At 42.9% G+C, this 541957-nt stretch overlaps 7 protein-coding genes across 18 annotated transcripts; 5 read left to right on the forward strand and 2 right to left on the reverse strand.

The window, feature by feature from the left end:
• Positions 1-16966: 16966 nt before the first annotated feature.
• Positions 16967-65621, reverse strand: IFT56 (intraflagellar transport 56). 6 transcript variants are annotated; one of them, XR_009260215.1, is made up of 19 exons: positions 64549-65608; positions 63906-64043; positions 60751-60843; positions 57357-57471; positions 54860-54909; positions 51029-51174; positions 49950-50121; positions 42360-42434; positions 37357-37459; positions 36056-36111; positions 34685-34738; positions 33714-33777; positions 31919-32007; positions 31621-31704; positions 29117-29186; positions 27349-27455; positions 21899-22032; positions 19073-19262; positions 16967-18077 (listed from the first exon to the last, which is right to left on the reverse strand). XR_009260215.1 is itself a non-coding variant. In XM_058724130.1 (18 exons), the coding sequence occupies exons 4-18, from the start codon at positions 57388-57390 to the stop codon at positions 19151-19153; spliced, it is 1350 nt and encodes a 449-aa protein (XP_058580113.1). In that variant the 5' UTR covers positions 57391-57471; positions 60751-60843; positions 63977-64043; positions 64549-65607; the 3' UTR covers positions 16967-19150. The 6 variants fall into 6 exon arrangements, 4 of the variants coding, with proteins under 4 accessions (XP_058580113.1, XP_058580112.1, XP_058580114.1 ...); XM_058724130.1 differs by having other exon boundaries at positions 16967-19262; positions 63977-64043; positions 64549-65607; XM_058724129.1 differs by having other exon boundaries at positions 16967-19262; positions 64549-65607.
• Positions 65622-82084: 16463 nt separating this feature from the next.
• Positions 82085-144705, forward strand: ZC3HAV1 (zinc finger CCCH-type containing, antiviral 1). 2 transcript variants are annotated; one of them, XM_058724134.1, is made up of 13 exons: positions 82085-82399; positions 99483-99618; positions 104438-104690; positions 108435-109571; positions 110017-110115; positions 113441-113564; positions 116828-117002; positions 120057-120177; positions 124851-124953; positions 127958-128039; positions 128799-128929; positions 130201-130334; positions 140789-144705. In XM_058724134.1, the coding sequence occupies exons 1-13, from the start codon at positions 82092-82094 to the stop codon at positions 141052-141054; spliced, it is 3069 nt and encodes a 1022-aa protein (XP_058580117.1). In that variant the 5' UTR covers positions 82085-82091; the 3' UTR covers positions 141055-144705. The 2 variants fall into 2 exon arrangements, with proteins under 2 accessions (XP_058580117.1, XP_058580118.1); XM_058724135.1 differs by having other exon boundaries at positions 130201-130393; positions 140789-140871.
• A 7117-nt stretch (positions 144706-151822) lies between these two features.
• Positions 151823-164091, forward strand: ZC3HAV1L (zinc finger CCCH-type containing, antiviral 1 like). The gene is made up of 4 exons (XM_058724136.1): positions 151823-152254; positions 153139-153274; positions 157894-158152; positions 159918-164091. The coding sequence occupies exons 1-4, from the start codon at positions 151878-151880 to the stop codon at positions 160049-160051; spliced, it is 906 nt and encodes a 301-aa protein (XP_058580119.1). The 5' UTR covers positions 151823-151877; the 3' UTR covers positions 160052-164091.
• On the forward strand, positions 160817-331370 carry KIAA1549 (KIAA1549 ortholog). The gene is made up of 23 exons (XM_058723543.1): positions 160817-160908; positions 179824-179983; positions 181068-181170; positions 181558-182427; positions 238408-241074; positions 245755-245843; positions 246938-247115; positions 248601-248731; positions 251134-251317; positions 252540-252599; positions 254027-254175; positions 263968-264145; positions 267099-267283; positions 274674-274870; positions 276579-276694; positions 285119-285324; positions 286845-287068; positions 288027-288180; positions 293525-293842; positions 304653-304699; positions 311392-311549; positions 323053-323198; positions 325624-331370. Exons 1-23 carry the CDS (start codon positions 160817-160819, stop codon positions 325876-325878), a joined length of 6867 nt encoding a protein of 2288 aa, XP_058579526.1. The 3' UTR covers positions 325879-331370.
• Positions 331371-349466: 18096 nt separating this feature from the next.
• Positions 349467-355360, reverse strand: TMEM213 (transmembrane protein 213). Of its 3 annotated transcripts, XM_058724142.1 has the most exons (4): positions 355250-355360; positions 351621-351692; positions 350560-350772; positions 349467-350479 (listed from the first exon to the last, which is right to left on the reverse strand). In XM_058724142.1, the coding sequence occupies exons 1-3, from the start codon at positions 355329-355331 to the stop codon at positions 350603-350605; spliced, it is 324 nt and encodes a 107-aa protein (XP_058580125.1). In that variant the 5' UTR covers positions 355332-355360; the 3' UTR covers positions 349467-350479; positions 350560-350602. The 3 variants fall into 3 exon arrangements, with proteins under 3 accessions (XP_058580125.1, XP_058580123.1, XP_058580126.1); XM_058724140.1 differs by having other exon boundaries at positions 349467-350772; XM_058724143.1 differs by having other exon boundaries at positions 349467-350772; positions 351621-351689; positions 355250-355357.
• Positions 355325-451433, forward strand: ATP6V0A4 (ATPase H+ transporting V0 subunit a4). 3 transcript variants are annotated; one of them, XM_058724138.1, is made up of 24 exons: positions 355325-355437; positions 377250-377344; positions 377458-377523; positions 377618-377736; positions 380779-380912; positions 382005-382083; positions 382381-382475; positions 389842-389967; positions 390419-390513; positions 392661-392787; positions 397797-397879; positions 399272-399365; positions 401911-402123; positions 405603-405753; positions 406604-406743; positions 408081-408238; positions 411305-411398; positions 415489-415607; positions 417240-417456; positions 420511-420612; positions 442280-442408; positions 446060-446177; positions 449343-449514; positions 451009-451433. In XM_058724138.1, exons 5-24 carry the CDS (start codon positions 380796-380798, stop codon positions 451100-451102), a joined length of 2523 nt encoding a protein of 840 aa, XP_058580121.1. In that variant the 5' UTR covers positions 355325-355437; positions 377250-377344; positions 377458-377523; positions 377618-377736; positions 380779-380795; the 3' UTR covers positions 451103-451433. The 3 variants fall into 3 exon arrangements, with proteins under 3 accessions (XP_058580121.1, XP_058580120.1, XP_058580122.1); XM_058724137.1 differs by lacking the exon at positions 377618-377736; XM_058724139.1 differs by lacking the exons at positions 355325-355437; positions 377250-377344; positions 377458-377523; positions 377618-377736 and adding an exon at positions 379116-379348.
• An 18124-nt stretch (positions 451434-469557) lies between these two features.
• Positions 469558-535403, forward strand: SVOPL (SVOP like). 2 transcript variants are annotated; one of them, XM_058724145.1, is made up of 15 exons: positions 469559-469801; positions 469992-470083; positions 474087-474185; positions 483213-483284; positions 484264-484388; positions 487131-487194; positions 489613-489738; positions 492199-492327; positions 502831-502904; positions 510361-510566; positions 511194-511305; positions 512035-512116; positions 520159-520248; positions 534018-534131; positions 534593-535403. In XM_058724145.1, exons 1-15 carry the CDS (start codon positions 469720-469722, stop codon positions 534602-534604), a joined length of 1479 nt encoding a protein of 492 aa, XP_058580128.1. In that variant the 5' UTR covers positions 469559-469719; the 3' UTR covers positions 534605-535403. The 2 variants fall into 2 exon arrangements, with proteins under 2 accessions (XP_058580127.1, XP_058580128.1); XM_058724144.1 differs by lacking the exon at positions 534593-535403 and having other exon boundaries at positions 469558-469801; positions 534018-534155.
• The last annotated feature ends 6554 nt before the right edge of the window (positions 535404-541957 follow it).

Genomic DNA, 541957 nt, shown 5'->3' on the forward strand with positions numbered 1-541957 from the left:
TGCACATCCAAATCTAACAGCTAAACTTGAACATGGGGGCGCCTGGGTGTCTCCGTCGACTGAGCCTCCGACTCCTGATTTTGGCTTGGGTCTGGATCTCAGGATTCGTCGGATTGAGCCCTGTGTCAGCCTCTGTGCTAAGAGCACTGAGCCTGCTTGGAATTCTCTCTCTCCTCTCTCTCTCTCTCCCTCTCTCTCTCTCTCTCTGCCCCTCCCCTGCTCTTGCTGACTCTCAAAGCAAATAAATAAGCTTTTTAAGTAAATAAATAAATAAATAAATATTTTAAAAATTTTTAAAAATAAATGAACACAATTTCTGTATTTTTCTTTCTTACTTTTTTTTTCTTTTTTGAGAGAGAGAGGGTGAAAGTGAGCGAGGGGAAGAGAGAAAGAGAGGGAAAGAGAGAGTCCCACAAGGGGCAGAGAGAGAGAGAAAGAGAAGTGGGGCCCACCCGAAGTGGGGCTCGAGCTCATCAACCGTGAGATCACGCCTGAGCCAAGGTCAGATGCTTAACTGACTGGGCCACCCAGGTGCCTCTATATTTCTCACATTATTATTTCTTCTAATAACAAAGAAACTTCTTTGAGAACAACTGATACCAACTCGATTAATAAATAGTACACATTCACGATATGTATCACACACACACACACACACACACACACACACACACACACATACGTGATGACACCCCTTGCTCCAAAAACAGACTTTAAGTTCTTCATTGGCACTCAATTGAAAATTCTGGTTTTTCTATCAGCAAGTAAAATTTCTCCTGTACTTCACTGCATAAATCACAGGCTGTGATAGGTAAAATTAGGCTCTACCCTGTTATCTGTACAACAAATTAACCCAGGAATTACAATGAGGTAACTGTTTATCTACCAGCTTCCCCTCCTGCACTCCAGCCTTGAATAATCCAGGATTAGTGTGGCCACTGGAACTTTCGATTCAATTAAGTGCTGCTGTAGCCTAGTTCATTTTTTTAAAAATGCTGCTTGTGACCCTCAAAATTGATTTCACAGTCTTCTAACTGGTTGCGATCACCAGTTTGAAACCGATAGCCACCTTAGCAACCACCTTATTAGAACCTGAATAGATGAGGAAAATTTAATTTTCTTACTTTTGGGATGTTTTAGGGGCAGAGCATGGGTACCGATGCATTTCCTTGGGAATTTGGGAAATCCTAAATACTCTTGTTCAGTAGTAAGGGACTTTGAGGAGGCCAGGAAGAGGTCAAAGTCAATTCCTCTTTTTTTTTTTTTTTAATGCTTATTTATTTTTGAGAGAGAGAACTCAAACAGCAGAAGGGCAGAGATAGAGAGGGAGATAAGGAATCCCAAGCAGTCTCCGCAGTTTCAGCACAGAGCCCATCGTGGGGCTCAAACTCAAGAACCGCGAGATCATGACCTGAACTGAAATCAAGAGTCAGATGCTTAACTGACTGAGCCACCCAGGTGCCCCAAATTCAATTCCTCTTGAATGCAAAGTTAGAATACCTTTGTCTAAGATTTTAGATTATCTAAGATATCTAAGATATTAGTGTTATTGAACTGTAATGCTATGAGATCAGGCGTTACGTTTTTGTTGTATATAAAATATCCTGTGAGATCAAGCTACTCATACCCTTTTCATGCAAAATTACTGTCCACCACATCTTTAGCATGGCAATGTAATAATTTTACAAACTCTCAAATCTCGTGTTGAGGATTAAAGTTCAATCCAAGGTGTGGTGTTCTTGCACCTGTGGAGAAGTGTACTTATAGAAGAGGGACACACCAACCCCACTCTTTGGTGCTTCAAATTTAGTGGTATATCCTACAGGCAGAGCGGCAGGACTATCCCCAAGTTCCTGTCTCCCACCTTCCCCAAAATGAATGAGGTAAGATGGTTGCCTTTTGGAGCTGAACAATAGGAAATACCTTAATTGGCAATAACAGCGACAATCGACAGCAAAAGGTAGAATGGACCATAGTTCAATGTTACGGTAATCCTTCCTGTGTTGGTTCTGCCTGAGGAACACCCATTTGAATCAAGACCAGAATGTTTCGGGAAGATCCAAGTGAAGAATATCACAGAGAAAGGAAAGCAAGTGTAAGTGTATGAAGGGAGTGAACTTGGTGGGTTGGGAGAAAGGTCAGAGTGGCTGAGAGCACAGTGAGCAAGGTGGGGAGAGATGTAAGAGATAAATCTGAGAGCGATTTAAGAGTCAGCTTACACAATGGTGTAAGGAGTTGGGATTTTATTATAAATGAAACCAGAGCCACTGGAAATTTTTAAGTAAAAAAAGTAACATGATCTTAGAAGAAAAGCATTTCTGGGTCCCTGGGTGGCTCAGTCAGTTAAACGTCGGACTCCTGATTCCGGCTCAGGTTGTGATTTTACGGTTCATGAGATCAAACCCCACATCGGGCTCTGTGCTGACAGCGTGGAGCCTGCTTGGGATTCTCTCTCTCTCCCTCTCTCCCTCTCTCTCTCTCTCTCTCTCTTCCCCTCCCCGGCTCACTCTCTCTCTCTCTCTCTCTCAAATAATAAATAAACATTTTTAAAAGAAGGAGAAAAGCATTTCAAGAAAGTGGGTAGTCAACTCGCTGTTGAATGCTACCAAGTCTAGTAAGATGAGGGCAGGGAGATGATTCCCTGGCTTGACAAAATGGAGATTTTTGGTAACCTCGAGGCTTTGTTTTCTTCAATTCAGACAACGTTGAATTAATCCTACTTGGTTTATGGCACATTATTATCATTGGTCTATTCAAGACCCTTGTCAACCTCTCCTTCCCTCCCTCTCTGAAATTTCACCTTAATATCATTCCTCATCTCCAATGACAGAAATTATGAAGTTTAACTCTTTGTTTGTACGTGACTTTGTAATATGTGATTTATATGCATATATTTTAGTAGTAAGTTTGTTATGTTACATATCTCATTCTGTTTCTTTTTCACTCAACATCATATTTTTAAGATCCACCCACGTTGCTGTGTGTAATCATACACCAGTTTATAACTTTTTTTTAAAATATATACTAATTTTTTGACAGAGAGAGAGAGCACGAGCAGGGGAGGGGCAGAGAGAGAGAGGGACACCCCGAATCTGAAGCAGGCTCCAGGCGCCGAGCTGTCGGCACAGAGCCCGACGCGGGGCTTGAACCCATGAACCACAAGATCATGACCTGAGCTGAAGTTGGACGCTTAACCGACTGAGCCACCCAGGCGCGCCTATAACTTTTGAGTACTCTGCAGTAGCATGTTTCGCCTATTTTCTTAGCGATGAAGCCTCAAATTATCTCCTGCTTCCCCACCACCACCACAGTGCAACTATGAACACACTCATTCATATGCCCTTTGGATGTGTGTGAAAATGTGTTTTGGGGACGTGTGCTCGGGTGAGAACCGTTGAGTCCTAGGACACACGTTTGCATTGAGGGACTGCTCTCCAGGATGGTAGCACAAGTGGATAAGGGTTCCCATATCACTTCAGCCCTCCACTCCACCACCACCACCACCGAATCCAGTTTAATTCTTGCCAGTCCTTATTATTCCAACTTGCATTTCTCTGATGACTAAGGGAGATGAGCATTGCTTCAGAGAACCTGTTGGTCTTTTAAGTTTTCTCTTCGGCAGACTGCCTGTTCATAATCATTTTCCACTTTTCCATTTGTGCATTTTCCATTTCCTGTCTTTCTCTTGTTGAATATACAATAATTTCAAATCAGTGAGGAAATAATGGATTATTCAATAAATAGATTAAGACAACTGGATGTAAAAAAAAAAAAAATTTAAAAGGGGCGCCTGGGTGGCTCAGTCGGTTAAGCATCCGACTTCTGCTCAGGTCATGATCTCACAGTTTGTGGGTTCGAGCCCCACGTTGGGCTCTGTCCTGACAGCTCAGAGCCTGGAGCCTGCTTTGGATTCTGTGTCTCCTATCTCTGCCCCTCCCCCACCCATGCTCTGTCTCTGTCTCTCAAAAATAAATAAATGTAAAAAAAATGTTTGTTTGTTTTTTAAAGACAACTGGGTAGCCGTCCACACAGGAATAAAATTGTATCTTATGCCGTATGAAAGGCTACATTTCTACTGACTCAAATTTTAAATGTAAAAACAGAAATAAAAACTTCAGAAGAAATCAACTGAGATAAAAAAAAATAATCTCACACTGGGGAAGCCCTTTCCAAGTCTGGTTGATAATTTCAACCATTTAAAATAAATTGCTACATGACAAAAAAGCAGGACTAGTCAAAAACAAACGACAAAATTGAAACAATTTTGCAACACATTTCACAAAGGGTGACTGTCTCTAATCTATAAAAAACTCTCACAGATCAAGGAGCACCAACAATAATAACCAAATAGAAAAGTGAAGAAAGATATGAACAGATAGTTCACAGGAAAGGAAATACAAACAACTTTTCCGCAAAGGTAGTCTGTTCAACCTGACTCAACTGTAGAATCAAAGAATACGTGCACTTTGAATTTAATAAATTGCCCTCCATAGGAAGTATCCGTTTATATTCCACTAGCAATGCATGAGGGTTTCTATTTCCCAATACCCTTGGCAGTATAACTTTTTGATCTTTGCCAAGCTGAGATATTTATTTAAGTGATTTTCGTGTACATTTCTCTTATGATGACATGATCCATACAATGGAATTTTATGCAATCTTCTAAAAATCTCATCACTAAGGTCTATTCTTTTTTTTTTTTTAATCTTTTTTCAACGTTTTTTATTTATTTTTGGGACAGAGAGAGACAGAGCATGAACGGGGGAGGGGCAGAGAGAGAGGGAGACACAGAATCGGAAACAGGCTCCAGGCTCCGAGCCATCAGCCCAGAGCCTGACGCGGGGCTCGAACTCACGGACCGCGAGATCGTGACCTGGCTGAAGTCGGACGCTTAACCGACTGCGCCACCCAGGCGCCCCTAAGGTCTATTCTTAAGTGAAAAAAGCAATTGGCGGAACAACCTTCAATATGCTACCATTTGTGTAAAAAGAGGAAGAACACTGTGTTCTTTCTGGGAGAAATGATGTATTATGTATATATATATATACATATATATATATATATGTATATACATATATATACATATATATATATGTATATACATGTATATATATATATATATAAAATATCTCTGGATGTATATTCACAAAACTAAAAAGCGATCCGGGGAGAGACACTGCACAGCCAGTTGTAGAAACAAAAGAGGTTTATATCGGTTGGAGGCAGTCTAGCTGTGCCTGTTTTGATTTGAAGCCACCTCTGGTAACTAAACATTTGCATCTTTTTTTTTTTTTAATTTAGGAATTCTAAACATACAAGAAAATGCATACTTGCACATTTTTTTTATATTTTATTCATTGAGACAGAGCGAGCACGAGTGGGGGAGGGACAGGGAGAGAAGGACAGAGAGCAAATCCCAAGCTGGCTCTGCACTCGGAGCTCGAACTCAAGAACTGTGAGATCGTGACCCAAGCCAAAATCAAGAGTAGTTGGACGCTTAACCGGTGGAGCAGCCCAGGCGCCCCAGAGCTTTTCCTTTTGTAGACAGCCCTTTACCCTAGTACTCACTCCAGATAGGTAAGATCTCCTTCACCCCAGAAAGGTCCTTCGTGTCCTTTGCCGCTCAGTATCCTCCCAAAAATAACCCCCATTCACATTTCTATCCAGCATATATTACTTTTGTCTGTTCTTGAACATTACACAGAATCACACAGTATGTACTTAATAACACAGTATATACATATATGTGTGTGTGTGTGTGTGTGTGTGTGTTACGCCTGGCTTCTTTCCATCAACATGATGGTTTCGAAATTCATCCGTGGCATATTACCAGTAGTTTATTCTTTTTTCTTGTTGTGTAGCATTTCAGTTATGAATATACCACAATTTGTTTATACAGTGGATGTATTTTTTAATTTTTTTAATGTTTTTATTTTATTCTTGAGAGAGAGAGACGCAGTGAGAGCGGGGGAGGGGCACAGAGAGACAGAGACAGAATCTGAAGCAAGGTCCAGGCTCTAATCTGTCAGCGCAGAGCCCGACGTGGGGCTTGAACTCACAGACTGCGAGATCATGACCTGAGCCGAAGTCGGATGCCCAACCAACTGAGCCACCCAGGCACCCCAGTATACAGTGTATGTATTAATGGATATTCTGAATGTTTATTCAGCTTTAATGCTTATAAAGTGTAATAATTTCCTGTTTTCTAATTTTAATGGAAAAGTTATGGAATGCACATGGAACAGCTCTCTTGAGCAGAAACTGTTTTGTTGCAAATTGTGCTATGAGTAACGAAATACTAAACTAATAGTAGATTCAGTCTTGAGCAGGTTCATGAGGTTGTACCCATGGGGCAAGGGTATGGGAATTTCACACTGCAGAAGCACGAGGACCGGAAGATTCTGTGTGAAAGTCAGATGCTTGAGTTGGAAAACGCTACTAGTGTTATTTGGCATAGCTGGGCCAACGTTTTTCAGTTCTTCCTCGAATGTGCGGATGGTACATGGACATTCAGACAAGGGAGAAATCAAAAAGTTTGGAATAGTTAGGGAAATGTTATGCAGGAAACGCACTTACGGATGATGAGGTGGTGGATAAATAGAATAAGGGAAAGCATGGTGATGGCCTTTGAGATGGACTGCAGTGACCCAGGGGGATGGAATGGGCGGCCATGCCCCACCAAGCGGGCTAATAGTAGATTATTCAGAACCGAATAATATGAGAACTTCTGTTTTCAAGTGTCATAAAGGAAATTGGCGTAAGTGGGTTGAACACACAGAGCAGTTTATAAAGCAGATGCAAGAATATCTCCCAGAAGCAAAGGGAAGGAATTGCAATCAGTCCCCAAGAAGATGGAACCAGAATTAGGGATAGAAAACCTGCGGGATGCCAGACAATATTCCTTCTGTCTCCTTTCTGCGTCTCTTTCCGATCTATTTCATTCTGCGTTCCTTTCTCTGTGACTAGCTTTCTCTGCTCCCCAACTTACAGGATTAAACATATGGCCTTGTTATACTTCCTCCAGTTTTTCTTTATATCATCTTTGTTGGAATGACCGGCCCAGACGAAGACAGGAAAATTTTACACTCTACCAAAATTGTAGAGAAGGTTCTCTGACTGGCCTGGTTTGGGTCAGGTGCTCACCCCCAGCTCAAACAACTGTGAAGAAGCATGGCTACCAGGAACTTGGGATCAGGTGGATGGGGATGGGGGTGGGGGACAGGACACTGTTCCAAGAAAGGGTAAAGGGCCTCTCAGGAATCCACTAGATGTCCACCGCATGAGACGGCAGAAAGTGTGGATGACTCTGTGGTAAAATCATTGTGAATCACGGTGATGATTTATCCTAGAACAGAAAACACGTCACGTATAACAAAACTAATTCCAGAGATGACAAAAAATCCAGACCAGTTGCTATGGAAGAAATCAAGAATGTTGCCAAAGAACAAAGAAAGACTAGGACCATCCAGTTTCACAGAAAAATTCCACCAGGCGTTTATAGAACAATAGGTTTACTGTTATGTAAAGTGGTACAGTATAGACAATAGGGGAAAAGCCTACAGCTTCTTTTCATGACTCAAGCAAAACACTGATTCCACTTCTGACAAAGACTGAATTCATAAAAGAATAAACATTAAAAACCAATGCAGAGGAGTGCCTGGCTGGCTCAGTCGGTAGAGCGTGTGACTCTTGACCTTGGAGTCGTGAGTTCAAGTCCCACGTTGGGGATAGAGTGTACTTAATAACTAAATACATATATCTTAAATATGTTTAAATATGCTGGTGGAGACCGGAATCAGAATAACCTGCGTGCACAGCGATTCAGCACCGTCTGTGAGAATACTTGTGTATGCTCTCTTTTACCAAGTGTTTCCACTTGTATGAATTTATCCAAGAGCTGTAACATTTTGTATGTGTGTGCTCCTCCCCATCCCTCACCTTGATTCATTAGCTAAAGGTTAATCTATTCGTTTTTCAGCCAACCAACCCCTTCACTTACTTATTAGTTGTACCATTTTTCTGGTTTTAAATGAATTAATTTCAGAGTTTACTAGTTTTTCTTGCAGAGTCCTTATGTTATTTCAATGTTCTTTTTATTACTTCATTTAGTTTATTTATTTATTTATTTATTTATTTATTACGTAGGCTCCACACCCAATGGGGGGCTTGAACTCATGACTGGGAGATGAAGAGTCGCATTTCTACTGAGGGAGCCAGCCAGACACCCCCCACTTTTTATTACTTCTTGGTAAGTTGCTTAGGTCACTTGTTTTTATTTTTTTCTGTTTTTTTTTTTTTTTTTAATTTTTTTTTTTTTAACATTTTTTATTTATTTTTGGGACAGAGAGAGACAGAGCATGAACGGGGGAGGGGCAGAGAGAGAGGGAGACACAGAATCGGAAACAGGCTCCAGGCTCCGAGCCATCAGCCCAGAGCCTGGCGCGGGGCTCGAACTCACGGACCGCGAGATCGTGACCTGGCTGAAGTCGGACGCTTAACCGACTGCGCCACCCAGGCGCCCCTTTTTCTGTTTTTATTAATATATTAATTAACATATATTAATTTCTGTTTTCTGTTTTTATTAATATAAAAATCAAAGGCCTTCACCTGTCCTCTGAACTTTATCTCCAATCCAGTTCGAATACAACTTGGCTTTTCTCTTTTACCCTAAAATTAAGAGAGGGTTTTTGTCTAAGTTTTTATTTGCAATTTGTTTGTTTTGTTGTTGGTGGTGGTGGTGGTTTATTTTTATTTATTTTTGATTTTTTAATGTTTATTTTTAAGAGAGAGAGAGAGCAAGGGAAGGACAGTGAGAGAGGGAGACACAGAATCTGAAGCAGGCTCCAGGCTCTGAGCTGTTAGCGCAGAGCCCCACGCGGGGCTGGAATCCATGAACCATGAGATTATGACCTGAGCCCAACTTGGACACTCAACCGACTGAGCCACCCAGGGGCCTCTGGTTGGTTGTTTAAGTGGCTTTTTATTTTCTTTTTTTGATGTTTAGGTGGCAGAGCTCTTAGTTTTGTAGGAAACTTCTACTTATGACATTGTGATTTGAAAACCTCCGCATTGCTTTTAGTTATTTATTTAAAGGTTTATTTTTGAGAGAGAGAGAGGGAGGGAGAGAACAAGTGGGGGAAAGGGCAGAGGGAGAGGGAGACAGAGGATCCAGAGTGGGCTCTGTGCTGAGAGCAGAGAGCCTGCCACGGGGCTCGAACTCACGAACTGTGAGATCATGTCCTGAGATGAAGTCGGGCACTTAACAGACTGAGCCACCCAGGCGCCCCACATTGGTTTTATTTTTGAGACTCTTGGTTACTAACTTACCTCTGTGACTTTGGCACAAGCAATTTCAGCATTCTGTGCCTTGGTCTGCAAAAGGGGAATAATACACATACTTTAAAAGTTGTGGGGATTAAATTGAGTTAATATGTGTGAAGTGCTTAGATGTGTAGCTGGGGCATAGTAAGCACTTATATAAATGTTTGATGTTGTTTGCTTTGTGGCCTAATTTACTGACAGCTTTATTGAATGTTCTATGGGTTCTTGAAAAGGAAGTCGGTCTCTTTTCAAGGCATAAGCTACATTAACAATATATTCCTTATTAGTTGTCATGTGTAAGTTACCTATATGCTTTTACTTACATTTTTTTCATTTCAACCATTGTGAACTGTAAGCTTTTATTACTACTGTCCTTATAACTCTTATCATTTTTATTTTTTGATGCCATTTCTTTCATTTCAGATTCATAACTGTTATATCTTCACTGAGAAATGGGCCTTTTATCATTCAAATTGTGTTTCTTTGACTTGCTTAATGATCTTGACCTGGATTCAACCCTGTTTGGTTGTGACACCTGCTCCCTTTTATTTGCATTTGCCCAATTATACTATTACCCATATTTTTATTACCACTACTTATGTGTAAACAGCAGAGTTAGGTTTTGCTTTGGGATCTAATCTGCCAATCTTCTTCTTGTAATAGGTGAGTGGAGTCCATTAGCATTTTTGACATGAGAGGTATGTTTGTGCATAGATCTGACACATTATTTTATGTCATGCTTTCTTCTTTAAACCTCTTTAAGAATCCCCCTTGAACTGATCTCTTTGCTTTGTTTTGTGTATGTTACCGCATTGGTAATTTGGAAGGTTTATGTTTTTGTTCTAATAGGATAATGTTATAGCGCACTTAATCCTCAATTTCTTTTGGACATTGTCTGTAATTCCATTCTATGACCAATGATGAAATTTAGGACTTTCTTTTTTTGTTTTTAAGATTGAATTTTTAAGTAATCTCCATACCCAACATGGGGCTCTAACTCACAACCCTGAGATCAAGAGTTGCATAAAGAAGAAGAAGAAAAAAGAATCACACACTGTACCGACTGAACCAGCCAGATACCTCAGTATTTTCTCTTCTTTTAATTTGGTATTGCAAGATATACTTATATACTATTTGATTTATTACCTTTAATGATACCTTAAAGATGATATCTCAGTGAACTACCACTATTTTCTACCTTTCTGTAAGAATGAAATCTTTGGTTATGGTTTTCATGTACATATTACCAAATTTTCTGGTGATATTTTTGTTTAGCACTTGACTTCCTTCTTCCTTCCTTTTCTCTTGTATTAATTTTCTATAGACCCTTAGTTGTGTTGTCCATCTGTTTGTGTGAGTTGCTCATCTTTGAGGAAGCTGAGGTTTCCTGGACCAGCCGCTTTGGTGAATATGCATATCCGGGGACCCCACGGCCATGTGCCCACCTGGCAGGTACTAAGCTTATGACTCAGGGGTCTGCATTTACTCTTCTCCACCTCTTTGGTGAGTAGCTGTGGAGCCGTTCACAATGTCGCCTTCTCTGCTACAGGGCAAAGTGCTTCCTGCAAATATGGCTTGTCTCTGCAATTCTTTGGTTTGCCGGCCTCCTCTGTTTATCAGAACTAAATTGAAGACTTTTTTTTTTTTTTAAGTTTATTTTGCGAGAGAGAGAGAGAGAGAGCACAAGCAGGGAAGGGGCAGAGATAGAGGGAGAGAGAATACCAAGCAAGCTCTGAGCTGTTAACAGAGCCTAGTGTGGGGCTTGATCACGCAATTTGACTTGTGACATCATGACCTGAGCTGAGATCAATAGTCGGATGCTTAACTGCCTGAGCTACCAGGGTGCCCCCCCTGTTTTTCCCTCTCATTTTATTTATTTAAGTAATCTCTACACCCAACGTGGGGCTCGAACTCATGACCCCAAGATCAAGAGTTGCATGCTCTTCAGACTCAGCCAGCCAGCCACCCCTCTTTTTTTTCATTTATTGTAGTGCAATGAAATATGAAGACAGGTTTTTCTCACGCACAACCCATACACAGACACGTTCCAACCCCCCTGCTCCTAATACTGTTGGATCAGATTTTGGTTGAATCAGTGTTCAGTGCTTACAGTTTTATGAGCTATAGACGCTTTTTACAGCTGAACCATGAAGTACATTATGATTACTTTTCCTTTCTTGCACATTTTAATAATCATCTCATTTGCTTGGTTTTCTTTAGAGCTTCTCTAATACTCTCTTCTCATAGGTTAATAAATGAGGTATCCTGTTTAATCTTGAATGAGTCTCTCTTGGAGCCTCTGACCCGCTCCAGTCTGTACTGGTTGATCTCTGGGACTGTGCACAGCTGTCTTGAAGTATGTCCCCCATCATTATCCTGGGCCTTCCCCTCACCCGCTCTTAACTTGGAGCCCCCGCTTCTCAGATGGTATGTCATCTTTTTCCTTAGTTTGTTCCCATATTCTTGGTCTAGCACATAATTCAGGAGAAAATTTTATGTTATATACATGTCTGAAAAGATATCTGTTCTATTACATATTTGAATAACAATTTCTAGGCGGAAATAACTTTTCCTCAGAATTCTTAAGGCATTGCAGCATTGTGTTATAGCTTCCAGAGTTGCTGTTGAGAAGTCCAACGCCATTTATCGATCTTATTTTTGATGGATTGTTTGCAACTTGTGTCCACCTTCCCCCACACGAGATGCTTTCGTTCTCTTTGTTGTCATCAATGTCACTATAATTTTCCTTTTTTGTTTCTCTGCCACCCTGGACAAATGCCTGGGTCAAATCCCAGCCTCTGAATAGTGGTCGTGACCAAAGAGAGTGAGCATAAACTTAAACCTGGGATTCTCTATGAAAAATAGTTTGTATTGTACAAAAAAACCCCATCAATCTATCTCTCTGGTGCTTGTTACGTGACTGTATATATTTGCCAAAACTCATAGAACTGTATGAGTTCATATATTAGTATTTCATGATTTCCTCAGTCCTTTCCCAAAAGGGACCTATGGCCTTTTTCTCAGATAACAGGACACTAAGGAATACCCAGCTCTTCTGAGGACTGTGAGACACAGGGTCCTAGAATGTATCACGACCCCGCTGCTGCAGTGCAGACCCCAGCCAAAGAATATAGTCCTGGCCAAAGTCTATCTTACTTTGGGTCCACTGGTCCACAGACCCACCTAGTGGTCATTTTCCCTCCTTTAATATATAATTAGGATCCACACACTTGGTAACTACAGAAACTCCAATAATGGGTCCTCAGCCTTTAAGGCACAGTGGAGTGTGAATTATTTTGTGTCAGATCAGGTGGCAAAACATTCTGCTTTTTATGTAATGACATTATAGCACTGGCGAGAGAATACAAGTCACATTAGCAGATTACCCAATCACTGCGGCAATCGCAACTCACAGGAGAGCAAAGGCCAAAAAAATTAGAAAATTTAAAACGGTATTTCATCACAGCAGAATTTCCTCGGCTTCAACCAAGTACGTGTCAGGACATCTGGGTGGCTGAGTCGGTTAAAAGGCGGACTCGATTTCGGTTCAGGTCATGATCTCAGGGTCAGTGAGACGGGGCCCCACGTCAGGCTCTGCGCTGACAGCATGGAGCCTGCTTGGGATTCTGTCTCTCCCTCCCTCTCTCTCTGCCCCTCCCCTGCTCGCACTCTGTCTCTCTCTCTCTCAAAAATAAACATTAATTTAAAAAAACTTTAAAAAAATATAAAGAGCCAGATAATACATATTTTAGGCTTTGCAGACCAAGAGGCCAAATTGAGAATATTATGTAGCTACTTATGTGATAAGAGGGAAAACAAATTTCCTGAAATTTCTTATTGATAAAATTAAAAATATAATAATGGTAACTGACTCCATTTTTTTTTTTTTGATAGAGGTCTACTAATGAGAAGAATGGATTCTTGGAAAGTGGGAGAACCAGACACTATGGATCTCCTGGCATGACACAGTAGGAAGTACACAATAGCACCTGCCACCTAAGCAGCGTAAAATGATCCAGCTTGAATCTACTCAGTTGTTAGATCTATCCGTTTAAAGGCACTTTGAGTGATATGGGAACAAGTTCAATAATCCTAGGAGGAGGAAATCAACCAAATTCAGAATGTAGGATGTCCCAGCACACAAATAACCCAATGTTCTCCTGAATCGATGGCTTGGGGAAAATTGGGGAGGGGATGTCTTTTAAACAAATATATGTAAGGGTTTTAACAGCTGCCTGCGATACTGGATTTAGTTTTTATCCTAATTCTAGAAAACTACTGTGGGGACAATGGGGAATTTGAATAAGGACTGGGTATTAGATGATACAAAGGCGTTATTAATTTTGTAGGAATTATTAATTTTGTTAGGTATAAACTGAAGGTCTCCTCATTTTTTCTTCTTTAGTTTAAAATGTTTATTATTCTACTGGCCTTTTTCTTAAAAAAATTTTTTTTAACGTTTATTTATTCTTGAGGGAGAGAGAGACAGAGAGTGAGTGGGGGAGGGGCAGAGAGAGAGGGAGACACAGAATCCGAGCTGTCAGCTCAGAGCCCGACGGGGGGCTTGAACTCACTCAACTCATGAGCGCCGTGAGATCATGATCTGAGCTGAAGTCAGACGCTTAACTGACTGAGCCACCGAGGCACCTCATGGCCTTTTTCTGATAATACAAGTAACATGTGCTCCTTGTAGAAAAGAATAGAAAATATAGAAAGACAGTAAGAACATGAAGTACAGTTATCTAATTCCATCATTTGAAAATAATCATTGTTTACATTTAGGAGTATTTCCTTCTAGTTAACGAATGTTTTGTTTTACCTCAGGTACTCAGGATCGGGTTGGTCATATTTTCAGTTCAAGACATACGCTCATTGTTGTTCCTCTTTTATTGAACTATTTCTAATTTGTCTTTAATAGTATATGTATAATTTGTTTTTATAAGTCATAAACTCCTGTGGCTCACCATCTAACACGAAGACTAGAGCCAGGACAAAAATACACTGTGTGTGTGGTATCTTCTCTCCCCAGCCCCTGTCTCCCCACCCCTGGTAACCACCATCCTGCCCTCCTTGTTCATCTTTCTCCTGCCTCCCTTTTAATTGTGTATTGATATTTGAATTGTCTTTACTTTGTAACAAGCCACTTCAGTGTACCCGTTCTCCGGTCGGAGGGTATTATTGGGCTGTTTCCAGGTGTTTCCTGGGGACAGTGTGTGAGGATCATTCTTGAGCATATCTCCTGTTACACATGTATGGGAGTATCTCCTGGACAGATACCTAGGAGTTTCATAGTGTGAAACTACAAGTTTACAAATAAGGCCGTACTGTTTTTCATAGAACCAATTGTATGAAAATAGACAAACTGAAACAAAGTTGAGACTAACCATCTGTAAGTATTTCTCACGTCTCCTTTTATGCTTCATCTGACACAATTGTTTACTTATTCTCTATTCTTATTCTCATATTCTCTTATTCTCATTTTTATACAAGTTTCAGCTTAAGATTCACTTGCTCCATGTAGCCTTTTCTATTTAACCTGCTCCACAGTGTTTCCCTGTCGAATCTCCTCCTATCATTTCACTGTTTTTACAGTACCTTGTAATTATTCTTTAGGTCACTGTTACCCACATTTCATCCCAACATACACTTGTAATTTTATTTTATTATTATTCTTTTAAATTTTAAGTAGGCTCCATGCCCAACATGGTGCTTCAAGTCACAACCACGAGATGAAGAGTCGCATACTCTACTGATTGAGCCAGTCAAGGCACTCCCACTTGTAATTTTAAAAACTTGAATAACATGTCTCAGCTCCACCATATTAATAACCACTCCTCAGTCAAAAACTGGCAAAGGAGAGTATAATTATGTTTATAGAGGAAATTAAAAATAGAAGGGCAAGTGTAATTATTTAATTGTACATAATAGGACTGACTCGTACATGTGTAGGAAAGCAATAAGATTCCCTTGAAATTTCATTAAGCAGAGAGTTAATGTGTTAAGTTATAGTACAGAAAACCTAATTCAGGACCCCATGAACGATCAGAAATCACCGAGAACCCGGTTTTTTCTTCCCATTAGGGAGTTCATTCACACAGATGAACCGTGAATTTTGTATCTGATTATATTTCACCCTTTGCTTCGGTTGGTAGGAAGCTTGAAGGTGAACTTCTGGCCCATCTTTCGTAACTCTGGTAGGTACTTTTGTGTTCGAACCTTTACTCTGGGCTTCTTTTACTCGTAAGTGCCTTCTATTTGTATTTTGTCACATGTATTTTGGTAACTTATCCCAATCTTTTCTGGGACACAGTGGGGTAAGGAAGTGACCAAATAAATACACGAATTCACGAATGAATGTACGAAAACGAGGATGCATAAAATGTATGCACAGTTCATGCAGTCGGGTCACCGAGTTCATGCCCTAGATCCGAGCTCCGTACAGTGTGTTTCCCTGAGAGGCGCGGCCTGAGCAGTGGGCCTGCCGCGGCTGCTGCCTCCCTTCCCTTTCCCCCAACCGCCGACACGGTCCCTAGTTGAACGTGGCATCTAGATTGCATTTAAAGGGTGTCTGATGCAACAAAAAGCACGAATTTGACCGTGTAGCACACACTCCATATGCACCCAGAGGCTGGTTGTGTTCATCTAGTGTTTCGTTGTCCTGCCTCACGTTCTTCACGTGTCCAGAGTGAAGGTAGGTGACAGGCACGGATTCTCTGACAGCGTCTCTAAACAGGCAGAGTACCGTTTGAACATTACCATCAAAAACCTACCGACCTCAGAAGTATTTTACAGGATGAAGGAGAGACACGACTATTTATCCGAGTCAAATGGAGACAGTCCTAGGTATAGGAACTAATAAACCGCGAATTCAGTTTTATCACTAGGAAGCAGGCATAACTACTGAGAGAGAGCACTGCCCACTCGCTCTCGACTTTCTGAGTGTGCCAAGCCTTAAGGGAGAGCCGTCCCCCGGCTTCCACGTCCTGGGACGTACGCTGCACGTCTGCACACATGGAAAGCCTGAGCACCGTGCTGGCTGCTGGGTTTCAGGACCCATCCCCACTGCTTCTCCCAAGTGAGGCAGGAGGTGTCCATTTGCAAGGGATACAAGCGTTCCCATTGCCTCATTTCCTCTCATACTTTGCTCCTACTGACACCAAAAATCACACGCTATTGTGTTCGGTGCTACATACTTCTGTTAGCCTAGGTTCCGTAAGGGTCAGGACTCCACACTGTTTATCCTTGCATCCCCAGCCCCGAGTATATGCTCGGCACACAATAAAACAATAATTAGATGGGAACCAGAATTCTATGAGGTCAGGTCTCACAGGTCCTTTGCTCTACCAGCTACGATATGTTTAATTCTCAGTAAACAAGTACTTGAGAGCTTTCTGAGTGTGAAGTGTCGTCCTGTGCACTGGCCGTAACACTTCTGTGATTCAGCAGAGCCAAACCTAAAATGACTAAGCACGAACCACAGCCTTGGTGGACAGGGATTCTTAAAAATATGTACCTTCCTTTCTCGTAAAGAGTTAACTGTGACACCCCAAACTTTGTTTTTTCCCTCTGCTCTGGGGTCAGGAAAGGAGGGAAGGCACAGGACATACCCAGGACCTGCATTCGCTACACTCGACAGACCACCATAGTAAGACCAAATAACAAACTTTAATTTGAATATATTACAGTAGAATATCATCATTCTTTTGAAGTACAAAAATAGTTAAAAATGTTTTCCATTTGCAAGTAATATTTGCTACCAACTAGAAATAGTGCATCGACGGTCTGAACTGTACACATGACACCACATTCCTAAGCCTGCACCTTCTTCTCTCCTGTATCATCAATCACATGTAAGAAAAGCAGCCATGCAACAGGACTCTGCAATCCTGAGACCCCGCCAAGACATTCCAGAAGGATCCTTAATAACAATTGGATGATATCTCTCTAAAACTAGCCTTTATGCTTTTTTGGCTCAATTCTATAGATTAAAAACTTTTTTAAAAAACTAGTTTAAAATTCCAGGAATTGCTATTTTTGGAGTATCAGCTTTCCCCCCAAAACAGGAAAATGACAGGGACAAGCTAGAGCATTAAATTCAACAAAAGCTCATTTAGAAGTAAATCACCACCAGTGGAAAAGCTTACCGAGTACAGGAGATCTGACGATAATGGAAATTAACCGGAAGACAAATTCCATTGCCAAAAGCCATTGAGGAGTTCCATCTTTTCCCACTATTATGTTGCCTCATGTTTCAAGTGAGCTTAAGTAAGAATCACAAGGTAATTCTAAAAATAATATTGGGTTCTGCCCAGATCTGATCCACCTTAGATGCTGAGAACCAACTACTGAAAAAGGACGAACGACAACATGAGAACACAGAAGCTTTGGCATATGAAAATGTTAAAATTTTGTTTTCTAAAATGCAGTTATTTGGGCCACTTTAGTTTGACTTGTGCTCCGAACTGATTAGATCTGGGTCTAAGATCAAAGACAGGAACTGAAAGAACCCCTTGCAAGTGTCCAGATGGCAAAGGCTACCTGCAGTCGCTGGTCTTCTCCTGCCGCGTTCCCGGCTCCATTTTCTAGGACTCCCTCAGCCACCGCCGTGCTGGGGGTGCGGGGGACAACGGGCGCAGTGCCTATGGGACTTCTCTAAGCTGTCTGCAGTGCTTCAAGGAGTTAGGACGCTCTTTCAGTTCTCATGCGGGGAGGGGTGGCTCTGCACTTTCTACACCTGTAACGCTGGGTGCCTTAAGCTAACAGAAACAAAATACATGGTGTAGAAACAAAGGTAATCTGCTACATCAAAACATGTATGTGTATTTTCTGAAAATCAGTTGTGAGTCTAAAAGTACTCAGTGATAGGTTTACGTTGCAAGAACTCAGAAACCTGGGGCTGGAATAGGACGTAGGACAGAGTCCAGCTATTAGGAAGTCCCTCAAAGGGCTCTGCACAACCCGTGTTTATTATCATTATATTAATAAATGGCCCCACTGCATACATATAGCCTTTGTAGCCCTACATTCAAAACTGATGTCGATTCAGCAAAACATATGAAAAAGATCCTTAACCTGTTTTGTTCCCTGAAATATAATGGAGCAGTGACTAATGAGATTTGCATACTATTTCCTGAATACCTTTAAATGTACCATACAGATTTTTTTCATAGTATGCACCTTTTAAACAGCTGTAATACTCCTGTTTCTTTGATGAAAAATAACATGTTATTTATCATCAAAACTACTGAAAGAGTAATCCCCAAAGTCCATTATCTATTAATGACTGGACAGTTTGATAAAGGATCTTACTGCCACTCTTAGAATTATGTTGCTATTTCTAACCTCTGCTCTCCTAAGACTCAGAAATGCATTACAAAATTCTTTATGGAATGCCCCAGTGACATGGGATGATGTACAGATGACTAAAATGAAGAGGAAAGAATGACGGTGGCTCTTGGGCATTAAAGGCATTTGTTATTGGAGCGATGGGAAAATGCCATGGAATGCTAACATTAAAAAAAAATTATGCCATTCTCCTTAAAGTCAGTTATTACATAAGAGTTCTCTGAGTATTTTTGGAAGAAAGGCACCAGACAAATCCAAAGTCTTATTGCTAGTCGGATCACACAGGGGCCGGAGCACGGACTATGGTGCTTAGTTCAGCCAGGAGGCTAGGTCTAAGCGAAGTCACTGATCTTGAGGCTCAAAGAGCAAGGAAGGAAATGTCAAAAAATAGAGCCCTGCATCTTACATTAAACTTGAGGAATTCTCCTCAATTTCCAATTTTACAGCAAAGCGGTGACCAGTTCCCCAGGACTCTGGAGCTATTTTAGATAGGCACTCTGTTTTCTTTGGCCCATTTCTTCATGATTCGGATGATGTACTCCACTTGGGTGTTCCCTGTGCTTCTCAGTAAATGGAGTACTTCTCGAAGGGTCTCTCTGGGGGAAAGATTTGAAGGGACAAAGAGTTTCAATAAGCATGTAAATTAACAGATCTAATCAACTCATACTTGTTCTTCGCTCCTTCCAGTAAGGCATTTTTGGTAACAGACTATTTCACTGTGTATTCACAAACCAGTTATGGACTTCCAAGCCTTCTATTTTTTTTTAATGTCTATTTATTCATTTTGGGGGGAGAGAAAATGAGAGAGAGAGAGAGAGAGAGAGAGAGAGAGAGAGAGAATATGAATGTGTGCGAGCAGGGGGGGGCAGAGAGAAAGGAGAGAATCCCAAGCAGGCTCTGCACTGTCAGCACAGAAGCCCAACATGGGGCTCGATCCCACAAACCATGAGATCATGACCTGAGCCAAAATCAAGAGCTAGACGCTTACCTGACTGAGCCACCCAGGCGACCCCAAGCCTTCTATTTTTATGGTAGAATACTAAAATGGAAATTCTATGAAATCCTTTTCACCAACCCAAGTTTTCCTGTTTACTTATACTATCCATACACAGGCTATTAATCTTTCTGGCCTAACATGATGTAAGTATTCCTATTTCTATGCCTATTCTGCATGACCAAGTAGAAAGAGGGTTGGGTTCAAAGAATTAGGTTCAAATTCTAGCTCCATACTAACAAGTTGCTTCTCTGAGTCCAAGACCTCTCTCTCTCTTTTTTTTAAGACTTTATTTTATTTATTTTAATTCAAGTTAGTTAAAATACAGTGTAGTCTTGGCTTCAGGAGTAGAACCCAGTGATTCATCTCTTACACATGACACCAGTGCTCATCCCAAAGATTTTATTTTTAATGTTTGTTTGTTTGTTTATTTAATTTTGTTAATGTTTTATTCTTGAGAGAGAAACAGCGCAAGCAGGGGAAGAGCAGAGAGAGAGGGAGACACAGAATCCGAAGCAGGCTCCAGGCTCTGAGCTGTCAGCACAGAGCCCGACGCGGGGCTCAAATTCACAAACTGAGAGATCATGACCTGAGCTGAAGTAAGCCACTTAACCCACTGAGCCACCCGGGCGCCCCAATGTTTATTTATTTTTGAGAGAGACAGCGAGAGAGCATGAACAGGGGAGGGGCAGACAGAGAGGGAGACAGAGGATCTGAAACAGGTTCTGTGCTGACAGCTGACAGCAATGCAGGGCTCAAACTCATGAGACAGGAGATCGTGACGTGAGCTGAAGTTAGAAGCTTAACTGACTGAGCCACCCAGGTGCCCCCAAGGTCTCTTTTGTTTGAGGTGGTAATCACCTTAAACTGGGTGTCACCACCATATTTGTAAAATTTTATAAAGCCAGAGTAATGGATGATTTCTTCAAGAAAATTAATATATTAGGGTCGCCTTGGTGGCTCAGTCGGTTAAGTGTCCAACTCTTGCTTTTGACTCAGGTCATCATCTCACAGTTCATGGGATTGAGCCCCATGTCAGGCTCTGCACTGACAGCACAGAGCCAGCTTGGGATCCTCTCTTTCCCTCTCTCTCTGCCCCTTCCCCTCGTGCTCTCTTCCTCTCTCTCAAAATAAATAAACTTTAAAAAAAATTTTAAAGAAAATTAATGTATTAATAAATATGGAAGAGAAGAAAATTCAGGGCCAAGATTTGGCAAATACCCAGTGTTTATGTTTCAAGTAATTTAATTTTAATTAAAATTAAAACTCATGTTTTATGTAATGCATACTAAAACTTCCCTGTTACCTTATCAAATGTATAGGTGACTCTGCCTATGGATCCTCTTCCCTAAGATTTCACTCATATTTTCTATTTCTGTTTTTTATTTCAGTCATCTTCTTTCACCTAATCAAATTCTGTTTTCTTTTTAAGTTCATGTATTTATTTTGAGACAGAAAGGGAGGGAGGGGCAGAGAGAGGAAGAGCCAGAATCTCAATCACATGGGCTTTGAACTCATGAACCGTGATATCATGACCTGAGCTGAGATCAAGAGTCCCATGCTTAATTGACTGAGCCACCCAGGCACCCCATCCTAATAAATTTCTTTAAACCAGTATTTAGGAATGGAATCAGATACAAGGAAGGAAGTAATTTTTGATACATTATATACTTATAAAATAACCACATCTATTTATACACCAGTAACAAATACATTCCACAAAGTTATTTTTAGAAAACTGAATTTAGTTTTAAGTATTTTAATTTTTGTTATAAATGGAGCTGTATGTTACTTAATTTTATGTAATCTACTGTCTCAGTTATTTCCTGAAATACAGGGAGACAAAAAAAAAATTATCAACCATACCCACTCCATTCCTAAATCTTTGAAGCCCAAAGTAAGTGCACAAGAAAAAGCTAACAGCCAAAGAAAAGAGTAGAAGAGATAGAAAGAGACTTTTTTAATGAAAATGACAATTCATTTGGAGCCAAATATATATCTTACTCTTACATTTGAAAGCTATAGTATACTCAATATTCCCAGTAAAAATGATTTGGAACATAAAAAATTTCTGGAGAGAAAACATCAGATAGACATATAAAACATCTTAATCTTCTATTCATCATTATAAAACATCATTATCGTTTTGGGTTTTCAGAAGATGTAATACAAGAAAATAATTCTTTTCCCTTACAAACACCAAAAGAATAGAGGTAGTGTCTCTTTTGGATTACTTACTTGGGTTCTCGTCCAGCTAAGATCATCTGGAAAATGCCCACACAGGCTCCCCTCTTGCCTTCCCAATATTCAGGGTTAGGATCCAGCCTCTCTAAGACATCAAAAGCTTTGGCTGAATAGTAGAACTGGCCCATCTGATTAAAAGAAAGTATTGTGATAATACTTGTAATCTAAAGATTGCACTGAATGAAACGAAATGTAAAGACAGCGTGAAACAGAACTATATAAAAAATGGTTAGTGATGACATTTTCAGCTAGCAAAGTAGATAAATTTCAATTCCTTACTAAAACTAAAGAAGGAAAAATCACAATTTGAGTACATGGTTCAATTTATATCAGTTTTCAACAACGTAACATTTTTCCTACATATAGTCAAGTTATGCTGTAATCAACACATCTGTCATTTCTTCTAATTATACTGTACTCTTTTTTTCAAGCTTACTTATTTGAGAGACACAGAGATAGCAAAAGTGGGGGAGAGGCAGAGAGAGAGAGGGAGAAAGAGAGAATCCCAAGCAGGCTCCGCGCTGTCAGGTTTCCTCAACACATTCTGTAGGTGACTACTATCATTCATTTTACGTTAATTTGATCATGTTCAACCCAAGAGAACATGACTTTTCCTGACCTTGTTCCTAAATTCTTAAAATGCCGAGATGGATAATGACTACTACTCTAAACATCAAATCTTCTAAACACTTAATTCATTTTGACAGAACTCTTTCCCAAATATACTACACATTTCCTCTGCCATGTAGAGCATGCCAAATACTATTAAACTGTGCTTAGGTGAGTTTTCTTGACTGGCAGCCAAAAACATATAGCATTGCCATTTTGTTGAAGTCTTCAACTTGCTGGGCAATCCTCCTCGCTCAGTGTGGTTTAGTTACCTCTCCACTCCCATAAAGTGCTATTCTAAACCTTTGCTAATTTCCTTAAGATCTCTACTGCAGTCTTAGCATTTGTCTATCCTTCAGGGAAAACACAACCTTCCTCCCTTCAGCTCAAATTGTGCTCGTACTCGCATTCATCCTTCCCTCGTTTCTGTACATTTCACAGAAAGAAGTGTTCTTATTCCTTTTCAAGGTTAGTCCTTCTTCCTATGTGCTCTTCAAAAAATTATTTTTGGAGAAATAACACAGATATAGAATGGTGCCTGAAACATTAATGTACAATTTAATGCATAAAACATGAACACAAGAGTAATCTCTGCTCAGGTCAAGAAACAAGACATTGACAGCTATTTAGCTCTGTGTCACTGCCAGACCACAGCCCTCTCCTTCCCTCCAGAAGCAACTGCTATGCCAACTTTTATGGTCATCAGTTCTTTGACTTTTTTTATACTTATGTATATACCTTTAGACAATATAATTAAACTTTTGTCTTTCAAGACTTTATCTTTATGAATACCATAAATATTCTTCCGTGTCTTGCCTATGTTAAGATGCATCTATATGGCTGGATATAGCTCTGGTAAGTTCATCTTTAAAAATTACTCATTTTGAAATAATTCTAGATTTATAGGATGTTTTGGAGATAGTACAAAGAGGTCCCATATACCTTTTTCTTTTCTTTTCTTAAAGATTTTATTTTTAAGTAATCTCTACACCCAACATAGGAATCAAACTCACACTCCCAAGATCAAAGAGACATGCTCTAGCAATTGAGCCAGCCAGGTACTCTAAAACTTCGGGTTTTTTTTTTTTTTTTTTTTTTTTTGGTCCCAGGTACCTTTCACCCAAATTCCCCAGTTACAGCTTACTATAGTGCAGTATCACAGTATCTAAAACCAGGAAATTGACATTGCTACAATGTGGGTGTATAGTTCTGTCATTTCATCAAATCTGTAGATTCACGTAACTATCAAGATACAGAATGATTCCATCATCACAAATCTGTCCTACCCTTTTATAGACATACACACTCCTCTCCCTGTTGATCATCCTTAACTCCCAGCAATCACTAATTTGTTCTACATCTCTATACTTTTCATTTCATGCATGTTATGTATATGAAATCAAGCAGTATGGGACTCTTTTAAGATTGGCTTTTTTCACTCAGCATAATGTCGTTCTTATTCCTTATTATTCGTTATTTTGGCACAGTACAGGGAGTATAGTCAATGGTTCATAATAGCATTGTATGGTGGTAGATAGTAGCTACACTTGTGAGCACAGTATAACATGTAGAGTTGTTGAATCACTGTGTTGTACACCTGAAACTAATGTAACATTATGTGTCAACTATACCTCAATTAAAAAAAAAAATCCAAGTTACTATGTATATCAGTAGTTGGTTCCTATTACATAACCTTGAAAAAGCAGGAGGCACCTCCACCCAAAGTTTGGTTTGGATGTTGAGAGTAATGATGCCATACACACACCAAGAGAACATAGAAAGATTTCTTACTTAAATAATTGAGATCTCTGGGAGGAGTAGGGCAGGCCTCTTAAGAGAGAGCAAGAGAGAAAATCTCTTAAGAGATTTTTATTGTGGTTGGGGCTGGGGCTGGGATGAGGGTTCCTGAGCACCAGCAGGGGCTCATGTGGTCTGAATCACCTGGTGGCACCAGAGAAGGGAGTACCTAGCTTTTCTTATCATTTTGCCCAGATGTGGGGCACAAGGGGAAGAAGGAAGGGTGAAGCTTAAAAGGTGTCAGCAGTCAAACATCAAGAAAGGCAGTCAGGACTGTCATCACCATTGCTGTTTATTAATAAGCAGTAGTCCACGCCAAACCGGTTTGTTTAACCATTCACTACTGAAGCACATTTGGATTATTTCCAGCTTTTGGTTATTATAAATCAAGCTGCTATTGACATTGGGAATAGGTATTTGTATGGATACAGGTTTCATTTCTGAGATGAATGCCCAGGAGTGTGATTGCTGAGGCATATGGTAAGCATGTGTTTGTTAAACAAATTTCTTAATTCACAGTATATATTTTTTCTGTCCTTTTACTTTCAACCTACCTATATCACTATATTTGAAATGAGTTTCTTGTAAAAAGTACATAGTTGGGTCTTGGTTTCTTATCCACTCTGTCAACATCTCTCTTTTAATTGGTATATTTAGACTATTTACATTTAATGTGATTGACATGTTAGAAGACTTAATTCTGCCATTTTTTCCCCCTATTTGCCCTTTCTATTTTTCCTGGACAAGGACATCTCATACATGTCTCTGTAGTTTGCAGCTGGAGAAAGACATGATTGTGCAATTAGCACAGAGGGAGGACAAAAAAGCCTGGGCTTAACCTCTCCAGTCTCCTCCTATACGTATCTTTTTCCTGCTTTTTCTATATTGTAGTAAATCTTAGCCATGAGTGTAACTTTGAATCCTCTGAACCCTTCCAGTGACTCACCAAACTAGTGGGTGGTCATGGGACCACTGTGACAGTAGGTAAGACTGAACTGGTTTTTAAGGTCCTTCTCTTCTTTTTAAGGTCATTAACTCCATCTTCCTCTCATCTCCGTAGGGCCTTCTTCCATCAGAAATGCCCCCATTCTCTTGAATCTCTAACCTCCCTGTCCAACAGCTCCTCTGCCTAACGATACTTTAACTCCCTACTCTAAAAACGAACAAACAGGGGGGCCTGGGTGGCTCAGTCGGTTAAGCGTCCGACTTCAACTCAGGTCACGATCTTGCGGTCCGTGGGTTCGTGCCCCGCGTCAGGCTCTGAGCTGATGGCTCAGAGCCTGGAGCCTGCTTCTGATTCTGTGTCTCCCTCTCTCTCTGCCCCTCCCCCGTTCATGCTCTGTCTCTCTCTGTCTCAAAAATAAATAAACGTTAAAAAATAAAAAATAAACAAACAAACAAACAAACAAAAACAACCTCTCCCTCCACCTGCAAAAATACTCCCCGCCCCACGTCCTTAACCATGGTTTTCCTTTTAAGTTAGCGTCATGTTTCCCCCCCTTATCCTCAGCATCCATTTCTTTGTGGTCTACGCTCACTGTGTCGGCTTTCTAATCTCATTCTCTTCTCTACCCACTATTGTTTTCTCAAGTCTCATGCAGTTCCAACAGGTTGCAGATTTGTCATGCTCCTCCCTAGGCTTTCGATAAAACTGAAACAAGAAAAAGAGGAATGAAAAGCCCTCCCCCCCCGCCCCCGGTTCTTTTCTTTCCTTTATATCCATCAGCATCCTCTGTCTCTTACACTGATTCTTCTATTTCTATGCCTTAAACACTGGTGTCCGTGTGGTTCCTCACCCCATTGGCTGGTTAACCTCACTGTCGCCCACACTCTCCTGCTACTGCTGCCGCCGCCACCACCACCACCACCGCCAACTACTGTTAACTTCTACAACTGTATCTCTAATCCCGACCTCTTACAGGAACACCTGAGCTCCAGGCTCGCCATAGTAATTTCCCACAGGTAACATCTCTAGCTGGAGCCCCAAACACACTTCAGATTTAACACATCTACAACTGAACTAAATTCCCGTCTGAATGTTTTCTTTCCCTCTGGTTCCCCTAACTCGCTTAATGTCATTGCCATCTACTAAGTCATGTTAAACATTTTCAAGTTTCCTATGTTTTACAACCTTTTCCATTGGTAGTGACTCACTTTATTTTTGTAATGATTCACTTTGAAATGAGCTGTTATTAATTTAACACTAGTCTAGTGTTACCTAAATATTCCCCAATAGGAACCTCCAGAATGTGAGGTTAATTTGTTACAAAACTTCTAATCTATAGGATAAGGCCCCAAAGTCCTCCCTCCTTCTCCCTGCCTTTCCAGCTCCCCCCCCCCCCCCCACCACACACACATAGCTAGTCTTTTATGAAACCTGATTGCTTCTTATTCTCTTTTCTGGTTCCTTTGTCTCTCCAGTCTACTATTTGCCCCTACGTATTCCCTAAGGTTTGGTTTGCAACTCCCTACTCTTCTCACTTTCCTTCCTTACCTAGGTAATCCTGTTTATCAGGGCTTCAATTACTATTGAAATGGTGCTGATTTCTCCAAATCTACATCTCTAGATATCAGAGGACATTTTTCCTGATCTTCAGAATTAAGTTTCCAACTCCCACATGATTATCTCTACCTGGATGATATCTAAAGATTCAGAGTCTTTAGAAATCTAAAACAACCTCTCTAAATCATTGTTTCATATACATTTCATATTTCACTTATATGCATACATATTTGATATGTATATAAAATCGTGAAATGCTGTCTATCTCTGAATTCATATGTTCATAAAAGGGATGACATTTCTTTTTTTTTTTAACATTTTATTTTTAAGTATTCTCTACACCCAATGTGGGGCTTGAACTCACAACCCTGAGATCAAGAGTTGGATGCTCCTCTGACTGAGCCAGCCAGGAGCCCCAGGGATGACATTTCTGACATGGCCATTTAATCTCTAGGACACTCTTCCCTAATATTTGGCCAGTGTAGCACTGTGTGACTGACCTTCAGTTTTCCCTTTAGGTGTCACTTGGACTCACCTTGTAGCAGTCATTAGCAATGAGCTGTAAGAGGCTAAAGGACTCGCCAGAAGTTTCCATCTTGAGATACAGTTCCCAGGCTAGTCTTGGTTTCTTATTCATTATATCTACAAAAAAAAAAAAAAAAAAAAAAAAAAAGTTGGGGCATTTATTTATTTATTTGTTAGAGAGAGAAAGAGAGAGAGAAAGAGCATGCAAGCAGGGGAGAGAGAGAAAGAGAGAAAAAAAAATCCTAAGCAGACTCCATGCTCAACACAGATCCTGACATGGGGCTGATCCCATGACCCTGAGATCATGACCTGAGCCCAAATCAAGAGTTGGACACTCAACTGGCTGAGCCACCCAGGCGCCCCAGAGTTTTGCCTTTTAAATGTGCAGGAAATATAATTCTGCATCTTGCTATTCTTTGGATTTGGTTCTATGTTCCAAACAGACAAAGGAATGGTAAACAGCCCTTATGTAGAAAGCTTGCAAGGTCATCATTAAGCTGGTTCTCCATCAGAACTCTACCATACGTAAGATATTTAAGTTAGGATTCACAGAATTATGTCTTTTTAGATTGGGTTGATTTCCAGTAGTTCCCACTTTGCTCATCTGCTCAAAAGTCACATATCATTCATTAAATCCTTCTCATACAGTTTCAGCTTCACTGAGAACATGTGATTGCTGAAATTTTTCTGTGACTTCAAAAACTCTGTGCACATTTTAAATCTGAGTGAAAAAAAAGGAGCAAGGAAAGATAATGAATAGGAGATGACAGACAGACAAAGGTTGTAGGCTACATAGTATTTTAAAAAATTATGGTTTGTGGGATTGAGCCCATGCTGTAGGCACGGAGCCTGTTTTAGATTCTTTCTCCCTTTCTCTCTGCCCCTCCCCAGCTCATGCACGTGTGCACTCTCTCAAAATAAATAAACTTTAAAAACAGATTAAAAAAATATGTTTCCGACACATTACCACTTTTCAGGCCTTCATCATAATGAAAAGGTAAAATTAGCCTATTTAACACAGAATACTGTACACTGAGATTCTGGAAACTTGAACAGGGCTGAAGGAAGAACTTGACACCTTTCAGGACTATTCATGGAGGTCAATGTTGTATGGTAGAACCAACTACAGGGTAAATGTACGTAATACGTATACATGGCCACCCTAACTGAGTAGCATTAATGATGCTTAATTTCAGTGTTTACTCATTCTACAAAAAAAATTAGAAATGTTCACTGTAGGGGTGCCTGGGTGGCTGAGTCGGTTGAGCATCCGACTCATGATTTCAGCTCAGGTCATGATCCTGGGGTCGTGGGATTGAGCTCCATGTCAGGCTCTATGCTGGGCATGAAGCCAGCTTGGGATTCTCTCTCTCTCTCTCTCTCCATTTGCCCCTCTCCCTGGCTTTCTCTCTTTAAAATAAAAAAATAAAACAAGGGGCACCTGGGTGGCTCAGTCAGTTGAGCGTCCAACTCTTGATTTTGGCTCAGGTCATGATCTCATGGTCATGATCTCACGATCAAGTCCTGCATCAGCCTCTGCACTGACAGCCTGGAGCCTGCCTGGGATTCTCAGTCTCCCCTCTCTCTTTGTCCCTCCCCTGCTTGTGCTCTTTTTCTCTCTCTCTCTCAAAATAAATAAATAAAATGAAAAAAAAAAAAAAACCTTAAAAATAAATAAATAAATAAATAAATAAATGTTCACTATAATTTCTATCCAGAAGATTATGCAACAGAGAAGAAAAAGAGGATTCCTCTGTAACATTTAAAAGATGACTCACAGCACCGAGCTAACCAACTGAGGTAAATGTAGTCATTTTTCATCTTCTCACTTTGGATTAAAAGGAAAACCTGTAAGAAAAGGAAAGAAAAGGAATAAACATGAAGATATTTTTGCAATAAAAGTACCTATATGGGCTTGCCTTAGGTTAACACTTAGTTGTAGCCTTACAGATGATCAAATGCTATCCAGACTGCTAAGTAAAGGACAAAACAGGGTGATGTTGACATACTTCTCTCAGTTATTGATCTCACAAGCTGGCAAAAGGCTGGTAAGGATATATAAGATTTGAACAGAATAATTAACAACTGCATAATACACATTTGTTTAAGAACACCTGACCGTATTACTGGGTAGTAAAACAAGTCTCAACAAATTTTGAAGGGCTGGTGTCTTACAGACCACATTGGATAGCCACAATACAATTAAGTTAGAAATCAAAATAAAAAAAAAAAAAAAAAAAAAAAAAGAGGTTAGAGTGGGAGAGAGCCAAAGCATAAGAGACTGTTAAAAACTGAGAACAAACTGAGGGTTGATGGGGGGTGGGAGGGAGGGCAGGGTGGGTGATGGGTATTGAGGAGGGCACCTTTTGGGATGAGCACTGGGTGTTGTATGGAAACCAATTTGACAGTAAATTTCATATATTAAAAAAATAAAAAGAAAAAAAAAAAGAAAAAAAAAACCAAAAACAAAAAAAAAAAAAAAAAAGAAATCAAAATAAAAAGCTTGGGAAAGATAATACACGTATTTGAAAATCATGAAACACATTTTTTTTTCATTTTTAAAAAATTTACATCCAAATTAGGATATAGTGCAACAATGATTTCAGGAAAAGATTCCTTAATGCCCCTTACCCATTTAGCCCATCCCCCCTCCTACAACCCCTCCGGTAACCCTCAGTTTGTTCTCTATATTTATGAGTCTCTTCTGTTTTGTCCCCCTCCCTGTTTTTATATTATTTTTCTTTCCCTTCCCTTATGTTCATCTGTTTTGTCTCTTAAAGTGCTCATATGAGTGAAGTCATATGATTTTTGTCTTTGTCTGACTGACTAATTTCACTTAGCATAATACCCTCCAGTTCCATCCACGTAGTTGCAAATGGCAAGATGTCATTCTTTCTGATTGCCGAGTAATACTCCACTGTATATATACCACATCTTCTTTATCCATTCATCCATCGATGGACATTTGGGCTCTTTCCATACTTTGGCTATTGTGGATAGTGCTGCTATAAACATGGGGGTGCATGTGTCCCTTCAAAACAGCACACCTGTATTCCTTGGATAAATACCTAGTAGTACAATTGCTGGGTCATAGGGTAGTTATATTTTTAATTTTTTGAGGAACCTCCATACTGTTTTCCAGAGTGGCTGCACCAGCTTGCATTCCCAATGAAACACATTTTAAATAAAATTTCACAAAGAAGGGGCGCCTGGGTGGCTCAGTCGGTTGAGTGTCTGACTTCGGCTCAGGGCATGATCTCATGGTTTGTGAGTTTGAGCCCCGCATTGGGCTCTGTGTTGACAGCTCAGAGCCTGGAGCCTGCTTCGGATCCTGTGTCTCCCTCTCTCTCTGCCCCTCCCCTACGCATGCTCTGTTTCTCTCTCTCAAAAATAAGTAAAGACATTAAAAAAAAATTTCACAAAGAAGACATCATAATGGAAGTTAGGAAAGAATTTGAATTTGAATAATAATAAGTGGAACAATTTGCTAAATAATAACAAAACTGAATTGAATAATTCAACTGAATTGCTTTGAATGATTCAGACAAATTAATCTACAGGGTTAGAAGTCAAAATAGTGGTTAGCCTCCAGGGAAAGAAATGGACTCAAACAAGTAGATGAAGGGATTTCTCTGGGGCTAGGGTAATACTGTTTCATGATCTGAGTACTGATTATCTGGATATGTTCACTTTAAAAATTCATCAAGCTGTATACTTTGATTTGATTTGTACAATTTTCTCACTGTATGTTATGCTTTCATAAATGCTATCAAAAAAAGGAAAACAGCACATAGTTACAAAATCTATGTCTATTCATATTTTACTTTTTAATATAACCTAAGAACAAAAGAACTTTTCATAATCCTTTGCCCTTGAACATTGTTTCAGTGACAAAAAGATAACAATGTTTTTATTTTTATCATTTATTTTCAAGTTTTTACTTAAATTTCAGATAGCTAACATATTGTGTAATAGTGATTTTGGGTGTAGAATTTAGTGATTCATCACTTCCATCCAACACCCAGTGCTTACCATGTGCCCTCCTTAATACCCATCAGGCATTTAGCCCATCCCTGCCTACCTCCCCTCCAGCAACCCTCAGTTTGTGGTCTATAGTTAAGAGTCTGTTTTATGGTTTGCTTCTCTCTCTTTTTTTTTAATTTCCCCTATGTTTATCCGTTTTGTTTCACTCTGGAAAACAGTATGGAGGTTCCTCAAAAAGTTAAAGCAGACAGTGTTTATAAATAGAAATCATTCAAATGCATCAAAAGCAGATACCCACCTCTTCACCCTCGCTGGTATTGCCTGTTGCAGCTTTGGCTTGGGCATAATTAAAGTTAAAGATGTCATCATTGTAGAAGTAACTCTGGAAAACATCCCAAGAATAGGTCACATTGAGTATTAACATACAAAATATAAAAACATCAGTTATACCAGATAAACTCAAAGATCATTTTAAGGCACGGGCTGACACCACCAGCATCACCATTGTAAAAGGGCCATCTCTATGAGTATCTTATCTCTGACACATTATATATAGTATTTTGTATACAAACTCATCTAGAAAATTCTATACTGACCTTAAATGAGTTGAGGTAAATCAAGACATCATCAAATTGCTTAAGCAGAAAGAAACAGGAAGCCATACACTGCCTCCCGGGTATTGTATCTGAAATGGAATGGGAAAAGGAACCAGGTATATTCATGAAACTGCAAGTTCTCTTTAGCTGAGATTTGAGTCACTTTATAATTCAGAGATAGGAATGTATTCCAAGACCTCTTTCTAGATTCTGAGATTGTAGATTCTGTTCAGTGGACAAAACCCCAGCATAATGGAGGTCACACAGTACTTGAGGGTGACCAATGATCTCTCTTGGGCCTAACTCACAGACTCCAGAATGAACACATGCCCTGCAGGCTACGGTATTCCTTGTATGTTTTCCCACGTCTTTGAGACTCTCACCCGTTCCAACACGTGCACACTCAGCTAATGTGGCTTAGTCTTCACCATCACTTGTCTATAAGACAACCTAGCACTTCCAGATCAAATGGAGAAATAATTTGCCGTGGAACCAGCTGGTCCTGATCCTGAACAACTTTCTGTCTTATATCAGATTCCTGTTTGATATAGTAGAGAATTAGTATGACCCCCACCCTTGACACTGGGACTCCTATTCATTCTTGCTCTGTTTAATTTTCCCCCCACAGCATTTATCACAGTCAGATACACCATGTGATCTACTTATTTATTGTGTTTATTGTCTGTCCCACTGGACTGTATGCTCCACAAGGATGGAGGACTTGTTGGTTTTATTTCCTGCTACATCCCCAGCACCTCAATAAAGTTTCTTATATAAATGAATGAAATGAGAAAAGTAAATATTATTCAATAAATGGTCGTGGTGAAACATTTGAAAGAAAATGAATATTCAGGGGTGATAAAAATATTTAACAACCAGTTCACTACGAACACTGTCCACCAGAAAAGATGCTGGCCTTAGACAACTGGTGCAAACAGCCGTACCAGCTCCCACTGGCCAACTCACAGCCCTTTTGATAGCCCTTTCTCAAATCTTACACTCAATCTTGACCAATGAAATCAATACTTAAATTAAGAAAATAAAGCAACAAAACTACTAGTGGGAAATATAATATTATCTAACTGTGGGGGTACGGAAGTATTTTCTAACCTACATACCCATGTATAATATCATCATAAAAAGGTAAACTTAATTGAATAAGATTTAAATATTTTTATATGTGAAAAAATACCACAGGCAAAACTGAAAGGCAAATGACCCGCCAGAAAAAATACCTATGACATGATAAAAGTTGAATACTTAGAAAGCCCTTGAAAAATCAAGAGAAGTTAACATTTCAAATCAAAACCAGAATCAGGGTGCCTGCGTGGCTCGTTGGTTAAGTGTCCAACTCTTGACTTCAGCTCGGGTAATGATCTGTTTGTGGGTTTGAACCCTGCATCAGGCTCTGTGCTAACAGCATGGAGCCTGCTTGGGATTCTCTCTCCCTCTCTCTCTGCCCCTCCCCTGCTCACACTCTCCCTCTCTGAGTCAAAATAAATGAAAAAATAAACATTAAAAAGAAACAGAATCGAATTTTAAGAACCCTTATGAACTAAAGATTACATTTATTCTCCTCTCTTTATATATTCTCTCATCCCACTTTAGTTGAGATGTTGAGAAGAGCTAACCCAATACTCCCTCCTGTGTCTCTCCCACAGGACTTCCTACTTTATACTTTTCTTTCAAGCCTGACAGACGTATCTCCGGACAGAGACTCAAACTTCACCAGTCAATATATGAACCAACTCCAACAATTACAAATCATGTGAATGAGTACAGATTTCAGACATACCACACTCACTCGCTGACCCTCCCACCAGCTGGAAGAACTGCTGGGCAATTTTCATATGGTCCCTCTGAAAAACAAAGCAGAGCTGAGAGAGCTGATGTAAGCTGAAAATATTTCATTTGTATTATACGTTATGCTTTTAAAATATTTGCCAGGATTTAATATATACCCCTCTTTCAAATCCTCTCCCAAACAAACTAATTCTTATTAGCATAAGCAACTAGAGAATCATAACCTGAAACTGAATTGAAACCAACCCAGGGTCAGATAAAAAAGAGAAAAAAATCTAATTCCCAAATTGCATCCTGAAAGTACCTTCATTAAATGAACTCATTCATTTAGTCATTCATTCACACAATGAACAGATATTTATTGCTCCTTTATCATATATCAGACCTTGTGGTAGGAGCCATAGTTATAACAAGGAGTATTAAATACACTCATTCATTGATTCAGTGACTATTTAATGCCTATTGTAGAGGGAGCCAGAGATAAAAAGATTTATTTATATCTATTTTGTTCCAAAAAGAATGTAATGTGCCATATTCGTATGAATAAGTACTTAATTTTGGGCAGTGCTTATAAAAAGTCTTTGCCAAAGAAACAATTATCCCCATTTTACAGATGCCAAGATTATAGCTCAGAGGTGTGCAAGGTTAATGCAACTCACTGAAAGTAAGAATGAAGATGTGCGATGATTTGCAGTTGTTATTAGGTATAAACACACTGCTTAAAAATGGGGCTTTTAAAAGATGAAGCAACAATTCTTAGGGTGAAAGATTTCTTTTTTTGGTCTTTAAATAACATAGAATTCTTTTTACAATGGAATCTAGGTTGGGGGATATGGAGGAACGAAAGGAACTGCAAATGAGCCTAATCGTAAGCTTATTGCTGGCTGAACTTGAACGTTCACTTTGATCTTTTCCACAACAGTGTAACTGCAGACTGTACATTACCAGTGATTTCATACTTACCGAACCCATTTCCTGGCCAAGAGCTGCATTGACCACTCCTTTGAGGATATACTCCTGGCAACATGGAATAACACTAATTACTGTTAAGAGAATGTGTAGCTATGAGATGTCTTCCAAATTAATTTCAACTTAATACTCTCAATATATTATCAAAAGTTACCCAGAGTCACTTTTCTCTTTTCCATCCTTGGCTTGAATGAAAGAATTAGGAGACTTTGATTTGGTTTTCAGGAAAGTGTCCATATAACAGAATTCACCATATTTGTAAATTCTCAATCTTAAGCAGAAAAACTCAGTGGAAACTTTAAGTTTTATTTGAACTCAATGGAAAAAATTAACAATAAAATATTTATGTAATAATTTTTATCACCTTATTAGCCCCTGCCATTGTTCATAACAACAACATACACATTATTTTCTCTTTTCAATAATATAATAACTTTGTTTTCATAATAATCTTTTTCCTCAAAAAACAAAAAAGTATCCTGTAATTTCCATTTGTAAGGTATTCTCTCTTTTGGAGCCCTGAGACCTCACCTTCATCCCTTTCAGACATGGCTCCTTTCTTTAATAGACACCTTTTTTAGCAGCTTTATCAATTTTTTATGTAGGTACTATTTTTATTTAAGAGGGCTCATAAAAAGAACACAAAAGATACCAAAGCTTTTATTTTTTTATTTGAGAGAGAGAGAGAGAGAGAGAGAGAGCATGAGTGGGGTGGAGGGGCAAAGAGAGAGAGAGAATCCTAAGCAGGCTCCACACTCAGCATGGAGCCCAATGTGGGACTCAATACAATGACCTTGGGATCATAACCTGAGTTGAAATAAAGAGTTGGAAGCTCAACCAGCTAAGCCACCCAGGCATCCCAATGCTGAAGCTTTTAATACACTTGAGAACTATACCTGCTTGGATTTCATAGGATCTAGAAACATTTTCAGTCTTTCATTCAATAAGTACAATGTCTACAACATACTTGTGTACATAGTGTTGGAAATCCAAATAGACAACGGTCCCTGACTGCAAAGAGCTAACAATCTAGTAGGGGAAAGACAAATTACAAACAATTATATTAGTGAGATAAGTTTCTTTCTATACCTTGCTGTTAGTTCCATTGTAATCCTAGATTTAGGTTTTTTCACACCTCAACCCTTTTAAGGAAATGACCACATATAAGGGAGTTTAAAAACATAAAAAATCCAGAATATTCATTCTCATATCAAAAGTCTCACAGGACATTCCTAGATCAATATATATGGTCTTCCCTGAGCTTCTACAAGCAGGAATCTTCTTTAATATGCCTTCTTGCTACCTTTCTGAAATTCTGCTTTCAACAGAAGTTGGTTAGTAAAATGGTAACACATTTTCAATTACCTGAGGAGTAGTAGGTTCCAGATCCTTAATTAAGTTATAAGCTTCTTGAACATCATCTGAAATACAAGAAATAAGTAGCTATACTAGTCTATATTCCAGCAAACTCTTCTGAAATAGTCCCAAAAACATACGGTCCTTCAGTACTCAAACGTTCATGGGAAGTATGAGTTGTTTTATCTGTCTTCTAACTCTCCATCAAGTTCAATGTGGAGTAATTATCTTAAGGATAACCAAAATATCTTCGGAGACCCATAAGCCATGAAGCACCTAAAAAAGGGTTCAAGCTAAGAATATGGACTATTATATACCAATGGCATTGTAATTAAAGAAAAACAACCAATTTTTTAAAAGAGAATATATATTAAGTTATATTAAGTATGTACGAGTGAAATGACATGAAGTCTGGGATTTGCTGTAGGGGGAGTATGGATGAAAAAATAATGGCAATATCTTGAAGACTGTTGAAGCTGGAATGAATACTTGGCTGTTCGTTTTGGGCATTTATACTATTTACTTTTGCTTAGTTTGAAATTTTTTATAATAAAAATTAATTTATAAAACACATACGATATTTAATTCCTGTCCAAAAGCCTACTTCATTGAGCTTATATATCAGATAGAACTGTTTACACGTTCATGTTCTTATTTTAATAAACACTTACATTTTCCTCGATGAGGAATATGTTGTCTGGTTGGTTTCTACCATGCACCTAAAAAGGCCCACACTGTTAGTCCGAGGTCCTTGACACAGCGCCACCACCAATGCATGGTAGCTCCTATCCTGCACTCATCACTGTTAGGTAAAAGACTGCTTTAGGCATGTGTCTACAATTTTAACCTTACTTAAGGGCAGTCAATGTCACATTCTCTTTGAATCATAATATTTCTCATAAGAAGCTGCAGGTAGAAAGAAACAGGCAGACAACTAGACTAAATAAAAAATAGTTAATGACAAAGACTCAAGAAAACGTGGATGTACACACTATACACAGGGGAACATTAGAAAAATAACTGTAAGGAAGAGGAAGGAAAAACGATGGAAAAACTGAAATAGATGGGTAGAGAACAAAAGACAGAAAAATAAAAGGAAGAAAGAAAAACAGAATGAGGGAGAAGGTTGGAGGCAAGAGAAAAGGTACGACAACAAATAAGCACCAATAAATTTGTTCTATCCTATGAACCTGTCGCAAATACATTTTTGGAAGTATTTTGGATTTTAAAAGTTAAGCAACTAGCTCAATCAGAGATTAAATGTTCTACCATATCTCGTTGTAAGCAAGACCAAGACAAATTTTTCTTACCTTGACGAAGGTAGTAAATCACTAAGTTTAACCGAGCTTCAGGAATGACATCAACCAGGGGAGGCAAAACCTGCAAAGCCCCTTCACCTCCTCGGAAAACAACCTAACGACAGAAAAAGTGCATTATTATGGCAATAAGCATGAATGCACTTACTGGGGAAATGTGTAAGGAGCTGCCACTTATAACTCAGTTATTCTTTGAAAAGATGAATATATGTTTGAAGCTCTCAATATACACACGACTTTGACCTTTTTGAAAAAAGCCATTATCTAAATTATAATAAGTGTAAGCAACAGAATAAAGGCATACGCCTATTGCATACGTTTCCTTTTCATAAGAACTACAGAAAACTCTTAAAGTACCCAATAGTCAATAATAAAACATTTCCTAGACAAATATTCTATATCAAAAACTCCAGGAAGGAATTTATATAACCTTTTTGAGCCTTTTTCTTCATTATAAGGATTGAATGAGATCAAGAGGGGTAAATGTGTGGTACACAGTAGGTAACATTTAATGAATTGCATAAATAGTAGCGCCTACTGTTTGTCTGGGATTGTAGTAAGCACTGGCGTTGCAGCAAGAACAAGTCACTTCCTTGTCACTATAACACAGCTACACTCAAGTGGGGAGAGAGCCTCAAACAGCAAACACATAAGAATATTGTCATATGCTAATGACAACGGCTAAAACAAAAATACTATCCGAGAGAGCAGTTTTATGCACTGTAGTTTACCCAGAGCCCAGCACAGTGTCTGGCACATAGCAAGCTGTTTCATAAATAACTACACAGAGATCCAGGCCATCAGGCATGAGCTACCCAATCTCTGCTTTCTACCTCAAAAATATCCATTTGGTTTCTTTCTTGATTCTTCCTTACTGAGATGTTCCCTTCTTTTGCCAAGATTAATTCTTTCATCTGGTTTCTTGATTTCATGACTTCAAAAAAATTAATTCTAGTACAGTTAACATCAGGTGTACAATATGGTGATTCAACTATTCTATACATTACTCAGTGCTCATCATGACAAGTGTACTCTTAATCCCCTTCACCTATTTCAACCATCCTCCCACTCATCTCCCCTCTGGTAATCAGCTATTTGTTCTCTATAGTCAAGAGTCTGTTTTTTGGTTGGTCTCTTTTTTTCTTTGTTCATTTGTTTTATTCAACTATTCTATACATTACTCAGTGCTCATCATGACAAGTGTACTCTTAATCCCCTTCACCTATTTCAACCATCCTCCCACTCATCTCCCCTCTGGTAATCAGCTATTTGTTCTCTATAGTCAAGAGTCTGTTTTTTGGTTGGTCTCTTTTTTTCTTTGTTCATTTGTTTTATTCAACTATTCTATACATTACTCAGTGCTCATCATGACAAGTGTACTCTTAATCCCCTTCACCTATTTCAACCATCCTCCCACTCATCTCCCCTCTGGTAATCAGCTATTTGTTCTCTATAGTCAAGAGTCTGTTTTTTGGTTGGTCTCTTTTTTTCTTTGTTCATTTGTTTTATTTCTTAAATCCCACGTATGACTGAAATCATACGGTGTCTTTCTCAGACTTATTTCATTTGACTTTATACACTCTAGCTCCATCCATGTACCCCAAATGGCAAGATTTCACTCTTTTTATGGCTGAGTAATATTCCATTGTGTGTCTGTGGATTTGCTGTAGGGGGAGCAAAAGAATGAAACTGGACCATTTTCTTACACCAAAAGTAAACTCAAATGGATTAAGAACCTAAATATGACACCTGAAACCATAAACATCCTAAAAGAGAGCACAGGGAGTAGTTTCTCACATTGGCCATAGTAGCATTTTTCTAGATATGTCTTCTGTGGTGAGGGCAACAAAAGCACACAAATACATATATATTCATCCATTCATCTATTGATTGACACTTGGAGTGCTTCCATAATTTGGCTATTATAAATAATTCTGCAATAAATATAGGGGTACATATATAATTTTGAATATTTTCATGTTTTTCGTGTTCTTTGAGTAAACACCCAGTGGAATCCAGTGGAATTCTGGATCACATGGTAAATCTATTTTTAATTTTTCGAGGAACCCCCATACTCTTTTCCACAGTGCACCAATTTCATTCCCATTAACAGTGCACACGGGTTCCTTTTTCTCCACATTCTCACCAACACTTGTTACTTCCTGTGTTTTTTATTTTAGCCATTCTAGCAGGTGTGAGGTGATATCTCATTGTGGTTTTGATTTGCATTTTCCTGATGATGAATGATGTTAAGCATCTTCTCATGTCTGTTGGCAATTTGGATGTCTTCTTTGGAGAAATGTCTGTTCATGTCTTCTGCCCATTTTTTAATTATCGGATTGGTTTTTTTGGTGTTGAGTTGTGTAAGTGGTTTTTTTTTTGTTTTTTTGTTTTGTTTTGTTTTTGAGAGAGAGAGAAAGAGCACGAGTGGAGTAGGTGCAGAAAGAGACAGAGAAAGAATTCCAAGCAGGCTATGTGCTGTCGAACAGAGCCCCATGTGGGGCTCAAACTCACTAACTGTGACATCATGACCTGAGCCAAGATCAAGAGGCAGATGCTTAACCGAATGAGCCACCCAAACGCCCCAAGTTGTATAAGTTTTTTATACATTTTGGATACTGACCCCTTATCAGATGTCATTTGCAAATATCTTTTCCCACTCTGCAGATTGTTTTTGTGTTTTGTTGATTGTTTCCTTGGCTGGGCAGAACTTTTAATTTTGATGTTAGTCCTAACTGGTTTTTGGTTTTTTTTTTTTTTTTTTTTTTTGCTTTTGTTGCCCTTACCACAGAAGACATATCTAGAAAAATGCTACTATGGCCAATGTGAGAAATTACTGCCTGTGCTCTCTTTTAGGATGTTTATGGTTTCAGGTGTCATATTTAGGTTCTTAATCCATTTGAGTTTACTTTTGGTGTAAGAAAATGGTCCAGTTTCATTCTTTTGCATGTAGCTGTCTGATTCGCCCAACACCATTCGTTGAAAAGACTGTCTTTTTCCCATTTCATATTCCTGCCTCCTTTGTTGAAGACTCATTGATCATATAATTGTGGGTTTATTTCTGGCCCTTCTATTCTGTTCCATTGATCTGTGTCTATTTTTATGCCAATACCATACTATTTTGATTACTACATCTTTGCAGTATATCTTGAAATCTGGGTTTGTGATATCTCCAGTTTTGTTCCTCTTTTTCAAGATTACTTTAGCCATTCAGGATCTCTTACGGTTCCATACAAATTTTAGGATTGTTTGCTCTGGTTCTGTGACAAATGCTGTTGGTATTCTGAAAGGGATTGCATTAAATGTATAGGTTGCTCCGGGTAGTATGGGGCATTTTAACATTTGTTCTCCCAATCCAGTTTGGGATGTTTTAGTCAACCTGGATCTTGTTTCTCTATTAATTATTCTATCTTCATTGCTCCTGGTCCTACTTCTCAACTTTAAACATACACAAGCGTTTTTGCTCTCTTGAAAAATCTTCCTCCCTCTGGATAGTGCCCTATTTTTTTCCTTTCTTTCAGTACCCACTTCAAAAGTGTGTGGCTTTACTGCTTCAGCTTTATTATCCTCTTACTCCTTAACCTCCTGCTTTCAGCACACTAGTAAACTTACTCTCACAAGTCACAAATTAACTCCTTTAACCAAATTCAATGGACTCTTCTGCCCAATGATGCTTCTGCAGTTTGGACTGATGGCCATAGCATGATCACAAAAACATGATTTACTAAATGTGTACTAAGTGCTAGATATTGTGCAAAGCATCTTACACACGTTACCTCATTTGGTCCTCACAAGAAAATATGGTAGGCACTGTAATTTCCCCTGTGGAACACCTGAGAACACTGAGTCTCAACAATGCTAAGTGACTCACCCAAAGGTCCAAAGCTAGTACATGGAATAGGCTGATTTTGACCTCAAGTCTGACCACAAAAGCCAATGCTCATAACAACCATTTATATGTGTAGTAATTTTAGACTTTGTTTTAAATTATAAAAGTATTATATGTTCAAAGGGGGAAAACTTATATATTACAAACGGAAAATTTCTGTATTCTCATTTCTCTCTTTAATCCCACTCTCAGAAGCAAATCCCTATTTATTAGCTGACATACTCCTTCCAGTCATATATACATATGGTGCTTCCTTACTCTGGCTGCACATTATATCCATCTGGGAAGCTTTTAAGAAAAGCTCCTTAAATACAGATGCTTTCAAAATAATATAAAAACAGGGAGGAGGACAAAACATAAGAGACTCCTAAATATGGAGAACAAACAGAGGGTTACTGGAGGGATTGTGGGGGGGATGGGCTAAATGGGTAAGGGGCACTAAGGAATCTATTCCTGAAATCATTGTTGCACTATATGCTAACTAACTTGGATGTAAATTTAAAAAATAAATTAAATTTTGGGCGCCTGGGTGGCTCAGTCGGTTAAGCGTCCGACTTCAGCTCAGGTCATGATCTCACACTCCGTGAGTTTGAGCCCTGCGTCGGGCTCTGTGCTGACAGCTCAGAGCCTGGAGCCTGCTTCAGAGTCTGTGTCTTCCCCTCTCTCTGCCCCTCCCCTGCTCATGCTCTGTCTCTCTCTGTCTCAAAAATAAATTTAAAAACATTAAAAAATTAAAAACAAAAACAAACAAACAAAAAAAAACAAAGATGGACTCGAGTTTGACTTTCGCCAGAAAATCCTTCCAATCATTGTAATCCACAAGGATAGATGTTCCTTGGTCTTGGCCAACAAAATGAACCCTTGGACTTATACTGCCTTGCACTTCTTTCTAAATGTTATATATGTCTTACTGCCTTCCCAGTAAGGGTTTCCTTGAGGAGAGGACCTCATATCTAAAACTTATGTTCTCTCTCCCATAGCAAGGAGGAGTTCACTTGGAGTAGAGAAGTATTTGCTGTAATATCTCCCTTCACGTATCCTTCTAACTGCTTTGATATACCAAAGTAGGATTAAGACTCAATTCAGTCACGATGATAGTGCTATTCACCAGATTGTGCCTGATGAGTTCTTTAGCAAATTCAAAGGAAGAAGAAGCGTTGTCCATCAAGCTTTTGAGTTCTGCCTGAAATTGAAAAAGGAAAGGCTTAGGAAAACGCAAGTATACAGTCCTTACACCACATATTTTTACAACGTTTTATAGTTTACAAGGAATTTAACACACTATTTCATTTGTTTCTCAGGACTCTGAGAGTCAGTGTGATTATTATCCTCATTTTACAGATGAGAACATCAAGGCTTATAAACATTACATGACTTGAACCTTCCAATAAGCAGCAAGTTTGAAACTGGTCAACCCAAGCCTGAAGACTTCTACTTTGCAGAGCCAAAGGTGATAAAGGAGCTAAGTTTTTCACAACTGAGGTTGATTCTTCAATGTGATCATTCCACCTATACCCTGAACTCTCATAGTACCTCCTTCCTGCTGAACTGGCCTTTACTTACATACCATAATTAAAATACCTTCTCCTATTATTTATTAGACCTATCAGATCTCTTCTGTATTCTCTCACCCTTTTAGCTACCCATAGAACAAATGGTCAACCATTTCTAGCATTCTCACTAACACCTTCGATTCCCTTAGCCCTTCCTCAGCTTTCTGTTGTTCCTGACTTGCCAATCCATAATTTTGAGTAATCTTCCTCTCCTCCTTTTTCTACTTCCATCAGTAGGTAGCTAACCTTTTCAGGATAAAATAATTAAATTTTTAAAAATTTTATTTTAGAGACAGAGAGAGAGCAAGCAGGGGAGAGGGGCAGAGGGCTGAGGAGGGAGAGGGAAGGAGGGAGGGATGTAGGGGGGAGAGAGAGAGAGAGAGAGAGAGAGAGAGAGAGAGAGAGAGAGAATATCTTAAGCAGGCTCCATGCTAAGCGCAGAGCCTGATGTGGGGGGCTCGATCCCCTGACCCTGGGATCATGATCTGAGCCGAAATCAACAGTCAGACGCTCAACCAACCGAGCCACCCAGGCTCCCCACTATTTAAATTCTCGATTGTTCTCACTAACCACTACAAACTTGCTCTACTTGATCTCATATGGGATTGTGCATCTACCTCAGCAATGCTCTTATTAATCCCTTCTTTTGTCCACAGCAGCAATTCTAAAGTGTTTGGTAATATTAGGTTAGATCAGCAATTTTCAAGCTTTTTGATCTCAAGATCTTTGTTATTGTCTTAAAAATTATTAAGGATCCTAAAGAGCTTTTGTTTACATGGATTATAGCCCACATAAATAGCGCACAGTACAATATACATTGTATTAGAAATTAAAACAGAAATTTTAAATTATTCAATTAATCAAAAATAATAATAAAACCACTATATATTAACATAAATATATTTCATTAAGAAAACTGCATTTAGGGGCGCCTGGGTGGCTCAGTCAGTTGAGCGTCCGACTTTGGCTAAGGTCATGATCTTATGGTTCGTGAGTTTTGAGTCCCACGTAGGGCTCTATGCTGACAGCTCAGAGCCGGGAGCCTCCGTTGGATTCTGTGTCTCTCCCTTTCTCTCCTCATTCATGCTCTTTCTCTCTCAAAAATAAATAAACATTTTTAAAAATCGCATGTAGGGGTGCCTGGGTGGTTCAGCCAGTTTAGTGTCGAATTCTAGGTTTCAGCTCAGGTCATGATCTTGCAATTTTGTGAGTTCAACCCCGATGTGGGGCTCTGTGCTGGCAGCACAGAGCCTTCTTGGAATACTCTCTCTCTGCCCCTTCCCCCACTCACGCTGTCTCTGTCTCTCTCAAAATAAATAAATAAACTTAAAAAAAGTCCTTGCATTTACCACTGCAAAAATTTAGTGAGAAGAGTAGTACTGTTCCATAAATTTTTGCAAATCTCTTTCATGTCAGGCTTAAAAGAGGACAGCTAGCTTGGCATGTCTGTATCTGCATTGGATCTATTTTGAAATCACGTTGTCTCTGGAAAACTTCAGTGCACACTTGAGCAAATGAAAGTGAAAAAAGAAAATCTTTTAGTAAGATGAGGATAGTTCTGATTCAGGCAGGACCAGCCAGAACTCAGGGGAAGGCAAGTGAGATGCCTAGGGCACAAGATTTAAAACAGTACTCTCTGGGGTGCCTGGGTGGCTCAGTTCGTTGAGCATCTGACTTGGGCTCCGGTCATGATCTCACAGCTCTGTGAGTTTGAGCCCCGCATCGGGCTCTGTGCTGACGGCTCGGAGCCTGGAGCCTGCTTCGGATTCTGTGTCTCCCTCTCTCTCTGCCCCTAACCCACTTGCATTCTGTCTCTGTCTCTCTCAAAAATAAATAAACATTTAAAAAATTAAAAAAAAAATAATAAAGCAGCACTCACTGCACAAGCAAAGATGTCTAACACCATTAGTCATCAGAGAAATGCCAATCAAAACCACAATGAGATTCCACTTCACATCCAACAGGATGGCTAGCATAAAAAAGGCAGATAATAACTGTTGGCAAGGATATAGAGAAACTGAAACTCCTACATACGGCTGGTGTGAATGTAAACTTGTACAGTTACTTTGTAAAACAGTCTGGCAGTCCCTTAATTAAATAGAGAGTTCCATATAACCCAGCAATTCCTCTTCTAGGCATATACCCAAGACAAGTGGAAACAGGTCCAAAACATGTCCAAAAACACGTACACAAATGCTCATAACAGCATTATTCATAATAGGAAGCGGAAACAACCCAAATGTCTATCAGCTGATGAATGGAAAAAAAAAATGAAATATATCCACACAATAGAATATTATTTGCTCATAAAAACAAATGAAATAGTAATACATGCTACAGCATGATGAACTTTATAAATGTTATACTAAATAAAAGAAGATAATCATAAAAGTTCACATGTGGGCGCCTAGATGGCTGGTTGGTTGAGCATCCAACTCTTGACTTTGGCTCGGGTCATGATCCCAGGGTCATGGGATCGGGCCCCATGTCAGGCTCTGGGCTGAGTGTGGAGCCTGCTTAAGACTCTCATTCTCTCTCTCCCCTCCCCCGCTCTCTCAAATTAAAATTTTTTTTTAATTTTTAATAAATTAAAAGAGGAAATATTCTGCATGAAATGTATCTTTTTACATTCAAATTTTCTGTGCCCTTATATTTGAAACATATATTAGGGTTTTGTCTTTTAAATCTAATTTGCCAATCTTTGTCTTTTAATTGAGAAATTAAACCTTTTAAATATAACGTATTATAATATAATTAGGGGCGCCTGACTGGTTCACTCAGTGGGCATGCAACTCTTGGTCTTGGGGTCATGAGTTCGAGCCCCACTTAAAAAAACATAGAATCTTTGGGGCACCTGGGTGGCTCAGTCAGTTGAGCATCCGACTTCAGGTTAGGTCAAGATCTCACAGTTCATGGGTTCGAGCCCCATGTTGGGCTCTGCACTGACCACGTGAGGCCTGCTTAGAATTCTCTCTCTGCCTCTCTCTCTGCCCCTCCCCTGCTCATGTTCTCACTCTCTCTCTCTCTCAAAATAAATAAATAAACATTAAAAAAAATCTTTAAAAAAATAAAAAATATATATATAATTATAGATCATTTAAATTTGAAAAAGGCAAAACAATGAGGTTTTTAGAAGATAATACCAGAGAATATGATCTTGAGCCAGGAAGTCCTCTTAAACAAAATAGAGAAAGCACCAAACATAAAGAAAAAGATAGTTTTGACAATGTTTCTGCCTACAAAATCCTTGATAAATGTTAATATTTACTGAGAGTTTGCCATGTACATCAAGTTAGGGACTTTACGTACATCGTATCGCTTAATCTTCACAGCAGGCTATAATAAGTCAGTCTATTACTTTCCTTACTTTGCAGGAGGTTAAGTAGTTCACCGAAGGCCGCACAGCTGTCACCTGGGAGTAGAATTTGGGTCTATCTGATTTCAAAGCTCCTGTTCTTAACCACTACCCTGGAAGCCTTCCCAGTTTGGGGGGCGGATTTTTTTTAAGTCTTTATCCTCTGAGGGGTGCCTGGGTGGCTCAGTTGGTTGAGCGGCCACCTTTGGCTCGGGTCATGATCTCCTGGTTCGTGGGTTTGAGCCCCTCGTTGGGCTCTGTGCTGACAGCTGAGAGCCTGGAGCCTGCTTCAGATTCTGTGTCTCCCTCTCTCTCTGCCCCTCCCCTGTTCATGTTCTGTCTCTCTCTCTCTCTCTCTCTCTCTCTCAAAAATAAACATTAAAAAAAATTTTTTTAAAGCCTTTATCCTCTGAAACTAGCATTCTCCTTCCTTCCCCCAGCATCTTATATTCACTGCTTCTATTGCTTCATCATCTAATTGTCATCCTTCTGCCATATCCTTTATGACAAATTCCAGTCCAAGCAATTACTCACCCACTCCTCAACTCCTTGTTGTCTAGATCCAACCCCCAATGATAATGATATGCTAATCATCAGAGTAGGGAACTGTAGGAAATCCTAGTTATGGTACCCAATGGCTTTTTCTCAATCTTCATCTTTACTGACCTCTTTTGAACCTCCCCCTTCTTTGAACACAATTCTCCCTTAGTTTCTAAGTCATACTTTAAGTTTCTCATTCAACCAATATACTGAGTTGACACCAACTTTATGTGTGCTTTGTACCAGGTACAGGGATGCGAACGTCAAAATAAAGTTTCAAACCTCAATAAAGTTGTCTACATTAAAGACAATTAGGCAACTACCAAATAGTACGCATGATATTTTATATATTATATATATATATACAATCACATAAAAGAGCTAAGAAATTTCATCTAAAATTGCAGTTAACTCTATGGGTTTTAGAGTCAGATAAACAAGGGTTTGAGAGCTGAATTCATCACTTGTAAAATTTTGGGCAAGTTATTCAAAATACTTTCGAAATTAAGTGAATCATTACAGATTACGTCATGCTTACTAGAGAAGAGCAGAATGCTACTGGTGTTTGTAGAGACAATGAGCCATATAAGGTTGAACCCATTATCCAAATTACTAGAGGAATGCCTTATTTTTAAATGGTTTGATAAAATTATAAGTAAACACAAACAGCTAAAGTTCCCCCTGCCAAAGCTTGTCAGGGTACATTTGACACAGTCATCTACTGCTGGAAATATTATAAAATTAGTATGTAAGCTGCACAGACACAATTTCAGATGAAAAAGAATGCCTTTTAGAGACCTGAGATGCAGCTTGGTGCCCTGGCTTGGATAATGCCAGACCTACAGAATATTGGTTAACCACGCTACCCATATGAGACTACTACGGAAAGAGCATGGGCAGACAAAATGTAAACATTTAATAGACTGGGGAACATTGGAAAAGTCCCCAAGATTAACTCAAGGTAGAAAAGCGAGAATATATTTTGTTTATTTGTTCTTACCAAAGGCTATAAACCCGAAAGAGATCAAACTGCAAACCAGTTGACTATTAAACTGCTAATGCTGGAAACCAGCCAGTTAGGCAGACTGCAGGGACTATTTGGTTGAAATGAGCATACCCAAGAACGTATTTTACATGACATATAAATGGACTGTTCAGTGGCAAACTAAGCAGATGAAGTGGCGGGCATCTGTGTTGCCACAACAGACCACCCTTCACCAACATAAACCACAAATAGTACTCCTTCCCTCCCCCACGATTACGAAACACTGTTTCACCCATTAGTCGAATCTGCTGTCAGCTAAAGCGTGTCAATAATGTTCCTCGAGGTTGCAGTTTCACTGAATTTTGCTTGGATACAGTCAGTTCGCTGGTTTCAGTTCCTTTCCCTCCTCCCCCAGTGGCACAATGCCAGCTGGAACAGTTTTTTGGCCAAGGGTGGGATTTTGTAATTTTGACACATGCACAAATTTTACATTTGAAATTTGGTGGCTTCTGACATCAACTAAAATAGTGGTTGAGGAAGTAATTTCCAAGCATGGCCTCCCTCATACAGTTAACCTAAAAATAACCTGTATAGGGGCACATGACTGGCTGTGGAATGGGTGACTCTTGATCTCAGGGTTTTAAGTTCGGGCCCCATGTTGTATGTAGAGATTACTTTAAAAAAAATAAAATCTTAAAAAAAACCCTTATATATTATGTAAATAAACAAATAAATCTCTGTTAATAGATATAGTATAGAATATACCCTCTCCCTCTCTATATGTGTGCATGCATGAGTGTGTGTGTGTGTGTGTGTGTGTGTGTAGAGTGTTAAACAAAAGGGAGTCCCATGTATGGCCTCCTATGTACTCTCAGTTTCCTTTACAAAGACAGCTATAACAGGGGTGCCTGGGTGGCTCAGTCAGTTGAGCATCTGACTTCAGCTCAGGTCATGATCTCACACCTCATGGGTTTGAGCCCTGCATCAGGCTCTGTGCTGACATCTCAGAGCCTGAAGCCTGCTTCAGAGTGTCTCCCTCTCTCTCTCTCTGCCCCTCCCAGCTTACCCTCTGTCTGTCTCTCTCTCAAAAATAGATAAACATTAAAAATTTTGAAAAAAAAAAGATGCTATAACAGATTTTATCCACAGGATAAGCGAAAATAAATAATATATACCGAGCATTTTGCATAGTGCCTTTAAGTAACTCAATTTCTAAATTTCTTTTTTTTATTAAAAAATTTTTTTTTAATTAATTTATCTATTTTGAGAGAGGCAAAGAGAGTGTGAGTGGCAGAGGGGCAAAGAAAGAGGGAGAATCCCAAGCAGGGTCTGCACTGTCAGTGGAGAGGCCATGCAGCACTCGAACTCATGAAACCGTGAGATCATTACCTAAGCCAAAATTAAGAGGTGGAGGCTCAACCGACTGAGCCACCCAGGAGCCCCTAATGTATTTTTTTTTGTTTTTTTTTTTTAAGTAAGCTTCATTCCCAACGTGGGGCTTGAACTCATGACCCGGAGATTAAGAGTCACATTCTTTACCGACTGAGCCAGCCAGGTGCCCACAATTTCTAAGTATTTATAAAATGCTTACCAGTATTGCCTCTTGGGATGACCCTAAAAGAGATGCTGAATTGTACCAAGTAGAATAAGGCATTCCAAGAAATGAGAATGTTATATGCAAAGTTCTGAGAGCAGCAGAGTGTGGTGTATGGAACAATGTCGGTGGCTAAACTGGAGAGGACAAGGCTAGAGGCAGGGAAATTATTGAAAGATGATAAGAGAGATGACGAGTGCCCAGACTAGAGCAGTGGCAGAGGAGAAGAGACAGATCAAAGAGATATCCAGGATGCAGAACTGATAGGGAGTGGTAGACAATTAGATGGGGGAGGAAGAAAAAGACTGATGGAAATCCTAGGTTTGTGATGTGATTTACATGCTGGTGATAATGAACCACACAGCCACAAACCTATTTTAGAGGAAGAAGCAGAAGTGTTCGGTGTTGACATATTTAAGTTAATGTAAAGCATCTAGGTAAGGATCATCTGCAATATAGTAGACATTCAGAATTCAGAAGTCAACATTTTTTTAGAATACCTAATCAATATAAATACTTATATAATTGGTTCTTATAGAATCACCCTGGCAATGACAAAGGGATATTAATCACGAGTTAACAGATTATAACAGAGTTTTATGACTGACCCAGAAAGTATAGGGCTAGTCAAACTGGAATTAAGTAAATTAAAAACAAATTTCCATCACTACCTCAGCTGCTTTGCCGTTGTAAAGGCGAAAATGATTACAGGCCTTAAGATTGAGTGCGATGGTGCTTTCAGGGATTTGCTGAAGATAAACTGCCAGAACTTCTTGAGACACATCATAGTAATCCAGCTTGTAGTAACACAGGGCCACATACACATTGAGGGCAAGGTATTCCCTATTAGGTGAAAGGATTAAGGGTTAACAGTTGAAGTCTACTTCAGAGAAATGTTGTCAAACGACAAAGACTTTTTTAATGGTTAAAAATGGACAGCCAGGCGGAGAAAACCTGAATTTGCCTTTCGAAGAAAGAAACCAAGATACCATCAGTGTGATATTTTTCTTTTGTACTGTAATATTTGGGCGTTTTAAGTCGAATGAAAGATGACAACGAAAGGAGAAAGGGAAACATTCAACTCCTACTCGTTCATGTTAAAAAAAAATGAAACTAACATACTGGGCAAAAACTGTAAATGAGCACATGCGGTACAGGGGACTGACACACAAGAAGCAGACTCGATGAGTGAGGGGGAAATGGCTGGGGTGCAGGTAAAACAAAAGGAGAGAAGGCAGGTGGGTGAGACATTTGGGAAAGTGAGAGAGAGACCACATGGTCAGTGATCAAAGTTGGAATGTTAATTCTCGGGAATGGTTTATTTCTAATTTTGTCAAAACGTTACCTACGATGTAATACAATGCTGAAATGATACATTTAGACCATGCATTTTCAACAGGAGTTAAGAATTCTTCTGAAGAAATGGAAAATCGTACTCATTTAAGTATAAAGCATAGATATACGTTTGAGATGTAAATGGACACACGGTATATCTGTGGTTTTAATATTTCATGAGAAGGTGGCTGGGGAAAAGAAGTCCAAAAAGGCTCTCTGGAAGGGTGATAACGAAATGAAGGTGGAGAAATCCTGATCTGGAGAATAAGGAGTTCTTAATGTGGCCAGATTATTAGCCAAACACATTTGAACCCATGGTGATAACAGATCGAAACCATACTAGGTCCTCAGCCAAACTGTTTCCAGGAAAAAAAAGAACAAAATGAGATTCTGAGTAGAATAAAAGGGCACAGACCTGTTATCTAGCAGTATTCGCTTATAAATATCAATAGCTTCTTGGTAGTGAGATCGCATATAGTGGATTGAGGCCAAACTGAGTTGATCTTCTGTGATATCCTGAAGATTCTGATGAAAGTTCATCAACTTCTTCTCATCATTAAACTAAAATTGTCAGAGGAAAAAACACATGAAAAGATTCATATTAGAAAACAGTTAATCAATACCTATGGTACAGAGATTTTAACTCCTCCTTCAACCACCTTGTCTCTCTGTTCTCCCTATTTCTCTTCAGTTCATTATCTTCTCTTCTGTCTCCTTCAGAGAAAGAATGAAAACAGCCTCTGGAGGCAGAGACTTGATAACGGAAAACCTTTAAGTCACAGCTAATAACCACCTTCTTCCTTCTTCTTCCTATTTCTTTCTCCCTTTTCTTTTTTTCTATGTCTTTTTATTGCTTTCATTTGCTGTTTATAAGAGAGACATTTTAAAATATAAAGACACACGGAGAGCCTGAGTCAGGCTCAGTCAGTTAAGCATACAACTTTGGCTTAGGTCATGATCTCTTGGTTTGTGGGTTCGAGCCCCTCATCAGGCTCTGTGCTGACAGCTCAGAGCCTGGAACCTGCCTCAAATTCTGTGTCTCCCCCTTTCTCTGCCCCTCCCCTACTTGCACTCTGTCTCTCTCTTTATCAAAAATAAATAAACATTAAAAAAATGTTTTAAATATAAAGACACAGTAAGATAGAAAGTTTAAAATATGTCAAGAGATATAATAGACAAATACTATACAAAAAAGAGCCAGTGTAGATATACAAATATGACAAAGTAGACTTTATGTGAAGAGGAATTTCTAGAGATAAAGAGAGGCATTTCATAATGATGTTTTAATCCACTAGATGGATATAAGAATTCTAAATTTGTATGCACTTAATGATACAGTCTGGAAAACATGTAAAGCAAAAACTGAAAGAACTAAACAGAGAGATAGATAATTACAGTGTGATATTTTTTAATGCACCAATTATTTTCATATATTGCACATGGGTGATGTGATAAACTTTCTGTAAAATAATTTAGCAATATCAATGAAAATCTTTAAAGTTGTTCAAATTCAATTAACTCAGTTAGCTCATTTCTAGGATGTTCAGAATAACATTTTTGTAATTAAAATTAAAACAATCTAAATGGAAAAATAAATAAATAAACCAATCTAAATGGGACTGATTCTTTGATTTCTCTTTGTGCTGCTTCATTTTTGGTGTACAGAATTGCAACAGATTTCTATACATTGATTTTTGTTTCCTGTGACTTAACTGAATTCATGTATCAGTTCTAGCAATTTTTGGGTGGAATCTTTTAGGTTTTTTTTTTTTTTTAACCAAGTTTTCTATATAGAATATCATGTCATCTGCAAATAGTGAAAGTTTTACTTCTTCTTTGCCAATATGAATGCCTTTTATTGCTTTTTGTTGTCTAAGTGCTGAGGCTAGGACTTCCAGTACTATGTTAAATAACAGTGGTAAGAGTGGACATCCCTGTCTTATTCCTGACCTTAGAAGAAAAGCTCTGTTTTTCCCTGTTGCGAATGACATTAGTTGTGGATTTCTCATACATGGCCTTTATTATGTTGTGATATGTTCCTTCTAACCCTACTTTGTTGAGGGTTTTTATCATGAACGGATGATGAACTTTATCAAATGCTTCTACTGCATCTATTGAAATGATCAAAAGGCTCTTATCCTTTGTTTCATTAATGTGGTGTATCACATTGGTTGATTTGCAACTACCGAACCACACTTGCAGCCCAGGAATAAATCCCACTTGATTGTGGTGAGTGATTCTTTAAATGTACTGTTGGATTAGGTTTGCTAGTATTTTTTTTTAATTTTTTACTGTTTACTTATTTTTGACAGACAGAGCATGAATGGGGGATGGACAGAGAAAGGAGGACACAGAATCTGAAGCAGGCTCTAGGCTCTGAGCTGTCAGCACAGAGCCCGACGTGGGACTCGAACTCGTGAGCCACGAGATCAAGACCCGAGCCGAAGTCAGACACTTAATGGACTAAGCTACCCACGTGCCCCTGTTTGCTAGTATTTTATTCAGAAATCTTATATCCATGTTCATCAGGGATATTGGCCTGCGGTTGCCTTTTGTAGTGGAATCTTTATCTGGCTTTGGTATCAGGGTATGCTGTTCTCACACAATTAACAACACAAGAAACAACAGGTGCTGGTGAGCATATTAACAAAGGGGGACCCTCTTACATTGTTCTTGGGAATGCAAACTGGTGCAGCCACTTGGAATACAGTATGGAAATTCCTCAAAAAGTGAAAAAGAGAACTACCCTACGATCCAGCAATTGCACTACCAGGTATTTACCCAAAGAATACAAAAATACTAATTCAAAGGGATACATGCACCTCGATGTGTATAGCAGCACTATCTACAATGGCCAAATTATGGAAAGAACCCAAATGCCCACTGACTAATGAACGGATAAAGAAAATATGGTATATATTTACAATGGAATATTATTTAGCCATAAAAAAGAATGGAATCTTGCCATTTGCAATGATGTGGATGGAGCTAGAGAATATTATCCTGAGCAAAATAAGTCAGTCAAAGAAAGACAAATACCATATGATTTCACTTATATGTAGAACTTCAGAAACAAAACAAACGAGCATAGAAAAGACAGAGAGGGGCAAACAAAGAAACAGATCCTTAATGATGGTTACCAGATGGGAGGTGGATGGGGGAATAGGTTAAATAGGTGATGGGGATTAAGGAGTTCACTTGTGAGGATCATGGGGTATGGAATGTATTAAAAATGTTTAAATAAATAAATACATAAATATGAGCTAAAAGTCAAACAACTACGAATTGTTAAAAAAATTATGATACATGATACAACGAAATGTTTTTTATAAAAAACATTTTAAAAAGTCACAGTCTTAAAGACTATTTGTGCCTCAAGGATATGCTCATAGTATAAAGATAGGTAGAAAAAAAAGCAGAATATAAAAATATATATTCAACATGAGTCTCACTCTTGCAAAACAAAGAAATGCATATATAAATATGCATACAAAAAATAATTATCTTAAAAGGAGATATAATATACCAAAAGATTGAAATGTAGTTAGCTTTAAATATGGTAGATGTTATTTCCTTTTTCAATTTTTGTTTACTTACATTTTATCTAATGGAATTAATGTGTAACTTCTTTAATATGGAAAATTATTTGAAAAAAAAAATTTATGATGATGACCAAAATTATTGCTATAAGGTAATTTTGAAAAGTGTGTATGTATTTCTAGAAATTAAAACAAGGTGTCTTTGAGTGTGCTTCCAAGAGACAATAGGAGACAGTAGAAAGAAACTAATCTTAAATGACTGCTACTTAAGAAGAACTAAGATCTAACATCTCTTAATAAATTAGTAGGGTAAAGAACATTAAGGGGAAGAAAATCTTATAAAATTAACACCTGTATTCTATTTGTTCTACAAATTCATTAACAAGCATTTCTAGTTAATTATCTTTCACCAGGGGCACCTGGATGGCTCAGAAAACTTTGGCTCAGGTCATGGTCTCAAGGTTTGTAATTTTGAGCCCTGCATCCGGCTTCGTGCTGACAGTGCAGAGCCTGCTTGGGATTCTCTCTCTCTCTCTCTCTCTCTCTCTCTCTCTCTGCCACTATCCACTTGCACACGCTTGCATGCTCTCTCTCTCTCAAAATAAATAAAACTTAAAAACTTTTTTAAAATTATCTTTCACCATTGTTTTTAATAAGAAAGAAAAAATATTTTAAAAACAAAAAGTGTGAAACAAGAACATAAATACCTTATGAGCCAAGTGGAAGAGGAGGCGATTTTGAAGTCGGCTTTTTGGAGCTAGAAAAAAAAGTTCAAGCTACTTATTAATTGTCATTGGCACTTAGTCCCCTGCAAGAATAACATGAGACAGGGGCGTCTGGGTGGCTCAGTCCGTTAAGTGTCCAACTTCAGCTCAGGTCATGATCTCACGGTTTGTGAGTTCGAGCCTCACAGCGGGCTCTGTGCTGACAGCTCGGAGCCTGGAACCTGCATCAGATTCTGTGTCTCCCTCTCTCTCTGCCCCTTCCCTGCTCACACTCTGTCTCTCTCTGCCTCAAAAATAAACGTTAAAAAATTAAAACAAAAAAACAAACCATGAGACAAAGATAAAACTTCCCAAATCCTACACACGTGATCATGATATGTCTCTACTATGATATATATTATTTTAGCCTGTTCTCTACTTACAGCAGGAACAGCATCAAGAACCGGGAAAACAACATTGTAAGGTTATATTATTCCCCAGCACTTGTTCTACTGGATTCTATGATGGTGACCCACAGCACAGCACACACAATTCTGGTAGCAGCCACCGCCGTGGTGTCCACACACTGATCAAACACTGGAAACAAACAGCTATGTTTATCTCATGTCATGTAGGAATCCACTCTCATTCAGTTGTGCTTCCCAGTATTCATTGTCAAGTCCTTCTGAAATCTCTTTTTCCACAATTATACAGCCATAGTTTCTTAAATCTCTTAAAGCCCGATCTCTACTCCATAGATCTAGCATGATAATCTGCCACCCTGAAACAGCCAACCAAGAGAAAACGTTAACATCTTTCGAGTTCCAAATCTCCTCTGCACTGTTGGAGAATTTTCCTAATCCTAGATACCTAACCCCGTATCTCTTTACAGGAAAAAAAATGATACTTCAATGTATTAAAAAAAAAATTTAGGGGCGCCTGGGTGGCTCGGTCGGTTAAGTGTCTGACTTCGGCTCAGGTCATGATCTCACGGTCTGTGAGTTCGAGCCCCACGTCGGGCTCTGTGCTGACAGCTCAGAGCCTGGAGCCTGTTTCAGATTCTGTGTCTCCCTCTCTCTATGCCCCTCCCCTGTTCATGCTCGTCTCTCTCTGTCTCAAAATAAATAAACGTTAAAAAAAAAAAATTTATACAGAAAGAAGGATAGTTACCTTGATCACTTTCTATGTGTCTAATACTGTTCTCACAGATAAAATCTAGAAACATGAGATAAAATAAGTGACTTAAAGGCCCTATAACAAAATTAAGGAAAACTACATTAGTACATGGGAAACAGTTTGGGTACAAATCAAGAAAGGCTTCAAGTTCCACAGTGTCCATGAATTTGAGCTGGAATTGCTCCTAAATATGTATATATCAGTTAATTCTCTAAGAATTCTACCCTGGGAATTTGTTATTCTTCCCTAACAAATTTCATAACAAATGTTCCTTTCCCCCCTTTCTCTACATTTCTTTGAATTTAATTTGATTCAGGGCACCTGAGTGGCTCAGTCGGTTGAGCATCCGACTTCCGCTCAGGTCATGATCTCACGGTTCGTGAGTTCGAGCCCCACATCAGGCTCTCTGCTCTCAGCGCAGAGCCTGCTTCAGATCCTCTGTCCTCCCCGCTCTCTGCCCCTTCCCCGCTCACGCTCTCTTTCTCAAACATAAAATAATAAAACACTGAATTTAATTTGATTCATACTGTCATTATTCTTCATCTTTCCACCCCTGGTTCTCTTTGCCCAATTCTTATTTGCAAGTTGATGCCCAGTTCTTAGACTCTGGCTGTCAGGACAGGTCAAGCAAACGAAAATAAGTCTGGATTCTTTAAGCGGAAATTACTTGGCTTCTCATTGAGAAACAGGGAAAATAGCTATAAAATCCACATCCATAAGGGCTTAAACAACGACACCAATTCCTACAATAACATGAACATCCTACCATAGTGGGACTTAAGAAAGATAACTTGCTCTTTTGCTTCCCTCATCCTTTTTTTTCAGCCTCTGGGGAGGTGGGGGAGAGGAAGCACCACAGAGATTAACTCTCTCTTTAAAAGTAAAATTGCTAAGGTTCAATATTCTTTGAAGAATAAAGCTATTTTTTAGTTTTCTTTTTCTTAATTATTATTTATTTTTTGATTTTAGTTAGTTAGTTTTAGTTTTATCATGGTACTTGGTTTTTCCTCAGTAAAAAATGAATTGGGGCTCGTGGGTGGCCCAATCCATTAAGCATCTGACTCTTGATTTCTGTTCAGGTCATGGTCTCACGGTTCATGAGTTTGAGCCCCATGTTTGCCTCTGCGATGATAGTGCGGAGCCTGCTTGGGATTCTCTCTTTCCCTCTCTCTCTACCCCTCCCCCGCTCACAAGCACATGCTCTCTCTCTCAAAATAAATAAACTTAAAAAAAAAAAAGAAAAAGGAATTAAATAAGTTTTAAAATCTCCAAAATAACTCTTACCATTAGTGATAATACTAGATATTAAAAGGGGCCATTTTACCTTTAAATCCAGCTGCTTCAGCTTGTTTATACATTCCAAGAAAAAAGTAGGTACAGGCTAGGTTCACCCAGACTTCAGGATTGCAGTTTTCCTCTTTTGTTGCACTTTCATATTCCTGAAATATACATTAAGCAGGGATCTCATTTCAGCCATAAAGCAATCGATGAGCCATTCTTCTATAAGGAATAGGATTTCTTACTGAGACTGGGCAACTTCACATTTAGGGAATCCTATATGCTTCTCAACTGTTCTGTACCTTCAAGGTTACATACTGAAGCTATAGCTCAATCCTACCCACGTGGGCTGTTGTGCACACAATCTTAAACTGGTTTTTCCCCCGTTTTAACACTGATCCATGAGCTAACAAACTGCAAAATTTAAAGTAACTAAAATATTTTATTTTTGCTAACTTAAAAAAAAATGGGTACATGGGTGGCTCAGTTGGTTAAGGGTCCAATTCTTGATTTCAGCTCAGGACATGAGCCCATGGTTCGTGAGTTCAAGCCCTGAGTTGGGCTCTGGGCTGAGAGGGTGGAGCCTGCTTGGGATTCTCTGTTTCCCCCTCTCTCCCCACTCGTCTCTCTCTCTCTCTCTCTCTCAAGATAAATAAATAAACTTTAAACATAAAAGCTACCTTATAAGAAATATATAGGTTTGGTTAACTTAAAATCTGATAATATACTATAAATATTGTTTCGTTCTAATTGTTTTCTGGGTTAGTTTATTTGGCTTTACATTCTATTTCTTTTAAGAGTTTATTTTATTATTATATTTTTAATTTTTTTTTTAACGTTTATTTATTTTTGAGACAGAGAGAGACAGGGCATGAACGGGGGAGGGTCAGAGAGAGGGAGACACAGAATCTGAAACAGGCTGCAGGCTCTGAGCCGTCAGCACAGAGCCCGACGTGGGGCTCGAACCCACGGACAGTGAGATCGTGACCTGAGCCGAAGTCGGACGCTTAGCCGACTGAGCCACCCACGCGCCCCTTATTATTATATTTTTAAGTAGACTCCCCGCCCAACACGGGGCTCGAACTCACAACCCTGAGATCCAAGAGTCCTATGCTCTACTGACTGAGCCAGCCAGGTGGCCCCATTTGGCTTTACATTTTATTTTATTTTTTTTTGACATTTATTTATTGATTTTGAGAGAGAGAGAGAGAGAGAGAGAGCATGCACACATGCAAGCTCAAACAGGGGAGGAACAGAGAGAGAGAGAGAGAATCTAAAGCAGGCTCTGAGCTGTTAGCTCAGGGCAGAGCCTGACACAGGGCTTGATCTCACAAGCCTGACATCATGACCTGAGCTGAAATCAAGAGTCAGATGCTTAATCGACTAAGGCACCCAGGTGCCCCCTGGCTTTATATTTGAAAAAGGTATTTTTTTCCTGCCAAGTGCACCTTCTGAGATTTACGTTGTCAACCACATTTTCCATATACCCTATTTACCAGTCTTTACCAGATTCCTTTGTTTCTTTTTCTTACTACATATGGGCTACTCTCTTTTCCCTATACCTTTTTTTTTGTTTGTTTGTTTTTTTAACGTTTATTTATTTTTGAGACAGAGAGAGACACAGCATGAACGTGTCATGAACACAGCATGAACTCTGAGCCATCAGCCCAGAGCCCGACGCGGGGCTCGAACTCGCGGACCGCGAGATCGTGACCTGAGCTGAAGTCGGACGCTTAACCGACTGAGCCACCCAGGCGCTCCATCTTTTCCCTATACCTTTCAAAAATACCATCAGCCTCTATTGTCTTTTTCATATCTTCCCTTTGCCCTAATTGATTTTGTTGTTGTTGCTGTTTTTAATGTTTATTTTTGAGAGAGACAGACAGACTGCGAGTGGAAGAGGGGCATAGAGAGAGGGAGACACAGAATCTGAAGCAAGCTCCAGACTCTGAGCTGTGTCAGCACTGAGCCTAATATGAGGCTCAAATTCACAAACTGTGAGATCATGAGCTGAGCCGAAGTAAGACACTTAACCAACGGAGCCACCCAGGCACCCCAGTTTTTGTTGTTTTAAAGTTTATTTATTTATTTTGACAGAGAGAGCATGTGCGAGCAGGGGAGGGACAGAGAGAGAGGGAAGCAGAATACCAAGCAGGCTCCGTCAATGCAGAGCCTGATGTGGGGCTTGAACTCATGAAACGTGACATCATGACCTGAGCCAAAATCGAGTCCTCTGCTCAACTGAATGAGCCACCCAGGCGCCCCTGTTGTTTTTGTTCATCATCTTACCTCATTACCTGACCTTGGACACTTTCATTCTGGTTATGCAGGTTTTAAAATAACCTTAGATTACATTTTGGGGGTAAGAATATGTGGTAAGTATTTAAACAATTTCATTTATGATTTAAAAACTGTTTGACTAATGGCATCTAAAATTTTATCTAGATTCATAATCCTATAGATTGCTCATTAGATAGTACTGTTTAGGGGCGCCTGGGTGGCTCAGTCGGTTAAGCGGCCGACTTCGGCTCAGGTCATGATCTCGCGGTCCGTGAGTTCAAGCCCCACGTCAGGCTCTGTGCTGACAGCTCAGAGCCTGGAGCCTGTTTCGGATTCTGTGTCTCCCTCTCTCTGACCCTCCCCTGTGCATGCTCTGTCTCTCTCTGTCTCAAAAATAAATAAACGTTAAAAAAAAATTTTTTAGGTAGGTACTGTTTACAATGACAAAGAAAAACAACTTTCAAAACTGCACTTGCAGAAATATAAAGATAATATAATCTTTCCTATCTAAAATGAACCAAGAAAAATAAAAATGAACTTTTGAGGAAAGCATCATGGAAATTTTATCAAAAGGGTTTTTTCTTCTCCTGAAGCTTTCCTTAAGAAATACTAAGTGAGATTTGAAGAATCTCACTAGTATATATGCAAAAGCAAAGAGTAAACAAGATATATATATGTGTGTATATATATGTATATAAGTATATACACTTGAACACATATAAAAGATTTATGAAGCAATACATCAAACAAGAGCCAATAGTTGCCTCTGTTAACAAAGAAATAGAATTGGGAAAGGGAGATAGGATGACTTTTTTCTTTTTCTTTTGTTCCCTTCTGTATTGTTTGGATTTTACTAAGAGCATGAACTATTGTAATACAGAGCTTAATAACTTTTTCAAAACCCTTCTGTTACAATTTTTAAAAATTGTTTTAAGTTTTATTTATTTATTTTGAGAGAGAGAGAGAGAGAGAGAGAGAGCATGAGCAGGGGAGGGGCAGAGAGAGGGAGAGAGAGAGAATCTGCACTGACAGTGCAGAGCCCGATATGGGGCTTGAACTCACCAACCGTGAGATCATGACCTGAAGCTGAAATCAGGAGTCAATGCCCAACTGACTGAGCCACCCAGGCACTCCATACCTTTTTTTTTTTTTTTACTAACCTCCAAAGCTCTCTTGTAGTCACCCAGGTGAAAAGCACAGTATCCAATCCACAAATTAGTGTCCTCTTCTTGTTCCCCAACATGCCGTTTGAACTTCAGGTTAAAATTTCATTTAAAAAAAAAACAGAAAAACAGAACAAACAAACAAGAAACATGAAAAGCTTTGAATAAACCCTCTGTTTAAAAAAACTGCTATGTTAAGCTACGGATGAACAATAGGAAATTGAAAGTAACAGAAGCAAGACAATAACATTTAATTAAGTCTATATACCTAAGGAACTCAGCACAATTACCTTCTAATTGTCACAGAGAATGTATCTGTATATTTCTTAAATGATGCAATAACTATCAGAATCTAAATTTTATTTATTTTGTGAGGCATCATCAAAAGGCTGGAACAATTATTGTTACATAGCCAATTGAAACAGGCTATACTGAAACAACATATATAGCCACATGATCTTCCCAATTCTTTTCAAGGTTAGTAATTAAACGAATTTTAATGTTTGACTTCTATATTATCCAAGAAAACTGTAACACAGATAGATTATTTCTTAGATATTCACAAGATGAAAATTTCTCGTTCACTTAATATTTCCAGTTGAAAGAAATGCATAATTTCAAATATTTCACGTTCATTTTTCTTTTTCTTTTTTTAAAATGTTTGTTTGTTTATTTATTTATTTATTTATTTTGGGGAGCGAGAGAGAGAGAGCATATGCAAGGGAAGGGCAGAGAGAGAGGGAGACAGAGAATCCCAAGCAGAATCCCAATATGTCTGGGACATATTAAGGAACACAAGAATTACATGAAGTATCTAACGCCAAATAACTGAAAGTTAGAGATTAAGCAATGAACTCAAGGCTACCAGAGCCAGAGAAGGTAGCAGCAGGGAATGTCACAGCCCACTGACTCCAACGCCTGTGTTCTCACCCTCCATGCTCTATGCATTCAAACTCACACTTCAAGCCTATCCCATTAGTGCACACATGTATCTTTGATAGGTTATGACCTTCTGCTGAGAACGAATCAGTAAATCATTCTGTAACCCTTGAACAGGTTTACCATGACCTGTGAGAATTAAGGATATTCAGAAGCCTGGCCTCATTTTTGTCCATTGTGAGAAAATATATGTGAATTCCCCAGGCAACAAAGTCCTGTTTTCGAGGAAATGAATGAGGCTTTTGAAGGAGGAATCTGAACTCCCATGGTTAGGTGAGAGTTTTCCATTCTACAGGCTGATAAACCAAAAACATGGATAAAAAAACTAAATAGGGAGCCGACACATATCTGTAGATCATTGCTACAGAATATTGGGTGCCTTGACTGTGACAAGATGAAGACATCCAATGATACTTTCTGGTCTGGGTAAGAACTTACTCCTATAGTTAATTCTATACGTTAGAAATCTTCTTTTCGCAAAATGCTGTGGATTTGAGTACAGTGCCTTAAGTCTGAAGACATTCTTATTTGAAGTCTTCCTGAATTTGCCCCAGGAATTACCGGGAGCCAAAGGAAAGCTCATGAGACTTCCTCACCGCAAACCATGGCAGTTCCCATTCCCACACCTCATGGCACTTGACAGGCCACCTAAGAATGTAAGCACAGGGCAGAGTCTCCCTGACAACCTGAAAGTAGTGCAAGATTACACAGTAAGGGAAATGTGGCTGTTGTCTAAAAAGAGAGAAGAGAAATAGAGACTGACAAAAAATTAGACATATACCTACCACTTAGTCCACTGACTTACAGAGCGAGAAGGTCCTTCCAAGTCAACTTCCCCACTTTTTTTTTTTTAATTTTTTTTTTCAACGTTTTTTATTTTTATTTTTGGGACAGAGAGAGACAGAGCTGAACGGGGGAGGGGCAGAGAGAGAGGGAGACACAGAATCGGAAACAGGCTCCAGGCTCCGAGCCATCAGCCCAGAGCCTGACGCGGGGCTCGAACTCACGGACCGCGAGATCGTGACCTGGCTGAAGTCAGACGCTTAACCGACTGCGCCACCCAGGCGCCCCGCAACTTCCCCACTTTAATGATGAGAAAGCTGACACCAAAAAAGTCAAACAAGATGCTCAATATCAGAGCTAGTAAGAAACATAGAAGCCCACGTGGAAGATTGAGAAATACATAAAGCTCACTAAAACAATCATTGTTGATAGATTATAAGTAAGATAGCTGGAGTAGTAATTTGGAGAAATGACTGGCAAAACACAACTGGGCTATGCCGTCAAAACTCTTCAACTCTTCACTGTTTGGTGTGCTCCTTCATTCTCCTATAACATGTGATTCCCACAAAGCAGTTTCTCAAGGTGTAGTGTCCTTGGATCATCTACGTCAGAAGCACTTGGGCTACGTGACAAAAATGCAGGTTCCTGAACAGCACCATATTGTAAAGAACCAGAATCCCTGGGGTGCCTGGGTGGCTTAATCGGTGAAGCATCCGACTCTTGATTCAGCTCATGACCTCACGGTTCATAAGATGGAGCCCCACGATGGGCTCTGTGTGGAGCATGGAGCCTGCTTGGGCTTCTCTGTCTCCCCCCCCCCCCCCCACCTCTGCTCCTCCTCTGCTCTCTCTCAAAAATAAGTAAATAAACATTAAAAAAAAAAAAAAGAAAGAACCATAACCCCTAAGGCAGGAGTCGAGGAATGTATGTTTTAATAAGTACCCTAAGTGATTCTGATGCATATTAGAAGTTGAGAAGTACTGCCATAAAGATTTGAAATATTTTCTGAAGATATGGTATTCTAGGCAACAAGCATGAAGCACCGTAGTATTATTCAAATGATTCAAATTTTATAAGATATAAGAGGAATAAATCATAAATTGGTCAGGGGTTGGGATAAACAATGTGTGAACTGATACTGTATCCAATGTCCCTCCAGAGTTTTAGCTGAATTCACCATCAGTGGGACTAGACATAATTAAAAGCGTCCCTCAAGAAGTAAGCCGATCTTGTTATTTCATCTTTAATCAGGTTTATCGTTAACACGGAATCCGGAACCTGCGCCAGACTCGATTTATAGGAAGCCCCGCCCCCCGAAAAGCATCCACCTGTTCCAACAGCACAACGTTGGAATGCAACCAGCGTTCACCCAAGCATTCATCCATATTCTGGTATTCACCTCCTAAGAAGCAATCTTCTTAGGACATTACCTCCAATAGGGTAATAGCTCCAGTGAAATCTCTTTGTGAAAGTAGCTCCTCTAGTTTTGGAATCTTCCTACCTTTCTTCTTTCTCTTGTCAGCGTGCGGTAGGTCCCCGCCTACAGCAGGCTTGGCCCTTGAAAGCATCTGTGAAAGAAGCAACAAAGACAGCTGTATGATCCAATTCCGATGGTCAGATTTAAACTCAGAGTAACAGCTCCAGGATTTGCATGTCAAGTCCTTAACAACCAACCCCAGGGAAGCCCATTCAAACTCTTTGTAACAACTATTTTACTAAAAGGGCCATCACCCTGTACTTGGGCTGAACCCAACAGCTACTACATGTTATCTTCTTTATCAATTCATTAGAGCGGGGTAGGAGATGCTTTGGCGCAGCTTCTCTCATCTCAGTCTTCCCTTGGTCTGCTTTCCATCCCACGCGCAGCCTAGACGTGAAGTGGAGAAGCGGGAGGGAAGAAAGCATCTAGGTGTTTACAGTCGCATCCTTGTCTCCCGTGAGAACGTGGGTAGGGCAGGGAGATCATCCTCCGCTGACACTCCTAGACTTAACCCAAAGTGTGTTGGGAACCTCCGATCTCCAGGTCTAGGATCCACTCAAAGTTCTCCTCCCTCATTGTTCAGAGCCACTAACCATCTTGGGAGTTGGTTCGGTGAGCCTCTTCCCCAGACGGACAGAAAAGGCCCAGCCTTAGCGCCTGCCTCTCTGCATCCACACCGCTGGCTCCGTCTCCACGGCAACCCCGCGGGGATGGGGTCTGGTTCGCCGCGCAGAAAACCTCCCAGGGGAACCCGTGCCCTCCGCCTTTTGGTTCCGCTCCCTGCTGCCGCTGTGGGAGGAGAAGCTCTCCCCTCAGGAGGAGAGGCAGGGTTTGCTGTGCTGGGAGTGAACGTTTGTATCTCTACTTAGGGCTTGATTTTAAGAACAGGCGGATTAGAATGGTATTCTTTTTCCAATATAAGTTTCCTGGGAAAGTCATTTTCAAGGACCACTTCCGATTTGGACCGTGTTGGGTTCCATAGCAACCCCCGGCGCTGACTGGCACGTGATCTGCGGCCTCCGGTCTCCGGGAAGCTTCGAAAAAAATCGCTGAACCGAGGAAGTTGGCGTTTACAGGCGGGAGTTCACCAAAATAGTTTATTATTTACATAGATAAACATAATCCGTAACTGTAATAAATGTATGTTGGTTGGACGACTTAATTTATCTACTTTACTCCCGACCCGAATTAATCTGGCTGCATGCGTCGGGTGAAATCCCCGCATTGTGGAATTTAGAGCTGGAAGCAATCTTAAAGGACATCCAGTGCAACCTTTGTAACCAAACCAGACATTTCGTCCGCTCGATGGGCGGCAAGCCAATAACAACCGACACGGAGCTTCCGCAGTCGAAGAAAGGCTATTTATTGCTGTGGCGCCACCCAGAAGCGGGAGCGAATGCTCAAAAGTCCCAAACTCCACCGTGCTTTACAAGCAGGGTGTTAAAAGGGTGAAAATTCAGGGTAAGGATCCCAGGGCCTTGGATCATGCTGATTAGGGATTAGGTCATCTATGACATTTCCTTTCTTGATCATCTTATCCCTTCTGGCGTCTCCGTCTGGTTTCGGTGCGATGGTAGTGAGGTGGTCGTTCTGCTTCAGGGGCCTGGTTCTGCTTCTAGGGGCCTGGAACTGCAAAACGCTCCGGGCAGATTGCATTGGTGAGGTCATCTCTAGAGTACAAAGGCAAAAGTTCTACATTCTGTAACTATCGCTAAGCTAAAAAAAAAAAAAAAAAATCCCTTGGGAACATGACACACTGTGTTTGTTATCTCAGGCAGAACAGCATCCCACAGACTTGGGGCGGCAACTTTCTATTATTTCCTGAGGCATTTTTACAGGTTTCTTTTACAGTAACTAAGGACTACGGGACTCTGGTCAGAGGCAGCTGGGAGCAGTATGTCTAAATTGTAGGGTCTGTGAGGGCTTGCATCCCCAGTTTCGTACTGAGAATTAGCCAACTAAGAAACTAACATCTGGAGTATTCCCAAGTGTGTAGGTAGTTGTGGCATAGTTGAATTACATTACATACAACTGTAGATAACCAGCCCTGTAGAGACCCATGTATACCATAAGATCATAGAGGCAGGTATGGTTTCCTAGATTCTTTTGCATCCTGCTCATGCTCCAGCCCCCGCCTCCCACCACCTGTTACTTGGAGAATAAGTAAATGGCCACATACCTTAATTCACGGATACATACACTTTTTTTTTTTTTTTTAATTTTTTTTTCAACATTTTTTATTTATTTTTGGGACAGAGAGAGACAGAGCATGAACGGGGGAGGGGCAGAGAGAGAGGGAGACACAGAATCGGAAACAGGCTCCAGGCTCCGAGCCATCAGCCCAGAGCCTGACGCGGGGCTCGAACTCACGGACCGCGAGATCGTGACCTGGCTGAAGTCGGACGCTTAACCGACTGCGCCACCCAGGTGCCCCTACATACACTTTTATGTACACACAAGTATCCTTATATTCAGACACAGGAACATAGACTTAAGAAATGCGAAAAGTCACCACCACTATACTTGTAATTCTTTTGGTTCCAAATATTAGAAATATCTCTACTTTTGGTTGAGTTTAAAACAATCATTTTCAGGGGCGCCTGGGTGGCTCAGTCAGTTAAGCTTCCGACTTCAGCTCAGGTCATGATCTCACAGTCCATGAGTTTGAGCCCCGTGTTGGGCTCTGTGCTGACTGCTTAGAGCCTGGAGCCTGCTTCGGATTCTGTGTCTCCCTCTCTCTCTGCCCCTCCCCTGCTCATGCTCTGTCTCAAAAACAAATAAAAACATTCAAAAAGAACCAATTATTTTCAGCTCTTCTTTACAGAAGTCTGCATACTTTTGTAATTGTCTTGTAGCAGGATTCTTGCACAGAGAGTCGTGACATCAGGCTTTTCTTTCCAGGAAGCAACTTTATTCCTGCTGGCACAACTTTGTTGAGTTCATACCCAAAGAAGTGAGCCCCGAACACCACGTGGCTTGGTTTTTTATATATTTTTTACTTTTTGTTTCCCATATATGGTAACACACAAACGTGCAGTCTGATTAAGTGGTTTCATGTTACAAGGTCGTGAGGGATGTCACGTATGCATATATCCAGTTTGCCTTGAGTTTTTTCTTTCTTTCTTTTTTTTTTTTTTAGGGAGGGGACCCTACCACAGTCTTATTGCAAGAGCATCCAAATATTAAACTCATCCTTTTATTTATTATTTATTCATTTATTTTTTTAATTTTAGAGCAAGCAGCACAGGGGAGCATAGAGAGAGAATTTTTAACAGATTCCACTTTTCAGCACAGAACCCAACATGGGGTTCGATCCCATGACCCATGACCTGAGCTGAAATCAAGAGTTGGATGCTCAACCGACTGAGCCACCCACGTGCTCCTAAATTCATACTTTTAAAAAATGTTTGAGACAGAGAGAGACAGAGCATGAGCAGGGGAGGGGCAGAGAGAGAGGGAGACACAGAATCCGAAGCAGGCTCCAGGCTCTGAGCTGTCAGCACAGAGCCCGACGCGGGGCTCGCACTCAGGAACTGCGAGATCATGACCTGAGCAGAAGGCGGAGACTGAACCGACTGAGCCACCCGGGTGCCCCTGTTCCCTGACTTTTAGTACAAGTATCCCCTGCTTTTCAAAAGTTCATGTTTTGCCACTTCACTTTTATGAAAACCCTACATTGGTACCTGTTTTTGCTAACCAAAAGAAATCTGAAGAGGGTTTTCACTTTTATAAAGAAAAGCAAAAAAAGAGTGTGCCACATTTGTTCCACAACAAGCAGAGCAGCATGCACCAGTGCAGCAAAAGTGGCACCACCAAGCTCCTTTACCCGGAACCACGCTCGGCATCTCAGCATCAAGCCACCTGAGCTTCGAATTGTGTCTGTGATCATCTGTGCTTTATCTCAATTTATTTTGTGCTTCTGTTAGCAAGATGTGTCCTAAGGGATCAGAAAAGCCTCGGAGAGGTGATTATTTGGATCTGGGAGCACTCAAAAGTTTTCCTGCACGAATTAACAGTAGGGGGCGCCTGGCTGGCTCAGTCAGAAGAGCATGCCTGTGATTCTTGACCTCAGGGCAGTGAGTTCAAGCCCCACGTGGGGTGTGAAAATTACTGAAATAAATAAAACTTAAAAAAATAATTAATTAACAGTAATTGCTTCTTTGCTTTAAGATGTTTTAACTTCGGAAAAGTTTCATAGGAACACTCTACGTTCAGATAGCAGGGGAAAGCTGTGTTCACAGAATTGTGCATCTATTACCATTATCAAGTTCCAGAATGCTTTCATCATCCCCAAAAGGAACCCCATATCCATCAGCAGTCATTCATCATTCCCCTCCTCACCTTAGCCTCTGGCAACCACTAATATATATATATTTTTAACTTTTATTTAAAACGTTAAATAAGAGGGGGGAGGGCAAAGAGAGGTGGGGACAGAGGATCTGAAGCAGGCTCTGTGCTGACAGCAAACGTGGGGCTCAAACTCTTGAACCACGAGGTCATGGCCTGAGCGGAAGTCGGAACCTCAAAACAACTGAGCCACCCAGGCACCCCTATTCTAATTTCTGTCTCTACGGATTAGCCCATTCTGGACATTTCATGTAAATGAAATTGTACAAATAGAGCTCCACACACCATATTTCTGAATATTGAAAAATCTTAAATCAATTTAGCAAACTGTTAGCTAAAATGTTTTATCCTCCTATCTTGACAAACATAGAAGGAAGTCAGATTCCAATTTAGAATTCTCAGACTTCCCAGAATTCTGTTGCCGGAGGGGGCAGTGTGGAGAGAGCCAGCCCCGGGTGCCAGTTCATGCCCTTCTCTCAACCCAGGCTCCCTCCTACGCCGAGGGGCTTTGTGCATGTGTGTGGACACCCAGCCCACCAATGCAAACAGTACTCACCCACTTTCCTGACAGCTGTCACTCTCTGACAGACCTAAAGGCAGGATAGGCTCAGGGAAGAGACCTCTGCAGGTATGGAGACAAGTTTGGCGTTGTATGGGCAGGGAATTCAGAGTCCTGGGCACCACAGCAGGGTGAGGATGGCTGCAAGGAGTCTGAAGAGGGCTCCAGAGCGCCTGGGTAGCACTGTCAGTTAAGCGTCCGATTCTCGACTTTGACTCTGGTCATGATCTCCCAGTTTGTAGTTTCGAGCCCTACATGGGGCTCTGTGCTGGCGGTGTGGAGCCTGCTTGGGATTCTCTCCGCCCCTACCCCGCTCACATGCTCTGTTTCTCTCTCAAAAAAATAAATAAACTTTTAGAAAAATATACAAATAAACAAAACAAACTTTGGCTCCACAACCTCCTCACCCCTGGTGCAGTCAGAACCCAGAGTCCAGGGCAGGGCTTCCCTCAGGAGGGTCTAAGGATAGTGTTGCCAATAATGGTATAAGCAATCCTGAAGATCTTGCCAAATCTATCGAAATAGTCTCTGATTTCCAGCAGTTTGGGATACTTCTTTAAGCATCTAAATCCCCATAGTGGCTGTTTGGGCTGTAGCTTTAATGATGAAGGGCAGAACGTGGCATTCTGGATGTACTTGAGAAGAAGCTATTATTCCCAACTACAGCTGAATCGAGGGTGTTGTGAAACAGATCGCCACATAAACACACAAAAGCTAGGTGCATGCGTAAGAGGCAAAGCTGGAACTGGCAACTTTATTGTAGTTGCATTAGAACAGCAGTTTCTGAGAGATTAGAAAAAATAATCCACACTGTGATGACGGTTGTATGTGCAAATTTACTAAAAATCACTGAATTGTACACTTAAAACAGGTGAATTTTATGATCTGTAAATTGCATCCTGTTAGATCTGTGTTTTTTGGGTTTTTGGTCTGTTTTTTAAAATAATTCAGACCTGGGGCGCCTGGGTGGCTCAGTCAGTTAGCATCCGACTTCAGCTCAGGTCATGATCTCACGGTTCACGAGTTGGAGCCCCTGGTCGGGCTCTGGAGCCTGCTTCAGGTTCTGTGTCTCCCTCTCTCTTCACCCTCTCCTGCTTGCACTCCATCTCTCTCTCTCTCTCTCTCTGAAAAATAAATAAACATTAAAGAAAAATTGGGGTGCCTGGGTGGCTCAGTTGGTTGAACGTCTGACTTCGGCTCAGGCCACGATCTCAAGGTTTGTGACTTCAAGCCCTACATCAGGCTCTGTGCTGACAGCTGGGAGCCTGGAGCCTGCTTTGGATTCTGTGTCTCCCTCTCTCTCTGCCCCTCCCTCACTCATGCTCTGTCTCTCTGTCTCTAAAAAATAAATGAAAATTTAAAAAAAATTAAAGAAAAATTAAAAAGAGAATGTTTTAAAAACCAAATTTTACACACACATACACCAAAAAAAACCCAAATTCTAGGAGCTCCTGCCTGGCTCAGTCAGTAGAGCATGTGACTCTTAATTTCGGGGTTGTGAGTTTGAGCCCCATGTTGGGTGTTGAGATTACTTTAAGATATTTAAAAAAAAATTTTTTTATTCCACTCCCTGCACTAAATTATACGGGCTCATGGGGAAAGAACCTTTTTTTTGACTGTTCTAAGCAAGAGAAAGTTGACTCCAGGATTATGCATTTGAATACATACTCTTCAAAGAAATATGCTTTTCAATTATTTTAAAATAACTTGATTTTTCTTATTACAAAAATGCTCCCTACTCACCATGGAAATTTTGGAACATATTGAGAATTAAAAAGAAGAAAATTTAAATTAGCTATAAATACATACCCAAGAAATGACACCTATTAACATTTTGTTTCTTATAAATGATTTAGGGATGCTTGACTGGCTCAGAGGGTACAGTTTGTGAATCTTGATTTCAGGGTCATGAGTTTAAGCCCCGCATTGGACATAGAGCCTACTTTAAAAAAAATGAAAAAAAAAAAGTGATTCAACCAGTACTAAAAGATAATATAGTCATGGCTGAACTACTAATAAATTGAAGAACTAGATGACAGAAAATCTATAGGTAATCATTGTTGAAATTAAGTGATGAGCATGTGTGTATTTACCTTTATATTTTTGTACGGGAAATCTCCATAATCACTGCGATAAGCATGAAGACTGCTTGAGATTCTCTCTCTCTCTCTCTCTCTCTCTCTCTGCCCCTATCCCTAGCTCACACTGTATCCCTCTCTCCCTCTCTAAACTAAAAAAAAAAAAAAAAAAAAAAAGCATTTAAAAATAAAAATTAAAAAGAAAATTTCCATAATCTAAATTTTAAAAGAGACATCTATTTGAAAATCCCCAAATTCTTCTGTATGGCCAAATTTTCTTTTTTTGAGAGAGAGAGCTAGAGCATGCGCACACACACACACACACACACACGCACACACACCCAAGTTGGGGGGGGAGAGAGAGAGAGAGAGAGAGAGGAGAGAGAATCTTAAGCAGGTTCCATGCCCAGCGAGGAGCCTGACTCAGGGCTTGATCTCATGACTGTGAGATCATGACCTGAGCCGAAATCGAAAGTCAGATGCTTAACCCACTGAGCCACCCAGGTGCCTCAGTATGGCCACAGTTTTAACTGGAATGAGTTAAAGACATGGGAGTCAATATTTATTTCAACATACAAGGTAACGTGCATTTATACCTGTTAAAACTAAGAGGCGTTTTCTATGTGAGAATATAGAGAAACAGATTTCAACCTCCGATTGCTTATGTAATTATTTGGTGGCGAGATAACTGGAAAATTAGAAAGCAACATAAACATAATATAATGTAAACAGGAAAGATACCAGGCATTGCAATCCAGTGAGCCCTGAAAGAAGGAACTCCCTATGTCAGCCAGCTGCTGAAATGCAGGATCGTGAACTGAAGTTGACACAAGATTGTGTGCTTTTGACTCAGCAGGGCCTGGATTTAAACTCTATCTCCCCTGCTTCTTACCTGTGTGAACTTGAGCAGGCTACTTAACCTCTATGTATTTTAGTTTTTTCCCCTCTGTAAATAAAGGAAATAAAATCTACCTCACGGATTTGCTTAAGATTTATTGAGATCATTTATAAGCAAGAGGCAGGGTAACATAGTGGGTTAAGTGTGGAGCCTGAGGAGAACTGCCTGGGTTCAGTTCTTGGCTCTCTCACTTGCTTTAGTGTTGTGACCTGGGCAGGTGATTTAACATCTTTTTTTTTTTTTTAATGTTTATTTACTTTTGAAAGAGAGAGAATGTGGGGGAGGGGCAGAGAGACAGGGAGACACAGAATCTGAAACAGGCTCCAGGCTCTGATCTGTCAGCACAGAGCCCGACGTGGGGCTCGAACTCACGGACTGTGAGATCATGACCTGAGGTGAAGTCAGATGCTTAACCCACTGAGCCACCGGGGCGCCCCTATGATTTAGTGGTTTTTTTATTATATTCCCAAAATTATACATCACCATTATCTAATTTTAGAACATTTTAGTCACCCCAAAAAGAAACCTGTACCCATTAACAGTCACTCTCCATTCCCCCTTTTCCCCTAGCCCCTGGCAACCACTAATCTATTTTCTATCTGTATGGATTTGCTGAGTCTGAACATTTCATATAAATGGAATCATGCAGTATGTAACCCTTTATGTTTGGCTTCTTTCACTTAGCATGTTTTATATTTTTTAAAATGTTTTTATTTTTTTATTTTTATTTTTAAATTAAACTCTACACCCAATGTGAGACTTGGACTTGAGACCCTGAGATCAAGAGTGGCAGGCTCTATGACTGAGCCAGCCAGGCGCCCCTTTCACTTAGCATGATTTCACAGCTCATCTGTGTTGTCGTATGTATTAGTACTTCATCCGTCTTAATGGCTGAATAATATTTCATTGTATGGACATGCCACATTTGTTTAAGCCTTCATGTTATTTCAAGCACATAACACATCGTAAACGCTTAGAGCCTGGTGGTCTCGTCACCCAGTGCCTTGGGGTTCACAGCACAGCCTCAATCATGTTGCAACCCAGGTGGAAACAGTAGTCGAGGAGGAAGCCCAAGCCATGAAAGGCCACCCAGATAATGCCCGGTGCTGGGTTTCTCTCTGCCTGCCATGGCCAGAACTGCCTTGACCTAATGTACACAGGTCTCAGAAATCTCAGGGTCCTTGTTCTCTGTCCAGCCTTACCCAAACCCGATAACTTGCTCTATTTCCCAGTCCCTCTCACTTAATCCATTCTTTCAGTCTTCCTCTGGACTTGATTACCTACCCGATTTCCCTAAACAGTCACATTATTTTGTGTTTTGGACTTTTGTCACTTTGTGTGTGTGGGTATATTATATTAATTATCCATTGCTTCCTAACAACTTACCCCCAAACTTAACAGCTTTACAATAGATACTTTTTTTTTTTAATGTTTTCTAAGGTTTATTTATTTTTAAGACACAGAGAGAGAGAGAGAGACGGAGACAGAGACAGAGCATGAGCAGGGGAGGCGCAGAGAGAGAGGGAGACACAGAATCCAAAGCAGGCTCCAGACTCTGATCTGTCAGCACAGAGCCCGATGAAGGGCTTGAACCCACAGACCTCGAACCCACAGACCTCGAGATCATGACCCGAGCCAAACTCAGATGCTTAACTGAATGAGCCACCCAGGCACCCCTACAATCAATATCCTTACCACACGTGGTTTCTGCTGAGCAGCTCAGCTGGGTGGTTCTAGCTCAGAGTTTTTCCTGAGGTTAAATTCAAATTGTCTGCTGGACCGTAGTCGCCTAACATCTTGATGGGAGCTGAAGGATCCCATTCCAAGTGACCCACCCACTGGCCTGGCAAGTTAGTGCTGGTTGTTGGTGGGAGGCCCTTGTCCCCTGCCACAGGGATCTCTCCATAGAGCTGCTCGATTGTCCACACAAAGTCACAGCTGGCTTTCCCAGAGGGAGTGATGGAAGAGAGAGCAAGGAGGAAGTCACAAAGTTTTTTTATGATGTACCCTTGGAATTCACAGGCTCATTTCTTTAATATCCTGTTGAGAAACACAGATCTCTCCTATTTGGTGTGGGAGGGGTTGACATACAGGTGCAAACATCAGAAAGCGAGACTCACTGGGAGTCAGCCTGCTACATCACGCCACCGTCACCAAATCAGCCCCACCCTTAGGTCACTCCTACCTGTTGCCTCCGCTTTCAGACTTGTGCTACCAGGTGAAGGTTGGCAGCCTGAAGTTCCTCATTTGAACACCACCAAAGCAAAGTCTGTAAATTCGTCCTCACGGAGGAGAGTGGCCCTTCTCACTCCACCAATACCTGCAGCCCCATCCTTTCCCAGCTCAGTCAAATGAGGGAAATCCCCTCGGCTTGTTCCCCGCCTTTGCCCTCCCCTGTCTGGCTGCCTGACTCCTCCCTCGACTTCCCACACCTCCTGGGGAACATCTGTTTGCCGTGGACTTTGGACATTCCATCTGACTCACCCCTCTGATGTTTATGGACTTTTAATTTCTATGACTTAGCATAGCTGGCTTGTTGCTGCCCTGGGCTTCCCTCTCTGACTGGTGGTTCAGCTGACTCCTGTAGCCTGCTACCAGGCCAGTTTGCCCCAGCAACTGCAGCTCTGCGCGCTACCCAGATTTATTTCTTCCAAGTGTTCACATTTGCCCATCTTCTGCTGGGCACTGCCCATCAGCACATTTGCTGATCTTCTAGTAAAACAGCAGCAATAAATGAGCAAGCAAACAAAAAAATCTCTCTCTGGCTACCTGAACAATTTCTCACGCTTCCCTCCCCCTTTCCCACCACCTCCCCACTCCCCACTCGTCTCCTCTAGTCCCCTTTCCTTGTTAGTCCTCTAAAATGAGCCAGCTGGGGCGCCTGGGTGGCTCACTCGGTTGAGCGTCCGACTTCAGCTCAGGTCATGATCTCACACTCCGTGGGTTCGAGCCCCGCGTCGGGCTCTGTGCTGACAGCTCAGAGCCTGGAGCCTGTTTCAGATTCTGTGTCTCCCTCTGTCTCTGCCCCTCCCCTGCTCATGCTCTGTCTCTCTCTGCCTCAAAAATAAATAAAAACAGTAAAAAAAAAAAAAATTTAAAATGAGCCATCTATTCTGATTTCCAACCTTCCCGTTCGGAGAAAACTCTTCTATCAAGCGTATGGGAGAATTCATTGACATAGGAGCCGTCGGTGGGATACAAGGGTTAGCATCCTGGCAAGGCCCGAGGGGTAGAGCAACATTGCTTCCAAGTGCCTCCTAGAAGCCTGGGAAGGCGACGGCCCGTGAAGAGTGATATTGAGATGCTGGAATTTTTGTGGCATACAGTAGATGAAAGGATTAAAAGATTCAGAAAAGTGGGCATGGTAGAATAGATACATTATGTTAGGCCAGCAGAAGATCCACCAGAGGACTGGGCTCAGAGAACAGCCCAGCAGAATCCCATTTATCACCGATGAGGGGGGACACTAGCATCACTGAGATAGTTCTGTGGTGCTTTCCCCATAGGACATACCTGATGGGAGGAAAGGCTGTCCTAGGACTTCATTCACCGATAGCAACGGGGACGAGAGGACCCTGATGCCGTAGACCCTGGATGATGGCCCTTAACTGCAAAAGCCAGGGGTTTGTAAGTTCAGAGTGCCAGCCAGCAGCCCCGACCTGTGGAGAGCTTCAGAGATTTTGAACAGAACAGAATTTCCCAACGAGGGAAGTAGATGGGTAGCCAGCAAAGTACTGTTTCCTGTGTATAATCTAAAAAAAGAATAAGGATTAATGAGCAGGACAATGAGAGAGACAGTGACCCCAATAAAAGTGCACAATTCCTTACCTGGTTTCCATTCCTGAACCAGTGTTCAGACGCAGAACCCAGTGACTGAAGAGGTGGCCAGGTCCCCAGGGAGAAGGACCTAAACACCCAGGGTACCTGGGTGGCTCAGTTGGTTAAAACGTCCATTTGCAGCTCAGGTCATGATCTTGCCAGTTCGTGAGTTCGAGCCTCGTGTTGAGTTCTGTGCTGACAGCTCAGAGCCTGGAGCCTGCTTCAGATTCTGTGTCTCCCTCTCTCTCTGCCCCTCCCCTGGTCGTTTTCTCTCTCTCTCTCTCTCTCTCTCAAAAACAAACATTTAAAAAAATTTTTAAAAACCCACTATGGCGAGAAGGAACTGTAATAGTGGCTCCAATCCTTCCCCAAAGAGATCTACAACATTTATGTGGATGACAGCACTGGGGAAAGGGAATGTGAGAGAGTGGAGGAACCATGCAGTATCCTCCAAATTGAAAAAGCACTTTGAGACCAAAAACCAAAGCAGGCGCCTCCATACAGTTTACGCAGAATTTTATTCAGGGTACCTTGCTGACAGGGGGATCAGGCTAGTGATGATCAGAGGCTGAGCAGCTCTTCTCCACAAAGTTCAGATTTAGTTGATGGATTTTATAAAGAGAGGGATGTGAGGGTGAGCATAGCAGTAAAATCAAAGTGTATACATTAACGTGACTAATACCTAACAGTAATTATCCTCCTGGCATCTCCTGTGCTTCAGGAGGGGGCAACTATGTTGTCTGTGTTTATACCTCTATTAGTGAGCTGGGGACCATGACAGATCTCCCAGTGCTCTCCTTGCAGGATATGATCACAGAATATATGCATCATTCTTTAGGGGGGCGGGAACAAGCAGTGCTGGAGAGGCCATTGAGCTCGCATAGTAAAGATGGTGGGCCAAAGGGGCACCTGGGTGGTTCAGTCGGTTGAGCGTCCGATTTCAGTTCGGGTCATGATCTGCCAATTCATGAGATCGAGCCCTGCACTGGGCTCCGCACTGACTGTGTAAAGCCTGCTTGGGGTTCTCTCTCTCTCCCTCTTTCTCTCTGTCCCTCCCCGGCTCTCTCAAAAATAAATAAACATTAAAAAAAAAAAAAAAAAAAAGATGGCAAGCCAAAGATAGAGTCACTCTGGCCAACATTTGTACCGGAGATACCCAGACATTTGGGTGACTGTTGTGTAGAGGGTCAGAGGTCAACTGATACCCCGAGATGTGAAGGCCCCTCTGTTAGAACGGGAGCGAATGGATTCCTGAAAAGAGTCCAACTTATGATGAGTCCTCTGGGTCCATGGACTCACTGGTTGTCATTTCCCTCATCCCCAAATGTGCAGTTGGGATTGACATTCTTGGAAGTTGGGCTCGCATTACCTCCTTGTCCTGTTGCATGAGAATTATCACAGTAGGGAAGGCCAAGCAGAGCGGCTAAAACCACACCTCGCCCACCCCCTTCCCCAGGCCAATATAGTAACCACAAAATAGCATTGCATTCCAGGGGTGAGGGGGGGTGTCAGAGATTAGTGCCACTCTTAAATATTGAAAAGATGAAGAAATGTTGTCGCTGTCATATGTCTGTTTCACTTGTCAGTGTTGACCCTGCAGCAATGGGATGGACCCTAGAGAATGACTAGGGACTATTGCAAGGAGGTAACTCCTGGTCAATACCGGTTGTGCCAGACGTAGTGTCTTAGCTGGAGCAGAGCCATGCAGCCTGAGGCGCATGGTTTGTGGCCACTGATTTGGCAAATGCATTCTTTCTATCCCATTCAACAAAAAAGGGTCAGAAATAGTTCGTATCCCCACAGAATGGAGAGCAAGTATTTCCTGTTTTGCCACGGGGTTGTGTTCACTCTTCAGTCCTCCGTTGTGATATCGTCTGAAGAGAACCAGAACGTTTGGACATCCCACAAACATCCCGTTGACCCATTACACAGATGATACCGTACTGCCCAGGCAGGAGGAGGAAAAGGCGGAGACTGTGCTAGAGGTTTGGTATGACGTACCCACTCCAGAGAGTGGGAGATAAGTCCTACAACGATTTGTGACCTGCCACTTCACCAAAGATTCTGGGGGACCGATGATCCAGCAGCATGCTGGGACATCTCCTCCCCCCAAAAGACGCCTTGCTACATCTCCTATCCCTTCCTGGAAAAAACGAAACGCAAAGCCTGTTAGGAATCTTTGGGTTCTTGAGAAGACACATTTCATACCTAAGAACAGTCCTGCTGCCCACATACTGGGTTACGTGGAAAGCTGTTGGCTTTGAGTGGGCCCAGAGCAGGAAGGAGCTCTGCAGTAGGTCCAGGCTGTGATACAAACAGCCCTTCTGTTCAGATTATATAATCGAGCAGAGCCTACAGTGTTGGAGGTGTCAGTGATGGAATAAGTGTGGCACTGGCGACACATCCCAGTAGAATCACAATGTAGACCCCTGGGATTACGGAACAAGTTCCTACCCACTGTGGTGATGAGTTACACTCCTTCTAAAAAGCAGCTCCTAGCTTGCTACCGGGCCCCGGTAGAGAAAACAAATGATCATGGGTTCAGAATGGGCCATCACAAGCTAGGTCCTATCGGACACATCGACAGGGCAGGCAGGCCTAACATTAGAACCATCCTAAGATGAAACCGGTCCATCTGATACGGAGCACAACCAAGACCAGAAGGTACAGACAAGCTGCATGAATACACAGCCCACGTCTCCATATCATTCATTAGGTTACATTGGCGTCCCAGCCCTAGCTTACTCCTAGGACCATACGAGGGGGGCCCCACAATAACCAGCTAAAGGAGGAAGGAAAAAGCCCAAGTTGGGGTTGTGAATGAGTCATCCCAGTAGGCAGTACAAGCTGAAAATGGAGGGTGGCTATAGTCTTGAAAAGCAGTGGTGAAGGGAAATCTCTGCAGTGCTCCCATAATAAGTGCAGAGCATTTATTTGAGATGCTCAAATAAATTTTTTTTATATTCGTTTTTTTAAGAAAGAGAGAGAGAGAGAGCGCGCGCACACACACATACACACGTTTGAACGGGGGAGAGGCAGAGAGGGAGAGAGAGAGAAAGAGAGAATCCCAAAGAGGCTCCATGCTGTCAGTGTGGAGCTGGATGCAGGGCTGGACATGGAGCTCAAACTCAAGAATCGTGAGATCATGAGCTGAGCCAAAATCAAGAGTGGGACAGTTAAGGTACTGAACCACCCCGGGGTCCCTTTGGTGGAGGGCTATGATAAGGGCTAGTTGTGGCCTTGCAACCAACTGCAGTGACAGGGGCCTGAGTTTCCTGGTGGGGGGACGACACATATTTTGGAACAATGTTGGGAGTGTCTGACCACAGCAAACCCCTCTGGGCATAAGGTTCCTCTTAAGAATGTAACAGATACCACACCTACCCTCCCTGGGGTTTCCCTCAGGAATTTGACAAAAAGACCTGACTAAAAATAAGTAGACCAAAGAGGTATGACCCACAAGGAATGATATGGCCATAGGCCACCCCTCATACAATGGAAACGAGCCAATCAGGAACGGACAACCCAGCACCTAGAGTTGTCAAGCCAATAAGGGTAAAACCTGAGAAGACACAAGAGGGGAGGGAAAGGGAGGGGGGCGACCAGAACCTTATAAAACAAGGACCCTTGCCTATAGTCCTGGGCATTCACTTTCGAATGTCTCCTCTGTGCAAAGAGAGCTTTCACACTCTTCTTACTGTCTAATCTGATACTCTAATAAACTTCTGCCGGCTGCTCATTTGTGTCCATCTCTTCATTCTCTGAAGCGGCGAGACAATGATTCCCGGGTATTGAGGTAAAACAAAATCCTGCAACATTTCACTCCTGCTCCCCATCGGGCTGGCAAACTTTGTCAGATCCGTATCATTGTCTGACAGCTGCCATAGCCCTAGTCTACGCCTTCCCTTGACTTTCTCCAGTGTTGCACCCCAGGGAATCGTCTGAACATCTCAACTCCTTATCAGGGGAATGCAACCTGTGACAGCACAAATTTCAAAATTTCCCCAAATGTCTGCCTCTTCCCTTCCCACTTTCCCTTATAATTGTTTTTCATGGATTTGAATTGAGAATTTTAGACCTCTATTCCCAACATTTTAGCCAGACTGTACTCTTCCTCCTCCATTCTCCTATATACCCATCGCAGCATTTAGCCACCGATTCCCTTATGTTTTAATATTTTTTTTCATGTCTTCTCAAATACAAGCTTCTTGGGGGCAGGGACCAGTTTTAGTTTTTTGTTTTTTAACTTTTGCATGTTCAGAGCGACTAACTAATGTAAGGGTCACATGGAAAATGCTATGTTGAATTTGACAATGAAAACCCTGTCCTGGGAACCTGTTAGAACACAAATAAGGCCAAGTGGATCGAAGACAATTATGGAAGTGATAGGTAGAGGGAACAAGCCAGATGATCCTGTGTAGGCCCCATGTTTGGCTGCCTTTTATGCCAAAGAACTCTACTCCTGAGAGACATAGTTCATCCACCATGAATTACCAAACTGAGAATTTCTGTTGATCATTTGAAGAATGCCCCCCTCTCAAAAATAAATATTAAAAAAAAATTTTTTTTTAATGTATAGGATTCAGTTGTAAACTTAAATTCTTCAAAACGGGGGTGCCTACGTGGCTCAGAGGAGCATGTGATTTTGATCTCGGGTCATGAGGTCTATCCCCACCTTGGTTGTAGAGATTACATACATACATACACACAAGTTTTAAAAGAAGAAGAAAGAGTGTGAGTAGGGGAAGGGCAGAGAGAGAGGGAGACACAGAATCCAAAGCAGGGCTTTGGGCAAATCCAGGGCCGTCAGCAGAGCCCGACACAGGGCTCAAACTCGCAAACTGGGAGATCATGACCTGAGCCGAAGTCGGATGCTTCACCGACTGAGCCACCCAGGTGCCCATGAATTCTATAAATTTTTTAAAAAAGGTTTATTTCCTATCTGATCAATGACCCCCCTTTTTTTTTAACTTGGGAGTGTTGGATGGAAAACCTTTTTCTTCTTCCAACTTGGATAGGGTTGGATATGGTGGTTGGGGGTCTGCAAATTAACTGACAATAGACAGATTAACAGGGGGAAAGACAAGGTTTATTTTCACATTGGGAGGTGGGGGGAGCTCCCAGTAATGGAAAAGTCCTGGAATAGCTGAAGTTTATCTATCTCAATTTAACAAAAGAGTTTATTTAGAGCTTCAATGGGAGAATAAGGAAGGTTCTATTGGGCTTTCTGATGCTAATGGATGGGCAGTCTGTCTTCCCTGGGCGGCTGAATTAGCAGGAAGCTCCCTTGGAAGGGGGTTAATGGCAGCTGTATCTGAAGGAGGCTCTGCTTTGAGATTGAGAATTTCAGGCAAAAATTCCTTCTGCATCTTCTGTAGCCCGAATGTTTTCACTTTAAGACAATCTTTATACCGACTCTGGGGGTCCAAGAGGGTCTCCACAAGGGATAAGGCCTTGTCCAAACGCACAAAGAGAGGAACCCATCTGAAATTTCGGGATATGTCTAAGCATGCCTCTCTGTGACCACTTGCCCTTGAGAATTAAGTGGTACCTGGGACACCCCAGTTACCGATCACAGGCAGGCAAAACAGTGGCAAGAAGGGGGGGGGGGGTTGTTCAAAAAGCTCTTGCGAAGACGAAAAAGAGCGAGAGCAATAATCGCTGTTCTTTAAGAGGGCATGGTGTTGGGGGAGAAAGTGCACATCGGTCCTGGCCAGGTGGACCACGATCTGGGGCGTGGGGCCAGATCTGGAGAACCTCGGGTACATCCAGGTTCCAGCTTAATGGTTGTGTCTACTCAAGTTACTTACTTCCTGAAGTACAGAATTAGGATAATAGCATCTAATCCTTGGAGTTGTTGAGAAGATTCACCAAGAGCGGAGGCCGGGCACCCAGCTTTGGGCGAGCGCTCGCTAGGGTCGGTTCTTTTCCCGGAATGGGTGGGGTGGAGAACAGAGAACTCCTCCAGGGGGCTCCTAAGACTCGCGTCATTCGCCACTCGGGCTGGCTTATAAAAAACTCCACCGGGGCCCCAGATCATTTTTAGTTTCAATTCTTTCGGAAGAAGCCTCGCTGTGCCCAGCTGGGGAACGTCACCCTGGTGGAGCCAAGAACCCAGCGAAGGGGTCCGGCGGTTGCGGAAGTCGCCGGCAGACCCGCACGCGCCGTTCGCTTTCTTTCCCTTCGGCTGCCGTCGCGGTTCACTTTCAGTCCGGCACGGGGATCGGGTCGGGGAGTTCCGGCCTCCCGACCCAGGGCCGAGCGGGAAAACGAAACCGCTGGGCTCAGCTAACGGCGGCGAGGAGCGCGCGCTCGCTGGTCCCGGGCGCGCCCAGCGCAGCACCGCCCGCTCCCGCCCCCGCCCCCGGGGCTCCTATAAGTTTCGATTCTCCCCGGAGCAGCGTCCCGCGCCGCGGCCGGCCAGCGCAGCGCGCCATGGCGGACCCGGAGGTGTGCTGCTTCATCACCAAAATCCTGTGCGCCCACGGGGGCCGCATGGCCCTGGACGCGCTGCTCGAAAAGATCGCGCTCACCGAGGCGCAGCTCCGCGAAGTGCTGGAGGCGGCTGGGCCCGACCGATTCGTGTTGCTGGAGACCGGCGACAGGGCCAGGGTCACCGGCTTCGTAGTGGCCACCACCCGAGCCCGGGTCTGCCGTCGCAAGTACTGCCAGAGACCGTGCGAAGACCTGCACCTCTGCAAACTCAACCTGCTGGGCCGGTGCCGCTATTCGCAGTCGGAGAGGTGAGTGCACGGAGAAGGGGCGGCTTCCCCAGGCCCGGGTCTGGGAGCACCGTCGGGGGCCCGCTGCTCCGCGACGGGCGCGGGCGTCGTACCCCACCGCCTCTGCCTCCGGCGTCCCGCCTCTCTGCTCCCCTGGGAGAGCCCCTGCCCCGCCCGTGCTTCTGCTGGTGGCGGTTCTCCTCCGTCCAGCGCCTCCAGATCGTTTCTGGAATTTGGCCAACCCGATATCGCTCCGGGGAAGACTGCGGGGATACAGTATTTTGGGGCGAGCCTGGGTCTAGAACTTTTGGAGGCAGGTTTGAGAACGAAGGAAAACGCCCCCACTGTCTGGAATCTTGAGTCTTTCCCTCGGCGCTGTCTTCCTCCCTAGGCGTGTTGAACCGTCCGCAGCGGGATCCGTCTCCACCGCAGCGAGCTGGCCCTTTCGCTTGGGCGTCCATTCCTTGCCGCCTCCGCGCCCCTCATTATCACTTTTCTGATCTCCGAACCTAGTACGCACCGCCTGCCCTGAAAGGGCCTCCTCAAGGTTGCTCGATGTTGCAGTGTCCTCTCCCAGTGCTCCTGCCCCAACGTCTTCCTGATGGCCCAAACTGGTGACCGCCCATTCATGGGACCACTTTGAAATAGTGCGGCTTTTCCCTCAGGCAGCTGCTTCTGGGTTTCCCCTTGTTCGTTTTTTTGGCCTCCTAAATCTAGTGTGCCCCGAATTTGGGTTAAGCCTTTTGACCTGTCTTCCCAGTGTCTCCTTAAGAGAGCTCACTCCCTAGGGTTCAGCTGTCACATATCCAAAGATGGCTCCCATTTGTACACGGGCTGACCCTGCCTTCCTGCTTCATCTGGGTTCTTCCTCTCATCTGTACCTGAATATGCTGCCAATCAGTCACTCTCCTCTTCTTTCCTCCAGGAAAGAACTCCCTCTTCACCTTTCTCAATACCTTAATCACCAAGCCTTTCTCTTGGTCCCCTTCCTGCCCAGTTCCGTCCCATCCCACTTCTTGTTGAACGTCTGTTCAATTAGTGAACGATTGTCTCCGACCATAGTCTTTCTCCCGGTGTTTTGTCTCCCTGTGCACTTATGCTCAATTTTTCTTGATGTAGTAGTACTTTTCACCCTTGGCTCCTTCTTAAAAACTTTTAAGTGATGTCTTGGTGTGCAAAATGGTGGCCATCAATCTTTTGATCTTGTGATTTTTAGGAAAAAGTTTTAGATTACTAACCCCCAATATATGTGTTGTAAAAGCATACGAAATACAGGTGTTTTAAATGGATGAGGTCAATGAGATAGTTTTTTTTCTTTTAAAGTTTGTTTGGGACAAAATGGTAAACAATTTAAAAAAGTGCTGAATGTGCTCCGTTATTAAAAAAAAAAATTATTGAATATGTTGTGAGACACCAATTTGAAAGTATGTTTTTAAGTTGGAGGTACATCATAAATGAGTGTAGAGGGAGTCCTCCTAAGTCACAGTAACCCAGGAAATCTGGGAGGAGGAAAGGAGGGTGGAGGGTAGAAGATAGAAAGGGATAGAATGTTCTAGCACTCTACTGAATAACACGGAGTTGTAAGGCCTCGTTACCTTTTTATTTTATTTTATTTATTTTTGGTTCTTTCCTGTTCTGTTACTAAAAAGTCTTCAATTAGCATTGGCTTTTAGTTTTAAATACGTATTTCTCTTTTAATTGATTACTCTGGATATTTTCAAAATATACTAGAGAATAGTATACAAAATATACTAGAGAATAGTGAACTGCCATGTGCCCATCATTTCAATTCAGCAGTCTTCACAATATGGCCAATCTTATTTCATTTATTTCCCCCTCTCCATCCCTGTCCCCGGCTCCAACATGTTATGTGTTTGGTAAATTCTTTAGTATCTCTAAAGGATAAGGACTCTATTTTATTCACATAACCTCAGTACAACAATTATAATTTTTTACAGTTACAATTTTAATATACTTTAATATCCAGTTGGCATTCAAATTTCCCTGATTATCTTATAATAGGACTTGAATCTTCAGGAAAAAACCTATAAAGACATAATCCATAATTGTTTAAAAATGTTGCATATCCAGTATGTTTAGAAACTTTCAATTTTTTTTTAACGTTTGTTTATTTTTGAGACAGAGTGAGACAGAGCGTGAACGGGGGAGGGTCAGAGAGAGAGGGAGACACAGAATATGAAACAGGCTCCAGGCTCTGAGCGGTCAGCACAGAGCCCATCGCGGGGCTCGAACTCACGGACCGTGAGATCATGACCTGAGCCGAAGTCGGACGCTTAACCGACTGAGCCACCCAGGCGCCCCATAGAAACTTTCAATTTCTTACACACAATATGTTTAAAACCTTTAGTGTTTTTTTTTTAAGGAACTTTAGATTTTTGTTTTATGAATATTATTCTGGTATTTGTGTGGGGTGTGTGTGTGTGTGTGTGTGGTTTGAAACATCAAAACCATTTTAAACCATAAGTTTAAACTTATTAGTGAAGTGATGAATTTTTACTTTATTGGTAAAGTATTGGTCTAGTTTATTTATTGGTCTAGTTGTATTTTTTATTTCCTTTTTCATCACTTTTGAATAGGAGAATTACAAATTTTTAATCCATTAAAGTGCATTGTGTCTTCATAATAGGGCTCTTGGGAGTATTTTTTTTTTTTTTTTTGACTCAAAACCTCGAAAATGTTTTTTCCCGAAGTATGTTTTTTTTTTATATATTTAAAAAAATTTTTTTTTAACCTTTTTTAATTTATTTTTGAGACAGAGAGAGACAGAGCATGAACGGGGGAGGGGCAGAGAGAGAGGGAGATACAGAATCGGAAGCAGGCTCCAGGCTCTGAGCCATCAGCCCAGAGCCCGACGCGGGGCTCGAACTCACGGACCGTGAGATCGTGACCTGAGCTGAAGTCGGACGTTTAACCGACTGAGCCACCCAGGCGCCCCTCCCCAAGTATGTTTTAAAACTATTCCCCCTTCTTAGAAAATTAATAAAATCATCTAAAACTTGACATGTGGAAGTCTAAAGGATTTTCCTTGTGGATTACAGGTTAATGGGATCTGTTGACCAATTGATACTCATATTGAACTTAACCATTACCTTTCTCTGCCTGAGGGCAGTTTGCATTTTGCTGGACTTAGTAAATTTCCTTTATATTTCCTTATATAAAAATTCTTTTATATTCATGGATAGGATTTCTCCTATCTATCTTGCAGTTCTAGTCTTTCTCTTATATTGCTTTTAGCAGTACATGTTAGTCAACAAGGGCTTGCTTCACTGTTGGGTGTTTATTTGTTTTGGTGCATCAGTTTAGATATTTCTATTTTGCTTTACTGAAATACATGCCCACACGTGGAGTTCTAATCCCAGGTCTGTCGCAAACAATAACTACCATTCATTGAACAAATAGCTATCAAGTATTATGATAAGCACTTTGGAGATGGTATCCAAGAGAGTCTTTACTATAGCTCTCGAGATAGGTGTTATAAATCCCATCTTAATATAAAGAAACTCAGGCCCAGACCTCTTCAGAAATTTACCGAAGGTCGCATAGCAGGTAGCTGGCAGTTACTGTGGAATCCAGATCACTGCATGGTTTCTTAACTAGCCACTTGTGTTGTGAAGTAGCCGTATGAAGTACGACCTTTCATTAATTCAAGTTTTTTTGTTTTTTGTTTTTCAAGCATGACTGTTTAACTGTGTAAAGCAGGCTGCCTGAGCGTTTTCAACTAGCTTTGTGGTTTTTTGCCAATGTGGGTGTTTCCTCTGGGCTCTTTCCTGTTTGTATGCCTTTCCCGTTTGGTTAATTGTAACTTTGGGTGGGGTGGGTAGATGGGAAGAGGTTTAATTGACTATTTAATAAGTTGAAAAAAAACCGCCCAAATTGCAAAGAATAATGTGACGAGCATCAGAGTATGTATATACTCTCAATATGTAATATAACAAAAGTTCTATAAAAGAAAGTACTATATAATAAGATTACAACTCATCTCTCAGAATAAATATTTACGTTTTTTCATTTTTGCTTATCTTTTAAAGGAAAATAAAAACCATAACAAGCCTAAAACTACTTTCTATTTCCTAGTCTCATTCCCTCCAGTCTTCAGAAGCAACATCAGTTAGGATTATGGTGTGTGTTCTGCCCCCCCATGCTTTTATAATTTCCTCCCACATACATTTGTGTGTGTGTGTGTGTGTGTATGTGTGTGTGTACATATATATATATGTACACACACACATACACACGCACAAAATGTAGTGTTGTTTTGTATTTTTTTTTAAGATTTTATTTTATTTATTAAATTTTTTTAATGTTTATTTTTGTAGGAGAGAGACAGCGTGAGCGGGGGAGGGGCAGAGAGAGAGGGAGACACAAGAATCTGAAGCAGGCTCCAGGCTCTGGGCTGTCAGCACAAAGCCTGATGGGGGCTCCAACTCACGGGCCATGAGATCATGACCTGAGCTGAAGTCAGACACTTAACCAACTGAGCTACCTAGGTGCCCCTAAAGATTTTATTTTTAAGTAATCTCTATACCCAACATGGGACTCGAACTTACAACTCCAAGATAGGTTGACTGAGTTAGCCCAGTGCCCCATGTTTTATGTATTTAGAATTTTTACTCTGTGTTACTTTTTTGGGGATCTATTCATGTTGATACATAAGGATCCAATTTATTCATTTTAACAGCTGTATAGTATTTCATATGATTTATAGCACAGTTCAGTGCCTACTGCTCCAATAATGGGCATCTGGGATATTTCCAATTTTTTTTTTTGCTGTAACAAACCATGCTGTCAAGAATATACATGTCTCTGGTGCTTTTCCAGAGTGGGTCATTACGAAGTGGAATTGCTGTGTTGAGTGTTGAATGGTTGCAGTTTCAACTTTTCTAGATTCTGACAAATATTTTCATGTTTGAGAGTCCCAGTGTCCCCATCTTATGGCCAGCTGGCACTTCGTATTATCAGACTGTTTACATTTATGCCAATTAAAAGGGCATAAATTGTTTACTTTTAAAGTAATTTTCTCTCTGAAGTTTTTATTATGTGGTATTTGAGTCTTATGAAAATATATAAAGCATACAATGAGTTACCTGTGTACCCATGAATCAACTTCAGAAATACAAAACTGCTGTTATCCCTCCCCCCGAATTCTCTTTCTTGATCATCTCCCCCATCTTATACGTGATAACTAGAGATAAATAAACTGTTCTTTTTTCCTCCTCAGCTTTATGGAGGTAGCATGGACTAATAAACATTGTTTATATTTAAGGTATTACAATGTGGTATTTTGTTTTTGTTTTTGTTTTTTTTAAGTAATTTGTATACCCAAGTGAGGCTTGAACTCCTGACCCCAAGATCGAGTCTGAGCTAGCTAGGCACCCCACCATGTGATATTTTGATATATGTATACATTATGAAATAATTCCCCTCAGTCAAGCTAATTAAGCTATCTATCTCCTCATCAATTTTCCCTCTTTTTTTTTTTTTTTTTTTTTTTTAATGATGAAAACACTTCTGATCAACTTTCTTAGCAAATTTTGAGAATACATTCTTGTTATCTACAGGCACCATGGTGTCCCTTAGAGCTCCAGAATTTGTTCATCTTATAACTGAAAATTTGTATCCTTTGACCGGGATCCCCTTACCAACCCCACTCCCCACTCCAGTCCCTGGCAACCACCATTTGACCTTGTGTGGGTGTGACCTTTTAGATTCTACGTATAAGAGATCATACAGTTGTTTGTGTTTGGCTTATTTCACTTAGCATACTGTCTTTTAGGTTTATCCATGTGGGATTTCCTTCTTTTGAATCATGCATATTCCTTGGCATGTCTGTATATCTGTGTCCGCATCCGTGTGCCACATTTTCTTTGTCCATTCGTCGGTTGATGGACATTTAAGTTGTTTCCGTATCTTGGCTACTGTGAATAATGCTACACTGAACATGGTAGTGCCGGTATCTCTTTGAGATACTGATTTCATTTTTGGGAGGATATGTATCGAGAAGAGGTAGTTCAATTTTTAGCTTTTTGAGGAGTCTCTGTACTTTCTGTAGTGGCTGTACCAATTTGCAATCACACTGATACAGGTCTGCGTTTGGTTTTTATTTTTTCCACACATTTACTGTTTTTTAAATATATGTGTGCATTTCTTTTTTTGAATTAAAAACTTATTTTAGAGAGAGAGAGTGAGAGCGAGTAGGGGAGAGGGGCGTGGAGCCCAATGTGGGGCTCGATCCCACAACCGTGAGATGATGACCAGAGCTGAAATGGAAGAGCCGGATACTCAGCCGACTGAGCCACCCAGGCGCCTCTAGTGTGTCTTTCTAAGCAATATTTCGTATCGTTTTGCCTGGTTTCAAGCCTATAAATGATATCAGTACTAGGTGTGCAAATACTGGATTTAATTTGCTTTTGTGTGCACAACATGATGATTCTGAGACTCACCCCTAATGTACAGAGCCCTGTTTATGTTTCTGTACCGTCTGGAGACCTGGACAAGATGGACTTCTGCCCTGGGGCCTCTGCTTTACAACCCTAGTTCTGGCCCTCTTTTAATTGTGCCCCTACTCACTCTTTGAGGAGGCCATGAGGCCATCTAGAACCTCTAGTCCCCACTTTCATTCTAGACCATGCTCTGGGTTTCTGGGACCCTGGAATTCCCGAACCCACAGCCACAGCCTGGATGGCTTCTTCCCCAGGTCTTCCTACATGCGGCTGGCATGTCTGTTGCCTCCGTATGATGGCTCCAGCAGTGTGGGACACAGCCGGGGGTGAGAAGAGAGAAGTGGTAGGCCAGAGTTGCAAGCCAGGGCCAACTGTCTTCATCCTCCTCTATCCTATTCTATCTATATATATCCTGTATATCCCTTCTATATCCATTCTTCTATATCCTTCTATATCCACCAGAGAACTTGGTGGAGTCTGAGAATTCTCCGTTCGAACTTGGCTTTCCAGCTCATTATGAAAGTATGTTATTGAGACAGGAAGGTGGAACGTATTTTATCGAACCACTTCGGAGCTTGATTGTTTACTTTTCAACATTTGGGCACTTGCTGCATGGACCTCCATTTTGCCCCGAGTCCCCTGCTTTAGTGCTTTCAAATGCAGAGCTTTCTTTTGTAGGAAATGTGTGTACTTTATATGTCAATGTTTTCTTAGTATCAAAATATAGATTGTCTTTGATTTTTTGCTGTTACAAACCCTGATGCGTTGAATTTTATGAGATGTCTCTCCATGTGTACCAAGAGTTCCCTAGATGTCTAGTAGTAGAACTTCCACGTTTATCTTTAGTTCTATGAGATGGTACCAACTTGTCTTCCGAGTGTGTATACAAGGTTTTACTACCACTGGGAGAACATGAGCATTCCCTTGCTTCATATCCTCGCCGTTTGACAATCATCAGCCTTTTTTTGCGGGGCGGGGAACAGATAAAGAGGTACAATAGCTTTTATTGCTTTGCCAGGCAAAGGAGGAGGCAGCAGGCTATGGCCTTCAAAAACCTGCAAGCCTGGCTGGAGGAGACATCGTCAGCCTTTTAAAATTTGTGCCAATACAAGTAATGTGAAATCTTACCTCATCGTGGCTTTAACTCATTACATATTTCTGGGTCTCCAGCCGCTCTAAGACCTAATGCTCAAGTTTACGTTTCCCTTCCTTGGCGCCTAATCCTTAGCAGTTGCTTCTTATTTCCATCTTTCATTTTTCTTTTGCATTTTATTGGTCTTATTTTTTGCTTGTAATGGTCTTTATTTATTTTTTTACCATTTTCAAGTGTTACAGTTCACACTTACCTTGATGAGCACTGAGTAATGTTAGAATCGCTGAACCACTGTAACATCCACCTGAAACGAATATAACGCTGTGTATTAACTATGCTGGAATTAAAATTAAAAAAAAGAATGACCTTCAAACTGGGGGAAAAAAGCATACAGTTCAATGGCAATAAGTACATTCATGATGTTGTACACCCATTACGGCTATCTAGTTCCAGAACATTTTCCTCACCCCAAACAGGAACCCTATACCCATCTGTAGTCACCCTGTCTTCCCCTCTCCCCGGCCCCCGGCAACCTCTAATCTGTCTCTGTGGATTTGCCTGTTCTGGATATTTCTTACAAATGGAATCCTATGGTATTTGTCCCACTGTGTCTGGCTTCTTTCACTTAGCACAATGTTTGTTTCAAAGGTTTGCCTTTTACTTTTGCATGTTACCTGTCATATGTGTGGCGTATTTACCGAGGAGTCTTTCTGGAAGTTCCTTCTGTTACCAGTTGTCCTCAGTCCGTGGAGTCTCGCGGTTAGGCTGATGGCCATAGAGACTGCTGTTTTCTGTGACATCAGGGCCCAGAGGGGTGTGGGGCCCGTAGGAATCATTTGGGAATTTGTATCCTCTTTTCACATTTGTTTCATGTTTATTTTCATTTGGCCGAATCTGACTTTCGATTTCTGCAGCTTTCTGCAGAAATTCAGCTAAGAAACATAACGACATCATAGGCGGCCCTATGAATCTTGGTAAAATGTTGAATAAGTGACAGAGAAGTAACTGATAACAATAGATTTTCTACTTTTTACATAGTATAGAGATAGCAGCATTAAATGGTGAAACTAAATACAGATTTGTTTTCCTCCCATAAAAGGGTTCTCATTTGCTTACTGGTCCTGACCATATTTACCTCCAAACGGGTATCTCTGATCTCTACCTAAAGGCTACTCTGCAATTGGCAAGGCTCCAGGGTGGGGGTGGAAAAGGAGTGAAGGAATCCAGAAGGACCTAGGATTTCAGGCCCAGGGAGAAATCATTTCAAACAAGCGGGAACAGAGGAGCTGGACTCAGGTTTCGAGGAGAGAATGGAGACCCGTTTCACTGTCTTTTGGGCTCTGCCACACTTCAGAAAGATTTTCATCCATTTCAGACCAACTGTGAGCATCAGGTTAACAAGTCACCTAGGGGAGTAATTTCCAAACATTTTTTTTTTAATTTTTTTTTTTTTTAACGTTGTATTTATTTTTGAGACAGAGAGACAGAGCATGAACGGAGGAGGGGCAGAGAGAGAGGGAGACACAGAATCGGAAGCAGGCTCCAGGCTCTGAGCCATCAGCCTAGAGCCCGACGCGGGGCTCGAACTCACGGACTGCGAGATCGTGACCTGAGCCGAAGTCGGCCGCCCAACCGACTGAGCCATCCAGGCGCCCCTCCAAACATTTTGATTCCTGACTCCTGTCAATAGAGAACATTTTGAGCATGGACTCCTATTATAAATATATTTACTTAAAAAATCACATAACTAACGTGTAACTTCGTAGTTTGTATATTAAATATTTACTCACTTTTTTATCTTTTTAAAAAAATATTTTTTTGGGGGGTGGGCGGGGCAGAGAGAATGAGAGAGAGAATCCCAAGAGGCCCTGCCCTGTCAGCTTGGAGCCCGGTGCAGGGCTTGATCTCACAAAATATGAGATCATGACCTGAGCGGAATCGGACACTTAACCAACCGAGCCACCCATGTGCCCCTCACTTTTTTATCTTTTAAAAGAACTTTAAAATCAACTTTATTGAGGTGTGATTCACATACAGTAAAATGCACCCATTTAAAGTATCCAGGTTGCGCGGCGCCTGGGTGGCTCAGTCGGTTGAGCGTCCGACTTCCGGCTCAGGTCATGATCTCACGGTTGGTGAGTTTGAGTTTCATGAACCCCGCGTCGGGCTCTGTGCTGACAGCTTGGAGCCTGGAACCTGCTTCGGATTCTGTGTCTCCCAATCTTTCTCTCTCTCTCTCTCTCTCTCTCTCTCTCTCTCTCTCTGTCCCTCCCCTGCTCATACTCTGTCTCTCTCTCCCCAAAATAAATAAAAACATTAAAAAAAAAGTATCCAGGGTGCAGTCTTGATAAACGGATACATACCCATGTAACCCTCGCCACGATCAAGGTGTAGAAAATTTCTATTAGGCCTAAGGCTATCTTGTGCACCTTCTGAGTTAACCGGTCCATCTTCCCTTACTCCTCCACATCTTATAGCCCAGGCAATATTTTTTTTTACTTTTTTAGGTAAGAAATACATGTAAAGAGTTGTAACATTTTTTTCCTGTACCCTGAGTTTATCAGCCTTGGGTAGCCCCTGGTGGATAGTAGGTACCCAGCTTTGGAGCAGTACTTCTCAGACTTTGATATGTATCTGAATCACTTGGGGAGGGCTTACGAAAATGCAGATTTCCCTGTCACACATCAGACATTCTGGTTCAGAGGGGTGGGCTGGGCCCGGGGATCTGCATTTTCCCCATCATCCTACAGATTGTTTTGCAGGGGTCCGTGAACCACACTTTCAGAAACAGCACCGATCTGCTTCCTGGTAGATTGCAAAAACGAGGTTTCATGTGGCTTCAGCATTTGAGGGCATAAAAGAGAAATGAGATGGATTCTTTAGCGCAGGCTGAACACAAGTTGAAAAAAGTATTGCTTTTCTCCGGGGTTAGGGCGACCCATCTGTTACTTTTCTGTGATAGAACCACAAGACCTACAGGAAGCCTGGGGCATTCTTGCCCCCTCCATCAGCATATATTTATGGAGCACATGCTTTGTGTGGCAAAGAGTAGGCTATTCTAGAGGCTTCTGCCCCTTCCTCTCTCGCGAAAGGAACCCTCAAACCACCGTTAAATAGTGTATTACTTTTTCCCTCTAGTTTAACATCCGTCTTAATTTCCAAAGGGATTTATGTTGGGAAGTATGGCAGGGGAAGAAGTAGAAGGGGTATGTGTGAGGAGAGGAGTCTTGTGGGTCACTTTCTCTAATTGTGAACATTCTGGTGACACCACCACCACCTCTCAACGCTTTACCCTTCCTATGCTTTTTCTCAGCCCTGATGTGGACTTAGGGTGATGGGTCCCAACCTTTGCAGTACATTGGAATCACTTGAGGAATCTTTAAAAAAAATACTGATGCCCAGGGCGCCTGGGTGGCTGAGTCGTGAAGCATCTGACTTCGGCTCAGGTCATGATCTCACTGTTCCGTGAGCTCGTGTCCCACTTCAGGTGAGCCCTGTCTCTCTCTCTCTCTCTCTCTCCCTCCCCCTTCTTCTCTCCCTCCCTTTCTCCCTCTCTGCCCCTCGCTCACTTGCGCCCTCTGTCTCAAAAAAAAAAAAAATACAGATGCCCTGCTCCTACCCCTGCACATCCTGATTTAATCGGTATGGAGTATGGCTTGGGCACTGGCATTTATTAGAAGTCACTAGGCGATTCTAATAGGCAGTGCTAAGGGTGCTGGAGTCTGGGGCATTGTCTGCAATAACAGAGAGACGATTTGGGGGTGCCTCACCCTTGGTACAATAGACTACACCCAGATCCTCAGCACCCTCCCCAACCCCTCCCATCCTCTGTGGGCACCCATCCTCCTATCACCCTCCGCTGCCCAGAGTCTTGCAGCCAACCAGGTGCATTCCTGTCCCCAGGCTGAGGCCTGCAGCTGGTACCCCTTGAGCTCACCCTGTGGCAGCAGTCAGTTGACCTTCTCTTCTTTGCACCTTGTGTGTTCCGGGTAGTACAGTTGTGGTTAAAGCCGGTTCTTGTCTTCAGCTCCATGCTTTCTCTTCCCCCACACCGTCCCTTATCCTGTTCCTGCGCTTTCTATTCGTCTGCTCTGATTCTCCCCCGCCATTTTACTTGGGCTTCCAGATTCACTGAGCCATCCCTACCTCTAGTCACATGGCAACTTAACCTTGAACATCAGCTGTACAAACAGAGCGAACAGGAGTCTCATGGCTTTGAAATAATACTTCATTAGGGCTTTTATGGGTGGGCGACATTTTATTCTTAAATCAGCGTTCTCTAGATTTTATCTTTCACACATCCTGGTTCCTTTTTCACCTGGCTTACATCACGATGAGCTATTTCCTGTTTTCTGTGCAAATCAACTGTATCTTTGTTTTTTATCAGCCCCTCCCCACAAGGTGTTGGGGAGCTGAGGGGGCTAGTGGGAGAAGGGAAGGGGTATTTGGAGACACATCACTGTCAAAAAACAAGACTCTCCCTTAGGTTGGTATGTTTTTCCCGTTGGTTTGGTTGTTGAGTCCAGGGCCGGCTCTGTGTTTACCAGCTCGCTAAGCGTCAGAGCTTGGAGGTGACCGTCTAATTCAGGAACCTCCCTTAGATTCTGATCTGACTAGTCCGACTAACAATTCTCAGTTGCGACTGCACAGTACCATCACCTGCCACCCCCTGTCAAATTAAATCAGGCTCTGAGGGTTTGGCTTAGGTATTTCTGAACACTCCCTGGTGGATGATTGTGCGTAGCCAGGGATGAGAGGCACTCCGCCGCCCAGACCTCATCTGAGGTGCGGGGGAGGATTTATTGCCAGGGTTAAAATAACATTTTGTTCTGCGGCTGGAAGGGAAAAGTGAAAAAAGGTCATTTGTTTGTAGGCTTTGGCCCGAGATCCCTGAAGTGGAGACCATTCTGCCTCTTTCAAGGCCATCTTTGCCCTTTTTATAAAAAGTTATCATCTCCCACCCCAACTCACGCTGTTTGAAGTTTATCTGCTCCAAGTACAGGCAGAATTGTGCCAACACTTGCTTTCCCTCTGAGCACTTCATAATGGTTTGGGGGAGAGCTCGTCTCTGTGCTGGGAGGTGGGGACTCTCTGTGGCCGTGCCCCCGCCTTCTGCAGGCCCCCCTGTCCTTTGTAGAAGGTAGCTGGAGCCTCTACTGGCAAGTGTCCCCAGCCAGCCAGCAGCAGCAAGCGGCTTTAGTACCTGGGCACTTGTTAGACATGCGCAGACCTACGGAGCACAACCTCGGGGTGGGGCCCAGCAACCTGTGTTCTAACAAACCTTCTAAAAATTTTTTTTTAATGTTTACTTACTTATTTTTGAGAGAGAGAGAGAGAGAGAGAAAGAGAGAGGGAATGTAAGCGAGGGAGGGGCAGAGAGAGAAGGAGACAGAGAATCTGAAGTAGGCTCCAAAGCTCCCAGCTGTCAGTACAGAGCCCGACGTGGGGCTTGAACTTGCGAACCACGAGATCATGACCTGAGCTGAAGTCTGACGCTTAACCGACTGAGCCACCCAGGCTCCCCCTCTAACAAACCTTCTAGATGACTCTGACCAGCGCTAAGAGTTTGAGACTCAACCAGTAGGTCTGGGATGGGACCTGAGAATTTGCATTTCTGACAACCTTCCAGTGACGCTGGTTGAGGGACCTCACTTTGAGAACCACTGGCTTAGAGAACCCGAGAAAGGCATGGCAGATTTTCACTCTTTTTCCCCACTTAAGCCTCCTGGTCAACATTAGGGCCCTGGAGCTGGGGCAGAGTGGTCAGCACAAAGTGGGAAGGAAGGCTCTGCCACCTGAAACCTAAAACATGACCTCCATCCGGCTCTAACTGCAACCGGTTTGGCTGAAATTGTCTCCTCAATGCAAGTTGTAAGAAATAGTTTCTATCGTTTCTTGTGTCCTTCCTACATGCGATGTCCTTAATGTGATTTCTGTGCATTCTCTCTCCTTCTACTCCACTCTTGATTTTCCATTTAATAGTGGGGAATAGCAGTTTAAATAAGCCAGAATGACTTTCCTTTCCTTTCCTTTCCTTTCCTTTCCTTTCCTTTCCTTTCCTTTCCTTTCCTTTCCTTTCCTTTCCTTCTTTCTTTTTTTTCCCCTTTTGGGTTTGTAAAAGTTTCAATCTGTTTTTGTTTTTACCAGATTAGGTTTTTGTTTGTTTGTTTGTTTGTTTTTTTAGATTGGGGTTCCTTTTTTGGAGTTACCTTTGATTTCCCATTGTATCCAGCCTCAGTCTCCCAAAGTAAAAAGTAAACCACTACATCATAGGATTATTGTGGTGACTATATTAAATAACAGAGGCAGAGTTGCCGTCTCTCAGTAAACGTGCAATAAACCTTGGGTTTTGTACTCTTGGGCTTAACTCCCAAACAGGTGAGCTTGAACCGCCCCACCCCCGAGGCTGACCCAACATGCTGAAATTAGGGCAAAGAGAAAGCCCCTGAAGAGTTGGGAGACATCTAGGGAATGTGGGGAAATGGAGTAGGGCCTCCCGTAGAGGAGCCTGCAGGTCAGAGAGGCTGGACGTAGATGTTGCAGACTGAAGCTGGGTGGCAGGTGAGTGTCATGAGTCTGGAGGAATGAGCAGTTTGCCTGAGGGTAGAGAGAAATGAGGAGTGAAACTGAGCCTTCATTCAGGCCGCAGCAAGGACCCGGCCCGGGCAGCATGCGCTGGCTGGGGCTCTTCCTTCAGGCAGGAGTGTCGTGGGTGAGCTCGGAAAAGCCTACTGACTCCGGGTTTCAGGCAGACCCATTGGGCTGCCTGGTGGTCTTGAGTTATTTAGAGGAACTGTTGACTTTGGGGACCTTGGAAGTGCCCCACTCCTCCTCAGCTAGGACAGGTTAGACCAAGGCTGCCTCTCGCTGTCACCAGGAGAGGAGCTCTGTCCTCTACCATGACCCTTATTTAGCCATACAAAGGGGGACATAGTCTTGGCACGGTGTTCAGGATATCTGGGTTGGAGCTGAGAGGAAAGTGAAGATTCTAAATTCCTTTCAAGTAACAGTTGTCAGGTATCTCTGAGACAGACCAGCGGAACCTTCTAGCTGTGGGGTGTTTGTTTCAACCGAGGTCATTTTCAGCTCCCTACCACGAGGGTCGTTAATGAGAATGGCCTGTAGAATGAGAAGCCTTATACTTAATGAGTCTCACATTCATCTGGTAATGGAGGGGCTTTCTGCCTGGGCTGGAGGCTGGGCCCTCCCAGCCACAGATTCTGTTCAGATTCCGCCCCTCCCATGGGGTGGGAGGAGTGATAAGGTGAAGTCTCAGCCCAGTTGCTGAGGGCTTAGGCTGGCCTTAGCCCAGGTGCTGAGGGCTGGGAGAAGTTATCTGAAACCATAGAGCCCCCAAACAAGCTGAGAGAGCCGATGTCAGCTTTATCAAGAGGCGCCAGAGACCTAGAAGGGCCTGCCTGAGAAAATGGCTAGGATAGAGACTGTCACCAGAGCCTGACCAGCTGCGCTGGACTTCTCGAAGAAGCAAAGTGCGTGGGAGGGCTGGTTGGGTTTTAAGAGCTCAGATGGTAGCAGACACAAGTCATTGATTCCGTGATTTCTGTGATTTTTTTTTTTTTTTTTTTTAGGAGATTCCATAGCTAGATCTGAAGGCAGTTCGAGAGAGTTTCAGAAATGCCTTACACACAGACAGCAGCATTTGAATAAGTGACTTTTTAAAGTAATCTCTACACCCAATGTGGGGCTCATTCATACTCACAACCCTGAGATTAAGAGTCGCATGCTCTACTCACCCCAGACTTTTATTCTTTAAGATTTTTTTTTTAAGTTTATTTATTTTTGAGAGGCAGAGAGAGAGGGAGAGAGAGAATCCCGAGCATATTCCTTGCTAAGTGAGGAGCCCAATATGGGGCTTGAACCCACAAACCATGAGCTCATGACCTGAGCTAAAATCAAGAGTCAAGTATTAAAATTGTGAAAGGCAGGTTGGAAGCGTCTGATCATAAAACAATTCAGCAACAACCACCTTAAAGTTTTTGGTAAAAAGGGAAAAAATGCAAAGCTATTTGAAATAAACAAGGCTGATAAAGATTAATTTTTAAAAATACAAGGATCAGTTTTAAATCTGTAGGTCAGTAACCATTCTCCACTAGGTAAACAGTTAAAGGAGATGAACAAACAGGGAGGAAGGAAAGAAAGGAGTAAGTAAGGAAATATAAGCATCAAGACAACATTTGGGAATATTCAGCCTTGTTAATAAAGTGCAAATTAAAAGCCTAAGTCTATTTCATGCCTACTGAAGTAGCAAAAGTGATAAAACTCCTTGTTAATGTGCTTGCAGGGAAATAGACAAAGTCACAGATTGCTGGTAGGTTTCCTGGAGAGCAGTAGATCAAAAGGAAACACAAGCTGCCAAGAAAATTATTGTGTCTTTTGAGGCAATACTCCCAAAGGAGTAAATCCCAGGAAAATAACGTAGAAGATGGAAGGTTATTTGTACAAAGGTACTTGTAGCCAGGTAGCTGTTTTTATAGTGAAAATCTGGCCATTACCTAACCGCCTGACAATTTGATAATGGTTGTGCCAACTAGAAAATATTAACCTCCCGTCATATTAGTAACTATCAATACCATAAATCTGAGGGCTTTGGCAACAGTTACTGGTAGTGTATTTAAGTTAAAAGTGGAATGAGTTTGTTATGTGGACACTTGATAACTGTCAAATTATTTGTCTAATGAAAACAACATTGCTGTCAGGGTTTTTCAATGCTCTAGATCAGTGCTTCTTGGGCTTTAATGTCATTAAGTCGTTTGGGGATGCTGTTGAAAGGCAGATTTTGATTCATTATAACTGGGGCGGGGCCAGAAATTCTGAATTTCTGACAAGCTCCCAGGCGATGGTGACGCTGATTCTCCCGCTGCACTTCTAACACCGGCGACCTAAGTCTCTGCCATCCATATGGTAGCCACTAGTCACGTGTGGCTGTTCAAATTTAAATTAATTAAAATAAAGTAAAATAGAAAATTTAGTTCCTGAGTCTCACTAGCTATGTTTCAAGTTCTCAGTGGCCGTATTTGGAAAGCTCAGGTTCTAGAACAGTTCCATCATCATGAATGTGTTCTCTTGGGCAGTGTGGACGTAGATCATCAGTGCCTTAGAGTGAAGGGGATTTCTGCCTCTTCTTCTGTAGAGTCGTTTGACACCTACAGCTAAGAGCTTCTTCCATTACTTTGCAGTCACACAAATCATAAAGGTATGCATCGGTATATAAGACATGAGAAGTAAAGCGATGAATAATTGTGTACCATTAAAATATTTGAGAAATGGAAACTTTTGTCCCGTTGACTTTTTTTAAAAGTTTATTTATTTATTTTTGGGAGAGAGAGGCAGAGAGAGACGAAATCAAGAGTCTGAAGCTTAACTGATGGAGCCACCCAGGTGCCCCATCCATTTATATTTTTAAAGTGTATTCTTTAGGCAGGATTAGTAACCAAGGGATGTGGACATTGATAACTGAAAGTTCCCTGGATGATCTGTTTTTCTTAACTTCTGTGAAGGGGAGACACTAACAATTATCGTTTTCTTTCAGGAATCTGTGCAAATATTCTCACGAGGTTCTCTCGGAAGAGAACTTCAAGGTCCTGAAAAATCATGAGCTCTCTGGACTGAACAAAGAGGAATTAGCAGTGCTCCTCGTCCAAAGTGACCCCTTTTTTATGCCGGAGGTGAGTTATGATTCCTTCGTTTCAGCAGCAGAGAGAATATTGGCAGTGTTGTGTCATGGATGTGTTGAAACACAATGACTCAAAGTTCCCACCAGGCTCTACAGATGGCAGTCAACAGGCGGCTATTGCTGAGTGACCCAAAGATTCCAGAAATTTCCTTCCTATGCGAAGTGATCTGAAGATGTGGTAGTAAGAATAGTTGACGCTTTACATCTAGATAGCTTCCTGGAAGGAGGCGGGCTTTGAATCGAGGTTTTGGAAGATGACAGGGTATATTGGTTGAGGGTACAGGCAGCACTTTTGTACCAGAGACCTCGAAATGTACTGATCCAGATAAAATAGAATTTTTGAAACTTATTTATTTAGAGAGAGAGCAGGGGAGGGGCAGAGAGAAAGGGAGAGAGAGAATCCCAAGCAGGTTCCGAGCTGTCAGCACAGAGCCTGATGCAGGACTCGAATGCAAGAACTGTGAGATCATGACTTGAGCCAAAATCAAATGTAGGACACTCAACAGAACGAGCCACCCAGGCGCCCTACAAATAAAATGTAATTTTATTTCTCTCTCACTTGATAGTCTAGATCCAAGGTTATCAAACTATGGCCCATGGGGCAAATATGGCCTGCTACCTGGTTTTATAAATAAAGTTTTATTGGAAATAGCCACACTCATTCATTTGCATATTGTCCATTCCTGCTTTCTTAACGCAATAGTAAGCTGAGTAGTTGCAACAGAGACCAAATGGCTTGCAAAGCCTAAAACATTTCCCATCCGGTCCTTTACAGAAAAAGTTTGCTGATTTTTCGTCTTGCCTAGATGTAGGTAGGCAGGTAGCCAGTGGAGGGGTCGGGCAGCTGGATTCCACAATGTCATTCAGGGACTCGGGCCAGTAGGTAAACCTCTCTTTTCTTTCAACACGTGGCTTCCATCTCCAGGTACAGTGAGGCTGTTCTTATTGTTACCATTTTCCTACCAGCAGGGATGTAAAGAGGAAATAAGTGGAAGTCAGTTTCCTTTTTAGAAGACGTGACCTGGACATTGTATACAGCACATCTGCTCCCATCTTATTGGCCGGAGCTTATCACATGGTCACACTTAGCTGAAAGGAAGGCTGGGAAATGTAGTTTCTGGATAGGTAACCATGTGTGCCATCTAAAACTTGGAAGCTTCTGTTACCAGAAGAAAGAGAGGGACAATGGCAGATAGTTAATGGCAGTCTCATCCATGTAGGAATATTGACTTGAATCGGAGGATGGTGTTTAAAGAATGGTACCTGGCCTGAGAAGAGTCCTCGAGCAGAGATGTTACCCTCACGCTGGAAGGGAAGCACAGAACAATAATGAAAGGACCCATGTAGAGTGGATGGAAGGGGCGGAGATAAGATAAGCAAGATTGGGATGCAGATGTGCTTTTATATAAGACAAGATAGCTATTAGGGTCCTTTGGAAGGTTAAACTTTTTTTTTAAATGTTTATTTATTTTTGAGAGAGAGAGAATACGAGTGCAGGGGAGGGGAAGAGAGAGAGAGGGAGACACAGAATCCGAAGCAGGCTCCAGGCTCTGAGCTGTCAGCATAGAGCCCTGCACGGGGCTCGAACTCACAAACTCTGACATCATGACCTGAGTCCAAGTCAGGCACTTAACGACTGAGCCACCCAGGTGCCCCATGAAGGTTAAACATTTTTGGATTCTAAGTTCATGTGTTTCCCTAAGGGAAGAAAAAGCTTATGACAAGAGGGGTGATTTTGAGTTGACCACTGAGCTCAAGAAAGATAGGAATGCAGAGCACTCTATAAAAATGTTTGGGGAGCGGGATGAGGGGAGGAAAATATTCCCCATTTTCTCTCCCTGCCACATGCATTCTTTCACCTGGATACTTGGGTTTGTCTCTCTCTCCGTTTCCAGGAGCCCAAGGTTTAGAGATCTTGTCTTGAGATATCTATGGTCTTTGGCCTACGTGTCAGCCCAGCCCCCCAAGGCTACCAGCATGGGGAAAGTACCTTATACACCAACCTCATTAAAGGTCCCATTGATGAACAGGGGCATCCCTCCCTTTTCCTTTCATGTGATGGAACAATGAATGAAGGCTTGTTAGGATGCTTGAGAAGAGCATTGACTCATGGTCCACCCTTAGTCTCGTGTTAAAGTTGGGGGTTTGGGAAGGTCACTCAGTAGATCTGATCTCTGCTTCAGTTCTCCCAAAGTCACCAAGGACTTTTTATATCAAGTCCTTGGAGAATAAGGGCAGTGGCACCTCTTCCATTCTCTAGGGAGGAGGCCAACAATTAAGAACCTACTAGAAGGTGCGGTTGCTGAGAGATCCCAGAAGAGCCCATTGACAAAAGCACTATGAAAGTCCTCCTAGAAGAATGCTCTTGTCATCGTTTATCACACAGTCCAGAGAAGGAGGCACGGACACCTTTCCCTTTTAAGAATTTAGTACCCATGATTAGTGGGCTGGGAGGCTCACGGCTAACGAAGTTAATTGCCATTTGCCATTCGTCAGGGCTGAGATTGCAGACTGAGAGACTGCCCTGTTTCCTGGACTAGATGTCTGAGGGGCTGGGTCCTGTAGTGGAAAATCGATGAGAGCCTTGGTAGCATGAGTGTGTATTCGAAAATGTTGGGCAAGAGAGTCCCTACCAGAGTGTTCTAGTGTGGGTGAGTAGGGTGGAATATTGTCATAGGGGTCCAGCAGGAAGGAATCAGCTAGAGTTCAGCTAGTGCAAGGAATAGTTGGTCAACAATGGTCCTTCTATGTCTCTCAAAGTCCTGACTGCCACCAACTACTTGTGTGATCTCGGACAAGGCATTTAATCCTCCTGGGTCTTGCTTCATTTGCTGTTTTGCTAACATTTAGGCGCGCCTGCAGGTGATAGGCACTGAGTTAAATCTTGGAGGCAGCAATGGACAAGACACACTCCTGTCCTAAAAACCTTAAAATATTCACACTGTGTCACTTTGCCTTGACCTGTGAGAACATGAAAGCATCCGGCAAACCTGACTTCCTGATATATAAGCTTGTAAAATTACAATGTACTTATGAAAGGAAGACATGTTGTCATTTGTTCTGGACTAATAAAGGCAGGAGCATTCTTAACTTACTCATTAGGACCGTCATAGGATTGTTAGCCAAAGTGGCATTTGTGAAGTTGCTGATTGTTTTTCTGCCCAAGCCTCAAGGACACTGGTTCTCAAGCTTTAATGAGCGTCGGAATTGCCTGGAGGGTTTGTTAAGCCAGAGTGCTGGCCCCACCTCCGGTGACTCTGACCGTAGATTTGGGGAAGTGTCTGAGGATTTGCATGTAAGTTTCCAGGTGGAATTAATGCTGCCCATCCAGGGACCACACCTGGAGCACAGATGGTGTAGAGTCTGGAATCTGGATCATAGGCTCTATAGCAATGATACCTGTTTGAATCAGGTCTCCGAAGTTGTCTTTGTACTTAAATTGTTGGCTAGAGTCTGAATCTCATGTCTCTGTGCCCAGATAAATCAGTCAACCAATGAGGTGGTTTGCTCAGTCTCTTGGAACCATTGATAAATGTTTTCATCTTTAGGGTTCTTTATGTAATGATTCAAACATCTGTAGCCCATTTTATATTTTGCACGGCACATTTGCGTATTTGATTATTTAATCTGCTCAACATCTTGGGTTAGGTGGACAGAGCAAGTATTTTCCTCCTTCACAGCAAAGGAAACAGGCTGGGGAGTAAGTAATTCAGGTGAGATCACTTAGCTGGTTGTAGGGCTGCGGACTTTTAAATCCGTGTCTTGCAGTCCTGCATCATATGGTCTGGCCCCCATGACAGTATTTCAGTAAGAAGCACTTACGCCCTCTTTTCAGTAGGAACTACATGTCTGCAGAGCTAGATGTGCAGATATTTCTACTTACATAGAAATATAGGGGCACCTGGGTGGCTCAGTCGGTTGAGCGCCCAACTTTGGCCCAGGTCGCCATCTTGCTGGTTCACAAATTCAAGCCCCATGTGGGGCTCTGTGCTGGCAGCTCAGAGCCTGGAGCCTGCTTCAGAATCTGTGTCTCCCCGCCCCCCCCCCCCCCTCGTCTGTCTCTCCCCAGCTCATTTCTGTCTAACTCTCAAAGAAAAAAAAAAAAAAGAAAAAAAAAATATATATATATAAAAATTACCTTCTTTACTTGCCCTTTTGAGGAACTTTGCCACATTCTACCTAGTAGAGACAACAGTTGTAAGACTCACGTGTCTTTTTTATTTTTTAATTTATTTCTTTTGAGAGAGAGAGAGAGAGAGAAAGAGAGCGAGCGTGTACGTGAGTGGGGGTGGGGCAGAGAGAGAGAGAGGGAGAGAGAGAATCCCAAGCAAGCTCTGAGCTGCCAGCGCAGAGCCCGACATGGGGCTCAGAGTCATGGACAGTTGAGATCATGACCTGACCCGAAATCAAGAGTCGGACGCTTAACCAGCTGAACCCCCTAGGTGCCCCAGATCCACGTGTCTTTTTAACTGCAAGTAAGACTTGATAGCCTTCCTCTTTGGGGTTCCTTTGTGACGGAGGGCTCCCTTTGGGTCCTGTTTGGTCCTACCTGTGGCTGGCCATCTTATTTTGATTCTTCAAAAAGGTTATTAAATTCATGTTTCTTTTCGTTAGTTTGCAGGCTTCTTCTACCCCAAATAAATCATCAGTAGAATACAACTCATCATAGATTGTGGAAGACGCGTGCATTTTCTCCTTTGTTGTATGCCTGCTTGCTTCCAACATTTTTGCACACTTAGGCTTTTCTTCATGAATGTATGGCAGATGAGGCAAGGTGTTATCGTCTCAGGCTCTTGTTTCTCTCTCTGCAGATATGCAAAAATTATAAGGGAGAGGGTCGAAAAGTTATTTGTGACCAGCATCCATCATGCGAAAGACTCCACATCTGCGAGCACTTTACCCGAGGGATTTGCGGTTATGCCAACTGCCTCAGGTCCCATAACCTGATGGATAGGAGGGTGCTGGCCATCATGAGGGAGCACGGGCTGAGCCCCAGCGTGGTTCAGAACATCCAGGATATCTGCAACAGCAAGCACGGCCGAAAGAAACACCCCAGGGGCAAAGGTAAATGCTTTTCTACTTTTCCATTTGCAGAAGAAACGGAAATAAGCAGAAATCACAAGGAAAGTGTAACTTTACCTATAATCGTTTCTATCTCCCCGTGTAAGACTGTTTTCCCTTTCAGGACTTGTCTACATGTATACATAATTTTTGCATAATTATAATCATAGCATATGTGCAATTTTGCAATTTGATTTTCATGCTAACCACTATCCACCTACCACCCCCCCTCCTCCTGATTTGTTAAAATGTTTATTGTTTTTCTAAAAGCTAATTGGTGGGGCGCCTGGGTGGCTCAGTTGGTGAAGTGTCTGACTCTTGGTTTCAGCTCATGATCTCATGGTACGTGAGTTTGAGCCCTGCATTGGCCTCTGAGGCTTAGGATTCTCTGTCTCTCTTTCTCTCTGCCCCTCCCCTGCTCCCGCTGTCTCTCTCTCTCTCTCTCTCTCTCTCTCTCTCTCTCTCTCTCACAGAATAAATAAACTTTAAAAAAGGAGTTTTAAAAGCTAATTGATGAAGCTTTTTTTTTAAGGGAGGAAGACAAATTTTTTTGTTAGTTTCACCACTTGTTAACATTTTGTCCCCAAAATATTCCGTGACAATTATTCTATCCCTTTGTCTCGATAGATCAACGCTGACACACACATATAACATTTTTGTGGTTAGAGCATTTGAGGTATGCAGTCATCAGGAGCCTTCACACCTAAATATATCAGCACACACTTCCTCAAAACCGGGCCACTCTACTGTCTTCCATAACAACAATACAATTAATGCAGGAAATCTAGCATTAATGCAAAACTATATGCAATTTAATTACAGTCCTCAGTACTATTTCTGGAAAAATGTATTTATTTTTAGTTTTTATTTTTATTTTTTTTCTTCAATGTTTATTTATTTGAGAGAGAGAGCGAGCGAGAGCGAGTGGGGGAGCAGCAGAGAGAGGGAGACAGAAAATCCCAAGCAGGCTCCATGATCTGTGAGCACAGAGCCTGACTTGGGCTCTATCTCACGACTTCGAGACCCTGATCTGAGCCAGTATCAAGAGTCGGACGCTTAAGCAACTGAGCCACCCAGGCGCCTCCCGCCCAGACCATTTTAAAAAAAAAAAATTTTTTTTTTAACGTTTATTTTATTTTTGAGACAGAGAGACAGAGCATGAACGGGGGAGGGTCAGAGAGAGGGAGACACAGAATCTGAAACAGGCTCCAGGCTCTGAGCTGTCAGCACGGAGCCCGACGCGGGGCTCGAACTCACGGACCGCGAGATCATGACCTGAGCCGAAGTCGGCCGCCCAACCGACCGAGCCACCCAGGCGCCCCCCGCCCAGACCATTTTTAAGTGTTCAGTGGCATTGAGTACATTCGCATTGTTTTGCAGCCGATCTCTAAAACTCCCTTCATCTTGCAGAACTGAAACTCTATACCTATGAAACAAACACCTCATTCCCTCTTCCCGCCCCCCAGCCCCTGGCAACCCCCATTCTACTTTCTGTTCCGATGAATAGGACGACTCTGGGTACCAAATATAAGTAGAATCACACAGGAATTGTCTTTTTGTGACACTGGCTTATTTCACTTTGCATAGTAGTCCACTGTATGTATGCCTCAGTTTGTGTATCCGTTCATCCATGGCTGGGTCCTTGAGTTGCTTCCACCGTTAGCTGTTGTGAATAATGCTGCTGTGAAATACGGGTGCACAGATGCCTGCTTGAGACCTGGCTTTCCATTCTTTTGGGTAGGCAGCTGGGTGTGGAGAATTACCATCACACGGTAATTCTATGTTTAATTGTGTGAGGAACCGTCATCTCATTTTCCCTAGCAGCCGCGCCGATTTTCTCTTGCCAGCAGCAATACACGAGGGGTCCAGTTTCCCCACCTCCTCACCAATATCTGAATACTTGTTATTCTCTGTTTTTAGGTTATTAGCCATTCCGACGGGTGGGAAGTGGTCAGTTCCATTCCTTTCTTTTTTGAGATTTTTAAAATGTTTAATCTTACTTTAAGAGAAAGAGCATGTGCGTGTGAGTGGGAGAGGGGCAGAGAGAGGGAGAGAGAGAATCCCAAGAAGGCTCTGCGCCATCAACGCAGAGCCCAACACAGGGCTTGAACCCGCGAACCTGTGAGATCATGACCTGAGCCAAAATTAAGAGTCGGATGCTTAACCGACTGAGCCAGCCAGGTGCCCCGATCAGTTCTGTTTCTTGAGCATTTTCACATTGTCTGATGATATTAACACTTGCAATTTTTTTATGCCTTGGTGAAATGGCTGTGAAAGACATGAATTTTATAAAACAAATAGAATACATAATTCTAAGATTCTATGATACGTAATAAACAATAACACCTCCTTATTCGAGAAATGCTTTATAATCAACCAGGTATTTTCACCCAAAATATCTCCTTATTGTTCCTGACAGCAAAGCTATAAAGAAAGGCAGGAATATTATTAGCCTTAATTGGTAAGGAGACCGAGGCTCAAACATTTTAGATGACTTTTTATTCATTTTTGGGACAGAGAGAGACAGAGCATGAACGGGGGAGGGGCAGAGAGAGAGGGAGACACAGAATCGGAAACAGGCTCCAGGCTCCGAGCCATCAGCCCAGAGCCCGACGCGGGGCTCGAACTCACAGACTGCGAGATCGTGACCTGGCTGAAGTCGGACGCTTAACCGACTGCGCCACCCAGGCGCCCCTTAGATGACTTTTATTGCAAGCAGTCTTAAATCGTTTTTACTATGAGTAAATAAAAGTGATGCGTTCAAGGCCTCACGCTGCTAGACAGGGGCGCAGAGGTTAGGTGTTCTGGCCCCACATCTGGTGTTTTTTCTCCCACATCATAGCGCTCTCTGAACAGGGGAACGCTTGGAAGGATGTTTCCTGGTGTAGTTTCCCAGTATAAATTCAGTGTGTGTGAGAGAGATCTTTATTATCCGCCCTGGTTAATTTACTTAATTAACTATTTTGTTAGCAGGAGAAGGCTGTTTGCTTTTACTATTCCTGCTGCCCTCTGAAATTTGAAGAAAAGGACCTCTTCCTCCCCTTCCTCCCCCCACAGTAGCTCATATATCACACTCATGCACACACAACACACCATGCACATACGTGCATACCACACACAAGCACACGTACGATCACATCATACACACATACTCCATACGACACCTATCACACATGCACACCTTCCCAAGGGACACAGCTCACACACCAGTTATTTTCTTTAAATGTTTTTTTTTTTTAAGTTTTTATTTATTTATTTTGAGAGAGAGAGGGAGAGAGAGAATCCCAAGCGGGCAAAAGCTCTGGAAAATTTTGTGAATCCTTAATTTGTTGGGGAACCTTCATCACAATATGGGCAAAATCTAAATGAGTTGAAAAATCCTCCCTGACTTGAACTAGTTAGTCTCTCCGTCCGCCATAGTGGTTGACTGTTGGCTTGAACCAGAGCATAGTGGACAGCCCCACCTATGAGTGTGGGGGCTTAGGGCTCATACCTGAGTCTTAAGAGAGAAGTCGAGAAGAGCCAGGTTCACTCTGACTCTTATCTGAGACCATGGGGTGGTATTTCTTACTAGCACAAGAGCAGATTCCTTCGTCCTCTTGACAAGCTGCTCCGGATTTTTACACATCAGATTGGGACAAGTAATTTAATAGAGCTTGGGTAGCAAACTCGGAAAAGCTGAGGAAGAACCGTAGCAAGAGCCTAATCCTGTTAATGCTAATTTTCCTTGTGTTTTTCTTTTCCTAGCTCCTTGCTCCCATCGTAGAGATGTGGCATACAGAGGGAGAAGCAAGAGCAGAGAACGATCGTTTCAGGGAGGTCCAGAATTTCTCCCACCTGCTTCTGCTTCTACTCAGACGTCCAGCACCCCCAGTTCAGACCAAATCGGCCACAGGCCTCCCCTGGATGACATGCCCGTAGGGGAGCTGGCCCACAAGTTCATGCATTTGGGAAGTCAAGATTGCCCTCAGCCTTCCCCGGTCTCGCCTAAGGTTGATAATCTTGGAGGATCAGGTCAAATGGAAAGAAGCCAGAGGTTTTCAGAGAATGGCGGTCCAGAGGATCTCTTTTTCGGGAATCAAGGCAGCACTTCCCTCCCTTCTGACCCAATGCCAGCTTCCAACCGGAGGGGCCCTGCGTCCTGGCTGAATGACAAAGGCACCGGGAGAGGGAGTTTGTTTGCCCAGAGTCGGGCTGCCCCTGGCTCCCCTCTGGCTTCTCCACAGACACCTGAAACCACAACCACCAGAAAGAGCTCGGGGATGCTTTCCACAGATGGCACGAATGCCGAGGGCAGAAGCGGGAATCAGAATGTCCAGTATTTCTCGCTTTTCGATAATAATGTTGATGGCGCGGCCCCAGATGGAGCTTCCACAAGTTCTCTAAATTACAAAACCACAACCAGCGGACAGAGAGAAAAATCGTTACCTAGGAATCAGGACACCGGAACTACTCACGGTGGTCTCCAGACCACTGGGAAAATTACAGATGGCGCCGATCCAGCAGCGGCCTCTGTGAACAGTAACCACAGTGAGAAGACAGTTTGGCCTGGTAAATCCATCCACAGCACAGCAAATGGCTCTAGTCAAGTTGCGGACGAAACCACTGATGTAAATAAGACTGGTGCCGCTGGTTTTGGCTTCACATTGACCTGCAGAGGGGATAAAAACGTGTTGTACTTCGGAAGTCCCGGTCTGGGAGCCCAAGGCCTGCCAACTCCTCAGGAGACCCCTGCCCCCACACAAGTCAGCACTCTGCCCAAGGTGCCACCTTCTACATCCTTCTCAAGCAACAGAGCTGCAACCTATGCAACCCATGGTCCGAACCCTGCCCAGATCTCTGCTGGCCCTGCCGGTGACCTTGTAGGTCCAAGCTGTGATCTGTGTAAGTCACTGAAGGACAAAGGGGGCCCCATGACTTGTGTCTGCAGCAGGCCGGTGGCTTCTCTTTGGATGTTCCCCAGTAGATACTAAAGGATGTAGAGTCGGAAGGTTAGGTGAAGGGGTGTTACTGCTGAGGAGACTGACATGAAAGTTGAAGGACCAACCAGTTGTATCGTGTGGAATAATCTGCCTCATTTACTGAGAACGGGACTAGTTTGGCCCTGGTTTATTTTTGGTTATTTTTAAGCATCACTCTCACATGACCCAAATGTTCATGTTAGCTTTTACGGAGGGGCTGTCTAGGCTCTCATGAGCAACACGTGAATCTAGAATTTTCTCGAACATGGTCCCAGTTACAGATACTCTTTCCCATTGTGAGGTCAGGTGTCTTGATTTTGGGTTTAAACACTGAGATCAGCATACGTGCATTCTCTTCTGTTTTATAGATTCTGCATCTGACGTTGAGAATACCAGCTCTTCCAGGATGGATGACTGTGGCCCACAGGAAATTTGTCTTGACCATCTGTGTAAAGGTTGTCACCTTGGTGAGTTACTTAAAGACTTTCTAGAAGCAGAAGCTTTATTAGTAGTAATACGGCCAACATTTACTGAGCTTTTAGTGTATGTTAGGTGCATGGTCAACATATACCTGATGATGGTCCATCATCTTTGAACTTCACGTCAGCCCTAATAGTAGGTTCTGTTGTTAACCCATTTTACAGATGTGGCAACTAGAGGCACAGAGAGGTTAAGACCTCACATACGTAACTAGCCAAGTTGGGTTTTGACCCTAAACTTCCCAGCCAGCCTGGGTTCTCCACCCCTGCATGGTAGACTTTTTCCTTTTGTAATTTGGCTTTAGGTAAAATATTCTAGTTAGTCAGACCCATGTTGTCATCTACTAAAAGCAAACAAACAAAAAACAAATCCCCAGAAATAAAGGTCTCCCGGCCGACGCATTTTCACAGCTCATGTCCTGCCATTGAGGCGTTGTCTCTCTTCTGGGCCGTGGGCTCGTCACAGTTGATCCTCACACATGGCCTGAGTCTGCATGCCACAGACTGTGTGCCCTCCAGCCAAGGAGCCATACCCGGTCACTGTGCCCTCCCACCAGGCTTCCCATGGAACAGTGCCTGGAACAATTGGCTGTCCTCTCAGCGTCCTACCACTTTCTCCTTTTCATGGCTCAGCCCCAGATGTGTGCATCACACTGGATCTCCTCTGCTTGACCCCCTGAGTAGTCTTAGACTCACTGACCTGTGTCGGAAAAGGAAGATGCTGCCCTGTGTTCTCAAAATCAAGTTTTTAATTTTTTTCTTCATTTTTAATTAATTGTGGTAAAATACACATAACACAGATTTTGCTATCCTAATCATTTTTTTAAGTTTATTTATTTATTTTGAGAGAGAGAGAGAGACGGGGGGGGGGGGGGGGGAATCCCAAGCAGGTGCCTAGCTGTCATCGCAGAGCCCAATGTGGGGCTCGATCTCGCGAACCATGAAATCATGACCTGAGCCAAGATCAAGAGTCACGTTTAACTCACTGGACCTCCCAGGTGCCCCATCCTAATCATGTTTAGGTGTGCAGTTCAGGAGTGTTAGAGTCACATTGTTATGCCACCAAAATCCAGGACTCTTGTTCCTCTTGCAAAAGTAAACCTTTAATACCGTCTGAACAGCAACGCTTCATCCCCCTGCTGCCTCCAGTCCCTCCAGTCCCTGGCACTTTCGCTCCCTTTCGCTTTTTTGGGGGGGTATACACCCAGGAGTGGAATCACTGGATATTGTGGTAATTCTGTGTTTCTTTAAAAACTTGTTTTGTCAGGGCGCCTGGGTGACTAAGTCGGTTGAGCATCTGACTCCGGCTCAGGTCATGATCTCAAGGTTCGTGAGTTCGAGCCCCGCATCGGGCTCCGTGCTTATAGCTCAGAGCCTGGAGCCTGCTTCAGATTCTGTGTCTCCCTCTCTCTCTGCCCCTCCCCTGCTCATACTCCGTCTCTTTCTCTCTCTCTCAAAAATAAATAGACATTAAAAAAATTGTTTTGGCAATTCTGTGTTTGATGTTTAGAGAAACTGCCACACCATTTTCCACAGCAGCTGCACGATTTTACATTTTTACTAGCAGTGTGCGAGGGTTTGAGTTCCTCGTGTCCTCGCCAACACTTGCTTTTTGTTTTGAGTTGGTTTGGTTTTAGAGCAGCCATTCTAACGAGTGTGAGATTCGGACTTGATGAATGGTTATATCCTTTTCAATCAGCCAGACCATAGTCATTGCCACTCTGGGTTTTCCTGGGATGTCGAAACCTGCCTCTTTTGGTTTCAAAGTAATCACACATCTTTTGAGCCTTTCAAAATGATGTAAACATGACATACTGAAAACTGAAGGACAGAACTGTTTTTTGTATTCCTGTATTAATGGGCTTATGACATTAATTAAAAAAATTGTTTTTAATGTTTTTATTTATTTTTGAGACAGAGAGAGACAGAGCATGAGCAGGGGAGGGGCAGAGAGAAAGGGAAGCACAGAATCTGAAGCAGGCTCCAGGCTCTGAACTGTCAGCACAGAGCCCCACGCGGGGCTTGAACTCACAGAGTGTGAGATCATGACCTGAGCTGAAGTCAATCGCTCAACCGACTGAGCCACCCAGGCGCCCCCTTATGATGTTAATTTATCATTCAGTAAACATTCATTTTGTAGCGGTGTATTGAGTGTGCACCCCTATGCCAGTCACGCAAAGGGGGCGTAAGCTAAACAATGATGCACGCTTTTCTTCAGTGAGTTTGTAATTAAGGTGGGCATCCAAACATCCACAAATGAGAAAATGTCATTAAATAAGTACATAAATCATGTAAGTACCAACTGGATACTGAGTACTGGCTAAGGGAATATAAAATACAAATCAGATGAGAATAGAATTGCACGGGGCGCCCGCATGGCTCAGTCAGTTAAGCATCCGACTTCAGCTCAGATCATGATCTTGTGGTTGGTGGGTTCGAGCCCCCATCGGGCTCTGTGCTAACAGTTCAGAGCCTGGAGTCTGCTTTGGATTCTGTGTCTCCGTCTTTGCCCCTCCCCTGCTTGCGCTCTGTCCAGTTATCTCTTTCAAAAATAAATAAGCATTAAAAAAAATTTAAAAGAAAGAATAGAGTTGAGTGAGGGAATTTTTCTGGAAGAGCTGAATCTTAGGCCGGGGCTTCAAGGAAATACAGTTGCTGATGCTAGAGAGCGATTTTTTCCACATACCCCTTGGGGGTGCAGAGAGGGTAACAATAAACTTATAATGACCTCAGATTTCCATTTGGATAAAGTGCTCTTTGGGGAGAGGGGAATTTTCCTTTCCTTTCCTTTCCTTTCCTTTCCTTTCCTTTCCTTTCCTTTCCTTTCCTTTCCTTTCCTTTCCTTATCTTTTTTCTTTTCTTTCTTTTTAACATTTGTTTTTGAGAGAGAGAGACAGACAGACAGACAGTGCGATTGGGGGAGGGGCAGAGAGAGAGGGAGACACAGAATCCGAAGCAGGCTCCAAGCTCTGAGCTGTCAGCACAGAGCCTGATGGGGGGTTCAAGTCCATGAACCATGAGATCATGATCTGAGTTGAAGACGGACACTTAACCGACTGAGCCACCCAGGCACCCCGGAAGTTTTGTTTTTTGATGAGTCTCTATTGGTAATAAGGGAACTTGAACAAACGGATATGGGGCAGTGTGGGCCGGAACTGGAATGGGCAAAGGCGTAGCCTGGAAATGTGTTAGCATGCAAGCCTGGCAGGGTGGGAAAGGCAGCCCTCAATGGGGAACGTCAGCAATGAACTTGGTTGAATTGTTAGAACGCCCACTCACCAGATCCTCAGACCCCCTCTCTCTGTCTTTGTAGCAAGCTGCAACAAAGTTCACTTCCACCTGCCTTACCGGTGGCAGATATTACTTGCAAACACCTGGATGGACCTCCAGCCCATGGAGAACATTGAGAAGGCCTATTGTGACCCCCAGATCCGCAGGTAAGTTGGTGGCCAGACTCTGGCCTCTGAGGTCCACAGTGCCATCAAAGGGAAGCATAGTGCTAGGCTTACGGTGAGAAGGAAAAACCATTTTCCTTCAGAATCCCCTTCAAGTTTGAGATAACTCTTGAAATTAAAATGGCAAATGCCTGCCGAGTTCATGAAGAAAAACACGAGCTGGGTAGATTTAAGGTCACGAAGAGCCTGGCTAATTAATACTAGGGATTCTGGGACTATTTGCAAACTCATGTGATTTAATTTTTTTTTAATGTTTTTATTTATTTTTGAGAGAGAGAGAGAGAGACAGAGTGAAACCCGGGGCGGGGGGGGGGGTGTTGGGGGGACGGACAGAGAGAGAGGGAGACCCAGAATTTGAAGGAGACTCCAGGCTCCGAGCTGTCCGCGCAGAGCCTGCTGACACGGGGCTCTAACTCACAAACCAGGAGATCATGACCTGAGCCGAAGTCAGATGCTTAACTGACCGAACCACCCAGGTGTCCCAACAAATTTATATGATTTAAACAGTGACACAGTTATTATCAGTATGTCCTGCAGAAAAACACAACACAGAGGTCAGCTTGTGTTACTGTCAGCTCATGATAGGACTATGGAAAGTACAGTGATTGCAGCTCAAAATTAGCCTTTGGCTCAATGTCATAGTTGTAGAACGCGATTTGAGTAATTTCATACAGTTCTAGGGCTCATTTTGTTGTCTGCTTTAGCATTTTATACCTTCCTTTGTGTTTGCTAGTTTCTCAATCCTCGAGGTATCTAAGAGGATAACTTACCTGTTTTTGCCAGGGGTGAATTGGGTGATACCATACATGACCGTATTTATAAAGTGCCTCCTAGCTTTCTAAAGGAAATTCTTTTTTTCTTCCCTACTCCCTATGCTGTATTTTTCATCCCTGTGATTTACTTTATAACTGAAAGTTTGTATCTCTTACTTCCTTTTATTCCCCCACTCCCTCCCCTCTGCAACCACTAATTTGTTTTCTGTGTTTATGATTCTGTTAACAACTCCTCCTCCTCCTCTTTGTCCTTCCTGTTATAAGGGAATTCTTTTTTTTGTTTATGTTTATTTATTTTTGACAGAGAGAGAGAGAGAGAGAGAGAGAGAGAGAGAGAGAGCATGAGCAGGGGAGGGGCAGAGACAGAGAAGGAGACACAGAATCTGAAACAGGCTCTAGGCTTTGAGCTGTCAGCACAGAGCCCGATGCGGGGCTCGAACTCACAGACCACGAGATCATGACCTGAGGTGAAGTCTGATGCTCAACCGACTGAGCCACCCAGGCGCCCCTATAAGGGAATTCTCTGGGGGGAAATTGCAAACATGTCATCTGTATAGTGAATTTTTGGTGGAGATTCTGTGTTGCTGCATTTTGCCACTAGAGGGTAGCATCAGCTACTTACTTGTTTCTAGGTGTGTTTTTCCCCCCTAGGAAAATCTGCCTCTGGATTTCTCAACCTTAGCACTCTTGACTTTTGGGGCTAGAAAATTATTTACTTTTGGGGGGCTGTTTAGCAGCATTCCTGGCCTTTATCCACTAGATTTTTATTGTTATAACCAAAAAAGTCTTTCAATATTGCTAAATGTCTCCATTCCTCATTGGGAACCACCGATGTAGGAGGTGTTTCCCCTCTACAGTCTTAAACTATATTGAGAATCCCACAGAACCTCTCTTTATGTGAATTGTACCTGTCGGTATTTACCATATTAAAAATCAAAACGGAGAAAAATTCAATTTTTATGGATTCATTGAAAAATAATACAAACTCATTACATGGTAACATAAATACCATATTTTTATATAACTATGTTTATATAAGTATATATTATCATATGTAGTAGCTATTTATGTATAAATAGTAGGTGTTTTCCAAAACAAAGCAAAAAAATTCATCTAGAAAATGCCATTGTTTTATATTTTTGCAAATCTCTTTAATTTGCTGTAGAATCACACATCGTGTAGCCTCTGGGAAAACTCCACTGTGCACCTGTGAGAATATGAAAGTAAAAAAGGCAAATAATGTCTTAGTATTATTATGAAAATAACTTTGACTTTCCTGGCTTCCTGAAAAGGTCTTGGACCACATTATGTAACTATTTAAATTTTTTTTTTTTCAACGTTTTTAATTTATTTTTGGGACAGAGAGAGACAGAGCATGAACGGGGGAGGGGCAGAGAGAGAGGGAGACACAGAATCAGAAACAGGCTCCAGGCTCCGAGCCATCAGCCCAGAGCCTGACGCGGGGCTCGAACTCATGGATCGCGAGATCGTGACCTGGCTGAAGTTGGACGCTTAACCGACTGCGCCACCCAGGCGCCCCTATGTAACTATTTAAATAGTATTACTTGAGGGGCGCCTGGGTGGCTTGGTTGGTTAAGCGTCCGACTTCGGCTCAGGTCATGATCTCACGGTCCGTGAGTTCGTGCCCTGCGTCGGGCTCTGTGCTGACAGCTCATAGCCTGGAGCCTGCTTCGGATTCTGTGTCTCCCTCTCTCTGACCCTCCCCGGTTCATGCTCTGTCTCTCTCTCTGTCTCAAAAATAAAAAAACGTTAAAAAAAAAAATTTAGAAAAAAAATAGTATTACTTGAAAAAACTGACCTACCATGAGTTGCTAATATTAAGCCAATCAGTAGTTTTGTGGGCACAGTTTTATATTTATTTTTAATTTTCTTCCTTTCAGATTTGTGTTTAAATTCTAGTTAGTTAACATACAGTGCAATATTGGTTTCAGGAGTAGAATTGAGTGATTTGTCACTTACATACAACACCCCGTGCTCATCATAACAAGTGCCCTCCTTCGTCCCCATTCCCCATCTAGCCCATCCCCCACCCACCTTCCTCCATCAACCTTCAAGTTTGTTCTCTGTCATTAGGAGTCCCTGATGGTTTGTTTCCCCTCTCTTTTTTACCCCCTGATGACCACAGATGACCATGTGGTCGTCTGTTTTGTTTCTTAAATTTCACATATAAGTAAAATCATACAGTGTTTGTCTTTCTCTGATTGGCTTATTTTGCTTAGCATAATACACTCTGGCACTATCCATGTCGTTGCAAATGGTGAGATTTCATTCGTCTTAATGGCTGAGTAATATTCCATTGTGTATTTATATATATATGCATAGATACACTATATCCGTATCCACTCATCAGTTGATGGACACCCGGGCTCTTTCCGTAGTTTGGCTGTTGTTGGTAATGCTGCTGTAAACATCGGGGTGGTATTTTGTTAACTTTAAACTCTTCCCCTTCAGCTTTTCTATCGGAAATAAAAACATCAACTTCCAGATGATGGTTTGTAATTGTAATCCTATCCGGCGTATCTCCACACCTTCATCTGTCACAGTGCTGACCAATTTTGTCTTTGCCACAAAATGGATTTGGTACTGGAGGAGCAAATCTGACAGATGGGTTCAATATGGGGAGAAGGTGAGTACCGTTCCTCCTTGTGGAGGCTCTTGTTTAAACTTGGCCACTTCAGGAAAAAATATTAATAAAATGTCTGACACCTACATGGTTACCCATGGCACATGGGTGTAGTTGAACTAGTGCATTTTCACGTTATACACCACTGTATTGGTGTATTTTGTAGCAAACATATACTCCGGGATTGCATTCATCAACAGCAACAGCTATTAATTATTTTCTTTTTTTAAAGCTTATTTATTTGAGAGAGAGAGTGAGGGGGAGGGGTAGAGAGAGAGGGAGAGAGAGAGGATCCCAAGCAGGCTCCATGCTGTCAGCGCAGAACCTGACGGGGGGCTGGAATCCACCAACCGTGAGATCACCACCTTGTCCAAAATCAGGAGTCAGACACTTAACAGACGGAGCCACCCAGGTGCCCCTCCTGCAATTGAATTTTTAATATGAGTTGGGGCAACTGCGATTTCTGGGTTAGGAGCCCCCCTAGTAGAAAGGGAGACAACAGCAGCTTTTGTCAACCCAGGGCAGGTGCATATGCTTTGACTGTGAACTCTCCGGAATGTAGACTTGATATCCTTTTAAGGAAGTCCAAGTGCTTAACCAAGACTTGGCCCTACATAGATGGTAGACAGGGAGAGGAAGTGATGTTGGGCAGGATGATGATTGAATGGACGGGCAGCTGGGCAGCAATGGTGCAGGACAGAGTGACAGCTGGAGGGCGGGGCCTGGTTGTCACGGGGTTTGCATCAGGCGGATCCAGACCCAAGGAGATGTTTACCAGCTGGTGTACCTGTGACAGCTGGTGTAGAGGGGCAGGGAGCCTATGGCCCGAGAGAACCACCCAAGGCAAAGACACGCCTTAGCTCTAGATCAAGGCAGTAATGTAGGCACAGGACAAAAGCCAAGACCTGGCTACTGAACATAAGATACACATTCAAGTCTTTTGGGAGAAAAAAAAATAATCAAAGACCCTACCATGCATTCATTCATTCATTCACTTAATCAGAACTGGAGTACAGTGTGAGGGAAGGGCCCGAAGGAGAACCAAGTGTGAAGCTTGAGAGGCTGTCCAAATGCTCAGACACTGAAATTGCCTTGGTGTGTCCAGTAGGACAGCCACTAGCCCCTTGTGGCTGTTTAATTTTAAACTTCAGTTAATTGAATTTGAACAAAACGAATAATTCAATTCCACGGTAACAATAGTCACATTTAAGTGCTCTACGACCACTTGTAGCTAGCAGCTATCACAGGGGAAAACACAGAGAACATGTCCAGTGAAATGTTCCAGAACGTTCCAGTGGACAATGCTGATCTAGACATGAGGGTCTTGCTGGTTAAAATCAGGTCCACAGACCAACAGCATTGGCACCGTGGGAGCTCTTTGAAATGCAGAATTAAAACCCAGTTCCCAGAATTTTATTCTGCATTTTATTTTATTTTTATTTTTTATTTTTTATTTTTTATTTTTTTAAACGTTTATTTATTTTTGAGACAGAGAGAGACAGAGCATGAACGGGGGAGGGTCAGAGAGAGAGGGAGACACAGAATCTGAAACAGGCTCCAGGCTCTGAGCGGTCAGCACAGAGCCCGACGCGGGGTTCGAACCCACATACCGCGAAATCGTGACCTGAGCCGAAGTTGGATGCTCAACTGACTGAGCCACCCAGGCGCCCCTTTATTCTGCATTTTAAAACAATTCCTGGGTGATTCACATACAAATTAGAGTTTGAAAGGCCCTGGCCTAGAGTAAATTCCTTCCAGCCTAGAATGGGGTCCTGCAGAGATATAGGACTTCAGCTGTCAGAATGGGAGATGAGGACAGAGATTCGCATTGGCAAACCAGTGTCCCCAGAGGTGACAGACCTACCTTGCTGCTCCCTGTGTTCACAGGCGTTTGCCCAAGTCACTGCTCTTTGGGGTCGTAGGAAGGCATGTGATTTACCCGGGCCGTCATCTATCTAATCTTGGATACCTCATTTCTTACTGCCTGCCAAGGATAGTAGTCTCTTTTACAGTGATCCTGACAGGTCATGTCCCAGCAGCTGTTGCAACAAGCATCTTCACTGGGTGGCTTAATTGTTGGATGCTGTGGGGCACCTGGGTGGCTCAGTCGGTTGAGCATCAGACTCTGGCTCAGGTCATGATCTCACGGCTTGTGAGTTCGAGCCCCGCGTCGGATTCTATGTTGACAACTCGGAGCCTGCTTCAGATTCTGTGTCCCTCTCTCTCTCTGCCCCTCCCTTGCTTATGCTCTGTCTCTCTCTGTCTCTCTCTCTCAAGAATAAATAAAAAACATTTTAAAAAAATTAAAAAAGATTGTTGGATAATGCGGTTGAGAAAGTTCTTCTAAAGTTAGCCTCCTTAGCCTCCTTGTCGCTTCCACCCGTTTGTCCTGGTGCTACCTCCTGAGCCACATTCTAGTTTATTCCAGCTTTACACCGTGTACAGGTATTGGGACCCAGCTTTCCTGCCCTTACCATACTCCTCTCCAGGCTAAAGAGACCTAGTTCAAGACATTTTCCTTGAAGGCTTTCATTGTGGCCCCCTCGCCTTATATCCGGCAGGCATCTTCACTGGGGAAGGAGTAGGGGTATGTGTAGCTGAAAGCCTCAGAATCCAGAGTGTCATTAAAGGGACCAGTAGCCCCTCCCCATCATAGGCTGCCAGCAGGAACTTGCTGTCATTAACTCCTCCAGTTTAGATCATGATGAACAAGTGTCTCCTTGCCATTAAATATTGGGAACCCCTCCTATTCGGGCTTACATGCAGTCTGCCCTGGTCTGTCAGCCCTGCGTTGGGTGGGGACAGTGGAATGGTGGCCTAGCTTGTCTCCTCACTAGAATCCACACGCTTCCCTTTACCCATCCATTCTGATGTCTAGACCCTTCACGTAGGCCTTGAGACGTGGCCCCAGCCTGGCAACCTTTACAGCCTGGTTTGGGAGGCAAGCTGCATTCCTGTTTAAGTCCCGTGGCTAAAATACAATTGTGTAAGATACAATGGCAGAGGTTTCTTAAAAGCCTACCCTCGAGTGTCTTTACCTTTTTTTTTTTCAATCAGGTCGACAAACAGCAAGCTGCAAACGTCGACTCTTCGTACCTGGAGTCTTTCTTTCTGTGCTCTCCGAGGGGAATTGTGCCATTTCAGGCGGGTTCACAGAGCTACGAGCTGAGTTTTATGGGTAAGACTCTGCGTTTGGCAGTGACCCCTACTGTTGGAATCTGGCACGCGGTGTGCACGTGGGAATGGGAGCAGAGTGTATATACACGCTGAACACAGCATCAGGGTTCCTTTTTAGCAAGGCACGCGGGATGGTGGTGTGGAAGCCAGTGGAGACCTGTGCTGGAGAGCCTTGGCTCTCTATGTAACCCTGGGAACAGCACCTGGCCTGTCTGGGCCACAGCTCTCTCATCTGTAAAATGCGGGCATTGGACTAAATGGACGGGCTGTTTCCCAGGCCGAGGCAAAGTTCAGGTGCTGATGACTACAGTAGAGACTTTGGACCCATTGGTGCCTTCAGAATTGTAAAACCTCCCTGTTCCTTCTGGGCTTCATCATCTAGGTTAGTGGCTTTATCCATCACTTTTCCTTTTTCTTATCTTTTCTTTTTTTTTACATTTTTCTTAACGTTTATTCATTTTTGAGAGACAGAGGCAGCGTGAGTGGGGGAGGGGCAAAGAGAGAGGGTGACACGGCATCTGAAGCAGGCTCCAGGCTCTGAGCTGTCAGCACACAGCCCGATGCAAGGCTCGAACCCATGAACCTGAGATCATGACCTGAGCTGAAGTCGGGTTCTTAACCGACTGAGCCACCCAGGTGCCCCTATCCATCCCTTTTTCTAGAGACTTTGCCTTCTGCCATGTTTGTTTGAGCCGCCATGGGAAGGCTTTCAGTTTAGTTTCTACCAATCTGTTGTGTTTAGTAAGAAATCAGGGCAGGAACTGCCCTCCCTCTAAATGTACTGTCCTTTCAGCTGCACCCCTGGGACGCTCCCTGTATATGGTTGGATAGTTGCCCTTTCAGGATCAGCCCTACAGATGCTTTGAAAGAGGTAAAGAAGACTTTCTCGCGTCCTTGACATTCCAGGTGGTACCTCGCATTTGGGCCCTGTACCAATTGTTGTGTATTAAGCCTCCAAAAAACATTATACCAGCTACTGTATTTTGGAAAGCAATCTGGTTATACATATCAAGAGATATTAAAATACGATTGCCTTTTCATGGTCTCAGGAATCTTTTTAAGGAAATAATTCACCAGAAGGGGGAAAAAAAAAGCCTATGAACATGACGATGTTTATTAAAGCCTATTTGATATGCTATAGTAGAGGAACAGCCTGTAGGGTGGTCGGATAGTGATTAAAACAGGGTATTGAATTTCATTGGAGTATTGGTTAAAATTATGATTACGAAAACCATGCAGTAAAGTCAAAATTTGATATTGTTAAGTGAAAAAGGCAACCTCCCAAGTTTATGTTTGTACTTTTCCTCTTTAGATGTTGTATTTCAAATGTTTGTTTATTTTTGAGAGAGAGAGAGAAAGAGAGAGAGAGCGCTATTGTGTGAGTGGGGGAGGGGCAGCGATAGAGGGAGACAGACAGTCCCAAGTAGGCTCTGTGCTGACATGGGGCTCGAACTCAAACCGTCAGATCATGACCTGAGCCAAAATCAAGAGTCAGTTGCTTGACTGACTGAGCCATCCAGGTGCCTCTAGATGTTGTATTTCAAATCAAGGTTTTTTTGTTTTGTTTTGTTTTTAATTTTTTAAAAATTTTATTTGAGGGGCACCTGGGTTGCTCAGTCGATTAAGCATCCGACTTCGGCTCAGGTCATGATCTCGCGGTCTGTTCGAGCCCCGCATTGGGCTCTATGCTGACAGCTCAGAGCCTGGATTCTACTTCAGATTCTGTATCTCCCTCTCTCTTCCCCTCCTCTGGTCGTGCTCTATCTCTGTCTCTCAAAAGTAAATAAACATTTAAAAAAAAATTTTTAATTTTATTTGAGAGAGAGAAAACAGGAGTTAGGGAGGGGTATAGGAGAAAGAGGGGGAAAGAGAGAGACAGAATTCCAAGCAGGGATCCTGATCCAGGCTCCAAAGATACTCCATCAGAGGCCTCTTTATATTTTGTACTTTTTTTTTTTTTTTTTTTTTCTGAGAGAGAGAGAGCCTGGGAGCAGGGGCTGTGGGGGGAAGGGACAGAGAGGGGGAGAGACAGAGAGAGAGAGAGAGAGAGAGAGAGACAAAGAGAGAAAATCTTAAGCAGGCTCCATGTGCAGCATAGAGCCCGAGGCGGGTCTCGATCCCATGACCCTGGGATCATGATTTGAGCCAAAATCAAGAGTTGGATGCTTGGGGCTCCTGGGTGGCTTAGTAGGTTGAGCGTCCAATTTCAGCTCAGTTCATGATCTTGCAGTTCGTGAGACTGAGCCCCGTGTCAGGCTCTGTGCTGACAGCTCAGAGCCTGGAGCCTGCTTCCAATTCTGTGTCTCCCCCTCTCTCTCTGCCCCTCCCCTACTCACGTTCTGTCTCTGTCTCTCAAACATGAATAAACGTTAAAAAAAATTTAAAAAAAAAGACAAGAGTTGGATGCTCAACCGACTGAACCACCCAGGTGCCCCTCAAATCAAAAGTTTTTTTAAAAGAATTAATATGCATGGTAAGTGCAACAGTGTGCACACATGACCAAAACCAGAGGGCAATAGGAAGGAATAGAAATCTCTTCCGTTGGATGGTGAAATTAAGAATGACTTAAATCAAAAAAAATTTTATTCTTTGGGTACTATTCTATTGTTTTGGCAATTTAAATGGGTGTTGGACAGAGAAGAACCAATAATGGACCTGGTTCCCGAATCTGGAGAAAGGTGACCAGCAGTTCTCGTTCACTTGGTTCATAGAAACTAGTTCGGAGCCATTTGCGGTATTCCAGGGTCTTTTTTTTCCTGTTTCTGATATTGTCATTCATGAATCTAGTATTGGAACGCCACCCATGTCGCTAGGCACCGTTCTAGGTGCTGACATACCAGGCAGTTTCTGAAAGTGATACCAGCTCTGGGGAAAAAGAAGCAGTGTGAAGAAGCAGCCAGAGAACTGGAGGAGTCCTAGGAGAGCATCTTGTTTGTATCCCAGGAGGAAATTTTGGAAGGAAGGGAGCACCTGTGCCCATGGGAAGGAGGGCCCCCAAGAGAGGGAGGAGCTGGCGCTAAGACCGTAAATTGCAGATGAGCTGGAGGTTTCAAAGGGCGGCGGGAAGGTTGGGAGCAGGGCTGTGGCATGATCTCATTTGATCTTTTTATCGTTTATGTTTGTTTCACTTTACACCAACTCTACTGAAGCAGAATTGCTACAATGGGGTGCATCCGTGTTAAGCGTGCAGTTGGATGCGTGCTGACCAATGGCGTGCAGCTGCTATCCTGATCAGGATCTAGAGCTTTCCAGTCATCGATCCAAAAAGTGTCCTCATGCTCCTTTGCAGTCACTCTTCCCACCCCCATTTGCTGTCTCTATAGTTCTATCCATCCTAGAACGTCACAGAAGTAGAATCTTGTGGTGTTTTCTGCACATGGCTGACTCCCTTCACTCAGAATGTTGTTTCGATTCACCTGTGCGGTTGCACGTGCAGTGGTGCTTCCCTTTTCAGTGCTGAGTAATATTTCACTGTAAGGCTGTACCTTGGTTGGTTTACCCATTCATCTGTTAATGGGCAGTTTGGTTATTTTCACATTTTGGTTATTATAATGATGCTACTAAGAACATTCAAATGCAAGTCTTTGTGTGAGTGTAAGTTTTCATTTCTCTTGGGTGAGTATGAAGGAGTGGGATCTCTAGGTCACATAGGCACCAGGTGTTTAACTTTATAGGAAACTGCCCAACAGTCTTCCAAAGTGGCTGTGCCATTTTATACTTTCACTAGCAATGTAAGTTGATTTACTTTTTTTTTTTCAAGTTTATTTGTTTGTTTTGAGAGAGAGAGCGTGGGAGGGGCAGAGAGAGAGAGGGAGAGAGAGAATCCCAAGCAGTCTTTGCATCAGCAGCGCAGACACCCAATGCGGGGCTCGAACCCACGAAATGGGAGATCACGACCTGAGCTGAAATCAGGAGTTGCACACCACTGATGTGCCCCGGGTGATGATTTACTTACAAAAAAAAAAAAAAAAAAAAAAAAAAAACCAAAAAACCCTTTCTTTAACATTTGTTAATTTTTGAGAGAAAGAGACAGAGTATAAGCTGAAGAGGGGCAGAGAGAGAGGGAGACGCAGAATCGGTAGCAGGCTCCAGGCTCTGAGCTGTCAGCACAGAGCCCAATGCGGGGCTCAAACCCACGAGCTGTGAGATCATGACGTGAGCTAAGGGCGGACGCTTAACCAGCTGAGCCACCCAGGCGCCCTGATGATTTGCTTTTTAAAGAGCTCACTCTGGCTGCAACTTGGACCTGGGTCTACAACATGCATGAATTAAAAATGACATTTCACACTTGATCTAGAAAAATCCTTCAAGATCTAGCTACCACATTCCAACCCATAATTATTGATGCCTGGTCTAGGGTAGCTTATATGGATGATGTGCTGTTATCTGGCTGCCCATGTCCTCCCCTTTACTGTCTGACTTCAATTTAGAGATTAGATTAATTGCTGACTGCTCATCTCATCACCTCTTTGTTTTCTGGGTCTTACAAGAGGGCAGTGAAGGATACAGCTTTTTAATCACGAGAAACTTCCATCCAAAAGGATTTTCTCTTATTCATACATGTCACAGTTCAGTGGTGAAGATCTGCTGTATTCCTAGCCTACGAAAAATAACAAGAAACGTTTTCTAGAACTAATTCTTGGTTCTTGTTTGTTTTCTTTTTTCTGTCTAAAGGGATGATTCAAACAAACGTAGCTTCCAAGACCCAAAAGAATGTTGTCAGAAGGCCAAAATTCGTGTCTTACGAGGATGTGGAACAGATTAAAAGGGGGTTCAAGTAAGTGTTCAGAAGCACTGCCTGCTGGCGGATGCTGTAGGTGTTCACCCGCCGATCTCCCCAATCTACTCCTGCATCTGTTTTCTTGAAATCTTCCTGCTTGCATAACACTGCAGTTTCCTTTTGCATCCTCTATGCTTGTGAAGCGGTTCAGGGTGGCTGAAAGGGTAGGCGAGCAGGAAATCTGTCTCTTCCTCTGACTCACAGGGGACTTGGCGGGAGCCTCAGCTACCCGGGTCTCAGCCTCTTCACTGTGCACGGTAGGATCGAAGGGGTGTGCCTAGAAATAACCAGATGCACCATTAGAGGGGCTTGTGTTCCTGTGGGTTCTTCTGCATATCTTTTGTTTTGTTGAGTGGATTTGTAGAGGGTAGGCAGCTGAGGAAGAAATGGGCAAAGAGAGGGAAGCGTTAGTTGCCTGGGCAAGGAGATTTGGACATGATACAGTGGATTGAAGGGGATTGTTTGGAGGAAATTTTGCTGTGGAGGATCCTGTGTCGCTCTCCTCTGTGTGCTCATGAAACTCCGTAAAATCTACATTGTTCATGAAGGGTTTTGGGGTTGGGGTTTCCCCCCACCCTCCTGGGTGATAAGTGGTTATGTGAAACAGATTTCAAGGTGGGTGTCAAATCAAGCATGACTTTTTCACAGTTGATTTATTTCAGTTTTTATCAAAACAAGGTGTGTGTGTTGCATTTTGTTGTTTTTATTAAAAAAATTTTTTTTAATGTTTATTTTTGAAAGAGACAGAGACAGAGTGCAAGTGTGGGAGGGGCGGAGAGAGAGGGAGACAGAGAATCTGAAGCAGGCTCCAGGCTCTGAGCTGTCAGCACAGAGCCCGATGTGGGGCTCGAACCTGTGAACCGCGAGATCGTGACCTGATCCGAAGTTGGATGCTCAACCGACTAAACCACCCAGGCGCCCCTTGTTGTTGGTTTTTAAGAAACTAAGTGATTCGTCCTTAGAGAATTTCCCACATTCAGAATGTATCAAATTGAATGCCTGTGGGGTCATCTGATAAGAAATTTCTATGAGCTCATGGCTTGTTCAAGATTTAGAGGCTTGATTAGATCAAGGTTCCATTGTTGGTTAATGGTACAATTTAACTGCTACTTTGTACTTCCTGTCACATCACAGTAGGAGGCACATAATGTCTAGTTGTCCTTAAAATTTGTTTAATGTTTATTTATTTATTTTAAGAGAGAGAGCAAGAGAGCCGGGGGAGAGGCGGAAACAGAGAGGGAGACAGAGAATCCCAAGCAGGTTCTGTGCCGTCAGCACAGAGCCTGACCTAGGGCTTGAACTCAGGAACGGCGAGATCGTGACCTGAGCTGAAGTCCGACCGTTAACCGACTGAGCCACTGAGACACCCGTAGTTGTCCTATTTTTCGTGACGAAGACGAGACAGGGTTGTGTCATTCCAGTCTGACCTCTCTGTAACAACTTCTCACTGTTCCTCCTCTGTACTCTCCTCTGCTCCTCCTCTGTTCCTCCTCTGTTCTCTCACTCGATGGTTACAGTCGCTCTTGCTGGTCACCGTTTCAATCCTTTATTTCATCAGCAGTTATGAAATGGTGGTTTTCTAATCCTGTCAATTCTGCAATTACTGGCTGTGTACTGTTTGCCAGGAAGAGTTTTCCTCCTGTGTAGTTATCCTGAAATACAGTTTCTACAGGAAGGACAGCAGGATTCTTTTCCCGGTGCTTCTCGTCTACCCCAGTGTTTATAGTTTTCTCAAAGACACTGTAAGACATCTTCATGCTCGCTCGCATATTAGACCCTTTGAAGGTTGAGCAGGAATATAAAAAGGAAGGAATGCTTTTACATCTTGAATCAGTGGGAAAATAACATTAAATTAATTTACCAAATTACGGATAATGACTGCATTTAAAAAGCTTTTTTTGTTATTATTTTTTAATGTTCATTTATTTTTGAGACAGAGAGAGACACAGCATGAACGGGGGAGGGGCAGAGAGAGAGAGGGAGACACAGAATCGGAAGCAGGCTCCGGGCTCCGAGCCATCCATCAGCCCAGAGCCCGACGCGGGGCTCGAACTCATGGACCGCGAGATCGTGACCTGAGCCGAAGTCGGACACCCAACTGACTGAGCCACCCAGGCGCCCCAACATTTATTTATTTTTGAGAGAGAGAGAGAGAGACAGAGACAGAGTGTGAGCGGGACAGAGAGAGAAGGAGACACAGAATCTGAAATAGGCTCCAGGCTCCGAGCTGTCAGCACAGAGCCTGATGCGGGGCTCGAACTCATGAACTGCGAGATCATGACCTGAGCCGAAGTCGGCCGCTTAACTGACTAAGTCACCCAGGCGCCCCTAAAATGCGTTTTTTGTTTTTTTTTTTTTTTTTAAACATTTACTTATTTAATTTAAAAAAAAATTTTTTTTTAACGTTTTATTTATTTTTGAGACAGAGAGAGACACAGCATGAACGGGGGAGGGGCAGAGAGAGAGGGAGACACAGAATCGGAAGCAGGCTCCAGGCTCTGAGCCATCAGCCCAGAGCCCGACGCAGGGCTCGAACTCACGGACCGTGAGATCGTGACCTGAGCCGAAGTCGGACGCCCAACTGACTGAGCCACCCAGGCGCCCCAACATTTATTTATTTTTGAGAGAGAGAGAGAGAGACAGAGACAGAGTGTGAGCGGGACAGAGAGAGAAGGAGACACAGAATCTGAAATAGGCTCCAGGCTCCGAGCTGTCAACACAGAGCTCGACGCGGGGCCTGAACTCATGAACTGTGAGATCATGACCTGAGCTAAAGTCAGATTCTCAACCAACTGAGTCACCCAGGTGCCCTGGATAATAACTGCATTTTAAAAGAGCCTAATTACTAGTACAACTATACCAGGAATGCACAGGAAGGTAATCCAAAATAAAATACAAAGAAAATATTCTCTGGGAAACCTTGGCTTAGTGACTGGAATTTTGGGACGGAACTCGGGCCTATGGAACAGGGAGCCAAGTGAATTCTTTCTCTTACTTGTAGGCATCAGCCGGCGCAGACCCTGTCAGAGCCGTTAACCTCGACATTGTTCCCTCAGCAGGAGTTTGGCTCGAGTGGATATGAGGTACTGGTTTTTGCTTTTTGGTGTATCAATTGTTTAGAAATGGGGGAAGGGGCTTAGCTGTAGATCTGTGTGTTTGGATGAGAAAACAGTTGGCTTCTATGAAATTCATGGATCAAGATTCAAAGGCCTCCAAATGGTAATGGTGTTACTTTCCCAGAGAACAGCCACCCCCTCCAGGTCACCTTGCTGCCCTGCCGTACCTGATCCCTTTGGGTCGCGTCCTTGCGAGAACCCTCTGACCTATTAGGATCTCTGTTTCATGGAAGACAAAAGCAGGAAGTCAGAGAGTGAAAGTGCCTCGTCTGTTAGTGGGACTTAAAAAGCAGGTTTCTGGGGGAGGGTACAAACTGCCTCAGCTCGTCACCTACCCTGGTTGGGGCAGTACTCCTTCTATACCGTTCCGCGTCGTCACGCTCCGGATTTGAGTGCAGACCTCTTACACACCTTCAGTGCCTCTGTCCCTGCTCTAGCTTAAGGCCCTCCCAGGTCACTGCACCAAGTCCGACACCTCCAGGGGGCGTCCCTTTGCCTTTAAGCATCGTGCATTGCCAGCCATCGGTCAGCCTGCTCCGATGGGCCCAGTGCCAGCGAGTTCGTGACTAGAATGAACTGCCAGATGTGGAAACCCTAAGCCAGCTTATCCCACCTGCTGCTGGGGGCCTGGCAAGGATACCCCATGGCATCAGGGGCCACGTGTGTGGACATATCGTGCTCTAAATGTCTCGTGTTTCACGTTTACATGGTTTTTAATTTTCTCAGCTGTTAGAGATCAATCAGCAGACTCTGGAATATGACACAGTAAGCGAGCGTTTTAAAGCTTCCATGAAAAATTTCAAGATTGAAAACATAAAGAAGATCAAGAATACAAAGCTCTTGAATGCTTTTGAAAGGTTGGTGGCCACACGATCAGGGTTTTTCTTTGTTTTTTGTTTTTGTTTCAACATGAAGTTTGAAAGGATTAGTTACAAGCTGTACTTTAAAACCAGTTCACTGGTTTGTTTTATTTTACTTTATTTATTTATTTTTTTAATATTTATTTATTTCTGACACAGAGACAGAGCATGAGTGGGGGAAGGACAGAGAGAGAGGGAGACACAGAATCCGAAGCAGGCTCCAGGCTCTGAGCCATCAGCACAGAGCTCGATGCGGGGCTTGAGCTCACGAACCGCGAGATCATGACCTGAGCCGAAGTCGGACGCTCAACCAACTGAGCCACCCAGGCGCCCCATGGTTTATTTTATAGTGAAGAGTGTCTTCAGGGTCTAGTTCGTTTTTTCATTTAAAAAATTTTTGGTTTTTAATGTTTATTTTTGAGAGAGAGACAGAATGCAAGCAGGGGAGGGGCAGAGAAAGAGGGAGAATCAGAATCTGAAGGAGGCTCCAGGCTCAGAGCTGTCAGCACAGAGCCCGACACGGGGCTCGAGCTCATGTGAAATGGTGACCTGAGCCGAAGTCGGACACTTAACCCACTGAACCAGCCAGGCGCCCCTCATTTTCTTTTTTTTTTTAATGTTTATTCACTTTTGGGAGAGACAGCATGAGCAGGGGAGCAGCAGACACAGAACTCAAAGCAGACTCCATGCTCTAAGCTGCCAGCACAGAGCCCGACGTGGGGCTCAAACTCACCAACCATGAGATCGTGACCTGAGCTGAAGTCGGACGCTTAACTGACTGAGCCACCCAGGCACCCCTGGTTTTTTCATTGTGTAAACTCGAACTTCTCTCTTTCGGCTTCACTTTTATGATTCTTTGATTTCATGGGTCTGTCATTTATTTTTATTTAAAAAAAATTTTTTTTTAACGTTTATTTATTTTTGAGACAGAGAGAGACAGAGCATGAACGGGGGAGGGTCAGAGAGAGAGAGGGAGACACAGAATCTGAAACAGGCTCCAGGCTCTGAGCCGTCAGCACAGAGCCCGACGCGGGGCTCGAACTCACGGACCGCGAGATCATGACCTGAGCCGAAGTCAGACGCTCAACCGACTGAGCCACCCAGGCGCCCCAGATGTGTCTGTCATTTAAAAGTTTTCATAAATTTACTTTTTTGTAGCTGGAACAAGAAAATTTTAAGGCAATTCGACTTTGGTTTGGGATTAAAGTCATTAACTGGAGTGGGGAGAGGAATGCTCTGGGCGTTAAGTCTCACATTTCCTTCATTAGGAAGAAAATGAAGATGAACAACAAAAGGGAAAACATCCTGTTTTGTGCCACAAGCCGCGCCCATGTGGAGTCTATCTGTGCGAATAATTTTGACTGGATCTTACATGGGACTGATGAAAACAAATATGGAAGAGGTTTGTGCTAGAATAGAGACCCCTCACTAGTAGAATCGTATCTCAGGCTCTATTATGAGGTATATGCCATGAATTTGTACTCGCCAGCACGTGTAGGCTTTTGCATGCATGGAGAATTAAGCTCTTGTTAATCTTTTGTTTTTCTTTTTGAGAAAGAGAGAGAGAATGAGTGGTGGAGGGGGGGGGAGAGAGAGAGAGAGAGGGAGACACAGAATCCGAAGCAGGTTCCAGGCTCCGAGCTGTCAGCACGGAGCCTGTCTCAGGGCTTGAACTCACAAGCCGTGAGATCATGACCTGAGCTGAAATCAGACGCGTAACTGACGGAGCCACCCATGTGCCCCTCATGTTAATCTTAAATGCCCAAATTAGAGTGGTACATTGACCTGGGACGTGATTGCTGTACCATAGTCCTGCTCCTTCCTGTCTTGGGTTTTTTTACAGGGTGGAAGGACCGAAGAGTTTCAGACATGCTTGCAAAGGATTCTGCCTGTCAGCTACATTGTCTGCCATTACTTCCATTCTAGCTATGGCTCTTCCTGACTTGTGTCCAACCCTGTGAAGCCACTAGAAGTAGCCTTCCATTGCCACTGATAGGTTCTAATCGTGGGAGGAGAGGCCTCTCTCTGTCTCAGGCCATGCTGGGTCACCTGGGGACTAAAGTAGTGTGGGTCTGCCCACACACACAGTGTCTTTTTCAGTTCCTTCTTTTTGTTCCTAAATTCTCCCATATAATCCTTTTCTTTCTTTCTTTCTTTTTCTTTCTTTCTTTCTTTCTTTCTTTCTTTCTTTCTTTCTTTCTTTCTTTCTTTCTTAGAACTTCAGAAGTTCAGGGGCACCTGGATGGCTCTCAGTTAAGCATCCAGCTCTTGATCTCAGTTCAGGTCTTGATCTCAGGGTTGTGAGTTGAAGCCCCACGTTAGGCTCCATACTGAGCATGAAGCCTACTTAAAAAAAAAAAAAAAAAAAATCTCAAAAGTTTAATTTTATTTAAATTATGAGCTACTTTTTAAAAATGTTTATTCATTTATTTTTGAGAGAGAGAGAGCAGGGAAGGGGCACAGAAAGAGGGAGAGAATCCCAAGCAGGCTCCATGCTGTCAGCTCAGAGCCCGATGTGGGGCTTGATCTCGTGAACCGTGAGATCATGACCTGAGCGGAAATTGAGTTGGATACTTAAACAACTGAGCCACCCAGGCGCCCCTGAGCTACTTTTTACTTGACTTAATTTCTCTCTCTCTCTCTTTTTTTTGAATCTAGTTGACACACAATGTTACTTTCAAGTGTAGTACAGCTTGGTGATTTGATACGTTTATTCCTTATGCTATGTTCACAAGTGTAGCTGTCATCTGTCCCGTTACATCCCTGTTACGGTATCATTGACTGTATTCCTTATGTTGTGCTTTTCATTCTTGTCATTTACCCATTCCATAACTGGAGGCCTGTATCCCTCTCCCCTCCACTCATTTTGGTCAATCAACCCTCCTATCCCCTCCCCTCTGGCAACCATTGGTTTGTTCTCTTTATATATAGGTCTGATTCTGATTTTTGATTGTTTATTCTTTCTTTTTTTATATTCCATTTATGTGTGGAATCATATGGTCTTTGTCTTTCTCAGTCTGACTTATTTCACTTAACATAATAACCTCTAGATCCATCCATGTTATCTCAGATGGCATGATCTCTTCCTTTTTTATGGCTGTGTAATATTCCATTGTGCGTACATGTATTTAGGTATGGGTATATATGTATGTATGTATATTTGGCACATTTTCCTTATCCATTCATCTGTTGATGGACACTTAGGTTGCTTCAATATCTTGGCTGTTGTAAATAGTGCTGCAGTAAACATAGGGGTGCATATATCTTTTCAAGTTAGTGTTTTTGTTTTCTCTGGGTAAATACCCAATAGTGGTATTATTGGATCCTGTGGTATTTCTGGTTTTAACTTTTTGAGGAACTTCCATACTGTTTTCCACAGTGGCCGTCCCGGTCTATCTGTACTGGTTTATCCACCAACAGTACACAAGCATACCTTTTTTCCAGATCCTTGTCACTGCTTGTTGTTTCTTATCTTTTTAATTTAGCCATTCTGACAGGGGTGAGGTGATATCTCATTGTGTTTTTGATTTGCATTTGTGCGAATCAAATCTGATTCTCGTTTGCATTTGATTCGCATTAGTGATGTTGAGCATCTTTTCATGCGTCTATTGGCCATGTGTATGTCTTTCTTTAGGAAAATGTCTATTTAGGTCCTTTGCCCATTTTTTAATCAGGTTATTTTTTGGTGTTGGGTTGTATCAGCCATGTAATTCTTAAAACAAACAAACACAAAGAATCACTCATCTTAAGGAAACAATTAATAGTGTATCAATTCTCAAAGGGGGCTCAACTCCTACAACTAAGATTAAATTCACACATACTCCAAAAGGTAAGAAGCCAGTCAGTCAGCCAACAATTTTTTTTAAGTTTATTTATTTTGAGAGAGAAAGAGAGAGAGAGGGAGAGTGAGTGCAAGCAGGGGAGGGGCAGAGAGAGGGAGAGAGATTCCCAAGCAGGCTCCACGCTGTCATTGCAGAGCCCGGTGCAAGGCTCCATGTCACGAACTATGAGATCGCGACCTGAGCTGACATCAAGAGTCAGATGTTTAGGGGCACCTGGGTGACTCAGGTGGTTAGTGTCTGACTTCGGCTCAGGTCATGATCTCACAGCTCGTGGGTTTGAGGCCTGTGTCAGGCTCTGTGCTAACAGCTCAGAGCCTGGAACCTGCTTCAGATTCTGTATCTCCCTCTCCCTCTGCTCCTCCGTTCATGCTCTGTCTCCCTGTACAATAGATAAACATTAAAAAGAAATGTAAAAAGAGTCAGATGTTCAACTGAGCCATCCAGGCGCTCCAGTCAGCCAGCAAATATTTTTGAGTGCCTTCTGTACACTAGATAGTGGGGACATAGATGTGAACTAACTAGATATGCCCGCCCCCCAAATTACTTCACATAATTAATTAAGTGATTGCAAATGTGCAGCTACTATAGAGGAAGTGAACAGGTCCTATGGACACCTGCCCCGGCTGGAGAAGTGTTCCCAGGGAACGGCCCAGGAGGGTTTATCTGCATTAGAGACTCAGCGTGAAAAGTGAGGGATGAGTGGTGTAAGATACGGCCCCACGGGAAAGAATTGAAACCTGACTCTAAGGGCATGGGAAGCTCACGAAGGGTTTTAAGCCAATGACTGGATGAGAATTTCATGTTTATGAAGTTTAAATGCATCAGTAAAACTTACCTAGAAATGGGATGACTATCTTGAGTGAGATGTTTCTCTTATGGGATGACTATCTTGAGCGAGATAATGTTTCTCTTATATTAGAACTCAAAGGAATATATATCCTAGAAAATGGAAATCGAGTATATACGTGTTCTTAGGTTTTTGACCCTGATAGTGACATACATGGGCGTGTAGTCTGGTTTTCCTACTTTGTAAATGGCAGGGCACTGAAACCCTCTGAAGTGCATCTTGATAGTTTGATAGTGTTACTCACGTGCTATCACTTTTCCTTTAACTTGGCAAAAGAGGAGCGTTCTCGATAGCCAAGAAAAAACCCTGTGGGTGGTGTGGAAGAAAGAGACAAGAATGGGGTCTGCAGTTCTCACAGATGGGCCAGGGGTCCGTCCAGGAGCTGTGCCCATGTTTCCCATGCTACCCTCCGTTGAGAAGGTATTGATGCTTCTACTTGGCCTGCCTCCTGTTACACCGAGTTAGGAGGTGTTTTTGTTTTGCTTGTATCTATCTATCTATCTATCTATCTATCTATCTATCTATCTATCTTTAAAGTTTATTTATTTATTTTGAGAGAGAGAGAGAGAGAGCACGAGTGGGGGAAGGTAGAGAAAGAGGGAGACAGTATCCCAAGTAGCCTCCACACTGTCAGCACAAAGCCTGACGCGGGGCTTGAACCCACGAACTGTGAGATCATGACCTGAGCTGAAACCAAAACTCTGAACGCTCAACCAAGTGAGCCGCCCAGGCGCCCCTGTATTTATTTTTAATGTCAACATTCCACTTGCATCACCTGCGATGGTATCAGTCCTGTCTAGATAGACGGGTTTGAACCACTGGGCCCGTAATCTTAAAAAATTCAGACAGTGGTCCTAAAAGAGGCCCAGTGGTAGATGTCAGAGATGTTGTTTCTCTCTGAGGAAAAGTAAAGCCCCCCCCTCGTGCATGTGTGAAACCACTCCCTTAAGCTGTTACCTGTATGATTTCGTATGTGACTATGATAAGGGGAGCAGTCTGGACTGAGGATAAGAACAACAGCTAGGTAGGGGCACCTCAGTGGCTCAGTTGGTTCGGTGTCCTACTTCGGCTCAGGTCATGATCTCACAGTTTGTGAGTTCAAGCCCTGCGTCGGGCTCTGTGCTGACAGCTTGGAGCCTGGAGCCTGCTTCGGATTCTGTGTCTCCCCCTCTCTCAGACCCTCCACTGCTCAGGCTCTGCCCCTCTCCCTCAAAAATAAATAAACATTTAAAAATTCAAGAAAAATAAAGAACAATTGTTAGGTAAAAGCCACTCAACTTCACAGTCAGAGGAGATGATTAAAAACTCAGACTTGGATAAAGAAATAGAAGCAACATGAAATTAGAAGAAACGACACATGTCTGGGGGGTAGCTAAGCAAAGAGGGACGTGTCCTGGTTATAAACTGGATTCAAGAGGCCAGATGGGAGGCCCTTAAGGCCAGGGAACATATTTGGGATCCAGGGTGCTGGGGGCATCAGAACATATCTAAAATCTCCCAGGATTCTGCAACCCAGGTTCCTCCCAGTGCTAAATGGTTGGAAAGAAAGAAACAAAAATGTTATTTTTGAAGGTAATGTGAGTGTCTTTACGTAGAAAACCTGAAAGGGACCCGCAGAGAATTGGGATGTTGGCGTTCTACACAGGAAGTGGGACACGGGTCCCTCTGCCACGGGGCTCCTCTCTGTCATCCCTGACAGGCCCCGCCCAGGATCCCTGAATAACCGAGTTGGAGCCAAGTTGACCCGTTTTGACTCCCAGCTTAGAAGAGGGTTCCTTTCCCCGGTCTTATTCAGAGTTCTTTCTAGTTAACAGAGTCCATTATTTTTTGCAGTGCGTATCCAGATCCTATTTTGGTAATCACAAGCTGACCGTGATTCTTCCTTTCTCCTTATAGATGTCTTCCAAAGATTCTCCTCTCTGAGGCCGAGAACGTGTCTGGCTAAAATAAAAGTGGTTAGATATAAAGAATGGTAAAAAGAAAAACAAAAAAGCACAATATTATCCCATTATATCAGTTACACTGAGAGTGAGAAAAAAAAGATAAAGTAGATTACAGGAAGACAGCATATTGTAAAGTCTAAGTAGGACCTCCAGGATAAACAAAAGCTAGCTAGGCAAAAAACAAGGCAAAACGAAACAAAAAAGTTGGGAGAAGAGTGTTTATGAAGACCAGACATTGACAAAGGCCAGGGAGGCTGTGGGTCCGGTGTGAGTGACAAAAGATGTGGCCGGTGAGGTCGGTGTCTGATCCTGGAAGACCTTGCAAGCCATGCTAAGGGGAGGGATTTGTCTCCGGAGGGCAACCGGAAACCGCTGCTGGCTTTGGGAAGCAAGTGCCAGGGCCTGGCTGCAGTGTAAGAAAGGATGCGGGTCCAAGTCTAAAGGTGTTGTTAAGAGTCCAGGTCAGGGGCGCCTGGGTGGCTCAGTCGGTCGAGCGTCTGACTGGGGCTCAGGTCATGATCTTGGCGCTTCACAGGTTCCAGGCTCAGAGCCTGGAGCTGCCGATTCCATATCTGCCTCTCTTTCTGCCCCTCCCCTGCTCGCACTCTCTCTCCATCTCTCAAAAGTAAATAAACATTAAACAATTAAAAAAAAAAGGGTCCAGGGCAAAAGTAGGGTGGCCGAGATCCATTTGGAGGCAGAAGGGATCAAGAGGATGTTGGGGTTCAGGGAATCTATCACGTGTAAGAGGTATTTGCAAGAAGGGTTGGATCACTGAATGAAGCAAATGTACTTCCAGATTATATAAGTATGATTTTTATTTTTATTTTTCTGTATTTTTAAAATGTGTATTTATTTGACAGAGAGAGAGAGAGAGAGAGAGAGAGAGAGAGAGAGAATGTGACTGGGGGAGGGGCAGAGAGCGAGGGGGATAGAGGATTTGAAGCAGGGCTCAAACTCACCAACCCGGAGATCATGACCTGAGCCAAAGTCAGATGCGCAACTGACTGAGTCACCCAAGTGCCCCTATAAATGTGATTCTTAAAAACTGATGATTCATTTTATTTTTTAAAAATGTTTATTTATTTTGAGAGAGAATGTGAGCATGCAGGCAAGTGAGCAGGGGAGGGGCAGAGATAGAGGGAGAGAGAGGATCCTAAGGCTCCTTGCTGTCAGCTCAGAGCTTCTCAGTTGGTTGAGTGTCGGACTTCTACTCAGGTCATGATCTCGAGGTTCGTGAGTTCGGGTCCCGCATCGGGATCTGTGCTGACAGCTCAGAGCCTGGAGCCGGCTTCGGATTCTGTGTCTCCGGCTCTTTCTGCCCCTCCTCCACTTTCTCTCTCTCTCTCTCTCTCTCTCTCTCTCTCTCTCTCTCTCAAAAATAAACATTAAAAAAAAAAAAAAGAAAAATAGCTGAATAATCAAATCAGGACTCAGACTTTATTACAAAATAGACAAAAATTAATTTAACAAGTATAAAAGTAACTCAGTGCCCTTAAAACAGGCACAACTATCTCGGAATGTTGCAAATAATTTCATGGCTTTATCAAGCACTACAGATGCACACTGAAGACAAATACGGATGAAAATTTGGTTTATTGTTTTTATTCCATTTGCTTTAAGTCAAATACATTTTTACCAGTAACTCCATACTATTTATTTGACTTGACACCTTTTACATGGATAACTTAGAGTTCAGTTATCTGGAAATGTTCGCTTTCTGAAAGAAGGACTTGGAATTGGAAAGAGCGAATAACTGTGTTACGAGCAGCCCAAGTTGTTGTCATAAAATTCCTATAGTGAAGCTTGTGTACGTTTACTCTTGGGAGCTTCTCAGAATCATTTAGTTTTATTTCAAAACAGTGTCTTGTTTTGTCTTTTTTTTTTCCTCAGCCCAGCAAGCATGGAGTGGGAGTAAAGAGATGTTAGAGGTGGGCAGCGAGAAGAAAGTTAACAGTTTTAAGTGGAGAGTGAGAGGGGAAATGATCCACAAGACACAAACACAACTTTAACATTTGTTTTTCATGCTGCGGGTAGACCATTAGTGTAGGGGTAAATGGCTCTGTCCCCCTTAGTAACTCAACAGGGCATCCCTGTGTTGTAACACCCTATATATTGGGATTAATATATTCATCTGACACATCAAGAAAAGAAAGGGCACAATGAGTTGTTCTTTTTTTTTAATTTTTTTTTTTGTGTGTGTGAAAACGAGCACTTGTGGGGGAGGGAAAGTGAGATTGGGGGAGGGGCAGAGAGAGAGGGAGACATCCGACAGTTGAGAGCTCAATGCAGGGCTCTTGAGCTGACTGCATTGGACAGTTACCTGACCGAGCCACCCAGGCACCCCAAGGTGTTCTATTTTTTAAATCCGAGAAACGTGTCTGTTTTAGAGAGATTTCCTTACAAAAAAGCTTAAGTTGTTTAGAAGTTCCAGAAACTGATGTGTGAGGAATGGTTCTTTGCAGACTCATGTATAATGATGCACAGAGATGGGTAGTGTGATACAGAGTTTGCAGTGGGTGTCCATTGAGTCAGAAATAATACAAATAAAGAACGCACAGCCTCTGTATACCCCAGGTTGTTTGCAGAAGGGCTAACTAACACAGTAGTACAGATGCGTACTTGGCCATCTGGGAAAACTAAGGAGCTGGAACTAGCTGGGAAGGGGGGGGAGGGTCGCTGGCAATGACAGAGGTGGAGTGTGTGGCCCAGTAGAATTGTTGGGGGATGATGAGTTTTGTTTGTGTTTTTGGTCATTTTCCAATTACCTACTGGCCTACTTTATGAAATTATTAAAAGATCTGGGTGGGCACTGTCTTGAATATAAGCTTGTTTTGGGTATACGTCAGTTAAAAAACAAAGGCAGGGCGCCTGGGTGGCTCGGCCACGTGTCTGACTCTTGATTTTGACTCAGGTCATGATCTCAGGATTTGTGGGTTTGAGCCCCACATCAGGCTCTGCACGATTCTGTCTCCCTACCTCCCGCTGAATACACTTTCTCTCTCTCTCTCTCTCTCTCTCTCAAAATAAATAAACTTAAAAAAATGAAAAAAAAAAAAGGCAAAAATACACCAGGAAACAAAGATATGAAAAAGCAGTTCAGAGAATATGGAATACACCAATAAACATACGAAAAGATGCTTGATGTCACTCGGATTAAGGGAAATGCGTATTAAATTCAGATTTTTTTGTGTGTGTGCTTTGTATTGGCAAAAATTAAAAGGATAGTTGATATCCAATGCTGGCGAAGTTGTGCAGAAATCGGACTTTCTCCATTGCTATTAAAATTTTTAGGCTGCTTTTGGAGGGCAGTCTGTAATATCTGTCAAAATTTAATATGCTCTATCCTTTGACTCAGCCATTATAGTTTTACAGTCTGTTCTACAGAAAGACTTATACAGGCTACCAAAGGTGTATTTACTAGGATATTTTAAAAGCATTTATTGAGAAGTGTCTTGGTAATAACAAAAAAGTGAAAACAACCTATATTTTAATCAGTACAGAAGTAGTTAAATTATGATTCATCCATACAATGGAATTCTGTGCAGTCTTTGAAAAGAATAAGGTAGGGTGAGGTGAAGTGCCAATAAAATTTCTAGGGCTAAAGTGGAAAAAAATACAGAGCAGTTCATACTATATAATCCCATTAATGAACAGATAAAAGAACATCAAACTGTGCCAGAGTAAATGTGTTATATGTGTATGTAAATACACAGAAACAGATGAGAGAATCCCCTCCAAGCTGGTAACTGTGTTTGGGAAGGAGAACGGGGCCAGAAATGGTAGGTCAGTGATAGTGTTGAACATCATTTACCCAGAATAGCCAGCATCTGACCTATTCAGGATGAGCAATATTTCTGGAGTTCAAACATCTAAAATTATAAAAAATCAGTAATAAAAAATAAATAGTATAAATGAAAAAGTAGTAAATAGTCGTTGCCATAAATACAGTGAATTCATTTTACTTACTAACTTTTGCGTAGAAAATCAGAATTTGCAAATATACACATTTCTGTTAAAAAGAGAAAAGTATCTGGCAATGACAAAAATTAAAATAGGAAATTTTGTTTATTTATTTTTTAAGTTTATTTATTTTGAGAGAGAGAGAGAGCACGCACAAGCAAGGGAGGGGAAAAGAGAAGGAGAGACAATCCCAAGCAGGCTCAGTGCCATCAGCACAGGGCTCGAACTCACAAACTGGGAGAGCATGAGCATGACCTGAGCCAAGATCAAGAGTAGGACGCTTAACCGACTGCGCCACCCAGACACCCCTAAAAATAGGAAATTTTAAACTTTTATTTTTTTTTAAGAGAGGGAGCACAAGCAGTGGAGAGGGGCAGAGGGAGAGAAACAGAGAGAGAATCTCAAGCAGGCTTCACACCCGGTGCAGAGCCTGATGCAGGGCTTGATCCCACCAGGACCCTGGGATCATGACCTGAGCCAAAGCCAAGAGTCGGACGCTCAACCAACTGAGCACCCAGGCACCCCTAAAATAGGAGATTTTGTCAGGAAATCGCTGTTGGTCTGCTGAGTATAGAAACCTCAGTGGTGTCGAGGTTGTTTTACAGTTGAGGACAGTAGATCAACTATTTTGAAAAGCTCTGCCAGGGTTTGTGCTATACCTTTCCCTTCCACATTTTCTAGGACCTTCCCATCAGTAGTAAATGCGCTTTGTTCCTTAAAATGTATGCAATATGGGGGGCATGCATCCGGCTGTGCGCTGGGTGTGGAATCTGCTTGAGATTCTCTCTTTCCCTCTCTCTTTCTCTCTCTCTGCTCCCCCCACCCCCACTCTTGGGCTTGCTCTCTCTCTCTCTCTAAAAAAAAAAAATGTACACAATTTAAAAAGGCCTCTGATGGAGTATCTTTGGTTCATCATTTACAGTTCAACTCCTCCTGCATGATTTGCAGGAGTTAGGCTGCTGTGACCTCACCGCTTGGTTACTGTAGCCTGTGGCTCACACCATCACTGGGAGCCCCAGCACAGTGGCAAATGTTTTGGTAATTCCACTAGGGCTATATACGGCATTGAAATTTACTTGCATGATAGACTTTTGTACAAAGGAAGTACAAAGGAAGTTTCTAAGTATCTATAACGTGTTGCTGACACGTGGGTAGTTAACACCCATCATCCGATAACACCATGGGATACATAATCTTAACAAACTACATGCCTTCTTTTATGATAATTCTTACCCTTTTTCTTTTCTTTTTCTATTTCTAGGAAATTACTTCAGAAAAGATGCCATCTATTCCCATAAAAATTGCCGGTATGATACCAAAAACATCGTGATGTTTGTAGCTCGAGTCCTGGTTGGAGATTTTACTCAAGGAGCTGTGGGAAGCATAAGCCCTCCTCCACCACCATATGACAGCTATGTGGATTCAAGGTTGAATCCCTCCGTGTTTGTCATCTTCGAGAAAGATCAGATTTACCCAGAATATGTGATTGAATATACTGAACTAGACAAAGCCTGCGTGATTAGTTAGAAATGATGACTACAGCGTCATAAAGGAGGCCATAACCATTCTGTTCACTACAGAGCCAGATTGCCCCAGATAGAAAACTTGTACATTTCCTCATGTAGTTATCAAATTGCCTTAGATCAATGGTTCCCCAATTTTGTTAACACATTTGAATCATCTGGGAAGCCTTCTAGCAATCCCAATGTTCAGACTGCATCCCATTCCAACTAAAACACTGTTTCTGCTGTGAGAGCTGGGCAATGGTACTTCTGTCTCCCAAGGATTCAAATGCGTCCTAAAGTTTGGGAACCACTGTCTTAGATGTAGCTGGGAACGACTGACTCCTAAAACTGCTGTCACTGCTATAAGTTTCTCTCCCGGCTACTCTTCGTTTGTTGTACGCAATGGCTTTGTTTTGGTTAAATTGCAAGAAAATTAACTTGGGCAATTTGAGAGGAATCTAAAAACGCCTTTTGATGTAAGGATGTAAGACAGTACTGCTTTTGGATGGAAGACTGGAAAGTTGGAGGGGGAGGCGTATTTTTTGGAAAATGCTGGGGAGGGGGAAAGAAAAGGTAACTTAAATGGTATTACAGCTGTAACTGCAGTATTGCACCTTCGTAGTAAATCTGAGTTGGGGCATATATTTCTTTATCTCTGCGTTTATTTAGGGGACTCCATCCAGGTTGACTCTCTGGAATGCAATAAAAAGAGCCACAAAGTATGGCTCAGAGAGAAGCAACCAACTGGAGTTTACTGCCCAATTTTGGGCTTTTTATATATATGATTATAGAGAAGGTTTTTCAGGTTGGACTTTCATGAAGTAGTTGTATTTTGGGGGGATATGAGTCACGGTAACCAGATTCACACAAATATTACTGATAAACCTGAGTGCTATTTGTAGTCGTTCGGTGTAACAGATGAGACTCACCAAGGAATTAGGAGCCGGGCCATCCCTACTGGAGGGTGGGCCCCTTAAGGAGGCGAGATGTGTTTCCTGGTGAGCGCGGAATCAGAACAAAGAAAACAACGCCTCAGACAGGCCTTGCACCTGCAAGGGGCTTCTTTTTTCTACATATAACGGATTGTTTGCAAGTGTAAGTACAGTTTTAAAGCAGTTGAGGGTCCTAGACCAAGAGTTCCTTCCTTACAACGAATCAGGTTTTTCCTTCCAGTTTTCCCTTTCAACATTGTGTAACATTCATTCGCCAAAGTTTCCTGTTACAGTTCCTTCTAGCAGACAGGTTATAAAAGTTAATTAACATTAGAGTTGATTTTGTATTAGATTGTAGATCAGTACAGACATCTGCACAACCCCTTGGTTTCAAGGACTCCACCAGTAACATGTATAGAGATTTTTTTAGGGCAGGGTTATTTTCTGGGAGGCTTGCCACACAGAATTACTCTAATGCACTTTTGGGTTTTTTTTCCTTGAATGGTAGCTCCTGTTTGGAGTTTTCATTTCCTGCTCTTGGTTCTCACATTTTCAGAGATGCAGTTTGTCCAACTCTGATTGCCCAGTAGACCTCTCTGCTTGGATATTTCACAGGCACCTCTAAGGCAATGTGTCCTAGGTGGAATTCTCTACCTGCCTCCCTCAAACGAACCATTTTCTCCCTCAGTGTTCTATAATCAGAAGTCATTCTTGACTTCTTCCTCTCCTTCTCCCAAGCTGTTCCCAAGTCCAGTTTTACTTCTGAAATATTTCTTTGTCCCCTTCTGAGATACTGTTTACTTAGTAGTAACAATGGCCATATTTAAAAATTTTTTCCTTAATCTTTAAAAACACAGATCTGATCATGCTTTTGGAATAAAGTTCACAATCCTTGTTATGGCCCCACATGATTATGATTTCTCCCTTCCCTGCCCTCTGATATTTATTTTCTTCCACACAAGCCACACTGGCTTCCCTTCTTCTTTGGTTCCCCTTTCCTCCTAGCTCAGTGGTTCTCAATTGGGACTCCTGCCTTTTTCGTTTTTGTTTTTGTTTTTTTATGACAAATACATTGTAACATCTGTTTCATTATCCTCAAAATGCAATTCAATGGTCATATACTCTACCTACACGTAATTGCCGAAATAAATTTAAAATTAGTTAACATTAACATAAAAGGGAAATAAAAGGCACATTACTTGGGCACAACTATGTTAGAAGACCTAGTCGGATGTTTATACCTAATGTGTAAATTTAAAAGAAGGTAGAAAATCAAAACTGATTTTATACAAAGAAGTATAAGAAAATGAAAAAGCAGGGAAAGGAGTGGACCTTAGAATAAAAACTAGTGATGCATAACTTGTTTGCATATGATAGTACTTACAAGAGAAATATCGAAATAGAATGTTAATTGAAATAAACATATTATGCAAGGAAATCTACAGATTGTAGAGATGGAGAAAATGAGGAAATACAGTATTTTTTGCAGACGAGCTATAGGTTATACAAGAATGTCTAGCGAGACATTCAAAATTCGTATAGGGTGCACAGTAGTAGTTTCTTACTGTGAGGAACTGTCCAGAATATTGTAAGATGTTCCACCTACTTGGCTCTCATGTACTCGATGCCAATAGCACCCTCTCTTCCCCTCCACTTATGGTGGCAACTATAAACCCTAGCAGATCTTTTCACCCTTTTCAGAGCAATAACATTTTGTCACATCTCCTTTGTTGGCCTGAGAGGAATCGTAGGGAATACAGTCTACTTACACACATGGATTTCTTTAAGAACCAATTTAATGCCCCAACTCTATTATAATGGAGAAATAGAAGGAAAGAAATTTGTAATGACAATAAAATGAGTTTCAATATGTAAATGCTCAGGCACGACTATTCTATACGACATCATGAAGTAGATACTTACCCCTACTTACAATGAATGGGTTGGAGTTTCAGAGTTGTCCAGAGGCTACTTCCTATAAAGAAGTACTGGGAAATGAAAGATTTAGAGGTATGTGTGAGCGTAGGATGAAAACAAGTGTTAGGGTAAGTCGTAACAGACCATATATCTTATCTGTAAGAAACAGAGCGAAATTACCTTAACTGAAATAAGGATAACGGACTGCCTAAGAGGAAAAAATGAATGATATTCTCTCAGGCGCGCTGTAGGTCCTACATAAATGTCCAGTAGGACGTTAAAAAGTCGTATAGGATACCGAATAATTCTTCTTTGTGTGGGACTAACCCATCTACTGCAGACATGCGTTCTCCCTGGCTGCATCTACTCAATGCCAGGAATAGTTCCCAATAATTATGAAACCAACAACCTATCAATTTCTAAAATCCCACCGTGAGAACCACTGACTTAGTTCATGTCTTAGTATCCTCAGGTCAGTTTACTATTCCCTCCATAAGGAGTCTTCTACATTAGATGAGATGCTTGCTTCCCAAACCCCCAGGTTTTAAAAGTCTTTGTGCCTTTCTTTGTTCATTTTTAGCATCTGTCCACCTTGCAGTTACCTACTTTCTGTATTAGAATGTAAGCTCCTTGAGGGCCGAGTCATCCCGTCTTATTTACTGTGCCATACCTGATACTTGCCTGAATGCTTGATTGGCTGATACCTCGGATGCCTTTTGTTGAATAAAGTAAGCTCAACTATTTATATTTCAGTAGTTCAGTTGTATTTCTTCTTCTTCAAGCTTAATTCTAGACTATCCAATAAAGAGAAATATTAATTTTGCTCTGCTGCCTGAATTTGCTATATTTATTTCTAGGTATCTCCAAAAATATAATCAGCTGCACACACTAAGTTATTCGATGGGGGATAGATGTTTGTCCCTTCTCGCTTTTTCGTTCCAGGACTTGATGACCAGGGAGCTGTCAGGATAATGCTAAAGAAAGGCAGGTGGTGGTGATGGACAAGCCCACAGTTGGTTGGCACATCTTCTGTCTAGGGGCTTAGAGAAGGAGGCGGAAACTGCGAATATACTTTTCTTGGTCTCAGGGGAGGGAACAGAGCCTGGCTGAACCCAAAAGTTAAAAATATAAATGGTTATTGGCAGAATTGTCATATCAGTCCCTCCTTTAAAAGCTCTTCTCCACTCATTCTTTTTTTTTTTTTTTTTTTTTAAGTTTATTATTTTGAGGGGGGAAGGGGCAGAGAGATAGAGAGAATCCCAATCAGGCTGTTAGCACAGACCCTGATGCAGGGCTTGATCTGACGAACCGTGAGATCACGACCTGGGCTGAAGTCAAGAGTCATGTGCTTAACCGACTGAGCCACCCAGGTGCCCCCTCCAGTCATTCTTTTTTGATTACAAAGGTTGGATGGAAAGAAAGAGGAAGAAAATCCCTATATGGCAGCAGAAATTTTTTATTTAAAAGAAAAATTTTTTAATGTTTATTTTTGAGAGAGAGAGAGAGAGAGCATGAGCGGGGGAGGGCAGGGGGTGGGGGGAGACACAGACTCTGAAGCAGGCTTCAGGCTCTGAGCTGTCAGCACGGAGTCCAACATGGGGCTTGAACCCATGAACTGTGAGAACCTGAGCTGAAGTCAGATGCCTAACCGACTGAGCCACCAGAAATTTGATTAAAGTGAAGGGAAACCCATTTGATTTGTATCCCAAGGTAAATGAAACAATGTGTAGCCAACCCATTGCTGTCAAAGCACCCACATTCAAATGCACAAAAATACTAGCAAAACCAAGCATGGGCAGATTTGGTCTTTCCTAGTTAGTTATTTGTTTATTTGCTTTGTCATAGAAGGCTCCCCGTTTTTCAGAAATGATCATTTGAGAAGATGTTATTTAAAGTCTTAATTTTTGGTCCTGCAGTTGGGAAAAGGTGCCGTTATTTGATTTCTGTGGTGGAACTCAGTCCAGCATTTGGTGGGAGGAGAGCTAGGGAGCAAGCAGTTCAGAGTCCTGCCTTGGCTACCTTAAAGATAAATTACCATAAAGGGCCAGCGATGCTCAATGCTAAAGGCGCAGAGAGCCACCGGGACCATGTTGAAGGACGTGGCTGGGAAGGAGCAGGGAATAACAGGCAGTTTTCATTGAGAAGGTTCTAACAGTGATATTAGTGCATGCCCTTGGAGTGACTTGTTCAAAAATCTGTGCGGGGCGCCTGGGTGGCGCAGTCGGTTAAGCGTCCGACTTCAGCCAGGTCACGATCTCGCGGTCCGTGAGTTCGAGCCCCGCATCAGGCTCTGGGCTGATGGCTCGGAGCCTGGAGCCTGTTTCCGATTCTGTGTCTCCCTCTCTCTCTGCCCCTCCCCCGTTCATGCTCTGTCTCTCTCTGTCCCAAAAATAAATAAAAAATGTTGACAAAAAAAAAAAAATTAAAAAAAAAAAAAAATCTGTGCTAGACAAGTGTGCCTGGAGCGGGCAGCCGTTTGAGAACAAGCTTCAGAATCTGGGTTGGAGGACGTATCACCTTACAAGGAACCACCTGAATCCTAGAAAGTTAAATCCTAAAATACCACCTGAATCTCAACCCGCTGTGTTTCTCTTTTCCATTCTCTGCTCAGTCTTCTTGTCCTCTTCAGCCATTTCCTGATGTCTCTCCCTTTGTGCCCCAAAACTCTACATTCCCCAATAGTCTGCTCTGGGATCTTTGTTTTGTTTTTTGTTTTTTTTTTTCCTTTACACTCTTCCCCATGAATCTCATTTATTCCCATACTTTAGTTATCACACGACTTCTGATTCCAGAATCCATACCTTTGCTGAGGAGTAAAATAACTTACCCAGAGTTTCACAGTTAGTGAGTAACAGACCAGCATTCCGAACCCCTGGAGTCTAGCTCCAGAACCCACATGTTAACCACTCTGCTAGGCTTCCTCTCTAAGGAACAGTCCCTACCCTTCCCTTTGACGTCCCACCTCTCTCCCCCTTCAACCATTCATTGTGGACAACATAGCCAACACTCCTAGCCTTAGATCCTCATAATCTCTTTTTCTCTAACATCTTCACACTTCAGGCATCAACGTCCATCGCCCTCCTGCTGCTAGTCAGAATTGCTCTTCTGAGATTGTAAACTTTTTAAAAAGTTTATTTATTTTTGAGAGAGCGAGCAGGGTGGGGCAGAGAGAGAGGGAGTGAGAGAGACTCCCAAGCAGGCATGATCATCGTGGAGTTGAAGTTGGAGCTCGAACTCCCCAACTGTTGACATCATGACCTGAGCCGAAACCATGAGTCGGATGCTTAACTGACTGAGCCACCCAGGCGCCCCTGACGTTGTAAACTTGTATAACCTACCTCTGCTATGGCCTTTAGCTCTCTTGCTCTCACGTTCCCTACACACATGCTGCCCCTTCTGGTCTTTACTTCCTTTCTTATCCAGCTCTGAGCCCCTTCAGCACCTGGCCACTCCTTCGGCGAATACTTTCAGTCACCTAGAACCTTTGACTTTATGTCCCATCCATTTGGCAAACCTAGCAATGTTCATCAAATTCTGTTTCTATAAACATTGAGTAGTTTCGTTTTTATTTACTTATTTTTAATATTGAGTACTTTTAGAGAGAATTGCAGAGCTGTTTGGATTAACACCACTATGTACACCTGGTATTCAACTTTGGCAAAGCCCTCTCACGGCCTACCTGCCCTCTCGGCCCTCATTCCCCCAACCCCACAGGACAGCTTTGTTAAACCTTCGCTAGCCTCCTCACGTGACGACTCCCCCCGCTCCACACATTCTCAGTCTTATACTTAACAACACAAATGGCTATTAGACTTTTTCTCCTTCATCTTAAGCCTACAAACTTGTCTTTTTATATACTCATCCTTGCTTCTTTTCCTCTTGTTCTATGGTTTTTCTTCTTCCGTCTGAGGTTAATTCTTCCCATGTCCTGTCCTCTCCCACTGCCTTATGAAAATCACCCACTGAATTATTCTTCTCAGCCAAATTTCAACGTTCCCTTCTTATTGGCTCTGTTCACTTGGCATAGAACTACGCTTGCCTCTCCTATAATAAAACACCTCCCTCCATCTTACGTCTTCCTCTAATTATTATTTTATCACTACCTTATTTTTTCAGATAACTTATTTTAAAAAGTTGGACTTTCCCATGGGGCACCTGGGTGGCTCGGTTGAGTGTCGACTCTTGGTTTCAGCTCAGGTCAAGATCCCAGAGGTGTGGGATAGAGCCCCACTTGGGATTCTCTCTCTCCCTCTGTCCCTCTCCCCCACTCAGGTTCTTTCTCTAAAATAAAAGACAAAAAGTTGGATTTTCTCATTTTTCTTTTTATTCTTAGCCTACAGAATTCTGCCTTTTCTCATTATACCTCTGGAATAAAGTTGCCTAGTTTATCAACACTCTCATAGGGAAACTCCCTGCAGCATTTTATAATGCTGACCACCTCCTCCTTGAAACTTTCTCCTCTGTGTCCATGAATGAATCTCATTTTTCTCTAGGCTCCCTTTATCGGTTTCTATCTTAGGCTGGCTTCCTCAGAAGAAAATAGAAAAGGATTGTATGCAAGGAGATTATTTGGGAGGTGATTCCAGGAAACACTGGTAGAGAAGTGGGGAGGTGAGTCAGGGAAAGGAAGGCAATATAGGGCATGTTAATGAGCAGGTTACAGCCGTGGGCAACTGGGGCTCAATGCCACTGACAAACCTTTGGGAAATTATGGAATATACACTTTGAAATTGTTCCACCTGAGGAACAATGCCCTGGGATATTTAGCCACTATCTGGTAGGAAAAACTCTTCCTTTATCCTCTTAGGTTCAATTTCTGGACAACAGACAGATTAACAGGAGAGAAAGCGGGGGGGGGGGGGGGGGGGACGTTCATCACGCGCATGTGGAAACAAAGGGACTCCCTAAACCGTTAAAGATTACGGTTTATGTACCTAAATTAATAGGGGAGAGGGAGAGGGGAGAAAAGCCTTCTGTGGGAAGAACAAATGGTTTCCAGAGGAACAAACGAGATATGGAAGTTTGTGATAATGTTTGTTTATGCAGGTGCCAGTGATCTCTGTTTTATTTTACTTTATTTTATTTTATTTTTCCTCATGGCCATGAAACTTGCCCAGAGAGAGGATCTATGGCAGCCTCACTTCCAGCAGTTTCTGCCTTTGGTGAAATAAGGGAAGCTCCAAGAAGGCTTCTTTCTACATCTGCTGAATCTCAAATTGTCTTTAGTTTAAAATAACCTTCCTACCAACTCTGGGGGTCTGAGTGGGCCCCCACCTCACTCATTCCCTAACATCACCAGTCGAGGGTTCTTCCTGGAGTGTTGATGCCTTGGCAATTCCAGCCTGCCTCAACGGCCGGCAAGCTTGCTCCTTCTGGAGGACAAAGACCTTATGCAGACAGTCCAGGTGCAGATGTAGTCAAAAGACCTAGGCGAGGCAGGAAGGAAAGGCTACTTCCGCTTTCCTTAGGATTTTTCTCTTCCTCCCCTTGCCTCTCTAATGTTGCTATAATAGAAGGCTCTATCCTCCCATGCTTGCTTTACACACTTTCCATTTTGCAGAGAGAGCTTATCGACTCTCGCCGTTTCAATTACCTAATAATCTGATGTCACTCAAGTCTACATCCCCCGCATCTTTTGGAAACTCTAGACCTGTGCCTACAATACAACTGCCTACTGAGCCTCTTACCTTGGATTGTCCACTGCAATCCCAACACAATGAAAACTGAAGTTACAGTCCCTCAAATCTTCTTCGGTTATTCCTTATCTTGCCCTGCTCTTCTAGAAATCCATTCTTCTCACGCCTACCAGGGATCTTTCTGAAACACCTCTCCTAAGTATGGCCAGGCCCTGTTTTTTAAGTTTACGGACAGAGCAATGAACAGGACAAAGCCTACTTTGTCCTGTCCAACAGATTGCCTACTTTCGCCTGCTTGAATTCTACAAATACAGAAATAAGAAGAGACACGATCAGTGGTAAGTTCCACGTGGAGAGGTCAAGAAAGGTCTTGCTGAAGACGTGTCATTTAATCTCAGATGAAAGGCAGAAAGGATACATCTAGAGCAGGAAAACATTCTGCGCGGAGGGATCCTGCCACTTCCAGCTGAAATTCCTTTAATCGCTTCCCAACGTCTTCAGGATAGAAGTCCAAATTTCTAAGCATGGCAGAGAAGGTCTGGCCTCTTGCCAGTCAGTCACCTTCCTCTTATGTCCTTTACATTACATGCCATCAACTCGTTTAATCCCCACAACCACCCTGTAAGAGAGCTGGTTGAGTTCCTCCGTTAGGTCTTAGGTGTCTCTGTTTTCTGTCACAGCATGAGCGGTGGCTCAAAAGCTGTTCATTAAATGAGCAAGCTGTTGGGCAGAAAGGATAGCTGCTTCCATTTATTCATTTTTAATTTACATCCAAGTTGGTTAGCATATAGTGTGATAATGTTTCCCAGAGTAGATTCCAATGATTCATCCCCTGTGTATAACACCCAGTGCTCATCCCAACAAGTGTCCTCCTTAATGCCCCTTACCCATTTAGCCCATCTCCCCCCCGCCCCCCCCCCCCCCCAACAGCCCCTCCAGCAACCCTCAGTTTGTTCTCTGTATTTAAGAGTCTCTTATGTTGGGGCACCTGGGTGGCTCAGTGGGTTGAGCATCCAACTTCAGCTCAGGTCATGATCTTGCGATTCGTGAGCCCGAGCCCCGTGTCGGGCTCTGTGCTAACAGCTCCCGGCCTAGAGCCTGTTTCAGATTCTGTGTCTCCCTCTCTCTCTGCGCCTTCCCTGCTCGCACTGTCTGTCTCTGTCTCAAAAATAAATAAACATTAAAAAAAAAAAGTCTTATGTTTTGTCCGCCTCCCTGTTTTTATATTCTTTTTGCTTCCCTTCCCTTATGTTCATCTGTTGTGTATGTTAAATTCCTCATATGAGCGCAGTCTTATGATTTGTCTTTCTCTAACTAATTTTGCTTAGCATAATCCCCTCCAGTTCCATCCATATAGTTGCAAATGGCAAGACTTCATTCTTTTTGATTGCCGAGTAATACTCCACTGTATATATAAACCATATCTTCTTTACCCATTCATCTGTCGATGGACATTTGAGCTCTTTCCATACTTTGGCTAATGTTGATAGTGCTGCTATAAACATTGAGGTGCATGTTCCCCTTTGAAACAGCATACCTGTATCCCTTGCATATATACCTAGTAGTGCAATTGCTGGGTGCTAGGGTAGTTCTCTTTTTAACTTTTTGAGGAACCTCCATACTATTTTCCACAGCGGTTGCACCAGCTAGCATTCCCACCAGCAATGCAAAAGAGATCTTCTCTTTCCGCATCCTCGCCAACAAGGATAGCTGCTTCGTAGACGTACAGGTCTAGACTGGTGTGGTCCAACGACAATAAAGTGAGCCCCACATGTAATTTAAAATTTGCTCGGAGCTACATCAGAAAAGTCAAAGAAACAGATGAAACTGTAAGAACATTTTTATTTCAATATCATCAAGTGAACACGACTGAGAAAGTTCTCAATGAGATATTTTGCATCCCAAAACCTTTGCAATCCAGGGCGTGTATCTCACACTTCCATCACCTCTCGGTTCCAACCGGTCACGTTTCAAGGCCTCGACAGCCACATGCCCACATGTCGCTGGTGGCTCCCTCGGAGTCCTTCCCCCGGCAACCCCCTAAGGGCCCTCGTACCTCATTACCCGTTTTATCTCTGCAGCCCTCATGGGCACCTCGGATCCTCTCATTTGCTCGCGGGTCACGCCTCCCCCCACCACCCACGTCCCTCTAGGCGAGGCCGCCCCTTGACCGGCGCTCGGTGAACGCGGTGGCGCCCGCGGGTGGCCCGCAGGCCCCCGCCCGGCCCCCCGCCCCCGCCTCTGCCGCCGCGGCGCGCCCTGCCCCCCACCCCCCGCCCGGCCCCGGGAGCTCGGGCCCGAGTCGTGGACGTGACTGGGAGGAGTCTGCCCGCCTCGGGTTTCCGTGCTCGGCCGCGGCCATGGCGGAGCCCACGGTGTGCTCCTTCCTCACCAAGGTGCTGTGCGCCAACGGCGGCCGCATGTTCCTGCGGGACCTGCGCGGCCACGTGGAGCTCTCGGAGGCCCGGCTCCGGGACGTGCTGCGCCAGGCCGGGCCCGACCGCTTCCTGCTGCAGGAGGTGGAGATGAGGGAGGGCCTCTGGGACGCCGAGGCCGAGGCGGCGGCCGGCGCGGGCGGCGCGGGCGGCGCGGGCGGCGGCCCCTGCGCCTGGCGGGTGGTGGCCGTGTCCTCCGCGCGCCTCTGCGCCCGCTACCAGCGCGGCGAGTGCCAGGCCTGCGACCAGCTGCACCTCTGCCGCCGCCACATGCTGGGCAAGTGCCCGAACCGCGACTGCTGGTGAGGCGGGCGGCGGGGGAGCGGGGCCCCGGGGGAAGGAGAAAAGGGATCGCTCGTTCGGGGGGTGCACCCCGCCCCGCCGTCGGAGGGCGGAAGGGAAGGCCCGGGAAGGGGCCCCCGCGGCGTCCTCGGGGGTGGGGGAGGGGGACTCCCCTGCGCTTCCAGCTCCGGCGCGGAGCGAGGCCCGAAGTCGTCCGGATCGGTCGGGATTTCTTCACCGCTGCTCGCCCCCCCGGAGTCCAGCCCCTGCCCGCGGAAACCGCGGCGCGGCCGCGGGAAACCCGGACTGGGACTTTTGAGTTCGTTTACTCCGGTGGTCCTACTGGGGGGCTTTTGCGGACCTGTGAGGTCCTCGGACCCTTTATCGAGAGTGCCCTTCCTTTCTTTGCACGTAACCTCAAAGTTTTACCCAAGTGAGTCGGTGCTCACCGGGTTTAGAAAGCCCGATCTGGAATGACCCCCAGGAAACCGAGGGCGGTGTTTTGAGGCCTCTGGTCATCCTTGGTTCACTCAGGCTCCCCAAAGCGGGGTCGGGGGCACACTTCATTCCCAACGTCGGTGGACTGTCGGGGGGGTGGGCAGCTGTTCGGGGTGGAGAAGTACGGTCAGTCACCTTCCGGCCGACAACAGAAGGCATCAAGGCAGGTGACTGGGGCAGGGGGTGCCTTCGGCTGGCGTTCAGGCATCCCGATTTAAAATGCAAGTGACCTTGGGAGGAGAGTGGCTTCCACTCGGCTTTTTTATTATTAGCGCTGGCTTTATTAGCTGTGGTATCTTTGGGTTCAGGGAAAATTGTTTAACTTCACACGTGAGTCGAAGGCCAGGACTTTGGCGGACTGGCCCCTTCACCTGGGCCTCTGATCCAGAGCTCTGTGTTCTCCTAGGTCTACCTGTACCCTTTCCCATGATATCCACACACCCGTCAACATCCAAGTTCTGAAAAACCATGGGCTTTTTGGCCTCAATGAGGCCCAGCTTCGGATCCTGCTTTTACAGAATGACCCCTGCCTTTTACCAGAGGTGAGTTACCAAGAATTCACCTTCATACCGAATGCACGATGAAGGAGATCGAGAACATCAAAAGTCACCTTGCAGAGGTCAGGTGTGTGGGTGGAGGTTATGGTGCAGCGCTGACCTTTATGCAGTCTCTGTGATTTTAGGCTTTGATCCACAAGGAGTGATGGACGCGTGTGGTAAAGAAATAACGAAAATGGCTACTAGTTTATTTTATTTTTATTTTTTTGAGAGAGATAGAGAGCGAGTGGGGGAGGGGCAGAGACAGAGACAGAGACAGAGATAGAGAGTCCCAAGCAGGCTCTGCGCCGTTTGAGAGATCTCAAACTCACGAACTCAGAGATCATAACCTGAGCTGAAACCAGGAGTTGGAGGCTCCAACTAAACCACCCAGGCGCTCTTAGCCACTAGTTTTTTGATTGCTTACTGAAGGCTAAGTCACTCACATATCTTAGCTCATTAATAATGTGTCCCCGTTTTACAGGTGAGGAAACTGAGACTCAGCTACATTAACTTGCTCAAGGTCACATAGTACATAGCAGATTTGAATTTATGTCTGTCTATGAAGCCTGTGTTTTGTGAATTGCCTGTTCATGCTTTTGCCTATTTTTCTGTTGAGGCATTTGTTTTCCCTTTAATTGATAAGGTGTCTTTTTTTTAAAGTTTATTTATTGGGGGGATTGTATAAGTGGAGGAGAGGCAGAGAGAGAGAGAGAGAGAGAGGGAGAGAGGGAGAGAGAGAGAGGATCCCAAGCAGTCTCCATGCTTTCAGTGCAGAGCCCAACTTGGGGCTCGAACTCCCGAAACTATGAGATCATGACCTGAGCTGAATCACGAGTCAGACATTTAACCAACTGAACCACCCAGGCGCCCCTATTAGATGTCTGTAATGATACAGGTCCCTTTTGTGGTCATGTTTGTTGAAAGTATCCTCCCCCATTTACTTTCTTGGGGCTTTAGATACCAATTTTAATTGCTTTGAAATGATTTAGTTCCAAATGTTTAACCAGTGCCCATTAGAACTGCTGTCATGGTGAAATTAGCGTATTTGTATCTGTTTAGCTATACACAAAGACTTTTTGAAAACAAAACAGTTGGAATCCCCAAAGAAAATATTACAAGAGCCCACCAGTGAAAAGTAGAATTTTCTACTCTAGCACTGATGCTGTCGTAGACATTCAAGTTGCCAGAAGAGGGGTGGGGTGGGAAGAAGGGGGGATGTTGGGAAACCGGAGGGTCGTTTGTGAGTGTGGTACCCCATTAATGCTAAGGTAGTTCAGGGTCGAGAAGGGAAGGAAGTCACAAGGCTGGAGGTATGAGCTGGAGCCTTTGGTGAGATGGCAAAGGCCGCCCTCAAGGCAGTAGAATCTGTAGGAGTCAGCCTTAGCCACGGGGTTTCTTCTTGGCATCCACATCTCCTTTCTCACTTCTTTGGGCTTTGAAGCCAGACTTGATCAGTCATGGCTATAAGCCAGATACATCCCAACGATGTTGCCAAAAGGACCCGGAGCTGCAGCTGGAGCAGGTTATTGGCAGGAAGGGAGAAGAGAATGGCAGTAACGGGGGTCCAGTCCAGTCCTTCCTCTCTGACAGAGAAGGGGTGGCGACACTTCTAGTTACCTTTTAGTTAAAAAAAACTTTTTTTTAATGTTTATTTATTTTTGAGAGAGAGAGCGGGAGACACAGAATCCGAAGCAGGCTCCAGGCTCTGAGCTGTCAGCACAGAGCCCGACGTGGGGCTCGAACCCACGAGCTGTGAGATCATGACCTGAGCTGAAGTCGGATGCTCAACCTACTGAGCCACCCAGGCGCCCCAACCTTTTAGTTTTTATGATATTGTTTGACTTACAGATGTTTAACGTTGTTACATTGTTCAGCTTATCGAGCCCGTTTCCTTATGGCTTGTGCCTGCTCTCCTGGGTCCAGCCTCGTCTTGTCATACCCGACTACCGCAGTGTTTTGTGAGCAGCCAGTGGGCTGGCTGCACTTGGGACAGGAGCCCACGCCTGGTCCTGTCACTTAGCACTGGAGGTATGTATCCTGTGACACGCAGCATGGCCACTTTGGTAGCGGGGACCACGGAGGAATCAGGAATGGTGCCCCACATCTCTTGTATGGAAATGGCTATGACCCCTTTCCACCACTCTTCTAAAGACACAGTACACAGGAACAGATACATCACACAATAAAAAGACGATAGGGACAAACATTGTGATCTTATGGTTATAATGATAAATATATTTGGTCTTCATCCCCATTCCCGACATAGAGCTCCTAAAACCCTTGGAATTTCCTACATGATTAGAGCTCTAAAGGTGTCTGTTGTTAAGTGATTTTTGGAAAGCCCTTTGGTAACCTAAGGATGGGAGCTGGTTGTCAGGAGAACAACTTTTTTTTTCCCCCAACACTTTTTTTTAACTTTATTTATTTTGAGAGAGAGAGAGAGAGAGAGAGAGACTGTGTGAACAGAGGAGGAGCAGAGAGGGAGAGGGAGAGAGAGGTTCCCAAGAAGGCTCCGTGCTGTCAGCGCGGAGCTCAACCCCATGAACTGTGACATCATGACCTGAGCCGAGACCAAGAGTCGAACGCTTAACCACCTGAGCCCCCTAGGCGCCCCGAGAGTTGTAACTTTTATCCCCTCCCCCTCACTCTTCCACCCCCTGGGAGGGCAGAGGGGCCTAGGGATGGAGTTCATTTACCAGTGGCTCATGATGTAATCGATCATGCCTGTGTTATGAAGTTTCCATAAAAACCCAAAAGGACAGACCTCCAGACAGCATGCAGGGTGGTGAGCACACGGAGGTGCTGGGAGAGTGAGGCCCCAGGAGAGGGTATGGAAGCTCCACACCTTTTCTCCCCTCACGTCTCCACGTGCGGCTCTTCTACCTGTGTGTTCCCGGGTTATATCATTTTATAATAAAGTGGTCATCTGACTCCTGTGAGCTGTTCTGGCACATTAACTGGAGGAGGAGGAGGCGGTGATGACCTTTATAGCAGTTCAGGCAGCAACAGATGGACATTTGAAGTGGGGCAGCCTCGTGGGACTGAGCCCTTAACCTGTGGGATCTGCCGCTACGTCCAGGTAGACAGACTTCGGGGGGAGTTAAAATCTGGGGAACATCTGGTCATTGTCCTCTGAGAATTACTTGGTGGTGTTGAAAGAAACACACATTGGAAATACGTACAATGTGATACTAATACATTTGAAAACTTCAATGAAATGGACACATTTCTAGAAAAAAATATGACTCATCCAAACGGTTTCAGGTTGCCTGGGTGGCTCCATCGGTTGAGCGTCTGACTCTTGATTTCCACTCGGGTCATGATCTCACTGTTCGTGGGTTCAAGCCCTGCCTCAGGCTCTGCACTGACAGTGTGGAGCCTGCTTGGGACTCTCTGTCTCTTTCCCTCTCTCTCTCTCTGCCCCTCTCCTGATCACTTTCTTTCCCTCAAAAATAATAATAAATAGGGCACCTGGGCGGCTCAGTTGGTTAAGCGTCCGACTTCAGCTCAGGTCGTGATCTTGTGGTTCATGAGTTCAAGTCCCACGTTGGGCTCTGTGCTGACAGCTCGGAGCCTGGAGCCTGCTTCGAATCCTGTGTCTCCCTCTCTCTCTCACACTCTATCTCCCTCTCAAAAATAAATAAACATTAAACTAATAATAATAAATAAACATTAAAAAACTGTTTTAAGAAAATACAGAAAGCCAGAATAGTGTTTATTTTTGAACAACAAAAGCATTAAGGTAAAAAATTTAGGGGTGCCTGAGTGGCTCAGTCAGTTAAGTGACTGACTGTTGATTTTGGCTCAGGTCGTGATCTCAGTTTGTGAGATCGAGCTCTGAGTTGGGCCTTGCGCAGCACAGAGCCTACTTGGGATTCATTCTCTCCCTCTCTCTGTGCCCCCCCCCAAATAAATAAATAAACATTTTTAAAAAAAAAGAAAAAATTTAAAATCGCGTGGAACCACAGTATTAGTTAAAAAGTCTTCTACAAGAAAACATGAGGCTTGGGGCGCCTAGGTGACTCAGTCAGGCGGCCGACTTCGGCTCAGGTCATGATCTCGCAGTGGGTGAGTTCGAGCCCCGTGTCGGGCTCTGTGCTGACAGCTCAGAGCCTGGAGCCTGTTTCAGATTCTGTGTTTCCCTCTCTCTGACCCTCCCCTGTTCGTGCTGTGTCTCTCCCTGTCTCAAAAAGAAATAAAAACGTTAAAAAAATTTTTTTAAGAAAACATGAGGCTCATACAGTTTTATTGTTGAGCTCTATCAAATCTTTAAGGAATGGATTATTTTTCTTTTGAGGCTAGGTGTAGGATCTCTTTTTCTTGATCTCCTCTACATCCCTGAACCAGTGTCATACTGTTCGGTTCGTTTATATTTTAACATATGATGGCCCAAGTCTCTGCTGATCACACTTCTTTTACAGAAATGTTTTCTCAGGGTGCCTGGCTGGCTCAGTCAGTGGAGCGTGTGACTCTTGGTCTCGGGGTTGTGCGTTCGAGCCCCACGTTGGGTGTAGAAATGACTTAAAACTAAAATCGTAAAAATAAATTTTTTTTTCTTTCATCAATTGCCGTAAATGACAGTGCAAACAAACGTGTCAAGTGTTGCTTCATTTCTGTGCCAGGTGTGTTTGCTGTACAACAAAGGGGAAGCGCTGCATGGCTACTGCAACATGAAGGAGAAGTGCAACAAGTTTCACGTGTGCAAGTCCTTTGTCAGAGGGGAGTGCAGACTTCAGAAATGCAAACGGTCCCATCAGCTCATTCATGCCGCAGCCCTGAAGCTGCTGCAGGACCAAGGACTGAGTGTCCCAAGTGTCGTTAATTTTCAGATCATCTCTACCTACAAGCATATGAAGCTGCACAAGGTGCTTGAAAGTCAAGGTGAGAATATCAGAGGGAGAACACTACCGACACATAGTTTTGACCAGAAAGTGAGTCTGCGGGGGGATAGCACCTCACATTGTAAGTTTTGCTCTATCCTCGGGGAAACCGGACCACCAATATTTTCTGATGTTTTCTGATGGAGAACTATGGTTCTTCTTTTTTTTTTTTAAATTTTTTCTTAAACTTTACTTATTTGTTTTGAGAGAGACAGAGACAGCATGTGCAGGGGAGAGGCAGAGAGAGAGAATCCCAAGCATGCGCTGTCAGCACAGAGCCCGATGCGGGGCTCGAAGTCACTAAACCTTGAGATCATGACCTGAGCTGAAACCAAGAATTGGACGCTTAACCGTCTGAGCCACCCAGGTGCCCCTAGAACTGTGGTTCTAACTAAAGGAAGGAAGGGATAGAGTTTAGTTTATGCGCCGCCGGCTAATAACATCTGCCCAAGGGTTTGAGCAGTGTACCTCCTCGCTAAGCTGGGGGCCAGGAAGTAGGTACAACTGTCCTTACAGCTTTGTTAGGAAGAAAGAGGAAGGAGGTGGGCCAGTGGCCTAGAAAGGGAAAGAAAACACAGGAATGGATTTCTTTATTAAATTTGAATTCAAGTGTTTTCTTTTTCTTTCTTTACTTTTGCTGAGGTAGTAAACATACAACGTTGTATTAGTTTCAGAGGTACATATTTCGATATTTGTATACACAGCAGAAATGAACGCAGTTAAGTGTAGGTAACATCTGTCATCATACTTAGTTACAAAGTTTGTTTTCCTGTGATGAGAACTTTTAAGAAAGTATGTTCTTTTTTAGTTATTAAGAAATTTTAACCATATTACAGAAAAATTTAGAAAGTAGAGAGTAGAGATATAAATTGCATGATTCCACTCACTCCATCCACAATGATTGTTACCATTTATTTTGCAGGGCCGTCCCTCCTGTTACTATACAAATTCCAGTCTAGTTGTGGTCGAAGTGTGCATTAGTATCTTAAATTTTCACTTTATCAAGAATCATAAATATTTTCCCATGTTGCTGCATAGTCTACCATTAAAAAATGGGTCTACAAAGTGTGGTTTGGTGTACTTTTAATTACAATACATTCAGGTTACTTATTCTATTCGATTTGTTTATAGCTGGAAATCAGTTTCAGTGGGTGGTAGGCTTAGGAGAATTGCTGAATTTGGGAAAACCAAACCAGCAAAGTCAGAGTCTCCAAACTATTGATACGGAGTTTTGTTTTGTTTTCCTTCTTCTTTTGAAATGTTTATTTATTTTTGAGAGAGAGAGGTGGTGGGGGGAGGGGCAGAAAAAGAGGGGAACAGAGGATCTGAAATGGGCTCCATGCTGACCGCTGCTTAGCAGACTGGGCCACCCAGGTGCTTCTTGATACAGAGTTTTCTTCTGTTGGGATGGTCGTGGCTGACTTCCTGAGTGGGTGGTTTGAAGGTAGTGTTGGAGGCTGTCTAGGGAAGCCTGAATGATGGTGGGGATCTTCTAGGCCAGGTATAGGGTCTGTCATCACCCTCATCTGGTCTTGTTTAGTGGGTCTCTCCTAACTATGAACTTGTGTGTGTGTGTGTGTGTGTGTGTGTGTGTGTGTGTGTGTGTGTGAAATAAATCTAGAAAACACAAACTCTCCAAATCCAGAGCAGTGTTGGGACTTTTGGCTGGGATCTGATCTGCTGGGCCGATGCTCCCAACACAAAACGAAATGGAGAGCGATAAAAGAGGTGTCCCGGGAAAGCTCATCTCTTCGTCTTCTTTTTAGGGAATTCAGCTTCAGCTGAGTGTTCACAGGGCCTTGAGGAGCCAGGAGTACACGTAGCCGGCGCTCCAGAGGCCAGCCCTCTGGTGCCCGGCCCCGCTCAGTCAGCCAAGAAACCACATGCAGGTAAACCTTAAAGGACGTCGGTGAAAGAAGAAGCGTGTCCAACTAGAAGGTCTGAAAACAAAGCTTCTGTTGAGCTTAATTTGTAAGCTCATTCATTTCATCATTTTCCAGTCACGGTCGTAGTAGTACCTACCTCACAAGTTGTTGTAAAATCAAAGAGGACGGTGGTCGGGGATGTGGTTGGACGCTGAGCAGGCAGAGAGGATAGGACGTGAGTATGGTTGGGGTCGGTCCAGCTTGCACCGTGAAGATGGCCCATCCTGCCCGAAGTCCCCAAGAGCTTTCCCCAGGTCGGCGGGAGCTCCAAAAGGAGTGGGTTCTGCTGACTTGCTCTGTGACCCACCCAGGGTTTTTCCTATGCGCCCATATACACAGTTTACATAGTGGTAGTTCTAGAATACGTATGCTTTGTACTCTTGTTTTTTCTTAAAGTTTCATAAGCACCTTTCCCTATTCACATTTTATCACGTATAATCATTTGAATGCACGGATACACTAACAGATGATCGCTTACTTCGCTATTTCCCTTATTCTGGGATATTTCAATTCTTTCTCACAAATTTTGAATAGGACTCTTAAAATCCTTACCATATTGAATTTTTAAATTTCTTCTTTTGCTTAGGCTTGTAGGTGCTAAAGGATACCGTCTTTTTGGTTTGCGTTTCTTTAAGTATATGCAAGTGAGTATTTTCCTGTGTGTGTTTTCTGTATGTCTTATATGGTGCATTTCGTGTTTGCCCTTCAGTTCCTGGGGCCCTCCTCTGTGCTGATATGGCATGGCTTTCGATGAGGTTCCTCGATTTTCACGAGAGGATATCACTTGTACCTGCTCATATGATACCCGCCTCTGTGGATCTGTCCTCAGCCAGTACCATAGCTTTATAACTTTTGAGTGCTCACCAAAGATTTCTACCTCACTCTATCCACTCTCCGTTTTTTATTAAATTTCTTTGCCAAAGCTCCATTGCTGCCGTTTAAACAGTATGTTGTTCCTCTGTTCCTCGAAGTCGTATCCATTCTTTCTGTGGATCAGGAGAGACCATCAGAAACCTATATACCTCACCCATTTCACGTTGCCTTTATCTCCCTTCTCCACCCCGGCCAGCTTCCTTCATCCAGTTAAGCTCAGATGTTTGGTTCTTTGTTTTCATTGAGGGGTACAGAGAAGCAGCATCATGAGATCTTTTTCTGGGTTTCCTGTTGTGATATCCCCAAATGTCAGTGTGTAAAGTTTTGTTTGTTTTTAAGTTTAATTTTCCTGCGATAACACATTTGAGAAATAGGGACAAGGGTAGTGAGTTTTTTGTAAAGGTGCATTAATTTAGTTTAGAAGCATGTTTTATCATGAAATGCTGTCTTCTCTATTGGGGAAGGTGTGCAGAAACATCCTTTTCAGAGTGAGAAATTGCTGTGTTTTCTCCTCATGGACAATGAGAGTCACGCGGTTAATCTTTTCACTTTGGTTGTCCACAGCAGTATTTCTGAAAGCCCTTCTGTTCTGCGTACCTTGTTACCTTTTTCCTAGTTCTGATTTTTCCTGGTGCTATTTTTTTACAAAATTATTTTTACATTTTATTATTATTATTTACATTTTATCCTTTTACTATGTGTATTTTTGCTATGAGCCATCTAAAATTCTTTTTTAATTTTTCATTAAATTTTTTTAGCCATCTTAAATTCTTAATGGAAAGTGTAGGGTATAAATGTATATCCTGTCTATTAAGAGACTTGGTGGACTTTTACAGTATTGTGGTTTTTTTTATAATCTTCTAATTATGCTTTTATGTGCAGTTATTAGCCTTCTGTAATCTCTGTTACAATATTTTATGTATAGTGAATACATAGGGAATGTATAATATTCCCTTTAAAGCTTAGTTCTGTTAGTATTCATTCTGTAAAGATATTTTATATAATTATACTTGACCCTCATTTCCAGCTCATGATTCAGCTGTTGGAAAGTTACTACGGGAGAATTGGAGATGATTTTTCTTTGGTCATTTATCAGGGCGTATGAGGGAAGGTGCACATCCATAGACCCCACAAATTCAACATAACCTAGGTTAAATATTAACTTTCCTATAGACTCGTCCCTTCTTTGGTTTCTTTATTTTTGGAGTATCAACAGACTACCAACTTAAAGCAAAACCCTACAAATTGTCCTCATACTCGTCTTTCTCCTGGTTCCTTATGTCAGACTGGTTACCCAGTGTTGGAGATTAGTTTCCCTTCAGAACTCTCAAGTTTTTGTCCTCCTCTGCCCCTTTCTTTCCATCCCCTACACACAGCCTTGTTTCCAATCCTCATCAGCTCTTGCTCTTATGCCACAGATCCAGGACTCCTTGGTTTTCCGGTTCTGTCTTGTGAGAGTATTTTTATAGAAGGTGTGAGGTAGCCCCCTGCTTTCCTTCAGTGATGGCAGCCCCATTTTAATTTTTCATACAATAGGCTTTTGTGGATTTCATTGGTCTCCTTACCACCTTCTACCCACCCCACCATCCCCAAGCCTTCCACCCTGTGCCCAGTTGGGCTTTTGAAATGCAGATCTAATCACATGCTATCTTTTGCCATAACCTTCATTGGTCCCCACAATGCAAGGTAGGAGTCATAAACTCAAATGCCTTCTTGGATGAGACAGGTGACCTAAATGGATGATGTGAGCTGGCTGTAAGAGAAATGGGGGGAGAGAGGACGTGTCGTAGCAAGCTGCCCATCTGAGGGGGCACCTGCCTCTCATACCCATGTGGGCGAGCAGACCCAGGCTGTCATGTTGTCCAACTAGTCGAAAGAAGCCAGATCCAGATTTTATGATACATTTTCAGGTTTTTAAATATTGGCCTTTGACTGAGTTTTGAAAATGCAGACCAATATTGTGTGTACTGACCTACTTGTAATTTTTGGAATGTGCCATTTTATTTTATGACTCTCTGTTTGTAAAGGATGTTCCTGTTAAGTGCCAGTCCTTCCCTCTTCCTGCCTTGAAACCTGGCAAAACCAGATTCTTTAAAATGCTAGTTAGTCTTTCCTGACCCCAAGAGAGGCCATTCTCTTAGCATTCTCAAAGTTCTCAGAGTACTACTTGCTTTGCCAGGCTTTCTGCTTTAACTCCCGAGCTTTGAGCCAAAACAAAACCGTAATTTCTTCTTTTTGGACACTTCGCAGTGAAGAAGTGTTTTTTGTCATGTAATGAATCAAACTCTGTGTTTGAATCCATGGAATCAGCATGATACTGGTCTTCATTGTTCTTTTTTGCCCCCACATATATATTTTTAATTTTCAAAAAGTCTTTTTTCCCCTAAGGAATGTGTTATTTAAGGTAAACATCTTTTTGGTGCTTCATTTGGAATCATCAAGGTCTAAAATGAACTGTTTAAGACTTATGCTTATGACACTAATTCCTCCCATCAAGGAATTAATTTGCTTCCTTACTGATGGGTTCCTTGATTTCTCTCGTGATAATTTGTTCTTGGTTTTATCTAGGCCTTATATATCCCTTATTACATTAATTTTTTCTTGGCTAAATACATCTGTATTGCTACTCAGTATGGGAATCTCTGTCATTAGAATGCTATTAATTTTTTAAATGTTTGTCTTTTGTTGAATTATCTTTGTTCTACCAGTGTTAGGTGGCCTTTTTGTTTCTTCCAAATGTAAAACCATAGCTGCAAAAAAGACATATTTGTCTTTTCTTGTGTATTTCTGTTTTGCTTTGTGTTAAATAAAATTGTGTTAAAATATTAATTTTGATGTTTCTTCATTACATATGAAGTTTATTGTTGGCTTTAAACAAATGTTCTCTATTTAATAAGGGAAAAAACATTTATTGTTGGAAGCTTTTAGTAAGAATTGGTATCTTTGTATAATCATATAATTTTTATCATTTAACCACCTAACATGATTATGTTACTGGTTTTACTATATTAAAACCTCCTTAAATTCTGAGTAACTCTGTTATGACCTATGTTCTTTTAATGTATTTCTTTTCACTATTTGGTAATTTTTATTATAATTATATACATCTATACATTCATAAATAAAATTGATTTATATTTTATATGTGTATGCAATTTCCTTTTTATTTTTATTGCTATATGCTCAAAGTATGTTTATTCTAAGCGCTGTTTTGAGTTTTGTACATTGATTTGGAATGTCATTATTATTTAAAAAATTTTTTTCCCAGCTTTATTGGGATATTATTGACATATAACACTGTATAAGTTTAAGGTGTATGAGATGATGATTTGATACATGTATATAATTGTGAAATGATTACCACACTAAGGTTAGTTAACACATCCATCACCTCATATTCATTATTATTTGTAAAATAACGTATTACTCTATCATTGAATTTCTCTATTCTTATTTAGGAATATTTTTCCAAGAGATTTATTGGAAAATAAAGTATTATATCATTGTAGAAATTTGGGAGAATACAGGAATGTATTCAGAAGGAAGTAATAATCACTCATAATACCATTGTGTAGTGCTGTTCTAAGTTCTTTAGATATACTACCCTGTTTAATGATCAAAACACAGATGAGTTAAATCAGTACTGCCCTGACCCAGGCAAGAGAGGACCCTGCCTTGGGCCTCTGCTTTAAAAGGTTTTCTCTGCTTATGACTTACACCACTCAGGCCCCACGGAAATGCTTCTCCACATCTCTTATCCTACGTCCTCAACACAAAACATGATTGCTTGTGAACTCTGTGCAGGTCTGTGGGCTGAACCACTGTCATCATTGGAAACATATAGTTTCAGACTTTGTGGAGGGTTTCTGTGGTGGAAACGTGTGGGAAGCAAAAATGAATCAACCTGTCAAGGCCTGCCTTTTGGATTGCCTGGATATTATAGGTCCTTGCCTTTCGGATTGCCTGGATACTGTAGATCCTTGCACAATCAGTGGTTTCCAGTATCCATTTCCCTTCCTCTTTGTCTTCTGATCAGTAGCTCTGGGCATACCTGCAGTTGTGTGGTATTTACTGCAAGTACACATGGCAGCTGGGGCACATTTTTGCACTATTAGCCAATTCACATTACTCTTCAATATTTATAGCAGAAGTTTTCCATGTGACATGCGAGAGGCAGGATTCAATTTCTTCCATTAGCAAGTACATGCACATTGAAGGTGGTAATGAATATATGGTTTTATGTCTTGTTTTTTACAGAAATATTCTTGATTTACTTAAATTTTCAAAAAGTTCGGGGTGCCTGGGTGGCTCAGTTGGTTGAACGTCGAACTCTTGGTTTCGGCTCAGGTCATGATCTGATGGTTTGTGGGATTGCGTACCGCGCTGTCGGGCTCCAAGCTGACAGCGTGGAGCCTGCTTGGGCTTCTCTCTCTCCCCCCTTCTCTCTTTCTCTCCCTCCCTCCCCCACATGTACGCTCTCTCCCTCTCTCAAAATAAATAAGTAAGCTTTTAAGAAATTAAAAAAAATACTCTTGATTTACTTAAATTTTCAAAAAATTAAATGTGGAGTTACACTTCAGGATGTGGGAAGTCACAAGAAGAATCAGATAACCTACAAAATCATAACTTTTCTCAAGCTTGGTCATAAGTCAAGAGTAAGAGACTGGTCATAAGTCTCAGCAAAACTAAAAGGCACCCGACAGAATGGGAGAAGATATTTGAAAGCGACATATCAGATAAAGGGTTAGTATCCAAAATCTATAAAGAACTCATCAAACTCAACACCTAAAAAACAAATAATCCAGGGGCGCCTGGGTGGCTCGGTCGGTTAAGCGGCCGACTTCGGCTCAGGTCATGATCTCACGGCCCGTGAGTTCGAGCCCCGCGTCGGGCTCTGTGCTGACCGCTCAGAGCCCGGAGCCTGTTTCAGATTCTGTGTCTCCCCCTCTCTCTCTGCCCCTCCCCTGTTCGTGCTCTGTCTCTCTCTGTCTCAAAAATAAATAAACGTTAAAAAAAATTAAAAACAAAAACAAAACCAAAAACAAATAATCCAGTGAAGAAATGGGCAAAAGACATGAATAGACACTTCTCCAAAGACGACATCCAGATGGCCAACCGACACATGAAAAAATGCTCAACACCACTCAACATCTGGGAAATACAAATCCAAACCACAATGAGATACGACCTCACACCAGTCAGAATGGCTAAAATTAACAACTCAAGCAACAACAGATGTTGGTGAGGATGTAGAGAAAGAGAATCTCTTTTGCACTGCCGGTAGGAATGCAAACTGGTGCAGCCACTCTGGAAAACAGTATGGAGGGTTCTCAAAAAATTAAAAATAGAACTACCCTATGACCCAGCAATTGCACTGCTAGTTATTTATCCAAGGGACACAGGTATGCTGTTTCCAAGGGGCACACACACCCCCATGTTTTTACCAGCACTATCGACAATAGCCAAAGTATGAAAAGAGCCCAGATGTCCATCAATACATGCGTGGATAAAGAAGGTGTGGTGTATATATATATATATATATAATGGAGTATTACTCGGCAATCAAAACGTATGAAATCTTGCCATTTGCAACTACGTGGATGGCACTAGAGGGTATTATGCTAAGCGAAATGAGTTGGAGAAAGACATCATATGACTTCACTCTTGAGGACTTTAAGTTACAAAACAGATGGACATAAGGGAAGGGAAGCAAAAATAATATAAAACAGGGAGGGGGACAAAACATAAGAGACTCTTAAATATAGAGAACAAACAGAGGGTTACTGGAGGGGTTGAGGGAGGGGGGATGGGCTAAATGGGGAAGGGGCACTAAGGAATCTACTCCTAAAATCATTGTTGCTAACCAACTTGGATGTAAATTAAAAAATAAATAAATTATTAATTAAAAAGAGACTAGTCATAAGTTCTGAAATCCAAAGAGTGGCAAGGTTGTGTATGGAAAGACATGACATAAAAATGATTTCAGCTTTGACAGAGCATGGGGGAGAGGTGGCACCCTTACACATGGGTAGGATGAAACCAGGTATAATTTTAATGAATTCTTAAAGGCCAAATATGGGCTAACCGGTCAATTTGTAACAGGTAATAGAATAAAACACCAAGAAAGTTATGCAGGGAAAACTAAAACAAATAGACCGCAATGATTACTAGCTGATCTCCTCCCAACACAGACTTTCATAGATGAGACTGTCTCTACAGTATAGCAGTGCTTACGAACATAGCAAAAGATGAAAAGAAATTATAATATCCAGTTGGACAAGGAGCCTGAGGGCAGAAGTTCTGTACTGCTGGAGGAATGGTATATTGGAGAGCAAGTTGGCAATATTGTAAAAGGTCTTAAAAATACACATGTTTTGGGGTGCCTGGGTGGCTCAGTCGGTTGAGCGTCCGATTTCGGCTCAGGTCATGATCTCGTGGCTCGTGAGTTCGAGCTCCGCGTCGGGCTCCGTGCTGACAGCTCGGAGCCTGGGGCCTGCTTCCGATTCTGTGTCTCCCTCTCTCTCTGCCCCTAACCCACTCTCATTCTGTCTCTGTCTCTCTCAAAAATAAATGAAAACATTTAAAAAAATTAAAAAAAATACACATGCTCTTTGATCAAATAATTCCAGTTTGAGAAATTTATCACAGGATAATAAAAGATGTATACAGGAGTTTACTTACAAAGTTGTTTATATTTGTTAGGTTCCTGGCAAGAAGGAGATGGTACACTTAAAATGGATAAATGGAGACAATTTAATGAAGGACTATCTATGAAGAGGTAGGCAGGGTCAAGGGAAACCCACAAAGGAGGGTGGCATAACTTGGCCTAGCAGTGGTGGGGGCACCATACCACCCTAAGCATGAAGGCACAAAGGGAAGGAGCTGTTCCAAGAACCCGGCAGGAGTAGTCATAGGAGAGAACCTCCCACCAGATGCATTCTAGCTCTTATGCTTGAGGACACGTCCAACTAGTAGTATTTTCAGGGTGGGAGCTGGGGGAATAAACACCCTTGGTTCCTTTTCCATGATCAGATTTCTTGCTGGTGTTATCCACCCCCACCCCCTCCCACACTGGCCAGATGCATCGGAAGCCAGAGAGGGAGGAAGCCCAATGAGGCAGTCTTGCAAAGTCTCGCTTCTCGAAGCAAACAGCATGGTGGAGAAGGGTGGAGGGTGGATCGTGGGCCAATAGAAATACCTAGCACGATGTCTGAGGCAGCATTACGTACGAAGGAAACCACCTAATTGTCCAACATTAGGGAGTGTGCTGAACAACTTATGATAGGTTTGTATTTTGGAATACAATGCCTCCATTAAAAAAGATGGGAGTTTGGGGAGTATTACCTATTAAGGTAAAAAGACGTTCATAATATAGTGTTTAGTGCAACAAAATTTTGTGTGCAGCCCGATCCTAACTTTTTATCAACATGATAATGTGGGTATGTATGTGCACACATTTATGCATTTAAATGCTTGGGAGAGCATAGAGTCTAATGTTAACAATGCTTCTTCTGGTTAAGTGAGACTATAGATAATTTTAATATTCATAAACTTGATTCCCTGTATATCCTACCTTTTCTACAATGTGTAATAAAAAATTAAAGTTCTTTTTAGAAAAATGAGAGCTATGTCATGATCCCATTTTAATTCTGTGAGCTAAGTAGGTGCTATTCTTAACACTGACAAGGAAAATTCCTTAAAAATTCCATTAGAAGCCAGTTTCATTTTTTGAATCTAGTTACAAAATTCTTAAATAAAATTCCAGCAAAGTACGGAACAATAATAATTATCATGGTATATTATTACTGCCAATAACACTACTGAGGGACCCAATTTTTTAACTTCTTTTCATACAACACGATGAGGTAGGTATTCTACTAACATTTCCATTTTTAGGTGAGGAAACCAAGGCTCGGAAAAGTCACGGCCAAAGTTACACGGTTATCGAATGAATGGTAAACCAGTATTTAAAGTCAGGTCTGTCTTCATCTAAACCCAGTGTTCCAAACTATACCATGGCTAAGTAGAACTTATCTCCAGAAATACAAGACTAGCAGATCATGAAACTCCGAATATATTCATCGTGTCAACAGGATGAATACTGAACATCAGAAGATTACTTTGTGGGTATTGCAAAGTCATTGTATAATATTTTTTAAAACTCTCAGAAGCTGGGAACAGGTACTTCATTAACTTGGTGTCTGTGTCTTTAAAAACAAGAAAAATCACATTAATCAGAAATTGACCAGTCACTATCATAGTTACTTAGCATGCTTTGAGAGATTATTGTCAATGCTTCAACCTGGCAGAAAGGGGTCAGAAAGAAAAATATCAAAACATTACTATAGTATTAAAAAAAAAAAAAACAGGGACGCCTGGGTGGCTTGGCGGTTAAGTGTCTGACTTCGGCTCAGGTCATGATCTCACAGTTGGTGAGTTCGAGCCCTGATCCCGGTGTCAGGCTCTGTGCTGACAGCTCAGAGCCTGAAGCCTGCTTTGGATTTTTTGTCTCCCTCTCCCTTTGCCCCTCCCCTGCTCTCTCTCTCCCTCTCCCTCAAAAATAAATATTAAAAAAATGTAAAAACATCACTGTAGTAGTCTGATGGAAATTCATTCATTCATTCATTCATTCATTTACTGAGACCCTATTTTGTGCTGGACCCTGTACCAGGTATTGACCAAATAGTGGCCATGGGTACTACTAACTAACACTAACACTGATGTAAAGCTTGCCAATGTGCTACGCTCTTTTCTAAGAGTTTTATGTATACCGATTCATTTAATCTTCATACAGCTTCGTGAGGGAGTTATTATTATTATTGTTCCATTCTCTAGATGAGGACACCGAGGCACAAAGGGGCTAATGTGTCATAGCTAACAAGTAGTGGAGATGTAACACAAATACAGAGAGTCCTGGCCCGAGTCTGAGCAATCAGCCATCGTGTAAAAACTCCTCTCTTAACAAGAAGTAATAGTGTCCGTCCTCAGGGAGATTACGGTTTAGTGGCAAAATAGACATGAAACCAAATGCAGAATGAAGTATGCAGTTGCGAGCAGTAGGTGCTCAGGAATAAGAGGCTAAGGGAAATGGCTTCTTAGATGGGAATGGAGCAGTCAGGGAGGGCTGGCATGAGGAGGAATGCTTCGAATCAATGGTGGGTGAAGGACAAGGGGCTGTGGGAGAGGAGCAGGTGCTGGGGCCACCAGAGGACCGTCCTCCCAGGCTGGACTTCTCGTGCAGGAGTCTGAGAACCTTTGCAGGGCGTGCTGAGCAATGGATTTTATCTGGAGCGTGAAGGGGAGTTTTCAAAGTTTTGTATCTATATTTATGAAGTGTTTGTCTTCACGATAGCTGTTTTATCGGCAGATGTCTTATTTTTTTGCTCACCTGGTGGCAAATCTGTGCTGTACATGGGAGTCCCTCAGACATCTATGGTCACAGGAGATGGTGGCTGCATTCGATTCTGGTCTGAATCTCAGGCAGACAAGCCCATCACACCCAAACCCCGAAGTTCAAGTTGATGCTCAGAAGATTAGAGGGTGCTATGGGGTGGTACGAGGCAGTTATGATTATTCCCATTTTACAAATGAGAAAACTCTGGTGTAGAAAGTTGTGTCTGTGGGGCGCCTGGGTGGCATCTGACCCTTGGTTTCAGCTCAGGTCACCATCTCACAGTTTGTGAGTTCGAGCCCTGCATCAGGCTCTCTGCTGATAGCGTGGAACCTGCTTGGGATTCTCTGTCTCCCTCTCTCTCTCTGCCCCTCCCCTGCTCATGCTCTGTCTGTCTCTGTCCCTCTCAAAAACAAATAAACGTTTAAAAAAAAATAGTGTGTTGAATTCATGAAGCCATTAAAAAAAATTTTTTTTTTAACATTAAAAATTGAGCTCCTTGGTTACACTAGCCACACTTTTTAAAAAAAATTTTTTTTTCAACGTTTTTTTTTTTTTTATTTATTTTTGGGACAGAGAGAGACAGAGCATGAACGGGGGAGGGGCAGAGAGAGAGGGAGACACAGAATCGGAAACAGGCTCCAGGCTCTGAGCCATCAGCCCAGAGCCTGACGCGGGGCTCGAACTCACGGACTGCGAGATCGTGACCTGGCTGAAGTCGGATGCTTAACCGACTGCGCCACCCAGGCGCCCCTACACTAGCCACACTTAAAGGGCTCCAGAGCCATTTGTGGCTAGTGGCTTCTTCACTGGATGGCACAGATTTATGGAACACTTCCAATGTCCCAGAAACTTTCCATCTTGTAGACAGCGCCAGTCTAGAAATTTCTTAACTTGCCTTTTTAAAGGGCAGAGGAGTTCCACACACAGTTGTTTGTGGGCAGATAATTTTACCCAGCTTCTCACAATCCAATGCTCTTCATCCAGAGCCTATAAAATTCAAATTTTGTAAGCATATTTTATTGTTTGGAGATTGTCATTTCCTAAAGGGCAGAGATCGTGTTTTTCCTCTATTTCTGTGAAGAGTCTTGGTTCACTAAATTTAATAAATGTTTGCTGCAGCCAATGACCGTAGCCTACTGAATTCTGTGTACGACCAAGGTAATGTCATATCTGAAGTGGCCTTTTATATTTTTCATGCAGTCTCCATTGGTGTTTCATAGTGTAGAGTAGAGGAATCTGGCATTTCTGGACGTCCTTTGAGGTCGGAGAAGTTCTCTGTCAGTGTATCCCTTCTGGCCCGGGCACCAAAGAACTGGGGACACTCATGCTCCCCTTAGGGTAGTTTGCTGAGTTAACCTAATTGATTAATTAGGCGAATTGTTCATTGGAGTGCAGGGAGGCATGAGGTGAGGGAAGAGGCTGGCTTGGAACCTTGTACTTCTACTTATTCATTCAACAAGCATGAGTTGAGCCCTAAAACCTGCCATGCACCGCACTAGACACTAGGGAATAAATAGTTGTGAATGAGAAGGTCTCTGCCCTTGAAGGACTCAGAGACACATGGAGTCTTATCCTGTGTGGTCAGTGCCGTGACACGGGCATCACGGGGACTTATGGCAGCCCAGAGGAAGGACAACAAAGCCAGCTCTGGCAGATCAAGGAAGGCTTTCTGGAGAAGCGATGCTCTGCCCGCGCAATTCCAAGAAGTTCAAGAGCAGAGATCTCTCCTAGCAAGGGTGTCCATTGAGGGCTTTGAGGGAAGAAGGGGTTTTCTAGAGAATCAGGGTCATCAGGACAGATACATAGTTAGTATGGGCTTGGTTTATTTACTCATGTAGTTGGTCGAACTCACGACAAGACGGAAGAATAAGAGACTGAGCTAGACGACTATCATTTTTCTCATTCTGAATTTGAGCCAGAGCCCCTGAGTTTGAGAACACAGTCATATGTGAGTTGGAGTTAGTAGAATGCCAGAGAATGAGGGTGATTCTAAAAACAGCTTTCACCAACTGTTGCCGTGATTCTAATGTGGATTTTTGGCATGCCTCAGGGAGCTGCTGGGTGTGGGGCTATAGTGGGAAATGACCATGGAGAGTGTGGGCAGAGGACTTAGCCAGTTGGTCAGTGGCAGCTTGTGTGTTGGGGGGGAAGGATTTTAGGGGAAACTGCAACAGACAGAGAGGCAAGGTCAGGATTGTGCTTCAAGAACAGTCTCACTTGCCATGATGGCTACTAAACTGTGCAAGAGGGACAGACATTTCCAGCCCATTCCATCCAGGACAAGGATCCTGGTTTTAAACATTATACTTATGGTCATGGGTGCTTTGACAATGTCACTCCCTCCAAAGGCTTCCTTCCCTTTTGATAGGCAGGAAGTCCTTGTAATGACAAGTATCCTACACTTTCGGAAAGTTCACATTAGGCCACTTCGCTTTTGTAAAAGACTTATATTAGTACCTGTTTTTGCTAATGAAAGAAATCCAAAGAACATTTTCACTTTTATGAAAATAGTTGTTATTGTACTAATGTATGTCTTTCCAACTTTCAGAAAGTGGGATATACTCTCCACTTTGTGCTATTTCTATTTAAGAAAGGTTTCATAGGAGCGCCCTACTTTTGAATAGCGGGGGAAACCTATCTTTAGTGTAGATCATGGCAGGTCTAAACTCTTTGCTTGCTACAAGCTCATCAGATCCTACCTATTTGCTCTTTTGTCCCCAAATTCCTTCTAAATAGCTTTTCTTCCAGATAGGCAAGTGGCCCCTGCCCACATTCTGCTAATTTCTAGTGTCTTGCCTTGCCTTTCTACTTTTCTCTCCTCTGTAATCCCCTCTCTCCTGCTCTCTCCCTTTTTAAAATTTATTTATTTATTTTGAGAGAGAGAACACGTGGGAGTGGGGAGAGGGCAGAGAGAGAGGAAGAGAGAGAATCCTAAGCAGGCTCCATGCTGTCAATGTGGAGCCCATCTTAGGGCTCAATCCTATGAACCCTGAGATCATGACCTGAGCCAAAACCAAAAGTTGGATGCTTAACTGACTGAGCCACCCAGGTGCCCCATCTCTTTTTTTTTTTTTTTTTAACAAATGTTATCCATTGTTCCCATCGCTCAAGACCCAACTTAAGCCCCATGCCGTCTGTGACCCTTTTCCTACCTACTGTAGCTCATGCTGATCTTTTCCTTTTTTTGGATTTTCACATTTATTTACTTATTTATTAAAAAACTTTTTAAAAAAATATTTATTCATTTTTGAGAGAGAGAGAGAGAGAGAGAGAGCACAAGAAGAGGAGGGGCAGAGAGAGAGGGAGACACAGAATCCGAAGCAGGCTCCAGGCTCTGAGCTGTCAGCACAGAGCCTGACGTGGGGCTCGAACCCACGAGCTGTAAGATCATGACCTGAGCGAATGTCGGATGCTCAACCGACTGAGCCACCCAGGTGTCCCTGGATTTTCACATTTAAAGTTCAAATTCTGTCACCCAAAATTGAGACTTGTGGTGTTGAAGAGTGAGAAACACTTTAGAGACCACGTAAAGCCTCCATCTTGGCCCATGATCATCTTCTCTTGGAGGAAGACATTCCAAACAGTTTTATCAACAAGACAAATGGAACAACAACATCGAAGGATAAAATGCTCATAATCCCTCATCTTACTACAGCAATCTTAAGTATTGCACAATTCCTTTCCAGTCATATATATTGTTTTATATTAGCCCATAAACCATTTTATATTTAGGTTTTATTCCCCCATTTAACGTTATAACCCCAACATGCTGTATGTTTTTCTACATTTATTGAGAGAGGAGCATGCATTCCTCCTTACTGTAATATGATTTCATTAAGCCCTTCTGCTGATACATTGGGCACTGGATCTGCCTTTTCAGAAGAAGTGCGTGTTCCTCTTGGTTCCATCTCCTCTAAGCTCTGAGACTGTACTCGGTGATCCCTCTCTTGAACTTCTTTATTCCCTCACTGTCTTCAGACACCTTCCCTCCTGTCTCCGGGGATGCTCAGTCTTATCTGTCCTAAAATAGGTCTCAGCTCTGCTGTGTACCCTTCTCTGTGGCCGCCATTATTTCCCAAGCAGCTCATTCTTTTACCCTAGTTGTTTGCCCCTCTCCCCCACCATTTCAATGGCAAGTCTCTTTTTCATGACCACATCATCAGGTCCAAAGAGATTTTTCTCAGTCCTTGTTGTTTCTGACACGGACCATTCCCTTCTGAAACTTTCCCCCAGGCCTTTCCCTCAGAGTCTTTCTCTGACTTTTTTCATTCCTTTTCAGCTTTTCCATAATGAAGCTCTCTCTCGGGGGCCTGTCCTCGGCCCTCTTCTTTTCTTCTCGCCTGTCTTCCCAGACACAGCCATTCACTCGAACATCTGTAGCTAATAGCTTTGTGCAAATGATTTCCGTATCTGTATTTTGAGCCCTACCTGCCTTATCTCCCAAGCCTCAGCTCACCCTCACTGCCCACTGCTTGTGTTAACGTTGCTCCCTGGGTGTTGGCCGGCCTCCACAGCCAATTGCTCAGCCCCCCATGATCTTTCCCCCTAATCCAGCCTGTCCAACTGACTTCCCTTCATCTCTCCTTACGTATGTAGCCTTAGAGTCTCTGAATCGTCCGTCTTTTATTCTTTTCTTTCTTTATATTTCATCAGTGGATTTAGCATCCAGAATATGTCTCATCTGTTTTCTAATTGCCATTCAAACCCACAAAGTTTTTTTCTTTTAATTTTGAGAGAGAGAGAGCAGGGGAGGGGCAGAGAGACAGAGAGAGAGAGAATCCCAAGCAGGCTCCACACTGTCAGCACAGAGCCCGATGTGGGGTTTGAACCATGAAACTGTGAGATCATGGCCTGAGCCCAAACCAAGAGTCAGGTGCTTAACCGAATGAGCCACCCAGGCACCCCTATGTGAAGATTTCTTACATAGGACACACAAAAAGGAGTAAATAAAAATTGGACTTCATCAAATTTAAAAACTTCTGCTTTTTGACAGATACTGTTAAGAGAATTAAAAGATAGGTTATGGACTAGGAGGAAATATTTTCAAAATACTAATCCACAAAAGGATTTGTATGCAGGATTTATAACGGTACTTACAACTTGGTAATAAGACAAATGTTCCAATTATAAAATGAGTAAAAGATTTGGGGCACCTGAATGGCTCAGTTGGCTGAGCATCTGACTTTTGATTTCAGCTCATGTCATGATCTCTTGGTTCATGGGACCGAGTCTGCCCTTCCCTCCCCTCTTAAAATAAATTAATAGACATTAAAAATTTTTTTTAAAAAATGAGTGACAGATTTGAAGAGTTTCTTCACCAAAAAAGAAATATCAATGGCAAATAAGCACATGAAAAGGTGCTTAGGGTTGTTAGTCATTAGGAAAATGCAAATTACGACCACAAGGAGATATCATTCCATACGCTACCACATTAAACGGACTGACCAAAGCCAAGTGCTGACAAAGATCTGCAACGACTGGAACTCTCATACATTGCTGGTGAGAATGTAAACTATACCCACTCTGGAAGACAATTGGGCAGTTTCTTCTAAAGTTAAATATACAATTATTACATAACCTAGGAGTTCAATCCCTAGATATGTGCCCAAGACAAATGAAAACATGTTCACATGAAGACCTGGAAATAAACACTGATAGCAGCTGAATTCATACAAGCCAAAAACAAACAAACAAACAAGCACCCAAAAACAAACAAAAAACAAAAAAGCAAGGGCTGCCTGGGTGGCTCAGTTGGTTAAGCAACCGACTTGGGCTCTAGTCATGATCTCGCAGTTCATGAGTTCAAGCCCCATGTCAGGCTCTGTGCTGACAGCTCAGAGCCTGGAGCCTGCTTCAGATTCTGTGTCTCCCTCTCTCTCTGCCCCTCCCCTGCTCACGCTCTGTCTCTCTCTCTCTCAAAAATAAATAAACATTAAGAAAACAGTTTAAAAACAAAAACAAACCAAAAAAAAAAAAAAAAAACTCCAAGCAAAACAACCCCCTGAAACGATAAACTGAAAACAACCAAAATGTCCATCAAATGGTGAATGGATAAACAAATTGTGGTACATCCATTATGGAATACTCATTAGCAATAGAAAGGAACCAATACATGTAACAAGGCAGATGAATCTCAGAGACCTTATGATAAGTAAAAGAAACCAGACACCAAGTCTACTGTATCATTTCTTGTATATGAAATTCTGGGAAAGGCAAAGCTCTAGAAGCAGAAATTAGATCAATGGTTTTCAGGGATTGGAATAGAGTCGGGGTAAACTGCAAGCAGGCATAAGGGAAAATTTTAGGGTAACAGAAATGTTCTATGTCTTGAACATGGTGGTGGCTATAGGAGTTCACAAAATTTCCAAAACTAATTAAAGTGTAAACTTTAAAAAAGGTGAATTTTGGGGCGCTTGGGTGGCTCAGTCGGTTAAGCGTCCGACTTCAGCTCAGGTCACGATCTCACGGTCCGTGAGTTCAAGCCCCGTGTCAGGCTCTGGGCCGATGGCTCAGAGCCTGGAGCCTGCTTCCGATTCTGTGTCTCCCTCTCTCTCTGCCCCTCCCCCATTCATGATCTGTCTCTCTCTGTCTCAAAAATAAATAAACGTTAAAAAAAAAAGGTGAATTTTACCTGATTAAATTACTGAATTTACCTATCTGAATTAAGCCTAACTAAAAAATGATAACAACAACATCAAAAACTGAAGGAAAATAAAAGGAAAAAGAAAGAAAGAAAGAAAGAAAGAAGATAAGAAAGAAAGGAAGGAAGGAAGGAAGGAAGGAAGGAAGAAGGAAAGAAAGAAAGAAAGAAAGAAAGAAAGAAAGAAAGAAAGAAAAAGAAAAAAGGGATAAGCAAAAGTGTATTATATATAGAATTTTCTACACCAGATGGTGAGCTGATTTTAAATTTTGATAGATAAGGCCAAATTGTCCTCCAAAATGGCTCTACCAATTTATACCCCCACCAGTAGAATTTGAGAATGCCTATTTCCCCCACGCTATGGCACAAATGGATATAATCAATTTTTTAAAAGTTCTGTCCATTTGATGGTGAAAAATGTTATGATCCTGAAACTTCAGGCATGCACAGTTAAGACCTTGTCCTAATTGGTCTCTCCACTCTCTCCTCTCTCCAAATCATCTTATATATTGTTAATAGAGTGATCCTTCTTGTGCCTAGTTCTAATAATATCTCACAAAAATTATTAACGATACCCCATGGCCTACAAAATTATGTCCAGACCCTTTAGCCAGATATTTGCGTCCTTGCTCTACCCCAGCTCCTTTCTCTCTTCTCTATTCCTGTCTTCTCATTTTTAGCAGAGAGATTGGTTCAAACCTCTAACTCAATGGTTCTTATTCCCATTTCCTTCCAGATTTTGGGGGTATCGTTGACACATAACATTGTACAAGTTTAAGGGATACAATGTGATGGTTTGATACACTTATATATTATTAGGCAAGGTAGGCATAATCAAGCCAGGCATCATATAAGAAAGGTTGAGGTTTGAGAGTAGCTTTTCCCTGAGATAAGAAACTTTTATGTGACAGAGCAGAGCTTAGAACTCAGCTGTTCTGATTCCCAGTCTAGGACTTTCAGTGCTATCCCCTACTGCCTTCCAGTCATTTCCAACATTTTGGGTAGTCAGTCTGTCTTCATTTCTATCCTACTCCTAAGAATTAAGGGGCACAGTTTCAAAATACAACTGGAGGCCTACATAGCATTCATTGAAATACCAGTAAGTTATATGCCAAGCAAGCAACCTATTAAATATTACTACCCTCCTCCCTTGATGAACATACCTTCATGATGACCTTGTAGGCTAGATTCAAAGGGAGAATTCCCAGACTCCTGGAGATCCTGAGCAGGAATATGGCAGCCAAATTGCCATACAAATATGGAACTTGTTCCACCCTCTCTTCCCATTCCTGGTTCTTGGCTTCATTCCCTTAGGTTTCACATGTTCATCTCCCCCTACCTGCTGCCTGAACCCTAACCTACCCCTGGCTGCTCCTTGGGACTAGACATACCTTGGCCCACCCTTTGAGAATAAGAGGCCATACGGGCCTTGGAAGTGAGCATGGGGCCAAGTAGGAAGGGAATTCTGGGGTCCTAGGTACCCAAGCATGGGGGAAAGTGGGCTCCTTGTCGGGTATTCTTTTGGCTTCTCTGACTTCTTGTCCTATGGCGGAGAGGTGCAGTTGGAGGAGGCCCAGAGTGGGCTTTCTGAAAACTGAGGCCCATTGTGCTTAGGTCTAAGGGTGGTACTGATCCTAACTCTCACCCTCCCCAAACCAGACAGCAAACCTTTTGAGAACCCAGGCTAATTTTCCCTCCTCCCCTAGAGATTATATTTTACTGGAAAACAGGAGATGAGAATTCCAGTTTGGGCTCAGCCCTAGGTCAGTAAACTCATCTCCCTGGTTTGTTTCTTTATCTATACAATGAGAATTGTAGGAGCCAATCTCTAAAATCACTATTTTTATCATTTATTTAAAATAATGTTTATTTATTTTTGAGAGAGAGAGAGAGAGAGAGAGAGAGAGAGAGAGAGAAAGCACACAAGCGGGTAAGGGGCAGAGAAAGAGACAGGAATACACAGAACCTGAAGCTGACTCCAGGCTCTGAGCCATCAGCACAGAGCCTGATGTGTGGATTGAACCCATGAACCATGAGGTCATGACCTGAGCTGAACTCACGTAACCCACTGAGCCACCCAGGTGCCCCTGTTTTTATCTTTTATTTTTATTTATTTATTTTTTAACGTTTATTTATTTTTGAGACAGAAAGTGACAGAGCATGAACGGGGGAGGGGCAGAGAGAGAGGGAGACACAGAACCGGAAGCAGGCTCCAGGCTCCGAGCCATCAGCCCAGAGCCCGACGCGGGGCTCGAACTCACGGACTGCGAGATCGTGACCTGAGCTGAAGTCGGATGCTTAACCGACTGAGCCACCCAGGCACCCCTGCTTTTATCTTTTATATCTCCCTACAGCACTAGTAGTTCATAGTAGGTGCTCAGAAGTGTTTGCTGGATTTATTTTTTGCATAATTTGGTATGAATGCCCTAAGGCCTTAAGGTCTTCTCTTCTCAGACACAAGTGTGTATGGCTGTGTGTGTTTACACGTGTAGGGGCATGTATGTGCTTCTACTGTGTACCAGTCTGTTTTGGACTTCCAAGTCGCACAATCTGCTAGCTGGATGGTTAGAGCCCAGGAGATATTTTCTTAGACACTCAGGCAGAATGCTCTAAATCCTAACAGGGTAACATTCAGTATTATGCCTTCAGAGCGTGGAAACTAGGAGACTTTCTATAGGGACTTGGTGACATTGAGCCATTTCTGTTATCTCAGATTTGCAGTTTTTATTTCCCACTGATGTCAATCCCTTTTTAATGGCTGGGCAAATATTTTATTTTCTTTGAATTGTCTGAGAATGGAGAGGGAGCCTACTTTCCCTGACACCCTGGTTCTAATGTAGGTGGGACCTGACCGGAGGTTGGGGCCAAGTCCGAAAGGTTGAACTCTTCGCTGGACAGGTGGATATTCTGGCTCAAGTAAAACGGGGGTTTACTGGTGCTCTGGGAATTCTTAAGCAGGATGACACCATCTTCGAACTTCATATTAATTTGGTTCCAGAGGCAAAGCATACATTCATAACAGAAGATAATACGACGGGACAAGACAATTTAATCATCTCAGGGGGCACCTAGTTGGCTCAGTTGGTTAAGTGTCTGACTCTTGATTTTGGCTCAGGTCAGGATTCCAGAGTTGCGGGATCGAGCCCTGCGTTGGGCTCTGCACTGACAGCGTGGAACCTGCTTCGGATTCTCCCCTTCTTCTGTCCCTCTCCCCGACTTGTTCTCTCTCTCTCAAAATAAATACATAAACATTAAATGATATATTTAAAAAAAGATTCTCTCTCTCTCTTAAAAAAAAAATCCTCTCAAGTCAGTGGTTTGTAGTCAAATGACACTTTATACAATGAGTTCAATCGATGAAGACAGGCATGAATAAGAGGTCACAGATCTAGGGCCATCGTATCCAGGCGTCAGACTTGCCTGAACAGGCAATGTTTCTTCTTCTCCTTCTTCTTCTTCTTTAAAAATGTTTATTTATTTTTGAAAGAGAGAGAGAGTGCAAGCAGGGGAGGGGCAGAGAGAGAGGGAGACACAGAATCCGAAGCAGGCTCCAGGCTCTGAGCTGTCAGCACAGAGCCCGACATGAGTTCACCCACGAAATGTGAGATCATGACCTGAGCCGAAGTGGGATTCTTAACCGACTGAGCCGCCTAGGTGCCCTGGCAATGTTTCCACAGAGGTACTCCTGGAGATTATGGGCTGATGGTAAGGTATGGAGCCGGTGGGGAATCAGCTGAGAACATGGGACTGTTTGTGATGGGGAGGCATGGTAAAGTAGAAAACAAATTAGGAACGTCAACAAAAGCTGTCTTTAACCTTTATTCTCAATTATCTTCCTTGAAACTAACACGGAAGGTACTTACAGAAGGGTGCCTCAGACTCATTCAGAGGAAGGGCTATTACTGATTCTCCAGTAATCTCACCAGGGAGCACATTGCCCAGCAGGGTTGGAGCTGGGAACCCGACTGGAGAGCAAGCCGGACCCTTTTGTCAATGGAGATGATTCACATTTTCCACTTAACCATCATAGTTTCCCGGGCAATTAGATAGTGCCCCCAGCTTACACCTTTCATCCCCTGCCTAGTGCAAGCATCCTAACAGGACGCAACGAACCCAAACTGCCAATTCCACGTTCCAAGATCTCTACACCACCAGGTGTGTTCAGTTAGATGCCCGGCACGTAGCAGGTACTCGACAAACGTTAACTCCCTTCCTCGCTTTCCTCACGTTCCCTCCATTGTCAAACTCTGACTCTCCCGACGTTCATCCCCTGACATCTCTCCATTGCCTAAGAGGGCTGCTTTCCCTAAGAGGGCCTGGACGTGCGCGGTTCTCTCCAGCTCCGCGGCAATTCGGTTCAGCAGGCGCCTTCCGAAGGCCTACTACGCGCGGGGTTGGCGAGCCTCCCGGGCCCAGAGCGTCCGGTGGCTCCTTAACGACCCAGACCGGAGGCAGAACCTCTAGAGGGAGAAAGGACGGGTAGAGCTGTGCGTGCGCTCTTCTCACCTCCAATACTGCACGTGGGGCTCTTGCGAAGGGAGCCCGACCTTCCCTCCGCTTTGTCCCCTCTGCAGCCCCGAAGGCTGTCCTACGAACGCCGGCGTCCCACTCACACCGGCGTCCCACTCACACCTGCTGCCCCGCACTGGACGGAGCAGAGCGAAGCCAGACGCCAGAGGAGGAGCGAGAGGCCCGCCGCCCTCCGGGCTTGCCAGGTTTTCCGGCCCTGACCCCTCCTCGCCGGCCGGCCTGCCTCCCTCCCTCCCGGCGCCCCCGGGGGCGGAACGCGCGGGGCCACCCGGGCCGCGGGCCCCGGTGTTCGGGGCGGGGCGGCGCCGGCCGGGCCCAGGCCTCCCGCGCTCCCCCCGCGCCTCCTCCCGGGAGGCGGGTCCTGGGGGAGACCCGGCACCGGCCCCGCGCGGCGCGGCCCCGGCGCGCCCCAGCCCCGCGCCCGCCGCCCGGCCGCCCCGCAGGCAGGCGCCCGGCCGGCCGGGAGGTGGTGCTCGCCTCCCCGCGCCCGGGCCCGCGCGTTGCCGAGCAGCGGCTCGGAGGCTCCGAAGGGGGCGGAGCGGCGAGGCCGGCGTGCGGCTGGCGGCCCCTGTCCGCGGTTCCGGCCCCCGGCCCGCCCCCGCCTCGCCGGCCTCCCTCCGCGCCGGTGCGCGGCGCCCCGTCCCAGCCGCAGCCGCAGCGGCCGCCCCTCCCGGGCCCGAGAGCGCCGAGCCGCGAGGCCGGGCCGGGGCGCCGGCCGGGACTGCCGGGGGCGCGGCGCCGACGCCGAGGCGCGGCCATGGAGGGGAAGACCCGCGCCGGGGTCGCGCTGGTCCCGGGGCCGAGCGGCCGCGGGCCTTCCGCCCGCCGCGCCCGCCGCCACCGCCGCCGCCCGGGGCTGCTGCTCCCCGGCCTCTGGCTGCTGCTGCTGGCCCGGCCGGCCTCCTGCTCCCCAGGTAAGCACCGCCGAGACCCTCGGGCTGCGACCCTGCCTTTTTTAATTGCTGTTATTTTCAAAATCGTGCTTTCCCCGCCCACCCTCTTTTATTCTCCACCGCTCCCTAGCCCTCCTTTCTTGAGATGCTTTTTCCATTCTTCTTGGGCCCAGCAAATAAAAGGCACGGCGAAAATAAAAGGAAAAAAGCGAACGGATTCTGGCCAGTCTTGCCAAAGGTCTGCAAAGCTCTCCTGGTATCCACGAAGCCGGAGGAGGGTCTGTGCCTTCTCCAAATGTGCTTTTATTTTCTCTGCAAAATGCAGGCACTGAAATTGTATTTGTGCATGTTTCTATCAGTGTGGTATATCAAATGTTTGGGAATACTTTATTGTAGGGGCGAAGGGGCCCATTCGGGGTGTGTGCTTTGAGACGGCATTGCCTTAGTCCGAGTAGCCCGGCGTCCCCCAGATGCAGGCAGGCTGGCGGTGTCCCCCAGTGCACCAGGACACAAAGAACATTCAAAGAAAATCTCTTGGAAAGCGCCCTGGCCATGGATCTTTCCAGGGAAATAGCTATTGCTCTTACTTCTGCAAATGTATCAGTACAATAGAGTGTGAAAATATTGTGATTCTTAAGTGTCAGGGCATGAAAGGAGTAAGGGTTGTTTTATAATAGATGCAGTTTACTGACTCTTCGGCAGCATGGTATTAAAAGGCGTCATTTATGAAGGAGCATGTGGGCGGGTTTTGTTGTTGAAATGATTTAATTCATATTGCTTGCCTGAAATGTTTATTTGTCCATCCCGAGCACACACACAGGATGGTCTGGAAACCATCTCTGAGCTGACACGCTCCAAGCTGGTGATTGGCCCGGCACACACACTCGACCACTTTGGGGGCAGAAAAGAAAAGGTGGAATGAGCAGCTCTGGGTGGAGGGCTTCTGCACGGTGAGCACAAGCAGAGCCACGGAATCTCCTCCGAATCCTCCCTTCTCATGGGAGCAGGGCCAAAGGACTGCCAAATGGCTTTGGAAGGAAATGGAACACATTTGAAGGTGTCCCTTGGACATCACTGTCGGAATTATAACCAGTGCCACATGAGGGATGGTGCAATAGAAACACAGGCAGGGACTTCAGGGATCATAGAATGGAACCACTCCCCTTACTACAGAGGAGACTGATACAGAGAATTGGCTTGGTCAAGGTCACTGGCTAGTTAGTGCAAACTCATTACTTTTGCATTTCTCCCCTACTGCCCCATGACCTCTAGGCTTATAGACACCTGAGGCCTCCACAAAGATTTCCCACAGCTGGGGGGGGGGGGTAACCCTGCTTCAGGGAGCCACACCAGAGCATGGGCGACAGAACGGGTCTCTTGAAGGCAGTATACAGAGAGTGCAAGCAATTCGCCTACCCTAGCCCGTCAGTTCTCATTAGTGCCTTCTGCCTATTCAGAGGAGAGGAGACTCCGGGCTTTCTGTGAGAAGAGATAATCATGAAGAGTGCCCTTGGCTTTAGTCGGCAAAGAAAGCCCATCTGATACCTGGCACACTAATCGTTTCCATTTACGCAGTGCATCCTCTGTGCCAGATGCTGCATTTTGTAGACATGATCCAATCATGTCTTGAGTTCGGCACGATTATACCCATTTTACAGATGAGGAAGCTAAGACTTCGGGAGTTTAGGTTAGTTTGATTCCACACTCTCTGCATTTAACTTCTGCACAGCTTCCCCGTGTGAGCGTGGCCATCGGGATGTACTTGTAGATGGGGTGGAGAGTAGAAGTAATTCTTTTGCTAAGTTTAAAGTATCTAGCTGTTTGCATTGTCCCTCTGTAACTTGTCTTTAGAAGTCATTCCTGTTTCCCATCAACCCCCAATGCAAACGTTCAAGTTGGAGATGTGAAATTCATTATATTTCGGTGCTGGAGCTGACTTCACTGAAGTGGAGACTTCATCCTTTCGCTGATTTGTGTACCGGGCTCCTCGGGTTTGCATGGCTGCTTCTAGGCCAGGTGATAGAATCTCAATGCTAGAAGTGGAGGACATGGCGTCTGTCCTCAAGGATCCAGTTGGAAACCCAAAGCGAGTGCAGATCCCTGCGCGTACTTGTTGGCGGGCAGGAAGGCGTGGGCCATCCTTAGAGAAGACCTATCTTAAAGGTGGCCCCTGACCCCCTTGTTGAAGGCTGTGAGAAGCCACAGCGGTGGAGGCCTGGGCATGGCGAGTGCTGGTTGAATCCTGGGAAGAGGTTGGGTTTCACTTGTTTGGCCCACGTCTCCTCTGTGCCACTAGGACCCTCTGGCTCCTCGTCCTGAGTGTTGTCTTTTCACCATCAGAGTGGGGATGGGGGGAGGCTTTGCTGAACCCTGCTGTGGTGGTTCTCTTTCTAAAGAGCGTTGTTCCGAAAGTGGCACGTCTTAATCCTGCGTGGGATTTCCTGGGTTAGGCAGCAGTGTCGCTCGTGTGGCCGGCTGAAAACCATCTCCTTCGGCAGTCTTCTCATTAACCTCTGTTAAATGGAGTCCACCTTTCAGTCTATATTTAAATTCCTGTGTTTTATTGATTTCTTGCCTACTTCTGTTTCATTCAGCATTTTGAGTGTGCCCTTTTTTTTGTTTGTTTAAACATTTATAAGTTTGGTCTTGACTGTTCACTGTTGTGGAAACAACTTGTAGTACTTTGGACTTGCTTTTGAATGTATTTTTTAGGCGATCCCACGTCCACAGTATAAAAAGAAAGAATTGTGCTCCATTTCCTCATCTTATTCGGGGATAAGTCCTTAAAATAATAGTTACTATGAATGTGATAATTTTGCTGAGAATTTGGAAATTACTAGAAGCTACAGAAAACAGATAGTCATAATCCCACAACCCATAGATAACACTAAGTAGTTTTTTTGTTGCTGTTCACATTAAAAAAGTGAAATGAAATATTTGCACAAATACATTTACTACTTTTTTCGCTCATTATTTAAGCATTTTCCTATTCATTAAATATTGTTTGAAAACATGGTGTTCCATCCTGATAATTTCCTTAATTATTCTTTTATATTTCCAGCTTTTTTGGCTGTTATAAATAATGCTATGATGAATAGATATGTAGATAAGGCTTTGTCTGTTTTTGTTGTCTGCATTTGTGTGTGTGTGTGTGTGTGTGTGTGTGTGTGTGTATGTTTGGCATATATTTCTAGAAGGGGAGTTAGAATGTGATTTAAATCTAAGACCTACCAGGCTGAATCTTTGCATGTTTTGTTTAGGGTGCTCAGTGCACCTACTAGGTGCTCCATACGTGGTTGTTGAATGAGTCAACTATTTCTGTAACGCTGTAACACTGAAATCCTAAAAATTTATGCAGTTGCCTCTCTTGATCATCACCAGCATTGGGTATTATTTTTAAAACTTTTTAAAATTTTATTTTTTAAAATTTACATCCAAATTAGTTAGCATACAGTGCAACAATGATTTCAGGAGTAGATTTCTTAATGCCCCTTACCCATTTAGCCCCTCCCCCTCCCCCCACCCGCCCCTCCAGCAACCCTCAGTTTGTTCTCCATATTTATGAGTCTCTTCTGTTTTGTCCCCCTCCCTGTTTTTATATTATTTTTGTTTCCCTTCCCTTATGTTCATCTTAAAGTCCTCGTATGAGTGAAGTCATATGATTTTTGTCTTTCTCTGACTAATTTCACTTAGCATAATACCCTCCGGTTCCATCCATGTAGTTGCAAATGGCAAGATTTCATTCTTTTTGATTGCCGAGCAATACTCCACTGTATATATATATACCACATCTTCTTTATTCATTCATCTGTCGATGGGCTTTTGGGCTCTTTCCATACTTTGGCTATTGTTGATAGTGCTGCTATAAACATGGGGTGCACGTGTCCTTCCGAAACAGCACACCTGTATCCCATGGATAAGTGCCTAGTGGTGCAATTGCTGGGTCGTAGGGTAGTTCTATTTTTAGTTTTTTGAGGAACCTCCATACTGTTTTCCAGAGTGGCTGCACCAGCTTGCATTCCCATATTTTTAAAACTTTTGTAAAATAAATTTGTAATTCCTTGCTTAAATTTTTTTATTAGTTCTGGGTTGGGTATTTTTTTTGTATATTTTGTATTTGTATTCTGTGAATTTTCTGTGTTTTTGATCACTTATGTGTTGGGTATATTTACATCTTTATGAAGGATAATGACCACTTTCCTCTCATTTGTTGTACTTTCCCCTTTCTAACGCATATTCTTTTAAATTTTTCATAATTTAGAAATGCGGAAGTTGTGATTATTTTGATTAGCAAAATCTGATTTTCTTTTTCTAACTTTTTTCATTGCATTTATTCTCATGGCTTGTTAAATTTTTATCTTAATGTACTTATTTTATTAGTCATTTTGAGGCGAGCATTTGTTGTACTTTTTGAGCAATTTAGTATCCTACAAACAAAGACTTTAAATGTTTCACAGGTGTGATCCCTGGCCCTCCCGCATCAACATCGCTAAGGGATGTGGGACTGCTTGTTAAGAATTTAGATTTCTGGGGCTCACCCTGGACGTATCTATATTAGAATATTCGGTGGTGGTGCCTGGGAATCTTCATTTTTAACAAGTTTATAGCTGAGTTTTAGGCGCTTTAACTTTGGAACCACTGATCTAGATACTGTAATCCCAGAAGCTTAAAACTAATAGCGTTTGGGGGGTACACCACTTAATATCTTGCAATTGTCTTTTCATGATTAGAACGATTGACTGAAAATTGTGATGTTGAAATTGTTTTTTGTTCAGTCTTGTTCGCTTGGTTTTCTCTGGGATGGGAGTCCAAGGGCATAGAGGACTTCGTTTTAAATTCTCAGTCCTGGCCACTTGGGAACAGCTGCTACCTTCTTTGTCAGGAAATGCCTCGCTTAATCCTGAAAACAGAACCCAGCCAGGGAGTTGTTAAAATTCGCTGGGGACCTGGGAGTCACAGGTTGTCTATCAGTGCCCTGGGTGCTAGAGGCAGCTAGTTACCGCAATTACAATTATGATTAGGTTGATTTTCTCATATAGGAAGATGCTGCCGTAACTGGTCTAATTTGTTTCCAAGTTGCGACCACCCACCTTCCATCAGTGGCTCACGTGATTTCTCTTCCATGTGCTCCGGCAGCATGATTTGTTGGAAGGCACGTTGAACTGTGAGTTAGCAGACCCGAGTGTGGAGTGTGCTCTTTTCTGCTGATAACTTGCTTTGTGACCGTGGACAAGTTCCCTTGTCCTGGGTTTCTTCATCATTGTAAGAAGAGGTCACTGAGATTGTCTCTAAATTCCCTTTTAGTTCTTATATTTCAAGTCCACATGTTGGATACCTTGGAATGAGCTGGTTACAGACAGCGACAGTCCTGTGAATGTTTGGTGTTGTGAATGTTGGCGAATGTTTGTGTCACTCTCTCCCTGTCCTGTCGTTCTAGCCCAGTGACTTGCTCAAGGCAGTTCATTCCATTCTTCTTTTTTAAAGAAAATCCTCGGGGCGCCTGGGTGGCTCAGTCAGTTGAGTGTCTGACTTTGGCTCAGGTCATGATCTCGTGGTTCATGGGTTCAAGCCCCACGTTGGGCTCTGTGCTGACAGCTCAGAGCGTGGAGCCTGCTTTGGATTCTGTATCTCTCTCTCTGCCTCTCCCTCGCACGCGCTCTCTCTCTCTTTCTTTCTCACAAATAAAAATAAAACATTAAAAAAAATTTTTTTTTAAATCCTCTAACCACCTGCATCCCCACCCCTGGGACACATACTTTGCTCTCTCATGGTCTTTTTTTTTGTCTCTTCCTTTTATCCATCTTCAGTGATAATGCTTCAGGTGTGCTAGTGCTGTGGCTTAGAGCTTTAGGCATCGCTTCTCCTCATTAGTGAAAATCTAACCTTGCCACTCACTGTGAACGTGTGGTCCACAGGCCAGTACCGTCACCATCTGGTAGCTTGTTAGAAATGCAGAATCTTGGGGCGCCTGGGTGGTTCACTTGGTTAAGCATCCAATTCTTGATTTCAGCTCAGGTCATGCTGTCATGGTTCGTGGGTTTGAGCCCCGCATAGGGCTCTGTGCTGACAGAGTGGATGGAGGCTGCTTGGGTTTTCCTCGTACTCCTTCTCTCTCTCTCTGCCCCTCCCATGCGTTCACATGCTCGCTCTCTCTCAAAATAAATAAATAAACTTAAAAAAATAAAAAGAAATGCGGAAAGAATCTCAGGTCCCACCCCAAACCTTCTGAGTCAGAATCTGGATTTTCACAAGATCCTTAGGCGATTTTGTACATACACTTGAAGTTGGGGAAGCTCAGGGCTAAGAGGTAATGCCTCCTGTTCCAACCATCTGGGAGTAAGTGGTGTTAGATCACTGGCGCCTGAGTCAGCCCAGACTACTCTGGAGCCAATCCAGATTTTCAGAGACCTTGAGATACACCTGCCTTAGGGATTGAATCTATGTGCATAGTGTGTAAGAGCCCTATTGCATTTGACCAGGGAACTTTAGCACAAAACGGTTCACTAGACCTGCCCTGATTTATAACCCATTCGTTTATTACGGACATTTGGCTGGGAGTAAAAATACTGAAATACTACCATACCAGTCCGTAAATAGCTGCTATACTGAGCATCTCCAACCCTTCAAGTGCCTGGGGCCTCCATGCCCTCCCTCAGGCACTCAGGATTTATAGACATTGAGGGTCAGTGCCGAAGGGCTTTCCAACCCCAGGGTGCACTTTGTGGTGACAGACCAGCAGCCTGCAGAGGACCATCTTCCACTTTGGGGTGGGGGTGGGGGTGGGGGGTTGCTGTGTGCGTTCAAGGAGTGAAATAAGGCGGAAAGTTAGGGGAAGGTAAAAGGGGGGGTGGAAAGGTAGGGGCTTCTTGTGCAGTTAGGAAATAGGAGTAATGCGACACTCTGTGGGGCTAAAGGAGGTGATGGAAAGGGGGCAGTGAGGGCGGGAGGGAGAAATGGGGGGGCTACTCTGGAGACAGACATTGGGGAGGGGATAGCTTTGTGGAGAGAGGTGGACAAGATGATCTTTTGGGAGGATGGCAAGCAGGGGTGGGATTCGGGGGCTTGAGAAAACACAACTGGTTTGTAGAGGAGCCTGGCAAGAGGTGAAGGCACTAATTGCCAGGCAGTGGCGGGGGGCCTGGGGAAGTCGGAAGGCCAGTTTTGGTAGCAGGCTGGGTGAGTGCCCTCTGCTTGTTGCTTTAGCAGCCCTGGGTGGCCCAGAGCCTTGGCGACGGTGTCCCAGGGTTGTCTCCTGGCATGTCTTGGCTCGAGGTGGGCCTCAGGAGCCCCCCACCTCCTGGTGATCGGCAGAGTCATTTAGAAGTGGTTTTTGCTTCTTTGTTCTCCTGTCTCCTGTTTGGGCCTGTGGAAGGAACCCTTCATCCCTATCGTTTTGGGTGCTGGGATTAACTTTGGAGCCAGACAGCCTGAAGGGCTGCGTTAAAACGCTGGGTAAATACCTCTGGGGAGCTTTCAAAGGGGGAAAGCCTCAAACACACAAAACAAACCATCTGCTGAAGCCAGCTTTGAGGGGAACTTGGGCAAAGCCCAGGAGACAGGTGTGAACGGGTGGTGAGAAGGTGCTAGGCCTTTGCTGCTCCAGGTGTGGTCCAGAGACAAGCAGCATCAGCAGCCCCTGGGAGCTTGTTAGACAGGAAGTCTCTGGCCCCACCCCAGGTCTACCGAATGTACCTGTTACCAGCATCTCGCAGGGATTTGTACGCACAGTAAGGGCTGAGAAGCTCCGGCCTCGGCCGTTTCTCATTGAGGTTGGGTGCATTTCAGACATTTTTAGTTGTTACCTGATTACTGAGGAGTCTTTAACTTGTAAACAGCCCCGATTTTATTTTATTTTATTTTATTTTATTTTATTTTATTTTATTTTATTTATTTTATTTTTATTAAAAAATTTTTTAAAATGTTTTTATTTATTTTTGAAGGAGAGAGACACCGAGCATGAGCAGGGGAGGAGCAGAGAGAGAGAGGGAGACCTAGAATTTGAAGCGACTCCAGGCTCTGAGCTGTGAGCACAGAACCCGATGCGGGGCTCCAACCCACGAACCATGAGATCATGACCTGAGCCGAAGTCGGACGCTTAACCGACTGAGCCACCCAGGCGCCCCAAAACAGCCCCGATTTTAAAGTTGCTTGGGAAAACTGTGAGGCAGGGAGCTGTAGCACGTTCAGAGCTGAGCTGGGGTCTGGCTGGACGTGCACGTCACAGAGCTGGTCCTGCTCCGTGTCTCCCCTCGGGCCCTGAGCGTACTTGGAAGCCTTTTGCCTGGCCCTTAATTTCTCTGTGCTGATAGCAAGGGTCAGGGAGGGAGGCTGCCGAGGATTACAAAAGCACGTGGAGGTGGCTGAAGCAAACAGGTGTCAAAGCTGACGTGGAGGTGGCAGCAACCCGAGCGTCTGTCAAGAGGTGAACGGATTAACAAAATATGGCTTATCCTTACAATGGAATTATTCCTTCTTAAAAAAGAAGGAAATTCGGACACATGCTGCAACACGGATGGGCCTTAGGGAGATACGCCAGTCACAGGAAGACAAAAACTGTAGGGTTCCATTCCCGTGAGGTGCCCAGAGTTGTCAGAGTCGTGGAGACAGAAAGTAGGACGGTGGTTGCCAGGGGCTGAGGGGAGGGGGGCAAAGGGGAGTTAGTGTTTCACGGGCTCCGCGAGATGAAAAGTGTTCTGGAGACCGGTTGCACGACGGTGTGAACATACGTAACATTACCGAATTGTACACTTAGAAGTGGGTGGTTAATACTTTTTTTTTTTTAAATTTTTTTTAACGTTTATTTATTTTTGAGACAGAGACAGAGCATGAACGGGGGAGGAGCAGAGAGAGAGGGAGACACAGAATCGGAAGCGGGCTCCAGGCTCTGGGCCATCAGCCCAGAGCCTGACGCGGGGCTCGAACTCACGGACCGCGAGATCGTGACCTGAGCTGAAGTCGGACGCTCAACCGACTGAGCCACCCAGGCGCCCCAATACTTTTTTTTTTTTAAACCACAATTATTAAAAAAAGAAAAAACCACCCAAGGTGAGACTGGGTGAGGACTAGCTGGTTGGGTGGGGGTCTGGGGGCAGGGCAGGAGCACGCAGCAGGTGTTCACCGTGGGGACAGGTGGGCCGAGGTGACAGGCTGGGGTGAAAGGGCTTCTGCAGACCATCAGCGGCCACATCTGGATTGGGGCAGGGGGACATGTCTGGTGGCCAGGAGAGGGCTCATAGCCCTTGCACTTGGCTTACGGCACCGGCTGGGATCTCAGGCCTCTCTGCCTCAGGCCTGCTTCGCTTCACCCTTTACCTCCCCTCTCACCCTTTATCTCTCCCCTCACCTTCCTGTCACCTCACCTTTACCTCTCCCCTCACCCCTCATCCCACCCATCACCCCTCACCTCATCCTTTATCTCTCACCTCACCCATCACCCCTCACCTCACCCTTTACCTCTCCCCTCACCCATCACCCCTCACCTCACCCATCACTCCTCACCTCACCCTTTTCCTCTCCCCTCACCCATCACCCCTCACCTCACCCTTTTCCTCTCCCCTCACCCGTCACCCCTCACCTCACCCTTTACCTCTCCCCTCACCCATCACCCCTCACCTCACCCTTTACCTCTCCCCTCACCCGTCACCCCTCACCTCACCCTTTACCTCTCCCCTCACCCTTCGCCCCTCACCTCACCCTTTACCTCTCCCCTCACCCGTCGCCCCTCACCTCACCTTTACCTCTCCCCTCACCCCTCATCCCACCCATCACCCCTCACCTCATCCTTTATCTCTCACCTCACCCATCACCCCTCACCTCACCCTTTACCTCTCCCCTCACCCATCACCCCTCACCTCACCCATCACTCCTCACCTCACCCTTTTCCTCTCCCCTCACCCGTCACCCCTCACCTCACCCTTTACCTCTCCCCTCACCCATCACCCCTCACCTCACCCTTTACCTCTCCCCTCACCCGTCACCCCTCACCTCACCCTTTACCTCTCCCCTCACCCTTCGCCCCTCACCTCACCCTTTACCTCTCCCCTCACCCGTCGCCCCTCACCTCACCTTTACCTCTCCCCTCACCCCTCATCCCACCCATCACCCCTCACCTCATCCTTTATCTCTCACCTCACCCATCACCCCTCACCTCACCCTTTACCTCTCCCCTCACCCATCACCCCTCTCCTCACCCTTTACCTCTCCCCTCACCCATCACCCCTCACCTCACCCATCACTCCTCACCTCACCCTTTTCCTCTCCCCTCACCCATCACCCCTCACCTCACCCTTTTCCTCTCCCCTCACCCGTCACCCCTCACCTCACCCTTTACCTCTCCCCTCACCCGTCGCCCCTCACCTCACCCTTTACCTCTCCCCTCACCCGTCGCCCCTCACCTCACCCTTTACCTCTCCCCTCACCCCTCACCTCACCCTTTACCTCTCCCCTCACCCCTCACCTCACCCTTTACCTCTCCCCTCACCCATCACCCCTCACCTCACCTCACCCTTTATCTCTCCCGTCACCCCTCACCCCACCTCACCCTTTACCTCTCCCCTCACCCATCACCCCTCACCCACCTCACCCTTTACTTCTCCCCTCACCCGTCCCCCTTCACCCGTCACCTCACCCCACCTCACCCGTCCCCCTTCACCCGTCACCCCTCTCCTCACCCTTTACCTCTCCCCCCACCTCACCCTTTACCTCTCCCCTCACCCATCACCCCTCTCCTCACCCATTGCCCCTTCCCTCACCCGTCACCCCTCTCCTCACCCTTTACCTCTCCTCTCACCTCTCCCTTTACCTCTCCCTTCATCTCATCTCACGGCACCATCTGTGTATTATTGAATGTTTTTCTCCTGGGCAACTGTTTGATGGAGGATGGGTTCGGGGACTGGACTGGGGGTATAGGGTTGGAGTTTTCGACTTGGGCCTAAATAGAGGCTGAATAGAGCCTTAGGACTTTGTAAAATCAGATTCTTCTTCCTAGTCCTTGGAATGAGGCATTTATTTATTTTCAAGTATTTTATTCATTTTTGAGGGAGAGAATTCCAGCAGGGCAGGGGCAGAGAGAGTGGGGTACGGAGGATCCAAAGCAGGCTCTGTGCTGACAGCAGACAGCCCGATGCAGGGCTTGAACTCACGAACCGTGAGATCATGACCTGAGTCGAAGTTGGACGCTCAGCTGACTGAGCCACCCAGGCGCCCCTGGAAACGGGGCTTTTAAATATTTGTATGCATTTTCAGGATTATAGTAGCTTTGTTGGTTTTTTTCCCGATTATAAAAATATTATGTGTTCATGGCAATAATGTGTATGTACTGTTCCCTCTGCCTAGAACATTCTTATCTCTGATATTATCTGCATGGTTTACTGCATCCCTTCAGGTCTGCTCAGGTCTCATGCGGTCAGGGAGGCTTTCTCTAACTAAGTTTTAAAAATTCAGGGGCGCCTGGGTGGCTCAGTCGGTTAAGCGGCCGACTTCGGCTCAGGTCATGATCTCACGGTCCATGAGTTCGAGCCCCGCATCGGGCTCTGTGCTGACAGCTCAGAGCCTGGAGCCTGCTTCAGATTCTGTGTCTCCCTCTCTCTGACCCTTCCCCGTTCATGCTCTGTCTCTCTCTGTCTCAAAAATAAATAAACGTTAAAAAAAAATTCAGTAACCTCCTTCATAATTCTTTGCTCCTGATTCTGCTTTATTTTTCTCCGTGGTGCTTATCCACATGTTGCATATGTCTGTTTATTCGCTGTCTCCATCCACTAGACCGCAGGCTTCATCAGGGCAGACTTTACCTGTGTCCCTCTGTGTGGTTTGCTCATTCACTCTTCAACCCTTTCTTGAGTGACTGGCCACTGTGGCGGGTCCTGGGGATACATCGGGTTGACTGTATGCTGTGTGACTCCGTGATAAGCACAGGAAGGAATAGAGAGCAGAGAGAGGGCTTGGGAGTGAGGAATTGAAGTTTTAATCTGGGTGGTTAGGGAGGCCTCATTGAGAAGGTGAGTCTATTAGTTCGCTAGAGTGTGCCGTAACAAAATGCCATCAACTGAGTGGCTTAAACAACAGTTTATTGGCACATGGTTCTCTGAAGGCTACAAGTCCCAGATCTAGGTCAGCAAGACCATGTTCCCTCTGAAGGCGCTAAGGGAGGGCGTTTCCAGGCATGTCCCCTATTCCTTGGCTTGTGGCCGTAAGCCTCTGAGCCTCATGTGGCCTTCTCCCTGTGTGCATGCCTGTGTTCAGATTTCTCCTTTTTACAGGGACAGTTCCATTGGATTAGGGGCCATCCTCCTCTTCCACTATGACCTCATCTTAACTAATCACATAAGGTCACATTCTGAGGTATTGGGGGTGGGGACTTCAACATAGGAATTTGGGGAGGACTCAGTTCACCCACGATGATGACATTTGATCAAAGATTTGAAGGAGGTAAGTGCATGGGCCAAGCAGGTATTTAGGGAAACTGTTCCCAGCAGACAAAGTAGCCAGCGTAAAGGCGGGAGAATGCCTGGTGTTGGGGGATGGGGAGGAGGCCCAGATGCTCAAAGGTGAGTGGGTGGGGGCAGGGATCAGCAGGTGCTCAGGTGGGTGCTGGGGGTAGAGGAAGTGGGCGCTGGGATGGAGCTTCGTGGGCCCTCACGAGGGCTTGGGCATTACTCCAGGTGAGGTGGGAAGCGGCGGGAGGGTTTTGAGCAGAGGAGCGATATGATGAAGCTTCAAATGTAAAGTCGATTGCACATTAAATGGATTCAGATGGTACAAAAAGATGTACGTTGGAAAGTGAAAATCACTAAGAGATAACCATTATGACATTTTGGTGGTTTTCCTCTCAGACTTCTTTTTCACACGTACAGGCACATACACATACACGCAAAGTAACGGTATCATCCTCGCCATGTTGTTTGCTAACTTGCTTTTTTGCACTTCACACTTTATCATCGAATCTTTACGTTGTTAGGAAATGTAGATCCACATTATGATTTTGTTTGACGCTGTGGATGTTCTATACTTTATTTAGCCCGTTCTCCGTTCGTGGGTAATTCCGTGGCTTTCAGCTTTTGCTGTGATAAAAGACACTGCTGTGAGCATCTTTGTATATCTGCCTTTACGTACTTTTCTAATTATTTGCTTATAGGATGGATACATTCCCAGAGATAGAATTGCTGGACCAGGCAGTATTTGTATATTAACATTTGATACATATTGCCAAATTGCTCTCTAGAAAAGTTGAAGCAAGCTACCTTCTCTCTAGCAATGATTCAGAGTACGGGTTTTGCTTCTACGACCTCCATCATACAGGCTATTACGAATCTTTATTATCTTTGCCCGACTCCTTTACAGTTGCATTTCTTTGATTGCTAATTGGCATTGGGGACTGTCAGCTGAGGCCCCCTTTGCACTCCTTTTTCTGCTTCTATCCTGCAGAAATCTCAGGGCTGACCTGGGAATGATGAACAATACCCAACCATTAGAGAGTGCTAGCCATGTGCCAAACATCGTGCTAGGCACAGTGTATCTTTTTTTTTTTTTAATTTTTTTTTTTTAACATTTATTTATTTTTGAGACAGAGAGAGACAGAGCATGAACGGGGGAGGGGCAGAGAGAGAGGGAGACACACAGAATTGGAAGCAGGCTCCAGGCTCTGAGCCATCAGCCCAGAGCCTGACGCGGGGCTCGAACTCACGGACCACGAGATCGTGACCTGAGCCAAAGTCGGAGGCTCAACAGACTGAGCCACCCAGGCCCCCACAGTGTATCTTTTTTTAATCTAGACACTATCTCCGGGAGGTAGGTGCTGTTATGATCTCCATTTTACAGATGAGAAGGTAAAGATCAGAGAGGTTCACTAATTTGCTCAAGATCACACAACTAGTGAGAGCCTTCCTACCCCTGAGGTGGGGATGTGCACCCCAACCAGGGTTTCCTTCGCTCTGGGTCCACGCTAGAGAATGACTCTACCATTAAAACGTCTACTCAGAGGTTTTGCTTGCTTGGTGGAGTGAACTCTTTGGATGGAGCGTTGCAGTCGGGGTCACCTGTGGCCCCTGCCCGTGACAGAAGCCCTAGCTGTGCGGGCATGCCTAAGGCCCCCCACAGTGATAGAAACGAGGCTGGACCCAAAAGTCAAAGGCACAGACAAGGCTTTATTGCGACTACAGCTTCAGCGGAAGGGAGACACAGCGCTAACTTAGAGTAGGGGAGGCGCTGCTTGGATGGAGACCGTTCCCTTCCCCTGATTGGTTGGAAGGGCCTTGTCCTGATTGGTCGATATTAGTAGGCAACGGAGGCAGGTTATTGGTGCTTTTTGGAGCCGGGTCCTCTAGTTCAAGCGCGACGTGTGTGTGAGGTTGGCCTTCTGCTCCGTAAGAGAGGTGTGTTTAACAGCCAGCAGAAAGCGCCCCAGGTGCTTGATGTTTTTCACTCGGGTCTTTTTCCCTTGGTCCCTGACAGCCTCACATAGAAGGTGCTCACCATATTGGTTACTCGGAATGAAGGAAGAGGCTTTTGAAAGTTACAGTGGTGCGTGGAAGTGTCGTTTTGTTTGATCCCAGCAGATTACAAATGAGAAAGTTTAAAAATAAAAAGTTTCAGAAAGTTAATATTATGAGCCTAGCCTGTATTCCCTGACTTCCAGCCCAGAGAATAATATTTTTCTTAACACCAAGTGACATTTTTGTACTCCATTTCCTCTCTCGCGTTCTGGATCGGATCCTTGTGGGTTTGATAATATTTCTACTTTGTTTCGACTACACTTTTTTTCTGTGGTTTGTTTCTGACAGCAAAGCATGTGGTTGTAATACATTCTCTTTGCTAGTAAATCGGTGTCGACCACTGGTTTAAAATCAATTTCTCATTAACTTTGAAATTTCGGTGGGAGTAAGTTGATGCCTTAAAAGAAATAGCTTGTTCAAAACTCAACCGGTGCACCTCATTGTCCTGCTTCCATTGTTTTATATGCCCAAGGCCTTTCTAGTTCTTCACAAAATACAGCGTATTAAAACCTGGAGTTCTTGCCTGGATCTGGTGTTAAAGTTTAACCTTCTAAATAATATCAAGAAATCTTAGGCCTGAAGCTGTCCTATTTTTTTTTTTTTCATCACAGTTTATATTGATTTTACTCATTGACAAGCTTCAAGTTCCTCTTCTCCCTCTTTGCAATTCAGGATTCACTTCTTCCTGAGAGGAAAACCACATGTAGAATATGTATTCTGTCAGGATTAGCTGGTCGTGCTGCGGAAACAACCCCCAAATCTCAGCAGATTTCAACGTGTGGCTTCAGACTCCACCATGCTGTTACTTCCCTTTATCTCTTTCCTGTACCTTTTGCATTTTGTGTAGTTCTGGAAATTTCTCCATTCCATCTTTGTCTTGGGGTTTCCAGTGCCAGAATGCATGCCTGGAGGTAGACCCGGTTATATGGAGGTCCCATTCATCATACATGTGTGCATTTGCCAGCTGACATTTTCTGAGCTCTCACCACCCTGTGCTAGATGTTGGGGTACTAAAATAAATATGGCAGTCAGTCATGACCCTCAAGGAACTCAGTCAAGTAGGAGAGATGGTCCTATACATAAATAACTATACAACAGCATGGTCACTGCTGTAATAGAGGATGCAATGATGATACAGAGGAAGCAATAAGGATCAAGGAACTGTGTGGGATATTTTGTTTTTAAGGTGGGATATAAGATTGGAGCATTCTTTTAGGGCTAAAGAGGAGCATTGTTCAGTCATCTCTTGCTGCGTAACAATCACCCCCAAACTGAATGGCTTGAAACAATAATGATCTATTATTCCTCATGATTCTGTGGGTCAGGAATTTGGACAAGGCTCAGATGGGTGATTCTTCTCCCTGTAGCCATTAATTGGGCTGTTGGTGGTTCGTACCGGGATTGGGCTGCGAGGTTTAAGAGGGTTTCACTCATGTGTCCAGTTTCTTGGTGCTCCATATGCCCTCCCTCTCTCTTCTCATGTGACTGTCTTGGGCTTTCTCAAAGCATAGTGGCCTCAGGGCAGTAGGACTTCATATTTGGCGGCAGCCTTCCAGGAGGGATGAAGCAGAAGCTGCCAGTTCTCTTAAGATCCTGAGCTTGAAAGTTACCCAAAGAAGCCAGACTGTTGACGATAGCCAAAGTCTGGGAAGAGCCCAAAGAAGCCAGGCTGTCGACAATAGCCAAAGTCTGGAAACTCCCTGCATGTCCATCAACAGATGAATGGATAAAGATGTGGCATATATATATACACTGGAATATCACTGGGCGATCAAAAGGAATGAAATCTTGCCATTTGCTACAACGTGGATGGAGCTAGAATGTATTATGTGAGCAAAATAAGTCAGTTAGAAAGAAATATATGATTTCACTCATATGTGGAATTTGAGAAACTTAACAGATGATCATAGGGGAAGGGAAGAAAAAATAAGATCAAAACAGAGAAGGGGACAAACTATAAGAGACTCTTAAATACAGAGAACAGACTGAAGGTTGCTGGTGGGGTGTTGGGTGGGGGGATGGGCTAAATGGGTGATGGGCATTAAGGAGGGTACTTGTTGGGATGAGCACTGGGTATTATACGTAAGTGATGAATCACTAAGTTCTATTCCTGAAATGATTATTACACTATATGTTAAATAACTTGGATTTAAATAAAATTTAAAAAACTAAAAAGAAGCAGCCACAGTGTTGACTCTTTTGCATATTGTTGGTCAGAACAACTCACAAGACCAGCCCAGACTCAAGGGGCAGGAGGGAATAGGAACTACGCATTGATGGATGGAATAGCATACACTTATGAATTGATGGTGGTCACCTTTGGAGATTACTACAAGCCCAAAATGGTTGAAAATGAAGAGGAAATGGAAAGGTACCATTACTGGAGCGAGTTCTCAGAGTGGACAGAAATAAATGATAACAATAGGCATGATAACAGCTAAGTAATATTTAATGTACATTTCCCATATGCCGGGCATTCTTGTAGGTGCTCAACATGTATTAATTGTGTTAATTTATTTAATTCTGACAAACAATGATTAACTCCCTTTCACAGATGAAGAAGTCAGCAGCATCCAAGGAGATAAGTAACTTGCCTCAGGTCACACAGCTAGTAACGGGGTGGGGGGGGGGGTGGGAGGAGGGATTCAGATTCCTTGGGCAGGAAAGATGGCGCCTCTTCTATGGAGGCAGGTGGGAGGGAAAGAGTGGTGGGTGCTGGTGAGCCTGGGAGGATCGTGCTGTTGAGGAAGTTAATGCCCGATGGTCTCTTTTTTCTTTTTGATGGTGCTGTGATTATCATTTAAGTGTGATGCGGCAGGAGCACTTTGGGCTCCATGAAAAAGTTGTTTGATTGTAGTATCTGTGCATCACGACAGAAGGAAGAGAGCAGGAAACTCTGAAGGGATTGTTGAGTGGTTAAGGGCCTACGCAGGTGAGGACCGCTTGTGTGCCGCAGCACACTCCCTTGGCCCTGTGGGGGTTTCTGTGGCAGGTAGAGAAAGTACACTGTGGGGCTGATCCCAGAGTGGCTCTGTGAACCCATGATAAAAGTCTCCTAGATCCATTTTCTGTCCAGCTGCTGGGACTGCCTCAGTCTCCCGAGAATTCCCCAGTGCTCTCAGCAGCATTTCCATCATAGACTTGAAGAGTGTCAAGCGACTCCCTGTGACCTTACAGATGTTCTTTGCTCTTTCATTGGGTGCCTATTCAAGGTCCCCTTCAAGTGCCAAACGTCCAGTCTTGAGCCTGCTCCTAGGACAACTTAGAATGGGATTTTACCTGTGCTCCCGGAGGAGACTCCACTGTGTTTTGGTGGAGGACAGGATGTGGGGATTGATTGCCACCTGGATCAGAGCCAAGGGCAGATGGCTCCTGCTCTTCAGGCTGTACTGCTGGCCTGTGAGGGGCCCGTCTGTCCACAGAACTACACGGAGAGAGGTTATGATGAACTTCCGGAAGAGACTGCACTTTGTGTCCCATCCCCCTTTTTGCCCATATCGTGGGATCTGTAGTGCTCCTGCAATTTCCCAGTGTTTATCATTCACGTTCTTAGAGATTTTGATTCATAAGAGTACATCTTCCGAATAGCTTGATCTCTTTGGAAAATCCAGAAGGCACCTCCACATGTCTGTCGAGTCCTGCAGCGCCTTAGAAAGCGTTTCTTGAGAAAAGCACACTCAATATGGAAGGAACAGCTTTACCCCAGAAGGTTCCAGATAAACTGTGAGGTGCCTGCCATTGCACCTTGGGCTCCAGCCTGGGGTATCTGGGAGGTTCAGCCCCTTGCTGGTGTTGGAAACATTTTAGTCTGTATTTTTTGACATATCTGATAAGCCACAGGGCTCCAGGGGACAAATTCTGTTTCTCCTGGACCCCAGTGGCCCAGTGAGCCTTCGACCAGTTGGAGTGGGGACATCACTCTAATTCCTGCTTTGATTTGTCTCTCTTGGATTAAGTTCTGTGGTGTAAGCTGAAACCTCAAACGCGACCAGATCTTATCCATGTCAGGGGATCAGCAGTCTTCTTGGCCTCTGCCCTGTAGTCCTGAGAACTGACCTGAAACCATGCGGCCATGGCATTTGCTATTGAACATGGGTAGTCCTCAAAGCTAGTGTTTAAAGAAGGGTCATATCTGATTCAGAGGCACGGTTCCCTGCAGTTGCTCTGTGATCATTACAAGTGACGGTGGCTCATGCCCTTTGACACAGCAGGTCAGCTCCTAGGAATTTAACTGACTTACGACTCTTTGATGGTAAAATTTACATAACTCTGTAAATACATTTGTTAATGGATCCTCTAATCGAGAAAAATTAATGTCTAACAACATAAATTTCAATCTTATTTTGCAACCAAACTTTCAAGACCTATTTCATGCTAAAATAACTGATAGCCAATGTCAGGGTTACAAACAATCATAACAATGATTATATTTTCTCCATTTACAAGATATGGGTTTTAACTGCAGGCTTTTTATGGGAAATAAATGTAAAGACCTTTGACCCTGTGCTGTTTGGGCCTCTCCACCATGATCCCTCCCTTTCCCTTTTCCCCCATAGTGTAAATCCCATTAGAATCATCTTTTTATTCCATGATGCCCAACACAGTGTCTTGTACTAGTAAGTAAGTGAGTGAGTGAATGAATGGGTGCAAGGTACTTTTTCTAGTTGTTCATGGTCATGATTTGTGGTATTCTTTTAGTTTTTTTTTTTTTTTTAATTTTTAAATGTTTATTTTTGAGAGAGAGACAGAGTGTGAACAGGGGAGGGGACACACACACACACACACACACACACACACAGAATCTGAAGCAGGCTCCAGGCTCCGAGTTGTCAGCACAGAGCCCAACACAGGGCTCGAATCCACAAACCGTGAGATCATGACCTGAGCCGAAGTCGGACGCTCAACCAACTAAGCCACCCAGGCACCCCAGAAGTACAGTTTTAAATGACAGTCCCAGGTGAAGTTGTCATCATGGGAAGTATGTGACAGATTGTAAAATAGTTCCTGAGTTAGAGAACTTTACAGCTGGGAAGTTATATAAATAATCACATGTATATGTCAATTTCTACTTCTGTGGCCTTGACAAGATGCCCCAGGGCCTGCATCTTCAGGATCCAGACTGTAGGAGTGGTGACTGTTCCTTCAGGGCACAGCCAGCAGGATGAGTTTTAGTCTTTTTATTATTCTGTCAAGATTCAAATCTGGGGGAGAGAGCCTGCGGCTTAGGATTGGTGCCCATTCCTTGGCCAGGAGAGAATGGGCATCTTGGGCAACCGATGTTCCTAGATCATAAACCATGGTGGAGGCAGCGTTCCCCAAGGCAAGACTGGGGGAGGCTGAAACCAATGTCCGCTCCCATGTTCTGCATGTGTGAGGCCTGCAGGTGCCAATGTGCAAAACCATAATCAGAGATAAACATGCATGGATATCCAGAGGAAAACACTCATGCAAAGATGAGAAAAGGCAGAAATATGCATTAATAGACATTTTCACAAATACAAAATATGCAGACACATCAGTATATCAAGAAGCATTGTGTGTACCAGTTTCCAGGTTAATAGCAGTATGTACTGAGATGCACATATAGATATATATACATGGAAATACATGTATAAGTACAGACACACTTTCATGTAGATGCCCATGGTGGAGTGCATGGGTGCTTGGAGAGAAAATGAGCAGCAGAAGAAAGACCGAATAGTAGAAGGTGGATAAAGGAGAGAGAGTAGAGGGGCAATGCAAATAAAGAGGAGACGGCAAATGATATGGGGGGTGAGTTGGGTTGAGGGTTACGTGCTTTAACAAAGTAGCTGGTATGGTCAAGGTTTAGAAATTGACTTCGGATTTCTGCAGTATTCTTTGTAAGCCTCTTGGCTCGTATCCTCGTTAGTGTGTTCACTAAGTTCATTTGATCAGAAGGGCAATGTGATGCCCCAGATGGCAGTCTTCCTGTTCCGTCTTCATTTTCTGCGGTCTGCCTGTGTTAATGGCCTCTTCCCCCTTTCCTGCCTCTCCTCCTACCACACTGTCCTGGCCATATGGTCATTCCCCATAAGGGGAACCATGTTGAGTTCTTTTGTGCATCTGTGCCTTTTTTACATGCTGTTTCTATGCTGTTCCTTCTGCTTAGAGTGCTCTTTCTTGTCCTTTGCCTGATTTTACTCTTCCCTCAAAAATCGCAGGTATCACATCCTCCAGGAAGCCTTCCAGGAATACCAGAATGGTTTAGACACCTTTCCTCTATGTGCATCCCTATTATAGCACTGGCTACTCTGTGCTATAGTTGTTTTTAACTAGATTGGAAACTTTGGGAGGGTAGAGATGTGTGTTTGTATCACCATCTAGCACCGTATCTGGCTCTCAATAAACATGTGTTAAATCATTAAATGGATGATTGAAATTATGATTCTATGAAAGAATGAATGATTGTGTAAATAATCAAATGAACTAGGATAAATAATGATTTGGTGAGTTTGGTAACCTGAACTTCATAAAGCTGGGCTTCCTCCCCCCCCTTTTTAAATATAATTTATTGTCAAATTGGCTAACATACAGCGTGTACAATGCGCTCTTGGTTTTGAGGGTAGATTCCCGTGATTCATCGCTTATATACAACACCCAGTGCTCATCCCAACAAGTGCCTTCCTCAGTGCCAAGCTGGGCTTTTATTTTTCACTGCCTCTTACCTGTTTCCTCCTTCTGAAACAGAATTCAGAACTCCTTTTCATACCCCCACTACTTTCTCGAAGATCTTAATCAGTCACCTCCATGTGGTTGAACCTCAAAACTACATCTTAACTTGAATCCCTGGAGATGATTGTCATTTAAAACAGTAGGGGCTCCTGCATGACTCAGTCGGTTAAGCATCTGATCTCCGCTTAGGTCATGATCTCATGGTTTGTGAGTTTGAGCCCCGCTTGGGGTGAGCTCAAGCCCCCCTTCAGCTCCATGCTGACCATGCGGAGTGTGTGTGGGATTCTTTCTCTCTCCCTGTTTTCCCCACTCTCTCTTTCTCTCTCTGCCCCTCGCTCACTTGCACCCTTCTAAATCAATCAATCAATCAATCTCAATAGCATCTGAGTCTGAGTTCCTGGCAATGTTGATTCCTTCTGTGCTGGGGTAAGAAAGGTTTGTCTCTGGTGGCAAATAATACTCATTTATATGTACTTTGTAGAGTATGGAAATATATTTAGAAGAAAATAAGCATCTTTATTTCTAGCATCTATTTTGTGAAGAGTTTGTTATATATTTTTTCAGGCTTCTAGGAAATGTACATACTTGTATATATAATAGATTTGAATTTTTTTTTTCATAAAATGGGATCATGCTATCTATATACTTTTGCATCTTATAATTCTTATTTTCTGGCAAACATTTCTCATACTATTACATATATTTTTTAAAATATTTATTTGTTTTGAGAGACAGAGGCAGAGCATGAGCGGGGGTGGGGGGGGGGAGAGAGAGAGAGAGAGAGAGAGAGAGAGAGAGAGAGAGAGAGAAAGAGATACGGAATCTGAAGCAGGCTCCAGGCTCTGAGCTGTCAGCACAGAGCCTGATGTGGGGCTCGAACTCATGAACTGCAAGACCATGACCTGAGCTGAAATTGGACGCTCAACCGATTGAGCCACCCAGGCGCCCCACTATTACATATTCTTTAAAATGTTTTTTTGTTGAATGCATAGTATTCCTTTGTAGGGCAGAATTTTTCAAGTCATCCTTTAATTGTTTGGTATCTATTGCTCCCTATTCTTGCCATTATATATGATGCTGTGATGAACCACTTTGTACATAGATGTTTGAACTTCTAGTTATTTCCTTTAGGATGGGTTTATAGAAGGAGAATAACTGGGTCAAAAAGGATAGACTTTAAAAGAAAAAAAAAAACCCTGTGTGTGTGTGTGTAAACCAGAATGCATTCCAGAGTAACTATTTCGAAATAATGCTCTCTGTGTTGGGATTTGCAAAATAGATTTATGGTTTGTATAGTTGAGCTGTTTTCCAGAAAGAGAGAATCTGGCCAGGGCTGATGTTTTTCCCAGCCCTGCTGTCTGGTTATGTACTGTTCCATCTCTCCTTCTGGACAGGTGTTTACCCAGAAGGAGGTCTCTACCCTATGCACATCTTTAAAGATTCAGAGCCCAGGAGACAGAGGGTGTGTGGCTTTGGGAATCTCGGCCACACTGCGGATGTGGGGACGTTGTTTCCTGGGCACTGGTGGTATGATCTGGAGGTGAGAGGATGGGGGCTGGAGAACTGGGCTCTTTTCTGGGGCCTCCCCTCTGCTGTTACCCAGCGTTGCCCCTCCTTTGTGCTGCAGCCGTTTTCCTTGTTTCTGTACTTCCTGTCGTACCAGTGGCTGATAGATCGATTGGCTGTTGTGGTAAATACACATGACACAAGATTTACCGTTTAACCATTTTTAAGTGCACCATGGATTGGCGCTAAGTACATTCACGTTGTGCAGCCATCTCCAGAATTGATCATCTTGTACTGCAGCTCCTGTAGGGATTTATTTTTAATTCTGAGCAACTCGGGTCAGGGACAGTGTCTCCAGATCCCAGAAATCGGGTGCCGTCTGTGGCACATAGTAGGAGCCTGTCAGTGTTTATATAAGAGAAGGTAGAGCCACCTGAGGGCACTTCAGAGGAGGCCATGTGTGCAGGGACTTCATCGGAGTCCTGGCTTTACCCCGTTTGGGGTCTTTCCTGTTGATCTGTGTGGCAGCGTAGGCCCCTCCAAAGGCTCTGTGACTGTGCTGTGACAGAATTAAACTGCACAAATGCAGGACGCCTGGTTGGCTCAGTCAGTGGAGCATGTGACTCTGGATCTTAGGGGTGTGAGCTTGAGCTCCAAGTTAGGTGTGTAGAGAGTACTTAAAAAAAAAAAAAAAATCTTAGGGGTGCCTGAGTGGCTCAGTCCAGCTCTTAGGTCATGATCTTGTGGTTTGTGAGTTCGAGCCATGCATCCAGCTCTGCACTGACAGACCAGAGCCTGCTTGGGATTCTCTCTCTTTCTACCTCTCTCCCTCTCTCCCTCTCCTTCCCTCCTTCTCTCTCTCTCTCTGCCCCTCCCTGGCTCACATACTGTCTCTCTTAGAATAAGTAAATTAACTTTATAAAAAAATTAAATCTTAAGAAAAACCTGTACAAATGCTCTCTGCTTCCTCTTCTTTTAGCACTTTCTGTCATTTGCCCGTATTAGTAACTAATTTTTATTATTGTCAGTCTAAGTTTTTGTGTATCCGTCTTGTTTCCCTGCTTCGATTATTAGCTCCTTGTCAGCATAAAGCTTTGACATGGTAATATTACTGCCGATTACTAGTGTGCTATGTCATTGAACCTAAGATGCCATCAACAGTGTGATGATGGACCATTTATTTTTCTGTACCTCTGAGAAAGAAAAATCATGAGTCGAAAGCACTGCCACTTAAGCCAGGAGACACTGTTGGTTGTTAAATGCAACCTAATTTCAGGTATCTTAGAATGTGAAAAAAAATGCACCTTTGAATGGACGAATCACAGTAAGTGTGAAATGAGCACTTGTTCCGTTGTTTTGTTTCATTGTGCGTATTTGTATCATGTGGATGATAGATGAGAATGTTTATACGTATTACAGGAAATAGCTTTAAAATTTTATTACGTGAAAATTCGTAATTAAATTTCCATTGACTCTCTTCTGGAGAATATGGATCACATAACTTGCCCTTTTGAATTTAGCTCTATGTTCTTTCCTAGGGTGGCTGCCCTCATTTTGTTTTGCTTGTTTTTCTTTCATATTTTTGTTTTTCACTGTAGATTATTCAGCTTGTTCATTGTGGGTCTTTTTTCCTTTTTTTCTTTGGCAGTGTTTTCCTGTAGGAAGGGTGACACAGTTGGTTACCTGGGTGGCACAGTTGGTTGCGTGTCTGACTTTGGCTTGGGTCATGACTTCGGCTTAGGTCATGATGTCACAGTTCGTGAGTTTGAGCCCCGCATTGGGCTTTGCACTGATGGCACAGAGTCTGCTTTGGATTCTCTGTCTCCCTCTCTTTCTGCCCCTTCCCCACTCGTGTGCACGTGCTTGCTTGCTTTCTCTTAAAAATAAGCATTAAAAAAAAAAGGCCTCATAGAACCTTCTAGAATATTTTTTCAGGATCCAAAAAAAATCTTAAAAGTATCACAAAGTGACAAAACTGATAAGAGCAAGTGTTAGTGTCTTTAATGACAAGTGCAGATTTCAGTGGCTGAAAAATAAATTTTTAGATGAGAGTATGAATATTTTGCTAAAGTGTCCCATTAGGTGATTATTATATTAGCAGCTGGTTGGATCTTCAGGTCCTGGAAATTCACATCAACAGTTCATAGTTCCTGCTGCTTAACTATGGGTGACCTTCATGAACACCACTTGATGTATAGAGTCCTTAATTTATTCCTGGGAACTACTTTTTTTTTTTAACTTTACTGCTGAGAAAAGCAGGAACAAGAAAGCATGTTTGTTTTTATGTGCCCTCAAACCAGTGTTCACTTAAGCTTCTTCTAGATTATTAAAACACCTGCCTTAGCTTGATTTCTTTTATGTGCCTAATCTTGTTTATGCCTAGAACTCTGAATTCTTATTTTTCTAGGCCGTATTATTATTATTAAAAAGATTTTTTTAAATGTTTATTACTGCGAGAGAGAGAGAGAGAGAGAGAGCGCGCGCGCACAAGTGGGGGATGGGGAGAGAGAGAAGGAGACAGAATCCAAAGCAGGCTCCAGGCTCTGAGCTGTCAGCACAGAGCCCCACGCGGGGCTGGAGCCCACAAACTGCGAGACCATGACCTGAGCCGAAGACAGGATGCTTAACTGATTGAGTCACCCAGGCACCCCTTCTAGGCCATATTATTAATAATTATATGAATAACTGACATGTGGTTTGAAAGCTTGCCACGGTTTTGTTCAGTGGCTCTTGACCTTGTACACATTAAATCACCTGGGAAAATGTAAAATTCCAGCCTATATCCAGACAAGTTAGTTTAGAATCTCAGTGGAGCCCAGGCATCAGTATTGCAGCCGTGCATTATCTCCTTTAATCTAACAAACCTGTGAGGCATGTGTTCTTTTCCTCCTTTTATAGATGGAAACACTATAGGTAGGATTGGTGAACTCAGCATTAGTGGAGACTCAAACCTAGTTTGTCTGATTCTAGATACTGTTCTTTCTATATGTATTATTCATTGGTGCCAAACTGTTTCACTGAAACAAAGCAGTTATATTCTGCAGTATTTATAAAGGTAGCTCACATCACTTCATGAACACTTTCAAAGTCCTGGCCATTGTTTGGGCTTCTAGACTACTCTCTTCTTTGGTAATTTGCTCTTCAGGATGTATTGAATTTACCTTGGTTCCGGAGTATTCACCAAATTGGCATTTTATTAACACAGATGGTCCTGAATGATCCTGGAGGAACGACTTGTTCAGTCGGTGGTGCTTCCGATCAGTTGTTGGAGAAAGCCGTGTTATTGTCTAACAAGTGGATTTACAGCGTGAGCCAGTGCAGTTCTGTTCATTGGGGAGTGGCTCCCAGAACTCCAGGGATGGACATAAACAGTCCCTGGGGCCAGCCACGTGAGTGTAAACCTATCAAAGAGGACATGCAGAGAAGAGATTGCTAACGGTGCATTTCAGGAAATGCCCACGGAAGGAAAGGGAAAGGAAAAGGAGAAATAGCTGGGGCAGCGACAGGATTAAGGACAAAATGTTCTAGGGACAAAAAGCCTCTGATGTTTGAAAGAGAGAAGATTTTAAGGATGGGGTGAGACGGAGCCATGGGCGGAGGGAAGGTCCCGTGAGTCTGGCTTCTGTGATGCCACATTTGGGTTCAGGTTACTCACGAAGATGTGTTGGTGGGGCAGGGAGAGGCGCATTTGACCTTGGGGAGGAAGGAGTGTTGGGGAGGTAACTGTGGTGACAGAGATGGGCCAGGGTGAGGGTGAAGGTGGTGGAGACATCATATGTGTTTGCTTAGTGTGTGTGACACATCCGTGGGGCACCGGGAGCCTGGTGTGTTATAGGCAGTTCTGGGGTTTGTCGAGGGTCCTCAGTGCCCCTGGGCCTCATCATTCATTCCAGGGAACACAAGTGATTATTAGGTAACTTTATGATCTCTCAATATTTTTATCATTTTAAAATTTTTTAAATAAAAAATAATTTTGGTATAGTTAACATACAGTGTTATATTAGTTTCAGGTGTACAATATAATGATTCACCAATCAGACATCATATGGGGCTGATAATGTAGCAAAGCAGGGGAGACGATCTGATCAGAGGGTGTGGTTTCAGCCCTGGGGAAGGGTGGAGGGAGGAGGGAGCCCGAGGAGTGGAGAGGGCAGGGATCACAGGGCTGGTGGGTTTGCCTCTGGCTTCAGCATTGCGATAAGGGAAGGTGAGAAGCAAGCACTGGAAAGTAATTTGGAAGTGATTATTCTTGTGCTAAATAGTCTTTAGGTGATAAGAGTCCCCTAAGGTATTTACATATAATTCAGATTCCAGAGCTGGTTTCCATACAGATTTTTAAAGAATTCATCTCATCACACAAATTACAGCTCACAAAGCATATTCTCTTCTGGAAGACTAGTAAGGCTAGAAGGAAGATTATAGGCAACCTTTCCCTTTTTGAATAGCTTAGCTAAGTGGCTTAAACTAACTGACCAGCTTAGTTGGGAGTGTTGGATGGATCTGTTAGAAGTGTTTTAAGGGTTTTGCAAATTTGATAGAAATACAATTTTTGAAATTTTCTTTGTCTCTACACCTTTTACTTGTAGCTTAAAGTGTTATATATTATGTTGTTTATTGTATATTATAGATATATAAAAGTACTCTTAAGTATATAGCTTGATGAATTTGCCCAGACTGAATACAGCTGTATAACAACACTGAGGTCAAGAAATAGAACATTACCTGCCCTTCAGAAGTGCTTCCGCCCCCCAGGACTCTGCCTCTTCTAGTCTCAGATCCCTCTTTTTTGAAAAAATGTTAATTTTTGTGTGTGAGAGAGAGATATCGAGAGGGGGGAGGGAGGGCAGAGAGAGAGGGAGACAGAGAATACCAAGCAGGCTCTCTGTCAGTACAGAGCCCGATGTGGGGCTTGAGCTCATGAACCGTGAGATCGTGACCTGAGCCGAAACCAAGAGTCAGATGCTTAACCGACTGAGTCGCCCCTCAAACCCCTCCTAGCAAGGTTGTCCTCTTCCTGACTTCTAACAGCTAAAGTATTAAATTGATGTGTGTAATTATGTCAGACACCAATTTGAATGCGATGGAGACCACCAAAGTATTAGCCCGTGTTGCCGGGTAACTTGTTTTTGTGCAGATCTTAAAGTGGCTTCAGCCATCTTCTTGACAATGTGGCATTATTTAGGAGGATTACGGCTTGGCACAGTCTGTTGACCTCAGATCTGCGCACTGCTCTCTTGAACTTGCACAAGCTGCCCCCATTCCTACGCTGGGGACTGGCTCAGATGTGTTTGCTTAGTGTGTGTGACACATCCGTGGGGCACTGGGAGCCTGGTGTGTTATAGGCAGTTCTGGGGTTTGTCGAGGGTCCTCAGTGCCCCTGGGCCTCATCATTCATTCTAGGGAACACAAGTGATTATTAGGTAACTTTATGATCTCTCAATATTTTTATCATTTTTAAATTTTTTAAATAAAAAATAATTTTGGTATAGTTAACATACAGTGTTATATTAGTTTCAGGTGTACAATATAATGATTCACCAATCCTATACATTATACAGTGCTCACCAGGATAAGTAGACTCTTAATCTTTCACCTATTTCAACCATCCCTACACCCACCTCCCCTTGGGTTGCCATCAGTTTGTTCTCTGTAGTTGAGTCTGTTTTTTGGTTTCTTTTTTTTTTCTTCATTTGTTTCTTAAATTCCACACATAAGTGGCATCATATGGCATTTGTTTTTCTCCGACTTATTTCACTGAGCATTATAGCCTCTAGATCTGTTCATGTTGTTGCAGATGGCAAGAATTCTTCCTTTTTTATGACTGAGTAATATTCCCGTGTGTGTGTGTGTGTGTGTGTGTGTGTGTGTGTGTATGTATGTATCACTTCTTCTTTATCCCATTCATCTATCAGTGGACGCCTGGGTTGCTTCCATAATTTGGCTATTGGGAACAATGCTGCAGTAAACATAGGGGTGCCTATATCTTTTCAAATTAGTGTTTGCATATTTTTCAGGTAAATACCCAGTAGTGGAGTTTCTGGATCATATGGTACTTCTATTTTTAATGTTTTGAGGAACCTCCATACTGTTTTCCACAGTGGCTGTACCAGTTTGCATTTTCACCAATCGTGCACAAGGGAGGAACTCTCCAGTCTTGAGGCCAACATTTCCTGGTATTCCCGTTTTGAATTTTAGCCTGAAGAAGTTGGTTTCATTGGCCTGCAGACTTATTTATTTATTTATTTATTTATTTTACAGTTTATGTATTTATTTTGAGAATGAGAGCGAGAGCGGGGGAGGGTCAGGGAGAGGGAGAGAGGGAGAGAGAATCCCAAACAGGCTCTGCACTGTCAGCACAGAGTTGGATGCAGCGCTTGAACTCATGAATCGTGATATCATGACCGGAGCCAAAGTCGTATGCTCAACCGACGGAGCCACCCAGGTGCAGCGTATTTTTTTTTTTTTTTTTTTTTATTAAAAAAAATTTTTTTTTTTTTAATGTTTATTTATTTTTGAGACAGAGAGAGACAGAGCATGAACGGGGGAGGGTCAGAGAGAGGGAGACACAGAATCGGAAACAGGCTCCAGGCTCCGAGCCATCAGCCCAGAGCCCGACGCGGGGCTCGAACTCACGGACCGCGAGATCGTGACCTGAGCTGAAGTCGGACGCTTAACCGACTGCGCCACCCAGGCGCCCCACAGCGTATTTATTTTTAAAAGTTGGAAGCATTGCCAACATTATCTTGAGGTAACAGAACCCCCAGCCTCACCAAGCCCACTTTTATGAATGGTGGCACCATGCTGAGAATGTGTCTTTGTGGCTCCTTGTGCTTGATCTCAACACCCCTTATTTTGTGAGGTTCACTCCTTGTCTTTCTCCCTGGCTTCCTTCCGTAGCCATTTGTGTTTAAGAGCCTTCTGAGGCTGCAAAGTGAGGAGTTCAGGAAACGTTGCAACGTTTCGTAAGTTTGATTTAGGGTTTTCTCCATACAGAGCAAGTTAATTATTTTTCAGGAAATATGTATTTAAATCACGGATCACAAATTTCCGGCCAGAATCGGCAGGCATGGTATTATTGTATTTTGTTACTTTAAAGTTGTTCTTAATCTTTTATTGAATAGGTCATACTTTCACGTGGTTCGAAATTCAAAAGGCAGAGGTCACAAACTCAGATGTCTGTAGGCAGGAATCAGGCAGGTAATAAATAAATGAAGCAGGCTCATCACAGGACAATAAGGGATGGTGGGGTCTGTGGAGAAGTGCCCCTTTAGGCATTAACATTTGAAAAACTATGTGCAAATGTTGGTAAGAGTCAGAAAGTGATTGCCTGGGAGTTAGGAACTGGGGATGTGGGATTGACTAGAAAGTGCCTGAGAGAACTTTCTGGGCTGATGGAAATGTTCTGTGTCTTGTCTTGGGTGGTGGCAACACGATATGTACTTTCATCGGATAAACTTCATCTAATTAACAAAAGGCACAAACTACAAATAGAAAGTGTCTCTCCTGGCCCCCCTGTTACCTGGCCACCCAGTGCCAGTCCTTGAAGGGTATCAGTATCTTCCGTATTCTTCCAGAGATTAATGCAAATACAAACAAGAGCGTGTGTGTGCTTGTGTGTATCCCTTTCCCCAAACGACTTTCCATGTTCACTGTTCTGTCCCTTGCTGTTTTCATTTAATGACACATCTTAGAGATCATTTTATGCTAATATGTAAGGAGCTTCTTCATATTCTGTTGTATATATTGCACTTCTGGAAGAATTTTTAGACTAACTTGAAACTGGATGTTTGAGGTCAGGTGTGCACTTTCTGGGTCACCCAAAGCCCCCCCATCCCCTGAGCGCCACCCCCCCCCCCCCCCCCCCCCGCTGCTTTGTGATAATATGTACTCCCTGCTCGGCCCGAAAGACAAATGCCTTTGCTCTGTAAGTTTAGCCGTTTTTCACTTCTGATCTAAGTCTCGCTTGTGCTACGAAGGCCTTCCTCGAGCGCATCTCACCGTATTTTTGGAAATTCCATTGCTCTTGCAAACACACTTCATCGTCTTGCCACCCCCAGAATTTTCAAGTTCTTCTTGGCTATCTTTTTTTTAATGTTTCTGTGGCACCATTTATTTCATTTATTGGGTATGTAGTAGATACTGAGTAAATACTGACCCAGTGAGACTAGACTATTTGACCTTTATCAACATGGAGTTGGTTGGCCTTCTGAATTGTAGTTAAGACGTTAGGTGAGTCCTACAGGTGTGCATTAGCTTCCTGTCTCTTTCCTGTGTGATGAGATAGCAGGATGGGCTTGTCTCCAGGTGGGGCAGAAGAAAGGAGGAGAACTTTTACTTATTTTTAAAAACACCTATTTTGTATATAAAAATCAAGAAGAAATTTTGCAATAGGTAATGTACAGGTTGACCCTGACACCCTCACTCGGTCTGTATGACAGAGGGTTTCATGTCACATACGGAGCATAAAACATCCTGAGAGACAGACAGGGAGCCTGGGGCATGGGGGCGTTGGCAGTGAGTCTGTTCCGTTTGCTGTCTTTCAGTGGCTTGGGTTGGATGGAGGTGGATGGATGCTCTTGTGAGCAGATTTCCGAATTATATATAAACAAATTTTCGCTAGTAGACAGGTGGCTTCAAATGGTTTTGCTGAGGGGGTAGAGACTCGTGGCATGTAGTCTAACTGTGCAAACAGGTAAGTGGGGACAGCCGAGCCTGTGCTCTTCCTGCTCCTGGGTGTGCTTTTCAGCCTCTTTGCTGTTAAGGACAGTGGCAGCATCTGTATGGTCTCCTGGGGCTGCCGAAACCAAGTACCCCACACTGGCTTCAAACAACAGAAACATATCATCTCACTGTTTTGGAGGCAGGAAGTCCGTATCAAGGTGTCCGCGGGGCCCTGCGTCCTCCGAAGGATTTTTGTGTGCTTCTTCCAGCTTCTGGCATTTGCTGGCTATTATTGGCCTTCCTGGGCTTAAAGATGCATGATGACTCCAGCTGTATGACTATCTTTTCCCTGGTCATCACCTCATTTTTCCATCAGAGCATGTCTGTGTCTCAGTTTCCCCTTTCTTTAAGGACACCACTCTCATGACCTCCCTGTAACTTCATTACCTCTGTAAAGAACCTCTTTGCAAAGACAGTCATGTCCTGACATAGCGGGGGTGAGAACTTCAACATATCTTTTTGGGGAGTCACAGTTCCACCCGCAGGAGTATTTTATCAGATGTGGTAAGAAACTGGCCCCTGAATATTGATATTGAATAATGTAATTTATCACATATTTACATCCTTCTTAAATTTTTTAAAAATATTTTTTTATTTTTGAGAGATAGAGACAGAGCACTAGCAGGAGAGAGAGAGGGAGATGCAGAATCCGAAGCAGGCTCCAGGCTCTGAGCTGTCAGCACTGAGCCTGACGCGGGGCTCAAACCCATGAACCACGAGATCATGATCTGAACCAAGGTCGGATGCTTAACCAGTTGAGCCACCCAGACATCCCTACATCCTTCTTTTCTTTTCTTTCTTTTTTATTAAACAAACAAAAAAATTAATGTTTATATTTGAGAGAGTGAGCGCGAGAGAGAGACAGAGAAAGAGGGAGACACAGGATCCGAAGCAGCCTCCAGGCTCTAAACTGTCAGCACAGAGCTGACGCAGGACTCGAACCCATGAGCCTTGAGATCATGACCTGAGCCGAAGTCAGACGCTCAACCGACTGAGCCACCCAGGCGCTCCTACATCCTACTTTTAAAATGTAGTTTGCATATGATTTGTAAGACTCCTAATATTAAAACATTAGGCTTTGTGTACAGTTTTTAAAAGAATGAAAGTATATAAGTGGAGGTGTGCTTGGGAATTTTTTGATGGAGTGTGTGACCTGCCAGTTTCGAGACCACCGTCCGGGCTGTCTGTCCAGAGGGTTCAGGCGCACGAGCACCTGGCGGCCGGCAAACCCGTGTATAGATCCCTGTTCCACATCCTATAAACAGGTGGCCCTTACGGATTCCTTAACCTACCTTTAGTTTCTTCGTTTGCAGAATGGGTTCTTGGGGAAGTTAAGTGATATAATGTCTTAAAGGTGCTTAGCACAAAACTTGGCCTATAGTAGGCAGTCAGTGAATGGTAGCTATCGCTGATGTTAATAAATGGATTTTTGTTGCTTTCGATTTCATCTCAGGGAAATTGGTCAGCACTGCGACCACAATTACACAAGAAACACAATGGATAAACAATGATTCTGTACTAACAGACTTAAAAACAATGAGATCATGTAGAAGGAAGTGGGAAAGTGTACTTTGATTCCCTCCTACTTGGTGTGAACATGTTGATAAATAAAATCCAAGGGAATGTACTGTTGTGGTTTTCCTATACCAGTTGGCTGAGGGCGGCTTGGGGTTGTTCACCTGTCCTCTTCCGCTCTTCTCCCCAGGCTGCCCCGGTGGAGATTCATACATGTCAGTGGTGCTCAGCTGGGTAGTGTCACCTGCAGGGGCATTTGTCCTTGTCATTGTTAGATTGGTGGGGACATTACAGACAGCGGGTGGGTCAGGGATTCCAAACACCTGGGGACCTCTAGATGCCCCTGCATAAGACTGCTGTAAGTCCTTTATTTTTTTTTTTAAAGTTCTTTTGGTCTGTGAGAGACTTTTCTTCCTGTCTCTGTAGCCAAGTGAAAGAGGCAGTGATTGTATCATGACAGTAGAGTGGTTTAAAATTCTCACTGAGGAAAAAAAAAAAATTCTCACTGAGGATGCCCTGTATTCTTTTTTAAATAGTGTCAGTAATCAGGACTCTTTTTTCTCTTAGAGGCCACTGATTCCTCTAGAGAAATCAACCAAGGCTTATATACAAGCAGAAAAAAAATTTTTTTTAAAGAACAAATTATTACCAGTGTTTAAAAGCAGAGAATAATGAGCCCCACTCAGTAAATGTAACAATGAATATAATATATTATTTGGTTTCATAGTCTTATGTGAAACCAGCTGAGGAAAGGGAGGAGACAAGAGGCAGATGAGAACACAAGGACTGGGGAGACGTAGGGGAGGGACAGTGGGGGGAGGGAGGTCGGTAAGAGATGGGGGAACCAGTTTAAAAACTACCAAAACTTGCCAAGCTTGCTGTTGATCCATACTGGAGATACATTTCACAATTGCCACTCGTATAAAAAAATTTACAATTTTATTTAAAAACTGGTTTGTCTTAAAGGATGAGTTAAGAAGAAAGAAGAAACCATATTAATAATCAGGTTATGTTTTATTTTTTATTTATTAAACACTTCTTTAATGTTTTATTTATTTTTGAGAGAGCATGATTGGGAGGGGGGAGAGGGATAGAGAGAGAGGACAGAAGATCCGAAGCAGGCTTTGTGCTGACAGCCGCAAGCCCCTCGTGGGGCTCGAACCCACAAACTGCAAGCTGAAGTCCGACGCTCGACTGACTGAGCCACCCAGGTGCCCCAGGGATCTGGTTTTAAAGTGAAGGTGGTCAGAAACCAATCACAGTTTTGGGTGAGAAGGCAAATTTAAATACGTAACACCGATAGATGAAGTACAAACATAGAAAACCAAAAAGTCTCTTCAAGCTCAAAAGCAAGATAACCATCTCTGTGGACCACAAGTGGCACAGAACTGCAAATAGTTAGAGGGCCGAGGTCAGCTTCTGCCTGGTGGAGGGGCTTGACTTAGCAAATGCAACTGAGAGCTAACACAGCAGATTCTAGCAGCTCAGAGGGAGCACCCAGACGGCAGCTGTCAGTATGTAGTAAGGAGGTGATTAACACCTTCCTTTTGAGAAGCTCCGGGGAACTGGTGGGAACTGGCAAGAACTGGTGGGAAGGACAGGGGTGGTGGGTGCTAAGACACTGATTTCTCCAGTCCCATCCTCTTGGAGAGTTTGGGGAAATGCCTGGAAAGCCACATTTTTTTAAATGTTTATTTTTGAGAGAGAGACAGAGAGAGTGGGTGAGGGAGAAGAGAGAGGGGGACAGAGGATCTGAAGTGGGCTCCGTGCTGACAGCAGGGAGTTTGCTGTGGGGCTTGAACTCACAAACTGCAAGATGGTGCCCTGAGCCGAAGTTGGTATGCTCAACCGACTGAGCCACCCAGGTGCCCTGAAATCCACATTTTTAAAATTTTTTTATTTTTTTAATTAAAAAAAAAAATTTTTTTTTTAACGTTTATTTATTTTTGAGACAGAGACAGAGCATGAACAGGGAAGGGTCAGAGAGAGAGGGAGACACAGAATCCGAAACAGGCTCCAGGCTCTGAGCCATCAGCACAGAGCCTGTCGCGGGGCTCGAACTCACAGACCTTGAGATCATGACCTGAGCCGAAGTCGGACGCTTAACCGACTGAGCCACCCAGGTGCCCCTGAAATCCACATTTTAAAAAGATCTTCAGGTGATTCTGAGAGCAGGATCATTCTGAGAAACACTGAGCTGATAGGAAAGTCAGCTTTAGTATAGCAGGCTTACCAAAGTTAAATTGGCATAAGGATGTTTAATTTGGAGTGTTTGTATTTGAGCCCTTGAATTGATTGCTTTAAAAGATTATAGTAAAATACACGTAACCTAAAATTACCATTTTAATTAAAGCGTGCGATTCAGTGGCATTAAAGATATTCACTGTGTCAGGCAACCCTCACTTCTATTTCCATTGCTCCCCTCCCCCACCCCTGGTAGCCACTAATCTGCTGTTTCTGTGGGTTTGCTGATTCTAGATACCTCATGCAAGTGGAATCATACAATATGTGTGTGTGTGTGTGGGGGGGGGCTGCTTTCACTTAGCATAATGTTTTCAAGGTTCATCTGTGTTGAATGTATGACTACTTCTATTTGTTATTTATGGCTGAATAATACTGCCTTGTATGGATGTACCATATTTTGTCTGTTCATTAGTTGATGGGTATTTGAGTCGTTTCCACCGATTGGCTGTTGTTAACGGTGCTGCTGTGAGCATTCCTGTACAATTTTTGGGTTTTTTTTTGTTGTTTAAAAAAAATTTTTTTTAATGTTTACTCATCTTGGAGAGGGAGAGACAGAGTGTGAGCAGGTAAGGGGCGCAGAGAGAGGAAGACACAGAATCCGAAGCAAGCTCCAGGCTCTGAGCTGTCAGCACAGAACCGGATGTGGGGCTTGAACCCACAAACTGCAAGATCATGACCTGAGCTGAAGTCGGACGCTTAACCGACTGAGCCACCCAGGCGCCCCCAAGTTTTTGTTTTTTAAACACCTGTCTTCATTTCTCTTGGGTTTACTTTTTTTTTTTTTTTTTAACTTTTTTTTAATGTTTATTTTTGAGAGAGAGAGAGAGAGGAGAGAGAGAGAGACAGAGGATGAGTGGGGAGGGTGGAGAGAGAGGGAGACCCAGAATCCAAAGCAGGCTCCAGGCTCTGAGCTGTCAGTACAGAGCCCAATGCGGGGCTCGAACTCACAGACTGTGAGATCATGACCTGAGTAGAAGTTGGACATTTAACCGACTGAGCCACCCAGGTGCCCCTACCTTTTTTTTTTTATGTTTATTTTTATTTTTGAGACAGACACAGAGCGTGAGCGGGGGGGGGGGGGGGGGGGAGAGAGAGAGAGAGAGAGACAGAGAGAGGGAGGAAGAGGGAGACACAGAATCCGAAGCAGCCTCCAGGCTCTGAGCTGTCAGCACAGAACCCGACTCAGGGCTCAGACTCACAGACCATGAGATCAAGATAGGATGCTTAACCGGCTGAGCCACCCAGGCGCCCCAGTTCTCCTGGGTTTACCCCTAGATGTGGAATTATTGGGTCATAGGGTAATTCCGTGTTTAACTTGTTGAGGAACTGCAAAACTGTTTCCACAGCGGATGCCGCAGCAGTGTATGAAGATTCCAATTACTCCACATGCTTTCCAACACTTGTTTTTCGTCTCTTTAGAAAAGTATGGCTCTCCTAATGGGTGTGAATTGGTATCTCGTTGTGGTTTCTCTAATGACTGATGACACTGAACATCTTTTCATGTGCTTCTTGGCAATTACATCGCTTTTAAGTTAAAATTTTTTCAGATGAGTGTTGTTTCCTTAATGCAGGGTAGTCATTTTGTATGTTGTGATCGAAGCTGCAGACAGACCAGGGTCCTCGTCCTGACTGTCTTGCCAGGCTTGGGACCAGCTGGAGTTCTGGGCGCCTCCCTTCCTGTACCTTCCAGTAGGGCTTTGTGAGAATTGAGGTTTACAGGCAAGGTATCCAGGAACAGAGGGAGCACTCTGGAGCCATTGTGATCACCGTTTTCATGAAGAATGAGGAGCTCTCTGATTATGTCCCTGCTTTTCTTGTGGGTCTAAAAGCATTCCTTAGCGATTGAAGATAGACAACCTGGAGGAACACATTTTAGTTGCCCATCTGCTGTGTGAGACCCCAGGTTGCTGGGGGTCTCAGGTCCTTTGGTCCTTTTATTCTTGCCTGAGTTTTCCTGCTGCAGGCCCCACCTCCCATTTGTCCTTGCAGGTGAGGCAGCGAATGCGTTACTGGCCCAGTGCCCAGGAAAGCTCATCACTGGGAAAGTTCCCAACCCTTTCCCGGATCGCCTCTTTGGGCCTCCTCACGGGCCTAAGCATCCTTTGCCAGGTACACTGTCTTTCCGCGGCAGCACCCACAAGCGGTCCTGATGCACAGTTGGCCCTAGAAGCTAGTTTCATACCCCTCTGGATATAGTGTCCGACATGTTATTCTTACTGTATCATTTATTTCCTTAGGTATGTATTTATGTATTATGTTTATTTATTAGAGAGTGCACATGTGAGCAGGAAAGGACAGAGAGGGAGAGAGAGAATCCCAAGCAGGCTCTGCACTGTCAACTCAGAGCCTGATGTGGGGCTCAATTCCACGATCCTGGGATCACGACCTGAGCTGAAACCGAGAGTTGGATGCTCAACTGATTGAGCCCAAGTTTGATAAGCCTGTGTTGGGATGCAATGAGCATAGTTTTCAAACTGGGAAGCCATTTTTAATATGTAGAATTCTTGTTTGCCGCGTAATTAGAAAGATTTTTGTGCATAGCTATTCAAGAATAAAAATGATAATCTAGAAATGTTCCTTGAAAACCCTTAGGTGCAGTTTAAGATCTGCCTCCCCACAGAGGCGGTGTGGTGCTGTGGAGAGAGCAAGGGGTTTAAAAAAAAATTTTTTTTTTAACGTTTTATTTATTTTTGAAACAGGGAGAGACAGAGCATGAACAGGGGAGGGTCAGAGAGAGGGATTCACAGAATCTGAAACAGGCTCCAGGCTGTCAGCACAGAGCCCGACGCAGGGTTCGAACTCACGGACCGCGAGATCATGACCAGAGCCGAAGTCGGCCGCTTAACCGACTGAGCCACCCAGGCGCCCCTAGAGCAAGGGGTTTTGACGGCAGAGAGATCACCCGGCGTGGAGGGGTGGTTGTCGCGGACATAATCCTGTAGGCTCAGCTGACCATTGCAACTTTTCTTATTGCAATAGAATACACACAACATAAAGTTTACCATTTTAATAACTTTTAAGTATACAGCTCAGTGGCAACCATTGCAACATTTGAAACATTTCTGTATTCAGGGAGTTCAGCCTCCCTCATCACCATCCCTGGAGGTCACACCTGATGGCAGGGCACCCCCACTTCCCTCCCCTACCACTTGGGCCAGGCAGGCATGTTCAGTGAGCTGCAGGCTCCCTGCCCCAGGGGGACATGCAGGCTGGCCTGGGAGGCTTGGCTATTAATAGAGACTTTCTCAGGGTCATTAAATGATTCTGCAGAAGGTATTAACTAATCTCCAGTGTTGGAGGCGGGGAGGATTCTTGCTTTTGTCCACAGAGGTATTAAACTGTTTATTAACTTCTTGACGTATAGGACAGGGAAGAAAAAGATTAAATTCTTTTTTGCTGTTTTCTAGAAGCTCCTACTAAGGGGTATGGAAAAAAGTGAAATTGAAGCTGTTTGACCATCATGTTTTAAGGTTATTTTAGTACTTTGTTCATGTCTCCTTTGGGAAGGGACTAAAATAAAAGTACCACTTTGGAGATATTCTGACGTTTTATTTCCTCCTCCATAGTTCTCTTCATTTCCAAGATTTCCTTTATTTTTTATTCACTACCTTTTAGGAACTTTGAACTTCAGAGAGTGACAGAGAGACATAAGGCTTTATTCTTTTATGTGCAGAGTTAGTAATTTATCTGTAATCTTTCTAAAGAACAGTACAGAATTCAACATCTTCGCATTGAATTCTTAATCAGGTGACTTAAGAAATGTTCTCAAACGCACACAAATATGTTGTTATGTAATTATGTTACTGTTTCAGACACCAAATAATTATTATTCTTTCTGCGAATATATCTCGGAAGTGTTAGGAATATCTTTTAATTAACAGAGGCTTGAAAACCTTCCAACCTCCCTAATAGATGTAAGCAATAATCATCTTGACTGTTTAATCATTAGGTGAAAAGTTGATGAAGAGTCTTACCATGGATAGAACAGACTGTCACCACCTAAAAGCCCTGATAAATTTTAGTGTCCCTCATTGTGGGACAGCCAGATATCAGGCACGTCCTGATGTGATGCAATGGGAAATATGAAAGACCACCTAGAAAGTATTCTTGCTAAAAATATTGATCCTGAATGTAATGAAGCCTCTCGATGTAATGACCAGTTTATAGAAAATTTGAGGGTTAGAAGAACATGCTAAATGACACCATGAGACTCTAGTCAGCCAAATATGGACTATGGGCTGGCTACAGGGACAAATGACCTTTTTCTTTAATAAGTAAATCGTGAGAACTTAAAAAAAAAAGTAAAAAAGGAGGAGGAAACTAGTATAGAGTAAAAGAGACTTAGGAGACATATCACCCAAAGCAGGGTGTGTACCTGGTTTGGATCTTGATTTGAAAAAGGCAGTTGTACAAAAGTATTTTGAGGCCATCAAGGAAAACTAAGTGTGGAATGGGTAATTAGATGATATTAGGAATTATTTTTAATTTTGTTGGCTGTGATAATGATTATGGTTATGGTTTTTTAAAGTCCTTATCAGAGATACCAAAGTATTTATTGGTGAAATGAGTTGTATCTGGGATTTGCTTTACTGTCACTAAAAAAAGAGTGAGCATGGCCAAAAGTTAGCGTTGAAGCCTGGTAATGGGTTCTAGTCTTTCAGTTTTTTTTGGGTATTTCTGAAAATTTCATCATAAAGAGTTCAAAATGCTGAAATTGGTTTGCTGCTGGCATTTAGACACTTCAAATAGCAAAAACAAATATAGAACGCTGCATACTGGTAAAGCCTCAATTTTGGAAAATTGCCTTTTGGCTTATCTACATATTTGGTCTGGTTAGTTTCTCGGCAAATTAGTATTTACATTAACTTCATGTTATTCCTCATCCTGGAGTCCCACGGAGCCCTCAAATAGACTAAGAGAAGTCGTAATTATAGATACTTAGAGAGTTAATGCTATGGATAATTGCTAATCAGTAAGCTCTTCATACCAATAAGCAGGCAGAAGAGAGGGTTTGGGAAAGATTGTCAGTGACTAGAAATAAATTAAGTAAGGATGAGAATAATTTGTGTGCTTGACTGAATTGCATTGTAGAAAAGTGTATGTAAATAGCGCTCTATTTGGTGTGATTGCTAACGGTGGCCCCTTCTGATTGCTGCCCCTTACATGAACCAGAGTATGGGAGTTGAACTTTGTTTCTCTCTCTCTTCCTTGATGGGGGTCATTTGACCCCCATGATCATCTTTCCGCCAATAATCACCAAATCTTTATCCTCAGCCCAAATTGCTCTTTGGAGCACTAGAATCACATCTCTGCCCACCTGGGGTTGGCTTTGTGCCTTCTGCGCCAGCCTCGCCCGGAGCCGGGCTCCCCTTGTGCTGTGCGCACCAGCTCTCCTGTGCTCAGCTGTGCACACCGGGCTCTCCTCTGTGCTGTGCACACCAGCTATTTTCACATTTGTCTTTCAATCTTTCCTGCTTCAGGCTTTTGCATGCACCATCCGCTCTGCCTGGAGTGATTTAATCTCCTATGCTTTTTCTCCTGACTCCTTGTCTTCTAGGTGTTGGCTCAGACACAGCCTCCTCGGAGTCAACTTTCCTGACCTTCGTCCATCATTCTGGGTCACCAGCACTTTGCTTGTTCCTTAGTGGCCTCCTTAGACCTTTCTTTCTTGCTAGGGTGCTAAGCCAGGAAGGTTGAGGACACAGACTTATCTTAAGTGGTGGTGATGAGGATGAAGAAATCTGAGAGTTAACCGGAAGACCGGGACTGAGGGTGGGTGTTAACTGGCCCCGATGGGGGATCAGGGTTTTCTTAGGGGCCAGTTTGGTACTCAGGTGGAGTTGTCTGTAGTGGGCAGTTGAATCTGTGACTCAGAAATCACCTCGGACTTCTTCTTCTCTCTTCCCTCATGCATCCCGCCAGCTGCCAAGTTTTATCATGTTTTACCTTTGTGCGGTCTCTCTGAGTTGTAACTTCTTTCCATTCCTGTGTGATCATGCTCTGCTTACTCTCACCCCGTTGGCTGTGTACCTGAGCTGTGTACCTGATGGATCACTGGTTCCTGCTTCTTTCCACTCTGCAGTGTGATTTTTCTGCAGTGTAACTGAGAAAAAGGCCACTTTGCTCAAAATACCCACTGGATCCCCATTGTCCACACGGACTTTCTCACATTCCTCAGCCAACTTTTCTAGCATTCTCTCCAACCAGTTGGAGCCACTACTGTTTGTTACGCAAACACATCCCACATTGTCCAGACATGGAGCCTTTGTCTATGTGGCTGCTTCCAGCCGGAATGGCTCCCCTCTGTCTTTTAAACCTCTTGCTCCCCTTATGATATAAAAGCTTAATTTAGAGCTGAATTAAGGAATTGAGCCTGTAGCATAAGAGCATAAGCTCTTTACTGTTCGTTGGAATTGGACCCACCCAGTGAGGCGGGGATGTCTCCTGGTCACTTAGTTATGGGCTTGTGCATTTGTGTGGAAACTAATGTCTGCTGGCCCCTGTGTTTGGGAGGGAAAGTGCCTCCTCATGCTGAGTCATGGATGTCGTGTGCCACTCCAGGCCTGAGTGTAACCAGAGACGGGAGATTATCTTGAGGCTGACGGTGTCCTTTTCCCCGTTGTTATGGGACTGTGTTTTGAATTAAATTATTTTAGAAACAGATGGCTGACTGAGAATTTTTCGCCTTTGTTCTCGGTGAGCTGAGAGAGTTTGGTTCCGTTTGCTTTTGTTACTTCAAGTGCTGGCAGTCTTGCTTTTGCAGGTTGGTAAAAGAGGACTGCGTTTCATTTCAGAAAGAATAAGACAAAGCGACACGACATCTTGCAATAAATACTCTGTCCCATGCTTTGAATCAAGCTGACGTTTCAATACCCTTGTCTGCTCAGATGAGAAAATCATGCCAAGAATTAGGGAGTCCCTAAATCCCAACCTGAAGCCTATAGAGTGGCCCCCCCTTATTCACGAGGTATGCGTTCCAAGACCCATTTCTGTGGATGCCTGCAATGGTGGATATACCAAACCCTATATATGCTGTGTTTATTCTTATCAGACATACCTTTGGTAAAGCTTAATTTATAAACGAGCACAGTAAGAGATTGACAACAAGGACTAATAACAAAATAGAACAATTTTAACAATATGCTATAATAGAAGGTGAATCTGCTCTGTCTCTCAACGTATCTTACTATACTGTATTCACTCTGCTTGTGTTGGTATGTGATGACAAAATGCCTACATGACAAGGTGAAGTGAAGTGAATGATGTCACGTTAGGCTGCTGTTGACCTTCTGACCATATGTCAGAAGGAGAATCATGTGCTTCTGGACTGTAGCTAATGGAAGTTGTGGAGGCAAACTACGGATAAGGGATGGGGCACTAGAACTACTGATGTTTTAGCTGTAATAGTATGAAACTTTTTTTTAATGTTTATTTTTGAGACACAGAGTTGGGGAGGGGCAGAGAGAGAGGGAGGCACAGAATCCGAAGCAGGCTCCAGGCTCTGAGCTGTGAGCAGAGCCCAATGTGGGGCTTGAACCCTTGGACCGTGAGATCATGACCTGAGCTGAAGTGGGCTGCTTAACCGACTGAGTTACCCAGCCTCCCCAATAGTATGAATTTTTAAAAAAGCTTTGTGGTACCTTTATTTAGTCTTGCGTGCAGTTGTTGTTTTCTGAAGGTACTCACTAGCTCTCTTCGTGTTTTAGTGAAGTCTTAATTGTTATCTGTGTCCCCATCTCCTAGAGGAGGAAGTGGAAGATATGACTAATTATAGGGGATTTCTCCAGGGAAGTGAGCAAGTTTGAGATAGAATGGGACCCGCTTCTGTTCTCTGTGGAATGTTCTGGAGCTTTTGGCCCTATTGTCTCCTTCTCTGACGGGGATCATATTATACCAGTGTTGAAGGGCCGTGCTTTTTATTGGCTAAAACCAAACCTCCCCCTCCCACCCCCTGCCACTAATGTAGTGGCCATTTATCATTTTGGGAAGCTGCCTTTTCCCTTTTCAGGAAGTCTTTCATTGTGTGAGGGTCAGAGGACTGTAGGGTTGATGGGCAATGTGGCATGTGATTTAGGCATGGACGGTGGGACCCTCCCAGCTAGACTTTGAATTTTGCAGAAGTTTTGCCATGAAGTAGAAGAGTTGGGCGGGGGAGGGTGGTGGCCGTCCATTGGCAGCTGTGCCCGCAGAGTTCCAGCGTGTGTCGTCAGCGGACGCTGTCTGTGGCAGGCTTCTCTGCTGCCCGGTCGCACTTGGCTTTTGTGTCTCTTCTGAAATTGAGCCCCTTGTCCATTCTGTGGGCCCTCTGGTATTCTTCCATTGATTTCCCCTCCTGCTTATGTGGCCAGAATTGTTTCCGTTGCAAACAACAGAAAACCCCGACGGAGAAAACCTATAGCGTGAGCACAGGGTCATATTTCAGGCCTGCACATAGAGAGTCAACACTTGAATGCTCGTTTTTCAGGTAGTGATTTTCAGGAACTCTGTATCTTATTAGCTGAAGACGGAACTGAGACCCAGGAATGTGAACTGAGTTACTCAAAGTCGGCAGTTAATTGGAGCACCTGGGTGGTTCAGTTGGCTGAGTGTCCAACTTTGGCTCAGGTCATGATCTCACGGTTCATGAGTTCGAGCCCTGTGTTGGGCTTGCTGCTGTTGGCACAAAGCCCACTTTAGATCCTCTGTCCCCTTCTCTCTGCCACTCCCCCACTTGTGCTCTCTCAAAAATAAATACCAAAAAAAAAAAAAAGTTGGCCATTAACTGTGGTAGACAAGGGTAGGGCCCAAAGCCTGTAGGCTCCTGTTTCCAGTAATCCCTACTCCATCCTAGTGCCTCTTGTTAGAGTTGGGAATGAAAGGTGTTGTCTTAGTCACTTGGGCCGTTAAAACGAAATGTCACAGACTTCAGGGCTTAAACATCAGACCTTTATTTTCTTATGGTTCTGGAGGCCGCAAGTCCAAGATCGAGGTGCCAGCAGGGGTGGTCTCTGGTGAGGCCTCTATCTGCTTCCAGATGGTGCCTTCCTGCTGTGTTCTTACGTGGCTGTTTCTCTGTGCCAGTGCTCCAGGAGAGTGAGCTCTGGTGTCTCCCCCTCTTCTTACGAGGAGGCCCTGTTGGATCAGGGCCCGACTTGTATGACCTCATTTAACCATGTCTCCCTCTGGAAAGGCCCTGTCTCCAAATACAGCCTCACTGGAGGGTTAGACCTTCAACATACGGATTTTTATGGTGGGGTGGGTGATGTAATTTAGTCCACAACAGATGTGCACTATGGGAATATAGGCATTTTAATGTTGCCTGTGACTTAATAAAAGTTGAACAACAAAAGATGTCACAGGAAGATTTCTAAAAGAAATTTTACATAGTCTGAGATCTTCAAACACTGGGGCTATGCCGTTGGGTACTGCCATTCACTCTGAGGTTGATACTTTTCTTTGCAGAGTGCTCATCAGCCATTGTTCTTTGGGTAAGGCCCCACATCCAAATGTAGGCTGAAAGGCTGATTTGGGAACAGCATGGGACACGGAGAACCTCCTTTCTGTTTTAGACTGTGGCTCCTTGGTAGAGCCTGGCCATGTTGTTTATGTCTGTAGGCAGCCCTGCTCCCCGCTCCTTGTCGACTTCACACATTCTCCAGTGTGCTCTGCTCCGTCCTTCCTCTGACCAAAATTCCCTCCTGTTCTCACCAGCGTGTGTGCACAGAGGCCCTGTCTCTGCACTCCCCTTCTCAGTCTGTCCTCCAATTGAGGATCAAAGGCCAGTTCCCCTCTGGTTGCCATTTCTTCTTCCTCCTCTCCCACCTGGGTTCCTCACTTATCCACTGCATCTTCCATCTCTTCCTCTCTTCTGGATTGTTCCATTGGTATTGCTCTAGCCCAGTACCTTTCAAAGAAAAGTCCCTGTACTTGCAGTAGAATTACCCATGGCGTTGGTTCAAAACATTGATTCTGAAATAAGAACAGCAGCAAACACAAGCACACCCCAATTCCTAAGCCCCCCACCCCATCTACTGAATGACAACCTGAATTTAGCTTTTATTTTCACACAATCCTAGACATATAACAAAGTTAAAAAATTAATACACAGAGTTCCCATAGACCTTTAATTAGCTTTCCCTAATGTTAGAATCTTAGATCATCTTAGAGTTATCAAAGTGAGGAAATTAACCCTGGTACAATTCTGTTAACTCGACTACAGACTTTACAGGATTTCACCAGTTTTCTCCCTTCTGTTTTGGAATCCAATCCAGAATCCCAAATTGCATTTGGTTGTCACATCTCCTTAGTCTTCTCTAGTCTATGACTGTTCCTCAGTCTTTCCTTGTCTTTTACGACTTTGAGGTCTTTGAAGAGTCAGGTCTTTAATAGAATGCCTTTGGGTTTGTCTGATGCTTTCTCTTGATTGGGTGACATTTTGCATTTTTAGAAGCCTGCATCTTTATTGAGCTCCTCGGTGATTCTTACCTATTATCTGAGAACCAGACACCTTTCCCTGGACCCTTCTGGTTGTCGTCTTGTTCCTCTCCTGTCCTGTACAGCTAAACCTCCCCCAAAAGTTGCTGCACATGTTCCCCATTACATCACCTGTCAGTCACTTTTCAACCCACGGCAACCTGACTTCTGCCACCACAAGGCTAAAGAGACCTATTGTCACATCTAGGAGGTGCTTCCCAGCTTTCCTTTTCTTGACCTCTCTGGGTCATCCAGACCCCTTCCTGACTCCTAAACTCTTTTTCTGTTTGCTTGTCATCTCATATTCCTGGTTCTCCCTGCTTCTCAGATTTCTCCTTCTTACTTTTGCAGGTTTATCTCTGGGCTTACATATCTGTTTGCAAACTTGATATCTCCATGTGGATTTCTCTAAAAAAAAAAAAAAAAAAAAATCTCAGGCTAGTGCTCTCACACTTTCACGGGCACACGAATCACTTGGAATCTTGTTGAAAGCAGTTTGTGACCTAGTAGTGTCTTGATGGGCCAGAGAGGTTGTATTTCTGAAACACCCCGGCTGATGCTGATGGTCTCCTGGCCCCACTGAGTAGCAGAGTTCTGAAAAGAGGACTCTGATGTGAGCCACTGTCTTCTCAAGCTTCAACTGCTGTGACCATATAACCAGTCTCTCCACATCTCCTCTTGCCTCCTTTTAACCTGTTCTTCATACTACAGCAGGAGGGATTTTTAACCACCATTCTGATCATGTCATGCGTCTGAATGCCTTCAATGCTCCCATTGAAACGCAATCCTCCCATTGTGTTTACTAAATTGTTATCTGCAACATCATGGCTTCCAAGCCTTGAGTGTTCTGATCCCCTGACTCCCTTTAACCTTGTCTTTGGGCACTTTTTCCTTCCTTCCTTCCTTCCTTCCTTCCTTCCCTCCCTCCCTCCCTCCCTCCCTCCCTCCCTCCCTCCCTCCCTCTCAGACATACTGGTCTTCTCTGTGTTCTTCAGTGGGCTGCATTACCAGTTCTGTCCCCACCCGCCCCACCCCACTGGACCTTGTACAGATCCCACATCCTCTGCCCAGATGGTACTGTGCAATGAGCTGGCCTGCAAACTCTTGTCTTCCATCCAAGATGAGATAAGGAACTCAGACCAGAGCATAAATTGACCACTTGCAGAGCATGCTTTCTGGTTCAGCTGACATATTTTTGTAGCACGACCTACTCTGAAGAATCAATGCATTGAGTTGTATCCTGGCTCAAGCACCTTATTTCATCACAGGCCAGTAACGCAAAGTGCAACTGCTTTGAGTGGCATTGGTCTGGGATACTCTTGTCCATGCTCACATTATGTACATGTACACACACACACACACACACACACACACACACACTTGCATGCACACACTTTACACCTCCAGGCACACGTGGCTTTAAGTGAGAAAGGCAAAACTTTAAAACCTTTGTATGACAATATAAGACTATTGTTATGGCTTTTGATGTAGGGAACGATTTCTAAAACCTTCTGTCTTAAGACCAATGCACGTGAGTCTCAAACAGTAACAGAAAAGATTGGTAAATTTGACCATATTAAAATTGAGAACTTCTGTTCATCAAAAGGTCACATAAAGAGAATCAGTCAACAAGCCACAAACTGGGAGAAGTTATAACTGACATAGTATTATGTATTCAGAATGTATTAAAAATGCCTGAGAAGGGGGCACCTGGGTGGCTCTGTTGGTTAAGCATCTGACTTCGGCTCAGGTCATGATCTCATCGTTCGTGGATTCAAGACCTGCTCCAGGCTTTGGATTCTGTGTCTCCCTCTCTCTCTGCCCCTCCCCTGCTTGTGCTCTGTCTCTGTCTTTCGAAAATAAATACAACGTTTAAAAAAAAAAAAAAAGGAAAAGACAGGCAACCCAATAGCAAAATGGGCAGTAGAATTGAAAAGACACTAGAAGAGGCAACACCAATGTCTGTTGTAATCAGGGAAATGCAAATTAAAACCTTAAAACCTTTCACATCAGCCAGATTAGTAAAAACATGAATGGCCAGGAATGTTTAAGTATGAGTAAGAATTTGCAGGATCAAGAGTGGGATTATAAATTGATTCAACTGCTTTGAAAGATTATTTGGCATCATTTAGTAAAGTTTCAGATGAACATCTCCTCTGACCCAGTAGTTCTATTCTCGTGCGTGCATATGTACACAACACATCAACACCCATACACATACACATGCGGGTGCACATGCATATACATTCTCAAAAGGCAAGTGCACACGTACAAGCATACCTATTCACACACATACATGTACACACATGTACTCACATGAACATCTATACTTTAGGTATACATTTGTGTACCAAACGATGGGTAAGAAAATTCGTATCAGAATTGTTTGTAGGGGCGCCTGGGTGGCTCAGTTGGTTGAGCATCTGACTCTTGATTTTTGGCTCAGGTCATGATCTCAAGTTTTATGAGTTCAAGCTCCACACTGAGGTCTGCGCTGACAGCATGGAGCCTGCTTGGGATTCTCTCTCTCTCTCTCTCTCTCTCTCTCTCTCTCTCAGCCTCCCCTGTGTGTATACACACACACACACTCTCTCAAATAAACTTAAAAAAAAGTTTGTAATAACAAAATTGACAGTGGTCCAGCTGTACATCAACAATACATGGTTAAATTTTAATATGTCTGTACAATGGAATTCATGTTGAAGTGAGAATAATAACTACATGCGAAAAAAGTACACTTGGATGAATCTAAAAAAATATGCAGTGAAAAGTAAGTTGTAGCAGAATACATGCAATATAACACCATTTTGATAAAGTTTGAAAACGCTCAAAGCTGGAGAATATATTCTATTTACGGATACACACATGTGAAAAGACTAGAAAGAAAAGCAAGGATGTGAGAAAGGCAGAGTTCAAGAGTGACTCAGTGGAAGGGAAGGGGTTGGGAGGGATCCCCAGGGGATGCCAGAGGGAAAGGGTAATCTTTTTTCTTAAACTAGGTGATGGGATCTCAAGTCTTCTTTGTACTATTACCTGTATACCTGGCAAATATGTTTTTATAAGTAGTATTTCTTATCTACCTGATAATTTGATGAAAAACAAAACAAAACAGGACCAGTTGGAGGAGAGAGTAATCTGGCAGAAGGTATTCGTGTACAGTTGGGTTCTGAGAAAGAAAGTGAAGAAAGATCCTGTTTTCTAAACTACGGAGAAGAGTGGGAAGGGGGAAGGATGATTTTAATAATGGCACTAAAATCATCATTAGGACAACCTGGGGACTACACGAAGAATAAAAGTTGCTAACTATTGACCAAATTGGGTAGTGGTTAGATGATCTGCTTTTCTTGTTAAACTCTTGGAAACTCCAGGGGGCTCTCGTTTGGTAGTAGGCTGAATGTCTACACAGAGTTGAGATGACTCCTCACATTTTGAAAACTCCACAGTTTCACACAGAAGCAGAAGTTATCGATCCCAAGTGTTTGGATTAAAGCTCTTCAGAGATTTTTGTCACTGGGTTTCCCAGGCTAGCCCTCAGAGGGTGTTTTGTTTTCGTAACACCCTTGCCTGTACCTGAGAGCTGTCCCCAGGTGGACAGTGGCTCCTCACAGCTCCAAAGGCAGGCCTCTGCATGGGTTTCAGCAGCACAGAATTTAGCCTGTGCTTTCGGCTCCTTTCCAGAAGTTAGCGTGTTTTCCAGTGTCATTTCCTCACTAGTAATTGTAATTAAACGGACTGATTTGACTGAATGTGCTGTGGCAGTTGAGGAGTATTCAGTCACTGAGAATTTATGAACCTGCCTTTCTAGGCTGCCGTACGGCCCGGGTGCTATTTTAAGCAAGTCAGCTTGAACTCTGAGCCTCCTTTGCAACATGATCGGATTGGCTAAGGTCTTAACGATCCTTTCAGGTTAGAAAGTCCATGACTTCATGATCGACTATCATATTTGGGAGATGATTTCCAGATAGAACAATGTGATTAAAAAGAAAAAACAAAAAACCCACCAAATTATCTTGCTTGTGTAAGACCATCAAGTTCCTAGAGATGGGCATCTCCCTCATGGATTTCTACAAAAGTTTTTTAAGAGCTTCATAAATATGTTTTTTCAAAAGATTTTGTGTTTTCAAAGAGCAGTTTTAGGTTCACTGAACAGGAAAATTGAGCAGAAGGTGTAATTTCCCATATGTCCCCTGTCCCCACACATGCATAGCCTCCCTCGTTATCAGCGTCCCCACCGAACGACACCTTTGTTACAATTCATGAACCTACATTGACAAATCATTTGTCACAGTCCAGAGTTTACCTTAGGGTTCGCTCTTGCTGTTGTGCATTCTGTGGGTTTGCCTTGTGAATTAAAAGAAAATTTTTTTAATGCTTATTTTTGAGAGAGAGAGCAGGAGAGGGGCAGAGATAGAGGGAGACACAGAATCCGAAGCAGGCTCCAGGCTCCGATCCGTCAGCACAGAGCCCGATGTGGGGCTCGAACCCATGAACTAGGAGATCATGACTTGAGCCGAAGTGAGAGACTTACCTGACTGAGCCATCCAGGCGCCCCTGCCTTGTGAATTTTTAAGCACCATGACTCAGCACTGGCACTAGGGCAGTCCCTACTCTTGTTAATACCTACAGCACGGTGAGATCCCAGCCCAGGTTGAGTGAGGCACAAGGTAGGCACGTAGTAGGTATGTGTTGTGTGGTCTCCGTGGCAGAAGGTGTCTCGACACCGGCTGTTCAGTGTTGTTGCAGACCTGGCACCACCTGAGAGCCACACGGAAGCTCAGCGCCCGCCCCAGCCCGCATCTTAACGCTGGACGGTGCCCGCATCTTAACAAGACCCCCACGTCATTTGAGTGCGTGACGAGTGAGGAGCACTGGTGTCTCCCCAGCCCCTTCCTTTCTCTCTGTTATCACAGAGACAGCCTTGCACTCTGGTGAACTAACGCTTTAGAGCTTGAAAATTGATCTCCAGGGCTTGAAATTCGAGTCTGTGAAGACTTTTCTGCTGGGAGAGCCTCGCTTGGGTTTTCTAACCTCTTCCTGAATTAACCATAGAAGTAATTCCCGTGGCATTTCAGCTGCTGTCTCTTTCAGAGCCGGCTTCTCCTCTCCTGGGGCTTGGCCAAAAAGAAGAGAGCTTGGCACACGTCACATTTCTTAGAAGTGTTTGTTCCTCTTTTTTACTATCTGGTGAATTTTTCATCTTTTTGACCGCTTTGCTTTCCCTCTTCTGTGTCCTTTGTAAGTAGAGTTGATGGAATTCTAATTTACATCGGATACTTGGGCTCATAAATTAGCCACAAAATGTTGTTTTTCTTCACTTTTTTTTTTTTTTAAAGTTTTTTATTTTGAGAAAGAGGGAGAGAGCACACATACAAGCAGGGGAGGGACAGAAAGAGAAAGGGAGAGAAGGAGAGAATCTCAAGCGGGCTCTGTGCTGAAAGCAAAGAGCCTGACTCAGGGCTCTGTCTCGTGAACTGTGAGATCATGACCTGAACTGAAATCAAGAGTCAGATGCTCAACTCACCGAGACACGCAGGCACCCCTTTTTGTTACTGTTTTATCCTCGCTAGTGTATTTTCAAACATGTTTCTGATTCATTTTAAAAGGGATCTTGCTGTCTATTCAGATATTTCAAAATAAATCATAGCAGAGTTTTAAAGCACATAAAATGGTCCTTAGAAAAACCTTAATATCTATGTGCTTCGTAGTTGGATAGAATGTTGATTTTATTACTTCTTAGATTTATAACCATTTAACCTTTATTGTGGAAAAGTGCAGCCTCTACTTACTTCAACAGAGTTGTGGGAAGTATCAGGATTACTTTTACCCATGCTTGGAATGGGATAGGTAAATAGTAAAAGTGCATAGACAAGAAATCCTAGAGCCAGGTTGTAAGGAAGACAACAAATGCCTAACAGTATTGAAATCTCTAATATTATTTTTTATTGTATGATTTATTTTATTGTTTATTTATTAAAATTTTTTTTAACATTTATTTTTTGAGAGAGAGCACGAGTGGGGAAGGAGCAGAGAGAGAGGGAGACACAGAATCTGAAGCTCCGAGCGATAAGCACAGAGCCCGACTCGGGGCTTGAATCCATGAACCGTGAGATTATGACCCAGGCTGAAGTCGTACGCTCAACCGGCTGAGCCACCCAGGAGCCCCTAATAAACGATAGTCTCATTTTTTATTTTATTTTATTTAAAAAAATTTTTTTAATATGAAATTTATTGTCAAACTGGTTTCCATACAACACCCAGTGCTCATCCCAAAAGGTGCCCTCCTCAATACCTATCACCCACCCTCCTCTCCCTCTCACCCCCTATCAACCCTCAGCTTGTTCTCAGTTTTTAAGAGTCTCTTATGCTTTGGCTCTCTCCCTCTCTAACCTCTTTTTTATGTTTTTCTTCCCCTCCCCCATGGACTTCTGTTAAGTTTCTCAGGATCCACCTAAGAGTGAAAACATATGGTATCTGTCTTTCTCTGTATGACTTAATTCGTTTAGCATAACACTCTCCAGTTCCATCCACGTTGCTACAAAGAGCCGTATTTCATTCTTTCTCATTGCCACGTAGTACTCCATTGTGTATATAAACCACAATTTCTTTATCCATTTGTCAGTTGATGGACATTTAGGCTCTTTCCATAATTTGGCTATTGTTGAGAGTGCTGAATAGTCACATTTTTAAAAGTCACATTACATAGAAAGGAGTGTGACCCTTTAAGCAGCTTATATCTGGTGTAAGTTTGTGACATTCACATGCTGGTGGAGCCAGCTAGAAATATTTTATCTAAATAAATAGATGACTAAATATCATTTACTAATTTTAGTGACTACGCACAAAATCTGTTCACAGAATTTTGTCTTAGTCTTGATTTCCATTTCTGCCGATGAGTCACAGATATCTCTGAATGCCCTCTCTCAGCTTGTGTGTGATTGTAATAAACTATTTTAATTCTGTAGTACATGTTTTTTAACCTCACAAATTACATAGTAGTAGTGTTGTCCATTTATACCACCAGTATTTGTTTAGATTTAGCCATATCTTTATCATTTATTTATCCTCTGTTCTTTCTTCTCAGATCTTCCGTCTGGGATAATTACCTTTCCCCTGGAAGTATATCCTTGTTTAGGGAGGTTCCTCTACTGAAGGTCTTCTGTTGGTATTACCACTTTTGGTTTATCTGAAAATGTCCCTAATTTAACAAATAGAAAGTAGTAGTTATTCAAATCTAAGATGTCAGATATTTTCTCTTTGCACTTTCAAGATTTTCCTCATTATCACTTGGCTCCTAGTTCTCTGAAGGGGTTACCTGATGGTGTAATTGCCAGTATTTTTCTCTGGTTCATTTACAGTTTCTCTCTGTCTTTGGTGTTCTGTGGTGTCATCAGGTGTGTAGGTGTGAATTTTTACAAAATTCACCTGACTTGGAATTTCTTGGTTTTCTTGAAGGATTCATGTCTCTTACTAATTTTGGACAGTTTTTAGCACTGTTTCTTCAAATACTGTCTCTACCCATCTCCCTCTATTGTTTCTTGTAAAAACTTGGATCAAATGTATGTTGGACTGTGTCATTCTATCTTCCATACTTCTTAACTTCTCTTTTTTATATTTCTCACCTTTCTGTTTCTCTGTACTCCCTTCTGCATAGTTTTCAGATCTATCTTCCAGTTCACTAAATCTCTCTTTAGCTATATCTAAATTGCTATGTAAAAAAAAAAAATTAATGTTTATTTACTTCGGAGAGAGAGTGAGTGGGGAGTGGAAGAGAGAGAGAGTGAAAGAGGGAGGGAGGGAGGGGGAGAGAGAGAAAGAGAGAGAGAGAGAGAGAGAGAGAGAGAGAGAGAGAGAACGAACCCAAAGCAGGCTCTGTGCTGACAGCACAATGCAGGGCTCAGAATCACAAACTGTGAGATTGTGACCTGAGCCAAAGTCAGATACTCAACCAACTAGGCCACCCAGGGGCCCCTCTAAATTGCTGTTTTGTATATTGCATATTGAGTTTCAAAATTTTAACTATTAAAATTTTTAAATTTGTTTAATCTCTATACCCAGCGTGGGGCTTGAACTCTCGACCCTGAGATCAGGAGTTGCATGCTCCTCTGACTCAGTCAGCCGGTGTCTCTTTGTTTTTTCATTTCTAAGTATTCTTTTAATTATTTTTCAAATCTTTCTGGCCATTTTTACAGTCTCTTGCTCCTTACTCATGTTTTCAGTCTCCTCTTTATTATTTTAAGTGGATTAAACATACTTTAAAAAACATATCCCACATTCCAGTATCTAAAGTCTTTACAGCTCCAACACTATTTCTGTGGGCTTCTCTTGACCTTTTTTCATAGTACCTTATTTCTATACATGTTTTGTAATTTTAAATGTAGCACTCATATTTATTGGAACTCTAGCTGCACGAATACTTTGATGCCTGCTCTGTGAGTGTTCTTCTAGAGATGATTTATGTTAACCTCTGATAGGCGTTGGAGAGTCATGATTCTAAACATACAATTTTTAGGACCACGCAAGTAATAAAGATTCCAAAGTTGGGAGGACATTTTATAAAATATCTACATAAAGTCAAGGTTGAGACAGATATTTTTTCTTACTGTTCTCGGAGAGGTGGCTGTTTTTCTTCCTAATTCACTCTTGCCCGGAGAGTATGGTCCTTCTCAGGTCTCACCTTTTTGGAGATGGTCTTCATTTGTGTTCTTTACCTGTTCAGACCCAACACCCGTCCCTTATTCCCCCATGTTCTAAGTGTCCCTCTATCTGAGGCTCTCTGGTCCAGTGTCCCTCTCTCCAGTGACTGCAGTGCTTGATGACTACTCCAGCTCCTCCTTTGTTCCTGTGTATGGCACACGTCCCTTATCGCCTTGCAGGCTCATCTAGTCACGTAAAAAGATGTTTTCGGACATTTAGTAAGCATAATTCAGCGTTATGATGTGAGAAGACATCCAGATCTCCAGTCTGCCCTAGTGCCAGGAATAAAACAGAAACCATTTACTTCAAGAAATAAAATAAAAAGGTCAAGTTCAAGATTGTCTCTGAACCAATCACACACTCACGTTGTGATAGACTTTTGGACAAGCAAGAGGAGGGTCTTGTTATGGGTCATGATAGCTGCTCAGTTCTCAGCCTGTGCTTCAGTGGACATACCATGTGCTCTGGGCCTTCATTAGGGGCCTGGGCCAGTACATATCCTGCCTCTCTGTATCCGAATTATAGGTGGAGACACCTCAGCCACGTCCATGATCAAGACAGCTGTCACAAGGGTAAAGAATACGAAAATTTTGAGAGGAAGATAGGATGTTGTAGGCACATAACAGAACTTGGTTCTCAGACACCCTTCCTTCCTTCCTTCCTTCCTTCCTTCCTTCCTTCCTTCCTTCCTTCCTTCCTTCCTTCCTTCTTTCCTTCCTTCCTTCATTTAGCACACATGTATTGAGCTCTGACTATATGTCAGTCACTGTGCTAGGCACTGGGAAGACAGATCAACTGTCCTTGTCTTCAGGAAGCTCGCAGTGTAATGAGCAGACCGTTAATTTCAGTGAGGCCTGCTAAGGGATACGACAGGTAAGAAGCCTTGGGAGAGGCACTCACTCCACTTTAGAGCATTGAAGGAGGAGGCGGTATCTGTGTTGCATCTGCAGGGCCAGTAGGAATAATCCTGGTGGAGAGCCGGGGAAGGGTATCCCAGGCAGAGGGACAAGAATGTGCAGAATCCCTAAGCCAGAGGGAGTTTGGATGGGCCAGAGCATAGTCAGGAAGGTGTGAGAGTGGAACAGGGAATGATGGGAGCCGAGCCTGGAGGGAGTCTGGGGCCTTGGTGTGGGTGGCCCTAAACTAGGATCTTTTGAACTCTCTTACCTGTGTAGAGAGTGATGCTTTCAGGGTTCTCGTGTTCATTTCTCTTGAGAGCCGGCTCTTGTGGAAGAGAAGGAATGTGGGCTTGGAATTCAAGGCAGGCTTCTCTTGAGTTTCTCACTCCACCTCTGTCTGGGTGATCATGTAATTGATTTAGTTACTTTCTCTCCTCTCTCTTTCTTGTGTGATAAATGAGACAGAATGGACCACACAGCCTCCTAAGACCTCCTCCATTTCCGGTATTCTGTGGTGTCGTTTGAAAGTAAGAGAAAAAATGGCAGGATCTGCTTCCACACAAGCTGAAGTGAAGGTGGTGCTCATATTGATGAATATTTGTGGCTATTACCCTGACGGTTGTTCTGGCAATTTCTGGCTCCCAATTAGCTGTTTTACTTCCAACTGTGAATTGCACATATTCGTAGTCGAGTGGATATTTGTTCAATGAATAAATTCTTACATCTGAAACAAAGCGTTAGCAGTATGGCTTTGATTGCAACTAACCCAGCTTTTATTCTCTCTGTAGATGAGCTCTTTCTGGAACAGCACAACCTCTCTTTATCCTCCGTGGAGCTCACGATGAAGAAAAGCACCGTGCACAGCACTGCACATGTGGCCTTAACAGAAACTGCTCCAGGGTCCCAGCAAAGCCCTTCTCTCCAGGTCACATCATCTCCATCTGCCACTATTTTTGATACAGTCTTTTTAAACCCAGGAACACTGACCCAAAGTATGGCAGATCACAGCATCCTTGTGGCCAATTATGTGTCGATGACGAGCAGTGAGGTGGTCAGAGATGATGATGAAATGGATAACTTTTTGCCGGAAACTCCCTGGGCCACTTCGCGCGTGGTTTCTCCGCTCCAGCATCTCCCAGTCAGCCCGCCGGTGCTGACTCCCTCTTTGCCCATTATTTCTTTCCAGGATGAGCAAATGACGTCAGCCTGGCAAAACACAGTGCCACAGCCAACAACGTATGCCGAAGCCGCCAGTCATTTCAGTGCTTTTTGGTCAGCCTTTTCCACTTCTGAGGGCATACTGCCGCGTCCCAGTAGGAATTTGGTGCTTTATCCTACTGACACTTACGGGCACTCAGCAAGCAGGACTTTGCCGGAGATCGCGGCTTCAGGAACAGAGGATGGAGAAACCCTTCTTTCTGGCTCTCTGGCCGCACAGCCTCCCCTGTCAGGCAGTGGCATCCCTCCACAGGCTTTTCCCTCCTGGGACGAGGTCTCCCCACCTCCGGAGGATGTTCTGGCCACAGGCACGGACAGATACCCCGACATGCCCACGGCTCTGAGTCGCAGTCTAGAAGAAACCATCTTCCCCAGAACAGACCCCGCTGCAAGTCTGGCACAGACAGCCCTTGCCTGTGGCCGCGGCCGTACAAAGTCGGCTTTGTTCTCATCTCTCGCGCTTGTGTCCTTTTCTACTCGGCCAGCGGATGTTTCTCATAACCCCTTTCTTCCCGGCAGCGCCAGGGAAGCGTCAGGGTTGCCTGGCGAGTCAGGGGTCCCGAGGCCCGTGGACGACACTCACGTCCCGAGCCCGGCGGCTTCGTTCAGGCCGTACACGTGGTGCGTGTCCTGCGCCGTGGCGTCGCCTCGGCACGTTGCGTCAGTGAGCGTGGTGGAGAAAGACGTCGGATCAGGGGATGGTGCCCTGACGGTGACCACGCTGGGAGTGAGCAGCCTCTCTCCGCCGAGCAGCAGCGTAGCGGACTTCCCTGAATTTGAAGACGATCCCCAGGAATTTAATACACTTTTCCCCTCGCGACCGTTCATTCCACTTTCTTCTCCATCCGCGGGCATCTCAGGAGCCAGCGTCCGTCTTTCGGCCGACGTGGGTACGGGGAGCGTTGGGACCACTCAAGCGGATCCTTCCCGCGGCCGCCTCTCTGTGCCACTGTCACCCGATGCTGCCACTCTGGGCTCCTCCTCTGTCCCCGAAAGCCCAGGAACGCCGTCCGGCGTGACAGCCGTGTTTCCCTCGCTCCTCGGCAGCGTGCTCCCTGACTCGGGCACAGCCAACCCAAACACGCCGTCGCCCGCTAGCGCAGACCAAGGTCCTTTTATGTCTTCTACTCGGGGATCGTCAGTAGAGCCTTCACTCTCCCTCGACTGGGAGCCCGGCAGCTCTTCCCAACATGCCACCGGCCTCGGTCTGGATTCCGCATCCGGTTTTTTCTCAACTCCACCCCTGGAACCCAGCAGTTGGGTGTCCCCATCTTCAGAAACACTTGCCTCTCCGTCTTCAGGGACATCGAGTGATGCGTTGGCCTTCATTGCTCAGGCGTTTTCTTCCTTGGTTGAGACACTCCCGTTGTCTGACTCTGTCAATTTGGAGGCCCCTCCGCTTTCCGTTCCTAATCCCACGAGCTCTGAATTTTCGCAGCTCTGGCCAAGTTCAGACCTCCTTTCAAATACATTCACTTTTCTTCCTGGTTACTCTGAAATGCCCCTACTCTCCAGCTTCCCTTCGGGTTCTCTCAAGGTCTCTGAGGCGTCCACGGTTTCGCTGACCGGTCCCGAAGCTCATTTTACCTCAGCCCTCACTGAAACTACCTCCTATGTTGAGTGGTCACTCATTGCCCATGAATCGGCGGTCACCACCCTGGCGCCCTCCAGTTCTGAGCCCACCCTCGACATTTTGACTGTTGGGACTCACTCCGCATCACCTCTGACTGCTTTTCGTACAACCCCCGTTGTCGTGGAGTCTTCCCTCTTTCCAACCCCGCTACCTTCCAGCGACGGTGTCAGTGCTTCGGACGGTCACACGTCGGTCTTCCCCTCTTTCTCCAAAGTCATTCCCGGCACTACGCTCCCGGTCACCGATGTGTACCTGTCGTCAGCCTCCTCATTTGTTTCTGAGGCGAGCCCCTCACCTCTTCCAACAGAGCCAGTCCCCGTGGGCCCGTCGTTCACACCCACAGACTTGCCAGTGCTCGCCTCCACTGATCCGAGCACCCCCACCGCCGGTGCTGCCCCTGGGGATACCGTGGACGGCAGCACCCTGAGCAGCAGAACTGCGAGTCGGAATCCCCACGAGAGCAGCTCTGTGCACCCCCCACCATCCCTTCATCCCGTGCCCACCTCTACTTCTGAAGCAGCGGTTCATAGTCCAGCACTGGTCACCACCAAGCCGCCGTATGTGTGTGATATTACGGTTCCCGATGCCTATCTGATCACAACCGGTAAGGCCCTGTTTCAAGTCACTTCTCTTGGTCGGGGCGATCTCTCTTCGGTGCTTGGATGGAATGTTCCAAGACACGGCATCCTGGGAAAGAGCACGGGCTTTGGGCCCGGAGAGCTCTTGGGCAGTAGCCCTCACTCCTTCGCCTTTCTCCTGTGAGTTCTCTGGACACTTAACGAGTCTCTCTACACCTCGGTTTCCTCCACTATTAAACGAGGACGATCATGGCACGTACTGCATTGGGTTATTAAAGATTTAAATGCATCACTGCATATAAAATACTTAACCTAGCGTTTGGCACGTAAGAAACACCCACAGAGTACTACATGTTCGTTAATAGTAGCAGTAAGAAAAATAAAAGATTTAAATGACCATAGAAACATCTGCTAGGATCTTTGTCTTTGGAACTCATAACCCAGTGCACGCGTAGTTGGTGTCGTGAAAACAAAAACCTTCAGGTGTGGGTCGAACAGTTAGTTGGGCAAATGTGTAAGGGCAGCCGCTGTAATTTCTTCCTCATTTATTATTCTCTTTCTTAAGGGGGCCACTGTGCTCTTACATGTTCCTGGAAATGTCATTTGGATCCTGAGAATCCAAGAATGAAACAGAGAGCGGCCCCGTGTCCGCTGATCTCGGTCCACAGACTTTTACCTCTGCCCCTTGTCCACAGCCTGAGTGATTAGCTTCAAGCAGACGCTTCCCCCGCATCTGCCCCACTGCTGTAGTCGCACAAAATCGTAGAGAACAGGGAAAGGTGGGGTGAGGAAGGAGAAGATCACGTCAGTGAGGTGAACCATGTATCCTTTGCTCATCATGGCGGAGACCCCATCCTCTGAGATGGTGGGAGCAGCTGAAGCCTGTGCTCTCCTAACTCCCTCCCTCTCCCAAACAAGGAAGTATTTGTGAATTCATGTGACAAATAATTATTGAGCACTCAGCATGCGTGAGGTGTCTTTAGAAGGTTTAAGGGTTATCTAGATGAATGATGTGGTTCTGACCTTCAAGGAGCTTAGATTCTAGCAGGGTGGACACGAGCCGTGTTTTCTTGGTGGCTGTGATAAGAATGGTTGAAGCTGTTCAAGAAGAGTTCTAGAAGAGTGGCCCTGGGATGATGAGGGATGGGTTTGGAAGGATGTGAATTGGACTGACATACTCAAGAAGGCTGTCGTCTGGAGATGGAAGAAAGTGTCCTCATGGTGGAGGGTGTGAGCACAGGTGGAGAGGTCAGACAGCCCAAGGAGGTTCAGCTTGGCAGGTAATTAGGCTGTGCGGTGGGAGGAGGAGGTAATTATGCTAGGAAATGAGGTTGGGGCAAGTGATAAACGTTCATCTAGGGGATAACAGTAGTCCCAATGAGAGAGAAGAGTTTCTTATAGACATGATACTTTTTCTGCCTTTCTACAAAAGTATTTCATATGGTCCGCTACAAGAAGCTCATTGAAAGAGCTACTGAAAGCTTCTTTATTTCTTGAATTCCATGACATTTATTGATACTTAGAGTTGCAGTGTGTCCTTTCAAATTAAAAAAAAAAAATTGTTTTCAATGTTTATTTTTTGAGAGACAGAGCGTGAGGGGAGGAGGGGGAGAGAGAGAGAGGGAGACATACAGTCCGAAGCAGGCTCCAGGCTCCGAGCTGTCAGCACAGAGTCCGGCACAGGGCTCGAACTCATAAACTGTGTGAGATCACGACCTGAACCAAAGTCGGACACTTAACTGACTGAGCCACCCAGGCGACCCTCAAATTTTTCTACAAATAATGAGAAACCATTTTAGAAGTATCTCTTAAGGATATCTTTCCTTAAGTTATGGATTAACTTTCTTTTTTTAAAAAAAATTTTTTTTTTTTTAACGTTTATTTATTTTTGAGACAGAGAGAGACAGAGCATGAACAGGGGAGGGGCAGAGAGAGAGGGAGACACAGAATCTGAAACAGGCTCCAGGCTCTGAGCTGTCAGCACAGAGCCCGACGCGGGGCTCGAACCCACGGACTGTGAGATCGTGACCTGAGCCGAAGTTGGCCGCTTAACCGACTGAGCCACCCAGGCGCCCCATGGATTAACTTTCATATAGGACATACAGTTAATGGATTTGGCATCCTTTGTTAGGGATTGTGTATTTTTTAATAGCCTTTGGGGTAAACTTGACCCACTGTAAATGTACACATCAGCAGTTTTAGTAAGTGTGTAGAGTTGTGCATAGGTACCCAGGCTGTTGCATTATGGGTTTTTTGCTACGTTGTATTAAAAAAATTTTTTTTAATGTTTGTTTATTTTTAAGAGACAGAGCACGAGTGGGGGAGGGGCAGAGAGAGAAGGAGACACAGAATCGGAAGCAGGCTCCAAGCTCTGAGCTGTCATCACAGAACCAGAGGCGGGGCTTGAACTGGAGGGGCTCGAACTCAAGGGTTATGAGCTCATGACCTGAGCCGAAGTCAGATGCTCAATCGACTGAGCCACCCAGGCGCCCCTGCATTGTATTTTTAAATGGAAACAAATGCTATCTTTGACCCATAAGAAGGATCACTTCGTGTAGAATCCTCATTTAGATTTGGCCTTGGTTTCTTTTAGGTAATTACTTAAAAGAGAGAGAGGGTTGGGGTGAGTACTTGTCCTCTCAAAGGGTTCTTTTTATGGAGTTCTGTAGTAAAAGTAAGAACACTCTGTCGATCCTTAGTGGACTCTCGGGAGAGTACTTGACTGGATGTATCTTCTTCTTTTTTATTTTTTTATTTTTTTGAGTTTATTTATTTTGAAAGAGAGAGAGAGCAAGGGAGGGGCAGACAGAGATGGAGAGAGAGAATCCCAAGCAGGCTCTGTGTTGTCAGTACAGAGCCGGATGAGGGGCTTGAGCTCAGGAACTGGGAGATCATGACCTGAGCTGAAACCAAGAGCCTGGGACTTAACCGACTGTGTGACTCAGGTGCCCCCGACGGCATGTATCTTTCAAGGGGTGAGGCTGTGCTTCCCACTCAGGACCTGTCAGACCCTGGTCGCCCCTTTTGCCTCTCTTGGCCTAAATTAGATCTTTGGAGAAACTGTGAGATATATGTTGCCAATGATCCTTTTCCCCCAAAGAATTCTGCACGTATAACCTGATGTTACAGTTTTAGGTCTTACCCAGATTAACCAGAGAAGGTGGAGTTGATCATGGTGGGCCATGTGGACTATTCAGAGTAATATTTGGATGGTTCTCCCGAGTGATACCTTTATTTATTAAAAAAAAATTTTTTGTTTAATGTTTTTATTTATTTTTGAGACAGAGAGAGACAGAGCATGAGCAGGAGAGGGGCAAAGAGAGAGGGACACACAGAATCCAAGGCAGGCTTCAGGATCTGAGCTGTCAGCACAGAGCCCGACATGGGGCTCGAACTCACAGACTGTGAGACCATGACCTGAGCTGAAGTCGACTGCTTAACTGACGGAGCCACCCAAGTGTCCCCCCGTGTGATACCTTTAGATGGGGCTATGTACGATGTGTGCTTCCTCATGTCCTCTTTTGGGTTTATCTGTCACTGATTTTCCATTCTGTCTCTACATTCCCCAAGTTAAGCTTTTGAGATCTTTCCTCCCTCTTTCCCTCTCTCCATTCCTCCGTGCCTCCGTCCTTCCTTTCCTTCTTCCTTTCATTTGCTTTTTTCCTTCCTACTCATTTTTGTCTTTGCGTTTAAAATCAGTGTTGCAGTCTAGTCCTCCTGGAGCCCATGCAGGCCAGGCCAAGCTGGCCATTGGTGTCACTCAGCAAGGCAGTCAGGGGGTCTGGATTTGTTCTCCTGGTCTCATGAACTCTCCTTTTTCCTATCAAAAGTTACTGATCAGTAGAGAAAACAATCAAATGTAACTTAAATGCTTGGGTTTTTTCAAAGAATGAAAGATACAGCATGATTCTGTCTCTAGTTTTAAAAACTTAGACTAGGGAAGAGGGAAACTGAATCATAATTTCAAATGTATTTAGATTCTGCATTATGAGAAGTTAATGGAAGAGGAAAGAAAAAATGGGGAAGAGAAGGGGGAGCAGGACATGTTTCCAAACCCCGAGAAAGAGGCTTACTTATTACAGATTTTAAAATAGAATTTCTTAGATGTGAAAGGAGAGTTAAATATAGCTAGACTGTGTTATAAGAAATATTTTACTTCCTACATAAAATTTTAATACATGGGAATTGTGAACATCTTTTCCCCCATTACTAGTGAAAGCCCTTCACTTCCCGTGTTGAAAAGCTGGGGTAGGAGACCTCGTTTTATAGTGGAAGAGGTCATCTAGTTTTGTTGAGTAACATCTTAAGGCCTTTTAAAATATTCCTGCTGAGCGTTTTTAAAACTTGGTGTTTTACCATTAGGGACATAGCCAAGAGAAAAACCTACTATTTGCCCAGTCGACAATGAGAACTCTGTGTTCTTTGTTCTCTGGCGGGGCCCCAGCCACTGATCCCTGGTCTCAGCCCCTGGGGCAGAGACAGTCGAGGGTTTTCTTAGTGTGGTGAGCACGGTTTACCTGGTAGCCTCAAGATCCGCTGCTGTTCCTCTGTTCTTCCTAGTCTGGGCCTTATTTTAAAAAAATGGTTCTGGGCCCTGCTGTCGCAGTTTGGCACAGCATGGGCTCTGCCTTGGGGACCAGAAGTGTGATGCCCACAGTATTCATAATGAAACTGATGTGCATTTGGTGGTCGGCTTTGCCTTGCAGTGCTGGCCCGGAGAGCCGTGCAGGAGTACATCATTACGTCCATCAAAGAGGTGTTGAGGATCCACTTCAACCGTGCTGTGGAGCTCAAGGTGGGTCCCTGTGGCCCTGGAGCCCAGGTTAACGGCACCTCTCCGTCCTAGCACGCGCTTTCCTCTCCCCCCTCCTCCTGTTGGTGAACACTTGCTCCTGCTTTGGCTAGCCATTCAAACGTCACTTTATCGGGGAAGCCCTGATCTCATGTGAGGCCAGGTGTAGTCCACTGGAGAGATGTGTTGGCAGAATTGGAGGAAAAAGTCTCTAAGACCAGAGACGGGGATGATGATGTGATGCTTTTGCGCCCCTCGATTTACATAAAAGGACTTGGATTAGAATTTGAATTAGATGTTAGAATGAGCGCATATGCATATATCTGTACACTCAGTGAGATAGATGTAGATTTCCGTACGTTTTACAGTGGCCCCTGTGCTCATACCTCCTGTCCTGTGGTGAGGTCAGAGAGCCACGCTGCAGACCTGCACCATCCTGAACAGAGCCACGAGCCACACGTGGTTCCCGAGCACGTGACATTTGGGCTTGTCTGAATCGAGATGCGCTGTCAGTCCAAAATTTACACAGGATTTCAAAGACGAGTGAAGAAAGAAACGTAAACTATCTCACCAGTGATTTTTTAGGTTGACCACATGTTGAAATGTCATTTCAGATATATTGGGTGAAGTAAAATTCATTTCACCTGTTCTTTTTATGTTGTTTAATGTGGCTACTAGAAATTTCAAAGCTGAGTTTGTGGCTCATGGATGTCTTTTGGCTAGCACTGCTCAACAGAATAAGGGCTCCTTTATATGTGGATTAAATGCGACAACTTTGAAGTTCACCTTGTAAAATACAACCTGGAATTCTCCATAACTCATTATTCAGTTCATATTATTGGCTGCTCTTCTTTTTTGCTGTCTTTGCTCTTATAATTTTATGCTGTTTTTGAGAAGGTCAGCAGGTCTGTAAAAGGGAAAACTAAAATAAAATTTTGATGACCTTTGCAGCCCTCCCCCTTCATTTAAAGCTCCCCATTTACTTTTCACCTTACTTACTCTGTTATTTTTCTACTTTGTACAACTTCCTTTAATTCTGAGTTACAGTACTCTCAAATTTGATAATTATTGTCTTTTGTATTTTTAAATTTTCATAGGTTTATGAACTGTTCGCTGACTTCACTTTCCTGGTAACATCTGGGCCTTTTGTTTACACGGCGATATCAGTCATAAATGTACTTATAAACAGTAAACTTGTACGTGACCAAACTCCTTTAATCTTGGCTGTGAAACCTTCCTTCCTTGTGCCAGAGTCCAGGTTCCAAGTGCACACGGGTGAGAAAACTGAGCATAGTTGTTTTGATTTGTCAATAAAATGTCACTGTATTTTTTATGTTTTTCAAATATTGGGGGAGGACTTAAAAAAATTTCTTTAAAATTATGGGGGTGGGAGGGAGGGGGAAGTGGGTGATGGGCATTGAGGAGGGCACCTGTTGGGATGAGCACTGGGTGTTGTATGGAAACCAATTTGACAATAAATTTCATATTAAAAAAAATAAAATAAAAAAAACACGTTGTAATTATGGAAAATTTCCAGCAGATGTGAAAGTACACAGAATAGTTGAATGAGCCCCCCATGTATTCCTCATATGGCTTCAGCAAATTTCAACTAAGTCAGTCTTGTTACATCTATGTGCCCTCCTCTCACAATATTTTGAAATGGCACCATGTCATCTCCCTCATAAATATTTCAGCCCATGCTTCTAAGAGACAAAGACCTTTAAAAAAAAAATTCATGGGGCGCCTGGGTCGCTCAGTCAGTTAAGCATCTGACTTCGGCTCAGGTCATGATCTCGTGGTTCATGGGTTCAAGCCCTGCGTCGGGCTCTGTACTGACAGCTCAGAGCCTGGAGCCTGCTTCGGATTCTGTGTCTCCCTCTGTCTCTGCTCCTCTCCCACTCACGCTTTGTCTCTCTCTCTCTCTTTCAAAAATAAACATTAAAAAATTAAAAAAAAATAAAAGTCATTATATTTTTACGTAAGCTCCATGCCCAGTGTGGGGCTTGAACTCACAACCCTGAGATCAAGAGTTGTGTGCTCTACCGACTGAGCCATCCAGGTGCCCTAAGAGATGAGGACTATTAATACACGCCACACACATCCGCACTTGAAAAATTATCGATGTGTTCCCAGTTTTGTTTCATCTGTCCCCACAGTGTTTTTTTGGAGGAGTTGAGTGTTTTAAAGTAATACCACATATCCTGTCATTTCACCTGTAACTATGTAAGATTTCACATTTCATATTTGGAATGTTTTGGTCGGTTGAATCTTTTGATGCTGATTGTTTTTCCATTAAAAAAATTTTTTTTTAATGTTTTATTCATTTTTGAGACAGAGAGAGACTGAGCATGAACGGGGGAGGGTCAGAGAGAGAGGGAGACACAGAATCGGAAACAGGCTTCAGGCTCTGAGCTGTCACCACAGAGCCTGACGCAGGGCTCGAACTCACGGACCGCGAGATCGTGACCTGAGCCGAAGTCGGCCGCCCAACCGACTGAGCCACCCACGCGCCCCTGTTTTTCCATTTTAAAATGATACGAGCCACCTTCACATCGTGTATATATATATATATATATATGCTTGGTGCAGAGGCAGCCCTCTTAGGTTTCCGTGCTACCATACCCATCAGTGATACCTCTTAGTACTTCATCCCGTGCTATGGATGTGTTAGTTGAGCTAGATAGTATTTTTCCCATCGTCATTCGTCAATACTAAAGCAACGCCTGGTTCGTGGGCCTGTGATTGCTTTCCTTCTCTCAGTACTTCAGTTTGTGCCTCAGAGTGTGGATACTGGCTTGTGCAGCTTCACCCAGCGCATCGAGAAAGGCCTGATGATAGCTCTTTCAGAAGTGAGCAAACACCACCAGGGGACGCATAACCTCACTGTGCAGGTGAGAATAGCGCGGGATGCAGAACAAGGTGCTTTGTCCTTGGAAGACGAACTAGCTTCACATGTTTCGTTTAGGCCATAATGCACTCTTCCTCATTTCCTCTCTTAGAAGAGGTTCTGTTCACATGAATCAAGGTTGATCTCTTTCCAGGGCCCTGAGTTCACATGGCGTGAGTAGGCTAGGCATATTTGAAGATTATAGAGTAACAGGATAACTAGGGAGCTCAAATGTGGCGAGCTAGAGAGAGATGAGCATGTGCCAGAAATTCTCGAATGTTCTAAGAAGGAATGGTATCACCCTAAATGCCTGAATACACTAGCATTTCACGTTGTGGAATACCATGAAATGTAGCACTTCACTCTAAAAACAGAATATAGCCACGAATTAAAGAACAGGCTTTGGGGACGCCTGGGTGGCTCAGTCAGTTAAGCAGCCGACATCGGCTCAGGTCATGATCTCATGGTCCTTGAGTTTGAGCCATGTATTGGGCTCTGTGCTGACAGCTCAGAGCCTGGAGCCTGCTTTGGATTCTGTGTCTCCCTCTTTCTCTGCCCCTCACCAGCTCACACTGTCTGTCTCTCTCTCTCTCTCTCTCTCTCAAAAATAAATAAATGTTAAAAAAAAAAAACCAACAAAACAGGCTTTGTATGTATTGTATGGAAACTGCTAATGTTTTTATATTTCTTTGATATTTTTCTCTACGTTCTTTTTTCTCTCTTTCTATGACTTACACGTTTTTTACAGGTTATTTATTTATTTTGAGAGAGAGAATGTGTGTAAGAGAGAGAGAGAGAGAGAGATTGAAAGAGAGAGAGAGAATCTCAAGTAGGCTCCCCACTGTCAGTGCAGAGCCTGATGCAGGGCTCGAACTCACGAATTGTGAGATCATGACCTGAGCCAAAGTTGGATGCTTAACCAACTGAGCCACCCAGGTCCCCTCTACAATTTATATTAAATAGATTTTGGTGTACCTGGATCCACCTTTCATATTTCTTATTTTTTCTTCTATGGTCCATCTCTTTTGAAAATTCCCTATTTTTACAGATTTTCTAAACTTTGTCCCCCGAAGTCATTAATTTCATCTTCAGCTGCATCCATCATGTTTTTCAGTCCCTCTGCTGAATTTTCTTTCAGCTATCCTTTGTTGTTGTTGTTGTTGTTCTTTGCTCCTTTTTCTCTGTGGCTTCTCCTGCAAAGATGCAGGATTACCTTGAATGAAGATGCCCTATCACCTGGAAAAGTCTCTGAGGAGATTACTGAGAATTTGCTAGAAGTTGCCTTCTGGTTCCCAAGTTGTCTCTGTTTTCTCTGCAGCTGTTGTTCTGTGTTGATCTTGTTCCTTCGCGTTCATGCTCCTAGTTTACTGTAAATATTTGGAGACCGTGGGTTGGTCGCCGTTAGAAGTGAAGAAGCAGGTTGTTGATTTTGGCCGCTCTCCCCTTCAGCTGTGGTGTCTGTGTCTGTATCCGCCCTGTCTCCTGCTGGGAGAATTCGCTGGAGCACCGGTCGGGCACAGAGTATGCCACTGCAGGTGGTGGGACAGACTGGGACCCCCGCCTCCCTGTAGGATAAGGATTCCTGGGGATGGAGTGCTTCGGTGTAATTTTCACCGCAGCTCTGCTGCTTTTTTCCTTTTGTTTCCTTCTCTGTCTCTTGTGTGCATTGGGGTTATCGCAGTCTCGCCCCACCTTCTTGTTAGGGTCCAAACCCACAGTCTTTAAGCTTGCTCTGACGGGAAGATCCTTTCTGCCCAGGGAGCGGTTTTTTGGGCCGGTCAGGGTGAAGATGTGGCTGCCGCCAGCTCCTGTGTGTTGGCCTGTGTGTGGCAGTTAGAAAGGAAAGAAGAGGGAGAAAGTCAACTCGACTTCTTGGCACACGGGCTTTGATTAATTGTCCTGATTGTCTCCTCTGGTGACCGTTGCTGCAGAGCTCTTCTGGGGCAGCCAGCTCTTGGCTCCTGGGCTCCAGGCCTGTGTGTGGTTTGGGTCTCAGTTCCCTCAGTTCTGGCTTCTATCATGATGATCCCATCCTCTCTCCATCTTCCAGGAATTTGACAGAATCTCTGATTTTCTTCCATTCTCAGCCCTGTTGTGGGTTTACTCCCCTTTGTTCAGCTCTATTGTTATTTCACTGGGGATTTGGGGTGGGAGGGAGCGGGAGGGACTATAAATACTTGTGTTCAGTGCACCACTCAATGTAAAAAACATTTTCAGTAAACAGAATTTTAAGTATCGCAGACGGGAACCAGGTGGTGAAGCCAGTTCGTTCCTTTGAAAACGTTACCTCCTTCAAAAAAAAAAAAAAAAAAAAATCAACGAGAGAAATGGTGAGGGAGAAATCACAGGCTTTTAGCTGAATGTTTTGCTTCCCTTTGGAAGCTCATCCCACCTTCCTTCTTTCAGATCTTGAATGTCACCATGGGTGCTTCCAGGCCCGCTCCTCGGCGGGGCCCGGTGAACATCGTCTTTGCGGTCAGAGGCGCGCAGGGGTTTTTGAATGGGACGGAAGTGAGCCAGCTGCTCAGGAACTTGAGCGTGGTGGAGTTCAGTTTCTACCTGGGATACCCAGTGCTCCAGATTGCTGAACGTGAGTTCTGCCGTTGCCTGAATCCCTGGGGAAGTGACCACGGATATTTTCATTGCTGGACCTCTTCTTTTCACTTGGAATATTTGGCTGAAACCCAGACTAGAAATGAGCTAAAATTGGAGCTTCTCAGAGTCAAGGCAGGGTCCCCAGAGCCCTCCTCACCCCCAGGCCTGGGTGTAGTATTGTCTTTTGAGAGTAACCTGGGCTGTTAAAGATGAGGACAGTTCTGGAAAAGGTGAAGCCCAGAGGCACAGAGAGCAGACCTATGGTTGCCAGGGGTGATGGGTGGGAGGAAAGCTAGACAGCAAGAGAGTAGCAGAAGGCAATTTTGGGGGGGGGGGGTGCTGATGTGCCTGTTCTGTTCTTTATGGTGGCGGTGGTTATGCAAGTTTGTGCGTTTGTCCAAAGCCATAAAACTGTATCCTAAAAAAGAGTAAAATTTACTGCATGTACATGTAAAACTGAAAAAAAAAAAGGAATAATAAACAACACCAAACAATACCTTTCTTCCTGGCTGAAGCAGTTAGGTTCACGGTGCAAATGGAGTGGGGGTGGGGGTGGGGAAAACGTTTACTTCAAAAAAAACAGCAGATTCCAGAGTTGAAGTCAGGCAAAAAAACCCACATCAAATTCTTTTTCAAAATGGAACAGCCAAATGGTCTAAGGACCTTTCTGTGTTTTGGTGTGCTGTTAATTAAATTAGAAAGAGTAACTTATCAAATGCAAGAGCAGGCAGGGAGAGAATTGTTCTTTACAAATAGCACCTTTCAGTTCTGTGCAGTGCAGGTAGGGATAAAATAATAAGTATGTGGGACAGCCGGGGTGCCCTGGGACTATCCCAGGCAAGCCAGGACATAGGGACCCTGAGTCATTGCTGGGAAAGCCTAGGGCCCTGGGGAACACAGTGTGAAAAACCATTGCTCTGGAACTATGAGATTTCAAGGGGACCTTGTGGGCGGGCTCTCTCTCTGAAGCACTGTCCACAGTGTCACTCAAACAAGCCTTCTATTTCTTTCTCTGTGTCTTTCTCCTGGAGACTCTCATGCTCAGAAACTGCATATTGTCTGTGCCTTCACACCAGTCTGGCATCTTGTTCTTCCATATTTTGTGCTCGGTAGTATAGGAAAGTCAGTGTGCTGTGACTTACCGGGTACTCCCTAGACTTACCTTTCTGATTGTTGCAAACCTGCTTTAACAGATTTCCCTCCTTTTCTTTTTATAGCCTTCCAGTACCCACAGCTCAACTTATCCCAGCTGCTGAAGTCCTCTTGGGTGAGAACAGGTATATTTAACTTACATAATGTTTTGGAAACTGTAAGAATAAAAAAATCTGTGCGGGCGTATTGAGCACGATACTGCCTTTCTTGTTTCCAAGTCCTAAATTCAGGGCATAATGTACCTTAAATTCCTGGCAAAGAATGAATGAGAAAGGAATTCGGATTCAGCTGTGGGAATGCGCCCCACTGAGTTATGGCACAAAAAGAACTGGCTTTCTTTAAAATCCATACGTCAGGTCCGGGGGAACGTCTATCAAGAATTGACTGTCTTCTGATCCAGAACAGGATGAGGTTCCAAAGCAAGGATTTCTTTTTTTCTAAAAAGCCTTATTTATTTGGTTGTAGGAGGATGAAAGCTTGGTGAGCAAGTAAGAAGCTTTTTTGTTTTGTTTTTGGTTTGTTTTTTTTTTTTTTAAGAAGCTTTTTTAAAAGTTGTGTGGGCCTGGGTCAGATATTTATAGCTGTGGCATTGCAGATAAAGGCTTTCTAACTGGGTAATCAAAATGTAAGAGGTAGTTACACCCTCACTGTGCGCCCAGCATGTGAGCGGCACAGTAAGGAACTGGAAGCATGTACAGTGGTCATGGTCACAACTTATGGGTTCTCGATACCTGCAGACCCTCCTCGCTTCACATACAACAGCCCATGTAAAGCCTCTACCTCTTTGAAAGTACAGTGGCACCATTTTCCAGATACTTTCCTTTTTATTTTACTTTTTTAGAGAGACAGAGAGCAAGAGACACATAGAGTCTGAAGCAGTCTCCAGGCTCTGAGCTGTCGGCACAGAGCCCAACGCAGGGCTCGAACCCACGAACTGTGACATCATGACCTGAGCTGAAGTCAGACATTTAACGGACTGAGCCACCCAGGCGCCCCTCCAGATAATTTTCAAAGCACTTAAGGGACTTGTCTGTGGTCCTGTCTCAGAGCAGATTTGAGCCAGTTCTGGTTGAAAAGCACAAGCCTTTTTCTCCTGTAATACGCCGACCAGCCCGTTATCTGTTCGATAATCTTGTTTATGGCAGATGGTTTAAGGCAGGCACCCTTCTCTCTTGGGTCAGTTTACGAGTCTAAGTCTTGAGTCAAGATAACATATGAACTCAGACCATTTCCAGAAGTTTTGAAATAAGTGCAAATAAAATGTTTGGTCTTGTGTGGGAGTTCTTAGCTCCAAAGCTCTTCCACTGCTGAGTTCCTGGGACTTCTGGCCACCAGTTTGTGTAGCGCTTGGAGCTGTAAATGAGACCTCTGAGCAGCCCTTCCTGGCTCCCCGTGACCCTGTCCATGTTCCCTTTTTCTCCTCTTAGTGTGTCCTCCCTAGGGACTGGTACTCTATAGCAATCCTACGTTAACATGTCCTGCGCACGCACCCATGTTTCCTCCGCTGCTAACTTGTTTTGGCGCCTGCATGTGTTTTGTTTTGTAAATGTAGTTCTCCTGGGCGTGGTCGAGAAGCAGCTCCAGAATGAAGTGTTTCAGGCTGAGATGGAACGCAAACTGGCGCAGCTGCTCAGCGAGGTGTCCACCCGGAGGCGGATGTGGAGAAGGGCCACCATCGCTGCCGGGAACAGCATCGTGCAGGTACTCTGAGAAGGCCAGGGGAGGAGGGGGGGAGGGGGGAGGCACTCGTCTAAAAACACGCTGTATTTTCATGCAAATGGAAAGTGCCGTGAGAAAATTCTCATTTAGACTGGTGGCAGTATCAGGTAGCGGCTGAACGTGGGAGCATTTCAGTTCAACTAGCGTCTAGACAAATAGACCCCGTGGGGAGCAGAGGAAAGGAAGTGTGTCACTGGGTTGCCCTGCCATCAGGTGACCTTATTTGCAGAGTAGTTTTTTAATTACCAAAAATGTCCATTTTATGCAGTGGAAGTATTATTAATAGCATCCTCGCTGTAAATCATCCAGTTGGAAGAGACCTTAAGCCATCGGAGAGAGGAGAATTTCGTGCCCTCTCTGCAGGCGCTTCATCCTTCCTGCCTCCTGTCAACCGTGGTTGTTTCATATTACCCAGTGGTCTTCACTTTTTTTTTTAATTGAAGCAAAATTGATATATACCATTATATTAGTTTCAGGGGTGCAAGATAATGATTGGATATTTGCATACACTCCATCGTGACCGCCACAGTAAGTCTAGGTACCTGCCATCTGTCACCATACGTCTCATTTCGTAAACTAGCAGAAAGGTTATGAATGACAGAACCGAAAAATGATCTGTGAAGAAATTCACATGCTCACAGAGAGTCGGAGGTTCTGGCTGTAATTTATTCCCATCTCAATGTGAATTATGTTATTTTTGGATTTTTTTTTTTTTTTCTTTTTCGACTGCTGACTTACAGAGCTAGCAAACTGGGATATTTAGTGCCATGGCATTGCAGAGACAGGAAAGTGGGATGAGACCCAGAAGTGCAGGGGCAGAGAGGTGGGTGGTTTGGAGGCAACAGAGAGGAAGGGGCACAGCTGCACCTGGGGTGGGGGATGACGGGGTGGGAGGGTGCCTTGAGCTGACATCATTGTTCTGTCACCCTCTTAGCAAGTTTTGCCCATAAGCACAGTTCTTGATTCCCCTCCCCAGAGTAGTTCCCTTGTCAGGTGCAGTAGAGTATAGAGAAAATTTTAAAAACTAATAAAAAAATTGAGAGTAATATTAAATAAGCAGAAAATAAAAAATTAAAATGACATGTAAAAAGCCTTGCCCTATTTAGCAGCCCTGGCTTCATAGAGCTCAAGGTCTTGGTGGAGGTTAATTTATGCACATAAAGCAGTTATAGAGCACCGTTGTAGACTCTGGGTCTGAAGTTCTCTCTTGTCCAGCAAGAGAGCCGATGGAGGATTAAAATGCGAGAGAGGCCAATGTCCGGGAGGAGACAAGAGCCCGGAGTAAGGGTCTTTGCTCCGTTTTTATTAGGATCAGAAGGCTTATTAAGCGTGATGGACGTGCACAAAGAGACAATGAAACCGTGAACATTAACTCATGGGTATGAGGGAAAAGGGGTTTTCGAAGATAGGCAGTGTTAGGGGTTTTGGTCAATATAAAACAAAATCCTGGTGCTGGGCAGATGGTTGTTTACTGTGGGCATGAGGCACCAAGGTGTGTTTATCTAGCTAGCCTAGGGGACAAGGGGAACAGAGCATGCCACCTCAGGGTCAACACGGCACCTTTCTTTTGCTAATGGCACCTTTCTTTTGCTACTTAGCTCTGCTCTGGGCAACTTAGCCCTGCTGAGGTCTGTAGCCCCGCTTACCTATTTTGGTCCTTCCTTGCTGTGAAAGCAGCTTTCTGCTGTTGTACTAAGTTGGGGGGCGTTTCCTCCCTGAATACCTAATCTTGTTTACCTGATTTTGGACGCTTTCATCCTGAGGCTTCCTATTCCTATATGCCCTGTTAACCCATAGGTGCAAGCTCAGGGAATTCCTAAGCTTATTCCCCCGCAGAGCACCACAAAGCTGCATAATGAGGTGCTACTTTCATTGTGCAAGTTCCCTAAGGTAGGAATATGAGATTTGTGGGAGCCAAGCCACATGGCCAGTGGTGCCATCTGATGGATTACGTAGAGGCCTGCCCGACATCTCGTCCCCCTTAGAGTGACACAGTGTGAAGATGTGTGGACAAGGGTTCATCTGCAGACGTGCAGGGCTCTTCATCAAAATATAATCTGCAAAAGTGAAAGTATTAAAACTACCTAAATGTCCTGCAGTTGGAGAACGAGTAAATAAATTACAGTGAATCTTCTTATGTTGGAATGTTATGTAGCCAGTGTCATTTTTTAAAAATTATTGAGTGATATAGAGAAATGCTCAAGTGAAGAGAGACTACCAAAGAATGTCTGTACTCTTATCCAAATATTAATATAAAACCTATGCAAAAAAATGGCAATATGCCAGAATGTTGGCAGTGATTTTCTTTGGTTGGTTGAATTTCAGGTGATTTTCATTTTGTTCTTTATACTTTTTGTGTGGTTTTCAAAATTTCACAGTGAGCATATAATTTGTAGAGTAAACATGTGATTTGAATCAGAAAATAATTTAAAAAATGAAATTGAAAATGTTGCCCAAAATGATGGCCACGTTGTACTATGGTTGTATGGATTCCAGATACGAATCTGATAAATCATCTAGAAAGGGTGCTAGAATTAGAGTCTCCTGATCATTGCTTTCAGACTGAATAAGCTTGTAGAATCTTTAATTATGTACCCAAGTAGATGGGTACCTGGTTTCTGCAAGAAAAACCCGTTTCCGAAATGTATCAGAACTTTTCAGTGTAATAAACAGGCATGCAGGTATTGACACAGGTGGATATAATCTCCTTGCTTTTCAGTAGCCCTTTGATAGTCTTCCACTCTAAAGGCTAATAAAAATTAATCACTACAGCCCAGTTCGGGGGAGGAGGAGGTGGTTAGGGAATAGAAGTGGTCAGGGAATTAGCCTCGAAATAGCAAACAAAGGGCAGGATAGATGAGCCCTTCTCAGGATGGAGAGGTATAAAGAACAGATTCTTCAGGGATGAGAGTTTGGACCTGTGTTGTTAAGGAGCTTATAAATAATCTGAAAGAAGGCATTCACAGTGAAATCATGAAATGGTTGATTTGCCAGAAGTTTCCGGTGATGAGGGAGGAGTCTAGCAGCCAAGTCCAGAACACGGGGCAGCATTACAATTCTGCACACGTGGCTGGCCAAGTAGCAGCTGCATTTTGCCAGTTGCAAATGTAGAGACCAAACATTCAAGTTGTCTGTCTAAAATAGAGGGCTTGGACTCATTGTTGGCATTTCCCCAGAACATCAGTCGTGCAGTTTGCTGGAGTCTAAAGGGGCAGCGAAATTGTTGCATATTATTAAGAGAAACAGCAACAAAATAGAAAGGTATATTTGTATACAGCTGATATAGGAGGTACACAGATTCCGAAGTCCTAATGTGAAAGGACTACCTTTAACACCTGAGAGATAGCAATTTTGGGACAAATCAAAGTACTGTTTGACCTAGGAGATTGTGAATTTAAGCATGGCTTTCTAGCTTGATTGAGATATAATTGACATATGACACTGTATAGGTTTAAAGTGTATCACGTCATGACTTCATGTATGTATATACTGCAAAATGATTACCACAGTAAAATTAGTTAACACATTCATTACTCATATAGTTCCCTTTTTTGTGTATGTGGTGAGAATTTTTAAGATCTACACTCTGAGCAACTTTCAAGTATATAATACAGTATTGTTAATTAGGGTCACTATGCTGTGCATTGGACCCCTGGAACTTATTTATCTTGTCGCTGAAAGTTTGTACCCTTTGTCCACCATCACCCATTTCTCCCACCCCCTGCCCCTGGCAACTACCACCTACTGTCTGTTCTTGTGAATCTGGCTTTTTTAGATTCCACATATAAGTGAGATCATACAGTATTTGTCTTTCTCTGTCTGACTTATTTTGCTTTGCATAATGCCCTCGTGGTCCATCCATGTTGTTGCAAATGGCAGGATTTCCTTCTTTCTTATCACTGAATAATGTTCCATTGTGTGTGTGTGTGTGTGTGTGTGTGTGTGTGTGTGTGTGTGTGTCACATCACAACTTTATTCATCCAGAGGCGGACACTTAGGTCGCTTCCATGTCTTGGCCATTGTAAATAATGCTGCAGTGAACAGGGGTGTTCAGATATCTTTTCAAGATTTTGTGGATTTCATTTCCTTTGGCTATGTATCTGGAAGTGGGAGACCTGGATCATATGGTAGTTCCATTTTAATTTTTTTGAGGAACCTCCCTACTGTTTTCCACAATGGCTGCACCATTGTACATTCCCACCAACCATGCATAAGGGTCCCCTTTCCTCTACTTCCTGATCAGCACTCATCTATTATCTTCCTGATACTATTCTAACAGGTGTGAGGTGATACCTCATTGTGGTTATGATTTGCATTTCTCTGATGATTAGTGATGTTTACCTTTTCATATAATTGTTGGCCATATGTATATCTGTTTTGAAAAAATGTCTATTCAGATCTAATGCCCATTTTTTTTAAATTTTATTTTTTACTTTTATTTTTTTGGAATTTACATCCAAATTAGTTAGCATATAGTGCAACAATGATTTCAGGAGTAGATTCCTTAATGCCCCTTACCCATTTAACCCATCCCCCCTCCCACAACCCCTCCAGCAACCCTCAGTTTGTTCTCCATATTCATGAGTCTCTTCTGTTTTGTCCCCCTCCCTGTTTTTATATTATTTTTGTTTCCCTTCCCTTATGTTCATCTGTTTTGTCTCTGAAAGTCCTCATATGAGTGAAGTCATATGATTTTTGTCTTTCTCTGACTAATTTCACTTAGCATAATCCCCTCCAGTTCCATCCACGTAGTTGCAAATGGCAAGATTTCATTCTTTTTGATTGCCGAGTAATACTCCATTGTACGTACGTACGTACGTACGTACATACATACATACATACATACACACACATCTTCTTTATCCATTCATCCATCGATGGACATTTGGGCTCTTTCCATACTTGACTATTGTTGATAGTGCTGCTATAAACATGGGGGTGCATGTGTCCCTTCGAAACAGCACACCTGTATCCTCTGGATAAATGCCTAGTAGTGCAGTTGCCGGGTCGTAGGGTAGTTCTATTTTTAGTTTTTTGAGGAACCTCCATACTGTTTTCCACAGTGGCTGTACCAGCTTGCTTTCCCACCAACAATGCAAAAGAGATCCTCTTTCTCCGCATCCTTGCCAACATCTGTTGTTGCCTGAGTTGTTAATGTTAGCCATTCTGACAGGTGTGAGGTGGTATCTCATTGTGGTTCTGATTTGTATGTCCCTGATGATGAGTGACGTTGAGCATTTTTTCATGTGTCAGTTGGTCATCTGGATGTCTTCCTTGGAGAAGTGTCTATTCATGTCTTTTGCCCATTTCTTTACTGGATTATTTGTTTTTTGAGTATTGAGTTTGATAAGTTCATTATAGATTTTGGATACTAACCCTTTATCTGATATGTCATTTGCAAATATCTTCTCCCATTCTGTTGGTTGCCTTTTAGTTTTGCTGATTGTTTCCTTCGCAGTACAGAAGCTTTTTATTTTGATGAGGTCCCAGTAGTTCATTTTTGCTTTTGTTTCCCTTGCCTCTGGAGATGTATTAAGAAGTTGCTACGGCCAAGATCAAAGAGGTTTTTGCCTGCTCTCTCCTCGAGGATTTTGATGGCTTCCTGTCTTACATTTAGGTCTTTCATCCACTTTGAGTTAATTTTTGTGTATGGTGTAAGAAAGTGGTCCAGGTTCATTCTTCTGCATGTTGCTATCCAGTTTTCCCAGCACCATTTGCTGAGGAGGCTGTCTTTATTCCATTGGATATTCTTTCCTGCTTTGTCAAAGATTAGTTGGCCATACGTTTGTGTGTCCATTTCTGGGTTCTCTATTCTGTTTCGTTGATCTGAGTGTCTGTTCTTGTGCCATAATGCCCATTTTTAAATCAGAGTTTTTTTGTGTTTTTTGCTACTGAGTTGTTTGAGTTCCTTATATATTTTGGTTATTAACCCCTTATCAAATATTTGATTTGTGCATAATTTCTTCCATTCTGTAGGTTGCCTTTTCATTTTGTTGAATCTTTTTTTCCTTTTTCGCTATGCAGAAGTTTTTAAGTTTGATATAGTCTGCTTGTATATTTTTTGCTTTGTAGCTTGTGCTTTCAGCGTTATATCCAGAAAATCATTGCCAAGAACAGTGTCAAGGAGCCTTGCCCTTATGTTTTATTCTAGGAGTTTTGTGGTTTCAGGTCTTACATTTAAATCTTTCCATTGGAGTTAATTTTTGTGAGGGGACCACTTTCATTCTTTTGGATGTGAATATACAGTTTTCCCAGCACCATTTATTGAAAAGACCATCTCTTCCCCATTGAGTATTCTTGGCTCCTTTGTCACCATGGTCCTCTGTGGTTCCATATGAATTTTAGGATTGTTTTCTATTTCTAAATGCCACTGGAATTTTGACGGCAATAGATGGCACCTATAGATGGCTTTGGATAATATGGATGTTTTAACAATGTTAATTATTCCAATCCACGAACACAGGATATCTTTCTATTTATTTGTGTCTTTAGTTTCTTTGATCAGCATCTTATATTTTCAGTGCACAGATCTTTTTTTTTAAAAATTTTTCAGTGTTTATTTTATTTTTGAAAGAGAGCAAGAGACCACAAGCAGGGGAAGGACATAGAGAGGGGGACAGAGGAGCCAAAGCAAGCTCTGTGCTGACAGCAGAGGAGCCTGATGTGGGGCTCGAACTTATGAACCATGAGATCGTGATCTGAGCCAAAGTTGGGTGCTTAACTGAGTGAGCCACCCAGGTGCCCCTCAGTGTACAGATTTTCTAATTCCTTGGTTCAGTTTATTCCTTAGTATTTTATTATTTTTGATGCTGTTGTGAATGGGATTGTTTTATTTATTGTTTTTTCGGATACCTTATTGTTGATGCATAAAAACATAACAGATTTTCATGTGTTAATTTTGTATCCTGTAACTTTACTGCATTCATTTATTCTAATAGTTTTTTTTTTTTTTTGTGGAGTCTTTAGGGTTTTCTATATATAATATCATGTCATCTGTAAATAGTGATAGATTTTACTTCTTTCTTTCTGATTTGGATGCCTTTTATTTCTTTTTCTTGCCTAATTGCACTGGCTAGGACTTCCAGTACTGTGTTGAATAGGAATAGTGGGAGTAGGCACTCTTGTTTCTGATCTTATAGGAAAAACTTTCAACCTTATACCACTGAGTATGTTAGCTGTGGGTTTGTCATATATGGCCTGTAGTATGTTGAGGTATTTCCTTCTACACTTAATTTGTTGAGAGTTTTTATCATTAATGGATATTGAGTTTTGTCATATACTTTACCTACATCTTTTGAGATGATCATATGATTTTTATCTTTCATTTTTTTATGTGATATATCACACTTACTGATTTGCATATGTTGAACCATCCTTGTTTCTCAAGGATGAATCCCACTTGATCACGGTACATGATCTTTTAAAAAAAATTTTTTTTTTTAATGTTTGTTTATTTTTGAGAGAGAGACAGAGAGAGAGACAGAGCATGAGCCTGAGCATGAGCAGGGGAGGGGCAGAGAGAGAGAGGGAGACACAGAATCTGAAGCAGACTCCAGGCTCCAAGCTGTCAGCACAGAGCCTGATGTGGGGCTCAAACTCATGAAATGTGAGATAATGACCTGAGCCAAAATCAGTCTCTTAACTGACTGAGCCACCCAGGTGCCCTGGTGCATTATCTTTTTAATGTGCTGTTGCATTTGGTTTGCTAGAAATATATTTTGTTGAGAATTTTTACATCTAATTCATCAGAGATAGTGGCCTGTAGTTTCCTTCCTTCCTTCCTTTCTTTCTTTCTTTCTTTCTTTCTTTCTTTCTTTCTTTCTTTCTTATAGTTTTCTTTCTTTCTTTCTTTCTTTCTTTCTTTCTTTCTTTCTTTCTTTCTTTCTTTCTTTCTTTCTTATAGTTTTCTTTCTTTCTTTCTTTCTTTCTTTCTTTCTTTCTTTCTACCCTTATTGGAGTTTGGTATCAGGGTATTATTGGTCTCATAAAATGAGTTTGGGAATGTTCCCTTCTCTTTATTGTTTTGGAAAATTTTGAGAAGGATTAGCATTAATACTTCAAATGTTTGGTAGGATTCGTCAGTGAAACCATCTGGTCCTGGGCTTTTTTTGTTGGGAAGTTTTTGATTACCGATTCAATCTTCTCAGTCCTTATTGGTCTGTTCACATTTTCTATTTCTTTGTGATTCCATCTCAGTAGGTCATGTGTGTTTATCCATTGCTTCTGAGTTATCCAATTTGTTGGTGTATAATTTATGGTATTCTCTTATGATCCTTTGTATTTCTATTATCTGTTGCAGTGTCTCCTATTTTATTTATAACTTTCATTTAAGTCCTTTTTTTTGTTAGTCTCACTGAAGATTTGTCAATTTTGTCTTTTTAGAGCCAACTCGTAGTTTTGTTCATTTTTCCTATTCTCTGTTTTATTTATTTCTGTTCTAAACTTTATTATTTTCTACCTTCTGCTAACCTTGGGCTTAGGTCTTGTCTTTTTCCTTCCTTCCTTCCTTCCTTCCTTCCCTCCTTCCTTCCAGTTCCTTGAGGTGTAAAGCTAATTTTTATTTGAGATCTTTCTTTTTTCTTGATGTATGCGCTTATAGCTATAAACTTTCCTCTTAAACTGCTTTTGCTGTATCCCATAAGTTTGTGGTATGTTGTGTTTCTTTCATTTGTCTCAAGATACTTTTTAAATTTCCCTTTTGATTTCTTCTTTGGTCTATTGGTGTTTTCAGGAGTGTGCTGTTTAATTTCCCTGTATTTGTGAAATTTCCAGCTTTTCTCCTATTATTGATTAGTTTCATACCATTGGGGTCAGAATAGATACTTGATATCACTTCTGTCTTCTTGAATTTGTTGAGACTTGTTTTGTGGCCCAACATATGGTATCCTAGAAAATGTTCCACGTGTGCTTGAGAAGAATGTGTATTCACTTCTATTGATACTGGGTGGAATGCTCTGTAAATGTCTGTTAGGTTCCTTTAGTCTATAGTGTTGCTCAAATCTGCTGTTTCCTTATGATTCTCTGTCTGGATGATCTGTCTATCACTGAGAGTGGGATGTTAAAGAACTTGTGAGATTTATCATCCTGAGAGCAGTGGTTCTCAAGTGAGGGTGATTTTGCTGCCCCTGTCCCCTGCCATGTAGGGTACATTTGGCAATGTCTGGTGACATTTTTGTTTGTCACAACTAGTGTGGGAGGGTATGGTTACTGGTAGTGGCATCTAGTGAGTGGAGGACAGTGATGATGCTGAATATCCTGCAATACTTGGGATAGCCCCCCACTGAACCAAAATGGCAGTAGAGAAGATTGAGAAACCTCGTACCAAAAAAAGAGAGAATCCTGATAAGATTCAAGATGAGATTGGATAGAACCAGTAATAGTTTCTGGGAACTAGGGGTGTACCTAACGGTTACGATTCACATGGGGAGGAGATTAGTGTTCTCCTATGATGTGCTGGAGCTGGTTGGTAGCAATTCTAGACTGCCTGGACTCGGCAGCCTTGTGTTCTCTGTATCCAACTTGCCCATGTGTCTCAGAGCAGACTCTGAGCAAGATGAAGCACATTTGTTATTCCGTACAGAGTAACTTTCGTTTTAACCGTCCACCTTCCCATCAAGACAGCCTCCTGGGGATTGTGGGATCCAGAATGGTGTAACGAGCTCAGTATGAGGACTGGAATGAATCCTGAATACCACAGTCAAGATGGAGTGCCCTGAGAAAGGGCATCTGGAAACATGAGCTTTGAAAATGCTAATGGTTTCTGTTATCTTTCAGATGGTAAACGTGTCAAGGCTAGAGGGAGATGACAATCCCGTGCAGCTCATCTACTTTGTGGAGGATCAAGATGGAGAAAGACTCAGTGCAGTCAAGTCTTCAGATCTGATTAACAAGATAGATATCCAGAGAGCAGCCATTATCTTGGGTTACCGAATTCAAGGTGCTGTTGCCCAACGTAAGTGCATGAGGCATAGACCCTAAGTATTGTCAAGTATTGTCAAGCTGTGCTGTAGTCAAAAGCCAGTCTGTTTTCTGACAACGAAATCTGAATTTAAAGCACTCTTATGTGCACAGAGTAGATTTCTGTCTTAAACCCTTATTACAGGACGCTCGAATAAGATGTCAGTTGTGAAAATTCACTCGACAAGTCCTTCTTTGTTTATTTTGTTGATTTAGCCTTCACTGCTGTTTTTCTTACCTGGCATTTTGTATCCCAAGTGTTAGAGTGAGTTCTCGTAGCTTAAGTTAACTGTAATATTTTTTCCCCTGCTCCCATACTATTTTTCTTTTGAAAATTTTGTCTTCGGTAAAATAACTTGCTTTCTCTGTATTTATTCCAAAATCTTGTCTGTCGTATTTTGAATGTTGGTGGGGACAGTTAGTCACACAGGAAGCTGGGAGGTGCCCTCTGCATTTACTGGCTTCCTTCTGAATTTTTTAACACAAAGAAGTCCTTGATCCGTCCCCTTTTCATTGCTATTTCTCTCCCTCCCCATCCTCACAGTACTTCACAATTTAGAAAGAGGTATTTTGATATTTCTGTATTATTGTTGGAAGATACTTGGCCCCCTGGCAGTGATTGCTCTCGGTGCCTTATTTTTCAGCTCCCAGATTTTGGGTATTTAAAATGAAGGAGAAGGAGGGGCGTGGAAGAGCGTATTTCTCTAAATGTTCCCTTATGAATCAGGCTGCTATTTTAATGTGGATGTTCTTGCATTATGAGCCAGAGAGCAATCCTTGTAGGGAGCTTGGTGATATTTTCTCCCAAGAGTAAGGGGATAAGTAAGTGTTGAGAAGTAATTGAGCATCAGAGACTCTTGAAAAGGTCTTTGTAGGGAACACAGAGGAGGCAAAGGCACTTTTGAAAAATGACAGCTTCACGGTTATCCTTGATAATGGAAGATTCTTTGTGAAATCTGTACTTGTCCCTGGAAACTAAGCAGGACGAGGACTCCCGGGCACACTTTGCCTGATTCATAGATGACAGTGGAGAGAGTTTAAGCAAATAGCTGTTGGTGGTTTGTGTTTGTGTATTTCAGATATGGTTGCATGTTAGTATGTTCTGTTTCAGAGCAGTGAGAAAAAAAATAAACAAAGCTCTTAGTTTTCTTCATCTAGGACGTTTTGTATTTTATTTTATTTTATTTTATTTTATTTTATTTTATTTTATTTTATTTTTATTTTTATTTTATCTTATTTTATGAAAAATAATTTATCCATCCTGAGAGAGAGAGAGAGAGAGAGAGAGAGAGAGAGGCGGGCAGGCAGGCAGAGAGAGAATCTCAAGCAGGCTCTGTGCTCCCAGCATTGCAGCTAAGCACTTCACTTTTGAAAAAAGATCGATTGTGATATGGTACGGGCACCTTTCCCACTACTTCCATTTGCTCTTTGCACACCTCTTTCCTCAGTTTCTTGCTAAAATCCACAGGGTAAGGGTCCTAGGATTGGAAGCCTCAGCCAACGTCAGGCCCTAGGGCAGCCATAGACCCTGGTATCAGGGCCTCATTTGGTGAATCCGTGCCTCCCCCAGGGTGTTACTAGGTGAGATCCAAGGAGAGGATCCACTTGTCCCAGCTCCTCGGTTTGATTCTGTCACTCTTTCCGTATGGTCAGTTGTTTTCGTGCAAAATGAGTCACATATATAGACTATATTCAGGTCAAATTCAAAAATAAGATTAACACTTTGTCCTCTTCTTCACTTCCCGCATAGCCTGTGCTCTCTCATTTGTGTTTTCTGCATAGTGCATGTGCTTCAGAGGGCTCGCTCCCTTCCCTTGTCACTCTCTCAGGGCCTAAACCCACACTTAAGCCGGCACCGGGAATGTTTGTGTTGTTACATCTTTGAGCAGAAACATTCTGATCCCATAGCACATGTTAACCATTATAGGATATGAAAAAAGCGTAAGACTTAGCCCCTGCCTGTGGAGACTGAAATGTATTGCAAGAGACAAGACTTAGAGTCATGACCATATTAATGAGTGGAGTGGCGCCGTATGTCAAGATAACACATTTATGTAATAAAATGCATTTTAAAATATAGTAAGGTACCGTTTGCAAGGCCACAGTAACCAGAGTAAAATAACTTAGAAAGGGAGGAAACTAGTATTGTCATGGAGAGGTCTTTAGGAAGTGATCACAACGGATGAGGAGGTTGGGCAGAGGGGAGGGGGACATTTGGGTTTGGGTTGTCGGGTGATTGGAACCTGAGCTTTAAGTGGAGCTGAGACCTTTGAGAGGATGGGTGCAGAATGAAGAGGTCAAGGGCCCTGGATCAGGAGACAAGGTTAGGGAAAGGAGCTGGTGAAGGAATTGAAGGCAGAGGGGTTGAAGCCTATCCCTCCAAGATCACGTCAGGTGGGACGCTTGGCAGTGGTTGGGGTGGTCAGGAGGGTGGGGAGTGGCAGATTTGGAATAAGTAAGTGGGATTTCCCATAATTTAGAAATTGACATCTGGTACCTCAAATCTTGCTTTAGGGGTTTAGAGGGAGAAGCAGGTGAGGAAATTAATGCGATGCTCACAGATTACTTGTTGGGGTTTCTGGTTTTTAGTATGGAAGCGTTCCTGGAGTGAGGTTACAATGGAGCTGGTGGAACACACTGGAAGTCAGGAGACCTGGAATTAACCTAGCTCTGCCATCAGATGAGCCATGTTCCTTTAGACACGTCACCTATGTCACCGTGGTCGCTAATGCATTGAGGACGTAACAGTCTGTGTTGTGTTTGTTTACTGAGTCATGTTTCTAGCCATCAGGAGATCACAGCCTCCAACTACTTGTTTTGACCTGAAACGACGAGGACTCTCCAGGTTTCTCACAGAAGAAGGCATGTTCTTCGTGTTCCTCACAGAAGGGCTGTCCAGCAAATGAGTGCAGAAGAATTAGCGAATGACCTGTCTTCTTTGTCTGCAGCCTTGGACAGAGTGAAGAGGCCGTCCCCAGAGTCCCAGAGCAGCAACCTCTGGGTCATTGTCGGTGTGGTCATTCCAGTGCTCGTGGTGACGGTGATCGTCATCATCCTCTACTGGAAACTCTGCCGCACGGACAAGTTGGACTTCCAGCCTGACACGGTGGCCAACATCCAGCAGCGTCAGAAGGTAAGGGGCTTAACTGCCCCGTGTTCACATAGGCCGTCTTACGGGCTGGGGTAGGCTGAGTTCAGGCTCTTGATACTGAAAGACAGGAGAGGGAGCTAGTAGGGACATTTTGTGGCTTTAACGGTGGTATCCCTTTGCCTCATATTTGCTTACTGGAACCCCGTTTCTTCTTAGAATTAAATATGTGCCAAGAAGATGAAGCTGTATCAAGGCTTAGGAATGTTATAAGCTCCCAAGTTGTGTGATTTTATTTATGAGATGATTAAAGATCACATCCATTTTTGTATGAATTCTGGTCTAGTTTAACCCTGGATAGCTTCAGAGAACAGGAGCTAAGGGAGGGTTTCTCAGATCTGTATCTCAATTTCGTTCATACACGGCCTCACTAGACAGTTTATTTTCCATGCACCATATTGGAAGTCCACTATCCACCTTGATTAAGATCATGTAATCATAAAAAATTATACTGCATGCCTTAAACATTTTAAATATACAAGTGGGTTCTTATTTGCCAATCTTTTGATATACTCTGAATCTTTTTTTCTTTTATATTTTATTTTTGGGATTGTTGGTTTACTGAGAAGATTCTGTGTGGTTTTTCTTGTAAGAAATAACACCTCTAATGCATCAGCTGCTGTTTCCAGCTTGGGTTTCTTTAGAGAAGAGCAAGCAACCTGAGTGCAGAATTCTCTAGATTATTTTTTTTCAACACCCACTCCAAGTCTGCCATCTTTTAGAGTTAATTCACCTACCCCTAATTTGACAGCAGTGTTTTTAAAACATCTTTTTCATGTCATTCCAAAGCACTCAATTTAGTTTTTATAATAATAGCAGTTCTCACATTTATGTTTGAGTGGTTCCTGCAATGTTTGTCACATAGCAGTTTCAGAGCAAAGATATTGACTCTTAGTAAGTGTCTAGTTTTGGTTGATCTTTTCTGAGCAAAAACATGCCAAGTACCCAAGAAGAAGTCAGTAGCTGCACACGTCTAGCCCACCGTGCCAATTAGCCATTGCCAAGGGAATGGAAAATGGTAGTCCATCTACTGTGTTTATGAATGTACACCCTCTGTGGGTCTCACACATTTAGAGGGCTCATTTGACTCTAGAAGTTTGATTTAAAAAAGCAAGCAAGAGGCAGAACAAGAAGAAATAAAGGGCTGCCTGTTAGCCTTTGAAATTTATTCTGTTTGGCTGTAAGAAACGCTGCCCATGACAAACCTATACCTGCTGAAAGAAAAAAAATAAGTATTTTTTTCTTATGAATTAACTAAAATGCAAAGCCGTGACTAAGTTAGAAGCTTATGATTATCAAATGTATTGGAAGCATTTTAAATTTTTTTTTTTTTACATTTATTTATTTTTGAGACAGAGAGAGAGAGAGAGAGCATGAACAGGGTAGGGCCAGAGAAAGAGGGAGACACAGAATCTGAAACAGGCTCCAGGCTCTGAGCTGTCAGCACAGAGCCCGACGCGGGGCTCGAACCCACGGACCGCGAGATGGTGACCTGAGCCGAAGTCAGACGCTTAACCCACTGAGCCACCCAGGCGCACAAATGTATTGGAAGCATTTTATACACTAAGGTTCTATTTATTACCTGTCTTCATTTATTATTTACATAGTGTGCTAAGGTTGTTTTGTTGTTAGGCGAGGTAGTGGCGTGGAAAAAACCTGGAAAAAATGCTTGATGTGCTGAATCATTCATTGCGTGAATTTCATTGTACTAAGATCAACACTAGGTTTGGAAATGTTTTTGTTCCGGTGAAAGAGTAATGTTACAGAGAGATTTACCAAGTATAGATGGTTATGTCGTCAGGTCTTTCATGTTCCATGTTGCCCAACATAAACACTCCCCATGGAAGCCCATCTGTCATCTGTTCCTTCATTCAACTGTCAGAGGACAACATCCCTTGAGTTCAAAACAGGATATTCCCCAAGTTTTCTCCTTCTCCTACTTTTACTTCTGAAATATTTTCGTGCCCCAGATGTTGCTATAAATCAAATGGACGGAGTTTCAAATGGAACCTCCAGCCCTCGGAGTTGCCCTTTACGGCATGTTTGTAGGAAGGTCTCCTGCATGAAGGGGACCCCTGAGGGAGTGTCTTCTGACACTGGAAGGGGGGCCAAAGCCCCGTGACATTTCAGAAGCGTGGTCTTTGTTTTGCTGGCATAGGAACCCGCTATATAGGTCTTGTCTCGTGTTTATGATAGGAAAAGGATGATCTGTGTTTAGTTTAGAAACAAATATCTCTACTTTACAACTGCTTCTTCTAAGATTTACGTGGCAGTAGTGAGGGGCCTCTAGCCCATCCCTTGGGACAGTTTGAAAAGATGCCAGCTTCCCCTGTGACGTCAAGAGTTCTTTCTCCTTCTTGTGCTCACCCTGCCCCCCCCCCCCGATGTTGCTGCACTGCTACTCCCCTAGATCCCCCGAGCAAATCTCAGAGCTACAAACATCTGGAAACAATAAATGTGCTGACCAAGAGTCCACACCCACTACCCCTTGTAATGAGCAGGAAACCTCTTCAGATTGGGAGTGGATTCGTTTTGACATATGATAAGAGGGAGAGACCATTCTGTCACATTTGGAGACAGGGTCCTTTTTTATTTCCACTAATTAAAAAAACCAAACCTAACCCATATCTTTCTTTTTTCTATAGTCTCTTTAATGTGTAGCCCAAAGCCATCACTTTTTACTGGTATCAGAAAAACTGCAGCTTGGACCCACCTCGCCCTGTTTGAGGCTCTATTTAAAGACATGGATGGCATTGGTGAGATGCTGCTGATCCCACGGAAGCTTGTTCCTTCTGATGGGGTAGTCCATACTCTGTTGTTGGCGTGGGACCATGGTTCCTGACCTGTGGGCACTGTGGGCAGCCAGAGGGAGCTGCTTCAGTCACTGCTTATCCGTTCACCCAACACCCAGCCTTTGCTCTGAGCCAAGCAGGGCCAGGCTGGGTCACAAGCCCAGATGACATGCAATCCCTGCCTTCGAGGCCTTTAGTGAGAGAGGACAAGTGACCCAGACACTGACACATTGCAGCCTAAGTCTGTCCAGGCTGCCACGGAAGCAGGGAGGAGGGGCAGCTACCCCATTGGGCAGTGGGTTGCCTCTGCCCTCTGGGAAGGGGTGATGCTGGGGCTGAAGCTCAGAGGTTGAAGAGATGAACCAGATGAAGTGGGCTCAGGTGGAGGGAATGGTCCATCTGTCAGGAACGATGGAGAAAAGGTTTACGGAAGGGCACAGGAAAAACTGAGGGGACGGTAGGCAAGAGCCAGGCTGGGAGGGGTTGTAGGACAGATCAGGGGTTGGCAGTGGTGCTGTAGGTAGTGAGGAGCCAGTGATGGATTTTCAGCAGGGAGAGCAGCTTGAACATATTCATGCCGGGAACGACCACTGTGGAAGGCTGTGTGGACAGCTGATGGAAGAGAGAAGCTTCATGGGCATTTCTTCCATCTCAGCCAAATTCCTCTCATCCCCTGCGGTTGCTCTTTGATTCTCTGCAAGGACCCCGTAGCACCTAGTTTGTGGGGAGTTCAGTTCCCCCGCTGTCACTTGGCTGCTACCTCCAAGACTGCAGGGTGACCAGAGGTCCCAGGGCTGCAGCAGGGACAGATGGTGGTAACGTCTCCTTGTCTTCGCCTTCTGAATGGAATCAGCATGGCGACCGTGGTGACTTTTCACAGATCACATCCACCAAATAAGAAATGCATAGACAGTGCTGCGGTCTGCGAGACTGCACATTTTTATTCAGGCACGTTTGGGGTTTGCTCTGTGGTTTCTATTGTCATCTTAACTGCTCCTTCCCAGGGGTTCAGGCTAACTGGAGAACTGGGGATTCGCTCCGTCTTGTTCCACCCAGGTCGTATTATATTTATGGCTCATGCATTTTAAAATTCATCAGGCATCTCTCCTATTCTTTGGCTGACCTGCTTTACCAGCCCTCTCTGACTCGTCGGCGACGTATTCCAGTGGGGCACAGACAATGGGGACTGCCCCCTCTGTGACATATTAAAGAGGGATGGAACAAAAGAGAGCCATCTTTCCTCAGAAATAATGGGTCCTTAGAGAAATATTGAAGGCCCTAATTAATTGTGGCTCTTCTTTTATAAAATACTGATTGAAGCTTATTCTGCATGGGGAAGCTGGAGACACAATACAGCCAGACTTAACTCTAGATTTTTTTGTTTGTTTGTTTGTTTTTAAGAAATGGAAAAACTAGAAAAAAAGCATTCTGGAAAGTAGGGATAAAACAAAAGGAGCTAATTGCGTAAGTGGGCAAGGTTTCCTCTAATTTCTTCCTTTTGTGTGTTCTAAGGTAGCTTTTGTTTTGTGCAGAAGCACAGGTTAGTTGCCAAATTTCTATTGTTGAAGGTGGTGACTCACCCTGCCTGTAAGTAGTGCAAGATCTAATGGATATATTCGAAGACGTTGGTGGGAATCAACAGTGAGCCGGCAGGGCCTTTCCTTGGTTCCCCACAAGATCCAGTAAGTTTGGAGCCCCAAATGACTTTTTAAAATTCATTTAGTGGGCACCTGGGTGGCTCAGTCGGCTGAGCGTCCGACTTCAGCTCAGGTCATGATCTCGCGGTCTGTGGGTTCGAGCCCCGCGTCGGGCTCTGTGCTGACAGCTCAGAGCCTGGAGCCTGTTTTGGATTCTGTGTCTCCCTCTCTCTCTGACCCTCCCCGTTCATGCTCTGTCTCTCTCTGTCTCAAAAATAAATACACGTTAAAAAAATTAAAAAAAAAAATAAAATTCATTTAGTTATCAAATATTTATGGAGGGTCTACCCTGTCATATCTTGGTGCTGAATTAGAAAATTTTGTATCTAACTTTATAGCTTTTATCTGACGCCTGAGAACACTTAGCAGTTTCTGTTAACTGCTTGACATTTCATCAGCCAATAGCAACAGCGATGTTGTCAATTGCACCTGGATGGTACTTAGACATTTATGAAGCATTTCGACATATACATGTGCTTGTTTCTTGCACGAACTCTGAGAATTTGTCAGGGTAGGTGACCAGTATTAATCCCTAGACTTGGGGTACACAGACTGGACCACAGAGGCAGTGCCGTTTGTATTTTTTCCTTTATTCACTTTGGAGACCTTTACTTGGAGGAGGCAGTCTGTGGCTCCTCCTTCAGTTTTTCTAAAGCTGACCGTCTCGTCTACCTTGCAAAAGTGATTGTTTCCTGGTCATTAGAGGCATTTACTTTCTTACTGGGAAGTACACTAAAGAAGATTTTACCAAGATTTACTAAATGGTGTTGACGGGGTCGACTCAGTGACTATTGATTATATCCGTGATTCTTCCATTTAGAGGCAGTTTGTTTATGGAACTAACAGGAGGTGTGGCAGGGGTAAAAAGCAAGGGAAGGACTCTTACGACAGGAGGTAGGAAAGGGGAACCAGAGTGATGCCCAGACCACAGGCACACTCACGAACAGCCCCCGTCTGTGGTGGAGTAGTCCGCTCTGGTCACACGGGATCATTAATTTAGAAAACAGAGCCTCACCCGGTCTTTGCCTCTTGTTTCCAAGCAACAGCTTTGTAAACTACATTTATAGTAAGTTTTGTCCCCCTCTGCTGGAATAAGTCATTATTACCGACTACTTCCTTTCTAGTCACAGATTGTAGACTTTTAGTGCTAAAAAGACCTTCGAGATCACAGATGTAAGCCTTTGATGTTGTCACTCGTTTGGCATGAAGTTAGCACAAATATGACAAAACCTTTTGCTTCTACACATAGCCCATTGTCTAAAATAACTCCTTAGGTTGTTTTGGTCTTTGTCTTTGACCGATGGACTCTCTTTAAAGTGTGGAATACAGCCTCGCCAAGGGCTTTGGTGTGCATGTGGCTTTCCTGCCAAGGTGACCCGTGGGGCAATTATTGAAACGCAGTTTAGTTTCCTATACTCTTCAAGTTCCAATTAATGACACATAATGCCTCCCCCCGACCCCCGACACTTTCAGTGTCACCGCAAAGGGTGCCTCACCTTTATTGCCCACATTTCTATATACTTTTGAGCTCTTTTCCTGTGTTAGCGCAGCCCTGGGAGCTGAGGCGTGGACTCCGTCATGGCAGGTCCACGGGGTGCTGGCTGTGGGTTTGGTGTTGCCACCACGTACCTAAGGTAGGACTTCCACATCCACCAATGTGAGAGCTGGGCTTTTTCAAAGACCTCTTTCTCCTTTCTCTTTGTGCCCGCATTACTTCTTTCGGCCACTCCTTTCTAGAACTTCTCTATCCCCTTGCCTTCTATTACATTAGACTTCACAAATTCTTTTATTTCTTTGAAAATCACCTATTTATTTCCCTCGCCTCTTCCTCTGAGCCCCAAACTATTAGATGTTACCCAGCATTTTGTCCACAGACTCTGTTTCCATCTTTAAAAATATCTCAGGACCCCTTCACGTCATCTTCTGTACAGATGCTCTCCAAGTCCTATCTCCAGCCTGAAATCTCCCCCAAGCTGTCATCGTCCATGTCCAGTGACACCAAGCTCTTCTCCTTTGGAGCGTTGCCTGCTATCCCAATCTGAAGCGTGTCTGAAGTGAAACTTGTCTTTTTATCTCCTCAGGTTAGCATTCTTTCGTGACGAATGTGCCTTCCACTGTTCAGGATGCCTGCCTATAAGTCATTCAAGTTATCACTGGCTGCTTTCCCTCCTTTGCCTCTTGCGTCTATATTTGGCTTCCAGATCCTTCTGCCTCGTCTTTAGAATTGTTCATTACTTCCCAATTGGTCTCTTTGTGTCCTGTCTGCTTGGATTTTGGAAATCTGCCTCTTTAGAAATGCTTAGTGGTTTTCTGTGCTAGAAACTGGCACTTGGTGTTGGGCAGCCTTCTCTCTGTCCCCACATTCTGACCCTTCTAGGGCAGCTGATGTGCTCTCTTCCCAGCTTTCAGGTGTTCTCTGGCCCCTGACACAATCTTAGGACATTCTCTGTGTAGCTGCCCTTTTGCATTTATTTCCAAGTTCTTCCTGTCCTGTGAATCCCGGCCTCAGTCTCCATTTCTCGATAAAGAATATCTCGCCTGTGCCACTGTCTCCATCTAATCTACTGCATAGCACATGATCATGCTACTGTGATGGCGACCAGGTATTGTCTTGCAGTGTCTTTTGTATTATGGTCTAGATATTTGGTCCCATAATCTTCTTTCATCTTTCGCAAGTATCTGTCTTTTCTGCCAACTCTAGGTATAAACAGCCCTGTGCACACTGTTGATGTTTTAGAGATGCTTGTTCAGTTAGATTGGTGGGGTGGCAAGCACGATCTCGGGTCGGAAGTTGGCACTCACAGTCTTGCCGGCCCTCACAATCCCCTTTTACAGTCCCCGGACTTCAGATTGACTCTCTCGCTTGGGTGTGTCTGTGTGTTTTAGTTGCAGATCCCTAGCGTGAAGGGCTTTGATTTCGCGAAGCAGCATCTGGGTCAGCACAATAAAGACGACATACTGATTATTCATGAGCCAGCACCACTGCCGGGACCTGTCAAGGATCACACCACACCCTCTGAAAACGGAGATGTGCCCAGCCCCAAGGCAAAGATCGCTTCCAAGAACGTCCGTCACCGAGGAAGGTTCTTATTGGGCTTTCTGTATTGTTCTCTATCTCAGAGCATGTTTCCGTTTTCCGTTTGTCAGTTTCCAGTGTCAAAAGAGCTGATGGTGAGTATTCCCTGGGTCTGAAACCCCAGGAGACTGGCGCCAGCTTGCCCAAAGTTAACGAATCCAAGGGCTCTTGATCCACTCTGGTGGACTGCCATAGGAGGCCAGGCACTTTTCTCAAGTATTTAGCGTTATAAATCGCTGCCTCTCGTGGTTTGGTGGTCCCCCTGAGACTTGGTGAGGTATTGACTAGCTCAAGTGTGTGTATTCTGGGGTGGGTCATTCTAGGCCCTCAGGACATGATATCAGAAGTCATAGATAAAACATGCCTAACACATAATACACACTCAGTCCATATTGGTTTTGCCCTTGACATTATGCCAGAGGCTGGCTATGACTTGGTAGCTTTGTCTGCAGGTGACTTTCATCACATCCTCCTTTCTTCGCCTGTCTTTTCGCCAGCCGTCTCTGTTGTCTCTCTCGTTAGCGTGTTTCCATGGGCTCCGCACCACCTCCCCCCTGCCCAGCTCCCCATTCCCAGTGTATTTCCATTCTTCCTATCAAAGCAAAGCGCACGGAGGACTGCCTGTTAACATGCCGCCTGGAAGTCCCCCTTTGCACCCTCTGATCCTGTGAAAAGGGCTGGAGCTTGGTCAAAGATCAGGATCAGGTTTTATGCAGTTGACTGTAGAACTCAGCCTGGTCACGCCACGGTATGGAAGCTTCAAATTATCAGCCCTCCTTGAAGCTTTGAACTCCAAATCTTGATCTCCTGCTAAGAGGGGGAGAAAAATGTGTGATCATACCAACACTTGAAACGATGTCACAATTTCTGACTTATCAGAAAACCTACCCCGGGGGTTCTGGCCTAGTTTTAAGAATTTAATGGATGTTACAACGTGATCTTTACAAAAGAAAGCGAATTATGTAGAGAGATGTTACTTGCTTAATTATCTTGCAGGGTAAGAATAAATCAAATCATTAAAGATCGTCAAAAACGTTAGTATAATTTTGCCAAGTTTTTTTTCCCCCTCCCTTGGTAGTACCATCCTAAACATTAGTCACATTAGACCATTTCAGTGGTCTGTGGTTAAGGTAGTATTTCAGCATCCCTTAGGGACACACAGAGAAGGGCTACTAACTGGTTAAGGATTTTCATTAGCCTGGTGCAGCCTGGGTTCTCTGACATCCTTGCTCTTTATATGTAGAATCAAATCTCAGGAGTGATTGTTGCTTTTGTGTTATAAGTGTTGGCTTCTGCCGAAGCTGTGGGGTTCTTTGGGATGTCTTCAGGACCACCCTGGGTTCCTAGGAATTCTCTAGTCTCAGTTGACCTGGAACCGGGCCTTAACCCCAGATCTTCTGATACAGTCTTTGCTGGACCCAGACTGCCAGGCCAGGGCCCTGGTAGCCGAGGGACCATCCTCCAGTGTGGCACTTAGTTTCCTGGTATTTGCTGAAACACAGCCTGCTGAGCCATATAAGCCCTGTTATACTGTCTTCACGAGGGGACTGTGTGCTGTGAGTGTGTGTTCCTTGTAGATGATTTTTTGGACGGTCTCATTTCTGTCTGTTTTGCCTCGAAGGCTGCCTTCCACACCTAAGTTAATGTGACCTTCCCCTCCCCTCCCCTCCCTTTCTTTCTTTTTCCTAATGCTTGTGTTTGTTTTGTGTCTGTAGAGTTTCTCCATCAGATGCTGACTCTACCGTAAGTGAGGAGTCCAGTGAGAGGGATGCAGGAGACAAGACGCCAGGAACAGCGAACGATGGCCAGCCCCACAGAGCCCCACAGAGCGGTCAGTGATTCTTCCCATTCTCCACGTTAACTGTAGTAATTAGGAGATTCCAGTAGGATAAGGTTTTATGCTATTTCACATGCTAAACATTTAACAAAAAAATCTGCAGTGGAATATTTGTTATCCATATGGTGAGTTTCTCAGCATCGACCGTCACTGTCTGATGTGGTACTGGTGTCTGGATGGAGGCGGGGGACTGTGCTAGAGGTTAGGGATTCACTCAAGTACGTTTGGAAGTTCATAGCCATGTTCCATTCTAGTGGAGAGTCCTGATGGTTTGCCTCCCCCAAGAACAAGGAGGAAATCAAACTACAACCAGACTCGCAAACACTACCTCCAGGATTTAGTGACCTTCTTAGGATCCAGTTCCAGTATTTCCCAGCTGCTACTGCCAGAAAGTCGTTTATGTATCATGGGTCCAAATGCATTATATTTGGTTCTGTTCCTAGATCATTCTTCCTATAGGTCATTCGGTGCAATCGGGTGGCGTAGCATATTTGAATCTGTAGTCTGTGGTTGTTTAGGCCAGGTATGAAACGAACTTTGTGTCCGTCCCAAAGACATGAACGTGGAGCTCTTGCTCCGTGACAAAACTAAGCCCACAGGTCTAACTAGACTTAGGAGCATTTTTTGGTGTGATGGCAAGGTAGCTTGGCTTTAGTTTAAGAGATTCTGTTAAGTAAATGTGCTAGTACAGCTGTTGTATTTGCTGGAGTTTTATTTATATTTCAGGGCCGTTTCAGTAATGCAAAGAAAATTGGGATGCCCCAGGATACTCTTTTTAATAGTAATTTTTATACTTTAACATTTGCCGTCATAAATTTCTTTGTTTCAAAATGCAGTACCGAGTGAACCATATTCTATAAATGAACAGATTCTAGATGGAAGCTAGAGGGCCTGATCTATCATTGTCATGCTGGTGGCCTTGCAAGTCCCTTAGCCTTTGGAGCTTCTGTAGGACTAAACTAGCTCATTTTTGAGATTCCTTCCAGCTCTTTTTTGATGTTAAAGAAAACTCCCTTAGAATAAAGGAAGACTTTTTTCTTTGGATCCAGTTTCACAGAATTGTAAAAGTTATTTAAGCACCATGCTAACAGGTGCCCTGTTTCAGACAGACAGAACTAAAATCTAATTTTGATTCTAGGAAGGAAATATTTGAGAGGGAAAAAGAAAAAAAAAGAATCAGTTCTGGAGTTTCTCAGTTTCTGTTCATTGCTTATCTGAGAAAATCTTGCTTTTAGTTCCTGCATTTAACTCCTTACTAACAGTATTAAAACCAGTATTTCTGTGTGGCTAACAAAAATCAAATATCACTATCAACACATACTCAAAATCCAACTAGTAAGCATGTCAGGTGTGGGACTGAGTTGTCCGTGGAAGGAGGCAAGTACACTAGATGTTGTGAGTTCTGGAAGCTAAGATGTCACCATTATGACTTGAAGAGACGCCACAATCTGTACGTTATTTTCATATTTTAGAAAGATGATTTTCTCACTACAAATATCACTTCGCTTGAAAGATCTTGTTTACTTCTTTAAAGCTACCATGAAGGTATTTTTTTGCTTGCATAGAACTTAAATACCCTACAGAAAAGATTGGGAGTTTTAAAAAAATTTTTATTTATTTTTAAATTTACATCCAAGTTAGCATGTAGTGCAACAGTGATTTCAGGAGTAGATTCCTTAATGCCCCTTACCCATTTACCCCATTCCCCCTCCCACAGCCTCTCCAGCAACTGTCAGTTTGTTCTCTATATTTAAGAGTCTCTTATGTTTTGTCCCCCTCCCTGTTTTTATATTCTTTTTGCTTCCCTTCCCTTATGTTCGTCTGTTTTGTAATTTTTTTTTTTTAACGTTTATTTATTTTTGAGACAGAGACAAAGCATGAACAGGGGAGGGGCAGAGAGAGAGGGAGACACAGAATCAGAAGCAGGCTCTAGGCTCTGAGCCATCAGCCCAGAGCCCGACGTGGGGCTCGAACTCACGGACCGTGAGATCGTGACCTGAGCTGAAGTCGGACGCTTAACCGACTGAGCCACCCAGGCGCCCCAACGTCTGTTTTGTATCTTAAATTCCTCATATGAGTGAAGTCATGTGATATCTGTCTTCCTCTGACTAATTTCGCTTCGCATAATACACTCTAGTTCCATCCATGTTGTGGCAAATGGCAAGATTTCATTCTTTTTGATTGCCGAGTAATACTCCATTGTGTGTGTGTGTGTGTGTGTGTGTGTGTGTGTGTGTGTGTGTGTGTGTATATATATATATATATATATATACACACCACATCTTCTTTATCCATTCATCCATCGATGGACGTTTGGGCTCTTTCCATACTTTGGCTATTGTTGATAGTGCTGGTATAAACATGGGGGTGCGTGTGCCCCTTGGAAACAGCATACCTGTGTCCCTTGGATAAATAACTAGCAGTGCAATTGCTGGGTTGTAGGGTAGTTCTATTTTTAATTTTTTTGAGGACCCTCCATACTGTTTTCCAGAGTGGCTGCACCAGTTAGCATTCCCAAGGATTGTGAGTTTTTAATCATAGCTTTTGAATTATTTTGTGATTCATGTAAAAGTCCTTCTTTTGTGACAAGTCATAGTTGCCTGAGAACCACTTGGGTCCCTCCTCCATGTTGCCCTGGGACCAGTGTTCTGTCTTAACACAGCAGGTGCCCTGGCCTCTGGGTCCTTTCTGACTCGTTGGTAAGACTTGCGATGGATGTCACAAGTCCTCTGACCCACACTGCAATGGTGGCTGAGAAAAGAGCATCATTGATTTTGGTCTATTAGAGGTTGTGCTTTATCCCCTGGCCAGCTGACTATTTTTGGAAGGTGGGTAGACCATGATGCATATATATGACCGTCTATGGACCCTTAGGAGGTTACTTAGATGTCATTGTGTTCAGTTACTGTGGTTTTAGAGTAAGTCACATTGTTACCACGGGTTCCCTTTAGCAGAGCTGTGAAGAGAGAGATGAGCTAGGGAGACGATGCACCTTCCTCGTGTGAAGGCAACGGCATTCAGCCTGGTACTGTGCCACCATTGTGGTATTCTTGCCTAATGTTGTGTCCCTCCTCCTCTGTCATTGGGAATCCACTGAGTAGGTAAGGACTGCGAAACATGTGCGTGCAAGGATGTGATTTAAAAAAAAAATTTTTTTTTAATATTTATTTCTGAGACAGAGAGAGAGCCTGAGTCAGGGAGGGGCGGAGAGAGAGGGAGACACAGAATCTGAAACAGGCTCCAGGCTCTGAGCTGTCAGCACAGAGCCTGATGCGGGGCTCGAACTCACAGACTGAGAGATCATGACCTGAGCTGAAGTCGGACGCTCAACCGACTGAGCCACCCAGGCGCCCCAAGGATGTGATTTTTAAGTAGTTGGCACTTCGTTCATGAGAATTCCACAAGTTCTGAATTGTAGAATGGACTTCTAGAAGTTTCAGTTGGAGCTAAGCCGATACCTCCTTTGGCGTTGCTACGGAGTTTGCAAAGCAAATGAATAATTTGGGGGAGATTGCAGGGCAACTGTTTTGACTGCCTATCACATCAAAGTTTGTCAAGGAATTGTGGAGCACTCATTCATAGAATGACTAAATTCACAGATTAGAATTCTTTTCATTGAAGCAGATTCCCAGATGCCTTTCTGGGGTAAAATTTTATAAACTTAGTTGAAGTGACTGGTTGGTTAGTCCTGCATTCAGCATATCTGTGCTTAGTGCCTGTGGCGGGTGAGGTGCTAGAATGGGAGGAAGAGGAAGACAGAAATGTGATCCCTGCCTCCCAGGACACTAATGGGGGCCACGGGCCTTAGCGATAGTGTACTTTGTATTCACCTGCAGATAATGAAATTAATATTCTTTAAAAATGTTTTATAGCTTCACCATTTCAGCACTTCCTATAGTTCTTTCCCCTGTCGTCCTGCTTTGTCTACATTATCCTATACTCTAATTTCTATCATTACAGTTTTTTTGGTTTTCTATTTGAATATAAATGGATTTTAATCCAAAATCTCCTATTACCTTAAGGTATATTCATGCAGATTAATCTCTGTGTATCCAGTTGTACCTTCCATTGGTCATTATTGTCCATGCAGTTTTTATTTGTACAATATATAGCAAACATAAAAATAACCAAGTTATGGGGCGCCCGGGTGGCTCAGTTGGTTAAACATCCAACTTCGGTTCAGGTCATGATGTCACAGTTCATGAGTCTGAGCCCCACATCGAGCTCAGCACTGATGGTTTGGAGCCTCCTTGGGGTTCTCTCTCTTTCCCTCTCTCTCTAACCCTCCCCACCCCTCCCCCAAATAAATACACTTAAAAAAGTATATCCCCGTTACAGATATATACACATACATATATTGTCTGGTTGCAGTTGGTGAATTGTGCCAAACCGTGACCACAGCTGGGGACTGGAAGAGGGCACCGACAGGAGCTAGGCGTAGGCTTGCAGCTCGGAGGTACCCAGGCAGGAAGACAGCGCGGATGTCGGGGAATGGTGATCTTCCTTTGTCATCTGTGTGCCCCGGTCTGTTAACCCTTCTGGAGGAAAGCGTCTCATCTTTAAGTGTCAGTAGCTTAAAGGGTTCCCCTTTGTGACATTTGCTGTTACTGTGAAAGTTTGGGTTAGCAAGGCTAGCCTGTCTGGCGAAGCTAATTACCCCCTTTTAGGCTTTGTGCCTGCAATTTGAGTAGCTGCCACAGGATGAATGGTGGTGCCGGCTGTGCTTGTGTTGCACAAATAGGCTCCCTCTGGGCCCAGGGCAGGGAAGGAAAGCCCGAGAATAGCCCGAATCCAGATAACGATGCTCCCTTGCTAGAGAGGCATCATTCATTCACAGTTCTATAAATCATTTCTAATCGTGTGGGATATAATTCAAATTGAGAGGAAATACAAAGACGTACACACCACTGATGTGCGTGCATTAAAACAGATTCCACATGCTCTCGCTCCTTCTTGTGACCTCTTGGTCGTGTATTGTAAAGCACTGTCCAGAGTGTTCAGGGGACAACTGTGGCTTAGCAGAGGGAGTGTATCTAAGTACCTCTATCAAGCTCTTCCCATCTCTTCATCCCTTCTGCATCTCTCTCTTTGCCTTTTGAAAAGTAAAGTTTATTGGGATTATATCTACTACCAAAGTCATATGCATTAGAGAAAATCCCCACTAGAGAAAATGCAAGAAATTGGAGAAAATCACCCATTCTACTAAGATCCGGTCTCTGTTTTCTTTTTAATTTTTTTTAACGCTTATTCATTTTTGAGAGACAGAGACAGAGTGTGAGTGAGGGAGGGGCAGAGAGAGAGAGGAAGACACACAATCTGAACCAGGCTCCAGGCTCCGAGCTGTCAGCACAGAGCCAGACACGGGGCTTGAACTCATGAACCATGAGACCATGACCAAGCTTAAGTTGGACACTTAACCGACTGAGCCACCGGGGCACCCCTCTCTTTTGAAGTTCTGGTTACTTTTCTGAAAAGTTCAATGTTGGGGCGCCTGGGTGGCTCAGTCCGTTGAGTGTCCCAACTTCAGCTCAGGTCATGATCTCATGGTCCCTGAGTTCGAGCCCCACGTCGGGCTCTGTGCTGTCAGTTCAGAGCCTGGAGCCTGCTTCGGATTCTGTGTCTCCCTCTCTCTCTGCCCCTCCCCCACTCATGCTCTATCAAAAAAAATGAATAAACGTTAAAAAAAATTTTTAAAGTTCAATGTAGTAAGATATGCATGCCATGTAGTGTCCCCCTTTTTTAAGGGTACCACTCCTGTTTTTTTAAGTGGGAAAAATTCCCTCTCGGCAGCAACTTTTTCTTTTTGTGGCTCTTCAACTTAGTTTTCTTTGTGTGTCAGAACTGAAAGACTAGATGTGTTCATTATTTTAATTTTTTTTTCTTTTGCCGTGAGAATTCTTTTTTATTTTTATTAAAAAAATTTTTTTAATGTTTTATTTATTTTTGAGATAGAGACAGAGCGTGAGCAGGGGAGGGGCAGAGAGAGAGAGCGAGACACAATCCGAAGCAGGCTCCAGGCTCTGAGCGGTCAGCACAGAGCCCAGCGCGGGGCTCGAACTCACAAACCATGAGATCATGACCTGAGCCGAAGTCGGACACTTAACTGACTGAGCCACCCAGGCACCCCTTTATTTTTATTTTTTAAAATTTACATCCAAGTTAGCATATATCGTAATATTGATTTCAGGAATAGATTCCAGTGATTCATCCTGTATGTATAAAAGCCAGTGCTCATCCCAACAAGTATCTTCCTTAATGCCCCTTACCCATTTAGCCCATCCCTCCACCCACAATCCCTCCAGCAACCTTCAGTTCTCTATATTTAAGAATCTCTTATGTTTTGTCCCCCTCCCTGTTCTTATGTTAGTTTAGCTTCCCTTTTGTTCATTTGTTTTGTATCTTAAATTCCTCATATGAGTGAAGTCATATGATATTTGTCTTTCTGTGACTAATTTGGTTAGCATAATACCCTCTAGTTCATCCACGTAGTTAAAAATGGCAAAATTTCATTTTTTTCTTTTGTTTATTGATTTATTTTTGAGAGAGAGACAGAGAGAGTGAGTCGGGGGGTGCAGAGAGAGAGGGAAAGAGAGAATCCCAAGCAGGCTCTGCACTGTCAGCACAGGGCCCATTGTGGGGCTTGAACTCACAAACCATGAGATCATGACCTGAGCCCAAACCAAGAGTCAGATGGCTTAACCAATTGAGCCACCCAGGCACCACAGGATTTCATTCTTTTTGGTTGCCAAGTAATACTCCATTGTGTATGTATACCACATCTTCTTTATCTATTCATCCGTTGATGGACATTTGGGCTCTTTCCATACTTTGGCTGTTGTTGATAGTGCTGCGATAAACATTGGGATGCCTGTGCCCCTTTGAAACAGCCTATCTGTATCCCTTGGATAAATACCTAGTAATGCAATTGCTGGGTCGTAGGGTAGTTCTATTTTTAACATTTTGAGGAACCTCCATACTGTTTTCTAGAGTGGCTGCACCAGCTTGCATTCCCACCAACAATGCAAAAGAGATCCTCTTTCTCCGCATCCTTGCCAACGTCTGTTGTTGACTGAGTTGTTAATGTTAGCCGTTCTGACAGGTGTGAGGTGATATCTCATTGTGGTTCTGACTTGTATTTCCCTGATGATGAGTGATGTTGAGCATTTTTTCATGTGTCGGTTGGATGTCGTCTTTGGAGAAGTGTCTATTCATGTCTTTTGCCCATTTCTTCACTGGATTATTTGTTTTTTGAGTATTGAGTTTGATAAGTTCTTTATAGATTTTGGAAACTAACTCTTTACCTGATGTGTCATTTGCAAATATCTTCTCCCATTCTGTCGGTTGCCTTTTAGTTTTGCTGATTGTTTCCTTTGCAGTGCAGAAGCTTTTTATTTTGATGAGGTCCCAGTAGTTCATTTTTGCTTTTGTTTCCCTTGCCTCTGAGGGAGGGAGTGTTGAGTAAGAAGTTGCTGCCGCCAAGGTCAAAGAGATTTTTGCCTGCTTTCTTCTCTAGGATTTTGATGGCTTCCTTTCTTATGTTTAGGTCTTTCATCCATTTTGAGTTTATTTTTGTGTATGGTGTAAGAAAGTGGTCCAGGTTCATTCTTCTGCATGTCGCTGTCCAGTTTTCCCAGCACCACTTGCTAAAGAGACTGTCTTTATCCCATTGGATATTCTTTCTTGCTTTGTCAAAGATTAATTGGCCATATGTTTGTGTGTCCCTTTCTGGGTTCTCTATTCTGTTCCACTGGGCAGAGTGTCTTTTCTTGTGCCAGTACCATACTGTCTTGATGGTTATAACTTTGTAATGTATTTTGAAGTCCAGGATTGTGATTCCTCCAGCTTTGGTTTTCTTTTGCAGGATTGTTTTGGCTTTTCAGGGTCTTTTCTGGTTCCATACAAATTTTAGGATTGTTTGTTCTAGCTCTGTGAAGAATGCTGGTGTTATTTTGATAGGGATTGCACTGAATATGTAGATTGCTTTGTGTAATACCAACATTTTGACAATATTTGTTCTTCCAGTCCAGGAGCATGGAATGTTTTTCCAATTTTTTGTGTGTCTTCTTCAATTTCTTTCATAACTTTTCTGTAATTTTCCAGATGTGTTCATTGTTAACCAGCACATACCTGCATGTCCACTGTTCCCTATTTTCTTGTTTTTCTATCAGTATAATTGCCCTGGTGGCTAAATTTTTATCATTCCAACTGATAGCGGAAGTTCAGAGCTGCTTTCAATGTTCCTCTAAAAGTTGTGCAAGTTGCTTAGTGACTGACTAAGCAGCTCCTGTCCTCTCTCTTTCCTTCCTGAAGACTTTGAGATGCTGTTAGACGAAACATGGCAAGTTTTGACACCATGCAGCATCACGATTGATTATTTGCTGTTTCTTATTTATGCTTTTGCTTTTCCTTCTGCTCCAGGGCCACCGCCGCCCAGTTCAGGGAACGAGCAGCACTCGTCAGCCTCCATCTTTGAGCACGTGGACAGGCTCTCAAGGTCCTCAGAGGCCAGCCGGCGGGTTCCCAGTAAGATACAGCTGATCGCCATGCAGCCGATACCAGGACCTCCAGTTCAGCACACCGTACTGGCCGACCGGGTGGCAGAAACCAACAAAATTAACAAAGAGGTATTTGCTCATATTGAAAAGTACATTTATATTAAAAAAAAAAAAAACAAAAAAACCACATTCTGATTTGGTCAGTGCTTACCAACAAGTGAAAATTGCAGTGTTGAAGGTCGGAGCTGCTAAGAAGTATGCTTAATTTTAAGTTTTATGCTCCGCTTTTTTAGATCAGATAACATTCAAGGACACCGTTTCGCACACTGGCCGTTGTGCAGAGAGTTCATGTGGCAAACATGAGATTGCTATCCTTCAAGAGTCCTGTTTTGGCCCTTGGCTGATGTTGAGGAACTTACATGTCAGAAAGGCTCCTGTCATTCCCAGAACAGAGTGGTTCACTGTGCCCAGACCGTTTTTGCAAACGTTATGACTTACTCGAACATCTCTTTTCCTTCTGGGACTCTGGGATTTTGGTACACGCTAGACAGAGGGTGCCTGTTGGACCAGCCCCCAGTACCGATCCTGGGCACTGCATCTCTGATGGGCTTCCTTGGTGGATAACATTTTACATGTGTTGTCACAACTCATTGCTGGAGGAATTAAGCATATTTAGTGTGACTCCCCTGGGAAAGGCCTCTTAGAAGCTTGTGCTTTATTTCCTCCAGATTTCACCCCACATACCCTGTGCTTATTTTAATTTGCGTCCTTTTGCTGTATTAAATGGGACTAAATGCTAAGTCCTATCGGTCGGTTTTCCTAATGAACCTTTGAATTAGGGGGTGATCCCAGATAGATCCGCTCTGATCCCAAGGATCTAGGAAGGCGTAGTAAAATCGTCTTCCAGTGAATCCTGGAAGAGTGAGTTGGTAAGATTTGGGGAAGCAGAAGGCCAGGCCAAGGCACTGTTACCTTGAACTTGAAAAGTTTGACCTGGCCTGAGCCATTTAGGACTGCACATAGCTTCATGCTGTGCATTTCCTGCCTCTAACAAATACCTGCTACTGTTGTGAGTTCTGCCAGGATGAAGTCATAAGCAGTTGGTGTGGCGGAAACCCCCTGCCCACTTTAAAGGTGATCCTTGAAGTAGATCATCTTACCGAAGTCCCATCAAGAGTTCCTAGAGTTTTCCCTCTCTAGCCCTCATTGGCTTCTTGCTAAGAATGTGACAAGAACGTGTGTCCCAGGTTTAGGATGGTGTGTGTTGTCTCTTCTCACCGAGTCCTGGCCCTGCTCAGCCCCAGTCCTAACCTAGAGCTGTCTGCACGCCTCTGTACCTGCTACGGGTAAATCCTCCCTAAAGTGGATTTTCCATCTGGTGGAAAGAAAGAAGGGAATGTGCTCACCAGGCCTGTGGCCTCACAACTTGATAGCATACATCTTTTTTTTTTTTTTTTTTTACTCTCTTTTTAAAATGTAGTGCTTGATACATAGGTATGTATGCCCCCATGTGGGAGTGCCTGTCCCTTTGGGCCTGGACACGGGTCTGGGGAAAAGAAAGGCCTTCCCTAAGATGCTGTCTCATCGTGGGTGGCAGGAACCTTCGGGAACATTCCATGTGACTCATTTCTCTCCCCTCGGCCACGCAGATCCAGACGGCCCTGCGGCACAAGTCCGAGATTGAGCACCATCGGAACAAGATCCGGCTCCGCGCCAAGCGCCGTGGCCACTATGAGTTCCCGGTGGTGGACGACCTGTCCTCGGGCGACACGCGCGAGCGGCACCGTGTATACCGCAGGGCGCAGATGCAGATTGACAAGATCCTGGACCCCACGGCCAGCGTGCCCTCAGTGTTCATAGAGCCCAGGAAGAGGTGGGCGTCCACAGAGGGGGCAGGGGCACCCCCCAAGGGTTGCCTGTGGAGGCGCCGTCGGCCTTGCTCCTGCTGGGCCTCTTCTCATGCTCCTGCCTGCTCCTCCAGGGGCCTCAGAACCCCGGCCCTGGCTTTATTCTGCCTTCCCGAATTCACCTAGTTGGATATGGCAGGCACCTTCTCTTTCTCAGATGGCTGTGCTCGAGTCTCTCTCACTGGGGAATCTCCCTCCTCTCCCATCCCACCCTCACCTCCAGTACCTTCACCTCCTTCGCGTGGGCACCCGTCCGTGTCAGGTGCAGGTGCATTTCTTTTCCCATAGCTGCCCTCCGAGTCTTGGTCTCTTGGCCTTCCAGACCCCTGCCCCTAAGGCATGTGTGTGTGCTATAATCGCTGCTCTGGTTGGTCTTGCTGTGCCCAACACCTGTAACTGCTTTGGTTCCCTGCCGCATGGAACCTGCCCTGTAACAGGAGGCGCCCTGCCTCCCCATTCCGGCTACTTTCCACCATCCAGCAGTGTAGACAGAACTGTCTCTCCCTTAGATGGGCCTGCTGTTGCCCGCCATACATTCATCTGCTTCGCATTTCTCCCCACATCCCTCCCCTTCTGCAGATCCTACTTGCTCTTCAAGACCTAGTTCAGGTGCTGTATAGCCAGCCATGATACTGGTAGCTCACACTGATCTTGCCCTTCTCTGAAAGTCCGGAAAAAGTCACGGTTATATATTACCTTATATTATTCTCTGTTGTTGCGTGCATTTAATATGCTCAGGTAGACTGTGGCTTCCTCATAGCAGAGACTATGTCTTACATATTTGTATCCTATGGGGTGTTCACCACAGTGGCCACCATATCCCAGATGCTTGGAAAATACTTTATGTTTAGTGGATAAACTACTGGCAGGAAGGATTATTTCCTATGAAGATAACCTCCTTCCTGCCCCCACCCCCTCCCGCAGCTCCAGGATAAAACGATCTCCTAAACCACGCCGAAAACACCAGGTCAACGGCTGTCCCGGAGATGCTGAGAAGGACAGACTCATCACCACAGACAGTGATGGCACTTACAAGAGGCCCCCCGGTGTCCACAACTCTGCCTACATTGGTTGCCCAGTACGTAACGCTGACTCTAGCTCCCGGAGCCGGGGTGGGGTGGCTCTTCGGAGAGTGACCGCTAGTGGCTGCTGCCCTGTGTGGTGTTGCTGCCGATGACTGACACTCAGGGCCATGAGACATGTGGAGTGAGGGAACTGGTAGGCTGCTCCTTTGAGAGGAGACTTGAGTCACAGAGCCCAGCAGGCTGCGAAGTGAGCTCTCTGGAAACGTAACCCCGTGTTTGTCCTTTCTGTACACAATCCCTGTTCTCTTATGCTTCAGGATGGGTACTCCTGGAAGTTAACTGGAAAACAATTTTTTCTTCCTTCCCCCGGTCATAGAATTGTTTGGGTTTCTTGGTGATAGGAGGGGTATTTAGGGTTTTGTCTATCCCTTCTCTTCCTAGAGTGCAAGAAGGTATTGTGTGTGTGTGTGTGTGTGTGTGTGTGTGTGTGTGTGTGTGTGTGTAATTTTAATGGAACAAAGAGCTTAATGGAAATTAAGAAATACGGAATTAAACTTTTTTTTCTTCCAACGGAAAGGGGCACACACAGAATCGCTTGAAGTGTTAAAGGCAGACATTGAAAGCATTAAGGCGCACATACACAGACCTCATTGAGTAGGGAAGAAAGTGCCAGCCTCCCCAAAGGTCTGTGACACAAAGACAACCCAAGACGGAGGGAGAGCCAGATGTGGCTGACTTCCAGCAGTGCGGGAAGGACACCGGTAGCCTTGGGCCGGGGTGCAAACCTGGCTCATTGCACAAGACCCCTTCCTCCTTCCGGAGATGCGCTTACAGAGGCATCCTTGTTTAGAGAGACATTAGCAAAAAAAAAAAAAAAAAGATAAAAATTAAAAAAAACAAAAAAAACCCCCACATCTTGGAGAAGGGGCTTGTGATGCGCATGATCACTTTGGACAGAATTTATGCAACCAGCCATTGCCTCCTAAATTAGACAAATAACTACCCTGGAAAGATACAAAGACTAATTATGGAGATAGGGCAAACACTACACTGACGTTAGGGCTAGATAGCATCGAATCATGATCATCCGAAAGAACCAGACTTTTCCTTGGCAACTGACTGTATTTCTGGTGTTTTAAAGACTGGCCGTGCCTGTTTGTGAGGATTGGTGCAATCCCAGGGGGTCGAAAGGTTCTCCAGTTGAGACTGTTGTGCTCCTGAATGGAATGAGCTGTGGATGAATTCCTGAGACGGGGGAGCCCGGGCTGGCAATTCATACAGCAGGTGGCGCTCTTGTAGTGTTCTTGTGCTGTGGACAGGTGGCTGTCTGGGCTTCACCTGGAGAAGACTGTCCCCTGGGCTCCCCAGGATGGTCACTTGAACTTTTGCTTTTGTCTCACCGGGGACTTGCAGGCCTGATGGGGGGGGGGGGGGCGCATTCCTTCTTACCCCTTGACTTCCCGAGCCAGCCAGGGCTCATCTCTCAGAGGAAATCCGCAGCCCCATCCCGTCTTTTTTAAGTAGCCCTGAGTCCCGTCATCTGTTGCCATGAAGTCTTTTGTCGTCTTCTTGCTCTCTCCATTTGTCTTCATCAATGATCCGAAATCAGGCCTCCTTCAGGGTGACCGGATCATCCTTGTACTTCCTGCTCTTTTTCTTAGTGGAAAGCAGAGACCCCTCCTTCAGCTGGTGGAAAGCAGCCCTTTCCTGGAGAGCTCCGCCTCAGTCAGCCAGCTTCATTTTTTCAGAGATTCCTTAAAATGAAATTTTTCTTACGTGGGCTTTTTCCATTCCATAAAAATTCTGAAACACACGCTTTCAAAGATAATCCCCCCCCCCCTTTTTTTTGAACTCATTTTTTCTTAGGTAGTATTTCATCTTGAAGATTATACTACTCATGTGTTTTTTTCTTAAATTTTACACTCTACCTTCAAAATGTCTTCTCGTTATGAGCTCTTTTCTCCTAGGGTGAAAGGAATATTCCTAGATTTCTTGGCAACTGGGGTTACCATTGTAATTCAGGCCTCAGCACGGTATGGCCCTCAGGCCAAATCCAGCCAGCCACTTGTTTTTGTAAAGTTTTATTGGAACACTGTTGTGCCCTTGCACCATTCATCTGTGTGTTCTCTATGGCTGCTCTTGCTGCAGTGTTAGAGTTAAATAACAGAGCAGCAAAGTCTCTGTGACTCACAGAGCCTAAGATAATTGCTGTCTGGTCCTTTACGGAAAAGGTTTGTCTACCCCTGATACAATTTATCATCCAAGCCTGGCACTTGGGAGAGTGAAAAGAGTCTCTATTAATGATTATACTGGGACAGCAGGCATACCCTGACATTGTCCTGGGCCAGCCAGGGTGTCTGATCACTCTCTTAGAATTCCTACGGAAGACTGCAAAATGGGCACCAGAGTACATCCTGTCTGATGACTGAAGGTAAAAACTTCCTATGTATTTCTGAGGAATGATGGGCGAATGTGTACCTGTCCGAAGGAAAACACATTGACTAATAACGAAATTATCAGGCTGAGATTCAAGAGAGTGGAATTCAAATTCCAGCAGGGATCCTGGGTAAATCTTCCTTTCCACACACCACGGTTCCCCCTGTATTATTGACTACCACCTCTATGTGAAACACCCTACAGGTGTCGAGATACAGAAAAATGAAGATCTCTTGTTGGCCTGCAAGTTGCTGGCAGTGTAGCCTGCAAAATGAGGAGACCGGAAGAAGAAAGAACGGAAAGCTCTAACGTCATGGCTCTGTAGCTCTTTGCCTTCTTGGCAAGATTCATGAGTCCCTCCTTCACAGCATACTTTTTGCTGTAAAAGTTAAACCGTTGGAATCTCTGTTCAGGCTTGCAGTTTTTTGTGTGGCCACATGCTCGCTTCCTTGCCACACAACGCTATAAAGCAGGATTCACCCGAGTAAGTTTGAAGATCTCATAGACTTTACTCAACAGCTCTTGAATCCCACAGCATCAGACGCGGAGAGTTGAAAGGAGCTCCGAGGAGCTGTACAAAATGGAAGGGGGCAGAAAAGGAAGTTTTCTAACAAAGAGCGAATTGTTTCAGGCAAGGTCACCTTTCTCTGGGGGAAGGGGGGGGGGTGGTCTATCACGCCTGTTACCTCACTAGTGCAGATCAGGAATTTCCAGATTGACTGGTTAAAGGTCACATTCCTGGAAGAGGCTGAAAATGCAGTGAAGTCTTGGTTTGCTCCTGGGGGGGGCAGCGACTCCATTTTGGGCCTGTTGTTTCTTTCTTGCCTTCTTTCATTTAAACAACAGGTAACTAGTCACTTACTGGAACCACCACCAGGAGCATCACTTCTGTCTTTGGAGAGACCCTTTCACTCGCCAGTGGGATGTGTTTATAGACACCCTTTTCCTTTGTTCCACCATGAACTGTTAGTCTGGTGACGCACTACTGACCACAGTCTTCCCTTTCTGCTCTTCAAGAAATCCAAGAATGGGAGAGGGGCCTGCATGTGGACCTTTTATCCACCTCGTAAGGAAAGGAACACAGAGTTCTTCTAGCGCTCGTCATACGTCAGAGAACCCCTTGGGACCCCGAATCCTTACTTATAATTCCTTGAGGACAGCTCTCACTTACTGGAACCTTTCCTGGGATAGCCCAGTTTTAGAGAAAGAGACCGAGGTGTCATGCATACAGCAGTGGGACCACCCCCCTGCTGTTGGGAGGGGAAGGGCCCCGGATCCATCTCAAGAGCCAGCCACTGCTCAACGGCAGTTGTTTCTGTCGGAGGAGTAAGGGCCGGGTGATGCCACAGCTTCAGGTTCTGCCAAGAGAATCCACAAATCTGAGTGTTAATATTAAATCTTCAGGTTTTAAAAAATATTAGCTCTTTATTTTTTTAAGGCTGCACAGGCCAAGCAAAACAGGTCTGTGGGTCGTTTGTGGTTTGCCAGTCTGTAGTGTGGTTTTCTGTCTGGAGTTAAGCAGTGACTGCCCTTAAATGTTTGATGCTGGCATGAGTAATAATGGATCATCTGTTGGACAGGACAGAGGCTTTTTTTAAGAAGTTTTTTTTTTTTTTAATAATTATTTTTGAGAGAGAGAGGGAGAGAGAGAGAGAGATCCAGCAGGGAAGGGGCAGAGAGAGAGGGAGACACAGAATCTGAAGCAGGCTCCAGGCTCTGAGCTGTTGGCATAGAGTCTGATGTGGGGCTCAAGCCCACTTACTGCGAGATCATGACCTGAGCCGAAGTCAGACACTCAACCAACTGAGCCACCCAGGTGCCCTTCTTTTTTTTTTTTTTTCCCCTCTTTTTAATATTTATTTTTGAGAGAGCACAACCCTGGGATCATGACCTGAACCAACATCAAGAGTCAGGTGCTTAACTGACTGAGCCAGCCAGGTGCCCCTGTATAGAATAATATTTAAACCTTTCTTGATGACTCACGTTATCCAGAGATAGTTCCATTTAAAGACATATGGTTTCTGGGGGCACCTGGGTGGCTCAGTCGATTAAGCGTCCGACTCTTAATTTTGGCTCAGGTCGTGATCTCATGGGTTTAGGTTTATGAGTTCAGGCTCCGCATCGGGCTCTGCACTGACAGTCAGAGCTTCTTGGGATTCTCTCTCTCTCCCTTTCTCTCTGACCCTCCCTACACCCCTCAAAATAAATAAATACACTTAAAAAAATTAAAAATTAAAACGTGTTTTCTGAATACTCTCTGTTTACTATAACAAGTAGTTATAATAAGTAGTAAATTTTTAAAAGTTTGTTTGAGAGAGTGCACACGTGTATGTGTGTGTGCGTGGGGGAGGGGCAGAGAGAGACTCCCACACGGGCTCCGTGATGAACACAGAGCCCCACGTGGAGCTCTGCCTCAAGACCACGAACGAGATCATGACCTGAGCCGATATCCGGAGGCAGACACTTAACAGACTGAGCTACCCAGGCACCTCAGTGTCAACATTTTTTATACACACAGGTGTGATATGGTGGTGACTTTGAACTCTCTTGAGGGTGTGTAGGGCTGCTTTTTCTTATTGTAGTCAATAGACTGCTTTAGACTTTGGTATCTATGAAAAGTTGACTAGGTAGTTTAGTAACTAAGACTCTGAGACATCATTTTTGGCTGCTTAGGGACATTTAATGAAAACATATACTTGCAGGTATTGAAGTGCATTTCAGCTCATTGGTTGAATTTTGCTGGACAAGTGATTTTTGAATATCTTCACTTTTTCCTTTCATCCTGATTCAGGCTCCGCCTGCCACCACCACCCGTTAGCCGCCATTTAAAAAATTCTTACGGGTGACCTTTTCCTCACTGTCAGTGAAAATTGTTAAATCCCATTTTGGCCCTGTGGTTTTCACATCACCACATAAGCTCACATCTGATCCTTGTTCCCTTTGCTCTTTGTCTTGCCCTAGTCTGATCCCGATCTCCCGGCCGATGTACAGACGCCGTCCTCTGCTGAGCTGGGGAGGTATCCGGGCCTGCCCTTCCCAGCCTCCCAGTACATCCCGCCTCAGCCGTCCATCGAGGAGGCGCGCCAGACCATGCACTCCCTCCTGGATGACGCTTTTGCCCTCGTGGCCCCCAGCAGCCAGCCTGCCAGTGCTGCAGTCACAGGCCCCGGGGTCCCAGCTGTCCTGCCTGTGAACAGCACCCCTTCCCGGGACGAGAGGCGAGCCACCCAGTGGGGGTCCTTCTACAGCCCTGCTCAGACAGCCAGCAACCCCTGTAGCGTAAGTCCTGGCCTTCTAGAATTCTCGTGTGGGTCATATGTTGGAATTTTGTGGCCTTCCTCCCTCAGTTTCAGAATCACTGCGATGATACTGATTGTATTTGATAAGAATTAAAGCTTGGCTGAGGGGTCTCGGTTTTCGTTTTATTCTCCTAAGTTAATTCTTAAAAAAAATTTTTTTTAATGTTTGTTTATTTTGGAGGGAGAGAGAGAGAGAGAGACAGAGTGTGAGCAGGGCAGGGGCAGAGAGAGAGGGAGACACAGAATCTGAAGCAGGCTTCAGGCTCTGAGTTGTCAGCACAGAGCCCGACGTGGGGCTTGAGCCCACGAACGGTGAGATCATGACCTGAGCCGAAGCCAGACCGACTGAGCCACCCAGGCGCCCCTCTCCTAAGTTAATTCTTAATGTGGGAAGTATCCTTTTATGTTTTTATGCAACACTGGTATTTTATGGGAGTCTCTTCCTGGGTTCCATTCAGTGTCCTGAAATGGAGGTGGGGTAACTGTCAAAGCATATTCTTGTTGATGTCTTTATAAAAGGTGCATTTTAGAACATACCAGGTAATTAGGCTTCTTGGAGGGCCCCCGGGGACTGGAGTGGTCCTTGAGGCTCTGGGATTATAGGCAGCTAGCCCACAGGCAGGCAAGGACAACCGTTTCAAATATCAGGTTTCCATCTTGGGACTTGACATTTCAGCATTTCATCTGCCTTTGTCATCCTTTTTTTTTTTTTTTTTTTTTTTGTATGCCATCAATCCTTTCAAATGTGGCTTCTCAAAATATGGGGAAGAAGTAAAACTGAAAGATGTGACATTAATATTTTTTCCGCTAATTTTAGATCGGGTGATTGGACTAAAGCATTCGACTCTGGAGGGAAGTTAATTAGTCACAATTTGAATTTCTCAAGGAGTGTTTATACTGGGTCCTCTGATTTCATTACCCATATTAAGGTAAAATTGGGTGGTAATGAACATATGTTAAAGGCATCTTTATCTCTGAAATTGAATGTTCACAGTATGCCGTTAGTAATAGATTATTTTCTTCAATACCTGCTACCACGCGGCGGGGGGCGGGGGCGGAATACCATTCCATCTTGTTATTGTTTTCAATGTTACAACTGTAACTATTAAATACTTCATAATTATAACTAGTAGTTTATAATCTTTCTTTAAGGAAATGGATGATGCACAACAAACTCGCTGATAAAGTGAATGTGGCTTCAGCTGCTGTCTGAGCTTCTTTCATTTGTTTGTTCCTTCAGGTAGATTTGTGGAGCACAAATCTGTGCTGTGTTGGGGTGTTCTGCTAGGTGTCGGGATAAAGCAGTTGCACAACGCACAACTCCAGCTTCTGCATGATGGCAGGGGGTATGTGGGCAGTTGAGGCAGTAATTCTAACACAGCATGGCAGGTCCCTTGGCAGGGGGAGAGTACCTCCAGGGAGCCCTTGCCTGAGCTGTGAGGTGTTCAGAAGGATTTTCCAGTTAAAATGTGATCTAAGTAGAAGACTGAAGATTAATTAGTGGTTGTAGTAGGGAAGCATGGCGGAGACAGAAGTAAGTGTCCAGTACAAACTTTTTCTGGACAAGATGAAGGAACAAGGTTGGATTACTTTGCTTCCAGAAACACCTAAAATAATGGAAAAGGAAAGATTTTCACAACCCTGGGCATTAGGCAGCAAAGGAGGGATTGCTGAGAAATGAGCTGAGCTCTACACATGTCCCAGTTTATATCTTTTTTTTTAATGTTTATTTATTTTTGAGAGAGAGAGAGAAAGAGAGAGAGACAGCATGAGTAGGAGAGGGGCAGAGAGAGAGGGAGACACAGAATCCGAAGCAGGCTCCAGGCTCTGAGCTGTCAGCACAACCCATGAACGGTGAGATCATGACCTGAGCTGAAGTCTGGACACTTAGCTGACTGAGCCACCCAGGTGCCCCTGTCCCAATTTATATCTTGAGAGAGTTTCTGGTTGCAGTGCAGGGAGGGAGACCTCAGGCAGAGCACAGTAGTCTCTCTGAGTTGAGAAAGACAGAGTTGGAGGCAGGGGAGGAAAAGGTAGCTACATTTCACAATAGAGAGTACAAGAAAGCAGAGAGAGAATTCTAGAGATCTGCAAAGAGTCTTCATCCGAGTACTCATCAGTTTAAGGGTATGATGAAACTATCTAAGACTAGGGAAAGAACTGCCTAAAAAATTAAAGGGAATAGTCCTCAGAGCTCACACAGATGTAGAAATAAGTTCCTATTATATGATGAATTGTGTGCCCCCAAATCCATATGTTGAAGCCTAAAACCCCACGTGGCTATATTGGAGCTGGGGTCTTTAAAAAGGTGATTAGCTTTAAATGAGGTCATAAGTGGGGGGTGCCTGGGTGGCTCAGTCACTTAAGTGTCCAACTTCGGCTCAGGTCGTGATCTCACGGTACGTGAGTTTGAGCCCCGCGTCAGGCTCTGTGCTGATAGCTTGGAGCCTGGAACCTGCTTCGGATTCCCCTCTCTGTCCCTCCCCTGCTCCTGCTCTCTTTCTCTCTCTCAAAAATAAACATAAAAAATATATAAACGATGTCAGAAGTTGGAACCCTGATCTGATAGAATTGGTGCTCTCATGAGAAGAGGAAGAAACACCAGAGTGCTCTCTCTGTCATGTGGGAACACAGCAAGAAGGTGAGCTGTCTGTGAGGCAGAAAGAGAGCTCTCATCATAAACCCTGCTGGAACCTTGATCTTGGACTTTGTAGCCTACAGACCTATGAGAAGATAAATTTCTTTTGTTTAAGCCACCCAATCTGTTGTATTTTCTTGCAACAGCCCAAGCTGTTCCTTTCTTTCTAGAGTGGAAAGCTGCATAATTCATGGAGCACCAGTTAGATTACTCAGAAGGAGCATTGGTTTGCCTCCGTAGTGGGGCAAAATGAACCCCAGATTAAAGCTTCCCTAGTTCTACCTAACAAAGCATAAACACAATACCTGAACCTGAACAGAGCCCCAGAATATTTATAGGGAAACAAAAGTATATAACATCCAACAAGGTAAAATTAATAATGTCTGAAATCCAAAACTAACCAGTTAAGCAAATAGGCAAGAAAATGACACAGAACTAGTCGACAAGGATTTTAAAAGAATAATTATAATGAAGTTCCATGTGTTTAAGAAGCTGGAGGACAGACTGAATGTATTAGAGGCATTGAGGACATGAAAGGATGCACATCAATTTAGAGATGAAAACTATAACGTCTGAGATAAAATATATACTTATGGGATTAGTGGCAGATCAGATATTAAAGAAGAAAAGATTAATGATTTTAAATACATAGTAATAAAAAATAAGCCAACATGCAACAGAGTAAGTAGACTGAAAAAATGAATAGAGCATTGATGACCTGAGGACAACTTCAAGTGGACTAATATACATGTAATTGGAGGTCTCAGAAGAAAAGAAGGAGAGTTAGAAAAAATAATTAAATAATGGCCAAAAGTTTTTCAAATTTGATGGAAACTATGAATCTGCAGATCTACAAAAATTGATGACCCCCTGTGCACAAGAAACACGAAGAAAACTGTGCCAAAAAATATAATGACATTGCTTAAATTAAGTGATAAAGATTTAGAAATCATCCAGAGAAAGAGGACACATTGTATGCAGTGGAACAAAGGTAAGGATGACAACAATATTCTCATTGTCCAGAAGACAGTGAAACAAATCTTTAAAGAACTAAAGGAAAAAACTGTCAACCTAGCACTCTCTATCCACTGAAAATATCTTTCAAAAACCTTTCACACATATAAAAGCTGAAAGAATGTATCACTGGCAGGCTTGCATTACAAGAAATGTCATAGAAAATTCTTTTTTTTTAAAAATATTTATTATTGAGAGACAGAGCATGAGCATGGGAGGGGCAGAGAGAGAGGAGGCACAGAATCTGAAGCAGGCTCCAGGCTCTGAGCTGCGAGTACAGAGCCTGATGCGGGGCTCAAACTCAAAAACCGTGAGATTGTGACTTGAGCTGAAGTTGACGCCTAACCGACTGAGCCACCGAGGTGCCCCTGTCATAGAAACTTCTTTAGGCAGAAGTAATATGATACCAGCTAAAGATCTGGATCTACATAGATGAGTGAAAAACACTAGAAGTGTAAATATGTGGGTAATTTAAAAAAAATTCTGTATTATTTAAATCTTTTGAAAAGATAATTGGCTGTTGAAAGAACAAGGATAACAGTGTTTTGTAGGGTTTATAACATATATAGAAGTAAAATGTGTGAAAACGCAAAAAGCACAAAGGCTAAAAGAGGAGAAATTGAAGTGCACTGGTTTGATGTTCTTATACCATACACGAAGTGGAATGATAGTATGTGAAGGTAGACTGATAAGTGAAATATATAGAACGTAAACTCTATAGCAACCACTAAAAACAAAATAACAAAATAATAGCTAATAACCAACAAAAGAGTAAAAATGGAATGATAAAAAGTACTCAGTCCAAAAGAAAGCAGGAAGAGAGGAAAAAGGGGAACAAAGAACAGATGGGAAAAACAGAAAACTGATACCAAGATGGTAGATTTAAATCTAGCCCTATCTATAATCACATTAAATGTGAATGGTCTAAATATTCCTGTTATGTGACAGAGATTGTCAGATAGGCTAAAACATAAGAACCAATTATCTGTTGCCTACAAGATACGTACATCAGATATAAAGCTATAAATAGGTTAAAAATATGGAGAAAGAAAAATGTATGGAGAAAGATATACCATGTTAACACCAATCCCAAGAAACTGGAGTGGCTGTATTAATATTCACCAAAATCATATCATAGTGAAGAGCATTACACAGAGGATCATTTCAAGATAATACATTGGTCAGTTCATCAAGAAAACCTAAAATCCTAAATGTTTACGTGCCTAGTAATAGAGCATCAAAATACATGAAGCAAAAACTGGGAGAACTGCATGCAGAAATAAAGGAAGCCACAGTTATAGGCAGAGACTTCAACACTTCTCTTTCAATAATTGATAGAATGAGTATACAGAAAATCATTAAGGTAGAGAAGACTTGAACAATTCTCAAATTAATACTTACTATCAGCTTGAACTAATTGACGTTTATAAAATGCTCTACCCAAGAAGAATAAAAAGAGTATACATTTTCAAGAGTACATGGGTGATGGGGACTTAAAAGTGCACTTATCATTATGAGTACCGAGTAATTTATAGAGTTTTGGAATCACTTTATTGCAGACCTGAAATTAATACAACACTGTATGTTAACTATACTGGAATTGAAACTTAAGAAGAGTACATGGACCATTTACTAAGATTATAGACTGTATCCTGGGCCCTAAGTCTAATCTCAATAAATTGAACGAGATTCATATTATCAAATGATCCCGTAAGAAATGGGAATGTTTTTGAACACAGATGTCACCAAAAAAGAAATACAGAAAATAAGCAGACAAATACAAAGAATCAGCAGATGGAGAGATGTTCAGTTTCATTAGTCATTAGTGAAATGCAGTAAATCCTAATGAGATGCCCCTATACACTTGTTAGAATATGAACAAGTGGAGCTCTTATAAACTATTGTTAAGAATGTAAACCAAGAAAAATCACTTTGAAAAACAGTTTGGCAGTCTCTTAAAAAATTAAACCTATACCTAACTTATGACCCAGGCATTGTATTCTGAAATATTTACTGAAGAGAAATGAAAGCACATGTCCAGGCAAAGACTTGTACCTTGTGACAACTTTATTTGTCATTGACTCAAACTGGAATCAACTCAAATGCACATCAACAGGTGAAGAGATAAACAAATTGTACCGTATTTATGTAGTGGAATACTACTCGTTAATAAAAAGGATTGAGTTATTTATATGTATGACAAAATGGTAGGGAAAGAAGCCACCCTCTTGACAACAAGAAAGTGCATATTGTATAATTCCGTTTATATATAATTCTAGAAAATACAAACTGTCGGACAGCAGGTCAGTGGTTGCCTAAGGAGGGGGTGGGTTTAGGAAAGGGTGTGGGACAGAGGGATTACAGAGGGTCACCAGGAAACTTGGGTGGTGATGGGTATGTTCATTATCTTGTTGGGCATGGTTTGCAGGTACAAACAGATGGCAGAATTGATCAATTCATATACGTAAATATGTGCAGTTCATTGTATATCAATTATAATGAAATAAACCTGTTTATATTTTTGCCCCCAAATGTTCTTAACAATGAAATCAGTTTTGGGTGACTAATAGCTAGAAGTAAGAGTGGTGAGACATGAGGCAGAAGAGAGAAAGCAAGAAGCTGATGGGATAGAGCCTAGACCTTATCCTGAGGGTAGTGGTGGGCACTGAAGAGTTTTGAGCAGGCTAAAGACATGATTTGGTGTGCCTGTTTGACAGATTGCTCTCATTTTAGACTGGAGAATGGTTTGTTAGAGGGCAAGACCAGAAGCAGGGAAACATTTTTTTTTAACATTTATTTATTTCTGAGAGACAGAAACAGAGCATGAGCGAGGGAGGGACAGAGAGGGAGACAGAATTCAAAGCAGGCTCCAGGCTGTCAGCACAGGGCTCGACACAGGACTCGAACCCACGAACTAGGAGATCATGACCTGAGCTGAAGTTGGATGCTTAACCAACTGAGCCACCCAGATGCCCCAGCAGGGAGACATTAAGGGCAAGACGCCGAAGGGCGCGGGCAGGGAGTTGGGGTCAGTTAAACATGCTGCATTGTTATAGATTGTTCCTCTCGAGTCCTCTGCCTTACCTTGATTGGAGCCACCATCGTCTCTTACCGTCATTGCAAGAGCTTCCTAATAGTCCCTCTGCCCCTGGTCTTGAATGGAGGATGTCAGGGTGGTGGCTGATATGTCAAATGCCATATACTGGTGTCGAGCAGGCTGGGGAGCTGGGAGGCTGACATAGGAGATGCCTCCTACGGAGGACAGGAGGACCCGGCCGGAGAGGGAAACCTGCGGGAGCTGCTTGACTTAGTCTGGAGTTTTCCAAAGGAAGAGTTCTCATCTCACTTTCTGACATGACCTTGTTCACTGCTGCCATCTATCTGTTACTTCTCTCTCCTCCTAATGCTTTTTGAATTGTTCTGCGACGAAATCCACGGCCGTCTTAATTTCCCCTTTCCTGATAACAGATGGATGTACCCTACGTGCCAGGAAGCGTAAATAATTCTGGGCACTCAGCCAGTTTTTCTGAATCATTCCCCCTCCCCTCCTCCCCAAATAACCAGTGACCGTTTTATCTTCAGATTCAGTTCTTTCATTCACTTCAGGGAAACTTTCTTTTGTATCTGAAAAATAATTTTCTTACTCTAGTTATTGAAGTCAAAGATACCAATTATCTTCGTGTTGGCTCATCTTTGTTTTTTGTACCTATCCTCTTATCTCTAATTGCCTTAGCTACTTTGTCCTGGTTTCTCTGCCTTCATTATAATTATCATGGGCCTTTTCTGTGTGGCATCGATTTGATTTTAAGCCATATCTGTTATTTCCCCTGCTAGTTGATTTCTTAGAGTCATAATGGCTTTGTTTTGGTCCTCAAATCATTTCCACACATAATTTGGTACCAAATTGCTTCAGTTCTTTGGTTTCTCATTTCCATTCGTTCTGTTGTTGTATCATCTCATCTTTGAACTTAAAAAAAGGAATTGAGGGATGCCTGGGTGGCTCAGTCAGTTAAGCACTGGATTCTTTATTTCAGCTCAGGTCATGATCTCACAGTTGTGAGACTGAGCCCCACTTCGGGCTCTGTGCTGGGTGTGGAACCTGTTTGAGATGCTCTCTCCCTCTCTCTCTCTCTGCGCTTTCCCCACTTGCACTCTGGCGCGCTCTCTCTCTCAAAAAGAAAAAAGAAAAGAATTGCTATTCTTACTATATGAGTCATTATTCAGCCATAGTCCTTTTTCTCTCTTGGTCACTACTTTCCTCCATTTTATAGCATGAATCTGTTCCTTTCTTTGCTTGTTTGGTTTCTGCTGATGAATTTTAGCAATAATTTTTTTACTGATTTGGGTTATTACATTTATTATTTGTTCGTTGTTGATAGGTGTTGGAGATGAACAATTCTGTGATAGTGCCTTAATCTACGATCTTAATCAAGATCTTAACTCCATAGCAAGATTTTCGTAAACACTGTTACTGAGTGGTTTTCTCATCATGGACCTTTGATGTTACCCTTATGTATTTTGATGATGATAGCAGTTTGATATAGTAGAAAACCAGAATCACAGCTGTGTCTGTGCATACCTAATATAATTTTATCAAGTTTATAAATTGGTCGTAAATTACTGTTTGTTCCCAGGAGGAACCTGATTACCCCTTATTTCCTTCTGACTGCAGTAAAAACTATAAGAATGTGGATTTCAAAGTGTCTTCAGTTACCACAGGGATGGACCTTTGTTTACCATCTGATGACATTTTTACTCTTTCTGTGTTGCTGGTGGAAGGGTATTAGTTATGCATTGGTGCGGAGGCCACTTGATAGGTGTATTTCTGCTTTCCTGAGTAAAGTTCACCTCCCTGGAACAGTCTTCTAAGGACCGAGTGTGGATGCCTGAACCAGGACATTTTACGACTCATCCCAGATTCCACCAACCATTTAATGTGCCTTCTTGCTCTCTTGGCCTGTTTCATACTGAATAGAAAGAAGGGATGCATTAAAATGGGAGTTTTATTTGATGTCGCTTGTTGAAACCATAAAATTCTATTTCATCCCCCAAAGATTTATACAGGTGTGACCCACTTAAACACCTGTCATTATGTCTGTGATTTAAAAAAAAAAAGTTAATGTTTGTTTATTTTTGAGAGAGAGAGAGAGAGAGAGACAGAGCACGAGCACGGGAGGGGCAGAGAGAGAGGGAGACACAGAATCAGAAGCAGGCTCCAGGCTCTGAGCTGTCAGCACAGAGCCCGATGCGGGTCTTGAACCCACAAACTGTGAGATCGTGACCTGAGCTGAAGTTGGACTCTTAACCAACTGAGCCACTCAGGGGCCCCTGTGATTTTTTTTTGTAAACCTTTCATCGGGGCATGCAGCCTCTGGACAAAGCACTTTCTTTTTCTGATTATAATAGAGTTGAAATGCCTGGTGCCACGGTAGCAAAACATGTGAAGAGTGGACAGCTATTTTTTTACTGTTTGTCTTTTAGTTTATTACTTACCGGACCTCCTGAAATGCTGATACATAAACTTCCATCTTTTTTTGTTTTGTTTTATTTTGCATATGAATGTGTTTAAAAAACTCAAACTCTGCTGAGAAGCAGAAGGGCTGCTGGGAATAATCTTTATCTGGTCTCAGATTTCCCTTTAATTATTTGGAGAAGGAATTGAAACTCCTTTTCCTTCTATTCTGGCTATTTTACATCAGTTGGGGAACTCTGCAAGGTTCTAATCCCCCTCCCTCTGCCAAGGGGATGGGAACAGAAAGGTTCAAAAGGTGAAGTAATTTGAGCACAGTTTCGGACGTGATAATCCCATCAAACTGTATGAGGTGTAGGGTTCATTCTATTCTTCTTGGCATCAGGAAATAGGCCCAGGGAAGTCGAGTAGCTTTGTCAGTCTGTTTGACTCCAAAGCCTCTCCTTTTCTTCACAAAGTAGAGATTAATTCAAGGGGGGAGATCTGGTTGGCAACCATGGGCAGTGTAGTGTAGTGGTTAAAAGCATGGTCTTTTATTATTAAGCCTGGACTTACTAGGAGGAAATTACTTAAATTCCTTGTGAGTTGATTTCATCTATAAAATAGAGGTAGTGAGCCCTTTGTTACTGTTACTGGGGTCTGAGTTAGTGCTCATGGCACTTACCACAAAATAATAATTCATGAAATGGCAGATTTAAAAAAAAAAAAAAAAAAGATCTAAAATGGGGACAGGTCCAGAAGCAAGGCTGACTTAGTAACTTGGAACACTAGAACCTGGACAACCAGTTGGTTCAAACTGACTGAACTTGGATGGACTCTGTCCAGAGTTATTGTTCTGCTGAAATATCTGGTTCCAAAATAACAATTCACAGTTGTTGAAAGAACCGTTGGAAGAGGAGTACAACGTATGATAGGGACAGGGTGTGTTGATTTCATGAGGAATGCAACAGATACACGTTTATTTAAATCTGATGCCATATTGACATTGATTTAGCCAAAGAATACTTGGTTAGCGGAGATTAGCTCAAGTAAGAAGAGCTGATTGAAGGCTCTGGGGCCCTGGATGGAACACAAGGACAGAGTATGGCTGGGCTCTTTGGAACAGGAAAACTATCAGAAACTGAAAGTGTACACCTCATCTTTGAGAGTCTCTCTAATTTCTGGTTCTCTTTGTATTTTTTCTTTTTTCACATTGTTCCACAACATGGTGCAGCATTCACATACTTTACTTTTGTGAGTGTATTTGAATTGCTACTGGACACCCACTGGTTCTGGGAATGATCATGCCCACGTTGATGGGGGCATTTGTACTAAGTGTGGCCATCAAGGCCGACCTTTTTAGAAGATACAGATTTGTAGAGAATGAGCTTGTAGGGAAGAGAAGCTGCAGAAAGGCTATCTGTTACTCATTCTTTTATAAAAGAAAGAAAGGTCTAGAAAATAGTTGTGTGTGTGTGTGTTTTTTTTTTAAAGCGTGGTAGCCCAGTTCCCCAAGCTGAAACTTCTGGTATTATTTGATGGCAGAATGCCTCAGTGCCATGCCAGCTTTTTATGAGAAAATAATTCTCCTGAAAGTTGATCCTGCAAACCTAAACTTGTAAGTTTGCTGTTGTCACTTTCTAATAAACGTTGCACGTTAATCTTCATTTCCTTTTGCTTTTCTTCCAGAGATACGAAGACTATGGAATGACTCCCCCATCAGGCCCATTGCCGAGGTAAAGTTTTTGGGAGAAAATACATTAGGACTTCCTCACATCGACTGTTTTTTTTACAAATTTTGTAAACTCGTTTCTTTTAGCTCATATGAGCAGATGCAAACCTCTGGGTTGTGTGTTCTCTTGAGTTAACCTGAAGAGGAGAAAAAAGGTGGAATTTTAAGTTCTGCTCCCAGTAAAGACAGGCTAGATTGTTTGCTCAGGGCATCTGGAAAAGCCAGACAAGATTTTAAAATAAAATAAAACCCAGATAGCTAACAGGGCAATGGAATGGTATGGGGCCAAGATCCAGGGAGTCCAGAGAAAGGAACCCTGCCTTTTGGGTGAACTTTCTCCCTGGGGTGCCTGCTAATCCCGGAGGAGGTGACTGAGAACCTGAGCAAGACTTTGGGCAGACCCCTGGGCCTTGGAGTCTTGAAAATTTGACATAGTGAAAGTTGTGGGATAAAGCCAGGCTTTGCGGGGACTTTGATGCCTTAAATGAATCAAAATACATTTGAAAAGAAAAATGGCTGAATACCAGTGATCTAAGCATCCGTCTCAATGTAAAAAAAAAAAAAAAAAAAAAAGGGTCTAATTAAACCTAAAGGAAGTAGAAGGAAGGAAATAATAAAAATAAGAATAGAAATTAATGAAATAGAAAACAAATACCATAATAGAGAAGATCGACAAGGCTAAAAGTTACTGCTTTGAAAACTAATGAAATTGATAAATCTCTGAAGAGCTTGATCAAGTAAGCTGTGTAACATTATCAATAAGAGGAATGGAAAAGGACATATTAATCCAGATCTTTCAAAAATTAAAAAGATTTTGATAGATTTTTAAAAGACAGATTTTTAAAAGATTTTATAGGAATTAAGAAGATTTTCTGAACCTTTTTGTTAATAAATTTAAAATGGAAAAATTCCTGGAAAGAGAATATCTGAATTGACATATAGCTATTAAAGAAATTGAAATCATTACCAAAATCCTGCCCACAAAGAAAACTTTGGCTTTAACGGTGAATTCTACTAAAGATACTGAAGGAAGAAAATGCGCCAGTGTTCTACAAATTCTTTTAAAGAATATAAAAACAGAGAATACTCCCCACCTCATTCTTTTTATTTCATTATTATTTTTAATGTTTATTTAATTTTGAGACAGAGAGACAGAGCGTGAGAGATGGAGGAGCAGAGAGAGAAGGAGACACAGAATCCAAAGCAGGCTCCGGGCTCTGAGCTGTCAGCGCAGAGCCCGACGCAGGGCTCAGACTCACGGACTGCGAGATGATGACCTGAGCCAAAGTCAGATGCTTAACTGATTGAGCCACCCAGGTGCCCCCCGCAACCCCCAACCTCATTCTTCCTCTATCAAGGAGGAGACAAGGACAAGGACGTTGTAAGAAAGAAAACATTACGGGCCAATTTTACTTGTGAACATAACACAGGTGCAGAAACTTAAATATTAGCAAAGATATCCAGTATTGTATGTGGAAGGATGTCATATCACAGCCAAATTAGATTTATTCCAACAATGAAAGGGTAATTTAACATTTAAAAAACAAAATCAACCAATCTAGGGGTGCCTGGGTGGCTCAGTCGAGCATCTGACTCTTGATCTCTGCTCAGGTCTTGATCTCAGGGGATCTCAGGGTTGTGAATTCAGGCCCCACATTGGGCTCCACACAGGGCATGGGACCTACTTAAAAAATAATAATAATAAAAAATCAATGTAATTCACTGTTTTGAGAATAAAGGAGGGAAATCTTATTCCACTAAATATAGCATTTGATAAAATTCAGCATCCATTCATGGTAAAAATCTTAGCAAACAAAGAATAGAATTGAACTTGTCTAATCTGGTTATAGTTATCTCAGCAAAGATTATATTACCTCTATTCAACTTTGTCCCGGGGTTCTTGATAGTGTAATAAAGCAAAGAAAGAAAGAGAGAGAGAGAGTGAGGGAGGGAAGAAGGGAAGGGAAGGAAGAGATTAAGGAATTCTAGGAAAGAAATAATACTGTTATTATTCTCAAATGATATAATTTTTTTTAGTAGAAATACCTAAAATGTCAACACATAAATTGTTAGAATTAAGAGAATTTAGCAAGATAGATAAATTACAAAGTAGCTGGATATAAGATCAGTATACAAAAAATCTCTTTTATTTCTGTTTATGAGCATCAGACAAATAAAAACTTTTACACAGACTACATAAAATAGCATTCAGAAACATAAAATATCTCAGTATTCATCTCACCAAAAATAGTCAAGCCCTCTAAAGAAAATGTTCATGGATTGGGTAACTCAGTATATTAAAAATATCAATCTTCCCTAAGTGATCTACAGATTCATTGTGATCCCATTTAAAATCCTAGTCATTTTTTTTTTTTAAAACGTTTATTTATTTTTGAGACAGAGAGAGACAGAGCATGAACAGGGGAGGGTCAGAGAGAGGGAGACACAGAATCTGAAACAGGCTCCAGGCTCTGAGCTGTCAGCGCAGGGCTCGAACTCACGGACCACGAGATCATGACCTGAGCCGAAGTTGGCCGCTTAACCGACTGAGCCACCCAGGCACCCCTTGTTGTTTTTTTCAAAAAAAAAAAAAATATGTGGAAACTGACAAGCTGATTTTAAAACTTCTGTAGAAATGTGAAGGGCCAACAATATTCAAGACACTTTGAGGAAAAAGAACAGGGTATGAGGAATAATCTGAAAGTTGTAAATTGCTGTAAGGAAATTCAGACAGTGTTGTATTGCTATAAAGCTAGACAAATAGACCAAAGGAACAGAATAGAGAATCCATAAGCAGACTCACACATGACTGGACAAATGATTTATTACAAAGCGGGAATTGCAGAAAACCAGAGTTAATTGCAGAAGTCATAATCAACTGTTCTTTTTTATTTGGTTTATTTTGTGAGAGAGTGTACACACAGGTGCACGTGAGTCGGGGAGGGGCAGAGAGAGAGAGAATTCCAAGTAGTTTCTGTGCTGATAGCATGGAGACTGATGTAGGGCTCAAACTCAGAAACTGTGGGATCATGACCTGAACCAAAAGCAAGAGTCAGATGCTTAACCATCTGAGCCACCCAGGCACCTGTCGACTCTTCTTTCAATCACCAGAAGTCACACAGAAGTAGGAATGTTATCTGGTTTCCTCATTTTTTCCTGTCTTTTGTTTGTCCTCATTTTTAGAGGGGCTTGTTTTATTTTTCCCCAACCCAGGCACTGCTTTGTGGTCCACAAGCAACAGAGATAAAGGGAGCATGTGAAGATTAGGTGACCCAGGGCAGAAGTTAACGATGGGGGCCATGTGATCTGGTTTGCCCAGTTCAGTTCAGTTTACACCTCTTTTTCTGGCATAGATACTAGTAACTTCCACTCTGAAAAGTGTTCTGGTTTGGATGACCAATTTTACAGTTACATTAAAGGGTTCTGGGGGATTTGGATCACACGGAACTATCTGAACACACAATTTAGGATAAAAATGACGTAAACATAGGCGGGAGGAGGATAATTGGGCAAAGTAGAAATAAGGAAAGGGCAAGAGCTAGTTCTTCGGTGGATGGTCAAGAGGGTCAGGAGATGAGATTATGTGATCTCCAACATCCAGATGTTGAAGGAAAAGTGTGCCTTTTAGATCTGTAAGGTCAGCGATACCAGACATCTCTCTCTCAGGTCAATCTAAAACAGTCGCAGTTATCTAAAGAGAGCAATACATAAATAGCCTTGGGTTTCAATTTATGAGATATGCTCTGGAAATAACGCTACAGAATAGAGGCAAAGTCAGTCTGTGTTCTCATCAAACCAGTTTGATCTGTTAATTCCTGGTTGACTGTCATTTGCAAAGCACCGTAATTAAACTATCATGCTTTTTCATTCTTGAATTTCTTTAGAAGAGTGGTTCTCAAGGTGGGATTCTCAGACCCGTGATGGTCCTTGAGACCCTTTTGTGGGGGGGGGGGGGGGGGGCTGCCTGTGAAGTCCAAACCGTGGTTCATAATACTAGAACATTATTTGATCTTTTTAAATGTTGATGATTACACTGAGGCACAAAAGCAGCGGTGGATGAAACTGCATGACCCTTATCATGAATCAGTGGCACCACACGGCCCAAGTGATCATTGTATTCTTCACCACTGTGCAATCACAACGTTTTCAGAATGCCGGTGTTTTGGTTATGCAGTACGTTCTTGATGAAGTAGTAAAAATTATTCTTTTTTTTTTTTTAAACCTAAACCCTTGAGTCTTTAATCGTCTGTAGGACAAAGGAGGAAAGACCCATAAAGCGCTTTGCAGAGAACAGAATTGTGAAGGAGAAGCACTTGTTCGTTGTGGGAGTTAAGAACTCATCTGAACTGCTGCCATGTTTTTTGTTTGAGGAGACCATCAGATGACATTGTTATTCAGACTCGGGTTGTTTGGCAGCCACTGTCTTGAAAATAAAGGAAGAGGGGCGCCTGGGTGGCGCAGTCGGTTAAGCGTCCGACTTCAGCCAGGTCACGATCTCGCGGTCCGTGAGTTCGAGCCCCGCGTCGGGCTCTGGGCTGATGGCTTGGAGCCTGGAGCCTGTTTCCGATTCTGTGTCTCCCTCTCTCTCTGCCCCTCCCCCGTTCATGCTCTGTCTCTCTCTGTCCCAAAAATAAATAAAAAATGTTGGGAAAAAAAAAAAAAAAAAAAAAAAAAAAGAAAATAAAGGAAGAGAGCCTGTCACGTCAAGAAAAATAGCGGGCAGGATTTGTTGCCAGTGATAAAATTGAGCCTTCAAGTGAAAATTTGAATTTTGGAAACTTGTCTGCCACTAGGTGCTTGAGAGCTTTCTAGTGCTTAAAGGATTTTTTTCTGATGAACTCAGTGGTGATGCTAATGAATGTGATTTTTGGTACTCTGAAATGAAATGTGTCAATATCTGGAAAGTCTACATAAAGCATGGCACTGATATTTTCCAAATGACTCATGTCAAAATCTCAGGACGCCTGGGTGGCTCAGTCGGTCAAACATCGGACGTCGGCTCAGGTCATGATCTCATGGTTCGTGGGTTCGAGCTCTGTGTTGGGCCCGGTGCTGACAGCTCAGAGCCTGGAGCCTGCTTCAGATGGTGTCTTCCTCTCTCTGCCCTTCCCCTGCTCATGCTCTGCCTCTGTCTCTCTCTCTCTGAAAAAATAAACAAACATTGAAAAAATTAAAAAAAACAAAGAAAGTCATGCATGGGTCCATTCAAAGTGCAAACTAGTAGTGGGTTTGAATATATCTGAGTATGAAAAGTTAATTGATACTCTTCAGATTGTGTATTGCCACTAACCCTTGAGGAAACTTTGCTGAGTTCTGGTATGTCAAAGAAGAATATCTGTCTGAAATATTATTTGAATATTATCTGAAAAGCCTATTAAGATCTTCCTTATCCAAAAAAATGAAAATAAAAAAATAAAATCTTCCTATCCAACTATGTATTTATGTGAAGTCAGATCATCTTCTTTAAATAACTTACAGGGACTGTGTTGCTCAGTCAGTTAAGCATCCGACTCTTGATTTTGGCTCAGGTCACAATCTCAGTATTCGTGAGATTGAGCCCTGCATCAGGCTCTGCACTGACCACGTAGAGCCTGCTTGGGATTCTCTTTCTCCCTCTCTCTCCACCCCTCCCCTGCTCGTGTGCACACACTCTTTCTCTCTCAAAATAAATACATTTAAAAAAATAACTTACAGCAACTGATTGAATACAAGGTATATGAGAATCCAGATATCTTCTATTAAGGAAATTTGAAAAAAAGTAAAACTACTTTTTTGGGTGGAATGGGTTAGAAAATATCATTGACTACTTGAGAAAATGTTAACATGTGAGATGCTTAATATTGTTACTTAAAAATTTTTTTTAAATTTTTATTTATTTTTGAGACAGAGACAGAGCGTGAGCAGGGAAGAGAGAGGGAGACACAGAATCCAAAGCAGGCTTCAGGCTCCGAGCTGTCAGCAAAGAGCCCGACGCGGGGCTCGAACTCACCACGAGATAATGACTTGAGCTGAAGTCGGACGTTCAACCGAATGAGCCACCCAGGCGCCTCAATATTGTTATTTTTAAATGAATTTTGAACATAGTTATTTAAAAAAGTTTTAGTTTTAATTCTGAATGCAATAAATATCTCTCCACATAAACACAAATTCTCAGGAGTCCCTTAATAGTTTTTGAGTGGAAAGGGGTCCGAAGACTAAAAAGTTTGAGAACCCCTGCTTTAGAGCACTGTTTTTCAGCCTTAATGAATAGCAGGGTCATCAGTGGAGCTTTAAAAACTGCTCTGTCTGGGTTTCACCTCTAGAGATTCTGTTTTCATTAGTCTGGGGTGCAGCGCAGCCATCGGGGTTTTTGAAAGCTCTCCAGGGGATGCTCATGTGCAGCCAAGACTGGGAGCCAGCGCTTTAATCCAAGGCTGGAGAGGCACAGGCCCTGGAACTTGACCTGCACCTGCTTTTGGTCTGTAAACGAGGGCATGTCTTCTTCAGTCATCCGGCATCGGCTCTATTCCAGGCACCGTACTTAGTACCGAAGATATGTCAGGGAGCAAACAGGAAACATTTCTGTGTTGTGGGAGAGGAGATGAGGCTACACCAATAGATAGGCCTTCTTTTTCTGTAGCACGGAAGGTGGAGTTAATAAAATGCCAGAGTCAGGGTCCAGTGCGGTTCTGATGCTTGGGCTTGCTTTGCCTTCAGACCAGGTTTTGGCCCCGGTTTGCTGCCGTCTTCGGAGCTGGTGCCTTCTGAGTCCCAGCAGACACAGGCATCGGCTGACGCCCCATTCGCTGCCCGAGGGATCTACCCTGAGGAGATGCCATCGGTGGCCCGGCCACGGCCTGTCGGGGGCACCACAGGTACATGTGGCTGTTTAGCTTGCGTTTCTGAACTAGAGAACCTCTGCTTTCTGGCTATTCCGGCAGAGTACCTTTCAGACTTCCCAGGGTACCGCTGTCCCCGTGTCTGTCACCTCCTCCACTAGTCTGTGCTCCCTGGGATCCCGGGAGAGGTGCAGGCAGGGGAGGGGGGAAGAGAGAGTGACGGAGATCCCAAGACTGATGTCCTCCGATTTGTTCCTGTGTCAGTGTCTCAGAACATCCTTTCACGTGGAGTGCACAGCACATCTCTGCCAGGGAAAGTGTTTCTTAATTCTTACGGTAAACTGAAAGATCTGTTTCTGAGCACTTGGTATGGCTTTAAAACAAGTGTCGTTTTCTAAAAAGGCACTTTTCCAGCCTGTGATCAACAACTCCAAATGTTGCTGGACAGTAACCTAGGGAGATTTTTGTTTCATTTGGTTTCATTTGTTTCATTCAGTGTCCCTCAGTGACGAGGGACACTGCTCATAGGTGACAGTCAAGTCCAACATGGCTGAGCTGAGTCTCACATGGCATGTGGCTGGTTGGCCCTGGCGGTTTACCCAGAATTAAAAATTGCTGTTCATGTCACGGAACTGCGTCTCATGAATAGTTGATACTACAAATACCATATTTGTGAATGTTGTTCATTGTTCCTCAAGCATCTGTGGAGTTTAAGATTTTTTTTTTTGTACAGCTCAGCATGCTTTGAAAAGTCTTCGAAGTTCGTTATACCCATCGGACTGTTTTACTCAAAGTCACTTTTATTTTCATTCCTTCACCTTCCTGTTTGACGGTTTAATAAGAAATTGAAGCTTTAAAAAGAGGAGCTATTACATGTTTGCTTATCTTTTACAGTTTTCTAACTTTCTGGACAATATATACCTTTATAATGTCAACAAGGAACTAGTTTAAGCCTTTTCGAAACTTGTAATAATTGGTGGATAGTGATCCTTTATGGTTTCCTAGGCATTTATTATAGGTTGCATTGTCTATCAGTCAACAACAAAAATATCTCTGGATATCCCACAGGATTTCCCATACTTTACAGGTGCTGTACTTGCAGTGAGTTTTCTTTCTCCTGTTAATTACTGCTTATTTGAACATTGGTGGATATTACATATCCCAAACAAAATTCAGACAGCTTCATCTTTAATCTAGAAGAATAGAGAAATGGTACATATGAAATATTTGAAGAGGAAGCTATTTTCTAATAATTTCTAATAAGAGATTAAGTTGTAAAAAAATGTATAATAGAAAATATTAAGATATACTGGAAGAGTTACCTTTTGACTATTTAAAATAATCGAATATGTATATGTCTAAAAATTACTAGAAGCAAAGGAAAATAGAATCCAGGGAAGTATTCAGCAGGTATGCCCATGAGGTATTTTTATGAGAGGATGATTCAAAGAAATTGATAAGTGGGCAGACTTCAGAGCCTAAATGGACAAAGGACAGGAAGGATGAATTCACAGAAGGAATATGTGTGTGGGGTGTATATCACAGGAAAGTAAACATGAAAGATGCCCAGTTTTGAACACGACTGAAGAAATGAACTTTAAAACCATGGGGAGACACCATTTCAGTCGTGAAACTGTTTTCGTAATAACGTAGCAGGACAACATTAACGTCCACTTTCTTCTTCTGTACAGTGGGGGTAATGTGGCTGTTGTGTGGATTACAGAAGATAACAGGTGCAAAGTGCTCAAAATAGTGCCTGACGTGTTGCAAACTTTCAGTGAATATCAGCTGCAATTATTATTAGTATATTTCCAGTGGTGGTATAAATCACTAAACATTGGGAAAGCAGCTGGGCAGTATGACTTACTAAGCTTTGCATTTGCTAATTCTACTTTTGAGAATCTAGGATCCTCCTCCCCAAAGAAATCCAAATATTGGGGAAAAACGAGTGCAAAGGTGTTTATCAGCACATTATTCATAATAGAGAATTGTGAGCCCTCTAAATGCCTAGTAATGAGGGGATCAGTGCATAAATTGTGCAGCTGTTTATTATTAATTAATTAATTTCATTTTAGTTTTTTTTTTTTAATCCCAGTATACTTAGCATGCAGTGTTATATTAGTTTCAGGCATACAATATAGTGATTCAACATTTCTATACGTTACTCAAGTCTTCATCAAGAAAAGTATACTCTTTTTTTAAAATTTTTTTTAAATGTTTATTTATTTTTGACAGAGAGAGAGACAGAGCATGAGTGGGGGAGGGGCAGAGAGAGAGGAAGACAGAATCCGAAGCAGGCTCCAGGCTGTGAACGGTCAGCACAGAGCCCGACGCGGGGCTCAAACTCACAGCCCGCGAGACTGTGACCTGAGTCGAAGTCGGATGCTCAACCGACTGAGCCACCCAGGCGCCCCAGATACTCTTTTTTATTAAGTTTATTTTGAAAGCGTGTGCACATGCATGTGCTCATAAGTGGGGGAGGGGCAGACAGAGAGGGAGAGAGAGAGAATCCCAAGCAGGCTCTGCGCTGACAGCGCAGAGCCCCCCATGTGGGTCTCGAACTCACAAACCGTGAGATTATGACCCGTGCCAAGATCAAGAGTTGGACTCTTAACTGACTGAGCCACCCAGGCGCCCCAAGATAAGTGTCCTCTTAATACCCCTCACCCTTCCCCTCAACCCCCTCCCTTCTGGTAACCATCTGTTCTCTATAGTTAAGAGTCTGTTTTATTGGTTTATCTTTTTTTTTTCTTTGTACGTTTGTTTTGCTTCTTAAATTCCACGTGAGTTAAGTGATACGGTATTTGTCTTTATCTGACTGACTTGTTTCACTTAGCAGTGTACCCTCTAGCTCCATCATGTTGTTGCAGGTGACAAGATTTCATTCTTTTTACGGCTGAGTAATATTCCATTGTATATATACACCACCTCTTCTTCATCCATTCGTCTATTGATGGACACTCGGGTTGTTGTCACAATTTGGCTATTGTAAGTAATGCTGCTGTAAACATAGGGGTGCATATATGTTTTCAAAATAGTGTTTTCATGTTGTTTGGGTAAATACTCAGTAGTGTATTTCTATTTTTAGATCACACGGTAATTCTATTTTTAATTTTTTGAGGAATCTCTGTACCGTCTTCCACAGTGGCTGCACTAGTTTACGTTCCCACCAGCAGTGCACAAGTGTTTCTTTTTCTCCACATCCTCACCAACACTTGTTTTTTGTGTTTTTGATTTTAGCCATTCTGACAGATATGAGGTGCTATTTCCTTGTGGTTTTGATTTGCATTTCCCTGATGATGAGATGTCTGTTGGCAATCTGGATGTCTTCTTTGGAGAAATGTCTGTTCATGTCTTCTGCCCATTTTTGACCTGCATTATTTGTTTGTTTGTTTGTTTTGGTGTGGAGTTGTGTCAGTTCTTTATATATTTTGGATACTAACCCTTTATTGGTTATGTCATTTGCAAATATCTTTCTCCATTCTGTAGGTTGTCCTTTTGTTTTGCTGATTATTTCCTTTGCTGTGCAAAAACTTTTTATTTTTATTTTATTTTATTTTATTTTATTTTATTTTTATTTTATTTAATTTTATTTATTTTTTAAGTTTATTTATTTTGAGAGAGGGAGAGACGGGGGTGGGGTGGGAAGGAGCAAAGAGAGAGGGAAAGAGAGAGACTTCCAAGCAGGCTCAGCACTGTCAGCGCAGAGCCTGACACAGGGCTCAAACTCATGAACTGTGAGATCATGACCTAGCCAAAATCAAGAGTGGGATGCTTAACTGACTGAGCCACCCAGGTGCCCCCAAAAGCTTTTTATTTTGACGTAGTCCCAATAGTTTATTTTTGCTTTTTTGCCCTTGCCTCAGGAGACATAGCTGGAAAAATGTTGCTGTGGCCGATGTCAGGGACCTTACTGCCTGTGCTCTCATCTAGGATGTTAATGGTTTTAGGTCTCACATTTAGGTCTTTAATCCATTTTGAGTTTATTTTTGTGTAGAGAAAGTGGTCCAGTTTTATTCTTTCGCATGTAGCTGTCCAGTTTTCCCAACATCATTCGTTGAAGAGACTTTTTCCCATTGCATATCCTTGCTTCCTTTGTTAAAGATTAATTGGCCATATAATTGTAGGTTTATTTCTGAGCTCTCTGTTCTGTACCATTGATCTGTGTCTGTTTTTGTGCCAGTACCATACTGTTTTTATTACCACAGCTTTTTAGTATATGTTAAAATCTGGGATTATGATAACTCCAGTTGTTGTTTTTTTTTCTTTGTCAAGATTGCTTTGGCTATTTGGGGTCTTGTGTGGTTCCATACCAATTTTAAGATTATTTGTTTTAGTTATGTTGAAAAATGTTTTTGATGTTTGTTTAGTTTTGAGAGAATGCAAGCAGGGGAGGGGCAGAGTGGGACAGAGGATGTCAAGCAGGCTCTGCACTGAGAGCAAGGAGCCTGATGTGGGGCTCAAATCCATGACCTGTGAGATCATGACTTGAGCCGAAGTTGGACACTTAACCAACTGAGCCTCCCCGGCACCCCTATATTGCTGTTGATAGTATGGACATTTTAACAGTATTCTCCTAATCCAGGAGCATGGAATATCTTTCCATTTGTTTGTGTCATCAGTTTCTTCCATCAATGTGTATGGTTTTCAGAATGTAAATCATTCACCACTGTATTAAGTTTATTCCTAGGTGTCTTATTCATTTCGGTGCAGTAGTAAATGGGATTTTTTGCAAACTTCTCTTTCTGTTACTTCATTATTAGTGTATGGAAGTGCACTAGATTTTTGTGTATTGATTTTGTATCCTGTGACCTTACTGAATTCATTTATCAGTTACAGTAGTTTTTTGGTGGAGCCTTTAGAGTTTTCTGTGTTTAGTAGGTGTCTGCAGATAGTCAAAGTTTTACTTCTTTCTAACTGATTTGGATGCCTTTTATTTCTTTTTGTTGTCTGATTGCTGTAGCTAGGACTTCCAGTACAGTGTCGAATAAAAGTGATGAGAGGGGAGCCTGGGTGGCTCAGTTGGTTGAGCGTCCAACTCTTGATTTCAGCTCAGGTCATGATCTCCCCGGTTTGTGGGTTCAAGCCCCCTGTTGGGCTCTGCAGTGACAGCAGGGAGTCTGCTTGGCATTCTTTCTCTCTTTCTCTCTCTCTATCTGTGCCCTGCCTCCATTCCCTCTCCCTGTCTCTCAAAATAAATAAATAAACTAAAAAAAAAAAAGTGGTGAAAGTCAACGTTCTTGTCTTGTTCTTCCTGATCTTAGGGGAAAATCTCTCAGTTTTCCACCATTGAGTGTGATGTTAGCTGTGGGTTTTCAAAATGGCCTTTATTATGTTGAGGTATTTTCCTTCTAGACCTAGTTTGTTGAGGGTTTTAGCATGAATGGATGTTTTACTTTGTCACATGCTTTTTCTGCATCTGTTGAAATGATCATATTGTTCTTATCCTTTCTCTTGTTGATGTGATATATCACGTTGATTGATTTGGGAATATTGAATTACCTTTGCATCCCAGGAATAAATCCCACTTGACTGTGGCAAATGAGTTTTTTAATGTGTTGTTGGATTTGGTTTGCTAATATTTTGTTGAGGATTTTGTATTTATGTTCATCTGAGATATTGGCCTGTAGTTTTCTCTTTTTGTGTTGTCTTTATCAGGGTAATGCTAACCTCATAGAATGAGTTTGGAAGCTTTCCTTCCTGTTTTTTGGAATACTTTGAGAAGAATAAGTATTCTTTAAATGTTTGGTAGAATTAATCTGTGAAGCCATTTTTTCATAGACTTTTGTTTGTTGGGAGCTTTTTGATTACTGACTTGATTTTATTACTGGTAATCAGTGTGCTCAAATTTTCTATTTCTTCCTGATTCAGTTTTGGGAGGTTATTTGTTTCTAAGAATTTATCCATTTCTCCTAGGTTATCCAATTTGTTGGCATATACTTTTTCGTAATCTCTTAGAATCCTTTGTATTTCTGTGGTGTTGGTGTTATTTCTCCTCTTTTGTGTCTGATTTTGTTTATTTGAGTCCTTTTTTTTCTTTTTGATGAATCTGGTTTAAAGGCTTATCAATTTTGTTTGCGTTTTGAAAGAACCAGCTCCTGTTTTTCATTGATCTGTTCTATTATCTTCTTAGTTTCTATTTCATTTATTTTTGCTCTAATATTTATTATTTTCTTCCTTTCATTGGTTTTGGGTTCTATTTGTTCTTTTTCTGGCTCCTTTAAGTGTAAGCTTAGGGTATTTATTTGAGATTTTTCTTGCTTCTTGAGGTAGGCCTATATTGCAATAGGCTTCTCTCTTAGATCAGCTTTTGCTGCATCCCAAAGATAATAGGCCATTGTGGTTGTTTTTCTTTTTTTCATTTATCTCCCTGTGTTTTTTGATTTCCTCTTTGATTTCTTGGTTGACCCATTCATTGTTTAGCAACATGTAATTTAACCTCGATGTATTTGTGGTCTTTCCATATTTTTTCTTGTGGTTGATTTCTTGTTTCATGGTATTGTGGTCAGAAAAGATGCATGGTATGACTTAAGTCTTTTTGAATTTGTTGAGACTTGTTGGTTTTGTGGCCTAACCTGTGATCTATTCTGGAGAATGTTCTTTGTGCACTTCAAAAGAATTTAACCTTCGTGTATTTGTGGTCTTTCCATATTTTTTTCTTGTGGTTGATTTCTAGTTTCATGGTATTGTGGTCAGAAAAGATGCATGGTATGGCTTCATTCTTTCTGAGTTTGTTGAGACTTGTTTTGTGGCCTAACCTGTGATCTAGTCTGGAAAATGTTCCTTGTGCACTTGAAAAACATGTGTATTCTGTTTTGGGATAGAATGTTCTGATGTATGTTAAATCCAAGTGGTCTAATGTGTTATTCAAAGCCACTGTGTCCTTGTTGATTTTCTCTTTGGATGATCTATCCAACAATGTAAGTGGTATGTTTAAATTCCCTACTGTTATTGTATTACTATTGATACTTCCTATATGTTTGTTAATAGCTGCTTCCTGTATTTGGGTGCTTCTATGTTGGGTGCATAAATATTTGTAATTGTTATATCTTCTTGTTGGATTGTTCCCTTTATGACTATGTAGTGTCCTTCGTTGTTTCTTGTTATAGTCTTTGTTTTAAAGTCTATTTTGTCTGATACAAGTATTGCTACCCCAGCTTTCTTTTCACTTCCATTTGCATGATAAATATTTTTTCATATCTTCACTTTCAGTCTGCATGTGTCTTTAGGTCTGAAATGAGTCTTTTGTAGGCACCTTATAGATGGGTCTTGCTTTTTTATCCATTCTGTCACCCTGCATCTTTTGATTGGTGTATTTAGTCCATTTACGTTCAAAATAATTATTGATAGCTTTGTACTTACTGTCATTTTGTCACTTGTTTTACAGTATTTTTGTAGTTCTTTTCTATTTTCGTCTTCTCTTACTCTCTTATCTCGTGGTTTACTGGTTTAATTTAGTGATATGCTTGAATTCCTTTCTCTTTATTTTTTCATATTTATTACTGGTTTTTCCTTGTGGCTACCATTAGGTTTATATAGAATGTCTTATGCATGGGGCGCCTGGGTGGCTCAGTCGGTTAAGCGTCCGACTTCAGCTCAGGTCACGATCTCGCGGTGCGTGGGTTCGAGCCCCGCGTCGGGCTCTGGGCTGATGGCTCGGAGCCTGGAGCCTGCTTCCAATTCTGTGTCTCCCTCTCCCTCTGCCCCTCCCCCGTTCATGCTCTGTCTCTCTCTGTCCCAAAGATGAATAAACCTTAAAAAAAAAAAAAAATTAAAAAAAAAAAAGAAAAGAATGTCTTATGCATATTGCAGTCTATATTAAGTTGATCGTCACTTGAAGTTGAACCCATTTAGTTGAATGCACTAAATTTTTACTCCTCTCCCTCCCGTGTTTTAGGTATATGGTGTCATATTTTCCATCCTTTTATTTTGTAAATCCCTTGACTGATTTTTATGGTTATGCTTAATTGTAGAGCTTTTGTGCTTCCTATTTTTCTTATTCGTGCTTATGTTCTCTTGTTTCCACTCAAAGATCCCCTTTAACATTTCTTGTAGGGCTAGTTTAGCGGTGGTGAATTTCTTTAACTTTTGTTTGTCTGGGAAACTCTTTGTCTCTCCTTCTATTCTGAATGATAACCTTGCCAGATAGAGTGTTTCTCGGTTGCAGGTTTTGTTTTTGTTTTCCTTTCAGCATTTTGAATATATCATGCCACTCTCTTCTGGCCTGCAAAGTTTCTGTTGAAAAGTCCACTGATAGCCTTATGGGGTTTCCCTTGTATGTAACTGTTTTCTTTTCTCTTGCTGTTTTTAAAACTCTCTTTCTATCACTACTTTGTGCCATTTTAATTACTATGTGTTTTGTTGTGGACCTCCTTGGGTTGATTTTGTGGAGGGCTCTCCGTGCCTCCAGGATCTGGATTTTTATTTCCTTCCTCAGATTTGGGAGGCTTTCAGCTATTATTTCTTCAAATAAATTTCTGGCCCATTTTCTCTCTCTCCTCCTTCTGGGATCCTTCTAGTGCAAATCTTGTTGTACTTGATTGTATTGCTGAGTTCCCTTAATCTATTCTCATTTTTTATCCTGTTGAGTTTTTTGTTTGCTTTTTTTTTTGTTTTTGTTTTTTTTAAGAAGACCTGGCTAGCTACATGCCAGGAAACCGATTCCCTTTATTAAAATAAAATTAGAAATATTAAGGACTATGCCTTCTGACTTGTATTTTTACAACAAAGATGGTGTAACATATTAAGAGAGATCAATACATCTGCAGAGGCAAAGAAAGCTTTACCAAAACATGAACCACTAAGAAAGAAAAACTAGACATATGTGGCACAGCATGTTGAAAATGGTTAGGATTTAAAAGAAATTAAAAAAAAAAAGAGTGGAACCTTTCAGGGTTCCTGGCACACTGCCACACTTAGGGCGCCTCTTTGGATGGACTCCTGCCAAGGGCATTTTGGAGGGGGTGTGTCTGCAGGAGAATGTGGGAATAGGGTGCCTGGTATTAGCAAGGTTTCTCAGTTCTGCCCTGGGAGGAACCTGGAGCCACTTTGGAGAGGTGCTAAGGGTGGGTGGGAGGGGGTAAGTCCACAGAAGAGTGCAGGGGTGCAGGGCACTGTTAGCGAGCTCGGTGGAGAGTATTTGTGCTGCACTGGTTCCCGCAGGTGTCACCTATATAGGCTGAGGGGCAGGGCAGGGAAGTGACACTTCTATATCCCAGGCGTTTTTCAAACTGCTGTTTCTATGCTGTATCTAAGTGGAGCTGTTTGTTGTCTTGTCTCTTTAAGGGTGGAGACTCAGTTTCCTCTTGCCCTCTGACTACCAGAGTTGAGTCTGCTTGTTTTTAAAGTTTCGGGTGTTCAACCCCACTGATTGTAAGAATTCATGAAGTTAAGGTCCTCTGGTTTTTCAAAGCCAAATGATAAGGGGGTTTGTCTTCCCAGTTCGAGTCCCCTGTGCCTGGGGTGCCTGGTGTGGGGTCTGCTTCTCACCCTTTTCTGTACTTGAAGTGACCCTCCCTCCTGAGGACAATCTGGAGGGTCCGTTTTGTTCCTGACCATGCCTCTGCCCTCCCTACCCTTTTGGATATGGCCTCTTCACTATGTTTAGTTGTGGAGAGTCTGTTCTGCCAGACTTCAGGTCGTTTTCTGGGTTATTTACACTGATGTGGGTGTTATCTCGGTGTCAGTGTGGGACGAGGTGAGCCTCAGATCCTTCTATTTCGCCACCTTCTCTGGAAGTCCCCAAGTGTGTAGCTATTTAAAACGAAGAGCTCAAAAAGGAATCAGAAAAAGAGGATTTAAGATTTCCCAATTGCCTCTTATGTTTATGGTACTTGACCTATTTTATCTCTTTCAATTCTGAAAATAACATCATGAAGTGGGTGTTTTTTCCCCACGTGAGAAATGAGGCATCAGGGCTCAGTGGGAGTGGTAGCCGGCTGCCCAAGGTCACAGGGCTGTCACTGCCGGGGCTGGAATGCAAACCCAGGCTTCCTGGGCGTGATGCCCCACTTGAATCATGGGGAAAGCCCGTGCCGTATTGTTGAGTAAACAAAGCAAGATACAGAATTGTGTCTGAATTATGATTTTGACTACCATTACCATTGCACTTTTAACACAAAGGTATGCTTTTCTGTCTGTGCACTTGTGTGCACCTTGGTAAATGCTGGGGAACAGCATGCTACATTTTTGTTCTTTGCAGGATTTGCTCAACCAGTATCTGTTGAGCAAACCGTACTGATGGTCCTAATAATTTTATTTTTTTAAGTTTGTTTATTTATTTTGGGAGAGGCAGTGCAAGCGGGGAAGGGGCAGAGAGAGAGGCAGAGAGACAGAATCCCAAGGAGGCTCTGCACTGGCAGTGCAGCGTGGGGCTCGAACTCACAAACTGCAAGATCATGACCTGAGCTGAAGTGGGATACGTAACTGACTGAGCCTACCAGGTGCCCTGGTCCTGATAATTTGAATCAATTTTATGAAACTTCAGTAATTGGCAAGAGCTCTTCTGGGTACATTGCTCTGACAGGAGCCTAGCAGGTTTTTTTCTGACCTTTAGCATTTAGTTATTACACATCCAAATGAAACTGTGGCATTCCTTTGTTTAAAAACATGTATTTGGTTCATGGAGGCTGTTACTTTGACAGCTAGAGTAGGAGAAGGCTGGAAGAAGGAGAGGACCCCCTTCCCTACCTCTGAAATCTCTGAACCTCGTAGGGCCAGTCTGCACAGCATAGACGGATTTGATGATCCTGGGAGCATTTGGGAACAAGTATTTGATTTCCCAGAGCTTAAAGGTCACTTTTTTTGTCTCCCTTAATCTATGGAGTAGGGATATATCCATATGCCATAAGTTGATGGAGTAGGAAAATATGTCATTTACAGCCTGGCCTTCATAGCTCCCCGAGGCCACAGCTTGTCTACGTGTAGAGAATGAGCTGTAGAGAGACTCCTGGCTTTGCCATCAGCATAGCTCCCTGAAGACGCTGGGTGGGTGGCTTTAAAATTTTAATTATGACATGCCTAAGTTGTGGAAACAGTGTAAATATAGTGAACATAAATGTACGTAAACATTCTGAAATCAAAGAAATACACACCCTGCCTTTTAAGGACAAATACATACTGTATTTTCTCTCCTCGTGAGTCTCAGAAACACGAGCACACAGGAGCCAGGTTTCAGCTTTCTCCAAAACCTTTCCCTTCTTTCTTTGGAATCAATAAGATCATCCTTCTTTATAACCTCTTGGAAATGAGTGGAAAGGCCCTCCGCTATAGCCTTTATTCCCTGTCCTCTGATGTCTATATAGGAACATAAGAACATCACTGTTAGGCACCGTATTAAACGGAAGTAAGAGGAACCAAGAAATCCACAGTCCATTTTTCCTAGGAAGTATCATCCTCTGGAGATGGAATTGGGGCCGTGTTTGAACAACGCTTGTATCCCTTGTCCGTAAGGAAGATCTGTAGTCAAAACGCAAGCGTCTTGCCAGGCGGCTTCGCTTCTCAACAAGTGTTGACCCAAGTGCCCGCTCTGTTCCTTCAGGCTCCCAGATTCAGCACCTGACACAGGTGGGGATTGCAAGCAGAATTGGAGCCCAGCCAGTGGAAATCCCACCGAACAGAGGCGGCCAGTATGGGGGACCAGGCTGGCCTTCCTACGGGGAGGATGAAGCGGGCCGAAGAGAGGCTGTGAGTATCTTGTGTGTGGGTCATCACGGAATAATCACTTAATTTAGCTGCTTCTGCCTCTGCTTTGAGGATCGCTCTTTAAAACCTACATACATAAAAGTTGTAACTAACTCCCTCACTTTTTTCTCCATAAGTGTATTTTTGCCTGCAGTTTTTAGATCATAAATTCCCACCCACCGAGAGGGGGAGAGTACTGGCATTGAACTTTTCAAAAGTGTATCATCTTTCTTGAGGCAGATTTTAGACTTAAAGTAGTGAATTTTTGAAAATAACCTTGCAGAAAAAGTAATAAAAGTGATGTTCGTTACATTAAAATCTGGGCAGAGACCTATAGGTAACAGCTACTTTGAAAATTTTTCCAATTTTTTTATATTGTGGTAAAACACGCATAATATAAAATTTACCATTTTAACCCTTCCCAGCTCAGTGGTTTCAAATACATTCGTGATGTTGCACAACCATCACCCCCATCCGTCTCCTTGGCATTTTTCATCTTGTAAAATGGGAAGTGTGTGCTCATTAGACACTAAGTGCCCTTTGCCTCTCCCCCAGCTACAGGCAACCACAATTCTGCTTTCTGTCTCACTGATTTTAAATTTCAAGTAGAGAATGTGAACCTGTAGGTGACTAAAATCTGGACTTGATCTTTGGTGTTACTGTTGTATACACATGTATGATCTCACATGCCTACTTGCTCACCATTTGTGCTTTGTGGTGGGCTAATCAACGTCATATCCATTCTGACCCCCACGAGATGCTTCTGCCGTAGTCTCACACGTTGGAGCATTCCAAGACATAGGGTTTCTTTTAGAGGCTTCTCCTCGCTTTGGTTGCTCCTTTGTAGGAATGGAGTCAATACGGGCACAGGTAATTTCCACAAATGATTTCCTTCATTTTTCTCAAGACTTTTACATGCATTTATGTGTCTTTCCAGCAGATACACTAAATTCTTTTCATGGCCAGATGGTTCTACTATTCAGAGAAAGAAAATTAACTCCAGAATGTAATTTTCCCCTATCAGATATGCTCTTATACTTAGAATCTCAGGTGTCTACTTGACATTTGCTCACACTTTTCTTTTTCTGCCTTCGCTGTGCCCAGCTTATTTTTTTACTGTGCTTTGTGTTTTCCTATCAGATCTAGCGTTCACTTTATACTGCCTCTTTTATCACTATTTGGAAACGTGAAATGTAGGAATATTCTAGAGCTTGAACGCCGTGTTTACCGTTAGGCTAATTTTTAGCATAAGTGAAACCACAGATTTAGTACTTATATGTACATCCAAAGAGAGATTTTTCACTGAAAAAATATGAAAAAAAAATCACTGAAAAGTATAATTCTGGTCAAATGAATGCCAAATTAATTTATATTATGTAAATATAGGCAAAACTCTCGTGTGTTACAGTACAGATAACTATTTTAAAATGTTTATTTTTTAGAGAGAGAGAGAGAGTGTGTAGGGAGGGGCAGAGAGAGAGGGAAACAGAGAATCCCAAGCAGGCTCTGTGCTCTTAGTGCAAAGCCTGACATGGGGCTTGATCCCACGAATCCTGAGATCATTATCTGAGCCAAAATCAACAGTTGGACGCTCAACCGACTGAGCCACCCAGGTACCCCAGTGCAGATAACTTTTTTTTTTTTAATGTTTATTTATTTTTGAGAGACTGAGAGAACAGACCATGAGCAGGGGAGGGGCAGAGAGAGAGGGAAACACAGAATCCAAAGCAGGCTCCAGTCTCTGAGCTGTCAGCACAAAGCCCGACGGGGGGCTCGAACTCCTAGACCACGAGATCATGACCTGTGCTGAAGTCAGACACTTAAAGCGACTGAGCCACCCAGGTACCCCAGTGCAGATAACTTTTTAAAGAAAAAGGTCTGCAGAACAGTCAGTAGACACACATGAATAAAATGGAAAACGATTTCGTGATCTTGTGCATGTTCTGTGGTCTCAGCATGTGTCACAGGCACACCCTCCCAAAGCTCCAGGCCCAGAGCAGAGGTAGTTCTTGTCATTTGCTCTGCAGGGACTTGCTCACCTCTTCCAGCTCTCAGATGCCCTCATTTGACCTTTCACCTCCTCAGGGAAGGGACCCCAGCTCTCTAGGTCCCTTCCTGTTCTCCCAGTGGACCACTGACCTCCACACATAGAGGCCCAGAGACTTGGCCAACCTCATCATTCCTTCTGTCTGCTTTTAAGCAAGTATTTATTAGGCATCTGTGAAGTCCAAGGGTTTCTTTATTGTACTGCTCCCCCTCCAGTACTTCTTCCACAGTCTGTCCAGCCCACCTTGAGGCCTTGTTGGAGAGCCAGGGTGGGTGGGCAGTGGTCAGAAGTCATCCTGGGAGTACACCTACCACCAGCGAATTTGACTTTCCCTGCTGTTCTTACATGGGAAATACAGTAACGTTTGCTATGTTCTTTCAGACGCACATCCTTGGCCATCAGGAGTATTCTTCCTCACCGCTGTTCCAGGTGCCAAGGACTTCAGGCAGGGAGCCCTCCGCTCCTCCTGGGAACCTCCCACACAGGGGGCTGCAGGGCGCGGGGCTGGCTTACGCCACCAGCTCCACAGAAGACCTCCAGCCCGGCCACTCCTCGGCTTCTCTCATCAAAGCGATCCGCGAGGAGCTCCTCCGGCTTTCCCAGAAACAGACCGCCGTGCAGAACTTCCACAGCTGATCGGCCTCGCCTTGCAGATTTGCCAAGTATCTGCTTCCCGTGGAAGCAAGACTAAATGGAAATCAACTGAGTGGGTGTTTGTAAGAGGATGTGCATCTCCTGGGCTAGGCGCCCATGTAAGGGAGCAAGTTGCAATTTTAGAAGATGCCATAAGTCACATGACAGCTCATGATGCTTTTAATCGGTTGGCAATTTTTTGACCACTTGGGTTTTAGTCGAAATTTACGTACTTTTGGCCAAAAGCCAGCAGCACTTCATGAAGACAAACCCTAAGACTAAGCTAACAAAAATCACTAAATTAGTCTCCTTTTTAAAGGTAAAGGATGAAAATTGTGTAGATGGTTTAGGGATTATTGGAATCCAGCGTTTCTGTGGGAAGATGTGATTCAGACTGGTTTGTATGATGAACTTGCTGCTTTGTTTTTTGAGAAAAGAGATTTGAAGACATTTTATTAACAGCTTGATTTTCCTCTTTTTCTCCATAGGAACTTATTTTAATAGTCGTATTAACAACAAAAATACTAAGACTGTTGGGGAATTTACAAAGCTACTAGTGAGAAACCAAATGATAGATTGTAGAGCCTGATGATTCCAAAAGAAGCCATCATCTGCATTTTTCCTTCTACTTCTGGTGCTACAGCTCCGAGGGCCCCCTTCACCTTTATGTCTGTGAAATGCAAACTTTGGCTTTTTCAGTGGAAGAGTATGTTGAGGATTTCATTTTGTCCTAGGGAGGAGAAAACAAACAAAAAAACCTCCCAGCGCGGGGAGGGGAAACGTTACTATTTATTTGGTTATTCAAAATACATATCGAAGTTTAGATTTACATTCTTAAGTGTATTTGCTGTTTAATTAATTGGGCGCATGTGACTGCCAATAGCATCCCATCTCAGCGCATGCCATCAGTAAGGCCAGTGCTAGAGGAGGCGGCTTTCAGGAGGTCATAACTAATCCTTGCACTTAGCTGATGAGTTGCTCGCAAATCACATTTGAATGAGAAATCTCCCACGAGCAAAAATTGTCTATGAAAACTCCTAGGGCCAACAGATTGTTATGCACGAGTGCATTTCTAGTAATCATGTTCTCTGTGTTCAAGACCTGGAAATGAAATGGAGTTCGGTCCAGCCTCTTTGTAATAAATCAAGAAATGTAAAGAGGTGCTTTGAGGACCACAAGGGAAAGGAGGGAGTTGCTCCCAGTTTCTGATTTTATTGTGCACGACTGCTGAGTGACTGTTAAAACCATCTTACGTCCTTGGGGCCTGACAGAGGGTATCGCCTCTCTTGAGATTCACTCTTGAAGTAAACATTTCCCTACTTCCCAGATTCGAGGAAGGATCATAATAATAAGGGCCGTTCTGCTTTCTGGTACTTGAGTGAAGTTCAGAAGAAAAACAGATAACTGATTTCCACTCTGAATCGTTTTTTATTAGATCAGCTATTACTTTTAACTAATCACAAATCAACAGGCAGAATTCAGGACTCTGAGGAATCAAAATCTGCATCAAGTCTTAAGAACCCTGCAACAGCTGAAATAGGTTTCCAAAATGTAATCACTGGGGGCCAGAATCATGTTTCAGCGCTTCCTCATTGCAGTCTGTCAGATGGTCTTACGATACAGGGCATCTCGCTTCTGGGAAGTTAAATGTAGCCGTTTCATCCCTGCCCCTCTGGAAGAGAAGGGGCGCAGGAGAGGAAGTCTCTCGAGGATGTTAAAGGAACGGAGACCCCTTTTCAGGCAGCCCTCAAAGGCTCCAAGGAGTGTGGGAGAGAAGACCCCCCTCTGGGCTTGATTTCTTACCTCTCAGTCTTGGTCACATACCAGACTCTCCCCAAAATGGAGGAGTACTTTGCATGTCATTCAGAAATACCAGGTTTCCTGATACCCAAGCAGAATTTTATTTGGGACACCTTACAGTGAGTTCAGACTGTGTGACAGCAAATGGAATAAACACAGGCTCCCTTCTGTTCTGCTCAGTGTTGTGTTTGTACCCAGTGTACTAAGAATCGTTACCTCCTGTGTCCATCACAGAACCAGATGTCTGTTCTCCAGGGAGCTGCAGTAGGGGATCTTGATGCCTTTCAGATGAGCATGAAAGGATTCTACCTGTATTGTTGTGCTTAGAATTGATACACTTTTAAGCAAATGTCAAGACCAAAGATAACATGTGATAACCGGCAGGGTGTGGCGTGGTGTGAGCAGGCCTGTGGGATCACAGGGTTCGTGAGTTGGTCGTAAACCACACTTGGTCTGCACTTGTGTTCTCTAAACACCTGCAGCAGTCTACCTGTCACAGAACTCAGGACAGACTAACTGTTGTGGGGAGCACCACACCCAAATGGATCTCCGGACGCTCAGTTAACGTGATCTACTTAAAAGAAAGGTCCTCAAGTCGATCGTGGGTGGCCTTGGAGTTCTAAAATGAAAAGTTAAATTTTGTGTCTCTTTTTCCTTAGTTTGAAAGTTCTAGTGGTAATAATGCAAGCTATGAAGTTGAGTTACAGTTTTAGAGAGAGTTGGAGAAATGATCGTTTTCAGAGACTACTCTGTCACCAACTTGCTGTGTCAGGTCCATTCCTGAGCCTCATTCTCCTCATCAGCTGAACGAGAACAGACCTCCCCTGCCCACCTCCCAGAATTTCTTGTTTTGAGATTCACATGTGCTCATATGTGCAAACAGCCTTTGAGGAGGGAGCACAAAGCTTGGTGAAATGTAAGATGTTATCTGTATGATTGCACTGGAATTGGACAGTCTGATACGCTGTCATCTACCAGTGAATGAATTCACGTGGAGGTAACCAGAGCAAAACTAAGGTCTCCGTGTGTCTCTTCTTCTCTCCCGATTTGCTTTAAATTCGCTTCCGTTGCCATTAATTTCAAAACAGTGTTTATCAAACATCTTTCTGCTCATGATTTTTTGCTGTTTGTAGCACCAAAAAAGTCACCATGAGCCCTGTGTTCTGAGATCTTAGAGTCTAAGGCAGATAGCACAGATGGGTATAAAAGACAGAAGAAGATACAGATACATAATGTGGTGTGAACGTCAGAAAGATTCATTGAAAATACACCAGTGCATTGGGTACTCACTCAGGAGAAGGGAAGTTGCACTTTGGAAACCACGGGGTTCTGGGGAGAAGCCCACTTGAGAAGCTACTGTAATGAAGACGGGGGAGCTGGTGAGATGGCAAGGAAAGAGCTGGGAGTAGGCCTGAGGAAGGACGTAGAAAGTGGGCGAAGCTGTCATTGAACATGAACTTGATCTGCTGCAGTATGAGGACAGGATCCCTAACCGCACTCTGTAAGGAGTTTTAATAAAACAAGAGGAGGAAATGGGACTGTGAGAACGGGTTTGCAGTAGTACAGCAAGAAAATGGCCAGGTCTGCGAAGAAGGTCTGCTCAGCAAGAGATCCAGTCTGGAGGAGGGAAGAGAAAGGTACCAAGAACTGCTGGAGGAACCAATTCTAAAGTATGAAAATATTGCAAGAATTCCACCAAGGTTTATGGCGTAGAGCCGATCTCAGTGGTCAGCCCTAAAACCACATTAAATCCTTTGTGGAGCAGAGTAGGTTATAAATAAATACATTCCACTTCTTTGTAGCTACCTACACAATTTTTCTCCAGATTTTATTTAATTTCAGAATACGGTTTGATTTTGGTGGCATATGACTTTTGAGCAGCAGACTAAGCGGGTTTTGCCAACTGGACTTTTCAGGGCGTGAGGCCTGTGATGCAAAGCACAGGTGAGAGGGGCACCTGAAGGCTTTGGGCCGAAACAGGTAATGCTGTGCTTCTTGAGCCTCCCATTTAACTGTGTACAGGGTCAGTGTTGACTGTATTCGCACTTCTTAGTGCTCCAGTGGCCAAACCGGTCACTCGGACACCGATTTGCTTTTGCAGTAATTCACACGTTAATCATTACATGAACTTCCCGTCCCCTTTCCTACTGGATTCTCAGACATGAATGAATTTGCTGGTTGAAAGGAAAGCTGGTTGAGGTTCTGGGCAGGGAAGAAGGGGGCTTCCAGTCTTAAGTACCACACTGACCTCTGCTCGAGGTGAGTTGCAGCCATTCCATTTCTACCTCCAAAGCCAGTCTCCAGAGCCTGCTTATCCACATTTGTCCCGGCGGGAGGGTGAGGGGGTCTGCTTCTGTACCTGCACACTGACCATTTGATCACAAAATGCATTTTTATGGGATGGTAACTTGAACTTCATTCTGACATTTAATCCAACACATTAATGGATATTCTTGTAACAGGTGAGAGGGGTTTCTAAGAGCAACTGCTGTAACATACTCATAAAATGTAACAGGCTCACACTTACTACCTAATGAATAAGGGGTGTGTATATTTCAGGTTTCTTTTGATATTTTTGGAGGCAACTTTCAGTGCTTAGGACTCCTCTCTCTAATATTAAAAAGACTTGAAAACTGAAACCTCACGGTACGATCCTAATTCCATGCTTGTGTGTGTTAACAGTACATTTGAGAATTTATCTTAAGAACACACAGCAGCATTGAAATTTAGGAAAAGCATTTTAAATGCCTTTGGAAACATGAAACAAAGTTAGGAACCCGCAAGCAAGTGAGAGAAGGAATGAATGTCTTAAGCTGAGGTGGTCTAGTCCAAATTAGTTTCCCACAGGGTAGTTACGCAGGCTCCTTGCTTTGCCTTTCTTCCTCTGGGTTGCTCTGCCCTGGGGCCACTTCACATTTAAAGAAAGAGTGAATAGTAGAAGGGACAGTGATTTGAGTCGCTTGGTCCCTGATTCCACCAGAACTTTCTGGACAACTTGGAGCGTCGTGAAGGGTCTCATGCCCCTGATTCAAGTATTCATGACTTGACAACCTAAGTGTGCAAGTTAGGAAGAGCACAGGGCCAAGTTCAAGCGAGACACCCTGTGCTGTTCCTCTTGTTCATGGGGGGAAAGAAGGAGGCTTTCACCGATTAACGCACTTGCTCTAAGCACCAGAGGGCTCATTTCAGGAAGGGGTATACACTCTGCTTAGCCCTCCTCCAGAGCATCTTCGAAGGAGCATGGAAATTGGGCTCATTACCCTTGCAGGAAAGGAGGCTCAGCAGAGCCATTCTGGGATACCTGCTTGTCTCCTCCTACTTTGTCAAGGTCCACGTTCCTCTGACTCTTCCTGCACTCTCCTTCCTGGATTGTGAGTGATAATGTACGAAAATACGCAGAGTCAATTGAGGCCACTTGTGGCATCAATACTGCAACTTGAACTTGACAATCATGGTTTGCTGGTCTCAAACGGGCACTTAAATTTCAGTGTGGGTATATGATTTAGTAATCGAACCTTCCCTTCTATTTGTCAGTTATGTTTCTACCCTTCAATTAGCTGCACTGTTTTCTAATGTGCTGTAGAGTTTTTGAAATAATTTATGCAAGTGTTTGGTTTCCATGTTTACAATTTATACTGCTTTCCTAGCATTTTAAATGGAAATGTCAATAAATGCTATGAATTGGTGTCAAATGATATTTTTCTGTTTCTTTCCTTTGTAACGTGATCATTTTTCTCATTTGTGAAATGTGATGGTTGAAGGAGATGATCTTTTTCTCTAATTTTTGTGGCCCTGGCGAGAACACCTACGACTTTGATTTTCTGAGGAATTAAGTGGAAAGGAGTCTCGTCAGCCTGTGGAATTCGCAGAATTGTTTTCACTCCCCTGAGTTGGTGCCACCCCCTTCTGCTCACTGTGTTTTGCACTAATCAAATTGATGCTTGCAGATTCATTTAGGAATTAAAAGATTAGGACTCTACAATCTAGAAAGGTAAATGAGAAGATCAAAGTCTGCACAATCTTGAAAGGTAATAGGGTCAACCTGGAGTTGTTTATGAAACCCAAGACAACGCCTGGAAACGGAGGAAAGCCAAGGGAACAAAATGCCGTAGAACATAACAAGGAGATGAAATGTGGAAACCTGGATGGGATCCTGGAGCAGTGAGAACAAAACAAATGACATTAGAGGGAAAAAAAAAAAAAAAAACAAAAACAAAAACAAACCAGTGGAACCCAAATAAAGTCCCTAGGCTAGTCAGCGGTATTGTGCAAAGGTTAATTTTGTTGGTTTTGCTAACTTTACTAGGATTACTAAGACTTCTCTTAATGTCAGTAAAGTACATGCGGAAACACTATTTTTACAGCTTCTCTCGAAATCTAAAATCATTTAAAAATTTTAAAACAAGTTTGGTGCAGATCAAGCCCCTAGACCCGTGCAGAGGCTCGCGTGAGCCTTCCATGGGCACCCACAGCCCAGCACCTGCCGTGCTCCTCTGGGCGGCCAGCTCTTGCTGAAGTCGGAACTGTGGATAGCAGCTGCAAGTCGTGGGTGAAAATAAACCTTCATGAAGGAAAAGTCACAGGAGCAACCACAAGAGTTTGGACCTAAAAAATCGGAAAAAAATAGACCACTATGAAAGAGACCTTCAAGTATGTTTTAAATGATTAAGAGGTTTAATGTTAGAAAACAAAAGCCTAGTAAGCAACAGAATAGGATATTATGAAAGTTGAAGCACATTCAACAAAACCAAATATTAATCCTTGAAGGAAAAATAAAGGAAATTTAAAGCATACACATGCACACACAAGGGCCAGATACTCTGGTGTTTTTGACATAGCTGAAGAAGCAGTCGTTGTGGTAGTTTTGATTAATAGATCCTTATGTTTTAGTAAACACAGCTTTAGATTAAAAACAAAAAATAAAATACAGGGTAGACCAACTGGCACACCTCGTTCCCCTAAGGCATTTTAGATGTTCTGCATGCAAATCACTTCAAAACTATAGAAGAACAAGGAGTTGCCAGAAGTAGCTAAGGCTTACAAGAAAGGTCGGGCTGGTCCCATGCCCAGACCCCGAACACCGAGTTGACCTGAATATGAATTTAAACTGTAATTGGCATTTCTTTTCCCTCTGTCTCCTCTTCCATATTATAGCTGCCAAGCGTAGCTTAAGGTAAAAAGAAAACGAGAAACTGTAGCATTCCCAAGAGAGAGCCTTTGGTCCAGTGTCTGAGATAGTCAAACTAACGAAATGTTTTTATTGTTGTTGGACCACCTGCTATTTGGTTAGTAACTTTTTTCCTCTAAAGATCTCCTGAACGTTCCTTGCTATACCCTCATGAGGAATAAATGAGGCTGGTGTAGGCTTGATTTTTCCTGTGTTGAGGACTTGAAAAATTACAGCCCCACGTCCAGGTAACCCACATTTGTGTAGTTGAATGATTTTTTTGCTGTACTCTTGCCAAAGGATAGCATACAGAAGCGTAAAATAGAACGTGTCTAGAAAACTTACTGTGAACTTGCTTTAGAGTGACTGTGTCATGGATGGTTTATACCAGTGTCTTGAAAATTCAGTAGTGTAAATACTTAGGTGTTGATTCTGCGAAATGATGATATGCCTTAAATCAGTGGTTTTCTTTCAGCATCTTAAAGTTCTGAGATTGTTCTTTAAAAAATTTTTTTTTAACATTTATTTACTTTTGAGAGAGAGAGAGAGAGAGAGAGAGAAGAGAAGAGAAGAGAAGAGAGCACAAGCCGGGGAGTGACATGGAGAGAGGGAGACACAGAATCCAAAGCAGGCTCCATGCTCTAAGCTGTCAGCGCAGAACCCGATGCAGGGCTTGAACTCACAAACTGTGAGATCATGACCTGAGCTGAAGTTGGATGCTTAATCAACTGAGCTGCCAAGGCACCCCAAAATTCTGAGATCGTTCTAAAGGAAACAGTACAAAGAGTTAAAAGAGAAAGAGAATGGCTTAAAAGCTGAAATGGGGTTGCTGATTTCAGTACAAATGAATGTTGGTCTTTTTTTTCCCAATAGTAGTTGTGCACTGTGGTTGCTTTTTTAAAAAAAAAAATTTATTTTTAACATTTATTTATTTTTCACACAGAGAGAGACAGAGCATGAATAGGGGAGGGTCAGAGAGAGGGAGACACAGAATCTGAAACAGGCTCCAGGCTCTGAGCTGTCAGCACAGAGCCCGACGCGGGGCTCGAACTCACGGACCATGAGATCATGACCTGAGCTGAAGCCGGCCGCTCAACCGATTGAGCCACCCAGGTGCCCCAGCTGTGGTTGCTTTTAAAGAGCAGCAAGAATGGTCTACTTTGAGCAGAATCTAGAAGAAGCTATTCCGCCTTAGATCGTCCTAAAGTGTAAGAGACAGGAGTCCTCCCTGCCTGGGTTTGAAGTCCAAGAGCCTGTATGTTTTTAGATTGCTTTACATTTCTCCAATACTGTTATTTCTGGATTTCTTGTGAGACCAGTTTTATACACAGATTAGGAATACAGTTGTTTTTTTTTTTTAAAGAGGACATAACCAAATTTTAATTTTTTTTTTTAACGTTTTATTTATTTTGAGACAGGGAGAGACAGAGCATGAACAGGGGAGGGTCAGAGAGAGGGAGACACAGAATCGGAAACAGGTTCCAGGCTCCGAGCTGTCAGCACAGAGCCCGACGCGGGGCTCGAACTCACGGACTGTGAGATCATGACCTGAGCCGAAGTCGGCCGCTTAACCGACTGAGCCACCCAGGCGCCCCACCAAATTTTAAATCAGAACATCCTATTACTGTATGTAGCCCTTTAGCCCTAACCTTTTTTGTTCTACCTTTTCTGGTCAAGATGCAGATTAGCAAAAAAAGAAGGAAACAAAAACGACTCCACCATCAGAAATACTGCAGTCAAGATTTTAGTAAATTTTGGTCTTAAAAAAAAAATAGTCAATTTCATCTCGTTTGGTGACTGGGACTGATTTGCTTTCTAGTTGCTATTACAATAAGCTGTTGATTTGGATTCCAAAGCATGGGGGGGGGGGGGCGGGAGGGGGGTGGAGAGGGCGAAAGGATTAGAATTGGTGCTGGGGGTGATCTGGAAAGAAGCACAGGGAGATGTGTCTGAGGGTCTTCAAGCAGTAGTTTTCTGACTGCTGGAGGAAAATGGCACCATGACCTCGAGAGGCCCAACTAGTGCCTAATTCTGCACACCAGTGGGGGGCACTGCTCGACGGGTCCCCTGACACAATACGTGGAATTTTGTAGGGGCTTTGTGCCTGATGTTTGTAGCTCTCTTGGAGGACTTCGTGGGTAGCAGAAAGCATTATTCTGGTCCAGAAAGCGATATTCTGTTTCTGGCCCTTGGCCTTAATGCTAGTTATTTACAGACTTCAGCCCACAAACGGCTTTTGGGGGACCCTTGTGAAAAGTGTGTGCTTTGATGTCTTTTCCTTGACAGTGGGCTTCTCTTTAACTGGTGAATTTAGGCATACACATCAACTGCGCAATGCATTTCCTGCTCTGGTTGGCCCTTCATCTGCCTCTACCCCCTGCCACTTACATACCCATTGACCACACGGAGAATGAAGCAGGAATAGTGCCTCAGCTCTATCTGCAGGGTTCGTGACCTGAGGTTTCTGACACACTTCTCTGTGCCTCAACCCTTTTCCAGATAACTAAAGCTTCACCTTCTGAGGTTACTGGCCTCTGGACCTCAGAAATTAGAGTTTGTATGGTCTTCACATCAATGGGTTCAGAGTGACTTACTAAATTTTATATGCTTCAAAATTTAGAAGGATGATATTGTGATGGGTGGCAGTCAGAAACACAGGCCAAAAAATAAACAAAAATATCATTTATTCCTACTAAGTTTAAAGCCCTACTTCTAGGATTAAAATGTGTGTGTGTGTGTGTGTGTATCCCATATATATATGGAATATGGCCTAACAGGACTTAATAGGAAAAGAGTTGAGGATGTTAATGGGCATGTTAGGAGTGCTGGGGATACTTGAAAGACCAACCCAGCCTCAGACACTTCAAATAAAAATATATTGACCCAATGAGGGGATATAAGAATTTCCACCTCCCCAGCTGGTTACTTGAAGAATATAGGTGCCAAATTTGGAAAGGGATGTTTATGAATTGGATGGAGAGACTGGGAGAAGAGGAGCCAGAATGGCAAGATTAGAATCCATGTCATTTGAGGAAGTGTTGAAGAACTTAGGTGTTTTGCGTGAGCATGGAAGGCTTTGTAGGAAGCAAAGCTGTCTTCAAATATCCGAAGAGTTGTCTTGAGAAGGGAGATTGATTTGCTTTACGGTATCTTGGAAGACAGAAGTAATACCTTGTAGTAAGTCTTGGCCCAGTCAAAAGAACTGAACAATTAATAGGTCAACACAGAAAAACCATTCTCTAGAAGTCCTTCCCATTGGCCTCTGGTGAGGACCTGTTTGCCATGGCACTGAGCTTATCCATCATGTGGCCTCCAGCAGAAGGGTGGCATGTCTTGGCCCTGAGACCTTCCAGCTCACCCAGTCCTTTTCTAAGACTTTCATGAATTGATAAGGTAGAAGGTGAGGATATGGACCCCTGGAGGAGAGATGGTGCTATGGAGGAGGGACTGACCAAAACCAGCTCAGGCTTTCCCCAGAGTTAGTACAATGGGGAAATACTCCATCCCCCACACCACTGGGGGGGGGGGGGTAGAATATTGTTTTGTATGTCTGGGAAAAATAACTATGAATAAGGTTTAATGGCTTATAAATACCCTTCTGCAGTTAGAACTTGGCATATCACTTGTGTATAAAAGCAATCTCAGCTCCAGTGTTAAGAATGTCATGGAACAGCAAATATGTTCACTGCACTGGACTAGTGTGTATGGAAATACTACCGGCACATGAATGCATCATGAACCTTGACAGGAGCAGTCTGTGTGGAGTCCTGGAGAAAGAAGCTAGGTTGGAGGGGGAATGAAGGAAGACTAGGAGATGGGAATGGAGAGACAAGTGAATTTAGACAGTTCTTTTCAGATATTTTGCTGAGAAGGGATGCAGAGAAATGGGGTGGTTACTGAAAGGTAGGGATGTAGGGTAAATGACATACAAGTTGCCAAATAAAATACAGGGAAACCAATTAAGTTGAATTTCAGATAAACACGGGATACTTTTTTTAGTTTAGGTATGTCCTAAATATTGCATGGACACACATACGAAAATATTGTTGCTTATCTGACATTCAAATTTAGATGTGTATTTTTATTTGCTAACTGGAAACCTTAAAATGACAGGTACCAGATGTGTTGCATGCTTATGGGGATGATCCACAGAATTGGGGGAAGTTGTTACTGTTAATGCAGAAGACAGAGAAGAAAAGTGAGAGATGCTGGGATTCAGAGCATAGTGGGGAGATTAGCCTTCGGAAGAGCAGGGATATTATTCCAATGTGCAAAGGAGAGAAAACAGAGCAGAAAACAGATTCAGGCCAGTGAATTTTTGATTCTGAAAAAAAAAAAATTCCAAGTGAATATGCTACCATTTCCTTCAATTTGTAAGCTCAGGGATTGTTTTTAGTAGGTAGCAAAAACATTATTTGATTTCTCATTAAGTTGTCTAACCTTGTGCTTGTTTAAAGATGAACTCCAGTTCATTTTACGTGGCTGGTAAGATATATTCAGGTTATTAGTGTCTGTTATTTGGGGTAACATAATGAATGAGTGACATAGTAGTATTTATTATTTTAAATTTGTGAAGGTGTGTTTTATGGTCCAGGATGTAGTCTATTTTTGGTGAATATTACATGTAGGCTTGAGAAGAATGTATCATCTGCTGTTGTTGGATGGAGTAGTCTATATATGTCAATTAAATCCAGTTGATTGATGGTGGTGTTCAGTTCACCTGTGTCCTTACCGATTTTCTGCCTGCTGGGTCTGTCAGTTACCGATAGAGGGGTGTTGAAGACTCCAACTGTAATAGTGGATTCATCTGTTTCTTCTTGTGGTTCTATCAGTATTTGCCTCACACATTTTGTTGCTCTATTGCTAAGAGTTTACACATTATGGATTGTTAATGTCTTCTTGGAAAATTTGCCCCTTTATCATTCTGTAATACTCCTCTTTATCTCTGATCAGTTTTCTTGCTCTGAAGTCTGCTCTTAGTGTAGCTACTGTAGCTTTCTTTTGACTAGTGTTAGTATGGTATATTTTTCTCCATCTCTTTAATTTTATCTATGTCTTTATATTTACAGTGCGTTTCTTGTAGACAATATATAGCTGGGTCTTATTTTTTTAATCCATTCTCATAGTCTCTGTCTTTTATTTGGTGTATTTAGACCATTCACATTTAAAGTGATTATTACTCTATTTTTTACTATTTTCATCTACTGACCTTGTTCCTTGTTTTTGTTTTCTTGTCTTCCCTTCTTTTCCTGCCTCCTCTGTTTTTTTGAGCATTTTATATCATGCCATTTCTTTCTTAGCATATCAATTTTTACTATTTTAAGCAGTTGTCCTAGAATTAGCAATATACATTTATGACTAATACAAGTCCACCTGCAGATGACACTGTACTGCTTTACAAGTAGTGTAAGGACCTTACGACAGAGTTCCGAGTTCTTTACATGTTGGACTAAAACTTGGAAGACATAGTGTATCTAATTCACAAACACATATACACACTTGCCATTAAGATACACACATTTCCTCATCATGTTGCTCAAGATTAGTATGCATTTACTCAAACAGTCTTCAACATTTAGATGAAATTTCTTCCAGGCTCTTTCCTATGACTTTTCTTTTACCTAGTACAGGGACATAATGTATATGTATAATGTTTTATCCTGTTTTCCTTCTTTATTTTTTAAGAAAAAGTTTTAATGTTTATTTATTTTTGAGAGAGAGCACGAGCAGGAGATGGCCAGAGAGAAAGGGAGACACAGAGCCCAAAGCAGTGCTCCAGGCTCTATGCTGATAGCTCAGAGCCTGATGCAGGGCTCCAACCCATGAACCATGAGATCATGACCTGAGCTGAAGTCAGATGCTTAACCGACTGAGCCACCCAGGTGCCCCCTGTTTTCCTTCTTTAGCATTATCATAAACGTTATCTTGTGTCATTAAAGATTCATTTTTGTCCATGATTTTCTGTCTAGATAGACATATTTTCCCCAAATTCTTGTATAATTTATTATTTGTTTATCTTAGAGCTTCCATGTATCCGAGTTCATTTCTTTACTAAAAACATTTTTTTTTTTTCCCTCTTTGGCAACTCAGTTACACTTGGTTCTTTTAAAATTTTTGTGGTTGTCACTCCCGGTTCCTTTAAAATTTCTTTTTCTTTAAAAATATTTTTTTTAATGTTTATTTATTTTTGAGAGAGAGAGAGAGAGAGAGAGAGAGAGAGAGAGAGAGAGACAGAACATGGGTGGGAGATGGGCAGAGAGAAAGGGAGACACAGAATCTGGAGAAGGCTCCAGGCTCTGAGCTGTCACCGCAGAGCCTGACATGGGCTCAAGCCCACAAACTGTGAGATTATGATCTGAGCCAAAGTCAGATGCTCAACCAACTGAGCCACCCAGGTGCCCCTCCTTTAACATTTCAATAAAGGAATTGCTGATTTGTTCATCATTATTGTCTAAATATGATGTACATAATTCTGGATGTGGATGTTGGAGATCAGGGTATCAGCTTGGTAGGGTGAGTGCCCTCCCTCTGCCAAGTTACAGAATCCTCATTGTATCCTCACATGGTGGAAGGGGCTAGATATTTTTTTCTGCATGATGTTTTTTTTCTATGGATCTACCATAATTTGTCCATTTCTCTAGTGTTGATGTTTGGTTGTTTCTGATGTTTTGCTATTATAAATAATGATGGGCTAAATACCTTTTGTGTATAAGTTGTCTGATTTTCAGATTACTTCCTTGGAATAAATTCCTAGAAGTAAAATTACTGAGGTGAATGATCTGAGTAGATTTAAAGGGACTCCTTTGTATTTTCAATTATTTTTCAGAACTCCTGGGTCAGTTTAGATCCCCAGTGTCCACCTTGAGAATACATGCCATTGTCCTCAGAAACCAACATTGAGAAAACAAAACTATATTTATATTTATTTTTTTATAGAGACTTTTAAAAAATATTTGTTTATTTATTTTGAGGGAGAGAGAAAGACAGCGTGAGTGGGGGAAAATCAAAGAGAGAGAATCCCAAGCAGGCTCTGTCTTATCAGCAAGGAGCTGGATACGGGGCTTGATCCCATGAACCACAAGATCATGACCTGAGCTGAAATCAAGAGTCAAATGCTTACCTGACTGAGCCATCCAGGTATCCCTTTATTTATATTTTTAATATTTTATAATTTGACCAACAAGAAAGTTTCCACATAGTTCTCATGGTTATCACTTTACATCTATCTAATATCCCACAGTGTTATCTTACCTTTACCCTGTTCTTTGTTAGCAGTCTTTTTCCAATATGTTACATTATCTAACATAGCAAATTATTAGAAGCAACTATTTTCCAGACTGTTTTCTAGTCTTGTTTTCTTTGAATTATTTTCTGTCAGGCAAATTATCAGCAATAAGTCATAAGTTCTGAACATTTTTATTATGTATGGATTTTAAAGGGCTCTCTCACGGCGTGATGAACATCATTTACTGGAGGTCACTGAGCAAGGACACATCCTTCTTGAAGTGTGGGAAAGTGTGGGAAAGTGTGTGTGTGTGTGTGAGAGAGAGAGAGAGAGAGAGGAGAGGGAAGGGGGGAGGGAAGAGGAGAGAGAAGGGAAAGATGGGAGGGGAGGGGAGGAGGAGAGAGATGGAAACCATTGGCCTCTAAGGTCTCATCTAACTCTGATTTTGTGACTTAGTATATCATCTCAGTATCCAAGGCAGTCTTGCTGATGAGGGTTTGAAGAACTCCATTGTGACTTTGGCCAACTCACATTATCTCCTTGGGTTTCATTGAAACCCATAGATGCACATAAAGATAATTTATGTAAATCACATTAAATGCTAAGTTAAATATCTCTGGGTAAAAAAAAAAAAATGTTGTCACCCTTAGACCATCATGGAAATCTGATTTACCTTACATGCAAATTCCTTCCACCCCACAGATTTTGTCCACCTGGCTCCTTGCTACTCCCTACCTGCCCCCCACCCCCCAGCTTAGGGTTCTTCAATGGGAATTACCCTTGGGAAACGGGAGGTGAGAGGTTTGTTTGCTCCTGTTGAGCTGGCTGCCTTCCACATGGCTTTATCCAGGATGGCTTGGAAAGCTGCCATCTCTGAATGCAAATTGGAGATGATGGGAGACAGTGGGAGGTTCATTGTATCCTGGAGAATTGAGCTCTTGCAATAGTATGTGTCAAGCCTGTGAAAATTAGTTTAAAGTACTAAAAATAACTTTTAAAAATTCCACTGTAGTATTTTATAGAATAACAATGCACCTTGGGGCACCTGGCTGGCTCAGTCAGTAGAGCAGGAGACTCCATCTTGAGGTTGAGTTTGTTCAAGCCCCACGTTGGGTGTAGAGATGACTTAAAAATAAAATCTTTAGAGGTGCCTGAGTGACTCAGTCAGTTAAGTGTCTGACTTCAGCTCAGGTCATGATCTCACGGTTTGCGAGTCTGAGCCCTGCATCAGGCTGTCTGCTGTCAGCACAGAATCTGCTTTGGATCCTCTGTTCCCCTCTCTCTCTCTGCCCCTCCCCCAGTTGTTCATTCTCTCTCTCTCTCTCTCTCTCTCTCTCTCTCTCTCTCTCTCTCTCTCTCTCTCAAAAATAAATAGACATTAATAAAAATAATAAAATCTTTAAGACAAAACAAAACAGTGCACCAAAATATCCTCCACATAAGCCTCATAGGTCATGGTGTCTGAAGTTTTCTCAGCATCTTAACACAAAAACCGGGGTGGTGTTTAACCTCATAATCTGCTCATTGTTCCGCAGACTTGGAGAAGTGACCTGCCTTATGTACATCTTCATTCATTTCTGAGAAAAACACATGGTGGTCTCACTCAGTACCAAAAAGCCAACTGCCGATTGCTGTCCTGAACAAAACAGTTTCTTCACATTCTCCCAAACTTGGCATGATCCTGGTACATCTGAGGGCAAGAAGACCGTGCTGGAGCCCAGAATCTGATAACAGGGCCGTACATTTTATTTTTAACCAGCCAGAATGCATACTTGCCTAGAATTTTATTTACAGCCAACTTTTAAAAATCTCACATTGAAAGCAAAATGCTAAATCAGATACAAATCAATAACAATTCTGTCTTCAGATTCAAAACAAAATTGAATTCAGTAAATTGAATTCAATATCTAACAGTGGGAATGCTGTGCATGTTATTTTGGGAGAAGGCGTGGACATGATTGATGTCTATCATGAACAGGCAGATAGAAATAATAAAAAGTCGATTTCAATTTCTGAGGCAATTGAATGAAATACCTACGTGTGGATTTAAAAAGCATGTATCCCATACTACTTAAATTAAGAATGTGTTTCTTCTGTGACCCAGCATTACTGCATCTGGCAATATTTCCCAAGGAAATACATTCACAGGCCCATAAAGAGAGCATGTGGGGATTTTCATGTTGGTGCAGTGTGGAAGGGGGGCTTGAGCCCATCAGGAGTGCATATCTGAGGGAAGGGAGAAGTGGACCGTGGTGCCTTACACAGTAGAATTCTGTGTGGCAGCTAGGGCCTTGGGACATATGGACATAGTGTAGCTAGATCTTAAAAACATTACTACTGAGTGAGCAAAGAGGCAGGATGAGATCTAGGTAAGGTAGGTTCAAAATACCCGAACTTACAATCGTTCACTTTTTATAAGAGCATAGATAGGGATTCATGTGGTTGCCTTCTGGAATGGGAGCAGGAAACTGAGAGAGGATTGGGGATGAAAGTGAATAAAGGATAAAAATGCATGGGACCTTCCAGAGGCCAATGACGACAGAATGGCAACAATATCCTGCACAGACACCCAGAAAAGTGGAGGAAAGTACAAGGTATGAGTGAATAAAACTTCACGTGGAGGAAGGCTGGGTCTCACACTGGGAATATGGCATACACTTTCCCAAAATAAGTAAAAAAAAAAAAAAAAAAAAAATGAGTTCTGTTCTCTTAAGGATAAATGCATATTTATAATTTTAATTTATTCAGCCATCCCAAGAATGGATTTAGTGAGCTAATTGGGCATTAAAGTTTGATGCTAGTGCATGTGATGCAGAAGGTGTCCATCCATTAGTTGGTCTTCTCTAAGTTGGTTTTTCAAAAAATACACTCTTCCCATTCATCCTTTTCTCTCCCACAAACTACTGATCTGTTCCCTGTTGACGTAGTTTTGCCTTTTCCAGAATGTCAAATGGTTGGAATCAAATGGCAAGGAGCCCTCTCAGATTGGCTTCTTTCACTTACTAATATGCATTTAAGGTTCTCCCGTGTCTTGTCACAGCTCGGTAGCTTATAAATCAGTTTTCAAAAGAATATTTGATCTGAGTATCTTCAGAGTATAATTAAGTATTCTCTGTGCTTAATATATTGCTTATAACAATATGAAATTTGTATCAGACAAGCCTGTAATTGAAGCCAAGTGTTACACCTTACCTGTCATTTTTTCCCCCCTCTTAGGTTTTGGTGGCCCCTAGGACACCTCTCTGCAAATTAAAAAAGGTGCCCATTCCTCAAGAAAAACTGTGTAAGTGCAATGAACAACATGAGCTACCCTAGAAGGGCTTTCCAGATGCCAATGGGCAGCAGCCTTGCTGCCTTCAATTGCCCTCCTGATCATGTGTACCCCGGACTCCAGGGTGCCCTGTGTTGGCTTCTCAAGCGCTCCATGTTCCTTCCATGCTGCCATGTAGAGTCAGGCAAGGGACTCTGGCTCACCAGTGTCAAGGGACAGGTAGGTGAGGGAAGCAAGCTCTGAGCCCCCAGAGAAGGGCTGGGACAAGGCGTGGGCATGCACGTGAGCTCTGCAAGTATGTTCACAGCCGTGTGTACAGTGAAGGCTGATTAGAGGAATTTACCAGAAGGAGACTTCCTGCTGCCCCAGGGCTTGTACAAGAAGCCTGAAATGGTACATTCTCCACCCACTGCTGCCACCAGCTCTCACATGGGGTAAGTCTGGATGGAATGGTGACTTTGTGGGGTGCACGGGATGTGTGTGACCCTGTGGCTGGCATCCGTCACCTCAAGTAGCATCTCCCAAGGAGAGTCTCCACCCTCTTGACCTGTTCTTGGACAAGTAGTGTGTGGTGTGGGGGAGGAGAGCCATGATGGGGCCCAGGGAGGGGCAGGAAGGCCATCTGGACGTCCTATGGTAGAGGGTGAATCACTGCACACTCCCATGGCTTGAAGCTCCCTGGGTACTGCATCTTGCCTATTTACCTACTTGCTTACAGTTCTGTGGTCTGTACTTTGCAAGCCTTTGAGCACAAGGCTGCCCTTGGTTTCCAACTGAAACTACCCTTTTCAAAAACTCCTGCTCTGCATTGGTTTGCTGGGGTTGCTATAACAAAGGACCACAAACTGGGTGGCCCAGACCAACAGAGATGTGTTGCCTTACTGCTCAGAGCCTGAAAGTCTGAGATCAACATGTCAACAGTGCTGGCTCTTTCTCTCCGAGGGGGAGAATATGTTCTAGGCCTCTCCCCTAGTGTCTGGTAGTTTGCTGGGGATCTTTGGGATTCCTTGGCTTGTGGACGCGTCACCCTGATCTCTGCCTTCAGCACGTGTTGTTCTCACTGTGTGCAGATCTGTGCCCAAGTCTTCCTTTTACATAAAAAACCCGCTGGATTAGGGGCCCGCCCTATTCTAGTGTGACCTCCTCTTAAGCCATTATACCGGCAACGACCGTATTTCCGAATAAGTTCACATTCTGCGGTCCTGGGGGCTTCAATGTAAGAAAGCGCAGAGGATACAGTTCAGCCCATAATACTCCCTCCTTCCCAGTAGTTTTCTTCATTTGACCCAGTAACAGGAATCTGTCAGGTGAAAACGTCTCCTTGAGGGTACGAAGAATGGGACAAAGTTTTCAACAAAGAGTCACTATGGAAATAAATGAGGACCACTTGAGGAGCCAAAGCTATTCATTCCGAGCTTGCTCTAGCGACGGGGCTGGCAACTGTCACTTCCATTTGGCAGACAAGCAGGCAGGGGAGGGGGAAAGCTTTATCGTGAAGAGCGGGGAGGCCCTGCATCTTCCATGTGCCCTGATTGTAGGCTGTTGGCATGGATCAGCCGTAGGTGGGCTAAGGAGTGGGGTATCCCGTGTGCCTGGTTAAAGGGGCACATTTGGCTTTCCCTGGATGGTCCTACGTTGGAAACGGGGGCAAAAATTAAATCACCGAAGCTATCTGTTACTAACCAAATCCTGGCTGTTTGGGCCAGTTGCTGTGGAGGGGTTTGGCTTCCTGGCCTGGGTGCTGCAGGTAGTAGTTGGACTTCCTAGACCAAATTGACTTCCTGGACAGGTAATGGGTTGGCTGCCCGGACTCGTTGCTGCAGATTGTGAGCCAAAGTTCCGTTCTTATGTATGATCTGGCCCCTGGTCCATTTGTCTCTCATCGCAGAATTAACTTGTTGGGCAGACCTGCCAGTTACTCGCTTCCACAAATGACTTAAGCATGTCTTATTATAAACTTACGGAGACAATAATTTAAATGTTTCCCAATCTTGAGGACTTTCCCAAGTTTTCCCAAGAGCCTCCTCCCCTGTAACGGCTTTACTCCGGTTGTTAGCATAGGCCACGTTCTTGGGTCTCCTGTGATTGGCTAAATCATCAGATGTTTACTAAAGCGTGTGCTGCACACATAGGCCTTGGGTGGATGGACCCCTGCCTTCAGAGGGACCAGTGAGAAAGACAAGCAGGTAGATAGTATAGTCCAACCTGCTCCGTTGTCAAAGGTAAAAAAAAGTCAGACGCTGAAGTGGCGAAGGACAGATTTTAATTGCAATATACTATTACTCTAGGGAAGAGGGTCTAGCGGGAACTCAACTTCAATTATACAGAGGTGATTGGGTGTGTTAGGGGGAATGAGGGGGTAGGGAGAGGGGTGAGCCGGGGCTCAGTAGAGTTGGCGGAGTGAGAAATTACAAGAGTCAGGTCAGTGTAAATGCCGATTAGGCCAGCTGTGACTGCCCGCTGTCAGTCGTCCAAGTTAGGATTCTGTCCTCCCAGAGGCTGGGGAGACAGAGGCCCTGTCCTTCCCGATGATTACGTTATAAAGGATAGCTTTCAGGTCCGGGTTGTTGCGGATAGATAGATGGATAGATAGACAGACAGATATGTAGGTGTAGAAATAGACATCTACATCTCAAAGGGACAGAGGCAGAATTCACAATTGTGAGCCCGTTTAGTAAATGCTCTAAGAAAGGGTGATCAGGTGCCTATTGTCAGACTTTGGTTAGAACAGAGTTAAATCTTTTGTCAGTCTGGAGCTTTCTCAGGCAAGCATTTGGTGAGGTTGGGTCATCCTAGGGATGTGACCTTGAGCTGTTAGAATCTGTTGGTGTTTAAGTTTCTGAATATGTGGGGAGAAGGTGGACCTATCAGAAGAGGGAAGGAGAAGGGGAGGAGCAAGGTTGAGGTTTATGGGGCCTAACATGTATACAATTAAAAGACCCTCTTAAAAAAATACAGAATTAGGAATACAAAATTAGGTAGTTGGGGGGGGGGGGAGCAGAGCAGGCAGTGAGGTGACCTGAGCTGTAAGCTTCTCTTGGTTCGTGAGAAATCTGCCTCTTGGGAAGGGTGTCTTTTGGGCCCTGTGAATGTCAAGAGCAAAACTGGTGAGGATAGAAAGGCCTGGCATGTTTAACAACTGAAATCACTCAGAACTGGGTGTGGGTGAAGGATTTGTAAGACATTAAGCTAGAGAAATGCCCGGGGATCCAATTACAGAAGGCCTTAGGGGTCATCCTAAAAGTATGGATTTTACTCTGTCAGCTGTGGGAGTCACAGGGGCATTTCAGGCAGAGGAGTGCCTTGATCATTTACTTACGTATTAGAAAGAATGATTATTCTGGAAGGAAGTCTGGAGGATGCGCTCGACCAGGTAAGGCTGGAAGGAGACGCCAGGTACAGGTTGGCTATAAGGCACTCCTACCACACGCCAAGGAAGACCTATGTAGTCAGTCACAGCACATTATGTATACATGACCTTAGAACAGATGCCAGGGTGCCGACAGAGAAAGTTGCTTTCCATCAGAAACATTTCTAGGGGCACCTGGGTGGCTCAGTCGGTTTAACGTCCGACTCTTGATTTCAGCTCGGGTCATGAGCTCGCGCTTTGTGAGTTCTAGCCCTGCATCAGGCCCTGTGCTGACAGTGCAGAGCCTGCTTGGGATTCCCTCTCTCCCCTCTCTCTCTCTCTGCCCCTGCCCTGCTCATGCTCTCTCTCTCTCTCTCAAAATAAATAAACTTAAAAAAAAAATTAAAAAACAAACATTTCTACATTATTGTTTCTCTAAGTTTAAAGGTAAATTTATATGCATTTTTATGGAAAAGAGGCCCAGGCCAGCCTCAGGCTTGTTGATGAGTTTGCATGCATAGTATCACATTTTATTTTTAATAAAAAATTATATATTTATTTGTCCTTAGGTATCATACATATAAAACAGAATCGATTTTCAGATGATGATTTTTAAAAGTCAGATAATTATACCACACCTTAATGTTTAATATTCTACCTCTATGCCTTACACTTTGGTACAGAAAATGCCTTGAGCAGTGTGGGCTCTGTATCACACAGCCTGTGACAGTGCTGAGGGCGACATCATTTACTAAAAGCAAAAATCTTAAATGAAAACTGCTAGGCAAGTCCTGCTGCTTTATGCCAGGGAGTTCTTAGATCCCTGGAAGGGGGTACTTGGTTTTCCCCTCCAGGTTTTCCTTTTTAATTTATTGACAAATCTTTGCTTTGATAGAATAAAGAGATTCCATGCTGAGAGGGAAGATCTGAGATAAAGCATGTGGAAAGCATAACCGTCAAATTATATAACTGTCTTTCTCATCTCAAAGGGAAGAGGGATTATTTGCTTTTGGTCTGTCCTTCCTCTTGTACAGATGAGAGAAGGGCAATTGATTCACAACACGCCTAACTCTGAATTCGGCAGTGGCGGCCACATTCACTTGAATTCGCTTGAACGTAGTCTAAGAACTTACAAGTTGTCCAGATTGGAGGGGATGTCAGGCACCGACCGGTGTTCTGGCTTTCTGCCTTTTAAAGCAGCAAATGAAATCTTACCGTGGGGGTGTCTGGTATAGATGGGGTAAGAGCCATGCTGCTCTGGTTGCAGGGACGGGCCTTATGCCCGCCTCCTTCCGTGCGGCCCTCCAGGCTTTTCCCCTGAGTTAGTAAACACTGACGTCCATTTCCTACATTTTCCACTTAGAAAACTGGCACTCTGAGAGTACGTGGGCTCAGTTGGTTGAGCATCCATCCAACTCTTGATTTCCGCCTGGGTCATATGATCTCCTGGTTTGTGAGTTCGAGCCCTGTGTGGGGCTGGAGCCTGCTTCGGATTCTGTATCTCCCTCTCTCTCTGCCCCTCCCCAACTCATGCTCTATCTGTCTCTGTCTCTCAAAAATAAATAAATGTTAAAAAATTAAGGGACGCCTGGGTGGCTCAGCCGGTTAAGCGGCCGACTTCAGTTCAGGTCATGATCTCGCAGTCCGTGAGTTCGAGCCCCGCGTCGGGCTCTGTGCTGACAGCTCAGAGCCTGGAGCCTGTTTCAGATTCCGTGTCTCCCTCTCTCTCTCTGACCCTCCCCCGTTCATGCTCTGTCTCTCTCTGTCTCAAAAATAAATAAATGTTAAAAAAAAAATGCTTGCAGATGTTAAATCAAAGGGTGGGACTTCCCGAGTTTTTCCATCTCTAAGGAATTCAACCATCACAGATTGTGGAAACCCTTTCCTCCGCTGTCTAAAAAAGTGGATCATGCTCGTGTATGTTCATACCGTTGCATTGTGCCGACACTTCTGTGCACGTTGTTTATTTAACATGTAGGAACAGTAAATCCACCCATTTTATCGATTAAACAACTGAGATTCTGAAACTACCTGGCTCTTGAGAAAACAGCAGACTGAGGCCAGGCAATTGTTTCAGTGCCCCTTGTCAGGGAGATGTACTGAGATTTTCTTTTTTTAAATGCTTAGTTTTGAGAGCCAGCACAAGCGGGGGAGGGGCAGAGAGAGGGTGACAGAGGATCCGAAATAGGCTCTGTGCTGACAGCAGAGAGCCTGATGCAGGGCTCGAACTCACACACTGTGAGATCATGACCTGAGCTGAAATCAAGAGTCGGACACTTAACCCATTGAGCCACCCAGGTGGCCCGTATTGAGATTAAAAAAAAAATTTTTTTAATGTTTATTTATTTTGAGAGAGACAGAGCATGAGTGGGGGAGGGCCAGATAGAGAGGGAGACAGAATCTGAAACAGGCTCCAGGCTCTGAGCTGTCAGCTCAACTGACTGGGCCACCCAGGCGACAACCACCCCCCCCCCCCCCCCCCCCCCCCCCCCCGCATCGAGATTTCTAAAAGAACAGCCAAGCAGCTTTGAATTACCTGCCGCCTCCAGGAGATGCTTCTTCCTGCTTCAGAAGCCTCTCCCTTTTCTGTATTGTTATTTCGTTTGTCCAATCTAAATACATACTCCCTCCCAAAGGGCAGAAATCGGCTCCCAAAGAGAGAGTCGTTTTGTCCTTTCTTCCTTCTGGTGAACCCACCCTCCTCTCCTCCTGACCCCACTGGAAATGTTCACGATGACCAGCAGCATCCTCATGCAGGATGAACAGAGACCAAACCAAGTGGCTTTTTTAGAGACTGGCTATTTTCAACCATTTATAGAGAAATGGAAGTGCTGTATGTGGAGCGATAAGCGCTAAGTTCATCTAGGGCAAGGACTCATTCGTTCATCCATTCATTCATCGAACAGATGTTACGAAGAGCATTCTGTCCCCAGGAGCGAGAGGAAGTAGCACGGACTGTGTCTTCACGAGGGCTGCACTTCAGGGCGGAGCAGATGCGCCCCAAAAAGCACCAGCTCCAGGTCCCCCATGGCCGTCGGGGAAGGGAGTTCCAATCCTCCAATTTGGAGGCGGAGTTGGAAGGCAGACCCGGAGGCGAGGGCCTGGCAGCAGAGAAGTGGAAGATGTGGGGCTGAAGACTGGGCCATCGGAGTCCCGCGGCGCCCTGGCCCTGGATGTGCAGGGAGACAGGCCTGGGAAGGTGGTCGGACTCCCTCGAGGAGCCAAGGGCCAGACTGAAGTTCTTGTTAGGCGTTACTGAAGGTCATGCTCACAGCTGCCCCGGGGAGTGGCCAGTGGGGAGGCAGGTTCCTGCCGGCGGTGAGAACTACACGGGATGTGTCTGTGACAACGTAGGGGCGATGTAGGAAGGTCAGAACCGGGGTGCCGGCGGGGAGAGTGGGGCGGGATGGCCCTGGCAGATACCTTGAAGAAGGGACAAGAGCTGGAGAAGCAAGGCACATGGGGGTGAGGACAGAGAGTGGGTCAATGGCGACGCTTCCGTTTTGAACTGCGACAGCGGCACCTGTGACTGAAGCGAGGGATGGAAGACAATGACCTTTTTGGTGAGAAGCCTCTGAGTTTAGCTCCGAATGCATGGACAAGAGTCTAGGTCGCATATTTCTTGTGCTTCCAGAAGGAAGCAGCGGTTACAAGAGAAGCAGTCCCCGTAGACCGAGAAAGGAGACTGTCAGCGCTCAGAAGGCACGACCGCCTTGTGAATTTAGGTGTGAAGCGGCACTGGCCTTCCTTCCTTGGATCCCCCTTTCCATCTTCTTCCCCTTTCAAGAGCAACTGAAGCACAAAGGTGACAGATGACCGTTACATGGCAGAAACCACATCGGCAACCACACTCCCCTCCCGCTGTTACAAACCCAATGGTGGCCACGGCCATTCTTGGGGCTGCGGCTCTAAGCCTCATGCTTGCAAATCCTTGGGCTCCTCCGGAGTGAGCTTCATCAGTTTATCCACACAGAGCAGGATGAGGGTGAGGAACCACAGGCTCCAGCCAACCGCGGCCGCGATCCAGCCGTATTCATCCACTCCAGTGTGGCAGCACCGGGCTGCCTGCGGGCAGAAGTCCACATCTAGTGGGGAAGAGAGGGCAAGAACAACGGGGTGCATCACACCAGCCCACCCAGCTCTTCTCCAACGTCCGCAAGAACAGGCAAGGAGGAAGAATACGGTAGCTAACATTTCCAAAGCGTGTGCATGCGCTGTTGCTACGTGCTTCACACACTTTCCCTTATTTATTCCTGCCAGAGTGATGGATACAGTTAGTGTTCCCATTCTACATGAACAAGCTGAGGCTGTGACTCACCCAAGATGGCAGAACAAGAGCTCCAACCCAAGTCTGTAGGAGTCCAAAGCCACGTGCTTCACCTCTCTGTGTTATTGCCCGTTACCCTCCTTCATAAGTGCCCGTAAGTAAACACATTCGGTCATTCAGTGAGGGCAGCATAAAGGGAGCCAGATATAGCATAAAGCAAAACTTTCTAGTAATTGGACGTGTATGACAGTGGTTGGTGCTTTATGAAGTACGGGCCTTCTTGCCATTGGGAATATTCAAGTGGGGGATGGACAGAAATAAGCAAAAGCTACAAAACCAAGCTCCTGCAGAGGATAGAGGCAGATTTTCATGGCTTTTTCCTCTTCTAAGTTTCTAAGGCCTCTGTGGCTGCTGTCCTGTGGATGGGTCATTAAAGCCACCTATACTAAACATCATGAGCTTAGATCGAGGCCAAGCCTGAGATAGCTTTTTATATGTGCTATGCATGCAGTTCTGGAGGCCATGAACAAACCACACCGGTGCACAGAAAGGCCAGGCAGGGACTCAGCCAGTGGACACCAAACAACAGAAAGCAAGGAGGCTTAAGATTCCCTCCCAGGTCCAGGGCCACCTCTGCAGTTAGGGCAGTTGCCAGGAGAAGCTTACTGGGACACTGCTCCAGGGTTCCGGGGTCTGGGTGGTGGGTGGTCAAGGTTGCGTTGATGCTGTTCCTTGCTTCTGGAAGAAAAGATAGAAGATGGTCTCAGGTGGTAGGAAAAGTCATTCCCAGGTATAGAGTTTGAAATCTGTTTTGTGAATCAGTAGTGATACTATGAGATCATTATGGACGTTCCACTCTAGGTACGTTACAACTTCATGCAACAAAGCCAACTCTCTGTTATGGACTGAACTGTCTCCTCTCCCATGAAGTTCATTGAAGTCCTAACCCACAGGAGTGACTGTATTTGAAAAAAGTGCCTTTAAAGAGGCAGTCAAGGTTAAACAGAGTCATATGGGTGGGTCCTCATCCGATATGACTGGTGTCCTTGTGGGAAGAGGAAGACACATCAGGGAGGCACCTGCACAGAGAAAAGACCTAGTGAGGTCACAGAAGATGGTCATCTGCAAACCAAGGAGAGGGGACTCAGGAGCAAACAAACCTGGTGGTGACACCTGAAGTCTTCAGAACTGTCAGAGAATAGATTTCACTTGTGGAAGCCACCCAGTCTGTGGTATGTTGTTATGACAGCAAATGAGTACACTCCCCTTTTCCTTTCACCGTTATCATTCAGAGATGCTTTATCTGCATATCTCATTGACTCATTCCTTCACACCTCATATCCTCCAAATCTCATCTCTTCAGTGCCCAAGGGCCTGTTGTGTACAGCTTTCCAAACACTGTTTTAGCTGTTTTCTATACAAAGAGCTACATCCATAAGTGGTTTTTCTAGTATATATTAAAATAATCACTTAAAAATCTAGAATGTCGTTCCATAATTCTTCAATTCCCTTTAAAAACTTGAGCAAATGTTGAAACCTGAGTTTGATTCTGTACTTCTGATGATTATGTTGGTATTACTCAGGCAGATGGTTATCACAAAAATGAAACCCTGTACAAACAAGTCCACAGGTTGATAGAATATGCAGCCTTTAGAATTGGCTCTCGTTTAATAAGTAAGGAGCACAAAGATAAAAAGAGCTCTAGCAGGAATTCTCAAAGTTTTATCATTTTGGGGGTGAGGTGGGGCTATGGACATGAACATAAAGATCCCAAGCCAGAAAAGCCATTGTCCATGTTCCCTCTCAAACTGACAATGAGCAGATGGATGATCTAAGTCCATTTTGTCCAATATGGCAGTGACTTGCGGCTATAAAAAATTCAGCTTCCTGGTCATATTGGCCACATTTAAAGTGCTCGGTTACCACAATGGATCACCACATTCCAACATACTACCATATTGGAAGCACAGCCTGGATCTGGAACATTTCTGTAGAGGCCACTTTTAGGCAATGGGCTTGAACCCTGGAAACTTGAGGACGACAAAAGGGCCCACAGTGACCACGGAGCTGAATGCCAACAGGCTGATCAAGTGACCCACCTTGAAATAGCCATAGGCCCCAACTGACCAGTTATAACCAGGCACAGTTCCTAAGATTACCAAAAAAGAGGAAAAATTCCATACATTCCCCACACTCCTCTGTTCTGCCCTATAACTACAGCCCCTCACCACCACCGTGTGGCAGACAGTATCTCCTTTGCTGTCCTGCCTGCTGCTCCCTTGCAAAACTTCTATCTCATTTGTTCTGCCTTGGGTGAATTCTTTCACTGCCTGTACTGCTGGCCCCCACCCAGCAACTTGCATCATCAAAAAAATGTTTATTAGATAGTGTTAATCTAGGTAGATCAAAACCAAGAGATCAATTTTAAAGATTTTTTTTCTGGACGTTTATATTGATGTTCTGCTTCCTTGAGGATGCCAAAAACAAAAAGCAAAAACACAAAAAAACGTGTGGCTTGGAAACTTTCAAGGCCCCACTGACTCCAGGTCAGCGTGTCCTTCAAAGAAGCTTGTTGTCACGTAGCAGGACAAGTCAGGAGCAAACTTCTTGTTTAGCCAAAGCCATGAAATTGCTGCCCACTAATTTTATGCCACCCACCCACCCACCCAGGCCACTCCAATGTCCTGCCTAAAGTCTAGTAATTACTTTGATGCAATCTGATTGTTACTGTAAATTATTTACAACTAAATGACTTAGAACTCAGTCTTTATTTGTTTTGGAGAGATTGATTCAACATTTAATTTCCCTTTTAACCCAGATGACTTCCTTGGCCTTGACTTTCATCTCCCCTCTGCCCTAGAATGGAAGTGGTCTATATCTAGAGCAAGTGAGTGGAAAAAACCTACTTAATCAGATGCTGGTATTAGGTTAAACCATTTGAAATTGCCATTTCAATAAGTCAAAAAATTGCTCAATATCAGTAATTTTATATGGTTCAAACTGAATAGCTTAGTTATTAATTTCTAACAGTTTAAATCTCATCCTCCTCCCTTATAAGCACAGCTGGTCAGGGACTGGTCCTAGGTGGGGTCACTTCCAAAGTACAGGGTGCTGGGAGGACCCAACAATTCAGTGTAGTTAGATTTGTCAAGTTTTTTGAGAGCCTATCGTAAGCAAGTCTCTGTGAAGGTAAATAAAAGGAGTAAAACAGTCTTACTTGGGGAGGGGTATTGGAAAATAAAACAAATATGCTAACAGTCATTGAATGTTTACCATGTGCTAATTTATTGAAAGTTCTTTACCTTCAGTACTCTCATTTCATCTTTATGACAACCCTATATATAAGCACTGCAATTATCCCCATGGTATAAGAGAGAGAACTGGGGCACAGAGAGGTTATGTAATTTGCTAAAGTTCACACAGCTGGTAAGTTGTGGAAGCCAGAATTAAGTTGAGGTTGAGTGGCTAGAGCTCACACTCCAAACCTTCAAAGAAGAGGTGGTGAGGCTGAGAGAGACAGATACTGCCCTGAGGGGGACGTTGACAGGTTGGCTTTGGGAGGGGGAAATCTCAAGGAGCTGTGGAGCAAGATCAAAGCTGGAGGGCAAAGCCAGGAGCTTAAGAGTGTAAGGGAGGTCTCTCTGCGTGAGTTGCAGAGCCCAGCCTGAGAAAGCAAGACAGAGGCTGCCACTCAACCCCTCCAGCCTCTGTGATAAGACAAGACAATAACTCAACATCTCCCACGCCCACCGGAGAAGGTAGGAGAATGGTAGGCAGCCTTTGGCAGCTTTCATACCTTAAGGTTTTGTGAAAGTTGCAGAGGAAGTGCAGGATCAAGGGAAGGAGGGAGGACCTTAGGTGAGGATCAGGAGTACAAAGAGGGGATTGCAAACCACAATAGCCAGGGGCACTGAGAAGGAGCCATTGAGAAACAGTAACCAAAAAAATTTTAAGACAGTTTGGTCCCTTGCTGGGAGAGACTGTCTGTACATTGCTTTCTCCTCTTTGTGGCAAAGGCCAATTGAGATGGTTGCTCCTGTCCTAGCTAAGGAGTTGATTATTTGATCATGGTCTTAGGTAAACGTAAGACACCCCCACCCCAACCCACCACCTTCTGCCTAATCCTTTAGATGAAAAAGAACTGTTTGCTCTTTCCTTTGTGCAGGACCAACCCTAGCCAAGGAATCCTCCTCCCTCCTTCCCTCCCTTCCACCCTCCCTCCTTCCTTCCCTCCCTTCTTCCCTCCTCTCCCTCCCCCTTCCCAGGGTAGCCAAGAATAAAGTTCACAGTTCTACCTGCCAAGCAAGCCAAGTGGAAGGAGGCAAATACCAGGCTGAGGGCCAGAGTGGCCCAGGGTGCAGGGGTGAGGGGCTTCATGCTGAGAGGAAGGCGTCTGTCTGCACTATCTCCACAGAGGAGTGCTGCGTGCCATGGGTCCTGTATGCACCGTGTCCGCAGGAGCTTGAAAGCAGTGTTGTCAGAGGTGAATTTCTGCTCTGTGTTTGGGGGAAAAGAGAGGGGGTGGAGCAAAAGAAACCAGCTGTCACTCCTTGCTCTTACCTCTCTAGAAAGGAAGCTGAACTGTGTTGGCTGGGGAGGGGTGGGGGTGAGGTGGGGGGAGGAAGGGAGGGGCGATTTATGCAATTTCCTTGAGTTCACATTTTATCCCTAATGATAAAAAAGAGGACAGGAGAGAAGTTTTGTGCTCTCCTGGTTCCTTGAAATTGAGCTGGCTGCCTCTTCCATTTGAGGTGGAGCACTGGATTCCTTCTTCTCTTTAGTCCAGTTTTTACTGAAACCTACTGTGTGCACCACACTATGCTAAAGTCTGGGACACCTGCCCTCAAAGTGCTTTTATTACAAACACACCTCTTTGAAACACAGTAATGTTTCAGGAATGACTCCAGAAGGACAAAGTACTTTGGTTCTTAGCAACAAGAAGCCACATTTACTGATAGCATGCTTCATGAAAAACATGGCATTGGCATTGGGCCTTAAAGGATGAATGGAATTTTGACAGGCAAAGAGAAGAGGAGGGCACTGTAGGCAGGAGGAACAGAGGAGTAAAGGTCCAGAGAGGAGAGGTGCTCGAGAGTCCACTGTGGCTAGAGTGCAGATAGGGGAGGAGACCAGAGGAAGGTGAGGTGGGTATGTGAATGGATAGCCATGAGGCTAGCAGATTGTAGTGCCAGGCTGGGGAGTTTGAAAGAATCAGTAGGCAAAAACAGGCTTTGTAAAGATTTTGAACCAAGTAATAACATTGATTGAATACCCACCATTTATATGAGAGGCATCATTCTAGGTATTTGGGATTCAATACCTGGGATTCAATGATGCCTGGCATGATCCTACTCTTGATCCTACTCATGGGCCAGCAGTGAGACCAAGTAGTAAAGAAAGACTTGTGATGCTGTATGGTAAGACTCCAATGTAGTATCCTCGGCAGTTGTGGAAATACACAAGAGAGAGTGGTTAAATCTGCCTGAGAGGTATGGGGGAAGCATTCACAGGGGAGGTGACATTTGGGCTGGGTATTAAAGTTTGCATACACAGATGGGAGCGGATGGCCTTTCAAATAAAAGGAATAGCACGCACAAGGGCAAGAGAATTGTCTGTGTGCATGCAGGCCTGCCATGTATAGATATATGCACTATTTTCTTGTACAAAAATTGGTTCAGTCAAGAGAGTGAGAGAGAAAGTCTAGCTCATTCAAAGCTATGCGGAAGGACATGTAAGCCATGTGTAAGCTCAGAGGAAATGTGTCTTTGTATTGGACTGTGTATTGGAATACATCAGCTCAGAGGAGGCATTGTTTTCTAATTTGCCCTAAGGTACAAACTTTAGTGGTGGCCCTGTATTCTTGGGCTTGAGAGCTGGGGGCGGAAGTGCTTTAAGAAGGCTAATCTGCAGGTACACAAATCTAATTTAGACCTACCACTTGGTTGAACATTCAGTTATTGAGTAGTAGCCACGATGTGCTGGGCCTTTGGTGTGGCAGAGGGATCTGAAGTGGGTAAGGCAACACAGCTCCTGTCTTCAAGGAGTTCAGGGTCCAGTAAGGGAGATGGACAAACAAATGATGACAACACAATGAAATAAGTATGGTGAGGAAGTCTCTACAAAGAATGGGAAAATCGTGGAGGAGAGTTGGGGATGAGGGGACTCAGTGAACATTTCAAAATAAAGATGGCATTCTGACCTGAAACTTGAAAGCTGTGTAGTCCGCTAGGTACCGGAGAAGGGAACAGTGTGTGCAGGACCTCCGAGACATGAACGAACGTATGCCCCTTGTCCGGGGAGTAATTACCATCTTGGGAGCATGGGGTGGGGTCACAATGTGTTTGGTTTGACTAAGTGCACACTGTAAATGGTCTTGAATGCCAGACGAAGCAAACTGGACTCTGTCTTACAACTGGGGCACCTTGTAGGGAACTTGTACATGTGGATACCATTATATTTCAGAAACATGGAGGACAATCCACCAAGGGCAGGCCTGGATTCAGAAGATCCTCTCAGAAGCTGTTGCAAAAATCCCAGCCAGATGGGGTGTCTGGCTGGCTCAGTTGGTAAAGCATGGAGCTCGTGATCTCGGCATCTTGAGTTTCAGCCCCGTGTTGAGTGTAGAGCTTACTTAAAAAAAAAAAAAAAAGAAAAAAAAAAAAAAGAAAATCCCAGCCAGAGATGGAAAGAGCCCTGAATTTAAAAGTTGGACTAAGGATAGAGAAGAGGGGAACAGAGTCAAGAGGCATCTAGCTGGCTAATTCAACAGAAGGGAACCCGAGGAGTGGCATCTTGAGTGAAGACACGGTTTCCAGCTGGGGTTCCTGGGTGGCCATGAGGCCAGCCTCGGGTGGAATTCTAGCCTGGCTCTTCTTGACCAAGTGGCCCTGGCAAGTTACTTTATACATCCAAGCCTCAGGTTCTTTATCTGAGAAGGAGGAGGGTCTATCTCATGACTTGCTTTGATGACTTAATGAAGTAATCCATGCAAAGTGCTTCACACAGTGCTGCTGGCCGAAGGCAGTAAGTACTCAGTGAATGTTAACTACCCTTTTGACGGAAGGGTCCTTGCACTTAGAAAATATGGGACAAAGGCAGTTTTAGGGGAAAAAATAATGTTATTTACGTATTGGCTTATTTATATCCTGCCTTGGTCTAAAAAGGGCTTAAGGAAGCTTACATAGGATTAATTAAACTAGATAAAATAAATTTGAAATGAGTGGGAAGAAATGAGGCAAAGAGAAAGTTAGGGTAGGAAATATATAAATGAGTTTAGAGCACAAAATGGCATGCATGTTTTCTAAGCTTTGTGGTGGTCAGTGGGAAGAGGGTAACATGGTCACGTGGATGATTCATGGGCTCGCAAGATGAAAAAAAACCCAAAACAGCATGAATACAACAGTTCCTGATACCAGACTAGAGAGACATTTTCTCCTTGGGTTCTCACAGAGATGACATTCCTTAATGGGACGGACACTCTTCTTGACATTTTCCTCACGGTAAACCCCACACTGACCTTCATAGACGAGGGCTGATTTATCCAGTGGACCCTAGAGATGACAGCAATGTGTGGGGTCAACGAGATTTTCAAGGATCTCAAAAATGTTGGAGACCTTCACGAAAAGAGGTTCTCAGCCAAAATATGAACAACAACAGCAGCAGCCTGTGCATTCGAGAAGAAAAGATTTTTTTCTCAAAAGCAAATTTTATATAATTCATTTTAAATATGGAAACAGAAACAATTGAGTGTAGGAGGTTGGGTGCATGTTCATATGTTTGATGTGAGCGGGGCGTGTCCCTCCAAAATGATGACAGCCTGGGACATGGAAAGCCCGGCCTAGGGTGGTAGTGACAGTGGTTTGAGTGACACCCTTGATCTAAGCTGACAGCATCGTATCAAATTGTGCCAATGAAAATAATTCTGGATCTAGTAGATGGAGAGGGCAAGAACAGTAATCTGTCCCCTCTCTCCTTTTTAACCCACTGTTGTTTGACTGGGGACTGTTTTAGGTGTCTCGAGTCAATTGAAAGAGAAACATTCTCTTAGCAGATGAAAGGATTTTATTATCCTAAAATAGGAAGGGCTTGACTGGTGTCTGCTAACTCATTAATTCCCAAAGGAAGGGCTGCATAGCAACTATTTTCAGAAATGTCACCACTATTAGCTGTTTTTTTTTTTTTTTTTTAAAAAAAGAACAGGTCTGTAATAACTCCATGCAGCTGGTTGCCTCACCTAGCAACTTCTCCCATACATTTTATATCAGGTTTGCTTTGGAGAGCGTATAGGGAAGTTGATTGCTTAAAGCTAGACGTTCTGCAGGAACTTCCTCAAGATTTTTTTTTTTTTTAATAGTTAAGATAGGTGTTTGGTTACACATACTTTTAAAAAAGTCCAGGCTAAAATATTTGTGGCCAGGCTCCATGGTGGTGATTGGGATGGAATTGGCCAGAGGGGTGGGGATTCCATGGTCCTCAGTGCCTCCGATTTTATCTGCTTTCCCTGATAACATTGCATGTAAAAAAAGAGAAGAAGGGGGCACAGTGTTCCCTGTGCCAAAAGACTGAAACCCAGCATTCTGTGGGCTGGAATGGCCTCCTATGGGTAGGATATTTTATGTTAAGGAAGCTTCCCTTGTGGTTCTGATAGGCCCCTTTCCCATCCCTCCCATCTCTGGGAAGAGACTACTGTCTTTGAATTTGGGGCTTTGAACTGAGCCTGGGTGGCTCAGTTGGTTGGGTGTTGGGCGTCCGACTTCGGCTCAGATCATGATCTCACGGTTTGTGGGTTCGAGCCCCTAGTCGGGCTCTGTGCTGACAGCTTGGAGCCTGCTTGAGATTCTGTGTCTCCCTCTCTCTCTGTCCCTCCCCTGCTCGCACACTGTCTCTCTCTCTCTCAAAAATAAATAAACGTTAAAAAATTTTAAATGAACTTGGGGCTTTCATTTCCAATTAACCTGTCCTAAAGAGAATCTTGGCCCCAAATACAACTATGCCTGCTATATTCCAACTTGTGACCAGAGATAGGTCCATAGCTCTTCCTGCAGAGGGCTTTGTCCAAATGTGTTTTCACAAAATAATTGCCAATCTCCAGCTGCTCACAGGACTGAAACATGTAGTTTCACCTGAGCAGGATCTAGTTAACCACACTCACTGCTGTTCCGTTATGGCTCTATAATATGGAGAGATTTGGAGTACACTTTTAAGAAAAATGAAGTCCAATCTGGAGATCATGCCATAGAGTTGATCAAAGTAACAAGGTGAACAAGGTCTAGAGCCCTCCATTTGGAACCATTTCTGAACAGTTCCCAGGATAATTCATTCATCTGCATTAATGCTTCTGTTTGTACCAGACAGAAGTGGGGTTAACAGAAGGATGGGATTTCCTCTTGGCTAAAGCCATCTTCCATGTGGGTCCTGGATCTCATCCCCTCCCTGCCCCCATTTTCTTGGATTGCCCTGCAATCTGTGAACATACTTTGATGATTTCTATGTTTTGCTATTCATTAACAACCATCGTATGGCCATTTTTTGGGTAAATATTTGGCAGTGATTGAAAAGAATGTGTCATGTAGTTGTGGGGTTCAGTGTTCCGTGTAAGTCCATCACATCAGGAGTGCTAATTGTGTGGTTCACATCTCCTGTATTTTTCCTGTTTTTAAAAGTCTGGTCTGCTTATTCAGTTGAGTACTGAGACAGATGATTGTGGGTTTCTCTCTTTGCTTTGTAGTTTTGTCTGTTTTTGTACTAAATATTGGAGGCTGTAATTAGGCCTCATGCAAATATAGAATTGACACCCCAGTGAACTGAACCTTCCTTAAAAAGTCATTTCGAAATACACCTCTCTATCCCTAGTAATACTTTATGCCATCAAGTTTACTTTGTCTGATGTTACTATACCACTTTTCTTTTGCTTAGCTTTGCATGCTGAATCTTTTCCCATCATGTCTTTGAGTTTTTCTAAATTCTTATTATGTCTTAGAAGTATACCTTATAAAAACATAGTGTAGGACTTAAAAAAAAAAAAAAGCAACCCAGTCTTACAATCTTCGTCTTCAATTTGGCCGCTTAATCTGTTTACCTTGGCATGTGTTTACTGATCAGTTTAGATTTGAAGTTCTGTCTTACGGGTGCTCTTTGGTTTTCCCATCTGTTTTATATCTCTTTTCTCTTTTTGCTCACCACTTTTGGGTTGAGTCTTTTATTCCCTTTTTTTAGAGATTACTACATGTATTCTTATCTTTATCAAAGTCTAATATTAATTGATACTTTTACCATCTTCCCAAATAATGGGAAGAGCTTGGAACTTTAATTCTACCTGTCCATTCCTGATTGTTCTATCATTACAGTCATGTATTTTAACTATATACATATCTTTTTAACTTGGTAACTCATTATTACTTTTTTTTTTTTTTACATTTATTTATTTTTGAGAGACAGAGACAGAGCACAAGTTGGGGAGAGACAGGGAGAGAAGGAGACACAGAATCCGAAGGAGACTCTAGCCTCTGAGCCATCAGCACAGAGCCTGACCTGGGGCCTGAACTCACAAACTGTGAGATCATGACCTAAGCTGAAGCTTAACCCCTGAGCCACCCAGGCACCCCTCATTATTACTTTTTTATTCAGTGAATGTTTACTTAAATTTATCCACATATTTACCAATTTATTGTTCCTTGATTCATTTCTGCATGTCTGGTCTTCCATTTATGATGCTTCTTAAGTATTCCCGCAGTGGAGTGACTAATGCTGTCAGTTTTTGTTCGTCACGATATGTTCTCATCTTCCTTTATTCTTGAAAGTTATTTTCACTGAATGTAGAATTCTAGGTTGACAGATATTTTCTTTCAGTGCTTTAAAAATATGATTCTATTTTTTTTGACTCCCACTGTTTATGTTGAGAACTGTCCATCTAACTGCCCTCCCTTATAAGTAATTTGTCTCTTTTATCTTTGGTTGTTTGTAAAATTCTTGTGTTGTCTTTGGTTTTCAGAAATTTTATTACAGTGTGTTCAAGTATGGATTTCTTTTTAATTGTCTGGCTTGACGTTTGTAGACAAGTGAATATGGAGTTTGAGGTCTTTCATCAGTGCTGAGACGTCGGCCATCAAATACTACCGTCCCATTCTTTTCTCTCCACTGCAGACTCTAATTCTCTTACTATTTCCTTTATTCTCTATCCTTTTGTTTTCATGGGCTTTATTCTGAATATTTTCTTCAGCCCTATATATTTTAAAAAATTTTTAACGTATTCATGTTTGACAGAGACAGAGTGGGAGCAGGGAGGGGCAGAGAGAGAGGGAGACACAGAATCCGAAGCAGGCTCCAGGCTCTGAGCTGTCAGCACAGAGCCCAACGTGGGGCTCAAACCCATGAACTGTGAGATTGTGACCTGGTTGGATGCTCAACCAACTGAGCCACCTATCTTTTATTAGAACTCTTATCATCTGTGTCTAATTTATTTTTATAACTACACATTGGGTTCTTTTTTTTAACGTTTTATTTATTTTTGGGACAGAGAGAGACAGAGCATGAACGGGGGAGGGGCAGAGAGAGAGGGAGACACAGAATCAGAAGCAGGCTCCAGGCTCTGAGCCATCAGCCCAGAGCCCGACGCAGGGCTCGAACTCACGGACCGCGAGATCGTGACCCGAGCCGAAGTTGGAGGCTTAACCGACTGAGCCACCCAGGTGCCCCTTCCCATTGGGTTCTTAATTTCAGTTATTTTAGTTTTAGAATTTCCATTTTGTCCGCTATGAAATAACTTTTTGTTATACAGTCTCATTTTTCATGTTTGTGAACAGAGTGACCATAATTTTTAAAAATCTGTTTTATAACTTTAATATTTGTTCACCCCCATTGATCTGTTTCTTTTGTCTATTATTTCTGCTGGTTTTCATCCATGTTGCTGTGTTTCCTTATGTACCTGGTTATTTTTATTGTGTGCACAATTGCAATTACACATATTGTAAAAATAAGTAGGATGAGTCATGGGGTTTTTTGTTTGTTGTTGTTGTTTGTTGTTTTTTTTGTTTTTTGTTTTGGTTGGGTTGCCTCAGTCAGGTACTTGGGGCCAACAACATTGTGTTACCATATGTCTAGTCTCCGATATTGGGCTATTTGTAGCTAAGTTGTAGACTTTGTAAGGGTTAATTTATTTTAGTCACCTTTCTTTCTATGTGAGGCTCATTGGAAATTTTTTTTTCCCCAGGGAAATAGAGATGAGCATAAAAACGTATATCCAAGATTCTCTACCTCAACATTATAATATTTGTGAAAATGAAAGCCTAGAAGCACCTTATAGCGGAATAAAAGATAGCTTCTATCTGTTAAAAAAATTTTTTTTAACATTTATTTACTTTTGAGAGGCAGAGTGTGAGCAAGTGAGGGCAAGAGAGAGAGGGAGACACAGGATCTGAAGCAGTCTCCAGGCTCTGAGCTGTCAGCCCAGAGCCTGATGCAGAGCTTGAACCCATGAACCATGAGATCATGACCTGAGCCAAAGTCAGATGCTTGACCGACTGAGCCACCCAGGTGCCCAAAGATAGCTTTTAAAATGATGTGTTAGAATGATATATTTTTTTCCTTTGATATTTAATGATTTGGAAAAACACTTGCTATATAATACAAAGCAGAAAGAGCAGGATGTGAAACTATATATTCAGTGGGATTCCAGCTATTTATTACACATGCATAGGCAAAGAAAAAGCTTGGGAAGCATCCTATCAAGATGTCAGCAGTAGCCATATCTAGAATTAACACTTTGAGACAATTTTTATTTTCTTCTTTACACTTTTATGGGTCTTTCAAATTTTCTGCAGTGAACACATATTACTCTTATAATCAGGCAATAAAATCAAATTAATGCATTTTATTTAATTATTCATTTATTTTAAAGATTTTATTTTTAAGTAATCTCTACCACCTATGTGGGGGCTTGAACTCACAACCTTAAGATCGAGAGTTGCATGCTCTACCAACTGAGCCAGTCAGGTGCCCCTCAAATTAATATATTTTTAAAAAGGATATTTCACAGGAAAGCAATACAGTCACAACAGAGCAGATAGACTACATTTAACAGTACCTATCTGGTTGTGTGGGAAAATTTTCAATTTCAGGAAATCCTTGGTTGCATTAAAGAAAAATCTTAATCAGATTTCAAGTTGTATTGGGGCACCTGGGTGGCTCAGTCCATTAAGTGTCCGACCTCAGCTCGGGTCATGATCTCAGTCTGTGAGTTTGAGCCCCATATCGGGCTCTGTGCTGACAGCTCAGAGCCTGGAGTCTGCTTTGGATTCTGTGTCCCCCTCTTTCTCTCTGCCCCTCCCTTGCTCATGCTCTGTCTCTCTCTCTGTCAAAAATAAGTAAACATTAAAAAAAAAAATTAAAAAAAACCCCATAGACTCTCAATGTTGGAAAGGGATCTAGAAGCCGTCTGGCCCAATCCTTAACCTAGTAAGGATCCTCTCCTGCCATGAAAGGAGAAGTTAGAGAGTTTGGTATGGCTGCATTTGACTTCTCCTGGCTCTCAAGGTTGTGACTTGGACTTCTGCTAAAATGCCTCAAGTAGCAGGCTTCTTACCAGTTGTTAAGGCAGCCAGTTCCACTGTGGGATAGCTCTACCTGTTAGAAAAGTTAGTGAGTAACTAGCATCAAACAGGTAAGGGCATTTTAAGGTGAAGTTAATGAACAGTAGGAGGGCAGGTCCTGTTCAGCTCTGCAGCCCTATGAGTGGCTATTTCTGGCTCCTTCATTCCCAGCCTTACCATTTGTACAAAATATTTCTGTTGGCACAACACTGCGTGTGGTCAGATTCATTTTGTGTTTAATAAACAGAGATGTGTGTTCTCAAAGAGTAATTTTAAGCTAAGGTTTTGGGGAAATAAACTACACGTTTGTAGTAAACACTCAGCCAGTTTTTCTTTTCCAGTTTGTCCATGTGAAAAGTAAAAAGGACCAGAGAGCCGAGTCAGAGATTGTTGGCCTTCCTTCCCGGTATCCAGCTTCTTCTCTCCGGCCGTGTCTTCTGGTCTCTTCTGTAACCTTCCTTCACCATCTGTCTCTTGTCCAGGCTGCCTATGGCTTGGACAACCAGCCCTGAGTCAGGAGTCCTGGGTTCCCTTTTCACGTTGTCACCCTCTGTGTGACCTTGGGGGAAGTCATGTAACCTTGGTGATGATGCTTCCCAAGAGATGTGGTGGGGGTTCTCTGGGAGGGAGTCACTTGGGGAAAAATCCAGGGAAATGTTGCCTTCAATCCTCTGTGAGAAAATCTTTGTCTGGGGTCCCCAGGACTCTCCAGAGGGGATAAACTGGTTCTGCTACATATAGTACCTGATACAAAGGGATGTTATGTCCTTTGAGAAACAAACAGGAAAGCTGTGAAGAGACCATGAGAATCAGGAGCACATATTCTGCGTCAGGCTCTGTCACTAATTTGCTGCAGGACTTAGGCACATCCCTTCACCCCCTGGGGTCATTTACTCAACCCTAAAGCAAGGGGATTGGACTAGAGGATCTCAAAGTTTTCCTCCAGGGGTACAATTCTGTGACTCTGCTCAACACAGTATATTAAATGGAGAAGAAACTAGAGGTGGGAATTGTGCTGAAAAGAGCCTCACCAGTGGATTTGGGGGAAAGTATTATTACAGAAAAATAACTGGGGAGGCTCCTGAGTGACAAATTTGGAGATCTGATGGGTAAAACGCATCCATAATAAATGTTGAGGCGTTCTCTTCTCTTCATGATGAAATTTTATTTTCCTATATCTCACTTCCAGTCAGTCAAAAAGGACGCGGGAGGGTTCCATGATGGAGGGTCTTCTCCTAAGGAATGAGACTCAGCCTTGTGCTGAGGGGAAGGAGGTGAGATGAGATGGAGGGGAGAAGAGAGTGTGCCAGTCAGTGAGAGACGTTGGAGGGCTCTTTCTTTTTTAGGGCATGATCTGGGGGACAGAAAGGTGTAGACCAGCCGTGAGGACCCACCTGATGTTGGATGTGCGCCATTGTTCCCTCTGACACTCACTGGAGGGAGTCCACGGCCAGGAGGGAAAGGGAATGTACACGGCAGGAGATGATTCTGGTTTCAGCACAGAGAACACTGACTTCAGTGTGCTGATGACGTGAATCTTGTACATTACTGTCAACAAATTGCATTTGTGTGTGTGTGTGTGTGTGTGTGTGTGTGTGTGTGTGTGAGTTGAATGTCATTCCCTCTCTTTTTAGCAACCTCAAGCCATTCTCTGTCTCTAGTACTTTGTCTCCATTAACGCATATTGTGAAGGTTTGTGGGTGGTGGGGTCAGTGCCTGGCCAGTGGTGGGAACTGCTAGGTAAGTGGATGTTAAAATCAATTATGTGAAGGAAGGTCATCTGGCTGGAATTCAGTTCAGAAAAATCAGACGCTGTGGAGAATCAGGTTGTTACTTCTGCAGCTACAATTTTATTTTTGGATTAAATTCCTTGCAAGCATTTTAGCTTGCTCTCCACTTACCCCTTTTCATTTTTTAAATTATAATGATCTCCTGAAAGTTGATCCTGTACTGCTGAACATGTGGTCATGCACAGTATCTTCCTAATCCCCGGTAGAGGGATACAGGAACAAAGGGGGCCCTTTGTTTAAAGGAATGTCCACTTTGAAGAGATGTACAGGGAGTGCTCGCCTCTTTAGCTGGTCAAGAGCCACCTTATAGAATGTCCTCGGGCACAAAAGTGCCTCGCCTGAGACCTGCCCAGACAAGTGTAAAGTAGCCGAAACTGGCATTGTGCCCCAGACTTGTCTAAAGAACAGGAGTAGTGGTACGAAACCACTAAATGTCCAAAACAGTACTCTTACAGGTGGCCTTAGGGGACTGATTCTGTTCTAAGGGGGTTGTTTCCCTCAAGACCTCGTGCCAACTGTAAGTGTCATTTTCCTTTAAAGCATTGGGTTGAGAGGTGCCTGGGTTCCTCAGTTGGTTAAGTATCCTATTCTTGATCAGGGCTGAAGTCATGATCTCACGGTTCGTGAGTTTCAGCCCCGTGTGGGGATCTGCACTTGGAGTGCGGAGGCTGCTTGGGATTCTCTCTCTCCCTCTCTCTCCGTGCCTCCCCTGCTGGCCCTCTCTCTCAAAGTAAATAAATAAACTTAAAAAAGAAAATAAAATCTTTAAATGAATAAATGAGGAAGGATGCTTTCAGGCCAGTGAGTGGTCAGGACTCAGTCTTTGGCTCTTTTCTGCCCGTCACCGGAAACCCTTTTGAGGCTCATCACTGTGAAGGGCTCTCCTCTCCCCTTTTCTCTCCTTCCTCCACTGTTGAGATCACAGGAGAAAATCTGGGAAGTTTACTTTGGTCCTAGACCACCTGGACTGTGGGTGCTCGCACTTGAATCGTTCCGACCTTGCGTGAGTCAGCGATGCTATGAAATCCTGCGTGTAAGATACCAAGCTCAGTCGGGACACTTGCAGAGAGATGTAAAAGATACCTTTATGGGATTCAAGGTGATTGTGCCACAAGCACCTAAAAGATAAGGAAAAGTAGAAGTTGCCAGTTTCTACACGTGCTGGGCCCCTAGAGCTCACAGAATTGTCTTGGATTATTAACTGTGTCTTCCTTGAAAAAAATAGAGGAAATCTTCCCACGAGGCTAATTTTCTCCTCAGTTCCTTCCCTGCTCCCTCCTTCCTTTTCACAGCCTGGTATTTTGGAAGAGTTGTCGGTATTGTCTTTCTTCACCGGCCAGTGACTTCCCAGTTCCCCAGTCTCTGAATTCTGCCTCCTTCATGCCCCTGAAGGAGGTCCATCAGTGTCACCAGGCACCTCCAGATGCTTCTCAGCTCTCCTGTTGTGTGAGCCCTCCACGATTCTTGAGACACTTCTCTCGAATTCTCTTTCTTCGGACTGTTCTCCTCGATCTCCGTTCCTGGTCCGTCTCCTCTGTCCTGCCTTGGAACCTTTCAGGTCTCCCACACTCAGGCCTGATTTCATTGCTTCCCCCTTGTCACAGACCGAATTGTGTCCTCCACCCCCCACCCCCATTCATATGTTGAAGTCCTAACCCCCCCCCCCCCCCCCCCCCCCCGCACCTCAGAATGTGACCTTATTTGGAAACAGGGTCTTTGTAGAGGTAATTAGTTAAGATGAAGTCATACTCTTACTGGAGTAGTCTGGGCCCCTGCCCCCAACCCACATGTCCTTATTAAAAGGGGAGATTTGGACACAGACACACACACATGTGAAGATGAAGTCAGATCCCAGAGGCTTCTGTAGCTAAGGAACCCCAGAGATGGCCAGCGAATCACTAGCAGCCAGGTCAGAGGCATAGAACAGATTCTTCCCCATAGTCTCAGAAGGAATCATAACGCCCCACCCCTATCACCATGATCTTAGACATCCACCTCCAGGACTCCTAGACGATGAGTTCTGTTGTTTACACTACCCAGTTTGTGGTGTCCCCTGTCGAGGCAGTTCTAGTGAGCTGATAAACCCCAGGCCAGTGGGGGACCAATGTGTTGGTCTAGAAGCCTCTTCACTCTTAAACATTATTGAGAACCCCAAAGAGCTTTGGCTTATGTGGATCCTATCTACTAATATTTCCCACACTAGGAATTAAAACTGAGAAATTTAAAAATGCTTGTGTGTGAACTCATTTAAATTCATATGAACCTGTTTATTATGTTAGTATAAACACCTCTTTTTTTTTTTTAAATTTTTTTTTTTTCAACGTTTTTTATTTATTTTTGGGACAGAGAGAGGCAGAGCATGAACGGGGGAGGGGCAGAGAGAGAGGGAGACACAGAATCGGAAACAGGCTCCAGGCTCCGAGCCGTCAGCCCAGAGCCCGACGCGGGGCTCGAACTCATGGACCGCGAGATCGTGACCTGGCTGAAGTCGGACGCTCAACCGACTGCGCCACCCAGGCGCCCCTAAACACCTCTTTTTATGAAAGTACTGTATTTTCCAAAACAGTTTCGTGAAGAGTAGCACTGATTGCTTTCTTTTGCAAATCTCTTTAATGTGTGACCAATAGAAGACAGCTGGGTGTCTTTTGCATATCTATTTTTACATTCAGCTCATTGCTCTATGTTATTTTTTTTTTTTTTTGAAATATACGATGAAAATCTGGTCTCACGTAACTAAGTAGTTTCTAGAAAGGGAAATTTTTTTTTTTAATTTTATTTAAATTCAAGTTAGTTACCATATAGTGTAATAACTAACACTACTACAGTAGTAGAATTCACTACTAATTCTAGAGTAGAATTTAGTGATTCATCCCAGGAAAAATGTTTTACTAGACTTTTCGGTAGTTGTGGACATTTTTCTTCGATACTATAGGCCTTTTAAAAATTTTTTGTTAATGTTTATTTATTTTTGAGAGAGAGAGACAGAGCGTGAACAAGGGAAAGGTAGAGAGCGAGAGAGGGAGACACAGAATCCGAAGGAGGCTCCAGGCTCTGAGCGGTCAGCACAGAGCCCCACGCGGGGCTGGAACCCAGGAACTATGAGATCATGACCTGAGCAGAAGTCAGACGCTTGACTGACTGAGCCACCCACGTGCCCCAACAAGTAGTACTTTTTAAAAGCTTAGTTGCAGTGTGGACTCTGAAACCAAATCAATGACCTTTTCATTAAAATCCCTTGGTTAAGCATGTACTTTTCAATGGATCGTTTGCCCAAGCATGGCTTTATAACATCATGCATTGGGCATTTGGGAAATAATGGTTCATTGAGTTTTGAAGATCTCCCAAATGCTGTCCCATTTCATTATACAATAACTTTTAAAACTCACATTTATAAATATCCCCACAGAAATATCCTCATCAGAAAAGTTGTTAGCATTGAGAAGCTGTCACGTTCATGTGGGCGCATAAAAGTTTTCCAAAATGTTAATTGTTATTTGAGAGTTAGAATTTCATCACTGGCAACAAACAATGTCAGTTGTTTTCCTTTGAAGTGACAGAATCATTTGGATCACTTCTGAGAAAATGCCTGCCAAATGCCTATGTCTGAATAACCACAGTGTGTCAGCTGTTCTTTTCAAGTAAGAATGGTGTTCTGTCAAAATAGCTAATTCAGCTGGCAAGTCAAACCATCACTCTTCTTACTTCGTTATGCCACAAACGGGCTTTATGTGTGCTTTCCGTTTTGTCACACGGGGTATTAACGATGAAACGATATTTCGTCTTTTGCCTGGGCCACAGTGCTGGTCTCAGAACTGCTCTGTCTGCTGCGAGGATTGCCTCTCCTTGCGTCCACTCTGCAGTTAGTAACGTGTTTTCTGGGGCGCCTGGGTGGCTCAGTCAGTTAAGCATCAGACTCTTGATTTCAGCTCGGGTCGTGATCTCTTGGATTGTGGGTTCGAGCCCCTTGTCAGGCTCTGCAGGCAGCTCAGAGTCTGCTTGGGATTCTCTCTCTCCCTCTACCCCTTCTTCGCTCTCTCAAGATAAATAACATTAAAAAAGATAAATATGTTTTCCAAGTTGTGCCATTTACCCCTACCCTACCTGCTTCAGAGCCGTCAAGGGCCCCAGATGCTCTTGTGATAAAGGCGCAGTCCTTAATACAGCCTGCAGATCATGTCCTCATCCTGCCCGCTTTCTCCCCACCCCCTCATTCTCTCTCCTGTGTATACTGCCTTCTTTCCCCAAGAAGGAGTCAAGTTACACGACTTAGAGATCTGTGTTCTCTCCTTCAGTGTACCCATCTTAGTTCTGACACATTTGTCCCCGTGGTTATTTAATAATTTGATTACTGAAACTAGACTGTCTCAGCTCTGGGGCCACACTACCTGGATTCAAGTCCCCTCTCTACCACTTGCTAGTGAGCAACCTTGAATGTGTTACCCATCTCGGATTGCTAATCTGCAAACCAGACAAACAATAACAACGAGGATTTTAATAATACCTATTTCTTAGGGTTTTGTCTTAAATTTGCCCATAGTGGGCATCATCTGTTTGCCATTGATATTGGGATTATTACTTTTGCCTGCCCTGCTAGAGTTTACCACAACAGGCACTGTTTTGCCCAATTCGTGCCTTAAGCGCCTAGTGCCTTGCCTGGCACTTCATAGTTGCTCAGTCAATATTTTTGAGGTTATTTTATTTTATTTTATTGTCGTTTTAATTAAATGTTTGATTTTCTTCAAATTAGCTGATGGATACAAACTGTAAAAATCAAGTCGTACAAAGGGTTTGAAAGAGCAGTGCTCAAATCTCCTCCCTCTCCATTCCATCTGCAGCCTTGTTCTTACTCTTGAATACTTTTTTCCTTTTGTGGTTACTTTCAAAATCTCCAGGGGCGCCTGGGTGGCTCAGTCGGTTGAGCGACCGCCTTCAGCTCAGGTCATGATCTCACGGTTCATGGGTTCGAGGGTTCGAGCCCCACATCAGGTTCTGTGCTGACAGCTCAGAGCCTGGAGCCTGCTTTGGATTCTGTGTCTCCCTCTCTCTCTGCACCTCCCCTGCTCATGCTCTGTCTCTCTGTGTCTCAAAAATAATATAAACATTAAAAAAATTTTTTTTTAAATCTCCAAATAATATGCTCACGCTGCTCTTCTCAGTTTATTGGCGTTTGACATTATCTTTTGAATTGAATACTTGTTTCTTTTTGGTCTCTCCCATCTCCACTAAAACGTAAGCTCCATAAAAGCCGTGACTTTGGGGCGCTTGGGTGGCTCAGTCAGTTGAGTGTCTGAATTCAGCTCACCTCATGATCTCACAGCTCGTGGGTTCTAGCCCCATTTTGGGCTCTGTGCTGACAGCTAGGAGCCTGGAGCCTGCTTCGGATTCTGTGCCTCCCTCTTTGCCCCAACCCACTCGCATTCTGTCTCTCTCTCAGAAATACATAAACATTAAAAAAAATAATAATAATAAAAAAAAGGCAGCAACTTGGTTGTGTTTCCTGCTGTGTCTGCAGAGCCTAAAACAGGGCCTGACGCACTGGGGGTGCCCCATAAATAAGCCCTGGATGAGTAAGCATCAAGACATGCTTCATGAGCATCTGTAGATGCTTGCTGTTGTGCTGGCCTCTGAGAGGCACTCAGCGAGCACCAGTAATGCTCCATGGAAATGAAATCGGTGCCGTTTCTATCCTTACTCTCGTAACTGTTACCTTCCCTCTCTTCTTTTGTCTGATCAGTCTCCAGGTCCAGGTCCATTTTATTACTTACACAGCTGTGAATATGAGGCCCGCTCAAGTTGACATTTTGTTTTGTAACATTGCATCACCGAGGGCTTAAAGTTTCCCCTCAAAGCAGTTTCTTGTACTGTTTTTGTCTTTATGGTCCATAATCTGTGATCTGCTCTCCAGAAATCCATAAAGCTCTGAAAACAAAGATGTTTTTATGCACGTGGCAGCACAGTCTGACCTGATTTAACGTGAGGCATGTGTAATTTTTATTGATTCTTCATAGTGAGGATGTATATATTTAAGTACAGAAGGATTAACATGCTTTGATTACAGCGTGCTGCCCCCAGGGCCCATGTGGTGTTATATAACATATAGTATATACCTGGCTTAACTTTCTAAAATAGACGACATTCTGAAATCCAAAAGCCTTCTGGCCCCAAAGTTGAAGACCTGTAATATATGAGCTTTATGTGTTCGTTATGGAAATATCAGGGAATAAAGAAAAGGACAAAACACATAAATCTAAATCCAAATCCTATCCACCATGATGATCTCAGTATAGTTCCTTCCACATCTTTCCTGTATTGATTATATATGTTGAAGAAAGTCAATGATACTGTTTCATAAAATACTTTTTATCAACAGCGTTCCAAGAACCTGTTTCCTTGTCTGTAGAATGCTTTTCATGCTATTTTAATAGCCGCACTATATTCTATCACAGAGATGTGTCAGAGTTCGCTTAACCGTCTTGATCTTTTACTTCTTCCTCAAAGCGGCCCCTGAAGAGGGTTCGCAAAATCTCCAGGGTTCTGTGCACCAGTTTGAAAACCACCAATCTGGCTTAGGATCCTTTTCCAGTGAAGGAACTGAGTCAGTCCAGATTCAGTGAAGGAACTGAGTCTCCTGATGGGTAGCTGCCTTCCCTGGGGCCACTCAACCCCCCCCCCCCCCCCACCGGGCTACTTTGATTTAGAACACACATCTCCAGAGATTTGTCTCTGTCCTCTCTCCACTGTATAATGCCAGCTAAGCACAATTCTTCTTTGCTCTTTCTGAAATCTTTTTTTTTTAACCTTTTATTTTGAAATAATTACAGATTTTACAGAAAGTTGCAAATAGTACAGGGAGGTCTTGTGTGCCCTTCAAGCAGTTTTCCCCATTGGTTATTTACATGGGGAAATTGACAATGATAGAAAGCCTGTATATGGTTCTGTGTCATTTTATCACGTGTATAGATTCACATTTCCAGCACCATAGTCAAGCTCTAGAACTGTTCTGTCACCGTGAAGATTTTCCTCATGTTGCTCCCTCATAGACACACACATACACCACCACCATGACCATTCCTAATGCCTAACAACCAGTAAATTCTTCTCCATCTCTATAATTTTTGTCATTTAGAGAATGTTGTCTAACTGGAATCATATAGTGCATGACTTTTTCAGATTGGTTTTTTTTTTTTCACTTAATCACCTTGAGATCTATCCAGTTTGTTGGGTTTATCAATAGTTATTGCTTTTAGTGATGAGTGGTATTCTCAGGTATGAATATACCATAAGCAGGATATTTTGGTTGTTTCCAGTTCTGGGCTATTACAAATGAAACTGCTATGATTGATGTATAGCTTTTTTAGGGGTGAACATAAGTTCCATTCTCTGGGATAAATAGCATGAGTGTGATTGCTGGGTCCTAAGGAGAGTGCATATTTAGTTTTTTTTAAAAAGCTGCCAAACAGGGGCTCCTGGGTGGCTCAGTCGGTTAAGCATCTGACTTTGGCTCAGGTCATGATCTTGTGGCTTGTGGGTTTGAGCCCTGTGTCAGGCTCTGTGCTGGCAGCTCAGAGCCTGGAGCCTGTTTCAGATTCTGTCTCCCTCTCCCTCTCCCTCTCCCAATCTCATGCTCTGTCTCAGTGTCGCAAAAATAAGTAAACACTAAAAACAAATATTTTTTTTTTAAAACTGCCAAACAGTTTTCCAGAGTGTACCATTTTACATTTCCACTGGCAATACATGACACATCCAGTCTGTCCACATTTTTGCCAGTGTTTGGAATTGTCACTATTTATTATTTGTCATTGTTCTGATAGGTATATACTGATATTTCATGGTGGTTTTAATTTGTATTTCCCTAATGGCTAATAATGTTGAACGTCTCTTCCTGTGCTTAGTGGCCATCTGTACATCTTTTTAGGTAAAATGTCGTATGGCTTTGGCCCATTTTTCCAATTGGATTGTTTGATATTTTGTTGAAGTTTGAAAACTTGATAAATTCTAGGTATGAGTCCTTTATCAGATACGTGACTTGCGTATATTTTCTTCCAGTCTTGAGCTTGTCTTTTTATCCTTTTTTCTAGAATCTTTTGCACAGCAAATTTTTGAATTAATTTTTTTTTACTTCTCTTGTGGATAGCAATTTATGTGTCTTATTATAGGAACTCTTCACCAAACCCTCGGTTCTGAAAATGCTCTACTATGTTTCTGCTCAAAATTTTCTAGTTTTACATTTGAAATTTATCCCTGATCCATTTTGAGTTAATTTTTGTCAAGGGCGTGAAGGTTGTTAGGTCTTCATTCCATTTTTGGCCTGTGGATGTCCATTTGCTCTAGCACCATTTGCTGAGAAGGTGATCTTTCCTCTACTGAAATGCTTTCCACTTTTGTCAAAAATCAGTTGGCCTGACTTGTGTTGGTCTATTTCTGGATTCTCTATTTTCTTGCATTCACCTATTTGTCTGTCTTTCCCCCGGCACCACAATCTTGATTAGTGTAGCTGTATGGTAAGTCTTGAAATTAACTAGAGTGGTTTCTCCTACTTTATTTTTCTATTCATTATACCTCTGCTGATAAGACCCTGGTTGGGAGGAGAGGAATGCCTGGTTACTGGTCCCCACATGGCCTCAATGAGGGGGTGGCCTCATTGCCAATGGCAATTGGGGAAAGTTCCTATTAGATCTCCTCTGACATCACCCAGTGAGGTTAACAAAGGGTGTCTTATTACCACAGGGTGAGTCTGGGAGTTCAGACTCCGCACTTGGCCTTCTCTGACACGATACTGGAGGGTGTCACTTTGGTGCACGTGGGGGAAGGTAGAAGACTGGGCTCTCCCCACTTGGGCTTTGCTGACATGGGTGGGCATAGAATCACAGTGTTTTCTGTGGTGTTTGGCTGGATTAGAGTGATTACTATCTCAAAGTCTTCTTTCTTACTAGGCTGCCTCTTTCCTGATGCCTTGGCTGAGAGAGCAGGCTGTATTGGGGATTTTTTTTCTATCTGCCTATCTTGCTGGCTTCTGCAGCACCATGCCTAGAACATAACAGGCAAAAGAAACCCCAGAGAACTTGCCTCTGTCATTCCTCACGCCCTGAGGTTCCTAGAAGGTCTGTCTTCTCTCTACCTTTCAGAGTCTTCTAATATTTCTTGTACGTATAATGTTCCGGGTTTTCGCTTTTAGTTATTGGGAAGAAAAAGTATTTCCACTCCATCTTTCCAGAAGCAGAATCAAAGTAATTTTTCAAAAATGTCAATCACTTGGGGCGGCTGGGTAGCTCCGTTGGTTAAATGGCTGACTTGATTTCGGCCGAGGTCACGATTTTACGGTTCATGGTTCGAGCCCACATTGGGCTGTATGCTCGCATACAGATCCTCTGTCTCCCTCTCTCTGCCCCTCCCACGCACATGCACTTGCGTGCGCTCTCTCTCTCTCGCACTCTCTCTCTCAAAAAGAAATAAATGTTAAAAAAAATTTTTTTTTAATGTGAATCAGTTAAGTAATGTCATTTCTCTGCTTCACAATTTCCAAGGGCTTCCTGGTATGATTGTAAAAAATAAAATATATATAAATCATAATCAAAATATATAAAATCAAAATTTCCTAATCATAATCAAAATATATAAAATCAAAAGTTCCTAAAAAAAGCGAAAGAACAAAATCCAAATTTCCTATCGGCCCATCAGAACTTCCGTGGCTCCCTGTTTCCACTCTGACGTGCTTTATACTCCCTCTCCCCACCCCTCTCATGCCCCAGCCACATTGGCCTCCTTTCTGTTTCTTGAACGTGTTGCGCCTTCTTGGACTATGAAACAATATCACGCGTAGTTGTAAACAGGGACTTTGGTGTTAGATGACCTGTCCTGAGTGACTGTGTGACCTTGGGCCACTTTCTTGGCCTTTTTGCGCCTCTATTTCCTCATATGTGACTTGAGAATAAGAATACTGTCCGCCTCCTAGGGTTATTGAAACGATTAAATAGATTGGCCCATGTTATGTAATTTGAGGTACTCTAAAGTGCAGGAACGATACCCAGCGCAGAGTAAGCATTCAGCTGTGGGGATGAAGTTACCTACACCTCCCTGCTCTTGAATGGCTGTTTCTGTTGCCTGGAATACCTCCTGCCACCCCCCCGACTCCCACCCCCCCCACCCCACTTTTTTTTGCAAGACTGACTCATTTAAATCTTCCACGCCTCAGCCTAAATGGCCTTATCTGCTTATGTAAAGTAGTCTCTCTTCCTTTCTCTAAAGCCTATCTTTCTATAATAGCACTTTTTATAATCTGTGATATCTGGCTAACTTATTACTCGTTTACTGTTTGTCTCTTGCCCCGTGGACAAGAAGCTTCGTGAGGGCAAGCACTCTTGTCTCTTACTCACTGCCCTACCCCCACCCCGCCCCCCCCAGCCCCGAACAGAAGGAGCCACATAGTAGACTCTTAATAAAGATGTATTGAATGGATGCAAGAATTCAGGTCATTTATGGTTACACACCTATTACACATAATGCTGCAATAGACATTATTGTGGTTAAATTTCCGTATACAACTTCCAAATTTTTTCGTAGGATGAACTGCCTAGAGTGGGGTTGCTGGGTCAAAGGATATACACATGGCCTTTCAGACAGATTGTATTAATTTATTGTCCTGCCAGTGTCCTGTGAGTGTGTTGTCCTTCTGCATTTTCCACTTAGGGCTTTAGGAGGGAAAAAAAGAAGCAAACCTTGAAATGCATTCTCCCTCCTCTCCTTCTCCATTCAAAATAATTAATATTCTGTTATACTTTGCAGATGAGGATACTGGGAACCTGGGGTTAAATAAGCTTCCCCAGGGTCAATGGCAGAGCTGGGATCGTGGCTCGGGTCGTTTGGTTGTAAACTCTGGTCTTAACCATCAAGGTGTGCTTTTCGTCTATATTTTTCCTCAGTGATTCCTGGGCACCGGGACATTTGAGGACGTCTGCACCACCCACTGCCCGGGGGACCCAGCAAACCCCACCTGGGCTGAAGAGCAGAATGGGAGGTAGGCAGCGGAAGGGGCATGAGGAGGGAGGCACCAGTCGAGGCAGGGGCTCCTCTTGCCTCGAGTTCATCTGGCAAGAGAGACGGAATCAGTGTCGGTCATTCTCTTTGCAGTTGCCAGTTCTAATCCTTCTGCTCTGCTTTGTGGGTCCTGAGTTCAGCCTTGAGAAGTCTGACCAGGTGAGGCTGGGCTCGAGTGATTCTGCCATGTTGGGGTGGGTGGCTCTGGCCAACCTCTGTGTCTGAAGAAACCCGAGCATTGCTTTTCCTACAGGCCTCGTTACAGGCCACCTGCTCCCCCCAGGGACCCTGGCCTCCGCTCCCCCAGGTTCAAGCTGCCCCTTCTCAGCTGATCTTCCCAAACTGCCTGCATTCACCCTGCTGCCTCCCAAGGTAAAGTTAGATTTTCCACCCTGTGTTCTCAAAAGCAATAGTTCTAATTTGATGACGCACAAGCATCACCTGAGGTGCTTACTAAAAAGACCTCAGACAACCTGGGCCATTTGAATATTGACAGGATATTTGATTACTGTTGAATTACTTTTGAATTTTAAGTGTGACCATGGTATTACATATGTGTGTATTATATATGTAATATATATGAATATGTATCTTTTAGGTTACATATGTATTATATATATATATATTATATTATTATATAATATATAATATATGTATATGAAAATGTATCTTTTAGGTTACATATGTATTATGTATATTATATAATATATAATATATATTATAATATATATAATATAATATATGTCAATGAAAATGTATCTTTTAGGTTACATATGTATTATATAAAATATATAATACATAATATATAATATATATTATAATATATATAATATAATATACGTATATGAAAATGTATCTTTTAGAGATACATACTGAAATATTTTGAAAGAAGAAATATGTGTGGGATTAGCTTCAACGTAGCCTGGGGTGGGTAGGAGAAGTGGGTGAAAGAACTGATGATACAAAATTCACCAGTTGACGCTGAGCAGTGTGAATATGGGGGTGCCTTATATTGGCCTCTGTACTTTTGCGGTTGCTTTAATTTTTCCACTCTAAAAAGTAACAACAACAACAAAACACCCTTCTTATTCTAGGGTACATGTGCCACTCACCCCAGGTGGGTGCATGAAGGGATCTGCAACCCCCCCCCCCCCCCCCAGGAAAGCTGCTTTGCCAAGCTCATTATTGTGAACGAAGGTGGCCACTGCAGAGGACCCCCAACCAGGAGACGCGGTGTAATTGCTTTACTCCTCTGCTCCTCGGCCCCCTCCACCAAATAAGTTGATCAGGACAGTAATTCTCGGTCAAAGGGTAAATAGTCATGTCTGGCCCTGTCTCTTTACCTGGGCCACACTGGAAACCGAATCTTAGCTATTGAGTGTTTATCTGTCTGTTCTCTGTTGTAAGTGAAGTGTTTTTGAAGATAGTTGTTGATAAGATAGTGGGCATGATTTGTTTTTCATGTCCCAAACGATTTCATTTTACAGTGACAAGAAGGAGTGTTTGATGTGCTTAGTAGATGCACTGGAAGGTTGTCTCTAGGGCCCTTCTAAGTCCTCTAGAAACCTTTCCCAAAACTCTGCTCACCGAGGGGTGAGTTACTTTTCTTACAGGAGAAAGCCACTGCTTCCTGGTGGGGCTCCAAGGTCGTGGCCCTGGGCTCAGGTGGCTGGGGGAGGGAGGGGGTTTGAGCAGGGCTGGCCGGTGAGGCAGGTTCTCCTCACTCCCAGGCAGGTGTTGATACAACAGAGCTGCCTCTGGGCTCTGTAGGCACCTAGGGAGGAGAAGCACCGGGAGGGGCTCTTTGCCTTAGGGAAGCTACCGGAGGAATCCTGGTCCCAGGCCTGTCACTCACAGGCCCTGACCAAACACAGCTGCCTCTGGGGGATCCCTGCTAGGGGGGTTGGGCCGAGGGAGTACCAGAGAGCTGTAGCCCCCGCCCTGCTGCGGATCCCTGTCTAGAGCCTGCTGGGACAAAGCCGGGGTAAGAAGGCCCTTTACACTGTGTTCTTGGTCTGCTTGATGCTAATGTCTTGTGTCTCTCTTCTACGGAAACATTCCTTTATTTATCAGAGAGGGTAGTATGAAAAGTTTTGATTCATCTAGGTGTCAAAAGGCAAAAAATGCAGCATCAGGCGATGCATTCTGGAGGGAGGGATGATGTTTGGTCTCTAGTCAATAAATTGGGCAGTAACTTTTGAGAACCTGCTTTGTGGCTGAGCTATACTGGTGATAGAATGGAAAACATGACATAGTTCTCACCTCATGGAATTTACTGGTTAGTGGGCAACACAAACGTGAAACAAGTAGTTGCCGATGATTTATCTTCTGGGAGTACTGGTTTCACGTGGTGGTGGTGGTCTGAAAGGGCTTAGGGTAGAAGAGGATCTTTGCACTGAGGCTCCAATGACAGGATTGTGTTGGGTGCATGGAAACCAGGGGGACTTGGGGAGGAAGAAAGTGAGGTTCCAAGTCTAGGGGAATGCATGGACAAAGGTCCTGAGGTAGGAGGGAGCTCCGGGAGACATTGTGTGTCCAGAGAGCAGTGTGAAGGGCAATGAAGCTGGAGGGGAAGGCAAAGGCCAGATATACAGCCGTTTTGTTGGCCAAATCAAGGGTTTTAGACTTGATTCTATGAGAAATAGAGATAAAAGAATAATTAAAGCAGAGAAGGGATAACCCCGGTGTCTGTCAAACAGCAGCTACTGTATATATTATAAAATGAAATGAGAAAAAGGGGCCCATTCTGGAGGTGTGATAGTTATTCCAGAAGGTTGGTCTTTGGGGAAATTGATTTGGCTTGGCAGTGTTAGAGCAGTCCAGAGGGCCTTTGATGGGAGTGGGTTCTACATGAATACCCTTTTTCCATACAGAGGACATACATACAGATTTATTTCATTCTGGCTGACTGCACAGGGTTCTGTGAGTCAGCTTAATCACTGTCCTGTTGATGGATATCTGGTTTAGATCCATTTATTATAATTATGATATACAATGTTATCAGGAACATCGTTGTGCATACATTTTCCCATACATCTCCAAGTTTGTCCAGATGAATAGCAGTGGAAATCCTGGGTCATGGATATGAGTGCTATAAAATTTGATAGACACTGACAAATTGCTCTCTGAAAAAAACTGTCCAAATGTACACTTCCAAGACTAAAGTACAGTGTATGAAGATGCCTGCTCTCTCATACCGTCCACAACATGGGTCTTTACTCATATTTTTTAATCTCTTGCCAGTCCGATAGGTGGTGAAAAGTGCTATCTTGTTTTTGTTTATATTTTTAGAATTAAGAGTCATTCCTGTTGGATGTTTTTCCCCTGTCGGATATTAATATAATGCAACTAAAGCCAGTTTTCATCCTAAGGCTTCTATACTCTTATTCCCTCCGATGTCTTTGTCTCCTGCAGACCAAGGCTGTGTCAAGATGGCGTCCGTGTTTCGCAGTGAGGAGATGTGTTTGTCCCAGCTGTTTCTCCAGGTGGAGGCTGCATATTGCTGTGTGGCTGAGCTTGGGGAGCTTGGACTGGTTCAGTTCAAAGATGTAGGTGCCACATTCTTGGGAGACAAGAGGAAGGTGGGGTGGGTGTAGACATCTCTTTCACACCAACTTCTTGGTAGTGAACTAAGTTCAGGGAGTAGAGCCCTGAGCTGGGATAGATGGAATTCCACGTGGTTCTAGTTGTTCTGGCTAAGGTTTGTGATAACGTTGAGAAGTGACTTGCAAACATGTTCTCCTTTCCTCTAGATGTATCTCTTCTATAGGAATGTTTTGAGGCTCTAATGCAGTCACTACATGTTAGATGGCATTATACTTTATTTCCTACGTAGTACCTTCAAAGAATTAGAGGTCTCCAATGGGCATGTGGACTACCAAACCTTGTTCCGAAGACAGAAACCAATTGTTCCTAACTAGCTGGTCTGAGGACAAAGTGCACAGTCTCCCTAGAGTGACATTCTAGGGCTAGACAGTCTTGAGTGTGATGTTGGGGTATCATTTCTCAGAGGTGGTTTGGATCCTTACCAAGCTTTTTTGAACAACGTTCTTTACTCCTTTACTTCCTCACCAAGATCACAATCAAAACTAAGCTCCTGCAGGGAAGGATCTTGTCTTGTTCTATGTGTTCTTAGTTTCTAGTACAGGACCTCATGTGAGGCAGTTCCTTAATAACATTTGTTGGGCTGAGCTGAGGGTCACCATCACTAGGACACTGAATTTTTGTTGATGATTGTGATAACATTGCACGGAGCTATGCAATTTCAAGATCCTGTCGTATTCATGACTCCACTGAGGATTTCAAGGCTCATTTGGATGTAAATCCAACTAAAAGCAAGGAAACCTTAACTGTGGGAGGACTTTCTAAGTGTAGGAAGACCAGAGCTGAGGCATTTGGGAGATTGCATATAAGAACATCAAGGTGTGTTTTGCCTGTAACTTACCTGTCTCATGCATGGAAGTATCTATTCTGAAGATGGTTCCGGCAACCTTCCCCAGAATTGATAATAATAATAATACTAATAATACTAATACTAATACTAATAATAATTCCCCAGCATTAATAATAATAATAACCAAAGGGAATACATTGGCATCTGTTGCTACTAATGTGTGGCTTCTGGTTTCCCCCTACTCTAGTTAAATGTGAATGTGAACAGCTTCCAAAGAAAATTTGTGAATGAAGTCAGAAGGTGTGAGTCGCTGGAGAGAATTCTCCGTAAGCCAGTTTTCTGTTTACTGTCTAAGTGTCACCTGGTTGGGAGGTAAATGGTTTGCAGAACTAGATTATAACAAACATGTACCTGTTTGTATACTTTTTGAGGTGATTCTAGAGACAGAGTGGGGAAATTAGGGTTGGGTTGCTGGTGCCATGGCAGTCCTGGGGGGCGAGGGGCGGGGGTGGCTGGGAACTCAGGTAGCTGGGCTGGCTGAAAGGTACCTGTCTGCTTGGGCCTACTTCTTAGGTGAGAAAACACAATCACCTTGGGCTCTCTCGTGGGGTTTCATCCCACAGGTTTTCTGGAAGATGAGATGCAAAATGAGATCGCAGTTCAATTGCCAGAGAAAGCCCCACCAACCCCTCTCCCACGGGAAATGATTACCCTGGAGGTAGGTTCTTTTCTACTTTGCTAAAGACAGTCACGAAGCCTGTCTCCTGAGGAGCTCAAAAAAACCACTCACGGATCTTTACCCAGTTGCAGAAGGTGTAGGGGCAGATTTATGTGACTGTCCACTTTTCAGTGTTAATCCCCCAGGAAAATCCCACTGTAAAATTTTTATTTTCATTTTAAATGTTTATTTACTTACAGACAGTGGGTGTGTGCATGTGAGCTGGGGAGGGACAGAGGAGAGGGAGAGACAGAATGCCAAGCAGGCTGCATGCTGTCAGTGCAGAGCCTGAGATGGGGCTCAATCCTGCCAACCATGATATCATGACCTGAGCTGAAACCAAGAGTTGGAAGCTTAACCCACTGAGCCACCCAGGCACCCCACCCCCACTGTACAATTTTTAGAGTCACTTCTGATCATGGGGAGAGCTCTTTTTTTCTCCTACTGCAGCCCGAATGGAGCTCACCCCACTTTGAGAAGTGGTTTCATTGATGGACATAAATTCTCTCTCTCTCTCTTTTAATGTTGTATCTATCTATCTATCTGAGAGATATAATTTTTATTGAGTATTCCCTAGGTCCAAAATACTGCTCAAAACATATTGTATGTTTTACATGTAATTGTAATTGGTCAATGATTGTCCCTATTTACAGGTCAAATATTTGAATCAGATGTCAAGTAACATTTCTGTCATCATAGAGTTAATAAATGAAGGAGCCGGGAACTTATCCCATTGGTATTCAGAACCCATATACTTTTTGTGGGGGAGATACATTTTATTTTGAAATAATTACAAATTTATAAAAAAATTGAAAGAATAGGCCAGGAAACTCCTGTTTATACTTGTCTCAAATACCTTAACCGTTAATATTTTGCATATTTTTCTCTCTTATTTTCTCTTTCACTCCCTTTCGCTCTCTTTTTTCTTTCTTTTTCTTCTCCTTATACACACTACACACAGATAAATGTGCATATAAGTTTTTTCTAAACTATTTGAGAGTAAGCTGTAGATACATCCTTAACCCCTAAATACTTTAGAGTACTTTTCTTGAGAACAAGGACATCCTTTTGCATAAACACACTACAGTGATCAAAATCAATACATTAACACTGAGACAATACTATTATATATCTCATTTACAGACCTTGTTCAAATGTGACCAACTGTCTCAACAATGTCATTTACAGAAAATTTGACAAATTTTATAGTCTATTCTCCTCTCCAGTCTAGTATCATGCATTGTATTTGTTATTGCACTTTATTCTTATCTCTCTGCCACAAGTCCTCAGTCTTACTGTCTTACTCAACCATAACAATTTTGAGAAGTCTTAACCATTTACTAGAGTGTCCCTCAACTTGGGTTTACCTGATTTTCTATGCTTATGATTAGATTCAACTTTTGCATTTCTGCCGGGAATACCACACAGTGATACTACATCCTTCTCAGTGCATTATGTAAGTTGGCACATGATATCCATTTGTCCCAGAATTGGTGACATTAAATTTGATCTCTTGGTTAAGGTTGTATTCATCAGATTGCACTCATGTAAAGTTAATATTTTCCCATTGTTCACTTAAATATTTTGTGTGGGGATACTTGGAGGCTATGGAAATACTCTGTTCTATGATCCATTGATGATTTTTTTTTTTTTTACTTTATATTTCTTTTTGTTTTAAATAATTTATTTATTTTTTAATTTACATCCAAGTTAGTTAGCATGTAGTGCAATAATGATTTCAGGAGTAGATTCCTTAATGCCCCTTAACCCATTTGGCCCATCCCCCCTCCCACAATCCCTCCAGCAAGCCTCTGTTCTCTATATTTAAGAGTCTCTTATGTTTTGTTCCCCTCCCTGTTTTTATATTATTTTTGCTTCTCTTCCCTTATGTTCATCTGTTTTGTATCTTAAAGTGTCATATGAGTGAAGTCATATGATATTTGTCTTTCTCTGACTGACTAATTTCACTTAGCATAATACCCTCTAGTTCCATCCAGGTAGTTGCAAATGTAATGTTTTATTTATTTTTGAGAGAGCACAAGCAGGGGAGGAGGAGAAAGAGGGGGACAGAGGATTGGAAGTGGGCCCAGCTCTGAAAGCAGTGAACCTGATGTGGGGCTTGAACTCACCAACTGCAAGATCATGACCTGAGCCAAAGTCGGACGCTTAACTGACTGAGCCACCCAGGACACAAAGTTCTTAGAAGCAGTGAAGTCTTGTCTATATGATGCTACTGAACAAGACTTTTGCTGGCACAATGGGATCTTCTTTTTCTTGTCTTGTCTTCCTTCTTTTCTTAACTATTGTCACTGTACTATACATTATAGCCTAAGGATTTATTTATCTTTTAGCTGGAAGACCACCTTCACCCATTTCACACCCTGAAGCCCCATAACCACCAATCTGTTCTCTGTATCTATGAGTTCAACTTTTTGTTTTTTTTCTTTTCTTTTCTTTTGTTTCTTTCTTTTTTTTTAAGATTCCCTATTTAAGTGAGATCATAAAATATTTGCCTTTCTCTGCCTGATTTATCTTACTTAGTATACCCTCAAGGTCCATCCATGCCATTGTTATGGCAGGATTTCCTTCTTATTATGGCTGAGTAATATTTCCCTGTGCACATATACCCCATCTTTATACGTTCATCTGTTGATGAACAGTTAGGTTGTCTTCACTCTTGTAAATGATGCTGCAATGAACACGGGACTGCAGGCATCTTTTCGAGACAGTGATTTTGTTTCCTTCGGATAAATACCCAGAAGTGAAATTGCTGGATCCAATGTGTTGTTAACTAATCATCTTTCTGGTGGGAAATGACTCATGCTTTGTATCTACTCTAGACTGAGGCCTCTCCTCGATTGGCTTCTGGGATCAGCTGTGCCTCAGCCAGCTGTTTTCTTTAGCCAAGGACATTATAACTGAGGGGACTACCCCTTTCTTTCCCTCTCTCCTTCCTTTTATAAAACTTTGAGTGCCCACCATGCACGAGGTAGCTTAGAGAGAAACAAAACATGGCCATGTCCATTAGGAGCTTCTAGAGCAGATGGTGGTGAAAGGAGGGAGGGGTGAGGCAGTGAGAAAGAATGTCAAAAGGTAGGCAGAGCCAGATTCTGGAAGGCCCTGTAGATCTTGATTAAAAAAATTGGATATTTTATGCTAAGAAAAGGAAGGGCCCATTAAAGGAGGCAGGAAGGTAGGGGAGCTTCACTGAGCTGAGCCTTATCTCTGGCTGGGTTTGTTTGTTTGTTTTCTTTAAAGATAATGTAAAATTCTTGAAATTTTTGAAGCCTTTAGTAGTATAAATAAAGATACTCTAACAGAGATACGAGCCTGGCAACTCCCCTGGAAAATATTTTGGATCTGGCCATACTAAAGCCTGGATATTTTGGAAGCTATTGAGTTGGTTGTACGTTTCAGATAGTACTTAAAAAAAACAAAAATCATTGCCTCCAAAGGAGGTAGGCATTGGCCCACTGGTTGGTTTTGAAACTCTACACTTTCATACATTTATACTGGTAACCAGTTAGATTACAGTCCAATGTGTACCAACAGCCCTTCCTCGGTATTTTCCTCCTGGGTATTATTTGTTGTAAAGATGAAATTAGAATGGCATGAGCTTATACATAACAATATTTGTCTAACCATTGACCAAGGGAACAGACTGATTCAATGGTCTGGCAGTTAGTTGAGTGTTCCTCCAGCATTCCTATGAAGGGGAATCCTTCAAGATTGTGCAAGAGTACACAAGTGGCTTTGGGCCCTTGACTTGCAAATTTTCTAAAGAGGCTTTCATAACAATCCTAGAGGAAATATTAATTCAGAAAAAAAATCTACCCACAAATTCACCATCTCAGCAGAAACTGCCATAACTTCTCAGTTTTTAGGTTTTATCCTTATCAGCTATATTTTTATGTAACCCCATGTCCATTGTCTACATTATAATTTTCTACTTTTTGCATTTAACTATCACTTTGTAAACTATGTTTTAAATAATGGGCTGTTGTCCAAAATATTTTTAAAGGCAGAATTATTTTAAGAAAGGGTTTTTTTTTTTTTTAAATGTTTATTACTTATTAAGAGAGAGAGAGAGAGAGAGACGGAGTGTGAGTGGGGAGAGTTAGAGAGGAAGACACAGAATCTGAAGCAGGCTCCAGGCTCTGAGCTGTCAGCACAGAGCCTGATACAGGGCTCAAACTCATGAACCGTGAGATCATGATCCGAGCCGAAGTTGGATGCCCAAGTGACTGAGCCACCCAGGTGCCCCAGCACTATTTTTTTTTTTTAATATATGAAATTTATTGTCAAATTGGTTTCCATAAAACACCCAGTGCTCATCCCAAAAGGTGCCCTCCTCAATGCCCATCACTTACCCTTCCCTCCCTCCCCCCCTCCCCCCATCAACCCTCAGTTTGTTCTCAGTTTTTAAGAGTCTCTTATGCTTTGGCTCTCTCCCACTCTAACCTCTTTTTTTTTTCCTTCCCCTCCCCCATGGGTTTCTGTTAAGTTTCTCAGGATCCACATAAGAGTGAAACCATATGGTATCTGTCTTTCTCTGTATGGCTTATTTCACTTAGCATCACATTCTCCAGTTCCATCCACATTGCTACAAAGGGCCATATTTCATTCTTTCTCATGGCCACGTAGTATTCCATTGTGTATATAAACCACAATTTCTTTATCCATTCATCAGTTGATGGACATTTAGGCTCTTTCCATAATTTGGCTATTGTTGAGAGTGCTGCTATAAACATTGGGGTACAAGTGCCCCTATGCATTAATACTCCTGTATCCCTTGGGTAAATTCCTAGCAGGCCCCAGCACTATTTTTAATAGAATCATTGAGCGTATAGAGCAAATGGTTAAGAAGAGGTTAAGAAAAAACTTCGTTTTCTCCCCCAACTTTCTGCCACTATAGTTAGTGTTCAAAATTTAGGGTAGTGATTATCACTGGGTGATGTGCATGTGGGGCCCATGGTGGAGTTCCCTCTGCAACGTGTATGAAATTTTCCATCATAAAAAATACTAAAAATTCAATTTTTTTCTGATATTAACATGCTTTTTTTGGGAGGGAGGGGAACTAACATTTGCAGGAATATTTTTGTTTTATTGTTTATTTTCTAATAAATAGAAAATTTATTAGACCTTTGGTAAAGGTGTCTCTTAGGTAGATTAAAAAAATATCTAGCATGATCTTCTCCATCTTTTAACAGGTGACCTTAATCCACTTTCATCTATTATGGTTGCTGATTCACTGACCATTGTTTTTGTTAAATGTTGAATTGATACAGTAGAATTTTTAGAAACTGTGTGTAAGGTATAAAGAATAATGATACAGTAAACACTGAGTGCCATAACTCTGAATGAGATAGAGGTGACCACAGTGATGGTGTTAAAGCCCTCTGTGTGCCCTCCCCTCCCCCCCCTCCCTTCCACTCTCCTCTGCACTCCTCCCCCCTTGGAGATAATCACTGTCCTGAATTTTGTATTTTTCTTTTCTTTGTTTCTGTAGAGTTTTATCGCATATTTAGTCTTCTAAATAGCATATGATTTAGCTTTGCACATTTTAGTTTTATGTAAATGAAATCATGTTTATTCTTTTGCAACTTTCTGTTTTCTTACATCGTTTTATTTTTAAGACACCATATTGTTTCATGTTTCTGAAATTAATTCATTTTCACTGCTGGGCAGTGTTTCTTGTATTGAATGTACCACACTTTATCCATTCTATTGTTGTTGGACATTTGAATAAGTGAGAAATGAGCTTTCATATGTGTGTGTGTGTGTGTGTGTGTGTGTGTGTGTGTGTGTATTTTTTTTTTTTTTTTTAGAGAGTCAGGGAGAGGGGCAGAGGGAGGGAGAGAGAGAGAGAGAGAGAGCGAGAGAGACAAAGAATCTTAAGTAGGCTCCATGGTCAGTGCAGAGCCTGATGTGTGGCTCGATCCTACCACTCTGGGATCATGACCTGGGCTGAAATCAAGTTGGGCCCTTAACCAGCTGAGTCAACCAGGCACCCTGAGCTTTCAAATTTTTTAATTATTTGCCAAATCTTAGTAGTGCATTCACAAATTGTGCCCAACAGAGAGATCCTCACCTATTACATTTTGAATTTCAATACCTATATTTTACATTTCCAAGATTTCCTGTTTTTAAAGTTTATTTATTTTGAGACAGAGAGAGTGAGCACAAGCTGGGGAGGGGCATAGAGAGTGGGAGAGAGAGAATCTCTCCCCCACTGACAGTGCGGACCTGTCAGAACAGAGCCCGACTCAGGGCTTGAACCCATGAACTGTGAAATCATGACCTGAACCAAAATCAAGAGTTGGATGTTTAACTGACTCAGCCACCCAGGCGCCCCACATGTCCAATGGTTCCCCTTTTATATTTACCTGTTTTTTCATTTTAGGACATGCTTATTTAATAATTTAGTGGTGTGTGTGTGTGTGTGTAGGGGTGTGTGTGTGTGTGTACGTGGTGCTCTTTGAGCATTCTAAAAAAAACCTTAAACTCTTTTTCAGACTATTCCATAAAAATAATTGCACCCAGTGTGAGTTTGTGTTCTGACTGTTGATTTTGTTGGTGATTTTTCTTATCGTAAGATTTCTTCTTGAGACTTTCTCATTTTGTATGCTCATTTTGGAAGGAAGATTGTTTCTTAGTTTTTGATTTTGTCTTCTTGCCTATCGTGCTCCCGTTTCTCTATGTAGCCTTTTTCTCTTGCTCGTACCTGGTTCTCCAGACTCCAACCCAGAACTAGTGATTTCTCTTCTTGTATTTTATGAGTACAGTGTGTTTGAGGCGGAAGGAATTCTCAACATGTAAATTCACTTTAGCTTCCCTTTTAAGTGTTTGAAATGGGGGAGAGACACATACTTTGCTGAAATGCCTTGGCTTCCCGAAGCTAATTTCCATCCCCCCAAAGTGTTTTCTAATCCTCCCCGTTTGGGGGTGCCTGGGTGGCGCAGTCGGTTGAGCGTCCGACTTCAGCCAGGTCACGATCTCGCGGTCCGTGAGTTCGAGCCCCGCGTCAGGCTCTGGGCTGACGGCTCGGAGCCTGGAGCCTGTTTCCGATTCTGTGTCTCCCTCTCTCTCTGCCCCTCCCCCGTTCATGCTCTGTCTCTCTCTGTCCCAAAAATAAATAAAAAACGTTAAAAAAAAAAAATTTTTTTTAATCCTCCCCGTTTGGTGAAAACGGATCTAGCTTGTAGCTCTGCGGTCATACTGTGTTGCACTGAATGGGCCACTCAACTCCAGGCTACCTTGCGATGCACTGAATTCTTTTTGATATTTAGTTACTTGTAGTGGTGAAGGTAGGGCAAATGTCATAGGACTTTCTGCCTGCTTTACCTTCTTTTTCCATTCTGCATAGACTCTTCTAGAAAAACTGGAAGGAGAATTACAGGAAGCCAACCAGAACCAGCAGGCTTTAAAGAAAAGCTTCCTAGAACTGACTGAACTCAAACATCTCCTGAAGAAAACCCAGGACTTCTTCGAGGTTGTTATCTGGGGATTATTTATTAAAGGGACCTTTCCCCCAGGGCCTCAAGTTTCCATTTTGAAAACTGACTGGTTTTGGAGTATGCATAAATCACTGTGTTTCTGTCCCATGGCTAGGTCATTAGTGAGGGGGAGGGTATTCTGGGTGGAACATGGTGCCATTGTGAACTAAAGGCAGAAATATCATGGCGCTCATTAAAAAGTACGTGCCCTAAACACCAAGAACAAAAAGTCAGAACAAAGCATGAGATTGGACAGGTTTGGGCTTTAGGTAGTAAAAGACTGGGGAAGGTTTTGATCTGGCAAGGAGCACTCCACTTTTTGAATTCTACTAACTCTTTGTGGAAAATTAAAGTTTCATTAAACATGGGCAAACCCTTGAGACGCAGGGAGATTTTAAGGTAGTCCAAATGCATGTAAAAGAAAATAAATGGTTCTTTGACTTTCAGACCGAAACCAGCCTAGCTGACGATTTCTTTACGGAGGATACCTCTGGCCTCCTGGAATTGAGAGCTACGCCTGCATATGTGACCGGAAAGCTGGGGTTAGTGTCTCTCTGCTCTGAAAGTTACATGTAGATGGGTTTCTGGTCCACAGCTCAGTGCCTGGTTGGTGTTGGATTTCCCTGGGTGTTTGAGTGAGTGAATGAATGAATGAATGAATGAATGAACGAACTAGCCCCTGGAATGATGACTATTTCAATAAATATAAGGCCTCCACACAGTAATAAACCCCAGAGTAACCTTTTCAGATTGGTGGAGCGATAACTTCGAGTTAGTGGTGAAACTAACATGCTGGAGCCTGAGGAGTACAATGTTTGTGTTGTCCCCACACGCAAGGGCAAGACTATGGCAAGAATTGTTTAGATGGGTTTTCGCAACTGTTCCCTGCTTCCTTATCTTTGGAATACTGCTTTGATAATAAAATAGATTTGGAGTTTGACATCTGAAGTGCAATTAGAAATGAGGTAATTGGGGCGCCTGGGTGGCGCAGTCGGTTGAGCGTCCGACTTCAGCCAGGTCACGATCTCGCGGTCCGTGAGTTCGAGCCCCGCGTCAGGCTCTAGGCTGATGGCTCGGAGCCTGGAGCCTGTTTCCGATTCTGTGTCTCCCTCTCTCTCTGCCCCTCCCCCGTTCATGCTCTGTCTCTCTCTGTCCCAAAAATAAATAAAAAAACATTAAAAAAAAATTAAAAAAAAAAAAAAAAAAAAGAAATGAGGTAATTATGTGATCAGCTCATCCATAAGGAGCAGTAATGTGATATGATGATACCCACCAAAATGTGTGGTGGTTCAAAATGGAGGGATTTCATTCAGTGTCCAAGTCAAATTGATGAATCCGTATAGAAAATATTTGATCAGAAGGTAATATGGGGTCAGCGTAGGTTTAAACTAATAGATTGCCGAAAGTAACCATTTTGAAATGAGTATAAAGTTTCTGTCATAAATTAGCTAGACACCTGGATGGTTTTAAAAGTAGAGATGAGGGGCGCCTGGGTGGCTCAGTCGGTTAAGCGTCCGACTTCGGCTCAGGTCACGATCTCACGGTCCGTGAGTTCGAGCCCCGCGTGGGGCTCTGGGCTGATGGCTCAGAGCCTGGAGCCTGCTTCCGATTCTGTGTCTCCCTCTCTCTCTGCCCCTCCCCCGTTCATGCTCTGTCTCTCTCTGTCTCAAAAATAAATAAACATTAAAAAAAAATTAAAAAAAAAAGTAGAGATGAATGTAAATTAGTATGCATGTTACACTTCTATTTTTTATTTTTTTATTTTTTATTTTTATTTTTTTGACACTTCTCTATTTTTTTTATTTTTTTATTTTTTTATTTTTTTAATTTTTTTTTAATTTTTTAATATATGAAATTTACTGTCAAATTGGTTTCCATACAACACCCAGTGCTCATCCCAAAAGGTGCCCTCCTCAATACCCATCACCCACCCTGCCCTCCCTCCCACCCCCCATCAACCCTCAGTTTGTTCTCAGTTTTTTAACAGTCTCTTATGCTTTGGCTCTCTCCCACTCTAACCTCTTTTTTTTTTTTTGGGAGATACCATGATCACACTTCTATTTTTTAAATTAAAGTTTATTTAGAGAGAGAGAGGAGAGAGAGAACGGGTAGGGGAGGGGGACAGAGGGAGAGGGAGAGAGAGAGAGAGAGAGAGAGAGAGAGAGAGAGAGAGAGAGCGCGCATGAGTGAGCTCATCCTAAGCAAGCACCACATTCAGCACGGAGCCTGATCTGGGGCTCTGTCTCACCACCGGAGGGGCAGGACCTGAGCAGAAATCAAGAGTCAGAGGCTTAACTCACTGAGCCACCCAGGCGCCCTGTATATTTCATTCTTAGTACATTATTTGTAAAAATACCCAGAGCCCATTGTTGAGCAGTTGGGATAGTTCCTTTCTTTAGTTCTGATGCCATAACAAATGGTCTAGTGTATTTCTAATCGCAAATAAGTGAATACGTAGTATCGGGGTGATTAGGGAAACCTCAACACGTGAGAGGAAACACGACTTGGTGGGGTTGGGGCTCTGATGCAGGGTGGCCTCCCTACGCCTGCCACCAAGGGCCGAGTCGTTGCCTCCTGCTCAGGGCGAAGCGGGCCTCTGTCTCCTGGTGGCACATCCTCACGTCCTACGGGGCCTTCTCCCTGCCTCCCGCTTTCCGTGCTTCAGCAGTGCCTCTGTCTGACTGCCCAGGTTCACGGCCGGTGTGATCAACAGGGAGAGGATGGCTTCCTTTGAGAGGCTGCTGTGGAGAGTCTGCCGAGGGAACATCTACCTGAAGTTCAGTGAGATGGACGTGACTCTGGAGGATCCCGTCACGGTGGGTGTCCCAGGCTACAGAGAGCTCTCTCCTCGGCTTCCTGGGGCCTTGGGTCTGCGGGGGTGGGGGTGGGGCTTCTCTGAAACAGTGAGTCTGTAGTTCTTTGAAGCTAATATCTGCTTCCTTTCTTTTCTCTGCCCCACCCCCTTTTTTTCCTCATTTCTTTTATTTTTAAAATTTTAAATCCAAGTTAGTTAACATATAGTGTAGTAATGGTTTCAGGAGTAGAATTTAACGACTGATCACTCACATGTTAATACCCAGTGCTCATCCCAACAAGTGCCCTCCTTAATGCCCATCACCCATTTAGCCCATCTCCCCGCCCAGGTCCCCTCCAGCTACCCTCAGTTTGTTCTCTGTATTTCAGAGTCTCTTCTGGTTTGCTCCCCTCTCTGTTTTTATATTATTTTCCCTTCCTTTTCCCTATGTTCATCTGTTTTGTTTCTTAAATTCCACATATGAGTGAAATCATGTATTTGTCTTTCTCTGACTTATTTTGCTTAGCATAATACATTTACTTCCATTCACATTGTTGCGAATGGCAAGATTCCATTCTTTTGATCACCGAGTAATATTCTATTGTATATATATTCATGGTATATTTTATTAAAAACTTTTTTTTTAATTAATTGATTATTTTTTACATTTATTCTTTTTTGAGAGACAGAGCACGAGCAGGGGAGGGGCAGAGAGAGAGAGAGAGAGAGACACAGAATCCGAAGCAGGCTCCAGGCTCCCAGCTGTCAGCACAGAGCCTGACACGGGGCTTGAACTCACAAACTGCAAGTTTGTGACCTGAGCTGAAGTCAGATGCTTAACCAGCTGAGGCGCCTCTATTTTTAAAATTTTTTAACGTGTATTTATTTTTTTTTTTAACATTTCTTTCTTTCTTTCTTTTTTATATTTATTTTTTAGTTTACATTCAAGTTAGTTAGCATATAGTGCAACAATGATTTCAGGAGTAGATTCCTTAATGCCCCTTAACCCATTTAGTGCATCCTCCCTCCCACAACCCCCCAGCAACCCTCTGTTTGTTCTCTAAATTTAAGAGTCTCTTGTGTTTTGTTCCCCTCCCTGTTTTTATATTATTTTTGCTTCTCTTCCCTTATGTTCATCTGTTTTGTCCCATGAAGCCCTCATATGAGTGAAGTCATATGATATTTGTCTTTCTCTGACTAATACTTTCACTTAGCATAATACCCTCCAGTTCCATCCTTGTGGTTGCAAATGGCAAGTTTCATTCTTTTTGATTGCCAAGTAATACTCTCTTGTATATGTATATACCACATCTTCTTTATCCATCCATCTGTTGATGGTCATTTGGGCTCTTTCCATACTTTGGCTATTGTTGATAGTGCTTCTATAAACATGGGGGTGCATGTGTCCCTTCAAAACAGTACACCTGTATCCCTTGGATAAATGCCTAGTAGTGCAATTACTGGGTCGTAGGGTAGTTCTATTTTAAATTTTTTGAGGAACCTCCATTCTGTTTTCCAGAGTGGCCGCACCAGCTTGCATTCCCACCAACAATGCAAAAGAGATCCTCTTTCTCCGCGTCCTCGCCAACATCTGTTGTTGCCTGAGTTGTTAATGTTAGCCATTCTGACAGGTGTGAGGTGATATCTCATTGTGGCTTTGATTTGTATCTCCCTGATGATGAGTGATGTTGAGCATTTTTTCATGTGTCGGTTGGCCATCTGGATGTTGTCTTTGGAGAAGTGTCTATTCATGTCTTTTGCCCATTTCTTCACTGGATTATTTGTTTTTTAGGTGTTGAGTTTGATAAATTCTTTATAGATTTTGGATACTAACCCTTCATCTGATATGTTGTTTGCAAATATCTTCTCCTAGTCTGTTGGTTGCCTTTTAGTTTTGCTGATTGTTTCCTTCACTGTGCAGAAGCTTTCTATTCTGATGAGGCCCCGATAGTTCATTTCTGCTTTTGTTTTCCTTGCCTCTGGAGGCCTGTTGAGTAAGAAGTTGCTGCGGCCAAGGTCAAAGAGGTTGTTGCCTGCTTCCTCCTCTAGGATTTTGATGGCTTCCTGTCTTACATGGAGGTCTTTCATCCATTTTGAGTTTATTTTTGTGTCTGGTGTAAGAAAGTGGTCCAGGTTCATTCTTCTGCATGTCGCTGTCCAGTTTTCCCAGCACCACTTGCTGAAGAGACTGTCTTTATCCCATTGGATATTCTTTCCTGCTTTGTCAAAGATTAGTTGGCCATACGTTCGTGGGTCCATTTCTGGGTTCTCTATTCTTTTCCATTGGTCTGAGTGTCTGTTTTTGTGCCAGTATCTGCCCCCTTTTCTAAAAAAAAAAAAAAAACCTACAAAAGTTCAGTTCAAGGTCTGATTGTTGGTAACACCTCCAAGACACAGCTCTACCAGTTCCTGGAAGTTTAGCTAAGAACTGAGTTCAGTCAGTGCAATCCAAGCTTCAGTGTGCACAGGCACATGAGTGACCCTGGTACCTAGTTAAATGCAGATTCTGATACAGTGGGGTGGGGGTGGGGCCTCAGATTCTGCCCTGTTTTTTTTTAGAGGGTTTATTTTATTTTTTTTTAAAGTTTATTTATTTATTTTGAGGGCGAGGTGCAAGCGGAGGAGGGGCAGAGAGAGACAAGGAGGGAGAGAATCCGAAGCAGGCTCCGCAGTGTCACTGAGGAGCCATGAATTGTGAGATCATGACCTGAGCCAAGATCAAGAGTCAGATGCTTAACTGACTGAGCCACCCAGGTGCCCCCAGATTCTGCATTTTTAACAAGCATACTGATATTGGTAGTCAGTGGACGGGATGCTTCAAAGAAGGATGCTGAGAGGGCTCTTCGCTGAGTGCCACGCACTTCCTGCTATTAATTCCGTACGGTTTACTTCCTCTGCCCTTCCAGTTAGTATTTAAATTCCCTTACTTAAAAAAAAATTGTTTTAATGTTTATTTTTGAGAGAGAGAGAGAGACAGAGCATGGTCAAGGGAGGGGCAGAGAGAGGGAGACACGGAACTTGAACCAGGCTCCAGGCTCTGAGCTGTCAGTGTAGAGCCAGGCATGGAGCTCGAACCCATAGACTGTGAGAGCATGACCTGAGTTGAAGTCCAGTACTTAACCAACTGAGCCACCCAGGCGCCCCTAAGTCGCCTTACTTTTTAATTCCAAGTTGGGCTTATTTCTGAGTGTCATCATCTTTTCCAGGATAGAGGGGGAAAAAAATTAACTTGGGTTTTATTTCATGGAAAACAATTTCATAGTTAAATGAAATTTAAAATAGGAAGAAAGCTTACTTGTCTCTAGTGCTATTTTTCTCTTGTTCATAAGCCATAGGCAGGTCATAGTAATAAACATGGAATCATTTTTTTGGCTTTCTCTTGATCTGAGCTAATACAAAATTCCTCTATATCACTATGTGTCCCTTATAGATATTATTTCAAAAATTGACTTTAAATCATCACTTTGACCACCATGTTTTGGCATGTAATAGTCATGGTGGTAGAGACAGTATTTATAAAGTCAGCATCTGGAAAAGGATGACCTTAGCCTGTTAACATTGAAGGTCACTGAGCAGATCAGATGAGATCAGAGCAGATTCCTGGTTCTGGTGGATTAAGGGACAAGTGGAATTGAAGGATTCAGAAAAGGACCAGTGTTTCTTGGACAAAGGAAACTTTGGAAATAACGTAAACCAAGTAGCTCCCCAAATCTTAAATACCCCTCACCTGCTGCCAAAGAGACGATTCAATTTATCTTCTTTTTAATTGATGCCTAGGTTTTCCAGTGAGTTGATGTGACATTAACTGTCTATTTATGGACTTTATTTCCTGTGTTTCTCCAGAATATAGACACTATGATGAACATCTTCGTGCATGTGGATTATTTTCTTTTGAATTATTTCCATGATATAAATTCAAGGAAATAGGGTTGCTGGTTTAAAGGGTATGGGCATTTTCATGACACTTGATGGGTCCTGACAAATGACTTTTCAGTGGGGCCATACCTGATTCCAGTGCCCTGAATGGTGTGTGGTTATAACTTTTCCAACAATGGATTTCATAATTTTACCTTTACCTCCATCCACCCCGAACTAAATAAGAGCAAAATAGCTCATTTCTTTGCCTGAACATTTTCATATATATTTGTGAAATATATATTTTCTCTTTCTTGTGAACTGTCAAACTTGAACTTTCGATTTGCATTTTAATCAGTGTTCTTATGGTCATACAGTGAGTCAAAAATTAGACATGGCTTTATCTTTGTTAAACATCGAACACCCACTCACCCCTGAAATATAGAAGTTGTGTATGAGTTGGGGCACCTAGGTGGCTCAGTTGGTTAATCATTCGACTTTGGCCTAGGTCATGATCTCGCCGTTCCCGAGTTTGAGCCCCGTGTTGGGTTCTGTGCTGACAGCTTGGAGCCTGGAGCCTGTTTCAGATTCTGTGTCTCCCTTCCCTCACTCATGCTCTGTCTCTGTCTCTCTCTCAAAAATAAATAAACATTAAAAGTTGTGTGTGAGTTAACTTTAGCGAGCTAGGTCAGCTATTTTCATTTTAAGCTTTATAATATCCTGGTTCCTGTCTTCTGCATGGTTTCTTGTTTATCAACCCGTCTCTTAAGTGTAGGGTTAGAGCTGAAAACAGGCCCAGCTGTAGTCCAGCTAGTGTAGCCAGTTGTTGGTTGTTATTTTAAGGCTGTCTTGACCTGTTTCAGGGGCCTTGCCTTCAACCATAAGGAATAACGAATTAGATTAACTAGGAGAGGGTGAAGTTTTCTTTCTTTCTTCTTTCTTTCTTTCTTTCTTTCTTTCTTTCTTTCTTTCTTTCTTTCTTTCTTTCTTTCATTTGGATGCTTAGCCGACTGAACCACCCAGGTGCCCCAAATTTATAATTTTTTTAAATATGAAAACAAGATTTTACATTTCTGTTACATTATAACCACAAAGAAAATATTATATATATATATATATATATATACATATATATATATATATATATATATATAATTCTGATTTTTGATTTTCCAGAAAGAAGAAATTAAAAAGAATATTTTCATCATATTTTATCAAGGAGAGCAACTCAGGCAGAAAATCAAGAAGATCTGTGACGGGTAAGAGACTGTTCATGGCTCTTTCTTTTTTTTTTTTTTTTTTTTTTTTTTTTTTTTTTTATTTTTTTATTTATTTATTTATTTTTGGGACAGAGAGACAGAGCATGAACGGGGGAGGGGCAGAGAGAGAGGGAGACACAGAATCGGAAACAGGCTCCAGGCTCCGAGCCATCAGCCCAGAGCCCGACGCGGGGCTCGAACTCACGGACCGCGAGATCGTGACCTGGCTGAAGTCGGACGCTTAACCGACTGCGCCACCCAGGCGCCCCTGTTCATGGCTCTTTCATCAGGGATTGGGTCATGATTAGGTGAAGAGGGATGGGAGACAGAGTACTCTTGACTGGGCCTTCTTTGAGATCCCTTAGGATTTTAGAACAACTTTCTGACATTTGACCAGATAATGTTAAACATGAGACTGATTTTTATGGGGCACCTGGGTAGCTCAGTCAGTTAAGCATCTGACTTCGGCTCAGGTCATGATCTTGTGGTGAGTTCGAGCCCCGCGTTGGTCTCTGTGCTGACAGCTCAGAGCCTGAAGCCTGCTTTGGATTCTGGTCTCCCTTTCTATCTGCCCCTCCTCCACTCGCATTCTGTCTCTCTCTCTCTCTCTCTCTCAAAAAAAAAAACATTAAACAAATTAAAAAAAATTTTTTTAATGTTTATTTATTTTTGAGACAGAGACAGAGCATGAAGGGGGAGGGTCAGAGAGACAGGGAGACACAGAATCTGAAGCAGGCTCCAGGCTGAGCTGTCGGCACAGAGCCCGACAGGGGGCTCGATCTCACAGACTGTGAGATCATGACCTGAGCCGGAAGTTGGAAGCTCAACTGACTGAGCCACCTGGGCGCCCCTAAATTTTTTAAAATGCAAATAATTTTTAAGAGCTGTGGGACTAGGAGCAGAGAGGACTTGAATCAGCAAAACTCAAGGTAACTAAAAGTAGACATTGTAATCAAGTAAGTGTATTCCCTCTCACACCCTTTATCAGCCACTAATGAGTAGGCAAACTGCATGCTGAATTGTTTCTGATTTTACAGAATCGTTTTATTCCAGCAGATTATTCAGTAGGGAAGGACGTTATTGCATTAATATATTCTGGGGAGAAGAAGAGACAAGTCACACTGTAGTCTTATTTACATAACAGCCCACAGTTTCTTTGGTTTAAACGAAACTCATTCATATAATAGAACCATAGCTTTAATTCAAATAGTGCGAGCGATGCGTTGGGAACCCTTAGAACTGGGATTCGCTTTCCGAGTGCCAAAGAGACAGTTATTCTAGAAAAGGATGGTCATCCAACCGAAGCCAGTGATGGCTAGCAGAAGAGGACATGCGGAATGTTTTTCCGCAGTAACCCCCCGCCTTGTGACCTTTGGAATGTATGAAACACAGGTTTCGAGCCATCATATATCCCTGCCCGGAGCCTGCAGCGGAGCGCAGAGAGATGCTGGCCGGCATCAATGTGAAGCTGGAAGATTTAATCACCGTGAGTGGGGCGTTGAGGCGCGTGACCTACCTCCCCCACTTCCAGAGAAGTCCTGTGTCCCAGGGCCCTCGCTTCCAGCCTGGCTGGAATGGTAGCTGTGCTCTCCCAGCTACCACTGCAGGAGATTTCGTAATCAGAAAGCAGTGTTCACGGGGGTGCAGGGGGTGATTGGGGATGTCAGTACTGCTCTTCCTGGGCTGAGAACTGACCGAAGCCCCAGTCGGCTTTTGGGTGGCCAGCCCAGTCTGATATTATCACCGAGGCCACATCTATGGTACAGCTAACTAGCCAATTCAGTTGACCAACCAGTCCGACTGATTCTTTTTCCATGGACTCACACACTTCTTTGAGCTGACCAATTACTTCTGTAAAAACAGTGAATGAGTCCTGTTTCACCGAGGGCACACACCTCAAATTGAGATCCTTTTGTAAAGTTAGTCGTCCCCCAGGGTGACACTCAGCACTTCTGTGATTAGAACACTTGCTTCAGTAAACTTTCAAAGTAGTCTCTGAATGCTGCTGGGCCTACGTCAGGTTGTTTATTGTAGATGAATGCGTTCCACCAGAACTTTCTGTGGACATGTCGTCTGACTTGCATTGCCTTGGCCATGAGCTCCACGTAACCACGGAGCACTTGACACGTGGCTAGGGCAGCTGAGGAACTGAATGTTTTTTTCACTTTTTTAAAATTTGTTTTTTAAATTTTTTAACATGTATTCATTTTTTTTCTTCTTTTTAAATTTTCTTTTTTCTTTTTTAAAATTTACATCCAAATTAGCTAGCATACAGTGCAACAATGATTTCAGGAGTAGATTCCTTAGTGCCCTTACCCATTTAGCCCATCTCCCCTCCCATGCCCCCTCTAGTAACCCTCTGATGTTCTCCATATTCATGAGTCTCTTCTGTTTTGTCTCCCTCCCTGTTTTTATATTATTTTTGTTTCCCTTCCCTTATGTTCATCTCTTTTGTTTCTTAAAGTCCTCATGTGAGTGAAGGCATAGGATTTTTGTCTTTCTCTGACTGACCAGGAACTGAATATTTATTTTCAATTCATTTTAATTAAGTTTAAAATTTTAATGGCCGCATGTGTCTGCCGTGTTGGTTGTTAGCACAGTTCTGGATCCTCCGTGAGTATCTTCAGGAATTAGGTGTGTGAGTGTGTGTGTGTTTCAGAACTCTTAGGATAACAAACGTCTTTGCCTTCCCAGAAAAATCTTTGCTTAATTTCTTTAATCCCTTCTCCTCCTTCTTTCTCACTTGTCAAAGAGACTGTGCTTCCCTAAAGCAATTACCCTTGAACTCCTTTCCCCGAACGCTCCCTACTAGATTTTAGGAAAACCTCATGGGGAAAGAAGTTATGCCAAACTTACGCTCCTGGGGAGCCACCTGAGAACGTTGCTGAGAGGGGTACTCTCTTGTAGCCCTGAGCAAAAATGAATCCCATTAAATAAATAAACTCTGTGGGCAAAATTGTCCATTCCCTCCTTCATTAATTCACTTGTCATTTATTGAAGACATTAGGTACGAAAAGCATTTTGATAGATGTATTAATTTCCTCGGGCTGCTGTAACAAATTACCACAAACTGGGTGGCTTAAAACAACAGAAATTTATTCTCTCATGGTTCTGGAGGCTGTAAATCTGAGATCTAGGTGTCAGCAGGGCCGTGCTTCCTCTGAAGGCTCTAGGAAGGGGTCCTTTTCTGTGTTGCCCCCACCTCCAAACTCCTGGGTTGAAAACCTAATGCCCAAGGCGACGGTATTAGGAGGTGGGGCTTTTGGGAAGTGATTGGGTCATGAGGAGGGGGCCCCCGTGAATGGGATTAGTGCCCTTATGAAGGAGGCCCCAGAGAGCTCGCTTGCCCCTCCTACCATGTGAGGATAGCCCAGAAGAGGATCCTCACCTGACCGTGATGGTGAGTGCGTTGATCTCAGACCGCCAGCTTCCAGGACTGCAAACGATAAGTTTTTGTTGTTTGTAAGCCACCCTCTATGGTATTGTATTAGAGCAGCCTGAAGAGACATAGACATCTCCCTAGCCCCTGGTCGTTGTCTGCAATCTTTGGTGTTCCTTGGTTTGTAGATGCCTCACTCCAGTCTCTGCCTGAATCACACAGGGCATTCTTCCCTGTGTGCCTAGATGTCCAAATCCCTTATAAGGACACCAGTCATATTAGTTAGGGCCCACCCCACTCCAGTATGACCTTAACTTAATTCCATTTGCAAAGACCTTGTTTCCAAATAAGGTCACATTCATAGGTACGAGAGGTTAGGACTCAACCTATCTTTTTTGGAGACACAATTCAACGTATGACAATAGTACTGTAAGGAATTTAGAAGAAAGGAAGATACAATCTTTGCCCAAGGGTTTTAACCTCTACAAGGGAAGATACTCTGCTCATGAGGGTTGAGGGCGGGTAAGGGCCACAGGGCGGGGGAGGGAGCCCAGAGCGGAAGAAGCCTTTATGACTGACGAGCTTCCATTTTGCCTCATTGCGGGGCTCCCTGTGAGTGTTCCTTGTTTTTCTGTGTGTCTGTCTTGCCCAGGTCATCACACAAACAGAGTCTCACCGTCAGCGCCTCCTCCAAGAAGCAGCTGCCAACTGGCACTCCTGGGTCATTAAAGTGCAGAAGATGAAAGCTATTTACCACATCCTGAACATGTGCAACATTGACGTCACCCAGCAGTGCGTCATTGCTGAAATCTGGTTCCCGGTGGCAGACACCGGGCGCATCAAGAGGGCATTAGAGCAAGGCATGGTGAGTGGCAGATGGAGCAGGGGAGGGGGAGGAGGAGTCGCCTCCAGCCTCCGCAGCCCCTCTGTCAGGCGCTAAGGTTGTCATCCTCCTAAGTCACACGAACTTCATAAGTGACTTGCTGGTGACAAGTGGCAAGTCTCCTTCATCTTTGTGTCTTCAGTTCTTTTTCTTTTCTTTAATTTTTAATGTTTATGTATTTCTGAGAGAGAGAGCGAGCACGTGCACACAGGTGGGGGAGGGGCAGACAGAGAGAGAGAGAGGGAGGGGGCCGAGGATCTGAAGCAGGCTCTGTGCTGTCCGCAGAGAGCCTGATGCGGAGCTCGAACTCACGAACTGCGAGATCACGACCTGAGCCGAAGTTGGACGCGTAACTGACTGAGCCACCCAGGCGCCCCTGTATCTTCAGTTCTTAATCTAGTGCTGGGCATGTATCAGAAAATTCCTTTTCTTCTCGATGTTTGACAGATATTCACCATCTCTCTGATTTACTGCAAGCGCATGTTGAGCACTGGTGTGCTAGTCACTCTGCTAGATGAGACTGTAGGTCCCGCATGCGGTGTGACCATAGGTATGTCCGTTCCCTCATGAAGGTCACCGTCTGGCCGGAAAGACAAACAGCCAGACCCCTGTGCTCACTCTGTGCCCACAGCTATGCTCTGCACTCTGTACCTTGGTTAATCTTAGAGCCTTCGTCGTTCACCTCTCCAGATGGTCACTGTGCACCAGGAACAGATCCAGGGCTATGCAGGCAGAACGAAGCCCTGGTCTGACAGACTTTCTAGAAAGGAAGACAGATAGTAGGCATGTCCATAACTAATGTGATTTCAGGTGGTGATGGTGGTGAGCAGGAGGGCGGCAGATGGTGGAGGATGGGGTGGGGAGAGACGGGCTTTGTTCTGATCACCTGTTCACCCCGTTGGTGAAGAAAGGAAACTCTGCCCTAAATGGTACAAGATGGCCAAACACACAACACTGGCCATCGGACACATGAAGCTGGCAGCGGTTGATTAGTCACATATGCTTATAGCCCAGGGCAGGAGGACACCACTCCCCACACAGGGCCGCATGGAGGTTGTACTTGGGGCTTGCACTTGGGGGCACAACGAGCCAGCCGGGCTATGGGAGGCAGCCTCCCACAAGAGAAGGGGGTCTGGTTTCCATGGGAGGATGTGAGTAGCTTGTTAGAATACCTTTCTGGGGTGGCAGGGGGGTGAAGCCCATTGGGTCGAAGACTAGGCAGTGTGCAAATGGTCTGGCCTATGGGAGAGCTAGCTGGGTGGGGAGCCCTTCCCCCTCCATGGGAGGCAAATCTGATGAAAACAGAGGAACTCATGGCTTGGCCTTTGGGGCCCTGTGAGACTCAAAGACATCAGGGTGACACCTGGAATTTTAGGTCTTACAATACTGTGATAGGGCTGTTGCCCTCAGAAGGCCCCTCTGAGCGGGTGGCTTGGAGCAGGAGCAGGTGACAGGATAGGAGGGAGAACTTTCAAGCCGAAGGATCTGGAAGTAAAGGCCTTGACATGGAATTGGCCTAGGAGGCAGGAGCTATCTTTATCCCCTTTGTACATATGAGGAAACTGAGTCACACAAAGTACAAGTAACCTGACTGTGATCCTGAAGCCAGAAGGCTGGATTTAAATGTCCCCATATGGTAGTCCAACAACTGCCCAAATGGAGCACCTAAAAAGAGCATTTCACCCAGCTTGGGAAGGGCAGGGGTGCTCCCTGGAGGAAGTGATGCCTGAGCTGAACCATGGAAGGGTCATCAGTGAGCAAGAGGATGGAGGTGGGGAGGAGCGTGGAGTGCAGGCCCACCTGGCTGGAGTGAAGGTGTGGCAAGTTTCAAGAATGGGAAGAAGGTCAGGGAGAGGCTGCAGGGCAGGTCCTGAAGGACTTAACAGTGGTATAAGGGATCTGATTTTATGCCCATGCTAGAGCGGCACAATCCAGGTTGCATTTTAGAAACATTTCCGTGCGATATGGACAAGACAGCAGGGCCACCGGGGAGGTGTCCTGATGCACGTATGTGAACTAGACAGGGTCATCCTGTAATCACAGAGGGGCCAAACTTCTACAAGTCTGCTTCAGACTGTTTCTTCAGTGTCTTCAGCCCTCTGAAATAACAAGTCTTTCCCAGATAGGAGTAGAAAGCTCTACGTGGGTAGGAGGTGAGGAGAGAAGTGTAATAGGCTAACTTTCGTTGTCAGCCTCACAAAGAAGCAAAATATACTTACTCTATGCCACTTGTTATGTCAGCTGCTGGGGCACATGTTAAGAAAAATGAAGCACCATAATTCTTGCCCTTAGGGAGATCATAATCTCACACATGAAAAGATATATCACAAGAGAGTAAAGAACTCCACCGCCTGCGGTGGGACCTAGGGGAAGTTACTTAACCTCTCTGGACCTTTGTTCCCTCACCTGTCAAGTGGGGCTGGATAGGAAGGTGATACGGACCTCATGGCATTTTAGGAGGATTGATGGGCAGTCATTTAGCCAGTGCTAAGTCCCACTGAGTATGCAGACTTTGGACTGACCGAAAGGTTCCTGGGGAGTGAGCCTGGGGAACGGTTCATACCTGGGTAAGTGAAGAAGAGAGATGGCTGGTGTAAAGTCACCTGGTTTCTGTGCAGAAGTAGTGGGGGTGAAGGTGTGAAGGAAGTAATAGTCAATATTGGAAGGAAGTCTTGATGACCAAATGGAAGAATTTTGATTCCATTCTTTAGGTAATAGGAAGCCTTTGAAGATTTTTGAGTAGGGGAGTAACATGATGGAAGCGGTATTTGTTTTATTTTATGAAAGAAGGATTGCACCATCTGGAGCATAGGCTAAATGGGGAGGCTCAGGGCTAGGCTAGTGGTTATGGGAGCGAGAAAGAGAAGGACTTTAAAGGGACAATCAGCAGGATTTGGTGATCGACTGATTGAACCAGGAGAAGAGACGCGTCTGATGATTCCCAAGGTTCAGGGATCTGGAGAATGGAGTCTGCTGAAGGAGCAGGGAGGCCAAGGGAGAACCTGGCTTTGGGGCAAGTTGATGAGTTCGATCTCAGGCTCCTGGATATTGTGGGGTTGCTGAGACATGAGAGTTTGAAAGCCCAGACAGGAAATTAAAACAGAATCGAAACTGGGGAGGGAGTAGGACCATTGGGAAGAAAAGGGCAGAATCAAGAAAGTGGGTTAACTCTTCAGGGTGTGAGTAGAGAGAAAGGAATAGGAGAGGACCCAGAACTGGGCAAAACAGGTGAATTGGCAGGAGCAGGAGAATGGAAATGGCCAGAACTCCACTCTCTTGATGACTCTCCTGTAAGATAAATTAGATATTAGGAAGGTATTTTACAGAGTGGTCATGGGTGTCAGAGAGGTCAAGAAATTGTCCCAAGTTCACCTATAAGGGATGGCAGGAATTGGACATCCATGTGCTGACACTCTTCCTTACGTTTTTGTCAATTTTTTTTGTTTTTTGTTTTTTTGTAGGAACTAAGTGGCTCCTCCATGGTCCCCATACTGACTGCAGTGCAGTCTAAAACATCTCCTCCTACATTTAACAGGACCAATAAATTCACAGCTGGCTTCCAGAATATTGTAGATGCATATGGTGTGGGCAGTTACCGGGAAATAAACCCAGGTAAAGTGTCTGATGCATTGTATAATGGGGCAACTTGAAAATGAAAACTGGTTAAGATTTACCCCTTGGGTGGCCTAGGAGGTGAATTGCTTAAAACTGGATCATTCCTAAAATTTTGTTTGGCTTCCTAATGCCCTGCATTGATTGCCTAAATGGTGATTAGTGAAAGATTTGTTCTTTGTCAAGATTTCACCTGTTCTCCCTTGAACCATCGCCTTATTAGGCAGTCAAATTCAGTTCTTGTTTCCTTAACGATTCAGTGGGGTCATCTCTCAACATTTTCACAGAGCTGTAGCTGTTTTGTGGGTGAGATGGGAACACACAGTTGGCTTCCAGGACTTGGAGTCAGAAGACTGGATTCTAAGTGACATAAGCTGTGTGATATTGGTAGTCTGGTTTGTAAAATAAAAAGGGTAGACCAGGTGCCCTTCAGCCACGTAGTCTATAGTGCTCTTTTTCTCCAAGCAGAGTCCTAATCTTGTGACCTGTAATGCAGCGACCCCATAGGCTGGGTATCCTGTGAGTAGAGGTGTGTGTGTGATACATGTGGAGTATACGAAACACTCAGAGATGGGAAACTGGTTTTAAGACCCGATACATTTTGTGATCTTGGGCAAGTCACCAAACTGCTTCAAAACTCAGGTCATCTGTAAACAGGGACTTATAATGCTTACTTATTGATAAGCTGATGTGTGTGCGAGCTCAGCAAATGTTGGGGATGGGGAGGGAAGACAGAATCAGAAAGATACGAGGGAACCAGCTTGTGGGTCACGGATCATGTTAGACAGATCTTTGATGGAGCCACTGGCTGTCGGAAGGACTCAGGCTGTTGTGGGTCTCCCCTCTATAGCTCCCTATACCATCATCACATTCCCCTTCCTCTTCGCTGTGATGTTTGGAGACTGTGGTCATGGGATTATCATGCTCCTGGCAGCCCTCTGGATGGTCCTTAATGAGAGACGCTTGCTCTCCCAGAAGACCAACAACGAGGTGGGTGTCCATCGAATATCTTGCCTCAGTTCTCCGAGGTTATAAGTAGAATACGAAAAATGTGTATGTTGTTTTCACCAAAGAAACAAACCTGTTTTATGAAAAGCAAAGGATAGAAAGTAAAAAGGGGCCAAAATTCAGCCTAGAAATTCCTGTCCAAAGGTCAGTGCTTTGGATGGTATAGTGCAATTTCTTTCAGCATTTTTGTTTTTTGTACATTGCTTGACAAGGCATTGATCTCTATTTTTAAGTTTTTTCCCTCCTAACATGAATTTTTTTCTTTGATTATAAAAAAACAATATATGTTTATTTTTAAAATTGGGAAAATACAACAATTTAACTACCTAGAGAAAATTACAACTAATGTTTTTATCTATCTTCCTGGTTTTTTCCTGGGCTTATACACAAATTTTTCAACATTTTAAAAAATAGGGATCACATATTGCATATTAATTTCTGGCCTTTTTTTTTTTCACTTAAAATATCACAAATAGTTTTTCTCATGGCAGAGCCCTTCTCCCACAATCAGTCCATGATCAGTGTTCTTATGAGCTCTGTGTTCACTGGAATACATTTTGTAAGCTGGAAACATGCCTTTAGCTGTGTTCTGAATTTTAAGAATATCTGCAAACTTTTATTACAAGTTGTCTTAACTAGAGCTAGTTCAGTGATGTCACAGCAGCTTAATCATAAGCGAGGTTAGTGGGAAACTCCACCTCTGGCCAATATAGTTTTGTGTGACCAACACTGTAACAGCCGTAGCTTCCTAGAATAAAGAATTGAAATCTCAGAGCTACACTTTGGCAGGTCTGTGAATGATTGACACCCATCATCCAGTATTATATAAAGCACTTGACTCTTCTTGGTGGACGTGCTTAGACAAGACTTGATTTTATGACAGAATGAGTGGAGCTTTGACTTGCCATGAAATTTAGCTGCCATATGCATCCAGCTCGGAGCTTGTCTCCTAGAAGTACTTGAAAGAGTGCACGCTTTCATGTGCCTCCATAACGTGTGAGGCCTCAGCCTCCGCTTCAGTTATGTTTTCTAACCAGTGATGACTTAAAGATTATGAGGCTTATATGGTTTTTCTTCCACAGTAACAACCACCGGTCTAGGACTTTTCTGCCTGATGTCTGTAGGCTCGGGGAAATCACGGTGCTCTCTTTGGATCACTTTGATGTTGCCCCGTGCTGTGGCCCCTCTGTGTGGGGCCTGTGTGCCTTGCTGTGGATGTTCCACTGGTGCTGGAGACATTCCATAACACATTCCCCCCCACCCCGGGGCTCTGGTGCCAAGCCCCCTGACGGCCATCTTCTCTGTCTCCCTGAGACCAGATCTGGAACACCTTCTTCCACGGACGCTATCTGATCCTCCTTATGGGCATCTTCTCCATCTACACGGGCTTGATTTACAATGACTGCTTCTCCAAGTCTTTCAACATCTTTGGCTCTTCTTGGAGTGTCCGACCGATGTTCAGAAATGGCACGTGGAAGTAAGTTTACAGACAGAGGTGGGTCACTTGCTTGGCTGCCCAGGTGGCTTCAGGGGCACTTTTCATGGTCAAGAAGTCTATGCCTGGCTCTGCTCAGAGGCGTGCCCACAAATTCAATGAATGATTCCATTTTATTTACCGAGTGAGCAACCTCCAACCAGTCCCTCCGTAACTGTGCTGGTCATTCTATTGTGTGGAGATAGTTTGTAACATTTCAATTAAGTATATATCATGGTGTCCGTAGCATGTGCCAACACTACTGTGAAAACAAATAGTGAAGCAGGTACAAACTGGGCATCTTGGTGTCAGTCACAGAAGCTAAGTTCCCCGGAGGAGAAGGTTGCATTTGAAGCAGACCTAGTTCCAGCAGGGGACTGGACGCAGTGAGCACTTAGGGCAGAAGCCTGATGTGGTGTTGAATTATATAAATCACTGGTTTCCAGTGCTGGAGGCCCCAGACTCACCTGAAGGGCATTTTCTTTGATGGTTCAGAGTGACTCCATTCAATGTCAAAAGCAAAGGAGGGGGTGGCTAGTTTTCATAAGCAGCTCTCTGTGTTTGTCTTTTGGGTGATGGAGTGAGGAGGGCAGGTAGGATAGAGTAGCTGGCGAGGAGCGGCTGCGTGGGTGGCTGTGTCATGGGGGGGGTCAATGCATCCCCCCTAGTTTCTTTGCTGGTCCAACTTCCTTGCAGTAGAGGACAGGACTATTAAACAATAAGGAAGGGAAGGAAGGAAGGGAAGGGAAAGGAATAAGGAAAGGAAGAAGGAACAGAAGAAGGAAGGAAGGAAATGAAGGATAGGACATTTTCCAGAATCCAGATGGCTATATTGACAAGTGCTTTTGTTTTTGTACTTGCTTTACGATTAAGTACCCTGAAGAGATGCCTAGGAGAACAAAGCTTTCATAAATTTAAAGACAAATTACTTGGTTCTGCTCTTTAGATGTAAACTCGTAAGCATAGCGATGGACTTTGAAGCATGTTAAATCAGCAGAATTTCACCAAACTACCTACATGAAATCTCATTTACCCAGGAGCATGATTGGGAAAGGTCTGAGTCACTTGGCTTTTTGTCATTCTGCAAATGTGGGCTCAAGTACTCTTTCATGCACCTGTGAATGGAATGACCCCTGCCCCAATTCAAGGCTCTCGGAGGCCAAGCCCAGTCTGAGGGACACTCAGCCACATGCCAGGCATCACTTGTATGAAGTGGGACCTTATTAACAGGGAGACAAAAGAAAATTGCAGTCATCCATCAGAGTGGCAAAGGACACAGCAAGCTGGTTTTGGTCACCAGTCACAAGCTAGGTCTTGAGCTTGCTTTCCCTGAGAATTGACTAGGGGCACTGTCACAACGTTCTTCAGCCAAGGACCACCAGAAGCATTCCTGGCATCACCCAGAACTGAATTTACTAACTCAGGGAGGTGGTGTACCAGTGGGGGAGCATGGGCATCTCAGCAAGAGGACGTAGGGAAAGGGCCTACAGGGTCTGGCTTCTAGGAGGATGAGGGCAATGTTTGGTCATTTTTGTGGTTCAGGCATTGCCCTTATTTTGATAGGTCCATATTTTAATATCAGATATGATGTGGATCGGTCTTGTTTTTGTCTGGATCCACCAAGGTCAATGGGTGACTTTGTCTGATGTTGGTGTTCTCTGAACTTGTTTATGTCAACAGCAGAGATCATGCCTTAGCTGTGGGTGCCTGTTCCCTCTTATTGGGAGCGGCTTTGTCCACACACAAACAAACCTCTTCTAGTTCAGTGTAACCGTATGCACTGAGCCATGCATTAGGGTCTGTGTCTGAGATGGCCAGTGAGACCATCTGTTCCCACTGTGTCCTGAGGGTCTGGTCATTGAGATCAGGCTTCCTGATCCCCCCTGTTGCTCTCTAACACCTTCAAGCACCTCAGTTGTAGGAGGGAGGGAGTATATTTCTAGGTAGCCAACCAAAGTTGCCAGCACTCTTTTCTTCATCATTTCAGTATTCCTTCTTGGCCCTTCTATAGATGTGTGCTGTGTTAAACAAACAAACAAACAAACAAACAAACACCCCTAATATTCTCATCCCCTTGGGGCTTGCAGAGATAGTAAGAAATTCCTACCCACTGACGTTCATGCTTCTGGGCAAAATTGGGACACTGATTTAAAGACATTCAATGATTTAAACAAACCTACAGTTAAAAAGTTATGAGTAATTTGGGAAAATTTGAGCAATGATTGCATGTTTGATGATTTTAAGTGATTGCTGGTAATTTCTAAGGTATGATACTAGACTGTGTTAATTTTCTTTAAGTCTGTATCATTTAAATACATACTAAAATATGTGTGGATAAAAGTAGCGGTCTGTTAATCAGAAATGATTCATTTGGTGGGAGGCAGCACTGGGTAGAGGGTCAGGTGGAAAAGACTGGCCATGTATTGACAACTGGGAAATGGGTAGCTATATGGAAGTTTAATATATTATGCTCTCTACTATTGTGTAGTTTTGAAATTTTCTGTTCTAAAATTTCTTTGTTGCACATAAAATAAAAATTAAGAAGATTTAAAAAACTTATCTGAGCAAAAATAAATAAATAAATAAAGACATTCAATGGACTGCAACTTTTGAGAGCTAAGTTCCATGAAGATTAGGGTCTGTGGGTGAAAGCCAAATTATACCTCCAGATGAGCCCATGTGTACGCAGGGATGATTTCCCAGGCTTGTCCCCGGGCTGAGATTTCTTTCTTATATGCTCCTTCATCCCTGACCGACTTTTTTTCTGACGTAGTATAACTGCTTTTCTTTACAATACTCCACCAGGCTGAGAGCCTTTGGAGACTCAGACTGTGAGCGTCTTGGGGCCAGATGGTAATGTGCATAGTCTCAGCACCTAGGCCATACTTCGCACATAGTAGGTATTCAGTACCCACTCATGGAATGATTGAATGAGCCAAATGATGAGTTGCACCAATAGTGAGGCTTTGATTGGCTTACAAGTTCATCACCAACGGCACTATAGTGTTTTTTTTTCTACCTCTGGTTAATCATTGGTTTTGTTTTTATTTTTCCTTTCCCCCTCTCTAGTGCACACGTAATGGAAACAAATCCATATTTACAGCTGGACCCAGCCATTCCAGGAGTGTACTCTGGAAATCCATACCCATTTGGGATTGATCCGGTAATAATGTCTTCTTGGGTTAGATATTTATTACGTAAAATGTCTTGCTGAGGAGATCTCTATGTAGAGGGGAGGAAAGTGCCAGAACCTTTGAAATCAACAAACTTACACACTGTGATAGAATTACATATACTGGAGGTTTTGTGGCACTGTGTAGGACTCAAGTAAATGTCCTACCTGTACCCTTTACCTAGCCCCTGGGTCATTTTCCATATAGTTGCTCAAACATCTGCTTCCTTCTCCAATAATTTATACCCCTGGTGGTTAATGATTGCTTCTTTAAAAGGCCCTTGGTTGCCTGGAAAGTATGCATGTTAGAGAAGTTATTAGCATCCGGATCAAGTTCCTTACCTTGGCATTTTCTTGTAGTGAGTAACATCTCCCTTATCCTAGCAAAGTATGGATTTGCTCTTAGCTTTGCTTAATTTTACTGCCTAGAATTGACACAAGTTTTTTTTTTTTTTTTTTAAATGGTACGAGTTAAAAAATGGTACGAGTTAACTTTTGTGTTCGTTATATCTATCTCAACTGGATTTGAGCCAAGCGAAACAAAGGTGCTTCCTTGCACAGCCTTTCAGATCTAAAGGGATTTCCAGAAGGCTCACGTGCCTATTGACTTATACGGGATGGCCCAACACATAACTGCCACTAGGTGGCAGCCTTGTGCTCCAAATGAGCTTGACCGAGCTAGACCGAAACTTGGCAAATGTTGTCAATAAATGTTTCTTCTAAGCTCTTTTTGTGGGAGAGATCCTGAGACATTAGTTTTAGTTGCTGCCATTTGAGAGTAAACAGTACGGGCCCTAAAACTGTACTCTCCGATCTTTTGGGGTGTCTCCTCCTCGGTTAGCCTGAGTCCTCCCATTGCTTGCCTGTCTCCCCTCCCTTACAAAGGCAGAAGACATCACCCGGGATTTGTTTATACTTGGCCACTCAGGGACACTCGTATTCTAAATTTTATCACACGAGGTAAAGTCCTTGAAAGTTGAGCTGTAAGCCGCAAAGTGCTGAAAACAAACGCAAGTTGATATTTTTGTGGCTTGAAAGGCTTTTTCTGTGGTCCGAGGAATTTCATGATTAGCCCGCGGGCTGCGGAGGAGGACAGACAGAGGGTCTGGTTGACCTTCCTTTGCTTTGAATGTCTTTGCTGCCACTGTCCTCTTTTCACCTTCCCAGCCCACCCCTGAATCATCAGCATATCCTGTCTGCCCGGGTCTGCTCCTCAAAGGCCAGTGTAGCCCAGAACCCACGGAGCCAGAGTATCTACTCTGGCAATTTTATCATTTTCCCGATAGACAAGAAAGGAAAAATGTGAGGGGTAGAGGAGAAGTGCGATGTTGAGAAGAATTAACTTTTTCCCTAGTAACATTTACGTTTTTGAACATTCCTGGTCTTTTTGTGAAAAAATAAGAGTTATATGAGATTAAAAATCCACAAAATAGTATAAACTAGAAAAGAAAAAGTCTCCTTCCCTATCTCTGCTGTTCTGGCAATTCTGTTCCCCAGAGATACCCCCTTTAACAGAACGTTTCTGTGCCTGTGTTAGACCCTATATATATTAATGAAGCGTTGGATTTTTACATAATGTAAATTTCTACAGCAGCATTTATTGACCATGTGCAGCCTTTTTTTGTGAATCAAATCATAAGATATTTGGTTATCAGAGCTGACAGGTCTTTCTAAAAGTGTTTGTAGAGGGGCTCCTACGTGGCTCAGTTGGTTGAGCGTCAGACCCTTGATTTTGATTCAGGTCATGATCTGAGCCCTGTGTGGGGCTCTGTGCTGACAGCACGGAGGCTGCTTGGTTTTCTCTCTCTCCCTTTCCCTCTGTCTCTCTCTCTCTCACCAAAAAAAAAAGAAAAGAAAAGAAAAGAAAAAGCGTATGTATTTTTAAATAAATGAACGTAACACAATGGTTAAAAGCCTATGCTTTTGGCTCAGATAGCTGTGTATAAATCTTGCCTTTTCTATTTCCTCACTATGTGGTTTTGAGCAAGTTAATACCTCTGTGTCTCTGTTTCCTCATCTGCAAAATGGATATAACAGCAGCCCTAACTCACTGGGTTGCTCAGAAGATTAAATGATTTTTATGTGTCAAACACCTGGAACAGAGTCTGGAAAATAAGTAGGTCAAATACCCTATTTGCTATAGTATTATTTCTTCCTAGGTGTGTAGAGAACTTAATCGCCCCGAGATTGAGATAAATTTCCCTTCTCTGTAAAATGCGAATATTTACATCTATCTCGTAGGGTTTTTGTTAGAATTAAATGAGATAGTACATTTAAAGAGCTTAGTTTGTGCCTGGTACTTAATTTATAGCTCATCAGATTTGACTGGGCCTAAACCGTGCTGGGGACCCTGCCCTAACCGGGTTCGGTGATCCCGTAGGGCTGGCCAAGCAGGCGGGCAAAGGGAAGAGCAGAGGGCACAGGGCAAGCCTGGTGCAGCTTAAATGCCAAGGCAGATGGCGAAGGGAGAGGAGACGTCTCTGGTGTCTGGGCACCTGTTACTGGAGACCCTTTGCCTACCTTGCCAGCAGCCCCCTTAGTGATGGTCCAGCTGGCAGCTGCTCAGGACATTGTAAAGGACGTGTCGGTGAGGTGTGGTTCCTGCCTGCTTGTGTGCCTGGGGTGGGTGCAGGGTGACCTTGCATTGAGGCCGTGCCTAGCAGAGCTTCGAGCTCTTACCCAAAGCAAAGTAGTTTGGAGGAGGAAGTCATGTTAGGTGGGAAGATGTGGCTTTGTTACCTTTGAGATGTGGTATAGAGAACCCTTAAGACATATGTATAAGCTTTTTAAAAAATTTTTACATTTATTTATTTTAGAGAGAGAGTGAGCGGGTGCGTGAGCGCACAAGTGGAGGAGGGGCAGAGAGGGAGAGGGAGACACAGAATCCGAAGCAGGTTCCAGGCTCTGAGCTTTCGGCACAGAGCCCAACACAGGGCTCGAACCCACGAACCATGAGATCATGACCTGAGCCGAAGTAGGATGCTTAAGCACCTGAGCCACCCAGGTGCCCCACCCTTAAGACATAGCTAGCAGGCAGTTTGGGATGTGTCTAAAGTTGAAGAGGGCTGAGAGGTAAGAGCAAAGACTGAACCATTTACATAGGGGTGGGAGTGGAGACCATGGGGATATTGGAGATGTCTTTGGGGAAGAAGAATGCCAATGAGTGGGGCCATTAACTAGCATGGGACCCTACCCAGTCCCCTAGCCACTCTGAGTGCTTGCTCTGTGTGTCAGTCTTGGTGGGAGGGCCGGGACACATGCCCCTCACTTTTCAAGCCTGGCAGTTCTGCTTAAAACAGGGACTGCGTAGGGACGCCTGGGTGGCTCAGTTGGTTGAGCGTCCGGCTTCAGCTCAGGTCATGATCTCGCGGTTTGTGAGTTCGAGCCCCGTGTCGGGCTCTGTGCTGACAGCTCAGAGCCTGGAGCCTGCTTCCGATTCTGTGTCTCCCTCTCTCTCTGCCCCTGCCCCCAATCATGCTCTGTCTCGCTCCCTGTCAAAAATAAACAAACATTCAAAAAAATTAAATTAAAAAAAACAAACAAAACAGGGACTGTGTGGAAGGCAGGGAGCATGTCTTGCCCATAGTGCTAACAAATATTGACTCTAAGTGTGGTTTCTTGCGATGGGCCCTGGAAAATGCTTTGTGACGTGAAGCATTTTAGAAATGCCAAGTCAAAGGTGGTATTCTCAAGAAGGGATTGGAAAAATTCATGGGCCGGAGCTCTACGTCACTACCAAGTGGAAGTGAGGCCAGTTTGAGATCTCTCCACGATGTTTCAGAATGTCTTTTCCCTTAGAACAGAGGAGAAATCGTGTAGGATTTTTTTTCCTTCTAGCCACGTAATATCTTCCTAATGGCACTAATAATTCTGCCAAACTTGTCATTAGAATCGCATTTAAAAGGGGTTTGGTCCCCTTCCTTTCCTGAACCTAAAATGTCAGCACTGAACTGGATCAGAATGTGAAAATATGGATGGTCCCCAGAGTGACTTCCTCAGGAGGAATCCTGCTATTTCCCCCGATGCCGGGAGAACTTCTCGACTCTGATCTCACGTATTCCTTGTCATGTCTCCCATCCAGATTTGGAACTTGGCTTCAAACAAACTAACGTTTTTGAACTCCTACAAGATGAAGATGTCAGTTATCCTGGGAATTGTCCAGATGGTTTTCGGTGTTGTTCTCAGCCTTTTCAATCATGTGTGAGTTTCACGATGAACTTTCTGCCATTGATCTGACCACGTCATTGATGAGCGGTGACTGAGCCGCTACATTGGTCCTGCGTCTCCTTGTGCGAGGGTTTCTTCCTTGCCACGGGGAGAGCTTCGCTGCGTCTCTTGGGTTGAGCCAGGATGGGCAGGTTTGGCAGAAATGGGACCTCTGTCTCTCCCGAGCTGGGTCACTGAAATATGAGTGACCTTTCACCTCAGGCATATTTGAGGGTTCAGAAAAACCTATGGCAAGCGCATAGCATCTTCTGTCCCCCAACCTGAAAAACTTGGGGTCACCGCTATATCCAGGATTAGCTCCCACCAGTGGGCAAATGGAGACATAAGTGCATTTGGGCCACCGTGCCCTCAGAGTCCTAGAATCCTGATGTAGTGTCTTCCAAATGGCTGCACCCTCTCTCTCACTTGGACTGTTAATGTTGTCTTATCTTTCCTTTCCTTCTATCAACCTGCCTCTCTAAACGTCTCAAACCTATTCTCTAAGGATGTAAATGTACGAAAACATGGAAACTGGTCAATTACACATTGATTCTTAAGCTTCTACCCCAAAGTGACACATACCCCTTCCGTTTCCACCGGCCAGAGCCAGTCCCGTGGTGACCGCCGACCTGAAAGCTCACGGAAGTACAGTTCTGCTTGAAAAATAAGATCTATTTAGTGAGCAAACTAGTCACGACTAGTGACTAGGGACCCCTGGTACTCCTGCTTACCTGAAAGGGCCGTGGGGATTAAATGGGAGGTAATCCCAGAATGTATTTTCTGGAGCAGATTATCATTGGTATCATTGCATGTCAGGCAGGCCCCTGTCTAGTAGTCATGTTTTGTTGCGGGATCTCCCCTTTCCCTCAGATAACTCTTAGAATTAGCAATGGGGCTGGGGGCCCTTTCTGACATTTTAACTTGGTGGCCCCCAACTCAGCCTTCTGAGCCTCTCTCTGTATCTTAGAGCAGGAGTTGGCAAACTTTCTCTGTAAAGGGCCAGAGGGTAGATACTTTAAGCTTTGCAGGCTCGATGGCCTTTGTCACAGCTACTCAGTCCTGGCATTGTAGCATGAAAGCTGCCATAGGCAATTTGTAAATGGAATGTGACTGTGTTCTGATAAAACTTTATCAATGAACCCTGAAATTTGAATTCCGTATAATTTTCATGTGTCATAAACTAGTCTTCTCCTTCTTCTGATTTTTTTTGGCCAAGCGTTTAAAAATATAAAACCTATTTTTATTTAACTTTGGGCTGTTTAAAAACAGGTGATGGGCTCAGTTTGGCCCGTGAACCTTAGCTTGCCGACCCTGTCCTAGGAGAAGCGCTTCCTAGTCGCTCCTCAAGGGCACACTCTTTGTGCCCTTGAATGTGTTCGTATAAGCTAGATGTGCGGGTGAAGCTGTGGCCGGATCCCCAGCTCTCCCTACAGGCATGCCCTTTGCTTCCGACGCTACCTTCCAGACTCTGGCTCTCTTGAATCCTTCCTTTCTCTTCTTCTCCATCCATGCATAACTGCTGCTTGCCAGGAGAGTGGATGCGGTGGGGGGGGGGGGGGGGGGGGGGGGGGGGAGAGAACATTTCGTGCTTTGGGGGAGAATAATGGGTGCGTTTCCCACCCCCAGATACTTCGGAAGAACTCTCAACATCGTTCTGCAGTTTATTCCTGAGATGATTTTCATCCTGTGTCTGTTTGGATACTTGGTCTTCATGATCATTTTCAAGTGGTGCCGCTTTGATGTGCATATGTCCTGGCACGCCCCAAGCATCCTCATCCACTTCATCAACATGTTTCTGTTTAACTATGACGACCCTTCCAACGCACCCCTGTACAGACATCAGGTATCTGTGGCGTTTCCTTCTTTTATGGGCGGGGGGGGGGGGGGGGGGGTGTGTGTGTCACGTCTGTCTCATGCTCCCAAGTGTCGCAGAGTGTAGTCACTTGCAAGACTGCGCCCGGTTAGCACCCCCCGGGGTTGTTAGGTCCTTTCAGTTTCCGAAGGTGTTTATTAGACTTGGATGAGTGCACAGGTGCTGGGGGCGGTATGCCGCTGCCGCTCTGCCTGCTCCTGTTGGGGTGAGGCCCGACGTGGGTACCGCCGTGCAGTTGAAAATCAGCTTGTGCGTCGTCTATGAAAAAAGGAAAAAAAACATTAATCCTTCAGATGGATTGGCCTGAAACCGCACATGGTCTGCATAGCACCTTAAAATGTCGTCATCTTTGATTCTAAACATAAGCTGAGGTGTACGAGAAAGAAACTGGCAAGAGACAAGAAGAGGAGTCCCTCTGTTGACATGGGCAGGGGGCCCCTGGAAAACTAGAATCCAAATCCCCGCTCTTCCTGCTCAGAGCTTCCATGACTAGTTAGAGATGACTTCTCTCTCTCTGGCTTTCTTTTTCTTTTGATTCTTCTTCCGGGGACAGCACCTCCCAACACCTGGACCGTGCGGCCGTTCTGACTTCTTCCGCTTCTGGCACTTCCTTATCAACTTAGCAATTCAGCCTCATTGTCGACTTAAGGTTTTTGTTTATGTTTTTTTTTTAAAAAAAGCATAAATGTTCCATGGGAGCTGGATATAAAAACAACTCAGTGAGTAACTTTTGGTTAACGCAAATAGTTTTCCTCTGGCCTCTCCCCGTGATGATACCCTGTGAAGGTAGATTTTCGTTCAGGGAAGCTGTGCTTACGTAAGTTGTGATTGCTCTGTAGCAAGTACCAGGGCTGTTTGCCCAGTTCCAGGGGACCCTCTGTTGCTCGTGTAACTTACCTGTGGTTGCTCACCCTGCATGTCCGCATTAAACACATGCTCCGCTCCTCCCGTGCACAGCCTCATGAGTTTGATTCCTAGGTGTGGCCCCCTCCTCTGTGGGAGCAGCAAACAGTAAGAAGAGAAAATGCTTTGTGACAGGGCGTTTTTTAATGCAAAATAAGGAATAATTTTGTTTTTAATGTTTAAAGTTTATTTATTTATTTTGAGAGAGAGAGAGAGCGTGAGTGAGCTAGGGGCAGAGAGAGAGAGAGAGAGAGACGGACAGACAATTCCAAGTAGGTTCCGTGCTGTCAACGCACAGCCTGACGTGGGGCTCGATCTCATGAACGGTAAGATCATGACTTGAGCCAGGATCACGAGTCGGACGCTTAACCGACTGAGCCACCCAGGCACCCTGAAAAATCAGGCAGGATTTTAGATGATAGTGAAAGAAGACACATGCCTCTGAAAGCTCTTTTGAGCTTTCCCTACTTTACTGTGGTAGCACGTTTTGTTATACATCAATGAATGGTTGTATGAACCACCCATAGATTGTAAGCACTAAGTAAATATATTTGGAAGGTTCATTGACTGAATGCTGGAGTCCGAATGAAAGTTTACTTGTATTTCCCAAACAAGTCTTCCCTTTGAGGCAAAGGACTCAGACTCATCAATTATTTCATGTGCTAACTCCTTCCCTAGAGACTAAAGTCCTCACCTGGTCTGGCATATACACTGAACATTGCACAGTGAGTGACTTTTCCAGCTTTTTTCCCATTCAAAACCCTTACTGGGAGTTGGCTGGTTTCCCCATGCCCTAGTATGAAAATGAATTATCCTGACATAGTTTCAGGTTTCCATGACATCATTTTGGGGTCATGCAGCTGGAAGAGACGATGTCAGTTGATAAATTCAGCCCCTTCCCGACACTGCCCTGGCCGACTTGGTGCCCTGTCTGGATATCAAAGGACAGGAGCAACAGATAAATATAAATATCTGGTTGCTGTGTACATCACGAGGTGGGAAAGCCTCACATAAAGATGGACAAACTGCAGGGAGGTAGCTTTGTGTGCAGGGAGTCAGAGCTGGCAAGCACAGTGTGTGTTTCTGTGGCTTCCCTCCCTCTCCTGAGCCTTCCAGAGTGGAGAAGCATAGAAGATTGGGCAGATAAGATGTTCCCACTGTTAGCAGGGCAAATCTTGTTACAACTGGGCTAAAAATCATCCCCTGGCGTTCAGTGAGAACTTGGCCAGAACAGTTGAAGAAAAGGGAAGGCTCAAGGAATGTTTTTCCTTTCCTCCAAGCACCCAGTGTCCATTCCTTTCCAATAGCTCTGGCCAAGCCTCCCTGGGCTACCTGGTTCTTTTGACAGCTCTAGGTCACTCCTCAAAACTGGTGACTAGAAGGTGTATCACTAGACAGGTGGGGGCACGAGGGCGTGATAGGAAGCGTGTAGCAGGATGATAAGGGGGGATCACTCCCGAGTTTCAGCGGAAGCATAAAGACTATGGGTGCCTCATCCCAGAGGGAACCGTGAGGGAGACAGCCGGGGAGAGTTCAACATGGCTACCCCAGAGCCCCATGTCAGGTGACTCACCCACAGCGAGAGCGTGCTGGTCAGGGGAGAGCGTAAGGAAGCTTTCTTTTTTTATTTTGAAAGAGCAAGAGAGCTCAGATAATTATCTTGCACTGGAAAGATAAAATTACTAATTGAGATAAATGCTTGTGACTTAAAGTGACCCAAGGACTTCTGGCTACAACAGAGTGACCAGTGAAGTCATGGGGCCTGTCACACTTTTCATGCAGGGCCAGGGGCTATTCCCACGGGGCAAGGGATACATAAAGCTGCCCTTATTATGTGCCTCATGAATACTTCTTGTTCACATATGGAATGGGTAGATAGCAAGGGGGTACTCAGTAAAGAATAAGAGAGTGGGTTTCCAGTGACTACCCTGGATTGACACAGGGCACCGCTGGTCCGAAATAGGAGTACTCCAAGATGTAAAAGTGAGTGGATTCATTGAAATGCTTTAGATCTCTTAAAATAGGTACAACGAAAATGATCCATGTTTACCATTTTTATCATATGAAGTATGTTGTGTGATCACCTTAAAATGACGGGATCTTACCATTTTAATCTTACAGCAAGAAGTCCAAAGTTTCTTTGTTATCATGGCTTTGATTTCTGTGCCTTGGATGCTTCTGATTAAGCCGTTTATTCTTAGAGCCAATCATCAAAAATCCCTGGTAAGAGCCGTTCATTTAAATTCACTCACTGTGGGTAAGAACGTGGGCTCCTTGAAAATAGAAGTCTGGGCTTTAGACAGATTGCTGGGCTTCCCGAGACCCGAAGGACCTGAAGAAACTGCCCCCCCCCCACCCCCATGGCATGTTTCCTTCTACAGAGCTCCACATTTACCTGGGGTCTTATTTTATTTTATTTTATTTTATTTTATTTTATTTTATTTTATTTTATTTTATTTTATTTTTTAAATATGAAATTCATTGTCATATTGGTTTCCATACAACACCCAGTGCTCATCCCAACAGGTGCCCTCCTCAATGCCTATCACCCACTTCCCCCTCCCTCCCACCCCCCATCAACCCTCAGTTTATTCTCAGTTTTTGAGAGTCTCTTATGGTTTGCCTCCCTCCCTCTCTAACTTTTTCCCCCCCTTATCCTCCCCCATGGTCTTCTGTTAAGTTTCTCAGGATCCACATAAGAGTGAAAACATATGGTATCTTTCTCTGTATGACTTATTTCACTTAGCATAACACTCTCCAGTTCCATCCACATTGCTACAAAAGGCCATATTTCATCCTTTCCCATTGGGGGGTCTTATTTTAGAATAATGTTCTACTAAGGGCAAGCATGTTTAAATCTTATATTTTGCAAACTTTGCTCAGGGTGTGTGTGTGTATGTGTGTGTGCATCTGTGTACGTGTGTGTATGCACGTGTGTGTGCGCCAAGTCTATGGGTAGTTAAAATACTTACAACAGTCTGAACATGGTTGTTTCATTAGTTGGAAATAAAAGTACTTTACTACAGTTTTAGTTTATTAATGAATATTGAAAGTTGTTTTTACTAGATTTTAAAGTTGTGAGGTTTCACTGTTCATCTATCATGTCATAGATTGTTTGAGTGAAGTGCAGTTGTAAACACATACAAGTAAGCCAGCTTCTGTTTATTTGTGATTTTTCCCCATTGCCAAACACCAATTTCAGTCCATTTCTTCCTTTTGTCTGAACTGCTTCTGAGCCCCAGATTTACTCAGGGAGCGAAGAAGAGTTTACTATCAGTTTAAATCAAATGGGATTTGGGAAGATTGACCTCCTAGGGCACGTCAAAGTCTAGAAATCCACACGAGCGCTGTTTCAGATTATCACTCTCTGCTTTCTCTATCTACATCAGTACAAAAGAGTAAGTGGGACTTGCTGAGATCACATATGTTTTAAGTTGTTGTAAATATTTTCAGATAAATTCCCCCCCCCCCCCCCCCCCCCCCCCAATATCTGTTGGGTATTGACCTGGCTGAGTTCTGGACCTGGAGATGATGAGACTGGAGTTCCAGAGGTTCGTCCCTAGGTGGCGCCCTCTCTCCACATCACCTGCTTCTCTCCCTATTGTGTCCTGCCCGCCTCGTTTAGTAATGAAATTGTCTGATAAATACAATTTATATGGGAGATAAATAAATAGAAAGGCGAAGCAAAGAAGAATACTTGTTTATTGTTTAGTCCATTTGTAAGAGACCCAGATGGTAAAGCGTGGCTGAGGTGGAAGGCTGTCTAGAGGTGACCAAGTATTTCAAAGGAAGGTGGCAAATAGCTCTTTATAGACATAGATGCAACTCTCTTTTCTACCTGTCCATAAATTTAATGAGCTTAAGTCCATGAGTCCCACCTGAGTCCCCAGACTCTAAAACAATAGCTTCCCTTGCTCTTTGCTCCGCAAAAAGTGTAAACAGTTGCTGATCTCAGCCTGGTTGATTTCTTTCTTTACCCCATGGTAACTTATACAATAGGGAAGGAAATATAGAGGGTTTTCTTAGTCTGCCATCTTGGATGATACCCCCTAAACCAACTCTGGGTAGTAGGAACTCCCTAAGACTGCATGGAGGGCTGTCTCCTTGGGATTCCTTGGAATGCATAGCTGTTGATCGGTTTTATAGGCTGCTGATTAGGGTCTTGGTGATCCTTTTTCATGTTTCGTTAGAACTATTTCTACCACCTCCATCCAAGAGATGATCCCACCAGGGCGTTATTTGCCCCCCATCCAGTTCCCTCCATGAAACCTTAAGGAGGCCCAGTGTATTGAGATTATAAACATATTTGTTCTGATGGGCCTCAGGGGTATGAACAGAAGTCCCATGTATTCAGGCTCCTCTATACGCTATAACCCGGGGCCCCTGCAGAAACTGGTTTGGAAACCTCTGCACTAGAGGGTCACCGAGTAGTATTCCATTGTGTACGTATATGTATATACACCACATTTTCTTTTTTTTCTTTTTTTTTTTTAACGTTTGTTTATTTGAGACAGGGAGAGACAGCATGAATGGGGGAGGGTCAGAGAGAGAGGGAGACACAGAATCCGAAACAGGCTTCATGCTCTGAGCTGTCAGCACAGAGCCTGACGCGGGGCTTGAACTCACGGACCGCAAGATCGTGACCTGAGCCGAAGTCGGATGCTTAACCGACTGAGCCACCCAGGCGCCCCTACACCACATTTTCTTAATCCATTCATCAGTTGATGGACATTTGGGCTCTTTCCATAAATTGGCTATTGTTGATAGTGCCGCTATAAACATTGGGGTGCATGTGCACCTTCAAATCAGCATTCCTGTATCCTTTGGATAAATTCCAAGTAGTGCAATTTCTCGGTTGTAGGGTAATTCTATTTTTAATTTTTTGAGGAACCTCCGCACTTTTCCAGAGTGGCTGAACCAGTTTAGTTTACATTCCCACCAACAGCGCAAGAGGGTTCCTCTTTTTCCACATCCTCGCCAACATCTGTTGTTTTTCTGAGTTGTTAACTTTAGCCAGTCTGACCTGCGTGAGGTGGTATCTCAGTGTGGTTTTGATTTGTATTTCCCTGGTGATGAGTGATGTTGAGCATCTTTTCACGTGTCAGTTTGCCATTTGGATGTCTCCTTTGGAGAAATGTCTATTCATGTCTTCTGCCCATTTCTTCACTGGATTATTTGTTTTTTGGGTGTTGAATTTGATAAGTTCTTTATAGATTTTGTATACTAACCCTTTATCTGATACGTCATTTGCAAATATCTTCTCCCATTCCATCGGTTGCCTTTTAGTTTTGTTGATCGTTTCCTTTGTTGTGCAGAAGCTCTTTATCTTGATGAGGTCTCAGTAGTTCATTTTTGCTTTTGTTTCCCTTGCCTTCAGAGACGTGTCAAGTAAGAAGTTGCTGTGGCCAAGGTCAAAGAGGTTACTGCCTGTTTTCACCTGTAGGATTTTTATGGTTTCCTGCCTCACATTTAGGTCTTTCATCCATTTTGCAGTTATTTTTGTGTATGGTATGAGAAGGCGGTCTAGTTTCATTTTTCTGCATGGTTACTGTCCAGTTCTTCCAGCATCATTTGCTAAAGAGACTGTCTTTTTTTCCTATTGGATACCCTTTCCTGCTTTCTCAATGATTAGTTGGCCATATATTTGTGGGTCCATTTCTGGGTTCTCTATTCGATTCCATTGATCTACGTATCTGTTTTTGTGCCAATAGCATACTATCTTGATTACAGCTTTGTAATACATCTTTAAAAAATTTTTTTTTAACGTTTATTTATTTTTTGAGAGAGGCAGACAGAATGCAGGTGTGTTAGGGACAGAGAGAGAGGGAGACACAGAATGCGAAGCACGCTCCAGGCTCTGAGCTGTCAGCACAGAGCCCAACACGGGGCTCGAACTCACGACCTATGAGATCATGACCTGAGCTGAAGTGGGACGCTCAACCGACTGAGCCACCCAGGTGCCCTGTAATACATCTTAAAGTCTGGAATTGTGATGTCTCCAGCTTTGGTTTCTTTTTCAACATTACTTTGGCTAGTCAGGGACTTTTGTGGTTCTGTACAAATTTTAGAATTTTTTGTTCTTTTTCTGAGAAGAATTCTGGTGCTATTTTAATGGCATTGCATTGAATGTGTAGATTGCTTTGGGTGATATCGACATTTTAACAATGTTTGTTCTTCCAATCCATAAGCATAGAATGTTTTTCCATTTCTTTGTGTCTTCTTCAATTTCTTTCATAAGTTTTCTTTAGTTTTCGGCATACAGATCTTTTACCTCGTTGGTTATGTTTATTCCTAGGTATTTTCTGGGTTTTGGTACGAGTGTAAATAGGATTGATTCCTTGATTTCTCTTCCTGTGGCTTTGTTATTGGTGTATAGAAATGCAGCCGATTTCTGTACATTGATTTTATATCCTGCAACTTTGCTGAATTCTTCTATCAGTTGTAGCAATTTTTTGGGTGGAGTTTTTTGGGTTTTCCTTGTAGAGTATCATGTCATCTGTGAAGAGTGAAAGTTTGACTTCTTCTTTGCCAATTTGGATGCCTTTGATTTCCTTTTGTTGCCTGATTGCTGAGGCTAGCACTTCCAACACTATGTTAAACAACAGCAGTGAGACTGGACCACTGTCATGTTCCTCGTCTTAGGGGGAAAGCTCTCAGTTTTCCCCATTGAGAATATTAGCTGTGGGCCTTTCATATATGGCTTTTATAATGTTAAGGTATGTTCCTTCTCTCCCGACTTTCTTGAGGGTTTTTATTAAGGATGCTGTATTTTGTCAAATGCTTCTTCTGCATCTGTTGACAGGATCATGTGTTTCTTCTCCTTTCTTCTATAAATGTGACGTATCACATTGATTGATTTGCAAATATTGAACCAGCCCTGCAGCCCAGGAATGAATCCCATTTGATCATGGTGAATAATTCTTTTAATTTACTGTTGAATTCGATTTGCTAGTATCTTGTTGAGAATTTTTGCATCCATGTTCATCAGGGATATTAGCCTGTAATTCTCCTCTTTAGTGGGGTTTTTGTCTGGTTTGGGAATCAAGGTAATGCTGACTATGTCATAGAATGAGTCTGGAAGCTTTCCTTCAGTTTCTATTTTTTGGAACAGCTTGAGAAGAATAGATATTAACTCTGCTTTAACTGTATGGCAGAATTCCCCTCGGAAGCCATCTGGCCCAGGACTCTTATTTGTTGGGAGATTTTTTTATAATCAATTCAATTTCTTTGCTGTTTATGGGTCAAATTTTCTATTTCTTCTCTTTCAGTTTTGGTAGTGTGTATGTATCTAGGAATTTGTCTGTTTCTTCCAGATTGTCCAGTTTGTTGGCATATAATTTTTCATAGTGTTCTGTAATAATTGTTTGTATTTCTGTGGTATTGGCTGTGATCTGTCCTCTTTTATATGTGATTTTATCTATTTGGGTCCTCGTTCTTTTCTTTTTGAGAAGTCTGGCTAGGGGTTTATCAATTTTGTTTATTTTTTTAATTTCATTTTTTATTTTTTAAAATTTACATCCAAATTAGTTAGCATATAGTGCAACAATGATTTCAGGAGTAGATTCCTTAGTGCCCCTTACCCTTTTAGCCCATCTCCCCTCCCATGCCCCCTCTAGTAACCCTCTGATGTTCTCCATATTTATGAGTCTCTTCTGTTTTGTCCCCCTCCCTGTTTTTATATTATTTTTGTTTCCCTTCCCTTATGTTCATCTGTTGTCTCTCTTAAAGTCCTCATATGAATGAAGTTATATGATTCTTGTCTGACTAATTTCACTTAGCATAATCCCCTCCAGTTCCATCCATGTAGTTGCAGATGGCAAGATTTCATTCTTTTTGATTGCTGAGTAATACTCTGTTGTACATATACCACATCTTCTTTATCCATCCATCCACCGATGGACATTTGGGCTCTTGCCATACTTTGGCTATTGTTGACAGTGGTGCTATAAACTTCGGGGTGCATGTGTCCCTTCGAAACAGCACACCTGTATCCCATGGATAAATGCCTAGTAGTGCAATTGCTGGGTCGTAGGGTAGTTCTATTGTTAGTTTTTTGAGGAACCTCCATACTGTTTTCCAGAGTGGCTGCACCAGCTTGCATTCCCATCAATTTTGTTTATTCTTTAAAAAAAAAAAAAAAAAAAAAACAACAACCCAGCTCATAGATTCATTGATCTGTTCTACTGTTTTTTTTTTTTTTTTTGGATTCTATATCGTTTATTTCTGCTATCATCTTTATTATTTCCCTTCTTCTGCTTCCTTTGGGCTTTCTTTGCTGCTGCCTTTCTAGCTCCTTTAGGTGTAAGGTTAAGTTGTATATTTGGGACCTTTCTTGTTTCTTAAGATAGGCATGAATTGCAATGTATTTTCCTCTTAGGACTGCCTTTGCTGCATCCCAAAGGGTTTGGACTATTGTGTTTTTATTTTAATTTGCTTCCATATATTTTAAAATTTCTTCTTTAATTTCCTGGTTTACCTGTTAATTCTTTAGTAGGATGTTCTTTAGCCTACATGTATTTGGGAGCTTTCCAAATTTTTTCTTGTGGTTGATTTCAAGTTTCATAGCATTATAATCTGAAAATATGCATGGTATGATCTCAATCCTTTTATAATTATTGAAGGCTGCTTTGTGACCCAGTATGTGATTTATTTTGGATAATGTTGCATATGCAATCAAAAAGTGTGTATTCTGCTGCTTTTGGATGAAAAGTTCTGAATATATCTGTTAATGTGTCATTAACATCTGGTCCAATGTGTCATTGACTGCTGTTGTTTCCTTATTGATTTGCTGCCTAGATGATCTGTCCATTGTTATAAGTGGAGTGTTAAAGTCCCCTACAATCATGGTATTATTATCTATACATGTGTTTATGTTTGTGATTAATTGATTTATATATTTGGGTGTTTCACATTGGGGACATAAATATTTATAATTGCTAGCTCTTCTTGATGGATAGACCCCTTAATTATGATGTAATACACTTCTTTATCTCTTGTTACAGTCTTTGTTTTAAAATCTAGTTTGTCTGATGTAAGTATAACTACTCTGGCTTTCTTGTGCCATCCAGTAACCTGATAGATGGTTCTCCATCCCCTCACTTTCAATCTGCAGGTGTTCTCAGGTCTAAAATGAGTCTCTTGTAGGCAGTATATAGATGGATTAGATGGATCTTTTTTTTTTTTTTTCATCTATTCTGATACCCTGTGTCTTTTGACTGGGGCATTTAGTTCATTTACACTCAGAGTGATTATTGAAAGATAAGGATTTAGTGTCATTGTTTTATCTGTAGGTTTCATGTTTGTGGTGATGTCTCTGGTCCTTTGTAGTCTTTGTTGCTTTCCACTCACAAAGTCCCCCTTAGGATCTTCTGCAGGGCTGGTTTAGTGGTCATGAACACCTTCAGTTTTTGTTTTTCTGGGAAAGCAAAGCCTTTATCTCTCCTTCTATTCTGAACGACAGCCTTGATGGATAAAGGATTCTTGGCTGCATATTTTTCCTCTGCAGCCCATTGAATATGTCCTGCCGCTTCCTGCTTGCCTGCCAAATTTCAGTGGACAGGTATCCTGCCATCCTTATGTGTCAACCCTTGTAGGTTGAAGCCTGTTCGTCCCTAACTGCTTTCAGAATTCTCTCTTTATCTTTGTATTTTGCTAGTTTCACTATGATATGTTGTGGTGTTGACCTGTTTTTGTTGACTTAAGGGATTGTTCTGTGCCTCTTGTACTTGGATGTCTGTTTTCCTCTCCAGATTAGGGAATTTCTCAGCTAACTTGTTCAAATAAGCTTTCTGGCCCATTCTACCTTCTTCTTCTGGAATTCGTATAATATGGATATTATTTCATGTCATGGAATCACTTAGGTCTCTAATTCTCCCCTCGTGTTCTAATAATTTCCTTTCCCTCTTTTTTTTCAGCTTCGTCATTTTCCATAACTTTATCTTTTATTTCACCTATTCTCTCCTTTGCTTCTTCCATCCTCACTGTCACTGTATCTAGTTTAGCTTGCATCCCATTTATAACATTTCTTAATTCACTGTGACTATTTCTTAAGTCTTTGATCTCTGCAGCAATAGATTCTCTGCTGTCTTATACGCTTTTTTTTTTTCAAGCTCAGCTATTAGTCTTATGACTGTTCTTGTAAATTCTTGTTCAGATATATTGTTTATATCTGTTTGAAGCAATTCTCTGGCTGTCATTCCTTCCTGGATTTTCTTTTGAGGAGAATTCTTCTGTTTTGTCATTTTGGCTAGGTTTCTGTCTTTTACGTGTTTTAATAGCTTGTTATGTGCCCTGCACTGCAAGTACTACTATATTAAAAAGGAGCCATACACTGTCCAGGGCCCAGCACTTCAGGAGATGTTTCTGGAGTGTGCTGCGTGCACTCTCTGGTTGTGTATTTGGCTGTTCTGTCCCACTAGTCAGTCCTCTGCAGAGCTCCTCCTTACTCATCGTGGTGGAGTGTTGGGACTTTCCACCAGGTGTACTTTGATTCGTTCGTTGACGTAACCCTGGAAAAAAGGAAAGGGCTGGGAACCTGATCCCATACAAAGAGAAAAATGAAAGGGGTGAAGAAGAAAAAAAAAGACCAAGCAGAGAATCAAAGAAACGATAAGGTTAATCCAGAGAGAGAGAAAGGAAAAGAAAGGAGATCTAGAAAAGGTGTAAAAGAATAGAGTAGAAATGCCTGATGAAACAAACAAAACCGAAAAAACATATATAGAGAGAGAATAAGGATTGGCCAAAAATCAAATCAGAAGCCATGAGCCGGATTCCAAAAGAAAAAACAAGGTAGAAAGAAAAAAAAAGAGAGAGAAGAGAAGAGAAGAGAAGGGAAAGAGAGAGAGAGAGAGAGAGAGAGAGAGAGAAACAGACTAACATACAAAACTGCAGGACAGTTGTCTGTTGGTGCCTAGACCAGTGGCTGTGCTGGTCTAGAGGAGAAACTGGTTTTATCAGTGTCAGTCCCACTCAGGTAGGTAAGCAGTTGCCAGGAGGGGTGGGGTTTGGTATAAGTGGGTTCTGCCTCCACTGGGGGCTGTGTGCTGCTCTCTGAAGCCCCACCATGTAGGTGATGGGGAGAAAAATGGTGACACCCCAATCTTCCCTCCCCTGACTAGGTGTCCCAGACCACACTGTTCAAGCAGCCTTCACAGGGTAGCACAGGCAGGCAGCTTGCCCCGCTCCACAGTCTCCCTCGCCTCCTAGGTGCTCAGCTGGGATTCAAAACCCAATGTCTTAAAGGGTCCTGCACTGTGTGGACCCTATTCTAGTGTAGCACCCCTCCACCCTGCCCTGTAAAGGCCTCTGACTGGTGCCTGCAGGGTCTTTTGTCCTTGAGGGAGGCAATAAACCCTCTTCCCACAGTAGTCAAGGAAGGAGACTGTTCTCTCCCAGTGTGCCCCTGAGATCACTACTGCCCCCCAAGGATGGCCCCCCTCCCCCCGAGACACGTGCACACTGCCACTCAGGTCCAGAGAAAGTTGTCCCTTTTGGAAACTCTGATCTTCAGCTCCTGAGGCTGTTTGCAAATAGAAATGGACACTCTCTATATTTCTTGTTCCCCAGTCCACGGTCTGGAGAGGTTTTTCTCTTGTACTAACACAACATCCCAGTACCACAGCCTCTCTATCTTTCTCCTTTGTCTCTCCGCATAGGGGGTTCCCTCCCCTCAATGCCTACATTGTTTTATCTCCCCCAATTCCGATACACACACCTCTGTCCTGCCAAGCTGTCTCCCTCAACCTGTGGATATCCCTCTGCCACTCTGCAGGTTGATTTCCTGGGTGTTTCAAGTGTTCTGACCTCAATACAGCTGTGTTTGAAGGACTAGGGAAATCCCAGTCTCCGTACTTCTCCGCCATTTTAACTCCTCTCCTACTTATTTCTGGTCATTTAAGTTTTACTGCTTCCTCACCAATTCAGATCCCATCTATTTCCTTTTGCTGTCTGATTGTTGTGGCTAGGACTTCCAGTAATATGTTGAATAAAAGTGTCAAGAGTTTACATCCTTGTCTTGTTCCTGATCTTGGGGTGGGGGAAAGCTCTCAGTTTTTCACCATAGAGTATGATGTTAACTGTGGATTTTTCATATATAGCTTTTATTATGTTGAGGTGTGTTCCCTTGAAACCTACATTGTTGTGGGTTTTTAAAATCATGAGTGGATGTTGTACTGTGTCAAATTTTTTAATGTATCTATTGAAATGATCGTACGATTTTTATTCTTTCTCTTGCTGATGTGATGTATAACATTGATATTTCTTCCTGCTTCAGTTTTGGTAGGCTATATATTTCTAAGAATTTATCTGTTTAATTTAGGTTGTTCAGTTTGGTGGCATTTACTCTTTTATACTATTATAATTCTTTGTATTTTGGTGCTGTTGGTTATTATTTCTCCTTTTTCGTTTCTGATTTTGAGTCCCCTTCCTTCCTCCCTCCCTCCCTCCCTCCCTCCCTCCCTCCCTCCCTCCCTCCCTTCCTTCCTTCCTTCCTTCCTTCCTTCCTTCCTTCCTTCCTTCCTTCCCTCCCTCCCTCCCTCCCTCCCTCCTTTCTGATGAGTCTAGCTAAAGGTTTATCAATTTTTGTTGATCTTTTCAGAGAACCAGCTCCTGGTTTCATTGATCTGTTCTCTTGTTTTTTGTTTTTGTTTTTTAAGTTTCTGTTCTGTTTATTTCTGCTCTAATCTTTATTATTTCCTTCCTTCTAATAGTTTGGGTTTTGTTTTTTGTTCTTTGTCTAGCTCCTTTAGGTGTAAGTTTAGGTTGCTTGATAGTTTTCTTGTTTTTTGATGTAGGCCTATATTGCTATAAACTTCTCTCTTTTTTTTTTTTTTTAATTTTTTTTTCAACGTTTTTTATTTATTTTTGGGACAGAGAGAGACAGAGCATGAACGGGGGAGGGGCAGAGAGAGAGGGAGACACAGAATCGGAAACAGGCTCCAGGCTCCGAGCCATCAGCCCAGAACCTGACGCGGGGCTCGAACTCACAGACCGCGAGATCGTGACCTGGCTGAAGTCGGACGCTTAACCGACTGCGCCACCCAGGAGCCCCTTCTTCTCTCTTTTTTTAATGTTTTATTTATTCTTGAGAGAGAGAGAGAGAGAGAGAGAGAGCATGAGCAAGGGAGGGGCAGAGCGAGAAAGGGACACAGAATCTGAAGCTGACTCCAGGCTCTGAGCTGGTAGCACAGAGATGGACACAGGTTTGAACTCACAAGCTGTGAGATTATGACCTGAGCCGAAGTCAGACGCTCAACTGACTGAGCCACCCAGGTGCCCCTGAACTTCTCTCTTAGAACAGCTTTTGCTGCATCCCAAAGATCTTGGATCATTTGTCTTTTCATTTTCATTTTAATTTGTCTACATGTGTTTTTTGATTTCCCCTTTGATTTCGTGGTTGCCCCATTCATTGTTGAGTAGCCTGTGAATTAACCTCCATGTATTTGTGTTCCTTCCAGATTTTTTTTCTTGTGGTTTATTTCTAGTTTTATAGCCTTATTGTTGGAAAAGATGTATGCTATAACTTTAGTGTTTTTGAATTTGTTAACACTTGTTTTCTAGCCTAACAGGTGATCTGTTCTGGAGAGTGTTCCATGTGTACTTGAAAATAATGTGGATTTTGCTGTTTGAGAAAGGAATGTTCTGAATATATTTGTTAAAGCCATCTGGCCCAATGTGTTATCCAAAGCCAGTGTTTTGGGGCATCTGGGTGGCTCAGTTGGTTCAGCATTCACCTCAGGTCATGATTTCATGGTTTGTGGGATTGAGCCCCACCTTGGGCTCTGCCTTGAGAGTGTGGAGCCTGCTTGGGATTTTCTCTCTCGCCCTCTGTCTCTATTTGTCCCATGCCTCCTCTCACTGCTCTCTATCTCTCTCTTAAAATAAATAAATACACTTTTTAAAAAAGTCTATTTTGAGGGGTGTCTGGGTGGCTCAGTCAGTTGAATGTCAGACTTCAGCTCAGGTTATGATCTCCTGGTTCACCAGTTTGAGCCCCACATCAGCCTCTCTGCTGTCAGCATGGAGACTGCTTCAGATCCTCCTTCCCCCCCTCTGCACCTTCCTTGCTTGCACTCTCTTTCAAAAATAAACATGCATGGAGTTCCTGTCACCGAACTTGCTTGCACCACGCAAACGCCCAACGCGGTGGATCCATCCCTCTGATGGGCCTGCCTCCCTCCCGGTGCTGCAGGGCACCTCCCACAGGGGACCACAGGCAGCAAAGCTAGCTAAGTCTGCCCCTCTAACCCCTGTGCACCTTGCAGATCCATCCCGTCTAATATGCCCTTGGCCAGATCCCATTGAAGCAGCACCACAAGCCTGGCAGTGTGCAAGCAGCCCAGACGGGGCCAAACCACTCCACAGTGAGTCCTGGCCCTGGGAGAGGGGAAGATAAGGTACACACCAGTCTGACTGTGGCCCCAGCGGTGGGCTGGGGGCAGACATCGGGTCTGACTGTTGCCCCACCCACCAACACAAGTTTCTCCAAATAGCACAGCGGAAGTGCCCTGCAGTTTGGAGCTACCACAGGGACTACCCAAAATGATGAAATGGAAGAATTCTCCTCAAAAGAAACTCCAGGAAGTAGCGACACCTAGCGAATTGATCAAAACCGATTTAAGCAATATAATGGAACAAGCATTTAGAATAATAGTCATAAAAGTAATTGTTTGGCTTGAAAAAAAGAATAGAGGACAACAGAGAATCTATTGCTACAGAGATCAAGGGACTGATAAATAGTTATGAGGAACTAAAAAAATGCTATAAATGAGGTGCAAAATAAAATGGAGGCGGCCATAGCACGGATTGAAGAGGCAGAGGAGAGAATATGTGAATTAGAAGATAAAATTATGGAAAAAGAAGAAGCTGAGAAAAAGAGAGATAAAAAAAAAATCCAGGAGTATGAGGGGAGAATTAGAGAACTAAGTGATACAATCAAACGGAACAATATCTGTATCATAGGAATTCCAGAAGAAGAAGAGAGAGACAAAGGGGCTGAAGGTATACTTCAACAAATCATAGCTGAGAACTTCCCTGATCTGGGGAAGGAAACAGGCATTGAAATCCAAGAAGCACAGAGAACTCCCTTCAGACGTAACTTGAATCTATCCTCTGCATGACATATCATAGTGAAACTGGCAAAATACGAGGATAAAGAGAGAATTCTGAAAGCAGCTAGGGATAAACAGGCCCTAACTTACACAGATAGACACATAAGGGTAGTAGCAGACCTATCTACTGAAACTTGGCAGGCCAGAAAGGAATGGCAGGAAATCTTCAATGTGATGAACAGAAAAAAATATGCATCCAAGAATCCTTTACCCAGCAAGTCTGTCATTCAGAATAGAAGGAGAGATAAAGGTCTTCCCAAACAAACAAAAACTGAAGGAATTCGTCACCACTAAACCAGCCCTACAAGAGATCCTAAGGGGGACTCTGTGAGTGAAATGTTGCAAGGACCACAAAGTACTAGAGACATCACTACAAACATGAAACCTACGGCTATCACAATGACTCTAAATACATATCTTTCAATAATAACACTGAATGTAAATGGACTAAATGCTCCAACCAAAAGACTTAGGGTATCATTATGGATAAAAAAAGAAGACCCATGTATTTTCTGTCTACAAGAGACCCGTTTTAGACCTGAGGACACCTTCAGATTGAAAGTGAGGGGATGGAGAACTATCAATCATGCTACTGGAAGTCAAAAGAAAGCTGGAGTAGCCATACTTATAGCAGACAAACTAGACTTTAAATTAAAGGCTGTAACAAGAGATGGAGAAGGGCATTATATAATAATTAAAGGGTCTATCAGGAAGAGCTAACAAATATAAATGTCTATGCACCGAATACGGAAGCCCCCAAATATATAAAACAATTTATCACAAACATAAGCAACCTTATTGATAAAAATGTGGTAATTGCAGGGGACTTTAATACCCCACTTACAACAATGGATAGATCATCTAGACACAGGATCAAAAAAGAAACAAGGGCCCTGAATGATACATTGGATCAGATGGACTTGACAGATCTATTTAGAACTCTGCATCCCAAAGCAACAGAATATGCTTTCTTCTCCAGTGCACATGGAACATTCTCCAAGATGGATCACATACTGGGTCACAAAACAGCCCTTCATAAGTAAACAAGAATTGAGATCATACCATGCACACTTTCAGACCACAATGCTATGAAGCTTGAAATCAACCACAGGAAAAAGTCTGGAAAACCTCCAAAGGCATGGAGGTTAAAGAACACCCTACTAAAGAATGAATGGGTCAACCAGGCAATTAGGGAAGAAATTAAAAAATATGTAGAAACAAACGAAAATGAAAATACAACAATCCAAATGCTTTGGGATGCAGCGAAGGCAGTCCTGAGAGGAGAATACATTGCAATCCAGGCTTATCTCAACAAACAAGAAAAATCCCAAATACAAAATCTAATAGCACACCAAAAGGAACTAGAAGCAGACCAGGAAAGGCACCCCAAACCCAGCAGAAGAAGAGAAATAATAGAGATCAGAGCAGAAATAAACAATATAGAATCTAAAAATACTGTAGAGCAGATCAATGAAACCATGAGTTGGTTTTTTGAAAAAATAAATAAAATTGATAAACCTCTAGCCAGGCTTCTCAAAAAAAAAAGGGAGATGACCCAAATAGATCAAATCATGAATGAAATGAAATTATTACAACCAGTCCCTCAGAAACACAAGCAATTATCAGGGAATACTATGAAAAATTATATGCCAACAAACTGGACAACCTGGAAGAAATGGACAAATTCCTAAGCACCCACACACTTCCAAAACTCAAACAGGAAGAAATAGAAAATTTGAACAGACCCATAACCAGAGAAGAAATTGAATCAGTTATCAAAAATCTCCCGACAAATAAGAGTCCAGGACCAGATGGCTTCCCTGGAGAATTCTACCAGACATTTAAAGCAGAGATAATACCTATCCTTCTCAAGCTGTTCCAAAAAATAGAAAGGGAAGGAAAACTTCCAGGCTCATTCTATGAAGCCAGCACTACTTTGATTCCCAAACCAGACAGAGACCCAGCAAAAAAAGAGAACAACAGGCCAATATCCCTGATGAATATGGATGCAAAACTTCTCAACAAGATACGAGCAAATTGAATTCAACAGCATATAAAAGAATTATTCACCATGATCAAGTGGGATTCATTCCTGGGCTGCAGGGCTGGTTCAACATTCGCAAATCAATCAACATGATACATCACATTAATAAAAGAAAGAAAAGAACCATATGATCCTGTCAATCAATGCAGAAAAAGCATTGACAAAATTCAGCATTCTTTCCTAATAAAAACCCTCGAGAAAGTTGGGATAGAAGGAACATACTTAAACATCATAAAAGCCATTTATGAAAAGCCCACAGCTAATATCATCGTCAATGGGGAAAAACTGAGAGCTTTCCCCCTGAGATCAGGAACACGACAGGGATGTCCACTCTCACCGCTGTTGTTTAACATAGTGTTGGAAGTTCTAGCATCAGCAATCAGACAACAAAAGGAAATCAAAGGCATCAAAATTGGCAAAGATGAAGTCAAGCTTTCACTTTTTGCAGATGACATGATATTATACATGGAAAACCCGATAGACTCCACCAAAAGTCTGCTAGACCTGATACATGAATTCAGCAAAGTCGCAGGATACAAAATCAATGTATGGAAATCATTTGCATTCTATACACTAGTAATGAAGCAATAGAAAAACAAATAAAGAAACTGATCCCATTCTCAATTGCACCAAGAATCATAAAATACCTAGGAATAAACCTAGCCAAAGATGTAAAAGATCTGTATGCTGAAAACTATAGAAAGCTTATGAAGGAAATTGAAGAAGATACAAAGAAATGGAAAAACATTCCGTGCTCATGGATTGGAAGAATAAATATTGTTAAAATGTCAATACTACCCAAAGCAATCTACACATTCAGTGCCATCCCAATCAAAATTGCACCAGCATTCTTCTCAAAGCTCGAAGAAGCAATCCTAAAATTTGTATGGAACCACAAAAGACTCCGAATAGCCAAAGTAATTTTGAAGAAGAAGACCAAAGCAGGAGGCATCACAATCCCAGACTTTAGCCTCTACTACAAAGCTGTAATCACCAAGACAGCATGGTATTGGCACAAAAACAGACACACAGACCACTGGAATAGAATAGAGACTCCAGAAGTGGACCCACAAACGTATGGCCAACTAATCTTTGACAAAGCAGGAAAGAATATCCAATGGAAAAAAGACAGTCTCTTTAACAAATGGTGATGGGAGAACTGGACAGCAACATGCGGAAGAATGAAAGTAGACCACTTTCTTACACCATTCACAAAAATAAACTCAAAATGGATAAAGGACCTGAACGTGAGACAAGGAACCATCAAGACTCTAGAGGAGAAAGCAGGAAAAAACCTCTCTGACCTCAGCTGCAGCAATTTCTTACTTGACACATCCCCAATAGTTCATTGGAACCTCATGAAGATAAAAATCTTCTGCACTGCAAAGGAAACAATCAGCAAAACTAAAAGGCAACCGACAGAATGGGAAAAGATATTTGCAAATGACATATCGGACAAAGGGCTAGTATCCAAAATCTATAAAGAACTCACCATACTCCATGCCCAAAAAACAAATAATCCATGAAGAAATGGGCAGAAGACATGAATAGACACTTCTCTAAAGAAGACATCCAGATGGCCAACAGGCACTTGAAAAGATGTTCAACGTCACTCCTCATCAGGGAAATACAAATCAAAACCACACTGAAATGGCTAAAGTGAACAAATCAGGAGGCTGTAGATGCTGGAGAAGATGTGGAGAAATGGGAACCCTGTTGCGCTGCTGGTGGGAATGCAAACTGGTGCAGCCGCTCTGGAAAACAGTGTGGAGATTCCTCAAAAAATTAAAAATAGATCTATCCTATGACCCAGCAGTAGCACTGCCAGGAATTTCCCCTAGGGATACGGGAGTGCTGATGCATAGGGGCACTTGTACCCCAATGTTTATAGCAGTACTTTCAACAATAGCCACATTATGGAAAGAGCCTAAATGTCCATCAACTGATGAATGGATAAAGAATTGTGGTTTATATACACAATGGAATACTACTTGGCAATGAGAATGAATGAAATATGGCCTTTTGTAGCAATGTGGATGGAACTGGAGAGTGTTATGTTAAGTGAAATAAGTCATATAGATTAAGACAGATACCATATGTTTTCACTCTTATGTGGATCCTGAGAAATTTAACAGAAGACCATAGGGGAGGGGAAGGGGGAAAAAAGTTAGAGAGGGAGGGAGGCAAACCATAAGAGACTCTTAAATACTGAGAATCAACTGAGGGTTGATGGGGGGGGGTGCAAGGGAGGGGAATGTGGGTGATGGGCATTGAGGAGGGCACCTGTTGGGATGAGCACTGGGTGTTGTAAGGAAACCAATTTGACAATGAATTTCATAATAAAAAAAATAAACATAAGCCTATTTTGTTTAATATAAGTATTGTTACCTTGGCTTTCTTTTCACTTCCATTTGCGTGATAAATATTTTTCACTCTTCACTTTCAATCTGCATGTGGCTTTAGGTCTGAAGTGGGTCTCTTCTAGGCAGCATGGAGATGGGTCTTGTTTTTTTATCCATTCTGTCACCTTATATCTCTTGATTGGAGTGTTTATAGTCCATTTACATTCGATGTAATTATTGATAGGTATGTACTTATTGCCATTTTGTTAGTTGTTTTGTGGTTGTTTTTGTAATTCTCTGTTCCTTTCTTCTCTTGCTCTCTTCTCTCACAATTTGGTGGGTTTCTTTAGTGATATAATTGGATTCCCCTTTCTTTATATTTTGCATATGTGTTACCAGTTTTTGGTACGTGGTTACCCTTACATTTATATATAACATCTTATGTATATAGCAGTCCCTATGAAATTGATGGTCACTTAAGTTTGAATCCATTCATAAAGCACTAAACTTTTACTCTTCTCCGTTCCTCATGTTTTAGTTATGTGGTGTCTTACTTTACCTCCTTTTACTTAGTGAACATCTTGACTCGTTTTTATGGATGTACTTAATTTTACTGCTTTTATGCTTCTTTTCTTACTCTTTATTACAATCTTTCATTTCTACTCAAAGAGCCCCTTTTAACATTTTTGTAGGGCTGTTTGAGTAGTGGTGAATGTCTTTAACTTTCATTTGTCTGGGAAACTTTTTATCTCTTCTATTCTGAATGGTAGACTTGCTGGACAGAGTATTCTTGGTTGCAGGTTTTTTTTCTTTCAGCACTTTGAATATATCATGTCACTCCCTTCTGGCCTGCAAAGTTTATTCTAAAAAGTCCAATGATAGCCCTATGGGGTTTCCCTTGTATATAACTGTTTTTTTCTCTTGCTTCTTTTAAAATTCTCTCTTGATCACTACTGTTTGCCATTTTAATTACCATTTGTGATGTGAACCTCCTTGGGTTGATTTTGTTGGGGGATCTCTGTGCCTTCTGGATCTGGATTCCTGTTTCCTTCCCCAGATTCAGGAAGTTTTCAGCTATTATATCTTCAAGTAAAATTTCTGCCTCCATTTTTTTTTTCTTTCTTCTTCTTTTGGGACCCTTACAATGCAAATGTTATTACATTCGATGGTGTCATTGAGTTCCCTTAATCTATTCTCATTTATTATTATTATTCTTTTTTCTTTCTTTTTTCTGCTTGATTGCTTCCCATCACTCTGTCCTCCAGGTCATTGATCCATTCTTATGCTTCCACTAGCCTACTATGTATTCCTTCTAGTGTATTTTTAATCTCAGTGATTGAGTTATTCATCTCTGATTGGTTCTTTTTCATGTTTTCTGTTTCCTTGTTGAGAGTCTCACTGAGGTCCTCCACTCTTTTCCCAAGTCCAGTGGGTATCTTTATGACCATTACTTTAAATTCTTTATCAGTCGTATTACTTATCTCTGTTTTGCTTAGCTCTCTTGATGTGATTTTGTTCTATTTCATTTGGGACATATTATTCTGTCTCCTTGTTTTGTCTCACTCTCTGTGTCTATGTGTTAGGAATGTCAGCCATGTCTTCTGCTCTTGAAAGTAGTGCAATGTCCCCTGTTCTCTAGGATCTTGTGCTTCAGGGATGTTTCCTATGTGTATTGTGTTTGCCCTACTTTTGTGGCTGAGCTGTGTCCTTCTTCAGTCCAGTCATCTGCAGTGACTCTCTTTACCTGTTGTGGGCAGGGTTTGGTCCCTGTGGCCAGTCTGGGATCACCTTGGGCTTGAGGTGGTTCACACCAGGCATTTGCCAGAGATGCAGTGGCACTGAACTTCAGGACACTTTCCCTGTGTTGTCCCTTGGAAGCTTTTGTTGGTGGGCAGGGCCTGCAGTTAGGCCCAATATCTGCCCCCAGCCCACTGCTGGGGCCACACTTGAACAGGTTTGTGTGATTATCTCCCCCTTTACCCAGGGCAAGAATCACTTTGGGATGGTGCTGGCCTCTGTGGGGGCTGCTTGCACACTGCCATGCTTGTGGTGCTGCTTTAGATGGACTTCTGCCAGGGGTGGGTTGGAGTTGTGGTCCGCAGAAAAGCATGCAGAGGCATTGGTGGGGTGGGGTTGCTGTTAACAAGGTAGATGGAGAGTGTTCGCTGGCTGGACTGGTTCCTGCAGGTGCCTGTCTACCTAGGCTAGGGGATGGGGGAGGGAAATGGCTCTGCCAGCTTTTTGTTCATGGAGAAGTCTCTTAAAGGTCTCTGCCCCTCCAGCACAAGTTCTGAGTTTAATAAGTAAGTCTCCTTCCCTTATATCCCTATTTTTCAAACTGCAGCTTCTCTGTTGTATCTCAGCAGGTCTGTTTGTTATGCTGTTTCTTTCAGGGTGGGGACTCAGTTTGCTGTCACCTCCTGACTTTCCTTGGGCAGAGCCTGCTGAGTTTTACAGTTCTAGGTGTCAAGCCCCGCTGATTATAAGAACTTGTTACGTTATGCCCCTCTGTTTTTCAGAGCCAAATGATATGAGGATTTGTCCTCCCAGTGTGGGTCCCCCAGGCATGGGGTGCCTGGTGTGGGGTCTGCTCCTCTCCCTTCTCCATGCCTGTGTGTCCCTCCCTCCTGTAGACAGTATCATAGGTCAGTTTGTTTCCCAACCTCATCTTTGTCCTTCCTACCTTTTTCTGATGTGGCCTCTTCTCTACTTTTAGCTGTGGAGGGTCTGTTGTTCTGCCAGTCTTTGGGTTGTTTTCTGGGTTCTTTACACTGATGTGGGTGTTATTTAGGAGTGTCCATGGGATGAGGTGAGCTTAGGACCCTCCTATTCTGCCATCTTCCCTGAAAGTCCTCGACCTGTTTCTAGTTTTAGTGACTACGGATAATCTGTAAATATCCTTGTGCATATCTTTGGGCACATGTGTTTTTAGAAAGTTGTCAGTAACTAAATTTAAAATTGAGTTGTGCATTTTATTTCGCTGGGCACTCTGCTCAAACATTGTGGGGTATTTAGTAAAGTGGGGAAGATGGGCAGTAGGATTCACAAAGTCCAGTATCATGTTTCTATAAAATTATTCATCTTCATTTTAATCAATTCTAGGATAATGACCAGAAAGGGCTAGAGTTTAGGGATGGATATGTTTAGGAGTCTGTTGGCTTGATTTATAACTCTTAAATATTTAAATATATGGCATATGGACTTCCATTTTTACCTTTGCCCATGGCTCTGTAAATAGTAAATGCAGAACCACTAAAGAAAGAAAGGCAAAGACATCTTAATGCCTAATTTGCAATACCCCCCTCCCCCCATGAAATCATTCTAGGAAACACTTTGGACATGGGACATTAAGTTTCACAGTGACTTGAAAGAGATCTTCTATTCAGACCTAGGGATAAAACTAGGCCAAATTATATGCTAATTATACCTAGATTTTCTTTCTTTGAATTTTTTTCTTAGCTATTTTTATAAAGTGATGTTTTTATTTTTAAAACTTATGTTAGTATTGAAAAAGTCATTGTCTTAGTCCTTTTGGGCTGCTATAACAAAGTACCACAGACTGGGTAGCTTATAAACAACAAATTTATTGTTCAGTGCTGGAGGCTGTGAAGTCCAAGATGAAAGGCTGCAGCATATTCACTGTGGTGAGCACCGCCCCCCCCCCCCCCCATCTTCCTGGTTCTTAGCCACATTCTCACTGTGTCCTGACACAGTGGAAGGGGTGAGAGTTGTGTAGGGACTCCTTTCTAATGGCACTAGTCTCGTTCATGAGGGCTCCATCCTCGTGACCTAAGTACCTCCCAAGGGCCTCACCTTTGACTACTATCATCTGTGGGGTTTAGGATTTCAACATATGAATTAGGGAGGGGATACAAAATATTCAGACCATAGCAGTCACTAATCTCCCCTAATTTTGCCTATAGAAATCTGGCTGTTCAGGTCGGTCATAAGATTATGTCAAAGGTACCAACGGACAATTTTATGACAATGCATATTATTTTTTAACAATAAAAGGTACTCTTGTACGTGCACCGGTTTACTGTAAAGACGGATTAATTTGGCACATTCTGGAGCACCATGGAGAAGAGGGCATACTCAGGAATCAGATTGCCTGAGTTTGAGTCCTAGCTCTGCCACTAACTAGCCTTACAAGCTGTATGATCTTGAGTACATTTCTTAACCTTCCTGTGCTGTCGTCTCCTTCTCAGTAGAGTAAGGTGATAATTGTGTATATCTGGAAACATTGTTACAAAGGCTAAACAAAGTGATATATAGAGAGTTTAGAACAGTGTCTGGTACATAGTTAATATTTGGCAACAGCCTTTATTTTATGTAGAATTGTTGTAATTCTAGTTCTAAGGGTGAGTTTAGTGCTTCACTTCCTTGCTTGCTGACAGCTGCAGGCATCCATGATCCAAGAAGATGCCACCGAGGACATTGAAGGTGACAACTCCAGCCCTTCCATGAGCACAGGTCAGAGGGCTTCTGCAGGTGGCCACGGGGCTCAGGATGACCATGAAGAAGAGGTATGTGGGATTCAACACCCAACAAAGATTTCCCAGTTTGTACAGATTCTAGATGTGGGATCTCACCAAGGGTGATGGTCAAATGTTTAACAGCCAGTAAGTAGGGCATGGGCACCAGCTCACCTGAAAGCACTTAGGCAGTAGATCTGGGAGGGTCAGGGAGACCCTGCTGGTGGCAGTCCTGTAGTTGCAAAGTCATGGGAAGTTGGGGTGGTCCCAAAGGAGGGGGAGTGCATATAGGATCAGAACAACAGCTACTCACCAGCCAACCTAGGAGTGTTTTAATATTTTAACCCAGTTACTGCTGTATCTGTGAGTGTGGGGTGAATATCAGCCTTCAGATTTACTGACAGAGAAGGTCCTCAGTGCTAGTCGGTCCTCCTTTTTTTTTTTTTTTTTTTTTTAAAGTGTATTCATTTATTTTGAGAGTGAGCGAGCAAGTGTGAGTTGCGGGAGAGGGTCAGAGAAAGTGGAAGAGAGAGAATCCCAGGCAGGTTCCACGCTGTCAGTACAGAGGCTGAGGAGGGGCTCGATCCCACAAACTGTGAGATCATGATCTGAGCCGAAATCAAAGAGTCAGACGCTTAACCAACTGAGTTGCCCAGGCGCCCTGCTAGTGAGGCCTCCTTGACTCAGAATTGTACCCCTGGGAGTCAGCTATGTTTATTATGAGGTGCCCAGTCAGTACCCCTCACACCATGAGAGCAGAGCCTGAATCTAGCCCAACTGAAGAAGTAAAAGGGAGGCTGTTAATTCTCAGCCCGCCTCCCCAGCAGAAGCACGCCCAGCTGCTGTCCCCTCTTTGTTCTCCTGTCTCAACCCAACCCTGGCTCTGCTGAGACTTTGCTGACCTATCTTTGTAACGTTATCTGCCTCTCCTGTGAATTCAGGAATTGCTTTGTTCCCTCCTCCCTCCCTACCCCTTTCTGTCCAAGAGCAGCCACTCCCCCTCAGGAATGTGCCACATTTTCCCAGCTGAAGGCAGGTGGCTGTTTTTATATTACCACCGAAGTATCCCATAAGCCTGAACGGGCTGGGGACTTTAACTGGAGCTCTGTTCTAATCCTGGAGTGGGGACGGGGTTCCTGTGAAGCCTGAGAGATGCTATAAGAAGTTCCATTTGTGGTGTTAATTACTTAAAAAAAAATTCATTTAAACTAATGGATAGTCAATTAGAAATAATGAAAAATCTGGATCAAGTTTTTCCGACAAGATTCCAGGAACAGAAAGTAACCCATATTAGTGGCTATTAATATTACTAAGCCTGCCAGACCTGAGGGGATGTTTTAGAATCCAGCCCACACATCGTTGACTCATCCAGTCCCAGCCCGTCCAGTACAACCTCTCTCGTCTGTTCTTCCCATGCCCTCAATATTTACCCTCTCGGTGTTCATCTTCTGCCTCTGCCATGTACTGGCTGCCCTTGTTTGGGCAACTTGAGGCTCCATTTGTAGGTCCCTTCCCCCAAGTACAATCATGTGTGGATCGTCCATTGCCAAGCATATATACAGGCTTGGCTCTTTTGTCCCCTCAAGGTCCTCTCTGACCTCTGTCTACACCAGGTGTTGGCCAAACTCTGGGTCAAGTTCTGCAGACTGCCAAGTCTGCCCAAGACTTCTGACACTAGCCACAGGTTTGGGGGCCCCCAGGACCACCCTCTCTTCAGACCAGTCAGTTAAAAATTCAGGGTCCCCTCAGATTCCCTCAGGGTTGGTGATTTCTAGAACGACTTACAGAATTCAATGAAGTTTAACCCTTACTTACAGTTAGGCTTTTACTGTAGCTCAAATATGCAGATCAGAAGCAGCCGGAGGAAGAGGTGCGTAGACAGAATCTGACGCTGGGAGGGTTCCAAATCCCAGAATTCTGTGTCCTTAGAGAGACATTTGTCTCCGGGCCTCAACATGTGGCACTGTGCACACAGCATTGCCAGCCCAGGAAGCTCACCGGAGCTCCAGCATCCAAAGCTTTATTGGGGTTTCATTACGTAGGCGTGCAACTCAGTGGTTGTGCTCACTCTCCAACTCCATCCTCTCCTTGGAGGCTGGGCTGGTAACACATGGCTCCAAGTCTGAACCCTCCAACCACAGGAACCATCCGATGTGGTCCCAGGGGCTCACCGTGAAGAACACAGACAGTTCTTTCAGGTGGGAGACGTCAGGAGTTTAGAGGTTGCCTCCCTGGAGCCAGGACAAAGCCAGCCCTCTCCTTGGGTGGGGTTCATTCTTCACCACTCATTCCTCCATTCCCTTGCCTCACTCCCCTCTCTGCCCTTCCCTGCCCTTCACCTCCTCCCAGCTGTTTTCATTGCTGAGTCAGAGGCATTGATTCCTGTCTCCTCTCCAGAGCTCCTGACATGGTTGACTGCACCCTCCATGCCTTCCTCGGTATTTCTCTATCCTTGGCCGCACCCCTGTGACTCCTTCTGGGACTCTGACCTCTTCTTTCCATCATCCATGTCTTTCTTTCTCACCTCCAGATGAACTTTTCCCAGGCTGGGAGCTCTGTGATCTTTCCCTCGTGTGTCTTCCTGGTCCCCTTACCTCCCACAGGTGAGTCCTACGTGTTCACTTCCAGCCCGGACTGTTCTTCTGAACCTGTTCTTCCTCTGTCACTGTGTGCTGAGAGATTCTACTTGTGTGGCCAGCTGTCACCTGAGACACAACACACCTGAACCTATCACTAATGTCCTTCTCCAATTTATCCATTTCTGTCAATGCCATTCTTTTAGCCCCTCGGACTCAAGACCCTCAGAGCCCTGTAAGACCCTGGCCCCTGCTGGGTCAGAGGCCCTTTTTCTGCATTCCCACAGTACTGCTGAGTCTTGATTATTGCACTTTTCCATGCACCCTGTCCCCACCACGCTGCGAGCCACCTGAGGGCCAGGATGGTGCCAGTCACACTGTTCCCCCGACAGCATCAGAGTACGTGAAGGGAACAGCATGCTCTTGCTCTGTGTGTGCTGTTCCTTCCCCTTCATCTCTAGATTAGTGAGCTTGTCAACAAACAGGCTTTTTTGCTTATAAGGCTCTGCCTTTGCTAGTCCATTTTGCCACCAGATTAATCATCCCCCCAAGACTTCTTTATTCCCCCTCCCCACCCCGGCCACTTTTCATTCAGATGCTGTTTATGGTTTCTCATTGACTCCAACTTATTTTCCCAACTCTGTTCTTTACTGAAACTTCAGCACCTTGGGGGCTCCTTTCTAGTCCTCACCAAACAAGCACCTACTTCCAGCCAAATTGTTTCCCGCCCAGAACTTGCCTTCCTGATGTTCCCAAGCACCCACCTTTTCCTTACTGGGAGTCATTTTCTTCACCAGGAATGATCTTGCTTATCTTTTACTTCCAGATGCCTCCCCAGCCTTCCCGGCCCAGCACAGACCTCACCTCCTGTGACACCTTACTGCCCAGTCTCTCTTCTTCTTTGAACTTCTTTCAGCTACTTCTGGGAAATGTTCCTGCACACACACTGTACCCTACTTTGCGCTGCTAACTCTCTCCCTACGAGCATATTAATATTTGTTTTCCCCTAGTTCGGCTGGAAGTGCCTTAAGAGCGGAGCACATGTTTTATTCATCGGTATATCATTAGTAAGACCTTTCATGGAGGAAATACTTAATGAAATAGAATAAAAAATTCTCTCTTTCAGTTCAACTTTGGAGACATCTTTGTGCATCAAGCCATCCACACGATCGAGTACTGCCTGGGCTGCATTTCAAACACAGCCTCTTACCTCCGGCTCTGGGCCCTCAGCCTGGCTCACGCACGTGAGTGAGCTGCCCTCGGGGTCACGATCAGATCTCCCCTGGGAAACAGAAGCAAAGCGCTTGTTTGGAGAAGTGCCTTCTCTGGGTTATTTATGGCATGTTTGCCCAAAGAATGGTTGATTTTTCTTAGGAAGAAGTGACTTTTTCTGTAGGTCTGACTTTATGTTACTGGAGTAGTTAGCCTCTGTGTCAGTTTCCTGTTGCTGCTATAACAAATTGCCCCCGTTTAGCAGCTTAAAACAAATGCAAATATACTGTCTTACAGTTCTGGAGTTGTAGAACCAAGATGTCAGCAGGGCTGGGTTCTTTCTAGAAGCTCTAGGGGGGAATCCATTTCCCTGCCATTTCTATTTTTAGAGGATGCCTGCATTTCTTGGCTCTTGGGCTCATCAGTCCGATTCCTGCTTCATTCATCATGTCTCTATTTTCTCTGGCTCTGACTCCTTTGCTTTCTTCTTCTAAGGACCATGTGGTTACCTTGGGCCTACCTGGATAATCCAGGATGATCTCCTTATCTCAGCACCCCTTCACTTTAATCCTGTCTGCTTAATCCATTCCTTTTTTTTTTTTTAAGTTTATTTATTTATTTTGAGAGAGAAAGAGAGGGCACATAAGAGCATGAGTTGAGGTGGGGGGCAGAGAGAGAGGGGGAGAGAGGATCCCAAGCAGTCTCCACGCTGTCAGCGCAGAGCCCAACTTGGGGCTCGAACTCATGAACTGTCGGATCATGACCTGAGCCGAAATCAAGAGTCAGGTGCTTAACTGGCTGAGCCATCCAAGTGCCCCCTGCTTAATCCATTCTTAATCCCTTTTTGCCATATAGCTTTTTCTTAAGATTAGAACATGGCCATCTTTGGGGGCTTCACTTTGAGAGAAGGCCTGCCTTGATTGTGAGCATCGGTGGGAAGTAGGCCAGTTGGCTGACCCTTGAGCTGCACCCACCCCGCCCCACCAGGGGTACTCACCACCTCACAGGGTCATGCTAAGCCCAATTTTGGTCATGATTCCATCCCCAGGGGTTACTTAAGTCTGGAATCCTAACTCATCAAGTTACTTTGTAGGATCCTTCTTGATCCCTGCCTGATTCTCCAGTCTCGTCCCTTGGTATTGCCCTCAATGCCCCACCAGTCCCTGGTACCCACCCATTTCATAGGCAGTGACCACCAGGACCTGCACTGAGGCTCCTGAGGCTGCCACACGCTCTGGGCCCCTCTGTGTTGGCCCTGCAGCCCCCTTTCCTGAAATCTTCCTTTCTTCCTTAGCTTTCTCCTCACCTGATTTCTAATTCCTCCTTCAGAGCTCACTCAAACGGCACCTCCCCTGGCAATCTTCCTCCCTGATCTCCAGTCTGGCAGGTGCCCTTTCCCTGGGTTCTGGGAGTGCCCCCTCCTAACACTGATTGCAGTTCAGTCCTGATTGGCCTGTGTCCCTACTGGACTGTGAGCTCCTGAAAGGCATCGACCCTGATTTCCACCCCTGCATTCCCAGCCCTGAGCACAATGTGTGGAACAGAGAGATCAGGCCAAAATATGTGCTAGATGGGTAGAAACCAAAGCAAGGAAAGTGAGCCTGCTTCTTGATTTTTAGCAGAAATGCAAGTACTCACTGTTAGCCTTCGTGGCTTGGGCTGTGTTCATTTCCTTACATCAACTCCCACACATACACTTTACCTGTGTGCACACAGGTGCTTGGATGCATACATCCACAAGCACCTGCCTGTGTTTGCTTGTGCATTGACATGCACTCATGTGAGGTGGTTTCCCAGGGCCCCGAAGTGGATCTCTAAGCTTCGTGTGGTCAAGTGGTGTTTGATGTCAGCTTTTAGCTCTGTTCCCAGATGCGGTTTGGAAGCGTCACGTCACAAGAGGGCTGAGGCCAGATGGGACAGGAGGGTGCTCTCTGACCAGTCCATGCCCATTGAAGATGCAATTTGACATCAGAAAATCCATATGGCTTATAGCTGCCTGGCACGGTCTACCCGTTGGATCTTTCTAGAACTTCCTGAGACATATAGTTCCCACAGAATATCTTCAACTCATGCTAACAAACTTGCTTGAAGAGGTGGTTTGGCAGAAAACAGATGCTGATTTAAGTCCTAGTTTCTCTTCTGCCACTTTTAGCTCAGTAACTCAGGCAAGCAGGCTAACCTGTGTGTGCCTTGGCTTTCCTGTGTGGTTCCGGTAGTGAGCCTGCTGTGTCAGTCAACCAAGGCTAGCATGTGTTGCAGTCACTACCAGCCCTGGATCTCAGCAGCTTAAACAATGGAAATGTACTTACTCTATCACATCTGTTCATCAGTGCCATGCTGAGACCTAAGTTGAGGGAGGCTGTATTTGGATACATGCTTCAAAAATCACCCAGATGGGGGTACAAGGAGGAGGTGAGAGTGAAACATTGGAAATTAACACACTTTCCCATTGTGTTACTCCAGCAGAAAGCCAGGGCTGGGGGACAGGGCACAGCACAGGTGCAGATACTCCCCCTTGTGTCCTCACATGTCTCTCTTCTCATCATGTCCAAATATCCACTTGCAAGTGACAGGTCTTTATCTCTCTGGGCCATGCCACTTTGACCTTTTGGCTGGGTGACCTCTAGTCTCAACCCAACAATGTAATGGTAGTATCTCCCCAAAAGGGAGAGTGTGAGCAAGCTTTCTGGTGTCTCTTCTTATAAAGGCACTAATCCCATCATGAGGGCCCCACCTTTATGACCTCATCAACCCTTAATCACCTCCCAATGGCCCCTTCTCCAAATACCCTCAATTTGGTGGGTAGGGATTCAACATAGGAATTGGAGGGTGGGCGGGACACAAACATGCAGTCCATATCAAATCATATTCTACGCATTCTGTTGTGTTTCGCTTCTCTCGTGTAACATTTTGTTGCTCAGATTTATTCATGTTGCTGCTGGTAGCTGTAGTTTGCTCACTTTCACTGGTGAATACTGTGCCTCCATATGTTTGTTGTCATGACAGAAACTCCTCTATTGTGAGCACTGCCCTAGACAGTCTCGTACAGGTGCCCCAGGGCACATGTGCCTGAGTTTTCTACCTGAAGAGCACAGTGTTGGGATTCTAGGGTGTGCAGACCCAGGTATATGGCATGAAAAAACCCTGCACTTGCTACATAAACTCTGTGGTTGAGAAGGTTTCTCTTGCTCTTACAGAATTGTCTGAAGTGCTCTGGACCATGGTGATGAACATTGGCCTTCGCGTGCGAGGCTGGGGAGGACTCATTGGAGTCTTCATCATTTTTGCCATATTTGCTGTTCTGACGGTAGCCATCCTTCTGATCATGGAGGGTCTCTCTGCGTTCCTGCATGCCCTGCGACTACACTGGTGAGCGTGGCTGCACTGGGGAGGCTCTGTGTGCTCTAGAGAGAGATGATGGGCCATAGGACCAGCCAGCTGAGGTCACATCCTGACCCAGTTTGAGTCACCTGTTAGCCAACAGGTTGGCTATTACATGGCAATATTACATGATGAGGTGTGTGTATGTGTGTGCCTATGTGTGTGTGTATACACATATGATGGCTGCCCTAGGATTAATGTTAGTTCCCATTTACTCATTCTCTTTTATTTTTATTATTACTTTTTAAATGTTTATTTATTTTTGAGAGAGAGAGAGAGTAGAGGAGGGGCAGAGAGAGAGAGAGGGATAGAGGGTCCAAAGCAGGCTCTGTGCTGACAGCAGAGAGCCCGATTCAAACTCACGAACTGTGGGATCATGACTAGAGCCAAAGTTAGATGCTTAACTGACTGAGCCACCCAGGCGCCCCTTACTTGTTCTCTTTTAAGAGTTCATTTGTTATATCACAACTAGCTTCAAGATAAGGAACACTTCAAGTATTGGGAAGATGACAGATCTGAGATAGTCTCACAGTGGCATACTTAGTGAATCTGGGACATTAGGCCCTTGGTGCTGAGTGCAGGAACTATACCAGAAGTACAGGCTACTAACCTCTACAAAGTGGGAACAGAAGAAGGGTACCTGGAAGGAGGAAGGCACTCACAGGAGGCCCTTGACATCCGCAGATGTGTCCGGAGATTATGAGCCCTCACTAGGCTTACAAATATGAAAACTTTTGTTGAAGCTCCTGTTTTTCTAACAAGTCATAGGTTGGCCAAGAATTTTGAGTGTGTGCTCATACCCTTAAGCTGCAGAGACTGTCTTTAGCTCTCACCGATGCTTTCTACCTCCCTCTGTGTGCGCTGTTCATAAAGAAAAGTTTTTACATACTCCGTGTATGGAGTGGAGGGAATCACAGCGCCCCTGCCTCAGGTTATGACATCGGCTCTCCCCATGTCCTTAAGGAAATGAACCCTGTAACATAATCAAGCGTGAATGATCATGCGTGATGTCTGCGATGTAAATTACAAGAACGTTAAGTCAGGGTCCTGGGTTTTGTGAAATAGCATAAGCCCCGTGGTTAAGATGAGGATGGAGAAGAAAAACCACGTGGAACCTCGTGAAGCATTCTCTCATCACGAGCTCGTGAGACAAGACTTCACAGCGAATGCTTCCCTGCTTGTGGGAGCCGTGGTGGGGGTCGGGTGGCTCTGCCGTCGTCTGAGAGGCTGGTGGCAGGGGCCTGGAGGAAGTGGGGTGGGATAGGAAAGGAAAAGTGTGACTGGGAGGCAAGAGAAGGATTTTTATAAGCCTCAGAGGATCCCTGTGGTGGCCACCAACGTGAGTGTCTTCCCCGGCACACCTTCCCGACCCTGTGCTTGATTTTACAAATGCCCCGCTTCTTCCCTTCCCGGCCAGCCTCTAGCTTACATGTTTTTATCTCGCTTTTTTTTTTTTTTTTTGCCACCCCTCCCCCCCCCAAGGGTGGAGTTCCAGAACAAGTTCTATGTCGGGGCCGGTTACAAGTTTTCTCCTTTCTCCTTTAAATACATCCTGGAAGGGACATCGGAGGAATAGCGGCAGGTCCCGTGGCTGCCGCATCTTCTGCCTCAGTCTCTGTGCCTGTGAAAGAAGTTCAGCTTTGTCTTCAATGGCGGCCTGTGCTAGGCAGTCAATGGATGATTGTTCTTAGCTATCTGGAGACAGGAAGCCGTGTATATTTTACTTATAAGCCTTGGAATTTGATACGACTTAACCATGTCACAGAGGAACCGACCTCATGTGGGGTCGTCATTGTCAAAAACTAAAATGACTGAGAAATGGGGAGCGCTACACTGATGTTTTCCTGCAATATTGTAAGTATTATATGCAAGAAAATAAACTTCTGGGCCATTTCCTTGTTCTTTAAGATGTCTTTGTCCAAAATTATTCTGTAATATTTAGTATTGATAGTTACAGGCCAAAGCTCAACAATAGAGTTACACAAACTAATTTAAGAGGATTATGTTTATTTTATTCTTTCATTTCCTGGTTCCTCAGACGTGTTTTTTCCTTGGCCAGGGCTAAGCTTTATAAGATTAGGAACTTTCTCATGAATCTCCACTCCAGGTGGGAAAGAAAGGGTAATGTTCCCTGGACAGATGGCTGGCCCCATGTGGCTCTGTTGTTAAACCCTGTGGAATGAAGTGTGGCAACATATCATCAGTGACTGTTTGCTGGATGCACATTGTGCTGCAGGAACTGGAGAAAGAGATTTGAAGACTCGAGAAAGTTCTGGAAAACAGCCTGCCAGACAGGAGTCTGCCAGACAGGTCTTCCCTGATACTCTCTGGGTCTGTCAGCCCTGAAGTCATTTCTAAGCCTCCTGGATTGTCAAACTCTTAAGAGCCAGTTTTGTAGAGGAAGATATGTGTCATCAACTATTTAGATAACTATTTAGTTATCCAGGTTAATCATAATCTTCATGGTAACTAGACCAGTGGAATTAAGCATTGTTACCATTGGTACAGTGCTTTACAGTTTACAAGGCACTTTTTAAAAAAATGGTTTTAATGTTTATTTATTTTTGAGAGAGAGAGAGAGAGAGAGAGAGAGAGAGAGAGAGAGAGAGAGAGAGAGGAAGGGGCAGAGAAAGAGACACACACAGAATCTGAAGCAGGCTCCAGGCTCTGAGCTGTCAGCACAGAGCAGGATGTGAGGCTTGAACTCATAAATCGTGAGATCGTGGCCTGAGACAAAAGTCAGACGCTTAACCAACTGAACCATCTAGGCGCCCCTCATTTTTTTTTAAGTAAACTCTACCTCCAACGTGAGAAAGACACTCACAACCCCAAGATCCAGAGTCGCATGCTCTTATGACTGAGCCAGCCAGGTGCCTCAAGGCACTTTCTACATAGCATCTAGTTCTTAAGATTTCAGAGTATTTGACCAAATCCAAAATTGCCTTTTGGACATATCTCTGGGTTCTTCAGCTCCCTCCTGCCCTGCTTGATAGTGGGGTTGATGGGTGCGCATGGAAGTGTCATGGCTCAGACCCGAGGAAGGTTCTATGTCACCTTCTGTATCAGTGTCATGACTTGTCTAGCACAACTTAAGGCACAATTAGCTGCTAGAAAATTTTCAGAGATTAAAGCAGGTTGAGCCTAAGAATGATAGTTGACATCTTTGACTTCCAATTCTGATACTTTATCATGTGTGTCCCCAGGCAGGAGACCGAGTTGTTCTGCTCATTGCCAAAATGGGGATTAGTGATCTCCATTCTCTGGGTTGTGGAAAGGAAGTGTAAAGCATGGGGCATGGACCTGCTACTTATCTGGTAACATTGCCTAAAGGAAAGAACAGACAAAAGCCGTATGTAAATGTTAGTTTAAATCCATAAAAGCCAAGGTCACTGGATAATTTCAAGTTTCTCAGGACATCACTGCCCTTCTCAACAACTATCTAAAAATATGCTACATGTACATGGATCACCAGGCTTTGCCTCTTTACTTCTAAGCAGTGATGGCTGTGAGAAAAGGTTTGAAAGGACAAAGCTTCCTTCTGCCCCTCACCTAGAGCCCTGCTTTTCCAGAAGTTCCCATGGCCTCCCTGAAAACTGTTATTTTCCTCCAAGACTTGGCAGCCTTCTTTAATCTCAATGAGAGACATAATTTCCCCTTTAGAAAAGGATTGGGTGAAGGGCTACAGAAAAGGGGGTGTAACCTGGATGTCACTCACTTGCCCACACCGCAAGGTTGCTCCTTAAAGAATTCCACTCACAGAACTGAGCCAAAAGAGGAGGAGAAGACCAGGGGGCCGGGCTTCTTAGGCAGGTAAGTCCAGAAGCCCCTCCTGGGGCCACCAATAGTCTAACTGCTGCGTGACACTTGGCTGTGTTAAGAGTGAGCAAAAGAGCCTGAAACTGGAAAGCTTTCCAAGGACTATACAGAGGTAAGAAACTCCGACGGGCAGCATAGATCTGGATGTACTTTTCCTGCTTTGGAGTGGGGGTTGGGGAGGTAGGAGTTTGACCATTTGTACTTGACTGAAGGCTCATGGAATATGAAAAGTTCCCTCTTCATACTGATGATATTGCAAAATCAATTACATCATACACACATACAAGCACGTTCAGTTTTAAAAAGCTCTGACATGGCTCAATTATTTCTGGCTAAAAAATTCAGTATAGCAAAATGCAATGGAATAAAAAGTCCATCAGTGCCCTGGAATTTATTTTAATGAAGCTTGAATGCCACGTGAGCCTTTTGAATTTCAGAGTAGACCCTCAGCGTGTCAGTTCTTACAGATATTTTGTTTATTTATTTATTTATTTAAAGGTTTTATTTTTTAAGTAAAATAAAGTCCCAACATGGGCTCAACATCACAACCCTGAGATCAAGAGTCGTAAGCTCCATGGAGTGAGCCAGGCAGGCACCCCTTTTACAGATTTTTTGAAGCTAGGTCATGGATTACTTTCCCATTGTGGTTTTCAAGGAGCTGATGGTAAGGGGTGGGAAACATTCTTCACCATGTTACTCCTTCTCTTCTTGAGTTGGTCCAACTGATTATCCCTCCTCTTCCTAGGTTAGAATGGATTCAGAATGATTTAGGGAAACAATAGAAGATGCCAACTCAGCTTTTCCAACACTCCATTTCAGACTTGAGATTACAAGTTCTATCTGTAATGTACCTCATATCTATCTCTATGGAACATTCTGTCCCCTTTTTTAGGAAAACTTTTCCTTATGAAACTTGGCTGAAACCCTAGAGAATACAAGGAGAATATCTGTGATCTATTAAATTTGAGTTAATGTTGGGTGTCCTCTTAATAACGTGTACTGTAAGCCCATTTATAGCATGCAGATGTGAATGCCCAAATCCTGATAATCTGTCTACACTGCTGAACTCCCCTCCCCACCACCCAACATGGCACCCAACACCCAATACCCAAATAGTCAATCTATTTCAGAAAATAAGTGATTTCTTTTCCCATTTGGGTGGTTTTTCATCTGAGGCCAAGGTGTTTTAATGTTAGTGGAATATTAAGCAGTAAATGCTTTTGCACACATTTGATAACTCTGAAAATACTTAAGAACTTATGCTGTGTGTATTTGATTTGTGATTATGGAGAAATTTTAGACATTTAGTTGATACCCTTATTCAGGGATAAGAAATAGTACTCCCATGGGTGCTTAGGTTGCAGCGGGCACTGTGCCATATTATACAAACCTCATCACATCTGATCCTTTTAACAAACTGAAGAGGAAGCTTCTCAGTTAAGAATTATACACAACTGGCTGGTCTGAGTGCAGTGGTGTTTACCATCCATTGATCACGGCCATCTACATATTTCTTTGTTCCTTCTTCCCTCCCACTGCTACACTCAGCTAGACTAAAAATAAAATAATTGCACACAACTTCAAGGAACAGAGACTAGAAATAACAGTGTCTTCAACAGAGAGCGCTTAATTTTTTTCCCATGTAGATGTCTGGAGGTAAGTGGTCCACAGCCGTAGGAGAGGTTTCCAGGCTCTTTCTAGCTTATGCTCTGCCAGACTTGGCCCGAAGTTTCCATATTTCCATCTTCACATTTGCATCATGACCCAAGATGCCTGATGAAGCACCAGCCATCATGCAGGGGGGAGGGGCAGAAGGGCCTTCATCTGCCTCTCGGTGACCACTTTCTTCAGCGAGGTGCAAGGGAGGACCTTACTGGGAAGACAGCAAGCTACTTCTCCCACAGGTAGCTGGGTATTATTTCCATTTTCAGAGAAGGAAACTGAGGAAGAAGAAACAGAATCCATTCAATCTCAGTCTCACCATGGCTACTGATTGCCTTCCTTTTCCTCCCTCCCTTTCTCCCTCCTTTCCTCCTCTAATTCTTCTTCCCTTCTTCCTTCCCTCCTCCTTCCTTCTTTCTGTCCTTTCTTCCTTCTTATGTTAATTTAGTAGGTATAAAATGATACCTAAGGATTTTTTTGTGACTGCCATTTTGTCAGTTACTACAGAAGGTGAACAATTTTCCACTTTTGGTTCCAGTTTTTATATATTCTTGTGAATTGCTTGTTCATGTAATTTGCCCATCAATCTATTAGAATCTAATTTTTTTCTTGTAATTTGTGGTTTATATGTACTACCGACATTTATTTGTTGAGTGCATAGACATGTGCATGCACACACACGCAGACACACATTTGCAAATGGCTTTTCTTATTTTAATTTTTGAAATTATGGTAAAATATCTATAACATAACACTGACCATTATACCAATTTTAAAGTGACCCATTCAGTGGCATTTAGTTGTATAATTTACAATGTTGGGCAAACACCGCTACCATGAAAGAGGGCTTCCTGTGCCAGGCCACCTTGGGCACTTCCAGCCAGTTAGTGATTTGATCATGTCTGGGTCAAGTGCCTACTGCTGACCCGATAGGTCATGGCCGGTGATGGGGGGCAGTGGGGGCAGTGGTCAGGCCTGCCTAGGACAGTGGCCTAGTGAACACCGGAAGCAAGACGTCAACTATACATTGGTTCACTTTTGCAGAAAGAATTTTTGTGGTACAAGAACTAGTCTTTCTAAAAATTCAAACAAATTAGATAAGCATAAAGAAGGAAGAATGGGGAAAAAACCCTAACTTCTCCCTGCCCTAGGTAATTCTTTTCTTACCCTTGTCCTCATGGCTGGCTCCTGCTTCTCCTTCAGGCCTCCACTTAGAATTGCTTGCAGAAGCCTCCCCAGGTCTGAGGACTCGTTAAGCAGGGGCCCCCCTTTGTGTGCCAGAGCAACCTCCACTTAACCCTGGGACCCACTCTTCCTGCCTGAATCTGTCCCTTTGTTCGCCAGAGACCCTTTCATTATATTGTATGCTCTAGTACATAGTAGTACTCCACAAATACTTACTGAAAGACAAAAAGTTTCAGACAACATGTCTCCTGAAATCTCCTTGCAGGTACCTATTTAAGTGAAATATTATAAATTGGGATCAATATGTACATACCCATACGTTGTGGATACGTCTGCATTATAGACACACATCTTGGAAAATGCTTTCAGCACAAAATGGCCTTTCACTAAGAGCTTTTAAATGGTATTCTGTTTAGCCACTTCTCCACTGGTGGGCGTTGAGGGTGTATCCAATTCTTTTGTTGTTGTGAAAACAACAGAGTGGTGACCTTCCTTGTATGTATCTTTGTCTACCTTTTGACTACTCCATTAGGATGAATCCTAGGAATGAAATTGCTTAGTCAATATTCTTTCATCTCTGCCTAATTGCCTTGTGCAAAGGTAGCAGTGGACATTCCCAGTGATAATTTGAGTGCCTATTTCCCTTTCGCGGTGTAGAATCAATTTTTAAGACTTTGGCAAACCTGATAAAGGAAAATGGTAACTCTTTTTAATTTGAAGGCATGATAACTACTTAGGTTGAACATAATTTCATTTGTCAGCACTGTATGTATTCTTTTGTGTTTGTCCCTCATGGCTTGGCCCCTCCATTGTTTCCTTCCTGACTTCCACGAGCCTTTGTTAAACATGTATGTTGCAGATAGTCTGTGCTTTGTCTGCATGTATTGAATTTTATAATTTCTGTATTGAGGTAGAAAGTGCATATGGCAACAAATCAAGTTGCCGGATGAGTTTATAACAGAAATAAACAATCTCCTGACTTGATTTTCCCCATCCCCAGAGAAATTTCTTTTGTCTTGTTTTTTGTTTTTTAAGTTTTTCTGGTAATTATCTTTATAGTTAAAACAACATAATTGTATTTTATTTCTTAGTTTATCAACTGAAGGCAGTCTCAATCCATTATTCACTATAAAAGATGATGGTTTATGTCATGATTTCCTCTTTGCCATTCTCCTAATATTTTATAGGTATCCTTTTAAAAAACCAATCGCAACTGTTTTTCATGTTACTAAAAAGTCTACATCAATATAAAATTATTTGTTTTATTTTATTTTTAGAGAGAGAGCATGAGCCAGGGAGAGGGGCGGGGGGGGAGGGGAAGAGAGAGAGAGAGAGAGAGAGAGAGAGAGAGAGAGACAGAGGCAGCGAGAGAGAGAGAGAGAGAGAGAGAGAGAGAGAGAGAGAGAGAGAGAATGAAACTTAAGCAGGCTCCATGCTTAGCATGCAGCCCGATGCGGGGCTTGATCTCATGACAATTAGGTCATGACCTGAACCAATATCAAGAGTCAGGTGCATAACCACCTGAGCCACCCAGGCGCCCCCCTCAATATAATTTTAGATGCTGTATGTATTATCAGTTTAACCATTCCCTCTCTACTACTTTCACTACGTAGGTTGTTTCCTATTTGTTATTGTTAAAATAGACGTGGATAAAAAAGTGTTTAGATAAACTTCTTTGTATAGAGAGCATTTTCCATATTTGAGATATTTCCTTGGAACAAATGACAAGAACTGGGATTACCCGTTCAGATGAAACTAGTTTTTAAAGCTTCTGACCCATTGCCAAATTGACACGAACTGTTCGAAGGGCATGGAATGATGGATTTCAGATGGGGGCTACGTAGGGCTCACAGTAACAATCACCTGGAAAAAATGTTCAAGCCTCCCATGCCGCTGGTTGAGAGTCACTGGTAAGGAAGGAGGAATAGGGGCTTTGAGGTAGTGGTGTGTTTAATAAAAAGATTGGGTTGAAGAGGGGGGTGGTGCCTAGATTTGTAGTGTTTGCCGATCTCTCTGGTGTAAATAGTCTCACCATGGCTGGTTTTGAATTACCAACATGATGTTACTGAATACAGAGTTGGGAAGAGATGTATACAGTCCGCCCTCGGAAGCTGGTGGGAGCTCCTCCAGCAGCACGGATATGCTCTAATGCCTGGCATGCACAAGGTGTAGGTTTATATGGATGCATTTTTTCATTCCGGTTCACCCGCATCCCAAGCTCTCCTTCCTTTGCCCCGAAGATAGTCACTGTCATGGAATATTCATATATCTACGTAAAATATAAAATGTATACCATCTGGGGGTACATATTTTCACGTTAGGTAAGTTATTGTTCTTGTTTTTTTCCTTTTATTTTTAGTTACTCTATTGGCTGTTTTTGCGATTACTAATAGTATACTTAGAGCTCCGGTTCTCATGCTTTTTTGGGTGGGCTGCCGCCCCATCCATCCAACTTTCCTCACTGACTTCATCTCTCTTTTTTTAAGGATAATTTTAGTCATTGTTGAGGGTATTAACATTTTCATTCAGTTCTGAAACCACAATCAAGTCCATGTAGTTTTTCAAATGCTGACTCTAAACCTGAAAATGAATGAACAAACTTTTTTTTTTTTTTTGGACCATATACATATTGCTCACTTTAGGACCAAGTGTTATATGCAAAGATTTTATGTTTTGAAGTCCAATGTCATGACCACAAGGAATTCTCTTTTCTTTTTCTCATCGGTGGCCTAAAATCACGCTACATTTTAGTTTCATTTATATGATAGAAACAAAATGAGTCTCCCTTTCAATCAAGAAAAATATGAAATCATATGGGGTGCCTGGCTGGCTTAGTAGACTGTGAAACTCTTGATCTCAGGGTTGTAAGTTTGAGCCCCCCGTTGGGTGTAGAGATTACTTAAAAATAAAATCTTATTAAAAAAACCAATTTGTTTAATTTATATCCAAGATAGTTAGCATATAGTGCAACAGTGATTTCAGGAGTAGATTCCTTAATGCCCCTTACCCATTTAGCCCATCACCGCCCCCCACAACCCTTCCAGTAACCTTCTGTTTGTTCTCCATATTTAAGAGTCTCTTGTGTTTTGTCCCCCTCCCTGTTTTTATATGATTTTTGCTTCCCTTCCCTTATGTTCATCTGTTCATATCTTAAATTCGTCATATGAGTGAAGTCATATATTTGTCTTTCTCTAATTTCACTTAGCATAATACCCTCCAGTTCCATCCATGTAGATGCAAATGGCAAGATTTTATTCTTTTTGATTGCCGAGTAATACTCCATTACACACACACACACACACACACACCCCACATCTTTTTTATCCATGCATCCATTGATGGACATTTGGGCTCTTTTCATACTTTGGCTATTGTCAATAGCACTGCTGTAAACATGGGGGTGCATGTGCCCCTTCAAAACAGCACACCTGTATCCCTTGGGTAAATACCTAGTAGTGCAATTGCTGGGTTGTAGGGTAGTTCTATTTTTAATTTTTTGGAGGAACCTCCATACTGTTTTCCAGAGTGGCTGCACTAGTTTGCATTCCCACCAGCAGTGCAAGAGATATCCTCTTTCTCTACATCCTTGCCAACATCTGTCATTACCTGAGTTGTTAATGTTAGCCATTCTGACAGGTGTGAGGTGGTTTTGATTTGTATTTCCCTGATGATGCGTGATGTTGAGCATTTTTTCATGTGTTAGTTGGCCATCAGGATGTCTTCTTTGGAGAAGTGTCTATTGATGTCTTTTGCCCATTTCTTCACTGGATTATTTGTTTTTTGGGTGTTGAGTTTGATAAATTCTTTATAGATTTTGGGTACTAACCCTTTATCTGATATGTCATTTGCAAATATCTTCTCCTAGTCTGTCGGTTGCCTTTTAGTTTTGCTGATTATTTCCTTCGCTGAGCAGAAGATTTTTATTTTTATGAGGTCCCAAGAGTTCATTTTTGCTTTTGTTTTCCTTGCCTCTAGAGACATGTTGAGTTAGAGGTTGCTGTGGATGAGGTCAAAGAGGTTTTTGCCTGCTTTCTCCTCTAGGGTTTTGATTTCCTGTCTTACATTTAGGTCTTTCATCTGTTTTGAGTTTATTTTTGTGTATGGTGTAAGAAAGTGTTCCAGGTTCATTTTTCTGGATGTCGCTGTCCAGTTTTCCCAGCACCACTTGCTGAAGAGACCGTCTTTATTCCATTGGATATTCTTTCCTGCTTTGCCAAAGATTAGTTGGCCATACATTTGTGGGTCCATTGCTGAGTTCTCTGTTCCATTCCATTGGTCTGAGTGTCTGTTTTGGTGCTAGTACCATAGTGTCTTGATGATTACAGCTTTGTAATACGTCTTGAAGTCCGGGATTGTGATGCCTCCAGCTTCAGTCTCCCTTTTCAAGATTGCTTTGGCTATTTGGGGTCTTTTCTGGTTCCATAAAAATTTTAGGATTGTTTTTTTTGTAGCTCTGTGAAGAATGCTGGTGTTATTTGGATAGGGACTGCATTGAATAGGTAGATTGCTTTGGGTAGTATCAACATTTTAACAATGTTTATTCTTCCAATCCAAGAGCATGGAATGTTTTTCCATTTTTTTGTGTCTTCTTCAATTTCTTTCATAAGCTTTCTCTAGTTGTCAGTCTATATATTTTCCACATCTTGGTTATGTTTATTCCTATATATTTTATGGTTTTTGGTGCAATTGTAAATGGGATATATTCCTTGTTTGTCTTTCTGTTGCTTCATTATTGATGTATAGGAATGCAACCAATTTATGTGCATTGATTTTATATCCTTCAACTTTGCTGAATTCATGGATCAGTTGTAGCAGTTTTTTGGTGGAATCTTTTGGGTTTTTCATATAGAGTATGATGTCATCTGCAAAGAGTAAAAGTTTGACTTCCTCCTGGCCAATTTGGATGACTTTTATTCATTTGTGTTGTCTGATTGCTGAGGCTAAGACTTCCAATACTATGTTGAATAATAGTGGCAAGAGTGGACATCCCTGTCTTGTTCCTGACCTTAGGGGGAAAGCTCTCAGTTTTTCCCCATTGAGGATGATAATTAGTGGTGGGTCTTTCATGTATGGCTTTTATGATCTCGAGGTATGATCCTTCTATCCCTACTTTCTTTAGGGTTTTTATCAAGAAAGGATGCTGTATTTTGTCAAATGCTTTCTCTGCATCTATTGAGAGGATCATGTGGTTCTGGCCCTTTCTTTTATTAATGTGATGTATCACGTTGATTGATTTGTGGATAGTGAACCAGCTCTATATCCCAGGTATAAATCCCACTTACAATGGTTAATAATGCTTTTAATGTATTGTTGGATCCCGTTGGCTAGTATCTTGTTGAGGATTTTTGCATCCACGTTCATCAGGGAAATTGGTCTGTAGTTCTCCTTTTTAGTGGGGTCTTTGTCTGGTTTTGGAATCAAGGTAATGCTGGTTTCATAGAATGAGTTTGGAAGTTTTCCTTCCATTTCTATTTTTTGGAACAGCTTCAAAAGAATAGGTGTTAACTCTTCTTTAAATGTTTGGTAGAATTCCCCTGGAAAGCCATCTGGCCCTGGACTCTGTTTTTTTGCGAGATTTTTGATGACTAATTCAATTTCTTTACTGGTTGTGGGTCTGTTCAAATTGTCTATTTCTTCCTATTTCAGTTTTGGTAGTTTATATGTCTAGGAATTTTTCCATTTCTTCCAGATTTTCCATTTTATTGGCCTATAATTTCTTATAATATTCTCTTATTATTGTTTTTATTTCTGCTGTGTTGGTTGTGATCTCTCCTTTTTCATTCTTGATTTTATTTATTTGGGTCCTTTCCTTTTTCTTTTTGATCACACTGGCTAGAGGTTTATCAATTTTGTTAATTCTTTCAAAGAACCAGCTCCTGGTTTCATTGATCTGTTCTGTTTTGTTTTATTTTGATAGCATTGATTTCTGCTCTCATCTTTATTATTTCCTGTCTTTGTCTTATGCTGGTTTGAGGTTTTATTTGCTGTTCTTTTTCCAGCTCTTTGAGGTGTATTCAGCTCTCAGATTGTGTATTTGAGAACTTTCTTCCTTTTTTAGGAAGGCCAGGATTGCTATATACTTCCCTCTTATGACCGCCTTTGCTGAGTCCCAGAGATTTGGGGCTGTGGTGTTATCATTTTCATTGGCTTCCATGTGCTTTTTAATTTCCTCTTTAACTTCTTGCTTAGCCCATTCATTTTTTAGTAGGATATTGTTTAGTCTCCAAGTATTTGTTATCATTCCAAAATTTTTCTTGTGGTTGATTTTGAGTTTCATAGTGTTGTGGTCTGAAAATATGCACGGTATGATCTCAACCTTTTTGTACTTGCTAAGGGCTGATTTGTGTCCCAGTATGGGATCTATTCTGGATAATGTTCCATGTACACTCGAGAAGAATGTATATTCAGCTGCTTTAGGATGAAATGTTCTGAGTATATCTGTTAAGTCCATCTGGTCCAGTGTGTCATTCAAAGCCATTGTTCCCTTTGTTTAGACGACCTGTCCATTGTTGTAAGTGGGATGTTAATCCCCTACTATTATGGTATTATTATCAATGAGTTTCTTGATGTTTGTGATTAACTGATTTATATATTTGGGCGCTTCATGTTTAGAGCATAAATGTTTACAATTGTTAGGTCTACTTAGTGGATAGATCCCTTAATTATAACGTAATGCCCTTCTTCATCTCTTTTTACAAACTTTATTTTAAAATCTAGATTGTCTGATATAAGTATGGCTACTCTGGCTTTCTTTTGGTGACCGTTAGGATGATAGATGGTTCTCCATCTCCTTATTTTCATTCTAAAGGTGACTTTAGGTCTAAAATGGGTCTCTTATAAACAGCATATAGATGGATCTTGTTTTCTTACCCATTCTGTTACCCTATGTCTTTTTATTGGAGCGTTTAGACCATTGATGTTTAGAGTGAGTACTGAAGGATAGGAATTTATTGCCATTATGTTGCCTATAGAGTTGGAGTTTCTAGTGGTGTTCTCTGGTCCTTTCTAGTCTTGTTGCTTTTGGTCTTTTTTTTTTTTTTGGTCTTTTCTCCCCTTAGAGAGTCCCCCTTAAAATTTCTTGCAGGGCTGGTTTAGTGGTCATGAACTCCTTTAATTTTTGTTTGTCTGGGAAACTCTTTATCTCTCCTTCTATTTTGAATGACAGCCTTACTGGATAAAGAATTCTCAACTGCATATTTTTCTGATTCAGCACATTGAATATATCCTTTCCGGCCTCCCAAGAAAAGGCCACTCCTTTCTGGCCTCCCAAGTTTCTGTGGATAGGTTTGCTGCAAACCTGATCTGTCTTCCCTTATAGGTTAGGGACTTTTTTCCCCCTTACTGCTTTCATGATTCTTTCCTTGCCTGAATATTTTGTGAATTTGACTATGATATGCCTTGTTGATGGTTGGTTTTTGTTGAATCTGATGGGAGTTCTCTGTGCTTCCTGGATTTTGATGTCTGTGTCTTTCCCCAGGGTAGGAAAATTTTCTGCCATGATTTACTCACATAAATTTTCTACCTCTTTTTCTCTCTCATAATCTTCTGGGACCCCTAAGATTCTGATGTTATTCCTTTTTAATGAGTCACTGAGTTCTGTAATTCTTATTTCATGCTCTTTTGCCTTAGTTTCCCTCTTTTTTTCTGCTTCATTATTCTCCATAAGTTTGTCCTGTATATTGCTCATTTGCTGCTCTGCCTCATCCATCCTTGCTGCCAACATCCATTTGAGATTGCAGCTCAGTTATAGCATTTTTCATTTCATCCCGACTAGCTTTTACTTCTTTTATCTCTGCAAAAAGGGATTCTAATCTATTTTCAACCCCAGCTAGTATTCTTAATATCATGATTCTAAATTCTGGTTCAGACATCTTGTTGTATCTGTGTTGATTAAGTCCCTGGCTGTCATTTCTTCCTGTTCTTTCTTTTTGGGCGAATTCCTTTGTTTTGTCATTTTGAAGGAAGAAAAGGAATTAATAAAGTGAAAAAAATAAAAATTAAAAATTAAAAACAACACAAAGAAATCAAAGAAAGGATGCTAGATCCTAGGTGCGTTTTGGTCTGGTTGTTGGAAGAGGCTTGGTAGATTAGAGAAAAAAAGGAAAGATAAGAAAAGAAAAACACAAAATGTTTGAAAATTTGAAAAATGAATACAATAAAATAGAATAAGATGAAATGATGAAAGTTGAATAGAATTTTAAAAATTGTACAAAAAAGTAAAAAATAGAGTAGAGAAAAATGAAGAACAGTCTTGTAATAAAAATGGAAGATAATAAATTTTTTCTTTCTGTATTCAAGAATAAGAAAAGAAAAAGAAAAAAAAACTGAAAAAAAGACCAGTGAACAGAATGAAATAGGAAATTACCTCCGATTTCCCATAGAAGTCAAGCAATGAAGCACTTAATCCTCCGTAAACTAAGCAGGTGGAGAGACTTGCGTTGTCAAGAGCACTGTTGGCCCGGTTGGGCGGGGTTTACTGTAACAGCTCCACCTCCACTAGATGGCGCTGGTTAGCTTTTGGAGTGGATTGCTGTGGCATATCTAGGTGTGTAGGCACATGCATGGGGCGGGGCAGGTGAAATGGCATCACCCAGGTACCCAGTCTGTAGTATCAGAACTCTGTGCTCTCCCCCACTGGCAATCAAGCACCCCGCCTTTGTCTCCTGCTTCCGTCCACTCCCTGCTTCTACGCTGTCAGTGACCAAGCCGCCAGGCTGCCAGGTGGCACCTGCCTCCTGAGTTTTATCTCAGATGCGGCTGTGTTTCCCGACCCCTCCCTTCTGAGGGACTGTAGCTTTGATCGGCTCGGATCCTCTGGGGGAGGGTCTCCTGAGCAATGGCCTGGTGCCAGCCACACCCAGGAACGTTCACAGGACTGCCCTGCTGCCGATGCCCAGAGACTGCGGCTGGGTGCCATCCCACCCCCAGAAAAAGCTCATGCCATTGTGTAGCTGCAGCGCTGCAGGGATTATGGAGCATCACAACACACACCGGGTGCCAGTCTTCACCCTCAATGTCCTTATTCCAGCACCAGCGAATGTGGCTCTTCTCCAGGGTCTGCTGGGACCTTAGCCTGTGGGGAGGCTGCACAGCTTCTTTCAAATGTCCTCCCAACAGGGAACCGCCACTCCCTGTGTGACCTGAGGACCCCTCGGACCTTGCTCTCTACTCCTGGGAATTCACCCTTCCCACTGGAGCTGTGCCAGGTATGGAGCTGCAGAGTTTCACACTCTCTGCTCTCCCAGTGTATAGAGTCTTAATGGAATTTAAACCCTCTCCTTTCTCCCTTTTTGGTTCAGACCTACATGGCTGTTTCCACTTCTCCTTTTTTCTTTCCAGCTTCTTTCCGTGGGACGGGGTGGGGGTGGGGTGCTTTTTCCGTACTCTCCCCCCTTCTCTTCGAGCAAAAACCGCTCCCTGCCCTTGCAGCTTCTCTCCCCGCCCCCCTCACCTCTCTGCACCAGGTACCTGCCAAGTTCTGTGGTTCAGGTGGTGTAGATTGTTGTGTTAAGCCTCAAATTAGTTTTCTAGGTGTGCAAGATGGTTTAGTGTTGATCTGGTTGCATTTTAAGGGCGAGAGGCACACAAAAAAGCTTCTGGGCTATTCTGCCGTCTTGGCCCCTCCCCAAAAATAAAATCTTGAAAAAAGAATGAAATCACGGATGTGAATCTCCCTTACTGGGATCAGTTTTCATTCAAGAAAGCTGTGAAGTAATTATCTTGGACCTAATACCTTTTTCCAGGTCCTCCATGATGAATCGCTTCTCTTTGCTGATAAGAAAATGGAGGAATGTAGGATATTTATGACCCCCGGAATGATCTAATCAGGTTAAAGCATATGAATTAAAACTTGCTCTGCTCAGTAAAAAACAGATTTCCTGTGTGTCTTTTCTTGCCACTCACTACGAAAAGGAGAATTGCTAGAGGTTGTTTTATTACTCTTCTAAAACATAAGCCTTTGTGATGGTTAAAACTGTAAAACATATTTTGATTGCTATGAGAAGTCGTAAAACTTGACTCGTAGGAGAGATTAAGTGTTGGTTGAAGATTGAAGATTGAGCTTATTGTTAAGCATTTTATTTGTAACTGAACTTAAAATGAACTTACTGGGATTTAAAAGATTATTTTCCCACCCAACTAAATGGTTTTATTCTCTAAGACTATAAATGGCCTGAATCACTTTTGATTTTTAAGTCTGCTGCTATGATTTGCATTACTGTTTTTTAGAAAAAAAATGATGTGATTTGCATGCAATAAAACTTACCATTTTAAAGCATATAATTTAGTGAATTTTAGTACAGTCACAAGGTTGTAGAATCATCACCACTATGCCATTCTCATGGAATGGTCTTGTTTTCAAATTTTGATTAAGTTAAATCTGTTACTTGTTCATCTTCCAAATTGTAAGTGTGTTAGTCATAGCCAATTTTTGATGTGTATAGAAGTCCTTTTTATAATCAAAAGAAGGGGATTTTTCCGCTAACTACTTCATTATAAAAGTTACCAGATAAAGAGCACTTCTCCAAAGGGTGTTTGGACAAAGTCTGGAAAGGGAGCGGTAGTTCCAGAACAGTCTGTCTGAATGATTTTCAGGCTCTTACATGGGCTGAGAGGCCAATTATTTTTCACTTTTTCCACTGTGGGAAAGTAACAGCTTTTTGAACTTTTCATGTTTTCCTTTGAGAAAGAGGATTTCATGGACTTACTTCTGAGCATTATTGATCTCTCTCTCATCTGGGAATATTTGTGTCTCTGTGACAGCATTTTAGGAAAATAAATAATAGCTACATTACAGTATAGTTGTTTTGATGTGTATCTTTGGTGTTCCCAACTAGAATAAGGACTCCTTAGGGCAGAGAACATATCAGACCTTCTTTCACCGTCTTTACAGGAGTCCATGTAATACAAGATACAGAGCTGGCCTTTAGCCAACTTAAATGACCTTGATGTGTGGCTACAAACTGGTTTGTGGCTAGTTCTTTATGCTGGGGAAAAAATACCTTGGTTTGAGTTCTGATCCTGCTATTTACTAGTGGTCTGACATTGGAAAAGTTATTTTAAAATCTTAGAACTTCAATTTTTGAACTATTTATTTCGAAAAATGTTACACATCTTCAAAGGCAGATATTAAATGAACCCTAATGAACCAATCACCCTCCTTCAATAATTTTCCACATATGGCCATTCTTTATTCTTCTATATGCCCATCTACTTCTTATGCACCCTCTCCCACCCTACTATTGAATTATTTTAAAACAAATCCCAGCCATCACATCATTTTGTCCCTAAATATTTAGTATACATATCCCTACGATGTAAGGATTCTTTTTTTCTGCCATAGCCGTAAGATCATTGTCCCACCTAATGGCGTCATCAGAAATTCCTTGATATCATCCAACTTTCATGCTTGTTGACATTGCCCTGATTTTCCTCTCATCGCTTTTTCCTCTCATTCTCTTGGTTGTTGCTGTTTTATAGTCAGTTTATTTGACTGAGGATCCAGATAAGATCAACTCATTTATTTGGTTGATTTGTCACTTTTGTTTTAGTCTACAATTTCCCCTTTCCTCTTTTTAGCTTGCCATTTCTTCATTGAAGAAGTTAGGTCACTTATCTTATACAACTTCCCACATACTGCATTTTGTATTATCGCATCCACATGGTGTGGTCTAATGAGCTTCTTCTTCATCTCCTGTATAAACGGGTAGAGCTAGAGGCTTGATCAGATTCTGGTTCAATTTCTTCTTAGGAGAGTACATCACAGGTGATGTTGTACACTTCCGTCCTATTGCATCTCATCAGGACCACGTGATATCTGACTGTCTCTCAGCAGCATTAAGATTTTTCTGTTTTTTTAAAAGTGTATTTATTTATTTAATGTGTGTGAAAGAGAGAGAGCTGGGGGAAGGGGGAGGCAGAGAGGGAAGAGAGAGAATCACGGAACCCAATACAGGGCTCCATCTCATGAACAGTGACATCATGACCTAAGTGGAAATCAAGAGTCCAATGCTTAACCGACAGAGACACCCAGGCACCCCAGCATTAAGATTTTTCCATGGCTATGGGTGTTATCAGTCTTATCTATCTCTTATCCATCTTTTCATCAGCCTTTCACGTAGTAATTTATCAGCCACTGGTAATCATTGCCTAGATCCATGATTTCACTGAGTTGTAAAATCATAACTTAATTCCATTCATCCTTTTTTTTTCTGCATGTATTAGGTAAAATAAAAAAAAAACAATTTTCTTTAACAAACTATTTGGTTCTCTTGAAGTACAAACAACTTACACAAGAAAGACAAGACATTTACTAGTTTTCAGAATAATGAGTTGGTTTCTTAGTATCAAAGGTGATCTGTGAGATTTTCATTTTAGTGTTGCTGTGAACAATGGATTTTGATATCTTTGATGTGTTTCAATTCTTTGCAGTCATTATTCTTCTTGATGCTTAAATTGTCCCATCTTTGGCCCTTGGGAGCCTTTTCAAGTTGAATCTTGTAATCTTTTGTCACAGCCCCAGGAGTGTTTGATACCTTCCTTGCTGTCTGGTATGACAAGATGTTCCAGGCTCAATTTACACATTTCCTGTCCCAGATCCAGAATTAGCCATTTATCTAAGGCGCCAGGGTTTCTTTTAATGGGAAATAGGAAAGAAAACAATCTGGGCTCTAGGAGTGCTTATTAGTCATCTTTTCCAGGCTCTTCCAGTGGATAATATTAGGAGATATATATATATATGTATACAAAATACATAGTGAATTCATATTGGTATTTCCAATTTAAAGTTAGGATTATAAGGTTTTTATATAACTTCTTTAATTTTTGTATCTTTTACACCAAAAGTCTTGGTTCCTAATAATATAATTACTACTTGCTTTCTCCTACAATACATACTAGTATCCAAATAAGGATACCAGTATTATTAGTAACAATCTAATTACTGAGAACAGGTTAGGATTTCCATTTATCCCGCAAGGGATGTAGAGTTAAATTACCATGTCTTAAAGTCATTTGGAAAAGATTTCATTAAGTTGATAGTGAGCTTTCTTTGTTTTATTTTTCTTTTGATTTTTAGAGTTAAGAATCCTTTGGGCTAAATACATAAAGGGGGAGGGGGCTGACAAACAGAAGTGCTCCTGGGTTTCCAGCAGAATGAAATGAAAATGTTGCATAGAAAGCACACTATAAACCACAAGATCTATGGGAATGTAAAGCTCTGCCTACTGTGATTATTGCCCTGTGGCAAAGGCCATCTTCACTCCCAGTTAGAGGATGCTATTGTCCAAGTTGTTCAGAGCTCCCCTGGCCCCTGAATCAGGGTTGATTACTAGCCACTGGGGCCCAATAGTCTCCTTTGGCCATTTGACCTCTCCATGTCTCAGGCTTCTCATTTGGGGAGAAGTTAGAATACCTACCTCATAGATTTTCTGTGTAGATTAAAGGCAAATGTGTACTCTATTACATATTTTTCTTCTTCCCTCTCCTGCTTCCATCAGGGAAGCTGTGTGGGAAATTTAGACCATTTAGAACATGGCAACCAAGCAGACAGAGCCGGTCACCGTCATTAGCCTCCAGAAGCTGAGCCTGGAGACCCCAGAGCCACAGCCAAAAGGTAAGAGGATCATGGAAGTCTCATATCCTGAAGCTGCTGCTTAAACCCCCCCCCCCCCACCCCGTATTTACTAGTTTTTATAAAAACGGACTGGTTTCTCAATATCTTCCTCCTCATTATTAGTGGCAATCCTCCACATACGTTCTCTTTTCACAGGGGCTATTTCTCTCACTCTGCCCTTCCTTGTTAGAGTCAAAGACATTCACCGTGGAAGACGCCGTGGAGACCATTGGATTTGGACGATTCCACATTGCTTTGTTTCTGATCATGGGCAGCACTGGGGTAAGTGCTCCTTGGAGATCATTTGAGTCTCCAAAGCTAATACATTATTGGACACATAGAATTTTCACTGACCTCCAGGTCTGGAGTGTCCATTCAGGGAAGGGAGTGATGGGGAACAGGAATCCTGGGAGGTGGTTAATTCAAAAATAATTTTCATTATTTTGGTTTGGTCATGAGCAAATAAATTTCTCTGTCTTTATGTTCTGGGAATTCAATATTCATTTGTTTTAAATGTTTATTTTTGAGAGAGAGAGGGAGAGAGAGAGAGAGCGTGAGCAGGGGAGAGGCAGAGAGAGAGAGAGGGAGACACGGGACGGAAGCAGGCTCCAGGCTCTGAGCTGTCTGCACAGAGCCTGATGCGGGGCCTGAACCCACAAACTGTGAGATCATGACCTGAGCTGAAGTCAGACGCTCAACCGACTGAGCCACTCAGGCGCCCCTTTTCAGTATTCACTTTCATTTATTTATTTTAAATGTTTATTTATTTTGAGAGAGAGCGGGTGTGTTTGTACTTGTGTGTGCATGCGTGCATGCAAGCACCAGCTGGGGAGGAGCAGAGAGAGAGGGAGAGAGAGAGAGAATCCCAAGTAGGCTCTGTGCTGTCAGCCCAGAGCTGGGCTCAAACTCACGAATCATGAGATCATGACCCGAGCCGAAACCAAAAGTGGGATGCTTAACTGACTGAGCCACCCAGGTGCCCCTCAATATTCATTTTTTTAAATGCTTTAAATCGCTTCCTTCACTGTGAAGAGAGGAGAAAACTAATATTGTTCTAAGGAAAATTAGACACGTGGTCCTCACATATTTTGTGCATAAGAATCCCATGGGACACCTGTTGTAATTACAGATTTCCAGAACATTTAAGCGGCACTAATGCAGGTTTGCTATTTACCGTCAGCTGTTATCAGGAAAGAAGAGAGACGTCTCAGCCCCAGGGCTTTTGATGACAGTGAAACCACTACAGACAAAGCTACTACTCCTTCTTTTTTTGTAGGTGCAGTGAGAATATGTCAGGAATATGATAATAACACTGAGACGGAATGGAAAATCTGAGGGAGGTGGTCCACATGACAGTGGCTTAAGGTGGGAGATAAAGATAGCCAAGAGACCAGTGAATAAATAATAGCCCTGACCCTCACTCTCTGCTAAGTGGTTTGAGAAAAACGTGGCACTTGACATGTCTGAGGTATCACTCCAAAGCCCCACACTCCCAGGAGGCAACTAGGTAAGGAAGGAGAGAAAGGCAAGACACATCCTGGCCCTACTTTTATGATAACCAACAATACAATTTAGAGCATGTCTTCATCTATAAAGTAATATCTCACCTAGGCTCCAGAATGTTAAGATTCCATATTTCAAGGCATGAATGGGTATGAATGGCCAGGGTTTTATCCTAACTCTCCTCTACTTTCAACCAGAATATTTCTACTTCTGTTTTTCATATTTGGTTTCCAGTATGGTTTCACTACATGGTCCTCTTGGCTTAAACACTGCTAAACTCTCTGCATCTTTTACCTTCAAATATGGCAAGAACCCTGTCTTTTCTTCCATAGCAGTAAGTGAAAAGGATATGCAGAATGTTTTTACCTTCCCAAATCAAACCATCTGTACAAAGAGACTGCATTTTTATTGGTTATTATTTGTATTGGAAGGATGGTACTTGGGGGGATGGTGCCTGGGTGGCTCAGTCAGTTAAGCATCTGACCCTTGATTTTGGCTTCGGTCATGATCTCATGGATTGTGAGTTCGAGCCCTGTGTCAGGCTTTGGGCTGACAGTGCAGAGCCTGCTTGGGATTCTCTCTCTCCCTCTCTCTCTGCCCTCCTCTGCTCATTCTTTCTCTCAAAATAAAAATAAACTTAAAAAAAAAAAGAAAGATGGGGGCACCTGGGTGGCTCAGTTGGTTGAGTATCCATCTTCGGCTCGGGTCTCATCTCACGGTTTGTGAGTTCTAGCCCCGTGTGGGGCTCTTTGCTGACAACTCAGAGCTAGAGCCCGCTTTGGATTCTGTATCTCCCTCTCTCTCTCTCTGCCCCTCCCCCACTCACACTCTGTGTGTGTGTCTCTCCCTCAAAAAATAAATAAACATTTAAAACAAGAAAGATGATGCTATTGTACTCCCTTCCTGAAGGATAGTTACCACCTCTATATAACTAATCCCTGATGTCCAGATCCAGATCCACATCTGTGGAGATTGTATGTCTATTGCCTATTTATACTTGATGTTGTTGTGAAATAGCTTCTGGTTTTCTTTAAGTGTTTTGTAAGTTGCTTCAGTTCTTCCCAATGCATCAAGATAGGAAGGGCTGTTTACCAGGTCTCTTCCTCCCTCCTTCCCCTCCCCCCCACAGAACTGTTTAATTGGGTGTTGTAACCAAATCACTCCCCTGTTTTTAGGATGGGGCTGCTTTGGATGGATCTTCTCATCAGAATAGGTGTGCTGACAACGACGGGCATGGCTCCTCCAGGCCATGGTCTGTTAAAGTTCTTGGTCAGAGGCAGTGGGAGCAATAGTTGGGTTTCAGGGCCTCACACGACCAGGGTATATGTAATAGCATCACAGCAGCAGCACAGCCTCAGTCTGTGACCAGGCTTCCTGCATCCTGGTGTCCTCTGAGGTCTTCTAAGATCTTCTTTTTCTTTTCTTTTTTTTTTAATGTTTATTTTTGAGAGAGAGAGAGACAGAGCACAAGTGGGAAGGGGCAGAGAGAGAGGGAGACACAGAATCGGAAGCAGGCTCCAGGTTCTGAGCTGTCAGCACAGAGCCTGACATGGGACTTGAACCCATGGACTGTGAGATCATGACCTGAGCCGAAGTCAGATGCACTACCGATGGGGACACCCAGGAGCCTTTAGATCTTCTTATGCAGTGCTGCTCCTTGATGCCCCCTTCCCTAGGTCCTCGTTGGTCCCTCTCCCCTAAGCCTCCTGTATCAGAGTGAGGCAAAGCTTTATCCCTTATTGACTTACTTTCTCCTAAGACCATTTAGAAGGGTGGAGTCCTGATTAATATTGACCCAACTGCTCTATATTACTGAGAGATGTATAATAAACCAAACATCCATCAGAGGTTGTCATGCCATCTCTTATTTATTATACTTTTTGGGCTAAGACATACCCACTATCTGAACTCTAAGCATGACTGTAATACTCTCCAAGAAGAGACAAGCCTTTACAATACCTTTCCAATTCCCATGTAATAGATAACACCGTTATACTTCATTCATCCCAGACCTTCACGTTATAAATATGCAAATAGATCATAATACATAATCCACATTACTATCAACTCTTCCCTAGCATCTGCTTCTTCCTTTCCCTGGGAGATAAACTCACTCCATAACGGATTGCAAGAAATGAACAAAGGATGATGCCCAAACTTCCTATTGAAAGAAATATTTAGTAGCACAGCATACCCTAAGTCTGCTGAATAGACACTCTTTCCTGATGATGAGCTCATTGTTCTGTACGTGCTGCTTTACTCTCTTCTAGTTTTCATGAAGCCTGCCTTCTATCTCAGCTTCTTGAGTTCAGAGACTGGTTCACAAATCCATCTGCAAAGGCTATGCCCTGAGACTTTCACAGTCGTGAGTGTGAAGCAGCAAAGCTAGGTTGATGTAGATGCTGGTGATTAGCTAGATTCTTCCACTAGCTAAGTGGCTGCCCCCTCCCCACCCCAACACCCTCATAGTGCTGCCATGCAAATGCATAGATTAGCAACATCACAAAGAGATACGTGTCATAAATCTGTGGGAACCCTCTCAAATTGTTCAAACCATAGCTATTACATCCATGGAAGCCAGAGTTCTACTATACTTCTTTATCCAACTAGAAGGGCCGAGTGAGTTCACAATAGATGCTTCCTAAATGGGGGAAGGGGATGGAGGAGGTTAGGATTAGAAGGATGGATAGACAGGCACACATGGGCAGAACTGATGAGAAACCAGACAGAATACTAAGAATGTAAGAATACTAAGACATGGAATTCTCTCTCCTTCTTTAAGGTTGCCGAGGCCATGGAGATCATGTTAATAGCAGTCGTGTCTCCTGTCATCCGCTGTGAATGGCAGCTGGAGAATTGGCAGGTGGCATTAGTGACCACGGTGAGTGCCTGCTTTGAATGAACCAACTGAGAACCTAGGATTTCTGTTCCCCTTCCCCCATCCTACAGGGCTGAGAACCAGAGGCTCCCTCCCTGCTTGGTGTGTTGGCTTCCAAAGCTCATGGGTTGTCAGGGTCAAACTACCATTTTAGGTCTTTCTCTGTTTTTTTTTTTTTTTTTTCTCTTTTCCTGTAGGGAGCACAACCTTGAACTACTTATTTTCTAGCCTCTAGCAAGAGGTTAGACAAGACAAATGCAAATCAGAGAGAGTAGCCCTTAAGTCATGGATTAGTTATGGTTTGAGTCAGACTGCAAATTAGTTGAACCGTAGTCACTTAGGCAATCATCAGATCACCCTCACTGCAGTGAACTGTATTATGCATTCAACTTTCCTCAAAGTTGATTATGAATAGCCTTATGAATTGCACCCCAAGGTTTGCTACAGAGGGAATTAAGGATATTATATATCATTCTTTCAAAAGGTATTTATTAAGTGCCAATTGATTGCCAGCAGGCTGTGTGCAGGCATGAGTGTTGGAGGGAGTGCAGGCAGTTCCGTGTTGCTTGAATAGAAAGTCAGGAAGAGAGCGCAGTATGAGACAAGGCTGCTGAGACAGGTGGGGACCAGAAGCATCTTGGAGTCTGTGCATGGACTCCATTCTGGAGACTACTGTAGGCTCCCGTGCCCCAACTTGCATCAGCATGTGCAAATTCTCCAAGCAAAAAATATTTGGCCTATATGATTGTTTTTCAAATTACTGTTTTATGTAACAGGAATCAATTTCACCCAAACACATCATTGACTTCATAGTTGTCATGTGTTTCTCATTAAATGGATATTAAAGTATACTTCCCATCATGCACAGCTCTGGTAAATCTATTTCTTTTTTTTTTAATCTTGAAAGAGGTTCTTCATGCTTAAAAATGTTGGAGGCCACACTGTGGATGACAGGGAGCCATTCATGGGCTTTAAGGAGGGACACACACGGTCAGCTTTCCAAAAGCTCTGAGGAGATAAGGTTGGACGGTAGATAAGTTAGTGGTGGTAAAGCAGCAGAGTGAGTGGAGGTGAGGAAGCGTGTTCTGGAAGTATTTGAGAGGTTACATCAGCCAAGGAGGCAAAAGAAACACAAGGTGAGAAGTGGAGAATTGACTTACTTGGGTATTGAAGCTGGTTTTCATGAAGGCAGGACTTAAGAGAGAACTCTGATGAGCCAGGTGCCAAGATTCTCACTGAAATGGGAGTGTCAAGAGCAGGTGGGCGGTGATGGGTACGGGATACAGAGTCACATGGCAGAGTTCTTGAAAGAGGGTGAGGCTCTGTAAGAGAGTAAGAGTTATGGCCTGAAATTGGCCATGGAGAATGCTGGAAGTTATCCCCATCCCCCTCGCCTTCTGCAGGTTATGGGCAGAGAGCAGCCTTCGCTGCAGAAGACTTCTGGGGAAGGGCTGTCCCCTCCTCACACTGGGGAATTCTTGACCTGGGAATTCTCATCTGTGTTGGGAACCAGGAACTTCCTTCTCACCTCGGGGACTGATCTGAGTTCTCTCAGATGACATATAATGTCCACCCAGTTGTGTTTCTCTCTTTGTCATGGAGGCCTCAGTCCCAGCAGCACATGTACAGATGTGCTTATTTTCTTACATCCATTTCCCTCTTTAAAGTTCCTTTTTAAATTTTGTCGCACTTTTTCCTTTTTTTTTTTTTTTTTTAAAGTTCTAGTACTTTGGGGGCATGTGGGTGGCTCAGTTGGTTGAACATCTGGCTCTTGGTTTCAGCTCAGTTCTGATCTCAGGATTTGAGTGATCAAGCCCTGCATCAGGCTCCGTGCTGCCATTGAGGAGCCTGCTTGGAATTCTCTCTCTCCCTCTCTCTCTCTCTGCGCTCCCACCACCCCCCCCCCCCCCCGCCAATTACATGCTCTGTCTCTCTCAAAATAAATAAACTTAAAAAAATTTATAGTACTTTTTTAGTCTGGAAAACCTCCAAAAGCATGGAGGTTAAAGAATACCCTACTAAAGAATGAATGGGTCAACCAGGCAATTAGAGAAGAAATTAAAAAATATATAGAAACAAATGAAAATGAAAATACAACAATCCAAATGCTTTGGGATGCAGTGAAGGCAGTTCTGAGAGGAAACTACATTGCAATCCAGGCCTATCTCAAGAAACAAGAAAAATCCCAAATACAAAATCTAACAGCACACCTAAAGGAAATAGAAGCAGAACAGCAAAGACATCCCAAACCCAGAATGAGAGAAATAATAAAGATCAGAGCAGAAATAAACAATCTAGGATCTAAAAAAAAAAAAAAACAGTAGAGCAGATCAATGAAACCAAGAGTTGGTTTTTTGAAAAAATAAACAAAATTGATAAACCTCTAGCTAGTCTTCTCAAAAAGAAAAGGGAGATGACCCAAATAGGTCAAATCATGAATGAAAATGGAATTATTATAACCAATACCACAGAAATACAAGCAGTTATCAGGGAATATGATGGAAAATTATATGCCAACAAACTGGACAACCTGGAAGAAATGGACAAATTCCTAAGCACCCACACACTTCCAAAACTCAAACAGGAAGAAATAGAAAATTTGAACAGACCCATACGTAGTGAAGAAATTGAATCAGTTATCAAAAATCCCCCAACAAATAAGAGTCCAGGACCAGATGGCTTCCCTGGAGAATTCTACCAGACATTTAAAGCAGAGATAATACCTATCCTTCTCAAGCTGTTCCAAAAAATAGAAAGGGAAGGAAAACTTCCAGGCTCATTCTATGAAGCCAGCATTACTTTGATTCCCAAACCAGACAGAGACTCAGCAAAAAAAGAGAACAACAGGCCAATATCCATGATGAATATGGATGCAAAACTTCTCAACAAGATACGAGCAAACCAAATTCAACAGCATATAAAAAGAATTATTCATCATGATCAAGTGGGATTCATTCCTGGGCTGCAGGGCTAGTTCAACATTCACAAATCAATCAATGTGATACATCACATTAATAAAAGAAAAGAAGAGAACCATATGATCCTGTCAATCAATGCAGAAAAAGCATTTGACAAAATTCAGCATTCTTTCCTAATAAAAACCCTCGAGAAAGTTGGGGTAGAAGGAACATATTTAAACATTGTAAAAGCCATTTATGAAAAGCCCACAGCTAATATCATCGTCAATGGGGAAAAACTGAGAGCTTTCCCCCTGAGATCAGAAACACTACAGGGATGTCCACTCTCACCGCTGTTGTTTAACATAGTGTTGGAAGTTCTAGCATCAGCAATCAGACAGCAAAAGGAAATCAAAGGCATCAAAATTGGCAAAGATGAAGTCAAGCTTTCGCTTTTTGCAGATGACATGATATTATACATGGAAAACCCGATAGACTCCACCAAAAGTCTGCTAGACCTGATACATGAATTCAGCAAAGTCGCAGGATACAAAATCAATGTACAGAAATCAGTTACATTCTATACACTAGTAATGAAGCAACAGAAAGACAAATACAGAAACTGATCCCATTCTCAATTGCACCAAGAATCATAAAATACCTAGGAATAAACCTAGCCAAAGATGTAAAAGATCTGTATGCTGAAAACTATAGAAAGCTTATGAAGGAAATTGAAGAAGATACAAAGAAATGGAAAAACATTCTGTGCTCATGGATTGGAAGAATAAATATTGTTAAAATGTCAATACCACCCAAAGCAATCTACACATTCAGTGCCATCCCAATCAAAATTGCACCAGCATTCTTCTCGAAGCTCAAAGAAGCAATCCTAAAATTTGTATGGAACCACGAAAGACTCTGAATAGCCAAAGTAATATTGGAGAAGAAAACCGAAGCGGGAGGCATCACAATCCCAGACTTTAGCCTCTACTACAAAGCTGTAATCACCAAGACAGCATGGTATTGGCACAAAAACAGACACATAGATAAATGGAATAGCATAGAGACTCCAGAATTGGACCCACAAAAGTATGGCCAACTAATCTTTGACAAAGCAGGAAAGAATATCCAATGGAAAAAAGACAGTCTCTTTAACAAATGGTGCTGGGAGAACTGGACAGCAACATGAAGAAGGTTGAAACTAGACCACTTTCTCACACCATTCACAAAAATAAGCTCAAAATGGATGAAGGACCTGAATGTGAGACAGGAAACCATCAAGACTCTAGAGGAGAAAGCAGGAAAAAACCTCTCTGACCTCAGCTGTAGCAATTTCTTGCTTGACACATCCCCAAAGGCAAGGGAATTAAAAGCAATTTCTTACTTGGCACATCCCCAATAGTTCATTGGGACCTCATGAACATAAAAATTTTCTGCACTGCAAAGGAAACAATCAGCAAAACTAAAAGGCAACCGAAGGAATTGGAAAAGATATTTGCAAATGACATATCGGACAAAGGGCTAGTATCCAAAATCTATAAAGAGCTCACCAAACTCCACACCCGAAAAACAAATAATCCATGAAGAAATGGGCAGAAAACATGAATAGACACTTCTCTAAAGAAGACATCCGGATGGCCAACAGGCACATGAAAAGATGCTCAGTGTCGCTCCTCATCAGGGAAATACAAATCGAAACCACACTCAGATCTCACGCCGTCAGAGTGGCCAAAATGAACAAATCAGGAGACTATAGATGCTGGAGAGGATGTGGAGAAAGGGGAAAGTTCTTGCACTGCTGGTAGGAATGCAAACTGGTGCAGCCACTCTGGAAAACAGTGTGGAGGTTCCTCAAAACATTAAAAATAGATCTACCCTATGACCCAGCAGTAGCACTGCTAGGAATTTCCCCAAGGGATACAGGAGTACTGATGCATAGGGGCACTTGTACCCCAATATTTATAGCAGCACTCTCAACAATAGCCAAGTTATGGAAAGAGCCTAAATGTCCATCAACTGATGAATGCATAAAGAAACTGTGGTTTATATACACAATGGAATACTAGTTGGCAACGAGAAAGAATGAAATATGGCTTTTTGTAGCAACGTGGATGGAACTGGTGACTATTATGCTAAGTGAAATAAGTCAGGCAGAGAACGACAGATACCATATGTTTTCACTCTTATGTGGATCCTGAGAAACTTAACAGAAGACCGGGGGGAGATGAAGGGGGGAAAAGTTACAGAGAGGGAAGGGAAGGAGGCAAACCATTAGAGACTCTTAAATACTGAGAATAAACTGAGGGCTAATGGGGAGTGGGAGAGAGGGGAAGGTGGGTGATGGGCATTGAGGAGGGCCCCTGCTGGGAGGAGCACTGGGTGTTATATGGAAACCAATTTGACAAATTACATATATATATATATATATATATATATATATATATATATATATATACACATATGTATGTATGTGTGTATATATATATGTATATATGTGTGTGTATATATATATATATGTATATAAATATATAATTTTCTATTACATTTTTTAAAGTTTATTTATTTATTTTGAGAGAGAGAGAGAGTGAGTGAGAGAGTACCAGCAGGGAAGGGGCAGAGAGAGAGGGAGAGAGACAGAATCCCAAGCAGTTTCCACCAACTGTGAGATCATGACCTGAGCTGAAGTCAAGAGTCAACCGCTTAACTGACTGAGCCACCCAGGCACCCCCGAAGTTCTACTACTTTTAGAAAAGGGAAGGGGTATAAATAAAAATAGCTGAAGACCTTACCTGGGCTTGTAATTAAGTGACTCAGCCATTTTTCATTTTCTTCTATGTACAAAAGTTAGTTGCAATTTTGAGAGCATTGCTTGTCGATCCTGGACCCGTAGAGTGACTGTTGTAAGGTTTTGTGTAATGATAGCTGCACCACGCCCTGGCTGGTTTTGTGGCCACACACGTCTTGATTCCCGAGGATGCTGGGAGGTCCAGCTGTGGTGTTTGCATCTGTCACCTCATGAAACTATATTACATGGTTCACTTTTGACACTTACAACCGACATTTCATTGGTTGGGTTTATGTTGTTCTCGGTGGCATCTAAGGAGGCTCCCTAACATCAGCAGTAACACGAGTTCCTTGTTAGGTGGGTCCCCTCTCCAAGAACTGTCCTCTAGGGAATTCAAGTCACCCCTGATGAGACCATTTCTTGCTCAGAGTTCCTGGCCAACTACCATTCTCTAGTGTCTGTCATCCTGGCTGTGAGCCCCATCCACTGTGGGCAACTGTGCTCTGGGCTCACTGACCACAGCCTTGCTTACAAGGAGGGGCCCAGACTAATTCAGCCAAGTGGCCACATGTTCACCATCTCCCAGGCTTCCCTTTCCCCAACCCCAACACCACCTTCTGGTCAGCCTGGCCCGAGAAGTTAATTGTAAAACCTTGAGGAAGGTGGATGAATTACGGTTCCTCGTGTTTTGTGACTGAAGAAACAAAACTTCATGGGGTGTGTGAAACAGAAATAGAAGAGTCATTTCTATGCTAGAAATAAGGGCCTGCAGAAAAGGCAGACCCCTTGGAAGAGAGGGGGGAGAGGCAGGGAGAAAGAGAGAGAGTTTTGTGTCTTCAAGCCTCTGTGTGCTTTTCCAACAGGATCAGCGTTCACAAGCTTTGGGGTTCACACAGGCTTTGAGTCAAGGTTTGTGCTCCAGATACGCTTAATAATAAACAACTCAGCCTTAGGAAAGTCATTTCTTTACCCTGAATGGAAAGAAAACAGGAAAGAAAAAAAAAGACAACTGCCACTGATGGGAGAGAACAGAGGAAACTTTAAATTTAATCTTATTTGACTCTTTCCTTCACCTTTATTAAATAGTTAATTAAATTTTTTTTTCAACGTTTTTTTAATTTATTTTTGGGACAGAGAGAGACAGAGCATGAATGGGGGAGGGGCAGAGAGAGAGGGAGACACAGAATCGGAAACAGGCTCCAGGCTCCGAGCCATCAGCCCAGAGCCTGACGCGGGGCTCGAACTCACAGACCGCGAGATCGTGACCTGGCTGAAGTCGGATGCTTAACTGACTGCGCCACCCAGGCGCCCCAATAGTTAATTAAATTTAATCTGGTTGCAACTTAGATGCAACATAACACCTCAATGAACAAAAATGTTTCAAATCCAAAGAGCCACTTTCCTCTCTGCCCTGGGTGGTTTGTGTATGACTTCCTTTTATTCAAGTCTGGTCAAGTCTTCTTCCCTCTTGGAGGGAGTTTGATAACTCCATGATAGAAACTGCTTAATTTCAGGGATACCCAAATTTTGAGATTCACCAACTGATATGATTTTTTTTTGTAGTTTTCACACCCAGCAGAGCCCAATGCAGGACTTGAACTCAGGATCTGAGATCAGGACCTGAGCCGAGATCAAGAGTTGATGCTTAACTGACTAAGCCACCAGGCACCCCACTGACATGATTTTTTTCTTAAGTTTGCAAAAAATTAAATTTTTTTTTATTTTTGAGAGAGAGGGGGGAGGCAGAGAGAGGGAGGGAGAGAATCCCAAATAGGCTCCACACTGTCAGCACGGAGCCTGATGTGGGGCTTGAACTCATGAACTATGAGATCATGACCTGAGCTGAAATCAAGAGTCAGATACTTAACCACTGAGCCACCCATGTGCCCCTGATATAATAATTTTTTAACTGGTATAATTTTTTTTTAACTGAGTGGCTGACATAGGGTTGACATTAATACACACACACATGCACATATACACACACACACACATATTTGATAATTGATAATTAAGGTCATTAGACAATGAGAAAGAGGTAAAAAATCTTGCTATCAGCTATCATCTTTCAAAAAAAAAGTGCACATTGGGGCGCCTGGGTGGCTCAGTTGGTTGAGTGTCTGACTTCAGCTCAGGTCATGATCTCACAGTCCATGAGTTCGAGCCCCGTGTCAGGCTCTATGCTGACTGCTCAGAGCCTGGAGCCTGTTTCAGATTCTGTGTCTCCTCCTCTCTCTGCCCCTCCCATGCTCATGCTCTATCTCTGTCTCTCAATAATAAATAAATGTTAAGAAAAAAAAAATTTAAAAGAAAAAGTGCACATTAATACCAACAATCAGAAAGAAAATATTCCAGAATAAAAAGTCTTGGCATTTAGAAAGCACTGACTTCTTCCCTCCCCCCCCCCCCCCCGCTTCTATCCTGGAAAGTACAGTGCACAGAGGAAAAACATGGCTTTGTATTCAAGAATAGATATGGGTTGTTGTTTTCTTTTTTAATATAGTTCCCAGTGGAAGAAATGTGTTTGAGTCTTCCTTAAGATGAGTAGGGAAGGGAGAAAGAAAGAAAGCAAAGCAGGCAGAGAGAAACAGCTCTCTTATTGAAAATGTCTTAGAAATGCAAGCTAACACCTTCCCTTTGATTACCCTAGAGGCAATCAGTCCGAGATCTTACTAGGAAGGAAAGCTAGTGAAGCCTGGAACTGCTTGAAAGAAGAAAAATAAGTAGCCTAAAGGCACAGACATCAGATCACAGCTCAGGCTGAGTTAAAATGCTGGTAATCATATCTAGCTTCTTGAATTTTATCAGTGTAGGACAAGCCATTGTGAGAGCAAGTGAGGAAAAGAAATAGGTTTGTATTAGTTTTGAAGAGTGTTTCTAAATGATTCTTTTGGTGTTTGTTTAAAGTTTCTGTTTACCTGTGAGAACACAAAGGAAAATTGCTTCTAGAAGTCTCAACTTACGTGTGGAATAAGGCAGGTCATGAATGACTGGAGTTTTTTTTTTTTTTTTAATTCTTAAAATGGAAATTCACGATGATACATCTGAGTAGAATGAGGCCAGTGCCATCATCTTGGATCAGAGGGGAAGCAGTGGCCTGTTCCTTCGACTCCTGTTTCCACCTGGAGGCAGTGTCTCCAGGTGTGGGGTGAGCCAAGGGGAGACGTCAGCCTCTGGAGCCCTGAACATGTTAACCAGAGACAGGAAAGTTTTGTGAACACACATTCTTCACTTTCCTTCACCTTCACACATTTCCAGTCGACTTTTCGTTAAAATGGAGGAATGGGAAATGGAGTAAGCAGCATATTAGCCTGCCCACAGGATAATTTTTTCTCACTCCACCTCCAGATGGTGTTTTTTGGCTACATGGTATTCAGCATCCTCTTTGGCCTTCTGGCTGACAGATATGGCCGCTGGAAGGTAGGTTGGCCTTGAAGAAGGATTTGTAATTCTCTTTTATGTTTTCCTTTGTGATGTTGCCACCACTGCTTCTCTCTCTCTTTTTTAAAAAAATATTTATTTTGGGAAAGAGAGAGAGTGTGTGTGTGGGGGGGGGGTTGGGACAGAGAGAGAGGGAGAGAGAATCCCAAGCTCAAACTCACAAACTGTGAAATCATGATCTGAGCTGAAACCAAGAGTTGGATGCTTTCCTGACTGAACCACCCAGGCGCCCCTGATCATTTTCATTCCAGAAATCTAGCCTGTTTGGATCACCAGAGAACCACAGAGATTTATGCACAGACATTGTCATGGTAATTGTAATAGTGAGAAAACCTCAGCATTAAACTATAGGGGACGGATTTATGCATTGTATTATGTATTCTAGTCCTTCTTTCCATTGGAATATTTTGCAGCCATTAAAAATATTTTTTCCCTTTCAAACAGGGAAAATAGAATAAAAACATGTTAACAGTATTTTCTTTCGGTTGGGGAGTCAAGCAAGTCAAGCAAGATTTAAATATTTTGTTTTTCTCTTTTTCTTCCATATTCTCTACTGTGAATTTGTACTATTCTTAAAGTACGAAGAAAAAGAGAAAAAGCAATTACTTAAAATTTTCTCCTCATGCCCATTCCAAGACCGTGCTTCACGGTGCTCTAGTGAGGGCAATTTTTTGCACCCTGATTTACAAGTTTAGGCTCCTGTCACCTGTCAGGGTGGAGGCAGTTGGGCGGCTTTGACACGTGGTGTAAATTTGGAACGCCTGGGCTTTCAGGCACTACAGTGGCACTGTTTGTGTCACTTGAAGATCCGGAGAGATTGGTGATCTGCCTGTGCATTAGCTCCTCAGAGAAGCAAGCGTCCGGATGGAAATTACGAAATCACCTTCGGAAGTTAAATTTTCTCCTGTGCCTTCCTTTGACGCAGGCCCCATTAATAAGTCTCCTTTTGTTGCTTTAGATTTTGTTCATCTCGTTCCTGTGGGGAGCCTACTTCTCCTTGCTGACCTCTTTCTCTCCCTCGTACATCTGGTTTGTCTTCCTGCGGACAATGGTGGGCTGTGGTGTGTCTGGCCATGCACAAGGGTAAAGACTTCAGCTGGGGGATGCTTGACAGGAGGATGTGTACACCCCCAGATACTTACACACACTCTGTGGTCAATGGGTCAATAGCATCAATAAGTTGCAGATGGATAAGACCCCACTTGGGCTAATTTTTCAGCGAATGACTGGTTGATTGATTGATTGATTGAAGTGATGGCTGCTAAGAGCTATTTGCTCATTAAATGACGTTTGTTTGATGGTGAGGCCAGCAGAGTGCACTAGATTGAACGTGTGTCAACGTTTCCGTCCTTAAGGCTGATCTTTATCTCGTTAGACGAAATGCTAGGCAGAAATGCTAGGCAGAAGTGCCGTATGAGGTAGGAAACAAACGCAATCTATTCATTTCTTGAGGATTTGTTGCAGGCGTTTAGTTTGATCAGAAGCCCCTTTCACATTTAGGAGTCACTGTGTGTGTGTGTGTGTGTGTGTGTGTGTGTGTTTCAATGTTTATTTATTTTTGAGAGAGAGAGACAGAGTGCAAGTGGGGAGTGCAGAGAGAGAGAGAGAGGGAGACACAGAATCCAAAGCAGGCTCCAGGCTCCAAGCTGTCAGCACAGAGCCCGACGCGGGGCTCAAACTCACCAACCTTGAGATCATGACCCGAGCCGAAGTTGGACACTTAACCGACTGAGCCACCCAGGCGCCCCTAGGAGTCACTGTTTTAAAGTGCCCTTGCCCTGTGACGGAAGACTGTGTCTAAGTGCATTTGCAAAGCAGAGGGGGAATGCTGAACCAGATTGTGGCTGCTTGTCCTCATCTGCCCTGGGATAAGTGCGTGGTGTCTTCTGGGCCTGGGCGTGGGAAAGGTGTTCCATTGAATGTTCAGCAACTTGGAGCCTCCCTTAAATTAACAGGGCCCCTCAGGCTACTCTCTCCTGGGTGCCTTGGAGCAAGTTACCCTTAGAATATATTAGGAGATATCAAAGCACCTAATTATTACCTTAATGTGTTGAGGAAAGACTATTCTTCCCTGGGGCATAAATTAAGCCCCACTCTGAGCTTTGGAGCCCTACAGGAGTAGAAGTGAGCTGGAATTTTAAAACATCCCTCAGGAAGGAGCAATAAAGCTACCAAGAAAGCCCAAACCCTGGTTAATAACCGCAACAGAGAAGGGCAATTAGAAAACTGATGGAATATGATTCTCTTTATTTGTCTATACACAAAATTAATATGTACTTTATTAGAAACCAGTGCTTTGACTGTCATCATTTGTTGTGGCAACTATTTACTTCCTTTCAGGTGTATTTTAATTTCCCAAGTGTGTTTTAGAAAAGGGAATCAGGCTTGGCAAAACATTTTGCCAACTTTGCAGCATGGCGGGGGGAGGGGAGTGGTGGTGCAAAAAAAAAAAAAATGAGGCTTATCTCTCTTAAATGGGAGAAGGATTAAAATAATTTTAGGAATAAACATGTCAACAGAGGAGCAGCTGTAAGTTTCTTCTCATTCTCTTATGTGGATATTGGCCCTGTTAGCAATTATACAGCAAAACGTAATTGTTGAGGAGAAACTTCTGTTTTCCTTTACACGCTCACACTCAATACTTCTGACATCTGCACTTCCCACACTAAGTGTGTGGGTTATTTACACACCAACCAGTTTTTTAACACCAGCCAGCTGGTATACAGTTCGATTCAATTCTGACCCTAAGTGGATCTGAACCTGACCCTACAAGTGTAGGGCTCAGTCCCACGAGGCTGTCACCCATCTCAGACACCAATCACAAGTAGTAGGTCCCCAGGTTCTCCATAATTTCTGTCCAACTTGCTACAAATTGGAAGTTGCCACAAATTGTTCCTCGGATGCACTAATTTGGTAGAGAAGCTCGCAGAACCCCGGAAAACAGTTTACTTACTATTGCAGTTTTATTACAAAGGAGATTTTAGAAGAAACAGATGAACAGCCAGATGAAGAGATGGACACAGGGCAAGGTCTGGAAGGGTCCTGAGAGCAGAGCTTCTGTCCCTATGGAGTTTCTGGCACACCCACCCACCCGGCCCAGCCCATAGATGTGTTCACCCGCCTGGCAACTCTCTGAACCTTGCGTGTTAGGGATTTTTATGGAGGCTTCGTTAGGGAGGCATGACTGATTATCAGCTCATTTTCCACCCCCTCCTCTCTCTCCAGAGGATGGGGGACAGGGCTGAAAGATCCAAGGTTCTAATCATGGCTTGGTCTTTTATGACCGGCCCCCATTCAGGAGCTCACCAAGAGCCATCTCATTAGAACATATGATGCTCCTTTGGATCAGGGAATTCCAAGGATTCTCAGTGTTCTGTGTCAGAAACCAGAGTCAAAGACCAAATATTAGCAGGAACTGGGAGCTATATATATGCATACACACACACACACACACACATATATGTATATACATATATATATATATATATATATATATATATACACACACGTGTGTGTGTATATATATATGTGTGTGTGTGTGTATATATGTATGTGTGTGTGTGTATATATATATATATATGCCATTGCTCTGTGACTGAAGACTGTCTAAGTGCATTTGCAAAGCAGAGAGAGACCACTGAAAGAGATTGTTATATATGTATAACAATATATGGTTACATATTATGTATAAAAATATATTTCTTGCCACTTCATAATGGTGAAGTCTACATTTTCACCTCTGTGACAAGAAAAGTTATGATTTTTTTAAAGTTATTTGCTTTGATAAAAACAAAATTATTTTGTTTCACCTCCCTTCCTGTTTAGGCTAATCATAAAGACTGAATTTTTGCCTACAAAATATCGAGGCTATATGCTCCCCTTGTCTCAGGTAAGGTAAAATAGGAAATCTACTCGGTCTTCGGTCTTCGGATCCTAAAGGATACGATGTACATGGTTTTTCTTCTGGCCGATCGATTGTTGATTATTTGATCAGCACACTGCTGATTTCTTGGTTTGAACTGGTGAGCACTGGGAATGTTTGATGCTGGAGGTCCTATTCTGAGGTGCTCTGAGCCCTGGCTTCAGGGGAATGAGAGAAGCCCAGGAATGCATCTGGGATGGACTTCCTCTTCCCACTGAGTGGGAGCGGGGAGGGGGAGGGTGGAGGGGGGGTGGGGAGGACACAGCTATCCCTTTTTGGGCATCCCATCTGCTCTCCAGGGGTAGTGGTAGCTGCCAGGCTTTCTTCCGATCTTGGTTAAACTGAATGCACACACTTTTGATACTTAGCATTTGGATTTTACACTTAACGTTATTTAATGGGCTAGTCCTGCTCAAGCTTATCTGTGGACATTTTCTCTTTCGCCTGCCATTCATTCATTGGCATGCTTGCTGGTTAGGTCTTCTCCTTGCTCGTCTTACTTTCCTGCTCTCCTTGGGTCATCTAATTAATTCCAGTGTTTTTAGCTATCTATATTTGTAAACGCCAAAAATCCTTATCTACAACCAAGAGCATGTCCTTGAACTTCAGATGCAGGTAGCCGACAGACTATTTGACAGTCACTTGACTATCATATAGGCTCCACAAATATAATATGGATAGATTTCACCTCTTCATGTTCCCCTGAAACCTCTTATTTCCATGTTCCCACTGTATCAGGGACGCAAACTCAAGAACCAACACCGACCCCTCCTGTCCCATCACCCCCGCCCGTTCAATCTGTCACCAAGCCCTGCTGATTCATTCCTTATTGATGAGCCCTCAGCTGCATTGTCCTATCAGCAGACCCTGTCACCTTTACCTCTAATATCTGTGCCGAATCTTCATCTTTTAAATTTTTTGCCATGTTGCTACTAAAATCCTTTACAGTGCCGCATCACCTGTGATCTGGTCCACTGCAACAGCTTACCCCTAGTCTTGTTTGTTGCCTCTTCAGAAAGTTCATCCCTCAGCACTCAAGTCACACTCCCGGACATTTCTCTCTCTCTCTCTCTCTTTTTTTTTTTTCATAGTCCTTAGCACTTTCTGAAATACTCTTGTTCATGTTTTATAATAGAAGTCTTTCATGATAAAATAATCATCCCTTAATTAGTCTCCCCCAAAGGGCCTTTTTTTTTTTTTTTTAATATCGTCTTCTCTCCACCTCTGTGAGGTGGAGTTGGGTTGTCATTTAGTCTCTGTCTTCCAGCGGGGAGATAATGCTCGGGCTAATACTTGGAATTGTTCTAATTCCCAAACCCATGGAGCCTGGCCATAATTGGCTGCCATGTTATTTGCTGATGTGAAATTATCTTCAAGATACATTTTTCAGTACAAAAAGCAATATTTATACTCTGATGCCATTTGTGAAAAAGAGAAGAGCAAGATATATCCTTATTAGCTTGTATATGCTTAGAACAACTTTGGAAGGACACACAGGAAATTGGTGATATTGATTCCTTCTGAGAAAAGAACTGAACAACAGGGAACTCAGAGAGGAAGAGAATATTTTCAGCATTTTCCTTTGTGCCTTTTGAGTTATGAACCAGTAAATCTATTATTTATTCAACAGGGAAAGCAATATCACTGTCTCAGGTTTTTAAAACTTTGGCGACATTGCTGACCCCCTGTCTAGTGAGCCTTCTATTTATAGACAAGCAAACTGAGCCATGTTGAAGTGAAGCGATGTTCCGAGTTCATCCAGGTCATAGAGGTCGTGCTGGGATTAGAACCTGGGCCTCAGCTCCTCAAAGACCCTTTCCCCCCTCTCCTCCTCTCCCCCTCTCTCCTCTCATACTGAAATGCTTGACAGAGAGGCTCCCGGGAGAGGTGGTGTTGAGCACACTCGATAGGAATTTTAAAGATTTTATTTTCAAGTAATCTCTACACCCAACATGGGACTTGAACTTACAACCCTGAGATCAAGAGTCGCATGCTTTACTGACTGAACCAGCCAGGCACCATGATGGGAAGACTATTAATCTTCCATTCTCTCCCCAGGCTTTCTTTTCTTTTCTTTTCTTTTTTCTTTCCTTTCCTTTCCTTTCCTTTCCTTTCCTTTCCTTTCCTTTCCTTTCCTTTCCTTTCCTTTCCTTTCCTTTTCTTTTCCTTACCCTTATTCATTTTTGAGAGACAGAGAGAAACAAACTGCTAGTTGGGGAGGGGCAGAGAGAGAGGGAGACACAGAATACGAAGCAGGCTCCAGGCTCTGAGCTGTCGGCACAGAGCCCCATGTGGGGCTCGAACTCATGACCCATAAAATCGTGACCTGAACCGAAGTCGGACACTTCACCGACTGAGCCACTCAGGTGCCCCTTCTCTCCCCAGGTTTTCTGGCTGGCTGGCTCCCTGCTTATCATCGGCCTGGCCTCTGTGGTCATCCCCACCATTGGGTGGCGGTGGCTCATCCGCATCGCCTCTATTCCTGGCATTATCCTCATCTTGGCCTTCAAGGTGAGGATGCTCACAGCCTCCCTCTGGTCCTCCCCTCCAGCTGGGCCAGTGTCCCCACAAGTACCTACCTCATACCTGCGTCTTCCCTTTGCTCAAAACTGTCTCAGTCCACTTCATCCCTCCCCTCCTGTATCCTGCCTTATGATTGTTCATTACTGAACGTTTCGTCTGACAACTCCTCCCTATTTGGGCTGACCCCTCTCTAAGCTTTAGAGCAGGTAGTTGGATGCCTTGTACGCATTCTCAGGCCACTGCAGACCAGCTGGTTTGTCCTTCTGCTCTCCCACTAATGTGCAGAATCACCATCTTCCTTAGGTTCCGTTGAATTATGTTCGTTGTTCAAAGTCGGGGTTGGCCACTCAGTGGAACTGGGATGTATTTTGTGTGTTTGTCACCTAACACTGTGGAATCAAAGAGTTTCAGATTTCAGAAGGTGCTCGAAGGGCATTTGTTTCATACCCCAGCCCAAAGTACACATCCTGTCTCTGCCAGAATACTTGCAGCTTTGCTGGAATACTTCAAGTTTGGGGCATTTTAATTTTTATTTATTTATTTATTTTGAGAGAGAGAGAGAGAACACTAGAAGGGTAGGGGGCAGAGAGAGAGGGAAACACAGAATCCGAGACAGGCTCCAGGCTCTGAGCTGTCAGCGCAGAGCCCGATGCTGGGCTTCAACTCACAAACTGTAAGATCATGACCTGAACTGAAGTGGGACACTTATCACCTGAGCCACCCTGAGAAGTTTTAGACTTTAGACTTTATAGACTCCTTCAGTATGTTTCAACTGCAGTCAGTCCCAGTTCTTAGGAAGTTCTTTGTTCTGTTGAGAGGACCCCTTCCTCCCTTATGAATTTACCTGCGGTCTTAGCACTTCTCTGTGAAAAACCAGAGGAGTGTCGTCTACATGGTATTCTTCCAAATACTTAAAAACTAGCCTAACCAAAGCTTTCCTTCTCTGAATTAAACAGTACCATTACCTTCAACTCTTTCCCATGACACCTGCTCCCAGATCCCTGTCCATTTTTTTTTTTCTGGATGAGCCGGGTGGTCAGGGTGCTCTCTGCACTGAACTGTGACTTGATGTCCCCCAAAGACCTGCAGGTGCCTGGGCCCAAGGGTTTAGCGGGCTTGGTGCTTCCCGTGAGCAGCCCATCTGCCTTGCTTGGTGTAGGCTGACTGTGCTGCTTCTTAGCGAACTGCCTCCCACAGCTGGGTGCTGCTGGGCTTAGGATCAACTACAACCCAAGGTCTGTCCTATGTGAGTTGTTTCCAAATCTAGACACCTGAAAACTATAATTGGACAATTGATACGGTTTTTTAAAAAAATTTTCTTTAATGTTTATTTACTCTTGAAAGAGACAGAGACAGAGACAGAGCATGAGCAGGGGAGGAGCAGAGAGAGAGAGGGAGACACAGAATCTGAAGCAGGCTCCATAGATATGAATGAATGTAAAAGCTGGTAGTACCAGTGAGACTCGGTAGGCGCCATAACAGCTTTCCTTCTGTGAGTGTGCAGGGGAGAGAGTGGTTTGTTCCAGTGGGGTGGTGCTCTTGAATTTGGCCTTGTGGGATGGAACGGCCTGCATTGGGATCCCCGGACAGTGGGGAAAGGGCATTTTGGCAGGACTGCTGCGTCAGCCCAGTCATGAAGGCATGAAATGTGGGACACGTTTGGGGGAGAGCAGGCAGGCTGGGATGAGGGGTGCTGGGAAGCTGGCTCATGGCTCCATGGAGCCTGGGTGGGAGGGAACACAGAAAAGGCCAGGAAAGCAGTCAGGATAATCCTGGTGGACAATGAGGAGGAGCTGCCCTGCCCACTGGCCCCTGGCCACCAGGTGGGGAGCAGGGTGCTGCTGGGGTAGGTGCTTTTCTCAGGAAGAACCAGCTGGCCTTGACTGGTTGTGAGGCATGAGGGGCAGGAAGTGGTGCAAGGTGATTTTCAAGGTCCCACCTTCCATAGAGGCCTGTACCGTTTTCTGGGTGTCATGTTCAAGACATTCAACAATCAGTGGGGTTGAGGGTCTGGCCAGTCAGGAGCAATTCTTCCACCTCATGGATGCTAGAGGTCCCTGCTGTAGTCATGCTGTGGGGTGTTGCATGTGGGAGGTCGCAGGGCTACTGGGGAGAGGCTGGGGTGACAGAGAAGTGGAGGCCCTGGGGCAGCAGTTATTTCCCAAACGGATGTAAGAATTTACTTGTGTTAACAAGTAGGTTGAGCTGAATTGCTGCAAATCCGTACTGACCCGCTGTCATCAAGATGGAACTCCAATAAGGAGAAGATGACCTTATTTGTTCTGGAACCACTTGGAATGCACAGGATGTCTGCCTGCTGTTGGTGTGGCTTTGTGCTTGCTAATCTTCCATCTGGAAACTGGGGCGGCATGACGTATGCAGCAGTAATAGCCGAACCCCCGGGGTCCCAGCAGTTGCAACTCTGATGTTCTTTCCTTCTGCACCCAGTTTATTCCTGAGTCTGCTCGCTTCAATGTCTCCACTGGGAACACTCAGGCTGCCTTGGCCACACTGGAGCACATCGCCAAGATGAACCGCTCTGTCATGCCAGAGGGGAGGCTGGTGGAGCCCATCCTGGTAAGTTCCCAGCCGGGAGGTCTCTTTCCCCCACCAGCCACCTCCTCAGGGAAGGGTGGAGGGGAGGGGACCTTCACTCTGGAGCCCTGCCCTGGAGGGAAGAGAAAAGAGCAGAGTAGGCTGGGACTAAATCCAGCTCCACTCAGAGACCAGTGGCCCTGGAAAGTTCCCTGCCTTCGTTTTCCTCATCAATGAAATGGGAATAGTAACATCTACCTTGTGGAGCTAGTCACATGATTTGGCATCATTGTTTATATCGGTGAGAGATTGTTTTATAATTTCGTTTTCTTGTGCTGGCCTTATAAATGATATAAAATGGTATAAATAGTAAGTGGTCTCAAACTTATAAACCTCATTAAATGATTTGTAGTGCTTTTTAATTTATTTTTTATTTTTTAAAATGTTTATTTATTTTTGATAGAGAAGGAGGAGAGGGGCAGAGAGAGAGGGCAGAGAGAATCCCAAGCAGGCTCCACACTGCCAGCACAGAGCTTGACGCGGGGCTTGAACTCATGAACTGTGAGATCGTGACCTGAGCCATTGCCAGGAGTCAGATGCTTAACCAACTGAGCCACCCAGGCACCCCTTTTTAAAATGATTTTTTATTTTTATTATTTTTTTTAACGTTTATTTATTTTTGAGACAGAGAGAGACAGAGCATGAACGGGAGAGGGTCAGAGAGAGAGGGAGACACAGAATCCAAAACAGGCTCCGGGCTCTGAGCCATCAGCACAGAGCCTGACGCAGGGCCCAAACTCAACGAACCGCAAGATCATGACCTGAGCTGAAGTCGGACGCTTAACTGACTGAGCCACCCAGGCACCCCTAAATGATTTTTTAAAACACAGTTTGGCATTTACAGTCTAATGTTTTCAGGACTCTCAAGGTTAATTTGAAATCATTTCTCACACCAGTGCTGACCACCCACCCATAGGCAGGCCAATCATAAGCTCTGGGAAGTTTGACCAATGGCACCTCCCTCAACTGTCCAGCCAACTTGGAGTGCTTGGTGAAACTTGCCTCGAAAGTAGTTTATGCCTAATATTTTTTTTGAGGTGAGGGGTGGGGGATAATGATGGGGTGTTATGGGGAGTTTTTAAAAGTATGATTCAATTTATGTAAAGGTCACAGTCTACTTTTGTTTAAGACTTTTGGTTGAGTCAATTTTGGTAACATATATATTTTAGAAAATTGTCCAGCTCATCTAAGTTTTCAAATTTATTGATGTAAAATCCCACTGTTCCCAGTGTTCTCTGATGAGTTTCAAAAATCTATGTATGTCCCTTCTTTCATTTTAATGCTGTTTATTTGTGGCTTCTCTCTTTTTTCTTGGTCCTCTTACTAGAGGTTTGTATAGTAACTTCAAAGAACAAGGGTTTTTTGTTTTTGGTGTTGTTATTCTCTTTATTGATTTTTTTGGCGGCCTCATTAATTTCTATTCTTTGTTTTCTTCTTTAGCTTTTTATGTTTTTCTAGCTTCTTGAGTTCAGTACTTAGCTCATTTGTTGTCAGTCTTTTTGATTTTTAATGAAGCATTTAGCTACATTTGGCAAGTTTTGTTAGAGAGTAATTTTATTTTTATTTCTATTTCGTAACTGCTATGAACTTCTCTTTAACCAGTGTGTTATCTGTTAACACTCTTTTGTGTTCTTTGTTTCTAATTTAATTGCATTTTGGCCAGAAGATGTTATCAATTGTTTGGAATTTTGGAGACTTTTCTTTTGTTCTCTACATAGTGACTTTTCATTGATGTTCCATGTGTGCCTCAAAAGAGTGTGTATTCTCATTGTATGCATTTTGTTATACGTTGTTAATTGTGTCATATAAATATCTGACACTTGTGCTAGATTTTGCTTAGCTGAGCTAACAGTTTGCCAATAACGTGATGGCTTTGTTCATTTCTCCTTATAAGCCTGACAGTTTACTTCATGTAATTTGAGAATATCTTGGTGCTTCCTAGCATATGATTGACTTAATCTTATGGATAGATTTTATTATGATGTCACTTCTTTATACCACTTTGGGCCTTACATTTTATTTTTGCTCATATTAGTGTATTGAAACTAGCTTTAGGTTAGCATTTTTGCTGATGGATCTTTTTTCCAGACTTCATTTTTAACTTTTCTGTGTTACTTTGCTTTAAAATTGTTTCTTCTAATTATATAGCTGATCTTTTTTTTTTTTTTTTCACTCAATCTGGTATTCTGTGTCTTTTAGCAGTGAATTTGATTCAGTTACATCTATTGTGATTACTCACATATTTGGACTTCTGTCATTTTATTTTATATTTCCTCTTGACCATATATTTCCTTTTCTCCTTTCCTACCTTTTACTAGAGTGATTCAGTTTGATTTTCTCCCACTGTGCTTCCTTCTACTGGCTTATAATTTATTCATTCTATTCCTTTTATTATAGAGGTAGCCCTTAAATATTGAAAATGTGCTCCCACAATACCTATGTTTTTTAGTATCTTTATTTGCCATCTGAACAATACAAGGACCTTGAAAATATTAATTCTGATCTGCCCCAGTCTCATCTTCCAAATTATTTTTGTCTGATGTTTTGGTTTCCTGTTGTTTATAAGTTTTCCTAAATTAGACATTACTTTCTAAGCAGGTATCTATTTAGGTTTATTAATGTTTTTACTACTCTCTTTTTTAGTGGTTTCAGACTTAATTTTTGCACCTACATTCTTGTATCCTTCTTCTTCTTATTTGGTTAATTTGGTTTCATACTTATTATTTAAATGTTGGATCTATCTGGGTTTAACTGAATATGAGAAACATGGTACAGGTCTAGCTTTGTCATATCCAAATGGCTAACCATTTGCACTCATATATTTTTATCAAATAATTCATCCTTTGTATATTTGAATCTATTTTTAAATTCTCTATTGTGTTCTAATGATAGATTTGTAGCTTCAAGTATATATGGGGACTTATTATGTAATAAAGAGGGCATTTCATGTTGTTCGGAAGAGGATAGAGATTAATTGTTGGTCCAATGTGATGCTTTTAATAACAGTATTTTTTTGTATTACTAGGGTAAGTCCCCCTTCTCAAAATTCTTCTTCAGAATTTTCCGAATTATTTTCTGAGTACTATTTTTCTAGAACAGCTTTGAAGTCACTTTATTAAGATCTTCTCCTAATTTCCCTCCAAAATCTAGGAGAGTTTAATTGGGATGGTGTTGGGGCACCTGGGTGGCTCAGTCAGTTAAACGTCTGACTTCAGCTCAGGTCATGATCCCGCAGTTTGTGAGTTCAAGCCCTGTGTCAGACTCTGTGCTGACAGCCCAGAGCCTGGAGCCTGCTTCGGATTCTGTGTCTCCCTCTCTCTCTTTGCCCCTCCCCTCTTCCTGCTCTGTCCCTCGTTCTCTCAAAAATAAATAAACATTTTTTAAAAGTTTAATTGGGATGGTGTTGAAATTATTAGTTAATACGTAAAGAGAATTGATACCTTTATAGTATTAAAAATTCTTGTTTTGATAAAAGTATATGTTCCCACTATTCAAGTCTTTTTATATTCCTCAGCAACATTAAAAAACAAAAAACAAAACAGAAAAGACTCTTACCAGAAGACTGAATTTCCTGAGGGGAAAGTTCTCATATGTTTTTTATCTCTATTCTTTGTTCTCTTTATTTTTATTTTTATTTATTATTTATTTATTTTTTTTTTAGAGAGAGAGAGAGAGTGAGCGCACATGCACACAAGCAAGGGTAAGGCAGAGAAAGTGTGAGAGAGAATCCCAAGCAGGCTCCGTGCTGGGCACAGAGCCTGATGCAGGGCTGGATCTCACAACCCTGAGATCATGACCTGAGCTGAAATCAAGAGTTGGACCCTTAACCAACTGAGCCACCCAGGCACCCTTTTTTCTCTTTACACACACACACACACACACACACACACACACACACACACACACACATTTTTTATTTGATACTTAGAGAAAATCCCTATGAGGTAGGCAAATATTATTACTTTTATTTGTCAAATTAAGAAACTGACCTCAGAAGGGAGACCTGAGTGGCTCAGTTGGTTGGGTGGCTGACTTTGGCTCAGGTAGTGATTTCACAGCTTGTGAGTTCCAGCCCTGTGTCAGGCTCTGTGCTGATGGCTTGGAGCCTGGAGCCTGGAGCCTTCTTCAGATTCTGTGTCTCTCTCTCTGCCCCTCCCTGCTCAAACTCTGTCTCTCTCCCTCTTTCAAAAATAAATAAACTTAAAAAAAAAAAAGAAACTGACCTCAGAAAAGAAAAGTGAAGAATCCAAGATTCTAAGGTGAGCATAGTTGACTCTTGAACAAAACAAGGGTTAGGGGCACTGTGGAGTTAAAAAACTATGGGTAACTTTCGACTCCTCAAAAACTTTACTAATAGCCTGTTATTGACCAGACGCCTTATTGATAACATAACCAGTTGATTAACATAGATTTTGTATGTAATATGTATTATATACTGTGTTCTTTCAATAAAGTAAGCTAGAGAAAAGAAAATGTAATTAAGAAAATCATAAGGAAGAGATGGAGTGCCTGGGTGGCTCAGTTAGTTGAGTGTCCAACTCCTGAATTCCCCTCAGGTCATGATCCCCAGAGTTGTGGGATCGAGCCCCGCATCAGTCTCTGCACTGAGCATGGAACCTGCTTGAAATTCTCTTTTTCCCTCTGCTCTCTCCCCTGCTGTCTCTCTAAAAAAAAAAAAAAAGTCATAAGGAAACATTTATACATACATTTATACACACATTTATAGTACTGTGCTGTATTTATTAAAAACAAATCCACATTTAAGTGGGTCTGTGTGGTTCAGATCCACATTGTTCAAGCGTCAACTGTAATCTTTTTTTTTTTTCCAGGCAAGGCTTTTTAAAAGTTTTAATTCTAGTATAATTAATGTACAGTGTTGTGTTACTTTTAGATATACAATATAGTGACTCAACAATTTTATACATTGCTCGTTTCTCATCATGATAAGTGCACTCTTAATTTCCTTCACCTATTTCACCCATCTCCCCACAAACCTCCCCTCTGGTAACCATCAGTTCTCTATAATAATTAAGAATCCATTATTTTGTCTCTTTTTTTCTTTGTTCATTTGTTTTGTTTCTTAAATGCCACATATGAGTGAAGTCATGTGATACTGTCTTTCTCTGACTTGTTCCTCTATACCCTCTAGATGAACCCATGTCATTGCAAATGGGAAGATTCACTCTTTTTGATGGCTGAGTATTATTCCACTGTACTTATACACCACCTTTTCCTTATCCATTCATCTATGGATGGACACTTGGGTTGCTTCTATAATTTGGCTTTTGTAAACAATGCAACAGTAAACATAAGGGTGCACATATCTTTTCAAATTAGCGTTTTGGTATTCTTTGCGTAAAGACCTAGTGATGTGATTGCTGGATCATGTGGTAATTCTATTTTTAATTTTTTGAGGAATCTTAATACTGTTTTCTATAGTGACTGCACCAGTTTGCATTCCCACTAACAGTGCAAGAGGGTTGGCTTTTCTCCATATTCTCACTAACACTTGTTGTTTCTTGTAGTTTTTAAAAAATGTTTATTTTGAGAGAGAGAGTGAGTGCCTGCACATTTGTGAGTGGGGAAGGGGCAGAGAGATAGGGAGAGAGAGAGAGAGAGAGAGAGAGAGAGAGAGAGAGAGAGAATCCCAAGATACAGAGCTTGATCCAAAGACTGTGAGATCATGACCTGAGCTGAAACCAAGAGTTGGACACTTAACATACTGAGCCACCCAGGCTCACAAGAAACACTCTGTTTCTTGTGTTTTTGATGTTACTCAAAATTAACTATAGTGAGGATATATCTCATTGTGGTTTTGATTTGCATTTCCCTGATGGTGAGTGATGTTGAGCATCTTTTCTTGTGTCTGTTGGCCATCTGGATGTCTTCTTTGAAGAAATGTCTGTTCATGTATTCTGTTGTTTTTTAAATTGGATTTTTTAGGTTTTTTTTTTTTTTTTTTGGTATTGAGTTGCATAAATGGTTTATGTATTTTGGATACTAACACCTTATTGGATATGTCATTTGTGAATATCTTCTCCCATTCAGTAGGTTGTCTTTTAGTTTTGTTGATTGTTTCCTTCGCTGTGCAGATGTTTTGTATTTTGATGAGGTCCCAAAGTTTGTATTTGCTTTTGTTTCCCTTGCCTCAGAAGACATGTCTTGAAAAATGCTGCTATGTCACCATCAGAGAAATTATTGCCTGTGCTCTCTTCTAGGACTTTTATGGTTTCATGTCTCACAGTTAGGTCTTTAATCCATTTTGAGCTTATTTTTGTATATGGTGTAAGAAAGTAGTCCAGTTTCATTGTTTTGTATGTAGCTGTTCATTTTTCCCAGCAGCATTTGTTGAAGAGACTGCCTTTTTCCCATTGCATACTCTTGCCTCCTTTGTTGAAGATTAATTGGAACATACAATTGTGAATTTATTTCTGGGCTCTCTATTCTGTTTCATTGATCTTTGTATCTGTTTTTGTGCTAGCACCATACTGTTTTGATTACTATAGCTTTGTAGAACATCTTGAAATCTGGGATTGTGATGCCTCTGGTTTTGTTCCTCCTTTTCAAGATTGGTTTGACTGTTCAGGAGTTTCTTGTGGTCCCATACAAATTTTAGTATTATTTGTTCTAGTTCTTTGAAAAACGTTGTCGATATTTTGGTAGGGATTGTAGTAAATCTGTAGATTGCTTTTGGTAATATGGACATTTTCACAATATTTTTTCTCCCGATGCATGAGCATGGAATATTTTTCCATTTGTGTGTGTCATCATTTTGAAGCATAAAGTTCAGTGGCATTAAGTACATTCAGGATTTTGTCGTCATCCTGAACAGATACTCTATCAGGTGATAACTCCTCACGCCTATCTACCCCAAACTTCTGGTAACTTCTGCTTTCTGATTCTAGGAATTTGCCTATTCTCTATTTCATATAAAGGGAATTATACAATATTGTGTCTGGCATATTTCACATTGCGGCCTGAAACAGGTGTTCATTAATATTCATCTCGCTGTGGGGTTTCCTTTGACTCATTGTAAGCCTCTGCACAACCAAGAATGATCGGCTGCCAATCCCATTGGTTCTTCTAAAACGGTGGCTTTTACTCTAGTCTCTTTCTTTCACACAGCTACCTCCTTGCCCCATGCTCCGTGATTTCATCTAGCACAACACTGTCAGACAAATTGTCTTTAAATGTCAATACCACCCCTGCTGCTCAGGAGCCTTCAGTGCCTCACACCTCCACCCCTCACAGTCCCTGACTATGAGTGAAGTCCAGAATCCTCATCCCAGCATTTAAGGCTTCCTGTGACCTTTATCAATCAGCCTTTGCATCCTTAGATCCATGGCTAAGCGCAGACTTGAATAGGAGGAGGAAAGACAGAATACAAGGATGCTGGACATATGACAGAGCAAAAGGCATCACCAGAGAGGTGGGGAATGACACAAAGCAGGGACACCAGTGATATGGAGAAAAGTTGTGGGTTCTTACCAGGGCTGGCATGGCGGTTGGAGAGCCTATTCTTTTGTTTTTTACTCTCCCAGCTTTATTGAGATGTAATTGTATAAGCTTAAGGTGCACAGTGTATTGATTTGGTATGCTTATATATCTCAAAATGTTAGCTGCCATAGAGTTAGTGAACACTTCTGTCATATCACGTAATTACCCTTTGTTTTTTTGTGGTAAGAGCATGTAAGAGCTACTCTCTTAACAAGTGTCAAATATATTACACAGTATTGTTACTGTACTAAATTACTAAATTGGAGAGACTCAATTCCCATAACAACTACGCTCCCTCCTCCACCCCTCTCTGGTCTCCATCTTCTCTCCACATTCCATATCCTCCCCACCCCTGCCTCTTACATCCTTCTCCTTTTTCCCTCTTCCTTTTCCTCTTCCTCCTGCTTTCCTTCTCTCGCCTTCAGCGTGCAGCTTCCATCCACATGCCCATCAGAGGTTCTTGTCCATCTCTGCCATTGTCTCTTGTGCGAGGCCCCTGGATACAGAGCTACAAGTCATTGACCCTGCCTTCAAGTCTCTTACACTCTGCTTGGTGAGATGAGGCTCACACAGCAAAGAATCACCCACAGAACAGTCAGATGTTAGAACCAGGTGAGTGGCATAGGCAACATCGTATAGGATTGGAGCAGAGAGGTGACCAGGAGCCAGGGCAGTCGAGCCCCCTTGAGGGGATCGCTGTGGCAAAAGTCAAACCCTGAAAGGAGAGGCAGCCTCAGGGGACGAAAGAGGAGGAATGGTGTGAGTCAAGACCAGAGGCAGGAATGTGCAGTGGATTTGGTCACGCCAGCTGTCGTCAGAATGCCATGTGGAGGAGGCTGGACGAGATGGTATGGGCAGACCAGCCTGTGCAGCTTCACGGCACAGACACAGAGATGAAAAGCTCCGGGCACTGGCTAAGGAAGAGCCACACCACAGATGAGATGAGTGAGTCCACCAATTTGGCTTGTAGTCAAAGGTTCATGGCCAAATAATTTATGTGAATGCAACTTGTAATTCATTATGATTCACTGCAGACTCAGCATTCTGAATCTCTGGTTACACTCGGGAAGTTGAGGGGACCATAGTCACACATAAACTCAAGGGGGCATGTCAGAAAGGTAGATGGGCAAGAGTCAGGACTAGTACTTAGAAGACCTGGATAGCAGGCTGGCTCTGCTGCCCACCAGCTCTGTGACCCGGGGCAAGTCACTTACCCTTTCTGGGCCACATTTTCTGTATTGGAAAAATGGAAGGCTAGGACTAGTTCAGAGGTTTTCCAATGATAAGTAGCCGGAGCCCCAACATGTAAAGCAGATGAAAGAGGACTGTCAGTCGCTCCCCTGTTTCCACAGTGACCTCTAGGAGCTGAGCCTAAAAGTCACTGGAACAGCAGTGTCCCTGGCTGGCTCTTGATCTAGGGGTTGTAAGCTGGAACCCCATGGTGGGCATGGAGATTACTTTTTTAAAAAGTCCCTGGAGCAAGCTCCTTCAAACTGGAACTTTCTGTGATGACAGAATCCAGGATGCCTGGTTTACTGCTGGTCTCGCCAGAGGGGACCTGTAATTTCAGGTCTATTCGTGAGAAAAGAATAGTTGGTTTTCAACAGAGCACGCTTTGAAGCATTCCTAGCTTTATTTATTTATTTTTTTAAATATGAAATTTATTGTCAAATTGGTTTCCATACAACACCCAGTGCTCATCCCAACAGTCACCCTCCTCAATACCCATCACCCACCCTCCCCTGCCTCCCACCCTCCATCAACCCTCAGTTTGTTCTCAGTTTTTAAGAGTCTCTTATGATTTGGCTCCCTCCCTCTCTAACTTTTCTTTCCCTTCCCCTCCCCCATGGGTTTCTGTTAAGTTTCTCAGGATCCACATAGGAGTGAAAACATATGGTATCTTTCTCTGTAAGACTTATTTCACTTAGCATAACACTCTCCTAGCTTTAAATAACAATCTACCACTGCCCAATTATATATAACCCATCTTTGTTTATTTTTATTCAAAATATTTAATTAGCACTGACTATGGATAAGACTTCTGCGAATCACCCTAAAGACACAAAAAGAAATCAGACATTCTATCCTTTTTTGACATGTATGCCAGTTTTTCCTTACACAATTCTCTTGCTATGAAAAATAATGCTATTTTTCATTTCACTATGAAGTTTAAAAGAATCTTCCACCAGGGGTACCTGAGTGGCTCTGCGGGTTTAGTGTTTGACTCTTGGTTTCTGCTCAGGTCATGATCTCAGAGTTTCGTGAGTTCAAGACCCATGTAAGGCTCTGCACTGACAGCATGGAGCCTGCTTGGGATTCTCTCTTTCTCTCTCTCTCTCTCTGCCCCTCTCCTGCTCGCTCTCCACTCTCTCAAAATAAACAAACATATAAAAAAAGAATCTCCAATCAGCTTTACAATTATACTTTTCATGTATCCTATTTTCCATGCTCAGCTCCACCATTCACCGGCACTGGTGAGAAGAGGAAGAGAAAAAGGGTTAGAGTCTTCAATTCAATGGGTTGGTCCTTGCCAGTGACAATAAAAAGCACGCAGAGGTGCCTGGGTGGCTCAGTTCACTAAGTGTCTGACTTCAGCTTGGGTCACGATCTCACCATTCATGAGTTTGAGCCCCACAGCAGGCTCTGTGCTGACAGCTCAGAGCGTGGAGCCTGCTTTGGATTCTATGTCTCCCTCTCTCTCTACCCCTCCCCACTGTGCTCTGTTGCTCTCTCTCTCTCTCAAAAATAAATAAACATTTGTAGAAGTTCAAAAAGAACTTAAAAAAAGCATGCAAAGACTGGCTGAGATGAACGTGCAGAAGCAATGATCTGTGGGCCTGGTGAGTGCACTCCTGGGGGTTGAGTGGTTCTCTCGCTCCACCACATTCCCAAGCTGTTCTTATTTTCTGTTCTCCAAAATGCTAGAGAAAGCTTTGCCAGTCCTTAAGCCACTAAATCTAATCTCCCTATCCCTTTTCACTACCCCAGGAAAAAAGAGGAAGATTTGCAGACCTATTGGATGCTAAATATTTACGGACTACATTACAGATCTGGGTCATATGGTAAGAGTGTAATTATTTCAAAATGACTTCTCAATAAACACAAAGCTGACTTAAGTAAATCCACTCTGTGCCACTGGACAGAAAAACCACAGGCTGACTCCAGCAATGTCTTATCTTTCCACCACCACCACCACCAACAAACCAATAAGTAAATGAACCAATTTTTTTTTAAAGGAGAAAGAAATTGTCCATGACCAGTGTTTTATTTTTCATATGAGCTCACGTTCTAAACTTTTGTAGTCTGGGTTTTTTCCTCACCACGTGATGGAAAGGGATCCTTTGGAGTCACCAATAATCAAATTCAATGGAATAGGCTATGGCAGTTTTCTTTGTACTTCACATCTCTGTAGCCATAACCTTGGGTCCAGAAAGATTTTCTAAACAAGATACAAAAAGTGCTACTACATTAACTTAGAAGCTCTGTGCCATGAGATATGAACAATCTGAAAAGTAGGTCACCAACTGGGTGAAAAAATTTCTAAAATATGTACCAAATAAATCCATATACATATTATAAATATCTCAAAAATTACAAGACTGGACAAGAAAAAGATATACAACCCAGTAGAGAAATGTTACCCTCTATCTCAACAAGAGACTTGAATAGGCATTTGACCAAAATTGTATTAAATAAACATATGAAAATATGCTCAACCTGAAAGTCACCAGGGAAATGCAAATTAAAACCAATGACACTGTTACATATCCACTGGAATGGCTAAAATTGAACAGATTGACTACACCAAGTGTTAGGAAGAATATAAAGTGGAGTCACACGCTGTTGACTGAAGTTCAAGTTAAAACCACTTTGGGCAACCATCTAGAGGTATTTATCACAGTTGAAAATATGCACAGCCTACAGCTCGGTAAGTCCACGCATATGTTTCCACCTAGCGGAAATGCATACATATGTTTACCACAATATATTTTTACATGAATGTCCATAGCATTATTTTATTTGTCACAGCCCCAAACTCTAAACAGCCCACAATCCCATTAACAATATAATGGATAAATAGTGTTACATTCATAAACTGGAAAACTATGCAGTAATGGAAAGGAGATAACTAGTTATCTCCATTCAACATCGCTGAATCTTACAAATGTCATAACGAGCAAAAGAAGCCAGACACACAGGTACGTATTATGCAATTCCATTTATATAAATAGAGAAAGCAGACAAAACTAATCTATAGTGTTTCAATCCAGAAAAGTGGTTGTCTGTCTATCTGCTTTTCCTGGATGTAATAATTATTAATAGGTTCGTATGTCACCTCCTAAGATGTTAAGTTTTAAAATATTCTTAATATTTGGAAATTGAACTTACGTGTCTTTTCTCTGACTAATTTCGCTTAGCACAATACCCTCTAGTTCAATCCATGTTGTTGCAAATGGCAAATGGCAAGATTTCATTCTTTTCGATTGTTGAGTAATATTCCAGTGTGTGTGTGTGTGTGTGTGTGTGTGTGTGTGTGTGTGTGTGTGTGTATGACATCTTTATTCATCCGTTGATGAACATTTGGGCTCTTTCCATACTTTAGCTATTGTTGATAGCACTGCTATAAACATTAGAGTGTGTGTGCCCCTTTGAAACAGCACACCTGTATCATTTGGATAAATACCCAGTAGTGCAATTCCTGGGTCACAGGGTAGTTCTATTTTTAATTTTTTGAGGAACCTCCATACTGTTTTCCAGAGTGGCTGTACCAGTTTGCATTCCCACCAGCAGTGTAAAAGGGTTCCTATTTTTCTGCATCTTCGCCAATATCTCTTGCTGCCTGAGTTGTTAATTTTAGCCATTCTGACTGGTGTGAGGTGGTATTGCATTGTGGTTTTTATTTTATTTCCCTGATAATGAGTGATGTTGAGCATTTTTTCATGTGTCTATTTGCCATCTGGATGTCTTCTTTGGAAAATGTCTATTGATGTCTTTTGCCTATTTCTTCACTGGATTGTTTGTGTTTTGGGTGTTGAGTTTGATAAGCTCTTTATAGATTTTGGATACTAACCCTTTATCTAATATACCATTTGCAAATATCTTCTCCTAGTCTGTTGGTTGCCTTTTAGTTTTACTGATTGTTTCCTTCACTGTACAGAGCTTTTTATCTTGATGAAGTCTCTATAGCTTATTTTTGCTTTTGTTTCCCTTGCCTCTGAAGACATGTTGAGTAAGAAGTTGCTGCGGCTGAGGTCAAAATTGCTGTGGCTGAAGCCTGCTTTCTCCTCTAGGATATTGATGGCTTCCCATCTTACAGTTAGGTCTTTCATCTGTTTTGAGTTTATTTTTGTGTGTGGTGTAAGAAAGTGGTCCATGTTCAATCTTCTGCATGTCACTGTCCAATTTTCCCAGCCTCATTTGCTGAAGAGACTGTCTTTATTCCGTTGGATATTCTTTCCTGCTTTGTCAAAGATTAGTTGGCCATATGTTTGTGGGTCCATTTCTGGGTTCTCTATTCTGTTCCATTGGTCTGAGTGTCTGTTTTTGTTCCAGTACCATACTGCCTTGATGATTACAGCTTTCTTTCTTTCTTTTTTTTTTTTAACGTTTATTTATTTTTGAGACAGAGAGAGGACAGAGTATGAACGGGGGAGGGTCAGAGAGAGGGAGACACAGAATCGGAAGCAGGCTCCAGGCTCTGAGCCGTCAGCACAGAGCCCGACGCGGGGCTTGAACCCACAGACCGCGAGATCATGACCTGAGCCGAAGTCGGCCGCTTAACCGACTGAGACACCCAGGCGCCCCGATGATTACAGCTTTCTAATACATCTTAAAGTCTGGAATTGTGATGCCTCCAGTTTCAGTTTTCTTTTTCTGGATTGCTTTGGCTATTTGGGATCTTTTCTGGTTCCATGCAAATTTTGGACTTGTTTGTTCTAGTACTGTGAAAGATGATGGTGTTATTTTGATAGGATTGCATTGAATATGTAGATTGCTTTGGGTGGTATCAACATTTTAACAACATTTGTTCTTCTAATCCATGAGCACGGAATGTTTTCCATTTTTTTGTGTGTCTTCTTCAATTTCTTTCATAAGCTTTCTATAGTTTTCAGTGTATAGATTTTTCACCTCTTTGGTTAGGTTTGTTCCTAGGTATTTTATTGGTTTTGGTGCAATTGTAAATGGGATCGATTCCTTGATTTCCCTTTCTTCTACATTATGGGTGCATAGAAATGCAACTGATTTCTGTGCATTGATTTTTATATCCTTCAACTTTGCTGAATTCATAGATCAGTTCTAGCAGTTTTATTGTGGAATCTTTTGTTTTCCATATAGAGCATCATGTTGTCTGCAAAGACTAAAAGTTTGACATCCTCCTTGGCTGATTTGGATGCCTTTTATTCCTTTGTGTTGTCTGATTGCTGAGGCTAAGACTTCCAATACTATGTTGAATAACAGTGGTGAGAGTAGACATCCCTGTCGTGATCCTGACCATAGTGGAAAAGCTCTCAGTTTTTCCCCATTGAGGATGATATTAGCAGTGGATCTTTCGTATATGACTTTTATGATCTTGAGGAATGTTCCTTATATCCCTACTTTCTTGAGGGTTTTTAATCAAGAAAGGATGCTGTATTTTGTCAAATGCTTTCTCTGCATCTATTGAGAGGATCATGTGGTTCTGGCCCTTTCTTTTATTAATGTGATGTATCACGTTGATTGATTTGTGGATAGTGAACCAGCTCTGCCTCCCAGGTATAAATCCCACTTAGAATAGTGAATAATGCTTTTAATGTATTGTTGGATCAGGTTGGCTGGTATCTTGTTGAGGATTTTTGCATCCATGTTCATCAGAGAAATTGGTCTGTAGTTCTTTATAGTGGGGTCTTTGTCTGGTTTTGGAATCAAGGTAATGCTGGCCTCATAGAATGAGTTTGGAAGTTTTCCTTCCATTTCTATTTTTGGGAACAACTTGAAAAGAATAGGTGTTAACTCTTCTTTAAATATTTGATAGAATTCCCCTGGAAGGCCATCCAGCCCCAGACTCTTGTTTTTTGGGGAGATTTTGAATTACTAATTCAGTTTCTTTAGTGGTTATGGGTCTGTTCAAATTTTCTATTTCTTCCTATTTCAGTTTTGGTAGTTTATATGTTTCTAGATATTTATGCATTTTTTCCATGGTTGCCTAGTTTATTGGCATATAGTTGCTCATGATATTCTCTTATTATTGTTTGTATTTCTGTAGTGTTGATTGTGAGCTTTCCTCTTTCATTCTTGATTTTATTTATTTGGGTCCTTTCCTTTTTCTTTTTGATCACACTGGCTAGGGGTTTATCAATTTTGTTAATTCTTTCAAAGAACCAGCTCCTAGTTTCATTGATCTGTTCTACTTGTTTTTTGGTTTCCATAGCATTGATTTCCTTGCTATTCTTTATTATTCCCTGTCTCCTCTGGTTTTGGGTTTTATTTGCTGTTCTTTTGCCAGTTTTTAAGGTATAAGATTAGGTTGGGCATCCGAGACCTTTCTTCCTTCCTTCGGAAGGCCAGGATTGCTATATACTTCCCTCTTATGACCGCCTTTGCTGTGTTCCAGAGGTTTTTGACTGTAGTAGTATCATTTTCATTGGCTTCCATGTGCTTTTTAATTTCCTATTTAACTTCTTGGTTAGACCATTCATTCTTTAGTAGGATGTTCTCTAATCTCCAAGTATTTGTTGTCTTTCCAAATTTTTTCTTGTGGTTGATTTTGAGTTTCATAGCATTGTGGTCTGAAAATATGTACAGTGTGATCTCAATCTTTTTGTACTTATTGAGGGCTGATTTGTGTTCCAGTATGTGATCTATTCTGGAGAATGTTCCATGTGCACTTGAGAAGAATGTATATTCAGCTGCTTTAGGATGAAATGTTCTGAATATATCTGTTAAGACCACCTGGTCCAGTGTGTCATTCAAAGCCATTGTTTCTTGTTGATTTTCTGCTTAGATGATCTGTCCATTGCTGTAAGTGGCGAGTTGAAGTCCCCTACTATTATGGTATTGTTGCCAATTCTTTATATTTGTAAATAATTGATTTCTGTTTTTGGGTGTTTTACATTGGGGGCATAAATATTTACAATTTTTAGATCTTCTTGGTGGATAGACCCCTTAATTATGAAATAATGTCCTTCGTCTCTTGTTACAGTCTTTATTTTAAAATATAAATTGTCTGATATAAGTGTGGCTACTCTGGCTTTCTTTTGGTGACCATTAGCATAATAGCTATTTCTCCATACCCTTACTTTCGGTATGAAGGCATCTTTAGGTCTAAAATGGGTCTCTTGTAAACAAGATATAGATGGATCTTGTTTTCTTATTGATTCTGTTACCTTATGTCTTTTGATTGGAGCATTTAGTCCATTGACATTTAGAATGAGTACTGAAAGATATGAATTTATTGCCATTGTGTTGACTGTAGAGTTGGAGTTTCTGGTCATGTTCTCTGGTCCTTTCTAGTCTTTGTTGCTTTTGGTCTTTTTTGTTTCACTTCATCTTTTCTCCTCTCAAAGAGTTCTCCTTAAAATTTCTTGGAGTGCTGGTGTAGTGGTCATGGACTCCTTTAGTTTTTATTTATGTGGGAAATTATGCCTCTATTTTGAATGACAGCCTTGCTGGATAAATAACTGCAGTGCAACTGCAACACTGCAGAGACCCAGAGACCCAGAGACTTTTCTGCACCCGAAAAAATTTGCATGACTGTGTAGCATCAGTGGTTCAGGGACTATGGCAAATCACAGCACACAACTGGCACCAGGTTTCACCACATTCTGTTGTCCTTGTTCCAACACCAGCAAAAGTGGCTGTTCTCCAGGGTCCACTAGGATCTTTTCCTGTGGGGAGGCTGCACATCCTCTACCAAATGTCCTCTCAGCAGGGGAACTGCCTCTCCCTGTGTGGCCCAAGGACCCTTTGGACCTTGCTACCAGTTCCTGGGGATTTGCCCTTCCCATCAGAGCACCGCCACGTATTGGGCTGAGGACTTTCCAGTGCTGCTCTGCCCTATTTATAGAGTCCTAATGGTATTGAAACCCTCTCCTTTCTCCTTTATCCCTTTCTTGTTCAGACCCTTCTGGGTGTTTCCACTCTTTCTTTTTCTCTCCATCTGCTTTTTGGGGGGAGTGCTTTTCCTATACCTCCCCGCATCTCTGTACTCTCTCCACAAACTAAATCAGCTCCCAACCCTCCATGGCTTCTTTCTTCCCCCAGTTCACCTCTCTGCACTGTGTATCTGCCAAATTCTGTGGCCCAAGTTATGCAGATTGTTGTGTTAATCCCCAGATCAATTTTCTAGGTGTGCAAAATGGTTTGTTGCTGATCTAGTTGCATTTCAGGGACAAGAGAAGCAGAGAACTTCCATGCTGCTCTGCCATCTTGGCCCTGCCCCCTCCCCCAATTAGATGCTTTAAAAATCACAAATGCCTGCTTTGTAATTCTAAGAAAAGGAATTGTTTTGAAATTTTCTGGAAAACCCTACGTATTCTTAAGGAGAATGAAACAAAAACAAAATGAAACAAAGTACGTAGAGTATGACATCAAAATGGAAGACTCCAGTCACTTGGGTTTTTAAGAATAGAGTGATTTTTCCAGTTGGAATCAAAGATGGAGCAGAGAAGAAAGCAAGAGGTGAGGTGGGTGATTCCAGGGCCTGAGAAGGAATGGGTCCACACTCACTGACTGAAGACAAGCAATGAAGGAAGCCTGCAGAAGCTGAGAGCAACTGGTCAATAGCAGCAAAGGAGGGGCACCTGGGTGGCTCAGTCAGTTAAGTGTCCAACTTCAGCTCAGGTCATGATCTCACAGTTCATCAATTTGAGCCCCACATGGGTTTCTGTGCTGACAGCTCAGAGCATGGAGCCTGCTTTGGATTCTGTGTCTCCCTCTCTCTCTCTACCCCTTCCCCGTTCATGCTCTCTCTCTCTCTCTCTCTCTCTCTCTGTCTGTCTCAAAAATAAATAAACATTTAAAAAGAATAAAAACAAATAGCAGCAAGCAAGTGGAGAGGAGTTTTCCAGCCCCATGGAGAAAATTCTGCCTAGAATCTGGAAAGATTCTTCCCCCCACACCTAGAAAGGAATGCAGCCCTGCCTACACTTTGATTTCTGTCTCCTGAGGCTCTGAGCAGAGAAATCAGTCAGACCCATACAACTTCTGGCTTACAGGACTGATGGAATAAATGTGTGTTGTTTTAAACAAGCAGTTTTGTGCTTCAAACTCCCTCACTGACTGTGGGGTCCTCCGGGATCTGGTTCTAGGCTGTGTTTGCAAATCCATTTCCCACTCCAGTTCCCCTGCACACTTCCCCCAGGCTCCATGAGATAGGTGAGACTTGCCTTCCATGCCCTTCCCACCCAGTGCCTCCTGTCCTGACTGCTAGAAGAGGGCAGGGGTGGGGGGCTTCTATCCCCTTCTCTCTACTTCTGGTGGCACTGCCCCTCCTTCAGGCTGGTGGCAGCCATTCTAATGACTGGCTTCTCTCACTTCCAGGCTGGGAATTTCTTTCGCCTACTATGGAGTCATTCTGGCCAGTGCTGAGCTGCTGGAGCGGGACTTGGTCTGTGGCTCGCGGTCTGAGTCTGAGGTGGTGGTGACTGTGGGGGACACAGAAGGGAGCCAGAGTCCCTGCCACTGCCACATGTTTGCCCCCTCTGACTACCAGACCATGATTATCAGCACCATTGGGGAAATTGCTCGTAAGTGTCTACCTCTGTGTATTGGGTCCCTCTCTGTGGCTCCTGCCTGGTAGAGCTGAACAAGCCCCCACATCTTGCTGACATGTCTCCAGTGCAGATTGGTATAGGGAGAAGTCTGGAGGAGTAGAGCTTTGAATTACTGTATTATATCAATTCTAGGATGCGTGTTTTCCTCCATGTTTTGACATCTCTGAAAGTGAGATGTGTCTTACAGTGGCATGTTAGATTTCAATTTGCAGCACTGGTTTTGTTTCAGTAGACATAAAATAATGGTACTTAAAAACCAACAGAACCTTGAATTTGATGAAAAACAGTATAAACCATTTAAAATATAGATCTAGCAGGGTTTCAATTAGTGATTGACCTACATGTTATAATAAGAATCTTGGGCATAAAATATCCTTTATATATATGCCATTGCTTTTCATTCTTGGACCTATGAGGAAAAAACATATTGAAGGGGAATCCTGAGTTTGATGATCATGTTACTGGGTTTTGGCTGGAACACACATGAGGTTTGGATGAAGTTGCCTTTTTCTTAAATGACAGTGAGGAATCCTTGCCAATGTTGGTAAATGCATCTTGCTTTCAAGATTTCAGAAGTTGTTATTGTCATTTGCTTTCTAGTGAATCCTTTCAATATCCTGGGCATTAATTTCCTGGGAAGACGGCTGAGTCTTTCTATCACCATGGGATGTACAGCCTTATTCTTCCTTCTTCTCAACATTTGCACATCAAGGTATTTTCTCTCTGGTTGCTTCAGAACAATCTAGTTTTGTGCCGTGGTTTTAAGTTGGAGTTTCTTGACCCATAGTGTTCATTGGGGGAAAGAACCTTTCATGAGCAGAGTAGTGAATAGGCTGCTGGTCTTACTGGAATGGCCTTTCTGTTCCATGCCACCCCCACTTCCCTCTTCCATAGACCCAGCCCTCTATCAGCTATTCCAGGGTATAGGTGCTAGTGCTGGTGCAATCATTGCACCCACCAGGATACTTAGGATCTTTATGCAAAGCTTCCTGGAATCTCAGGACTGTAATTGTTTACCAAATTTCCTGGACCATTATTAAGATAGTTCAGGGAAACAGGTAATATACCTGTGGCATAAAAATTTATTTCACTATTAATTTGCAATCCTTAAATGTCCTCAATTATAGTATGTATCGTTCTGTGAACTGCATTGGTTTTGGAGGGTGGTGGCAGAAGATGTGCTAATCTGGGTTTGGGGGGCAAGCTGGAATTGCCCACTTTGGGGAGGGGGGACAGGAAGTTGGGTTAAAGGTTGGAGTCAGGCATTTACTTGAGGACCCCACAATCAGGCCAGTTGAGAAGCAGCACCTCCTGGGACTTGGTTATCTGTAGGCGTGTGTTAACACCTGTAATGCTCAGTTATGTAATGTGAGCACTTGTCAGGGCCATGGAAGGCCCTCCATACTGCCTTTCCTAACTTCTCTGGCATCTTGTTTCCTAGTGCTGGCCTGATTGGCTTCCTGTTCATGCTGAGGGCTTTGGTGGCAGCCAACTTCAACACCATCTATATTTACACTGCTGAGGTCAGTTGTTGGGAGGGGCTTGGGTACACCAAGGCATGCAAGGTGAGCTACTCAGGGTCTCTGTCCACAGACAATGCATCCTAGCTTCTTTTGACTTTGAATGATTTTCTAAAAATACCTCCTAAAAATGATAGCAGGAGGTTTATTTGATAGCTTCCTCTGATCCATAAAGTCTAGTGCAAGCCAGTCTCTAAGAAGAAATTTAAGACCTGCCTTTCTTGTGACACATGTAAAAAACAACTTATTGTCCTAGCACTATGCTATTTTTCATCCATCTGTTACTTGCAACATGTAGCTTAAGTTTGAATAAAATAGAAATAGCTTAAACTTGAATATGATATTCTTTATGAATTTATTAAATTGATACATCTATTTTATGCAAGGTACTACCTAAAGAAGCTTGAGAATTTCCTCATAAACACCCATACTGAAGAGCTAGTATTCCTAGAAATAAACAATATCTGAACAGGAAATTCAACCGTATTTTAACTGGTGTTGTCCTTCATTAAGCTAGAGAAAATTGCACTATAGGAACTGGTAAAGCTGTGCTCATTTTCTTTTCTGTCTTTCCAAGTTTTTATTTAAATTCCAGTTAGTTAACATACAGTGTAAAAATAGTTTCAGGTGTATAATATAGTGATTCAACACCTCCATACATCACCTATTGTTCATCCCAACAAGTGCACTCCTTAATCCCTATCATCTATTTCACCCATCGCCCCCTCCACCTCCCATCTGTAACCATCAATTTGTTCTCTATAGTTAAGAGTCTATTTTTTGGTTTGCCTCTCTCTCTTTGCTCGTTTGCTCTGTTAAATTCTATGTAAGAGTGAAATCATACAGTATTTGTTTTTCTGATGGACTTATTTCACTTAAGCATAATACTCTGTAGCTCCATCCATGTCATTGCAAATGACAAGATTTCAGTCTTTTCTATGGCTGAGTAATATCCCATTGTGTGTGTGTGTGTGTGTGTGTGTGTGTGTGTATACACACCATATCTTCTTTATCTCCTTCAGTCAGTGGACATTTGGGTTTTTTCCATAACTTGGCTACTGTTGATAGCACTGCTATAAACATTGGGGTGCATGTGCCCCTTTAAATCAATATTTTTGTATTCTCTGAATAAGTACCTAGTAGTGCAATTGCTGGATCATAGGGAAGTTCTATTTTTAACTTTTTGAGGAACTTCCATATTGTTTTCTACAGTGGCTACATCAGTTTTCTGGGTTTTGGCTTCATTTCTTGTTCTTTTTCTAGTTCCTTTAGGTGTAAGTTTAGGTTGTTTGAGATTTTTCTTGCTTTTTGATGTAGCCCTGTATTGCTATATACTTCTCTCCAACGACCACTTTACTGCATCCCAAAGACTTTGGACCATTGTGTTTTTATATTCATTTGGTGTCATGTATTTTTGTTTTTTCTTTGATTTCCTTGTGGACCCATTCATTCTTTAGTAGCATGTTGTTTAATTTCTGTGTATTTATGGTGTTTCCAAATTTCTTCTTCCAGTTTCATGGTGTTGTGATCATAAAATTTGCATGTTAGGATCTCAGTCTTTTTGTATTGTTGAGGCCTGATTTGTGACCAGTATGTGATCTCTTCTGGAGAATGATCCATGTGCACTTGAAAAGAATGTGTATTGTGCTGCTCTAGGATGAAATATTTTGAATCTGGTCTAGTGTGTCATTCAAAGCCATTGTTTCCTTGTTGATTTTCTGCTTAGGTGATCTGTCCATTCATGTAAGTGTGGTACTGAAGTCTGCTACTATTATTGGGTTATTATCAACGTGCTCCTTGATATTTGTTATTGTTTTATATATTTGGGTGCTTCCACTTTTGTGGGCATAAATATTTACAACTGTTAGATCTTCTTGTTGGATTGTCCCCTTTTTTATGATATAGTGCCCTTCATCTCTTGTTATAGTCTTTGGTTTAAAATCTAGTTAGTGTGAAATAAATATTGCTACTCCATCTTTCTTTTGATATCCATTTGTATGATAAATGTTTACCCCTCACTTTGAATCCACAGGTATCTTGAGGTCTAAAATGGGTCTCTTATAGGAGGTTTATAGATGGGTCTAGTTTTTTTTTTTTTTATCCATTCTGACACCATATGTATTTTTTTTAAAGTTTATTTGTTTTTGAGGCAGACCAAAACAGTATGAGTAGGGAAGGGTCAGAGAGAGAGGAGACAGAGAATCCCAGGCAGGCTGTGTGCTGCCAGCACAGAACTCAAGAAACCATGAGATCATGACCTGATCCAAAACCAAGAGTCAGAAGCTTAACCAACTGAGCCACCTAGGCACCACTGACACCCTGTGTCTTTTGATTAGAGTCTTTAGTCCATTTACATTCAGCGGAATTGTTGATATGCATTTAGTGCCATTTTATTACTTGTATTATGGTTGTTTCTGGAGTTTTCTCTGTTCCTGTCTTGCCTTTGTCACTTTTGGTCTCTCCTTTTCACTCAAATAGTCCCCTTTAATATTTCTTTCAGGGCTGGTTTAGTGGACACAAAGTCCTTTAGTTTTTGTTTGTCTGGGAAACTCTTTATCTCTCTTTCTATTCTGAATGATAGCCTTGCTGGATAATGTATTCTTGGCAGCAAATTTTTCCATTCAGCACTTTGAATATATCATGCTACTCCCTTCTGGCTTGCCAGATTTCTATGGAGAGATCTGCAGCTAGCTTTATGGGTCTTTCATTGTAAGTTAGGAACTTCTTTTGTCTTGCTGCTTTTTAGGATTTTTTCTTTAACACTCTATTTTGCAAATTTAACTGCAATATGTCTTGGTATTGGCCTGCTTTTGTTGATTTTTTTTCACATCTGACAGATACATAGTGTGTTTTATTGAAAGAAACTAAAACCTCAAAATGTTCTCTGAAACAAATTGGTTAATCAGTCCCCACATTTTTGCTTCTTCATGATCAGGAATCCTGCTGTTAATAAAGCTTCTATCTTCTTATGACTGCCTTCATGTTCCTTTTCATCAGGTTTTTTCCTTTCCTGTCTAAACAAAGAATGAATGTGTATATAGTCTTGATGGGAGAGAGTCAAAGTCAGGATTTTGTCCCATGGCCAAGAGGAAGCTCCAAGATATTGTCTCCAAGGTCGTATGTCATCTAAAATCATGGACATGTAATAATAAAAATGATGATATTGTTGGCTAACATTTATTAAAGTCCTATTATAGGTGGTAAATTAATGTGCCTCTTTCTTTCTTTTTAGCCTTAGTTATCCCTTTACTTACTAATGCACCTAAGAAATGTTTACTGAATCACCTTAGATAGATGTTTGATTAGATTCATTCATTTATTGATACCTTCTCCCCATATGTTGGGGATACAGCAGTGAACATAAAATATCCCTATTCTCAAAAAACTTAGATTCTAGTGGGGTGGGGGACAGACAATACGCAAATCTACTTGTCAGGTAATAAGTGCCGTAAGGAAAAAAAAACAAAAAGAGGGAAAAAACAATAGTGATAGAAGCAGAGTAGGAAGCATTATTTAAAAAGTTTATAAGGGTGGTCAGATAGAGGAGAATTACAAATTTTTGTTTTGACATTTTGGAATTGTTAAAGTTTCCTTTTTCTCATAGAATAAATTCAGATAATCTAAATCCCTTTAGGGCAGCAATTCCAGAATTTGGACTCTAACTTGTTAAAGCTCTCTTGACATGCATTTGCACACCTTCAGAGATGTACCTGGAGAAGGCAAATAATCTAAAGAAGCATGAGCATATGACCCTAGAGGTTACTTTGCCCTTAACTTGTAAAACAACATTTGTAGCCAGTCTAATGTCAATCAGCAAAGGTTGACAGATGATTCATCCGTGTTCGTACCATTGTTGGTCCCTGTTATTGTTTTTCTCCTCACATTTTATTTATTTATTTATTTATTTATTTATTTATTATTTAAAAAATTTATTGCCAAGTTAGCATATGATGCAACAATGATTTCAGGAATAGATTCCTTAATGCCCCTTACCCATTTAGCCCATCCCCCCTCCTACAACCCCTCCAGCAACCCTCTGTTCTCTATCTTTAAGAATCTCTTATGTTTTGTCCTTCTCCCTGTTTTTATATTATTTTTGTTTCCCTTCCCGTATGTTCATCTGTTTTGTCTCTTAAAGTCCTCATATGAGTGAAGACATATGATATTTATCTTTCTCTGACTAATTTCACTTAGCATAATACCCTCCGGTTCCATCCACGTAGTTGCAAATGGCAAGATTTCATTCTTTTTGATTGACAAGTAATACTCCATTGTATATATATACCACATCTTCTTTATCCATTCATCCATGGCTGGACATTTGGGCTCTTTCCATACTTTGGCTATTGTTGATAGTGCTGCTATAAACATGGGGGTGCATGTGTCCCTTCAAAACAGCACACCTGTATCCCGTGGATAAATGCCTACTAGTGCAATTGCTGGGCCATAGGGTATTTTTTAATTTTTTGAGGAACCTCTATACTGTTTTCCAGAGTGGCTACATCATTTTGCATTCCCACCAGCAGTGTAAAAGAGATCCTCTTTCTCTACATCCTTGCCAACATCTGTTGTTGCCTGAGTTGTTAATGTTATCCATTCTGACAAGTATGAGGTGACCTCTCATTGTGGTTTTGATTAGTATTTCCCTGATGATGAGTGATGTTGAGCATTTTTTCACGTGTTGGTTGGCCATCTGGATGTCTTCTTTGGAGAAGTGTCTATTCATGTCTTTTGTCCATTTCTTCACTGGATTATTTGTTTTTTGGGTGTTGAACTTGATAAGTTCTTTATAGATTTTGGACTAACTCTTTATCTGATATGTCGTTTGCAAATATCTTCTCCCATTCTGTCAGTTGCCTTTTAGTTTTACTGATTGTTTCCTTTGCTGTGCAGAAGCTTTTTATCATGATGAGGTCCCAATAGTTCATTTTTGCTTTTGTTTCCCTTGCCTCGGGAGATGTGTTGAGTAAGAAGTTGCTGCAATGTGTTTGTTGATTTTGACAGGAGTTCTCTGTGCCTCCTGGGTCTGGATGTCTTTTTCCTTCCTCAGGTGAGGGAAGTTTTCAGCTATTTCCTCAAATAAATTTTCAGTCTCTTGTTCTCTCTTCTTCTGGGACTCCTATACTAGGAATGTTATTATGTTTGATGGAGTCACTGAGTTCACTAAGTCTATCTTGTGTTTCATAATTCTTCTTTCTGTCCATTTTGTTCAACTTCATTGTTTTCAATTTTTTCTTCTGTGTCACTTACTCCTTCCTCTGCTTTTTCCATCCTTGAGTTCTTGCATCCAGTCGGTTCCCAGTATCAATTATGGCATTTTTCATCTCTGATTCTTCTTTAATTCTTGTATCTCTGTGGTAATGGCCTCCCTTAAGTCTTCCATTCTTTTCTCAAGCCCAGTGACTGTCCTTAGAATCATTGCTAAATTCTTCATCAGGCATGTTACCTATATCTGTTTCACTTAGATATCTGGCCATGACCTTATCTTATTGTTTCATTTGGGATAAATTCCTCCATCTTGGCATTTTTGTCCAAATCTCTGCCTTCCTCTGTGCATTAGAAAGGCCTGTTATCCTTCCTGTTGTTCAGAGTAATGGCTTTGTGAAGAAGAGGTCATATGGTGTCCAGGCCTGGTGCTTCAGTAAGTGAGTGACTCTGGTGTTTGTTGTGTGCACTCTGCTGTTGTGTTTGGGTTGCTCTGTCCCTCAGGCCAGTCATCTGGAGAGGCTCTGCTTGCCTGGAGAGGCTCTGCTTGCCTGCTATGGGCAGTGTTTGGAGCTTTGCCAGAATGTGATGAGTTTAACTAGCTGTGCTCTGGTCTGCTTGTTAAATGAGACCTGATGCTGCTTCACTAGAACTGAAGCCTTGAAAAACTCCCTGGTTGGGAGATGTGGTGTGGATGGGGATTTGTGCTAGTCTTCTGGGGAGGACCCTGCCACCCTAGGACTGAGGTACACTTACCCAAGGAGGGCAGTACAGGCAGAGTGCAGGGGGAAGCTATGTTCATTTTCATCTCAGGAAATGCAAAAGTCTGTTTGTTCAGATTATAGATATGGCATGTCAAAACCATTAAGGCCACAGTGAAGAATACTCTTTTCTCCCCATACAGATAAAAATAGGAAACTGGCATATTTGATATGAGTAATACAGTGTGTTTCTAAAGTTATATTTGAAATATTCAACTTAACGTATTTTGGGGCAAATTGATTTAAAAGGTCATTTCTGAGTAATCTTTGTGATACTTGTTGTCTAAAAAAATTAAAGGTATATACCTGAAGATGATTATCTTCTATTATCCCACCCAGAATTGTCAAAACATGTAAAAAAGACTTTATTTTCATTGCTCTGATATCGTCACCATGTATCTGAATCCATTATTTTTAGTCATTTTCAGCCTCATTTTCCAGAAAAAGAAAAAAGCTTCCAAAAAAGGCACTCAACTCCTAGACCTTCTCTTACAAAAACGGTGGTTTCAGCTAGGCCAGAAAGCTTCTTGATTTTGTATTTGACAGATGCTACTTAACAAAATGTGACTGAGGAAAGGGGCTATGTGCTTTGCTTTAGTGAATGAAATAAAAACTACTGGTATTGTATAGCTTTGAGAGAAAATTCTTGAGTTTTGAAAAACCATTCTTAGATTAAGTATTCTCCCTATAATGTGTTAAATACCATTTGCTTACTTTTGCCAGTTCCTATAAGAATTTGGAATTAATAAAGTCCAGATTAATGAAGTTTTATTATAAATGTAATAAAGTTGCATCAAAAAAGTAGATTATGCCATAAGATTCTTTTTTTCTTTTAAGTATGTTCCATGCCAAACATGGGGCTTGAACTCAGATCCCTGAGATTAAGAGTTGTGTGCTCTACTCATTGAGCCAGCCAGGGGCCCCAGGACATAAAATTCTGCAACAAGAATGTGATGAATGGTATAGCATGTACCTTGCACACTGGTCAAGTCTTTTCACTGTATCTGTATTAAAGGTTTCACTGAATCATTATTTGGGGAGGATTTTCTTTCCCTTCAGTAGAACCACTTTATTTTTTATTTATTTATTAAAACAATTTTTTTTAATGTTTGACAGAGAGATAGAGCATGAGTGGGGGAGGGGCAGAGAGAGAGGTAGACACAGAATCCAAAACAGGCTCCAGGCTCTGAGCTGTCAGCACAGAGCCTGATGTGGGGCTCGAACTCACAGACCACGAGATCATGACCTGAGTCGAAGTCAGACGCTCAACAGACTGAGTCACCTACGCACCCCATTTATTTATTTTTTAAATGTTTATTTGAGAGAGAGGGAGAGTGCAAGCAGGGAAGGGACAGAGAGAGAGCGAAACACAGAATCCGAAGCAGGCTCCAGGCTCTGAGCTGTCAGCACAGAGCCTGATGTGGGGCTCGAACTCACAGACCGCGAGATCATGACCTGAGTGAAGCCAGACATTTAACCAACTGAGCCACCCCAGCACCCCATTAGTAGAACCACTTTATACATTTATAGCTTTAAAATGGAAACCTTCTGTTTGATTCCAAAGCTTACCTTTTTGAAATTATACTTGGAATATTCAATTAAACATATTTTGGAATTTGGTCATTTAAAGGATAATTGCTAAGTGTTTATCATTTCTCTAATATTTAAGAATGCAAAGTTGTATGCCTGAGAACACACATGTCCTGTATCTCATATCCTATATATCTGTATAGAATATCTGGTATTTGAGGGGCATCTGGGTGGCTCAGTCAGTTAAGTGTCCAACTCTTTAATTTTGGCTCAGGTCAGGATCTCACCATTGTGAGATCAGGCCCCACAATGGGTTCCATACTGAGTGTGGAGTCTCCTTAAGATTCTCTCTCCCTCTCTCTCTGCCTCTCCTTTGCTCATGAGCACATGCTTTCTCTCAAAACAAAACAAAAAACAAAAAAAGAAAGAAAAGAAAAAAAAAAGTCTTGTATTTGATATATACCAAAGCTTGGCAAGGGGAGGAAGGGAAGGGGACTTGGGAAGGAAAAAGTCCAAGCAAACTGATGCTTCTTATGCTCCTCCCTCCAGGTCTATCCCACAACGATGCGCGCTTTGGGGATGGGGACCAGCGGCTCCCTGTGTCGCATTGGTGCAATGGTGGCACCATTTATATCCCAGGTACAGTCCAGGAGTTTTTGTAGGGGGGCGGGGGAAGAAGTCTAAAGTAGATGGGGAAAGATGCATTCCATGTCCTTTCAAGTTAAGGGTTTAATCAGGGATTTCTGTTTACTTAATGATTTTTCTTGAGTTGCTGTTTTCCCATTGTTTGGTGAATATGGGTTAGGGAGAGAGGCTAACTAAAAGCTTCCAGGCTTGTAGCTGGTCAATAAACTGTATTTCATCTCATGCAGGGTTTGAATTTTGTGGGGCATTGTTGTGGGAAGATAGAAAAGAAATGGGGGATGAGAGGAGCTTGAGCAGTTGAATGACAGTTGGTTTGAGCCCTGACCCTATTCTGGGGCACAACTGAAAAACAGACTATAGAAGTGCCCGGAGGCATTTGTGGGCAGCATAAGTCTAGTGCTAGGGCAAACCTAGTGCAGACTGGGATAAAAATCCAAAGGTGGCCTGGAATCATGGATGGACCCTTGTTTGAGGAAGGATATAGGCAGATATGGTGCTACACATGATAATGTTTCTTCAGAGGGCTAAACAGCTGGCTCATCTGCACTGGTCCTTCTCTTTTGGCCACAGAAATGGAAATCCACCCAAGCTGACTGCAGCAAAAAGACAGGAGTGAGGCTAGGCCCTGGGAGAGTCTGATCCAGGCAGCGGTGGTAACAGGGACTCAGGCCCTCTCCTCCTCATGTCCGTCTGGGCCTATAGTCACTCCTTTGCCTTTCTGAGCATTCAGGATTTACCCCACTCTCCCTGAAGACAAGTACTATGCTTGCCTGTGTACAAGGCCATCCCATGAATCTCAAACGTAGACCCTTAGGTCCAGCCACCAGAAGACACTGATGCACTCTCTCTGCATCCATAGAAAGGGACTGTCACTAGTCATGTCTGGTCAGATGTTCATACTTGAGCTAAATCAGTTGTGACCAGGAGTCAAGGTTACCTACAAATGCAGCTGGGGGAAATGCAGTTTTCAAAGAAAGGAGGTTGTTGCGGGCTGAGCAGTCTGTCTCATGTATTTGCTATAAAATTGTTTGTGTGTTTTTAGCTATTTTGGGAGTGCTTTTTCCACTCATCTTAAGGAAAAATGAGGGCAACTTTTGTCTAGTGATTTTCAAAGTTCTGTTATACTGACGACTTCACAATTTTCAGAAAAGAACATAGTGGTGAAACACAGAAGTAAATTATTAATCCTGTTTCTGGATGATCAGGCCAAGGTATAGTTTATTTTCCAAGCTTTCATTAGAAATTGAGTCTGTTTTTCAACCACTTGAAAGAGGTTTTCTGGGTATTTGTGGGTATTTACCCTAGAGACCACATGGCTTTTAGTGGTTTTGTGGACCAGGAAAGATTGCCTACTGGGACTGAGTCTTCTGGGGCCATAAGGCTCTGGTCTGCTTAGTGTCCTGCAGCCAGAGGGTCACAACTTTTTATAGTTAAGTCACTCGTCTCTATATCTGCCCCCCCTCATTTGTAAAATAAAGATCAATGATAGCACCTACCACATAGATTTGTTCTGAGCATCAAATGAGATTAACACATGGAAAGCACTATGACACATAGTAAATAATTAATGCTACCTAATAGTAACAATGATCACTAATAAGGCCAAAATGCTAAATATTCAAACAAATGTTTCTCAGTCACAAAAGTACTTTTAAGTCCGGTATTTCAATCACGATACAATTGGAATGTTTTGCTTTCTTAACAGATCTGGAATGGGAAGTTAGAATCCACTCCTAGGATATGTGCCTGCATTTGGGGTGGGGTGAGCTGCTTCCAGTGAGGTCTTCGTGTCGCTCTAATGAGCTCATAATCTGTCAGCCTTCCCTTGGACGTGGTTCTCAAACTTCAGTGTGTGTCAGAATTACGAGTAACTCGGTAACAAGAAGGTTGCTAGATTCCGGCCAGAGATAGATGCTGGTCTGTGGGACCACTACAGTAGTTGTAACAAGTCCCCGGAGCAAAGCTGATGGGATTGGTCTGTGGACCGCCTGCTGAGAAGCACGGCCATCAACAGGGAGAATACCAACCAGGAGACAAGCTTTCCTTGCACTTAATTCTTCCTCTTCCCCCTTCCCTTTTCACTCCCTTCACTCTTGCCTCCTCCTCTTCCTCCTCCTGTTGCTCCTCACTTAGGAACCTCTTGTAATGACCCACTCAACAAGCTGACTCCAAAATAATTGTCTGCAAATTCTAGAAACAGTTTGGCAGCTGGCAAAAAAAAAAAAAAAAAAAAAAAAAGGACTCAACTAGCTACCATCTATATCTGACTGAACAGAATTGAGACTTATTTTATTCCAACTCAACACCCCATCACCACTTACTACACACTTGGCTCTGTGCCTGGCATTGTTCTAGTTTTATTTAGTTGTAGCAGTAAATAAGTCAGACAAGTTTCCAGTGGTGGGGCTGGAGCTGGCCTGCCCTGGCTTGTGAAAGTGAACTGTTAAGTTTTCAGGAAATTTTACAAGCTGGTTGTGGTCACGGTGGACCTTGAAATTACCCTTGGTGGTAGTGTAGTATGGAAATTAGCATATGGTAGCCATGGGACTTTTCCAGGGAAAGCCTACTGTTAACGCTTGGCAGAACACCCACCCCAAGATTCTTGCTCTCAAGAGGCTTCCTTTCAAGTTGGGAATTTACAAATATGAAATAATTATGATAATTTCAGATGATATAAGTGCTGTGGAGGTAATTTGATAATCGAAGGGGTGGCAGGCAAAACCTCTTGGGGAAGGTGACAATGGAGTTGAAACCTGGAATATGAGAAGTTGACAACTTACAAAGAGAAATAGCATTTCAAGTAGGATGCCTGGTGGTGCAAGGGCCTGGAGATGCGGCCGAGACTGGGGTGTTCCAGGAACAGAAAATAGCTGTGCTGAGTTAAGGGGAGAGATGTACAGGGAGAGAAAGTGCCTGACAGGCATATTGAGGAGTTGGGATTTTTTTCTGAGGAGTAGTGGGAAATAATCGAAGGGTTTTAAGCAGGGAGGTGACATGATGAATTTTGCGTTAGGTTGAGTTGAGTTGATTTTTGTGTATGATTTAAGATAGCGGTCTAGGGGCACCTGCTTGGGATCCTGTCTCTCCCTGTTTCTCTGCCCCTCCCCTGTTTACCCAGGTGTTCTCTCTCTGAAAATAAATAAACATTAAAGATTTTGGCTTAGGTATCAGGGTAATGCCGGCCTTGTAAAATGAGTTTGGAAGTGTTCCCTCTTATATGTTTTGAAGGAATTTGAGAAGGATTGGTATTGATTCTTTAAATGTTTGGCAGAATTTACCAGTGTAGCCAATGGTCTTAGACTTGGGTTTGTTGGGAATTTTTTGATTACTGATTTAATCTCCTTACTAGTAATTTACCTGTTCAGATTTTCTATTTTTTTTAAGGTTTATTTATTTATATTCAGAAAGAGAGAGCATGAGCAGGAGAGGGGCAGAGAGGATTCCAAGCAGGCTCCATGTTGTCAGCACAGAGACTAATATGAGGCTTGATCTCATGAACCGTGACATCATGACCTCAGCTGAAATGAAGAGTCAGGTGCTTAACTGACTCAGCCACCCAGGCACACCCACATTTTCTATTTCTTCATGATTCAGTCTTAGTAGACGGTATATTTCTGGGAATCTTTCCATTTCTTCTAAGTTGTCCAATTTGTTGATATAATTGTTCATAATAGTCTGTTATGATCCTTTGTATTTCTGTGGCATTAGTTGTAACATTTCCTCTTTCATTTCTGATTTGAGTCCTCTCTCTTCTTGGTGAGTCTAGCTGAAGGATTGTCTTTTTTTTTTTTTTTTTTACCAAAATAGCTCTTAGTTTTATTGATCTTTTCTATTGTTTCTTTAGTGTCCATTTATTTCCACTTTGATCATTGTTATTTCCTACATTCTATTTTTTTTTAATGTGTATTTATTTTTGAGAGAGAGAGAGAGAGAGAGAGACAGAGTGAGAGTGGGGAGAAGCAGAGAGAGAGGAACACAGAGGCTGAAGCAGGTTCTAGGCTCTGAGCTCAGCACAGAGCCCAATATGGGGCTCGAACTCACGAACTGCGAGATCATGACCTGAGCCAAAGTCAGACACTTAACTGACTGAGCCCCAATTTCCTACCTTTTATTAACTTTAGGCTTCATTTGTTCTTTTTCTAGGTCCTTGTGGTATAAAGTTAAGTTTTTTAGTTGAGATCTTTCTTATTTCCTGAAATAGGCTTTATCACTATGAACTTCCCTCTTAGAATGGCTTTTTATGTATCCATAAGTTTTAGTATGTTGCATTTCTATTTTCATTTCTCTCACGGTATTTTTTTATTTCTCCTTTGATTTCTTCTTTGACTCCTTGGCTGTTCAGTAACATGTTGTTCCATTTCAACATAATCGTGAATTTTCCAGTTTCTTCTTGTAATTAATTTCTAGTTTCATACTAATGGGGCAAAGGGTACTTGATAGGAGTTCAGTCTTCTTAAATTTATTAAGACTTGTTTTGTGGTCTAACACATTTATTATCTATCCTGGAGAACATTCCATGTATCCTTGAGAAAAAGGTGTATTCTGTTGCTTTTGGATGGAATCTGTATATATGTTGAGTCCATCTGGTCTAACATGTCATTTAAGACCAATGTTTCCTTATTGATTTTCTGGTTGGACAATCTATCCATCGATCAAAGTGTGGTATTAAAGTCTCGTATTATTGCTACTTATTTCTCCCTTTGGTGTGTTAGTATTTGCTTTGTATATTTAGGTGCCTCTCTGTTGGGTACATAAATATAAGTGCTATGTCATTTTTGTTGAATTGATCCCATTATCATTTTGTATTGCCTTTCTTTGTCTTTCACAGTCTTTGTCTTAAAGGCTATTTTGTCTGATAAAATATAGGTACCGCAGCTTTCTTTTTGTTTCTATTTGCATGGAATATAATTTTGCATCCCTTTGCTTTGAGTCTGTTTGCATTTTTACATCTGAAGTAAGTCTCTTATACACAACATTGAGATGGGTCTTGTTTTTGTAGCCATGCAGCCACTCTGTGCCTTCTGATTAAAGAATTTAGTCCTACATTTAAAATAATTATTGAGGTTAGAGTGGGAGAGAGCCAAAGCATAAGAGACTGTTAAAAACTGAGAACAAACTGAGGGCTGATGGGGGGTGGGAGGGAGGGCAGGGTGGGTGATGCGTATTGAGGAGGGCACCTTTTGGGATGAGCACTGGGTGTTGTATGGAAACCAATTTGACAGTAAATTTCATATATTAAAAAATAAAAAAATAATAAAAAAATAAATTAAAAAAAATAATAAATAATTATTGATACGTATGCACTTACTACCATTTTGTTCATTGTTTCCTGGCTTTGTTCTTCTTCTTCTTCTTCTCTTGCTTTCCCTTTGTGACTTGATCATTTTCTGTAGAGGTTTGCTTGGATTCTTAATCTTTTGTGTATCTACTCTAGGTTATTGCTTTGTGGTAACCACGAGGCTTATGTAAGACCTCGTATAGATACAACAGTCTATTTTAAGTTGATGACAGTTTAAGTTTGAACTCATTTGTAGGCATCCATTTTTTTACTTACCCATTTTATGTTTTTGATGTCACACTTAACATCTTTTTATTTTGAGTATCCGTTCACAGATTAGTGGAGGGGTTTTTTGGTTTTGTTTTTTGCTACTTTATGGGGTGGGGCAGAGGGAAAGTGTGAAGCTGGTACCGCTTCTCTCGAGAGTGGTGTGGTCAGCCCCTAAATGTATGTTGAAGTGCAAGTCTGCCCCTCAGGCCACACCTTGAAGACAAATGAATCGGTCTCTTTACAGAAAGACTGGTTGTGTGTTCGCCGTGTTTCAATCGGCCGTGCCTGCGCTGTGCTCTGGGTGGGGCCAGAGGGCAGGCAGCCAGCTGGCAACTGTTTCTGTCCGTTGCGGTCTTATGGGACCAATGAATAGAAGTTCTGCTGGCCACCAGAACCAGATGACCAAGGGGTGCCCCTGGGTGGCAGCCACCAAAACTGGGGCAGACATATGTTTAAGCTCCTTTCCGGGAGATGCTGGTGACCTGGAGTGAGCCAGAGGGAGAAGATGGCACTCACCCTCTGAAGGGTCTGGGGAGGATTACAGTTGGCCCCTAATGTGTATGTAGTTAGACACCTGACCACAGGCTACAGCTATGAAGATCAGCTAATTGGCCTCTTTTCCAGAAATCCAGACAGACAGAGTTTCTGTGTGCTGGCTTTCCACTGCTGTGTCCTGTGGTGTAGCTGGTTACAGTACAGGAACTGTTTGCTTGTTATATTCCTGTGGACCCATAAACTTCAGCCCTGCTGGCCATCGGAGACAGGTGATCAGATGTCTCCTGGGCAGTAGCCACAAAAACTAGGGCACCAGACATGTGCACGAGCTCCTTCCTTGGAGATACCAGAGATCTGGAGCAAGGTCGAGGGAGGATGTAAAGCTGGCAACTGCTGGCCTCCATATTTGGAGAATATTTCAGTAAATTCCTTGTTGTGGTTCAAGTAGATGCTTGCCTATCAGGGTGATGCTTTAAGAGAAGAAAATAAGCCTCTTTCACAAAAAGACTAGATGTGTTTCAGTGTGTTGCCTTTGTACCCTGGGTGGGGGTGTGGGAGGGTGGCAGTTGGTGGGGGAGGGAGAGCGGGGATGGGTGGGAGGGAGGGGTAGGTAACCAGGTGAGTTCATGTGAGCCCTTTAAGAACTTTTCTCAGATTGATGTGGCTGTGTGGATCTCATGGATACAAGCCCATTCATTGGCTTTCAAAGCTAGATGTTGTGGGGACTCATCTCTCAGGCACAGGTCTTAAAAGTTGGGGTGCCAGATGTGGGATTCAAACCCTTAGGTCCTCAGGGAGAAGCTTGGAGTTCTAAGTTCCCTCCTGATTGTGGTGGCTGCACCAGGGGTGGGGTTTATGGCAAGATTGTGTCTCAGCCTCTCCTACTGTTTTGATGTGGATTTTTTTCTTGTTTACCTTACGCTTAGGAGTTGCTGGGCTAGTTTCTGTGTTTCTTTCAGAGGAAATGGTTTCCTATTTAGCTGTAGATTCAGTCTGTCCACAGAGGAGTTGCTTTCAGGATCCTCCTATGTTGCCATCTTGAATGGGAACTTTTTAGGTTGATAACAACATACATTTTGTAGTCTGCTTTTTGTATGCAACAATACATTGCAGACATTTTTTTCATATGAATAAAAGTCAAGCTCTCTGTTGATGCTGAAAAATAGACCCTTGTATGCTTATTCCAAAAGTAAATTTCCAATTACTTTATCGGTTCTATATTGTTAAAGGTCTAGACTATTGGATATTTTTCTATTATAAATAACAGTAATGAGCGTCCTCGTGCTTGCATTTTTATCTAACTTTGGGATTATCTCTTTAGGATAAATTCCTAGGAATTGGAGTGGTAAGTAGGTCAAGGGGTCTGCTCATTTTCCATTTTGACACATTGTGCTAAAACTCTCCTTTGGAATGTTGCACTGGTGAGTAAGGTCTTGCTGCTTCACAGATTTGCCAACTGGGTTTGTCAGTCTTTGTCATATTTGCTAGTCTCACTGGCAATAAATGATCTTTGTTATTATATTTAGCATTTCTCTGACGAGTAATGAAACTGAATGTTCTTTGCGCATTTTAATTGGGTATTTTATCTTTTTTAGCTTGTCCATTCAGGGTCCTTCCCATTTTCCAATTCAGTTTTAAATCCTTGATTGGTGAGTCCTTCATACATGGAGGATTTTAACCATTTTTCCGGCATATTGTAAATATTTGTCCCAATTTTCCATTTGTTTTTCATTCTTATTTATGTTCTCCTTGCTTTGTACAGAAACTGTAAGTTCACAGACAAATTTATTAGTATTTTCTTTACAACTTCTGTGTTCTGTGATTAGGATTGTGAAAATACACATCTCCTTGCCCGTACTCTGTGGACTTCTCATTTTGGGGGAGAGGATTCATAAGCATTTTATTGTAGTATAGCATGCATATAAAAGTGTTTAAAAGCATCCCTGGTTCCGATCGAGAAAACCCTGACTTGTCCTCTCCCAGGCCATTGGAATACAGCAGTAGGAGGCCTAATGCAGCAAACAGCTTTATGATTCCCTAGATGGAAGGCCAGTGGTCCCTACACACTTGATTTAATAACCTATTTTTTACTCCTGGATTAGAAATGTCTATTTGCTTACCTTTCCACAATTTCTTGGTCTATTTCTAGCCTAACTATTTTAGTCCATTAATCTGTCTGGTTTCGTCATTGTCATATTCTTATTAGTTGAATATTTATAGTACATTTTCAAAACTGGCTGCCTAGGCCCCACCTAATTGTTCTTTTTTCTCAGATAAGCCTCAGAATCATTTAATTACAATGTGCCTCCCTTGCCTGTCCAAATCCTATTAAGATTTTAATGATTAATTCATTAAATGTATCCATTAATTTAGGAAAAAATGGACTTTTCTTCCCCCTTGGTATTATCTTCCTAAGAGCAGAGTTTGTGTCAATTTGTTCAATGTTTTTTCTATGCTGTTCCTTGCTGACATGTTAGTGTTTCTTCAAAGAGCTCCTGCATATCTTGTTAAATTTATTCTTAGGCATTTTAAGGCTTTTCATTGTTATTGTGAAAAGATTATTTGCTTTCATTATAAATTCTAGTCTTGCATTCTAAGTTATTTGTATTTGGAAAAGCTGTTGATTTGCAAACAGCCAGCTCACTGAATGCATTCAAGATGGTTTTTCATTCGAGCCTCTTGAGTTTTTCAAATTTATAATCGCATCTGTATTGTGATTCTAGTCTATCCCTCCAGATGGAATGCTTCCAGTCAACATTTATTTAAAAAATTTTTTTTAAATGTTTATTTATAATTGAGAGACAGAGCACAAGCGGGGGAGGGTCAGAGAGAGAGGGAGACAAAATCTGAAGCAAGCTCCAGGCTCTGAGCTATCAGCACAGAGCCTGATGCAGGGCTCAAACTCATATGCCGTGGGATCATGACCTGAGCTGAAGTTGGATGCTTAACCGACTGAGCCATCCAGATGCCCCTCAAGTCACATTTAATGTACTTACGATTCCATAGCTTACAAAAGGTAAACTCACCCCCATTGACTTTCTTTCCTTTTCTTTCCAGCCAAACTACTTGAATGGGTTCCTTTCCTACACTGTCCTCACTTGCTTTCCCCACTCATTCCCTTGCCCCCAAACCTGCTGCAGCCATCCCTACTCCACCAAAATGATTCTTGATGGTGTCTCTGATGATGACCATGTCTCTAAATTCAAACCTTGTTTTAATCTCCCATCACACTTGACTTCTCCCTCACTGTAAACACTGATGGCTACCTCTTCCCTTGGCATCCATCACCTGGCACACTTTGGGTTTTCTCCTGGATCTCCAGCTGTTCCTTCTCAACTTGTGATTGATCTTCCTCTGCTTTTTCTCTATTGTTGAGGATTCTCGGTGCTCGGTTTTAGACCCTCATCTTTTTATTTTTTTTTATTTTTTATTTTATTTTATTTATTTTTTATTTATTTATTTTTGGGACAGAGAGAGACAGAGCATGAACGGGGGAGGGGCAGAGAGAGAGGGAGACACAGAATCGGAAACAGGCTCCAGTCTCCGAGCCATCAGCCCAGAGCCTGACGCGGGGCTCGAACTCACGGACCGCGAGATCGTGACCTGGCTGAAGTCAGACGCTTAACCGACTGCGCCACCCAGGCGCCCCAACCCTCATCTTTTTATAATCTATCTCCATGTAGGTGATTTCACCAATTTTTATGATTTTAGTTACCAGTCATTTGCTCATGAATCCCAACTTTGTATCTCTGGACTAGGTCTTTCTTCTGAACTCCGGATTCATGAATGTAATCACCTCCTGGGCATTTCCACTCAAATGTCTCAAAATCATACTCAGGATATCTTTCCCAAACGCATTCCTCTTACACAGTCCCCATCAGTGAATGTTGTCACTTTCCAACGTGGTCTTCACTCCCTTCACCCTCCCCAGCTATTCAATCCCCAACCATGTGGATTTAGCCTCCTAGTAGATCCTGCATAATTCACCTTCCCTCCTTTTTCACCACCTGCACCACTCTGGTTCAAACAACCCTCACCTCACTGGGCTGCCAAGAGAGCATCCGGACTATTCTGCAAGCTCTTACTCTCCTTCAACTTCCTCTCCTCCCTGTATCCATGTTGATCTGTGTTCTTTTGTTTATAATCCTTTATTGTCTTGCCCTTCCTCTTAGACAAAGACCCAGATCCTCAACTTGGTTTACAAGACTCCACCACTAAGGCTCCCAACCTTGTGCTCATACCCATTTACCTAGCTGTAAGCAATCTGGTGTTTGTAGTTGATTACCACAGTTACCGCCTTCCGGGATTCTCTCACTTGCTATTCCCACGGACTGGAAACTTCTCCCTTTCTACCCTGTCTCCACTTCCAGTAAGCTAGGATTCTCTGCTCAGAAAAGCCCTCCCTGATGCCTTGAATTAAGTCTGGTCTCTCTGCTGTGAGCTTTTATGACCCCTTGAAATTTTCCTTCAGATTATCAGATTATAATTGCTGATTTGTTTTGCCAGGCTATTCAAAATCGCTCTCTTCCAACACTTTAAGCCCTGTGAGGACAATATGGGCTTGTTTTACTATCTTTTGTATTTCTAGCTCCTCCAGTACCTGGCATGTAGTAGGCATCAAAACATTTTTTGAGGGGCACACCTCGGTGGCTTAGTTGGTTGAGCATCCTACTCTCAGCTCAGGTCATGATCTCATGTCATGATCTCACGGTTCGTGGGTTGGAGCCCTGCATCGGGTGCTGTGTTGGCAGCTCAGAGCCTGGAGACTGCTTCCAATTCTGTGTCTCCTCTCTCTCTGCCTGTCCCCACTTGCACTCTGTCAAAAAAGAATACAAGTTAAAAAATTGTTTTTGAATGTTTTAATATAGAAAATGCATTTATTTTTTATTATTTAAGTAATCTCTATACCCAACATGGGGTTTGAACTCATGACCCCAGTATCAAGAGTCACATGCTCCTCTGACCCAGCCAGGTGCTCCTGAATTTATTTTTTATATTGATTTTGTATCCAACTATTTTACTGAAATAGTTTCAGTCTTTGGGAAAGCTGATGCTAACAGAGAATTCAATGTGCAAGAGACTTGTTGGGGAACACCTGGCAGGGCAAATGAGGGAGGGAGCAGGAGTGGGTGGGGAGAACTTTCACACCGTGGTGCAGGGGATAGCAGCAAGGGTCCACTTAGCCAGTGTTTTGTTAGTGAACCCCTAGGTTTTATTTACTGGTACTTATTTACAATTTTTGAATCAATACACTTGAGAGGGCAGTTGGGGTTTTGTGTGTATGTATTTTATTTTTGTTAGGTTTTATAGTCATTGTCTTCCTGGTTTCATTAAAAAAAAAAGGAAATTGGAAGAATAGAAGGGAAGGGGTGATGGGCTACCAGCAGTTATCAAATGTTGTAACTTGTCTATGTACATCTGTGTGAGTATATATGTACCTAGGCTCATATATAAACACACATACACAAACTCTCCATCTATCTACACATATATCTACATATTGCAAAATTTAAAATTTTTATGTAGTCAATTTACCAAGTATTTTCACTTCTAGAGTTAATGTTTTGTATCATGTTTATTGGCCTTCATCATTCATGCATTATTTCTAAAAATATTTCCAATATACTACCAGTTTAACAGCTTTCAGTGTTTTCATCTAAAACATTAAATTCTTTGATCTTTTCACAATTTATTTCTGCTTAAGGCCTGAGGTAAGAATTCAGCTTTAAAAATCAACAAAACAATGGCTAGCTAGTTGTTCCCAGGGCCACTAATCATCCTTTTGTCTGGCTATTCTCAGTTGATTTACCATGACTCCATTGTTGGAAACCCCCACTTCCATACTGGATTCTATTTTGGCACCAGTATCACACTGCTCATGGTTAGAACGTTATTACCACTTAGGCTGGGGACTTCCCTCAGATTCTCTCACTTGCATTTGTTCTCAGAAATTTCCAGATTTTCCTTGCATGTTAATTCTTTCCAATAAATCTTAGGGTCAATTTTTTTCCCCTAAATTGACTAAAAAAAAAAAAATCCTACTGGAATTTGGATTGAGAATCCATTAGAATTACAGATGACTTTGAGAAGTATACTTTCACAATTTTCTAAGAACTAGATTTACTCAATTTTACATATTCTTTAGTTACAATTTTCTTCATATACGTCCTACACATTTCTTATTTATTCCTATTTTTTAATTTTTTGTCCCTAGTGTGTCTCGCACATTTAATTTTCTTTGTTGTTTTTATTTTTGAGATTTGACCCATGGATTAGAAGTGGAGATTTTGCTGTTATATTTCTGTTATTTCAGTTTGATACTCTTTTAGTCAGAACACATTCTAGGATTTTAAATCTTTTAGGTTCATTTTATGCCGCAGAACATGGTCTATCTTAGTGAATGTTGCAGGGGCAGTAGAAAAGAATACGTACTTTGCTGCTGTTGGGTAAGGTGTCCTGTAAATGTCAGTTAGACCCTGTTGGTTGATGGTGTCATGAAGTTCTTCTATAGCCTCCATTTTCTGCCTAGTTCTATCAATTGTTGAGGGAGGACAGTCTTGAAGTTTCCAACTGTATGTGGATCTATCTAGATCTCCATTCAGTTTTTACTGAATATATTTTGAAGCTTTTTGGTACGTAAACCTTCCAAATTGTTTCCTCATTGACTAAACCTTTTATCACTGTGTAATGTCCCTCTTTGTTCCTGTTCTGGGCTGGATTTTAGAAGTAGAGATGAATAGATCTTTCTTTTTGATACAGTACATCAAAGGGGTCCTGGAAATCCAGGAATTGTAACAGAGAACAGAGAATTCTCAATTGAGAATTGTAACAGAATTCTCAAATTATTTTTATAATCAGGCGTTAGTGTTCTTGGTTACAAACAAGAGAAATTGACTTTAGGCAGAAAGGAACTTACTGGAAGACTATCCACTCACATCTACTAGGTGGCTAGAGCCCTGTTAGGAAGCCCAGCACGGTTTCTCTGTAGGGAAGCTAAAAACAAAACAAAACAAACTCCCCCCAAACCCAAAATGCAGTTGCCTCTGGTCCTAGCTAGGAGAGCAGTTAGGTTTTGCAACTTCAGGCAGCTCTGGGTTAATGGATATAGGAAATGGTAATGTGTGAACTAGCTAGTAACACAGCATGATCTCAGCCAAAGGTTGTGTACAAATTGGTAGAAATTCATTCTGAATGTGGAAAAATGAACACCAGTTTTGATTGTCACACCTGAAACATCATGAACATAGATAGACATGTCATCTTTCCAGACACTACAGATTACATCTCCAAAACCTTTTTCCCTAATTCATCCTGTCAGAACTGAAGGGGACAAGTGGATGTTTGGCAGAGGGAGTTCTGCATAAAATGAACTAGAGGTTGAAAAAACTTAACTGGTATGAGAGTGTGGGAAAACCAGATCTTTTTACCTTCCCTAGGTACTGGTTTGCTCTGGAGATGCCGGAGGAGTGGGTGCAGAGAGGTCTGACCTGGCCAGTACATGCTTATGTCAGTCCCCACTCACAGAATCACACAAAATGCCTGCAGTAGCTGGGCCCAAATAAATAACTCACCTGAGGCGTCGGGAAGGCACAGTTTATAGAATGGCTGCAAAAGACATTCTTTCATGTCTGTGGAGAGATGATTTCCCCTTTGACATAAAAAAAATCAGCTGACAAGTGACTGCGACACAATAAATGGAGTCATTCCTTGTGACTTGCAGGTTCTTATGAGCGCATCCTTCCTGGGGGCCCTGTGTCTTTTCTCATCAGTCTGCATTGTATGTGCCATTTCTGCCTTTACTCTCCCCATTGAGACCAAAGGACGAGCTCTACAGGTAAGTGATGCAGAAATCTCTTAGGTATTCTCAGCTACCACCTTTTGACCAAAGGACATGACCTTGGAGCATGGAAATTCTTTGAAGTAGACATGACATCCAGGTGTGTACTAACACAATGGTGTTGAGTAAAAAGCCTGAGTATCCAGTTGGCTTGCATGTAACTTTGAGCAGCACTGAAGCTAGAGTAACCAATTATTCACTCCAAACCTTTGCTAAACTCTTCAAAGACGATAGTGTGGTGTGATTTTCCCTGAATAATGTCTGTATTCCACTAAAATAACAACTATAAAACTACCATTGCCATTACCAGGTACACAAAGGTAAATGTGAGGCTCTTTATTCATTGTAAGTTTATTAAGAAATCATCTATTACTAGTTTCTAGTGTCTGACAGCTGAGGATGAATGGAGAAGCCTTTTTATTAAATATATTGATCTACTAAATCACTTCGTATTCCAGCAAATTAAATGAAGACCTGCGAACCAATGTCTACCGGAGAAGAAAAATGCATTTTGTGTTTACAAAGAGCTGTGGTACAGTTTTAAAGACCTGGTTTAATTTCTGTATGCTACTTGGTAATTAAGAAACTGATTACGTATTTCTGAAAAATAAGGCACATGAGAATGAGGTGGGTTAATTTTATATTCCTGTCTTTTTTGGGAGACTACAGAGAACTTTTGTAAAAATATACTTCAAAGATGGGAAGGGTAGGTCTATGGGAGATGGGCAGGGGGAAGTAAAGTTTCTCAGAGAAAGCGCATATATACTTGATATTCTCCCATGAGGTTTATAGCAAAAGTTGGACTCAAATTTTGTAGCTAAGGCATGAACTTGGGGTTGTATCATTAAGCCTTTCACAACAGTCACCAACTTCACGGCAAAAACGAGCATTTAAATTGCCTCTGTGTTGATGAAAGTTGCTTATTTATAAAATATGCTTAAATGAGTATGAGTCTTGTATATAATTAGGAAGAAGCTGGGAATACACTATTTTTTCCCATTCTATTTGTATTCTAATTTCATTACTTTATGGGAGAATCTTTGATTCCCATGATGAGATTTAAAAAAATGAAAGTGCAGCAAGCTCTCTGACATCATGTCACCATTTGCCCTTTGTTAAGCAACTGCTTTCACGCAGGACATCACACCTGTGCATATCACTTTAGTAGGTTAGGTATGGTGTGGAAAGAAAACACCGAAGGCTTTTACATTTAGATCCTTTGATTGCTATTCAGGCTTACTGTGGACACCTCTAAAACTGGGGACCCTATGGCTTGGCTCATCAATTCCTCCTATCCCCCCTCTGCAGGGGAAAAAAGAACTCACTGCAACTAGAATCAAGTATCACTGTATTACCAAACTATGATAGGGTTTATATCCCTGCTTCCATGAGGGTGCAAGTCACCCCTATTTGAACAAGAGGCACAAATAGCTTAAAGTCAGGAAACTTTTCCTGTCAAGGGCCAGACAGTATTTAAGACTCTGTGAGCTAAACATGGTCTCTCTCACACACCCCCAACACTCCACTAGCCTTAAAAAATGCAAAGGGGTGCCTGGGTGGTTCAGTCGGTTAAATGTCCAACTCAATTTCAGCTCAGGTCATGATCTCACAGTTTGTGAGTTCAAGCCCCACACTGGGCTCTGCACTGACGGTGTGGATCCTGCTTGGGATTGTCTCTCCCTCCCTCTCTCTGCCCCCTCCCATTAGCTCTTACTCTCTCAGAAATAAATAAAAACATTTAAGTAATGTTTAAAAATGTAAAAAGCATTGCTAGCTCTCAGATTATTGAAAAGACGGCCATAGGTTAAATTTGGCTAACAGGTCATAGCTGAAATAAATTTTTAGGCCCAACAGGAAGCAGCTCCTGCCCAGGGTGCCTAATCAGCAAACTGAAATTTAGATAACTTTCATGTCCCTGTAAATGTTCCACTTGGCCAGAAATAGTGTGTTCAGTCAGCTGGCACCAAGCCAACTGTGGCCGCTTACTTTCTTCCTTATCTTTTAATCCTATAAAAGTTTCCTGCCTTCTGGCCCAGGTTGCAGGTCTCTGGACTCTTGGGAGTAGACATTGCCTGCTTCATAAAGCGTCAGATAAGGTTTGTTTGAATTACCTATGTTGTCTTCTTAAATCATTTTTTTAAACACATATTTTTTAATGTTTATTTATTTTTGAAGGAGAGAGAGACAGAGTGTGAGCAGGGGAGGGGCAGAGAGAGAGGGAGACATAGAATCTGAAGCAGGCTCCAGGCTCTGAGCTGTCAGCACAGAGCTCAACACAGGGCTCAAACCCGCAGACCATCAGATCATGACCTGAGCCAAAGTTGGAAGCTTAATCGACTGAGGCACCCAGGTGCCCCTCTTCTTTAATCATTTTTAACTGATTTTGGCAATGAGGATAATCTGAAGCTGACTGCCAATGGCTTGTGGGACAATGAAACACACAGGCAAGGAACCTGCTAAACACTTTGAGTTCTCTGTTGTTCTAGTCAAAACCAAAGGCTGTGGATGAGTCATTCCAGGCTTTCAGTGCAACTCTCTGATCTAAACAAACTATAGGTTTAAAAATATATATTTATATATGATGATATGTAAAAATATGTATATATTAAAATATAGTTCCCAGAAAGGTTCCAGACAATTATAGTGGGAATCTGCAAAGAGAGGCAACAGGGAACTCCTAAAGCTTGGAGGTATATCCATTGCATAAACTTCTGGGAGATGTGGGGAAATAAGAAATTTGACCTCTTCTAACCAATGGCACAACACAATGGAAATAGGCACAAGTTGGACTATTAAAAGCCATTGCTAATAAGAATCTTGGAAGCCAAAGGTGCAAAGTTGGTAGGTGGGGAATTGAGCACTTAAAGATGTTAGACTGAAGTGGCCAGTGTGCCCAGACTCCATGCAAGGACATATTGGTCACAGAACAAACACTAGGTCACTTAGCAACCTCAAGAAAAAAAACTGTGTCACAAGGTACATATAAAACACCACAAAATCCTAACCTTCCGGTACATCCCTCTTAGGTATTAATTTGGCTCAGAGAAACCCAAGGCTTAAAGGAATAAGATGTTCAAGTCTCAGAGAACTGAGTGCTTTACCTTCCAGCCCACCTACTTAATGTCTAAGAAGTGTGGTCCTGGAAGCTCAATCTACTGACTAGAAGTGCATTTGAAGGGTTCCCTTATCAACAACTAGGATGGGATACCTATTTTAATTGGTATGTAGAAGTCTCCAAAATTCCAAAATACATTCACTGATTCAGTACAAAAGGCTAATGAGAAGTTAAACAGACACAAGAGTTACCTAAAAGACTCTAAGACCATGGGACATCTACAACCCCTTCAATCTTCCTTTACCTGAGTACTCAGTCTACTAATTCATGACCTGAATTGCCTTTCCACTCTGAAGAGACCACTGGGCCATAAACAAGTGTCCTTGACTTTGGTGGCCTTAAAACTGCAACAGTTCCAAAGCCAGAAGCCTAAGACAACAGCTGGGCCTCCCCTGTTGCACCCATCCTGGGGGGTCCATTAAAGCACAGAACCACAAATTGGTGCAATCAACTGTGACACTGGAAAAAAGATTGTTCTTGAAGATTTTATCAAATCTGAATGCCTCCTTATCTACTCAAAGGAGGGACCTCTGCCCCACACCCTCTCTCCCCCCCAGGCTAGGGTTGATGGGACCCTGAGGGCTTCTCTTGTAAACCACTATCAGTTATTCCCTTAAACAGCCAAGGGGAAGCTAAAATTAATGGAAACACTTACAAAGTGAGATCCTTGGAAAATTTGCTGAGGCTGGTGAAGAGTGAGTCTTCTGGGGTGGTTCAATATTGCCAGGGCAAAATCTGAATGAATGTTTATTTGTGCTCATTGAAACTTGACAAAGTAATTCAAAGACCTTTTTAAAATGTAACTCCATGGTACTGATGAGGGAGCATAAGGTAGGCTGAAGGCCAAGTACAAGCTAGCCTCTCCCCTTCCCGCCCACCTCCCCTGCCCAGCACCCCCCTCCCCCACCCCAGGTGGGATATGTATGAAATTCCTTGGACATTCCTGGCTACCCCAAACCAGAAAGGGAGAAAATAACCAAACGGTTAAACTGGTAGGAGTCTCCACCAGTTTACAAGAAAAAGGCAATCCTAGGAACTCCCTACTGTCTTAATGTTAATGCCTTGCTAGGGGGACAAACCATCTTAGCTTGATAATAGCTAGGCCTCCAGTAATCTGTGAGTCTTGAGCATATTAAAGTCTCCTTGGAAACTTACCTTTTGACTTTATCGCCCCCCAAGTCCATAGTGTATAATTAGTCATTCTACACAGCTCTTTCTGTCCATGGGTCCTGTCCCTGTGCCTTAATAAAATCACCTTTTTGCACCAAAGATGTCTTCAAGAATTCTTTCTTCACTGTCAGCTCCAAACCCCACCATCATCCCAAAACCTCATCAGTACCCTATGGTCAGAAGTTGGCCAAATAATGGGGTGCCTGGATGGCTTAGTTGGTTAAGCATTGTACTGTTGATTTTGACTCAGGTCATGATCTTGGTTGTGAGATAGGGCTCCAAAGACAAACAGCTCTAAATCAAGAACGCAGTCTCCCAGACACAAGAGAGCAAATTGAAGATAAAGTAGTTGGATAGGTAGGTCAGCCCCTTCCTTAATAGCACTCAGGGTGCAACCCAACTCTTTGAGGAATTATAAACAACTATCTTTGTCTTACTGAGTCTTTACGAGAACAGAAAAAGGCCACCCCTCCTTTTTACCAATTCCCAAACATCCTCTATTCATCTCAAAAGTCTTGATTCTGTAAAAATTCTGGTCTTAGGCAACAAAGATTCTCTTAGAGGAACTTGCATTCTTTCTCTGTGCCTTTGAGATGTAAATGTCCTAACCCATCTTTTCTAGGAAACATCTAGGGCCACCTCTTTGGAATGCAATCCTCAGGGAAGCAATTCTTACTTTAAGTCTATTTAGAAATTAGGTAAGTGAAAAATACTAGTAAAAAGTTTGAGCCATCTGATCAGGTAAATTTATTCATCTGCTAGAAAGACAATTTGGATACAATTATTTATAAATTAGGGGGGATCCGTTTGCATCTGTATGTTTATATATGTGTACATATATGTGCATATACATACATGTCTAAAAATGTTATAGATGTTTTTTTTTTTCTACCTTCAGAGGGCAGTGCCAAAATTAATTTGCAAAGAGCTTTAAGTTGCTTAAAAACAAGTGTTTATATAAATCAAATATACTCTCTGAAATACAGAAACTAACCCAAATGTTTTCCAAGTTCAAGCGAACTAGGATAATCTTTTTTTTAAAGCTAATTTCGTTGTCTTAATTAAAACAGACAAGTCTTTAGAGTTACCAGTATTAAATATAATATAGACATAGGACTTGTATTCTATCTAGTTTACTCAAAGTCAAATAAGCTCATGTTTTCTGTTAGAAAATTTGTCAGCCATAAAGATAACTTAAGGTGATGGTTAGCTGTTCAATGTCTCATGAGTAATCTAAAGAACAAGTACATCAACTGATGAGGGAGCATAAGGCAAGCTGAGAGCAAAGTAGAAGCTGGAATATCCCCACCTCCCACCCTGCCCTGGTGGGATATGTGTGATATTCTTCAGGCACTTCTGGCTGCCCAGGGAAAGGGGAAGCAAACACACAGGACAGGAGTCGCCATCAGTTTACAAATGGCTTAGTAAATTACAAGAAAAAAGGCAATCTTATCAATAGCCTGATCTCCAGAAACCTATGGACTCAGTTTCCTAGAGCCCTAATATCACTTTCCCCTCCATAGTGAAGTGGGGAACAAAGGCAAGAAGGAAATGGAAGGTAAAATTTCTTTATAACTTGCAACCCAGTGACAAATATTTGAGGCAGGCTGAGAAGAACATTTCTCTGGCAACTCCCTACTGTCTTAATGTTAATGCTTTGCTAGGGGGAAAAACCACCTTAGCTTGAAAATAGCTAAGCCTCAGTTATCCCGTAAGGCTTCTTTAGCATATGAAAATCCCTTTGGAAACTTCCCCTTGGCTTATGCTCCCTCATCATTAACTAGATATAAAAGTTTACAAATAAACTTTTCAACAATAATTATGGTTTATGGTATGTCTCCTTAAGCATTGTTTCCAGGGGCGCCTGAGTGGCTCAGTTGGTTAAGTATCTGACTTTGGCTCAGGTCATGATCTCAGGGTTCATGGGCTTGAGTGCGGCAGGCTCTGTGCTGACAGCTCAGAGCCTGGAGCCTGCTTTGGCTTCTGTGACTCCCTCTCTTCCTGCCCCTCCCCGACTCTCTCAAAAATAAACATTAAAAAAATTAAAAAAAAATTGTTTCCAAAATTTTTCTGTGACAGGAAACTTTAAAGTTATACTGAGGTAAATTAAATGGTGGATAGTCACTGAATATCTAGATCATTTACAAGTAAGATAAAATACTGAGACCTTAACTACTGAACAGAGGTTTATCCACATATGGCTTCCTTTTACAAATGAAATAAAACTATTTGGGTCTGTTAAACATGTTTTGTGCCACACTGAAAAATTTTCTGTGAGGAATATACTTCTAGAGATTATAGAATGTATCTACACATTTGACAATCCACAAAGTGCTAGTGTAAGAGTCCACAAATGCTTACTGTTGAACAATTAATGACTCTGAGGGTGTTAATAATTCTAAACCATATATATGAATAAAGGAAACATCTCTGCATAAGAGTAAGATGTATTTGGGGTAAGAAAAGGCATCAGATAGGAAGATGTGTTTTCACTAAAGGAAAAAGTATAACAATTTGTTCAAAGGGAAACAATGGATTGTGCCAGAATGAGAGGAAAAAAAGGGCAAAATCTGAATGAATGTTTAAAAAGTTTTTGAAGGGTTGTGGAAAAGGAAGTTTCTGTGTGGTTAAGCTAAGACTGGAATGGATTTCTTTGAAAAATGAGTTTTAATATAAAAAATACACTGGTACAAAATTAGAATTTGGTTTTCCGTTAAAAAGAGTTTTCTTAGATTGTGGGTCTGCTCTTAGTGTAAATAAAATATTTGCTTTCTAGGTATGTGGTAGAGTCTCCTCCCTAAAGAAAGAGACCTCAGGATAAGGGAAGCCACCTGGCTAGTGTACATCCATGACTTCCCTCACGAGCCTGTAACATGAGGCCACCCAACCAAACTGTATGCCTATACATTACCCATACATGGGAGACAAAGAAGTAGAAAAATGTGTAAAAGCCTACGCCACGTGGCATTCCAGGCTGTTTTTCGGGTACAAACCCAACTGAGCATGTGTGGGCACACATAAAGTGGCTTCCCGGAAAGAAAAGCCTCGGTGTCACTACTCTTTGTGTGAGAAACCTGCTCCAGGTGGATTACTTACCAGAATTTGTATCTTACCAAAATAACTTACTGTGCTTCATGTTGTCTTTAGCAGGTCTTCAATTATTTAACCCAGTCTTCTCAATACCAAAAGAGCTAAGGTTTTTAAAGTTTTTTCCTTTAGAGAGAGCACATACGCACATGTGAGCCGGGGTTGGGAGGCAGAGGGAGAGGGAGAGGGAGAGAGAATCTCAAGCAGGCTCCAGGCTCAGCCTGGAGCCTGACATGGGGCTGGATCCCATGTCACTGGGATCACAACCTGAGCTGAAATCAAGAGCTGGGCGCTCAACCAACTGAGGCACCCGGGTGCGCCTAAAAGAGCTCAGGTTTTTAAAAAAGAACTATGCAAATTTCTGTATTTGCCTTTGAAGTCACTTTGGTTAATGGTTATCTTTGACAAAATTCCCTCAAATTCTAAACAAAGTCTTTTTGACTTTGAACTG

The sequence above is a fragment of the Neofelis nebulosa genome, chromosome 4 (genome assembly GCF_028018385.1).
Source record: "Neofelis nebulosa isolate mNeoNeb1 chromosome 4, mNeoNeb1.pri, whole genome shotgun sequence".
NCBI lineage: Eukaryota > Metazoa > Chordata > Mammalia > Carnivora > Felidae > Neofelis > Neofelis nebulosa.

Bases quoted from the DNA above. Each gene is read 5' to 3' on its own strand.
- KIAA1549 (XM_058723543.1), top strand. From the start codon at position 160,817: ATGGCTTTCGATGAGGTTCCTCGATTTTCACGAGAGGATATCACTTGT. The intron at 245,844-246,937 runs GTGGGTCCCTGT...AAATTTTCATAG, and splicing joins ACCGTGCTGTGGAGCTCAAG to GTTTATGAACTGTTCGCTGA. The intron at 251,318-252,539 runs GTGAGTTCTGCC...TTCTTTTTATAG, and splicing joins AGTGCTCCAGATTGCTGAAC to CCTTCCAGTACCCACAGCTC.
- IFT56 (XM_058724129.1), bottom strand. The intron at 57,472-60,750 runs GTTAGTAAAAAA...TGTATATTTCAG, and splicing joins ACTACAAGAGAGCTTTGGAG to GAATATGAAAGTGCAACAAA. The intron at 27,456-29,116 runs GTGAGTCATCTT...TTTTTTTTGTAG, and splicing joins CAGTTGGTTAGCTCGGTGCT to ATATAATGAATAAGAAACCA.
- ATP6V0A4 (XM_058724138.1), top strand. From the start codon at position 380,796: ATGGCGTCCGTGTTTCGCAGTGAGGAGATGTGTTTGTCCCAGCTGTTT. The intron at 380,913-382,004 runs GTAGGTGCCACA...CCCCTACTCTAG, and splicing joins GACTGGTTCAGTTCAAAGAT to TTAAATGTGAATGTGAACAG. The intron at 397,880-399,271 runs GTAAGAGACTGT...TATGAAACACAG, and splicing joins ATCAAGAAGATCTGTGACGG to GTTTCGAGCCATCATATATC.
- ZC3HAV1 (XM_058724134.1), top strand. From the start codon at position 82,092: ATGGCGGACCCGGAGGTGTGCTGCTTCATCACCAAAATCCTGTGCGCC. The intron at 104,691-108,434 runs GTAAATGCTTTT...TTCTTTTCCTAG, and splicing joins GAAACACCCCAGGGGCAAAG to CTCCTTGCTCCCATCGTAGA. The intron at 120,178-124,850 runs GTAAGACTCTGC...TTCTGTCTAAAG, and splicing joins CTACGAGCTGAGTTTTATGG to GGATGATTCAAACAAACGTA.
- ZC3HAV1L (XM_058724136.1), top strand. From the start codon at position 151,878: ATGGCGGAGCCCACGGTGTGCTCCTTCCTCACCAAGGTGCTGTGCGCC. The intron at 153,275-157,893 runs GTGAGTTACCAA...TTTCTGTGCCAG, and splicing joins ACCCCTGCCTTTTACCAGAG to GTGTGTTTGCTGTACAACAA. The intron at 158,153-159,917 runs GTGAGAATATCA...TCTTCTTTTTAG, and splicing joins CAAGGTGCTTGAAAGTCAAG to GGAATTCAGCTTCAGCTGAG.
- TMEM213 (XM_058724142.1), bottom strand. From the start codon at position 355,331: ATGAAGCCCCTCACCCCTGCACCCTGGGCCACTCTGGCCCTCAGCCTG. The intron at 351,693-355,249 runs GTAGAACTGTGA...CTTTTCTTCCAG, and splicing joins CCACTTGGCTTGCTTGGCAG to AAGCAAGGAACAGCATCAAC. The intron at 350,773-351,620 runs GTAAGCTTCTCC...CTTCCCCACTAG, and splicing joins AACCCTGGAGCAGTGTCCCA to ATGTGGACTTCTGCCCGCAG.
- SVOPL (XM_058724144.1), top strand. From the start codon at position 469,720: ATGGCAACCAAGCAGACAGAGCCGGTCACCGTCATTAGCCTCCAGAAG. The intron at 484,389-487,130 runs GTAAAGACTTCA...CTTCCTGTTTAG, and splicing joins GTGTCTGGCCATGCACAAGG to GCTAATCATAAAGACTGAAT. The intron at 520,249-534,017 runs GTACAGTCCAGG...TGTGACTTGCAG, and splicing joins TGGCACCATTTATATCCCAG to GTTCTTATGAGCGCATCCTT.